Source organism: Lepus europaeus, chromosome 23, assembly GCF_033115175.1.
Source record: "Lepus europaeus isolate LE1 chromosome 23, mLepTim1.pri, whole genome shotgun sequence".
NCBI lineage: Eukaryota > Metazoa > Chordata > Mammalia > Lagomorpha > Leporidae > Lepus > Lepus europaeus.
In genome coordinates, this window is record NC_084849.1 from 19,006,842 (window position 1) to 19,577,097 (window position 570,256).

The 570,256-nt window shown below is 52.1% G+C and overlaps 3 protein-coding genes across 5 annotated transcripts in view; all 3 read left to right on the top strand.

Moving 5' to 3' along the window:
• The first annotated feature begins 8,470 nt into the window (after nucleotides 1-8,470).
• On the top strand, nucleotides 8,471-144,223 carry GRK3 (G protein-coupled receptor kinase 3). 3 transcript variants are annotated; one of them, XM_062181953.1, is made up of 21 exons: nucleotides 8,471-8,608; nucleotides 35,788-35,864; nucleotides 70,948-71,021; nucleotides 82,233-82,334; nucleotides 84,243-84,317; nucleotides 89,137-89,198; nucleotides 92,633-92,684; nucleotides 95,367-95,458; nucleotides 99,113-99,212; nucleotides 107,534-107,612; nucleotides 108,607-108,737; nucleotides 111,045-111,139; nucleotides 115,140-115,247; nucleotides 126,577-126,643; nucleotides 127,099-127,199; nucleotides 130,304-130,370; nucleotides 132,628-132,723; nucleotides 136,241-136,403; nucleotides 139,470-139,606; nucleotides 141,474-141,587; nucleotides 142,224-144,223. In XM_062181953.1, the coding sequence occupies exons 1-21, from the start codon at nucleotides 8,496-8,498 to the stop codon at nucleotides 142,383-142,385; spliced, it is 2,067 nt and encodes a 688-aa protein (XP_062037937.1). In that variant the 5' UTR covers nucleotides 8,471-8,495; the 3' UTR covers nucleotides 142,386-144,223. The 3 variants fall into 3 exon arrangements, with proteins under 3 accessions (XP_062037937.1, XP_062037938.1, XP_062037939.1); XM_062181954.1 differs by having other exon boundaries at nucleotides 99,113-99,200; XM_062181955.1 differs by lacking the exon at nucleotides 35,788-35,864 and having other exon boundaries at nucleotides 8,584-8,608.
• Nucleotides 144,224-166,991: 22,768 nt separating this feature from the next.
• MYO18B (myosin XVIIIB) lies at nucleotides 166,992-410,525 on the top strand. Its single transcript, XM_062182090.1, has 43 exons — nucleotides 166,992-167,042; nucleotides 168,431-168,589; nucleotides 172,100-173,293; nucleotides 173,694-173,760; nucleotides 174,428-174,540; nucleotides 175,968-176,144; nucleotides 179,218-179,422; nucleotides 179,719-179,861; nucleotides 180,157-180,257; nucleotides 182,944-183,007; nucleotides 192,792-192,936; nucleotides 213,931-214,104; nucleotides 216,899-216,989; nucleotides 218,863-219,055; nucleotides 223,457-223,537; nucleotides 225,573-225,720; nucleotides 233,824-233,983; nucleotides 236,802-236,985; nucleotides 238,077-238,299; nucleotides 242,579-242,688; nucleotides 254,885-254,950; nucleotides 260,123-260,251; nucleotides 261,274-261,417; nucleotides 263,243-263,332; nucleotides 277,182-277,301; nucleotides 277,979-278,087; nucleotides 281,869-281,993; nucleotides 287,372-287,526; nucleotides 291,687-291,810; nucleotides 292,634-292,834; nucleotides 298,076-298,186; nucleotides 300,075-300,179; nucleotides 311,254-311,406; nucleotides 332,062-332,175; nucleotides 333,496-333,612; nucleotides 336,193-336,276; nucleotides 337,517-337,654; nucleotides 339,858-340,043; nucleotides 377,820-377,950; nucleotides 388,096-388,140; nucleotides 389,582-389,719; nucleotides 406,791-408,039; nucleotides 410,355-410,525. Exons 1-42 carry the CDS (start codon nucleotides 166,992-166,994, stop codon nucleotides 408,025-408,027), a joined length of 7,605 nt encoding a protein of 2,534 aa, XP_062038074.1. The 3' UTR covers nucleotides 408,028-408,039; nucleotides 410,355-410,525.
• A 123,082-nt stretch (nucleotides 410,526-533,607) lies between these two features.
• The window catches only part of SEZ6L (seizure related 6 homolog like), a 188,740-nt gene continuing 152,091 nt past the window's right edge, over nucleotides 533,608-570,256 (top strand). The window contains exon 1 of the mRNA XM_062182317.1: nucleotides 533,608-533,701. Within this exon, the coding sequence (XP_062038301.1) occupies nucleotides 533,608-533,701 (94 nt within the window). The remainder of the gene's footprint in view (nucleotides 533,702-570,256) is intronic.

Below are 570,256 nucleotides of genomic sequence, written 5' to 3' on the forward strand. Positions count from 1 at the left end.
GATGGTTCCTGGGATTCTGGGAAAACCTGCCCTTAACACGCCACATGCACACACTAACTCTTGAACTATCCCAAGGCATGAACTTCTTGGAGGCAGAGCAAAGCCTACTATGTTGTAATCATGGCTTAAAATAGACATTTCTGGGACACTTGACCTAGCAACAAATTCAGACTAAAGTGTAAGTGGCTGACAATATCTTTGTATAAGAGCAGATTATGATTGAGAAGGAGGCCATGGCCAAGAAGGGAGGGACGTTTGTAGGTGAAGATTTGAAGATGGGAGAGAGAAAGGGAGAGATAAAAGGGCTTAGGAAAAGAAGGAGGAAGACCTCTGGCAGATCTGTACAACCCTTTAAAAGGCGCTAAGTGGCTGCTGTCCCAGAGAGATGCCACAGGTGGCATCTGAGCAGAGATCGGCACGGTGAGCGGTCAGGAAACAGTCCCCAAAGGACAAAAGGAGGCCACCACCCCAGGAGGGAACCGGCGTGGCCACTGTGGACTCGGGGGTGGGAAGAGCTCTGTGTGAGTCTCTTGTCTGCTGGAACACGTCCCCTGTCCCCACGTTTGAGCAGTGCTATGACCTAGACACGAGGACAAGCTCTGTGCTCAGATGGCCGGAGTTCAAGTCCTATGCGTGCAATCGCTGTGCGTGTTTTGCAAGCGACTTGAAATTGTTCTCAGAGTTAAAGCGATGCTGACTTCCTCCCTCAGGGACACATGGGGGAGATTTTATGAGACAGTCACACGGGCGTTTAACGTGCTAATTGGCATACAATAAGTACTTAAAGGTGATGCCCATTCTTATTTTCATTACATACAGTCAAACCGCTTATTTGGGAGAGCATTTCAGTGTGGCCAAAACCTCTTGGGATGGATTCTGGGTCTCGCCAGTTGGAAGATAATCTGGTTGGCAGCGAGGAGCTATTGAAGGTTATTGAGCTGGGGCAGGGGACTATCAGGTGGATTGGAGGGGGCAGGATTTGGAAGCAAGAAGAAGAGCTGGGAAGGCCATGGGGGTCTTCTCGGTGAGAAGTATGAGCTGTGTCTGGGGTGTTCCAGGGAGCTGGGGGGGGGGGCGTGTTTTTTTCTGTGCTCACTGCCACAGAGGCCTGTGAGTCACACTGGGCCACTCTCACTGGGGTCTTCTGGATTGCTACCCTAGAATTATCTAGAATTTGCTTTTATTCTCCTGCCCTGCCTCCAGCTGCTCTTGAATCCACAGCCAGAAGAATCTTTTTTTTTTTTTTTTTAAGATTTAGTTATTTGAAAGGCAGGTTTACACAGAGGGAGGGGCAGGGAGAGACACAGAGATCTCTCATTTTCTGGTTCATTCCAATGGCCAGAGCTGGGCCAGGCTGAAGCCAGGAGCCAGGAACTCCATCTTAGTCTCCCGTGTGGGTGGCAGGGGCCCAAGCACTTGGGTCATCTTCTGTCGCCTTCGCGGGTGTATAAGCAGAGAGCTGGGCTGGTGGAGTAGCTGGGACATGAACTGGCGCTCATAAGGGATGCTGGCACTGCAGGCTGGTGCCTCAACCCACTGCGCCACAGCACCAGCCGCAGCCAGAAGGATCTTAATGTCAGTTTGATTTTGTCACTCCCCTCTGGAACCTTCCGCTGGCTTCCCCCTGCCCTCAGAGGGTTCAGCTCCCATCGCAGCTCTGGGCACCACGTGACTGCATGCTCTCTGCCTTTCTCCTGGTGTTGACCCTGCAGACGTGGCTGGTTTGACCCCTCTGGGGTCTGGAATCCTGCGTGAGGCCTCTCAGGATAGCTGCAAGGACTGGAACTGAAGGTTCTGAGCTCTTGGGTGGGGAACATCCGGCCCGCGGGCTGTATAAAGCCCGCAAAAATCACTTGGTCTGGCCCTGCCACAGCATTTGCGGGCCAGAATCAAAAGTCAGTGGATCTCTAGCAGGCTCGTTTGGAGTTGATGATTTTGCACGGCCCCTGAATGATGTAAATATCCCCATGGCCCTTGGCAGTTAAAGTCTCCCCCAGCTCCTGATAGGGTGATTCCTGTTAGGGCTTCTCGCACATTCACGGGCATGGGGGTCTCCTGGGCCTCTCATTCTAGCACAGATTCCCTTTTAGGCGCGCTGGTGCGGGGCCTGAGGTGCCCAGGTGACTCACCTGGAGCCTGGTGAGGCATGCAGACTCTTAGGCCCCTGCCAGGAGCTCTGAGCCCAGGTCCCACGTAAACAATTCCACCACACAAGCATCTGGGCGTGCTGGTCAGGGTCACAGGAACATGGCACAACCTTGCTGGTGGCTCCTGGTGGTCCCCTTGGATCACGGTTATGGGTGGCCTGGCCCAGGCCTGACTCATGTGATGCTATACCTAGGGTCTCTGGCAGAATGGGGAGCAATTATTGCTGACCGGGAGGGAAGAAACAGCTGGCTGGGGTGGGAAGAGATGTGGGCCCTGACAGGTGGGGTGTGGAGTCACGCCATGCCCCTGCCACCTGACAGTGCCCCAGGATGACATGACTGGTGGGGTGGCAGGTGCGGGAGACCTCTAGGATCTGTAGGGTGGGCTGGCGCCCAAGGGGGCCTCTCCTGGGTTGGTGTTGATTTGATTTCTAAGCTAAACGGTGGCTGCCCTTTCAGCAAGAATACCAGAGAGGAGGCTTCTGGGTTAAGGGCCCCAGGTAACTTTGCAAGGCAGAGGAGCTCTGGGCTTGTGTGGCCTACGCATCCAAGGGTCGTCTTCACCTTCCTCAAGAGGCAGTTGAGATGAGAGGCCCAGGCCGGCGGGGTGTCTGGGGATCCCGGGCCCCGCTCCCCTGTCGTCCTTGCTGCCCCAATTCCCCACCTTCTCTGAGGTCTTGTTCTCTCCGTCTCGCAGCTCTTCCCTCCTCTCGGGCCCAGTGTTGAGCCCAGTTGAGCCCTGGTTCTCCATCTCCCCTGCAGTTTGCCATCAAAGCAGCAGCACACACAAGCCAGGAGGGTCCCTAGGAGGGCACGACACTGCTGTACAAAACAGCACACTCACACTGGCTCAGAATACACAGCAGACTTGGTGCTCTGGAATGTTCTCTTGACTTACCCCTCCTCTGGTGTTTTCTCGGGCCAGCTAACACATTGGAGTCCCCAGCCTCAAACTGTCATCTCGTGGCTCCCTCTTCCACTCCTGCCTCCCCCTCCCCCTCCAGGTCCTCTCCTAGGCCGGGGGGTGGAGGGTGGGGAGTTGGTGGTCTCCATTCTCAGGCCTACAGCTGTTACGCCTTACAGGTGGTTTGGCTCCTGGACCCATGCAGGGCTCCAGACCCCAAAGTCCTAAGTTGATGATACTAGAGAGGGTTGGAGGCGCCAGCTGATCGCAGGCTGTAGGAGGTGGACCTAGAGGGGTGCTGAGGTCACTGCGGTCATCCTCTGGGGAGGTCACTCTCCCCAGGGGTCATTGTATTAGCCTGAGTCAGGCTCATTTGTTCCCTTTCTGTCTCCTGGCTTGACAGGTGATCCTTCCTTTGCAGCAAACCCCCCCACCCCCACCGCCGCCATCTGCTGCCCTCACCAGGGCATCTTGGACTTGGACCTCCAAAAACAGTGACTTTTCATTATAGGGACGAAAAGCTAATTCCCAGAAGCTCCTGGAGCTAGATCAAGCTCATCAGGGTTCTTGGCTACTGGAGGGGCCTTCGGGACCAACCACAGCTTCGAGGACCAATGGGGACCTGGTGGTTAAGTCTCCTTCTCTTTAACAGGATGCACCCTGCTAATGGGCACTTTGTGGTTTTAAAGAGTACTTTTGTCTCCCTTTGAATTATGTTCCAGTGAAAGGCTGCGTCTTTGTCTATTATGTCATTCATTCATTCATTCACTCACCCATCCAGCACACACCTGTTGAGCACGTGAGGATGCTGGGGCAACACACACAGACGTGCTTGTTTCTAGACCCGGCTGACGGACTGCGCACTCCACCTGTGGGTCGCAGTGGTTTCAAGCGTGGTTAGCAGTCCAGGTGTTGTCCCCGTCGGCTGCCAACACGTTCCCAAAGCGGGTGAGCATCCTTCAGTTTGCTAAATGATTCACTGCAGGATTAAGTAAAGCCAGGGAATTTTAGACTCAGAAGGGGCCTCGGGGACTGGCTCATTCAATCCCTTCACTCGTTTAGTGGTGGAAAGGGAGATTTAAAAGGTTTAGGAGACTTGCTTAGAGATATTCATCAACGCCAGAGCCAGCGCTCACAGCCCACACTGCTTTTTCATTCTTGGCACTGGTCTCTTTCTTGCACGATGTAGACATACTCCAAGGGTGATGACAATGGTAACAAGACCAGTATGTACTGAATGCTTTCTCTATGCCAGACAGGGTTCTAAGAGCTTTATATACAAAGGTACTTCAAAAAGTTCATGGAAAAATGGAATGAAAAGGTCTATTTATTTCGGTGCAAAAAAAAAAAATTGAGATTCATACCTATAAGGGGTCTTCAAAACTCATGAGCCATGTCTACCTTGAAAAGGGGGCTGGCATCATGCTGTAATGGGTTAAGCTGCCACTTGGGATGCCAGCATCCCACATCAGAGCCCTAGTTCAAGTCCCAGCTGCTCGGCATCCAATCCAGCTCCCTGCTAATGTGCCTGGGAAAGCAGCAGAAGATGGCCCAAGTCCTTAGGCCCCTGCATCCACGTGTGGGACCCAGATGGAGTTCCTGGCTCCTGGCTGTTGGCAGCTTTTTGGGGAGTGAACCAACAGATGGAAAATCTTTGTCTCGTCCCCTTCCCCACGCCCCCAAGCCACTCTACCTTTAATAAAACAAATCTTTAAGGATATTTTTTGCACAAAAATAAAATTGTCAAGTCCATGTTTCTTAAATTTTCAAAATACTAAAAAGTTATATTTGACAGGTCGAGAAAGAGCAGGAGCCTCCTGAGCTGGTTCACTCCCCAAGTGTTGCAACCTTTGGGGCTAGACTGGGCGGCAGCCCGGATCTGGGAACAATCCAGGTCTCCCACTTGGGTGGCGGAGATCCAACGACTGGAGCCACCCCTGCTGCTTCCCAGGGTCTACACGAGCAGGAAGCTGGAGCCGGGAATCTCAGCTGCGTGGGACACGGATGTCCCAACCGGTATCTTCATCACTAGGCAGAAACACCCGAGCCCTTCTCGTTACAGCACACTTTCCATCGTTGTCCCAGCTGAACTGCTGATAGACAGCACACAAGAGCATGCTGGGCACAGAGAGATCACAGCTCCGAACTGGTGCTGCGGCCTCATCCAGGCCCAGGGCTCTGAGCCACAACGTTCCGTGGCTGCTTTATTGGCCAGGAGTCCCTTACAGAAACGTGTGTCCGCCATGTTTTAAGAGGCAAGTACTGGTGCAGTGAATATGAGTGCAATTAGAAGGCAAGCTCCGTATCGCACCTTGGGGCGGATCTCTCAGAGTATCGAGCTGCCTGCCGTTGCAGTCTGCAAAGCTCCACTGTTCAAGCTGACACAGAAAGTGGCTCCTGGCATGCGGGCGACCATCTGTAGACATAGGCTCTAAGTCACAGGTGAAGGGAACAGTGCTCCCCAGCATGCTGGAAACCCCCAGGGAGCCCTTATGGACTGGAGCATTTGGAAAGAAAACCACGGGAATGCCGATTACCTGTGATTGTCTTGAGCAGCAACTACATTTCAGGGAGTGCTTTATGCCAAATGCGGTCTCTCTTAGCAGGCACGGACTTAAATATTGTGATTTCAACAAATGAAGGCCAGGCATTTTTCTACTTTTCTGAAAAGTCTTCCAGTTGGAATCTGAGAGTTGACTTTTTTTTTTTTTCTTCCCATTTCTGATTAATTTCCCAGAACAACTCTTCCCCTACATTCCTCCTGACCCGGTATTTATCATCCAAGGGTTCCATGATGAAGAAGTATCAGAAAAGCCCAGAATCTAGATCGAGTGAGAGCAGCCAGCTCTCTGGCATCCCCTCCCCCTCCCAGCCCCCTCTGGAGCTGCTGTCAAAAACTGAACTTTAAGTCTACTGTCTCAGCCACATCTCCCCTAAGGGCAGCAAGGTGTGGAGAACAGGGCAGGGGTACCACGTGGGACCTAGCAGGAACTCTGCCATCATCAGGGAGCCTGGAGTCCCTGAAATCCTCCTAGGAGGCGGGGAGGGTGGGGACACCATTATTTGCAAGGGAGCCCTCCTGGCCAAGTACAAATGGGTTGCTATTTGCCTTCTCTGTTCGTTCTAATGATTGCAGGCTGGCGGTGGTGTTTAGCCACAGGATCCGGCAGGTCAGTTATGAGAGCTCCATCACTGTCATTAACACCTTTTGTTTGCAGTGAACACAAAAAGCTGTTCAGTATCCAGAGAGTCCAGGGTGAGTAAAAGAGCAGGGGGAGACAGCAAAGGCGAGAGGCAGGGAGCAGCCATTCACCCAGGATTGATACCCGGAAGAAGAAAATACCCCCCTGGGATAAGTGAGTTAGTAGGGGCCTTGGTGAGAGGAGTGGATTTTTTTTGGATTCTCTGCTCTTTGTGCTAGAAAGGTAATTGCTCGCGTTTCTGAGTGCCAGTGATGCCGGCCAGTTCTGGTCCTAGAAACGCTCCTGGGAGGTGTGGTTGTTGGTAAGGGTCTTCCTGCTGGAGTTTAATGACTGAGTAGCTGGTTTTGCTGCCATGGCTCCCATGTAGAGCAAGCGCCGTGACCTTGGTGGAGGATCATCCTGGGTGTTGGGCAGGGTGCATTGAGCGTTTTTTTTTTTTTTTTTTTTTTTTTTTTTTTTAATGTGCAGCTTCTCCTCTGGTAAATGGCCCCCATTCCCACTTACGAGGGCAGTAAATACAGAGAGGTAAAAGGTGCTTCTACTGTGGCCCGGCACAGGGGGTTTGAGCTCAGGGGCCTCGTTTCAAACTTAACTACACCACCTGGTAGGAAAAACAAACACGAAAAAGAGGAAAAAAAAAAAATCCCACAAAACATCTTAAATGCACTCTGAGGACCGAGAAAATGTAGGCGGCATATTTGACGAGCTGATCAGTTGACAGTTTGGATAATAGACACGCTGAAAGAAATCGCAGTCATCAAATCATAAGAATATGTTATGCTGTTTGGGGGAAGGGGAACTTAACTCTTCCTCTTGGGTGAGCCTTGATAAGAGATTGCGTGTTCCTGTTCTTAGGCCCCCCACCCCCTAAAAAAGTGGGTGGGCGACAGATACTTGGCTCGTGCCTGTCTTGGTTGCAGGAATATATTTTGTGTCTCCCCTTTTCGGCTTGCTTCTGCCAGAACACGTTCCTCCACCACGCATTCCTGGGCCTTACTTTTCTCTTGTCCTTTTCTGGACAATTCTAACACGTACTGTGTACTGTGTCTCGGAGCTTGACAAACGTCTGGTGCAGCCGGCGGGCTGCGGCGGCCAGCATGGCAGGCCGGGTTGGGGGCAGGCCAGGCAGGGCAGGGTCCTCTCTGCTCAGGCATTATGGCAACCCCCCAAAGCTCGGCGGGCTCTGTGAACCCTGTAAGCTGCAGACAGCATGCACTGGGATTCCTGCGAACTCTGGGCTCTGGTGCCCTGTGACGAGCTAAAGGGATTTTTTTAGGGGGGGAGTCGGGGTGGGTTGCATTAATTCCCCATGTGTCCCCGAATGTCACGCCTGCCGGACAGTCCCGTGGATTCTAAACGTGCAGGTGCGCACGCAACAAGCAGCAGCTGAAAACCCCGGGGGAGGGTTGGAGGGTGTCCTGGTGACCACGGACGCCCTGTGTGCCGATCAGGAAGCTGGAAATCCCCTCCTGCCTGGGGCGTTCACACTTCCCTAGACTCTCCCTCCTCGCGGGTCTGCTCCCTTGGTTGCCTCTTGAACTGACCACCTGTCACCTGGGCGCCGGGCAGCAGCCACCGCGGGCGGGCAGCGGTTCCCAGCCAGGAGCCCCTGCGACACAGGGGACTTTCCTTGTCTCAGCTGGGTGGGCCGGCGTCAGGTGCAAGGCTGCACAGGGCTCAAGGGGACCACCGCGATTCTGAGCCTCACCTGCAGGACAGGTGAGACACGCGCACCCCCCTGTGCCGCCCTGGTCGTCTCCCAGGATCCCAGGGACCCTGTCCAGTTTGAGCACCGCCTCGTCCCACGCACACGGACCCCCCCCAGCCCCTGGGGTGATGGGCGTGGGGCCCAGGGCTCTCCTGGGGTGGGGGTGGGGGGTGCGGAAGAGCGGCCGGGAGCGGGAAGTGGGGGGCCGCGGGGCGAGGAAGAGGAGGAGGGAGAGAGGAAGTCCCTCGTGGTCTCCCCGAGGGGAGGGCGGGCCAGTTCCCGCGGGGACGCGGGCGGTTCGAGTGCGCGCGGCGACCCCAGCGGCCTCGGCGGCCGCGCGCAAGCAGGGGGTGCGCTGGTGGCGCGCGCGCGCGCTGAGGGGGGCGCTGTTGGGCGGAGGCGCGCGCTGAGGGGGGCGCTGCGGCCCCGGGGCGCCCCCCCACCCCCACGTCGGGCCGCGACGGGCGAGCGGCGGCGGCGGGAGCGCGTCCCGTCCCGCTCCGGAGGAGCCGCCGCCGCCGCCGCTCGCCAACATGGCGGACCTGGAGGCCGTGCTGGCCGATGTGAGCTACCTGATGGCCATGGAGAAGAGCAAGGCCACGCCGGCTGCCCGCGCCAGCAAGAAGATCGTCCTGCCCGAGCCCAGGTACCGGCTGCCCCGGCCCGCGCCGCCGCCGGCGACCCCCTGAGCCCGGGAGGGTCCGGAGCTCAGCCCTGCCTGCCCCGGGAGTGGCGCTGCGGCGCCGGCCTCGCCGTGCCCGCCGCTGCAATGGGGGCAGCGGAGGACTGTTGGGGGCACTCGCGGAGACAGCCCCGAAGTGCGCAGCGCCCCGCTGGGGGAGGACTGTGCCGGACCTGCCCGGCCCCGGCGCCCCCTCCCGCCCCATCTCTAGGGTCCTTTCCGATTTGCTGTGTTGTCCAGCTCCATCCCTGTCCCTGTCCTAGGGGTCCCCTGCGCCCCTCCTCGCCTACCACCCCCGGCGGCGGCTCCACCCTGGTCCTTCCGGGGTTGCTACTGTCCCCTTTCCAACTCCATCCTGCGCCCCCCGCTTCGCTGTGGGCTGCCCGCTGCCCAGCTGGGGCGCGCAGGCTTCTCGCCTTTGGTCCCGGGTCCTGGAACTGCTGTGCGCAGCGCCTACTGCCCCCTGGGGCCCCCGCAGCCCGCTGGGCGTCCTCGGGCGGAGAGGGTGTTGACCCGCGCGCGGCGTCCTGGTGGGCGCCAGGTGTGTTAGCGGAGCGGCGCTGCTCGGCCCGCGCGTCTCCCAGTGCCACTTTGTTAGAAGGTGGAGGTGGGATTTGCTTAGAGACGCACACGGAGCCCTGATCCCAGGCAGGCTTCGGTGGGTCAGTGGCCAGGGAAGGGATCCGCTTCATTGGTGACCGGCTGTGGCTTTGCTGCTGATGAGCTAGTCAGAGGCCAATGCCCCTGGAAAGACAGGTTGTCAGCAGTGCCCAGTGTCTTTGCTAATGAACACTGCCATGAGTCGAAAGGGTAGGGTGGCCCCTTGCAGCCAGATAGCCCTTGGTGGAATTATTGATTTAAAGAAAGAGGCATCCTCTTTTTGGCAAGTTTGAAGCCAAATGCAAAATGCTGGGATCTAAACCAAAGCCGTTTTCATTTTGAAATCAATCCTGCAAGTGTTAGGCACTCGGGATGGCTAAAATAATAACTTGATCCAAGGAGGGGAGAATCTTCCTTTGGGTGCTAAGTGATGATCGCTCTATCTCGTGGGAGTTCATTGGGGAGCCCCGTGGAACCAGAATGTTCGTCCCTGTGAGTTACTTGCTGTGAGAAGCCAGATAGCGTGCTGGGTGTTTTTGGGTTTGCTTTCCCTCTTGTTGGTTTTGTGGGCTGTGCTGTGGCTCCGATAAGCAGCCCCCAGTGGTGACAATCCGGGAGAAGTGCAGATACTTCTGGGGGTCGCGAGTGGAGCACGCGTAGCCCAGAGTTGAACACATCTGAAGCTCATGACAAATCCGTGGTTTCACATTTAGGGCAAATCTACCTCAAGGTGCATTTCATGTAAAAATCTTATTTCCCTAAATGTGACATATCTTAAACTCATGGGCAGTTTTTTTGGGGAGGGGTAGTGGGAGGGAGATTTTATAATATTGCTGAAATTAGGAACTTCTGTTGGTTTCTCTCTTGGCATTTTGGACTTAATGTAACTTCTGCTTCTTAAGTGCTCCTCTTGAGAGCATGTTTCTGTGCTTAGGATAGTCACTTCCTTGTGTGAGTGCCTGTGGCTTTCAGTGGTTTTTCTCTGGTAAATGCTTTGGTTTTCTGGGCGCATTCTCATCTTCCAGGGTATTTCTGTTGACATTTCAGAATTGAGAAGCATGGAGAGGAGGTGATGTTAGGGACCAGCCCTTTAATGCTTGTTACTCTGTTGCTGTTTTATTAAACAGGTTCCTGAACTAGGCCACTGAAACCTCCTCCAGGGGTTTTCAGTTTGTGTTTATCTCAGTGTCTTTGGCTTTAGTTTTGTAAGGCAACCATTTGCATAGCAAGAGCCTGCCCCTTGTGCTATGTTAGGATTCTGTTATGTCCTCCCATAAAGCCGTCTTGTAAATTTTTGTCTGCCACTGGATGGCAGGCAGCGCACCTGACTGATTTGGGAGCAAGGTGGTTGGAGGAGTTCTGGTTCCCCTAGGAAAGTTGATTCCAGAGCCGGGGCTGGGGGGCAGCCGGGAAAGCTCCCGGCTGCAGCGCCAGCATTTCATATGGGCGCCCAGAAGACGCTCCTGGCTTTGGATCAGCTCAGCTCCAGCTGTTGTGGCCATGTGGGGGGAGTGAACCAGGGGATGGAAGACCTCTCTCTGTGTCTCTACATCTTTCTCTCTAACTCTTTCACATAAAGAAAAAGTTTTTTTAAAAAAGTTAATTCCGAGTTAAAATACTTCAGTGTAGTGACTCAGAGGCCAGCCCAACTCTACCCTGTTGGTGAAGGGCACAGGTGCAGTGTGTGGTGATGGGAATTTCTGTTTCAACCTCATTTTGGAGTGAGTCATGTGGTCAGTCACCTGTCTTTGATATTCTTGGAAAAGATGCTGAGATGTGCTGAGCTGGAAACCTGGACATGGACTTGCCATTGACCTGTCACTATTGGTATTTCATTTCCAGCTAATTGTGTCTGTGCCTCCTTCTTCCAGCGACTGTGCCTTTTCCCCAGGGTTAAGCAGAAAAGCAAGAGAACAAAACAATCTCCAGTAATGTAAATGGAACACTGGGCCCGCGGGCCCCTGCCTGTCACCGGAGAACCTCAGAAAATGGAGCATTCTGCCCAAGGGAGACCTTGCTTCTCCGAGACGGCGAGAGGCAAACATTTGGTTATGTTGACACGTTATTCAATTAACGACCCAGTGAGTGTAAATCCTGGAAAAGCTGACTATTTGTTCAAATTACATAGCTGCGCTAGTTTACTGAAACATTTGTTGAGCTAACGCATTGATAATGCGACCTTCAGGGGATAGTGGACTGTGGCCATGGCCTCCCTCCGCAGGCCCAGCTGCAACAGGAGTGTTGGGACATGCTTGCCAGTCGTGTTATGGTGTGGGAGAAAAGACACCCCTTTATTAAGGGGTGGGATCTAAAGCACTGGGGAAGGACCACGCAGGGCTGATCCCCTGGCAGGGTGAAGACCCCTTTCACCTTAGGCTCTGCTACTGTTAACCTTCAAATGGAATGAAACTTAATTGGCTTGAAATCACAGAGCGAAAGGGATGGACTAACCGGGACTTGATCGTTCTCCTGGAATCTCATTTCATCTGCTTGGTAGAGTGAAATCTCTCATCCACTGGTTCAGTCTCCAAATGTCTGCAGCAGCCAGGGCTGGGCCAGGCTGAAGTTGGGAGCACTGAACTCCATCCGGGTCCCGGTGTGGATGGCAGGGGCTAAAGTTACTTGAGCAGCCTCCCAGGTCCCTCAGCAGGATGCTGGCTTGGAAACGGAGCAGCCAGATGCTCTGATACGGGTGTGGGTGTCCTGAGTGTCAGCTAGATCTCCTGTGCACCTGTGCCCACCCTGGCATATGGGAAACTGGATCACCCATTGCAAAGCTCATCCTTTCAAAGTATTCCTACAGCATGATAGGAGGATCTGAAAAGAACGTTTTAAAGAGATTGTATAACTTACCAGGAAAGGGCCCTTCTGATACCACTTATTATACTAAATCAGTACATAGATGCAGAGCCAGTTCTGCGAGCAGGCGTGGGGATGCTGTGACGAGTGGTCACAGCCACTATCCAGGAGCCTTGCCATTAGAGAGTGGAGCCAAGAGAGAGGCTTGCTTTAAAGTCCCTTTGCGGAGGATTCTATTTAACCATGAATAGGTAGTCTTTGGATTACTTCTATTATTCCGTATTCACAGAACATATTATGGTTACTGAATGTTTTTTACTTATTAACATCATATTGTAGCTAGATAATCCCACATGCTGGTTCATTCTCCAAGGTGCGCACAATGGCCGGGACTGTGCCATAGCTGGAAGCTGGGGACTCGGGTCAGGTCTCCCACAGGTGTGGCAGGAGCCTAATGACTTGAGCCATCCCCGCCCTGTCTCCCAGGGTCTGCATTAGCAGGAAGTTGGAGTCAGGAGCTGGAGCGGGAACCCAGGCTCTCTGCTGTGGGACACGGGCCTGACCTGCGAGGCCAGTGTGTGCCCCTTGCTCAGTACTTGTGATTTTCCTTTGAAACACTATTCGGACGTCACATGGGTCGTATTACAGTAATTTGCATCTTTCTGTTCTTCTTTTAAGGAGGTGGAATTTACTCAATAGTTTCCCATTCCGGTCACTGAGCGCTTTGCAGAGCGTTCGAAGCATCCCTGTGTCTGGGTCGTAAGGTGTTCTGTGTTCGTGTCTCGTGTGCTCACGTCCTAGCTGTGAATTGCAAAGTCAATGTTGAAGAACAGCCTCCAGGAAGAAGGTATTCCTCATGACCGTTAGGAGGATTCCTGTATAAAACGGTCACTTTCTTTTCATTCAGGTCCCAATTACAGATGCGATTTGTTTTGGCCTCTCGGTGACTCCTCCACTCATGGTCAGAGCTGATTTGTGCCAGTGGCCTGTGGATGCACGGGCTGCCTGGAGCCGCCGCTGCTTAGAAGAGGATGTTCCAGTGCAGTCGGTGCTGGACCCAGAGTGTGCCCATGGCGAGGGTTGTGAGAGGCTTGGAATCGAGAGCTCCTAGATCTCTGAGGTACAGGCAGTCCCAGGATGATGCAATCTGTTCTTAGAGGCAGCCTCTTAAAGTGCTTCCCTAGTATACTGAACTTGGCCTTGCCAAATATCTGTTAGAAAGTATGGGACGCAGGTGTCCAGGCTCGGAGGAGGAAGAGCAGGGCTTTTTGAGTCAGTGGGGAGAAGCGGAGAAGCGAGGGGTGGGGCTGTGGAGCACAGGTCACCTGGGGTCCCCCTAGGTCTGGCAATGAATGTCGCATGGAGTGAGAACATAGTGTCATTTGCAGAGAGGTTAGGTGTGCCCGGCAGTTGGCAGAACTGGTTCATTTGTTCCCCTCACTGGTCCTAGCAGGTGAGGAGCCCTGGCCCCGTGTCACAGGAGAAGCAGAGGCCCTGGGAAGTCCAGGAACTCGGCCCGGTAAAGAGGCAGGGTCCAGGGCCACGAAGCCGCCAGCGCAGGTTCCTCGCTCCTTCTGGGCTGCCTCCCGAGAGCGGTAGCCGATGCTCTCGCCTGCTATTTTTCAAGGACTGAGCAAAACTGCAGCGGCTTTTTCTTTGGGGTAAAGTCACTCGGCTGCCCGACCCCAGCAGCTGCCAGGGCAGCAATGGAAAAGCTGACACTATCTTCGGGGACCCACAGAGAACAGCGACTCCTCTGGGACCCTCGCAGACGGTAATTATGGCGGCACGAAGAAGAGCGGGCGGCTCATTTCCCACGGGGAGCTCGCGGGCTGCGGGGCTGATGTGTTTAACGCGAGCAGCACGGTCTGGCTTGTGTTCCTGAGAAACTGCACCGGACACTGCCCCACCCCTGACTCCCAGACAGGATTCCCACTGTGTTTCGATTTAGAGAAAGGTGACAGTGACCCCCCAACTGCCTGCAACTACCATATCGGGGTAAACAGCACTTTTTTGGTTTTATTTGCCAAAAAAAAAAAAAAAAAAAGACTTTCTCATTGGAATAACCTTGTTAGACAGCGTTTGAAGGCTATCGTACTGCCTTCTGCACCCAGGATTCTGTTCCCCTCTCCCTAGGATTCTCTGGGTGTTGACAGTGGGGAAGTGGAAATGATGAACTTGGGGACTTTTCCTCTGTTACCTTAGGACCTCTCGTAAGGTCGGTCATTTATGTGCTAGTGGGGGGGTGGGTATCCCAGACTGCTGCTGCCTCTCCACATCTCACTACTTCATTCTCACCCTTACATTTTTTTTTTTTAAGATTTATTTATTTATTTGAAAGAGTTACACAGAGAGAGGGGAGGCAGAGAGAAGGGGGGAGTCCCCCATCCGCTGGTTCACTCCCCAATTGGCCGCAACGGCCGGAGCGGCACCAATCCAAAGCCACGAACCAGGAGCCTCCTCCGGATCTCCCACGCGGGTGCAGGGGCCCAAGGACCTGGTCCATCTTCTACTGCTTTCCCAGGCCATAGCAGAGAGCTGGATCGGAAGTGGAGCAGCCGGGACTCGAACTGGCGGCCATGTGGGATGCCGGCACCTCAGGCTGGGGTTGTTAACCTACTGCACCACAGCACCAGCCCCTCGCCCTTCCATTTTGATCACTGACTGGAAGCCAAAACCCTTGGGCCTTTTGTGATTGCCCCACGGATGTAAGATGCAGAAGAAGCCACACCTGGGCTCCTCAGGCATTGTGGATGCTGCTGCTAATTTTGGGCGTCTCCTTTTGGGTCATATGCACTGAGCTCGCGTGAAAGCGTATTTTAATATTTTGTATGTAGGGCGTCACAGAAAAAGCTCAAGAGAGAATAGAAGACAGAGGTGTTTGGTGGTCAGTGGTCAGTAAAGGGCAGCCTGGACCTGCACTCTTTTTGTCCCCATCTCCTTCTCCCAAGGAACCAGAAGCAGGAAGTGATTACATGAAGGTAGCCAACCCGGAACTCCATCCTCAATGACTTAATGTCCACCTGACATTGCTGACCCCTCATTTTCCTCTGCCTACTCCCCATCATGTTGTAATAAGAGAGAAAGAAAGTTCTAGATCAGGAGCCACGGCATAGAAACCCGGTTCCACCTGCAGCTTTGCCAGGGGTCCTCAGTAGATCACTCTTGTTCACTGTATTCAGTTTCCCCTACTTGTGCAATGTAATATCGATTCATTTCTGATCATGAAATGTCCCAGTTGAAGCAATCTCTGTCTCATGGGCATTTTTCTCTCCAGTACGTTCATGAAGAGTGGAACTCATTAAGAATCGCTCCTACACGGATTGCAAGCATAGATCACTCGAGACAAGGAGGGAAGAAATACTTAAAGATGTGGTGGTTCTTTAATTTATACCAGTGTTTGTTGTTGTTGGGATGATAAACAGTATCCGATGCAGGTGCACCTTTCAGAAGTACAAAACAGTGGCAGACAGAAGGCGGTGCTGCCAGGAGCTCCCCCTCCCTGTGTCCCAGGAGACAGGATGTGTGAGGTTAGATGTTGACCCCTAGTCCCATAAGAACTTGGCAGATCTCGCCTCAGTTTTCTTACTCCAATGTTATGGCGCTGTGCATCTAGAACCCTCTACACATAGTGCCTCCCATGGTTCCTTTACTTTCTCTTCCCAGATTGCACGTTAATGACATAGGATTGTGCTGGCTCCTGTTTAGATGGCTTGTACTATCTCCTGAGGAGATCTTGGAGGGTATCCAGGCTACCCATGCCCGTGGTGGGTGACCCCCCTCCCTAACACCCATGCAAGACGTCTCTGATGAGCAACCCTGGAAGCTGCAAGGTGTGAGACAGCTCTCTGGCCACGTGTTCTGTGCACCGATCTCTTCCTGTCCATTTGAGCTCTTGCACAGTAGGCTTGGTCCCTCTTACCTGCGGCAGGTGTCGGGTGTGTGGGAGCGGCTCGCTGGCCCATGGTGGCTGGTACAGGAAGCCGTCCCAGGTTTCTCGCCCCATTTTACACTGAAGTCTACACACCGCGCCAGCTCATCTTCCTGCATCCGTTTGAACGTTACCCAGCTGAGTGAGAAAATGAAAGTTTTGAAGGCCAAAAAGATAGCAGTAAAATGATCATCACTAATTTAGTCATGGCAAGATGAGTAAGTAATAAATCCTCTTTCACGTGTTTGGTTGGTTCAACTCCTTTATAGTTCCATTTGGAGGAGGGTTTTTTGGTTCCTTGAGTGATTGAAAATTCATGGAGGTGGGTGTTTGGTGCAGTGGTTAATACACCACTTGGGACGCCTGCATCCCATGTCGGAGTTCCTGGGTTCGAGTCCTAGCTCTGCTGTGGATTCCAGCTTCCTGCTAATGAGTACCCTGGAAGCCACTGGCAGTGGCTCAGGTGTTTGGATCCCTGCCACCCATGTGGGATACCTGGATTGCATTCCTAGCTCCTGGCTTTGGCATAATCTAGCATCAGCTGTTGCAGGTATCTGGGGAGTGAACCAGCCATAGGAGCTGTCTGTCTTGCAAATAAATAAATAAATGCAAATTAATAAAAAATTTATTACACCAGGGAATTAGTGTTTGCATCAGAGTTGGAAGCTAGCTGTGGGTTACAGATGTGTTACAATGTACTGAGTGCAAGGCACTGTATATTCTTGGGATAATTATGGCCTGAATTAGGGAAAAGGTGGTCTTTGATTATGTTGAAAATTATTCTACAATGTGAGGGGTTACATGTCCTGTATTTTTTTTTTTTTTGACAGTCAGAGTGGATAGTGAGAGAGAGAGAGAGACAGAGAGAAAGGTCTTCCTTTTTTGCCGCTGGTTCACCCTCCAATGGCCGCCGCAGCCTGCACGCTGTGGCCAGCGCACCGCGCTGATCCAAAGGCAGGAGCCAGGTGTTTCTCCTGGTCTCCCATGTGGGTGCAGGGCCCAAAGACTTGGGCCATCCTCCTCTGCACCCCTGGGCCATAGCAGAGAGCTGGCCTGGAAGAGGGGCAACTGGGACAGAATCCGGCACCCCGACCAGGACTAGAACCCGGTGTGCCGGTGCTGCAAGGCGGAGGATTAGCCTATTGAGCCGTGGCGCCGGCCGCGTGTCCTGTATTGAAAGCATAAAACCCCATATTCTAGGAAGACAGCAAGGTTCTTACATTTCAGTAATAAAACTTTGAATATTTTGCTCCTGATATTTGTACATTGTGTGGTAAAGTCAACCCATTGATCTTTATGATTGTATCTAGAAAACACCTCTGCTTATATGTTTAGGTTGTTTCCTCTAGATTGTATGTATCTGCTTTGAGGGTCTGAGTTGGAAATGATCTAAAAGTTACATGGAGTGGCATTTACACAGCTGTTGAATACTGCAGATTTCATTTTGCTTTGTGAATGTCTAAGATTGTGACAGTATTTTAGATAAATCTTTAAAAAATGAGGTATTCAGGATGGTGGTGGGGTGTGTATTCCCTTTACGGTTTTAAAAATTTATGCATTTGAAAGGAACACAGAGAGAGAGCTCTTCCATATTCTGGTTTATTCCCCAAATGCCTGCAACAGCTGGGGCCAGGGCATGCTGAAGCCAGGAGGGTGGCCAGGAGCAAGTACTTGACATTACCCATTGCCTCCCGGAGTGTGCGTTAACAGGAAGCTGGATAGAAGTGGAGATGGACTCAAACCTAGGCACTCGCATATGGGATGTGGGCATCCCAGGTGGTCCTTAACTGCTACACTATGCACCTGCTCCTGTTTATTTTTTTAAAAAATTGTTGATTTGGGAGACAGAGTGAGCTTCCATCCCCTAGTTCACTCTCCAAATGCCTCTAACAGTTGGGTCTGGATGGGGCCGGAGCTGGGAGCTGGGAGCTCCATCTAGGTCACATACATGGGTGGCAGGAGCCCAGGCACTCGAGCCAGGGTCTACATCAGCAGGAAGCTGGAGTCAGGAACTGGAGCCGGCCGTCGGAACCATGAATTCAGGTCTGGTGCGTAGGTGTCTTAACTGGCATCTCCGCTGCTGGGCCGAATGCCCACCCCTGGGCAGATGTTACAGCCGGATAGGTCAGGCTGCTGCCTGGGATGCCACAGTCCATGTTGGAGTGTTGGTTTGAGTCCCAGCTTCTCTGCTTCTGATCCAGTTTCCTGCTAATGCGTCTTAGGAGGCAGCAGGTGATGGTCCAAGAACTTGGGTCCTTGCCATCTGTGGGGGAGACCTGGATGGAGTCCTTGGCTCCTGGCTTCAGCCTAGCCGAGCCTTGGTTGATGTGGGCATTTGGGGAGTGAACCAGTAGCTGGACGATTTCTCTCTCTGTCTCTGTCTCTTATCCACTCTGCACTTTGGGTAGATCAAAATAAATACATAAACATTAAAAATAAAATGGAGCCAATCCTAACAGATAAGACCAATGGGCTTTATATACACATTTTTTTTTTAAGATTTATTTATTTATTTGAAAGGCAGTGTTACAAAGAGGCAGTGGCAGAGGCAGAGAGAGAGAGGTCTTCCATTTGCTGGTTCACTCCCCAAATGGCTGCAACAGCTGGAGCTGAGCTGATCTGAATCCAGGAGCTTCTTCCAGGTCTCCCACATGGGTGCAGGGGCCCAAACACTTGGTCCATCTTCTACTGCTTTCCCAGACCATAGCAGAGAGCTGGATCGGAAGTGGAGCAGCTGGGACTAGAACCAGCACCCGTATGGGATGGCAGCTTTACCTGGTACACCACAGTGGCGGCCCCTTTATACATATCTTTAATCCTACTCTTCTCAACTAAGTTTATTGTTTGTTTTCTTGTATTACGATACTAACTGGGAAAGGGGTTAAACAGTATACCTTGTCGTTACAACATTAAGCATAGACCTCCGCCTTGCGGCGCCGGCACACCGGGTTCTAGTCCCGGTCGGGGCACCGATCCTGTCCCGGTTGCCCCTCTTCCAGGCCAGCTCTCTGCTGTGGCCAGGGAGTGCAGTGGAGGATGGCCCAAGTGCTTGGGCTCTGCACCCCATGGGAGACCAGGAGAAGCACCTGGCTCCTGCCATCGGATCAGTGCGGTGCGCTGGCCACAGCGCGCAGGCCGCGGCGGCCGTTGGAGGGTGAATCAGCGGCAAAAAAGGAAGAACTTTCTCTCTGTCTCTCTCTCTCTCACTGTCCACTCTGCCTGTTAAAAACAAACAAACAAACAAACATTAAGCATAGGATAAAGTGTAAAGTTTCTGTGATATCTTAAAAAAAAAAAAAAAACTGTTTGAGAGGCAGAGAGAGAGAAAGATCATTGCTATCAGCTGATTCACTTTCCAATTGCGTGCAGTCACCAGGGCTGGACCAGGTGGAAGCCAGGAGCAGGGAACTCCACCTATGGCTCCCCACTGGGTGATAGGATCCCAACTACTGGAGCCGTCACCTGTTGCTGCCCAGGGTCTGCGTTAGCAGGAAGCTAGAATCTGGAGCCTTCAGTGGGAATCCAACCTAGGCATCCTGATGTGGCCCCTGGAGGACTTGACTGCTGGCCACGTGCCTGCCCCTGCGCTGGCTTCTGTGTTTTTATTTCCGGTGGCTGTGGAGGAAGTGTAATATGCAAAACGTCCCAACTAGATTTAATAGAGAAGGGAAAAGCTACTTCTGCACAGTAGCAGTTTTTAAAGTAATGGGCAAAGGGTAATTATGTTAAAGATTTTTGCTGTCTCTCTACCCTCCCCCCTAAATAAAACTATGTGAGTTTTTGTGGACAGGGACTTCTTAGGGTGTAACTTTTTTTTTTTTTTTAATTGCATGTGGAAAACTAGCTAGCATCTCTGAATTCCTGATTTTTAAATGAATGACTCTGCTCGCTGCTGAATCGAGGCTTCAGGATACTTAACAAGAAATTCAGGTTACTCTTGAAGAAGAGCATGTCTTGGTGGAAACTCCTTCCTGGGAAATGAGACTTTTTGGTGAAGTGTTGTGGGTTACGGTTACCTCGTGACTGGGACAGCGTCTACCGTGGCGGAATGGACAGGAAAAAGGAAGGCTTTGTTTGCAGTGCCTCAGTGGCTCTCACCTTCCAGGGCCCCTCTCCTTCTCTGAGAAAACCCGTGCTCCAGCCGTCAGTTGGGTCGACACGGAGATGGTGGTGATGAGAGAGGCCGTCTTGCTGGCCTTGGCAATTAGAGTTGCATGTGAACCTGTTAACTTGACCCCCGTGCCACTGATGACAGTCTACTGCGTATTTGTGCATTCGATTTGGATTTACAGTTTTTTTTTTTTTTAAAACTTCATTAATACATGTGTTGAGAGCTTTATAGTTTTATGTGTATCAACACTTTAGTTTTTGCAATTATACTTCATGGTATGTAGAAATCTAAAAAAGCGGGGGAGGGGGGGAGTACTCCAGGTATATCCTGTCTTCTGTGGGAAGCTCCGGTGCTCTCTTTTAACACTAGGGTCTTTGCTGTGGTCCAGGGTGCGGCTGGCAAGCCTTGCGAACTGGAAACTAGATGTTATCACTGCCCCTGAGTGTCTGCCTCGTATCACAAAGCTCACATGACCAGCTGTGTCTGCCTGGGTAACCCATTCCCTTCTCACAGCCCAGCCCTGCCTGCTTCAGGATGCTTATGGGAAACCCCGGGGGAAGTTAGAGGTTCCCACTCCCCAAAGTGCACTGCCTCCCGCGGCAGTGGGGTTGACCTGAATAGCCAAAGGAGCACTTGAATGTCAAGTTCGCTGTGTTCAGTGCATTGCTGACTCTCACAGGAGGCCAGAGCCCTTGTAACGAGAGTGTGCCCTCTTGCGAGTTGTCCGAGCAGGGTGACCCTCCGAAGGTTCGGGGCCAACACAGACCATGGGCAGGTGGTTGTGGGGTTTGGCTGTTCAGTGCCAGTGCTTGGGACTCGGTTATCTCTCTGTCGGGTGTCTTTATTCTGAGTGCAACGTGTCTGAAATTCCTGGCGGTGGGTGACTTCCGTGACAGCTTATCTTTCCATATTTGCACATTTCCCGTTCTCATTGGTAAGGCAGGCTTCTCCTGGTTTGCTAACAGCGTTGAACCAGTCCCAGGGCTGCCCAGCTTGGCGATGCTTGCCATCTCCCTGCCCTTGTGTTGATTTACTGTTCACAGAGGGCGGGCTTGCTGCTGCTGCTTTTTTAATTTTTTAACATTTTTCTTTCTTATTTAGAGATTCTTGGAAATGGCCCCATAATAACCATCATCCCTATTTTAGCCGGAGGAAATAGGAAATAGAAAAAGGTTCAGGGGGAAGTTCATTGCTCAAGGTCACGCTGATAAAATAAATGACATGGGTGAGTCCAGACCTGGGTCTTCAGATGCCGGATGTCGTGTGTTTTCATAAACTTGCAGGCTGTCTTTTGCCATGAGGAACTCAGTCTAAGAGGAGTAGGTTCTTGGATTTGGGAGGCGACGCCGCCAGCCTCAGTATCAGTAGCGCAGCTTGAATATGCGTTGCCCTTCTGGAAAGATTGTCAGCCACGGGCATCTCGGGCAGTCTCCAGCGGCGTGATTCCACGGGACGCTTTGACTTAATAATTAATGGAGAGCAATTCCCCAGAGGACAAGATGTCAGGGATTTCATCTGAAATAACAGGATCGTTATTAAGAGCGATGGCAGTGTTATAACCTAAAAAGCTGCCTGCCAGGCCCTCTTGATGTTTTCAAACATCTTTTTGTAATATCAGACGCATCTTTATTTTCAAAAGCAAAATTAAAACTCCGCTCTCTCTCTCTCTCTCTCTCTCTCTCTCTCTCTCTCTCTCTGCATCGGTAGTGGGAAGCCTTGCCTTGAACAGACTTGTCAATTCCTGTGGACCCGTAACTCGATACTTGTTAATGGTCCGTTCTAATTGCAATGGAAAAGTTAATGGGGTGGGTGGCATATTTAACCTCTGTGGAAGGGCTGAAGGGCTGTTGGGTTTGTGCCGAGATGGGGCTCTTTTGCCAGGGCCACTTCGGTGAATCCGTGTGTGTCTTTGCTGCTTCGCCTGGTTTTATGGGTTTCCCTTGTCAGCAACACATGGCTTCATCTCAACCTTGAGTTACCTGCTTAACTCCTTGTTCATAATCACAAGTGTGAGTGTTTATTTTAAAAATATTCCTGTATTTATTTGAAAGAGAGGGTGAGGGACAGAGAGAGATCCATCTTCCATCCACTGGGTTCATTCACCCAAAGGCTATAACCATCAGAGCCAGTCCAGGCTGAAGCGAGGAGCCCAGAATGCCATCCTGGTCTCCCACACGGGTGGCAAGGATCCAAGTCCTTTGGCCATCCTCCACTGCTTTCTCAGGTGCATTGGCAGGGAGCTGGATCGGAAGTGGAGCAGCCAGGACTCGAACCTTGCTCCAATTTGGAATGCCAGCGTCTCAAGTGGTAGCTTAATCAACCGTCCCACAAGGCTGGCCCAGCACCGAGAGTTTAACTATTGATGAAGAGATACATGAGATTGAGCTAAAAATTTAGTAAGGACCCTCTTAAGGTTAAATTGGAATTGGAAAGTCATTTGAAATTTATGTCTTCTTTTCAAAACACACATGCTTATCAGCTCCAGCCACTGAAAAGTCTGAGAAACATTTGCAGTTTGGTCACAGTGCACACACCCCACACAGCTGCACCTGCTGCAGGTGTGGGTAGGGCCGGAGTGAGGTGAGCCGGCCCCCCTGTTATTTTTTGAGTCAGCAAATGAGGAGCTCTCCGGTTGCTGCTGTGGGCACCGTGTCCGGCAAAGCCATCGTGCAGGGGAAGCGGTTTCCACTGGCCACAGCGGGGCGCAGTCAGAGCTCAGATTGATTCCGGTACTCATCCTGGTCAGGTGGACAGTGGTCCCTCAAGTGTCCACTCCCAATCCCCAAATCCTGCCAAGAGGGCATGTTCCCCAGTAAGAGGGATTAAGGCCGCTCATGTGCTGAGTTCAGGATGAAGAGATTTTCCTGGGTTATGTGGGTGGGTCCCCAAGGGACACAGGCGGGAGTCCTCTGCCCTTGGGAGCCTTGACAGTGGAGGGAAGAGGTTGTGGACCCAGGCACATGGGCAGCCTGTGGAGACAGCACCAGGCAGGCAGGCAGGCCCCGCTCAGATGCACGCAGCCCCGCCGGCACAGCGAGCTTAGCCCAGGGAGAGCTGTTCAGAGCGAGGTTTCAGTTTGAAGGAAATAGGCAGGTAGAGGAATGGAGTGAAACACACAGAGCCGGCCCCGGGTCCTCCCTCCAGGTCTTCCCTCCGGGTCCTCACTGAAGTCACCACGGTGGGTGGTGTCCTGTGGGTTAGAATGGACTGAAGAGCTGAACAAATGAACTGTAGCTCTTAATCAGATCCTGATTCAGACCCGCCAGCTACATAAAGGACCCTGGGCATCGGAGCTCAGAAATGACTGTTGTCCCAGGGGGAGGGGGGAGGCGCTGCTGGGTTCCTTATGGAAGGGAAATGCCCATAACTTTCAGAGACGGAAGCAGGAAGGGGAGATGACTGGTGCTGAGGTTGGCTTTACAAATGCAGAAAGGGGGCAATCTGGAATCAAAGTAGCCGTCTAGAATCTTGGTAACTGTTAACAAGGTGTCAAGTGGGGTTTGCTATTCTCTGCTCTTTGGCATGCTTGAAAAATTTTTAATAGTATTTGTTAATTTTTAAGATTTACTTATTTGACAGAGTGACACGGAGAGAAAATGACCACAACAGCCGGGGATGGGCCAGGCTGAAGTCAGGAGCCAGGAGCTCCATTTGGGTCTCCCGTGTAAGTGGCAAAAACTCCGTCACCTGCTGCCTCCCAGGGTGTGCGTGCGTTCGCAGGAAGCTGGATGGGCAGCAGCGCGGCCAGGACCTGAACCAGGCACTCTGATAGGTGACATGGGCATCCCAAGTGGTGGCCTAACCTGCTGTGGCCAAATGCCCATCTGTACAATAATGAAAAAAAAAAAGTTGGGGCCGATGTTTGGCTGAGTGGTTAAGTCATGTGCATGCCACCTTGGAGGGTCTGGGTTCAAGTCCCTGCTCCACTTCCAATCCTGCTGATGCACACCTGGGGTTGTCTCGGGTGCTTAGGTCCCTATCACTCACATGGGAGACCTGGGTTGAGTTTTGGGCTCCTGGCTTTGGCCTTGTCCATCCCCAGCTGTTGGAGGCATTTGGAAAGTTGAACCAGCAGATGGAAGACAGATCTCCCTCTCACTCACTCTCTGTTACGCTTTCAAATAAATAAATAATTCAATAGCAATGATAAAGTAGATGGCTAGGTGTGAAGGGCACAGGTGCCTTCTTGTGGGGCTGATGAGGTCCCAGGTTGTCCCCGTGCGGTGTGCGAGAGCACTCTGGGGACTCCTGTGACAGCATCTGAGACCAGTGCAAACACACTGCAGCACAGACAGCTGAGACCGAGGGAGAGGAGGTGCTTTATGGAGACTGCATTAGACGATCCGAAACGAGGCTCCCTGACACTAACTGCAAAGAGGCGGGGGACTTGTAGAGCTCCTTCGCAGGCAGAGGCCCGGGTACTCGAACCAGTGTGGACAGGTTCACCGCCTCTGGACCTGCAGCCTTCCCGTGGGAGGAACGAAAAACCTGCACGGAGGCTCTCAAAGGGCGAGAGCAGGGTAAGAAGTAAGAGCTTGGGAGACTGCACCCATTCACTCCCTGAGCCTCGTGCAGAAATGGTTATCTACCAAGTCACAGCACTGAGGTTCAGGCTTCTCAGGAGAGTAAGCCCGGTTACATAAGATGTGCTATCCATCTAATGAAACTCTGCGCTGTAAGTCTCTTATTAGCATTAACAGCTTTCTATTTTTACATTGAATATTAAAATATTAAAATGTCAAAGCATTTCAAACTCTTTAAAAGAAGTGTTTTCTAACATGCTGGTCTCAACCAGGCATCATGGTGGTACTTGCCAGTGAGACCAGTATGAAGAAAAACCTTTATTAAAAGAAGTAAAAAAAAATTCTGAATAAAAAGAGAGCTCTAGTTGGTGACTGGCTGGGATGCTCAGCCTTACAGAGATGTCCGCTCTCCTCACACCAGTGTGGATTCGAGTTTGAAATCCAATGAGAACTTTAAGGAGCCTGACAAGTGAATCCCTGTTCATCTGGAAGACAAAAAGGGCAAAAAGCAGCCTTAGGATTTTGAAAACTGAAGCAGTGGGAATCTGCTGGGCCAAGCGTGAAATCCTGGTGTAGCAGTTAAAACTGTGAATATTCATATCCCTTCTATTGATCTATCACCTATCTGTCTATATGTCTGTCCACCCATCTGTCTGTCCACCCATCTGTCTGTCCATCTATCATCTATTGATTTTTCTATCCATCTTTCAGCCTTCCCAAAGATTTATCAATCGGTCTATGAATTGATCTATCATCCATTTATGTATTGTTCTATGTATCTATCTGTCCATCTATCTGCCCGACTATGGTTTGCGTAGAGGTAGCATATTAAGAACAAAGGTGGTATATAACCAATAGCAAAGTTGTAGTCCCTCGGCATGTGTACAAAAATAAATTCCAGAGTGTCTAATGAGATAATCATAAAAATATTAAAAATGTAACAATCTGAGATAATGCATGTTTGTTCCTGTGGAGTACAGAGGGTGGCTTTCCTATGTAGTCCACGGGTGTGGAAGGAGACGAATGGATGTGATGGTGCAAATGGAACTCTATCATGTGACAAAAGGCATCACAAACCAAATTGAAAGATGAGTACAGGCTGAGCATCCTTTATCTGAAATGACTCGGACCAGAAGGTTTTCGGATTTCAGATAGTTTTGGATTTTGGAATGTGTGTAAATAACTAGATCTCTTGGGGCTGGGATTTAAATCCTAACGAGATCACTGATGTTTCGTATACATGCAGGCTGAAGGTGATTTTATGCAGTGGGTTCAGTGCACCTGCATTTTGGCTGTGGTGTCGCACATAATTTTCTTCTGTGGTGTTGGGTTGGTGCTCGGGAAGTTTTGGATTTTGGATGCTCAGTTTGTACTAGGAGAACAGTTATCGTGGGCGGTCTTCCGGGGAGCACATCTCAGTTTTATTCATCTGTCTGCCCAGCCAGTGTTCACTAAGACGCCAGAGTGGCTCGTGTCATCCAGGGGAGGAGGACGCGGGAGGCCTGGACTGTGTTCGGGTGTTGAGGAACGCCGGCGAGTTCTCTCCCGGGAGTCGGCCTCTCTGCCTGTCCATTTCTTCCGTTGGTCATTGCAAAGGAAGCTTTTGCTTTAAAAAGGCCAGGGAAGAGTTAATGTCAAGGGTGGTAGTTCAGGAATTCTCACAGAGTTAGAAGAATAAGCGAGTCCAAAAGTGGAGGCCGTTTCTGGCCTGGCATCTTTCTCTGCGTGCTTTTGTTTGTTTCCGTTCACTGCCGTCGTGTTTTGCTGCGTGGTCTTCTGGCCCAGGCTGATGTGGCTTGTTGGGCCCTCATGTGTTGTCCCTTTTCTTTCTCTTGCTTCCTGCTTGCCCCTTGCCAAATGCTGTAGTTCAGCCAAATCGCACTGGGCTCCGTAGCACCCTGCAGGTGCCCCGGGTGAGCGTCCGTGCCACACTGCACTGGCACTGCCTGTTTACTCTGTCCCCACCCCCTCTGCAGACAGGCTCCTTCCAGGCAGGCAGAGGGTGGGATTCAGGGCACTGCTAGTGCCTGGATCACAGCCAGGATGCATGGTGTGTGCCTCTGGAATGCATCCGTGATCTTGTCTTCTCGAGGAGTGTGTGTCTCCTCTTAGATGTGGTGAGTATCCAAAGCTTTTGTCTCTTCAGAGACAGCTGTGGCAAAGATGTGATTCTTAAAGCAGTTTGAGGTGAGAAATTCTGGAGTTCGTTTTAATGTGCAGACTCTGGGTCATGACAGGAAGCTTCTACCAGCTTCAGGAGTGTAGAATAGAGCTCGTTTTTGGTGGGGTATCACATTTTTTAGCACCCCTCTTACTGTCTCCCCATGAACACCATCAGTGGCAGGATACCTTCTCGGGTCAGCCTGTGGTGTTAATGTGTCGGTCTCGCTCATCTTTCTGTGTTCTTGTGGCCAGAGTGTTTTCAGACTGGTGGTGGATCCTTAGCACATCCTAACTGACAGGAATATGCGTAGGTGATGACATTGCATGCAATTTATTCAGAAAAACAGTTCTCTTGCATCCCCTCCTTTGTGGGCTTTTGTGAGGACACGCTGAGGCCTTCAGCCTGAGCTGGTGTCGAAGCGGGGCGTTTGGGACCACGATGATGGCTGGTGGCCCCCAGGAGCTCACAGGTGCACTGGGAGACATGGAGATGGTAGCAGGTAAAGTGCGTTGTGGGAAACGGGACGATGCTCTAGAGTTGGCGAAAGCTTCCTGGACGCTGGCGGGTGATGGGGGAGGTTTTCCTAATGCACATGGCATTACAGGGGGTGGTGTTTACAGAATGGTCGGGCTGTGAAAGAGCCTGATTCTTTGGTGGCAGCGAACACATCCAGTGTGGCTGCCATGCGAGGAAGGCAGCTGTAGGGTACAGTGTGTGTGCGTGGGGTGGGGTGTCCTGTGGAAGTGCTCCTGCAATATGCTAACGACTTTGGATGTTGGGTAAAGTGAGAGGCCTTGGCAATCCTTTAAAAAATTCTAGGGGCCTGGCGCTGTGGCGTAGAGGGTAAAGCTGCCGCCTGCAGTGCTGGCATCCCATATGGGCACCAGTTCAAGTCCCGGCTGCTCCACTTCCAATCCAGCTCCTGCTATGGCCTGGGAAAGCAGTAGAACATGGCCCAAGTCCTTGGGCCCCTGCACCCATGTGGGAGACCGGGAAGAAGCTCCTGGCGAGTGAACCAGCGGATGGAAGACCTCTCTCTCTCTTTCCCTCTCTCTCTCTGCCTTTCCTTCTCTCTCTGTGTAACTCTGACTTTCAAATACATGAATAAATTTTAAAAAATATTTTTAATATTTATTCTCATTTTTATTTGATAGGCGGAAGGAGGGAGAGAGATCTTTCATCTGTTGGTTTATTACACAAAAGCCTGCAGCAGCTGGGGTTTGGCCCAGCTGAACCCAAGAGCCTGGAACTCAATCCAGGTCTCCCGAGTGAGTGGCAGGGACCCAAGAACTTGGGCCATCTTCTGCCTTCCCAGGCACGTTAGCAGGGAGCTGGATCAGAAGCAGAGCAGCTGGGACTTGATCCTTCTGATATGGGACGCTGGCATTGCAAGTATTGGCTTAACCCATTGTGCCACAATGCACCAGCCCTATGGTGTATTGTGTTTTAAAAATCTTTTGCTTTTAAAAAAATTGTTTGAAAGGGTAATGGAGAGTTAGGAAAAAATCTTCCATCTGCTGGTGTCTTCCCAGATGTCCTCAAGTATCCGGGGCTGGCCCAGGCCAGAGCCAGGAGCCAGGAGCCAGGAGCCAGGAACTCTACCTTGGTCTCCCTAGTGGGTGGTGGGAACCCAGGTCCTTGGGCAGTCATCAGCGGCCCCCCTGGTGTGCCACCAGGGAGCCAGGTTGGTGCTTTTTTCTTTTCTTTTTCTTTTTTTTTTTTTTTGACAGGCAGAGTGGACAGTGAAAGAAAGAGAGACAGAGAGAAAGGTCTTGCTTTTGCCGTTGGTTTACCCTCCAATGGCCGACGCGGCCGGCGCACTGCGCCAATCCGAAGCCAGGAGCCAGGTGCTTCCTCCTGGTCTCCCATGGGCTGCAGGGCCCAAGCACTTGGGTCATCCTCCACTGCCTTCCCGGGCCACAGCAGAGAGCTGGACTGAAAGAGGGGCAACCGGGACAGAATCCGGCGCCCCGACCGGGACTAGAACCCAGTATGCCAGCACCGCAAGGCGGAGGATTAGCCTATTGAGCCGCGGCGCCGGCCCTAGCGAGCCAGGTTGGAAGCAGAGCAGCCGGGACTTGAATGACGCATGCTGTTGAGGGTTCTCCTTGGCTCATGTCTTCAGGGAGGCGTGCACATCATCTGACCATTTTCAGCTGGCTTGCTTGTTTTCTTGAGTTTTAGAAGTCTTTTTATATGTTGGCTACTGATCCTTAACCAGATAATGTTTTGCCAGTGTTCTCTCTGCACCTGTGACTTGGTTTTGCATTCTCTGAAGGAACAGAGAAGTTGTTAATTTTATGTATGAGCTTTTCCCTTACGGTTTATGCTTCTGCCGTCATGTCTGAAGTCTTTGCCTAGCCCAGTCACAAAGGAGTTTTTCATGTTTTATTTGAGAAATGTTGTAGTTTCAGCCTTTACATTTAGATCTGTGGCCCATCTCGAATTACTTTTGTGTATATGTTCTTAGAAGTGTCAAATAATAATAGGTGTCAGATATTAAAAATCCAGATTGGAATAGAGTAGTATATATAGTAAAGTTGAAAGTAGGACATAAACCCTCCATAATTGAAGAAAAAAATGAAGATATCAGAAGAGTGGATTTCTGAGAGGAAATTAAACTTTTTCAATAAAAAATTCTCCAAAGATTCTGATTAAGTATATACCCAAGAATCTAATTAACCTTTATAGGAGAGGTATAGGATGAGTTGTATCCAAGAGGTAAATAAGGAAAAATGGCAACTCAGAACGGAAAAGGAAGTGAAGTGCTTACTTTGGTAGCTGTAGGTTTCCAGAACGTTCTTCGAACACTCCTCTAAGAGTGCTCATGGGGGAAAGTGTCACACCAGGTGAAGACCTGATCCTAGTGTGTGAATTGTGAGAAAGTAAACATGACAGCTGGCGCCGCGGCTCACTAGGCTAATCTTCCGCCTGCGGCGCCGGCACCCCGGGTTCTAGTCCCGGTTGGGGTGCCGGATTCTGTCCCGGTTGCTCCTCTTCCAGGCCAGCTCTCTGCTATGGCCTGGGAGGGCAGTGGAGGATGGCCCAAGTGCTTGGGCCCTGCACCCACATGGGAGACCAGGAGAAGCACCTGGCTCCTGGCTTCGGATCAGCGCAGCGCCAGCTGTAGCAGCCATTTGGGGAGTGAACCAACAGAAGCAAGACTTTTCTCTCTGTCTCTCTCTCTCTCACTGTCTAACTCTGCCTGTCAAAAAAAAAAAAAAAGAAAGAAAGAAAGAAAGAAAGAAAGTAAACACGGCGTTTGATTCTCCGACGGAGAGGGAAAGACGGGGACTCCTCCAAGGGAACTGAGCAGGAGTCATCCAGAACAGAGTTCTGACTCAGAGGAGCCCAGCGTGCCTCCGTAAGAGTTTGACCGTTTCAAACTTGAGAGACGATCAAAAATCTAATATCTAAGTTTTCTTTTACATCACTTGCGCTGAAGCATCTGCTGTTTGAACACTTTAGCAGGGGGTAGCAATTTCCGAAAGCATCCCTCTCTGATGTATTCCCTCCGATACGACGGATGGGCAGGCGCGCGTGCTGGGTGATGTAGGCTAGTGAGATACAAGTGAGTGCAGGGCCGCAGCTGGTAGGCGTACGTCCTGTGATTGGGGATGGGGCCATCCCTGCCGCAGTATAGCTTTCCTTTTTTAGGGCGTGTTTTGTAGGTTTGTTTGAAAAGTAAACCCTCATCCTCGTGCATTCCTTTCCTGAAGCTCAGACTTCGCTTCAGCCTGCCGTGGTCCAATAGCGGGCTTTAGCATTGGTGCCTGGTTCCTGGTGCTCGCGTCGTTGCGTTGTGCGTGGTCACTGGCCCGTCCACTCACTCACTGTCAGGACTGTCATCGGCACTCTGGAGCCCTTGGCCAGCACGAGAACAGGGAGCTGCGAGTGCTTCCCCTGCTCTGAGCTGCTTGTCCACGCCACCCCCAGACTGGCTTCTCTTCCTCTCCCTTCTCAGCCCGCTCACTGGGAGTCGTGTGCTACTCATTCCTTTGCCCTTCAGAAATGTATGGTTTTACCACGGATATTCTCCCGTGGGTTGGAGTTTTGACTTTGTAGGTGGACTGTCGGGCTTTGTGTCTGAGAGCTGTGGAACAGCAAATGGTCTAACGTACGAATAATTGGAGTACCAAAAAGAGAAGAGAAAGGAAGGGCAGGTGTTGGTCTCTCTATATAGAGATATAGATATAGATATAGACACATATATATGTACATATGTATATATGTGTGTAGATATGTATAACATGAAGATAAAGTGGCTGAGAATTTTCCAGAATTGGTGAAAGATAGAAATGGCAGATTTAATAAAACTGGAGAATCCCAAGCAAGATAAATGACAAGGTAAAAAAAAAAAACCCACTCCTCTAGATGCATTGTAGTTAAACTGCTGGAAAACAAAGATGAGGAGAAAGTGTTAAAGCAGTCAGATCAAAAAAGAAATGCATACAGATGAACAGAGATGAAAATGATAGCACAGTTCTTACGTAAACCATGCACGCTGGAGACAGTGGAACATCGTTAAGTGCTGGGAGCAAACAAAACAAAGTTGCCCACCTGGGATCCTACCCCCAGTTTAAAAGAAAAAAAAACAACTTTCCAAAATGAAGGCAAAATACGGATGCTGTTAGAGAAATAAGGGCTGAGATGATTCCTTGCTAGCCAACCTGCCCTACTAGAAATGTTCCAGAAAACTCTAAGCTTAGGCAGGTATATGATAACAGATGACACTGGGACCCTCACAAATACATGAAGAGCCCCGACAATAATAAAAAGGTTGACTATAAAAGATATTTCTTTTAGTTCAGTTAACATAGTTGCATGTGTAGAGCAAAAACAATAAAGATATGTATGTATGTGTCTAACTCTTAAAATTCCGTAAGACCCCAGTCCTCCGCAAAACGGGAAAATGTTTGAATGTTTCACTGCAGAAGATACGTGAAGGACCAACAAGCACGCACACAACTGTGTAGGATGACCACTCATTAAGAGCACAGAAGTTAAAACAGCCCTAGCTGGCACTTCACACGCAGCAGAAGGGCTGAGACAAACACGCCAGCGACGCTAAGTGTTTTCAAGGATGTGGAGACACGCGAGCTCGCCGGATTTGCTGATGGCACTGTGAAATGCAGCCGCGTTGGAAGGCAGCTCAGCAGTTTCTTTTAAAGACTATTTTCAAGGCAGAGTGACAGGAAGAGAGGAAAAGGGGCGGGAGGGGGGGCGGGTGGTGAGAGAGAAAAAGGTTTTCATCTGCCTGTTCTCTCTCCAGATGCCTGCGACAGCAGCCAGGACTGGGCCAGGCGGAAGCTGGGAGCCAGGAGCTCCATCCTCATCTCCCACCTGGGCCATCCCAGGCACATTAGTGAGAGCTGGACTGGGGGCAGAGGAGCCGGGATTCAGTGGGTGCTCCAGGATGGGAAGTGGGTGTCCCAAACGGTGCCTTCACCTGTGGGGCCACAACTCCTGCTCCTTGGCAGGTTCTTAAAACATTTTTAGACCATATATTTATCATGTGATCTAGTTAATTTTCTTATATGTATGTGCCTAAGAGAAATGCATCCACACAGACCAGTGGGTGGCATTATTTATAATAACGCCATACAGAAAACAATCCCCAGGTTTATTGAATAATGGATGGATGAATAATCTGGTGTATGTCTACCCTGAATTCTACTCAGCAGGACAGGAGAATTAGATGCACCTTTGGAAGATTATGCGAAGGGAAAGAAGCCAGATACAAAAGACTGAAGTCTGATGATTCCGCATACACGAAATTTCTAGAAAAGGCGGAAATATGGAGACAGCAGGGACTGAATGCTGATGGGCACGGGGGACCCTGGCCTGATGAAGGTGTTTTACATCTGCACCGGTGGGGCAGGCGTGTGGCCCAGGCTGCTGCTTGGGGCTTCCACGTCCCGCGTAGGAGTGCCGGAGTTCAGGTCTCGGCTTGGCTGCCTGTTTCAGCTTCCTGTGCTGGGCCTTCTCGGGAGGCTGCGGGTGATGGCTCAGCTTCCTGGGTCCCTTTGACCATGTGGGAGACCGGATTGAGTTCCGGTCTCCTAGCTTTGGCCTGGCTCAGCGCCAGCTGATGGGGGACGTTTATGAAGTGCACCGGCAGAAGGGAAGTCTGTCTCTCTGTATCTCCACCTTTCAACTAAAAAACTGCATTGAGATGTTGGTTTTGTAAGATTACTAAAAATCCCACGCAGGGGTGCGAGCTGTGGGGTAGCAGGTTAGGCCACTGCTTAGGACCACATCCTGTATTGCAGTGCCAGTCTGAGTCCTGACTGCTCCACTTCCAGTCCAGTTTTCTGCCAATGCATCCTGGGAGACAGCAGGTGATGGTGCATTCTGGCATCATGTGGGGGACCTGGAAGGAGTTCCTGGCTCCTGCGTTCAGCTTGACACATTTCTGGCTACTGCAGGCATTTTGGGAGTGAATCAGAGTATGAAAGATTCTCTCTCTCTGCCTTTTAAATGCATGAAAATTAAAACATTAACAACAATAGCAACAACAACCAAATTTATACTTACAGTGCCGTGTGCAATGTGAATTATATCTCAAGGTATCTGTAAGGATAGAGGAAAAATAAATGGGGAAATACAAAAACAAATAGTGGAATTATCAGCTTAAACCTGTATGCACTATCACACTAAATGCAAATTGTTGAAATATCTCAATTAAAAGGCAGAGATCATTTGTAGGCTGCAAAAGTAAGATCCAGCTATTCTATTTTAAATAGAAAAGCATAAATACTTAAAAGCAAAAAAAACCCAAATCATATACAGTGGAACCAGGAGAAAGCAAATGATTTGATTAATATCTGAAGATTTTATATAATCTTAACAAAGATTATAAACAGGCATGAAGAAGACCCATTTCCTAATGATAAAGGGGTCATTTCATTACATAAATGTTCATATACTTAACAGCAGAGCTATAAAATGTGTAACACAAACAGCATTAATGGGGGAAGTAGACTCATAATTAGAGTTCGGGATTTCACCACCTTCGGTTTCAGTAATTTCTAGAAAACGTAGATAGAAACTCAGAAAGGATATGCAAACTTTAACAACCCTATCAGCCAGCTTGTCCCAGCTGACATTTCTAGTCCGTGCAACCTCAGCACACAGTCTGTTCAAATGTACATAAAATACTAAGCAAGACAGATCACGTTCCAGGCAACAAAGCAAATATCAACAGATCCTGAAAGAACTGAGTCACCCAAGAGTTAAAGTTCAGGAGCTGGAAGGTGACTGGAAATTTCCAAATATTTGGGAATGAAACAACACAGGACTAGATAACTGGTAGGGAAACTAGGAAATAATTTGAAGCAAAAGAAAATGAAAGCAGAATGTATTAGTATTTGTGCCGTGCATTTAAACCAATGCCTAGAGGGAGCTTTTATAATTTTAAATAATGATATTAGAACTATTTAAATTCTTTGATTTAACTTGTTTTTAAATGTGAAAGAATTTTTATAAATTTTTTAAAATGTTCAGGTATACGGGTTTCATGTATGTCATATATACAGATTTAGAAAAGCTCTGGGCTGGAAAGAACCCACATGTCTGTCAGCAGCAGATGGGTGGGTAAACAATGTGGAGTGTCAGACAATGGCGTACTGTTTGGCGATAAAAAGGAGCTAAATACTTACCTACACAGCAGTGAGGATGAAGCTCACTCGTGTCAGGTGGAAGGAGCCAGAGGCAGAAGGCAGCGTGTATAGCTTTCTTTAGATGACACACTGGAGCTGGAGTGTGTGAAACGTGAATTGAGTGTGTAAAACATGAATTGAGCATGTAAAACACACTACGCACGGCCAGTTGGTCAGCAGCTACCTGCGTGGTAGGAGGTGGGGAGGGCGCGCCATTTGGGGTGTGGAGGTGTTCTCCCTGTGATGAGCAGAGTAGCTCCTAGGGGTCTGCATTTGTCAAAGCCTCATCTGACAGGAAGCTTGAAATGCGTTTGGTGACAGAGGAGTGATACTTCAATTCCTTTTTTTTTTATTATTAAAGAATAAAGTAATGGCGGTAAATCGCTGCTCGCTCTCACTGTCAGGGATTGAGAGACTGCGTGTTCCGCCTCCTCACGGGGATGATCCCTGTTGGGCTCACTTGCTGAAGAACCCATCCTTCCCCCACGTTCCTGTCTTGCCACTTCTGTCACAGATCAAGGTTCCACATCTGTGTGGCTCAGTTGATAGGATCCCTGTCCAATTTCATTGATCAGTTTGTTTGTCCTATCTTAATTACTTGAGCTTCGTAATGAGCCCGGTATGTATCTATCTTCAGAAGTGTTTTGACAACTTTTGATCCTGTGTTGTTTCATATACATTTTATGAAGAGCTTATCTGTTTCTATGTTGTGTGGAAAACCTTGTAGCAATGTTGATGGGGGTGATGTTGGGTTTTATAGATACATTTAGGTAGGCTTTGCGTTTGTACAATATTAAATCTTTGTGTTCATTGCTTTAGTGTATCTTTCCGTTTGTTAAAGGCTTCTTTAATATCTCAGTATGATTTTGTAATTTTCCCTGTAGTTCTTGCACATATTTTGCAAGATTGACTTCAGGGTGTTTGATGTTTCTTATTTTCTTACAAGCAAAATCTTTCTTCTAATTATGTTTTCTCATGATTCATTGTTGGTATATAGAAATGTGAGTTTTTGGAATAATCTTATTTCTAGAGAATTTTTGCTTCTGTTTGAGGAAGAAGCTCATTCATTGATTGGCAGAGTTTGGGGGGAGTGTGTGTGTACATGTGTAGGGTTGTCTATGGGGTATGTGTGTGTGTGTGTGTTGGAGAGTGGTGATGTTGAGGGTAGAGTTTCAAAGTCCTTAGGTCCTTGTCTGTAGCTGAGTCTCTACCTGTAAGGTGTGTGTGTGTGGGGGGTGACTCCCAGGAGAGGAGGTAGCAAGTTTCCAGGTGGAGAGAGGGTCTCTCTTCATTTAGGGATGGCTACTCATGGTGCTGCCTATGTTGATAAAAATGTGTCACTCATTTCTTTCAGTATCCGGAGTGTGATGCAGAAGTACCTTCAGGAAAGAAATGAAATAACCTTTGACAAGATTTTCAATCAGAAAATCGGTAAGTCCCGCCCATTGCCCATTCACCTGGCGCCCTGTCATTTCAGTAGTGATGTCCGGTGATAACACAGCGAGTATCAGCACAGCCCCTGGGGCTTTATAGCAAATCTCAGGTACTTAATAGATACTTAATGCTTGCGCGTACTGCTGGTAGTGCATCTTGTGAATAGGCTATTAGGAAACTTACCAGTTTGGATCTGGGTTTTTTCTTTTTAAAGATTTACTTATTTGAAAGGCACAGTTAGAGAGAGGCAGAGAACTTCCATTGCTAGTTCATTCCTCCAGTGGTTGCAGCAGCTGAGACTGGGCCAGGCTGAAGCCAGGAGCCCCCAGATGGGTGGCAGGGACCCAACCACTTGAACCATCATCTGCTGTATCCTGGGGTCTGTATTAGCAGGAAGCTGAGATCAGGAGCCAGAACTTGAACGCAGGCACTGGCTGTAGGGCGCAGGTGTCTTAACCAGTGTGTTGCACTCTAGGCCTGATGCCCTTCCCGGGCTGCCCGTTTGCTATAAGACGAGCAGCTGTAGACACAGGGAGGGGAAGTGACTTGTTCTCATTCCCAGTTCCCCTTCTTTAATCTGATAATTCTGTAAAGACGATTGATAAGGAAACAGTGAGTGTGAAATGTGCCATTGAAGGTTGCTGGGTAAGAACTGGATGGAGTTTTAAAGAATTGTGGGCCCTCTTGATAGACGGTCACGTCAAGGGGAAACTGGTGGGACAGTCTTTGATGCATGTTGTGCTCTGAAATCAGCCAGGCCTGAGGGCAGTCTTCAGTGGACGAGGCCTCCATGATGAGCCGAGAAGCACAGGGGCTGGCAAGGTGGATGACGTAGGAGTGGGCCATTTGGTGCCACGGTTAAGACGTCACGTGGGACGCCCACATTCCCTGTCAGAGTACCGAGTTCGAGTCCTGGCTCTGCTCCTGATTCCAGTTCCCTGCTGTGGCTCACTCTGGGAAGGCAGCAGGTGACGGCTCGAGTACGTGGTTCCTTGCCACCCAAGTGGGAGACCTGGATTGAGTTCTGGACTCCTGGCTTCATCTGGTTCAGCCAGGTATTGCAGGCATTTGGGGAGTGAACCAGTGGATGGAAGATTCATTTATATTCATATTCTCACTCGCCCGCTCTCTCTTTCTCTTTCTCTTCCCTTTAGCCTTTAAAATAAATTTTAAACAAGGGCAGCTGAGGTGCTTTGGCGGGGCAGCTGAGGTGGCCTGTGTGTGCTTCTAGGAGAATGTGGGCGAGCAGCCAGTGGTCCCGCCCCATGCAGGGCCGTGTCGTGCCGAGCCACAGGATTTGGCTGGGGAGCAGATGAGCTAAGAGGGTTTGGCTTTTGTTCTTATCTACACCAGTGCTCTCCTTCGCTTCTGCTTTTGTGCTAAAAGCCAGAACATAAAGCTGTCATGGTAATGAGAGAGAGGAACTCTTGTGTCGTGGGAATTAGTTGCTAGTTAAGAAGTTTTAAATTTATTCTTTGACTTTATCATGATCTGCTTCCCATGGCGTAGAATCAACCCACTGAAAGATGTCGTTCTGGGGCTTTTGCTGTATTCACAGTTTTGCAGCTGTACGGTGTCATTTGAGAGCATTCTCGTCCCCCTGGAAAGAAACTCTGCCCCTCCCCTTTCTCCCTTCTCCTCGGTTCGTGGCGGCCAGGAACCTGCTTTCTGCCTCTGTGGGCCACCCTGCATACGTGGAACCAGACACGGTCCTTTGCATTCGGCATCTCTCAGCCGTGGTGTTTTCCCAGCCTCATGCCGTTTTGCAGCTGAGCGATAGTCCAGCGGCAGGCAGACCACATGGTGTGTTGGCCGAGCTGCCGCTGGGCTCATTTGGGTTGTTTGCACTCCCAGGCTGTGGTGGATGGTGCCACTAGGAAAGGAAAGACTTCCTGGGATCTAAGCAGGTGGCTTCCTACTGTTAAGACACAATGGTAGAGGTTAGAAGCCTGCCTGCCCTGCCCCTCCTTCCAGGGTTCTGAGACAGGAGGAAGACTGAAGACATCTCCTTTGTGCTTCTGCCCCCTGCTCCCTTCTGTAACCCTTTCCTGTCCACCATCGCCACCCCCATTCCTCCCCCGGACACACAGGGCCCCCAAACTTGTCTCCTCCACTGTTTGCCTTAAACCAACGTGACCCTGGCCCCAGGGCCTTTGCCCGAGCCCCTGCCGTTGCTCTGGCCAGGTCAGCTTGCTTCAGCTGTGCAGTCTCTGCCCGAGCGCCCGCTCGCTGCGTGCGAATGGGTCGCGAGCTGTGTCTCACGCTCTTAAGAGAATTGAAAGTTGCTTACACATAAGGAAAGCAGTTCCTTCTCGCCTTCCCTCTGGTTGGCAAACTGGGGGCAGAAACTTGGAAGGTCATGGTCAAAGGCAAGACTAAGCAATCGACTGGGGGAGACGGTGCGGGGTCAGTGGGCTGGACGCAGCTCTGCCTCTCCGTGGCGTCCAGGGCTTGTCCGGCTGGCACCTCTTTTTGCCCTGTAGCATTTTCACTTTCTGTGTAGCGGTAGGGGCCGGGGGTGGGGGAGGGTGGGCCATGGCAGAGGGGAGGGGAGGCGTGCCTTTAGTCAGACTCTGCAGGTCCTCTTCTGCCTTCCTGGTCCAGCACTGTCCTTCCCAGCTGACCTCCCTCTGCTCCACCTGCTCCTCGTGGGACTGGCCCTTCCCCCATCCTCTTCTCTCCCCTCCTCCTTCCTGGAACTCTGTTGTTTCTCTCCCACCCCCAGCCCCTGCCTGTCAACTCCTGTTCTCTCCTGGTTCCATGCAGCTGACCATAGCGGGGCTTGGGGGTTGTCGGCTGTGCAGGCCTCTCGTTTGCTGGCCTCTGAGGCTTTACTGAGATGGTGAGAGATGAGCAGCCCTGTGGGTTCCGCCTGAAGTGGTTGTTATTGCATTAGTTTTTGTTTCGTTCTTTTTTTTTTAAATCTGTGGAAGTGAGGCCAATCATAGTCCTTGCTCCTGGCTGTCATGTGGATTGGCAGGGGGTGGGCTTGGAGCCTTCTGCACAGGGATTGGCTCTCAGCAGATGCTCAGTGAATGGAAGCTCTTAAATGGAATTGATTTTCTGAAATAGTTCTCACCATACACAAAAGTAGGCGAACACAGTGAGCATACACATTTCTCACCGCCTAAATTCACTGTTTTCCAGCATTTTCTCTCCTATCTCCTCTGTGGTTGCTGAAATGCTTTAAAGCTAATCGGCAAATCACACTTAGCTCTGCCCCTATGTGCATCTCTTAAAAAACATGAGTGCTTCTATAACTCCTTCTAGAACGCCAGCGCCTTTATCCCAGCCAATGAGGTTTGTATTGATTCTCGGTATACGCTAATACCCAGTCTCTATTCAAGTATTTCAGATTCAGAACCAGTCTTCTACTCTGCGTTTGGAATCGGGGTGCGAATGTTGGTTCACTGTTAGAACTGGTTAATCCAGAACAGGCCACCCCCTTCATGCACTGGAGGAAATGGGGTACATCATGTCGTAGAGTGTCCCACATTCTGGACTTTTCCATCTGCGACTGCTTGGTGGTCTTTAAATTGCACTTCTGCTCATAGTTCTGATAAGGTGACCACTCTTAACAGCGTGATTAGCTTGAGCCTCGGCTCTTTTGGTGAGAGTGCTTCATAGTCCGTGGCCTATGCCGTGGGCCTCTCAGCAGGAGACGTGGCACAGTGTCCCTGCGTCACCTCTGTCAGGGGTGCCCAGGTGCGTCAGCCATCCGGTCCCTCACCCAGCTGTTAGCTCATCTTCATTTCTGTCATGAATGATCTTTGACTGAATCAGTTATTAGGGAGTTGTAAGCGTTCTCTAAGTGTGTTATTCCTTCTGCATTCTCTAATCTTGCTCACCAGTTAGGGCTGGTATTTAAATCGAGTTTAGGAGTGGGTATTTCGCCTGCTGGTTAAGATACTTGTGTCCCACATCAGAGTCTGACTCTGGCTCTTGATTCCAGGCTCCTACCCATGCAGACGCTGGGATGCAGCAGGAGATGGCTCAAGGAATTAGATTCCTGCCGCCCATGTGGGAGACCTGGATTAAGTTCCTGGGTTTGGGCTCCAGCTCTAGCCAAGCCTCACCTATTGCAGGCACTAGGGGAGTGAACAAGCAGAAGGGAACTGTTTCTTTTTTTTCTGACTCTCAAATTAAAAAATGCCTAATATGTATACACAGCATATATGATGTAGGAGAGATGATATGCATCTTTCGTGTAGCAAAGGCAAGTGGAGTCGGCAGAGTTCTAAGACGAACCGTACGACCTTCACATCCTGGTGCTAGTCCCGGCAGTAAGGTGGTTAGAGAGGCTTTTGTTGATGTGATGAAGGTTGTTGTCTGGGCTGAATCAACTCACACAAACCCTTTCAAGTCATGAGTTCACGGGCAGGTGCTTGGCTCAGGCTTGGGATGCCCGAGTCCCATCTCGGGTTCCCAGCTCTGCTTGTGATCTCAGCGTCCTGCTAATGCACACCCTGGGAGGTGGCGAGCGATGGCTCACGTACTTGGGTCCCCGCCGCCCACAAGAGAGACCCGGATTGAGTGCCCAGCCTGACCCAGCTATGGCTGTTGTGGGTGCTTGGAAAGTGAACCAGTGGATGGAAGATAGTCCTTTGTCTGTCTCTGTCTCTCTGCCCTTTAAGTAAAATGAAAATAAGCACATTAAAAAAATAAAATATGCACCACAGCGTTAATCAGAAAATACTGAAAAGAACAGAGCGGTGGGTCTCCTCCATCTGGTGGCAGTCCCACTCCCAAGTCAGCATCCTGCAGGTGCACCCTTGGGAGGGACTCGTGTTCCCAGCTCCACGGGGCACCTGCCCCACCGACTCCGTGCCATGTTGCTGGCATTGCAGGTGGACAGGGCTGCGCGAGACAGACTCCGAGTGTTCCCCAGGAGCTAAGGAATGTCTCTGGCTGACAGGCACCTTGGTTCTACAGCCACACATGACTGAATTCTGCCATCTTAGTCGGAATTTGGAGGCACTTAGCCTCCCTGCTCCCCCAGCCGGCCCTCCAGATAAGGGGGACTGGTGGCTTCCTTGAGTGAGGCCCAGGCAGAGAACTCGGCTCAGGTCACCTGAGCCTCGCACCTGCAGAGCTGTGAGCTAATGAGCAGGTGCTGTGCAGGTACTGTGCACACAGGGGTTTGTTGTGCAGCGGTACAAAAGTGGCAGAGCAAGGTAAAGCTTAATTCCTGTTCCTAATTGCCCGTGTTCTGGACGGAGAGGTTCTGCCAGCTCCTTCCCTCCTCCTCTGCCTGCTTATCTAGAAATGCTGTCTCCACAGAGATCGTTAGGTAGATTCCAGATTTGCTGTCCGGTAAAATGGCACATTGAAGCGTTGACCCGGTGTCCCCAGCGTGCACGGTTTTAAAGGGCAGCTGGTTTTTGAGGAGACAGTAGAACCAGGGAATCGGTTACAGTTCACGTTCTTTGGTTACTGTTTCCCTTCCGTAAGCTCTGTTGAAATTGTAATTTCCTCATATGCAAGGCGCGGGGGTGGGGAGGAGATGGCCTGTGGTTAATTCCGTCCGTCTGTGGACAATCTACTTAGCTCCTGTACACACCCGCTCCCATTAAAGGGGCATGTTTCAAATTATAAGGGGGCCCCCAAAATAGATGCCGAAGACGTGGATTCTGCAAATGGCCTTACCGTGTGTGAAGGTCATCACAACTAATGTCCTATTACGGCGCATTACAGCCATGGAAGGCGTTTCACTTTGTCACACGACCGGTTCGACTTTGTCTGAAATCACTTGGTGTCTGATAGATGATTTTTGGTAGAAAAAGTCTTTGCAACATTTAACTTTTGTACAACCAGCTTTATTGAGGGGTCTTCAAATGCCAGGATTCAGTGCTGTCGTCAACATTTTCAGATTTTCACCATCTCTTACCTATGGAAGCATAAAACACTTCAAGCCCTAATGTTATACATTAGAAGAAAGATTGGCAGCCTTGTTCATTGGAGTGGATGGAAAAGGTATCTTAAAATCCTGGAATGTTTTCTTTTTTGCTTTGCTTGCTTTCAGTGTTTTTGTATGCTTATGAAAAATTTGTAATAAGCACCTCTGATGTACCTATGTCTCTTTGATTTTTTCTTTTAGGGAATATTTAGAACTTTCTTTTCAAGAAAAGGACTTTGTGAGGTAGCAATTTCAGTTTTACCAGTGTGCTCTTTCCATAGTGACACATACCCGTTTGTTCTCAAAGCCCGTGGCAAGTGGATGAGGGTCCTTGGAAAAGTGCTTGGGCCCTGCACCCCATGGGAGACCAGGAGAAGCACCTGGCTCCTGCCATCGGATCAGCGCGGTGCGCCGGCCGCAGCGCGCCTACCGCGGCGGCCATTGGAGGGTGAACCAACGGCAAAAAGGAAGACCTTTCTCTCTGTCTCTCTCTCTCACTGTCCACTCTGCCTGTCCAAAAAAAACAACTAAAAAAAAAAAAAAGTTCATGGACGCTGCAATGAAAAGATAAGTTTACTGGGAGCCAAGTTCATTGTCTAGGAAGTTCATAGAAAATGCCCATTAGGAGAAAGGTAGGCCCGGATGCCCAATAAAACATGCGCACTGTTTCTAGGTAAATGCCCTTTGAGATCATAACGATGTCTGAGACCAACATAACAAGCAATCAAGAAATTGCAGCGAAACGGAAAAATGGAAAAGGAATAAAAGGTGCCGGGGAAGGAAGGAAGGACAGACGGCCCACGTGTGCTGGTCTTCACGTGAGCCTTTCCTAGCCGTAGGCAGAAAAAGCTCGTGGCTTCCTGGCCAGGTCCTGCCTCTCTGGGAGTTGTGCAGACTTGCTCGTGTGTCATTTTACCTGGCACGTAAACGCTCAGTGCTGTGTGTACTGCGTAGCAAGGCACGGTTTTCTTACACTAATGGCAGCAACTCCCATCAGCCGCGGGAGCAGAAGAGCTCGGGAAAAGTGAAACAGCAGCGATGTGAAAGCTGAGCGATTTGCCAGCCTGCCGTTCTGGGCCTGGGGGCTCACGCACCGGCGTCCCTCTGGGTCCAGTGAGCGGTGGATGTGAAAGGATTGTGTCACCCCAGTAGCTTTTCCGAATTCTTCTTTTTGGACGTGATAATTATGGCTGGAATGATGACTTAAGAAAAAAAAAAGACAGCCGTATGTTCTCATACACCTGGCTTAGCTTTTTCATCCTCCTCCTGTCCCTTGCCCCCTGAACCTCTCAGATGCCCCAGAGTCTGGGAGGCTGTGCTGCAGGGGCCGGTGGCAACGCCCAGCCTGGGCAGACCCTGGCACTAGGTAGGAACTGATACCCAGGCTCTGGTTGAATCCGATGCCAGCTAAGAAGACGGCCTTGCCAGCAGGTTTTTAAGTTAAGAGCTTTTCTCTCTTCGCTGGTGCCTTTGTTCTGTGGGCAGCATTTTTATTAGGAAACCCAAGTGGAGACGGAGGGATCTGCGACCCTCATTTCCCCAGGTCTCCCTTACCAGGGCTGCCTGTGGCTGCCTTGCCTTTTCAATTGAAAATCCAATTAGCTGTGCTTAGTCAAGTGTTTATCTCTGCCATTTGAAAGCTTACATGGATCTTTAACTCTTTCCCTTGCTGCACGTCTCCACCAAGGCGTGGATAAGCCAAGCGGAATTGAATGGGGCCACAGGGGTTTTCTTCTCTGATTTCTTTCTGGTTGCTCTCAGCTGGAGAAAGTTCCACCGAGAGGTCAGGATGGGAGCATTTCTCAGGGGAGGGGACCTCATGTGACAGAGGTAGAAACAAAAGGAAAAAAAAAAAAAAACAACCCAAAGATGGCAGCTGGTTCTCAGTTAAGATTTCCCCCCCACGCCAGAAGGCCGAGGCGAGGTTGAGTTGAGGACAGAAGGCGACGCGGTTGTTCCTGCTGCTGGCATTAAGGTCCCTGGGCTTGCGCCGTGGCTGCTTGCAGGAATAGCCTCACGCCGCCTTGTGTGCCTGCCCGTGCTCTTACAGCAGCGTGGAGCCAAGCACCTCGTTCCCACCCTGATAGCTCTCTGCTGGCTGATGGACAGAAGAGATTGTCTGGGTGTGGGTCAGGGGAGAAATCCCAAGGCAAGCCTGGGCAGGGAGAGTCAGCCAGTCCCTCACAGAGACTATTTATAACATTTGGAGCACAAGAGAGAAACTAGGACACCTTTTTAAAGAAGCAAACGTTTTTACCTTGGAAGATGCGTTTGCTCTCCCAAGAAAGATTTTTCTTGGAAATGTTCATTGCCTTGAGTGTGGCTGAAAGATTAACCCTAAGAGCAACCATTGTCGGGTCGGCGTCTGGACCGGTGATCAAGACGCTAAGTAAAGATCAGAGGGCCTGGGGTCCGTTGCCGATGGCAGCCCCTGACTCCAGCATCCTGCTATGGCAGACCCTGGGGGGCAGTGGTGACACCTTCCTCTGGTGCTGGGTTTCTGCCGACTGTGTGACAAACCTGGATGGAGTTCCCAGCTCCTGGCTTTGACCTGCCTAGTCAGAGCCAGTGTAGCATTTGGGGAGTGAACCAGCAGCTACCAGATCTGTCACTCTGTGTGCCTCTCAAATAAATATAAAAACTTAATTAGGATCATGTTAAATTTGGAATTAATTTAAATAGGTATCTTGATACCTATTTGAATATAAGTGGTCTGAATATTCTGAGTAAATGACAGAGATCATTAATTTGGTTAAAACTCCCTGTCTCAGCCATCTCCTGCCTATTACAGACCCACTTCAAATACGGACACACTTGAAAAATAACTCAGTTGGGGGTTGGCGTTGCGGCACAGCGAGTAAAGCCACCACTTGTGGCGCAGGCAGGCCACATGGGCGCCAGTTCGAGTCCCAGCCGCTCCAGTTCCGATCCAGCTCCCTGCTGATGTGCCTAGGAAAGCAGTGGGTGATAGCCACAAATATGGAGAAGGCTAGGATGTCTATGTCAGTGTTTTTTTTTTTATTTTTTTTTTTTATTTGACAGAGTTATAGACAGTGAGAGAGAGAGAAAGGTCTTCCTTCTGTTGGTTCACTCCTCAAATAGCTGCCACGGCTGGCACCACGCCAATCCAAAGCCAGGAACCAGGTGCTTCCTCCTGGTCTCCCATGTGGCTGCAGGGGCCCAAACACCTGGGCCATGCTCCACTGTCCTCCTGGGCCACTGTAGAGAGCTGGACTGGAAGAGGAGCAACTGGGACAGAACTGGCGCCCATATGGGGTGCCGACGCTGCAGGCGGAGGATTAGCCAAGTGAGCCACAGTGCCGGCCCCTGTGTCAGTGTTTTCTGAGCAGTATGTCACTCAGGAAAAGGACATCCCCATCCGTCCAAGAGTCAGTTCCTCACACAACACAGCAGCTGGAAGGGGTGTGCTACTGGGTGTTTCCCAGAGAGAAGTGACCGTGTGTGTTCGCGAGACGGCGCGGCGTGCAAATGTCCACAGCAGTCTGTTTCTCATAACTGCCCCGATGGGAAACCAGCTGTGTCCGGGAACAAGCGGACTGTGTGAGGTGCGCGCAGTGGGAATGTGTTCCGTACGGGCAGGTCCCAGGACCCTCGACGGATGTGAGCGGCTGGGATCCCACGCTGTGCTCTGTGTGTTCCTGCACACGCCTGTGGTGAGGTTTGCGTTTTGAATCGGGCACGGCGAGAGATGGACAGCCGTGACTGACAGTGCGGTAGGACCGGGATGACAGGGTGCTGGCAGAACCGTTAACGTGAATGTGTTCTGTGTCTCGCTAAGCAGCCGCTGTGCTGTAATGTTGGACTGTGGTTGACCACAAGTAACAGCAAACCACAGAAAGCAAAACTCTGGATAAAAGGACACGATTATGATTGAGGGGAATGAATAATTCCTATAAAGTACTCTCCCTTAGATTATTTATAAGAGAAACCAGCTTACTTACTGAAAGGCAAAACGTTGAGACAGAGCGGCCCAGCGGCCGTGATGGAGTGGGTGTCCTCTGACCCCAGCCGGCAGGCCGCTGGACAGGGATTTGGCCTTGGACTTGACTTGCTGCTGTCCATCTCCTGCATCCTCATTTGTGCCCTCCCTTGAGTAACCTCTGCCCCTCCGCACTGCCAGAGCTCTGCCTGTTTCATTTCTAGCTGTTCAGTCACTAAGTCTTACTAGTGATCATTTCTAATGCCACATGCCCTCGCCCCCATTAGAACAAATCCAAAGCCTCACTAATTATCTCTCCTCTTGGCAGGAACCCAAGCTGAGAGACCAGCATGAAAGCACACGCGTGCACTTACGCCCATGCACACGTACAGATGGGCGCTCACACACACACACACACACACACCTGGCTCCCTTTCCCCCCTCCCCCCTGGCTGTTCCTACAGCATCCAGGATCCCAAGCTCTGGCACCACGTTGGTGTGTCTGTGTCTGGTCCCCGCTGCAGTGTCACTTCCCGTGTCGCCACCACCCCTCGGCTTATGCCGTCATTTACTTTTGGGGTCTCCCCAACTAGCTGCCCAGCTCAAACTTTGCTTTCTCCGTTTTCCAACTCCTGTGCCGTAATCTGAAAACACAGCATCCTCCCTCCGGGCTCGTGTTCTGAGCCTGCCTGAAGCCCCTGCTGTGGGGTGGAGGCCCGCTTGTCACCAGCGTGCGAGTCCCAGAACCCACGCCCACTGTGCGTCTCATGCTCCTCTCGCCTTCGCCTGCCATCACACTCTGCCTCCCCACACATCCTACCCTCCTGGGTTCACCACTTCTTCTTCTTCTTCTTCTTCTTCTTCTTCTTCTTCTTCTTCTTCTTCTTCTTCTTTTATTTTTTAAAGATTTACTTATTTATTTGAAAGTCAGAGTTACAGGGGGAGACAGAGAAAGAGCTCTCCATGTGCAGGTTCACTCCCCAGATGGCTGGCGCTGGGTTCCCCACCTTTTATCCCATGCTTTGGTTAAAGACAAAGTTTGCTTACCCCCCTCCCCCACCACCCCCAGTTCTGACTGTAAATCGCCTCTCTCCTCACACCCCGCTGTGCTCACTGTCTCAGTGCTCACTGGACGCTGGCGGGGGATTCTGTGGTGTGCTCTCCCTAACTGGAAAGAGCGTAACTTTGTTGAGAAGATAACGTGTCTCCCGCTGTTGCTCCTGGTAGTTCTCATGTGAGCAGGGAGGCAGAGGAGTTGACACCGCCCCCCCCCCCCCGCCCTTTCAGTATGATGATTCCAGCTGCCATTGGTGTAGAACTCTGAACTGTAGCATTTGTTGAAAAGACTACATAGATCGAGAGTCCCTTATTCGAAATGCTTGGGACCAGAAGTGCTCTATATTTTCGTGCATTCTGGAATGTTTGAATGTAGTAATGAGGTACCTCGGGGGTGAGACCTAAAACTAAACAGGAAATTTATTTCTGTTTCATGTACACTTACACACATAGTCTGAAATTTATTTTTTCCCAAAGAAAAAATTTCATAAGTACAAATTTCGTAAGTACAACTTCAGGAATAAAGTTGTTCTTCCCACCACACCCATCTTCCCACCCACACTCCCCCCCCTCCTCCCCCCTCTCCCCTTCCCAGTCCCAGTCTCCATTAAGATTCATTTTCAATTAACTTTGTACACAGAAGACCAACTCTATACTAAGAAAAGATTTCAACAATTTGCACATACACACACAAAAAAAGCAGAACCAATTTTACAGTTAACGCTCATAATACAACTTATTAAGGACACAGGTCCTGTCTGGGGAGTTAGTGCACAGTGACTCCTGTTGTTAATTTAGTAATTAACACTCTTATGTATGACATCAGTGACCACCCGAGGCTCTTGACATGAGCTGCCTAGGCTATGGGAGCCTTTTGAATCCACAAACTCCGTCAGTATTTAGACCAGGCCATAAACAAAGTGGAAGTTCTCTCCTCCCTTCAGAGAAAAGCGCATCTTTTTTTGATGGTCACTTTTGAAATTCACTTTACACGATGTAAGAGTAATTTCATAACATAAACAAAGTTTTGTGGCGTGGAATTTTCCACTTGCAGTGTCATGTCAGCACTCAAGAGCTTTTGGATTTGGGAGCATGTTGCATTTCGGATTGGGATTGCCCTGCTTTTGTTTGTATGTGGTGTGGTCATTGTGAGGACGGCTGCGTAGGTAATAGTCCATGCAGTCTCCTCCCTGATCTTGCTGTAGAACCCATGGGTGTCTGTGCACTGTGCGCGGCAGGGGGAGGGGGAGACGATGGGATGAGTATCTCTGGAGATGCAGAGATCCTGTGGGTTGCTTTGAGTGCATCGGTCATGGGATAGCAGCTGTCAGTTGGCCTGTCCTTGTACAGAGACCAGAGCAAGTATTCATGGATAAAGCCTATGATACTTCCCGTGGAGACGTGCCCACTGCACGGTGGTGTAAGACATGGGTGTAACTCCCTGAGCAAACTCCTGCTAAAGGTGTCCACAGATTACTCTGTGACTTTGAAAAATACCCGTGGTGTTTAATTGACAGGTGGTTGTATTCAGCTGGTTGTAAGTTAAAATGAACTTGGGGGAATAAACCATCACAGAAACTCTGCCCTTGCACCACTAGGTCATCGTTTGCTCTCCATTAGACTTCTCACTGACGGTGAAAAGCAGGCCCGGCCGTGACTGTTTGAGGTAGCACAGCACCAGCTGTGGGCGTGGAGATCAGCCTCCAGTTGGGATTGGCCTTTGTGCCTCAGTGCACCTGCTGGTGTCACACTAGGAAGGCTTCAGTCTCGCAGGTCTCGGAGACTTTTCATAACGTCTTCATGTTCCAATAGGAATATTCAGGGATTGGGGTAAGCAGGTACTATTGCTGTACAGGTGTCAACACTAAGTACCTATTTTAGGTTGAGTTGGGGGGTGGGTGGGCCATCTGGGGACAGGTGTGGCGGGTGAGAGTCCTGTCACAGAGAACCTCGGGCACGAATTCATAGAACCAATTCAGGAGAAGGCGCCCCTCTTCCCGAATCCGCAGAGCTGGGTTCTCAAGCCGAGGTTTTACTCTCTACAGAACAGTTGCCCACTTACATTACGATCCGTTCGCCAGCAGGCTTGCTGGCATTTGGACACTTTCAGCAAACGCTGAGTGCAGTGTAACCGATGAACAACCAGTGTCGGGGTTGCCTGCTGGCTGAGGTCCACACTCCCAGCATGCAGAGCACCCACGCACCTTGCACCCCTCCCCCAGACTGCAGTCTCGCGCAGTCTCAGTGCAAGATTCCTGCCCGTGAGCACTCACTCATACCTTCTCCCTCCTGAGTCCCCCACAGCACATTGGCTTCTCCATGTCTGGTGGGCATTTCACTCCTTCCAGAAATGATCTGTGACTGTCCCACAGCCACACTGATTTTCTCTGCCATTTCGCAGATGTCAACTGAGCTGATTAAGTCCTAACCCTTGTGCTAGGGACTAGAAAGAGAAACAGGAGCCCACCACTTCCTGCTTGTAGCCCATGGCCTGTTGCGGGAGGCAGGTGGGTTAACAGCAGCCACTCATTACGCGAGGAAAGAGGGGCCTCTTTGGTTCACAGGATGCAAGATGTCCACTCCAAAGGCCAGTGTTGTGTTGGAGAAACGCTAGGTGGATTCCCATCAACGCCAGGAACCAGGAACGTGACAAGGAGCCAGAAATGCACATAGGCGTGCCCCAGTGGGGCCAGGGTCTACCCGACCAAGTAGCTGAGACGTGGAGAGCCAGCAGGATTCTCTGAGCAACAATGCTGACTCACACAGAAAAGCCCTAGAAACTTCTAAGCCAAAGACCCAGAACCCAGGATGAAAATGGGCAAAGGCTATTGAACAGGAAAAACCAAAGGAGCTTAAGATTTTCCGCCATATTCAAAAGTAAGACAAACACAAATTCAGTTACATCTTAATATTTTATTTCTCTTATCTGAGAGTGAGAAATAGCTCCTATCTGCTGGTTTCCTCCTCCAAATGCCTACAACAGTCTGTGTTGGACCAGGTAGAAGCCAGGAGCTGGGAAATACGTCTGGGTCTCCCATGTGCATGGCAGGGACCCAGATACTTAAACCTGCATCACCTGATGTATTCTAGGGCATGCATTAGCAGGAAGCTGGAATCTGGATTGGAGCCGAAACTCGAACTCGGGCCTTCAGGTACGGGATGGGGGTGTCCCTGGCAGCGTCTTAACCTCTGCCCCGGATGTGGGGGTCTTTCAGAGTTTACTGCTATAAGGACTGCTGGGTAAAGTGATTTCCCAGCTTGTATGGAAGGGCTGCGGATGGTGGGTGAGAAGAGAGGGCGTTGACAAAGGAGTACCTCGATGATGGGAGGCGGAGGGGGACACAGGTAAACAGGGCACGTGGAGCTAGGCCTACCTGAACCAGGCTGTGGCGGCCAGCAGGTGGAGAGCCCGCTGCTGGGCGCAGGGGCGGTGTGGGGCAGAGCCCTGGAGGCTGCAGCACGCGTGAAGGCAGCTGGGACTCACCCCGCGTCCTCTGCAGCACCAGTGAAAGGTCGGAACGCAGGGTGGGGGCGTGATCGGATCTTGACCCGTTACCTCCCATCGTCCTGTGGGAGAGGACGCCTGTGGACACTTAGGGTGACAATAAATATGCCACTTGTGTTAACTTTGAAGAAAACATGTCGCTGAAATATTTGCAGAACTGGACAATTGGGACTTAAAGCTGGACAGTTAAGTGTTATCTTTGTAGGTGTGCATCTCCCATCAGTATAACTGATTCGTGAACCCCTTCACCTTATACTTAGAGTATCACACCATAGATCCCTGAGGACACATCGCAAAGTTGGTGGAAAATGGATCGTGAGATAATTTTGTTACAAACTGTGCTTAAATCCAGGCATCAAAGGGGCTTCAGAAAGCTAATGAACAATGCGTATTATGAAAAAAACTGCATGTACTTAATTTTTTTTGCACCAAGTAAATTTACTTTTTTTTTTTTTAAAAGGATTTATTTATCTCAAAGGTTGAGGGGTGGGTGAAGAGAGAGAGATGTATCAATCTTCCACCTGCTGATTCACTCCCCAGATAGCCTCAATGGCTGGGCCTGGGTCAGTCCGAAGCCAGGAGCTTCTTCCTGGTCTCCCATGGGTGCAGGGGCCCAAGCACTTGCGTAATCTTCAGCTGCTTTCCCAGGCGCATTAACAGGGAGCTGGATTGGAAGTGGAGCAGTGATTTTCAAACTGGTGCTCACATGGGATGCTGGCGCTGCAGGTGGCGATTTAACTCACTCTGCCGCAACACTGGCCTCTAAACTTAGCTTTTTAAATCCATTTCCATGCACTTTTTGAAGTACCCTTGCACAAAAGTGTCTCTAAAAATCAACCGACTAAACTCCTACTGAAATGGAACACACATATCCAAAGTGCTCCAATCCTGAGTTCAAAGCCTCCTGAATTATCACACAGCGGACACGTGTGTCAGTCGGCTGGTCTTGCTCTCTTGTTTCCTTTCTTGTTAAAGTCATGGTTAGACTACACTCCACTCCTCGCCCTGTGTTGTCCGGGCCTTGTTTGAGCTGTACATTGACACCCTAACTTCCCTAAGACTGATTTTAGTAATAGCTGTGAGAGACAGCTTCTGGAAATAAAAGTCACATGGCCTATTTCAGTAGTGCTTCTAATTCATTTTAAATTACTTAAAATATATCTTTAATTGTGTGTTTTTGCCACCATCTGTGCACAGAACTGCGGTAAATGAAACAATTGAGCATGATCTAGAAAGAACATTGGCATGGCGGTGTGGCCAGGAGATTGTAACTTTCCTGTCACCACATAATAAAACCGTTTTGAAAGACCGAGAGTAACTCCACTCTGGGAAGGCTCTCAATAGGATTTTCTTGCCACTGTGTTCTCATATTTCCCTCCCGAGTTCCTTTGTTTGCCTCCCAGTGAAGGGCCAGTTGCTTGGAACATTCCATGAATTTTTCTCTGGCCACATTCATTGCCATTCGTGCTTCTGTCTGTTGGAGTCTTAGCATTCAGGGCTCCCAGTCTCGCCATTATCTGAATGAATGCTCCCATTAATCAGTCTAAGAATATTTGATTGACGCTTTGGAAGAACATGTATGTGCTGGGTTTAAGGAGGGGGCAGGGGTGGGTAACTTGAATTTCAGAAGAGAATGAGCGCTTACCATAGGCCCAAATTATCTTTCATTTATGATTTTTTTCTTCTGTAAAGCTTTAGGAAGGGAAACCTCATGAATCGTGCAGTTATTATGTCAGAAAATTAAACAGCAAAATCTCCAGTTTTTTTGAGTGAAAAAAGCATATTTAAGATTTACATGAAATGGAATAATATTAACTAAATACTCCCTTCTATTTGTATTTCTTTGCTCCTTGGAAGAAATGAAAGGGAATTATGTCTTGGGAATACATAATAATATTCAGCCAGGAGGGCTATGATGTCTTATAAGAGTTTTCAATTTTTTTTTTGCATTGTGAGTTTGTGTTCTATTTGTTATTGGAGATTATTTTCACTTGTATAGAACATGGGCTGTTCGGGACATGTCAGAGTGGCTGTTGATAACCTCTGCGTTAACGAGAACCTTTCTAGTTACTTGTGTTAGTGTGGTGCCGATGTGCGTGAATAGGTTTACCTTCCACATGAACTTGTGCTTTATGAGAAACTTCCCGCAGATACCAAGGACTCTGTAAGCGCTGGCTTCTCGAAACTTCAGCTCCCAGTTGGTGGCTCACTTTGAGCCAGTGTAGAGGAACGTGTGGTGAGCCTTTTTCCTGGCTCAGTTATATGCACCCCTTCTTTTCTTTCTGATTTCGTGCTATTGAAGTGTAATGTAAATAAACCTCACCAGAATTTTGGGTTTTGACATAAGCATCAAGTGTGCAACTACTAGCAAAATCAAGATACAGAGAGTCCATCACCTCTCAAAACTTCCTAGTACCAGTTCATAGTCAACAGTTGCCCTACACCCACCCCCTAGCAACCACTCATCTATTTCATCGTCCTGTGCTTCCTCCTGTGCCAGAGTGACACAGAGGGGACTTCACAAAGTTCGTGGAAAATGGAATTGAAAGATGTTTATTGGGCCTGGCACCGTGGCGTAGTGTGTAAGACCACGGCCTGCAGTGTGATGAGCATCCCATGTGGGCACCAGTTTGTGTCCTCTCTGTCCCACTTCCCATCCAGCTCTCTGCTATTTCTTGGGAAAAGTGGCAGCAGGTGGCTCAGGTGCTTGGGCTCGTGCCACCCACGTGAGAGACCTGCAGGAAGCTCCTGGCCTCCGCCTGGCCCAACCGTGGCCTTTGTGGGCCTCCATGGGGTGAGCCAGTGGATGGAGGATTTCTCTCTCTCTCTCTCTTTGTAACTCTGACTTTCAAATCAATCAATCTTAAGGATGTAAATTTTGGTGCAGAAATTTTTTCAAAGTCTGTGCCTAGTGTTCCAGAATGAACACATTCTAGGAATGTTATTCATTTACTGTTTATTTAAGAGGCAGAGAAGCACACAGAGAAAGAACTCGCGTCCTCTGGCTCATTTCGCAGATGCCCGTAATGGCTGGTGTTGGGCCAGGGCCAGGAGCCAGGAGCTCACATCTAGGTCTCCCACCTGGGCGGGAGGAGCTCAGTGTCTGGAGCCATCGCCGCTGCCTCCCAGGGTCTGCACTGGCAAGAGGTGGGACCAGGAGCTGGAGCTGGCCCCGAGAGCCGGCACGCTGGGATGTGATGTGGGTGTTGTATCAGGCTCCTTCACCACTAGGCCAAATGCCCACCTCTCAGCCACTTCTTGAAGACTTCCCTCCTGGAGGTGAAATTCGTCAGCCTGTAGCCTGTGGCGTCTGGTTTCGTGCTTGTCTCGAGGGTTGTGTGGGTAGAGGTGCGCCACGTGCAGCTGCATCCCAGATGGCCTGTCCCTCCCCGAAGGGCGTCTGGGCCCTCTCCAGTTGTGGATGTTGGATATGGAAGCCCTGGTGGCGTCTGGGCTCGGCTTTCTCTGCGATGACAAGGACGCAGGGTTGTTTTCTTCCCGTCTGGTGACCACTTAGCAGCGGTGTCCTTGGCCAGAATGGCAAACACGCGTCTGACTTTACAGAAAGTGCTTTCCCAAAGAGGCTGTGCCGGCTGTGTCTCGGCCAGTGCTCCCCAACGCCCCTTCTCTTTTTCTTTTCTGGTAAATACAGAGTGGTTTCTCATTGTGGTTTTAATCCATTTTCCTAATGGCCAACGAGTCTGAACATCTAGTCATGTGCTTATTTGACATTTTTATATCTTCTTTGGTGAAAGTGTTCAAAAAAAATTTAGAGCAGATTTTTGGTATTGTTATTATTGAGTTTTGAGCGTTCTTCATATATGTTGGCACTAGTCATTTATCAGGTTTATATTTCTCAAACGTTTATTCCGAATATGTGGCTTGTCTTTGCATTTTCATTAAGTCTGAGGTTCAGTTTGTCAATTTTTTTTTCCTTTTACAGACCATGCTGGGTCTTAATGATCTTTGCTTAATCTGAGGTGTCACAGATTTTCTTGTCTGCTTTTTTCTCTAAAAATTTTGTAATTTGGAGATTTACACTTAGGTCTGTGATCCATTTCAAGTTAACTTTAATTTGGTTAGTTAATGTTGCATGCTTTTGTATACAGGTGGTCAACTATGCCAGCATCATCTGTTGAAAAGACTTGCTTCTCTCTGGATTACCCTTGAACCTCGGTCAAACCCTTCTGATCGGGGGTGTGTGCGTCTACTTCCGAACTCCATTCTGTCCCGTTGGTCTGTGTGTCTGTCCTCTTCTTCATAGGAACACTGCCTGGTTACCCCAGCTTTCTATCTTGGTTCTTCTTCTTCTTTTATCATATACATTTTAGAATCAGTTTATTGGTTTTTTGTTATACAGAAAAATGCCAACTGGATTTTTGACTGGGAGCACGTTAAGTCTATAGAGTTGATTTGGGGAGAATTGACCTCATAACAACATCAAGTCTTCCAATCCAGGAACATGGTCGTTTTCTTTGCTTATTTGATTCCTTGATTTTGTACATCAGTAGTTTGAAATTTTCAGCATACAAATCATGCATATATCTGGTTAGATTTATTCCCTATGTTTTTTTTTTTTTGGTGTTACAAATTTTCCATCTTTCACATTTAAATTTATCATTTTTCATTGCTAGTATAGAGAAAAACTTTACCAGCATTGGGTGTGTACATGAAACATATGAATAGATCTGTTTAACCTATTGATTTCTCAAATAAATTGTAATATATTATCATATATAATATATATTATGCCATATTAGTTTATCATCTGTTAGCAAAAAAAGATTGAGTCTAATATTTTAAGACAATAATTAAAGTAGTTCATCTTCATGTGTTTTTTAATGCTTTTGGAGCAACTTTTGAAACTTTGTAAGAAAATGCATTAAAAATAAGTTGGTTACTAGGGTTTTTGTTACTCCATACAACATAGTTATGCAAACATTGCCCATCTGCTCTTTATATAATTTAATTTTTATTCTGGTACCATCATGTCACTGACTTCCTGTCTGGATGCTTGTCCCTAGGGTTTTTCTGTTTATTTGTTTAAAGATTTGTTGTGTTTATGTAAAGAGTAACAAGGAAGGGGGGTGGGGGGAGAAATGGTCTGTCTCCTGGTTTGTTCCCCCAGTGACTCAAATGGCCAGGGCTGGGCCAGATCAAAGTCAGGAGCCTGGAACACCACCTGGGGTCCCCGATGTGGGTGCAGGGGCCCAAGCACTCGGGCCATCTTCCACTGCTTTCCCAGGTGAATAGCAGGAAGCTGGGTAGGAAGTGGAGCAACCAAGACTCAAACTGGTGCTCTGGTATGGGATGGCAGCGTTGCAGGTGGTGGCTTAACCTGCTGCCCCACAGTGCTGGTCCCAGTGCCCAGCTGTTAAAGTCCTCCACCACACAGCTTGCTTCTGTCCATTTCATCTTCTTCTCCTTGACCTCATGATTATTAGTTTTTTAACCATCATTCCATAACTTAATACTTTTTTTTAATGATCCATTTTATTTATTTGAAAGGCAGAGTAACAGAGGCAGGGAGAGACAGTTCACTTCCCTAAGTGGCCCCAGTGACTGGGGTGGGCTCCACCAAAACCAGGAGCTCCCCCCAGGTCTCCCATGTGGGCGGCAGGTGCCCAACGCTCTTGGGCCGTCTTCCCGTGCTTCCCAGGCTCTCTGCTGCACCACAGTGCTGGCCCCTACAATGTGATTATTTTCACTCAGATTTTGTTTAGAGAAGTTGAAGTTTGTTGAAATTCTGGAGATGAATCCAAGTCCTTTTTTTATGAAAAAAAAAAAAAAGTTATGAATGTACTGGTTTTAGAAAAACCCAGCGCTGCTTTTGTTGGTTTGTTTGTGTGGAGAGTGAAGGTGCCGGTCTGACGCATGTGCTGCCTGTCCTGGCTGAGGCGCTTCTGGTACAAGGCCTCCTAAACATTGCGTGGAAAATGCCATTGAAAAGTAAGTTTATTTTGGTGTGAAACAAACGAAGGAAACCATGTGAGGCTTATTAATGATGTGCATTTTCCTTGATTCTTTTGAAGCCTCCTCTTGTGGTTGGCGGGGCTGTCTCGGGCCATGGGTTGTGATCTGGGATGACAATGGGCGGGCAAGTTGTTTTGCGGTGACAGAAGGGATTGAAGATGATTTCTGATAAGATGGGAGTTGGTATGCTGTCTTGGTGTAGTATTTTCTAGAAATTAGGGGAATGCTGTGAACATAAATGACCATCTATAAATCGGTAGGGAAAATATTTTAGGGGCTGGCACTGTGGCGTAGCGGGTAAAGCCGCCACCTGCAGTGCTAGCATCCCAGCTCTCTGCTATGGCCTGGGAAAGCAGTAAAAGATGACCCAAGTCCTTGGGCCCCTGCACCCGTGTGGGAGACCCTGAAGAAGCTCCAGGCTCCTGGCTTCGGATTGGCACAGCTCCAGGTGTTGTGGCCAATTGGGGAGTGAACAAATGGATGAAAGACCTCTTTCTCTCTCTCTCTACCTCTCCTTCTCTCTCTGTGTAACTCTGACTTTAAAATAAATAAATAAATAAATCTTTAAAAAATATTTTAGAAAACTCTTTGAACAGGTAACTTTAATTTACTACATGAAAGCATCCACCCCACCCAATGAAATTTCATTATTAGTGGCTCTTAAAAGCGCTTCTGTAGTTGAATTCTAAGAGCGTTTCCATTATATTGTTTGTTCAAGAATTTAAAGTGATGTGAGTTTTTTTTTTTTTTATCTGCAGTGTAAAACTGTTGTTTTTAAGTGGGTAGATAAATTAATTAATTGTCAAAGGAATAATTATTTGAAAAGCCAGGTTGACAGAAATCATTTCTGTTAGTCACATGAAGTTTTTTTTAAAATATATTTATTTATTTGAAAGTCAGAGTTACAGAGAGGCAGAGGCAGAGGCAGAGAGAGAGAGAGGAGAGGGAGGTCTTCCATTCGCTGGTTCACTCACCAAATGGCCAGAGCTGTGCTGATCCAAAGCCAGGAGCCAGGAGCTTCTTCCAGGTCTCCCACGCAGTGCAGGGGCCCAAGGACTTGGGCCATCTTCTACTGCTTTCCCAGGACATAGCAGAGAGCTGGATCAGAAGTGGAGCAGCTGGGACTCGAACCAGCACCCATACGGGATGTTGGCACTGCAGGCAGCGGCTTTACCTGCTATGTCACAGCGCTGGCCCCTACATGAAGTTTTTACTTAAAAGTCAAATTTTAGTTTTTTTCCACCAGCATCATAAAATAGCTTTTTCCAATACTTATGTAGAATTTTAGACTTAAATTACTGTTAATCTTTTTTTTTTTTTTTGGACAGGCAGAGTGGGCATTGAGAGAGACAGAGAAAAAGGTCTTCCTTTGCCGTTGGTTCACCCTCCAATGGCTACCGCGCTGGCGCGCTGCGGCCAGCGCACCGCGCTGATCCGAAGGCAGGAGCCAGGTGCTTCTCCTGGTCTCCCATGGGGTGCAGGGCCCAAGCACTTGGGCCATCCTCCACTGCCTTCCTGGGCCATAGCAGAGAGCTGGCCTGGAAGAGGGGCAACCCGGATAGAATCCGGCGCCCCGACCGGGACTAGAACCTGGTGTGCCGGCGCCACAGGTGGAGGATTAGCCTGTTGAGCCATGGCGCCGGCCCCTGTTAATCTTTTAACGTTGACTTTTTATTTTGAAATATGTTTAAATATTATATTTAGATGCAATTTCAAGCTTATAGAGGTATTGGGAACAACACCATGTCCATCTTCATAGCTTTACCATTTCTGTGTGTTTTGCCTCATTTGCTTTATCCTCTTTCATTGTCATTTTTTTCCTCAATAGCTGTGAGTGATTAGGGGACATCATACCTCTTGACCATCTATTCCATCGGTATTTTTTTAAGATTTATTTATTTTATTTGAAAGAGTCAGAGAGAGGGAGAGACAGAGAGGTCTTCCATCCATTGGTTCATTTCCCAAATAGTTGGAACAGCTGGGGGTGGGCCAGACCAAAGCCAGGAGCCAGGAGCTCCGTGTGGGTCGGCCACGTGGTTGGTAGGGGCACAAGCACTTGTGCCATCCTCTGCTGCTTTTCCCAGGCAGTTAGGGACCTGGATGGGAAATGAAGTAGCTGGGACTTGAACCTGCGCCCATATGGGATGCTGGAGTCCCAGCCACTGGCTTTGCCTCCTAAACCACAACACCAGCCCCCACAATCAGGAAATGTAGCAATGATGCCATGCTGTTGTCTCAGCCGCAGTCCACATTACTGCAGTCGTCGCTACAGTGTCCTGTTTTTGATATAATTTTTCCTGGTCCAGGATCTGCTGTTTTTTTATTTCTTCCTATTTTTGTCCTTTAACCTAGACAAAAGCCTCCGGCGCCTTTAGGTTTCTGGACTTCAGTATTTTTAAACAGTACAGGTCCGTTATATTATAAAATGCCCCTTTAGTTTGGTTCGATGTTTCACGATAGCTTGAGAATATGCATCTCTGTCGGGCAGACCACAGATGAGATGTTTTTCCCAACATGTCAGCATGTTTTGTCCCAGCATGTGTGGTTCAGTTTGTTCATTTGCTTCGGGTGGGTGTTTGCTAGGTCTCTCCACTGTGATGAGTAGCTCATTTGTGGGAGTTCCTTTTGAGCCAACATAAATACTCTGTTCTTCAAGCATCAGAACCCACTGGCTTTAACACCCATTGATTTCTAACTCCAGCATTGCTTCTCTAATTTTCGGTTGGCATCTGTAAGAAAGAGCTTTCCCTTCTCCCTATTGATTTGCCCATTTGTATCATGGATCCTTAATTTAGCTATTGAGTTATAATCTACAGCTGTCATGATTTATTTGGTGCTCAGATTGCTGCGGTTTTGGCTAGTGGGTGCCCCTTCCTCTGGGTTCCTGTGTCCTGGAGATACATTCCCTTCACCTGTTGAGCACTTTCTGTCTTGATAAAATGTTTAAAGATTCTGTTGTGATTGCCGGCGCCGTGGCTTAACAGGCTAATCCTCCGCCTTGCGGCGCCGGCACACCGGGTTCTAGTCCCGGCTGGGGCGCCGGATTCTATCCCGGTTGCTCCTCTTCCAGGCCAGCTCTCTGCTGTGGCCCAGGAAGGCAGTGGAGGATGGCCCAAGTCCTTGGGCCCTGCACCCGCATGGGAGACCAGGAGAAGCACTGGCTCCTGGCTTCGGATCAGCAAGATGCGCTGGCTGCAGTGGCCATTGGAGGGTGAACCAACGGCAAAAAGGAAGACCTTTCTCTCTGTCTCTCTCTCTCTCTCTCACTGTCCACTCTTCCTGTAAAAAAAAAAAAAAAGATTCTGTTGTGATTGTAACTGATTCGACCAGATACCCTTTCTCCAAGAAGCACTATTTTAATAGAAATGTTGCTTGGAAACCAAACTTTGGGCACTGGAGTTCTCGTTGCTGTTGGTGTGCCTTGCTTGTTAATGAACAGGGAGAGCAGTGGCGTCTGTCTATCCATCTGTCCATTTGTCCGTGTATATCTACCTACCTGCCTATCAGGGTGAGTTCAAATAGGTGCTTCCATTCTGATTCGTTGCTACAGTGTGCATTCTGGTGTTTTTTTCCCCCCATGTTTTAACTGTCTTCTCCATGAAGGCTCCCATTATTCTCAATGTATTTAATCATTTGTGTAATCCTAGGTATAGTTTAAGTAGTTTCAGACCTGCTAATTCCCAGTAGTGTGAATCGCAGGTGTACCAGCTAGAGTTGCTGCACCTTTCCCGTTCTCTGTAAAGGTAAGTGTACTCCCAGCACCAGGTGCAGTTTGATTTTGACAAGTGCATTGGCCCATATGACCTCCACCTGCAGGGAGAGTCAGAATTCCCAGCCCACCAAGGTCCCTCACGCCTTTTGCCTATTTCATGCCCCCAAAGCAAGCGCTTTTCTAATTTTTTTAAAATGTAGACCAGTTTCGCCAGTCCTAGAATTTCATGCATCTAGAGTTGTCTCTGAGCCCAAAAGCACCACCCTTACTTCTCAGCGACGGAAGAGCCCACATTCCTGCCAACTTTTGGAGTTGTCTGTCTTTAATTAGCCATCCTAGTGGTTGGGAAGTGTTATCTCCAGTGGTGTAATTTATAAATTTTCATTTGTGTGAAGGCCAAGGATACTGGGTCTTTTCCTTGTGCTTCTGGACCCTAAATTTCTTTGTGAAGTGTTCTGACTTGGGGAAGTATTCACATTTTTTTTTTTTTTTGCTCATTCTGTGATTGCGTTGCTTTTCTTTTCTTTCTTTTTTGTTTTTTTTTAAATACATTAATTTGAAAGGCAGAGTGGCAGAGGCAGAAACATAGAGTGAGAAAGAAATCTTTCACATGCTGGCTCACTCCCCAGATGCCCAGACCAGAATGCCCTTGGGATCTCCCACATAGGAGCTAAGTCCTCAAGGACTTGAATCATCTTCTGCCTCCCAGGAGCATTAGCAGGAAGCTGGATCAGAAGCCGAGTAGCCAGGAGTTGAACCCGGCGTTTTGGTATGGGATGTAGGTGTCCCAAGCAGTGGCTTAACCTGCTGTGCCACTGTGTGTGTGTGTGTGGGTGGGTGTGTTTGACTTTTAAAATTGATTTACAAGAGCTTTTTCATTTTTTTCTTTAAATATGTCTATAGAAGGCCTTTTTCTGCAGGTTTTGTGATATTTTATCCTAATTTGTTTTCCTAGCAGTGCCCTTTGATGGGCAGGATCTGATTTCTGATACAGTAATACGTCATCGCCTTCTGTACCCTGCCTAGAAATCTTGTGCATAAATGTTTTCTGTGAAGGTGTTCTGTGTGTATTCCAGAAATGTTATGTTAGCCTTTACATTTGGTTCTATGGTTCTTGCTTAAGTTAACCCTTTATAAGCTATGAAGTAACAGCTCCTTTCACTTCTCTGCCCTGCCCCACCCCCTCGTGGATATCGGCTTTTCAGCACCATTTGTTGGAAAGACTTAAAGTGACCACATAAATGTGGGTGTATTTCTGAACTCTGTTCCATTGATGTACTTTATGCCAATACCACACTGTACTGATGAGCGGGTCTTAAAACTAGATAGCATACGTCTCTGAATTTTGTTCTTTTTCAGAGTGACTTGGATATTCTAGGTTTTTGTTTTGTTTTCTTTTTGCATTTCCTTGCAAGTTTTTGAATCTGTTTTGATTTAGTTTCTCTAAAACAGCATCCACAGTTCATGATTGGAACTGTGATGAATCCACAGCTCAGGGTAGGAGGAATTTGGCATCTGAGCAATGCTGAGTCTTCCGATGCTTGAACCCAGTGTACATCTCCATTTATTTCCTTCTTTAATGGTCAAGATGGTTTGCAGCATAATGGCCTTGCATATTTCTTATTTATTCCTTAGTATTCGTTGTCCTTTGATGTTATTGCAAATGGCTTTGTTTTGAAAATTCCATTTGTCAATTGCATGCTGTGAATATAGAGGGGTGTCACTGATTCTTATATAATAACCTTGTATCTTGTGACCTTCCTGAAATCACTTATACTGTTGATATGGATTTTTTTTTTTACTTTTTAAACATATGTAGCTTATAGGTAAAAATTTTACATACGAGGTCTACATACATGTGTATGTTATGCAATGTTTATATCAGGATAAACATATCTATCTCCTGAAACATTTATCATCTTTTTAAAGTGAAAACATTGAAAATCTGCCTAGCCTTTCTTTTTAAAAATATATGCAGTCCATTACTGTTATCTGTGGTTACCCTCCCACACCATGGAACGCCAGAACTTCCTCCTCCTGTAACATAGATCCCATTAATCAACCTCTGCTCCGGCTTCCCTCTTCCCAGCTCCCTCCAGCCTCTGGTAACCACTCCTGTGTTCTCAGCTTGTCTAAGATCAACTTTGTAAGGCTCAGCATTTGAGGGAGATCATGTCGTGCTTATCTTTCTGGCCCTGGCTTATTTTAACTTCAAACATAATGACTCCATTTCCTACTGTGTTGTCACACATGGTGAGACTGTATCCTGCTTATGGTTGACTTGGTATTCCACTGTGTGTGTGTGTGTGACATAGTTGTGTTTTTTTTTTGACAGAGTTAGTGAGAGAGAGAGACAGAGAGAAAGCTCTTCCTTCTGTTGGTTCACCCCCCAAAATGGCCACCACGGCCGGAGTTATGCTGATCTGAAGCCAGGAGCCAGGTGCTTCTCCTGGTCTCCCATACAGGTGCAGGGGCCCAAGCACTTGGGCCATCCTCCACTGCCTTCCCTGGCCACAGCAGAGAGCTGGACTGGAAGAGGAGCAACCGGGACTAGAACCCGGTGCCCATATGGGATGCCTTCACCCCAGGCAGAGGATTAACCAAGTGAGCCACGGCGCCGGCCGTGACATAGTTTTTATCCACTCACCACTGATGGACTCTCCAGTTTCCATCGTGGTCATTGTGAACTGTGTTAAAATAACCAAGGGAGTGCTATTGTCTCTTGGACAGACTGATGGCGTCCCCTCTGGGTAGACACCCAGTGGTGGCGTTGCTGTGTGAGATCCATTTTTAATTTTCTGAAGAACCTCCATCCTGTTTTCCACAATCACTGTGCCTCATTGACACCCCAGGAACAGTATGCAAGAGTTCTTTTCCCCACATCCTTGGCAGCATAGCCCTTGGCATCTTTGTCTTTTTGGGAATAGCCATTCTCACTTGGGTGAGGTCATATCTCATTGTGATTTTGAATTGCATTTTTCTGATGATCAGTGATGTTGAAAAAGCATTTTTTCATGTACCTTATATCCATTTGTATGTCTTCCTTTGAAAAATGTTTATTTAACTCTATTGCCTATTTTAAAATTGTATTTTTTTTTGCTATTGACTTGAATTTCTTTAAATTCTGGTTATTATCACTTTGTATTGATTTTTCTCTTTGCTGTGCACAAACTTTAATTTCATGGAGTCCCATTTCTCTTCACTTTTGTTTCCTGTGCTTTTGGGAACGCACCCAAAAAATCCTTTACCGTTTAAATGTCATGAAGAATTTCTCCCATGTTTTCTTCTAGAGGCTTCATGGTTTCAGGTCTTACATTAGGAGATTAATTCATTTATAGTTGATTTTTGTGTACGGTGAGAGATAGGGAAATAGTTTCTTTACTAAACACGTGGATGTCCAATTTCCCCACCACTTAGTGAAGAGTGTTATTTTCTCTTAACACAGTTGTTGAAGATGTATCAGCTGTAAATGTGTGCATTTACTGCTAGGCTCTCTGTTCTGTGCCGTTGTTCTATGAGGCTGCATGCACAAACCACTTCATTGTTTAAAGCCGCCAGCTTGCTCTGTTCTTTTTGCCCAAGATTGCTTTAGCTATTTAGATTTTTTTTTGTGGTTCTATCAAATTGTGGCATTGCTTTAGTTCTTTTTTTCTTTTAAAGATTTATTTATTTATTTGAAAGAGTTACACAGAGAGAGGAGAGGCAGAGAGAGAGAGAGAGAGAGAGAGAGAGAGAGGTCTTCCATCTGCTGGTTCATTCCCCAACTGGCCACAACGGCAGGAGCTGGGCTGATCTGAAGCCAGGAGCTAGGAGCTTCTTCTGGGTCTCCTGCGTGGGTGCAGGGGCCCAAGGACTTGGGCCATCCTCTACTGCTTTCCCCGGTCACAGCAGAGAGCTAGATAGGAAGAGGAGCAGCTGGGACTAGAATAGGCGCCCACATGAGACACCAGCGCTTTAGGCCAGGGCATTAACCTGCTGTACCACAGTGCTGGCCCCAAGCATTGCTTTAGTTCTGTGAAGAATGTTATTGGTAGGGGTTGGTTGTGGTGCAGCAGGTAAAGCTGCCACCCGCAGTGGCGGCATCTCATGTGGGTGCCTCTTCAAGTCCTAGCTGCTCCACTTCTGATCCAGCTCCCTGCTAATGTGCCTGGAGAAAGCAACAGAAGATGGTCCAAGTCCTTGGGCCCCTGCATCCACATGGGAGACCTGGGAGAAGCTCCTGGCTTTGGATCAGGCCAGTTTAGGTCGATGCAGACATTTGGGGAGTGAACCAGAAGATGGAAGATACCTTTCTCTCTGCCTTTGCCTCTTTGTAACTGCCTTTCAAATAAATAAATTAAATAAATCCTTAAAATAAAAAATAAAAAAGAATGTCATTGGTATTTTGATGGAGATTGCATTGAATCTGTAGACCTGTTTGGGTACTGTTGATTCTTCCAATCCATGAATGTGGAATGTCTTTCCACTTCTTTGGGCCTTCTTCAGTTTCTTTCATAGATGTCTGATAGTTGTCACAGCAGAGAGCTTGCACCTCTCTGGTTAATTTATTCCCAGTCATTTTATTTGGTACCATTGGACGTGAGATTGCCTTGCTGAGTCCAGTGTCAGGTAAGTCATTGTTGGTGTATTGCAACGCTAATGAATTTTGTATGTTGATTTTTTTTTTTTTTTTACCTTGCAACTCTACTGAATTCTTGTATTAGTTGTAATAGGTTTCAAGTGAAGACTTTGAAATTTTCTGTATATAACACCATGCCATCTGCAAACAGGGACAGTGTAACTTCATCTTTTCCAATTTGGATGCCTTTTATTTCTCTTGTCTAATTGCCCTGCCTAGGACTTCCTGTGCCTTGTTGAATAAAAAAGATGAATGTGGACATCTTCGTCTTGGTCCAGATCTTAGGGAGAAAGCTTTCAGCTTGGCCACATTCAGTATGTCGTTAGATGTTAGCTTGTTATGCACAGACTTTATTGTGTTGAGGTATGTTCCTCCTATACCTAATTTGTTCAGAGTTTTTAATGCTGAAGGATGTTGAATTTTATCGGATGGTTCTTCTGCATCTGTTAGATTGGTCATACGGTTTTTGTGCTTCACTCTGTCCACGTGTTGAGTCCATGTGGTGATCTGTGTATATTGAACCATCCTTGCATCCCCAGGATAAGTTTCACTTGATCTCTTGATGATGAATCTTTTTAAATTTGCAGTTGGATTTTGGTTCACTGGTATTTTGTTTAGGATTTTTATATTTATGTTCATCACGGATGTTAGACTGTAGCTTTCTTGTGTGTGTGTGTGTGTGTGTGTGTCTTCGCTTGGTTTTGGTACAAGGATTGAATTGTTGGCTTCCTAGAATGAGTTTGGAAGAATTCTCTCCTCTTCTAATTTTCGGAATAATTTAAGAAGAACTGGTGTTAGTTCTCCCTTCAGTGTTTGGTAGAATTCATCAGTGAAGTCATGTGGTTCTGGGCTTCTCTTTTTTTTTTTTGACAGGCAGAGTGGACAGTGAGAGAGAGACAGAGAGAAAGGTCTTCCTTTTGCTGTTGGTTCACCCTCCAATGGCCGCCGCAGTAGGCGCGCTGCGGCCGGCGCACTGCGCTGATCCGATGGCAGGAGCCAGGTGCTTCTCCTGGTCTCCCATGGGGTGCAGGGCCCAAGGACTTGGGCCATCCTCCACTGTACTCCCTGGCCACAGCAGAGAGCTGGCCTGGAAGAGGGGCAACCGGGACAGGATCGGTGCCCCGACCAGGACTAGAACCTGGTGTGCTGGCGCCGCAGGTGGAGGATTAGCCTATTGAGCCGAGGCACCGGCCTGGGCTTCTCTTTTAAAGGAGACTTTATTACTGAGTCAGTCTTGCTGCTTGTCACCAATCTGTTCAGGTAGTCTTCCTTCAAGATGTCTTCAGTCTTGGTGATGGTGCATTGCATGGTGGTCAGTAAAGGCAGCGATATAATGTTAGCTTTGTAAAATTGGTTGACACTCATCTTGTGACCTACCACATAGTCCGTTCTGGAGAATGTTCCATGTGCTATTGAGAAGAATGTGGTTAAGGGGCCTTCAAAAAGTTCACCGAGAACAAAGTATAGATTTTCACAGACTGTTGAGCTGATGGAGAGAATGTTTTGCAGACGCCTCCTAGGTTCAGTTGACCTGAGGTCAACTCCACGGTTTCTTTGCTGGTTTTCTGTCTGGCTGGTCTTCCTGTTTTTGTTTTGTTTTCATTTTAAGGTTTATTTGTTTATTTGAAAGGCAGAGTTAGAGAAGGAGAGACGGAGATCTTCCATCCCTGTTTCACTTGGCTGTAAGTAGCCGAGGCCAGGCTAAAGCCAGGAACCTAATGCTTCTTCCAGGTTTCCGACTTAGGTGGCAGGGCCCAAGGGACGTGGGCCATTCTCTGACGCTTTCCCAGGTGCATTAGCAGGGAGCTGGATTGGAAGTGGAGCAGTGGGACTGCAACTGATACCCATATGGGATGCTGGTGCTGTGGGTGGGGGTTAACTCGCTATGCCATAGCACTGGCCCATGGTGAAAGCAAGGTGTTAAAATACCCCACTGTTACAGCATTGGAGTCTGTTTTCTCCCTTTATGTCTATTAACATTTGAGTGCTCTGATGCTGGGTGCATGTATATATTTATAACTGTTACTTCCTGAATTAACCCTTTACAGTGACCTTCCTTGTTTCTTGCTTCTGCTTTTGATTTTCAGTGTCCTTCATGCTTTGCAAGCATGGGTTACCGTTGCTTTCATCTGGGTTGCGTTTGCATGACTCATCTTATTCCATCTCTTCTCTTCCAGCCTGTGTGTTTCTTTGTAGGTGAAGTGAGTGTCTATCAGCAGCATGGAATTGGGTCTTTTTACTCCATCAAACCATTCTATGTCTTTTAGTCGGAGCATTTATTCCATCTACATTTAGGGTAACTACTGACAGGTAAGGTCTTACTACCTGGTGGTTACTTTGTACTTTGTAGGTCAGGTTCACTATAAGGTGAACTTACTACCTGGTGGTTACTTTGTACGTCAGGTTCACAGTTGTCTGTGAGTAGAAGCTGTTTTAGCTGCTTTTCCTTTTCTCGCCTCATGGCTCTGGCGAAGACTTCCACTGTAGTACTGAACAGAATGAGCACATTTCTAATTCCGGCCTTTCCTATTCTGATGTGAGTTATTTTTTGCTCATCTCGCTGGTTAGGGATGTCCTATTGGCCATTCCACCGGAAGTAAATCTTTCTCCCTTTATTCTCCATCTCAGCACCACACTCACCACCTTTATTTCATTTATCAGAAATGATATTTGTTTGCTTCTTTGGTGTCTGTCTGTTTTGCTGGTTGTAAACCTCTTGTGGGAGGAATCTGCCTGTCTTCACCATTTCACCCAGTATGTGCAATGTAGTGGCTCTTAGCAAACGCTCAGATGTTTCGTAGAATCAGGCAAAAACATAGAGTTTTAGCGGTTTTGCAATCTAGTATCCATCACACTTTTAACCAAATTGTTCAGGAGGTTAAATTTCAAAATTTTTCATAGAAACCACCCATGTCTAATATTTTCATCTCTCTCTCTCTCTATTTTTAAAGATTTATTTATTTATTTGAAAAGCAGAGCTACAGAGAGGCAGAGAGAGAGGTCTTCCATCTGCTGGTTCACTCCCCAGATGGCCGCAATGGCAGGAGCTGAGCTGATCTGAAACTAAGAGCTGGGAGCTTCTTCCAGGTCTCCCACGTGGGTGCAGGGACCCAAGCACTTGGGCCATCTACTTTTCCAGGCCATAGCAGAGAGCTGGATCAGAAGTGGAGCAGCTGGGTCTCGAACTGGCACCCATATGGGATGCTGGCACTGCAGGCGGTGGCTTTACCCGCTATGCCACAGCGCCAGCCCTCCATTTTCAAATCTCTTAACTCATTGATATTTTATCAGAAGCATTACAAGTCTGTCTTCTACTTTTTTTTTTTTGCAAAACAAGTGTTTTGCACTAAAAAGTTAATCCGTATGCAGCAGTTCAGATATTGAAATAAGGCAAACACATTCCACAGTTATCTGGTGAGCAGGTGTTGGCTCAGCCCCTTTGGTTCTTTAAAATCTGGAGAAATCACAACGATGAGATGAGCCCATCAGGCAAACCATTTCCTTATTTCTGCCCTTTAGTTTTTGGCTTTCTTCTGAATGATGCTTCATTTGCTTTTTATGTAACTGAAGACTGGTGGAGGTGAACTGCTTTTAGCATGGAACACAGTGATCTAGGATTTATCCAAAAGGTAAAACATCTTTCTTCAGCTGCTACAGAGTACATCTTCACTTTCGTCGTAGGCCCCGGGGAAGACCCTGTTTTGCTTTTCCCATTCCATGGTTAAAAAACAAACAAACAAAAAACAACCCCTTGGTCTATTCTACAGATTGAAACTTACATGAACAAAGGAGGTAAAAACATTCTAGGTTGGAAGTTCAGTTGTCTACGTCTGTCCTCCCTCCCCACTCCCTCTCCCCCTCACCCCCTCACCCCTCCCTCCCTCCCTTCCTCCCCACTTCCCAGCTGTTCCTGTTGCTACCAGGGTGGCAGAAGAGAATCCTTCTGTGTCCTGCCATTTGCAGCTTGATGGAGTAGACAGGAAAGAAGTGGACATTTGTATATGATAATTTTGTGTGTGTGTGTGTGTGTGAGAGAGAGAGAGAGGAGAGAGAGAGAGAGAGAGAGAGAGAGAGAGAGAGAGGAGCCCGAGTGCCCAGGACTGGGAGTGTATAGGGTATGTGTGTGTGTGTGTGTGTGTGTATGAGAGAGAGAGAGAGAGAGGAGCCTGGATGCCCGGGACTGGGAGCCAATAGGGCTCCTGGAAGGCTTTGAGGAGGTGCTTGAGCCGAGCGCTCAGAATCCAGCAGGTCCAGGAACCAGGAGAGCGAGCTTGGTGATGGAGAGGCCTGAATACTGGAGTCTGGCCTTGGTGAAGTGAGCTCAGGAACACTGCTGGGGGGCGCCAGGGAGGGGCTGTGGTGCAGAGAGAGGTTCAGCCCGGTTCCAGGAGCAGTCAGAGGCCGTAAAACCACACATGTGGCACTACGTCATTTTCTCGTCCAGATGCTTCACGAACATCGAAATACCGGAGTCCAATTCCTCACTTTAGTTTCTCTTCCAAAAATAGAAAAAGAAATACAAGAAGCAAAACCAGACTGATTGAAAAAAGGTGAAGCGGCGTGCAGTCCCAGCGGGGGTTTCAGCGGTTCTCTCCTGGTGGTGGTGGGACAGTGGACGTTGTTCAGAAAAGGGCACAGGAGGGGCTTGAACAAGCTTGCCGCCCGACTCGGCCTCGCGGCCTTCGTTGTTTTTAATGAAACCTTCCACCCTATAAGAACAAAACACAGATTTTTTTTTTTTTTTCAAGTCTCATGGAGACTTCACCTAGATTGACAGCATTTGGAGCCAGAATCGAGTTACAGTACACTTAAGAGCTTTGAATCAGCCAGTGCCACGGCTCACTAGGCTAATCCTCCACCTGTGGTGCCAGCACCCTGGGTTCTAGTCCCGGTTGGGGTGCCGGTTCTGTCCTGGTTGCTCCTCTTCCAGGCCAGCTCTCTGCTGTGGCCCGGGAGGGCAGTAGAGGATGGCCCAGGTGCTTGGGCCCTGCACCCGCATGGGAGACCAGAGGAAGCACCTGGCTCCTGGCTTCGGATTGGCGCAGCGCTGGCCATAGCGGCCACTTGGGGGGTGAACCAACGGAAAAAGGAAGACCTTTCTCTCTGTCTCTCTCTCTCTCTCTCTCTCACTGTCTAACTCTGCCTGTCAGAAAAAAAAAGAGCTTTGAACCATCATGAATGGGTTCAGATTTAAACAGATATGTCTCAGGAAACAAAGTAAATAAATCTGAAGCTAATGCTAGACATTTGGAAATTACACACTTCTGAATGATTCACGAATCAAAGCGGTGACATGATCCCCCTTACTTATCATCATCATAATAATACCCGTATGCAAACAGAGCCCGTTCCCTCCTGCTCCCTTCATGCCTTGATATCCCTGCAGTTTCTTGGTCAGGGCACCTGGGCTGCCCCTGCCCTGGCCCTGCCCTGGCCCCTCCTGGAGGCTGGCCTTGCCTACCTAACGGAGCAGGCTTTATCACCTGCTGGCTGGAACGATCACGCGTTTCCCATCTTCAAAGGTCGTGTGCTTGGAACTGTGGAGGGGGAATTCAAGGAGGAATTTATGGAGCAACAACAGACACAGTCCAGCCGCACGGTTCGTGTGCTAACGTTACTCGCTTCCTTCTCCCAGTCCCTGGGGAATCCTAGCCCCCCCCCCCCATGTCTTTAGAATCTTGGGGAGTCTTTTTTTCAGTTCCCTTCTGTGACTTCTGTTTGCACTAAGAGTCTCTGAATTGCCTTGACTTTGTGGGGTTTTATCATCTCCACGTGCACACCCCTAACCGCAGCCCAGAGGCAGCTCCTCTGGGCCTGCGCCTCCCCTGGGGGTCCGGCCAGGTGTGCTGGATTTCCAGACCGTGCTGGGAGACGTTTAGATCAGATAACTGATTGGAGTGCAGTGAATATTCTGACAGAGGCGTGTGAGCCAACAGGTGTCTGTTGACTTCTTTCCGTGTCCCAGGCCTAGAGGAAGGAGTGGGAAGTGGGCTGGCAGCAGGGAACCTGCCCTGGCTGCGTGGTGCGACGTGGCTGGGTGTGAAAGTTCTCCCGTCTTATGGACAGCACAGTCCTGTTTGTGTGGGCGTGGTGTTAGCTGCGCAGCGGCTGTGACCAGTGTGTGTGTGTGTGTGTGTGTGTCCTCGGGGACTGCTAACACCACTCATCATGCATTTTGAAGCAATGGGAGGGGGTTGTGAGCAGAGAGCTGGGACGTGGGCCTCTGTCACCTGGAGCAGTCTCTCCTAGGGCGTAATCCTGCGAAGCCCTTCTTTGCCCTTATTCTAAGATAAGGGAGGAGGAGGCCCAGGCGAAATCACCCCATAGGGTAGAAGCTCAGTACATCACCAGCCCTGAAACTTTCTATTCTCTCCCTTTAGGTTTCTTGCTATTTAAAGACTTTTGTTTGAATGAGATTAACGAAGCTGTACCTCAGGTGAAGTTTTATGAAGAGGTAAGAAGCAACTGTTTTATTGATGCTTTTATCTCAAGAGCAGAATGGAATCCTGTCTTTTGCAACATAATAGATGTAACTAGAAACCCTTATGCTTAGTAAAATAAGCCAGTCCACAAAAGACAAGTATCCTGTGTTTTCTCTGCTATGTGGGAATTAATACAGAATACCGAAAAGAAAAAAAAAAGGAATGAAACAGACATCTTCTGGTTTGATCACTGTTTTTAGTTCTTGTTTGCACTCCTGTGGAATTGTGGTCTTTCTACTTTTTGCATGTTGGATATTATGAGTGATGGTGCATTGAGCCTGTGATTACTGCGCAGATTGAAATTGTTTTTGCAAACATTAAAAAATGAAAGGAAGGCAGCAGGGGATTGAGGGAGGGAGAGAAGAAGAGAGGGAAACAGGGTTATCATCTTAGAATTGTGCTTATGAGATGCCTGAAATCAGTTTCTCTGTATAAATTAAAAAATGGCATATTTAACCTGTGCTTTGGAAAACACTGACTGGCAACCCTTGCACTAATACGGAGGGTCCTGGAGAGCAGCACACACAGGTGGCCCAGCAGGGAGGCCGACAGCACCTGTCCACAGGCAGGCCTGTCTGAAACTCACAGCTGTCAGGGCCTTGCAGCAAGATGGGCACAAGGAGGAGCGACTGGCCTGCACTTCCGAGCAGGGAGGAGCCTTCAGGTGTGCAGTGCGTAGAGCCAGCCACCTGGTCTGCTCCCGGCAGACACCTGCTGATTCCGAGGTGTGAGCTGGGGCCCAGTAGCCCAGGCCTGCTACCAGGTTTGGAAGAGAAACTCACAAATGTCCCCAGTCATTGGAGAAACAAACTGGAGACTTGGTAGGGCTCTGGGCCCTCAAACGCTTATCTGGTTTTCCCCAGAGGACATTTGGTAGAATCTGAGTTGGAAAGGGGGCTGCAGAAGTAGGCCAGACATTTCTGGAAGGCATAGAAACTCCCACCTAGGCTGCAGGAGATACAGGAGCGTACTGGGGACAGGAGTCCAAAAAACAGAGCAGGCAAGAGACACACACTGCACAGGGAGTGGCCCGTGGCTGCTGGAGCCTCTGAGAACCTGGGCTGGCTGTCGATTCCCGGTGCCGTGGGCAGAGGAGGGTTCAGGCTTGGCCGTCGGCAGAAAGTTGCTTCTGGGAGACAGAAATGCTGCGAGCGGTTTCCAGAGCTAAGGTAAGAACCGGTGGGAGTGGAGGAACCTGGAACATGGAACCATGCTGCTAGTCTCCCTGTCAAGGTGCAGGCCAAGGTGCCACGCCGTACTGGGGATGGGAAGTGCAGGGAGCAAAGTTGAACCGGAAGAGGGTCAGGTCTTAGGAGCAGGGTTCCAGCAGAGGCGGACCCCACCCAGCCCAGCCCAGCCCAGCCTACTCAATCTTCCCCTCCTCACCTGTCTTTGAAGAGAACAACATGTAAAGACTTCGTAGTCTTTTTTTTTTTAAATAAAGTTTTATTTATTTGAAAGTCAGAGTTATAGAGGGAGAGAAGGAGAGGCAGAGAGAGAGAGAGAGAAAGAGAGGTCTTCCACCTACTGGTTCACTCCTCAATTGGCCACGATGGTTGGAGCTGGGCCGATCCAAAGCCAAGAGCCAGGAGCTTCTTCTGGGTCTCCCACGTGGGTGCAGGTGCCCAAGGACTTGGGCCATCTTCTGCTTTCCCAGGTCACGGCAGAAAGCTGGATCAGAAGTGGAGCAGCCAGGACTTGAACTCATGCCCATATGAGATGCTGGCACTGCAGGCGGTAGCTTTACCTGCTGTGCTACAGCGCCGGCCCCATCTGTAGTGCTAAACATAAGTCAGCCTGCTAAGAGGCAAGGTCGTGGGACTCATCAGGCAATAGAAGCAGACCCACAGGTGAATCGGATGTTTGCAGTTAGCAGCAGTTAGTTAGTATTTAAAGATAACCACAAATAATTTGTTTAAGAAGATAGAGGAGGGGCTGGTATTGGGGCACAGCAGATTAAGCCACCGCCTGCAGTGCCAATGCTGGCATCCCGTCTGGAGTGCTGGTTTGAACCCTGGATGCTCTGCTTCTGACCCAGCTCCCTGCTGATGTGCTGGGGCAGACAGTGGAAGGTGGCTCAAGCACCTGGGCCCCTGCCTCCCGTGTGGGAGACCTGTGTGGAGCGCCAGGCTCCAGATGGTCTGGCTTGCCCTGGCTGTTGCAGCCATTTGAGGAATCAGTGGATGGAAGATGGATCTGACTCTGTCTTTCCTTGTCTCCTGTTTTGCCACTCTGCCTTTCAAGGAAATAGATATATCTTAAAAAGAAGGTAGAGGAAAAGATGGACACCATGGATGGAGGGATAGGTAATGCCAACATATTTTGACTTCTGAAGGGTCAAGTGGACGCTGCAGAATAGAAAGTGCTTTGAGTTGAGAATTTCATGGTCAGGTTCGTAGAGCGGTAGCAACATAATATTAACAAGAGGGCGGCTCAGTAGCTAAAGTCAAGCCAAGACACAGAGAGAGGAATAGAAAAAAGAAATAGACAAGAGCAATTGAAAACAGGTTTAAGAGGTCTAACACGCAGAACTGGGGTTCCAGAAAGAGAAAGGATGGGGCGGAAGCAGCACTTAAAGAGATAATACTAAGGGGTTTACAAAAGAGACGAAAAGCAGATTGCTTGCAGATTCAAAAGGCTCAGCAAACCTTCAGCAGAAAGACCACCAAGGAGCCGTAGCTTTGCACTGCAGTCTCAGGCTGTGGGAACTTGTGACAGAGAAAATCTTAAATTATATTTATTTGGGAGGCAGGGAGAGAGAGTACTCCCATTCACCGATTCAGCCTCCAAATGACCAGAGTCCTGAAACCGGGAGCTCTGTCCAGGTCTTCCATGTTGAGTGGCAGGAACCTAAGGACTTGAGCCATCCAATGCCGCCTCCCCGGGAGCTCATTCGCAGGAAGCTGGGGTCAGGAGCAGAGCCAGAATGTGAGCCCAGGCGCGTTGATGTGGGACATACGTGGGGCATCGTCACTGCTCCATGCTGACTGCTCGGCGAAATGCCCACTCCGCAGAGAGAAGAACCTGAAAAGCAGCTGGGTTGGGGGTGGGGAAGACACGTGGTCTTTAAATAAGGAGCAACAGTGTGACCAACCGTGATATCTTAAGAGGAATGATAGCAAAGACAGTGGTGAGGAAAAAAAAAAAAAGATATCAAACGAGCATTCTGTGTCCAGCGAAAATTCCCATTGAGCAGGAAGATGAAAACCAAAGATTTATTCAGACAAAAATGGAGGGAATTCGTCAGTAGGAGACCTGTATTTTGCAAGACACAGTAAAGGGAGCTAATGTAGGCAGAAGGGAAAGGACCCCAAGTGGAGATGCTGGAAGGAATGGAGGACGTTGTGCAGGGTGACTGTGCCTGTCAGTGTGAGTGAATGTCGACCGTACCAAGCAGTAGCGCGAGGCTTCTGGGGTTGAAGATGTGTGTGGAGGCTACGTGCACGAGAGTAGCCCAGGAGGCAGGCAGCATCCACGAAGCTGAACTGTTCGCAGTCCGGGATTCTCGCAGGGTAAAAGTGGTGATCTGCGTTGGATTGTCAGCGGTCAAGGGTGCATATTTTGATATCTGACACCTTTCAAGGAATACAACGTGCATAGCTAATAAGCTGAATAGAGAAAAGCAGAGTGCTGTTTAATAAAGACAAAAGAGGAATAAAAAGTGGGCACGAAATAGGTAGGTCAAGTTGAAAGTCGAGTAAGATGGAGCAACAAATCTATTTGTATACATTGAGTGTAAAAGACTGAGTTTTTCCAGACTGGGTAAGGAACCAGAAGCTATTATATTCTGCTTAGAAGAGCTGTACTTTAAGCGGAAGTTGGAAGAGTGTGACACAGGTAGTAGCCAAAGTCAAGCTGGTGCAGCCGTGCTAATGTCAGACACACTAATGCTGCTGTGGGACAGACTTCTGAAGGGCACGCGGTCAGTCTATCAGAAGGTGTCACAGTCTTCCACCTGCGTGTTGCAAGAAAGATAACTTCAAAGTATGTGCCTTTTAAAATATTTGAGCAGTAGATACACACACACACACACACACACACCTGCCTCCCCTGGTTGCTCCCCAGCTGCCTGTAACAGCTGAGTCTGGGAGTTGGGAATTCAGTCCAGTTGGGTGCCAGGGACTCAGCTACTTCAGCCGTTACCTGCGTCCTCCCAGGATACACCGGAAGCTACCACTGGGTGCAGAGCTGGGACTCAAACCCAGGTGCTTTGTCGTGGGATGCAGGCATCCCAGCTGGTGTCTTTAATTCTTAGGCCAAATTCCCATCACAACTTCAAATCAAAGGCAAAAATTTGACAGACAGGAGACAGCTTGACAGTCCTGCTGGGAGGTACTAACCTACGACCTTCACGAGCTTATGACACAGATAGGCTAAAAAACTAATGGTGTACGAGATCTTAATAAACTGATGAATATGCTTTATTATCCAACTGACGTACGTAGAATGGTGTGCCCCGCAAAGACAGAGATCACATTCTTCGAAGTCACACGGGGGACACTTTTTCTTTCAAGATCGATCCTATGCTGGTCTCTAGAGACAGCTTCTCAGACTCCTGTTTTCTGATCACAACAGAACGAAACTCAAATATACTCACAGGTAATAAGACATCCTAAACTGCCTGGAAAAGAGTACACCTCTACACAGTTTATAGGTGAAAGGAGAAATTGAAAGAGAAATTAGGAGCTAGTTTAAGATGATAAGAAATGATGTGTGTGTTGTTATTAGCAGTAACAGGGTGGGTTTTTACCAGGAGGCACTTTGAATGATCCATGGAAAGCACAGCGTCTTTAGGTACTGGGAACTGAGCACCTCTACAAACTGGATTGGTCTTCTTTTCAATCTGTTTATTGAGGCGGGGGGAAGCTGCTTTTTCTTCCATGCATTTAGAAATGATACTCGTGCATGTTCAAGTAGGATAGTCAAATCATGATGAGCTCTTACCATCATGTAGAAAAAAATGAAGTGAAATCCGGAAGGATTTTATTGGGCATGAAGTCACCTTAGGCTTTAAATCTGAATTCTAGGCAGGCATTTATCTGGATAAGTATCACAGCTTGATCTGTCAAGAAGCAAATCTCTCTCGTGTTTCTGAAAGCTTCAACTCTCCGGTTTCAGCGTAGCCAGGCACCTTGTCAAAAGCAAAGACACAGTACCCATAAATATGAGTCAATTAAAAAATCGTAAAGGAAAGATTAGAAGTCAAGTTAGCACACGGAATCTCGTTTAACTCCTTCAACCAAATTTTGTTAAACACCAGCCAAATGTTGTGCCAGCCAAAGTCCTTGGTCTCTTTGAGATTGTGTTCTGGTTGAGAGAAACAGACCATAAATAAATAAGAAATAGGAAACCTATCTGGAATTCAGAGCTGCTATTCAAAGCCTGAAAACCGAGTCCACACTCAGGGTGATGCACTGTGACTCGGCCACTTGAGGTCGATGGCTCAAAGGCTGGGCCTGGAGGTGGCATCCGAGGAGCGCCCTGAGTGGCAGGGAGGTGGGTCTTTGGGGATGAGAGGAGGCAAGGGGGAGGGCATTTACATTTTACTCTGAAGCCCGGGAAAAGCCAGGCAGGCGTGAAGTGTGTTGCTCACTAGGCATCGGTGAGGCCATGGTGGTCGCTGTGCTAGATCTTCTGTATCTCTGAGGGCTTGGTGTCTAGTTCTCTTGGGTGCCCAGAGAAGGGTCTTACGGTATTGCTGTTTATCCCATCCTTGTTTTGCAGCTCTGTCACTCAGTATGCACAGATCTGATTGTGTTGTCTTTCCTTGCAAAGTGTTCCCCTGTGTCTGGTGATATTCTGTGTTGGGACGCCGGCCTTGCTGGATAGGATGTGTACGTTCATACGCACGTTGGTCCTCTTTCGCTTTCTGTCTGCATGGTTAGATTCTTCCCCATCTGTCTGCCGTCAACCTGTGTTCTTATATGTCAATTGTATTTTTTTAGACAGTTATAACCATGCCTTCTGGGTTATTTTGACAATTGCTGCTCCTTACTGGAGTGATTATAGATATTTCTCCTTTTGTGGGGTGTGCTGAAATTCTTAAGTTATATCTTTCACCAAATCTGAAAATATTAGGGCCATTATTTGTATCGCAGTCTGTCTTTCCTTTCCTTCTGGGGCTCTGATTTTATGAATGTTCTATCTTTATGAGGAATATTTAACAAGCTTGTTGAAAATGCATTATAAAATCAATGCACAAATTTCAATTTTTTTGCACCAAAATACTTATATTTTCATACAATTTTTCATGAAATTTTTAAAGCCTTATTTATTTTAAAGACATTTGTTTGAAAGAGTGAGAGACAGATCTTCCTTCCATCCACTGGTCCATTCTCCAAATCGCCACACAGCTAGGTCTGGGCCAGGTTTACACCAAGAGCCGAGAACTCCGAATGGCTCTCGCACGTGGGTGGCAAGGACCCAGTCGCGTGGGCCATTTTCTGCTGCTTTCCCAGGCACATTAGCAGGGACTGGATCGGAAGTGGAGCAGCCAGAACGCAAGCTGGCACTCTGGTAGGCGATGCCAGGGTCGTAAGAAGAGGCTTAACCCGCTGCACCACAGCTGCATCACAATCTTGAACATTGTGATGGATACACTTCAAGTACTCTATACACTGTTGGGCTCCCCCAGGAGTCTTTGTTTGTGTTTGTTTATTTGCCTGTCTCAGCAGACGGTTAACTGGCTTGCTCAGCCCCCACCCTGTCTTCCCTGCAGTGGGAGGCATCTTTTTTTTTTTTTTTTTTAAGATTTATTTTGTTTGAAAAGACAGAGTTGGGGGAGGGGGAGAGGTAGAGGCAGAGAGAGAGGTCTTCACTGGTTCACTCCTAAATGGCCACAATGGCTGGAGCTGAACTGATATAAAGCCAGGAGCTGGGGTCGGCACTGTGGCGCACTGGGTTAATCCTCCCTCTGCAGTGCCAGCATCCCATATGGTCGCCGGTTCTAGTCCCGACTGCTCCTCTTCTGATCCAGCTCTCTGCTATGGCCTGGGAAGGCAGTGGAAGATGGCCCAAGTCCTTGGGCCCCTGCACCTGCATGGGAAACTGGGAGGAAGAACCTGGCTCCTGGCTGAGGATCGGTGCAGCTCCGGCCATTGTGGCCAATTGGGGAGTGAACCAATGGATGGAAGACCTTTTTCTCTGTCTCTCCCTCTCACTGTCTGTAACTCTGCCTCTCAAGTAAATAAATAAAATATTAAAAAAAAAATAAAAGCCAGGAGCTTCTTCTGGGTCTCCCAAGTTGCTGCAGGACCCAAGCACTTGGGCCATCCTCCGCTGCTTTCCCAGGAGCATTAGCAGGGCGCTGGATTGGAAGTGGAGCAGCTGGGACTCGAATCGGCACCCATGTGCGCTGCAGGCCGAGACTTTAACCCTCTGCGCCACAGCTGGGGTGGCTGGGCTGCCTAGGGTCTGCCGTGCCACCGTGTCATCGTGGGGCAGTGTGGAGATCGCAGCAGAGTTCACACGTGGAACTTGGGAGCTCCCCTTCTGCTGCTCTTTGTTTTCAGAACCATCCCTCCCCCCTGCATCTGTTCGTCCCTCCTCCCTTATCTGTGTACTTTTGGTCACTGACTTAGCGCCTTTACTTGGTCATGTGTTTACACCTTTACTTGGTCCAGTGTTTACAGGACCGTTCCGCTAGGAGCCTGGGCTTCTGTTTGGGATTTAAGGCAGGTGTGGTTTTCTGATGAGTTGGATATCGGGGTGATGGTGGAAAGAGTGGGCACACGGGTGGAATCAATGATGATGATTCATTTCTTTGCTTCAGGAACTGGGAAGAAGGTAGTTTTTAACTCATTTTTCTGATCAAGAAGACTGGGGGAGGAGCATGTTTGGCTGCGGTGCAGAGGGCGTGAAAACCGAGGTTTTATTTAGACATGTCACATTTGAGGTGCTTTCTAGAGACTCAACGAGAAATGTCAACCACGTGGTTAGATATTTAGAATCTGGAGTGCAGGGTAGAAGCGAGTCTCGGATCCACATTTAGTCATCAGAGTATCACTGGTATTTGAGATTGTGGAACTGAACCTACGGAGGATGTAGCTGGTGAGAAAGGGGCGCCCCACCCCCCCTCTGAGACCCTGAAGGACTCAGGGGGCAGGCAGAGGAGGAAGCCCCTCCGGGGAGCCCGGAGCAGGGGAGCCCCGAGCAGGGGAGCCCCCGTGGCCGACTCCTTGAAGGTGCGTGACAGAAGTCAGGGAGAAAATTTCAGAACAGGGCAGGAGAGGACCAGCTCTGCTGGGTGCTGATGAAGAATCGATGACGTGACCCTTGGCTGGACATCGCAGAGGCCCCCTGGGAGGGCCTCTCTTAGAACATCGCGGGAATGGCGGTGGGACAGACGGGGGCGGGGGGTGAGAACGCGGAGCTCACAACAGCTGCGGACCCAAAGTGCCTGCTCGGAGGGCTCGGGTGACTGAGGCTGCGTGTTCAGCTGTGGCCCGTGGGTCCTCCCAGGCCGAAGGGGACCAAGTGATAGTGGAGATGATGTGTCTGGCCTGCAAGACTCAGAGGTGGCGTTTGCCATGAATAAGCGGCAGCAGGCCCTCTGTTCAGACCTAAGGGACAGGTGGCTGAGCGGGCTTTACTCCATGGTGTTGTGGCCAGTGGAGAATGAATTCTGAATGACAGCTCCAGGGACTTTAGAGCCTGCCTTTCCTCTTAAGAGGAACATTTTCCCACTGTTCGAGTTGGAGATTCCAAGGCTCGAGGCTGTATGCAAAGACAGCTTTTACATTCAAAATGTCGTCCGGCCAAGAAACTACAATTGTTGTGTGTGTTTGGAATTTGAGTTCACGGAAACTTTGTAGAAGGAGCATTGGTTTGACCGGAGGTTGGGGTCCTCCGTGGACCCTCTGACATGTAGGCTTGCATTCTGTGGCACTGTGTTTAGGGGTGATGATTCGTGGAGGTGTTGCTCCTGTGTCAAGGCAGAGACGTGTGCCTTTGGCTCAGTGATGGTCAGTCTTATCCTAGCCTCCAGGTGTCAGCCTTTGGACCCTGCCTAAGACAAAACACAACCAAGGGAATTGACAGGCCCCAATCCTGTGTTTCCTGCTCTACTTTGGATTTTGGTGTCCAGCTTTGGTTTGCAGCTGCAGTGTTTGCCCCTGGCCCATTGCTGCATTCTGTGGACCCGTACTCCTGAGCTGGTTCAGGATGGGTTAGCCCAGGCCCTTCGGTTAGGCCAGAATCACTGGTTCGATTCTACAGTTGAGATGGTCTTTATCTCCCCGAATGGGTGTCAGCCTATCCCAGTCTGCTTGCCTTCATGTTTGCAAGAAGACCCCGTTCTCAGCCCTGGTCATAACAGAAGGATGGGTTCCAGCCATCACAGCGTAGCACAGGATAATGAAGATGGTCTGGGTTAACTGCTCAGTGTTTGAACCAGCTAGCTCTTAGGTTCCACATTCCTGGCTGTCTCCTACCTGTGCCCTTATGTGCATCAGAAATTCTTACAGGTCTTCGTGGGTTTCATTGCAAAACCATTAAACCCAGACCATAGAGTAAAAAGCTAGCTTGTATTTCTGTTGAGTTCATTCTCCTGTCGGTAGGAGGAGTGAGCTCCACCTTGATGATAGCATGAAAAGGAGCCTTCGGGTATTGAGGAAGTCACTGTGCAGGCTGAGCGTCCGTTAGAAATGTTTGGGACCAGCAGTGTGAGTCAAGTTTTGGAGGGGTGTGTGTGTGTGTGTGTGGATGTGTGTGAGTGTGTGGGTGTGGGTGTGGGTGTGGATGTGTGGGTATGTGTGTGGGTGGGTGGGTGGGTGTGTATGTGAGCGGTGGTGTGTGTGTGTGGGTATGTGTGTGTGTGTGTGTGTTTAGGTTTTGTTTGTTTTTTTTCGGATTTGGAATATTTGCTCAGACTTTCCTGGTTGAACACCCGTGATCCAGGAGCCCTGAAATCCGAAACGTTCCACAATCTGTAACTGTGTGGGCAGGGTGCTCCCACGTAGTAAGTAGCTGAGTGTTCACGCGTTTTCCCCAAAGAACACCGACTTCACCATCAGTCGTTACGCGGAGGATCTTTGCTGTCTTCCTCCTCTGAGCTCCGTGTTTCATTGATGTTTTCATCCTCTCCCTATCTTTGGATGAAAAGCACTGCTATAAATAAATGGGAACAGCTCTCTAATCCAGAACCCTCTGTTATCAGGCTAGAGCGCTTGGGACCATGTTACATACGACAGATGTTTCTAAGGCACATTTTATTATTTACCCTAGCTTAACACTGGTCTCCTAACTATAGCAAAATGCACTACTTGAAGGAACCTTTCTGTTTTTTTTTTTTTTTTAAAGATTTATTTATTTATTTATTTGAAAGTGTTACACAGAGAAGGAGAGGCAGAGAGAGAGAGAGAGAGAGGTCTTCCATTTGCTGATTCTTTCCCCATATGGCCACAACAGCCAGAGCTGTGCCAATCCGAAGCCAGGAGCCAGGAGCTTCTTCCGGGTCTCCCACGCAGGTGCAGGGGCCCAAGGACTTGGGTCATCTTCTACTGCTTTCCCAGGCCACAGCAGAGAGCTGGATCAGAAGTGGAGCAGCCAGGACTAGAACCGACGCCCATATGGGATGCCTGCACTACAGGCGGTGGCTTTACCCACTACGCCACAGCGCCAGCCCCAGCCTTTCTGTTAATATTTCTGTAGTGCAGGTGGGGTTCTAGCCTGAGACGCCCATGTCTTTATCTGTAGGTCAATGCTTTCAGAAATACTTGCTTTGGTTGGCTTTCAGAAATCTCTTTGCAGGAACCCCCATATTCTCTTTCTTTGGCTTTGGAACACAGTAGTTGGATGAGAATAGCCCCATAATATCCCACAGAACTGAATCACAGCCAAATTTGAATTATTTGTGCTTTGGTAAAGAAGAACTGGCAAGGGCGCATGTTCCATGGCTCGTGTATTGTAGGCTAATTGTCACCATGGCAGTATTTGTTTGCTAATACTGTGTTTCTACATTTAAGCCGTGAGGTTCATCCCAGGGGAGAGGCCACTTGTGTGTTCCTAGTGGCAGTTGAGTGACTGCAACTTCATTATTGCAGCATTACAAGCGGTCGTTTCCTGAGGACCGGAAGGGTCAGGAATTTGCTGTGTCTCGTGAGGCCGTGGTGTCTGCCTGGGCCAGACAGTGGGCTCCCGGGGTGGGGGGTGACAGCCTAACGTGCTAACTTTTAAACACCCAGATCAAAGAGTATGAAAAGCTCGACAACGAAGAGGACCGCCTGTGTCGAAGTCGCCAAATCTACGACGCCTACATCATGAAGGAGCTGCTATCCTGTTCGCACGTGAGTGTCCTCACATTCTGGGACGGAAGTCTGATGGTACCGGGCGGCTCTCAGTGCGCCCAGAAAGGGAGGGGCCGGGACGAGGGCCTAGAAGGAGGCTTGCAAATACAGAAATGCATTGCCAGGCCAGGCCCACCTCCTGGGGTTTGTTATTGGGTTCCTGGCTATACTGACCGAGCGTCTGTCGTGTCGCGTATGCTTAGTACAGTTCCCAAAGCTGACACTAGTTCCTGCAAAAAAAAAAAAAAATCAATCCAATGGAGTAGCTAACTTGGATCCGTTGAAAAAGACTAGTCACAATTCCAGTTTTTTTTTTTTTTTTAAGGAAATTAAACTTTATTATTTTAAATTCAGGTATACTTTAACAATTAGGTTAGTCAAATATTGATAAATATAAGCCTTACATAGTTCCTTTGGGTTAATAAGGAGGTTGTAATTATTATGTTAATTTTGTTCATTATCAGTTAAATAAAGGTTGAAATAATTTTTTTCCTGTAAAGCAGATGAACAGTCTAATTTAGTCATTAGGATAAATTAGGTTTCTAGGAAATTATTCCGCCAGAAGCAAGTGGAATAATCAGTCAGGAAAAATCTGTCATGTAACCTCCTGGAGACTGTCTTCCAAAGGAGTGGGCTCGCCACCCAGGCCTGCTCGGTCCAAGACTGTGGCCACTAGCCCCATGTGCTGTTTGTTTAAATTTAAATTAATTACAATCAAATGGGATTAAATATGTATCCCCTCATTTTCTCATGTGCCCTATTTCCTTTTTTTTTTTTTTTTTAATTTTCATACATTTGAGAAGCAGAGGAACAGAGAGAGAGACAGAGACAGAGAGAGCCCTTGTTCTCCTGGCAGGGGCACCAAACCAGGAAGTAGGGACCCAATGCGGGTCTCCCACGGGGCTGGCGAGAACCCATTTACTTGATCCCTTGGTGCTGTCTCCCATGGTACGCAGTAGCAGGAAGTGGGGATCAGGAACCAGAGCCGGGAACTGAAGCCAGGCACTCGGGTATGGTGCGTGGCACTGTCCGGCACAGAGCAGATGGGCAGTGTGTCCGTGTCTCCCGAGAGCCCAGCGGCACGCACTGGCTCCTGGTGGCGTGCTCTGGCGCTTCTGTCCTTTCCGTGTTATCTGAGAAGCCGACCGGCGTGGAGTAGCTGTGGCTGACGATGGCTTTTCCTGTAGCACACATTGGGTTTTTTTGGTTCTTGGACCCACCTTGCTCGTGGGAGATGGAATTTCTGAGCCGGAACGCATCGCTGATGCCCCGTGCTTGCCGCCTCGCCAGCAGCGGCTGAAGGCCAGCTGTTCCGCGGGGAGGCCCTATGAACTTGGTTTTCCCGTGGCTCAGCGATTTGAGGGGTTGGGGGTTGAAAGCTGTTCGTATTGTGCGTGATAAAAGAAGACACGACTTGAAGTTGTGGGGGAGGATGTGGTTGGTGGGCGTTCTCTGGGCCCCAGGGTCGCAGCCAGATCGGTCACACAGAGCCTCTTGCTGCTGCCCCTGGCCTGGATAGCTCTGTCCTCCCAACTCTTACGTGTACCTTCCTGAATTTATTTTCTCTCTGCAGCAGTTGGTGTATGTTCTCAGAACTCCATTACCAGCTAATGGAGGGGCATATGCATTTACTCAGCTGATAATAGGGTTCTGAAGACTTTATTGCCACCTTCTTGTGTGATTAGACATGCCAGCCTTGTCCCCCTGTGTGCCATCCTCCAGGCGCCCAGGGGAACAAGCCTTTGGATGACCTATAAATATTTAGCAGAATAGTTTTTTTTTTTTTTTTTTTTTAAGAAGACTTGATCATATAATTACCCCAGGCTACCACTTAGTACCTCTGGTGTAAAATTCTCTCTCGTTATGATTTTGCATAACATTTTGTTGTTACTGTCTGATTCTTGAAAGCCATTCTCGAAGCAAGCTGTGGAGCATGTGCAAAGTCATCTGTCCAAGAAGCAGGTGACGTCCACCCTGTTCCAGGTAAGGCGGAGTTGTCTAAGGAAACAGGAATAAATCTCATTTGCCCACCAGTTGGAATTGGTGATTTCCTTTTCATGTGCAAGTATGCCCAGGAAATTGGTTTGGAAGACCATGTGCTGGGGCAATGGATAGTATTGCTAGTCTCCTCCTTGGAATGGGCTTTGCTACATAGTTCCTTAGAGACTTTTCTGGAAAAGGCCACCAGCGCTTTATAGTGACTGTGGGTTCTAGAAAACAGCCAAGGCATCCGAGGAGAAAGCTTCCTGGTGCCTGTGATGGGGTGGCTCTGTGGTGCCAGGGTGTGGGCACCCCCCCCCCATGACCGCACTCCAGAGTGAACGTCAGGCCACCTTTGAATCACTGCTGAGCACCCGAATTCTGCCGTGGCTCCTCGTGTCTCGAACATGTGGCTTCCGTGTGGACTTACTCTCTGAGAAGTCCCGGGAAGTGAGGTCCGGCACGGAGAGGCTCATGGACTCATGATTCTCTGAGCTTAATGGTTCCTCCTACTCCCCAGAGCCTTTTCCTGCCCTTCTCCCCTTGCAAAGATTTGTTTATTTATTTGAAAGCGAGACAGAGGCGGAGATAGAAAGAGAGATCTTCCGTCCACTGGTTCACTCCCCAGATGGCTGCAGTAGGCAGGGCTGGTCTGGTCCGGTTCGGAGCCAGGAGCTCTTCGGGCCTGGTTTGCAGGGATGGTCAAAGTTCTCAGATGGTTCCGCGTGTGTTATGTTGCTGTGAATCATAAGACGAAAGAATCCCACTGAGAAGTGCAGTGATCCTCATAAATGAAAATAATGATCGTTTGCTTGGATTCTTTAATTGTTTAGAGTGAGATGGTTTGATTTTTGATTTGGTGCCTTACAATAGTATTTATTCAAAATGAGTTTTTGGTGATTGTTTGGAGAAGTGCCTACTGGGCTTCTAGAGCCCCCGGGATGGTAACAGATGGGATGTTACTTCCTGCCAACGCAGCCAGATATGCGTTTCATCAAACCTGGTGCCCGTCTGCGTGGGTGTGAGCCTAGGCTCTGACGTTGATTGACTTGACCTGGGTTTAACAGTTAAAATTTTCCATGTATTGGTTCCTCCCCAAATGTCTGTGGTGTCTGGGGCTGGGCTGAGGCCAAAGCCGAGAGCCAGGATCTCAATCCTGGTCTCCCGCATGGGTAGCAGGAACCCAGCCACTTGAGCCACCACCGGCTGCCGCCTCCCAGGGTCTGCACTGGCAGGAAGCCGGAGTCAGGAGCTGGAGTGGCAGCCGCACTCGGGCACTCCGGTGTGGAATGCAGGCATCCTAAGCCCTAGGCCAAACACCTGCCCCCGGAGCCAGGGGACCGCAGGTGGGTCCACGCTTCAGACAGGGCCTCCGGTTCCCGCAGCTTCCTAACCTCCGTTTTCTCACCCATGAGTGGGGGTGACCGTGGGCGCTCCCTCCGAGGGGGATCTAGAAGACTCAGTGAGAAAGCCACACACAGGTTGCTTCGCCCTGGGCCTGCCTGGCACAGGCTCCCCATGGGTTAGCTGGCATCTTACATCTTACGCTCGCAGAGGGCGGTGGGAATATCAGCTTTTTGTTGTCTCCGTGATAGCTGAGTGTCAGACTTTCAGTTTTCAACCGACCTTGCTGTGGCCCGTGGCCAGCCATGCAGTCACGTTTAACAGTGCCAGCCTGTGCCACCTCGTCATCCACGGTCTTACTGTTCCCTTTTAGCCTGTCCCGTGGCATACACAGTGTAGGAAAAACACCGTTCCAGGTGACACGCAAAGACATTCACATTCGCTTAAAACACTGGCCGATTTATTTTGTTCATTAAAAAATGATTGAAAATACTTTGGTGAAATTGGTAGAGGATGGATGTGGTGAGGGGAGCATTGTGAGTCAAGTAGACTGAAAGGTGCACGTTTGTATGTCCTGTTTATAGAGGTGCATTAACCAACAAAGTCAAAGTCCGTAGCAAAACAGAAATGCAAAATGAGTTTTAGACTTCAGTACCTGGGGGCAGGTGTTTGGCCTGGCAGTGGAAGATACCGGTTAGGATGCCCACATCCCACGTCGGAATGCCTCGGGTCCAGGCCTGGCTCTGCTTCCAATTCCAGCTTCCGTGTGGACCCTGGGAGGCAGCAGCGATGGCTCAAGTAATTGGTGTTCCCTGCCACCCCATGGGGACCTGGATGAGTTGGCAGTCCCGGGCTTCCCAGGGATTGCAGGAGCGAGCCTGCAGGTGGGGGTGCAGTCATTGTCTCTGACTTTGCCCCCCCCCAACTCTATCTCTATTTCTCTGTGTATGTCTGTGTATGTGTCTCTGCCTCCCAAAACAAAAAAAAAATTGAAAAGCAAAAATGAAGTGACTGCAGAGGTACATTTGGAAGTCGGGATCAGGGGGTCTTGGCTTGTGTCTGGACCCGGCCCTGTTTGTAGCTCTTAACATTCTTAACCTTATTGAATTCTCATGGTAGCCGGGCATATTACATACAGCTGCCCCCTTGACAGATGGAGGAACCGATGGTCCCAGGAGGGAAGTCTGCTCAGGATCCCACTGCTGAACTCCAGTTCTTCCTGGCTTTACTGGTGGCCGTGTGGCGTATTATTTATGATCTTAAGAATTCCAAGACCTTTCTCTCTGTCTCTCACTGTCCACTCTGTCAAAAAAAAAAAAAAAGAATTCCAAATGAGTATTGCCTTTTACTGTATTCGTGGAAAGTATGGGATGCTTGGTAAAATGTGAAAGGATTCACTAACATTTATTTATTTGCTGGTTTATTTTAAAGTCAGAGTTAGAGAGGAAGAAGCAGAGGAAGAGATCTTCCACCCACTGGTTCACTCCCCACGTAGCCGTGACAGCCAGGGCTGGGCCATGCAGAAGCCAGGAGCCAGGACCTTCTTCCAGGTCTCCCACGATGGTGCAGGGGCCCAAAGACTTGGGCCATCTTCCACTGCTTTCCCAGGTGCCTTAGCAGGGAGCTGGATCAGAAGTGGAACAGCCAGGACTTGAACCTGTGTGGGATGCTAGAGCTATAGGCTTTACCTGCTATAGGTTTTACCTGCTACGCAGCACAGCCGACTCTAAGACATTCGTTTTAATAAGTATCTGCGATAGGAGAATAGTGTCACCTTGTAGATCTTGGCGCACTCATTTCTATGTTGTCGTGGAAGTCTTGGGGGCCTGCTGAGACTTGTAGAGCGCTCGGCTAAGATGCTTGCCATCGTGCAACCCTGGGGTTTCAGAGAGAGAGAGAGAGAGAGAGAGAGAGAGAGAGAGAGAGCGAGCTCAGCTTCCCTCTCAGGCCCGTGTGGATTTAGCAGCCAGCCCAGCGTGCCCTTGGGGCCGGGGTGGTCCTGCAAGGTGACCCCGTGTCCCGCTCTCCCACCTGCCTGTCTTTTCGCTGCGGGAAGTGGTTGCCCCCAGCCTGGTGTGGCTACATTGGCCTGTGCAGTGGCCACTGCTATGAGGTTTGGACTGTTCTGTGGTCTCCTCGTTCTTTTGGTTGAACCCTCAGAGTGATCTGTGATGACACAGGGAGTATTAACTTCGCTTCGTTCAGTGCATGTAGGGTGTCAAGATGTTTTTCCAAAGTGATGCAATTGACTGGGCTGAACTGTGAGATAGAGGCATTTTAAATGAGTGTACTTCCAAAAAAAGTTCGTGGAAAAGGAACAAAAAGTTCATTTCGTGCAAGAACATTTTGATATCTGGGCCCAGTACACATTTTCCATGAACTTTTTGAAGACACCCCTCTATGTTTTTATAGTTGTTGATTTAAAGTTCATCATATGGAAAGGGAAGGTTTGTGCTCTGGAGCCAGTGATGTGCAAAGCCGTGTGAAATCGAGGTAGGGTGTAGTGTTTCCTACATTTGTTGCTTTAATCTCAGAAGGGCCATGGCCTTGCTTGGAGACCTTGGGAACCCCCTTGGCCCCAGGTTGAGTAGATGAATTAACTCTGCCCTGCGATTACCGCTAGCTCTGTGGTTCCAAGAGGTAGGAACTCAAACAGTAAAATAGCTAACAAAAAGGAAACACTCCGTGCAATTTATTAGCTTTGTGTTTTTAAAGAACTCAGTAATAAAGCAGATTATAAATGCTCTTGATAGTGGACAATACATGCTATAAACACCCATGGCTCAGGGTTACAGAAATGACATGAGGAGCCCACTGTTCAAAAAGCAGCAATGATCTCAGGATGGGGCTGGCGCTGTGGTGCAGAGGGTGAAGCCGCCGCCTATGACACCAGCTTCCCACCTGGGTACTGGTTCAAGTCCGGGCTGCTCCACCTCCCATCCAGCTCCCTGCCACTGCACCCGGAAGAGAAGGTGGCTCAAGTCCTTGCCACTCATAAGGGAGACCCAGATGGAGTTCGTGACTTCTGGCTTTGACCTGGCTCAGCCCTAGCTGTTGTGGCCATTTGCAGAGTGAACCAGCAGATGGAAGATCCATTTCTCTCTCTCTTTGTCTCCCTATTATTCTGCCTTTAAAATAAATAAAATAATTTTTAAAAAATTGAAAGATGGTGACTGTGGAGCCTTAAACCATGCCCCGGGAAGCGCAGTCCCTAAACTAGCCCTGGTCATTACAGAGTGGCTGTGACTGCCCGGAGCCACGCTAGGCAGAAATCTGTGTCTCAAATCTGGTGTATCCGGCAGCTGTCAGTGACCGTGAGGGTGACTCCTCTGGTGAACACGGGGCACGAGCCAGAGGGCGCGGCTGCCGGCGTGCGCGGCCGGGAACTGCCCGCCGGGTCTGAGTCTCCTGGTTTGCGTTTTCCGCTTTACCGCGCTCCTGTTTACACAGTGTGGGATTTCTTTTCCATCCTTTCCAGCCATACATAGAAGAAATCTGTGAAAGTCTTCGAGGCAACATTTTTCAAAAGTTTATGGAAAGGTATGAAACTTTGCTGTATCTCGATCCCTACGCGGAGTCTCGCATTGTGTAGCTCATTGGACCCCGTGAGCGCTGCGCTCAACACGTGTGACGTCAGAGACCTCACTGGCAGTGCTCAGCATCTCTTGACCGTTCAGGTCTTCAGTTTCACAATGACGTAACATTTCAGTAGGCCAGGGAACCTCAGTGTTAAAAATGACTTCTCGGAGACCTTTGCTAACACAAACATGCCTAATGTATCTGGTGGATTTGTTTGGGTTTTGAAATCCTTTCTCCCAAAGCGTGACAAGCCTGAACTCGGCTCTTTACGTAGCGATCGGCTTCAAGGGCAGAGGCCACGTTCCGTTTGTGGTCGTAGACGTCATCCTGCCCCTTGGAGGCACTGAGAGCACAGAGCACGTGGGTCACAGGGTGTTGGGACGTCTGCCAGCGATGCCTGGAAACCTCACAGCCTTTTCAGAGAGACAGCTGTCCGCCGGCCCCGCAGGTCCGTGCGCGTGCATCTGCGTGCCTGCACCTGTCTCCGAGGGCTTGGCTGATCTCTCCCCGTGATGGCTGTCTCGTTGCCCGAGCGACTGTCCTGCAGGCTCCTCCTCCAGCTTCCACAGACGTACAGCCACTTGTAAAAAGCTGTAGTGTGCTCGTGCTGGAGCTGAGTGGGTGACTTTACCCCGGAGCGCAGTTGGCACTCCGGGAGCTACTGTTCGCACAGATGGCTCTGGTCTGTGTGGAGCAGCAGAGTCGACGTGAGGGTGTGGCTGCAGCTTGGGGCGGGGGGCGGTGCCTCAGGCCCAGCCCAGGCAGCCTCCCTGTGACCATCCACTACTCAAACTTGATTTTCCGTGCTCCATGGCGGGGTGGGGGTGGGGCGCAGGGCTTTCCACGGTTGTCTCTTGTCCCCAGGGTGCCACCTCTCGCTCACCCCCACCTAACACACACAGCAGGTCTGCCTCCCACAGCTCACCACTTCCTTCCTCACAGGAAGTGTGCGACACTGCATTTCAGGCGATCAGGCGAGCATCCACCACGGGTTTTCTGAAACAGTTACAATTCTATGTCAATACATTGTTTTAAAAGTCCCTGTGTTAATTATTATACCTTTCTGGCTAGTGCAGACTCCAATTAGAAAAAAAAATACGCTGTCACCAGGTCACGAGTATGGAGTCTGAGTTGTGAAAAGCACAAGCCCACTCTGGTCATGGAGCCCTGGGCATCACCGGGAGTGGCCACTGTGCAGGGGGCGGGGCTTCTGCGGCCTCCTGAGACCCCAGCAGGGATACAGGCTGAGGTCAAGGTGGGCTGAGTCTCAGAGCAGGAGCTTTGGCTCCTCTAGCAGACACCTGGGAGCCTCCTTCAGGCCATGAACTTCACTGCTCCACCTGCCAGCTGATCCTCCCCCAGAGGTCCTCTAAGTCAGCTCGGCCTGAGGCCCTGTAATCGCCCAGGCATTTCCCGTGCCAGCTGTTGATAAGGGCAGTAAACGTTTACCCCTACCGGTGAGCTATCGGCGTGTCAGGTCACCAGCTCTCAGCTCCCAGCTCCAGAACCAGCGAGGAGAGAATGGGTGCACCTGTGAACATGTGCATCTGAAAGACCCCAGTCCTGGTTTCATGATTGCAGAAGATTCCAGATGGTACTGTGCCCTTTGCCTGCACCAGGCTGTAAGAAACTGAAATAACTCAGATAAAATTTCAATTGGCCGGCCTCATCAGCTTGCCAGTGGATCAGTGAAACATGTATTTTTTTTTTTTAATTTATTTATTTAAAAGAGTTGCAGAAAGAAGGGGAGAGGCAGATGGATCTTCCATCCACTGGTTCATTCCCCAAATGCCTGCAGTACCAGGCTGAGCCTGACGAAGCCAGGAGCCCAGAACTGCACCCAAGTCTCCCACATGTGTGGCAGGGCCCCAAGCACTTGGGCTGTCCTCCGATGCTTTCCCAGGTCATTAGCAGGCAAACTGGATCAGGAGTGGAGCAGCTGGGACTCGAACAGGTGCCCATATGGGATTCTGGCACTGCAGGCAGCGGCTTTACCCGCTACACCACAATACACGCCCCAGTAGAAGTCTTTACATAAGTCACTTTAGGCTCATTGAAAAGAGTTGCTATGTGATTACGGAGAAATCTGCAATTCACTTTGATTTTGATGAGTAGCCTCAAAAATACTCATAGAAGATCCTTATTTTTTGAAAGCCACAGTTAACGGTGCCCCCAGGGAATTGTCACTGTTAGATGTTTTTAGGTGTTCTCTCAGGACCCTGTTGATACCTGGAAGTTGTAGCTCAGAAGAACACACTCCCTCCCTCCCTCTTGTCTCCACTTTCTCCCTGCTAAGAGGCCTGGATCCCGTGTGTCTGTAAGGAATCGTGCCCAGGGCCAGATGAGATCCAACCATCACAAGAGCTTTCTCTGGTTTTTATTTAAGCTAAAACACACTTCTTTGAAACACTTTTTTACTTTACATATATGTTGCTCATTAATAAAAGAAAAAGTAATCAACATGAATTCTCATGGAATAGATACGAGGTAGATATTTTCCTCCCTTCTCGGGGGAAGAAGACACCTGCCAAGCAGTTGCGTGACGCCCAGAGCATCCTGGCAGCGCCAGTGCGCTGTACTGCCCTCTGGGGTTCCGCCCTAAGGGTTCTCTTCCACACGACATGTGTCTTTAGAGGCAGTGCCAAGCCTTGAGCAGATGACCTGGCACCTGTTGGTCTGTGTTCAGATCTGGGCTCCCCCCACCCCCAGTCTCCCGCTGTCTCGCTGTGTGGCTGCGGCAGCTGCACGTTGGGCTGCCTTGGTCTTCCCAGCTGTCCAATGGGGACCCTGATGGTTCCCAGAGAGTGGTGGGAGGGGCCCTCAATGAGCAGGATCTGGCACGTGGCAGGTGCTGCTTGAGTGTCTGCTGCCATGATGATTATCTGCAAACCCTAATTTTTTTTGTCTTTTAGAGCTGTGCTCTGCAATATGGCAACCACTGGGCAAAGTTACTAAACACTTGAAATGCGACTGAATTAAAATGTACAGTAAGAAATGCAAAACCCGCTTTCAAGGACCATAGAAAAATCGGCATGCCACACACCCTGTTAGTAATTTCATATTGATTACACACTGAAGCAATAGTTTGTGTATATTGGGTCATGTACGCTATATAATTAAAATTAAATTGTGGTGTGGCACGTGCTGTCTCCGTTTTGGACAGTGTTGGTCCAGGAAAACATGCAGCCATGTCTGTGTCAGTTAAGGACAAACATGAAATCTTTGATTTGTATCCTGTGGATACTGGTGGATGCCTCGTGCCAGAGCGTTTAAGAAAACTTGCTCCCTTGGAGAAGCAACACAACTCATGCAACCATCGTTTACCTGATGATACTGTTCTGTCGAGAGCTGGTATGATATCTAACGTTTCGGTAATTATCTGTGTTCTTTTTTAGTGACAAGTTCACTAGATTTTGTCAGTGGAAAAACGTAGAATTAAATATCCATGTGAGTATTTTTTTTTTTAATAAAAACTTTCTGTGGCTTCACCTCGTGAGAAAATACTTTGTTCCAGAGTTTGCTCCCTCAGGACTCGCTGCCCAGCCTGTCACTCTCACAGTTCCGTGTCCTAAAACCCGCCCTCCTGTGCTCCTCTGTAAACAACTTGTGTCTTCACTCTGTCTTCATGTCCATGGAAGAATGTGCTTATTTATGTAAGAAAGAATATTTTAAGGAGTAACTGACCCTTCCGCAAAAACAGTTAAAAAAAAAAAAAAAACCCTTCTGCTAGCTGTAACTCCTGCACAGCCTTGTCTGTTGCCACTTGTGGGTTCCTTTTCTTAATTATTGGCTCTGACCATGGCATTGGAAGTCATGATCAGAATGATGACACCATGTAGCAGACGAGGGCTTCTCCATCTATTTTACTATTTTTTTAAAGATTTATTTATTTGAAAGTCAAGAGTTACAGAGAGAGGTAGAGACAGAGAGAGGTCCTCCATCCGCTGTTCACTCCTCAGATGGCCACAACGGCTAGAGCTGCGCTGATCCGAAGCCAGGAGCCAGGAGCTTCTTCCAGGTCTCCCATGCGGGTGCAGGGGCCTGAGGACTTGGGCCATCTTCTACTGCTTTCCCAGGCCACAGCAGAGAGCTGGATCGGAAGATGAGCAGCCGGGACTAGAACCAGCGCCCATGTGGGATGCCGGTGCTTTAGGTCAGGACTTTAACCTGCTGCGCTACAGCGCCAGCCCCTTCCATTTTACTATTTTGAGAGGGATAAAAGCCATTTCCAAATGCAAGCCCCTTTCTCATGTGCGTTTCCATGGTGCCCTCTTCTCTCGGCATCCGTGTCCGCATTGCAAGGGCGTGGTCTGCCTTTCACTCTTATTGTATGGAATTTCTAAAAAACTGGATTTTCACTTTGACTGAAAGGTAGAGAGAGCGAGATCGATCTTGCATTGCTGGTTTACCTCCCAGATACCCTCGACAGCTAGGGCCGGGCCATGTGTACCCCAGAGCCTGGAGCTCAGTCTGGAAGCATCCCCACGGCCTCCTGGGGCCTGCATTTGCAGGAAGTTGGAGCCGGGACTGAACCCAGGAGCGCCAGCATGGGATTCGGGTGCCCCAAGGAGCATCTTACGCATGGCACCAGGCCCTCCTCTCCTTACTTTGAGGATATGCAGTTCTGGCTGCAGCCTCTCACCTTTTACACAGTCTGCCTTCATGTGGGCTTGCAGATGGCCAAAAAAATCAACTAGGTTCTTCATTTTTTTTTAAAAGAGTTTTACTTGAAAGATGCTGTTGGAAGAGAAGCTTTTTTTTTTTTTTTTTTTTTTTAAGCCACCACTCATCCATCTTATTTTCTGGCAGGATATAGAAGCAGGAGGGAGTAACACATTTTAAAAATATTTATTTATTTGAAAGGCAGAGTTAGAGAGGGAGACACAGAGATCTTCCATCCACTGGTTCACTCCACATGGCCGCAACAGCTGGAGCTGGGCTGGTCCCAAGTAAGAAGCCGGAGTTCCTACTGGGTCTCCCCTGCGGATGCAGGGGTTCTAGAACATTTACCAAGTGCATTAGGGAGCTGGATCCAAAGTGGAGCAGCCAGGACTGGATGGAACTGGCGCCCGTTTGGGAAGTCGGCACTGCAGGTAGTGTCTTTCTCTGCCCTGCCACAGCATTGGCCCTGGGAAGAATACATTTTAAAAAATCTGGGTCTTCCTTCTTCCTGTGCTCCTCCACAGACCCCGTGTGTGCCCCTATCCCCGAGCATCGAACGTGAAGGTGATGCAGATGTGGGGTTGTGAGGGTTTCCTGAGGGAGCCCTTCAAGAGTCCCACCCTTAATTTGTCAAGACAGCTTGGCGTTTGGTGCTGTCTGACAGTCCCTCGCCATGAACGGGGGATGCCCTGTCTGCCTGTGACCGTTAGCGCTCTTACAGCTACTTAAGAAATGGGCGTTCCTGAGATGTTGATGAGAGCGCTTATGAATGAAGCCCCTTTGTGCCCTTACTCTCACGCAGTCTTGTCTCATGCTCACATGTCCAGCACGAGTTCTCTCTCCTCACTGATGTTATCCATAAAAAAAAAAAAAAAATGCAGAGCCTGTGTCTGCCGGGCCCCCTGCCCCTAGGGCCTGCGACCAGGACCACACAGCCCTTCCTCTCCTGCCGTGGTGGCTCCTGGAGTTGCTGCTTGTCCCCAGCCCCTGGGCTTCAGAGTGGCTGAGGTTGCTTTGATTTCGGGCCAGGAATCTCTCATGCACAGTCCAAAGGTAGATGAGATGCGTGCCTGGGCTTACAGTCTAAGATCGGTCAGAGTGGGCGAACCCTTGGCTTTCTTGCTTCCTTCTCGGTCATCCTCCCACTCTCTTCCATTCATTTAGCTTGCAGCCAGGGCAGAAGGAAGTTGTAGAAGGTTTTGCCGCCTTGTGTATGAGGGATACTTGAGAAAGTTCATGGACAGTGCAAGTGCATGCGTAGATTTTCAGATGCACTTGGCGTGAACGTTTCGAAGGCCCTACCCAGCTCGTCTTCCGGCTGAAGGAACCGGTCAGCCCTGCGCAGGCTTAGATCCATGTGTCAGACCTGCTGTTGCAATTATTGTGTGTATCGTGTGCCCAAAGCAATCTTCAGAACGCCGCGATTTTCTGTGGCTTACGTTTGCCATTTGTGTTTTGCATCCACAGTTGACCATGAATGATTTCAGCGTCCACAGGATCATCGGGCGGGGAGGATTTGGTGAAGTGTATGGCTGCAGGAAAGCAGACACTGGAAAAATGTAAGCTCCCTAGGCCCAGAGGCGGTTCCTCGTGCTGTCGAGAGGATTTCTGTGCTTGCGTCCCGAGGGGGTGGTGGGCAGAAACCTCTGCACAGAAGCAGAGCAGTCTGTGGCCCTGCTCTGCCGGCTGTATTTTGCATTTCGCTAAGCAGCGTAAGTGAGTCCCATAAGCTGCACCGTTACCACGTGCCAGCGCCCACCCTGGTTCAGGGCCAGGAGCCAGGGGCTCAGAGATGGACAGGAAGTGATTCCTGACGACCACGGACATGTCACCGTTCCTGCCTCCCAGGCGGATCGTGCTGCAAACAAAATATTCTCCGGCTAAAGAGAGAAGAGAGAGTTCCTTCTGAGTGGTGACTCCCCTGGAAGGTCAGCAGCATTTCAAGCTGTGCCAGTCCCACGGCTCTGTTGCTACAGTGTTGGAGAAGAGGAAGCTGGCTGACAGTGGCCGGTGGTCAGAGAGCGCCATCACTCAACTCAGTGCCTTTTTATAAAAAAATTTGTTTGAAAGAGAGAGAGAGATCTTGCATTGGCTGATTCATTGCTCAAATGCCCACAGCAGCCAAGGCTGAGCCAGGCCAAACCTAGGAGCTCAGAACTCCATCTGGGTCGCTCATGTGGCTGGCAGGGACCCACTTATTTGAGCCATCACCTGCTGCCTCCCAGGGTGCACGTAAGCAGGAAGCAGGATCTGAAGTGAACTAACTGGGACCTACACCAGACTCTCTGGCATGGGATGTGGGTGTCCCTAGAGGCATCTCTTGCCCCTGTGCCCAAGGCCCACCCAGCCTCAGTCCCTGGCTTAGCATGTGAGCCAGGGAGCAAGGTCTTGGAGCAGGTGAATGATGCCATTCTTAAACCTAGGTGAGTTTTTCCTTTTTAGCCGTTAGGAGTAGCTTAAGTGAAGGTTTCAGAGAGCGACCGAGAATGGAGGGGTGTGATGTGGCAGGCCCCCACGCTTACAGGTCTGATGGAGTGACAGGCATGTCGGAGCAACGGGCAATCTGTGAAACTAGGTTTCTGAAATAATTGAGTCACTATACGAAGCAGTGTCTGAGGCCGCCGGATTCAGTGCCTGCTGCCCCGTGCCGCCCAGCCCTGCCTGTCCGCCCCCACCCGGCCTCTGTGCGACACTTTGCCTGGCCGGGTGCTGACAGCTCTGCTGAGTGCTCCTTTTTGTTCCCAGACACGTCCATTGGCAAATTTTTCTTTTTTATTATTATTATTTGAGGGCTGAAGTTTTTCGGTGCTCCTGCTGTGGGCCCCTGTGTGGGGTGACCCTGGGACCCGGGCCCCTGGGAGTTGGAAGTCTGGCCTCGTGCTGAGACGGTGAAGCTTAGTGATCCAGATGGAGGGTCCCCGTGTCACACCTGTGAGGTCGAGGATGGAGTCCACACTGTGTGTCTTGGGTGCCGTTCGTGACCTCTCTGTGCCTCCATGGCCTGGTCAGTGAAGTAGGGATGCTAGAAGAATGGTGTGAGAGTTGCATGAGATAATACACTGGGAAGCATCTGTAACACTGGACATCCTGCGGAATATGAACTTAAACTTGCTGGGCCAGGAGACTGGCTCTGCAGCGAGGACACTGCCTGGATGCGCGCGTCTGGTGGTGGAGCGCCTGGCTCGAGTCCTGCCTGTGCTCCCGGCTCCAGCTCCCTGCTGATGCAGACCCTGGGAGGCAGCAGGGGATGGCTCAGGTCCTGGGGTCCCTGCCACCCAAGGGAGACCTGGCTTGGGTTCTGGGTTTCTGGCTTTGGCTTGGTGCAGCCCCTGCTCTTGTGGGTATTTAGGAAGTGGACCAGAGGATAGAAGATCTGCCTCTCCCTCTGTCTGTCTCTCTGCCTTTCAAGTAAAGTGAAAATAAATAAAATTTAGAAAACCCAACAGCATAGAGTTCTCTACCATTTTGGTGTCTTTCTCATAAAAAGATCTTCACCATTCTGCACTTGCACAGTGGACTATCAGCGTCATCACCATCACCATCATTATTGGAGAAGGAGGGAGAGCGAGAGCCAGAGCGAGAGCCAGAGCGAGAGCGAGCAGGCACTCACGTCTGCTGGTTCATTCCCCAAACACCCACAACACCTGGGGCTGGGCAGGGGCTGAAGCCAGGACTGACGCACTCAATGCAGGTGTCCCTCATGGGTGGCAGGAACCCAATTAGTAGAGCTGTCCCGGCTGCCAGGGCCCCATGGTCCACGTTAGCAGGGAGCGGAAGGCAGGCACAGCCGTGTGGGACACGTGGTATCCTGGCCACTAGGCCAGACGCTCACTTTGCACGGTCAACTTTCTGACCTACCTCAGTTGCTACGCGTTACCCGCCACTTACTGCATTTCATTAAACTCTGTTAGTTTGGCTTCACCCGTCACAGTCAAGGTCAAGTGTTCTGTCCCAGAATGTTGTTGAGGGAAACCGTATCAGTTCATCTCTTTGTACCAATGTACGATTTCACTTGGTTCTCAGAAAACAGTCTTACAGATCGCGGTAGGTACTCCTGGGGGTCAGGCCTCAGCTCCTGCGGGTCCTGGCTTCTGTTCCCTCCAGGGTGGAGGCTGCCAGTCACACCAGCCCTGGCTCTTGGGGCCCAGTGGTGAGCTGCCGTCTGCACCCTTATCCGCTGTGCGGGTAGCTCTGTGACAGGGTCTTTTCATAAAAATAGAGCGTTGGAAGAACGCTGATCCCCTGTTCAGCAAGTTAGCGCCTTGCCCATTGATCTGCCGTGTGAGTTACAGGAAAGGTGGCTGAAGGTGTCGAGTTGGAACATTGATCTCTGCGTTTACAGACCTCGGGCGTGATAGATTGCGATCAGCAAGGAATAAGTGGGCTCCCTGTGCCCTCCTACGCGGAGGCAGTGTCCACATTGCACACGTGGACGGCCACCAGCCGGGACTTTATAGTCACACACCCAGATTGTCAGCCCCCGGAAACCCTTGTAAAACGTCGCACAAATTCCTCCTTGGCCTTCTGCTGTCTGCTGAGAAGGCCTCCTGTTTTCTCTCCTCTCTGATGAGGGAGCAGGCCAGACAACTCATCTGTCTTCTAACTGAGTGTGTTCCAAGTTTTCCAGAATCTCAGTTTGTCAGCTTAAGGTTGCGCTCTTCTAATTAGCTGTAACCAGCAAGAAACATGAGGAGTTTATTGGCTTTTTTATTATTTGAAATATCACAATAAATATAAGATTAAAAATAAATCAAGGAAATGGGATTTTTGAACATGCTCTTTGGAATGCATGCCTTCCCTTCCGTTTTAATTGTCCGTTACTGTCTTAGAGTTGTGCATTGTTGTAAAAATTGGACCACCAATGACTTCGCTGTTCCCACCTGCTAAACGTGATACGTGCTGTCTCCCCAAGCCCCACCGCAGAGGTGCACAAATGTCTCTTTCACTGACATCTACATCCATCTGCTTCATTTAACTCGGACTCGTGTCCATGTGGTGATGGAAATCATTTAAGTTTTTCCTGCCTTCCCCCGATAGTGCCTGCAAGATGAAGGCCTGCCCTGCAGGGCAGTAGGGCTGCCCCAGCGTGCTGTGGGTCATTTCAGCTCTGTCCGTGTCCGTCGAGGCCTGCCCCAGCGTGCCGTGTCTCATTTCAGCTCTGTGTGGACGCATTTGCGGTATGGATGCTTCACCCACAACGTCTGTGTTTCTAGGTACGCGATGAAGTGCTTGGATAAGAAGAGGATCAAGATGAAACAAGGAGAAACGCTGGCCCTGAACGAGAGGATCATGCTGTCTCTTGTCAGTACGGGAGTGAGTACTCCGGTCCCCGTGTGGCCTCGGGAAGTGTGCTTGTTTGCTAGGACAGTTTTTGTTTTCTGTTTCTCCCTGGCCGGTCCTAGGTGGCTAAAAGGCCGGTCGTGTGTCCTGTTGGAGTCAGACGTGTGTCAGCACCTGCCCCGTGCTCACACTCGGCTCACCCTCGGTGCTGGTTCGTCCCCGGTCTTTCTTTGCAGAAGGCAGTAGCAGAGACGGTAGAGAAGGACCTTAGCAGGTGGCACGATGGCCTAACCCAGAGAAGGAAGCAGAGAGGGGACGCAGCCCGGGCCCACGAACCCCACGGTGTCCTCTCGGCATGGCCCAGCTCGGGGGCATTGGCTTCCTCACTGTGCTTGCCGCCCTCCTGTGCTGTGGACTCGGCCATTTCCGTTTCTACCTGTCTGTCAGCTGTCTGTTCAGGTGGCAAGGGACCACCTTCCCCTTTTGAATACAATGGCATTCACCCAGGATGGAAGCCTGGCTTTTTGTGTGCGTGTCCAGACAGCTCTGTCACCGAGGACAGACACGCTTCCGGGCCCAGCACCTCGGGGCATGTGTGTGTGTCCCCTGGCGTGTGCGCCTTCGATTGCTGGGGTGTGGGGACCCAGAAGGAAAGGTGTGGGGTGAGTGTGGGCTGGCAGGACCCTTGGTGTGCCTTTGACATTCGACACCCAAGCCAGGAAGGTTTTTATGCAGTGAGACACGTGAGGGCCTCCTGAGTATCATAGCTAGATTTTTTTATAAGCTCATCTTCAGCATAAGAGTTTGACATAATCCCATTTTATTTCTTTATTATTAAAGATTTGTTTATTTACTTGAAAGAGTTACACAGAGAGAAGGAGAAGCATAGAGAGAGAGAGAGGTCTTCCATCTGCTGGTTCTCTCCCCAATTGGCTGCAACTGCTGGAGCTGAGCCAATATGAAGCCAGGAGCCAGGATCTTGTTCTGGGTCTCCCATGCTGGTGCAGGGGCCCAAGGACTTAGACCATCTTCCATTACTTTCCCAGGCCGTGGCAGAGAGCTGGATTGGAAGTGGAGCAGCCGGGTCTTGAACCGGCGCCCATATGGGATGCAGGCACTGCAGGTGGAGGCTTAAGCTGCTCTACCGCAGGGCTGGCCCCAAGAATCCTATTTGAATGGCTGATCAAAGAACCCCTTTGAACCGGTGAGCAAGGGAGGGCCTGAGACCCAGAGGAGCTCATTCCCTGCCTGCAGCTCCCAGGGAGCTCCTTGGCCGGTCCCTCTTATCACTTTATGGGTCACGTATTTTGTTTTAAATCAGATGTACCCATTGCATTGTGGTGTACAGTATTCCAATTGTCAGTTGTAAGTGCTTCTAGAAGGGCCCTTGGCTATTGGAGTGGAGAGATGGCAGCACTCAGCAGAACTGTAACAAGTGAACACTCCATAGCTTGGAATAATGACTAATGACGCACCTCTACCTTCTGAATCACGGATGCTAAGCGTTTCCGGTCAGAGTCCTCCTGGGTGTGCCAGCCTGTTTGTGGCCAGCTGGCTGGGAAGCCGAGCAGCCCGCACCCCAGGGTGGAATCTGCACGCTGACGGCGATCTCTGGGGTGGAATGCACACGCTGACGGCGATCTCTGCTTTTCCCTACACGCACCTGCCTCTCCCGTTCCAGGCCTCGGCCCACTCACTGCAGACCTGAAGGTGCCTGCTAAGATCTGGCTGTCAGTGAGTGACCGCCAAGCTCTGTAGGAACGTTCTTTCCTTAGAAAGCCTGTGGAACGTGCAGGTTTTGTGGTTGGAAGATGGAAGCCTTCCAGTAGCATTTTCTATCTTGATCTTATCCAGGTGAGGGGGAGAGCATTAAATACCTGTGTCTTTCCTGCCAGGTCCAACACGCAGGGGTTAGGTGGGGCTACTACTTTGTACTAATTTGAAAGAATCAGTTTATGTTTTTCATTCAAATACCAAAACTGTGTGGCTTTTTTTTTTTAACTGTGTAATTTAACCGAAAGAGCAAACGTATTTGGAAACGTTTCTGAAAATACAGACCACTTTGTAGAGGTTTTTCGTAGCCCTGAGTGTAAAACCCTGCTCAGGTGAAGCTCTGGCTCGGCAGCTGTCATCGGGACCTCCCACGGAGCTGACGTGACGCCCGATGGCAGTCACGCACCTGGTTTTGTTTTTACCCCAAGGGTTTTTCCCCAGTCACAGATTGAGTGTTGTATTCCGCGTCCCCCCGCCAACATCGGTTTCCTTCTGCACTCTTGGCTGGCGGAAAGGGCATTTGCTTACTGGAGAACCGGGGTCAGTCTGTGCCCACCTGGGAAGGGCCATCGGCAAGTTCACGAAGCCGCCCAGTTGAGGAAGGGTCACTCGTTCCATGGCTGTGCCTGGATGGTGCCAGGCCCTCTGCTTCGTGCCAAGGGTCCCTGGCACCCAACTTTGGTTCTTGCCTTTCGTAGAGCTGCACGGGCTGGGCAAACGTGATGTTTTCATAGAATCTCAGAAATACATAAATAATCGGGACGGTTGGCAGGTGCCGCGAAGAAAGCCGTCCAGGGCTCGGAAGGCGTTTAACGGGAGCCGTCGTCCGTGAGTGCGCCTCGGCAGTCAGGAGTCACCTGGGGAGAAGCCGGTGCACATCCAGGTCCCAGGCACAGAAGGTTCCAGAGGAAAGGGCAGCCTGCCAGGGGTCTGAAGCGAGGGGGGAGAGTATCTAAGAGACGCTGGAGAGAGAGACGCAGAGGCCAGACCAGACCATGAGGAGCCTGCTAGGCCAGTGTGGAGGGAAGACTTAGCAGCAGCTGGGAGCAAAGCGTTCTCAGTGGGAAGAGGACATGATCGGACGATCGCTCCGAGTGCGCCGTGGGAATCCCCGAGAGAAGGGGCCCCGTGGCCCCGTGGCATCACAGCCCTGCACATGGGGTTCCTGCAGAGTGCGCGCCGCTGTGCCCACGCCTGCGAGGGACAAGGAACCGAACCACCGCTGTCTTTGGAATCGGATCACACCGCTCAGGGCGGTGCTGCCGCTTCCTCACGCCGGCCAGCGTCGGGCTCTCTGTGCCCTGGATCCGTGACAACTGCAGAGACTGCTCTGCCGCCCGAGAGGGGAGGCGCTGCCGTCAGTGAGCTCCGTAGGGCAACCAGATCTCACGCCTTTAACCGCACTTGAAACACGGTCCATCGGACATTTGGCTAAGGCGGTGAAAACAGATTTTGTTCGGTAACTGTCGGCAGCTGAGCCCGTCCTGACTCATGCAGAGGTGCCTGGGAGTTTTAAAGGGAGACTGGGGGATGCAGGGGGAGCTGAGGGCCTGGAGCAGAGCCAGGGAGGTGGAAAATTACAAAGGAGCAGCCAGAGGGGCTCGGCCATGCGAGCCCCATCTGGTCTCCTCCCAGCCCTCCCAGGTCGGAGACAGGAGCTCTGTCCTCAGGTGCTTGGCTGAAATCAACAGTAAATTCTTTTGACAGCCTTGAGATTTCTCACACAGGCATTCATCTTAGGGATGAAGAATTGTTTTTTTGTTTTTTTCCAGTTTATTTATTTGAAAGGCAGAGTAAGGAGGAAAGACAGAGAGCGAGAGAGATCTTCCACCTGCTGGTTCACTTCTTAAATGGTCTCAATAGCTGAGGCTGGGCCAGGCCGAAGCCAGGAGCCAGGAACTCCATCCAGGTCTCCCGCGTGGGTACAGGGGCCCAAGCATTCAGGCCATCTTCCGCTGCTTTCCCAGGCTCCTTAGTAGGGAGCTGGGATGGAAGTGCAGCAGCCTGGACTTGAACCCGTGTTCCTAGGGGATGCCTGCGTGCCAAGCGCTGGCCCCAGGAATGAAGTTGAGTAATGAGGAACCTATATCAGTGTCTTTATGATGGGTCAAGGTCGAGGCCCCATTGACAAGAGGGCTTGGAGGATCTTGCTAGTTAGGCAGTCTCAATGGCTAGAGAAACCTTGCCTATAATTTGCATAAAAAAGGAGAACTTGGGGTCAGGAGACCTGGGGTTTCTCTGTGACCTCAGGCAGGTCATTTCCCTCTCCAGGGCCTAAGTTTGCTTATGTTTCAAAGACATCAGAACAGGAGGTGGTACTTTTTAAGAAGTACTCAAATACCCTCTGATTCAAAATCTAAAATGCGATGTTGTGGCTTACGCACATCCTGCTTTCAGGGACCTTCAGCCTGTGGCTGTTTCCTCTGGGCTGTCCTTAGGAGCACAGTCACTTTCAGAGAGTCTCCTGCGAGGGCCCGCTCGTCCCCCACGACGCTGTGGGTACAGGCGCCGGCCCAAGCTGGGAAAGCCCCTGGCTGCAAGGAGTTGTGGGCCCACCCACTTCTCTGCTCAGCGGATCAGTTGCTCCTGGGGCGAGGAAACCAGAGTGTGAGAAGGGGCGTGGCAGCTGACAGCCCTCGTGGAAATGAGGGCTTGGGGGGGGGGGGGGGGTTGTCCCTGGACCTGCAGGAAGGCACTAGCGCTTTGTTTGAGAATCACAGAGGGAGGGAGAGACAGAGAGGTCTTCCATCCACTGGTTCACTCCCCAAATAGACGCAACAGCCGGAACCGAGCCGATCCGAAGCCAGGAGCTTCCTCCGGGTCTCCCATGCCAGTGTGGGTGCTTAAGCAGCTCATCAGGCCATTAGCAGTAAGCTGGGTCGGAAGAGCAGCAGCCAGGACACGGACTGGTGCCCATAGGGGACGCTGGTGCCGCAGGCAGAAGCTTAGCTCCCTACACCACAGCAACGGGGCCCCTGACACTGGAGCTTTTCACAGAAGGAGGATTTTTTTTTTTTTAATGACAGGCAGAGTTAGACAGTGAGAGAGAGAGAGAGAAAGGTCTTCCTTCTGTTGGTTCACCCCCCAAATGGCTACTACAGCTGGCGCTCTGTGCTGATCCGAAGCCAAGAGCCAGGTGCTTCCTCCTGGTCTCCCATGCAGGTGCAGGGGCCCAAGCACCTGGGCCATAGGAGGATGTTTGTTAAACAGCCCTTGTCTTGAACTGTTAAGGAACAGGTTTTTTTTTTTTTTTTTTTCATACGATTTGTTGAACTCTTTACTTAGTATAGAATTAATCATATGTGTATAAGGTTAGTTAAAAACAGATCTTAGTAACAAATAAGAATGGGAATAGGAGGAGGGGGGAGAAGGGTGGGAGTGTGGGGGGGAGAGCAGGTATGGTGGGAAGAATCACTGTGTTCCTGAAGTTGTATTTACGGAATGCTGGGAGTTTGTATTCCTTAAATAAAAGGTTTCTGGGCAGTGGGGAGGGGGGCGGAATGAGGAGGAGGATGGTGCTGATACTCTGTCATTGGAGGGCACAGTCAGCCTCGAAGTCTGTAGCACTGCGTCTCAACACGACTCTAGAGGGGACCAGGCGGCCGCGAAACAAACTTTGCAATTCATTCTGGAGCGATTTTCTCTGGAAGTTTCGTGGAAACTGAGTTCAAGTCCATGACTCTTTACAAATGGGAGCGCGTAAACTCGAAATTGCCCCTGTGCCCTCACTACAGAGGTTTCAGCCGTGCAGAGCTTGGTTACGGAGTGCTGGTGTTCGAACGTTTTCTCTTGGAGTTCCGTACTCTGCCGTGTCTGGTTTGTCACGAACACGTGCTGGGTGTGAAGAAGCTGAGTCGCTCTGGTTGGGTACACCTGGTGGAGCACTGAGGCGCTTTCGTGGGGAAGCCATCGCGAGCCCCTTTGCGTCTCTAACTCCATGCCCGTGCCACGCTGCCCAGGTTTCTAACCCTGCAGTTTAGCTCTGCTGATTGCATGTGAACTCCACATGCGTGTCCTCTCGTGTGTCTGGCTTCCCGCCCGGTGCCGCGTGCAAGACGCGTCCGTGTTCTCGCGTGTGGCAGCCACTTGTTCTAGTGGCTGTAGAGCAGGGATCCGCCAGCTCCATGTGGCCTGAGGACCAAACCAAGCTCATGGCTTTATTTTGTACAGTCCCTGGGCAGAGAATGGCTTTTACGTTTTTAAACAATGATAAAGAAAATAAGTAAAGAAGAATTGCTGTGAGAGACGTATGGGGCCAGCAAGCCCTAAAATATTTACTGTTAGTTCTTTGCAGAAAAAGTCATCGACCTCTGTCCTGTATTATTCTGTCATGTAAATAGTCCACCCTGTATCTGTTCCACTGGCTTTTTAAAAACCATTTGTAGCATTCATTCATTCATTCATTCACTTATTTGAAAGGCAAGAGACAGAGGCGGAGAGATAGTCAGTGGGCCGGTTCACTCCCCGCAGATGCCTACTACAGTTCTGGGTGGACCAGGCTGAAGGCAGGATCTGAGAACTCATTCTGGCTGTCGTACATGGGAGGTGGGGGCCCCGCTAGAGCCATCACCTGCTGCTTCCCAGGGTCTGCACCAGCAGGAAGCAGAGCTGGGACTTGAACCCGGGGCCTCTGATACGGGATGCAGGTGTCCCTTAACTGCTGTGCCAGGGGCCTCCCCCGTGTTGTGCTGTCCATAGCCACTTGGGCTGTTGTCTAGCTTGGGCCGTTTTGAATGGTGCAGCTGTGACCATTCCCTGCAGGTCTCCTGGGGCACATAAGCACAGGTCACTGTTGGGTGTCTACCTGGGGGCGCAAACCTGGGTCACCGAGTTTGCAGGGGGTGCTTAGCCCCGGCACGTACAACACGTTGGCCATGCTCCTGGCAGCCCTGTGTAAACGTCCACTCGCTCCCGTGCTTGGTGCTGACAGTCTTTTCAGCTTTGGCCTTCCAGTGGATTTCAGTGTTAGCGTGTTGTGCTGTTAATTTGCATTTCCTTGGGGACACCCGAGATTGAACATTGGTCACAGCTCTGTTGGGCCCTTCGCATCCTCTTCTGGTGAAAAGCCTCTTTAAATTTCTCTGTGTGTGCTGATTTTCTATTGGGTTATTTGCCTTTTTCTCCACTGAGTCATAAGAGTTCTTAAATATGTTCTGGACACGAGTCCTTTGTGTGTGTGTGTGTGCGTGTGTGTGGATTGTCAGTATCTTCTGTAGTGTGCCTATCTGTTTGCATATTGGTGTCTTCTGATGAGCATTTTATTAGTCCAGTTTATCAGTATTTCCATCATCTCCGTTATTAGTGCCGTCTGTGGTTGTTTACAAATCTCTACCCTGAGATCATGAAGATATCCTCTCTCGTTTGCTTCTAGAATCTTTACTGTCATATCTTTCCTCACCAACCGTTGTGGGTCTGAGTATGAATGTAGTGTACGGTGTGAGGGAGGGGTCGAGTCTCATACTTTATTGAAACAGAAATCAGGCAAAAGTCCCTCCTTTGCCCCTGCCCTGTCGTGTTGCCTTTATTGCAAATTAAGTGACCAAGTATGTATGTGTCTGTTTCAGAATTCTCTGTTGTGTTTCATTGGCCTGTTAGTTCTCGGGCTAAAACCACTGAATTACTCTTGCTTCGTAGTGAGTCATGGTATCTCCAGCTTGTTTGTCTCCAGGACTGTTTGAACTTTCCTTGACAGTTTGCCTTTCCATGAATTTTAGAATCGGCTCAACAGTATTCATTTTAATTAAGATTACATGGGATCTATAGATTAATTAGAGGAAAATGGAAAATTTTACAATTGAGTTATGGAGTCCCTGACCATGGTTTCTTTTTCCCACTTTCAAGAGCTAATCTAATTCTCAGGGTTTCACAAACAGTAGTACAGATAGCATTCCTCCTCCGTGGTCTGGCTCTCCCAGCCGCACAGCAGAAGCCGACATGGCTATTCAGTGAGCCAGAATCAAACTTGACTGCTAAAAAGATTAGCCAGACAGGAAGCTCTTCTGCAGAGTGTAGTGTTTAGAAGAGGGTGTCATTAGAAAAGAGTCGATTGAACCCAGTGGAGAGTGGGCCTTCAGCAAGTTCATCTACTCCAATTCTTAATATTGCCTTTTAAAGAATTTTATTTATCTGAGAGGGGAAGGGGGAGACATCCTACCCACTAATTCACTCCCCAAATGCCCAAAACAGTTGGGGCTGGGCTAGGCAGAATCTATGAGCTCAGAACCCAATTCAGGTCTCCCACGTGGGTGGTAGGGACCCAAATCCTTGTGCCTCACCTGCTGCCTCCCAGGGTCTACATTCGCAGGAAGGTGGAATCGGGAGTGGAGCTGGATCTGAAACCCCATATAGGCTTTTGGTATCCCAAGCTGCTAGGGCAAACTCCTACTCCAGTATTGTGTCTGCGAGTGTTTTATCCTGTACCCAGGGCTGCTTTGCCTGGACTTGTGCAGTTAACCATGCAGGTGTCTGCTCAGTGCAAAGGATGGTTGCAGCGACAAAACGAGTCGCACAGAGCTTGCTGGTCGGTGGACTCTACAGGACAGCCACCGCTCATCTTACGAACTTTTGTCTTTCCGCTCTAGGACTGTCCTTTCATTGTGTGTATGACCTATGCCTTCCACACTCCAGATAAACTCTGCTTCATCCTGGACCTGATGAACGGTGAGCAACACCCAGGGAGTCTGAATCCATGAAGGCCTTGGCCTTGGTACTGCCTCTGGCATTGTTCCCTGGGCAGATGCAGCTGGAGTCTTCCCAATAATTAGGTTCCCCGAAGCTGAGGGAAACCTTTTACTGTTCAATTTTCAATAGGAATTCATTTAAAAATGTAGACTGTGACTTCTCTCTGGACCTCCAGGTCCTCCCAACACCCACCCCCCCTCCCCCATTCCCCCGGAAGTTGGATTTTGTAGGAAAGATTCTCATAAAATACTGAGAGTGAAACTTGATTTTCTGGAATGCAGCTGGCCTTGGTCTTTAATTAGCTTATTTCCTGGCCTTCCACTGTAGGAATGAAATACCCCCCGAGGATATAGGCCAAAGATAGAAATGCATTTAAAGACCAGCTCTGAAGGACCGACCCTGGGCTAGTAGCGATTCCAGCCCGGTCTCCTGCACCCTCTGAACCTGCAGCCCCCTGCTCTGGTTTTCCAGACTGGTCAGAGGTCCTGAAGATGCTAAAACTCGGTCTGCTGGAGAAGTCGCCTTCACACACCAGAGGGCAACGCGGTTATAAAATCGAACTTATTTTAGTAACAAGAGCCTAAAGAAAAAGACATACAGTTCTACCACCCAAATGCCTGTGTGTGTTTTTATTTTCTTACTGTGCCCTTGAAGTTTGGTCCTGTGATTTAAAACTAAATCTATGCAGAAACTATAAAAGGGGTGTCGCAGGCATGGTCGTGAGCCACAGAAAGCGGACACAGCGGCCATTTGTGTGAGTGTCGGAGCAGGCACAGCGGCCGTGGGGAGATGGGAGCCTGGGCCATGTTTACGTTTTCTCCAGGGCACCGAAAGCATCCAAGGACAGATATCAAAGGTGGCGGAAGGGCAGTGCAGAGCACTGTTCTCCTGCATGCGACCACCGAGGAGGAGGATGGATGGATGGTGGTCTCTGCTCACTGACTCACGCCCACTCCCCCACCTCTGATTGCAGGGGGCGACCTGCACTACCACCTCTCCCAGCACGGGGTATTCTCCGAGAAGGAGATGCGGTTCTACGCCACCGAGATCATCCTGGGGCTGGAGCACATGCACAACCGCTTTGTTGTCTACAGGGATCTGAAGGTGAGGACAGCTGGCGCAGCCACGCCGAGGGCCCCCTCCACAGCCCCTGTCACGTGCCCCAAGGCCATCGTCCCAGCCCCGTGAAGTCCTTATCTGTGTGACGTCAGACTGTGCAACGACAGACCCCACGTTGAAAACTGCAGTCAATTAAAGAACAACAGAAAAGCGGGAGAGGCTTTGTTCTGTTGCTGCCCGTTTTAGGAGAGAGTGTAATTCGGTTAATGTTCACTAAGCATCCGATTGGCCCTGGCCATGTGAGAGCTGGGCAGAGATGGGCGAGCTGGTGTGGGTGGCCTGGCATGCCCATGGCCCACACCCGAGTGCCCGGGTTCGATGCCCAGCTCCTGATTCTAGCTTCTGCGGGTGGGCCCTGAACGTAGCAGGGGATGGCTCAAGGGGTTGGTTCCCTGCCACCCACGTGGGAGCCCTGGGTTGTGTTTTCAGTTCCCGGTGATGACCTGGCCCAGTCTTTGGTGTTGCAGGCATCTGGGGAGTGAAGCAGTAAGTGGGGGTGCTAGTGCGTGCTCTCTCTCTTTCTGCCTGTCTCTGTCTTTCTACCTCTCAAATAAATATGTAAATAATTCAAAAGAAAAGGCGAACAAGCCAAGAATAGATATTTTACAGGACTTAAAAGCTGGTGAGCCAAGCCCATGCGATCTGAAGACCGGGCTGGAGATCAACCCGACATTGACAGTGCACAGCACACAGTTGTGCAGCTGTGTTGGGCAGTGAGAGAAGAATTGAGAGGCGTGACAGTCACTAATAGCACAAGGAGGTCCCAAGAGAATCTGTCTGCCTATTATCTCTAGATGCTTCTTGAATGAGCCCCCAGTGGCCAGTTGAAACGCACGGGTTATATTCCTTCCTCTAAAGATCTAAGATGACTTTAAAAAAAAGATTCATTCATTTATTTAAAAGGCCGAGTGACAGAGAGCGCGAACGAGCAAGCTTCCACCTGCTGGTCACTCTGCAAATGACCGTAACAGCTAGGGCTGGGCCAGGCCAAAACTAGGAGCCTGGAACTCCAACCTGGTCTCCCACATGGGTGGCAGGGACCCAAGTGCTTGAGCTATCATCCGCTGCCTTCCCAGGGGCATCAGCAGTGAGCTGGATTGGAAGTGGAGCCGCTGGGACCGGAAGCAGCACTCTGATACGGGATACTGGTGTCACAAGCAGTGGCTTAACCTGCTGCACCACAATGCTGGCCCCTAAGATGCTTTTTAACATTTCCTTTTAAGAATCTAAAACATTTTATTTTATTTCTGAACATTTTATTTTTTTCCAAAAATGTTTTGTGAATTTTAAAACTTTCTGAAAATTTAAAGAAGGTAAAGAAGGGGGAAAACCGTACCATTATTGAATTACAGAAAACCAGATGTGGGTTCGCTCACAGTATTACATTCCCCTACGTAAGTTTTGCAGAATGATAAAATACACGCTGCAGGCCCACAAAGTGCCTTTGTCATACGTTGCAATTTAAATCTGTAACCGGTAGCTAATGATCTTTATGCTGTGTTTTGGTTTGCTAAGCTATTTGCTTGGCAATGGCATTATTTAATTTGCATTCAAATGTAATTCTGGTCACTCACGATTATTCATGTTCCAATTTTATAAGAGCATACCATTTTTATTTCAAGCAAAATAATACCTGATCTCCAGCAGAAAAATATTACTAAGACGACTGTAATACGACGTGTATTATGGAGAAGAGCTTTGTTTTCCATGATCATGCAGATGAACCTAATCTTCATGGATACATTGTATCAGTATTGTGGTCAGAATCCTCTCTGGTCATTTGCTGGGTCCCTGTGTTGACTACGCACTGATGAACAGAATTGCCGCTTACCAGGATTAGTGTGGCACGGGGGTGTGTTTTGATGTCTTAGTGTACATTCAGTTCTGTCCAGATCCTTTCCGTTCTGTGCCTGGTGGGCTCCTTCTCAGAAGCTCTTGTGGTCCCTGTAAGCCTCAGAGCTGGTGGACTCGCTGCCCACCGTCGGGAGGCACCCTGTCCTGGCTGCATGTTCGTTCTGGGTGGGTACAGTGAGAAAGAGGTGCTGTTGACCTTGGCGGCTGTGACCGTGACCATGACCGCCCCTGGAGCTCATTTAAGTAGCGGGAGCTTCCGTGCCCATCTGGGCTCTTTCCTGCTGAAGTTAGCCTGAGCAATGTTCGTCTCCGTATCGTGCCTGCTGGGGTGTGAGCCTAGCAAGCCGGGCTTGATCCGTGATCCGGTAAGAGGACCTCCGTGTCTGTCCGCTGAGACGTTCCCAGAGCGCCTGAAAGTCACCTCCTCTCTCCTTGTAGCCCGCAAATATCCTCCTGGACGAGCACGGACACGTGAGGATCTCGGACCTCGGGCTCGCCTGCGATTTCTCCAGGAAGAAGCCACACGCGAGCGTGTAAGTAGCCGCGGCTCTGCTCACCGCCGCTTCCCGCGCGCCGCTGGCCAGCGGGGACCCTGAGTATGTGAGGACGCCAGGCCAGGGGAGACCCCGGGTGTCACAGGCTGTGGGAGGGGAGGCGACAGCCGTGTGCTTTCCAGCTCTAACTGCGGGGAGTGGCTGAGCCTGCTCAGGGGCCAGCAGGGTGACCCGAGTTCCTGCTGCCCAGTTGCCCTGCGTGTGTTGTTAACCCATGTAGCCCTTGGTCCCTTCGTCCATGAAGTCAGCCCAGGGAAACAGAGGCACCCGTGGGGCAGGGAAGGCACGGAACCACGTGGAGAGCCGAGTTTCAGCTACTCCTCCCCCGCTCCCGAGAGTGGCTTTACAGAAACAATACAAGGAATTGGGAAGATTTTTTTTTTTTTTAATCAGAGACAAATCACCCTCTCCCACTTGGAGCTCTTGACGCGAGTCCTCTCATGAGATGCACTGGGTACAACCAACCCGCCCAGTCCTCCAAGTTCTATGGAGGCGGCCACAGTGGCCACGGCTCTCAGGGACTTGGAAGTGCTTCTGGCAGTGGCTGTGCCTGGTCAGCCCGTGGTGGCCCAGCCCGAGGACTTCTCTGCGCCCAGGGTTGTTGACACGACAGCAGAAATACACAGGGTGCTGCTCCCAGCACGCCGAAGAAGCAGAGCAGAAGGCGAGAGGTGTGTGTCTGCCCCCTTGGCGTCAGGTCACCTGCGTGGGAAGTGTGGCCGCGTGTGCAGGGCGTGTTCTGGTTTGTGCTTTTCCATCTCAGGCTCAGCCCCAGGTGTCTGACAATGGTGTCGTCCCATCATCCTGAAGTTAGGTTCATCTCTGCGCCGGGTGCTCTGGAAGAGCCCCGGGCGCCCCGTGTCGTGCACCTGTGGGGAAATCAGCTGCAGGGCAGGCACCACCCTTTGTGTGGCTGCGGAGCAAGGTGGCCGGGAACTGCAACACCCCGGAGCGACCGCGTGAAGTCAGGACCGCCTCTTGAAGCTGTGATGGAGCGGCAGCTTTCTGTAGACACACTCCTCTCGCTCTGCGCAACCTGGGATGCACTGATAAAAGCATTAGCATCTTTCTAGCACTTCATAATTATCAGGCCAGAACCTGTGGTTGTATAAGCTTCTCCCAGGGAGTTCATCAGACGGTTTTTAAGAGAGTCATTTGAATTTTTAATACCGTGGCTATTTGGTATGCTAATTTCTTCAATTTAGGGAGAGTCATCGCTACATACGAATCCACGAGTTTATAAGAGTTAATCTTCCAAAGGAATTGACTTTCAGTCACAGGGTTATTTATTTCCTTAGAGGGCCTAGCCCATATTTTTTCTTTTTCTAACTGTAATTCACGTTGGCTTTGAAGCACAGGCTGTTCTTTTGCCAGCTCTGCTCTCCGAAGTGTAGCCTTTGAGTAGCACCTGCAGGGAGGCGCCCTGGGGTGGCTGGTTCCCGGGAGGCCTCCCTTAGGAAGATAAGTACACGCCAGGACACTGGTGTTGGGTGAAGGAGGTGCTTAGTGCTAAGAACAAAGACTGCAGGTCTGCATTTGAGTCCCTCTCCTGAGATATGGAAGCCCCAGTTTTTCTCTTCTTCCTTTTAAAGATTTATTTATTTGAAAGGCAGAATGACAGGGAGAGAGAGAGAGGTCTTCCATCCACTTTGGTCCGCTCCCCAAATGGCCGGAACAGCCAAAGCTGAGCCAGGCCAGAACCAGGAGCCTGGAACCCCATCTGGATCTCCCACGTGGGTGCCAGGGGCCCGAACGCTTGGACCATCTTCGCCTGCCTTCCCAGGTGCATTAGCAGGGAGCTGGGTCAGACGCAGAGCAGCCAGGACTCAACCTGGCACTCGGATGTGGGATACAGGCATTGAAGGCAGCGGCTCGACCTGCTGCACCGTGTCGTCAGCCTCTCAACTTTTCTCTAACAGTGATACTTATTTCCCGTGTGTGTTCACTGTCGGGGGTTAAATCAGCTCATGACCCCCAACACGTATTCATTGCACTTGCGCTGTGCTGGGTGCTGGTGTTGCTGCTGTCACAGAGCCGGTGCCTGGCCTCCTGAATACGCAGCCCGGGCACAGGGACCCAGCCCAGTAAGTGGCCGGTGCAGGCCGCCCGTCCCAGCAGCCGTGGCTGGGTCGTTTGCTGAGTAGCAGCAGTCCCAGGCTTGCCGCACCAGCTGCTCCGATCGCGTGGTCTTCACAGGGACCCCGTAAGCTAAAGCTGTCATTGTCCCCTTCTTACAGTACAGAAGTTGAGTTTCAGAGAAATTGGGGGACTGGAACGAGGCTGCATGGCCGGCCCGCCGTGGAGCTGGGGTGCTGTCACCCAGTTCTGCCTGACGGCAGAGCCCTTGCTTGCTGTCTATGCTGTGCGGGTCTGTGAGGCTCTGCTGGGGCCCGCCCAGCACTTCACCCTGAACTTGGCTTCCTCAGCTTTTCGAAGCAGTCCGTGTGCTCCTCGGAGTCTGCCCGCCTGCGACTCCAAGTCCGTTGACGGAATCAAACGAGATGCTCCCTGTGGAGTAGCCAGAAAAAAAAAAAAAAAGCATCCTCTGGGGAGGGAACAGATTGTCAGTGGCTAATCCGAGTCCTGGCTCATTTTCTCTAAGAACACAAAGCCGCGTTTCAAGCCGCAGAGTCCTGAGAGGCTCACGTGTCTCCCGCGGAACGTGTCGCGGTAGCACACGTGGCTGCCGTGGAGGCAGAGTTGGAAAACCACGGTGGCGGGGCCCAGCGCTGTTCTCTAGCTGTGTCCGGCGGCAGCCTGGAGGACCGATCTGCCTCAGCGTGTTTCTTTCTCCTTGTGGAAACTCATCCAACCCAGAGCTGTGACTCGGTGCTGAGAATGACGGGTTGGCAGGTCACCACGCAGGGCCTTGTGCAGGAAACATTGGAATTCAGCCTTCCCGGAAAAGGCTCAGGATGCTGCTCGTAGAGCCTTCCGGTGCCCTGGTGCCCTCACACCTTCCACCTGGAGATTCCCGACATGGAGCTTTCCCGAGTGCGAGGCCGTCCTGACCGTGGGATGGCGCTCTTTGGAAGCATCCCTCCTAGGAACACGGTACCAGACCCACTGGTGACTCAGGATCGCTACTAACCCCGGTCATTTTTCTGAGCAGAGTTAACAGAGCTGCAGGTGGGTTGAGCTGTGCACCTGCAGTCCCCACGGCTCCTGAGAGAGGGAGGTGTTACCTTATTATCCGTGTTGTTGATGAAGAAAATCAGCAAAGGGTGACGAGGCTGCAGGGCGCACAGGTAGACAACGGCCGGCGCAGGGACCCTCGCACTCGCATCTTTGCAATCCCCTTCAGAGCTCAGCTGGTTTTTGAGAAAGGAATGGCGCCCACCCGGCTCTCCTAGGGGCGCAGGGTGGGGATGGGAGGCTGGAGAGGCCCCGTGGGACCAGGGCTGCAGAGTGGCAGGTGGTGCGCTTGCGTCGGAAAGATGGGTCCTCCTGAGTGATTTTCTCAGCTTCCTGAAAAGCATCTTCGTGTCCTCTTAGTGCCGAGTCCCTGGTCCTCGAGCCGCTCTTAACACTCAGCGTGATTCATCTACCTGATGCACGTGGGCTTGAGCACCCCTGGGACCTGTCACCTGTGAGGTGTCACCAGCCAGGTGGTCCTCACTGTCTGCAGGGGAGGTGGCAGCGTGCAGGAGTGGGTCCCCTCCCCCTCCTCGCTTCTGCTGCTGCCCCTGCCCCACGCATCTTCACTCCCGAACAGGCAGGAGCACCTGTGGTATCCATGGCAGGAGAGGAGACGGCTTTCAGCTCTCAGGCCGTGGACCTCACCTCCTTCACCCTGAACTCCGGGGGTCACCCCCTCCTGTGTGCTCGCGGGTGAGGGTGGAGCAGCACGTCCCCTGCCTGCCCCTCTCCTCTCTCCACAGCTGCTGCTGTCCCTGAGTGGCGTCCACACCTCCTGCGCCGGCAGCGTGTCCTCAGGCGGGCCTGCTCCGTAACCATGCGTGACCTTTCTTCTCCCCAGGGGCACCCACGGGTACATGGCTCCCGAGGTGCTGCAGAAGGGGACGGCCTACGACAGCAGCGCCGACTGGTTCTCCCTGGGCTGCATGCTCTTCAAGCTGCTTCGAGGGTGAGTGGGGCGCGGCTCGTGGACTCGAGCCACTCGGGCAGTGTTTGGAATCTGGGACATGGTGCTTTCCCAGCCTCCCTCCCTCCCCCTTCCTCTTTCCTTTGTTTCTTCTTTCCTTTGTTTCCACTCTCTCTATATATTTATTTGAGAGGCAGAGAGAGTGAGCTCCCATCTGTGGGTTCACTCCCCGAATGCCTGCAACAACCCAGGGAGGCTTAGGGACCCAAAGCAACCGCTGGGATGACCACAGTGTGTGTCTCGCAAGGACTTGAGCCAGGCCCTGCCGCCTCACAGGGTGTGCGTGAGCAGGAAGCTGAAGTCCAGGGCACAGCGAGATCTCGAACCCCGGAACTTCATGTGGGAGGTGAGCGTCCCAAGAAGCGTAGGAGCAGCTCAAGCTGGTGCTTGGCTGGTGACTTCCTGTCCTGTGCGCCCGAGAGGCGCTTTCCCATAAGCTTACAGAGCAGAGCTTTTCCTTAGTCTGTCTGTCCCGTACCAGGTAGGGATCCCAATGCTTTGAGGTCTAGACAAAGGCTTGTGTGAAATATGTCCATTGCCAGCCACACTCTGGGAGCAGGGATTGTTTCACCGCGTGGGTCATGGGGCAGGTATTCTACAGCAATGAAGATACCGCCTGGGATCCCAGCCTCTCTGCTTCTGATCTGGGGTCCTGCTGGTGCTCACCCTGGGAGGCTCAAGTACTTGGGTCCCTGACTCCCACGGGGATTGCGCTCTCATAAGCTCCTGATTTCAGCTTGAGCCAGCTCAGCTCATGCAGGCATTTGAGAAGTGATCCGGCAGATGGAAGATCCCCTCCCTCCTCCCTCCCTCCCCCCCCCCCTCTCTCCCCGCCTCTCTGCCTCTCTCTCTCTGCTTCTCTCTTTCCCCGCCTCTCTGTCTCTCTGCCTGCCTTTTTCTCTGCCTCTCTCTCTCTCTCTCTCTCCCCACTTCTCTGCCTCTCTCTCTCCCCCCCTCTGCTTCTCTCCCTGCCTCTCTCTCTCTCTCTCTCTGTCTCTCTCTCTGTGGGAGTCACAGCAGATGCAGGGAGTCCAGTCTTACATGGCCCTAATTCTATCTGCCTTCCAAATAAAATGAAAATAAATTAAAAAAAAAAAAACCTCACAAGATAAAATGTGGATAATTGGAACAGGTAGGATTTTTTTTTCCCTAGAGATTAATTATTCATGATTTTCTTGTAAACTTAACAGCATTTTGAGAATTACAAAAGCTGAAGACCCTTAGCAAACCAATTTTAAAAGTTTGCATTTATTTGTAAAAAATGCTGGAGTTAATTTGTGTGTGTGTATGTGTGTTTAAGATTTATCTGTTTATTTGAGAGGTAGAATTACAGAGAGAGGGAGAGAAAAGGTCTTCCACCTGCTGGTTCACTCCCTAAATGGTCGCAATGGCTATAGCTTTACCAGGGCAAAGCCAGGAGCTTCTTCTGGGTCTCCCATGCGGGTACAGGGGCCCAAGGACCTGGGCCATCTTCCACTGCTTTCCCAGGCCATAAGCAGAGAGCTGGTTCAGAAGAGGAGCAGCTGGGACTCAAACTGGTGCCCATATGGGATGCTGGCACTGCAGGCGGGACTTAGCCTACTACACCACAGTGCCAGTCCCTGTTAATTTGTTTTTAATTTGTGTTTATTTTCATTTTATTTGGAAGGCAGAGAGACAGACAGACCTTCCATCTGCTGATTCACTCCCCAGAAGCCCACAGCAGCTGGGGCTGGGCTAGGCGGGGGCCAAGCTGAAGCCAGGAGCCTGGAACTCCATCCCCGCCTCCCCCATGGGTGCTGGGGAGGCAACTGCTTGAGCCATCTTCTGATGTCTCCCAGGATGTGCGTTAGCAGGGAGCTGGGACTCACACCAGAGCCTCCCATGTGGGCCGCGTGCATCTCCAGAGGCGACGTCACACCGTGGCACGTTCCTGCCCCTGCTTCATGTTTTCAGACTGATCCTATACTTGATCCCTGTCCTGTAAACTACCTGTGATGAAACAGAGTGGGAAAGATTGTGGGAGGAAGCCACTCCCCAGATACGCTTTCATCCTGACCACCACCGCTCACGTTAATGCTTCCATTAAGTTGAAGTTTTAGACAGTTTCCTGGAGAGCTTACGTTTTCAAAATAGCTTTTTTTAAAAATTCTTCACTTACAGTGATACCCAAAGCCGTTTATATTAAAATTTCCTGGCCCAAACGTCCCTGTCACAATTGCAGCAGGGAACACACAGCTCTGTGTGGGAGCCCAGCCTTTTGCCTTCCACCACCGCTGCCTCGTCTCGTTACATTCACACGTTCCGCAGAGAGGCTGATTTCCATGTTCTCCCCAGGCCAGGTCCCCAGCACCCTGGCTCTTTCCCCAGGACTCCGCTAATCCAGTTGTTCTCTGCTCACTGTATATGCTCGGGATCTGAAATTGCATTATTGCTTCGAAAGTCAGGGCCTGTTAGTCCGTAATGGGATTACCGTGTTTGTGGAGCCTGGATGGCCTTAGTCCGTGTCTTCAGAGCGGTCTGACCTCATCAGTAGGCTTACGTGAAACAAGCCAGACAAAGCTGCTTCCTGCATGGGAGTCTCCCCCACCCTCCCCCCCAGGGCTGTCCCTGTGTGCACAGGGTCTGTGAGGCCCCCATTGTCTTGGCCATGCACCTGTGCCGGAGAAGCAGGTAAAGGAGCAGAACCCAGGCCTGCAGCCTGAGGGGGTGACGGAGAACGCCATGGCCTGACAGCCAGTAGTGAAATGTTACAGGGAGATCTGCAAAGCCTTGCATTTAGGGTCTTGGTTGCTTCTTTGCTGGGTCCTTTTATCTATTTGCAAAAATATTCAGCATGCAGCCGTGGAGGGTCTGGCCTGACCCTGCTTCATGTTTTTTTTTTTTTTTTTTTTTTTTTCAAAAAAATAAAAGACCGGCGGGAGGGAGGTTCAATGCTTAACTGCACGGTGGAGCAGTGTGATGCACAGCGGATGCAGTGAGCCCGGTCATACGTGGCCCTGATTCAGACGCGGAGCACCGAGTGGGAAGCTGTTGAATTCCTCTGCGAAGTCCTGGACGGGGCAGGATCGGGCGAGCTGCTCTGCGAGGCTCCCATCTCGGGGAGTCGCAGCAGATGGCAGGATGTCCATGAGAGTGGCGGGGGGCAGCTGGGCTGGTGCGAGAGCCGGGCACGGGGGCTTCTGCAGAGGGAGTGCCCAAGTGGCGTGGCGCTCAGGTGCCTGAGAGTGGGCTGCAGCCTTGGGAGGGCATCTCCCTGAGCACATCCATGCCGCGTAGCTCCAGGTGATGGGCGTCTCAGGGCGTGGAGCCGCCCAGTGGGGGACGATTCTGTCTCGGGCATCGGCGCCCTCCCCATCTGGTGGCCGCGCATTGAGACTGAGCAGAGGGGCTCCTTCCAGTGTGTGACAGCACGAGAAGCAGCTTCCGCTCTGGGCTTCGTATCTGACGTCCTTGCTTCTGTGGCTTCTGCAGGACTCCTTCGTGGAAAGGATAGAGCACTAAAGCTAAAAAGCAGGAAATCGTGCTCGACTGAAGTGATTGGAATTGAACTTGATAAGCATTCAGGGAACACTTGGCCTTGCAGGAGCGTGTACCTGGTGCCGTGGTGGGAGGGGAGGAGGAGGGGGCGAGGGAGGGAGAGGGGTAGGGGCCTGTATAGTTCTTAAGGAACCTGCAGTCCAGGGGGGTACACAGATGTGTCCACACAGAGCTGGTGGTTGGCCGAGCTGCGTGTGCTGGGGGACGCACATGTGGGAGAGGCGATTCTAACTGGGAAGAGCAGGGCTGGCTTCCTGGAGGAGACGGCACAAGAAGCAGGCTTTGGAGGACGGGTAGGAGAATGGTATGGAGACATGGGGCAGGCTGCTGGTCCCCAGTGACCAGTGAGTGGTGGGCGGACTCTCTTGGGACTAGAGGGGGCGCTGGCAAAGAAGGATGGGGAAACCGGGTCCAGACTCAGGTGGACCTTGGACTGAGAGGCACCGGGCACTGAAGGCTTTCTGGCAGATGGGAGACGCGTCTGGGTGCTTTCTGAGGGACCGAGGCATGGGGTGGGAGTCGGAACCCTCGTGAGAGCCCGTGGGCGATGGAGCTTGGGCAGCGTGCTGCTGGCCTGGGAGAAGGGAGGTGACCAGCAGCCTCACGGGGTTGGGGTCTGCACGTGACAGCGAGTCTGCCTTGGTTTGCTCTCTTCCTTAGAGATGCTTGGGCAGGAGGTGAAGATGGGGCAAGTTTAGGGTGCAAGTAATCGGAGGACATTGAGATCTTTACCAAAATCCATAGTTGGAAGACACTGGAGTTCACATGAAACCAGTGCCTGTCGAGTGCTGTCCGCTGGGGTTGGCTGGCCGAGGGGCTGTGCGTGCGAGCCTGTGTTGCTGTCACTGGAAACGGGCTGTACATGGGGACCCCGCCATGATGCCCACGCGTGTCCTGTGTGTTTTTCCTTCTCTCTCTGGAGGGGACCCCCAGCGGCTGTTTCCTTGGGCACAAGAGGCCCCAGAAACTGGAACAAAAGGACCAGGAGGTGGGGTGGGCAGAAGTCAGCCTGTGTCCTCCTGTCCCCTGACCATCTTGTGGGGTGGCTGTCACCCAGGCCTCGTCCTCAGCTCCAGGGGGTGCTTGGCGATGTAGTTGTCATAACTTGGACTGCTGCTGACCTCTACTGGGCAGAGGCCCGACATCCCACAGTACACAGGACAGCCCCACCCACCCGCCCAACAGTCAGCTGCCCCCAGGGTCGACCACGCTGAGATGTAGAAACCCTGGAGTGTGACAGGTCCCCGGGGCTGAGCCGCTGGTCACCCATGGCCTATCTTCTCTTTATTTCCTGTGCTTTCAAAGTCCTCGCAGTGACCAAGGCTTCCTCCCACCCCACTTCCGCTAGAGTACTTTCCTGCACCCCTCGTTTGTCTCGGCACCCCAGGGTGCCACGAGACGGTTGGGAGAAGGCTGCTGGGGTAAAGGCTGGGGTTGTGCATCCCTGGCCTCACAGCGCCGAGCCGAGCCATTCAGGCGCCACGCCTGTGGGCGCTGGGCCCCGCTTCTGTGTCACAGGACGTGTCCCGGTGTTTCAGAGTGCGCGCGTGTGCAAGTCCGTGTGCCTGCTGCTCCTCCATCTGGGCTTAAGGTGTCCGCCGAGGAGGAGAAAGGATCCAGCAGTGGCCTGGGTCTCAAGTTTGTCGCCATTGCTTGGTTGTCCCTGGAGCTGTCACGCGTAGGGAGAGCGCATGGGGGGTGGCCTGGAGCTCCTGGAGCTCTGCCTGGGTCCTCGAGATTGCTCCCTGTGGGGATAAAAAGCAAGGTCTATAAATATTTTGGCAGCTACTGGCTCAGGTTCAAGACACACACCCCGTGTAACGTGCTATTTTCTTGGTACCCTGACGTTGATTTCTGGTGGGAGATTGGCATCTGTCATTACCAATGAGTTGTTTCTGCACTCACTGCTTCCCCGTGAACGTGACACATCCAGCATAAGGCGTGCGTGGGCGTTGCCCCGGCACCTGGTCTCTCTCAGCTCCCCCCCCCCCTCCGGGGGGAGGGGCACCTGCTGCTCTCTCTGGCCTCCCGGAAGCCACGCTTGACCACGGCACTCGCGGATTCTGTTCCCCCCCGCGGTGCCGACAGGCCGTCCCCGGCTCCTATTTAAAGCGGCTGCGTCAGGGAGCAGCTGTGAGCTCACGGGGCCTGCGAGCACCGCGTGCCCGCTCAGCGTGGAGATCATTACCGCCTCAGGTCTTCTCAGACATGTTCCAGAATAGAAACCGAATCTTCGGCTTTGTTCACAAGGCATAATCGGGCCCGCGTTGGAAACAGATGTGCGCTGAGAGTCTTGTAGCTTGAAAGACCCAGCCTGCTCGCCGGCAGAGGACAATGGAGACGGCAGAGCCGCCTCCTCGGACACGGAGCTGCTGTGCTCACAAGCGCCATTTGCGATGGCCTGGCCCAGGCGCTCGCTGGCGATGTTTGGCACTGCCGACTCGAATTCCAGGCCCCTGTCAGGCCTCCCTGTGGTCTCGTGAAAGGGTTTTTAAATTGAGCCCAGGCGTGTGTAAGAGCAGGCCTTCTGTGCGCGGCTGGGGTACCCATTCTGTGGATAACCAGTCCACTAAAGTGAGTAACCCCGTGGATAACCAGCCCACCTCAGTAACCAACCCCATGGATAACTAGTCCACTTCAGTGAGTAACCCCGTGGATAACTAGTCCACTTCAGTGAGTAACCCTGTGGATAACTAGTCCACTTCAGTGACCAACCCCATGGATAACTAGTCCACTTCAGTGAGTAACCCCGTGGATAACTAGTCCACTTCAGTGAGTAACCCCGTGGATAACTAGTCCACTTCAGTGAGTAACCCTGTGGATAACTAGTCCACTTCAGTGACCAACCCCATGGATAACTAGTCCACTTCAGTGACCAACCCCGTGGATAACTAGTCCACTTCAGTGAGTAACCCCGTGGATAACTAGTCCACTTCAGTGACCAACCCCATGGATAACTAGTCCACTTCAGTGACCAACCCCATGGATAACTAGTCCACTTCAGTGACCAACCCCGTGGATAACTAGTCCACTTCAGTGAGTAACCCTGTGGATAACTAGTCCACTTCAGTAACCAACCCTGTGGATAACTAGTCCACCTCAGTGACCAACCCCGTGGATAACTAGTCCACTTCAGTGACCAACCCCGTGGATAACTAGTCCACTTCAGTGACCAACCCTGTGGATAACTAGTCCACCTCAGTGACCAACCCTGTGGGTAACTAGTCCACCTCAGTGACCAACCCCGTGGATAACTAGTCCACTTCAGTGACCAACCCTGTGGATAACTAGTCCACTTCAGTGAGTAACCCTGTCGATAACTAGTCCACTTCAGTGAGTAACCCTGTGGATAACTAGTCCACCTCAGTGACCAACCCCATGGATAACTAGTCCACTTCAGTGACCAACCCTGTGGATAACTAGTCCACCTCAGTGACCAACCCCGTGGATAACTAGTCCACTTCAGTGACCAACCCTGTGGATAACTAGTCCACTTCAGTGAGTAACCCTGTCGATAACTAGTCCACTTCAGTGAGTAACCCTGTGGATAACTAGTCCACTTCAGTGAGTAACCCCGTGGATAACTAGTCCACTTCAGTGACCAACCCTGTGGATAACTAGTCCACCTCAGTGACCAACCCCGTGGATAACTAGTCCACTTCAGTGACCAACCCTGTGGATAACTAGTCCACTTCAGTGAGTAACCCTGTCGATAACTAGTCCACTTCAGTGAGTAACCCTGTGGATAACTAGTCCACCTCAGTGACCAACCCCATGGATAACTAGTCCACTTCAGTGACCAACCCTGTGGATAACTAGTCCACTTCAGTGACCAACCCTGTGGATAACTAGTCTACTTCAGTGAGTAACCCTGTGGATAACTAGTCCACTTCCGTGACCAACCCTGTGGATAACTAGTCCACTTCAGTGACCAACCCTGTGGATAACTAGTCCACTTCAGTGAGTAACCCTGTCGATAACTAGTCCACTTCAGTGAGTAACCCTGTGGGTAACTAGTCCACCTCAGTGACCCCCCATGGATAACTAGTCCACTTCAGTAACTAACCCCATGGATAACCAGTCCACTTCAGTAACTAACCCCATGGATAGCTAGTCCACTTCAGTAACTAACCACATGGATAACCAGTCCACTTCAGTAACTAACTCCATGGATAACTAGTCTACTTCAGTGACCAACCCCGTGGATAACCATCCCACCTCAGTAACTAATCCTGTGGATAACTAGCCCACCTCAGAACTACCACTGTGGATAACTAGTCCACTTCAGTAACTAACTCCATGGATAACTAATCCACTTCAGTAACTAACCCCATGGATAACCAGCCCACTCAAGTGACTGACCCCGTGGATAACTAGTCTACTTCATTAACCCCATGGATAACCAGCCCACTTCAGTAACTAACCCTGTGGATAACCATCCCATCTCAGTAACCAACCCTATGGATAACTAACCCACCTCAGTAGCTAACCCCATGGATAACCAGTCCACTTCAGTGACCAACCCCGTGGATAACCAGTCCACCTCAGTGATCAACCCGTGGATAACCAGCCCACCTTGGTAGCCAGCCCCGTGGATAACCAGCCCACCTCAGTGATCAGCCCCGTGGATAACCAGCCCACCTCGGTAGCCAGCCCCGTGGATAACCAGCCCACCTCAGTGATCAACTCGTGGATAACCAGCCCACCTCGGTAGCCAGCCCCGTGGATAACCAGCCCACCTCAGTGATCAACCCCGTGGATAACCAGCCCACCTCGGTAGCCAGCCCCGTGGATAACCAGCCCTCTCCTGATGGTGGTTTTAGTCCCTCTCTGGGGGTGGAGCCCTCCCCGCGCGTCACTCCTCGAGGACCCACCTCTTACTAGCAAGAGGGTGATGAACTCTCCACGCGTGCTGCGGAGTGGACCCTGCGACCGTGACGGGGTGAAGGAGTGGGGCCCATGGCTTTGCCCACGGGAGCCGTGTCAGCGGACTCACCAGCACACAGGAGCTCTTCCTAGTCTGACGTTGGGAACCCTCGTAGGGCGGGGAAGACGTGATGCCCACGTCCCACGTGGGAGTGCTGAGCCCTACCTCCTGATCCCAGCTTCCTGCTGGTGCAGACCCTGGGCGCCAGCAGTGCCGGCTCAGTGACTGTGTTCCTGCTGCACACAGGAGGCCTGGATGGAGCTCCCAGTGCTGCCTGTTGCTGGCCTTTGGGGATTGAACCAGAGGATGGGAGCTTTGTGTGTTTATGTTTCCCTCTTCTCTTTCAAAAACAAATTACTTTAAAAAATTGTGGGGACTGGCGTGATACAGCAGGTTACACTGCCACCTGCAACGCTGGCATCCCGTATGAGTAGTGGTTCACGCCTGGCTGCTCTGCTTTCGATCCAGCTCCCTGCTAAAACTCCTGGGAAGGCAGCAGAAGATGGCCCAAGCGCTTGTCCCCTGCACCCACGTGGGAGACTTGGATGGAGTTCCTGGCTCCTGGCTTTGGCCTGGCCCAGCCCCAGCCATTGAGGCCATTTGGGGAATGAACCAACAGATGGAAGACCTCGATCTCTCATCTCTGCCTCCCCACCTTAACTCTGCCTTTCAAATAAATAAAATCTTTAAAACACCACAGGGTGGAAACAGATGTCAAGCAGAGACACTAAGATTTTAATACAGTTTAACAAGTTTTTATTCCTTTTCCCTAGAACTGTAAACATAATATTTCTGTGGTTTTTATATAAAAGAATGCTACAAGTATGACACACTTATGATACATGCTTTAGAATCCTATCTTCCACTTTACAAGCTGTTATCATCCTCTTTGTATTTGAATCACAGTGATTATACCTTTCTCTCCTTGGAAACAAGACAGAAAAGGTTTCTCTAATCAAAATCTATTTTAAAGATCAGCACATACTCGTGAGTTGGTGTTAGTTCGCCTGGTTTTGCTTTTTTTTTTTTTTTTCCCTTCTTTGAAGAGTCGGGCATTGCTCTGTGTTTCATGGCTCAGTAAGGAGGAGAGCGCCCTCTCTTGTGCAGACAGTAAGTGCTGTGGAACGCAGCCGCGTCTCCCGGGGCCCCGTGTGTGAGTCCGTCGCTCCAGAGCACAGCGGCTCAGTCCCTCTAAGTAGCAGCACAGGGGGCGGCGGTGCTTGAGTTCTTTTTGAGAACCCCTTTGGTCTTCAACGTTCTGATCTAGTTAATGAACCTAACAGTCAGCGATGTTTTATACGACATCCAGTCATAACTTTATGAACATGTCTTCTTGCAAGAAAACTCAATCCTACATCTCCCTCCTTTAATTTTTGCATGCATAAGGCCATATTCTAATCCTGGATACTTAAGTCATCTTTGTTCGTTTCTCAGTTGTGACTTTATTAGGCCCCTCCTGTATACCGTCAGTGTCTTGGCCGCTCACATGGGCATTGCTTTAGTTTCTCGTTCACTTGCGCTTTGGCACACGGTGGTGTGAGCTCCATTTCCCAGGTGGAAGATTGACGTGGAGGGCTTGTATCAGGCTCAAGCCAGGAAACAGTGACGTTGCAGTTTGGACCCAGCTTTTCTGGGGCTGCCTGCGTGGGTCACGCATGCAGCGAGAGCTTGCAACCAGGAGGGTTAGATGGGGCGTGATGCGTTGATCTCCAGAGGACGTGTTACTGCTTCAAAGTGCTAGTCCTTAGGGTTAAGTCGTGTTCATCTTGACCCTGTTTTGGTTTCACGGCTGTTCCTTATGTTGCTTTAGAGACCTGAAGAAATTCTGTGAAGGCTGTCAGCTCAGAGGTGCCTGTGACGAGCCGTATGTGAATGATGTTTGTTTGCACGACTACCTGTTGGCTAACTAAACAAATAATAAACACGTGCTTCTTTCTCATGTTACCTTAATTGGAAAGATGTATTTTTTAAAGATTTATTTTATTTTATTTATTCAAAAGACAGAGATACAGAGAGAGAGAGAGAGAGAGAGAGAGAGAGAGAGAGAGGTCTTCCATTCTGCTGGTTCACTCCCCAAATGATCACAATGGCTAGAGCTGAGCTGATCCAAAGCCAGGAGCCAGGAGCTTCTTCTGGGTCTCCAACATGGGTGCAGGGGCCCAAGGATTTGGGTCATATTCTACTGCTTTCCCGGGCCATAGCAGAGAGCTGGATCAGAAGAGCAACTGGGATTTGAACCAGTGCCTATATAGGATGCTGGCACTGCAGGCTAGGGCTTTAACCCACTGTACTACAGCCTGTTTGTTTTTTATTGATTTATTTGAGAGGTAGAGTTACAGAGAGAGGGAGAGACAGCGAGAAAAGTCTTCCATCTGCTGGTTCACTCTTCAAGTGGCCACGATGGCCAGAGCTGAGCTGATCCAAAGCCAGGAACCAGGAGCTTCCTCCAGGTCTCCCATATGGGTGCAGGGGCCCAAGCACTTGGGCCATTTTCTTCTGCTTTCCCAGGTCATAACAGGGAGCTGGATCGGAAGAGGAGCAGCCCAGACTCAAACCAGCACCCATATGGGATGCCGGTGCTGCAGGCAGAGGCTTAGCCTACTAAGCCACAGTGTCAGCCTCGAAAGATGCATTTTAGTGCCGTGTTTTCACACAAGTGAGGATCAGGCAGTTCACGAAAGGTATAATTCTGGCTCTCCTTGGTCACTGATTTTTCTCTAGGAACAATAAACATTTGCACCTTGTGCCTTTGTGTGTTTTTGAGTGAACAATGGCCCGGCGTACAGCCCTTCCCAGACACAAACCGGTGCTACGTGCCGAGTTACCTGATGGCATATTTTAACAGAATCTTCTTTCCTTTTGCAGCCACAGCCCTTTCAGGCAGCACAAAACCAAAGACAAGCACGAGATCGACCGGATGACGCTCACCGTGGTAAGCGGCCAAGAAGTTGCCTTCCTGGTTGCATCACAGCTCTCCTGTTTCTCCCCATTACTAATAGAATGACCACAACGTAAAACACATAAAGCAACGCAAAACACTAGAATGTGTACTTTTGCTTTCGTGACCTAAACGAAGCCACAGTCCCCAGAGGAATTTCTAAAAGGAAAATGCCCAGGAAGAGATACCAGGGCCACAGACTCAGCTTTGCTAACGGACCAGCGTAAGTCAGAAGCAGAGCTGAGAGCAGAAGCATGCAGGCCAGGGGGCCTGGGTCCTGCCCGACCCCAGCCCGGCCCCTGCCAGCCTGTCAGCAGCTTCTGAGACCCCTTGCTGCTGCTTGAGAGCACACGTCCCTTGCAGGTGCACCTGCTGTTCTGAGCACCCCTCTTACCCAGGGTAAGCGGTGTGCGGATGGCCTCGAGCCCCCTCCCTCTGCCTCTCCGCAGAACGTGGAGCTCCCTGACACCTTCTCCCCGGAGCTGCAGTCTCTCTTGGAAGGCCTGCTCCAGCGAGACGTGGACAAGCGGCTGGGCTGTCACGGAGGCGGGTAGGCCGTCGTCCCCGCCCGTCTCTGTCTCTCCCGGGAAAGCCCAGCGGTGGTTTCTAACGGAGCAAAGGTCATTCCTGCTCCTTAAAGCTCTCCCACGGGGACCCAAGGGGAAACCTATCCACGCAGGAAGTACACGCGCACGTGTTCCTGTGTGTTGTGTTGTCAAGAAGTCGGTAGCAGTTTTATCTTTAAAAATCGACTTTGGTCGCGTCTGCCGTGGCAGTGTTTCCATAGCCTGACCAGGTTCTCCAGCGCCGTCTCGTGCTTTCTCTGGAACTGAGCACCTGCTAGCGTGTGCATGCTTTTGGCCGTAAATGCTGATTCCTAAGGAACCTGCACATTGTTCCTGGTCCCCAAACCCCCAGAATAGTGGTCTCTGGAAAGCTTATAGAAGGGCAGCTAATAACACCTTCGCCCTAATCTTCCCCACCCCCAGGCTTGCTTCGCATACAAATAACGTTTAACTGAGCGTTACGTACATGTGTGACACGTATGTGTAGGTGTGTGCGTGTTCTTAGCTGAGTGTCACTTGCATGTGTGGCATATGTGTATATGTGTGTCTGCATGTTTTAACTGTTATATGCACGTGTGGCATGGGTGTGTGTGTGTGTGTGTGCATATTTTTTGGAGCAGTAGAGATGCACACATGCATGTTATCCCTGTCTATGTATAGTATATAGATGGCTAAATAACATATCTTTCACTTTGAAAAATTGCCTACTGGTGCTACCACGGCTGAAGAGTCCACTCACTCAGTATCCTCTATAGCCGTATCTTTCTGCCACCACTCGAAAGAGCTAAATGACTGTTTGTGGCTCCTCTTGCTTACCTTGGTACCTTTCAGATGTGTCCTGGTCCGGTTGTGCCTTTTCCCAGGAACCACGCGCAGTTACCTCTTTTTTTTTTTTTTTTTTTTTGACAGGCAGAGTGGACAGTGAGAGAGAGAGAGACAGAGAGAAAGGTCTTCCTTTGCCGTTGGTTCACCCTCCAATGGCCGCTGCGGCCGGCGCACTGCGGCCGGTGTACTGTGCTGATCCAAAGCCAGGAGCCAGGTGCTCATCCTGGTCTCCCATGGAGTGCAGGGCCCAAGCACTTGGGCCATCCTCCACTGCACTCCCTGGCCACAGCAGAGAGCTGGCCTGGAAGAGGGGCAACCAGGACAGGATCGGTGCCCCGACCGGGACTAGAACCCGGTGTGCCGGCGCCACAAGGCGGAGGATTAGCCTAGTGAGCCGCGGCGCCGGCTGTAATTTCTTTTTAAGAAAAAAGTATTTATCTTATTTGAAAGGGTTACAGAGAGAGACATGGAGAGATTGCTCTTCCATCCTCTGGCTCACTCCCCAGATGGCCACAACGGCCAGGACTGGGCTAGGCTGGAGCCAGAAGCTTCATCCAGGTCTCCCACGTAGGTGGTAGGAGCCCAAGCACTTGGGCCATCTTCTGCTTTTCCCAGGCTATTATGCAGGGAGCTGGATCAGAGGTGGAGCAGCATACGGAGTGGTGGCAACGCAGGCGGCAGCTTTACCTGCTACGCTGTGTCACCGGCCACAGGTTTAATTTCTTCACAATAGACCCCTTCAGGGATTTTCCACACCCACCTGCAGGTGTCTTGAGGGAAGTGAGTATAGTCCATGTCGTGTGTACATGCTCAAGTCGGAGTGAGAGGCTCCCTCCGCTGGATCTCAGTCCTGTGCCCTCTTCCCAGGCCTCACGTGCGCCCATGAGCAGCCGGTGCTCAGGGCTGGAGCTGTGCCTCCTTGCCGTCAATCGCTGCTCCTCTGTCCACTGCCCAGCCTGAGGGCTGATGGCCTCTCCCACTCTTTGTTGTGGGCTTAGACCTCCGTGTTCCACTCCTGTCCTTTGAGTGGCTGTTGTCAAGGAGCAAAGCCGCTTACCTGTGGCTCCATCCCTGGCTTGAACCAGAAAGCCTCCTCTCCAGGGAAGCTTTTTTATTTATGTATTGCAAAGAGTTAGAGAAATCTTCCATCAGCTGGTTCACTCCCCAAACGGCCCCAGTGGTCAGAACTGGGCCAGTCTGGAGCCAGGAGCTTCCTCTGGGTCTCCCATGTGGGTGCAGGGGCCCAAGGACGTGGGCCACCTTCTGCTTTCCCAGGTGCATCAGCAAGGAGCAGCTGGGACTTGAACCGGTGCCCAAACGGGATGCCAGCAACATAGGTGGCGGCTTTACCCGCTGCACCCCAGTGCCGGCCCCGCCTCTCTAGGGTATCTTTAATTGCTTGGATACATGCAAGCAAAGTTCTTGTGTAGTTTACCACATTTAATATTTAGACACTGATGGACACGTCGGGCAATGAAGGTACACAGGGACTCTGACGTGGGCTCCATTCATTCACTCACTCACTCATTCCCATTCATTCATTCAGGGACTGTGTGCACTCACCATGCCCCAGGGTGTGATTTAGAAGATAACCATGACCTTTGAGAGCGCTTGTTTCTCTGGTTGATAAAGGGCTTTGGCATACACGCTAGTATTCGATTTCTTGTCTGCTCCCGAGTAACTATTCAGTGCTGATTCCTGTTATCTTCCTACCTTTGCTGTCCATCATAACCCGTAGACATTTGCTTAGTGTGTAAATCTCCAGTTTAATTCTTCCATAAGTCATGTTCTCATGGCTACAGGATTATCCTGTGCAAACACGCGCGCTTCAGAGAGTGCATGGAGAAGTCGCATTATCTTTTAATTCTATTTTTCCGTGAACTTTTTGAGGTCCCTCCATATGGATAGATACATAAATCAGCGTGTATACATACACATGTGTGTGCATAAGCACGTTGTTCTTTCCACTTTTAAGGTTCTGCGTGTGGTCGTCTACACACGTATGCATGTGGTGTGTGTGTGAGAGAGAGAAATCCTTGGACCATCTGAAACTAGAGGACACGTCCTAAATAAATGGCCCTGGGCACGGCGTGCGGTGTTTCTAGACGTCACCGCCTCCCCTGCGTTGGCTTCCAAGAAGCGGATTTTACTTTCTCGAAGAGCTGGCCGTGGTCCCGCCGTGTTCTCTGGCGAAGGGATTTCTTCCGTTCCTAAAGGCGGACTCGGCCCCGGCGCGGCCTGACTGTGCCTGTGTCTTCCCCAGGGCGCAGGAAGTGAAGGAGCACAGCTTCTTCAGAGGCGTCGACTGGCAGCACGTCTACTTGCAGAAGGTACTCCCTGCGCGCCCCACTCTGGGGACCGGAACCGCCCGCGCCGCTCCATGCACTCCTGGCTTCCGGGTCTGCCCCCCGCTGGGGTCCTGCCTGGGTCGCTGTGTCCTCAGAGCACCGCTCCCCGGCTGCTGCTCCCTTGGGGACACCTTATCCTCTAGGTTTCCCAGCACGGGGGCCCCTGTACCTGCCTGTTCCACCCCCTTCACGCATCCCCCTCTGACCCTGCAGCTGCCGGCCCTGTTGGGTGTCTGAACTGAACATGTGCGGATGTGTTTTTTTTTTTTAAAGATTTATTTATTTATTTGAAAGAGTTACACAGAGAGAGAAGGAGAGGCAGAGACAGAGAGAGAGGTCATCCATCCACTGGTTCACTCCCCAGTTGGCCGCAGCGACCAAAGCTGCACTGATCTGAAGCCAGGAGCCAGGAGCTTCTTCTGGGTCTCCCACGCAGGTGCAGGGGCCCAAGAACTTGGGCCATCTTCTACCTGCTTTCGCAGGCCATGGCAGGGAGCTGGATCAGAAGCAGAGCAGCTGGGTCTCCAACTGTGCCCATATAGGATGCCGGCACTGCAGGTAGTGGCTTTACCTGCTACGCCACAGCCCGGGCACCCAGGTGCAGGTTTTATCTTTTTTTGGTCGTCCTTCTCTGTGAGCAGTGCAGCACAGCGTAGCAGCTCTTCGTGTACATCTGCAGTGTGTTCAGTTGGAAGTGATCTGGAGGGGCACGTACGCAGCTTACGTGCAGCCCCTAGGCCGTTTGCCATGAGGGACTCGGGCATCCACGGCTTTTGATGTCCTCAGGGGGTCCTGGAACCAGTGTGTCCCCCCGCAGGTCCTGTGGGATGACTGTAAAAGCATAGAGGACATCTTCTCTACAGGTTAGCAATGATAACGGATCTGCTGTGTGCTGAATTCAAATGTCCGTGTAGTTCAGCCTCTTCAAAAGTTCGACCTTGTCTCCTTGAATTCTGACTACGGATCCATGGCTTACATGGTTGGATCTGAAACTGTACAGGAAACTTGGGTCCTAAACTTCGATGTCTTCTAGTCCTGTGCCACGTAATTTAAAAAGCTACCATGATTTGTCCATCAGCATCGTTTCCTTTCTTCCCTCTAAGGTGTATCGAGTTCTCACTGATAACGGACACATCCACAAGACGCTGGTTAGCAGTTTGGGACTCGGCGTGGTCTCGGGCCACAGGGGAGGGGTGGTTTTCTGTAGCGAAGAGAGGCTGGGCTGCCAGTCCTGCCAGGACGGCGTCAGAGGGCAGCTTCCTGCTCAGTCACCAGTGGCCGTGGGCTGCTCGCCGCCTAGGCCTGGCGGTGGGCTGCGGCTCCAGCACCTTGAAGGTGCTCCTGCTTTACCCGAGAGCACGCACTTGTTTCACATGGCGCTAGTGGTGGGCGATTGGCGCCGCCTGGGGTCACGTGGCCGCTCTGCTCCCAACTCCGGCTTCCTGCCGATGTGCGAGCACGTGGGTTCCTGCCATTCACTCGGGAGACCTGGACTGAGTTCCCAGCTCCTGGCTTGGGCCCATCACAGCCCCAGCTGTTATAGGCTTCTGGGGTGTGACCAGCAGATGGAAGATTTCTCACTCTGACTTTCAAATAAATAATAATTAATTTTTAAAGGTGAGCAGAGGGCATATGAAGTCTTGGACTTTGTTATATTTAAAACTGATTTAAGACGGGTGTTGTGGCACAGTGAGTTAAGTCTCCACTTAGAAGGCCTGCGTCCGAGTTCCTGATTCAAGACCCGGCTGCTCCTTGCTTCCAACCCAGCTCCCTGGTAATGCACTTGGCAGTCAGCGGATGATGGCTCATAGGCTTGGGCCCTGGCCACCCACATGGGAAACCCAGATGGAGTTCCTGGCTCCTGGCTCAGCCCTCCCTGGCTGTTGCAGGCATTTGGGGAGTGAAGCACTGGATGGGATCTCGATCTCTCTGTGTGTCTGTCTCTCCTTCTATCTCTCTCTGTCACTCAGCTTTGAAATAAATAAATAAATCTCTAAAATCCATTGAAGACTTTGGAACGTGATTCCCCACCCTTTGCCCCCACATTTGTCTGGAGGGTGGGCTTCCTCTGGGGCCGCTCAGGGCGAAGGCTCTTAGGTGGCTCACGTGCTGCGGTTTGTAGAACCCCGAGAGTCGCGTTTGTTGGGGTCCACGCCGTGCTCCCTCGGTAGACCATCAGGTTGGGGAGGGGCCGTCGGGGCCATCTGGTCACCGCGCCACTCTGCCTTGGCTCTTCCAGTACCCACCGCCCTTGATTCCTCCCCGCGGAGAAGTCAACGCTGCCGACGCCTTTGACATCGGCTCCTTTGACGAAGAGGACACCAAAGGCATCAAGGTACCCGGGGCGGTCCCTCCCCCTCGGCCCGGGCCAGGGGAGTGGGCTGGGTGTCAGTGAAGCGTAGGGACTGCTCTGCTCTCGGGCGGTTTGTGGACTGCAGCTTTCCCGTGACTGTTACCTGCGTAGTTGAAAAGCATGTAAGTGAGGGCCCTGAAATAGAACCCACAAAAGCTTTCTCTGCATTGAAGTTCACGTTCAAGTAGTATTGGTGTGGAAGAGTTAGGCTCGAAACACACCTGGCGTGTAAATGAAGCAGGGAACCGGGCGCGTGTGTGGGAGCCGAGCGCGTGTGTGAGAATCGAGTGTGTATATGGGAACCGGGCACACTTCGCCCGCTGCCCAGCAGCCCGTGTTAGATCACCCCTTGTTGGGAGGGAAAGAGCAGACAGAGTGAATCACTTGGCATTTGTCAATCAATGGTGAAATAATCCCCCCTTTTTTTTTTTACGTAATCCCCTGCACTTCCACACTCCCCTCTTCTTGTTAGTTTTCCGAGACAAGAGGATACTTAATTAACCACAAAGAATCATGGGAGAATGATCCTCTGTTGGATGTCACTCCATGGCAATGTCCCGCCCACCCCGACAGCCAATCCCCCTGTCTCCTTTCAGCCACCTGTCTTTGCACCCTTCTCAGGCAAGCCCCCCTCAGTGTCCCCACCTGGTGGTACCCCCACACAAGGCTGCAGCACATCCACGTCCCAATATCATCTTCCTGCCGATGTGCACTATGGGAGGCAGCAAGCGATGGCTCAAGTGCTTGGGTCCCAGAAGCCACCCTGAAAACCTGGCTCGAGTTCAGGGCTCCTGGCTTCAACCTGGTCCAGCCCTCACCACTGCAGGCATTTGGGGAAGGAAGCAGCAGATGGAGGATGCCTGTCTTCTTTTCCTTTCAAATAAGTAAAAAGTTAAAACCACGCGCACACACACGCACACATGCACACCTGTGAGGTGCAGTTAAGAGAGTGACAGTAAAATGCAAGGGAAGGCTTGGCAGGACCAGAGACACACAAGAGCCTGCCCCGAGCCTGCCCCAGGGATGGCGCGGCTGGAGGAGGCCGAGAGGACCACTGGTTGGCAGAGCCACTGCCAAGGCCAAGGGCTGAGGCTGGGAGCCTCGGGGAGCTGCAGAAGAAGTGGGAGTGGGGAGGAGAGGCTTAGGCAGGGAGGCCGTGGGGGTGTTCACAGGGCCCACTTCTCAGGAGGTGAAGGCGCAGCAGACAGGCCAAGGCCACGGGTGTGTGGGGAATGCTGACCACACCAGAGAGCCCCTCCTGTGGGCTGGAGACTAAAGCCCATGGCTGTGCACCCGACGAGGCATTGCTGCAGTCTGAGCAGTCCGTACCTGGCAGGTGTGTGATCCCTGCGACACACAGGGCTCCGGGGAACAGTCCGCTTAGACAGCTGTTTTGCAAGGGTGACTGCTGTCGCCATAGACTGTTGTCATCAGATGTGCTCCTGTCCATCAAAGGGAGCCAGAAATAAAGCTGCAGGTATGTAGGGACCTGTGCAAGTTTTTGAAGTTATAAAAGATTTCAAACTGGGAAATCTTGTGAATAAAAATCTAGGCTTCGGTACAGACCAAACTCAAGTCTGCCACTTGTCAGCTCAGCACCTTTAGGCCATTCTAGAATCTTGAGTTTCAGTCTTTTCACCTGTAGAATGGGTGGCTTCGTGGTCGCGCCTTCTCTGGGGATAAGTGAGACAACCTGTTTCAGCCTCCTGGCATGTAGCCCGTGCTTAGCACCCTGGCAGCGCCTATCATATGGGTTCATTAACTTTTTATTTGTTTGAGAAGCAGAGACAGGCAGACAGAGCGAGTTCCCATTTATTGATTCATCCCCCAATGGAGCTGGGAACTCCATTCAGGGAACCCAGACACTTGAGCCATTCCCTGCTGCTTCCCCCAGGGGGCGCAGTGGCAGGAAGCTGGAACTGGGAGTGGAGCTGGTTCTCGAACCCAAGCAAGCACTCGGTACGGGTGCCAGTTCTTCTGTTGTTTCCTGGATCTACTAAAGGGTCGTGGGCGCTTTCATTCCCTTTTAAACAACCAGTCGGCTCTAAGCGGCCAGGCTAAATGTCCCCCAGGAAACTGCACCCTTGGAAAGGGGTGTGGTTTTTGTTTTGAAGATTTTTTTTTTATTTGTTGATTTAAGAGGTAGAATTACAGATAATGAGAGAGAGAGAGAGAGAGAGAGAGAGAGAGAGAGGTGTCTTCTATCCACTGATTCATTCCCCCAGATGGCTACAATGGCTGGAGCTGCAATGATCTGAAGCTAGAAGCTTTTTCCAGGTCTCCCATGGGTGCAGGGGCCCAAGGACTTGGGCCATCTTAAGCTGATTTCCCAGGCCTGTTAGCAGAGAGCTGGATCAGAAGAGGAGCAGCCAGGACACCCGTATGGGATGCTGGCACTGCAGGTGGAAGCTTAGCCCACTACACCATAGCAGCGGCCCCAAGGGGTGTGTTTTGAGTCAGTGTCTTTACAGTGTGTCCCTGTGTGCCAGCTCAGGCCTCGGGGTCCACAGCACCTTACCACTTGCTCACGTGTGTGCACGCATGTACACGTGAGTACATGTGCATATCACGCTCAAAACGCGGGAGGACCTCAGCGTGGGGCTCGGGAAGAAACAGCAGCAGAGATTCTCAAACCAAAGTGGCCTCCAAGTCGACGTGTTACCGTACTAGGTCAGCGAGACCAGATGGGGACCTGCCCAGGTCAGGACGTGCGGCACACAGTCATTTGCCCAAGGGCTGTGGGCTTCCAAGCAAGTGGCCAGGGGCGCTGTCTCTCCCCTTGAGCTCTTAGGGGAGTGGCCGTATCAAGTCTCTGCGGAGGCCCGAGTCGCTGACAGCAGAGGACCAGCAGGTTTCTGTCGGGAGGCGGTGGCACAGGTGCCTTTGGCTGTTCCCGTGGCACGGTTCGCAAAGCACAGCCACAGCGACGTTTCCGTTACAGCCCCTCTTAGAGGCCCTGTTGCCCAAACCACCCATGGGTGTGGGGCGTGGTTCTTACACACGCGATTCCACTGCTAACCTGCGACTAGTTGGAAAGGTCTTGGAATGAATGGAAAAGTCAGCCAGGTTTTCCTGGCTTTCCCGTTCAGCTGAGGGCCGAGTCAGGCCACTTGGCTTCTCCTCTGTGACCGATTCGGAAACCTTAGGGGTCTCTATTCCTACTCTCATAAGCGTCCTCACCATGATCGGCATGGTCTTCATTTTGGGGGGGGGGGTCCGATTCTGTTAATACTTCAAGGAAAACCCTGTCTGTGTGAGTTTTCTTTGGCAAAGTGTCGCGAGGGCAGTCTGGAAGATCAGGCTGGGGCCAGCCCCCGTGGGCCTGGGAGTAAAGCCCCGGTCTGTCCTAACTGCGGGTTATCAGCAGTGGTCACCTGTCACTCGGGCATCGTGCGCAGTCCTCCGAGGACGCCCAGCCCCAGGGCTGTGCCGCCGCGGAGTCTGTTTCTTTGCGAGGAATGTTCGATCACCAACGTGTTTGCTTTCTTGCCATCGTAAGCTGCTGGACTGCGACCAAGAGCTGTACAAGAACTTCCCCTTGGTCATCTCCGAGCGCTGGCAGCAGGAAGTCGCCGAAACGGTGTACGAAGCAGTGAACGCGGACACGGATAAAATCGAGGCCAGGAAGAGAGCGAAAAATAAGCAGCTTGGCCACGAAGAAGGTAAAGTCGTCACGGGTCTCCGTCCGCTTCTGCCGCAGCGCGTTTGCCAACGCCCCTGTAGAGCTGAGGAAGGGTGTGGGTCCCAGAGAATCTTCTAGTGGAAGAAGGAGGTGATGCCGCGTGTGGTTGTAGTTGGATGGGGGTGAGCGAGCTCAGCGCGGTATTTCAGAGCACCCAGTCAACACATATGTCACAGGGCATGGCCACAGAACTGCTCCCTCAGTCTGTGCGCTGCTCTTGGAGTGCTGGGGGCGGTTTGGAAGTTTGTTCCTGTAAGATTGCTGATTGCCGTGCTGGGACTAGAGCCTGCTGTGTGTGTGAGCCGGGTGTGAGCCGTGCACGCACACAGGGCACTGGGCTTGGTTTCCTGCTGCTACTGTTACCATCGTGAGAATCTCACAAGGAACCTGCATTTTCATTTTGTGCTGGCTGAGCCAGTCGTAGCGAGCACCTGGGTGTGACATTGTCACTTGTCAAGACACACAAATCTATAAACACGTTTACATTACAGCATTAAAGAATGGCCAATTATATATTTAAAGATTTATTTATTTGAAAGGCAGAGTGATGAGAGAAAGAGAGAGAGAAAGAAAGAGAGAGAGAGAATCTTCCATCGTCTGGTTTATTTCCCAGATGACTGCAGTGGCTGGGGTTTGGCCAGGTTGAAGCCAGAAGCTGGGAGCTCCATCTGGATGTCTTATGTGGGAGGCAGGGCTCCCAGCACTTAGGCCGTCTTCTGTGGGCTTTCCAGGTTGTGAGCAGGGAGCTGGATCAGAAGTGGTACAGCTGACACTCGAACCAGGTGGCAGCTTAACCCATTGTGCCACAATGCTGCCTCCCAGAAAAACTGTATATTTTTGTATAAACCATCAAGTGCACTACTAGGCTTTCGAAAGTAGAAAACATAACATGGAGTGTTAAGTACGTCAGTTATTCTTGACCCACTCAATATTGTTTCCGTTGCTTTTCCTAAGATGGTGCGAATGTTGGATATTTAAGCTTAATGCAGTTGATGATGACGCTGGTAAGACAGCATTTCATGGTGCCCCGAAGAGAAGGCCCTTGTGAGGTCAAGCTTGTCTGACAGGAGTGACCAGAACACTTCCATTCTGCTGAGTGGTCACTTTGGCCAGATGCCGTGGGACTCACTGGTCTCACCTGACCGTTTTCCCGTAGTGTTTACCATCCACGTGCAAGGGTGCCCTCCAGCCTCCACGACTTGCTGCTTGCATGAAGGTTGGCAGAGTGCACCACAGGAGCACCCCGTACCCCTGCTCGCCCCGGTCCTGCAGGGACTCCGCCATTGAGCTCACGCTGCCTTGTGCTTGCTGGAGGTTTTATTATTTTTAAGTACTCTCTAAAAAACGTTTCGTTATGCGTTTGAAAGGAAGAGAGAAACAGAGAAAGAGCGAATCTCTGGTTCACTTCCGAAATGCCTACAGCAGCCAGGGCTGAGCCAGGCCGGAGCGGGGAGCCTAGAACGCCGTCTTCGTCTCCCGCTGGGTGGTGGGGTCTCCGGTACTAGGACCATCGTGTGCTGCCTTCCCAGTGCATTGGCAGGGTCAGAGGTGGAGCAGGTGGAACTTGAAGCCATCCTCTGATGTGGTGGCTCCACTGCTGCTCCAAACGCCTGCCCCCGGGGTGGATTTTACATGTGACGTTTTACACTAGGGGGAAGGTGGGGTGTCCCTGGGATCCCGATAAACTGGACCCAGGAAAACTTCGACATTCATGACCGTGTTGGACCGCGGCCTCTTGGTTAGAGCTTTGCTTGGACAGAATGTCCAACAAGTTAATGCATTTGTCTTTGTGTGTTAGTAATTTGTGCGTAACTAGATCTTGGTTGATAACCTCAGAGGTCTCCTTTACGGAAAAATACGGCTTAGACTACGATTTTTAAAAGATGTGAATTGTAAATATACTTCGATTTTTAAAAGATGTGAATTGTAAATATACTTCGGAAATGCAAGCTTTTTTATTATTATAACGGCACCCCCAGGAGGCCCCCTCTTCATCACTGCCCCTCCAGGGCCTCTCTGCCCTGTTCTTTTTCCCTCCCGCTTGTCCCCCGTGGCCTGACGTGGACTCTTTCGGGGTCACAACCTTCTGCGGGTGGGGATTTTTGTCGTCATCGTTTAGTGCCAAATTGGAAGGGCTTCGAACCTGCCTAACCCCTCAGCATTCACAGCACCACGGTGAAGGAGCTAGCAATGAATGGATGATCTGACAGTCACCAGCGCCTCTGAGGAAGCCTTGAACGTGAACCTTCTGTGGGGTGGGCACTCGGTGCAGGGGTGGAGTCGCTGCTTGGGACACCTGTCCTCACATCAGAGGGCCTGGTCTGAGTCCTGGCTCTGCTCCTGACCCCCGCTTCCTGCTCGTGCACGGCCCAGGAGGCGGCAGGTGCTGGCCCGCGTACCGGAGTCCCTGATGCTCCCAGATGGGGTTGTGAACCCCTGGCTTTGGCCCGTTCTAGCCCATCAGTGGCAGGCATTGTGGGATTGAATCAGCAGATGGAAGATCAACTCAGTCTCTCTCTCTCTGCCTTTCAAATACAATGGAAAACTTTGAAAAATCAACCTTTATTGTAAGACACGGTACTTGACGGTAAAATGTAATTCTGTAAGATGTAGAATACCCTCCAGTGGAGGCATGAAGCACTTTGGCCCCCGTGTGAGGTGAGGTCAAGGCAGAGGTCCCCGGGGGCTGGCTGGAGTGAAAAGAGCCCCCGATCTCAGATGCCCCTACACGTGCTTAACAAAATACCAGAGCCGGGACAAGCTCCTGCCCTCCGCGGGTGGTCAAGGCACAGCCTGGGGTTCCGAGCTGCTCAGGGGGCACCGTTCAGTATGTGAGTCCAGAGGGCAGGGGAACTGCCCACCCCCGCCTTGACGCTCGCAGCTCGCACAGGTGTCCAGCCTGACACGGGGCGTTCTGTCCCGTGTCCGTGTCCCCTTGCGAGGGAGGGGTTCGATGTTCCCCAGGAGGAGGCCTCTGGTTTTCCTGAGAGATGGCCGGACGCCGCATTCCCGGCCGGGCTCGCTCAGGGTCCCTTTCTGGCCGCAGACTACGCCCTGGGCAGAGACTGCATCATGCACGGGTACATGCTGAAGATGGGCAGCCCCTTCCTGACGCAGTGGCAGCGGCGCTACTTCTACCTCTTCCCCAACCGGCTCGAGTGGAGAGCGGAGGGCGAGTCTCGGGTGAGTCGCGGCTGCCTTGCCAGGGGTGCCTCGTCGCGCATGCGCGCTCTCTCCAGCCTGTTTACCCAAGTACCTCCCCACCCCCTCCCCTACACCTGTGTGTGCGTCTTCACCTGGACACCCGAGGTCGCCCTGCTCAAACCCTGACTCTTGAGCTTGCGGGTCAGGCCGTGTCCAGCAGGAACTCAGGAGAGCCTGCCTCTTGGGGGGTGGGAAGCCCACATGGTCAGGGGTTCGAGGCAGGCAGGAGATGCGGTCAGGTGGGCCACGGGCGAGAAACACTGGCCTCCCGAGTGGCACAGGTTTGTCAGATCCGCTGCTCTGTGTCTCTAGGGCTGCGAGCAATGGCAGTGGCTCTGAGCCTCAGTTTCCCCATCTGGGAAGTGGGACTCAGAAATCATAAAAGCTGCAGGGGTTTTTTGCATGTTCTGCAGGTGTTATTTTTTTTTAAAGTTACAACCTCAGTCTGCTTAGTCATCTTTGGGTGTCGTTTTTAGAAAGAGGAAACCAGGGAGCCCAGAGAGTGGGGGCCTGGCCCCCAGTGACCCCACTGCTCAGCTGTGGGGTGAGGTCTGCCTGTGCCCTCCCCTGGTCACACAGCTTCTGCACGTGTCCACTGTGACAGCTGTAGGTCGGAAACTTGGAAGATGTCGCTCCCGTTGAGAGCTAACGCTGTTGACTAAGATGAAGAGGAATTTCTGATCCACATGGCACCGTGAGGGCACCAAGCGGTCCTGCTGTGTGAGGAGCCGGGGCTTGTCACCCTGGGGTGCGGCGTGGCTCGGCGTCGTGAGCGGGACCGCGGTCCCCAGTGTCACAGCCGTCATTCGTGGCCGTTGGGGCCCCCACGTGCCTTAAAAGTCACCTTTAAAATGTAACACAGCCAGGGCTTGCATTCCCATTATCCTTTCTCAACAAGTGACGATTCCCTGCTGGTGCAGTGTAGACATCGCTCCCCAAGCCCCGTCTGTTTGCAGACGGTGAGTGACCCTGAGCGTTCTTCCCATTTATCCTGCTGTCTGCTGGCAAGTCACTGTCACAGACAGTGAGAGGAAATCTTTTCACCTTTGCATTGGGAAAAAACAAGTGCAAAACGAATTTCCCTTGCTTTACATCACTGCGGTAAGTGACCCCGGGTTTCAGAGTCCCCATGCCTAGCATTCTCGTTGAGAAGCTATGTAAGCTGCAGGAGTGGATGGATGGATAGATGGGAGGAAGGGAGGAAGGAAGGAAACATGGAGTTGTGATGGTAGTGTTTTTCATTTAGGATCCCAGGGGTATTTATCCAAAATGGAACCCAGCATGGAGAGGGACTCCTGACACCATAGCACTGGCCAGAGGCAGCCGCACTGTCGCCCCCTGTGGCTGTCTTGTAAGGATGTCACCTGCCTGTGTGTCTCCATGTTGACATCCAACCATGCGTTTCCTGGGTTGCTGTGTTAGACTGGGCTGTGCACCTGTCACTCACGACGGTCAGCAGGTGGTGCCTCGTTCCCTCATGACTTGGTGGATAGAATTAATGAGTGTGGGACAAGAAGCCTTCCTGCCACGCAGGGCTGTTCACAGACCAGCTCTGTCTCCCACCCAGGGCCGTTCGCAGATCAGCCCTGTGCCGAGGGGCAGCTCTGCTGGCCGGCCTCCCAGGGACGGCTCTGTCTCTGCGGTTTTCTGTGAGGTCCTATAGCTGGAGCTTCTGTCCACCTGCCTTTGTGGCCCTTTCTCCTCATTTCCAGAACTGTCCTCAAACAGAGTAAAACGACATTTTGTCTGAGCGTGTTCTAGGCCTTTGGTATTGTCGCTTTTTAACTCACGAAGCCATGAGGTGATTGCAACTAATGTTTGATTTTTTTTTTATTTTTACGGTTAGCAAAGTTTGCTGACAATGGAGCAGATCGTATCTGTGGAAGAAACGCAGATTAAAGACAAAAAGTGCATCTTGTTCAGAATAAAGGCAGGGAAGCAGTTCGTCTTGCAGTGTGAGGTGAGTTTGCATTTTTCCCCGTGAACTCTGCAGCGCGCTCGGATGAGGAAGTTTCAGGAAGAAGTACACGAAGCGACTTGACTGCGGCAGCTGGAAACCCTGTGCAGGCTGTAACAGGGCCCAGCCCGCCGTCTGCCGTGGGATTCCCCGGTCTCGTCTGCGAGCGCGTTGCAGGGTGAGCTTCGCACGCTTAAGCAAGCGTAAGATGGCAGGGTGGATTCTGTAGGGGCCAGGCAGGGCCCTCTTCGCTTTCTCAGAGTTAACTCCTGAACGCTTTCCTGCTGGTGTATGGCTGTGTGTGTGTGTGTGTGTTACAAGTGTACTGAGAGCCCAACAAGTGGTAGGGGCAGAAGCACGCGTTCAGCAACTCCGTTGCTATGTTACCCACCTGTAGATGTCCCACGGGCTCCAGTGGTCTTAGAAACCGAAGGTCATGGCAAGTGGAGGGTGGTGACTGCAGTGGGGATGGGGGGCAGAGGGGGCAGGGCTTGTGCCCGCCTCGCCCAGGGGGCTTTGGGAGCTGGTGGTCAGCCCCGCTGGGGGGCAGGCGAGTGGGGTGAGTGTCCCCTGGGTGCCCCCAGCGGCAGGTGGCCCGGGCGAACCCGGCACAGCTTCTGCCTTCATGTTCCCACCCAGAGCGATCCAGAGTTTGTGCAGTGGAAGAAGGAGTTGACGGAGACGTTCACGGAGGCCCAGCGGCTCCTGCGCCGGGCGCCCAAGTTCCTCAACAAACCCCGACCGGGCGTCGTGGAGCTCTCCAAGCCACCCCTGTGTCACAGGAACAGCAATGGCCTCTGACACTCCGGGGGCAGACGCGTCCTCCAGGAGTCAGCCCCGGGGGGCCTGGGCCCTTGAATCAGAGCCTGCGGGAGAAGGTGCCCACGCAGGGGTCTCTCCGTGGCTGGCGAAGACCCAAGGCGCCAGGGTGCTCCTAGTAGGAGTGGGGAGCACGCCCCAGCCAGGGCCAGCCCAGCCAGGGCCAGCCTGGCCCCCTGCTGGACAGCCTCTGTCCACGCTCCAAACTACTGAGGGAATCCAAGTTCTTTCTTGGCTACACACTGATTTTGGTATCTATGAACCTAGAACTTGAGGTGACTCCTACGTAACTGTCTATGTCTGGTACCAAACATACCTTGGACTTTCTGGGATGGAACTGAAACGTGTGCAGCATTGGGCGATGGGTTGCCCGAAGCGTTGCCGGATGCCATGGGGTAGCTGGCCACCGCGGGTTCTCCGTGTCCGAGCTCTGAGCTCCGGGCCGTGTTGCTGCTGTGCCCTCGAACCCATGTCCCATCTTCATCCTGGGACTCCAAGTTGAAGATGCCCCCTGGCCAGGGTGCCCTCGGGGCCTGGCACGCCTGCCCCGCCCCCGACATCTGCTCTGAGGGGCCCCCACTTCCCTGGGGGTGATGGGCTCACATTCTCAGAATGTATGGGAGTCGCGAATGATCCAAGACACTCCTCGGTCAATCACTGGAAAGGTTTTGCAGGGATTCCGCTGGAGAACGGTGGAGTTTGAGATTTCAGGGGCAAACAGCGATTTTCAAACCCCCACCCCCCCAACAAGTGCAGTGTGCTATGATAGCCGGCACCTTCCCGCGTCTGTCTCGGGTCCGGACGGGCGGCCGTGGGCTCCTCCTGTCCGACCCAGGAGGCATCAGTCAGGGATGTGTCAAAGAAGAAAAAGAATTGCTTCGTTTTACGTAGTGTCATTTAAGATGAATTTGATCTGGGGAAAAAAGACTGCGGGAGACTGGCCGTGTCCCCACGAGTCAGGGCTGTGCGTCAGCGCGTCCGCCCGCCTCTCCCCGCCACGGAGCACCCCTGGGCACTGCATGACTCTGCCGTAGAGTCCCAGCCGGGCCCTCCCCCGTGCCCCGCTGACGCCGCCAAATAAATGCTGGGTCATAGAAACCAGCCAAGTCCCCCTTTGTCCACAGGCTGAAAAATAATAATAATTTCAAAAGTCCATGCTTGTCCTGTTCTTGGTAGAGTTTTCTTGTATGTCTCTGTTAACGACTAACAGCATAAAGAAGTTGACTCCAGGATTATTTGCAGCCTGCCCTGGCTGTGGCGGGTGATTCCACGGTCTTTGTTTTCCTGACTGCGTGCTCCGCCCAGCGGGGAAGGAAGCACTTGTTCACAGAACCGTATTTGGAGCATTTGGAAGTTCATCCGCGGGAAGGATCTGTGGTTTCGTAGGAACCACTTTGGGGAAAAAATATTGGAGTTCTTTATCCTTCCCAGTTCCTGATTGGGGTTTCAGTAAACACGTCCTCCGTTGCGCCGTCTCCGGGGCACCAGGCGCGTGTACGGTTCACGTGTGTTCCCTGATTACAAAGGAAGAATAGTGTGCAGATTCTGTTCTTTAAAAAAAACAAAACAAACAAAAAACACAGCGCCACCACCAGGGACGGAGGACAGAGAAGCAGTTGCTCTCTTTAAGAGGCGCTGTCTTCCCAGCTGTGGCGCTCACAGCTGTGGCTGTTGAGGGTTCCATGTGCTCATCCCTGCTGGGCAGGCAGCACCCACGGCTCTGGCCTGGCCTCCCTGGGGGCAGGGGCCGGGACTCCAGCCGGAGCCGGGCAGCAGCTCCTCGCGAGCATCTCTGTTCGGAGCCATCAGTGAACTGCCACAGCCAAGCCTTCCGCGAATACGAGTTCTTTCTCTCTGCCTTTCAGATACAATGGAAAAAGGACATTTTTAAACATTTAAAAGGGGTGCACGTTTGGCACAGCAGTGTAGACGCCGCTTGGAGGACACATCTCAACATGGATCGCAAAGTACCTGGGTTTGAAGCCCGCCTCTGCTGCTGGTCCCAGCTTGCTGCTAGCGCGCACCCGTGGGAGGCAGGGGGGTAGCACAAGGAACTGGGTCCCTGCCACCCACAGGGGAGACTCAGACTGAATTCCCAACTCAGCCTGGCCCAGCCTCTGCTCGCTGGGGACATTTGGGCGGTGAGCCAGCAGAGTGAAGGTCTCTGCCTGTCAGATAAAATGGAAGATTTTTAAAAACTAAATTTTTTGACTGGCGCCGCGGCTCACTTGGCTAATCCTCTGCCTGCGGCGCAGGCACCCCAGGTTCTAGTCTCGGTTGGGGTGCCGGATTCTGTCCCGGTTGCTCCTCTTCCAGGCCAGCTCTCTGCTGTGGCCCAGGAAGGCAGTGGAGGATGGCCCAGGTCCTTGGGCCTTGCACCTGCATGGGAGACCAGGAGAAGCACCTGACTCCTGGCTTCATATTGGCGCAGCGCCGGCCATTGTGGCCATTTGGGGGGTGAACCAACGGAAGGAAGACCTTTCTCTCTGTTTCTCTCCCTAACTCTGCCTGTCAAAAAAAAAAAAAAAAAAAAACCCACTAATTTTTTTTTTTTTTTTTGCTCTACATTAGAACTTACGGTTATTTTCTCTTAAAGAAAACATGAATTGGAAAACTACCTTGAGGAATCTTTTTGCCTCAAACCTAGGAGGATGCTTTGAAAAGCTCAGGCATAAAAAGGGACTTAACGGAAATATTTATTTTGTTGAAAAAATGGTTTGAAATCCTTGCACAGCTTGTGCATAACATTCATTTTCCGTGAACTTTTTGAGCACCCTGCACAATCCTGAGTGGACTCTTATGCTTTCCCAGCCAGTTCTTGCCTGTCCACGGCCCTTGGTGAGCTTGGGATGAGCTGTGCCCCATGGTGCCGGCCGGTCATGTTGGGGTCTGGTTTGATGTTCTGGAGAGGCCAGAATCCTGTAGGACCTTGTTCCAGGGGTGTCCCTGTGCCCAGGCAAGAAGACCCCCTCCTGCCCTGCCTGCAGCCGGGGCCGCCCCGCTCAGGGGAGAAACCAGCTGGGACAGAGGTGGTGGTGCCCTGGGCAGTGTCAGGTTTCTAAAGTGGGTCCCGGTCCTGCATGGTTGACCTGCACGGTTGACCTGCCTTACGTGTGAGCCGTTAAGGAGGACAGCGTTCAACTCAACTTCACTCTGGATTTCCGTGCTTGGGAGAGTGTGCTGTTGTCAAGGGGAATTGGTTGATATTTTTATAAAGGTATATTATAATCTCGATTTCATAACTCAGTCAAGGAAACAAAGCCTAAAAACAATCGCTCCTTTAAGCTGCTACATAACTTATAGAGAATAAATTTTAAAAAACTTTGTGAGTCAAAGGTTATTCTTTTTAAGCCAAAACATTCTTTTGGTGCACGTTGTTGGAACTCATTGTTTTACCCTCTGTCTTGTGTCTGTGTGATTTGTCGGCAAAACGTCTAGAAAATGTCCTCTTGTTTCGGCACCAGTGAGCAGTACTGTGCCTCTGATGGGTCACAGCACTGATTCAGTTTCAAACTCTCTCCTAAAAGAAGGGGCCTGGGTAGGCATGGGGTGCGGCAGTTCAGCGGCCACCCGGCATGCCCGTGTCCTGTACAAAGGGTCTGAGGCCTGGGTCTGCCTCCAATCCTGTGTCCTGCTAACGTGCACTTGGGTAGGCAGCACGTGACTGCTCCAGCAGCTCGGTGGCTGTCACTCATGTCGGAGACCTGGGTTGACTTCCAGGCCCCTGGCTTCAAGCCTGGCCTGGCCCTAGCTGTTGTGGGCATTGGCAGAGCAAAGCAGCAGGTGGAAGATCGCTCTGTCTCTAGCTCTGTCTCTCTGCCTTTCAAGTCAATAAAAATAAAATCATTTAAAAAAAAAAAACTGGAAAGAAGTGGTCAAACACTGAGTGAGGCACACTGGGGGAAGAAAGCAGTCAGCACATGAGAGCCGAGATGATGGGTTGATGAGTGGGGTTTTGCTTGATTTGTGTCTTTGCCCTATGCCACGGGGACATAACAGCTGTGTCGTGGCCTCGTTGGCCGTTAGAAAATACTGCTTCCCAGTTGACAAGAGATTTAACTAGGGGAAGAAATCAACATGTGGCTCTTTTTCTTTCCTGGTTATTTTGAAAAGATCCAGAAGGTGTCGTTGGGCCAGTTTTCAACATGTGACTTTCTGGTGACATTGACTCCCCCCCCCCCAATAGTTTCAGAACTGTAACATGTCCAGAAGAAAATAAAATTCTCGAAGAGCGGCCTCTCTTGCATGATGGGATTCTGCTCAAAAGCTTTGGAATGCACTGGTGTTAAGACTTCTCTGGTGTGATTTAATCCTGGGAAATATTTCCGTGGTGGCTGATCTATGGTGGGGCGGGGCGGGGCGGGGCGAGGCGGGGGGGTGGACAGAGTGGGCACAGCAGAGAGTAGCCTGGGAATGGGGCAAAGGAAGAAGGGGTTAATTTGCTGGTGAAAATTGCATTCTCTTTATGCCACAGAGCACCAAGGAGCTGGTGGGCTAAAGAGCGTGGATTTTTCCCCCTGATATCAGAGGTAGTTTTCCTCATACATGGGCCGAGCATCCCTGATCTGAAAACCTAAACTGCTCTAAAATCGGAATCTCTTCCAAGCACCAACAAGTGGAAGATTCCACACCTGGTCTCAGTGAGAAGTCAGTGGAAAGCTCACAGTATTTGAAACGCCCTTCGGGCCATGTGTGGAAGAGGTACAGGAAGCGTAAATGAATTTACCCCGTTAGGCACATACACTTCTGGTCCCGAGCATGTTGGATAAGAATCCTCAATGACGATGTGCAGGACTTGGTCATTTTATTTATTTGCTCTGTGGGGCTGCGGGCTGACGAAGTAGCCGGGAGGTTAAGCTGGGCCTGTGTCTGCCCCCCACCTCTGTGCCCAGCAGCCCCGGGAGGTGGAGTAGCAGCATCGGGTCATGGAGGCACTGTAGTCAGCAGTGGGTGTGGTCACAACCCCATCGCAGTTCCAGGACAGCCCCCAGCATAACCAGCCTGCTTCCACGGTGGGCTTTGCTCATTTCAGGGTCCCCAAAATGTGTTTCCTAAAGACCTAACATGATCTTTCCCTCCCACGTAAGGTTCACTCGAGGGCCTGAATTCATCACTTCGCTTCATGTTACGAATTTTTGCGCCTTTGCCATGTTTTTTTTTTAAAAATGTTAATATGGAAGGAGTGAGAGCTGAAAGCCCGAATTATGTGTTATGGTCTCCTGAGGTCACCGTGGAAGTCAGATTTTCTGTGTCCTTAGAGACTGAGAGAGCTGCTCAGCAGAGTCGCAAGCCGTCTACACTGGCTGTCTACACTGGCCATGTTCTCCACCCAGCTGTGCTGGTGTTGATTTACACCTGCTGAGCTCCACATTTTAAAATTGTCTTTATTAAAACACACACAAAAAAATGAGTTAACAATGTATGTGTTTCATCAAAAACATAGAGAAGAAACTTTAACTTCAAGTGCAGTCACTCAGATTTTTTGAGTTAGCACTTCAATATCTAACTCTCAGAATCCTCTCAAACTGGTAATTCTGCTTCCAATTAAAAATTTTGTCCTAAATATCCAATGTCTTTGACGTAAGGGTAAAGAATGGAGAAATTTTCCAACTGTGCGTTTTACTTACTTGAAGTCGGATTTGTTCCTTAGTTGATTACATTTTCTGATGTGTAAATTATGGTTTGTAAGCTAAACACTGGGCATTTTTTAAGTTCTTTTGTTAAATTGCATTTTTCTATGTTTTAACTACAATAGATTTGGCTTTTTCTGGGTAACTTAAGGATTGCCGAACTACTTACCTATATAAAACAAGAGTTCTATTTTAGCACAAAAACATTTTATATAATGTATTGACTCCCTGCTTGCTTTCACCCACAACGTCCCCTCTCATTTCTGCTCCTTTTTCGTTGGTACAGTTGAAGGAAACGTGTCTTACTGTTTCTCATACAATACGATTGAAGTACCGCCTGCAGCCACGTGGGGCGCACCTCTGTGCTCATGCCGCGAGCAGCGCCTTTGTCTCTCCCCTGGGCGGGCGCCTGTGCGAATTTTCCTGTAATATCTGCCAGCAGCCCTGCCGTCAAACCCCCTCCCATCCCCCTCCTCAGAAGGCCTCCTGCCTGTTGGCCGGTACCAAACGCTTTATTCTGGACTGGCTGTAGCTTACAAAAGTCCCCGTGAGACGGTCGGCAGTGAGTTGGTCCGCTTGCTCTGAAAGCCAGCCGGGCACTGCTTAGGGGCCTTTGTGAGCTGGGTTGGGGGTGGGGGGTGTCTCCATCCATATCGTCACCCCGTCGGACCAAAGCGTGACTGGAGACCCTCGTTTCTTCCATCCTGACCATCCCAGGTTCCCACCATCCGCCTTGCCACTGCCTCGGGCTTTGATTGATAGCCCCAACTTAGGCACCTGCGCAGGGACAGGCGCCCTTCCCTCCTCTGGTAATGGCAAGCTGTGTTTCACAAAGGCCGCTTTGAGGAACAGCACCTGTAGAGGTGGAGTCGTGGCGTCCTCCCTCCCTTTCGTTTATTTCAAAGACATTGCCCTCCTGTCTGACACCGATGTTTGGGGGGAGGCCTTGCTCTGGGGAACCTTGAGGATGGACAGATCCAAGATCCACGCCTGGGGCAGACCACGCCTTCCTCACCTGGGGACATTTTTTTCTCAGCTGAAGTTACATCACCATCAGTATGGTAAGATAGTCACCGGATTCTTGGCAAAAATCTTCCAGAAATCTGTCTGCCTGGACTGGCCTTCGCTATCTGCAACACTGTAGCCAGAGCTAGACATCGTCAGTCTGGGTGCCTGGAAGTGGTCCTGTTTTCTCTCTCCATGTTTTTGTTCCCCTCAGTATCCGCTTCCTAGTGCATGTGTGAGATAGCTCCTGTGGGAGACGCGGCTCCGTGTCCTCGGTCACCCGCCCTGTGTGTGGCACGCCGCCGTCCCTGTCACCATCTTTTACGATTATTTTTGGAGCAGCTCCGCCAGTTTTCTCTGTTGGTAAATTGCTGATACAAACCTCGATAAAGAAATAAAAAAAGATCGACACAAAGATGCTGATGTCCCTGTGCTGTTTGTCTCCCCAGGTTACAAGCTGTATTCTCTTTGTCACCAGGAGGTGACTCATTTGACTCTGGGGGAAGCTCACACAGAAGCCGAGTTCTAGAAATGGGAGGAGGGGCCTGCCAGCCTGCACTGCTGCTGATTTGGAAGGTGGCTGAACCGCAGCCCACTGCACAGGTTTGGGGTTTTGGAAACTTTGTGCCTCGTGTCTGGCATGTTGCAACAGAGTGGAAAGCACAGGCGGTGTGGCTTCAAGCCATGCTCCCCCCCCCCACTCAAGGTCAATCTGATTACCCCACCCCCGCCCCCTGCTAGGCAGACCCCTTGCTGTCTTTCCCTGCTCCTCTGGGATGTTCTGAGAGACCCTCCATGGAGCACGTCACTTCACACAGGAGGAAACCGAGGAGGTGGTGGTCCCCAAGCCCCTGCTGCCCACAGGTAGACAGGAAGTACTCTGTCTCTTGCTAGTTCAGGGTAGAAGGAAGTCACTATCAGTCCACGTTGCCATGTCGATTTGAGAACCAGTTGGCAGAGAAGTCAACAGGAGGCCCCGCTACAGGGTAAGCGATCAGCTCCATGGGCGGGCGGGCGGGCGGAAGGTGGCTGCGGGAGGGAGCCCTGGCTGGGAGGTGCAGCTGACCGAGAGCTGCAGAGGTCAGGCCACTCCCTCACTTGGGAAGGCGGGGACAGAGTCCACGGGTCAGCTCCCAGCTGCTCCCTGGGCGCCCTCTGTGTTCCCCAGTGCTCCCGTGCAGAGGGTGAAGGGGGCGATCTTGCACGGTCACTCCGGCCAGAACAAGATGAATCCGTGTGATGTGGTGGGCAGGGAGGAAAGGCTGCCCTTCTGTGTCCCGTCCCTCTCCCGGGTGGCGCTGTGGATAACTGTGTTCATCTTGCCTTTCGGCCGTGGCGTCTTGGCCCCGAGACCCCTCCCGGTTTCCCGAGGTACACCGAATTGAAGGAGGGTACTTCCGCGAACAAAAGCCCGGCTTTCCCTGGGCTCTCCGACCCGTTGATACTCGGGGTGGGCAGGGGTCAGTAAACCTTTTCCTGTCCAAATCCAGCAGGCTGGCTATTTGCAGAGACAAAGCCCTGAGCCTTGACTTTGTGGTCACAGACTGGGCTGTAGCCCTGCGTGCATGAGTGAGGGCCAAGGGGCGAAGTTTGTTTAGTGACTTAAGGGGATGGGTCTGAGATACAGATGGGACGCGGATGGCTGAGGCTGGGAGACATGGCAAGAAAACACCAAACATTTGGCCTGCCAACAACTGAGCTGCACACTGTAACGTTTTAACCATCGTATCCGGGTAAAATGCCCATTTCTTCACCTGCTCTTGGAGGTGCTGTCTTGATTGGAGAACCTGCAGACCTTGTCTCTGCCCCCATGTAATAAGTGGAGTCAGTTTGGGAGTTAGACCAGCCGCCCCGGCTTCCTCCTAGGGTGGCCTGAGGGCAACGCCCAGGAAACTTCAGTACACAGTGGCGACCATGCTGACACACACCCATGGGAGTTTTCTTAAGAGTTAATAAGTGTTAACATACAACAGATTTAGATCATCATGCAACTCACACAGTATTCACTCAAGGCAGATTCACTTTAAAAAAATTATTTAAGAGGCAGAAAGAGAAAGAAAGAGAATCTTCCACCTGCTGGTTTACTCCCCAAATGGTGGCAATGGCTGGAGCTGGACCAGGCTGAAGCCAGGACCTAGGAACTCTATCCAGGGCTCCCATGTGAGCGGCAGGGGCCCGAACACTTGGGTCATCTTCTGCTGTTTGGCATAGATGGGATACCAATGTTGCAGGTGGCAGCCCAACCCCACCACACATTTTTTTTTTAAGACTCACTACCAATATTTCAAACTGTAGATTCACAACAGCGTATTTTATTTTTTAATTTGAGAGGCAGAGAGAACTCCCATCTACTGGTTTGTGCCCCACAAAGCCAGGAGCCAGGAACTCCAATCCAGATCTCCCATGTGGGTGGCAGAGACTCAAGTACCTGAGCCATCACCTGCTGCCCCCCGAGTGCATTAGTAGGAAGCCGGGTCCGGGACAGAGGTGGGACTGTATCCCGGGCACTCCCCTATGGGGACGCAGGCTGCCGTCGCTGCCTTTATGGAACCACTCCAAGCACTGCACGTGGAGGGGACCCCGACGTTCATCATCAGGCTTCAGAATTGAAGGTTCAAGCCCTTAGCCCAGCGCCCGCCTGGGGGCGAGAACCGGCCATGAACGCGAGTTGTGTGAGGCTGCAGCCAAGGAAGCATTTTCCTGTGTCTCTTGGTTCAGACTGCAGCCCTCTTTCTAAAAAGTCCGCTGGCCAGAACGTGAATCCAGTGGAGAATCCAGCGCTGAAAATTCTAGGGCAATCAGCAAAAGGAGAGAAACCGAACCCCTGCCAAGTTCGTGTAAAGAAAAAGTCTAGGCTGGCGCCACGGCTCAATAGGTCAATCCTCCGCCCGCGGCGCCTGCACCCCGAGTTCTAGTCCTGGTCAGGTTGCTGGATTCTGTCCCGGTTGCTCCTCTTCCAGTCCAGCTCTCTGCTGTGGCCCGGGAAGGCAGTGGAGGATGGCCCAAGTGCTTGGGCCCTGCACCCCATGGGAGACCAGGAGAAGCACCTGGCTCCTGGCTTCGGATCAGCGCAACGTGCAGGCCGTAGCAGCCACTTGGGGAGTGAACCAACGGAAGGAAGACCTTTCTCTCTGTCTCTCTCGCACTGTCTAACTCTGCCTGTCAAAAAAAAAAAAAAAAGTCTAAATCAGAAAGGAAAACCCTTTGATTCCCAGAAAGCAAGGCAAGAGGTGAGAAATATTTAGCTTCTGTTCACTGGTCAAGGCAGAGCAGGGGCTGGCTTTTGGTTAAGACGCCACTGGGGACGCCCACATCCCCTCTCAGGGGGCCTGGGCTTCCCTCCTGCCCCCACCTGCCCATCCAGCTTCCTGCTCACGTGCACCCCAGGAGGCAGCAGGAGCTGACTCAAGCAGCTGTGCCCCTGCCACCCATGTGGGAAACCCAGAAGGAGTTCCAGGCTCCTGGCTTTGGCTGGCCCAGCCCTGGCTGATGCGCACATTCGGAGGATCAGCCAGGCGATGGGAGATCTCTGTGTGTCTATCTCTGTTTCTGTCTTCGTCCATTTTTCAAAGAAGTAACTCATGGTGGGGGGGTGGCGTGGAGGGGGCGAGAGGACATGCTGAGACCCCCGGGGAGCTGGGCATGAGCACCACTTGGAAGTTCAGCAGCGGCTCTCCTCTGATGGCCTTTTGCACACCTACACTGCTGGTGCGGTCATTCAACCTCGAGGTCCAGCAGGTGGGGCCATTTGTGCACCCTGTGCACACCTGCTCCCTCCCGCTTAGAGGGTGGGCTTCAAGGCAGCATCCTCTGCAGAGAGCTCACCCACTCCACACGCCTTGGATCCCACTTCGTCCACCAGAGATTCCACGGGCACCCACTCAAAGCCAGGTGTGCACCAGCAGAGGGAAGATCTGTCTCTCGCCCCCTCTCTCTCTCTTTAGTGCTCTCCCTTTCAAATAAATAAATAAAACCAAGACCAGGACTTGAGACTTGGCCCCTTGCTAACTTGTTGTGTACCTGCCCCAGGTGCTGAAGCTATTGAAATCCCTGCTTTTCTCCTTCCAGGCCGTGGACGAAGCGATTTTTTGCAGCACCCAGCTTGGCGTTGCCATTAAGATTCCGCCTTCTGGGGTCTTCGCCGTCTGGGTTGGAATTCCAGCTCTGCACTGCCTTGGACAAGTTAGTTCATCTTATGCAGAACGGGGGCACCCCTAGCTCACAGCCTTGTTGGGACCATGAGCATGCTCAGCTGGTGCCTGGCCTGGGGCGCCCGTTGCCCGCACTCCAGGTCTTTTTGCACTCCCTGGTGGTTTTCCAGGAAGCTCCGGCATTCATTCGCGCAGCACTTCCCTTCCAGAGGCCAGGGGAGCAGGCATCCGGGTACTTTACAAGCGCCCAGCCACCTCTCTTCCTCCACCAATCCCTGCAAGCCCCTGGTTCTCTGTGCAGACAGAGGCAGGAGCGCTCGAGGTGTGCAGCCTGCCGGGGACAGAGATGACGGCGGGGAATCTGCTTGCGTCCAGAGCTGTCCCCTCCCCTGCTGCGTGCCACCAAATATGTCCATGCTCTCTGCTGCCTGGTCAACGGCCACCCCGGGCGGCCGTCTCCTGGCCAGACCTGGAGCTCACAGGCTAATTTTAGCCATGACTTGTCGACTCAGCTGTTGCTGTCACATTGGCCTGGAGGAGGGTGGGGGCAGGCGGGGCCCGGGGAGGAGCAGGCAGGGAAGGGGATGTGTGTGAGTGTGCAGGCCGGGTGCTCCTGACGATTCTCCTTGGCCCCTGCCTTTCGGGCGTGGTGGGGGCTCTTCACTTCTCCCCGGGGGAGACCTGTTGGGCAGCGGGGATCCCTGTGATCTGTGGCCACAAGGTACTGTTGGGCTGGGTGTTTTCGGGTGGGCGCTTCACAAGCTCACGGGCAGGTTGCGCTTTTCTGGAATGTGTTTTCGGGGGCTGCGGGCGCAGGCCTCCGGCCCTTTCTGTCTATTTTGGGCCTTTCTGGTGTTGGAAGCTTTCCTTTCGCCTGCTGCTGGGGCCGCTCGCTTGGGAAACAAGAGGGTCTCGTGGAAATGTTTTAGGACAAAACGCCGGGGCGAGCGCCTGCTCTTTAAAATCCGCCCTCATCTGGACCCAGTCGCTTGCTACTTATTTAAAAAATACACACGTTTGGAGCCACGAGAGCGATCTGCCACGGTGGTCTCTTAACCAACAGCGTTACTGTATTTAGCTGGGCTTCAGTTGACGGCCAGCGAGCCAAACCCTTCACGCTCTCAACTCTGCTGAAGATCATTTTCGGGGTTTTCTTGGTCAGCAAATGGAGAATGTGTGAGTTGTGGGAGTGAGGGCACAGCGGTTTGTGGCTGGGGGCTTCAGTTCCACGCTGAGCTTCTTGAACTCCGAGGGGAGGTGTGGGATCTGGCACGGCCGCTCCCAGGCACCTGTTTGAATGAAGAAGATCCGAAGGTGTCGGTGGCTGGGGCGGTGGGGGAAGGGACGGGGCTCCGTTCTAGTGTGGACTTCCCTCCTAGGAGTCCGGCAGCCTCTCTGCCACTTTCCCACAGCAGAGGCTGGGAGAGGAGAGCTCGGGGGGCTCCCAGGGAGATGGTGGCCCTGACCTGGTTGTGCAGGGACCTGGGCTTCCAGGTCTTGCATGGCCCCCGCATGCTGGGCTGCGGTTTTTCCCTCTGTGCTGTGCACAAAGATGCTGGCCCCATGGGGGCTGAGCGGCCCTTGGTTGGGGGAGGCTTTCTCCTGTCCAGTAGAGGCTATCTTGGCTACTCACCTGACCCACAATCTGCTGTGTTGGGGTGCGATGGGTGTGTGCTAGGGAAACATGTGAGGCCTTAGGTGTTGGGTGAGGAAGAGGAGGAGGAGAAAGAGGAGGAGAGAGGGAATCTTCAGGCCTCCTGGCTTCTGAGGTGCCGGATGTCGCCAGTTAATACTTATTTGGTGCCACCTGCACACGGACCTGGTCCCTACAAATAGCCTGGTTTGAACTCTGCTGACCGTGACCTTGGACAAGTCCCTTCCCCAATCAGAGCTCAGCTTCCTCTTTGCTACACCTTAGGGTGGAGGGGTGAAGCCATCTGTGAGATCTCTTCCCATGCTGGGCGTCCAGGCAGCTGTGGCTCCCGGCACGGGCCGTTGGCCACCGCCATCAGACTCAGTGAGCTGGGGTGGGGGTGGGGCGCTTCTGAAACAGATCTTCAGGCTCCTCCCAGGTCTGAAGCTTTACGGGTGGGTCTGCTGTAAGCCCCCTCCAGTCCCAAGATGGTAGGATGGCCTTGCCTCTGGTGGGGGTGGGGGTGGGAGTGGGGATCCTGACAAAACCACAGGAGCTGCTCTCAGCCCCCACCATCCTCTCGCACCCTTGGAAAATGTGCACGGGGCTTCCTTCAGCTCCGACCAGCGCACAGATTGGGGGGCCGGTGTCCAGCCAGAGGGAACAGTCGGCCTTTCTGTGAGCCTCAACTCTGAAGAGAACTATGAGCTTCCTGAAGGCGGCAGCCCCAGTAGCTGCCCGGATCCTGGCTCACTGAGTCCTCAGTAGCTGAGATCCATGGTCGGAAGGGCCCATCGCACACAGACTGTGAGTCGCCGTGCTGTGTGGCTTCTCTCCTCTTTAAGCCAAGTGGTTTGAAGATTATTATTTGAAAAACAGGGGAGGCAGGCTTGAGAGAAGTAGAAGTCCCCTCCAGACTGGGGCCACATCCACTTCCTCTGTTTTCAGAGCCTACAACCAAGGCACAGAGAGGGAAAGCAACCTCCTTAGGGACACGCAGCTCTGCAGTGGCAGTGTTGGGCTTAGATCAGTCCCCGCCTTCCAGACTGGCATTCGGGCAGCAGCCTGGGGCTCCCCTGTTAGAAATAAGCCCCACCCCCCTGTACACCCTTCCCCCAAAACGTCTTCCACCCTCCCCCCCCCATTAGCCTGAAAGGAAGGAATTAAATTCCAGCTTTCATTTGCATGGAGGTAAAGAAATGATTTTACTACACTTACAAGATCGTTGGACGTCAAAGCAGTCTCTCCCTTCCTCCCTCCCTCCCTCCCACTCACCCCTGGCACAGTCTGAAGGGTCCAGAGACAGCAGCAGTACCTGAATCACCTCTTCCCAGGGCGTGACTCACTAGGCTGCGTAATTTGCCTTTTTGGAGCCGTTGATGCTGGCTGCAAAGGGCAGTTCCTTCAAGGATGGGCGACACGGGTTTACCACGGTTGGGGCGGCAGGAATTTCGAGCTGAGGCCACTGAGGGACTTTCTCTCCGCCCACAGAAGGCTGAGACATTTCCAGCTGTTTCTTGGGTACCAGCTGGGCTTGGAATTTCAACTTCATGGAGGGGGCCTGGGTTAGCAGCCGTTGCAAGGCGAAACGGTGGCTCTGTGGGGTCCAGGGTCTCCTGCACGCTGGATGTTCCAGTGGGCTCGGGTCAGTGAATCGGGAGTCCCATTCTACAGGCCAGAAGTGCAATTGGGGGACCTAAAGGATCCAAGGTCCTGCAGAGTGCAACAAAGCTGGGACTCGCTGCTTTGCTGCTAGAGGCTGGGCTCTGCATCTGATCTCACGGACGCCGAGGAGTAAGATCACAAATTTGCGCTGCTTTTTATCAGGGACAGATTCGGTGGCACCGTGCCAGGTACCTGCAGGAGGAAATACTGGGCTTAAGCAACTTGCATTTTCTCTTGGTCTCCTGGGCACAGTCGGGGCTCATTTTCTCACTCCTATAGCACACCCCCTTATGGTTCAAAGCAAAGATATTTTTGAAAACATGTATGATTTGTCTGAGAGGCAAAGTAACACACACACACACACACACGTACACACACACCCCTTCCATCCGCTGGCTCACCCTCCACGTGGCAGCCAGAACTGGGCCAGACCGGAGCCAGGAGCCAGGAACTCCATCTGGGTCTCCCACGTGGGTGGCAGGGAGTCCAAGCCCTTGGGCCACCTTCTGCTGCTTCCTTGATTGCATTAACAGGGAGCTGGATCGAAAGCCGAGCAGCTGGGACTCAAACCGCCATCCCGATATGGGATACTGGTGTCTCAAGCAGAGGCTTAATCCACTTCACCTCAATGCTGGCCCCCAAAATCAAAGATTAGCTTGCCCTCATGTTCTCTAAATGCTTCCCCCACTTGTGATGATTCTTCCAGACCAGTGTCAACCTCAGCACTGCCGAGATTTGGGGCTGGTTCTTTGTTGGGTGCCTGGGGGCTGCTGAGTGCTTTGTAGGAGGTTTAACAGTGCCCCTGACCTTGAACCCTAGACACCAGTAGCAACTCCTCTCCGGTGGTGACAGCCAAAAATGTCTCCAGGCATTGCCACATGTCCCTGGGTAGGCACCATCACCAGTGCGTGAGAGCTACTGGTCAGTGCATTTTGTTCCATGAAACGTTCTTCAGTGATAGCAATATCCCGCTGTCTGTGCTATCCAGTATCATAACCACCAGCTACAGCTGGATGTTGAGTTCGTGAAATGCGGCTCCTGCTGGATTTTAATTTATTTAGCCCCGTGTGCTACTGGCTGCTGTATTAAGACAACACAGCTCTAGGCAACAACTGAGCAGGGAGTAGAAAATAAACCCTTTCCTGGTGTACTCATGCCCTCAGAGCGGTCAGGGGAGCCTCATAGCAAAGCTCAGACCAGCTCTTTGCTTCCGTGTGGCAGGGCAAGCACTAGACTGGAGATGACAAATACTTGACAAATACAGCCCTTAACCATTCCCGCGCCCATAGCAGACATGACTAATCGATGGCTGCATGCTTTCAGTCCAGGCACAGCTCAGGATCTTTCTCTAGGAAACACCCACTGTATGCTCTAGGAGTGGAAGTGGGTGATGGGAAGGTGAGTGAGAGGGACTCACTGGCTTGTTGGCCACTGATGCGCAGAGCATCTGGGGATTTCTAATCCACCTGGCGCTGCGGATCAGTAGGGGCGTGGTTGCAGCCAGGACACTCACAGACCGGAGGAGCACCCACAGCTCCAACTGCCCTGGGAAATGGGGAAGAAAGTCTAGCACCCCTGCTGGACAGATGAGGCATGGCCGCCCCGAGAGTGTCCACAACAGGCAGAATCTGGCCTAAGGTCTGGTCTGGACCTGTGGCAGCCTCAAGGAGAGTGAAACATCCACTTCTGCTGGCGAGCACAGGCCAGGAAACGCTCGGGGACAGCGACCCTTGTTCTGGAGAAGCAGGAAGTTAGGCTGCCTGGGCCACGGCCGGAGGCTCCCGGTGGGAGAACTGGGGGTGGACGCCACAGGCGTCCTGCGGGAAAGGGCTCAACTGATTGCTGCTCCAGAGGGCAAGCAGGGCAAGGAAGAGCATCAGCCCCTGGGCACCGGAGGACAAAGACTCAGCCTCTGCCACCGTGGGGAGCTGTAGGGCAGTGAGTCACTTCCCCTCCCTGGGCCAGGGGTGCCGGGATAGGGGCACCTGGGGTTTCGTGGCCTCTGAGGACTTTCATAGCTCTGGTTCCACAGGGGAAAGGCTATGGGGGGAGACTCCCAACACTTTACCAGGAGTGAGCTGCCCATCGATGGACGTGACCAAGAGGGAACTCAGTGTCCGTCCTGGAGATGGCTCCTGAGGGGGGCTGGGCCTTGGAGCTGTTTCCAGTGTTGGTGCCCAGGGCTGCCCACCCCCACAGTCTCTGCCCCCTCCTGGATTCGTCTCACTGCCTCACTTGCTTTCCTCATCCCCGCCCTCCCCGTCCTCATCTTTTGCCATGACATGAATGGTGCTGTGTGTAGCCTGCATCCTGGCTGGCCGCTGGCCAGGGGCTGCCCTTGCCCTGATTAGGGGAGGGGATCTACACCCTGGGCAAAGTCCCCTTTCTTTCCTGCTTGGCCCTTTGGTCACCAAACTCAAGACCTGGGTGAGCTACTGGGCTGGGTGGGAGCCATGAAAGTGACTTTGTTGCCTTTGGCCCTGTGGATGTCAAAGAAGTAGCACTTGTGTAGCATTCCCTCCTTCTGTGCCCAGAGCAGACATGAATAATCAAACCTAATCCTCTTTTCCAAGGCATTGTTATCCATATGTTCTAGAACCTACTTGCCTCCTGGAAAAGCACACACTACAAGGCATCTTGGAGAGACTTATACATGAAGGAACTCTTCCGGGAGATGTGTGTCGGGTTAAGGAACAAAGCACTCAGAGACAGCACTGCTGGGGATTCCTCGGGAGCCCGGGTCCTGGTGGGGCAAGGGGAGGTGCTGGGGAGGTTCCTGGAGGCGACCACTGGGACGGGGTCCTGGCTGTGGATACAAGGGTCCTTCCATACATTCACAGAACATGGAGTTCAAAGAGAAGTTTATTTGGCTGCAAACCCGTGTTTTTTTTTTTTTTTTGTTTTTGTTTTTTGTTTGTTTGTTTTTTTTTTTTTTTTGCCAGGCAGAGTTAGACAGTGAGAGAGAGAGAGAGAGAGACAGAGAGAAAGGTCTTCCTTTGCCGTTGGTTCACCCCCCCAAATGGCCGCTATGTCCGGCGAACTGCGGCTGGCGCATTCCACCAATCCGAAGCCAGGAGCCAGGTGCTTCTCCTGGTCTCCCATGGGGTGCAGGGCCCAAGCACTTGGGCCATCCTCCACTGCCCTCCCGGGCCACAGCAGAGAGCTGGCCTGGAAGAGGAGCAACCGGGACAGAATCCGGCACCCCAACCGGGACTAGAACCCGGGGTGCCGGCACCGCAGGCGGAGGATTAGCCAAGTGAGCTGCGGCGCCGGCCCACAAACCCGTTTTGAAATCCAAGTTCAGGTTCATAAGACGTATTTTCCAGGAACTTTTGGAAACTCCTGTGGCGAGCCCCAACCTCTGCCACAGCCCAGCCCTGATGTGCCGGGAGTCGGGAGGGGAGGGGGATCCGTCCCCAGGCTTCCAGCTCCGCCTACACACAGGTCCCTGCCAAAGGGGGAATTCAAAGAACAAGGACTGGTACAACAAAGCCCTCTTGGTCCAGGCCATCCTGATGGCCGCCCACGGAAAGAGCTTGGCTCCCCCCCCCCCCCCCGGATGCCAGAGCAACACCTCCTGTCTGTCATCCCCTGCCCCGGGGGAGGGCCACACCCCACCCACAGTTAGCAGCACCCACCTCGAGCCACGGCCAGGACGGGAGTGGGGAGAGTGGCAGCGTGGTCGGAGGTGCCCTGGGTAGAGGAAAGAGCTGGCCAACCCATGGCCAGGGAGCTGAGATGCTTGGAGGGACTCCTGCATGCTCACAGACAATGCACACCATGAGAGAAGTGTGCGTGCATTTCAGACTTGGCTTCGCACCTCCACAGCTCATCTCCTCATTCCGTTTTCCAAGTCAGATGCCCTCTGACCTGGTGCCAGCGGAATTCCCATCTCCACGTTGGCGAGCAGGGGAGGCCCTTCATGGAGCCTGCCCGAGTCAGTGTCCGCAGCATGGGCAAAGGCAGAAGAGGTGGAAGACGCATGTGAGACTTTACAAATTCTGTGGAAAATGGGGGTAACAGAGACATTTATTTCAGTGCAGATTCTTTTTGAAATCCATCCATGGGTTTTGCATAATATGCATTTTCCATGAATTTATGAAGACCTTTATATGCATGGTTTCAAAATGTTTCCCACCAAAATAAATTTGACTTTAGGTTATTTATTTATTGCTTAGAAAGACAGACAGAGAGAGAGAGAGAGAGAGAGAGAGAGGAGCAGGGAGAGGGAGACCTTCCATTTTTGGTTCACTCCCTAGATGCATTCAACAGCGAGGGTTAGGCCAGGCTGAAGCCAGCAGGCCAGAACTCAATCCAGGTCTCCCACATGGGTGTTAGAGACTCAACTACTTGAGCCCTCGCCTACCGCTTCCCAGGGTGCACAGTAGCAGGAGGCAGTTAGCCCAGCCGGGAGCTTGGACCCAGGCCCTCCAATAATGGGACACGGATGTCCCAGGAGACAGCACAACCATTGAGTCAAATGCCCACCCCGGGGACCAGCGCTGTGGCGAAGCGGGTTATGCTGCCATGTCTGAAGCTGCCATCCCACATGGGCGCTGGTTCGAGTCCCGGCTGCTCCACTTCCGATCCAGCTCCCTGCTAAGGCACCTAGGAAAAGCAGCAGAAGATGGCCCAAGTGCTTGGGGCCCTGCACCCACATGGGAAACCCGGATGAAGCTCCTGGCTCCTGGCTTCATCCTGGCCCAGCCCTGGCTGCTGCAGCCATTTGGGAAGTGAACCAGCAGATAGAAAACCTCTCTCTCTCTCTCTCTCTCTCTCTCTCTCTCTCCCTCAGTAACTCTGCCTTTCAAACAAATAAATAAATCTCTTCTTAAAAAAAGAGATGCTCACCCCAGAAACTTTACTTTTCTTTTAACTCACTTTGTCCACAAACTTTCTGAAGTTCCCTTGTGGCTGAGGGGTTGGAGAGACAGCTCCATCTTCATCTTCCCAGCCTCCCCTAGTGCTGTGTCCCCAGCCACCGAGCTGATGGTCAGAGAGGCCAGGTGCCAGACAGGTGGCTCCCCGAGCCTCTCTGCTCCACGGCAGAGCTCACAGTCACCACCCCCTTCTGCCCACCTCCAGGGACCTCCTGCGCCAGCTGGGAAACCAGCTCTGACACAAACACACTGTGGGAGGAGTTCCAGGTGAAGATCAAAACGACTGAGAAGCCAGCAGTGACCTAAGCTGTGGGGCCGGGGGGCCCTCTAGGAGCGGCTGCTGCGAGCTGGGGGGGTTTGGGAGCCAAGGAGGGGGCCACCGACCAACACTGTCAGGCATTGAAAGAGAGTGGGTGTGAGTGAGAGCCGAGAAGGGGCGAGGAAGGCGGCCAGGTGCAGGGCGCACAGGTGGATCACCTTGGGAGACCAGAGTGCTCTAGTCGCCGCGGCACCACCTCCCAAGGGTCCCCCACGTCCTGGCTGGGTGCAAGGCATCCTGGGACGGGGGCACTCACCGAACGCCCTTCCCAGCGTGCCTGGGGCAGTAAATGCTATGATCCGCTCACGCTCAGTGCTGCAGAATGGCTAGTGGCGCTCCCACCAAGGCCCTGGTCCCGCTGTGTCGCCCCCTTCCAGGGACAGATGGCGGGGATCTCCGAGTGGAACAGATGGAACGGGGATTTAGGCTCGGGGCCATCCCCACTCCCTCCCATGTGGCTGTGGATGAATTTGTTCAACTCCTTGAGCCACACACTATGATATTCCCAGTGCCGTGCCGAACGCTAACCAGACGCCAAGTACCCATCAGTGCCTCCCCCTGCACACCCAGCCCTACCTGTGAGTGTACCCAGTTGAGCCAACTTCCTAGGGCTGCAGCCCTGCCACTGGGGACATCGGGCACCTCTGAGCCTGGGCCTGGCACCCCCGGGTGCCACATCCCGGGATCTGCAGCTGTGATGGGGAGCTGGGTGTGCAGAGGAGATGCACCCCCTGGGACAGGTGTCACCTTGGCCTTCTTGCTTGGTGACCTTGGGCAAGTCCCTCTACCTCTCTGGCTCACTTTTTGCTGTCTGGGGGAAATGCTGACCACGGACGTGGGAACAGAACGTGGACAGTAATTTCACTACCAATGGATTCCAGCTCCAATAGGAGCTATAGATCCATTCGCCCTTGAGGTGCAAGAATCTGTCTCAGTGCATAACATGGAGTCGTTCTCCTTAACTGCCGGTGACTTGCCACGCGCTGGGTCCTGGGGCCTCCAGGCCGACCTTGACCACAGTCAAGTGAAAATGAAAACATGATTGGCAGCCGTTAGCAGTGACCGAGCACCTGCTGCATCTTGTGGGTGTCCGCCCATTTCACAGCAATGAAAACTGAGGCTCACGGAGTTTCTGGGGTCCCACAGGATGAGGACCGCGCAGAGGGCACCCAAAAGCCCTGCCCAGACTTGCTGCTCTGTCCCTTCTAAGCCACTCTCTCACTCGTTCAACAAATGCACCAAATTTATTGAGCACCAAACATGTGCCAGGCACTATTCTAGAAACTGGGCCATAGAAGTGATTGGAACGGTCGGGAATTCTGGCCTCACAGAGGCCATGATCTGGACCTGGGGTGGGAGAAGGGTAATGATCTATGCTGTGATTTAAATAGGCTCATTGGAAAAATGACTCCAAGCAACGTGTGAACCACGCAGTGGGAAAATGCTTTTGAGGCAGAGGGAGCCATGCAAAGGCCCTGTGGTGGGATTTGTTTGGACAGGTGCAACCAGGAGGCCTGTATACCTGACCCGGAGGATGGAAGGGGAGAGTCCCTAGGGCAGGTTGCTGTAGAGACCTGGGCATTTATTCCCGGAGACGGTGAAGGCACTGGTGGACTGCCTGCCATGGAGGAGTGAGGAGTAACGCCCCATGGGGACACTCAGATCTTGCTTGGGTAGATGGAAAACTGTTGCAAGCCATCTCTGGCTTTTGGCCATGGCCTGCCCTCTGCCAGTCTCGCTGAGTCCTCAGGGAGCCCTGAGAATGTGTGCCACACACTCGGAGCGCCGTAGGCCTCCTCACGGGCTCGAGACAGCAGCTGATGCAGCAGGTGTGCGGCTCCAGGCCTGGAAGGGAATGTGGCGTTAAGAACACTCGCTTAAATTAAGGCTCGACAAACCCTGTTGGTTAGATTGGCTCCTGGCCCCGGGTCAGTGGGGCTGGCCTGGAGCCTTTGAGGGGCACTGGAGCCCCAGAGGGAGCTCCCTCACGTTTGCCCTCGGGAAAGCTGGGGTCCTCTGGGGCAGGCTGGAAGCTCCCGGGGGCTGAGGACAGCCCAGACTCACAGCCAGGATTCCCCCTGGAGCCGCAGAGCTGAGGGTGGTTCCTGGGACGCAGCCATGACCATGGCCGGGCTGCAGCCTCACATCAGACCTATTCATAACTCCTCAGTGGCGTAGCCAGTGAGTCACACCAACGCCTGGCCAAGGGGAAGGGCGGGGAGGGGCATCTTTTATCCGGTCCTCGCCCCCAGCTCTTCTCCCTGGAGAGCTGACCCCAGGCCAGCAAGCTACAGCACCCATGCAGTGGGACGCTGTGTCTTTAAGACAAAGACTTGGCTGTTGGCACCTGGACGGGTTTCTGGGGTCTCCCCTTGGGCATGGGACCCCCATCAGAGCAGGAGCGTCCCTTCTTGGGTTTTGGGATCTTAGATTGTTCTCCTTGCGACTCATCAGTGGGGACTGTGCTACTGGGTGTGTAACAATCTGCTCTCTAAGACCAGCCCTGATTTGTGGTCAGCCCAGCCCTCTGGGCTCAGGGATCCATGAATATGCTTACTATTTTGCATTCAAAACATTCAAGAAAGTCAGATCCGTCCTGAACACGTCCCAACTTTTTGTGGTCATTATTTCCCCAGGCAATACAATACATGAGTGACTTTAGTAGCATTGCTTTAGGTATTGTAAGTAATTTAGAGTAATTTCCAGTATTTGGGAGAGTGTGACACCTTTTTAAAAAATTCTTACTTATTTTGAAAGAATTATAGAGAGAAGGGAGACAGATGGCTGTAACAGCCAGCACTGGGCCAGGAGCTTCATCTGGGTCTCCCACATGGGTACAGGGGGCCCCCTAAGAGGAGCTCCTTCCAATGTGACCGAAAATGCTTCATAAACAACCTTGTATGCTCCTGGTGGAGGCGAGGTGATGGAAAATGGTGCAACCGCTTTAGAAAAAACATTTGGCAGTTTGCTTAAAAATCAAACATAGGGTGTGGCTTCCGGGTAGTGGTTAAAATATTGGCTGGGATGCCTGAATCCCGTATCGGAGGGCCTGGGTTCAAGTCCTGGCTCCACTCTCCATTGTGCTTCCTGCTAATGCGCACCCTGGGAGGCAGCAGACAATGGACTTCCGCAACCTGCGTGGGAGACCTGGATTGAGTTCCTGGCTCCTGGCTTTGGCCTGGCCCAGCCCAGGCTATTGTGGACATTTGAGAAGTCAACCAGCATATGAGGTCTCTCTCTGTCTCCAATAAATAAATTAATTAATATAAAAAGATTTATTTATTTGAAAGGCAGTTGCACACACACACACAGATCTTCCATCTTCTGGTTCACTCCTCAAATGCCTGTGTTGGCTGGGACTGGGCCAAGCCAAAGCCAGGAGCCAGGAATTCCATCCAAGTCTTTAAAAATATTTATTTATTTGAAGGTCAGAGTTACATAGAGAGAGAAGGAGAGGCAGAGAGAGAAAGAGAGAGTCTTCCATCCGCTGGTTCACTCCACAATTGGCCACAATGGCTGGAGCTGCGCTGATCCAAAACCAGGAGCCAGGAGCTTCTTCCAGGTCTCCCATGCGGGTGCAGGGGCACAAGCACTTGGGCCATCTCTGCTTTCCCAGGCCACTGCAGAGAGCTGGATTGGAAGTGGAGCAGCCAGGACTCGAACCGGCGCTCATATGGGATGCTGGCACTGCAGGCAGTGGCTTCACCTGCTGTGCCACAGTGCCGGCCCCTCCAGGTTGTACAGTTGCACAGCTCTGTAAATGTATTCAACAAATTGAATTGCACACGCACAACAGGTGAGCCGTGGGCCACACAAATCCCATGCAGCTGTTCATAAATAGCATTTTCTAAACAGTCCTCTCCATGGGTGTGCAACAGGACACAGGCTGGGCGTGCTGGCGTGTATTTGACGCTGTCTGGGTATGGACATCCCTGTGTGTTTTTTCAATGGAGCTGCAACATGGTGATGGAACATACGGGTTCAGGGTTACTTCCTCTAACGTGCTTGCCAGAAGCAGACGGCCAAGGTCAGAGGTTACGAGCATCTGTGAGGGCCTTGATCTGAAGAGGAACTTGGTCCCCAGCGTGTCGGGGCCAATGGCCCTCGTTTGGCCCTGCAGTCACTGTGGAGCTGGCCGCTCCCTTACAAAAGAGAAACTCATCCTCTGCGGTGTCCGAAGTGAGACTCCTCACCAGGGGGAGACACGCAGGACGTCCTCCGGGCTGACGGCATTCGAGCTCTTTGTGCTTTCTTTTACAAAACAAAATAAAAGATTTATTGACTTTATTTAGTCATTTGGCGGAGTTGGGGGCAGGTATCTTCCATCCACTGGTTCATTCCCCAAAAGGTTGCAATGGCCAGGTCTGGGACAGGCTGAAGCCAGGAGCCAGGAGCTCTGTTCAGGTCTCCCACGTGGGTACACAGACCCAAGGACTTGGGCCATCTTCTACTGCTTTCCCAGGTGCATTAGCAAGGAGCTGGATCAGAAGTGGAGCAGCCGGGACTCAAACCGGTGCCCATATAGGAAGCCTGCACTGCAGGTGGTGACTTTACCTGCTATGCCACCGCTCGGGCCCTGTTAAGTTTCTTTTTTTAAAAAAGCAGATTCTCTGACCTCTGTTGCCATAGATTAGATTTGTGTCTTCTTGAACTTCTTATCAATAAAATCATTATTTAACAATGTTGGTGAGTGTAAGTTTTTAAAATCATTATTTAAGAAGTGCGCTGACCCGCCTGGGAGACCAGGAGGAGGCACCTGGTTCCTGGCTTCAGATCGGTGCAGCGCCGGCCGTGGCAGCCATTTGGGGGGTGAACCAACGGAAGGAAGACCTTTCTCTGTCTCTCTGTCTCTCACTCTCTGTAACTCTACCTGTCAAATAAAAAAAAAAAAAAAAAGAACTGTGCTGAATATAACTTATACGGGTCTGGTCTCATAAGAGCTGCTGAGCTACACTCTTAGGATTGTGTGGTTTTCTGATTGTGGTTATACCCCAACAGCGATAGGGCCAAGAGGAAAAGACCCCAGGGCACTGCCCGCCCCGCAGTCAGCAGCCCCCTTGCCAATGGCAGGGTCTGCACCTGGCCGTGCCTGCTCCCTAATCGGCTTGTGGTTTCTGGCGGGTGTGGGGGTGGGGTGGTGGCAGGGTCATGCCTGGGAACTGACCTGTGTCTCTCTTCTCTCCCGTGCTGTCTCTGTGTATCAGTCCCGTGTCCACGCACCTCCGGTGCCGTGAGCATCCGTGCAGCCGTGTTCCGTGCGGGCTGGCAGAGAGCGGCGTCTCGGCTCATCAGCTCCGGCCCCAGCATGGCCATCTCCTCGCGCCTCGCCCTGTGGGAGCAGAAGGAAAGTGCGGGAGTGGGCGCCACCCTGCCAGGAAGAGAACTCGCAGCTTGGGTGGCCTTTCCCTGGGCAGGGATGGGGGACATCTGGCCCTCCTCACGGCAATGTCCTGTCCTCCCTCCACCTTCCCCCAGCCAGCTCATTCGGCCATGGCTTTCCCAATCTAACAGGATGCAAGTGACCATGGCCTTGATGGTCTTTTCCCGGGCCCCAGCCAATGTCAGGAATGTGTGGGTAGACCAGCTCTCCCGTCATCCTCACAGTAGCTTGATAGGCACTGAGATTTTCGATGGAGAGGAGCTTTCGGGGGACAGGGGGTGGGTTTCCACGGTCCCTGCCTTCTGTCACCACCAAGAGCTGGAAACAGGTCGTTCTCCCAGTGTCTCCTTTCTCTCCCGGATGAGGCGGGTCTCCATCCCACATGGGGAGGGGAGAGGAGAGCGGTGCTGGCCGGTGGCCTCGGTGCCCCTGGGCAGGTGCCTGCATGGCCAGCCTCGTCCCATGCCCCGGCCTCGTCTCCTGGCCTTGCCTCTCTCCTCTGGATTCCCACGTTATCAGCGGGGCTGCAGCAAGGGAGCCTTCGGCAGCCGTGCACAGGGGAGCTTGATAAGGAGGTTATTTTAAACCGTGCCGCTCTTCCATATAAAGCCGCGGTGCTTTCTTTCTCTCTCCAGAGCAGTGACAGGGTGCAGGTTCAGGACACACTCCAGACAGCCACAGTCGGTCCTGCACCTCAGCCTCCAGGGTCCATGCAGCCAGCAAAGGGGTCTCAGGTGCAACTTCCAGCCAGCTCTGAGCTGGCTGTGTTCCTGGGGGTAAACACCAGTGTCCAGCCTGCTTGCTTTAGGGTACAACCCTAAAACCATAGCCTGGGTTGCTTGAGTGGGCTGGAGACACAGGGTTGAATCCTAGAGGCGCTGGCTGCAAGTCTTTCCTTCCTTCCTCCCCCTGTTCCTGGTACCCGGGAAGCGATCACGTGATTGAGCCGTCACACCGACCAGCAGCGTGTTGATGGTGCCCCGTGTCCATCCCCTTCCGGGAGCTGGAAAAGCTCCGTCCAGATCAGGGCCTTCTAGAAATGGGTCTCTCTGCACCGAGGGAGGGAACCAGTGGTCTTGGCGGCCCAACCTCACGTCACAAGGGCACTGGACCTGGGCTGGAGCCCCACTGGCTAGTGCGACCCCTTCTACGTCCCCATTCATCTTCATCCACTATCCTGGGGTGCCCCCCGGAGGCCCGCTGCGTCCCACCTGCTTTTTGGTGGTCGCAGAGACCAGAGGTCTTGCCAGGCCGCACACGCTGTCCTCCTCAGCCCCCACCCCAGCTCTTTCGCCGGGTCTCTGGAGGGCAGCCTCCCCGTCCTGGTCCACTCACTGAACTTTGTCCTTTGCTCTGTAAAACAGATCCGGGAAGAGGACAAGAGCCCTCCGCCGTCCTCGCCCCCTCCCCTCTTCTCTGTCATCCCTGGGGGCTTCATCAGGCAGCTGGTCCGGGAGACTGAGAAGGAGTCCAAGGAGGCCAGGCTTAGGAAGGAGGCCGCACTGGCCTCTCCGGAGCGCGAGGTGAGTGAGCCGCGTGCTTTTCTACGCCCACTGTCCGCCCTGGGAGATGGCTTTTTGGCTTCTTCCATCCCTGTTGCTTCTGTTGAGACCCTATGCATCCTGCAAAACCCAGCTCATCGGGCAAGTCTTTAGCAAGCCCTCCCACCACATTGCCCTCCTTCCCCTGGGGCTCATGGTCCCCTCCATGAGGATGGCCCAGTAGTCATGGGGTCACATGGCTTATTTGGGGATTCCTTGAGAGCCACAGCTATGTCTTCCGTGCAACTCCATATCTTGGCTTACAGCAAGGCTCAACAAGGGTCTGGTGCCTGGATAAGAGCTGTTGGTGCGTGGTTGGTGGGGGTCATTTTACTTCCACCCAGATATTGGCTAAGACGTGCGGTTGGTTTGCTTCGATTTAAACAGCGAAGGTATCCAGTTGGTACTCACTGCTGTAGACCCTGTAGTCCTTACTAGGTATTAAATAGCCATGATTCCAAGCCCCCAGGTGCCCACCAAGCCCCCTCTCCCGAATCCCTTGGAAATGTCACAATCTGGTAACTGAAGGGCGAATGCCTGGTTTGTGACTGATGCGCCTTCTGAGTGGGTGTTGTCCCCTGAAAACCTTTATTCTGAGTGGGCTGCTGGGCTAAAACCATAGTTGAGAGCGACGCAGCCCAGACTTGTCCCTGCTGGAGGCCAGGGCTCCTCCTCCCCTTCCTCCAGCTCCTTGGCTGGGGAACGTGGGCAGGACGAGGAGGCTGGCGTCCCAGGCAGCAGGCTTGCAGCACAGTGCATCCACAGTGTGTCCCCAAGTTAGATGGAGAGGCATCTCTGGATGGGCCTGTCTCCAGCGCCCCCTGGAGGCAAGATGGATGCTGCAGGGATTGGGCTGAGCTATCTGGGGATTTTAGCACCTGAGACTGGCTTGAGCCCAGGGGCTGCCCTGGCCCCTCCTCTCCAGCCCCTTCAGTTTGGGGACGCTTAAGCTGAAGAGCTGCAGCTGCTGAGAAACCACCGGCGAAGTCTTTTGTGTGGGAGGGTGGCAGGGAGGACAGGCTTGGTCCCCACCCCTGCCTGACCCAAGGCATAAGTCTGGGCCAAAATTGGCCACAGCAGGACACACTGAGGTCACAAAGAAACATCCCTGTGTGTTGTTCAGCACTAGGACAAGGCTCATTGGCCTGGGGAAGTCAGGTGACCTCCCCAAGGTCATGAGGTCGGGGTTGAGGCAGAGGAACCAGCACGAGAGGGTCCGGGAGCGAGGTGGCCGATGTCGTGGCCTCTGAGGACCTGGGTGCCACGAGGCTGTAGGCTGTGCTGGCCTCGCTGAGCACAGGGCACTGACCTGGGCAGAGGAGAGGGGTGAGCTGTGACTGCCCGGCCTGGATGGAGACTCAGCGCCAAGACGCAGGCTCAGACACAACAGGTGGCCCGGCCAGGGTGCCAGGACGAGCTGGCGCAGGGGAGCCCAGGGAGGCGGCAAGTCCCGCCGGTCCCTGCCAGCTCCAGTGTCTTGTCCCGATGGTGCGCCCTCCGCGTCCCGGCATGGTCTTGAGCTCCACATAACCCTTGCCTGCAGCCACTGGAATCCATCCCCGTGTTACAGGACTGGCAAGTGAGGCTCAGGGAGGTGACCTGGTGTCCCCAAAGCCAACAGAGAGGGCCAGGGAGAGGCTGGAATCCCTGTGGGGTGGAAAGAGACCCCTATTGAATGTCAAGAAGACCTGGGTTCCAGCTCCGGCCCTGCCACTTTGCGTGGTTCTGGCCCAAGCCCATCCTCTCTCCTGGCCTCGGTTTGCCCCTCTGTAAAATGGAGGGGCTGTGAGTTCCCTCTTGGCCCTCGTGATCTAGAGGGGCCGATTCCTCCATGCGCACCCAAGGGTGCAGAGAGGACTGGAGATCCTGAAGAGGAGAATTCATGGATGGAGAGGGAGCAGGGTGGCTGTCTTGCTTGGTCCCTCCCCAGGTTGCTCTCTTCTCCTGGGTGGTAGGTTAAAAATAAGGCACTGACTCACCTCTCCAAATGGTGTAGACAGGGCTGGGATTTTCCAGGTGCAGCCAATCCCTGTTCCGAGGCTACGTCCAGGCCTGGCCCCGGGAGGTCAGACTGAGCTGAGCCGCTGAGCCAGGGGCCCCGAGGGCCTGGGGTCCTCATCTCAGAGCCAGCACGGCAGAGTCTCTGGGCGTGAGACCAAGGCACTAGGGTTCTTTCTGCCCCCTAGGAGATGCCAGGGAGCCCCCGAGACAAGGATGGGGTCCACTATGCAGCTGCTAAGGGTGCTCGTGTCTCAGGGTCTCCACTCTGGCTCTGGGGCCACATGAGACTGTGCGTACGCGGAAGCCTGGTGGCAGGGGCGGGGCTGGTGAGATGGGGCTCAGAGTGGGGATCAGCAGAGTGGGATCACCAGCCCAGAATGGGGGTGGGGGCTTCTCACCGAGAATCTGAATGTCTGATGGTGGCACTGAGTGGCGTTCCTGTCGACTGTGGCGGCCACCAGAAGCTTTGGCTCAGGTTTAAGATCGCTGGCCGCAAACCGAAGGGACCCCAGTTCCGAGGCTGGGGCGATGGCCCCAGGAGACCCTGGGGAAAGGTGAAACTTGGCAGAGTGGACTCATCGTGGTCCCAGGGCTGCTGTGCATGTGGGAGGAGAGTGGGGGCCCCAGTTTCCAGGTAGGGGCGTCTGCAGTCTATGCTGGCACTGTCCTGGGCGAGATGGACCAGCCTAGGGCCGCTGGTGGCGCTGGTGGACGAGTGGGAGTGCCCACGGCTCTCCGTCCCCTGGGGTGGAGGCAGAGCTGAGCCAGAGAGGTCGTGAGGCCACGGCCAGGCTGGTGTGGGGAAGGAGGGCTGGAAAAGCACCAGGGAGAAGAACAGACAGTGTGTTCTGTATCCCCCCCGTGTCCAGGGCAGGTGGGACACGGAGGAGCCTGGGGCCAGAACCCAGGATCCTTGCTGCCCTGGGCACTGGGCTGTGGGACAGGGCAGCGGCAGGAGCAACGGCTCAGGCTCTTCTGAGCTCTGGGATACCGGAAGTCCTTTCCCAATGGATGATGGAAGCTGAGAGGGGACAGGCGCTGTGGCCCAGGGTCACCCAGCTGGAAGGCGCTGAGGACCAGCCAGGAGCAGGTCCTCTGATGACAGCCCCGGAGGTCTTTCCTGGTCCCTTCCTGGCCCCGCAGGGGGTATGCAGGCAGAAACAACGGCGACAACAGCACCACTGAAGACTTCCCAGGTGCTTGGATGGCCTCTGTAGGATCGCGAGCTCTCACACCCACCTGTTCTGATAAATAAAGCTGTCTTCACTTTGCAGTAAAGAGGCAGGCTCAGAGAGGGGAAGCGACTTATCCGAGGCCGCACAGCCAGGGGGCCACAGAGCCAGGCACAGAACTTGCTGTGGTTGGCCCCGAAGTCCGCCTTCCTTCTGGCCTTGAACTCCAGGTCAGGGCTCTCTGCCTGGCCTGGCACTTAGGGACCGATGAACAGATGGATGGGCAAGCAGCTGAGCCTGGTTCTCTCTTCTCTCCTAGACCCCAGAAGCCCCCATCGCCCAGCCCAGAAGCAAGTCCGGCAGTGACAGACAGCCTGGAGGCCCACAGCTCTCCCAGGACAGCCCAGCGAGGTCTCCCCAGAGTGCAGATGCTCCGGCCCAAGAATGCCAGGGGGCCGGCAGCCCCGACCCCGTCCTCATGACCAGCATCAATGGCGAGAAGCCCCAGGAGCCGGGCCCCAGCAGGACCCCCGCAAAAAAGCCCTTTAAGAGGGGCGTGAGGAGGGGCGACGTGCTGCTCATGGTGGCCAAGCTGGACCCAGAAGCCGCCAAGCCGCAGGACACCCCGCCCCCGGCCACAGACCCCGGAGGCGGGAGAAAGGCGGGGAGCCCAGGGACTCCTTGTGGCCCCCAGGCTGACACCAAGGACTTGGCCCCGAAGGCTGAGAAGACCTGGACTGGGGTTCTTGGGGGGCCGGGCCAAGGCACAAAAGGCGAGAGGGGTCAAGGACCTGTGGGGAAGGGGGCTGGGGGCCCCCAGACCAAAGGCCCCAAAGCAGGTGAGCCCCAGGGCAAAGAGGGCCAGGGGACCAAGCCCCAAGCCCAAGGTGACAGGGCGCGACCAGGAACCACAGAGAAGGAGGGAGGGGACGCCCCCAGCAAGACGGCTAAGGGGACCCTCTCCAAGGATGCTGGGGGCCAGGAGAAACTCGCAGGGCCTCCAGTCCAGGCGAGAAAGTGGGGGGCCCTGGGCAGAAGGAGCCAGTGGGATGGCGTGCAGAGTAGGAAGGACAAAGCAGGTGACCGCCCGGGGAAGGCAGAGAAGACGGGGGAAGCGCAGAGGGTGACGGGGAAAGGCGAGGAGGCTTCGCGTGTGGCCGGGCAGGTGGGCGGGCCCCTGAAGGAGCTAGGAAAGGGGGTGCGGCCCCCCAGCACGTCTGGGGAGGCAGGGATGGCAGAGAAGCGCTGTGAAGCTGCCAAGGACAGGGTCACCAGGGGGGAGTGGCCAGGGGCAGCCGGGAAGGAGGGCCGGCCCCAGAGCCCAGGGCAGGCGGCAGAGGAGCCCCGTGCTGGAGTGGAGGACGGGGCCAAGGCCCTGCAGGTGGAGCTGGAAGCAGCCGGGCGGCCTGGCCTGGAGACCGGTGTCCCAAGGCCCCCAACGCCGAAGGAGACGCAGGAGGGGCCAGCCCTGCGGGAGGCAGGCGGAGGCAGCTGGAGCGGAGACTCGGACCAGGTGATGTGGCTGCAGGCTGGAGTGGAGGATGGGAGGGGTGGGGAGCCCTGGGGGTGGGCAGGGAACCGGAGAGGGGGCAGCCAGAGTCGCGAGGTGCCCAGAGCAGCTCTCTTGGTGCACCTGTCCCAGGGTGGGATTCTCCACAGAGTGAGGAGAGGGTCCCCAGGTGAGTGGTCCCCTCCCAGGCACCACAGCACAAAGAGCAGGTTTGCTAGAAATGTGGATTCCTCGGCCCCGCCATGGAGGTTCCCATTTGGAAGGTCCCCCGGGCTGGGGCCTGGGAATCTGCATTCACACAAGCACAGGCCCTTCTGGGAGAGGCTCACGGGGCGGTCAGCGCACCTGGTGGGGGCAGGGCTGGTGTCCACGCTGTCCTCACTAATGTCATCGCTGCTCTCAGGCCCCCGGGGACAGGTGGTACGAGGCGGAGAAAGTCTGGCTGGTTCGGAAAGATGGATTCACACTGGGTAATTGGGGGGTGGGGTGGGCTCCCGGTGGGGGTCTCTGTGTGCCCCCTACTGCCGCTAGGCGCCTTCACCAAGCATTGGCTACTCATGACATGGGGTGGGGGCAGTGCAGAGGGCCGCTGGGACCAGTGTGGGGAGAGCTGATGGTCGTTCCGCCCTGCGCAGCTGGTCCACCAGGTGCTTGCCCGCTGCTGGACACACGTGCAAATAAAGCACGCATCACTTGGTTCCTGGAGTGAGCTCCATAGAACTTCATGTAGTGCAGCCGGGCAGACTTCCCCTCGGGAGCCCCGGCTGGTCGATCGGCCATGGCTGACCACTGAATCCCAATAACACTTCCGGGAATGTCGGTGGATTGGTGATGTCTGTCACGGGTACAGGAAGCAGAAACGACAGCTCCCACACCCCCGCCTGCTTCCCTGGTGTCCCAGGTCTGGGTTAAGATGGGTCCGTGTCCCCACCGCCCCTCTGGGTCCTGCTCCAGGGTTGGCACCGTCAGTCACTTTGGGGGTCACGAGTCAGAACCCCGCGTGTGAGCAGACACCAAGGGGAGAGGGCTAGCTGCTCCCTGGCCTGGCTGAGAACTTCTCTGCTTCCCTCCCCTTCTCTTCCCCTCCTCCTGCCCCCATTTCTCTCTCTGGCCTGTCCCCCTCCCCCCACCGCCCAGCCACGGTGCTAAAGCCAGACGAGGGAACAGCTGACCTGCCGGCCGGGAGAGTGAGGCTTTGCGTCGATGCCGACGGCAGCACCACGGAGGTGGACGAGGAGCAGGTGCATCGGGTGAGTCCCCTGCCTACATGCTCGGTGCCCCAGAGGGGGCTGTAGAAGAGACTTCACTGAGCTCACGGCTGTATGGGACGGATACCCTCAGAGGTCACGCACCCGTGCTGCGGCCCCTCCCTCGTGAGAACACAGCAAGAGGCGTGTTTGTCCTGTCTTGGCACCGCGGCTCCTGTGATGGGGTCAGGAAAGCGACCTCTGTTTTGGGCACAAACCTTGCTTTTTGCTTTGCTTTTTCAGCAAGCATTATAAATCCTGCCTGCTCCTCCCCCCCCCCCCCCACAGATGGCTCATTGAGAGAGAGAGTGTCTCCTTTTTTTTTGCTCACTTGTCTCACCTACCGTCCTCTCGGCTCCTCCCCTGTCCACCTTGGGGAAGCCCAGGGCCCTGTGCAAGGAAGTCTGACCCCTAGCACAGCTCAAGCTGGTCCTAAACTCCAGAAAATTCCATGGAGCTGGAAAGGCTAGGAAGCCTCTCAGCACAGGTGCCCCGAGGAGCAGCTGCGGGCATGCCTTGCCTCCCCAAGGGTCTGGATGCTTGCCCAGGGTCAAGGAGGGCGGCTGTGGGATCTGTCAGAGGGAGGGGACGCCAGCTCTGGCTCCATCCTGGGGGCCCCAGAGTGTCTCAGTGCTGCCCGGGAGATGCAGCGAAGGGGAAGACAGCGGCCAGCGCTCACCCTCTGCGCAGCACCCAGCTTCTGTGGGGTCTGCTGAGTCTGTCCCGGGAGCAGCTCCCCTCACGTGCAGGCAGAGAGGACCCGAGTGAGGACGGGGCGGCTCGCAGCTGCCCCCAGGGCATGGAGGGGCGACTCTGCTTTACTGTGGGTCCATCCGTCCCCTGCAGGGTCCTTGGGTGCCCGTGTGGCACCTGACTTTCAAGGAATTGGACCTCCGTGTGTGTGTGTGTGTGTGTGTGATGGGGTGTATGTGAAATGATGGGGTGTGTGTGTGTGATAGTTTACATGTGTGTGTATGTGTGTTTGATGGTGTGTGTGTGATGGGGTGTGTGTGTGTGATGGGGTGTGTGTATGATGATGGTGTGTGTGATGGGGTGTGTGTAGATGTGCGTGATTGGTTGTGAGTGTATGATGGTATCTGTGTGATGGTGAGTGTGTATGATGTTGGTGTTTGTGAGATGGGGTGTGTATATGATGGTGTGTGTGTGAGATGAGGTGTGTGTGTGATGGGGTGTGTGTATGATGGTGGTGTGTGTGTGATGGGGTTTGTGTGTATGTGATGGGGTGTATGTGTGTGTGATGTGGCGTGTGCTATATGATGGTGATGTGTGTGATGGTGTGTATGTGTATACGTGTGTGGTTGGTTGTGTGTGTATGATGGTGTGTGCACACGCGTGTGTGTGTGTGTGTGAGACAGTGGTGTGGGGCAGCAGCCACGCAGGCCCATGGAGACCCCATGTGTGGTTTGCAGGCCAACCCCCCTGAGCTGGACCAGGCGGAGGACCTGGCGTCTCTGGTGAGCGTGAGTGAGTCGAGTGTGCTGCACACGCTCCTGCAGCGCCACCGCGCGCGGCTGCCGCACACCTGCTCGGGGCCCGACCTGATCGTGCTGCAGCCCCAGGGGCCCTCGGCGCCCCCCACGGGCAAGGTGAGGTGGGACCACGGGGGCGGAGGGGGGAGCCCCTGCACCTGAGGGAGTGGGGACCGGCGGTGACCCCTGGGAACCTGTACATCCTCCCCCACTCCCTGTTAGAACGACCAGGGCATCACCTGTAACAACAGAGAAAACACTAACTTCTGCTCCAAGCACATTCATAGATGACCTCGACTAACTCCCCCATGCACCTCAAAAAGCAGGCAGGCTGTGATGACAGGTGGCTGTGACCACAGGGGGCGTGGTGACTGCTGGCCCATTTTACAGGTGAGAGGAGGCTAGGCCAGGGTCAGGGGACTCTGTTTTTGTGTTTTCTTCCTAGAAAGCACAGAAAGGACCCCTTTTTTCTAAAGGCAATCTCTGGGTGCCCCCTAGTGGAAAAGCTTGGAACTACATCCAGGTGTTGGGTGCTGGTGCCTGCATTCATTCCACAGATAACCAGGGATGGGAGGGTCCCCCATAGGCCAGGCTCAGGGGAAGGAAGCAGCAGGGAAGGCCACAGGCAGAGCAGCCTGCCCTCATGGGGCATCCGAGGAAGAGGGGAGGCGGGCAACAAGGGCTGCCGTGGATGAGTGGGCAGGAGAGGCGGGTCAGGGCCCGGGATGGGGTCATGACCTGGCGCAGGTGAAATCCTGACTGTGTGTTCTGAGCGCTTGTCGGGGGAGACCCAGGCCTCCGTGATGTCTGTGCCTCGGAGGAGCGGGAGGTGCCTCTGGCCTCTGTTCTCTCACCTGTCGATTGGGGACGCTCAGAGCCCCGGAGGACACAGCCATTGCTCACCCCCGAGTCACACTGAACCCCTGCAGGCGGAGGGTCCCCTGCTCCAAGATGACTCTGCTCACCCCTCCGGCTGTCTCTGAGTAGGGCCTGGACAGGCCACAGAAGCCCAGGGTGGCTGGGCCGTGGTCCCCGCGCCCCGTCTCTCCTGCTGGAGCACAGGTTTAGCTTCTCCTGCGGCCCATGGCCTCGGAGCCGGCCCTTCCGGCTCTTCAGAACCCCTGGAAGAGAGGTGCTGGCAGCAGGCCTTGGGGCTGTGGGCCAGGTCCACACCAGCCATCCTAGAGCAGGGCATAGGCTTTGGGCAAAACTCCAGGCTTCGGAACGCTCCCTAAAGGTGGAACTTGGGAGCTGCAGTCGCCCTGAGCGCCCTCCTGTGCCTGGGGTAACAGGGGCTGCCCTGGATTGCACCCCCATGCCCCCAGCCCCGTGCGGAGCCAACCGCCAATTCCCCAAATGGTCACCAGGTGGCAGCACAGACCTGCACCAAGGCTGGGACGGGGCTAGGGCAGGGCTGAGGGGGCGGGGGTGTGCCTGAAGGTGTGGGACTATTTGTGGGTGTGGCCACGTGGGGTACAGGTGGGCATGCAAGTTCTCGAAAGCACACGTGTGTGTATACGCGTGCAAGGGCACACGTGCAGAAGTACAAGAGCACGCGTACTCTTGTGCACGGGTTGGTGCTCCCAGGGGCTTGGATCTGCAGGGCGCTTCCTTCTCGCCTTTGGGCAGTGGGTCTCGGGGGGCTGGTGGGCAGGAACAGCCTGCACCCCAGAACGCCCGTGCCGGCACAGCGCCCCTAGGGGCTGTGCTGGGAGCTGTCCCACCTGGGCCTGCCCCGGTGATGGGCGGTGGGCTCCAGGGCGGGGGTGGGGTCACCCCTGGTGCCATGAGACCTCGAAGCCCCAGGAAAGCTGCCCAGCTCCAGGCAGGGGTTGGGGCCAGGGGCTGCCACGTAGGGGTTCGCGTCTCTGGTTCTCCGGAGACCCTGGGTCGGGGACAGATGGGGCCCCCACCACCCACGCCCACCCCTGCCCCTCCCCCTCCTCTCCTCCCCCAAGAGGCCGAGCTGAGCAGTGGCCCAAAGGCGATCCTCTGGCCCCCTCGTTCTTGACCCAGGGCAGCCCTGGGCACAGTGAACGCCCCCTCCCCGGACCGCCCCCCATGCGGCTGCCTCCCAAGGCCCCTCTGCCCTCCGGCCCTCGCTCTGTGGGAAGAGGCACCTGTCATTGGAGCTCCGCCCCTGCAGGCAGCCTGCCTCCAAGCCCCGCCTCTGGCAGCCACTGTGTAGTTTACCTTCCTTTCTTGATGAGACATAGATAGAGAGATCTTCCACCTGCTGGTTCACCCCGCAAATGTCCACAATGCCTGCCCCAGCTGATCCTTATCCCCGGGCCTGTGCCGTCTCTGCCGAGCGCTGCGGATGGAGCTGACCCGCGTGCGCCCCTAGCGGCCACCTGCGTCTCCCCAGGGCAAGGCGAGGATGGAGCTGTCCTGCGCGCCCCCTAGCGGCCACCTGCGTCTCCCCGGGGCGCAGTGGGGCTGCAGTCTGCAGTTTGGGCCCCCATAGCCACGCTGAGTTGTTCATGGGCTCACGGTTGTCCCTGACCTTGGGTCACAGCTGGAGGACCTTTATTGGGGGCGTTTCTAGTATTTGGTGACTTTGTGTGTATTTGAGATAACCAAGGACGTGGAGAGTTTATGTATTCCACCCCCCACCCCCACCCCCCCGCCCCAGCACACATTTTCACCTCTCCAGAGTGCCCTGGGGCTGCAGGGGTATGGAACGGGTGTGCCCCTCACTGATAAGAAATGGCCGAGCCCCTTTCCAGGCTGATGCCCAGCCTGCCCGCCAGGGCGCCAGGAGACTTCCAGGGGCCCCAGAGCTTTGCCACAGCGTGGACGCCACTGCTCTGAGGTTACAACCGACTTCAAGTGCATTCTAGAAGATGCTCAATGGTGTCTCCCCTCCTGCCCCTGCTGTTCCCTCTGCCCGTGGCAGACATCACTAATCAATCTTACCCAGTTGCCTCATTTCTGGTGGGGGTGACTGCCCCGTGGTCTGAGCAGTGGGTGACATGGATCTCATGGCTCAGGCAGCTCCAGTCCTGGCCTCTCACCTGCTGCAGAGGTGGAGCCCCAGGGAGCCAGGGACAGCACGGGACCCCCCAGGCTGGGCTCCCGCCAGCAGAATGCAGATCTGTCTCTGCTGACATCGGGGCACTGGCTGGGAGGACCCCGTCCCCGGGGAAGCGATGGGGTGCCAAGGCCCATGCCTGGCGTGTTCCTGCAGGTGCCTGTGCCCAGGGGCCGCTGGGATCGCTCGCCTGCCCATGTGGCCTCCCTGGCCCAGCGGGCATACTGGGCACTGCTGAGCCAACGGAGGGATCAGAGTGTCGTGGCCCTGGGCCGGAGCGGCGCTGGGAAGACCACCTGCTGTGAGCAGGTCCTGGAGCACCTGGTGGGGATGGCAGGCAGTGTGGACGGCAGGGTCTCAGGTAGGCGACCCTCATCGTGGTGCACGGGCCGGGGGGACAGGAAACAGGGAGTGGGAGGGGGCAGCTGGGCCGCCCCTCCGGTGCCTGCTCAGTGAGCATCCAGTGAGTTCTGGGAACGTGTAGACCCAAGCCTGCTGTTAGCCAGGGCTGCCCTCCGGGCTCCATCACACCCCTTGTGTGATGGGACCCTGGCAGCTGGGTCTGTCCTGGACCCCAGAGATCAGAGACGGGAGGCACGGGTGGCAGCAGCAGAGCTGTGGGTGACGCCCTGCCCTGTGCCCCGCACCCCTCCCCAGCGGAGAAGATCCGCGCCACCTTCACCATCCTCCGGGCATTCGGCTGTGCGTCCACCGGCCACGGCCGCAATGCCACCCGCTTCGCCATGGTGATGGCCTTGGACTTCAACGCCACCGGCCGCATCACGGCCGCTCAGCTGCAGGTGAGGCCCCGAGTCGGGACCCTGGGCCGGGACTTGCGCCTTCGCCCTCAGTCAGGGCGCCCAGGGTGCGGCCTAGCCCTGGGCAAGGCAGGCGGTGTGCGCAGCGTGGGGTCGCCGGGACACGTGGCCCGCAGGGACCCAGAATCCAAGTGGAAGGAAGACTCCCGGGGTGCAGATGGAGCGCCCTGGTCTCCGGCCCGGTTCCTCGTGCTGCCTGCCTGGGACCGGGGGCTGCGCTCGGGGCCGGGGTGGGGAAGCTACCAGGTGCCCGTGCTCACGTCCCCTCTGCCCACAGACGGCGCTGCTGGAGGCGAGCCGGGTGGCGCGGCGGCCCGCGGGGGAAGGGAGCTTCCACGTGTTCTCCCAGATGCTGGCTGGGCTGGACCTGGATCTCAGGTGAGCCCCGGGGGCGGGGACGGCGGGGGTTCTGGGCAAAACGGGGCACCTGCTCCCCAGGGGCTCAGCCATGGAGTGACATCTGCCTCCTGCCCTCCCCTGGGTCCGGAGGCCGGGCGTGGGCATGGGGTGGGGGGCGGGGCTCAGGAGTGTGACCTGGGAGCCTCGCCCACGCTGCGTCTCAGTGAAGGGCGCCTCACATGGTGGGGGGGATTCACACTGGGCTCTTGGTCACCACTGGGGAGGGAGAGGCTGTGGGAAGGGATGGAGCCACAGGGCCTACAGCCAGGTGGGGAGAGATTCCGCCCCCCAAGTCTTATGGAAGCCCTGGGTGCCCATGATGGTGTTACTGGTGAGGCCAGATGGTGGGAGGAGCAGCGAGCCCTATTGGAGGGCTTCCTGGAGGAGGTGGCTCGGGGAAGGGCGCCCCTGGGCAGGTGGCGGCCTTTCCCGGTGCCTCCGTTTCCTCCTTGTGAGCGCCAAAGGGCAGCCAACCCTGGGCTTTCCCCCTGCATGCGGTAATAATTTCGGGGTGTGCCTCTATCCCCCCAATGCGGGACCCCTGGCTGAGGCTGCAGCGGCCACTGGACCCTCGGAGTCGAGACTCCGGGCTCTGAGAGTGGGCAGACTCCGCTCCTCTTCCGTGGGTTCTTGAGAACTCGGTCCCATGGGGGAGGTCGCACGGTGCTGGGGCCCCAGCCGCTGAGCTGGGCTGCAGGGCTCAGTGCCCTGGCGTCTGCACTGGCTGGCTGCGTGCCCTCGGGCTGGTGACACGCCCTCGCCGTGCCTCCCCCTGCCCCTCTGTGGGCTGCGTGTGACCCCTCCTTCGGGAGGGCTGAAGGGGTAGCACACCCAGAATGGTGCCTGCACGGCGTGGGTGCACGGGTGTGCCCGCTGCCCGGATCTGCCCCACGCCCGTCTTGGGCCCCTGGCAGGGGTGTGCTGGGAAGGGCGCACTCTGCAGTCTGGGATTCTGGCTTTGTCCCATGTGGCCTCAATATCTCCATCTGCAGAATGGGCACCTGCTGGTGCCGGCCCTGTGGGTGTTTAAGCGAGACCCCGGGCCCCATAGAAGCGCTGTGTGGTGGGTGCATCATAGGGTGACCTCCTGGGGGGCTCAGGGTGGCCTCTGGTAGGTGGTGGGGGTCCCGCTTTCCAGTCTGGGGGTCTCCCCCAACACCAGGGGACCCGCACGTCTCCGGCTCTCGCCCTGGGTCCTCACGCTGGGGCTGTCTCTGTTGTGCCCCTGGGTGGGGCGGGGCCCTGCCTGCTGAGCGGGAGCAGTGGCGCCACCATGGGGTGGGTGTGGGGAGGACGGGGCTGGGCAGCCCTGGGTGGCCACGAGTCGGGCCTGGGGGAGTCGGGTGGAGGAGCCAGGGCCAGAGCTGCCTTGGTGAGCAGGAAGCCACCCCGCACGAGTTTCTGGTGCTCCCACAGAGGGGAGAGCGCACAGCGTGAGGGTCCTGGCCATTCCGGGGGCTCCCTGGTGGTCTTCCAGGCTCTCTCTTCCCCAGCTCTGCTGCTACCAGGGTGGTCCCTCACTGAAGCTTCCCAAGGGCAACAACCGATTTCTAAAATGTCCTTTCTCCCAGACACTCAGGTGGCAAACTCCTATCTACCCTTCAAAACCCCGCCCCAAATTTCTTTTATAGGAGTGATGCTGGGTTCTCCTGTGACCATTTTGGTCATGGCTGTTTCTGGTCTAGCACCTGCCACACTGTGATGTGCAGGTCTCTCCTCCCCGCCAGGCTGCCTGTGAGACCCTTGAATCAGGGGCCGTGCCTTACTCCCCTCTGCTTCCCCAGTACCTGGCATGGGCTCGGTAGCAGGCAGCTACTTCGTAATTTTCCAGCCAGTGGAGGAGAGGGTGAGGGAAAAGAGGGCCCTGGCTCTGTGCCAGGTCTGCAGGGCAGGCTGTCAATCAGATCTCATTTAAATGCGTGAGACAGGTAGCAGGGTGCCCATTCTACAGATGGGGCAAAGTGAGACTTGGAGAAAGGAAACAGGTCATCGGCTAGGTGGCCGGGCTGGGAATGGACTTGAAGCCCAACGGATCAGGGCTGGTGGCAGAGGCGAGGGGGGGTCTGAGCTTTTGAGCGAACTGGGGGAGGGGACGCTGAGGGACCTGGCATTGGAGGCTGCTGGGAGCCAAGGTGAGCCCCCTTGGAGAGGAGGATCGGCAGCGTGGGGTGGGCCAAGTGGTGCACCCAGGGCGGGGAGCAGGGGGCTCCACTCTCGGGGACCCTGCGGCTGGAACACGGCCGGGGTGGGGGTGCAGGCGGAGGCCAGGGTGTAAGTGACAGGGCAGCACAGGACCCCCTGCCGGCGGCGGGGCGGAAGGCTCAGCCCAATTCCCTACTCTGGCTGGGTGCTTGTTGGCTGTGAATTCTGGGCGCCTCTATGTTATCCCATCTGAGCCCGCTGGGTGGCGCTGTGGAAAGCGATCGCAGAACCTAGCATAGAGTAACGGTAGGCCCGGTGCCTGCCCTGAGAGTGCCCTCAGGCAAGGCCCACCTGCTGATCTGGGGTCTCCTGGCTCCTAGGAGGGTCAGGAAGGGCTGGAGATATGGGTGTTGTAGGGGGCGGAGGGGACACTGTGGGCGGCCCCACGGTGTACAGAGAATCCGTGCTGTGGGCTCCTCTCCCCACCCCCGTCTCTCACTTGTGGCCCCTTCTCTGCTCCCAGGACCGAGCTGCACCTGCACCAGTTGGCGGCCAGCAGCTCCTTCGGCCTGGGTGTATGGGCCAAGGTAAGGAGAAGGGGGCGGTCCTTTGGGGGCCGGGCTGGGAGGGGGAGGGGAGAGGCCCCCGTCCACTTGTCTCTTTTGACACCAGGGCCCTCGCGGGCAGGGGCTGGTCACGTCGGGGAGGCGGGGGCTGTCGGCCCAGGACTGCTTGAGACGATGTGCCTAAGCCCAGGGCTTGGTGGGTCCACCTGCAGGGTACCTGGGGGTACTGTTCATACCGCAGGGCCAGAGCGTGGGTGGGTGGGGCTGGCCACAGCTCCTGAGAGATGCATGTGAGCTCACGACAGGAAGCGCACTTGCGTTCAGTCTGGCAGTTGGCCTCCGAGCCGGTTTCTCCACCGGTCACCTCCGTCATCACCACCTGTGCCGGGACCGTGCTGCGTCCTGGGGCTGTGGTCCTCGCCCTGGACGTTAAGACGTGGCAGTGAGTGTGGTCGTGTGGTGTAGGCTCTGTCAGAGGTTGCCCGGGGCTGCTGTGGGCGCCAGAGGAAGCTACAAGGGCTACTTGGCGCCGGCTAGGGTGGGTGTTTAGCCAAGGGCACATTTGGCCTGGGTTTTGAAGGATGAGGAGGAGTTCAAGTGGGGGAGGGGTGGGTGGTTTCCGTTCCAAGACCTCTTTCAAGTGTACCTGTCTGGGGAACAGTCGAGGTGGGATCATTGGAGATCCTCACGTGAAAAAAAAAGATGGATTTCAACTCATGCCTCACATCATATACAAAATGAACAGCAGCAAAAATGGATCAGAGACCTAGGATGCAAAGCTTTAAAGCCACGGAATTTCTAAGAGCAAACCAGAGAAAAATCTCCATAACCTTGGGTAGGGCCAAGAGGCCGCGGCAGCACCGGCGCCGTTTGAAAGACGACGTCGGATGAGCGGAGCAGCCGTGGCCCGGGGGACAGGCATGCAAATCGCACGTCTGATCAGGAGTCTGTAGCCGAATGGACCCGTGACTCTCCGAACTCATGAATAAAACAAGCGGGCGAAGCAGATGGTGGCGGAAGATGGAGCGCGCGCGTCATCAAAGTAGGCAGTGGCCGGGAGGACCCAGGAAACGCGGGGACCCCACCGCGCCGGGCTGGGGCGTGCGCTGGAGGACTTCTCGGGAACAGTGCCACGTGGCGGACCCGGGCGCGGTGCCGTCTGCGGTTTCAGGCACCTGGTAGCCTGAATGAGGGTGGGGACGCCGTTCGGGTCAGGACCGCCAGATCGCACTGAGATGCGCAGTTTGTGCTTTGTGGATGGCTCTGGAGTCGGTACACATGCGCACACACATGTACACACTAGCACATACATGCACACATATGCTCACACACGTACACACTCGCACATACATGCACACATATGCTTACACACATGTACACACACATGCACGCGTACAAACACACACACACACACACACTGCTCTGCCCGGTCCACAGATCCCTGATGCAGCAGGTCCAGGGAGCAGCTGTAGAATTTGCCTTTCCCATGCGTGCCCAGGTGCTGGGACCCCACTGCTCTGTCCTGGCAGAGCGCGGGGTAGAGTCTGGGGCTGCTGGCTGGCCCCTCCCCGCAGTCCCCTTTCCCCAGGTGGCTCTGGCCAGGGTGGGGCAGGGGGTGGAACTCGCCAGGCCTTCCTCTCTGAGGCCTTTCCCCCACAGCCTGAGAGCACCCGGACGCCTTCACCATGGAGGCAGAGGAGGAGAAAGGGCCCCCGTGCTGGGCTTCCCCACTGCTCGCGTGCGCCTGGGTTGCCAGAGAGTGAGCGCTGGTCTCCCTGCTGCTTTCCAGCTTTCCCGGGCTGGCCGGGTCGTAGGTGTGCGGCGCTGCGTGGCTCCGTGGCTCCGTGGCTCCGGGACATGCTTGCTTTCCCGATGCTTCTGCGGAGTGTCTGTCCCGCACAGGCCCCGGCAGGGTGTCCCTCTCCCAGGAGAAAGCACAGAGCCCCGAAACCTGGTGGAGTTTGGCGGAGGTGGGGCAGTGGCCCAGGGCGGGGCTGTTCAGCTGCTGTCCCCTAGAGGGGATCTGGCCCTTGGGGGCGCCTCTGGGAGGGAGGGTTGTTAGGAATGTGTCCCAGGGTTGTCGGATGCAGCGGGTAAGAGTAATGGTACAGGCTGCCCGTTACATTTGAATTTCAGGTAGAGCCATTTTGTCCCAGGTATTTCACTGGCAAGCTGGAGATATGGAGGCATTTCAAGGAAGGCTGCCTGGAGGAGGTGACTGTGAGGTGATCCTGGGATGAGAGGGAAGTTTTTTAAAGACCTATTTATTCATTTATTTGAAAGGCAGAGTTACAGAGGCAGAAGCAGAGAGAGAGAGGGAGAGAGGTCTTCCATGTGCTGATTCACTCCCCAAATGGCTGCAACGGCCAGGGCTGGGCCAGGTTGAAGCCAGGAGCTTCTTGCAGGCCTCCCATGTGGGTGCTGGGGTGCTTCTGCTGCTTTCCCAGGCCATTAGCAGGGGGCTGGATCAGAGGTGGGGCAGCTGGAAGTCAAACTAGCACCCATAAGGATGCCAGCGATGCAGGCAGTGGCTTTAGCTGCTACATCACAGCCTCGCCTCTTGAAGTTGAACAGGTGCATGGAGGCCGGCATTCTTGCCATAACAAACATTGCCCCGGGACGAACCCGTGTCCTGCAGGAGCATCCCTTGCTTATCTGAGATTCAGCTTTGCCTGAGTTCCCTGTGCTTGGTCTGGTAGCTCTGCAGCCCAGTCTCCCCCTCACTGAACCCTGCTCCCCTCCTCCCAGCCCAGCCCCCCGGCTCCCATCCACTGTGCATCGGTCACCCCGCAGCCGTCGGCTCTGCCATCCACTGCAAAGCCACCGCCAACCGTGGAGTCCAGTGTCGGCAGGTGCAAAGGCGAGGGCCGGCACCTGCGCTGGGGGAGTTCATCTCTCCGGGCCTCAGCTCCTCACCTGTAACACGGGGATCCTCAGTGCTGCTCGCCCCCAGAATTACAGAGAGCACAGTGCCTGGCACTCAGCCAGCGTTAGCATCCATTATTGGTATTATGGTGTTGTCACTGATGGCAGTGTTGGACAGCGGTGCCAGGTGAGGCCTCAGCGGCCCACAGGGAGCACTCCACTGCCTCCCCCTCTACCCAGCCAGGCGCACTGCCTGTGTACGTGGTGCCTAGCCCACGAACTTGGCAGCCCATGGCATGGTTTTTCTCTTACTGGCTTTATTTCCTGCGCATACACACACACACACACACATATTAAAGATTTATTTATTTATTTGAAAGGCAGAGTTACAGAGAGGCAGAGGCAGAGACAGAGAGAGAGACAGACAGACAAAGAGGTCTTCCATCCGCTGGTTCACTCCACAATTGGCCGCAATGGCTGGAGCTGCGCCAATCTGAAGCCAGGAGCCAGGAGCTTCTTCCAGGTCTCCCATGTGGGTGCAGGGGCCCAAGGACTTGGGCCATCTTCTACTGCTTTCCCAGGCCACAGCAGAGAGCTGAATTGGAAGTGGAGCAGCTGGGACTCGAACCGGCGCCTATATTATCCCGCTATGCCACAGCACGGGCCCCTCCCACTTATATTTTTAATGAAAACATCCTATTTTAAAAATTAACACATGCTTCCTGTGAGAAGTCTGGAGCACGCACACAACTGAAGTTCAAGGGCGTCACCACGCGGAGAAGTTCGCCAGCAGCGATCCCAGTGCCTTCCTCTCCGTGTTTCCCTCTGACGGGTTCCCGGGCTCATGGCACGATGCGCACCACCACAAACCTCCACAGTCATGGGCCGTTGCGACTCCTCTCCTGGTGGAATCCTACCTTTCTATGTTATCTCTGTGTTTGAGAGGCAGAGTGACAGAGAGGGAGAGAGAGACGAAAAGGTTCACCCCCCAAACGCCTGCGCCAGCTGGGGCGTGGCCAGGCTGCAGCCCGGATCTGGGCCCTCGGTCCAGGTCTCCCAGGAGCTTGGCAAGGACCCAGCAGCACGACATGAGCCATCGCCTGTTGCCTCCCAGCGTGGGTGGGACTGGAACCCAGGCTTTCCGCTGTGGGACGTGGGCCTCTTAGCTGCTGTGCCAGACGCCTGCCCCCAGGCACGGTCCCCTGAAAAATTTCCCTGGTGTCGTCCAAGTACTCGGTTCCAGGGAGCAGGCACTAAGTCCCCCTGTGCACCTGTCCTGGGCGTCAGCCCCGATGTAGCCTCTCAGGCTAAGGCGGTGCCCCCTGTCACTGTGGCTTCCGCCGTCGCCTTGGGAACTGCGTCTCCCCAGCACCCTCCCGTGTGTTGCTTCTGTTCTGGCTCCTGAGGGTGGGGCCCAGCGTGTCTCGCTTGCTGCGCTGGTAGCCGGCATCGCAGCTGCGAGTGAGGGTGCGTGGCTCTGCAGCACCGGGCTGACCCCCGTCCCTCCCGGCTGCCTGGAGCTTTGCCACGTGGCCCTCAGGGATCTGTTTGCTGGGCTTTGCTCTCTCCCTGTTGTGCCGTTTCACTCGCGGTCCGGGGGTCTCGTGTTTTCCTTCGGCCCCAGTGCCCGGGGCCAGGGAGCTGGGGTGCGTGCTGAAGCCTCAGCAACCGCACAGGAAGGGGCTGGGGGTGCTGGGGGCTCTCCCCCCACAGGAAGGGCTGGGGGTTCTGGGGGCTCTCCCCCCACAGGAAGGGCTGGGGGTGCTGGGGGCTCTCCCCCCACAGGAAGGGCTGGGGGTGCTGGGGGCTCTCCCCCACAGGAAGGGCTGGGGTGCTGGGGGCTCTCCCCCCACAGGAAGGGCTGGGGGTGCTGGGGGCTCTCCCCCCACAGGAAGGGCTGGGGGTGCTGGGGGCTCTCCCCCCACAGGAAGGGCTGGGGGTGCTGGGGGCTCTCCCCCCACAGGAAGGGCTGGGGGTGCTGGGGGCTCTCCCCCCACAGGAAGGGCTGGGGGTGCTGGGGGCTCTCCCCCCACAGGAAGGGCTGGGGGTGCTGGGGGCTCTCCCTTTCCACTTCCTGAGACCCCTGGGATGAGCAGCGCCATGGGCCTGACCCTGTGGGCAGACAGGCTGGACCCCAGCACCGCAGTCCCATCTAGGACGCTTACGGGAAGTTCCTGGTCATCCACTCGTTTCCAGGATCCAGGCACTTAGCTGAGTCCATCATCCAGGTAGCTCAACAAACTCACAGAAAATGCAGTTTAAAAATAAGTTTATTTTGGTTTAAAAAAATATAGCTGAGGTCCATGCAAAGGATCTTCAAAAAGTTCATGGGAAATATGTTACAAAAAAAGCTATGCATGTATTTCTTTTTTTTTTTTTTTTTGCACCAACATAAATTTATTTTTTCATTCATTTTTTCCATGTCCTTTTTTTTTAATGTCCCTTTGCTGCTAGGAGGTCATGGCCATGCAGGCAGAGCATTCCCAAGCAGAGAGATTGCATGCCTGGGTGTGTAGGCTGAGGGCAGGCTGGGAAAGGGTAGAGCTGTATCATGGAAGGCTGCCTGGAGGAGGCAACCAGGTGCTGGAATTGGGCTGAGAGTGAATTAGGCAGGTGCAGGGAGGCCAGCCTCTTTCCAGGTGCAGTGAGCGGCTGATGCCAAGATAAAGTACAGTGTGCAGGGCAGGGTGAGGCTCCTGGCGGAGCTGGCACTTGAGTGGGAGGGCTGAGACCCTCGGTGGGGCTCCAGCCAGGCCCTCGGTGGCCGCCTCCATGCACTGAGTGCCGGTTCCGCCTCCCAGTCCCCTGCCTGTGCCCTCGTCGCCTGTCACAACTCAGCTTTTAAATAAAGTTTCTCTGGGAGCTGCCGGGCACCAGGACACGCTGGAGAGCATAGAGCTTTCATGTTGTTTTCTTCTCTATAATTTGTTTTTCTGATTTTTCTAAACAGTGCCCAGCAGCTGTAGTAGTAACAATAATAATAAGAGGCATCCTGGCCTCCTGGGGGTTTGCTTAGGGCTGTCACTGATTGGTTTTCTGTGGCCGAGTTGTCAAAGGCAGAGGGACGGGCTCTCGGTGGAAGGGGAGGCGGCACTCAGCACACCAGAGCCTCCGAGGCCGGGCATTAGGGGCGTGCTGTTTTCCTAGGCCAGGCTCAGAGAGGTGACACGGCTGCTAAAGGCAGAGAGGGAGGGGGCAGGCCTGAGTGGAGATCCTTAGTGAGCACCACCTGTGCTGGCTGCTGGGCTGACGCTCTCTGTGTGTGGACCCATTTGGTCCTCACCACTGCCCTAGGAGGAGACAGAATGTTATGTCCATTTTAATTCTTTTTTAAAAAAGAATTATTTATTAGAGAGAGCGAGAGATCTTCCACCCGCCGGCTCACTCCTCAAATGCCCACAACTGGGACTGGGCCAGGCTGAAAGCAGGAACCTGGAACTCAGCGTGGGTCCCCGACATGGGTGTCAGGGACCCAAGGACCCAGGGTGGGCGGGAGCAGGAAGCCCCGTGGGGGATGTGGGTGTCCCAGGGGGTGTCTCTACTACTGCACCCCACGCCCGCGTTAAAGGAGCAGAAAGCAAACCCATGTGTGAGGGCAGGAGCACTGTGCCAAGTCCCGGCGCGCAGCGGTCGGGCTGGCGAGCGTGCCCAGCTCTGTCTGTCTGGCTCCAGGTCCAAGCCTGGCTCCTTCTGCACTGCGGGAGTCTCCCGGGTGCTCTCAGCGCAGCCACTCCAAGGTGGAGAGAACATTTCAGATGTTATTATTTTTTTTTTTCACTAAATTACTTGGCAATCTTTGGCTGACCTTGAGGCTTTCAATGCATCAGACAAACCCTGGGCATCTTGTGATTCGACTTTTTTTTTCATCCACTGATTTTTTTTTTCTCAAGTTGGAGTAAAATAGTGAAGTGGATGAAGTCCACTAATTTTTTTCCCCAAAGATTTGTTGATTTATTTGGAAGGCAGAGTTAGAGAGAAGGAGAGTCAGAGAGAGATCTTCCCACCCACTGGTTCACTCCCCCAAATGGCTGCAATGGCCAGGGCTGAGCCAGGCTGAAGCCAGGAGCCAGGAGTTTCTTCTTGGTCTCCCACGTGGGTGCAGGGGCCCAAGCACTTGGGTCATCTTCTGCTGCTTTCCCAGGTGCATTAGCAGTGAGCTGGATCAGAAGTGGAGCAGAGACTGGGACTCCATCAGGTGCCCATATGGGAAGCCAGCATTGCATGTTGTGGTTATACCGGCTACGCCACAATGCCGGCCCCAAAGTCTACAAATTTTAAGCCCACAACTCAATGAAGTCTACATTTGTAAACCCACTGGCAGCCACAGCCCCAGATCCAGTTACAGACCATTCCTCCCTCCCCAAAGGCAGCCGGGAGACCAGGAGACCCCTCCTGAGAAGCCCTGGCCACAGATGTGTCCCAGCCCTGCACCCCCAGCCATCATCCTGTTGTCTGTGGCTGCGCGTCAGTTTTTCCTGTCTTTGAGGTCTACACCTGGAGCCATACAGTGGAAGATTACTGTGATTTGAGACCCCCCAAAGCTCACGTGCTAGATACTTGACTCTGGATTTGTTGGTCAAAGGGGTCTGGAGGTGGGGCTTTGGGGGAGAGAATGAGGGCTAGAGGAGATTGTGAGGGCAAAGCCCCCCACCTCCATTGCGTCAGTGACTGCATAGGAAGAGGAGGAGCCCCCTAACACGTGGGCACCATGCTCTTGCACTTTCTGGTCTCCATGGCCATAAGCCAGATAGACTTCTGTCCTCTGGAAGTGACCCTGTCTTGGGTGTTTTGTTACATCTGTGAACTAAGGCAGCGATCTTTTGTGTCTGATTTCTTCCGTTCGATGTTGGCTCTGTGGGATTCATGTACTTGGCAGGTTGGGTTAACGGCTTTGGCTTTTTCTTTGCCATGTAGTACTCCACGACCGTGCTCTGAGTATCCTGCCTTTCGCTTGTCCACAAGGAGTGGCTTGTTGCCAGGGCATCACGTGTTTGTAGAATCAGTTCTGCAGACATTTAAAACACACCGTCACTGTTTCCTGATCTTAATCATTTCGGATCAACCATTTTGACCCGTGTCCTCTGTTCCAAAATGGTGGAGAGAGAGAGAGCAAGAGAGCGAGAGTGAGCGAGTGCACTTCTGCAGAAGTTTTCTTGTTCTCTCCATGTGAGCAAAGAGGCAGAGGATGGATCCCGTCTGTGATGTGAAGCAAGTGCTCAGAGCCGATAGTAGGAGCCGTAATAAATGTGTTGCCACTGTCCTTTCTCTGCTACTTTGAAATCTCATAAATAACTACGAGCATGTGGGTAAGATGTCTTCCCTCGACTGCTCCAGGGGAGCAGCTGTGGTTGCTAGGTTGAGCTCCTGGTTGCTAGGGATTTGGCGGTCCTGTGGCGGCCGGAAATATGATACAGCAGTTGAACAGCTTTTGCTATTAATTGAAATGTTTCCACAGCAGATCTCTCAATGCCACCACATGCGTTGGCATTGTCCCCAGCGCTCAGTGGACCTCACCTGTTTCCCAGACAGAGGAGGTGACCAGAGGGCAGTAGACAAGGAGTGTGGGGTGGGAGGCGGGAGCACCTGCGCTGGTCTTGCACCTCATATGAATTTGCTGTGTGACCTTGGGCAAGTGCCATGTCACCATCTGCTCCCTGGGCACCAGGCTCTAGAAACTTCAAGCACCTGTCCGCTTCACTGCCTGAGATTCATCACTCAAGTTCTCCAAGCAGGACCCAAGAGGGAAGTCAGAGTTCTCCTTATCTGCTGGTGGATGATTGACAGAAGCATGCCCACCCCCGGCTCACGTCTTCTCTACCCAGCAGGCTTCTGGGCTGAGTCCCTGGCCAGATGGTGTGTGCCCAGGAGTTTCAGGCTCATTTTAATATTCGATCAAACATAATTGGGATCATAAATCTGAAAAAACAAAAGCAAGCAACTGAAACTCTTGTGACCTGTAGACATCGGAGTGTGTGACGTTCTCTTTTCTCTGGCTTAAAAACCTCCGGCAGTTTCCCAAGGCAGCACCAGGGATAGCAGAAAGTCTCCTGTCAGTTGTGGCAGCTGCAAGAGGAGATATCCTGAAAGGAACCTGGGCTTCCTGGCTCGCTGTGAGATCGGGATCGATTAATGATGTCTGCCATGGTCCAAGAAGGCAGAAGGGGACTCGTAGCAGTATCTGCCAATCAGAGCTGGAATTTTAAAGCCCACACCTGTTTTAATATTGTGTTTGTGACCTTCAAGATTGCCCTGTGCCAGCTCCTCATGATCTGATTTCTCCCACCTGCAACAATAATTGTGTCTGTGTCCACAGTCTGTCGGCCACCTGTCGTCACCCCAAATCTCTTTTGTTTGTGTGTTCCCAGTGCCCAGGAGGTCCTTTATGACATCTGATTGGTCGGCTTCATCTCTTTATTCTTCTAGCTTCTATTACAACTCTGTCTCATCTTGTATGGTAGCCCATTGGGTTTTCTTGGATGGGTTTTGTTAGCCCTTCCTTCCTCTGTATCCCACAGTTCTCCACTTGGATCCGTGGCCCAGCACGTAGCCTGCCACACGCTTAGTTGCTTTTATGTCTTTTTGCATTTGTACCTTGAGAGGAGCTCAAAGTCAAGGTCTGGGTTTGGCTCATCCTTGCATCCCCAGACCAGAGCTGAGCACAGAGCACGAAGCACGGAGCAGAGCCTCCATAAATCTGTCCCGAATGATCGCAGGAATGAATAAAAATCACGCTGCATCCCAAAGCCAGACAGAGGATGTTTATAACTTCCCCAGCAGTCCGAGCCCTCACGTCAACACTCCTTAGCTTAATTGTGGATAATTTACTGTGGTTGTCAACTGACCACACGTTCTCCCGAGGCCGACCGTGGCTGGGGGTTGTGAGCATGCATTGTCTGCCCTGTGACCCTCTCTCTTTCTTCCTCCCTCCCTTTGCCCCCAGCCCGAGGAGAAGCAGAAGGCGGCGGCTGCCTTTGCCCAGCTCCAGGGTGCCATGGAGACCCTGGGCATCTCGGCGAGTGAGCAGCAGGCCATTTGGCGGGTGTTGGCGGCCATCTATCACCTCGGCGCTGCGGGCGCCTGCAAAGGTACGTCCCTCACCTGGGTGGCCAGCCGTCTCCTTGGGCAGGTGCCTGCTCTCCATGAGACAGGGACAGGGCCCATCTGTCACCTCCTGTGTCTCTGGGGCCGGTCCTTGGGACACTGCTGGCCCAAGCGTGGTGAGAGGGAAAGAGGGCTGGTAACTTCTAGACTGGCACCGTCCAATGTGCCCAGCACATAGGTCTTCTGTCTGCGCTGTCCAGGACAGGAGCCACCAGCCCCACCTGGCTGTGGAGCGCCTGACATGGCACCTGACTGTAATCTGGTGACTGGGTGGAAGCCGGGGAGGTGCTGTGTTTCTGTGGCCGTACCCGGGAGCTGTTCCCCACCAGGAGTGCTGAACCGGGCCCCGCAGCCCGGCTCCCGCTCCTCCTTAACTGAGTGATCATCCCTGCTTCCATCTGGTCTCCCAGGGTTTCCTGGCGTCCCTCTCACTCTCACCTTTTCCCTGTACTATGCAGCCGTCCACTGTGCCCTATGCTTAGGTCTTGTGACGTCATTTCTCCCTGGCTCCTCTATCGTCTTTACTGTCATCACCTTCATCTAGGCACTGTTTTTTTTTTTCTGGATGTTGCCATAGTCCTTTTGCCTTCACCCTCCCTCCTTGTTCTCTCCATCTTCATCATCTGTTATATAGGCAACCCCCCACCTCCACCTCCTCTGGGCTTAGAATCCCCTCAAGGCTCTCCCCCGCCTGCTAAATCAAGTAAAATTCCTCCGTTTGGTATTCAGGGCTCCTCTCTTCCCTAAGCAATCTTTTCTGCTCGCTCTCTTGTTACTGCACATGGCTCTGGGAGAGAGTAGGGATCATGGCCGTGGCTCCTGGCCCACAGGGCTTCCGGTGACGTGGGTCGTGGTTGCGTCCTGGTCTAGCTCTTTCTGGGAGGGAGTGGAATCAGTTGAACTAGAACTTACCTGTAGGGTGAACACGTGTGTGGATTGATGTCTGTCCTGGGATTCTGGCTAATGCTCTGGGCTCTGCCCCTGTGCACAGCAGATGCCTTGACAAGACGCTGGCCGGTCCTTGCCACCATTCCCACGTCCAGGGGCTGTGGCCACACATCCTAACCCACTGCTTTCATGGTGGAAGTTTCCAGAAGCCATGCTGAGTCAGATGTCAGTACACTGGGGGATTCTACCGTTTAAGCTGAGGACTGATATGCTCAGCTGAAAAAAAAAAAACAAACAAACCAGGAGAAAAGCAAAAGAAAAGAAAATGCAAGAATGGCATTCGACTTTCGAACATCAGCCATGCTGGGTGCCGTGGCTGGTGGCATCTGTACCACTTTGCTCAAGAGGCCATCATGTCTCTCCCTCAGCATCCTGGTCCCCGAGACAGTGCTGTGCACAGTAGCGTGTAAGAGTGTGGCCCCGCCTCCAAGCCGGGTGCCTTCCTCTCTCCCTGTGGATCCCCAGGCACCCCCGAGAAACACCCCCATCTCTGCATCTGACCTCATCTGCACCCAGGGATGAGGAGACTGGGGCATGTGAGCCAAGTCCAGCTTGCTTGTGTGCACCCGGCACAAATAAGAATGATCTTTTCAGTTGGATGAAAGAGCTTGCATCTCAGAACAGATATCTCAGGACACACACAAATTGCACGGTATTCAAATTATAGAGTCCGTAATGAAAGCTTTGCTGGAACACATGCACTTCCATTCATTGACCTGTCTGTGGCTGGCTTCAATCTGCAGTGACAGAGTTGAGTGGTTGGGACAGAGATGTCTTTGTATGGCCTGCAAAGCTGGAATAATTACCAGGCGCCTCTCTGCAGAAAACAATTGCTGACCCCTGTTCTGTGCCCTCACCGTGGAGGGTAGAAGCACTCAGGGGTCTCCGTGCCTCTGAACCAACTGGTGGTGCTCTGAGAAAACCCCTCCATCCTCCCCAGAGCCCCACCCAGACCAGGGAGAGGGGCTCAGAAACCCAGGGTTACTGTTAGCTGCCTTCCATGACACAGCGGAACTCCCAGTTTCACCTGACAAACGTGCACAGTCATGACATGTCAATTTTCAAAGAAAGGAAGAAATGTAGCTGTGACCTCAGTTTGCTGGGTGACCTTGAGTGAGTCAGCTCTCTCTCTCTCTGGTCGCGCTGCCTCGAAAGTGAAAGTCCTGAGTTGGACCAGTGTCTTGGTCCGTTTCCTGTTCCTTTCTGAGACCGGGAAGGTGTAAGGAGGAGGGTTCATGTAGACCGTGGTCCTGGAAGCTTAGTGCTGGCGCTTGGCGTCACGTCGTGACGTGGCAGAGGGCGTGTCCCAGGGTGAGACGGACAGGGGATGTGGCGCACCAGAGAGCTCACTTTGATAACATGACCACTCCTGGGATAACCTGTTAATCCGTTAGTTTACGAGTAAATGAATTCATTCATGAGAGCTCTGACCTCGTGACCCAGTCACTTCCCAAAGTTCCCAGCCCCCGACTCTGCTGCAATGGGCACTGAGTTTCCAGCCCTTGAACTTTTGGGGGGCAGAGTCACACGGATCAGAATTTCCCAATGGAGGTATTGCCACCCCCACCCACCAAACCAAGGGTTTTACATGTGGAGTTCAGGGACGGATTAGTTTGCGCTGGTTGCCCTCATACATTGCTACGAACCTGAAGGCTTAAAACAAGTCATTTATTCTCTCAGAGTTCTGGGGACCAGAATCCAGAAATCGAGGTGCTGTCAGGGCCAGGCTCCCCTGGGAGGCTCTGGGGAAAATCCTGCCCTGCCCCACCCTGCATTCCTCACCTTGCACCCACATCGCCCCAGTCTCTGCTTCTGTCTTCTCCTGTCTCTTCTCTCTAAGACACTGGTCATTCAAATTAAGGTCTGTTCTGTAATCCAGGCAATCCCATTTGAGACTCTTCACTGAACTACGTCTGTAAAGACCCCTTTTCCAAATACAGTCATGCTCACAAGCACCAAGGGGTCGAGCTTGGGCGTATCTTTTTGGGGGGTCACTGTTGAACTCACTACAGGTGTTAATGATATTTCCTGATGGAGCGTGCCAGGCTGCGTGTGGACGTTTGTCTCTGTGCAAAGAGACAGAAACTATGACTTTCACCAAGTGGGAAAACTTGGCTTCTGAAAGTTTAGGAACTACCAGAATTAGTTCATTGTATGTGGGGTGGTGCGTTCTAGACATAACTTCCTGGAATTTTGATTTCTTTTTTCACTTCCTTATGATGTTTTAAGTCTAGCAAGGACCTCAGAGAAACGTCACACGTGACATAAGATGTAATAATTATAGCGACGGTAACAGCCACAGCAGTAGCAGCCAACATTTCATTTGGTGGTGACTGGGTGCCAGGCTCTGTTTGAGGCATGTGATGTGTATTCACTCATGAAATCCTCGCAATGAAGCCAAGAAGTGGGGGCTGTTGCTATCCCATTTTATAGAAGAGAAACTTGAGGCACAGGGAAGCTGGGTAACTTGCCCAGGGTTGCACAGCTAGGAAGTGGCAGAGCTGGGGTCTGACAGCTGCCAGTGTGGCTCCAAAATATGAGCCCTTCATGCTGCACAGTGAGAGACGTCATCTGAGTTTTCTATGATCACTTATTTGAAAAACAGAGACGGAGACAGAGACACAGAGACAGAGAGAGGTCTTCTGACGGCTCATTTACCCCCCAAATGCCTGCAAAAGCCAGGGCTGAGCCAGACTGAAGCCAGCAGTTGGGAAATCAACCCAGGTCCCCTGTGTGGGAGGCAGGGACCCAACTGCTTGAGCCAGCACCTGCTGCCTCCCAGGGTGTGCATTGGCAGGAAGCTGGATCTGAGGCAGAGCCAGGACCAGGCACTCTGATGTAGGATACCGGCATCCCAAGCAGCATCTTCGCTGCTGTGCCCAATGTCTCCCCCCATGACTGGTTCTTGGCCCATGGGGCACCTCGTCTGAGCCCAGAGCCCTTTCCCCACAACCCAAAGCTGAGGTTATCTCATGAGGCTGTGGACTCACCAGGCTGGAAGGTTCTTCCTAAACCCCCATCCGCTGAGAATCTTGATTTCCCTATGGGGGAGAGTGGACGGGGACTTGTCCTGCAGGTCCTATGGCTGTTGCTGGGGATCTACATAAGGACTGTGAAACTGCCAGGCAGACAGCCTCTGATTGGTCCAACTTGGATCACATGACCAATCCCTCGGCTGTGATAGGACGAAGCTCCTTGACTGGTGCTACATGCTGGGGGCGGGGAGAAGGCTGTTGCCAGGAGATGGCTCAGGGCGCCATACTGGGCAGCTCTCACATGCTTGGAAGGCGTCTCTGAGTGAGGATCTAGGAGAGCAGAGTTCTGATTTCCGTCATGGCTTCCTGAATGTGGAAACTGAGCCGATTTCCCTTTGTCATCAGCGTAAGAGTCACTCCACAGAGGCGGAGTGTGAGAGATGACGTCCAGCCTAGCTGGGGACTTTGGACAGCCTTGTTCGCTGATGGCAGCTGGAGACGTGTGGTTGTGGTTCAGACCAGGAAAGCCACGAGGGTTCAGCGTTGGGGCAGAGGCGTCTGGAGGAGGAATCAAACCCATTTTACAGAGGGGGAAACCGAGGCTCACAAGGTCGAAGTGCCTCCAGCTAAAGGCTGTGCACTTCTGAGTGAGGCTGAACTGAGTTCAACACCAAACATCTCTGGCCTTTAGTGTCTCCCTCTCCCCGCAGGCTGGCAGTGGGGCTGGAGTGAGGATTGATGGAGCAAGCTCAAGGAAGTGCGTTTAGGCTGGGTTCCCCTGAGAGCAGGATTTGGGAGCCTGCGACTTACTTGGGAGAGGACCCCAAGAGGCACCTGTTAGGGGGACGTGGAGCTGAGCCAGATAATTCGGGGTGCCCTGCAGGGCCGTTTTCCTCGGGGCACTAGGGGTCAGTCTCTGCAGGTGTCCGGGCGCATCTTCTAGGCAGCCTGGATTTCCCCAGTGCTGCTGCGTGGTTGAAGTTTCTCCTGGGCGGCGTTGGCTTCCTGCCCTTGCAGCCTGCCCTGGGTCAGCCCTGAGCAGGTCCCTGCGGGCAGACAATGCAGAGCGGAGACAGCAGCCACCTGTTCTGAGAGCCCAGGGGCGGGGTGGCGGCGAGGGGTCCGAGGCTGGGCCTCAGTGACACCGGAGCGTGCAGCCCCTCAGTAGGCAGCCGCTGTGATGGTCAGTGCTGCCGAGCTGGCCCGAGCAGCTTCCCAGGCACTCCCTGCAGTGGCTGCCGCTGGGACAGCGTCCACAGGGACAGCAGCCTTCCCGCCGATCCTCACGACACGGTCTTGCCTCCAGAGCGACCGAGGACAGCCCAGGGGAGTCCCCTGGTCACCTGACCTGTCCCCAGGCAGGCGAGGGGACCCACGATGACTCCCAGGGTTTCTCCTCCTGTGACGTGGGCTCAGGAGCCTGACCTGCCCGTGTGGACGCCTGCGATGATCAAAGAGAAAGTCGCATTTATAAATATTTTATTAACACATGATTATGGCAATAATTCCTCCCAGCCCTCACCCCCACTCCACCTTCTAAATTATTTTAAGAAAAGCTCCTGTCAGTCGGCCTGGGAGCCCTGGCTGATGATTTACCCACTATATAGTCTGCTTTGGAGGATTTCATAATAAGTTGCTCTAAAGTCAGCTATTAAGGATTTCACAGTCGTATATAAATGTCTTTGCTTTGTGTCATAACAGATCATTTTGAAATATATTAAGAATCATTTTCATTAATCAGGATTTTTTTCCCCATTAAAATGATACTCTCCTCCCTGATCTTACTTTGAGAACCCTGATTATTCTACAACCCGGTGCCATCCCAGTGGGGAGACCTGGGGCCTGGTCAGTAGGCTCGGGGGTTTTTGAACCCTTAGAATGGCAACCAGCGCCACTCACGCCACCCAGTGTTTGCCGGTCCCTAAGTGCTCGTACCTGTGTTGTGCCTTCTGAGCCGATCCCACCTGTGCGATACCCCTGTGAAGAAGACAGTGCCGCGGGCGGGCGCTAGGGTCAGCCTGTGAGTGCTGCCCACAGCTCAGAGGAGCCTCAGTTTCTTCCTCTATAAAATGGGGCCAGTGATGGTCCCCACTTTGTAGCCTTGTTGCCAGGGTCAAACGAGTGGGGGCTGAGCGAGCCTCACCCTGGGGGGGGGGGGCGCAGGGCGGAGGCTTTAGAAGTGTTCACTTTCAGCCATCTCCATTGTATCTGATTTTTTTAAAAAAAGATTTATGTTGATTTAAGGAAAGGCAGACTTCCAGAGAAAGAGGGAGATGTGAGAGCGAGAGTGAGAGCAAGAATGAGAGAGAGCGAGAGAGCCAGAGAGAAAGAGAGAGAGAGGTTGTTCATTCACTGGTTCATGTCCCCAAATGGCCACAATGGTTGGGGCTGGGCCATGCTGAAGCCAGGAGCTTCATCTGGGTCTCCCACATGGGTGCGGGGGCCCAAGCACTTGAGCGCCACCTGCTGCCCCCTAGGTGCAATAGCAGGAAGCTGGATGGGAAGCGGAGCGGCCGGGACTTGAACCGGCACCCATATGGGATGCTGGCATTGCAGGTGGCAGTTTAACCCACCGGGCCACAACATCAGCCCCTCAACCATCTCCGTTTTATAGATAAGGAAACAAAGAAATGAATCTTTAAAAAACAGTGCTACCTCCTAGGGCTCTGTGAGGCTCCCGTTATTATTGGCTTTGAATAAGGAAGCTCCGTCGGTCCTGTTATCCTGGTCCTGTGGGTGTGGAGGCCTGACCACTCCCCCGAGAGAGCTTTCCCCAGCAAAGTTTGGTGGGGGGAGGCCAATGCTTTCCTGTCCCGGAGTCCTGTGGCCTCGCACAGAGATGACGCACGCTCCCCCCCGAGAGCCACACTGTGATTTGTCACTCTGCCCACAGTCCCTCACTGCACAGAAGCGACACTACTCAGCCTCCGAGTGGCAGCAAGGAGGAGTGACACCTGTCTGACGGCTGTGTCGCTGTTCCTCATCATCAGCGGGCTGGTGGGGTGTGTGATGTTTTGTTTTCACTGAATTTGCCAGCCTGCGAGTTGTTGGCCCTTTGCTTCATCTCTGACGCCGTGAGGCCCATGTGCAAGCAGGGGCCTTGTCCTGGGGAGGTGACAGGGGCCCTTCTGGGAGGTGACAGGAGGCTTCGTCCTGGGGAGGTGACAGGGGCCCCGCCCTGGGGAAGTGACAGGATCCCATCCTGGGGAGGTGACAGGAGGCTTCGTCCTGGGGAGGTGATGGGGGCCTTGTCCTGGGGAGGTGACAGGAGGCTTCGTCCTGGGGAGGTGACAGGAGGCCCTCATCCTGAGGAAGTGACAGGATCCCATCCTGGGGAGGTGACAGGGGCCCCGCCCTGGGGAGGTGACAGGGGCCCTTCTGGGAGGTGACAGGAGGCTTCGTCCTGGGGAGGTGACAGGAGGCTTCGTCCTGGGGAGGTGACAGGGGCCTTGTCCTGGGGAGGTGACAGGGGCCTTGTCCTGCGGAGGCGACAGGGGCCTTGTCCTGGGGAGGTGACAGGGGCCTTGTCCTGCGGAGGTGACAGGGGCCTTGTCCTGGGGAGGTGACAGGAGCCTCGTCCTGGGGAGGTGACAGGAGGCTTCATCCTGGGGAGGTGACAGGGGCCCTTCTGGGAGGTGACAGGAGGCTTCGTCCTGGGGAGGTGACAGGAGCCTCGTCCTGGGGAGGTGACAGGAGGCTTCATCCTGGGGAGGTGACAGGGGCCCTTCTGGGAGGTGACAGGAGGCTTCGTCCTGGGGAGGTGACAGGAGCCTCGTCCTGGGGAGGTGACAGGGCCCTCATCCTGGGGAAGTGACAGGGCCCTCATCCTGGGGAGGTGACAGGAGGCCCTCATCCTGGGGAGGTGACAGGGGCCTTGTCCTGGGGAGGTGACGGGGCCCCACCCTGGGGAGGTGACAGGGGCCCTTCTGGGAGGTGACAGGAGGCTTCGTCCTGGGGAGGTGACAGGAGGCCCTCATCCTGGGGAAGTGACAGGGGCCTCATCCTGGGGAGGTGACAGGAGCCTCATCCTGGGGAGGTGACAGGGGCCTTGCCCTGGGGAGGTGACAGGGTCTTCGTCCTGGGGAGGTGACAGGAGGCCCTCATCCTGGGGAGGTGACAGGGGCCTCATCCTGGGGAGGTGACGGGGGCCTCATCCTGGGGAGGTGACGGGGGCCTTGCCCTGGGGAGGTGACGGGGGCCTTGCCCTGGGGAGGTGACGGGGCCCTCATCCTGGGGAGGTGACGGGGCCCTCATCCTGGGGAGGTGACAGGGGCCTTGTCCTGGGGAGGTGACAGGAGGCCGCCGTTGGGCCAGTGGCTCAGTGCCTGACATGATGAAGGTGTCTGTCCCCAAACGGGTTGCCCTGTAACACAGGGGGTCCAGAGCTGCCCACTACAAAGAGACACAACATCAGTGGCAGGGGCCAGCTCCCCGTTCTGCTGTGGTACCCCAATATCTTCAGTAAGGGCAGTCGCCCAGGCACAGGAGGTGGCGGCTGGACATTCTCCCAGCTGGGGCACACAAGGCCAAGAGAAACAGTCAAAAGAGCTTTTTTTTTTAAGTGTTATTATTTGAAAGGGAGAGGAAGAGAGAGAGAGAAAGAGAGGGAGAGAGAGAGGGAGGGATGGAGGGAGGGAGAGATCTTCCATCTGCTTCATTCCTCAAATGCCCACGATAGCCAGGGCTAGGCTAGGTCAAAGCCAGGAGCCTGGAACTCAGTGTGGGTCCCCCACATGGGTGACAGAGCCGTCACTGCTGCCTCCCAGGCATGTTGGCAGGGAGCTGGATCCGAAGCAGAGTAGCCAGGACTCGAGCCTCTGCTCCAGGGTGGGATGCGGGCTGCTGGCAGCCTCACCCTGCACCACAGCCTGCTGCGTTGTTCGCAGCGGCAGTCCTCAGCTGACGTTGGGCGCCGTCCCGCTTTGGACAGGTCTGTGGATTTGGGCAGGCGTATACAGTGCTGCAGCGTCACATGGGCCGGTTTCACTGCCCTCTGCTGGTTTATTTTCTTCTTAAGCTGTTGGTTGGAAATAACCATGGACTCACAGAGAGTTGCAGAAATCATAGAGTGTTCACTGGTTCCCTCCCCAAGTGTGCAGCAACGGCCGGAGCTGGGCTGATCCAAAGCCAGGAGCTTCTTCCAGGTCTCCCACGTGGGTGCAGGGGCTCAAGCACTTGGGCCGTCTTCTGCTGCCTTCCTAGGCCATAGCAGAGAGCTGGATCGGAAGTGGAGCAGCCGGGACTCAAACTGGCACCCATATGGGATGCCGGCACTCGAGGCGGCGGCTTTACCTGCGGCTCTAACACAGTGCCAGCCCCCGGTTATCTTTTTACAATTGAATCTGTGAAATATGTGGAATCTGTGCTCTTTAGATTAATAAAAGAAGGAGAGCACTGCACGCTGAGCTCTGTGCCCCTGGCAGGGAGCGGCTACTTCCGTGCCCCTGGGTTCACGCCAGCTCTGTTCCTATGCACTGTACTCCCCTGAGGCTTTGTCAAAGCTCCTTACTCTTTCTATGTCCGTTCATGGGGACAGCCCTAGCTCTCTCTGCTGAGTGCGTGCAATTGCCCGGAGTGGATGGCTCAGTTTCCCCGACAGTGCTTCTATTCAGCACGTGGGTCGTTTCCTGGTTTTCCGGTGGGAGGAATGTTACTGCGCTATGCTCATGGCCAGAGAGCTGTGCATTCTGCAAACACTGTGGGGGTGTGGCCTTCTGGAAGTCCAACAGTGCCTCCAGGGTGGGGTGTTTACAAAGCCATTGCGTCCTTTAACTCCCCCAAGCCTCTGGGGTCAGTCCTGGTGTTGTTTCTGTTTGTAGGTAGGAAAGTCAGGGCGGAGAGAGGGGAAGTCACTCGCTCAGGGTCACCCTGCTCTAAATGGCACAGCCATGGCCCCCCAACCCCGCCACGCTGAGGGGCAGCCCACTCGTTCCCCCACCTGCTCCCTGTCCTGTTCAGAGCCCAGAGTCCCCATGCACCGCTCCCACACCCAGTATTTTCCCCAAGAGTGCAGCTGAGCCTCTGCAAGGGTGTGGAGAGTTCTAGAATCAGGAGGTGCAGGACAGCTGTGAGCAGGGCCTGGGGACAGACACGCCCCACCTCCTGCAGCCTCGGCTTGCCCAGGGCCCCGCTGGGACCCACAGAGCTCCCCGCATGCCTGTGAAGGGGGCGTGGCTCACCTGAGTGTACAAGCCCACCTGGTGCGGGGGGGACACGAGTGCCGGACAGGGACTCACACTTGGGCAAGCTTCAGTGTAGGGAGGGGAGCGAGGCCCAGTGAGGGGAGAGCCTTGCTGAGGGTCGCACAGTGAGGTGGTGGGGTGGGCGCTGCTGGAGTCCTGACTCTAGGTTGGTGCCAGTTCATCTCACCTGCTTCTCTCCCAGTCCCCTCTTCCCTCTCCTCCCCCTTCTCTCTCTCTCTCTCTCTCTCTCTTTCTCTCTCTCCCTCTCTCTTTCTCTCTCTCCCTCTGTCCTTATTTCCCCTCTCTGTATCTACTGGCTACTCTCACCTTCCAAGACAACATTTTGATTAAATCGAGGGAGAGAAAAGAGAGAGAGAGAGAGAGAGAGAGAGATACAAGTGCCTTGATGCTGCTGGGGGCAAGAATCGTTCCAAGCAGGAGGCATCCAAGGTGGAGAGGGTCAGCCCCATCCGGGGGTCCTTTGAGCTGGATCTTGCAAACAGAGGACATAGCAGGGTGGTACAGGCAGAGGCCAGGTGCACTGTGTCAGCCCCGCAGCTTCTTGGTCTTTCTCTGTGCTCCATCAGTAAGGCACCGGCCTCAGGGCCCTGCCCGGTGCTGTGGACTGCAGCAGGACCCGAGTTAGGAGAGGACTAGCACACGGCCTGGCTTGTTGGAGTGCCATGGGTCTGTCCTTGCACTGGGTGCCTCCAAGGGTCCCGCTCCTCCCCTGGGCCTTCCTGCAGCCACAGGCTGCACAGCCCCTGCCCAGCCCAGCTGGTGGCCTGGCTCCCTGCCCGACAGCTGGTGCAGCACGGCCTATTCCGGGCCACAGGCAAGGATTTATTCTGCAGTTTCTGAGCGTATTGAATTCATTCATTAAGTTACAATGGCTGCTCTGGGATGCGAACAGTTATATTTAAAAAAAAGGCATGCCCTAAAGTGGCTGGTGCTCGAAGGCGGAGCTTGCCAGTAGTCCTGTGCCTTGGGAAGGCGGGGAGGGGCAGCTGGAATGCCTAGGGGATCCGGGTTTCTTTTGTTTTTAAAGATTTATTTTATTTATTTAAAAGGCAGAGTGACAGAGAGGGAGAGACAAAGCCAGACAGACAAGCCACACAATCTTCTGTTCACTGGTTCACTCCCCAAATGACCACAATGATTGAGCATGGGTCAGCCAAAGCTAGGAGCTAGGAGCTTCATCCGGGTCTCACATATGGGTGGCAGGGGCCTAAGCACTTGGGCTATCTTCTGCTGCTTTCCCAAGCCCATTAATAGGGATCTGGGTCAGAAGCGGAGCAGCCGGGACTTGAACTAATGAGAAATAAAGTCAGTTAGCTAAGAGCTTGTATTTGGGAAGGGGTGCTGGCATCGCAGGTGGCAACTTAACCCACTTTGCTACAATACTGGCCTGGGGGCTCCAGGTGTCCGAGTGACCAAGCCACCCCCGTGCCTGGTGGCCTCGCGAAAGCCTCTGCCCCTCACTGGGCCTCTGTTTCCCCTAAGTGATACCAGCAGCAAACATCGACTCAGGACTTGGCACCATGGGGTAAGAGTGTGGGCCATTTCAGCAATCCCCCTGCAGTGGGTGCCAGCACCTCTTTTTACAGGTGAGGAAGCAAGCTCAGGTGGTGAGGGAGGACTTGCCTGGTGGTGGTGTGGTATAGTAGTAGACCCACGCATGGTTTTCTCTCTGGGAGTCCCCTAGAGCTTTGTTCCCCAGATACGCCATTAGCCCTGTGGTTGGAGAGGAGACAGGGGCAGCCTCGAGGGGGCACCAAGGTGGACCAGTCAGGAACCTTTCAGTCAGGGTCAGAGCATAAGGGTTGCAGGAATAATGATGACAATAACGATCATTAACTCTGGGAATCGACTGGGATTTGTCTCTGCCAGGCATAATGTAAACACACTTCATCCTCCTAACCCTATGTGGTAGGTCATACCCATTTTGTGGGTGACTAAATAGAGGCTTAGAGAAGTAAAGTAAGCAACCTAAGATCCTGTATTTGGGAAGGGGCGGAGTCCAATTTCACACCAGGAGGTCAGGTCCTGACTTCAGCCTTGCTGGCCATGTGGCCCCAGGCAGGCCACTCGTGCACCTGCTGCTGGCCCCACCCCCACGCCTGTGGTCCTGCCTTCCTGGGTGATATCTTCCAGCCGAGTCTCCCTGGTGACCCTGCCCCTAAGCCCGCATTACCTGCTTGGGGTGCTCCCTTCAAATCTGCTCTCTGAGGCTGCTGCCTGTGATGCTAGCATCCCATAGCCAAGTGCCGGTGTGAGTCCTGGCTCCCTACTAACGTGCCTGGGAAGGCAGTGAAGGAAGGCCCCTGCCACCCATGTGGGAAATCTGGATGGAGTTTCTGGTTCCTGGCTTCAGCCTGGCCCAGCCCTGGCCATTGCGATCCTCTTGGGAGTGAACCCGTGGAAGGGAGATCTTTCTCTTTCTGTCTGCCCCTCTGTCACCCTGCCTTTCAAATTAATAAGTAAATAGATCTTTTTAAATTTTTTTTATTTTTGACAGGCAGAGAGAGTGGACAGTGAGAGAGAGAGAGAGAGAAAGGTCTTCCTTTGCTGTTGGTTCAGCCTCCAATGGCTGCCGCGGCCGGTGCGCTGCGGCTGGTGCACCGCACTGAGCCGAAGGCAGGAGCCAGGTGCTTATCCTGGTCTCCCATGGGGTGCAGGGCCCAAGCACTTGGGCCATCCTCCACTGCACTCCCGGGCCATAGCAGAGAGCTGGCCTGGAAGAGGGGCAACCGGGACAGAATCCGGCGCCCCGACCCGGACTAGAACCCGGTGTGCCGGTGCCGCAAGGCGGAGGATTAGCCTGTTGAGCCGCGGCGCCGGCAGTGAATAGATCTTTTAAAACTACCATGATGTACTGGGAGAAGGTAAGGACCCTGAAGCTCAGGAGGGTGACATCACCCCAAGACTGACACTGTCTTGGAATTTGACAGGTTCCGGTTCTTGCCACAGTTCCCCATTAGTCCCTAGGTACTCGGTCAGCCATTCTGCTCTGACTTCTGGATCCACGTACTCCCTTCCCCACTGCATGTCAGCACAGCCCAGGTTCTGAGAAGTCCCGCCCATTCCATCCACTCTTAGATCTTTCTTGGCCCAGAACATCTGCTCATAGCTTCCAGAACCTCAACAGCGGTCTCTGTGCCATCTTCCCGGCAGTGAGGGTGTGGGCAGTGACTCATGTTGGCATCTGTTATAATCAGCTTGCTGGTCAGGCCGTCCAAGGAGCACCAGCTGTGCAGGCGGGCAGAGCCGCTGGGACAAGATGGGTCACTTTCTCTAAAGCTTTGCAAACAGAACCATACAAGGTGTCTTGTGAATATGCAATGAAAGCACGATCTGATTTTGGTACAAGCATTGTTGTGATCCATGCACGGTTTTCCATGCACTTTTTGGAGAACCTTTGTACGTCTGGGTGTGTGGAGCTGCATAGCACCTGGGAGCAGCAGGATCAGGTAGGAGATGTAAGAATCAGGAGAGAACCTGATGTTCTGGGCTCCAGGAATAAGCAAAGCACCTTTCCTTCAGTTCCAATATTAGCAGGTGGTCCAGGGTCCCTGGGCAGGAAGCCACAGCTGCCTAAACTGGGTTTGTCTTTGTGATTGGTTTGTCAGCTTTCAGGATCGACATCTAAGGGCGCAGTCACTTGGAGCTGACATTTGTTGAGCAGATCCTGTGCTGCCAAGCCTTCTACATAGACAGGGCTTCTTGACAAAGTTCACAGAGAGGCTGGCTTCGTGGCATGGCGAGTTAAGCCACCACTGTGTGCACACTGGCATCTCATATCAGAATCTGGCTCAAGTCTCGCTCTGTTGCTCCACTTCGGTTTCCAGCTCTCTGCTAACGTGCCTGGGAAGGCAGCACGTGATGGCCCAAGTGCTTGGGTCCCCACCATCCATGTCAGAGACCCAGAAGGAGTTCCTGGCTCCTGCTTTGATCTGACGGAGACCTGGTGTGGTCATTTGGATGGAAGATTCTCTCTCTCTCTCTCTCTCTCTCTCTCTCTCTCTTCTTTCTCCTCTCTCTCCTCTCTCTCCTCTCTCTTCTCTCTCTCCCTCTCCCTCTTCCTCTGCCTTTGAAATAAATAAATACATCTTAAAAGGAGCTTATGGAAATTGAGCTAAAAGATAGGTTTATTTTGGTGCAGAACATTTTGGGGTGGGCGTGTATTTGGTCTGGTGGCAAGCATGGGCCAAATTGCTGTGGCATGTGATTCGCTTGTTCCCAGTGACATGGATGGACGTTCCACGGAGTGAGCACTTTGAGCTGGTCTGACTTACATCTATGTGGGCCCTCTGCCCTGCTCCACGCCTTCCTGCCACTCAGAGAATGACTGACACAGCCCTGCTCTTGGCAGTGGATTGGCTGGAGCCGGGCCTCACCCTAGCCACGCAGAGAATGGACAGGGAATGGACAGGGGGCTGTGTGCCCTGGTCTTCCCGTAGCCTCTGCAGCTGAGCAGAGATCAAAGCAAACTCCGAGTGTGGTCGGCTTGGTACCTGCAGCCTCTGAGGCTCTCTCAGCCTCAGCTCCAGCACAGGGGTGCAGGCACGGAGTCACAGGTTCCAAGATATGCATTTCTGTGGGAGGGGACCCCCGAATGCACCAGGAGGGCTGTGAGGAAGGGGATGGAGGGGAGGAGGGCAGGAAGTGTGGACCCACCTGCACGGGGTCCTGTTTGCATCAGCAACCTGGTGACCTCCGCACTTGGCTTTGGATTCATTCTGGACACAGACTCCTCACCTCTGGCTGGTGGGGAGAAAGGCACCTGGAGTGTGGCCCGCTGTGGAGTGGACCAGGGACCAAGGACAGGAAACACCCCACACCCCTGCACCCACCAAGGTGCTTCCTCTGGGGAGCTGGTTCTGCCCTCCTCCTCTGTTTCTCTCTCTGCCTCTCCCTCCCTGTGTCTTTCTCTCTCCTTTGCTTTCTCTTTTATTTGGTCTTTACTATGGTAATTGGTACTGGAGAAAGTTTGTGGACTCATGGAATTCAAAGATAAGTTTATTTTGATGTAAAAAAGTTTTTCAATTCCACGTATTTTTTCATAGTAGGCAGTTTCCATGAGCTTTTTTTTTTTTTAGAAAGCCGATTATTTATTTATTTATTTGAAATGGATGGGGGAGAGAGAAGAAGAGAAGAGAAGAGAAGAGAAGAGAAGAGAAGAGAAGAGAAGAGAAGAGAAGAGAAGAGGGATTTCCTTTGCTCATTCACTCCACAGCAGCTGGGTCTGGGTCAGGCTGCAGCCAGGAGCCAGGAGCTCCATCTCCCATGTGGGTGGTGCGGCTGAGCCATTGTCTGCTGCTTCCCAGGTGCAGCAGTGTGGAGCTGGAGGACGTGGAGCCACTGGGCCAGGAGCTGGCACTCTGATACAGGATGTGCATCGCCCAGGTGGCAGCCTCGCCTGCGGTGACACAGCCCCTGTGCCCTCGGTGCGCTCTTTGAAGACCTCATGTATGCGTGCAGTTCAATTTTTCTTTTTTGCACCAGAATAACCTCATCTTTTAATTCCATTTGTTCATGAACATTTTAGAATGTTATTTATTTATCTGAAAGGCAGTGACACACACACACACACATACATATACAAAGAGAGACACATGGAGAGAACGAGGGAGAGAGAGAGGCAGAGAGTCAGAGAGTGAGCTCTCTTTCCTCTGTTGGTTCATTCCCCAAATGACCTGAAGAGCCAGGGACAGGCCAGACTAAATCCAGGAGACAGGAGCACAATTAGAAGTCTCTCTTTTCGGTGGCAGGGACCTAATTACTTGAGCCACCACCTGTTGCCTCCCTGGGTGCTCATTACCAGGAAGCTGGAATTGGGAGTGAAGCCAGGACTGGAACTCTGGCGCTCGAATATGTGATGAGGGCAGCAACAGCAGCATCTTTTATTTTTTTAAAAAGATTCACTTATTTATTTGAAAGTCAAAGTTAAACACAGAGGGAAGGAGAGGCAGAGAAAGAGAGAGAGAGAGAGAGAGAGAGAGAGAGATAGAGAGAGAGAGAGGTCTTCCATCCACTGGTTCACTCCTCATTTGGCAGCAATGGCTGGAGCTGTGCAGATCTGAAGCCAGGAGCCAGGAGCAGGTGCAGGGGCCCAAGGACTCAGGCCATCTTCTACTGCTTTCCCAGGCCATAGCAGAGAGCTAGATTGGAAATGGAGCAGCCGGGACTTGAACTGGTGCCCATATGGGATGCTGACACTGCAGGCGGTGGCTTTACCCACTATACCACAGTGCTGGCCCCAACAGCAGCATCTTAGCCCTCCATCAACTACCTACCCCCTCTGCGAACTTCTTTCAAAAGCACCCTTGTGCAGACTTCTGCTCTTAAAGGGAAGGGGAGTAGAAGGACAGGCACCACAGGGAGCCTGCCAGTGTAGACAGGCTGGGCACTGCTGCTCCCTGTGCCATTCGGGACTAGAAACTCAGCCTCTCCAAGTCTTTTCCTGCCTGTGCATCCCCGTCTCGAGGGCTTTGTAAGAGAGCAGTGGGGTGCACTTAGAGTGATGAGCACCGTGCCGGGCCCGTGGGGCCTGCTCAGTGCTCGGGGGTTGCTCTTGTTGGTTCAGCGGGAGGAAGGGACCCACCACGCACAAGAACGTGCCCTCTCCCCTGGACATTGGAGTCCCCAGTCTTGGTGGCGTTCTGGGGACCACTGTAAGATGCCAGGCTTTGGAGTAGGTGGGTGGAAGGCCCTGTGCCGACGTGTGCCCACTGTCCAGGGGAGGAGGAGCAACCTGGGTCAGCTCGGGATCCCAGGTGGATGTGACACATGTCAGAAAGAGTGACAGCTCCTTTCGCACTGCAGGTGGCCTCATCGTGCAGCAGCTGACAGATCTGCGGGGGGGGGGGGGGGCGCCCATGCAGCTGCCAGGCTGAGCGATTGCTTCGGGGTGAGGGGTCTGCTCCTTGGGCTGGTGCCAGGGGAGGGGATTGACACTGGCTGACCCGCTTCTCAGGGCCTGGCTTTCTCTGGGGTACCTGTCACCCAGTCCTTGCAACTCAGTGAAGAGATGTGAAGGGGGATTTTGTGACCCCATTTCACAGATAAGGAAACTGAGTCTCAAAAAGGCCAGGCGACCTGAAAGACTGACAGCTGGGAGTGGCAGACGTGGAAGCCAGATCCGGCTCCTGTTGGGCTGGGCGGTCTCCTCCTTGTCTAGTGTCCTTTCTCACCCCGCTTCCTCTGGCCGCTGTGGAGTTCCTGGGCTCCTCTGGGAAGACTTCAGAGGGATTATGGGCTTGGATGTTGTGTGCGAGGAGCAAACTTCAGGGGCTGGTCAAGCTCTCTGAATGCCCACCTCATCTTCCCGGCAGGATGCACCTGCTGCACCTGCTACCTCTCTGCTACGCCGGGCAGGGTGTCCGGAGCCCCCCGGGCACACCCACTGATGCTCTTTGCAGAGGTAGCAACTGCTGGATCCTCTCGAGACTTTTCCCAGCTCCTGCACAGCCGTGCGGAGTGCAAGGCTCCTTTGGAAGGGGCAGCTGGGGAGGGTGTGGGGGCAGCAGAGGGACAGGAAATACCCACCCAGAAAGTTGCCTGCTAGGGAGCGCACTGCCAGTCTCCACTCCGGAAGGAGGAAAGTTGTATGCAGTGTTAATAGCCATTAGCACCTCTCTCTGCTAATCTCCCTCTTTAATAGGGAGATGGGAAAAAAAACTCGGGGCTCACAGGTAACAGTATCTAATTAGAATCTAATGACTTTTTTTGTGCTTGTATTGTCTTTATTTCAGCTTTCTGTTGTGACAGGTGATAATGGATTCTCATTCGAGATAGTGCAGTCACATTTTCTCTAACAACATATTTAGTTAAGTAAAGAAAGACAAGTGAGTCCATTTAAAAGAGACTCTACGTTCACAGGGATATGACCAGTTTCCCAGAAGAGGTATTGTAAGGGATTTTGGTGAAAAAATAGTCCTTTCACTTAGTAGTGGGCTGTTTCCTGATGATTCTCGGAGTCAGTTTTCTCATCTATAAAATGGGCGTGATCGTATGGCTTTCTTTGACTCTTGTGAACATTAATAATAACGATAAATAATCATGACTAACACGTATTAAACTTCCCCATTTGCTATGCTTGGAGCTTACAAGGCTCAGACTCCAAAAGCCGTGAGCTGAATAAAGACGGCATTTGAATAAAAAGAGGTGGACAAAGTACCATTGCCATCACCACTGTCGCCATGACAACCGTCATCTTCACCAGCCTAGCGCTTGTCTGGTCACTACCACACCACCACCATGGCTGTCGTCAGCACCGTTAGCATCATCATCATCACCACCACCACCGTTCCCCTCCTCCTCCTCACCACCATATCACCACCACCAACGTCATTACCATCAGTATCCTTATCTTAGCATCGTCATCACCATTATCACCACCACCATTACCATAATGACGCCAGCAGCGTCATCACCATCCGTATCCTCATCTTAGCATCGTCATCACCACCACCATCCATTGTCATCACCACCACCACCCTCCCCCTCCTCACCATCACCTGGACCACCACCCTCCTCATCCTCACCATCATTACCCTCAAGTGACCATCAGCGCCACCATCTTCTTCATCATTTTTGAGTAGAAGGACCTTTTTCACATCATCCATGTCACCTGAGCCTCAGTTTTATCATCTGTAAAATGGGAATGACCGGTACAGGGAAGATGCTGAAACGGTGCTCGTGGGACGATCACGCGGCCCGGCCTCCTTCTGCAGTGGCTGTTTGTGTTGCCCTCAGTAACTGGGGCCAGCTACCTGCTTGGGTAGCATTGAGACCCCAGATAAAATCCTTGTCCAGAGTTCAAATTTTGTCACAAGACAGGGTGCTTCCTCAAGATGTCTGCCTGAAGGGCTGGGCCCTTACAACTCTGGGGAGGAGCTGAAAAATCTCTATTGGCTACTGCGCTGCTTTATCTTTTTTTTTTAAATTCTTTCTTTATTTGAAAGGCAGAGTTACACACACAGAGAGAAGGAGAGGCAAAGAGAGAGGGAGAGAGAGAGAGAGAGAGAGAGGTCTTCCATCCGCTGGTTCACTCCCTACATGGCCACAATGGCCAGAGCTGTGCCAATCAGAAGCCAGGAGCCAGGAGCTTCTTCCAGGTCTCCCTCATAAGCACTTGGGCCATCTTCTACTGCTTTCCCAGGCCATAGCAGAGAGCTGGATCGGAAGTTGAGCAGTGGGGTCTCTAACCGGCATCCATACGGGATGCCAGCACTGCAGGCGGTGGCTTTACCCGCTAAGCCCGAGCGCAAGCCCCTGCTGTGATTCTTATTGCAAAGAAGGAAACACATTTATGGGAAGATAAAAGATGTTAGAAAATGTCCTAGGCATAGCACTGTGATTTCTTTTAATAAATCATTGGATTCTGTTGGATTACAAAATTAGCACAGAACCACGGTGGAAGACTTGCCGAGAAGAAAACCTCCTTGACCATCTGTGCTTGTTAATATTTGGCTAAATTTCCATTTCTATTATTTTAACAACACTTTTTAAAAAAATGTTTACTGATTTATTTGAGAGAGAGAGTTGCAGACAGAGAGAGAGAGAGGTCTTCCACCCACTGGTCACTCCCCAGATGGCTCCAATGTCTGGAGCTGGGCCAGACCAAAGCCAGGATCCAGGAGCTTCTTCCAGGTCTCCCATGTGGGTAGCAGGGGCCCAAGCACTTGGGCCATGCTCTGCTGCTGTACGCAGGCCATCAGAAGGGAGCTGGACCAGAAGTGGAGTAGCCGGGACATGAATTGGCGCCCATATGGGATGCGGGCTTGGCAGGGGTTGGCTTTACTTGCTACGGCACAATGCTCCCCAACAACACTTTAAAATGATTTGCACAGCTGACATCGTACTTTGATACAGTTTTCTTGTCTGTTTTTCACTGAATATCCAATTTTAAGCTTTTTCCGAGTTGTACAGCGTCTCTGTTGCTAATTTTAAATAGTCTTAGAATTGCTCCTGGAGTGACTCTCTGTTGAGTCTTATACATCCGTCATCTGGCCACTCCCTTCCTGTGTTAGATACCAGCCACACTAGCCTGGGCACCTAGCACGTGGTGCCCATTTCTGCCTCAGGGCCTTTGCACTGCCCCCCCCCACCTCTAAAGCACTTCTGTGGTTCTTTATGAGGTTAGCTCTTTCTTACCTTCCGCAGCCAGACTTGAATATCATGGCCTCACACAGACATGCCCCTCTCTCAACCACCATAGACACACACCAACTCCCTCGGTTTCTCTGTATCTCACCACCCTCTTTTAGTTTCTCCTGGAAGGGGGGCTTTCTACTTGTATCGTCTGGAATTACCTTCTTTACCTGTGTGTTGACCTTGTGGACAGCCTCACTCCTTCAATGGACCGTAAAAGCCCGAAGGATAGGCACCTGTCTGTCTTGTTGATTGTCCCTTTCCCAGGGTTGAGCCCCACGTCTCACAAGGACTGGATGGGACTCAGTAAATGGACCTGAGCAGATGGATGAGCGGGTGGGTGGTTGCCTGTGTGGGAGGCCTGGTGAGCAGTTGCACAGATGAGTGGCTGTGTGGCCGGCTGCAGAGAGGGATACCCAGGAGGATAAATCAATCGTGCTTTGCAAAGCGTCCTCCCAATTCCTTCCTCCCTGCTATTTTTAGTTACTTTGAAAAAGCGAACAATGAGCCTCTTAAAGGGGACGGGGGAGAGTAGGGTGAACGTAACCCTTGGAAAAGCTGACTCCGACCCACGGGCCATCCCCAAAGGTGAGGCCTGGGCAGCTCCTCAGGCTCCCCCGCTGAGAATGGGTGGCCTGGAGAGTTGGGAGGGGGCCGAGGTTTCTCACCCAGGGCCCCGGGACCTCACCGCCACACCTCACCTCTGTCCCTGGCACAGTGGGCCGGAAGCAGTTCATGCGGTTTGAGTGGGCCAATCATGCAGCTGAGGCCCTGGGCTGCGAGTACGAGGAGCTGAACACGGCCACCTTCAAGCACCACCTGCGGCAGATCATCGAGCAGGTGACGTCCAGGCCGAGCCGCCGGGGCCTCGAGGACGAGGAGACCAGCTCAGGTACCGTGATGCCCAAGCTCCCAGCAGGCCAGGGTCCTGCCTGGCCAGCCAGCCGGGAGACACCTGCGCTCTTGCTTATTTATGGGGAACCTACGGAGGCCCTAATGTGTACTGGCCGGGGCTAGGTGCAGGGGAAGCTGCCGTGGGTGAACTTGACATTCATGGTGCATGTGGTCAAATAATTAGCTCTGTCCAGTGGCCGTGGAGGCTGCTGGCATCTGGGAGGGGACCCTGTGTTGGGGAAGAGTGCACTGTGGGCAGTGCCAAGGGACCGACGTGTTCCCATTTGGTATCAGGTGAGTTAAGCCCCTGCTGTGTATGGGAAAGGCTTACCTCTCTGTTGGAGACGAGAGAAATAAGGCTGGAATGGCTGAAGTCGGGGGTGGGGATGGTTGGAGATGAGGTTGGAGCACAGGGTGGGGCTTGGCTCCCGTGAGTTGCATAAATTCGGGGCTTTTATCATTAGACCAGTGAGAAGCTGTGAAGTGAGTGGAAGGGGTGAGGGGGGAGGAAGTGACTTGGGTTGTCCTTTATGAAGCTCTGCCTGGGCGGAGGTTGGGGATGAGTGGGAGAAGGGAGGCCCACTGGGACCTGTGACTCTCACAGGAGAGGGGCAGATGGCTGAATTAGGGAAGTGACGATAGACATGGGACAAGGGAGACACTAACAGGTGACAGCATGGGCCATCCAGGGAGAGAGGGCCCGGGGATGGCTTCTGGGCTTTGGGGCTGAGCAGTGGGACAGAGGAGTGCTTCGAGCTGACCCGAGGAGGAGCAGGAGGGTCTTGTCCTGCACCTGCCGCAGTGGGGGTTGGGAATTCCAGGTCCACAGCCTCTGCGGAGCAAATGCCTGGACTGCAGGAACGGGAGTCGAGGCGTCTCCCGGAGCCCCAGGGATCGCGGAGCGCTCTCTGAGAATCTGTCTTTGCCACCGCAGAGTTTGGGGTTGATGAGCACTGTTCGGAGCTGAGGATTTGAAGCCCCTTTCTCTGAGCTCCCCTGGGTCCTGGCAGCTGCCTCCACCTTCCAGGGGCTATGGCTTGACAGCTGATGTCACTTGGATGCCATTGGCCTTTTATGTTTGCTTCCAGGTCTGTGCTGTGCACTGTAGTCTGTTCAAAAGTGACCTCTCCTGTCTGTCACACAGACACACACGCACAGACACGTGTACACACTACACAGATGCACACACATGCTGTACACGTGCACAGAGGACATGCTGCACAGTGCACACACATATGCACAGATACACAGAACACACATGACCCTGTGTGCACCCCACACATCACAGAATCATGCATGTGTGCACATAGCACGCATGTACAAGGTAGCACATACATGCACACCACACATACCACAATCACACATCTATACACATAGAACCCATGTGCAGAGAGGCATTCCACACATGCCCAAGCATGCACACGTCCTTACCACACAATCACATCCATGTGTAGATAACACCTGCGGGTACAGCTACACACCCTACGCTTATAGCTTATGCATGCTATAACACATGTCCACACACTGATCACACACCCTACATATGCACAATCCCACGAACATACATGCACACACACACACACACACTCCACTTTGTGAGTCTGAGTCAACCTCTTAGGCCAAGGTCTCCACGGTAGGCATTAAGCAGGCAGGGGACCAGCAGGCTTAGGAGAGATGCTGGGAGGCTGTGGGTTGCCTAGCAACAGCCCAGGCCGGTGGTGGAGCCAAAGGAGGGCTGGGAAATGCTCTGGGAGGCTGCCTAGAATGTGGGAGCCGAACTCTTTCTCCAGGCCCCCGTGAGTGCAGATTTGGAGATTGTGTTTCTAATGCTGTGTCTGGAATCCAAACTCCAGGGTGAGGATTTGTGATCTGAGCTCCTGCTGCGCCCCACTGTGCCCTGCTCGGTACTCTGCTGGGCAGGCCAGCTATTTTAAAGGGACTCCCTGCATGCGTGCGTGTGTGCACGTGCACATGTGTGTTTAAACAAACCCGAGACCGCGAGTGTCGCTGTGTTTTTTGTAAGCTTTTTCATTCCTGCTCACTTGAGAGCTGGGTGCTCTCCCCACCTCACTCAATATTTCCCTGCACCTGACTCCACGCATTCTTTTGTACAAACAGACTACAAATTATCTAACCCATTTGCTATTGTTGGACATTCAAGCTGTCTCCAAAAAGCGATTTTTGCCAATTTAATCAACAATTGGAAGAACCTGTGTACCCAGACCTCTTTGTTTCTTTGAATATTTCATTAGACTAAAAGCCCGGGAGTGAAATTATTAAGTCCCAGTGAACGAATATTTTATGACTTCTGCTGTGAAACTGGCCAGTTATAAAGGGAACAACCAACATGTACTGAGTGTCTACCGTGCATCAGGCCTGGAGGCTAAAAGACCAGGACCTTAAGACACTTCCTGTCCTCAGGGCACTCCAGCCTCGTGGTGGAGGCCGGGGTTCATGGAATCAGTATACAAGTACAGATCATGCTGTGATGGGTGCTACAGAATCAGGGTGGAGGGGAAGTGGGACTCATGGGTGCTGTTGGCAGTCAAGGATGGCTTCCCCGAGGAGGTGGCATTTGGGCTGAGCCCTGAGGGGTGAGCAGGAGCACTATCTGGAAGGCGGGGAGGGCCAGGTGATGTGGACTTTGTCCTCAGAAGGTGGGTGTATAAAGGCAGCCACAGAGGGCGATGGGGGGGGGGTGTTTCCAAGCCCAGCGGCCCCTGCAGCTCTGTAGCGATGAACGCGTGACGGTGAGTGAGGTGCTCACCATCTCCTCTCTCTCTGGACTCCAGGGCTCAAGATGACAGGTGTGGAGTGTGTGGAGGGCATGGCCTCGGGCCTGTACCAAGAGCTCTTTGCCGCCGTGGTGTCGCTCATCAACAGGTAACGGTGGCCTCTGTCCAGGCCCAAGTGTCCAGCTGTGGCAGGGGCAGGGGCCCAGGGGAGGTTGGGCAGGGGGCACCTGGGCAGGGCGAGAGGATTTCCAAGTTCAGCACCACCTTGGCCACCCACTGGCTGTGACTGGGGCAGATCCGTGCACCCATATGACTCCCTATTCTGCATGAGAGACAGCTCCCCCCACCACTCCCACCCAGGGTCGACTCAAGGGTTGGGGGAATAAGGAATGCACACAGCTCTTCCCCACAGTGCTCGTAAAACTACCCCCTAATAAACACTAACGACTTTCCAACAAGGACTGAGGGCCAGGGGCTGCACTAGGTGTTCAACTTCCCTCGCGCCCACTTGCTACTCAGGTCAGCCCATTGCACAGAGGTGGAGACCAAGGCCCAGAGTCGGGAGCCGGGATGTACACACCTCGAGCGTGTTGCTCTCACTGTTTGTTTTTCTAAATATTCCTGCTGGACACGGAGAGGGACCAGGCTGAATTTCCGACTGGTCCAGGATGTGTCTCTCCCAAGTGCATCCATGGGGCCGTGGGCACCAGGAACCCCTCTCTTCCATCATCCTGAGCGATGCTCTGAGCGTGTGCTTGGAGAAGCTCCGGCAGGGTCCCTACCTGGCACATGGACCTCCCGGAGGAGTGCAGAAAGCAAAACCAGGCCCAAGAAATCCCATGAAAGAGATGGGGCTGGCGCCCAGGGCCAAGCAGGTAGGATTCTCCCAGGCGCTGTGGACGCGGAACCACCTCCCTGCGTGGCTGCTGGAGGCGTTGCCACGGCAGACCCCAGGCTGGTTATCTGGAAAGCAAACAGACCGTATGTGCTTAGGGGAGTGAGGCTGGGGAGCGGGAGATGAGCCGGCATGGGAGGCTGCTTTGTGGTGTGGGGTCTCAGCGCCTGCACCTGTAAAATGGGTTTACTGGTGATAACGGGGCCCACCACCACCATGTATGGGCCTGGAACAGACAGCTGCTTTCCCAGGCACGAGCTGACTGAATCCGCCTGCAGGGCTGGGCATTGACCCCTTGGTGGAGATAGAACCAGGGGCAGGCCAAGGGCGGTGGTGGCTGTCAGGAAGAGCGCCCTCTGGAGGTGTCAACTGGTTATGCCACTGACAGAGCAAAGAGCATTTACTGAGTGCACCTGCTGGTGAGGGGTACCTGCCACATCCAGCCCTCCGGCCAGGGGCCAGGCTCCACCATGAACCCTTTCCCAGCTGCGTGGCTGGAGCTCAGAGAGGCTGGGCCCCTCTCCCAAGATACACAGCCCCTCCATTGCAGGTGAGGGTGCCAGCTCAGGTACAGCTGGCTCCAAAGTCTCTTGGCTGCTGCGTTTTGAGGTGAGGAATCCTCACTCTGTCCTCTCTGGCCGATGTCCCCAGAGGGCCCAAGGAAGCGATGACTTGCAGGAGCTTTGTAAACCGATGCACTAAACAAAATCGTCTTTCTCATCCAATCTGTCTCTGGGAAAAGCAAATGCAGCTCTGGTCTTCATTTGTAGCTGACTTGCTGGGTCTCTGGGCTCGATGGGGAAGTCCCACCTCCTGGAAGGAGGCTCCGTGTGTGTCTGCGTCCTGGGAGATGCTTTGCACACGTCTCCTTCTTCAGTCCTTGTGGGTCTGGGATCCCCTGGTTACCCCCATTGCCACATTGCAGCTCAGGGAAGCCCATGCTCAGAGAGTTCAACAACTCGCCCAAGGTCACACAGCCTGTGTACGTGGTGAGCTTGGCTCTGAAGCCAGAGCTGCAGGATCCTCAAACCCATGCACGCATGGCCTTGATTTCTCCATTGCTGCAGCCCGGGGAGGGGAGGAGGCTTGGCCCCATGGACTCTCAGATTCCACGTCCCTGCCCCAGGTCCTTCTCCTCCCACCACCTCTCCATGGGCTCCATCATGGTGGTGGACTCTCCAGGCTTCCAGAGCCCCCGGCACGAGGGCAAGGAGCGGGCGGCCACCTTCGAGGAGCTCTGCCACAACTACGTCCATGAGCGCCTGCAGCTGCTCTACTACCAGCGAACCTTCGTCTCCACGCTGGAGCGCCACCAAGAGGTAGGGCAGGCTCGGCTAAGCGCGGGGTCCCATCCTCCTCCGGGAGTCTTCAGTCCAGTCTGCTGGGGCCACGCCAGGACAAAGCCCTTCCTCCCCAGATCTCTTCTGTGGCCCTGTCTTGCTCCCTAGCTCTGTCCTCTGCCTCCTGCACCCTCTGCTGCAGAAATCCCAGGGACCATGGGCTTCCCCGGGCCTTGCTCCTCTTCCTCATCACCCGAGCTAAAGCTGTCCCAAAGAGTTACTCTACATCTTCCCAATGTATGAAGCCCTTCTTTGTTTAAGTGGAGATTTATTTATTTTTAATTGCGAGGCAGAGTGACAGAGGAGAGAGAGAGAGAGAGAGAGAGAGAGAGAGAGAGAGAGATATCTTCCATCTTCAGGTTCACTCCCTAAATGGCAACAAGGGCCAGGGCTGGGCCAGGCTGGAAGCAGGAGCCAGGAGCTTCATCCAGGTAACCCATGGGGGTGACAAGGATCCAAGTACCTGTTCCATCCTCCACTGCCTTTCCAAGCTCATTAGTAGGAAGCTTGATCAGAAATGGAGCAACCAGGGCTCGAGCTGTTTCTCCCATATAAGTTGCTGGTGTTGCAGGTGCTGCTGAACCCACTGTGCCACAATGCCGGCCCCCAGAGCCCTTCTTTAAGAGCTCTGTGGTTGGGTGACTTTAGTGGGTGACACGCCCCTTACAGCACAAGGTGGTCACTTCTAACAAAGTTGAAGATACTTGCACCTGGGGCTGGGCTGTGGCTAAGGAGTAATGCCGCCGCCTGCAGTGCTGGCATCCCTTATGGGTGTTGGTTCGAGTCCCAGTTGCTCCACTTCCAATCCAGCTCTCTGCTGATGGCCTGGGAAAGCAGCAAAAGATGGCCCAAGTGCTTGGGCCCCTGCACCCACGTGGGAGACCCAGAAGAAGTTATTGGGGCCATTTGGGAGAGTGAACCAGTGGATGGAAGATATCTCTCTCTCTCTGAAACTTTCAAAATAAATAAATCTTTTAAAGAAGAGGGGAGACTTCAAAAAGTTCACAGGAAGTTCATCTCTCACATCTGTACTCTGATATGAGATGACAGTCCTGCAAATGGTGTTTAACCCACTGTGTCACCATGCAGGTCCCAGCCATTAAGTTTCAATACTTGAATTTCAGGAGGGACACATTCTGATCATAGCAACAGAGAGAAGTCTGTAACCACAGGGGCACAGCTCAATGACTTTATCCAAGTGGACACACGTGCACATCCATCAGCAGGGTGGCTGTGAGGACATTGCCAGGGCCCCAATGCAGCGCCACCCCCGGCCAGTATCTCTCCCCTTCTTCCTTGAAGGTGATGGTGTTGACATGTGCAAATAAGCAGTAGAAGTAGCCAGATTGTTCATCAGTAGGGTGACAAGTATTGAAATACCAGTTATTTCTTTGCAGTGGACTGAAGGCATCCACACAGATAAATCTCCATCCAATGATGTTGATGCAGCCTGGGGTCTGATCCTAACTCTGTTACTCATTGGCTGTGTGGCCTCAGGAATGTCGCTCTCCTTCTCTGACCCTCAATTTTGCCACATGGAAGATGCAGACAGTAACACTTGTGTGTTGGTTACGATGTGCCACAATAGTGCTACACTATAGACCAGTTCCCAGATATGGTGACGTGATATTAAGAGCCTTTGGGGAGTCTGGGGAGCTCCTCAGGTCGTGGTGGGGACAGCTCCAGAGCCTGTGGTCAGATGTCCGGGAGGTGGGTGGCTGGGCTGTCCCAGGCCATTCTGGGCACGGGCATTTCTCCAGAGAAGACATCCAAATGGTCCCAAGCACATGGAAAGCTGTGTCGGGGGGGGGGGGGGGGGAGGGCAGCCGGCTTTAAGCTGATCTGGGCAGGCAGTGGCTGGGATTGCCCCGTCTCTGCTCCACAGATGTCTCAACCCTAGCAGACTGGTCACATGGCCCTGGGCAGGGTCGCAGGACAGCAGCCAGAAGCGTGTGGGGCACCCAGGGGCTGGGCCAGGGTCCCTTCTGCCGCATGACATTGGTCCCGCCAAGTAGGGTCCCGATTCATGGGGTCGATTTTGCTTCTGGATTGGGAAGCTGCAAAATCTCCCTGCAAAGAGCCCGGGTCCAGGGCAGGGTGTAGAAGAGGGGTTCGCCGTACAACTGCTGTCTCTCACCTCCCTAACGGGGCTGCCTGGAGCGCTGAATGGCGTGGCACAGGAGGTGCCTGGGCGGACCTCAGTCTTCCGTGTCTGGTAGTGGACATCACATCCGCTCCCCCCGTCTGTCACTTTCTCCTGCCAGTTATTAAATACGCGGAAAGTGCCCGCAGGGAGCAAGAAGCAGAGAACACAGTTTCCTTCTGCTACGGCCCTGGGGGGCAGCCGCTGTCCCTGCCCCCCGTGTGTCACTTTCCTGTGCGTCGTCTCCTCTGCCCATTCCCCGTCTCTCTGCCCATGCTTATTTTCCTCCCAGCGTGACATTTTCCCACCCCGCTTCCAGATCTTAGTAAACGAGCATTTCAGGGGCTTTGTCTGATTTTGTGTTCACTCTGCTCTGGATACCTGGCTGGTTCCCAAGTGTAAGGTGTGTGGACATTCTGATTATTATCTATGGTTTGATTATTATCTGTTGTTATCCATAGCTTCTACCTGTTCTCCCCTGCACTGAGCACTTCGCTCAGTACTTATTAAGTGCTCAGAAAATATTCTAAAAGTCTGTCCTGAGTTATTAGGATGTTGGGTCGTTTCAAGATGTTATCAGGGCCGGCGCCGCGGCTCACTAGGCTAATCCTCAGCCTGTGGCGCTGGCACCCCAGGTTCTAGTCCCGGTTGGGGCACCGGATTATGTCCTGGTTGCTCCTCTTCCAGCCCAGCTCTCTGCTGTGGCCTGGGAAGGCAGTGGAAAATGGCCCAAGTGCTTGGGCCCTGCACCCACATGGGAGGCCAGGAGGAAGCACCTGGCTCCTGGCTTCGGATCGGCACAGTGTGCCAGCCGTAGCGGCCACTTGCGGGGTGAACCAATGGAAAAAGGAAGACCTTTCTCTCTGTCTCTCTCACTGTCTAACTCTGCCTGCCAAAAAAAAAAAAAAAAAAGAAGATGCTATCAGAACATTGGCCTATAATCTTTCTTCCCACCCGAAGTCGCAGAGGGAGTAAAAGCAAAGCAATCCCATTGAGAACTGAGCAAACAAAGAGATATTTCCCTAAGGAAGACATCTAGATGGCCAACAAGGACAGGGAAAGATGCTCAGGCTCGCTGGTCCTCAGGGCAATGTGAATCAGACGACAGCAAGACATCACCTCGCACCTGTTAGAGGGGCTGCGGCCAAAACAGAAAACAGAACCCTACAAACCCCACACAGAACAGGAAACAGCAAGTGTTGGTGTGGTTCTGGAAAAATAGAAACTGTCCACTGTTGGCGGGGGTCGGGGGGAGGTGAGTGGAAGATGGTGCAGCCACTGGGGATCCCATTATAGCAATTCCTCCAAAAAATTAAAGATAGAATTACTGCACAATCCAGCGATTTCACTTTCTGAGTATTTACCCCAAAGAAAGCAAGCCGGGTCTTGAAGAGATACTCGTATCCCCGTGCCTGTAGCAGCATTGTTCATAGCAGCTGAAAGGTGACAGCAATCCAAGTGCGTATCAGCAGACGAACGGATCCACAGTCAGCGCTGTGTGCACGGTTTTCAGAAGGAAGGAAATTCTGACACCTGCTCCAACAGTCACGTTGAGGGCGTTGTGCTCAGCGAAATGAGCCAGCCACAAAAGGGCACGTAGCGTGTGATTCCACATAAATGAAGTACTTAGAGCAGCAGTCAAAGTCCTAGAGATGGAAAGTGAAATAGCAGTTAGCAGGGCTGCGGGGGGCGGGGTGCCTGGAAGCCGGGTGAGGGGCTTTGCGGGATGAAGAAGTTCTGGAGGAAGACAGGACGGTTGCTCGCAGGGTGAGTGCATCCAGATCACTGATCCACACACTTACAGTCGGTCAAGGGGATAAGGCTTGTGTTCTGTGTAGGTCCCCATAACTAAAATATGTATGTTTTTAAAAAGGGCTGAATGAGGCTGAGTGTTTGGCGTAGCAGTTAAGAAACCAGCTGAGACCCCAGCACTCTGTCCTGGAGTGCCTGGGTTTGAGTCCCAGCTCCATTCCTAATGCAGACCCTGTGTTCCTGCCACCCACGTGGGAGACCTGGATGGAGTTCCTGGCTCCCAGCTTTGGCTTGGCCCAGCCATGGCTGTGATGGACATTTGGGGAGTATACCAGCAGGTGGAACTGCTCTCTCTCACTCTCAAAATCAATCAGTCAGTCAATGTTTTGAAATAAAGGCACTGAATGGTGATGATGAAAGAGCTGGAGCGCTCTCCACACTCGGCTCACTGCAGGTGCTAACTATGAAATGCTGCACTTTTCCAGGAAGGCGTTCCTGTGCAGTTCAACCTCCCAGAGCGCTCCCCAGCGACCTCGGTGGCTGTTGTGGACCAGAGTCCCTCCCAGGTAACCCGGTGCTCAGGGAAACGAGGCTCTCAGATGCCACGTGGCCATATTAGTGCAAGGCCGCCTGATCGAAAGCGCTGTCTGCACCCAGAGTCACGTGGGGTTGTTAGAAGCACTGGTGCCTGAGACCCACCCCCCAGATTCTGTGCTGATGGGTCTGGGGCATGGCCCGAACTGCTGGAGACGGAGCTGCTGTCAGCTTGGGAAGCCCCATGGGCTTGGGGTCTGAGTGGGTCTTAGGAAGGAGTCATACCCGGGGGAGCCTGTGGTCGGAGCTGAAGGGGTCCATGCCCAGTGGCCTGCAGCCATTGTCACTGGGAAGACCCAAGGTTAAGATGAAGATGCTGGGCCTGGCAGAGACTGGGGGCCTCAGGGAATGGCCAGCACAGCTTATTGTTGGGTCCAGGCCCCCGGATGGCCACAAGAGCAGCTAAGCATTCATTTAGGAGAGCTCAGAGTCTTTATCTTATACCCCCACCCCGAGGACCTCCCCTGCTGACCCCAGCTGCACCTCTGCCCAGCCTAACCTGGGAACTGTGCTTGGTCCTCTCACTCGACTTCTTCCCTCTTTCGCATCTTGGAGCACCGTGGGTCCTGCCAGGCTTGGCTCCAGTCTTGGAGACCTTGAACGCATTCCTTCACCTCGCCAAGCCTAAGTCTTTTCATCCCCCAAATGGGGATGGTGGTCTCCCCTGGAGAGCTGAACACATAGGTGAAGAGTTGGTGCACACAGAGCACCTGCCATAGTGCTTGGCACGCAGGAAGTGCCCCACCAACAGCCTTTCTCCTGTCGCCCGGCACGCGGGCTGCTCTCCTCACTGCTCATCTCCAGTGCACCGGGGTGGCTTCCAAGCCTCCTTAGGACCCATGGCAGGCACCATCAGTCATTGCAAACCCTCCTTGTTTGCAAGTGGTGCTGACCGTTCGACAGGTGTGAGCTGCTGGTGGGTGTTTCCCTGACTCGTTCTCCCTGCTTTCTGAGCTCCCTCCCCTGAGCCTCTCCTTGCAAGGGCTGGGCAGTGTCGGTTCGGAAGGGTGGTGTGGGCCCCACGGCCATGGCTGTAGCTGCAAACGGCTGCCTCTTGTGGATGGGCGGGCTGCTGGTTTCATTCCCAATGGAGAAGGCCAAGGTGAAGGCCTGGGGTACCTAGGATCCAGTTCCAACTCACCCTGGCGTGTGCCTGCCTCTCCCTGGGCCTCCGAGGGGTGTGGACCTGTAGTCCCCAGTTAGGTTGACCAGTTGGCTTGCACAGGACTTTCCTGCATTAGCACCAAGCTCCCCCTGCTGGGGAGCCCTCCAGTCCAAGGCACGCCCAGGCGGGCGGTCACTGCACATCCCACTTCCTCCCTAAGCACTCGGTGCTGTTTTGGTTCTGCCAGTTTCCTCTGGGCCCTCGGAGAAACCCCGTAAACACCCCCCAAACCCCACTCTGATTCTCATGTAGAAAATTACAGGGTTGCCTTGGCAGCCTGTGACGCTCACGGCCAGGTTTGAAATTCCACGTCTGTACCATCAAACCACGCTCAGCTTCTCCTCCGAGATGTTCTTTGAGTACATGTTTCTCATTCCCCCCTCGAGATTTCAGTGTGAAAAACAATAACAGAGACTGCTCGGGAGAAGCGGCGTGGATGGAATGAGTCCTTTCATATTCGGCTGTGCGTGAACACGGGACCACCACCGCTGTGTCTCCCGAAGCGTGCAGCCAGCAGAGGGTCTCCCCCTCGTTACACCCTTACTGTGGTCCCCTGAGGAACGGGTCTCCAGCTTGCATTTTACCCATCAGAAAAGGAGGCTCAGAGAGGTGCAGTAAGCTGCCCAAGGCCACACAGCAGATGGGGATGCAGGCAGCGTTCAGATCCCAAGCCACCGAAACGTTTTATGGCTTCAGTGCTGAGAGTCTGGGGGTGAACCTGGTCCTGCTGCCGGTGACTCAGATCCGTCTCCTGCCCCGGCTCCCCATCAATGTGAAGAGGAGCTCAGGCCTGGCCCTGCTGGGGGTCAGGACCTTTCAATGTGTGCTGGGTCTCCCTCCAGGTCCCCCTGGCAGCCGGAGGAGGTGCCGAGGACACCGGGGGCCTTTTCTGGGTCTTGGATGAGGAGGTCCGGGTGGAGGGCTCCAGCGACAGCGTGGTGCTCGAGCGTCTGTGTGCGGCCTTTGAGAAGAAAGGAGTCGGGGCTGAAGGTAAGGAACGTGTCCAGCCCTGGTGTTGGAATCTGCCTCTGTCAGCTGCAGGGAAGCCCCTGGAAGGCCCTGCACGGAGGTCCCGGGTGCAGGAATGTGTGTGCTTGTACACGTGTGTGCTGTTGTTCATGGATGTGTTCATGTGTTCAAGTGTTCAGCAAATATGTTAGCAGCCGCTGGGTGCTGGGTGCTGTTCCCTATGGTGGGGCACCTGCCTGATGTGACTCATGTCCTCAAGAGGAAGGGACAGTGGCCAAGCTCATGGGCCAGCGCCCAGGGCTGCAGTGAGCTGAGTGATGCTCTCTCAGCATCAGATGCTTGCAGGTGCACCTAACAGAGAGCAAGGGAGTACAGCAGGGGAGGTTGGACCTTTCAGCCCATGGAGGGCCTTGCTGGCCACGCACACACTTTGCTCTTTACCCTAGAGCGATGAGAAGTCATTAAAGATTCTAAGCAGTGTGATATATGGTCAGAGTCATGGAAGGTTCTAGAAAGTTCACCCCTGGAGTAGTGCTGAGTCAATGCAGCAAGGTGGACCAACCAGAGTCAGGAGGTATTCTGCACATAAAATCCACAGTATTTGGGGATGGGTTGGGTTGGTGGGAGAGGAAGCAAGAGGGGAAATGGAGAGAGGAAGTTGTAGCAGTGATTTCATGGGATTTGGTCAGCCCCAAGTTCAAGTCCAACCACTCTACATCCCCTTATAAGATACTAAGCACAACTGACGTGGTCTTCATTGACGTGCTTGCTAAATGGGGAAGGGAGGCACCTCTGGGTCTTCCTTCTCTAGAATTTCCCCCATAAACCTTGGATCCCAACGGGGCCCCAAGTCCTGCTAGTCTACTGACTGACGAGGGGGAGGAAGATCTCTTCATCATGTAAGGGGTGGTTTGCACGTGGGCAGGGTGGCATACGGAGCTGCTGTAGGCCTAGGGCTTGGGAGGATTCTGTCGCGCATTTGGAGGGAGATCTTTTTATCCAGAGGGCCAGGGATGCTTGTCCGAGGCCGCTGGAGAGTTGACTCAACACAAGGTTTGTCTGCCTTTGAAACGCTTGGGACTCCCACACGAAGAAGGCAAATACACGGCGGGATCTGACCAGTCCCAGCCAGCTTTGAGGGGACCAGGATGTGGGTTCACGCATTCATTGGTTCATTCAGCAAATATTTATGGAGCTCCCTGGCATGTGACAGCCGCTGTCCTTGCCCAGGAGGGATGTCGGCTAGCAAAGCAAACACCTTCAGCCCTGCGGAACAGCCATGCCAGCACCGGACGTGGGTAATAAAGCAGGTGACTCTGCAAAGAGTCCGAGGACCGTGGCTCGGCGGAGGTCACCAGGGGAAGGAGGTGTGGTAGAGAGGGACTCAGGTTTGGGCCATTCCAGGGTCACGGGGGTCCGTGGCAAGGTGGCCAAGGGTGTGGCAGAGAACGTGGCACCCAGAAGCCACGGAAGACGGAGGAGGGCTAGACTGCATTCCGTGTTGAGCGAGGAGGGAACTGGGGAATGAGCGTTGTTGTGGCCACGTGGCCAGCGCCTGCGACCTCCACAAGCCCGATCTTGGTGGAGCCTTGGACGTCTTGGAAGTTAAGAGGAGAGCTGAACAGTGCCAGCAGAAGCTTCCATCCTGGGATGAGCAGCTGAGGCCTCTGCCCTGGGCACTCAAGGTGGATTCCTGGGGGTGGACTAGGTTTTTGCAAATCTATATTTAGCAACACTGATGGTGGCGATGGTGGCTGATGGCTCCAGCCATGCGCCTTGGGGTGAGCTCAGAGCATGGATACACACATGAATCCTGGAGACCCTGGCTCTGAAGGAGGTGGAGTCAGGGCTGATGTCATGCAAGGCAGGGAGGCATGGAGCCTGGTGTCTACCGGGCTTTGGGGAGGCCAGGAAAATGTGTTCGTTTCTGTGAGAAGTGAAAGGGGGGAAAAAAATCAAAGGTCAAATACAATGTTCATCTACAGTCAGGCGTCGCTTGCTGATGGGGAGAAGTTCTGAGAAATGTGTCATTAGGTGATTTATTCTTTTGAAAAAATATTTATTTGGAAGAGCTACAGACAGGGGAGAGAGAGAGAGAGAGAGAGAAAGAGATCTTCTATCTGCTGGTTCACTCCCCTGAGGGCTGCAATGGTTGGAGCTGGGCCAGGCTGAAGCCAGGAGCCAGGATCTTCTTCCAGGTCTTCCATGTGGATGGCAGGATCACAAGCACTTGGTCCAGCCTCCTGTACGTTCCCCAGGGACCTAGATCAGAAGTGGAGCAACTGGGACACAAACCAGCACCCATATGGGATGCTGGCATTGCAGGCAGCAGCTTTACCTGCTGTGCCACAGTGCTGGGCCGGGGTTTCTTTCATCATTGTACAAACATCATGGTGTATAGTTACTCAAACTAAGACTGCTATGATGTCACTGGGTGAATCTTATGGGACCACCACTGTATACGTGGCTTGTCATTGACCGAAACATCATTGTGTGATGTGTGACCGTATTTATCTTTATATGAATATGGTCATAACATTTAAAATGTAGAGGAAGCAATCCATGAAAACACAAGGGCCCGGGGTCCAGGAAAGCCACAAGGCAGTCCTGGATGGTCCTTACCCTGGAGGCCTGGCATTGAACTTGACCTTGGAAGTGGTGAATTCGCCTCTCCCCTGGCTCTGGGGCCTATTGTGCATCGCCATGCTGCACTCAAGAGTGGAGTTTGATGCTTGGGGAGCCCTTTGCCTGGGCCAGATTCTGTGGGCCTCACAGCCCCCTCCCGCTACAGTCAGGTAGGGAGGTCTTGCAGAGGCCAGCTGGCTGCTGATGGCCCCACAGGCACTGAGCACGGAGCTGCTGGTGACCCCAGGTGGCCTCTCTCCAAGGGCCAGGCAGCCCGCTGACCCCTCTGCAAGCTGCAGAAGTGGTCCCTGCCTGCCCGCTGGATGGGCTCAGCGAGAGCGTGTGGATGGGGTGGGGGTTGGGGGACGAAGCCCAGTCAGATCCAAAATAGGCCAGGAGGCAGAGCTGGGAAAGGCCCAGGCTTTGGCCCCCGGGGACCAGGGCCGGGCCCCTGCCCCACTGCTGAGTGGTAGTGCGTGTGCTCTGTGGGCAGTCTGCTCCCTGTCTGTGACATGATGACAGCGGTGCTTGCCACTCCAGGGGCTGGCAAGGAGATGAACGTGCTGGCGTACTTGGAGACCTGTCCTGGGCACCGCTGTCCCTGGGGAGCCCCCTCTTACCCCCCAACCTTGGCTCCCTGTTGAGTTCCCTAGGGCTCCTTCCAGGCTCTGCAATGGCTTAGCTGCTTCTTTGCTTCCCTTGCCCGTCCTCAGGACTTTCCCAGCGCCCCCAGGGCAGGGCTCCTCTCTGCCTTGTGTCCTTTTGCCTCCTCACAGCCCCGGATGTAGCAAGCACTCCAGGGCTTCTGCCAGGTTTCCCCCGGGACCCCGTCCTGTTCCAATCACGCCAATCGCCTTGCTGCTCCTCAGACTCAGAGAACACAGGCCCACAGGGTGGCTCTTGCACTGGCGGCCCCTTCTGCCTGGAGCACACGTGGGCCACATTCTGGCATAGCCTGATCCCTCACCTTCAGGTCTGGGGATCTCCCTGACGCCCTTGTGTGGGGCGGGCATTTGGCTTAGCAGTTACGAGGCTTCTTGGAAGGCCCACAGCCACATCAGAGTGCCGCAGGTTCAAATCCTGGTGCAGCTCCTCGTTCCAGCTTCCTGCTCGTGTGCACTCTGGAGAGCAGCAGGTGATGGCTCTGGTAGGTGGGCCTCTGCCACGCGTGTGGGGGACCCAGACTGAATTCCTGGTTCAGCCTGGCCCAGCCTCGGCTGATGTCGGCATCTGGGGAGTGGATGAGAGGTCTCTCTCTCCATCTATATATCTATATCTATCTATCTATAAATATATTTGTCCTTATATATATAAAGACACACATATATATACACACACACATATATATATATCTGCCTATCAAAAACCTAAAAGTGAATAACTAGAGATTTTTTTTGACTGGCAGAGTTAGACAGTGAGAGAGAGACAGAGAGAAAGGCCTTCCTCCCATTGGTTCACCCGAAATGGCCACTACGGCTGGCACACTGTGCTTATCCGAAGCCAGGAGCTAGGTGCTCCTCCTGGTCTCCCATGCGGGTGCAGGGCCCAAGGACTTGGGCCATCCTCCACTGCCTTCCCGGGCCACAGCAGAGAGCTGGACTAGAAGAGGAGCAACCAGGACAGAACCGGCGCCCCGACCAGGACTAGAACCTGGTGTGCCGGCGCCGCAGGCAGAGGATCAGCCTACTGAGCCGCGGCGCCGGCCAATAACTAGAGATTTTTAAGCTACTAACATAATAGCCCCTCCCCACCTGTACTCCTGGCTTCCTCCCCGTTTCCTTCCTCTCCATTGCAGTGGGCACCATCGGCTGTCACAGCCTTGCTCAGCCGTCAGCTTGCTTCTGGGGCAAGCCAGATGGGTGAGGCAGGGCTGGGCCGCTCCCCTCTGCAGAGAGCCAGCTCCTGGAACAGCCGTCTGCGAGGAGGTGCGTGATAAATACTCAGAGCAGACGGATATGGGAACGCTCTGTGAGCCAGGGTCCAGTGACACGGGGTTCCTACAGGAGCTATTCCCTGGCTGTGGGTGCTGAGACAGAGGAGGAAGTAGGGTCAGAGCCAGAAGGCACCGTGCAGGCCACCTGGGGTGGAGAGGGGCCCAGTGGATTGTGGCCCCCACTTTCCTGCTTACACGAGCCGACCCTGCCAACCCCCAGCTCCCTGGGCGGGGGAGGCTGCTCGCAGCTCCCAGGGCAGAACTCTCACACCCTCTGTCCTGAGCCGGCTGGAGCAGACACATCCACTCAGACATTTTTGCTAATACATACATACATACATACATAAGCAAGCTTTCCCCCAGGGCTTTCTGATTAGCTCTGAGTCCATGTAACATTCAATCATCCAGAACTCATGGGTTTTCTGCCTCATCAGGGCTGGATATGTATGACCTCTTACCCTTCCCTGTGGTGTGTTTGCGGAGTATCCCCACAGGGGGCTGGGGGCAGCCCTCCCGGAGCCCAGGTCCGGCAGGTGATCCGGCGAGAGGCACGCACAGCCACAGCGGCTGAGCAGGGCTCTGAAGCTGCCCAGAGAATCCAGTGTGCAGAAGCCACACTGGTTTGTGTGTGTGTGTGTGGGGGGGGGGGGGTGTCAGGCTCCGCAGGAGGTGATGAAGGCAGAGGCTGGGAAAGACTCCATCTTCTAGGAGCATCTTGAAGGCAAAAGACGGCCGGTGCGGTGCTCTGATGGACAGCATTGTGGGCCCTCGGGAGAGTGGGCAGTCCCGGGGTCTGGGGTTGTTTTCCTGAAGATGTAGCATCTCCACGAGCTGGGCCTGGATGGAGACAGGTCCTCCTGCAGCGCTGGGCGGCTTCAGCCAAGCTGCCTCAGCTCCCTGAACATCTATGCCGTGTTCCTGAAAGCCCGGTGGTGCGCATGCCACTGAGCATCGTGCACGTTAGCAGGTCCAGGCAGAGAATGCCGGAAACCTGGCTGGGACTTTGCAAATATTAACGTCCTTTGGTCTCCCTTCTTCCTCCTCCTGCTCTGGTGGGGTCCTCATTCAGAGCTGAGCTCTGCCAGCAGCTGGACCTAGTGATGAGTGAACACGACCCCTCCCTGTCCAGCAGAGGGCGGCGGCCATGCACAGACACAGTGCTGCCAGGGCCTGGTGTGCAGGTCATCACCTCTCTGCCCAAGGGGTGCTTCGCTCTCCCCTGGGACTGCACAGCTGCCAGGGGGCTCTTGATGCAGTGACGCGTCCCTGACCTGCCCCCTGCTGCTGACTTCACTGACACAGGACCCACAGGCCACCCAGGAAGTGAGCACAGGGGGCTCTGAGCAGCCAGAGACATGGCAGAGTCCTTGCTCCTGGCTCGCTGGAAGCCCCAAGTTCTCAGCCTCTGCTTGTTTTGCAGGGTTTCAAGAAATACATCCACTGCAGCTTAAGTTCATTTTTAAGTTTTTCTTTGTTTATTGAGCGAGAGAGCGAGCAAGCGAGAGAATGAACCTCCATCTGCTGATTTATTCCACAAATGCTTGCAACTGCGGGAGTTGGGCCAGGCCAGGGCTGGGCACGGGGGACTCTGCCCAGGGCTCCCACTGGATGGCAGGGACCCAATTCCTTGAGAGATCATTACTATGTCTCGGGGCTGCCCCAGCGGGAAACTGGAGTCAGGAGCGGCAGCTGGGTGTTGGACACAGGCTCTCCATCAGCCACGAGACTTGGCATCCTAAGTGATGTTTGTCTGCTGTGCCCAGTGCCTGCCCCCTCAGCACGGCTAAGTAGCAGCACATTGGGGTTTGGGAGGACTCGAGACCCTGATGCACGCAGGTGGGTGTGTTGACAAGAGCAGGCTGGGGAGAGAAAGTAAGAAAGACCATCCAGAGCAGGTGCAGGAATTCAAGCAGCATGTGTACTGCCACTTCTAGTAACAGCTGACCCGGGGCTGCGTTTCAGTGCAGGGAGCTCATCCCAAACGTGTGAGCATCCTGACTGTCTACAGTACCACAGTAAATACCATAAGTGGCCGGGAACTCATTCACTCACTCATTGATACGTCCCACAGACACTTCTGAACTTGGTCAGGTGCCGGGCATGATCCTGAGCACAGAGGAGATGTGTAGACATAAACACCTTCTGACTCCAGACCACCAGCCAAATGTCAAACACAGTAACTGGCCCATTTTCTCCTGTAAGTCTTACGCCTTCCGCACTGCATTATGTGTGTGAGGGTACGTCAAACAGTTCGTGGAAACATGGAGTCGAAAGAGAAGTTTATTTCTGTGCTAAAATATTCTGAAAGCCATGCATAGTTCTTTATAATATCCATTTTCCAGGAAGTTGGTGGAGACTCTTTGTATGCCTGGATTGGAACTTTTTTTTTTTTTTGCAACAGAATAAGCTTATCTTTTAATGGCACTGTCTGTGAGCTTTGGAAGCACCCTTGTGGGATGTAAGCCATGTTTTATAGAGGGGGGGAAACCGAGGCATAGAGGCTTCCATGGCTTGGCCCCTTTTCACGCGGTGATATGTGGTGGAGTTGTCCAGGTTTCCTCAAACGCCAGCACCAAACCCACTTACTTCTCCAGCCTTGTCTCCTGCAACCAGCCTCGCCCGAGATTGTGCTCGAAGTTACTTGGTGAATGGCATTCAAGACAACTTTATGTGGCACGTGAATGCATGCACTTGAGATATTTAATAATAGCATATTTATCGCCATTCATTTTAGAAAGTGAATACATCCAACCTGCAGTAGAGGTCTCCTTTGCAAATAAATGTCCTTAGGAAACCGTGAGACAACAGAATGAAATAAATTAAGTGAATTGCAACATGCGGGATATCTGGGTGTAAATGAGGGTACTTCAGAAAGTTTGTGGAAAATGGGCTTAAAGGAATTGATTTAGGTGCCAACAACTTTTGAAGTCCATGCGGTTTTTTCCATAATATGCACTGTTTCATGAACTGTTTAAAAACCCCTTGTATGCCTGAATTTTAAAGGAATTTGGTCCTGAGATAGACATTTGATCCAGTTAAGATGCTCATGTCTCACATCAGAGTTCCTGGGTTCGAATCCTGGCCTTGGCTTCTGACTCCTGCTCCCTGCTAATATGGACCCTGGGAGGCAGTGGGGTGACAGCTCAAGCAGTTGGGCCCCTGCCACCCCCGTGGGAGACCTGGATGGAGTTCCGGCTCCTGGCTTTGACCCCCCAGCTGTTGTGTGTTGTGTGTCTGCTTCTAAATTAAATAAGTAAATTAAACAAAAAGAGCACCAAAGTAAATATACCTATTTATTGCTCAAAATTCCCTTATATAGATCAAAATTCCTAGAGATTGTGTGTGCTAGGATGTTTGAAAAACGTGGGCACTAGGCTTGAGGAAGCCACGGGAGAACAGAATCGGCTCAGGGAGATCACTTGTACCAGGGGAAGTGGAGGTGCCCGGAGCTGCCGGCTATGTCTCCCAGGAAACACACTCACATGGAGAACTGTGTCCTTGGGGGTGCCGACCCCTTGCAGAATGTCCCCCCTGCCCCAGCACTCACACATGGCATCTGATTTCAGGGACCTCTGCCCTGCGCTCCTGTGAACAGCCCCTCCAGTGTGAGATCTTCCACCAGCTGGGACATGATCCTGTGCGGTACGACCTCACAGGCTGGCTCCACAGGGCCAAGCCCAACCTCGCAGCCCTGGACGCACCGCAGGTTCTGCAGCAGTCAAGAAGGTGAGTGAGGCGAGGGCTGGGGCCTGGGTAGGGGCATGGGAGGGGCTGCACTCTCCTCCACCTCCCACCTTTGCAAGGATTGCCCAGCCTCAACAACACCCAGAGTGAGGGCTGGTCTGAGAACCCCATGCGTGCATCATGGAGCAAAGAGCATCTCTGAATTGGCGCTGTACCAGGACTCCCTGGGGCCCGAGTGAAGCCAGCCGAGCAGAGGAGCTGGCCATTTGGGGAGGTGGCTATGACTTCGCATTCTAGCTTTTTGCCTGTCATTAAGCAGCTGGGAGATGATGTGACTGCAACAACTTTTATGGACATCCTCAAACTCGGTGGGGTCGTAAAAGCGAAATGATATGTTTTGCAGCATTAAAAAAAAAAGGCTCCCGGCGTCCCTTGACTGCTCGGCCCAGAAGTGCTGCCACAGAGCTGCCAGCAATGTCGCTTTCAATTCAGAGGCTTATCGGAAAATGCTTGTTGTGCCTGTACGCATGTGCGTGCGCGCGCGCGCGTGTGTGTGTGTGTGCGCGCGCGCGCCTCCCAAGTTCAATGCTAGAATCCTGCAGGAGCAGAGCTTGGAGACAAGAGAAGAAGCTCAGATCACACCAGGAGGGTGCTGGTGTCTGTGAGGAGGGGGCGTTTTTTGGCTACCAACTATGCACTTTGCATCAGCACCGATACTTCATAAGTCTCATTATTCCTTACGGCAATACCGTTTCCTTAGCCCCACTTTATAGAGGAGAAAACTGAGGCCCCCAAAGTGGAGAGACTTACTTCTGATCACAGGGCAGAAACATGGTAGAGTAGGGGATTCCATGGCACCTCAGTGACCCTCGGAGAGTTCTCGGGACAAGGCCAGAGTTGACTGGGAACTCAGCACCCAGGAGGGTCCGTGGGCATACAGACCCTGCTGTGAGATTGAGGCAGGGTGTGGGGTGAAGGTTGGTGAGGACTGAGGAGGGAGCCAGGTGCCTGGGGGAAACCCCGTGACTTCCCTTTGTCACCTGAGTGATGGGGGGGCGGGGGCTGTCACTTTGCCTCCTCCGGGCTGTGCTCCCTCTGCGATGCAGTAGGAGTTGGACAAGGCTATGAGACCCAGTGACGATGGCACAGTGTGGAGCCAGGCTTCACCTCTTTAAAGCCACCTGACGTGGTTCTCCATGTCACAATCTGAGAAATGGGAGCACGACACCCACGCGAGAGACGTGGTGATGCAAAGTAGCAGACAGCTTGCACAGGAGCCCGGGGCACAGGGGCCCTCTGCACGTGTCCATGGCCTTGTGAATGTCCTGCCTTCCTGCTCTGAAATCCTGCGCTCAGACTGAGCCAGACAAGCCTCTGTGAACCAGACGGCAGCCCCGGGGGATCCAGGCCTACTCTGGGGGAAAAGTCCGAGACCAGAGGCGAGCGAAGACCCGGACCTTCGGGAAACACATCCTTGGCTGCACACTGGTGATCTTTTGAGAGCAAACAGAGCTGCTTCTTAGAGCGCTGGTTCTGCAGCCCCCGGAGGCATCAGAACTGTGTGTTTAATACTCAGATTCCTGGACCCCACAAGGTCTGGCATTGCTGACAAGCTTTCCAGAAGGTTCTTCTGCACACTGCAGTTTCAGAAACACTGTCTGGATCAAAGCCTTGTGTTTTGTGGACAGGGAGCTAAGACCAGGAGGGACAAGGGCCCAAGGTTGCAGCATAAGTGGAAGCCAGAGATCTCAGCTCAGCCCTGCAGACAGAGCAGTCCACACACAGAGGGGGCATCAGGGCCTGAGCTCCTCTCCCTGAACCCGTGAGGGGCCCACACCCCCCAGGGACCCACCTCCTCCACTCCTGGTTCCTGCTTCCTAGGGATGCCCTCAGCACCCCGCCCAGACTCAACGTTTTAACACGAGTGTGGCCATGCCTTTTGTACCTCTGCACCTGCCATGCATTGAACTGGCTTTGTATGTTTTCGGCTCAGCCAGGCGAGACTCATTTCCTTAACAGTTGGGATAGCTGGTTAGACACAGAGGGAGATGCACCATGGGTCTACCGGGCTGGGGCCTGGATGAAGATGCCTGGATGCATCCACGGGAGGGGCTGGTGCTGGTGGGCCCCGGAAGGCCGACTGTCCGCTCTGAGTTCCACTCCTCCCAGCGCACAGCAGGTTCTGTCCAGTCAGCCTAGGCTTCGTTTGCTCAGACCGCAAGCCAGGCTGGCTCAGGCTGGCCAGTGTTGGCCTTCTGTCCTTGTCACCATTCTCAGAACCTGTGCCCTGCGGGGCTGCTCAGGGAAGGCGCAGTCCTCTCCCAAGCTGCCTGTTTCAATGACACGATCTTGCAGCCCCAGAAACCGCCATTTGGGCCTGTGAGTCATTCATTCATGCCTGAAAACATACAGTAAGCACCAACTGTATACAGGACTTGTTCTAGGGCTAACAAGATGGTTTTGTCCTCTAAGCAAATGCTGGCTTAGTAGGTTATGCATAGGTTTGAGGGTGCTTTGGAAAAGTTCATGGACAAACAGAATGAAAAGATGTTCATTCTTGTGCAAAGGTCACGGGTTTTTCCACGGACTTTTGGAAGATCCTTGCTGTGTAAGCGACAAGGCTTGTAGAAGGAGAGATGATTGGAAGGCAAGGGCGGGAGCTGGCATTTGTCATGAAGCCAAGGGTCAGCCAGCAGAAGGGACAGAGGCAGAAGGGGTAGCAGCTGGGGCATGGGAGTCCCAGGGAGGGTTCAGGTAGCAAGGTGGGCTCCTTCCCTTGGGCCCTTCCTGCTCCGGCCACGCCTTCCCCAAGGGTCCCTAACATTCTCCCAATCCTCATCTTTCCCCTCCTGCCCTCCAGGGAGGAGCTGCGGAGTCTGTTCCAGGCCCGGGCCAAGCTGCCCACCGTGTGCAGGGCCGTGGCGGGCCTGGAGGGCACCTCCCAGCAGGCCGTGCAGAGGAGCCGTGTGTTGCGCAGGACGTTCGCCAGCAGGCTGGCCGCGGTGAGGAGGAAAGCGCCATGCTCCCAGATCCAGCTGCAGACGGTGAGCGGGCGCCCCCTCTCGTGGGAATGCAGCCGTCAGCCTCCCTGGCCCCATCTCCCCCAGGCCCGGTCAGCTGCCGGCTTCATCTCCAACCTCCCCAGCAGGCCCCGAGGGCAGGCATCCATCACCCCACGCTCCAAAGAGCAGGACATGGAGACCCTGAGCAGCTAAGGAATGTGGCCGCAGTCACACCCCCCGGGAAGTGACAGACCCAAGGCCAAGGCCAAAGCCTCGGCGACTCGTTACTGAGTTGAGAGTCAAGCCCACTGTACAAAAATGACAGATGCCACACCAGCCCCGTCTGCCTGTCTCACACAAGACGCCCCTGCGGCAGAAGCCAGCACAGGCTGCGCATGTGTTACCTGCACAGGGAACTGGGGCCCACTAACTAACGAGGACACTTGATTAGGCCATGCTCCGGCTAAGCCCAGATGAGAATGGGCTGGAACGTGGGAAACACATATTCTGAAAAAAACCTTGGTCTATGCCTCAGTTTCCCCATGTGTTTCAATAGGGAGTCATTGTAAAGCCTTCTTTTTAAAATAAAGATTTATTTATTCCCTTTGAAGTCAGAGTGACAGAGAGAGAGGGAGAGAGAGAGAGAGAGACAGAGACAGAGACAGAGAGACAAAAAGAGAGAGAGACAAAGAGAGAGAGATTTCCCATCTGTTGGTTTAGTTCCCACGTGACTGCAACAGCCAATGCTGAGCCAGGCTAAAACCAGGAGCCAGGAGCTTCATCCAGGTCTCCCATGTGGGTGGCAGAGGCCCAAACCCTTGGGCCATCCTCTGCTGCTCTCCCCAGCTGTTAGCAGGGAGCTGGATTGGAAGTGGAGCAGCCAGGACTCTTCCAATGCTCATGTGGGATGCTGGCATTGCAGGCGGCGGCTTTACTCACTGTGCCACAACGCCAGTCCTATAAAGCACTCTTACATCTCAGGAGTATGTGAATAAGTGGGAGGTCCTTGGGACAGGACACAGGGGCCCCCAGAAGATGCCCTGGCCAGGCTAGATGTGGGTCGGGGAGAGTGCAGACACCCGTTTGCCTCCCTTTGAGTCTACTGGTCCTGACCTCCCTATCCTTGGCCCTAGGATGCCCTGATCAATGTGATCAGACGGTCTCACCTGCACTTTATCCACTGTCTTGCACCAACCCCACTGCTGGAGAGCAGGGCTGGGCAGGGGGCTCCGACGCCACCCCAGCCAGGAGGAGATGAGACCGGGGCAGGCGGGCCTCCAGCCCTGGACATCCCCGCCCTGAGGGTCCAGCTTGCAGGGTCCCACATCCTGGAGGCACTGCGACTGCACAGGGCAGGTAAGTGACAGGCGGGAACAGAACACCTCGTCCCCGCACCCCCACCGCGACGTGCCTGCCCCCAGTGGCCGCCCAGAGCCAGGAGCACCTCCCTCCTGCCAGCAACTTGGCAGGCTGCATCCTGTGAGGGCAAGGCATGATTCTCCCCATTTCACAGATGAAGCAGCTGAGGCCAGGAGACGTGCAGGGACTTGGTCAAGGCCTCTGGCGTAGACTGGGCTGCAGTCTCCCAGTCCAAAGTCCTTATGGTTTCCAGCTCCTGGCCAGTGAAGGCCGAGTCTTCCCCCTTTAATTTCAACAACTCGTCTGCCTTGGGTTAGGAAGGTGGGGGCGATCACAAGGAGCCATTGCGTATTGTGCAGGATGCCTGGTGAGGTCTCAAGAGAAGATGACGCTATGAGCCCAGGGCATCCATCGCCCGGGGATGCAGGAGGGACCCGGGCATCTACAGGGAGTGCGAAGTCCTGATGAGTGAGAAGCAGCCCCAGGAGGTGGGGGGCGAGGGAGCTGAGCAGAGGAGTCAGCAAGGTCCAAGGCAGAGAGGCAGCGAAGCCTGGGCGTCCCCGGGCAGGGTGTCCAGGATGAGCCAGTTGTACTCAAGCCATCAGCTGCTGCCTCCCAGGGTGCATGGTCGCTGCAAGTTGGAAGTGGAACCAGAGCCAGGCCTGGACCTCAGGCACTCTGATAGGAGACACGGGCGTTCCCAGCAGCCTATTAAGCACTGCCCCAAATAACCACCCCAGATCTGTATTTTAATAAGCACACTGATTCCTCCATAGCCAATCCTACACGTCGGATTTGATCTTAATCCTTCCTGTTCTTTTCAGTGTGTCCCCAAAGGTCACCCCATTGATTCTCCCCCGCCTGCCAGTTAGAACTGGCGGCTCCGGAACAGCCATTCTGGCCGCAGAGGACTGGGTGACTGGGACTGGCTGGGAGCCCTCTAGTGGCCACCGGTGCCCCAGCTTGTGGTCACCGCCCCGTCCGCCTCACCCCCACCAACCAATCAATACTGGAGCCCTAGCAACAGTGCGGGGGTGAGACCCTTACTCTCCTGGAGACAGCTCTGATCTTCTCTCCTGCACCACCATGGGCAGGTAGAGATGATGCCCAGGGGAAGAGTGAGAAGTCACAGCTGGTGGCTTCATCCCTGTGGCCAATCGATTCCACCCAGGTCTCTGCAGGTGCCCTGGGAGACTGGTGCACCCTTGGAGCCCCTGATGCACACGCTGTGGTCAGGGAACCCCTTTCCTCGGGCCTGGGGCCTCGCTGCTGAGCCTGGCCCCTCTCGTCTCAGCCTGGGTAGGTTTCCAGCTAGGCATAGGCTTGATGTCTCCTGGTAGAACTTGCCAGTTTCTGTCTCCTAGACCTGGTGTGTTTCCTTTTTTTTTTCTTTTTGTTTTCTATTCTAAGTCACTTCTGTCTCCATCACACCCACGTAAGATCTATTCGCATGCAGACATATAAATATTTATGATTTTGAATTCATGCATATATTATCTGTGCACATTCACACATACATCCGTGATAGGCACACATCCACGCGGTTTATTGAGTGGCTACTCTGTGCTAGGGACCGTGTTGTCACCTAAAGCCCTTGGCGCAGTGCCTAGCAGGCTGTTGTGCCCCAGTATCCTATGAATTCAACCGACCACAGGTCAAACAATTTTTGTCTTGTCATTACTCCCTAAGCACCAGAGTGTGACAATGGTTTGCATAGCACTTACATTGCATTAGGGATTATTGGTAATGTAACAATAATGAGATGCGCAGAGGAGGCTGTGCCTAGGTTATGGGCAAATACTATGCCACTTTATATGAGCAACTGAGTGTCTTGTGTGGGAGTGGCCTCGAGCCAGTCCACTGTGGACACCGAGAGATGACTGCGTAGCATTGCTCAGTAAGCTAGTCACACAACTACTGTGTACTGTATACTAAGGGATGCCTACATAGTAGTTGCTCATTAATAATTCCCTGTTGGACACAGCTGAGATCTGGAGTGAGATGGCCTGGGCTTGACCAGTGGTGTGACCCCAAAGCACACCTCCCTCTGCTCTCCCATAATAGACTGCATCTCTGGGAGTTGCTGCAGGGGTTGGGGAGTTAATAAAGAGAATAATGCAAGGCCGGAGCCGCGGCTCAACAGGCTAATCCTCTGCCTTGCGGTGCTGGCACACCGGGTTCTAGTCCCGGTTGGGGCACCGGATTCTGTCCCGGTTGCCCCTCTTCCAGGCCAGCTCTCTGCTGTGGCCCGGGAGTGCAGTGGAGGGTGGCCCAAGTCCTTGGGCCCTGCACCCCATGGGAGACCAGGAGAAGCACCTGGCTCCTGGCTTTGGATCAGCATGGTGCACCGGCCACAGCGGCCATTGGAGGGTGAACCAACGGCAAAAAGGAAGACCTTTCTCTCTGTCTCTCTCTCACTGTCCACTCTGCCTGTAAAAAAAAAAAAAAAAGAAAGAAAGAAAGAAAGAAAGAAAGAAAGAAAGAAAGAAAGAAAAGAGAATAATGTGGGGCCAGCGCCGTGACTCACTTGGTTAATCCTCCTCCTGCGGCACCTGCATCCTGTATAGGCGCTGGTTCTAGTCCTGGCTGCTCCTCTTCCAGTCCAGCTCTCTGCTGTGGCCCGGGAGGGCAGTGGAGGATGGCCCAGGTCCTTGAGCCTTGCACCCGCATGGGAGACCCTGAGGAAGCTCCTGGTTCCTGGCTTCGGATCAGTGCAGCGCCGGCTGTGGTGGCCATTTGGGGGGTGAACCAACGGAAGGAAGACCTTTCTCTCTGTCTCTCTCTCACTGTCTATAACTCTACCTGTCCAAAAGAGAGAGAGAGAGAGAGAGAGAGAGAGAATGATGCTTAAAAGAGTGGCTGGGTGGGGAAGAGCACAGAATACCTGTTGGCCGTCTCGCCGTGAACAGGCATCAGTTGTAATCCTCAGAGTGACCGTGTGAGAATAGATCTTATTATTCTCATCTGACAGGTAAAGAAAGCGAATCATAAAAAGGTGGTATCATTTGTCCCCAGTGATGTAGCTAATCATGCCAAAAATGGCATGAAAATCCAGATAAGTCTGACTTAAAAGTGCAGCCGTGAGCTCTCAGGGGTTCCCTGTCTGTGCTGGGTACATCCTGCAAAGCTGGCTGGAGATCCTCCTCCTCCCCCAGGAAGGCTTCCTGGATTAGCGACACACGCCCAGCATCTTCCTGCTGACGCATGCACCCAGCTTACGGTGAAGCCAAGTCTCAGAAGCAGGGTGAGAGGTCCCCAGACCTTTTCCCACCCAGCCCCCGAGGGGTCTTTCTAAAAGCCACCGCCATGCCTTTGTCACCAGGAAAAAGGTCCAAACCTTGAGGCCTGGGGTCTGAGTTCGAGTTCCTTTGGGCCTCATCACTGCTCATCTCTGTCCATCCTCCACTGCCCTGGTTATTGTCAGTGCCCGGGTTTGAATCCCAGCTGGGGCAGTTACTCTGCAACCTTGTATGACGTCCTAGTTAGCGTTCGGTGCCTCAATTTCCACATTTGTAAAATGGGCACAACAAGATAGCCCTCCAAGCACCCCTAGCCCATGGAAGATGTCACCCAGGTGTCACCCAGCCCTTGGTGAGTGTCGACTGTCGCTCCGACAGCAGAGCAAACCTTAGATTTCCCTGCTCTGGTCTTTCCTGTACGGCTTCCTCTGCCTCAACTTCCCTTCCAGACCAGAGTCTCCTGGGAAACTCTAATGGCTCCGTCCAGTGCCAGCTCCAATGTTGCTTTCTCTCCGGGACTTTGGAAGGCCCCTTGTCTGCCCAGTCTCCCACAGTGAGGATTCAGCCGTGTCCACCCTACGTGGTAGGACAGGGAAGCCCTCATTTGCTGCCCAATGTTGCCTCCCCATGTGCAGCCTGTGGGATAAGAACATAAGTGTTAGACAGGAAAGTTTGCGTGGTCCAACAGCTTCGGGAAACTCTAGGCCCAGTGGGGCACCCCCCCCCAGCAGGTGTTGTCTGAGCCTTGGCCTCGGGTGCTGACACACATCCAAGAGGCAGAGGAGTGTGTGTGCAGCTTTTCCAGACTTTCAGCGGTGCGCTGTGTCGGGTTTGTATTCTGGGCGATGCATTTGGGAAGCGCCGATCAAGTTCAGTTCCTTCAATTAGCAAACAGAAACTGCAGCCCCAAGACGTGAGTCCGCAGAGCAAGTTGTAGCCAGGCTGGGAGCAGGACCCGAACTCCTGCCCGGGGTTCCATCCAGAGCACCGGGGCTCGGTCTTCTCATCTGTACTCCGTGTCTCCCCGCTCTCCCCAGGCTACGCTGACCACATGGGGCTCACCCAGTTCCGCCGGCGCTTCCAGGTGCTGGACCCCCCGCTCCTGAAGAAGCTCGTGTTGGCCTCGGAGGGAGTCGACGAGAGGAAGGTATGTGGTGCTGAGTGCGGAGGGGTTGTGTCCCGGAAACTCCAACTGGGGTCTCATGAGCTCTTGTCCCACTGGGGATTGTCACAGTGTATGTGTGTGTGCGTGGGGGGGGGTCTCACTCGACGGAATCTGAGAGCAGGGCTTTGGGGGTCAGTGCTGAGGGTGGCATTGGGTCCCTTACCCAACAGTGCCACCTGGGACACCGCCTATCCCAGAATGGCCCTTCTGCACTCTGCATAGAACAAAATGATGAGAGTAGCACCACCCGGCTAACAGGGTCCCAAACAAAGACGAAAGGTTACCATTCCCAAAGCAACCTGAGCTGATGCATGAAAAGAAGTCTTGAGTTCCAAAAACTGGGGAGTATCTCTGTGAGGGTGTCCCTCTTTGGCAATGACAGTGAGCATCCCCCTCATCCAGGCCTCTGCACCGGCAGTCCCCTCTGCCTGGAGCACGTGCTGTCTGTCTCCAGTCTTTGCCTGCCTGGCGTCCTCTTGCTATTCACACCCCAGTTCAGCTCTTCTTCTCCAGCACACCACCTTGGCTCCGTTTATCTGCGATGATGTAGATGCCCTGAGTGTTTTCTGGTTCGTGACCAGTGCTCAGTAAGCTGGTGAAGGAGGGAGTGAATGGATGCGCGTTCCGAGCTTTGTAGATTAGGCCCTGTGTGTCTCCGTTCTCCACGCCTACTGTAAACGCATGGAAAACCATCCATTTCCTCCTGGTGCTGAACTTTCAATAAGTGTTTCTATCGGGGACGGCTGATCAATGGTGACAGAGTGCATCAAGACCCTGTGAAGGTCAGTTGCGCCCTCACAGCCCTGCAGGTCGAGTTTCTATGCCCCTTTTGCAAATAGGAGCGCTCACAGGTGAAGTGACTTCCCTGATGCCATGCTGCCGGACATTCGTGGGTTTGCTCCTTGAACTCAAGGTTCAAGGGAAGGGTCGTTGCCCATGGACCTCAATGTCGAGCAGAGCGGAGTTTGATTCCCGACTGGGGCTGTGCAAACCTAGGCAAGGAACTTCCGCGTCCTGCCTGCGTTCTCTCACTTGTAAAGTGGCAGCAGTGATACCGCCTACCTCCACGGGTGCTCTGAGGCTGACCTGTACTTGTACAGTCGATATGATTGGCACAGGGCACCTGTGATGTTGGGAGAGCCCCATAGACATTAGCAGCTATCATCAGCTTCTTCGGCATCGATATCAGCACCAGCGTCAGCAGCACCTTTCGAGTCCAGGGTCATGGCGACCAAACCACGTAGACCCTGCATTCACAACCTTGTTGAAGCATCACCTCCAGGTGGGCGTGCCTGTGCGTGCTTGAGACTGTCAGCACTGCCATTCTCACCCTCTGAGTCAGAAGGCCAGGAGAGTAAACAGAGTTATAATGCTTAGGTGGCTTCTTGGCCTTGGCTCTTCTCTGCAGTGGGCACCGGAGCACAGGCTACCTCCAGCAGGCGGCCTCCTCCATTGTTGTTAAATACACACGGTATAAACTTGACTAAGCACTGGCTTCTGCGTGGCCCTCCTAGCTCATGCTGGGAGGGGACAACAGTCTGAGCCGTTCAGGTGCAGGCCTAGGTGAAAACCCATTCCATTCTGAAGGCCTGGCTTGGAGCCACCCACCACTCTGTACTAATCTTCATTTAGGGTTCCTTATCCTTGATCCCCCAAAACTTGGTCTCCCTTCAGGGGGTCTGGAATGGAGTCATTGAGGCTCTGAAACTCCTGTGCAGTTGGAAATGGGGCAGGAGTGGAGAGTGGGGGATTTTCTGTGGGGGCAACGGGTGCAGCATATGGAAGCATTTCTATTCTGGATGACTCAGCAGTTCTCTGTAGTAACCAAACCGAAACCACCCCCGTACACACTGGAGGCCTCGGAAAATGGAAAATTACAAGTGGAATGGACTTGGTTGGGAGTTTCGGCCGCCGCTGCTTCTTTTTATTGGATCACAAATTTCATTTGCTGCAGCATAGAAATTCGGGAGCAACAAAAGGAAACACCATCCTGCCTCTTATGAAAAACCCGATAAATATTCATTTGTCGGGCAACGTGATCTGCCATGAATTATACATGAACACGTGCCTGCATGGGCAAACCATCCGCCTCTGTGTGCAAAGCAGTTAAGACCTCAGGATTTAATAAGACAAGTCTGACAGCGAGAAAAGGTCAATATTGTCGTTAAACACTAGGCGGCAGCTGAGGGAATTCATTGTCAGGGCCTCGGCAAAGTCCCCCGTGTGCCCAACATGTGGCTTATAAACAGGGGCTCTTCCTGCCAGGGCTATCTCTCAGCAAAGCGCTCTCGCTTTGTGGGAACCTACTGGATCGTTTTGTGTTCCAGAAACAAACAAAAAAGCATGTGCCTTTGGCCCCAACGTGCAGAGACTCTCATCCAGAAAGTTCACGCAGTGTGCAAAGCCTGCAGAGCCACAACCTGCGATTGTTCTCAAAAGAGGAAGCCTCCCTGCTCTGGGAATTAGCCCCGTCTTGCCAGCCAAGGGGGCTGAAGCCAGGACCACCCATGCAGGGAGTGGGGCAGCTGGGGTTCCAACTCAGGCTCTCAGATTCCTCACCCAGGCTCTGCTGTCATCCGCATTGTCGTTGTTGTTGAATACACACGGTGTACAGTTGACCACGCCTGCTGTGAGTATACAGCCCGGTGGCATGTAATGGTCTGTGCCCACTGAACGTGGACTCCCCAAGGCCTCTGCCCCCCAAGTTCTCAGCAGCCGCCGTTGACGTCTGCCTCTGTGACTTGGAGTACTCTGTGTGCTCGCTGGACGTGGAGACAGACAGTGTGTGACTCCCTTATTTCACGTAGCGTCAGGTGCTCCGGCACCACCCACGTGGCAGCGCGTTCAGGATTCTGCTCCTTCTGGGGCTCCATGGTGCTCCTCTGTCTGTTCTCTGCTCACCTCGCCATCCTTTCACCATCACTGGACACTTGGCTGGCTTCCACACTTCAGCTATTGGGAATTATACGGCTGGGAACCTGGGTTTCTTTCATTTCAAACCCTACTTTCAATTCTCTGGGGTATACCTCCAGCAACACAATTGCTAGATCACACAACAGTTCTATTTTTAATTATTTGAGGAACTGTCATACTGTTTTCCATAGTGGAAACCATTTTACGACTCTGATAATATTGCGCAAGGGTTGGAATTTCTCTAAATCCTTGTCAACACTCGCGATTTTCTGGTTCTATTTTAAGTAGCAGCCGTCCTACTTGGTGTCTTCTTGTGTATGTACGTATTTATTTTTTAACTGAACATTAATTATAACATTTACAGTCTGCCACATGATGGCTTAGTGCATGTATACGTTATGTGCTGGTCTGATCAGGGAACCAATATTTCTCTTTCTTTGCTATTAATTTATTATCGGAGGCTTGGAGCTCCCTTCTCGTTCTTCACAAAATGTAAACTAGGACATTGTAAAACTCCTCACTCTGCCGCGTAACGGGAACGTATTCCTTCTTTAACTCTGGTTTGGTCCCCATTCTCCAAGCTCCCTCTGGAACCCCTCCGCCTCCCCACCTCCGGTAACCACCGCTATAATCAGACTGACTATTCTATTACCAGTTTCTACATACAAAGGAAAACATGCCATACTTGTCTTTCTGTGTTTGCCTTATTTCACTTACGTAATGCCCTTTGGTTCCGTTCATTTTGCTGCAAACATCAGAATTCATTTCTTTGGTTGAATATTCCATTGTGTAGTCCAGTGTGTATATATACTACATTCTTCGTATCAGTCCATCTGATGATGGGCACCTTGGTTAATTCCCTATCTTGGCTATTGTTGAGTAGAGCTGAACTAAACATGAGCAGGTATCTCTTTGATGCAATGATTCTATGTCCTTTGATATCTACCCGGTAGTGGAACTGCTGTGGAAGTTCTCTTTCCATTTTTAAAGCAATCTCTGCTGTTTTCCAAAGTAGCTGTACTAATTTACATCCCCATCAACAGTGTGGAAGCATATCCCTTTCTCCTCCTCCTCGTCAGTGTTTGTCACTCTTTCTGATATTGGCTATTCTAACATGGGTGACCTCATTATGGGTTTAAGTTAGGATTTCTTTTTTTTTTTTTTTTTTTTTTTTTTTTGACAGGCAGAGTGGATAGTGAGAGAGAGAAACAGAGAGAAAGGTCTTCTTCCTTTTTGCCGTTGGTTCACCCTCCAATGGCCACTGTGGCCGGCGCATCTCGCTGATCCGAAGCCAGGAGCCAGGTGCTTCTCCTGGTCTCCCATGCGGGTGCAGGGCCCAAGGACCTGGGCCATCCTCCACTGCCTTCCCGGGCCATAGCAGAGAGCTGGCCTGGAAGAGGGGCAACCGGGATAGAATCCGGCGCCCCAACTGGGACTAGAACCCGGTGTGCCGGCGCCGCAAGGTGGAGGATTAGCCTGTTAAGCCATGGCGCCGGCCATAAGTTAGGATTTCACAGAGGATGTCTGAATGGAATCCTCTGAAGTCAGGCCGAGCGACTGGTGCAGTTCTGCACAAGATGTGCCATTCATAGATAGATGCCGATTTCATCCAAATGTAACCACACACCTGCTTTTCAGTGGGTCCCATGCTAGGTACCAGAGATGCATGGACGAACAGAACACAGTCTTGAGGAGAAAGACCCTGATCCATGCGATTTCCATACAGAGCTTTGGCTTTGGGACACTCCGGCAAATGCTACTAAACGTTCTGATGTTTCCAGTGGATGTGAGGGTGGGGTATTCAGGATTTTGCTTGAGTTATCAGACAATTTGGGTATAGCGTGCACAACAGTCTGCAGTCACAAGGATAAACATGGATGGCTTCGTGTAGCTGGAGCATGAGGAATGCCACGCTCATGAGCCACCATCCATCATCGTGATGGTTAGCTGAGCCAGGGAGCCTGCACTTTATCTGGCAATCAGGGATGGTTCACTGGGGTGGGGGGGTGGGGCTTCAGCAGGGTCGTGCTGTAGAGGACCTGGGCAATCTTCAGAAAAGATATTAAGGGTGGGAAGCCCAGTCTGCCCATTGCATGGTCCTTTCTAGGGAGCAGTGTCCTCCAGCCACATCCAGCTACTCAGGATGACCTTGACACACTTAGGTCTCTACCGTGGCCTTGGCTTCCCCCTCTCATCCTCTGGGAACCCAGTCCTCTCTCTAGCCTAACCCAGCTGGTTAAGATTATGATTTAACCTGCACTGAAGCCCACTGGAATCCCTGGCAGGTCGATGAAGGAGCCCTTTTAGCTCACTCTGGCCATGTCCTTCCATCGCTCTGTTGCTGGAGCAGTTGTCAGGTCTCTGATGGATGTGAGGAAACCCTGGGGCTTCCCTCTTTCCCTCAGAGTATCTACAGTGTTGATTCATTTTATTTTATTTTTAATTATTTATTTATTTGAAAGGCAGAGTCATAGAGAGGCAGAGGCAGAGAGAGAGAGAGAAAGAGAGAGTGAGGTCTTCCATCCGCTGGTTCACTCCTCAGATGGCTGCAATGGCTGAAGCTGGGTCAATCTGAAGCCAGGAGCCAGGAGCTTCTTCTGGGTCTCCCACATGGGTGCAGGGGCCAAGAACTTGGGCCATCTTCTACTGCTTTCTCAGGCCATAGCAGAGAGCTGGATTGGAAGTGGAACAGCCAGGACTTGAACCGGCGCCCACATGGGATGCCAGCACCGCAGGCGGCAGCTCCACCCACTACGCCACAGCGCTGGCCTTGATTCATGGTAGCTTTTCAACCACAGAAAGCATGCAGACAGCATAGCCATGTGTCTGGCACATAGTACGTGCTTACCAGATGAACGCCATTGGACCTTGGAGTGGGGTTCATGGCAGCAGGTGCTAGAATTCAGCAGCTGAATTGCTCAAAGAGTGAGCGTCCTATGCCACAGGCAGACTCGCCCCATTACAGTATACATTGTAGAGTGAGTTGGGACAGTGCTACCCACCATGGTTCTTCATGATTCCTGTGTATCTCACTGTCTGGTAGACACAGACCAATGTGACGTGGCAGCCTTTATGACTTTAGGGTATATTCTTCTTGAACATGGGAGAGAAAGCTCTTTGTAAAATTCTAGGATGCAGTTAATGTCTAACTCTTCTATCGATTATTAAGTCAGATATTAAAGCCTCCAACGATTCCCCACATATTTCCTTTTTTAAAAAAGTGTTCATTTTTTATTTGAAAGCCAGAGAGACAGAGATATACAGACATAGAGGAATCTTCCAGCCACTGGGTCACTCTCCAAATGCCCACACTAGCTGGGCTGGACCACACTGAAGCTAGGAGCTTGGACCTCACTTCAGGTCTCCCGAGTGAGTGGCGGAGACCCAACTAATTGAGACAGCAGCTGCTGCCCCCAGAGTGCATGTGCAGGAAGCTGGAATTGGAAGTGGAGCTGGGACTTAAACTTGGACACTCTGATATGCAGTATGGACACTCCAAGCAGTGTCTTAACTACTGCACCAAATGCCTACCCTGTCTCCAGCCGTTAATGCTAAATTATCTATGTTTGCATCTTACTAACTTTTGTTTTATGTGCTTTGGGATTCTGTGGTTAGGTGCATATATATTTACAATCACTCTATCTTTCTGATGGGTTAACCCTTTCCTCAATATAAAATGTCCCTTTTTGTTTCTAATAACGATTTTTCTTGAATGCTGGTTTATCTTATTTAATGTAGCTACTTTAGTTCTCTTACTGTTTATATGGTATCTCATCTAATTTCCCCCTTTCAGCCTAGCTTTCCTTATAAACTGTATCTCTTATAGGAAGCATATAGTTGAATCTTTTAGGTATAAGATGCCAGTCTCAGCCTTCCTGTGAGAGTCTGTGCATTGGCATGTAGGGTGGCTAACAACCCTCACTTGTTACTCGTTTTCTGTATGCCACATGTCTCCTCAACACTCTCCTCTTTCACTTCCTTCTTTTGCATAAATCAGGTATTTGAATGCTCCTTTACACTGGTTGTTCCAGGGAGTATAGTACGTATTATAACAGTCTATTTCAAATTAATACCAGCTTAATTCTGGAACATATAAAATCCTTGCTCCAATATAGCTCCATTTCCTCCTCCTACCTTAGTGATTTTGTATAATATATATATATATATATATGATATTATACATAAGATCTCTATATATTAAAAACCCAACAGTACAGCTTTATAATCTTTTATTTAATCTACATCTTTTAAATTACTTAAGGGAAGAGAAAAATGTATCTCCATAATCTTTTATATTTACCTGTGTATTTATGTTTTCTGCTCCTCTTTCATTCTTTGAGTATTTGGACTACCTCTGGTGTCGTTTGCTTCTTCCCAAAGGGCTTCCTTTCACTAAGTAAGGGAGAAAGGCCGAGAGCAGTGAGCTCTCCCAGCCTTTGTTTGCTTGAGAAACTCACTTTTTCACCCTCATTTTTTTTAAAAGATTTATTTGCTTATTTGAGGGTCAGAGTTACACACAGAGAGAAGGAGAGGCAGAGAGAGAGAGAGAGAGAGAGAGGGAGGGAGAGAGAGGTCTTCCATCCACTGGTTCATTCCCCAATTGGCCGCAACAGCTGGAGCTGCGCCCATCCGAAGCCAGGAGCTAGGAGCTTCCTCCAGGTCTCCCATGCAGGTGCAGGGGCCCAAGGACCCAGAGCATCTTCCACTGCTTTCCCAGGCCATAGCAGAGAGCTGGATAGGAAGTGGAGCAGCCGGGACTCGAACCGGTGCCCATATAGGATGCTGGCACTGCAGGCGATGGCTTTACCTGATGCCACAGCACTGCATACAGAATTTTTGATTGATATCCTTTTTCCTTGCAGTACTCGCAATGTCCAGTCCCCCTGCGTCTGGAGTGCCTTGCTTCTGATGAGCAGTGGCTGTTAAGTGATTAATTGTCTTGCTGTTTCCCTGTCACACAATGGATTGCTTTTCTCCTGCTGTTTCAAGGTCTCCCCCCACACCGTGTCTGCCTGGCCGCAGTTGGACGGTGATAACTCCCAGTGTGGCTGTTTGTGTCTGTCCTGCGTGGATTTCGTGGGCCTTCTGTCTCTGCCTCTCAAATTAAAAAAAAAAAAAGCAGCATTCCCAATTCACAGGAGCAAAGTCATGGGATCCACCTAGATGTCCATCAACTGATGATCGGATAACTAAAATGTGCTATACATACATGATGGAATCTTACCAAGCCATAAGAAGAATAAAATCCTGACGCTCGCAACAAAATGGATGGAACTGGAGATGACTATGCTAAGTGCAATAAGCCAGATCCAGAAAGACACATATCACACGTTTTATCTTATCTGTGGAAATTAAAATGTAAAGTGCAAAAAATAAAATTTCGGGCTGCTGGTGTGGTGCAGCTGCAGTGTCGGCATCCCCTATGGACACTGATTTGTGTCCCGGCTGTTCCACTTCTGATCTAGCTCCCTGCTAATGGCCTGGGAAAGCAGTTGGAAGCTGGTCCAAGTACTTGGGTCTCTGCACCCACGTAGGAGACCTAGACAGAGTTCCAGACTCCTGGCTTCACCCTGGTCCAGCCCTGGCTATTGCAGCCATTTGGGGAGTGAACCAGTGGATGGGAGACCTCTCTCTCTCCCTCTCTGTCTCTCCCTCTCTCTAACTATGACTTTCAAATAAATAAATCTTTAAAAAAATAAAGTTTCTACCACCCCCATAAAATTTCTGTTAATGTGTATAGTTTATAAAATTTTTCATATTATTGATTTCTAGTTTAATGGCACTGTGGTCAGAAATAATTTTTAATATGACTTCTATTTTTATATTTAAAAAGTGTCTTTCCTAGATCAGAGAAATAATCCTTGATTACCTGGACGGTTCTGATCCACGGAGGAGCTGCTTCCATGAGGAGGTAGACAAAGGTGAAATCGCTCATGGTCACTTGAATCCTTGCCAGGTTTTCTTTCCGCAGCTGGCTGTTAAACAATGATTACATTTTATTGAAATAAATGAATAATTGATATTTGGCTTCAACAAACAGCGATTTCCTGTGCTTCCATGTAGCCCTGATGTTAACGAGGATAACAATAAGAGCGGTTAAGGGCGAAGTCATTTGCAAAGTCTTTTTCCTATATACTCAGTCTTCCCAGCTGTGTAGGGTTCAGGCAGGGGTTGTAACCCCGGCTTTGCTGGTGAGAAGAGAGGCAGTGCCTCGCTCACCTCCTCACTCCTCCCTCTGACTCTTCTGTGCAAAATGAGGTGATCATATCCATGGCTGCCTCTCAAGACAGGTATCTAAAGGGTCCCAGGAAAACACGGAGGCGGAGGGGACCCCTTGGTTACCGTGGCGGCTGAGCGTGTGCTTCTGCAAGACACAGACGCCTTCTTCCAAGTTCTGCTGCGTCTCCACTGGGGCTTGACCGAACAGAGGTGGTTGGGGGGGTGGAATGGCTCCTCGTGTTTATTGAGCACTTCCTGTATACCGGGGACTATGTTAAGGTCTCCGCCAGCACTCTCTGCTGGAGTAGGTGTCCTTGTTTGCCCCCTTTTCCTGACAAGAGTCTGAGACTGAGGGTGCAGAACCTGCCTGCCGCCAGGCAGCTGATAACCCCAGCATCTAACTGACCTGTTGTCTCCCCAAACATCTGTATCTCCCCGGGGGACTTAGAATAATTTCACTGGCTGCGGATTTCATTTAGTAAAACCCATCTGTCTTATGTTAAGCCAATTTTTATTGTGTTTTCATTTTGCACAGAGAGCAAAGACATTATATTTTCGGTATATATTGGTTTTGTGTGTTCCTGCCGCCCACAGCTCCCTTGGAACATTTTTGGCCAGACTATAATAAGTGAAACCATCAGAATGCTGGAGCCGTGCCATTCCAGGAGGTCAGCAAAGAAATCTCCCTCCCTGGTTACAAGCTGGGACTAGACTTTTAATAAGCATTTTTTGTTTTCTGATATCTCAGGAAGTTTTCTGTGATGCGGTTGACCCAAAGAATGGAAACTTATCTACCACGTGACTCCAGGCTCATAAAACCCTTTGCCTCTGAAGTGTGGCAATTACTGTCCTGACAGTCGATTCTGCAAGTAGCCGCTCTGGCGCTCGGTGAATGGGAGGCGAGTGATGGAGGTGGAGGCCAGTGATGGAGGTGGAGGCTGGAGCAGGAGGGGAGTCGGCCTCCATGAAGGAGGCAGGCATGACCTGCGTTTGTTTCAGGCAGGGTTGTTGGGAAGCCTGTGTGTTTATTTCACAAGAGGAAGATGCCAGGCTGGTTTGGTCTATGCGCACCCGAAGTCCTGAGGGACTTTGTTTCCTCTGCACGGGGCTGCCCGCCCCACGCCCACCACCAGGGGACCGCTGTTGTCTGAGTGTCCTTCAGGTCGGTCAGCACGTTCATCCGCCGACAGCTTGAATGCAGAGTTGATGACTGAGACGCCTCGTGGATCCGGCGGCGCCCAATCTAGGTCAAGCGGGCGGGGTTTATGGCCGTGCCATTTATTTAGCAAACGTTTGTGGGAGTGGAGCTGTTGTCTGCAGGTGCACGGAGCGAAGCGCAGAGCGCTGACGAGGCTGTCACGGGCGGCTGAGTGACATAGCGAGGAATTTCTTCCTGCCCTCGAGCCCCGGGGAAAAGGAGCAGCTCGAGACCCAGACAGTCCCAGATGTCACGGTGTGGCCACACTGACCGTGCTCAGGCTCTGCCTCTGTCCTGTGTGTAGCCTTGGGGACAGGCCTATCTTTGGGGCTTTTCGTGTTTTTTGTTTTGTTTTGTTTTGTTTTGTTTTGTTTTGTTTTGTGTGTCTGGGTGCATGGACATAGCATTGGCCCATCTTAGCCATTGCAAAGTGTGTAGGTCGGTGGCACTGAGTGCCTTCAGAGGGTGCAGCCGTCACTGCTGTCCACCGCCACAAGTTATTTTTCCTCTGGCCAAACTGGAGCTGTGTGCCCATGAGACACAAACTCCCCATTCTCTCCTGGCTGCCACCATCCGACTTCCTGTGAATCTGGTGCTCGGGTACCCTGTGTGAGTGGAGCCAACCATATTCATCCGTTTTTGTGGCTGACTTACTTCATTGAATATAACATCCGCAAAGTTTATCTGTGTTGCAGCAGGTGTCCTAATTCCCTTCCCTTTAAAGACTGACACATTTTCTTTTTCTTTTCAATTTTTTTAAAAAAATATTTTTATTTGAAGTGGGGCTAGGTGGTGGTGGGAGCTATCTTCCATCCACTGTCTCACTCCCCAGATGGCTGCAATGGCTGGAGCTGGTCCAGGCCAAAGCCTGGAGCCCAGAGCTTCATCCAGGTCTCCCCCATGGGTGGCAGGGACCTAAGCACTTGGGCCATCATCTGCTGCCTTCCCAGGTGCATTAGCAGGGAGCTGGATTGGAAGTGGAGCACTTGGGACCAGAATCGACGCTCTGATGTGGGATGCTGGTGTCGCAGGTGACAGTTTAACTGGCTGCACCATGACGCCAGCCCTGTGGCCCAGGTTCCATGGTGTGGATAAACCACTTGTTGTTTATGCATCCATCCACTGGTGAGCACTTGGTTTGCTGGCATGGTTTGCCCATTGTGAATAATGCTATTAGGGACACAGGTGTCGTCTTTGAGACTCTGATTTCAATTTTGGCAGAGGGGAGAAACCCCCAAGTGGAACTGCTGGCTCCTACCCTCATACCACGTCAAATAGTCCAAGGAACCGCCATACTATTTCCTGTAGCAACTGAATTCGTCATCTTGTTTATGATCTTTGATTTTTTTCCCCCTCTGAGCAATAGGTATGGTGCCAACCAGGAAGGCAGCAAATGATGACCCGAGTACTTAGGTTCCTGCCACCCATGTGCGAGGACAGGATGGTATTCCTGGCTCTGACTTGGGCCTGGCCCAGCCTCAGCTATTGCAGCCATTTGGGGAGTAGACCAGCAGGTGGAAGATCTTTCTCTCTCTCTTTCCACTGCTCTGCCATTCAAATAAATACATAAATCTTTTTAAAAAATATTTCCCACCTAAGGTTGCTGTAAGGATGAAATAAATGAGGGCCCCTGTCGGGTGCATGGTATACAGCAGGTACTCAAAATATGCTCATTCACTGTACTTGCTGGCCAAGGCCGGGCTCTGTTGGACAAAGCTCGCAGACACACCCAGCATCTTCTGTCTCTCCCAGCGCTGCAGCCGTTCAAAGTGAGCCTGACCTTCCACTCTGGGATTCTACCTGCTCTCTGCCTGCTCCTCCAACTCCTCTCTTCTCTCTTCTCCCTAGGCCGTGGAGGAACTCCTACAGAGCCTGGATCTGGAGAAGAAGGCCGTGGCCCTGGGACACAGCCAAGTGAGTGGAGTTTCTTTCCTACTGACCTTCTGCCCAGCAGCTCAGAGACCCAGTGGGGCCCTGATTGCTGTCCTGGCTTGGTTGTCCATGAGCCCTGTGTGTCTGCTCCACCTACTTAGATGACAAAATGCCACAAGCTGGGAAGACCTAACATCAGGAGAAACCACGTGGTGGGCATCGCAGTCCCAGGTGCCTCCGTGGTCTGGCAGGGTTGATCTCAGCTCCAGGAAGCGCCGCTCTCCTGTCCGAGAGAGAACACGCCTCCCACTCAGAGCCTTTTGACTTCTCCATCGCAACCAATGATGGTGCACCTACAGCCCTGGCTGATTGGCAGCGGCAAGTAAAAAGAAAGACAGGGCCTGAGAACAAGGCGTGTGACTATTTGGGTGGAGAGAAATAGCTTTTGGGAAACTGATGTTGAAAAAGCGCTTCCAAAGCTACCTGAATGTATAGAGAAAGATTTCCTGCTTTCCCAATGTGAGGGCACTTTTAAAAAACTCAAGGAAAATGGAGTTAAACAGGTTTATTTTGGTGCAAGAAATTCTGAAATGCATGCATTCAAGTTCTCCCACGTGGGTGGCAGGATCTGACTGGAGCCATCGCCACTGCCTCCCAGGGTCTGCATCAGAAGGAACTTGGAGGGGCCGGTTCTGTGGCTCACTTGGTTAATCCTTCACCTGCAGCACCAGCATCCCATATGGGCACCGAGTTCTAGGCCTGGCTGCTCCTCTTCCAGTCCAGCTCTCTGCTGTGGCCCGGGAAGACAGTGGAGGATGGCCCAAGTGCTTGGGCCCCTGCACCCGCGTGGAAGACCAGGAGGAAGCACCTGGCTCCTGGCTTCAGATTGGCATAGCTCCAGCCGTAGCGGTCATTTGGGGGGTGAACCAACAGAAGGAAGACCTTTCTCTCTGTCTCTCTCTCACTGTCTAACTCTATCTGTAAAATAAATGAAAAAAAAAAAAAAAAAGAAGGAACTTGGAGTCGGGACCCAGAGCCGAGAATCAAACCCAGACATTGCGAAGTGGGATGCAGGGGTCGCCCTCCATGCTAAACTCCCTCTCCCTGCCACCTCCTTTACACGGAAGTCTTCGTGTCCCAAGTGAGGAGAGTTGGACTCCAGTGTCGGGGCTCCCATTCTTGTCACATACTCTGCAGTTCTCAGAGCCCGGTCCCGGGACCAGCACCCACCTCCCCCGAGAGCTTGCCAGAAGTACACCTTCCCAGACCCCACCTCCCGTGCAGGGAGTCAGAAATCTCTGGGGGCAGGGCCCAGCTGTCTGTGTGCTCAAAGCCCTCTGCCGAATTCCAGTGCACGCCCAAGGCTGCGAACCTCTGGCCTGGAAAATCACTCAGTTATTTCATGAATACAAAAATCAGCCCCGAGATCCTGACAGCAATTGCAGAGTCAGAAAGAAAACAGAATAAATCGTCACACGCAGGTGACCGTGGCAGGGGCCAGGGAGTCGATGAGCCCGAACAGCCCAGTAATAGGACATTGTTGTTACTGAATGATACTTGGGACTCACAAAGAAGCCATTCCAAGAAAACCAAGGTCAACATATGCTTTTGGAAGCCAGCGTAGACAAGAGACCAGGGCAGCTGTAACACGGGCGATAGACCGGAAGTCTCGGAAGCTCGTGGGCAAGGAGAAGCGACTGCCCTGGTCGGTGCCCAGGCTCGGCCCCTCCCTGACCGTGGGCTCCCTCACTGTGCAATTCCAGCTCTGCAAGCCTCCATTTCCTCCTCTGCCAAGTGGAGCCACTGCTTCCTAACCCCTGTGCCCCCAGCAGGTTGGCTGCAGGAATTGGTAACTGACAAGGGCTTCCCGCTCCTGACCTGGCTGGATGCTTCTGTTAGTGGTGCATGTGTATCAAATAGGATGACATTCTAATGTGTAAGGAACCAAGCACCTCTAATCGGCAAAATTACCGAGAGGAGAGGAGCTAATTTCTCAGCAGGCCCCCCAACACGGGAGCGATCGTCCCATCCGATCTTTGAAAACCCCTGGCCTGCGGCATTTTTAGAGGAAAATCTCGCCTGCATGGCAGGGCCCCTGTGGGTGCTCTCGAGGCGAGGACGTGAGGCCGCCACGCTCTGTTTGGGTCTGATAAGCAGCTGGACCTACGGAAAGTGAATAATTTAGATTGTTCTTGGTGATTTTTCAGCCCCTGGAGCTTTATCAAGGCTTGAGCCAGGGGCTGTGACATTTAGGAGAAGGTAGGATTCCACAGGCAGGCAGGTTTCGCTCAGCACTCTGCCCCTAAAAGGCAAACCAGAAACGAAACATCCTGATAAGGTACTGACTTTTTCGCATCCTGCAAATGGTGGCTTCCAATTATCTTTTTAATGAAAGCTTCATATTTAATCAATGGCGGTTTGGACAGTGCCTGCCACCTAGTGTAATATACAAACTGGCGCTGTCATCGCTTGCATCATTGATTTTTTTTTTTTTAACAGCAGCTTTTGGGATTCACTAGCTTATGAAATTAATACAGACATTATTGAGGCAACCTGATAGGTAATGAGTCAATTGTATCTTTCTTCCGATGAGACTAATTGTCTCAGTGGCCCCGGCTTTTTATAGGAAGTGCTCCGTAAAACAGTAGAAGGTTGCAAAACAGAGGTAGCACCGATCCGGAGTCCTTGTTCTCATCCCCCGCTCCCCCGTTACCCTGGGATTGGCCCAGCGGCCTCCACTACTAGAAATAGGCTTCGAGTAATGGAGAATCGATTGAGACCCTTTGTTCCACCTGGAATCAAATTGCAATTGCGCCTCAAGCTTCAGCTGTTTGTATTGTAATGAACAAGGAGGGCAAGCCTCATGCTGGCATTGGGAACAGGTGCAGGAGATAGAAACCTGGAGTTTTAGGCGCCAGTCTAGGCTTTGTTGGTCATTGGTGATGTGAACCAGAGTCAGTGACAGGACCTACCTGAGCCCAAAGATTCGTGGTAGTGGTGGTGGTGGTGTTGTGAGGGATAAACATGGATGTAGAAGGAAAGACTTGGAGAAAATGCATGAGTGTACACCAAAAAGTTCTAGGAAAAATGTAAATTAAAAGATAAGTTTGGGGAGCCTGTTCGGTGCGTTGAAAGCCTGCCCATTGGAATGCCTGGTTCCAGTCCTGGTTACTCGGATTCTGATCCAGCTCCCTGCTAACTCTGGGAGGCAGCGGAGGATGGTTCAGGTACTTGGGCCCCTGCCACCCACAGGGAGGACCCAGATGGGAGTTTGGGCTCCTGGCTTCAGCCTGCTCAGCCGTGGCTAATACTGACATTTGGAGAATGATCAGCGCATGGAGGATTCTCTCTCTCTCTCTCTCTCTCTCTCTCTCTCTGGCTCCTTGCTTTGGATTGGCATAGCTCCGTGAACCAGCGGATGGAAGACCCCCCCCCCCCCCGCCTTTCAAATAAAATGACAAAAAAAATTGAAAAAAGAAAGTTAGCACCTCTTGACTGAGAAAAATTAGCAAAACAGTTTATCTTGGTGCAGAGTTTTTGCAATTCACATAATACCAGGGGTCCTTAAAACACTCACGGAAAATGTGTATTCTGAAAACATGACACATGGGTTTTTAGAAAATTGCACCCAAATAAGCTTGTGTATGAATTCCATTGCTTTTCCATGGATGTTTTGAAGCATCCTCACGGAGGCCGTGCAGATGTTACTGAAGTTCAGTGGGACCTGGAGTCTTCTCTGGGGTCAGGTGAACGGAAATCCTGATGCCTTTTTTAGCCTCAGTTTCTCCATCCATAAAATGGGAAGATCCTCATAACCACCCTATGGTTCTTCCAGAAGCTCATGAAAATGGCATTATAAGAAGTTTGGCTCAAGAGAGTTTTGAAATTCATTTTTTTAAAAATAAAATACATTATCCATGACTATTTTGAGAATCCCTCACGTGTGTGGATTTCAAAGACTTTTTGCCCCCAAATGCATTGATTTTGAGGTCCTCTAGGCCTGCCAGGGGCCTTCCCTCCATGCCCAGGGCGAATGGTAGCAAGAGCTCCCTGAATGTTACTATGAATGGATAATGTTGCCAGTGACTATAGAGCTACAGAGGGCCTGCAGGGGGAGCTGACACCTCCGGGGGTTACAAACCACATCTGACAAAGAATCAAAGGCTGATCTTAGCCGACAGCAGGAGGGCCTCTGAAAAGCGACCCCGCCTCCATCATGGACTGGAATCCCTGACACCTTTGCTTCCTTCCTTGGGGTGCAGAGAAAATGGTTACCCCGAGCCATAACTGTGCCAGCACCTTGGCAGGATCAGCACTGCCCCTCCCCCCCAGAGCTAAAGATGCTCTTAGAAAATCCTCGAAGGCAAACCTCCAAGACTCTGCCTTCATCTTCTGCTGACAGTCGGTCCTAGGTCCCGGCTTCCCTGTTCCCTGCCGTTCCCTGCCTGCCGTCTGTTTGAAGGCAGCTCTGTGGGGGTGCCGAGGAGGCATTGATCACACCCTGCAGAAGCCATCCATTATGGATGAACCATCCAAGGCCTCGCCGTACCATGGGCTGTTGCAGCACCCCTGTGGGTGGTACCAGCCCAGCCCCATTCTCTCCAGACCGAGGAGGGCTGTCCCCACTTCCCCACCTCCCCTACTGTCTCTGCCGCTGGCCCTCCTTAGTAGGCTGGATCCAGGTCCTTCTCAGATTTCCAGTGGTGCTTATTTAAACACACACACACACACACACACTTTCTGAAGCTTGGTCCCCAAGCCCACTGATTCAACCTCTCGTGGGGCAAGGCCTGGGAATCTGCATTGACTATACTTCCCCGATTGATTCTGGTGCTCGGTGAAGTTCAGGCAGATCTGTCCCAGCAATAGTTCTCACACTGACGTGCACAAGTGTCCCCGAGGGGCTTGTGTTACCATGCAGATTCTGATCTGGCAGGTCGGAATGGGGTGCGAGACTTTGCATTTCTAACAAGCATCCAGGCGATGCCTATGCTGCAGGTGCATGGACCAGGCTGAAGTCCCAGAGACCAGAGGAAGGGAGAGAGGAGCCGTGAGGAGACACCACGCCTTGCTAACTTGGGTCCTCATTAAGGGGCAGCTGCCCACAGATCCTGCAGGTGGATGGACTGGAACTGGGGTCTGCGTTGCAAGCCCCTCCCATTGCAGGCAATCTGATTTGGCAGAGGAGTCACCCATGGCCTTTCCCGCTCGCAGGTTTTCCTCAAGGCAGGCGTGGTCTCCAGGCTGGAGAAGCAGCGGGAGAAGCTGGTGTCTCAGAGCATCGTCCTCTTCCAGGCGGCTTGCAAGGGCTTCCTGTCTCGCCAGGAATTCAAGAAGCTGAAGGTACTGCTCGGGGTTCGCCTGCAGGTTCTGGGCCAGCGGGTCTGGGGTGGGCACGCAGGCTCACGCATCTCCCGCGATGATGTCAGTACTACCGATCCAGGCACTTGATCTGGGTAGCGAGACCCTTTGCGAGGGGCACTGTGCAAGAGTCAAGATGTTTCCTAAGCCCACAGCCAGGCTGCAAGGGACCAAATCCCAACTCTGCCATGGAGAAGCTGGGTGACACTGGGCAAGTGACTTCTCTGTGCCTCAGTTTCTCCATCTGTAGAATGGGGATAATAACGACACCGCCCTTCCCAGGGCTAGGATGAGGACTGGGTTAACATGGGTCAGGGTGTTGTCTTAGCTCTGCATCACCTGTTTATGCATTGGCTGTCGCCATGGTAATGAAAAGACAGCACCTCCTAGCCTGCCTGTCAGCATGGTTCCCACCTGCACCTGACAGAGATGAGTTGGGTCAGCACTTCTCAACGTGCGGTCCCCAGCCCAGCCGCCTCAGCAGACCTGGGCATTTGTCAGAAATGCATGTGCCCAGGGCCTGTGCCCAGGTTTTCTGAATCAGAGCCTGCTGTTTCCATAGCCCTCCATAGGACTCTGAAATGCACCCGGGTTTGAGAAGCGTGGGGTTCCTGTTGAAATATGCTTGCAAAGTCTGGCTTTGCTAACAGTGGCGTCCTGGACATTGTTTCCTGTGGGCAGGTGCAAATGTTTCCAAGGAGAGTTTTTGCCTGGCAGAATCCCCACCTAAGATGTTTCCCCATCAGTCAGTATTTTCTATGCCTTGTCCCATTATTGTCACTTGGCCAAGCAAGACTGAAGCCCAGCAGAGAGCCTGGTGCAGAGAGTCCAACTCCACAAATGGAAGGGTTTTTTTGGGGTGGGAAAAAAAAAGGTCCTCCAGTTGTTCCCCCTGGGACTGAAGCGCACGGGCTCCACCCTGGGCCACATTCTGCCTCCTCTGCTCCCCCCACCCCCAGCCCGGAAAGGAAGGAGCCACTCACGCTTGCCTTTTGCTCCTGCAGATTCGCCGGCTGGCAGCAAGGAGCATCCAGAGGAACATGGCTGTGTTCCTGGCCGTCAAGGACTGGCCGTGGTGGCGGCTCCTCGGCTCCCTCCGGCCGCTGCTGAGTTCCAGCATCGGGAGTGAGCAGCTCAGAGCCAAGGAGGTCGGTCCGTGCAGCAGGCAGGGCCTGGGGCCCGGGATGGGGTAGGGGGGAAGCGGGGAGGGTCGGTTTCCTCCCCTCCCCCATCTTGGTGCCTTCACCAAGGCACCAGGGCCTGCACCCCCGGGGGGATCCTTGATGGTGGAACACTGGGCCCAGCAGCCCTGGACGCCCCCTGCTGGATGTCCCCTGAGTCCCGCCGCCCCCCCGGGTGAGGGGTGTAGACACGCTCTGACCACCCGGCGGGCCACAGGAGCACTTATTGCTCAGCCAGAGAGACCCGGCGGTGCCATCTTTGAGTCTTGAGCTTTCTTACGCTCCCTTCCTGCTACCATTCTCATTGGTTATGAGTTGTTGCTTCCTGTTGTTTCATTCTTACAAAAGTCGGCAAACACATGCGCGCACACACACACACACACTCTTCATTTCTTTCTTGCACAAAAAGCCAACTACCATCCAAGTGGAGCTCATCTCAGCTGAAGAATCCCAACCAGTGAAGTGCACGCAAATATTCCCAAGTGCCCAAAACTCCACATTCTCAAGCACTTTCTGCCCCCAGACGTTTCTGATGAGGGAGACTCAGTCTGTATCTACTCTCCTTCACCTTGCATCTCCCGAGAATCCCTCCAGGGTTCGATTTTTAGGGCGCTCCTCCTCGTTCCCTTCTTGTAGCTGCAAAGTAGTCCTTCAGAGGTCAATGCCGGGGCTCGGTCCACCAGCCTGCTGCAGCCGGGCACAGGCACTGCCCCTAACGGTGATGCCCCAGGCTGCGTGTTGAGCCAGAAAGTGAAAGCCTGGGTGGGTGGTTGGCGGGTGTGGACGTGCTGAGCATGCGCAGTGGGCTCTTTCTACGCACTACGTGGGGCCTCGGAGTGAGTAGAGACGCTAAGCAGCAGCGAGGGCAGAAGGCACTCGCGGGACCTTCAGTTTCGGACCTCACCACAAGCGGGCAAGTGGATCAGCCGCCCCGTTCCCCAGCCACCCTGCTTTTTATTTAATTCTATTTTAATTGGCAGATACTCACTGTGTTTCTTTATGGGGTACGGTATGGTATTTCAGAATATGAGGATTCTTCAACCAGTTCAGGGGAGAACGGAGATGAGCTTGCTTCGGTGCAAAAATGTTTGAAATCCATGCGTAGTGATGCTCGTTGCCCTTGCACTTTCAGGAGACCCTCCCCCCCCCCATATGTTTTCAGTGCGGGGTGATTAAGCCAAGCTGGTTAACAGATCCGTCACCTCACAGACTTAGGCTTCCTATGTGTGCAGTAAAAATGTTTAAAAGCCAACCCTTCCAGCAATGGTGAAATATACAACACGTTATCATTCAGTCACCACCCTGTGCCTTGTGCGCTAAGTCCCTAATACGTCTTCCTCCTAAATCAAGCTTTCTTTTTTCTTTTCTTTTTTAAATTATTTTTATTTATTTATTTGAGAGGTAGAGTTAGGTACAGTGAGAGAGAGAGAGAGAGGTCTTCCATCCACTGGTTCACTCCCCAGATGGCTACAATGGCCAGAGATGAGCCGATCCAAAGCCAGGAGCCTGGAGCTTCTTCCAGGTCTCCCACACAGGTGAAGGGGCCCAAGCACTTGGGCCATCTTCTACTGCTTCCCCAGGCACATTATTAGGGAGCTGGGGCAGGAATGGAGCAGCTGGGACTCAAACTGGCGCCCATATGGGATGCTGGCGCTGCAGGTGGAGGGTTAACCCACCGTGCCACACTCCTGGCCCCTAACTCAAGCTTTCTATCCTCCAATCACTCTCACCACAAGGGCATCACATACTTCTGGTCCAGAATGGCCTCTGTTTAGCTGTTTGCTTTTTGTAGGAGGAGCTCACGGCGCTGAGACACAAGCTAGAAAAGTCGGAGAAGTTGCGGAATGAACTGCGGCAGAATACAGATGTGCTTGAGAGCAAGGTATTCCCATCCCTCTGCGTGGGTCCGTGTGTGTGTAAGGTCCGTTGAGGGGACAATGACGGTGTTCCTGCCCCTGTGCTAACTGCTTTGCAAAGATCCTTAAAATAACCTGTGGGTCACATGCTGTCATCAGACCCAACTTACAGAGGGAGAAATCGAGTCCCCAGGAAAAGAAATATCTCCTCAAGGCCACACAACCAGCAACCCACGCCATGTGGCTTCAAAGGGAAATTTTCCTTTTTAAAGATGTTTTTATTTATTTGAAAGAGTTACAGAGAGAGCGAGAGAGTGAGAGAGAGCGCTCCCATCTGCTGGTTTACTTCTCCAGATGGTGGCAAGAGTGGACCAGGCCAAACCAGGAACCAGGAGCTTCATCCAGGTCCCCAACATGGGTGCAGGGACCCACACACTTGGGCCATCTTCTTCTGCTTTCCCAGGCACATTAGCAGGGAGCTGGGTCGGAAGTGGGGCAGCCAGGACTCGAACTGGTACCTGTATGGGATGTTGGTACTGCAGATAGTGGCTTTACCTGCTTCACCACAATGCTGGCCCTGGGGAAATTTTCTTAAAGAAGTCACAAAAGCACCAACCATAGGGGGGAAATGATAAATTTGACTATACTGTAATAATAAGCTGTTGATCTAAGCATAAAACAAAGACACTTATGTATTTGGAGTTGAAATTTGCAACATATACACTTGAGAGTCTTCAGAATATGGGAAGAACCTCCTCAAATCAGCTGGGAGAGACACTCCAACAGAAAATAACTGTGGGCCAAAAACATGGAGAGGCGCTTCCCAAGAAGGGGGTGTGATCTGAGAGTACAAGTGTTCAATGATTCAAGTGACCATGAACTCGTGAAAAGATGCCCAGCCCAGCTGGTGATTGAGAAATGCAAATCAACACCACTCCAGGTACCGTTTCACACCTGAGATCGGCAAAGCGTGATGCAGCCAAGTGTTGGCCAGGCTGTGTGGCAGCGGGGACTTACCCGCTGCTGGTGGGAGTGTGAATTGATGCCACCACCCTTGAACAATTCACCACTGTCAATGAGAGTTGGTGGTGCCCGCGCCCTGTGCCCGGCAGTTCTGTTTCAAGGTTAATGAGAGGGGGTCTTCCAACAGTTCGTGGAAGATGCATACTGGGAAAAAAATAATGCATGGGCATCAAAATTTGTTTTACAGCAAAATATAGTTATGTTTTAATTTCACTTCCCATGAACTTTAAAACAATTATTTACTTGAAAGTCAGGGTTACAGAGAGAAAAGGAGAAAGCGAGAGAAAGCGAGAGAGAGAGAGAGAGAGAGAGAGAGAGAGAGAATGAATATCTTCCATCACTGGTTCTCTTCCCAGATGATTGCAATGGCTAGGGCTGGACCAGGCTGAAGCTAGCAGCCAAGAGCTTCTTCCGGGTCTCCCACATGGGTAGCAGGGGCCCAAGGACTTGGGCCATCTTCTGCTGCTTTCCAGGCCATTAGCGGGGAGCTGGATTGGAAGTGGAGCAGCTGGAACATGAACCGATACCCATTTGGGATGGCAGTGTCGCAGACAGCGGCTTTACCTGTTACGCCAGGATGCCATTCCCTTCCATGAACCTCTAAGAGATTTATTTATTAGAGAAGGGGAGAGAGAGACAGAGAGACAGAGATGGGGAGGCAAAGTGGGAGAGAGTGATAGACAATTGTAGAGAACTCCCAAGTTCAGTGCAGTGCCCAAGTGCCCACCATGGCTGGGGCTGGGTCAAGACCAAAGGTTCAAGCTGGAACTCATTGCAAGTCTCCCCTGCAGCTGGTAGGAACCCGGTTCCTTGAACCATCACCTGCTCATCTCCAGGATCTGCACAGGCAGGAATGCTGGAGTCGGGGGCCTGAGCTGGGAAGAGAACCCAGGCGCACCGATGTGGCATGCAGGCAGCTGTGGGGCTGACTCCCAGCCCTCCGTGAGCTTCTGGACGTCCTTTGTACTATGGTGATCCACGTGCATAGGAGAAGACAAGTGCGCGGCAGCCCCATTTGTCATACAGAAGGCGTGCACACGCCCAAATGAGGCTATCAATAGGAGAACAGATGAACTCATTTTGTTACATTAAAAACCGAGCTCCTCAAAGTGAAACTGAATGGAGCAGCAAGTGAATGATGGCCCCCAGGCCAAATCCAATCCAGGGCTCGCTTCTGTAAACACCGTTTTCCTGGCGCACAGCCGCGCCCGTTTGTTTCCGGGCGGTCTGCCGCTGCTTTCGGCTCCAGTGGCAGGGCTCAGCTGTTGTGCCGGAATCCGCTGACCCTGCTGTGTGGCCTGCGAGGGCTGCCACGTTCACTTCCTGGACCTTCGCGGAAAAACCTCCTGACCCTTCAAGAGAGACACCTACAACAATGTGGATCATGGTCACAATGTGCTGTAAAGGAAAGTGGTCGCCAATGGATATCTGAAGCCACAGAGCTTGCTGAATCTCACACACACACGCACACACACACACACACACCCCAGGTCATCCTGAATCTCTCTCTCTCTCACACACACATACACCCTAGATCATCCTGAATCTCAAACACACACACACACACACACACACCCCAGGTCATCCTGAATCTCCAGTTCACACACACACACACACACACACCCCAGATCATCCTGAATCTCACACACACACACACACACACAAACCCAGATCATCCTAAATCTCTCTCTCACACACACACACACACTCACCCCAGATCATCCTGAATCTCATACTCTCTCTCTCTCTCTCACACACACACACACCCACCTGTGGTAGGGCTTACGTTATAAGTTCGGCTCAGTAAGAGATTAGTAATAACTAATAAGGAAGCCTACCAGGAATACCAGGAATAACAAGATACTGTTAGCGACAGTGCTGTGAATGGCACTTCTCTCCCCAGAATATCTTAGTGCACTGTGCTCACCCTCCTTGTGGTATGAGATGATCCGGTGCCTATGTGAGGAGAGGGAGGAAGGAAGTGAAGGCTCTGTGATACAGCACAAGGCTACTCTGTGAGAGTTACCTGGATAAATCATTGCGTTACTACAATAGGCAACCTGATAGCCATGGAGTCACCCACTGCTTACGGGCTGGATCTAGGGGACAAAGGGCCAAGTCAGTCCCAGGCAGGACGGAGCAGGCTCGTGTGAAATCCCAATGCTGCTCAGACCAGTGTTCAGTCGAGAACTTACAGATTGTCTGTTTGTAGTTTTCCATTGATATTCTCAGACCATGCACCGTTGCCTACAGATCCATACAGCTGAAGTCGTGGAAAGTGAAACCGTGGATCACCGAATCTAAAATATGACACCAGACATATTAAGTTTCTAAATTTACAGGCTGTTGCTCTGCATAGAGTTGGGGCATATGTCTCTATAGTTACGGGGTTAAAGTTATCTATGGATAATAACACCAAATTCAGGGTAGTGGTTACCTGTGGAGAGGGGCGAATGGTTGGGGCAGGTTCTGTTGGGATTGTGTGACTGTGCTGCTGGGGTATTGTTGCTGATTTTTTTTTTTCTTGAGTGTAGAGTTTATGGGTAGGTGGGTGAGGGAGGGATGAGGACATGAGCCAGACACTTCCTGCCCCCAGGGAAGGCTGCTGCCAATGACAGAGGAAATCGTCAGCTCCTAAGTGGTTTTATACCCTCTATCATGGTGCATGTCAGGGAGCTCTGGGTAGACCAAGGAGGAGCTGTTGGAGGGGACTCTGCTGCAGCCCCACTTCAACTTTTCAGGATTGGAGTAAGAGATAGATGGAGATAGGACACTGCCATCTATTGGTTCACCTCCCAAATGCCTGTAACAGCCAGAAGGCTGGAACTGATAGCTAGGGATACAATCCAAGGCTCCCACATGGATGGCAGAAGCCCAGTCACTGGGAGGTCACTGCCGCCTCCCAGGGTGCACATTGGCAGGAAACTGGAGTTAGGAGCAGAGCTGAGAACTGTACCCCATAACTCTGGCATGGGACATGGGTGTCCCAACCAGCATCTAACTCCTAGGCCAAACACCCACCCCCAAACTAGAACTTTCTAGAGCCAGGAAGATCTGGTGTTGTAATTACTGATGCCATTGGTTGTTTTTGTTGATGGATGAGTTAATGATGAAACCAACAGAACTTGGCCTTCTTGTCCTGTTGGCAGTCCTGGGTGGAGCTGGCTGGCTCCTGTGGGGACGCAGAGTGAAATTTGAGAAGGGATTATCTCTTTGCCACGTGATCCCCTTGAGATTGTGGTGGTCCTCTCCAGCAAGGGTTCTCTGTCTGCTTAACCCATGTCTGCTCCTGCAGCCACATTAAGGTGTCAGCTACGGAATCGGCCCTGGAAGAGAAAGCAGGGGCTGAATGGGTACCGAAGCAACACAAGTTGGAGGATCTGGGCTGAGGCTGCAGCCCTGTTGTGGAACAGACCGTAAGGAGGAGAGGGACTGACAGTTAGCAGCCCCACGTCTAGTTCTCGTCCCCAACGCTGCCTAACCTCCCTTGATGGAAGCAGCAATGGGTAGAATAGCAGAGTGAGAACCCAGAGATGTGGGAGTTGGCTGGGACTAGCCCTGTGGAGATTTCTGCCGGCTGAGCTGTCATTTGATGCAGTCTTTCATCTTGAGCTGTGAGGTCAGACCTGGAATCTGGGAGGCACTGGCAGTGCAGGAAGATTCGCAGGCATGTGATGAACGAATGTCCTTAGTATCTGGGGCGAATGACATTAGCTCGGGGACACTTGGGGAAGGAAGGGAGGTCGCTCAGGCTTCTGAGACTTGAGCTAAGCAAGCCCATGTCAACCCCTACGGAAGACACTGCCCAGGCTCTTTGCATCTTTGTTTGTATCACACGTGGTTACAAACAGAGGTCTGGGACCCTGAAAAAACTGACTTAAAAGCAGAGAAAGAGCAAAGGGAAATAAGAGCTGAAGAATAAGAGAGAAAATGCAAATCCACCACCCGCTGCCGGCAGGCATCACTGCCTTTGCAAGTGCTGTGCCCTCTGCCTGGGACACGCCCCTCCTGTCTAGTCACCTGGTTAACATCCCTGCACCCCCTCTTTCTGCAGGAGCCCCTCTTTGATGCTACAAAGATGTGTTGGAGCCTACAGGTGTGGCCACAAGCCCTGTGCTTGCCCTCGTGGCATTGACTGATGACTTAATAATTATTTTTCAAACATTTTATTTTAGATACAGAGATGTCCCATCCACTGGCTCATTCTCCAAATGCCTGCAGTTTTGCCGATTGTACAGTAGTACCATGTTGTCCTTTTGTTCTTAGGATTTATTTGAAACATAGAGTGAAAGATACGGAGAGCTAGAGAGGTCTTCCTTCTGCTAGTTCATTCCTCAGATGATCACAAGGGCTAGGGCTGGGCCAGGCCAAAGCTAGGAGCCAGGAGCTCCATCTGAATCTCCCAGGTAGATGCAGGGACCCAAACACTTGGGGTATCTTCAGTTACTTTCCCAGGCACGTTAGCAGGGAGCAGGATCAGAAGTGGAGCAGCTAGGACTGAAACCAGTGCTAATACTGGCTCCTAACATTGTCATTTTAATATGGGCTTGTCCACTTTTTTTTTTTGCTAATTGGTTATGCTGTTTGACAAAGTAGTCTTTCAGGTCCTTTTTAAATTATTTGTTTGAGAGAGAGAGAGAGAGAGAGAGAGAGAGAGAGAGAGATCAATCGACCCCATCTGCTGGTTCACTTCCCAGATGCCCACAATGGCAGGTGCTGGACTGGGACTGAAGAACTCAACCCAGGTCTCCCATGGGGAAGGCAGGAGCTCAATGGCTCAAGCCATCATCAGTGCCTCTCAGGGTCTGCATTGGCAGGAAGCTAGAGTCAGGAGCTAGAGATGAGCATGAAACCCAGGTCCTGTGATACGGAACGAGGGCATCCTAACAGGTGTTTTGATTGCTAGGCCACTCACTCCCCCCCAACCCCCTGCTGAAGTGGAAGTGGTCCGGATGCATGGGGGTCTTGCTGCTTTGGAGCCATGCTTTCTGTGCTGGAAAGTGTCCAAATCCTTTGCAGGATTTTTTAGCAAACAGATTGCTATTCTCGGGCCTCACGTTCTGAGTCTGCAGGCTTGGGGTGCCCCGGAGGCTCTGTGTTCCTAGCAGAGTCTGGCAAAATGCTGCAGCTACTGGTCTGGAGATCACACTTTGAGTCAGGAGGTCACAGAAGGGGTAGAAGGTATCTGTTCCCTGTGGCTCTACTTTCTTAGATGGGAGGTGCTGGCAACAGTTGGGGATTGGATCCCCCTCAGGGCAATGCATCCCAAAGACACCCCTGCTCCGTTCCCTGCTCTGTTCGTGGCCTCTGCACTGCCCCCCCCCCCGCCCCCTCCCCAGTCTCAGTAGGAGGAAGTCAGTTATGGAATCCTGTTGTGTCTCGTCAAGCTCGGTGTGACTAGGCTTATTAAAAAGACAACATTATTGCAAAATGATTTAAGTGCTTCATTTGGGAAAGAGTGGTGGAGGAGATGAGGAACCTCCGGGAAGGTGACTATAAATATTCTTCAAGCGTGCAAAATCTGCCTGGGTGCAAAGTAGGATTTTTTTTTTTATTTTTACAGGAAAGCAATGCTGTAGCTGCTTGCAGGAAATACCTATAAAGCAAGAGGAGCACACGGGAGCATAGGACAGGGTGGAGGGTGGCGTGTGGCGTCTCATTCCTGCTGTGGAATGTGTTCTGGGTGCTCCCCAAGATGGCATTCATGGCCCAGGGTTGAGGTCCATGCACTCGAGATTTCTGGCTTCATTTGCCAGAGAGGTTTCTCTATTTGGTAAAGAAATTGTGTGTGTGTGTGTGTGTGTGTAGGCGGGGTGGGGATCTACCAGGATCCAGCAGGAGATTTAGGTCAGAAAGTCCACTCGCAGAGCATCAGGGGAGTTTGGTCATGAGGGGTCTGAGTGTGGTTATGGTTTATCTTTAAGGTACAAGTGGACGTGATTGGCCAGGGTCAGGTTGTCCATTGGTGAGGGAGTCCAGACCCCATCCCAGGCTTTGGGACTCCTAATCCACACTCCCCTGTGAGTCTATTTGTAATCCATTCACTTCCTATCTGGTTTAGGATACAGTGTAGCTTAGGTGTTACTTTGTAGCACCTGTCTCCTTCCAATGGACAGCTAATGCAGAGGCCCTGCGAATAGCGTAGGCATGTTCACAAACGACCCCAGTGGGGCTAGCTGGGGCCCTCAGAGAAACGTATGTCAGCAATGTTTTTTCTGTGTGCCTCGGTTTCCCCATACAAAAGCCAGAACCACAGTCTGTTCCCTCTCTACTGTGCAACACCAGTGAAGATGCTGGGAACTCTAAAAGATAAGGAAGTAGTCCAGAGACCTGACCTTGTATGAGGACATTGCAAAAAGTTCCTGGAAAGTGCTTATTATTTAAAAAAAAAAGCGTGAATTTCAAAAAAGCAATTTGTACCAAAAGAAACTTTTAATTCCATGAACTTTTTTTGAGAGGTAATGAGACAGAGGGAGAGAGACAGAAAGAGAGCTCTCATCTACTGGTTAATTCCCCAGATGCCTGCAGAGGGCCAGGCTGGGCCAAGCTAAAGCTGGGAGCTGGCAATTCAATCCAGGTCTCCTGGCAGGGATCTAACTACTTGAGCCATCACCTGTCATCTCCCAAGGTGTACATTAGAAAGCTGGAATCAGGAATGGAGCTGGGACTCAAACCCAGGCACTCTGATGCAATTTTTAAAAAAGATTTATTTATTTATTTGAAAGGCAGAGTTACAGAGAGGCAGAGAGAGAGAGAGAGAGAGAGAGAGAGAGAGAGAGAGAGAGAGAGAGAGAGGTTTTCCATCCACTGGTTCACTCCCCAGATGGCCACAACGGCTGGGGCTGTGCCAATCTGAAGCCAGGAGCCAGGAGCTTCTTCTGGGTCTCCCACATGGGTGCAGGGTCCCAAGCACTTGGGCCATCTTCCAATGCTTTCCCAGGCCGTTAGCAGAGAGCTGGATCTGAAGTGGAGCAGCTGGGATTCAAACTGGTGCCCATATGGGATGCCGGCCCTGCAGGTGGCAGCTTTACCCACTATGCCACAGTGCCGGCCCCTCTGATGCAATCTTAACTGCTGGACCTAACACCTGCTTCTCCACCAACTTCTTTGGAGTCTCCTCCTGTATCTGATGTGGAGGAAGAGAGTGGAGCTGCTCTGATTCAGACAACTGACTTTGTACCCTTTGGGCTCCAGGGTGGGTGGCAAAATTCTTCAAGGCTCTGAGCCTCTTTCTTATGTCAGCAAAATGATGATGGGAACAGTAACTTCCTCTTCAGAAGGCTGTGTGAGGATGTGCAGGTCAAATAGTTGCCTGTGCTACCACAAGCCTTGTCACCATTGTTGCACACCCACTCCCTACCTCCACCCCCACAAGCATCCTCTCCCGATGGACTGAATTCCTCAAAGACAATGCATCTTAGACCTTTCTTACCCCTCAGTGTCTAGCACAAAGTGTGCAGTGCAAATGCGATGAGCGAATGGCCTCATGCTGAATCTAATTACAAAAGCAACATTTAGTGAGAGATACTTCTGCTGCTGCTGTGATTAAGTCCTTGACCTGCATTACCTCATTCTAGCTTTAAATCCGACTGTGGAAAAGGGGCTTTTAACCCCATGCTGTAGACGAGGAAAGTGAAGCCCGAAGAGGTGCAGTGATTTATCCAATATCGTATAGCAGGTGCATGACAGGGCTGGAATCTGAACCCAGGTCTGGCTGACTCCATACAGGCTGTGATGGAAGAGGGAGCGTCCACTCAGGCTGGGAGTGGGGTCCAAGGGGGCTTCTCAGCAGAGGTGTCTTGTAAGTAGCTGGGTGACAAGGTGGGTGAGGGGCACATTCCAGGTGGAATGCACAGAAGGGGAGGGGTCTGGCCTGGCAGGTGCAGCCCTGGTTATTAGAATGGCAGGTATTAGAATGGAGAGAGTGGCCACAGCTTTGAGCCAGGCCACAGGAATACATGAGAATCCTCTCAAAGGCTTGGACTCCACTCAGAGGGAAAGGCAGGACCAAGGATGTTCAAGATGAGGCTGGTGGGGGATGGGATTGCGAGGGATGGGGTTGGAAGTGTTATTTTCTTTTGGGGGACAAAGCACTTGGTGAGTGCTAGAGGCCATTGAAGTCCCCTTCTAAGGCTCCTGCTCTCGCTGTCTGCACGCTCCCTGGAGGAGTCCCGAGGCCAGGCAGTGATGTGTGCTCCTGGGACCCTTCTCCTACCATTCTTAAGAAAATGGTCCAATTTTTATAGACGGTCAGGGGCTGTGCAGCTCACCTCACTTCATTCCTGGATCTTCTCCTGCATGTATGAGTTTGTTCTACATGTGTTCTTTGAACCTCGGGAAGTTACGGATGAGGGCCTTGTGGCAACCGACTGGCTGGGGCCCTTGGTGAATGTTTCCACCCTGAGCCACAGTCTCCTCATCTGCACCCTGGGGACCGAATCAGTGCTCACCTCCCACCGCTGCACTGAGGCTTCCGTGGGTGAACCTGTGCCTAGTGCCAGGAAATTGCTCTCCATCTGTGGTCATGGTTACTATAGTTACCATCCATCATTGTTACTTAGTAGAAGGTGGTGTGTCCAGCTCGGACTCCTTCCTGGCAGAAAAATGTACAGGGTGGTGCCTGGGCTGGTGCATCCCTGGGGCAGCTTTGAGGTCTCCCACAAAGACAGAGATTTGTCCTCATGGTCGTGGCAGCTTGGGGCAGTCTCATGAGACTAAAGCCACGGCTTAATCTCCTTGACAAACAGCTCACAGGCCAGCTGGTGCAGCAGCTGGGCCAGCCCTTCATTTACTGATCTATTTTATTTTTCTTCTCATTGCTCAGGATGATGGGGATAGGAGTAGAAGGTCCATGGGCTCCACACAGGCTCCCTTTGGCCAACAGAGTAGAGAAGTCTGGATCTTGTCTGGCCTTAGATTCGTACCCTGCTGGCTGTTGCACTTCACCTCTCTGAGGTGCTTCCTGTTCTGTTCCAAAGGGACAATGGCTCCTGCCCTGCTGACCCTCCAGAGGCCCAGGGTCGGGGGACTGAGTCAGACAGGGGACTCAGGACACAGAGTGTTTGAGAGCCACAGGCTGGAGTCAGGCCACCTGGGCTGGACCAAGTCAGCTGCTTAGTAGCTACTACCCTCAGCAAATCATGTCAGTTCTTGATGCCTCAGATACCTGCTCTGTGGAAAGGAAGAACAAAAATTCTCCTTCTCAGGAGGTATCTGACGGGCTTCAAAGACGGCGACTTTCGCAGTGTCTTGTGCATTTCTGTCCTCGGTTCGATGTGTGTGAGTTCTCCCCTGAGGGTCACAGTGAGCCGATCCTTTTGGGGTAAATTGAAGAGGACCCTAGAGGAGTGAAAGATCCCTGTTGACGGTTGTCTATGGGTAGGATGCTTTTTGGGTTTGAGAATTTTCAATTTCTTTTCTTTTTTTTTTTAAATTTCTAATTGACCCAGTAAGGTATACATACTTCCGGGGTATGGTGTGACATCTCGATCCATGTAGACAAAGGAGTGATCAGGCCAGGGTAATTGGCATATATCCCAGCTCAGATGTTTACCACTTTGTTTGGTTGGGAGCCTCTAAGCTCCCCTCTGCTAGCTGTTTCGAGATATATGATGAACTGTTGTTGATTATAGTCGTGCTACTATGCTGTGGACCATGAGGTCAGCCCTCCTACTCCAGGGCACCCCTGTACACGGTCACCATCCTCTCTCTCCATCTCCTCCTCCCCCACATTCTTCCCAGGCTCTGCTGTGGGTTTGAGATTTATTGAATATAAAACACTGAAGACGGGGTCTGGCCAAGGCATGCAGGTACCCCTGTGGTTTACTTGTTTCCCCGGTTCTTCCATGGCTCCTGATAGGCAGGAATTGGCACACAGTAGGTGCTCACATAATGCTGCTGGATCTGTGAATGATCAGCCAGAGTGACAGCCCTGGGGACTCTCTCATATAATGTTCCTTCAATCCCTGTCGTCCCCTGCTCTCCGAAGCTGCAAATGATGCCAGTGCATGGGACATATGATTCCTCTTCGACTCCAGACAGAACGTGCTGGGCACTCATTCTTCAGAGCAGGCCCTGGGAGTCATTGTCCCTAAGTAGAAAGAGCGTTTCTGCTGATGTGGCCAAGAGGTGCCACATCATGTCCAAGGAGATTTTCAGAATAATTTCTAGTTAATTGATCCTTGAGTAATCTGCGAAGACCCTTCTGGGTTTGCAAATGAATCTTTCCCCCTTGTTAAATTGGTTTTCATTTTGCATCCCCTAACAGCTCTGGGCATGGTGCCCACTCCTCACCTCCAGGAAAAAGCCTCTGGGCTCCTCAAGGTGGGGACAGGGGCAGGTCAGGGGCTACTTGTCTGTGGAAAAGCTTTCTGTCATTCTCCCAATTTGAAAAGGCAAATTGTCCTTTGGGCTCCAGACTTCGGGTTCTGTAAAACTCAAAATTAATGCATTAAATTAATTTTCTTCTCCCCTTGCTCAGGCCAATTAGCACAAATTAAATTTCAGACTAATTGGCTGAGGCAGAGGCACCACAATCCTGGGGCTTGGGATGGATGCTGATTTCAGGGTTAGGGTGCCATCAGAGACTCCCTGGAGCATGCTGTCTGTGCTGTGTGGCCCTTGTGTGGTCCAGCTCAAGTGCCTTTGTGTAAGCGACCCTTAGCCGCCCAAAGCCAAGTGGGAGGCCACAGTCAGACAGAGAGCCTGGCGATTTCTGTTGTAGTCACTCTTGAACTTCATTGTGCATGAGGTTGAAATGTGAGTTCCTGGGCTCCTCTCAGAGATCTTGATCTGGGAGAGCTTAAGGTCCAGGTATTTTCACCGCAGTAACTATCCCAGCTCACTGCGAGGCAAGAGCATCCCCAGCAGACTTTAAAGACAACAGGGTGAAGAACAGCACAAGGCGGCTGTGTCCCAGAGGGGGCCGGGAGTACTCTGGGAGCACCCGTCCTTCCTAACTGGTGGCTGTTCCATGGATCCCATGGACCTGAGTTCAGGTCTTGGTTCTACCATCTCTTGTACTGACACAGAAGAATCCCCAAAGCCAGTGGGAGGCATGGCTATAGAACCGCCAACGTCGTGTCTGCTCATCCAACGTGCAGAAAGCCAGTCACTGACGCTGGTGAAAAGAGGAAGAGTTCATTGCAAAGCAAGGCGCTGGGCAGCTGTCACTTAATTTCTGGGCTCCCCAAGGAGTTAGGGGTGAAGGTTCTCACAGCTTGAAGTTGGGGCTGAGAGATACATGATCAGCTCATGTCCAGTTCCTGGTTGGTCTGCAGTGCCCATCGCTCTCCTCCGATTGGTCAGCGATGTTGCATTCTTTAGGGAATTTGGGGGGCTTCCCCCAAGTCTCCTCTTTGCTCTGTTTCTGCTGAAACCTGCAGTTGCCACTGTGGTCACCAAGTACAAGGCAGCTGGGCTGGAGGAGGGCAAGCGACAGAGTGTGGGAGGACAGAGCCGCCCCAGGGTTTGGAGCACCACTGGTTTTTTTGACTCTTTTTGGAGAGTATGTTTTTCTGATGATGAAAATGGTTAAAAATCAATGATGCAGAAATGCATCCAAGGAAATGGGAGTCCCTGGGTGCCCACACTTCCAGGGAAGAACCAGTCCGTCTTAGCGGTTTAGGAGGGCTCTATTCTATGCCCGCACACACAACAAGGATCAGGCCCATCGCGCTGTCCTGCCACTTGGCTTTTTCCCCCTTTGGGCAATAAATCTTGGGGATTTTTTGATTTCAGAACATACAGATCTGTAGCTGCTTTGCTTAAAGTTATTTTATTTAAAAGGTAGAAACACAGACACACACTAAACACACAGACACAGACACACACACACACAAACACAATCACCCATCATTGGTTCGATTCCCAAATACCTGAAACACCCAGGGCCAGGCCAGGCACTGTCAAGGAGCCAGGACTTCCATTTGGGTCTCTTGTGTACTTGAACTATCACCTGCCGCCTCCTAGTGTGCACACTATCAGGAAATGAGAGTGTTGAGTGGAGCTGGCACTTGAACCCAGGTGACCGTTAGGGATACAGGCATCCTAAGTGGCACCTTAACCACTGCACCAAATGTCTTCCCCTCATCTCTCTTAATTCTCACTGATAATACACAACCATGTGATTTCCAATGCAGAAACCTAATCTGTCATTCCTGGTCTTTTTTTTTTTTTTTGGCTTGTTTCACCTCCACTGGTTTGACAGCACTTTAAAAAGCAACTGACTTTTATTAATTCCTTCCAAATCATTCAACCCAGTTTTCATGGAAACTCCTTGTCTAGTCATATTTTGTAGGCTTATGTAATATCTTACTGAATATACAATTACAGTAAAAATACAACTGGCAAAAATAGGTTGGGAACAAACACACACACACACACTCACAGTTGGTATTGGATGTGTGTGGCTGCCACCTGGAAGGAGCAGATGGGCCAGGTGTGGCTGAGAACAGGCAGGTGCACCGGGCATCCATCAGGGGGAGAGTGTTGCTTGGTCTAGCAAGATAGAGCACTGGAAATTGTTTAAGAAGAACTTCCACCACAGTGGCTGTTTTGTAATTGACCACTGTGGGCCGGGGGGTGTGCTCAGCCTTCTCTCTCTTTGACTCCTCAAACAGTTCTGTAAGGCATGCCTCCCCGGTTAACACTGAGAACACTGACATTCAGACAGACATCCTGCCTGGTTGAACGTCACACAGCTAGTGAGCGAGTGTCGGACCAAGAACTGCACACCAGTGGGTTGCTTTCCCTTGACAGCCAGGGAGCTCCCGTGGAGTACACAGGGGGCGAGAGGGGTTGGTGGCCTTGCGAGTGACTTTTCTTTGGTCACTCCGTTCCCCCCACCCCCAGATTGCTGACTTGACCACGGAGCTTGCTGACGAGCGCTTCAAAGGCGACGTGGCCTGCCAGGTGCTGGAGAGCGAGCGGTCAGAGCGGCTGCAGGCCTCCCGGGAGCTCCAGGAGCTCAAGGTGAGTAGGCAGGGGTGGCCGGACAGGGTGGCCGGCTGGCAGTGGTCAGTGCTGCACTGCTGTGCCCACATCCGGGGTTAGTAAGGTGCACGGGTTGACTGAGTCCCATGCACAGGAGCCTGGGGGATGGGTGGGTCTTCCAGAGGCTTGGTTTTGGCTGTGCCATGGAGGCACCGTCCTTGGCTATGAAGTCGCTATGGTCTGGGATTGTGCAGAAGGTGGATACTTCCTGGCCTGGGAGGTGTTTTTGGATCACAACCGTGCAGGGGGCAGGCAGTCCCTGGCCGTGGAGGCACCATGGGTGCACCGAGGTCAGTGGCTCCATTGGTTTGCCCTCTGGCTGGGGACCTAATGGCAGATGATATTGTGGCAGCAGCATGTACAGGGGGGAGAGAGAGAGAGAGAGCGAGCATGAGAGAGTGCCCGCTGCAGGGCAGGAAGTCAGAGCAAGGGGGAGGGCCCAGGCTTACTCCTTTGACATCAGCTTTTCCCTAGGACTAACTTGGGAATTCCAGAAAGGCTCCCTTAATTCCTTCCCAAGGCGCAGCCTCGGTGACCTAAGAGGCCCCACCTCTGAATGTCACCGGACTGAAGACCAAGCTCTTGATACGGGGGCCCTTGGGGGACAAACTCAAAGCCCATCCCAACCGTAGCAGACCCGGAGCCCTGTCTTTCAGAGCAAGTATGAGCAAGTCCAGAAGAAGCTGGGAGAAGTGGAGAAGCAGTTGGAAGAAGCCCAGCAGAAAATCCAGTTGAGCGACTTGGAAATGAATCGGCCTGGAGGAGGTGAGCTGCCTGGAACTCGGGGGTTGGGCGCTGGGGGACGAGGTTGCTGTTTTATCTCCGTCATTCATTCAGGGATACCCCCTGAGCACTTACTGTGTGCGGGGTGTTGCGTTAGGGCCTGGGACTTTGGCAGAGCAAACAGGCGCAGCCCCTGTGTTCCGGGAGCTCCCAGTCTCATGGGACAGGCTGGAATGGAACAGGTGACCCAATGAGGGCTCAAATGAGAAGTTTATCATTGTGGCCGGAGCTGATTGTAATAATACCAGGGTGAAAAAAGCACGTCTGTGGGAAGGCACCTTCATACTTACACATTTTTAAATGTGAATGTGAGTGAGTCAGCTTGGAAGTTAAAAGTGAGACCAGTGAAATCGAATTTCTGGATTTGAACCCTGATCCCACCTTCGGATGAGTGGATTTGGGCCAAGCACTTGTTGTGTCTTGGTTTCTTCATCTTTCAGACGGAGGTGATAATAGATTCATAGAAGAAGGTACAGCCCTGCGGGTGGCACAGAGCACAAAACAGATACTAGCTGCTTTATTGTTTTACTACTATTAATGGTGAAATTGCTAACGTCCTCTTAACAACCAATAGGACACAAATGACTACCTTTCCAGTTTGAGAGCTGATAAAGTTGTGTCAGGCACTCAGCAGGCATTGAGTGATGAGAAGGTGCGAGAACTCTTACTCTCCGCCCGCAATGCACAGGCTCAGAAGTGCCCTTCTCCCGCAATTGCCCGAGGACACTTCTCTTACGGTTGGCTGGCATGGTGACATGGCTGTCAGCTTGCCACTGCGCCTCTCACTCTCCCCAGCCTAACAGAGCCAGGTGGAAAGGACGCCTAGTGTGTCAGCTTCCCTGCCATCACCCCTTCGGCATCCACAGAGAATGGATGCCCTTGAAATGTCGGGGGTACACCCAGAAGAAGGCAAACCAGGAGTGTGTGTGCGTATGTGTGAGTGTGTGTGTGTGTGTGTGTGGACAGTATCATTTCCCCAGCAGAGTCTCAGCCCCAGTTTCGTCCAGCTGAGATTCATGTCAAAAATTGTGCTCCCCAGTTTGTTTTCTATGGGAAGACTGGGGAGTGGCCAAAGGAAGGAGATATGTTTGGCTCCCAGGGACATTCATCACAATGCTAAATAGGCTCTCAGCTCTGGCTGCTCATTCCAGGAAGCCAACCCACAAATATTTTGTTTTTCATTATGAAAGTAATATGTACTCATTACAGAAAAATCTCTAAAATATGGGAAAGTTGAAAGAAGCAATAAAACACTTTAATCATATCCGCCACAATGGCACCACAGCCTCCTCTATGGATCGAGCTGGGGTATAAATTATAAAAAAATGTTTTTCCTTTATGCATGGCTAAATATTTAAAGAGAATCTCGTATGATATGCACCCAGTGCGGACTTGGACTCTGTGGGGGAGTACAGGAGAATTTTACTTGGGCTGTGCGCTCCAGAAACTTGGAATGCTAGCCTAGAGATCACGTGAACCCAGGAAGGCAGTGACCGGATGTAAGGGGCTGACTGACACCTGCTGATTGAGTGCCACCAGGGGTGGGGGGGGGGGCGCTGAGGAGGGCAGGACAGTTTCCTCACCTGGCCTGCTCGCGTTGCCCACTCGTGTCACTTGCTCCACAGCCTGGCCTGATGCAGAGCTCAGAACTGCCCCCTGCTGCTCCCTCTTGCTTTGCGGGCTGTGGTGCCTGCTGCTGTGAGACACTTTCCTAAGGGGACACGGGCTTCTGCTCCCCTAGTATTGTTTATTTTGATGGCAATTTGAACAAATGTTAACTCCTCAACTATTATGTCATTCTCTTAGATTAGTGATGTGGAAATTCCTATTGGGGTCATCTCTTCCAAGACCTTAACTGTATCCTCCATCCATTCATACAACCTCCTTTCATCGATTTATCCAGCTGTCAATCCACTCATCTGTCTATCCATCAGACATCCACCCATCCACCCACCATTCCTTCTGTTCACCCAACTGTCCACCCATTAATCCTCTACCCTGCCATCTACCCAACCATACACATCCATCCATCCACCTATCCAATGGGAATAGTTGAACACTTACTATATAGTAGGCATTGGAGTGTGTTCTGAAGGAACAATGATTAATGAGATAAATTTGTTGCCTTTATGAACTTGAGTCCTCTTTTGGATTTTCTTATAAGGTCTCTGATGATACTGGGGTGCAGCTGTATTTGTATTTTTTTTTCTACCACTAGATTATCTTGGAAGTAGATGGAAAGGTTTCTTACTCATTTCATTATCCTTTGTGTGTAGTTCAAACTCACATGCGCAATCAGTACTAGGAGGAATGGACACACAGATGCATGGACGAACAAGTAGATGGTCTCTCTCTATTTTTTGTAAAGATTTGTTTATTTGGCTGGTGCCACGGCTCACTAGGCTAATCCTCTGCCTGCGTCACCAGCACCCCAGGTTCTAGTCCCGGTTGGGGCGCTAGATTCTGTCCCGGCTGCTCCTCTTCCAGTCCAGCTCTCTGCTGTGGCCCGGGAGTGCAGTGGAGGATGGCCCAGGTGCTTGGGCCCTGCACCCGCATGGGAGACCAGGAGGAAGCACCTGGCTCCTGGTTTCAGATCGGTATAGCACGCTGGCCGCGGCGGCCACTTTGGGGGTGAACCAACAGAAAAAGGAAGACCTTTCTCTCTCTCTCTCTCTCTCACTGTCTAACTTTGCCTGTCCAAAAAAAAAAAAAAGATTTGTTTATTTATTTGAAAGGCAAGAGTTAGAGAGAGGCAGAGAGAGAGAGAGAGAGAGAGAGAGAGAGAGAAGTCTTCCACCCACTGGTTCACTCCCCAATGGCCAGGGTGGACCAGTACGAAGCCAGGAGCCAGGAGCTTCCTCCAGGTCTCCCACGTGGATGCAGGGGCCCAAGGACTTGGACCATCTTCCATTGCTTTCCCAGGCCATAGGAGAGCTGGATCGGAAGTGGAGCAGCTGGGACTCGAATCAGCGCCCATATGGGATGCCAGCACTGCAGGCGGTGGCTATACCTGCTATACCACAGCACTGGCCCTGATGGTCTCTATATTAACCTATCTACTTATGCAATGTTTTCTACAACTCCATTAACTAAAGAGGCATGATTCCATTATTTGTATTGCCAAAAAATAAAACGTAAGAAGCTAAAGGAGTCCACTTTATTCCACCAGATAATTTTAATCAAGTGAGCAAATGATTTTTTAAAACAAACCAGGATTATTTTTGCATGTATTAGATCCTTAAATTATTGCTAATTCATTTATTTGCTAATTCAACCAACAGTCAATTATTGTGTGAACCTTGCCACCCAACAAGGTTGACTAGAGGGATAATTCTTTTTTCCTGATTATTTTTCTGGTTTCATTAGGCAATGGTGAGCGTATATCAACAACTACAGAGAATCTTTTATGTGTAGGGAACACTTCTGGGTGTCACTGATGATGAAAATAGTTCCTTGGCCCTTAAGGATTATTATGGAATTGCCTTGGGAAAAGAAAGGCATGAGCACCCAAAGCTTGTACAGATAAATGGTATAAGGCCACCCCGTTCTAAGCCAGTATAGACAGTTGGGAGTAATCAGGACAGGCTGCCTGGAGGAAGTATTTTTTAAAAACTTGAACTGAAAGCAGTTTCTTAGTGTGAAACCCAGGGTTGAGGGCCAGGGACTCGCTGGGTACTGAGAAGTTGCATGCGGAGAGCCTCTCTCACTCTGGCGTCACGCTCACCTGTGCTCATACCCCGGCCTCCCTGGCTCTGTTCCACAGCAGACGAGTGGCAGATGCGCTTGGACTGCGCCCAGATGGAGAACGAGTTTCTCAGGAAGCGTCTCCAGCAGTGCGAGGAGAGGCTGGACTCCGAGCTGACAGCCAGGAAGGAGCTGGAGCAGAAGGTGAGAAGAGGGTGTGCACCTTCTGGGCCACAGAGAGCCGGGCGGTGGGCGGGTTCTGTCTCACTGTGAGTGAGCAGGGAGCCGGCCAATCCTGGGGCGGGAGCAGGAAGGCACCTGTTGCATCCACTCCTGTGGTGGATTACAAATCCTGCTTCCCGTGGGAAATGGAAAACGCCTTCCCGACCTGCGGGTCTGCTACCCAAGGAAAGGCTTCTCTGAAGAGCATCAACACCAGCTCTGGGGACCTGCATCCCACTCCATTCCGCACCGCACGGGCCTTGTGGGAATCACTTTCCATTTGGGGCTGAGATCATTGTAATATGCTCCTAAAATAATCGCTCCGTAGCCACTTCTGCTGCCTCTAATCTCTCACCTCGGCCAGGACAACGGCTCCCTGCGCTTGCCTCCACCGCCAGCCACACCGCAGCCAGGAGATCTTTCCGTGACTCCTCGCACGGTTCCCGATCCATCCTGATGACGCTGATCCTCGGGCTGGATTGTTCCCCTTGTGCGCTTTATGGATTTTGATTGTGAGCTCATCTCCAGCAGGTCCCGCTACCCCAGTGGCTGCAGAATTTCTTCATTGCAGGATGTTTCTTTCTTCCCCTCTTCTCTCATGGTGGATTTTTTCCTTGGTCTGTGTATGTTTAGCTATTTTATTATTATTATTATTATTATTATTATTGTGACTGGATCTCAAGCAGGAGATTTTAGCTTTCTTTCTATTTACTGGTTTGATGAGGAGGGAGGCTTCTGATGACAGAGTTGCAGGTGCAGCCCTGTAGAAGCAGCTCGATTGCACCTTCTATGGGTTCACCCGGAGATTTCTCTGTCACAGATCTTCACAGTGTGTGGAAAGAGTCCAGTAATGTCTTCACCCATGTGAGGCATAGACCTGGAGTTGTGATTCCCTAGGGCAGTGCTTTCTCCCTAAGCTAGAGCCAGGGGACCTCAGCTTTCTTCCCTCCTTCCAGGCCAGGGGGCAGGGTGCATGTTGTTCCTTCTGACGGACGTGCAGGCTCTTTGAATGGTGTGAGGATGGGAGAGCCTTTGTCTGTCTCTGCACCTGCCATGGGCTAGGGCCTTGTCTCCAACTCTTGTGCTGACCGCCGCCAGTGTGCTTCTTGCTTTGTGTCTCAGCATTCCTTCCTTCCTTCCTTCCTTCCTTCCTTCCTTCCTTCCTTCCTTCCTTCCTTCCTTCCTTCCTTCCTTCCTTCCTTTTTTAACAGGCAGAGTTAGACAGTGAGAGAGAGACAGAGAAAGGTCTTCCATTTTCCGTTGGTTCACCCCCCAAATGGCTGCTGCAGCTGGCGTGCTACGCCGATCCAAAACCAGGAGCCAGGTGCTTCCTCCTGGTCTCCCATGCGGGTGCAGGGCCCAAGCACTTGGGCCATCCTCCACTGCACTCCCAGGCCACAGCAGAGAGCTGGACTGGAAGAGGAGCAGCCAGGACAGAATCCGGCTCCCCAACTGGGACTAGAACCTGGGGTGCTGGCGCCGCAGGCGGAGGATTAGCCTAGTGAACCGCTGCGCCGGCCTGTGTCCCAGCGTTTCTGATAGCCTGGAGCTTCCCTTTCTTTCTTGTAGCCAAAGCTGTTACCCAAGCTGCATTGCAAATACAATGTAACTATGTAAAAAAGTACATTAGGCAGCATCAAAAATATACAATGTTATATGCATTTATTATGTATGAGGGCCTTTCCAACATTTTCTGGAAGAACAGAATTAAAAGCTAAATTTCAGGACTGCACTGTGGCACAGCAGGTTAAGCTGCTGCCTGAGGCACCAGCATCCCCTATGAGCGCTGGCTCAAGTCCCAGCTGCTCCGCTGCCCATCCCACTCCCTGCGGATGCGCCTGGGAAGACAGTGCGAGACGCTCCAAGTGCTTGGGCCCCTGGCACCCATGCGCGAGACCTGGGTGGCGTTCCAGGCTCCTGGCTTCAGCCTGGGACATCCCTGGCTGTTGCAACCATTTGGGGAATGAGGCAGTAGTTAGAAGACCTCTCTCTCTCTCTCTCTCTCTCTCTCTCTCTCTCTTTCTCTCTCTCCTTCTCTCGGTGTAGCTCTGACTTTCAAATAAACATTTTAGGCAAAAGCTTAGCTTATTTTGATGCAAAAATCATCTTGGCACTAATGCAGTGTTTGTCATCATAAGCATTTCCCACGAAGGTTCTGCAGCATGTTTGTGGAAAGTTCCCGTGATGTAAGTTTTTTTAGTGTGTGTATGAGTGTGTGTGTGTGTGTGTGTGTCAGGGTCTTCTTAGCCTTTCTAGATGAATGTGCTGGTAGCTTGACTCCTTTGCCTGTCTTCCATTGTCTCCGGCTATCCTGAATCTGCGTTCTGACAAGTCTGTCTTGATAAGCCTAACCAGTGGTGTGCTAATGGCTTTCGGAGAAGAAACGAGCCCCGATTTGTAGCATTTGCCAGTGTCTGTGGTGTTAACACCGCTCTCGGCCAGTTGCCGGCTGCCACCGTGGTGCCGCTGGCCGTCAAGCTTGGAAGAGCTGTGCGTGGCTGGCTCCCGTAAGTCAGCCGGGGCCGCTCAGCCTGGGCTGCCTTCCAGCCACACCGGCTGCTTTCGCACCTCTGGGCCTTTGCGTGCACTGTTGTTGCTTTGCAGGACACCCCCTTCCTCCTGCCGAGGTAGCCCCACCTGTTTTTAAAAAAATTTCCATTGTAATACTAACGTTAAGAGAACAGATTTAACGTAGTTCATGGGTGCCGTTCTAAGAGTGTAATGATCCTTTCCTTCATCCTCTGTTCTTAGGGTATCCACCCACAGGTCACTCCTTTTTATTATTTTTTTAAAGATTGATTTTTTTTTGAAAGTCAGAGTTATGGAGAGAAAGGGAGAGAGAAAGAGAGGGGGAGAGAGAGAGAAAGTGAGAGAGAGAGAGAGAGAGAGAGAGAGAGAGGTCTTCCATCTACTGGTTCACTCCACAAGTGGCTGCAATGGCCAGGCCTGTGCCAACCCTAAAGCATGAGCCAGGAGCTTCTTATGGGTTTCCCACATGGGTGGCAGAGGCCCAAGCACTTGGGCTATGTCTGCTATCATTCCCAGGTGTGTTAGCAGGGAGCTGGATGGAGAGTGGAGCAGCCAGAACACGAACCAGCACACACACAGGACACCAGCACTGCAGGCGATGGCTTTACCCGCCACACCACAATGCTGACCCCAGGTCACTCCCCTTAGAAAGTCTTGGCAGGCCTTTGCCGCGGCTCAACAGGCTAATCCTCCGCCTTGCGGCGCCGGCACACCGGGTTCTAGTCCAGGTCGGGGCACCGGATTCTGTCCCGGTTGCCCCTCTTCCAGGGCAGCTCTCTGCTGTGGCCAGGGAGTGCAGTGGAGGGTGGCCCAAGTCCTTGGGCCCTGCACCCCATGGGAGACCAGGAGAAGCACCTGGCTCCTGCCATCGGATCAGTGCGGTGCGCCGGCCGCAGCGCGTCTACCGCGGTGGCCATTGGAGGGTGAACCAATGGCAAAAGGAAGACCTTTCTCTCTGTCTCTCTCTCTCACTATCCACTCTGCCTGTCAAAAAAAAAAAAAAAGAAAAAGAAAGTCTTGGCAGATGTGGGCTGTGCCTGAATTGCTTCTCCCAGTACGAGCCTGAGCATGGTGTATTGTAATTGATCTTATTCTGCTGTAGGGTGGGGAGGGGAGGTGCTTGTTCTCCTGTCTCACTGATACATCCTCAACGTGCAAGATATGCAGAGGTGGGTGCAGGCGAGATCGCGGCAGGTTCTGCCAGCAGTGGAGGAGAGAGCTCGGTGGCCTCCATGGTGGCGGTGCTGGTTCAGTGGTTGCTTGCCAGATGGACATCCAGTTGTGAGTCTCCAGAGCTGTCCTGGGCTGTAGACGAACGCAGAAGCACAACCGCAAGGAAGCAGCCGGGTTCTTTCCCTAACAAATTATAAAGTCAGGTCAGCCTCCCCGAGGAAGGGGGATATTCATGCTACATTAAAAAGTAATAAAAGCTGCAACCTTTTCAGCGTGGTGGAATATAAGAAAACATCCCATTTGCCTTCAAATACTGAATCTAGAATTACAGGCTTCATTAACCCGGAGTTTTGCTTATTTAAAGCAATTCTTTAATGAGGCCATTTCTTCAAAGCCAGAATGCTGAGTTGCACTCTTCCCCACGTCTAAACTAGGGCACCCGGGAGGGTGTTTCCTGCGGGGGGTGCGGGAGGCTCTGCTCCCCTGGTTCTCGGAGGCTGCGCACTGTGCAGCCCAGCCAGGGCGCTATTTCCAGCTTTCACCCGAAAGGTGAGGCCCGTCTCGTGGGTTTCCTGCTCAGGTTTTCTAGGTGTGCCTTTCTATTGGCTCCGTGGCTCACCCTTCCTCACCTCCCTGGACTGATGCAGCTCAGTTATCTGGTGCCCAAGGGGATGTCGAATAGAGGCAGGGCAGATGGAGAGTCTGGTGCAGTGGGTAAAGCCTCCGCCTGTGGCACCAGCATCCCACACGGGCACTGGTTTGTGTTCTGGCTGCTCCTCCTCCAACCCAGCTCCCTGCTAATGCACCTGGGAAGGCAGTAGAGGATGGTCCAAGTGCTTGGGCCCCTGCACCCATGTGGGAGACCCAGAGGAAGCTCCTGGCTTTGCCTGGCCCAGCTATAGCCATTGTCGCTATTTGGGGAGTGAACCAGCAGATACAAGACCTTCTCTCTCTCTCTCTCTCTCTCTCTCTCTCTCTCTCTCTCTCTCTCTCCCTCCCTCCCTCTCTCTCTCTCTCTCTCTGTAACTCTGCCTCCTAAATAAACACATATTTAAAGAGTCTGTGGGTTGCTGGCAGAAGGTTTACTGGGAAAAAGTAAAAACAACCCTAGGAGACTGGTGAATTTACCCCCATTTTACCTCTGAGCAAGCTGCGGCTCAGAGCAGTAGCTTCCTGCGGGTGCCACAGGCCAGAGGGGGTCAAGACTGAGCGACTCCGGCTCCAGTGTCTCCTGCCCATGACTCTCACTTTGGCCGCAGCAGCTCCTTGAGCTTCGGTTGACCGCCTGCATCCATGGGTCCCGCGTCTAGGGGGTTCCGCCTGCCACGTGTTGGAAATACTTGGAAAAAAATCAGTCGTGCATGCGCAGACATCTTGGTGCTCGATGTTACTCCCTAACAACAGAGTTTACGTGGCACGTGCATTACATTAGGTGATGTAAGGCATCCAGAGAGGATCTAAAGGATGTGGGAGGGGGTGTGTGGGTCCCATGCAAATACTCTGACTTTTTATTCCAAGGGACTTGAGCGATCATGGATTTTTGGTGTCTGTAAGCATCCTACAAGGAGTCCCCTGTGGATCCCAAGTGATGACTGTTTGAACTACAAAGCCCATTCGGTAGCAGCACCGCGGGCTAATGCTTTCTGTTACCCCCGCAGCTTGGGGAGCTGCAGGGTGCCTACGAAGGGGCCAGGAAGGCAGCCCAGCAGCTGAAGAGGAAGTGCCACCACCTGACCTGTGACCTGGAGGACACCCGGGTCCTGCTGGAGAACCAGCAAAGCCGAAACCACGAGCTGGAGAAGAAGCAGAAGAAGTGAGTTGCGGCCCACACCATCCCCTGGGCTAGCAGGGTGGGCTGCCTTGGGGCTGGCACCTGCTGGGGACTCCATGCTCTCCTGCAACCCCCCCCCCACACACACCTGCCAGTCTTTCTTTTCCACAGGGCTTAGTCCTTTTGATCCACGTTGATTTTCTTCCTCTCTGCCTCACATCTTACCCCTGCATGGCTCTCCCAAGAATCCAGCAAGAAATGATTCTTTTATCTTACCCAGGCTTGGCTGTTATCCATTGACCATCTGACCTAGGGGAACTTCCCCGGGCTCTGGGCTTCAGCATCCACATTTGTTAAATGAAGGATTTGTCACGAGGGGGTCAAAGCAGCTTAGCATGATCGTTAGGAGCACAGATAGTGAACCATCCTGGGTTGGGGTGGGTGTCTGGCTTAATGGTTAAGACACCCACCTCCTGCAGGGGAGTGCCTAGGTTTGAATCCCACCTCCGGCTCCTGACTCCAGCTTCCTGTTAAGGCAGAGCCTGGGAGGCAGCCATGTGAGCAGTAAGAGCTCCTGCCATCTACATGAGAAACCTGGCTTGAGCTCCTGGCTCCCAGTTCTGACCCCAGCCCAGGCCGGCCATTGCAGACTCTGGCGGTCAGTCCCTCTGTCTCCCAAGTTCAAGTGCCAGCTGTGCCTCTTTCTAGTTGTGTGGCCTTGAGGAGCAGAGCATTCGACCCTTCTCATCCTCGTTGGTAGGCTGGGGCTGAGGACACGGCCCTTTGGCCAGTAGGGCCGAGTAGTTCAGATTCTCACTCCTACCCCATTGTTGACAATAAGGAGGAAGCCAAGAAATCCCCGCCCTTCTCATTTCAGCCCCAGACTCCCAGATCATGGGAGCAGTTCCAGCAGGGACTGGACCTTGCCCACAAGTGAGATCTCAACCTTGAACCTGCAGGCTCATTCGCATACCTGCTTTCCTGTTGGGATCTGCCCGTTAGGTGACGGGGGAGCCTGGATGGGTGGCCAGGCCCACACTCCTGGGCTTCCTTAGGCAAAATCTTGGCTCCTGTGAGGCTTTGACCCCTGGACAACTCGGCTGTGTCTGCAGTTCTTCTGCTGTCTTGTCTTGGCGTGGGCAGAGACCTACTGGGGTCCTGGATTGAGAAAACCCGGCCCCATCAGAGACTCCATAGGCGAGAAATAGGTGAACACAGCCTCTCTTAGAAGATCCAGAACAAAACAGGGAAAAATGTTCCTGTGTGAGTGAAGACATGAGTTTGCTGAGGGAGTCTCTTTCCCAAGAGGTAGCGAGTAGAGAATCGCATTTCCATGGGGATGGCATAGATTTCTTTTTTACTTTTAATATTTAGTTATTTATTTGAGAGGTAGAGTTACAGAAAGAGAGAGAGAAATAAAAGAGAGAGAAGCAGAGAGAAATGTCTTTCATCTGCTGGTTCACTCCTCAAATGGCTGCAATGGCCAGAGCTGGGCCGATCTGAAGCCAGGAGCCTGGAGCTTCTTCAGGGTCTCCCATGTGGGTGCAGGGGCACAAGCACTTGGGCCATCTTCTGCTGCTTTCCCAGGCACATTATCAGGGAGCTGGATTGGAAGTGGAGCAGCTGGGACTCGAACCACCCCCATAGGGGAAGCCTGCGCTGCAGGCGGGGCTTTACCTGCTGTACTACGGCGCCGGCCCCTCTCGTTGATATTTACAGCCTCTTTCTCCCTCCCCATGGATGGCCTGGCTGAACCTTCACCGGGAAGTGGGGGAAATGGCACAGTTTCACCTTGGCCACCTGCAGTGTGGCCTTGAAAAATGACACTGCCTCTCTGGGTCAGGGAGCAACTGATGTTCCAGAGGTGGTCTTGGACTCCACAGGTCACAATGACCAAGAATGGCTCTGGCAGGCCCCATGGGTAGCAGGAGAGCTCTGGACGCTCCTTCCTGCCCCAGGTTTCTCCCAGCCGTGGCCATCTTGGTGCTCACTGTGGGCTCCTCACTCCCCTTCCATGAGCCTTTCAACTCCCTTATTGGGGGGGGGGGGGGCGCTGGCCTCCGGGCCAGAAAAATTCCATCTCTGCTTTCCCACCCTCCCTTAGGCAGAGCCCCTCGTTCCTGGGACTCGTGATGCCCTTCATGGAAAGTCCCAGGTCTTCCTCCTTTCATGCCATACCTTGGGATGCCGTCTGCTCTGCCACCATCTCTTGGCAGAGGCACGTTTTGATGTGAAATGCAGGTAGCAGGTGCATTAGTATTTTATTAGGGAACCTATGGGGGCAGCAGAAATGTCAGTCTAGAGGTCCAGATCCAGGAGAAGGCGGGATCTAGCAGGCTCAGCCCTCCATGTAGAGCCAACTTGTGGACACAGCTGCCTCCTTGCTTTGTGTATACAAGAGGGCGTGGTGTCTCTGTCCCACCTCGTCCCCTGCCATGGCTTCTACATCAGAGTGTCTCAGAAAGATTCCTTGTGGGCGTGGCTTCTTGTTGCCATGGTTACCCTGCCCCTGAGTCACAAGAGTTGGAACTCTTAGAGGTAAGCCCCAGACGAGGCTCATGGACTCCAACACTTGTGGGAGGCTGGACCCCAGGCCTGCTCTTTGAGGGAGGGAGGGAGGGAGTGTGTGTGTGTGTCAATCTGTCTGGCCCCAGGTGGTTGGCCGCTCATTGTGTTCTAGAAGGTGGGGGTCTGTGTCCATTCGTTGGCATCCGATGACCTGTTAAATCAAGGACTGCTCTGGAATATCAGTCACACCTGGTCCCTGCTGTCTCACCTCACCTGTCCCGGGGCATGGACAGGTAGATGGGGGAGGGGCCATCTAAGACACTGGGGAAGCTGGGCACAAGTGTACGTCCACCACTTGGGGATTTGGGGCTGAACTACCCTCCCTCTCTGAACTTCCACTTCCTCCTCTGCAAACAGAGAGGGCATCATGTCATCATGTTTCTTTCTGTACTGGTCAAAGGCCTGGCATCTTGGGGCTGCTGGGTCATCGCCATCCTCACAGCAAAAAGCACGTCTTGAATGACGTCACCAACAGCCAATCAGAAAGCTTCTGGGCTACGGGGCCTACATTACATCATGTGTCATCGGCCTTGTTGGGAGTCTGAGACTTTGAGTGACCACCAGGTATAAAGGGGCATTGCGTCCGCTTTTAACAAAGGAGCCCTCTTGTCCCTAAGGCCCAATGCCCGTGCCCAGTTCTGCTGCTTGTATTTCTCTGGAGCACCGGGGTTTCCTGTTTGAGCTGAGGACCGCTGGCTCCACGTGTCACCTTGATGAGGTTTGGCCAAGGCCTCTGAACTGGTTTCTTCACCTGAGATGGGGAGAGGAGGCTGGATACCGTGAATGAATGACAGAAACTCCTGGAACTTGCCCTCACCTAGTGTCACTGTCGTGGAGGTAGCAGGAGGGCTGCCAGCTTGGCATTCCTTAATCCCCTGGCGGCTCCCAGAGGGATTGTTGAGTCTTTGCTTTCCTGCTAGGGAAAACAATGAGGACAAGAGAGAATGTAACCATGCCTGGTGCTCTACCAGCCATCAGCACGCTTCAACATGGCCTGTGAGCACATCAGCCAGACAACGTGTCAAGTAGGCAACGCAGCATCCCCTTGTTAGTGTGAGCACAGAAGGGTGACTACCCATGTATACATAGGTTTGTTCATCGGTCAGGATGTTAGATGCCAAACCCAAGCCGGGGAAGCTAACAGATCTTTACAAATAAACTCACTGAGCCTTTTTTCTATATATTTATGTATTTGTAATTTTTCTTTTATATCTGCATATAATTATATTATACTTTTCATCTTTGCCTGTATATATCAGATTTTTAATAAGCATCCAATATTTTGTGGAAACTCAAAACCTTGCTCTGAATTCTTACCCCACAACTACAACCTTATAGAAAAGCATCGAGTGATACTTCCACCATTCTGTCTCTCCTCTCCATCTCTATCACCTATCTTATCTATCTATCTGTGTCATCTATCATTTGTTTATCTATCTATCCATCCATGTACCCACCTACCCATCGTCATCCAACTCCCTTCCTTCCTTCCTCTCTTCCTCCCCTCCCCATCATCTATCTCTGTCTCTCTTTCCTTGGCTCTCAGGAACCTAACTGCTTCTATTGAGCCCCTCCCTAACCCCACCTCATTTTCCTCTGCCATGGGGCCACGGTATATGTTTTGCCCTAAACAGGTTTGACATGCAGCTGGCCCAGGCCCTGGGTGAGTCGGTGTTTGAGAAGAGCCTCCGGGAGAAGGTGACCCAGGAGAACACCAGTGTCCGGTGGGAGCTGGGCCAGCTCCAGCAGCAGCTGCAGGTAGGTGTTGAAGTGAGCGCTCTAGGCTCTTGGATGCTGGAATGAGTGCCATCATGTACCTGCTGCAAGTGGTGTCAGGAAGAGAACGCTGGGCAGGTGTTCTGGTCTGCCAGGTGGCTGGAGTCACAGGTCCCAGCGTGTCTTAAGAAAACAAACAGCAGCTGGCAGGTTGACCATGAGATCCCCTTGGCTCCATGTCATGATCTTGCTCCAGTCACCTGCACAGGTTCCGAGTAGCTGCCAGGGAGGTGTAACCGGCTCAGCAGAGAAGGACTGAGCTACAGTGCTGTCCAGGAACAGTGCCCTGCCCCCTGCAGGCTCCAGCACAGAGGGATTTTATTCAGATGTGATGTGGGCACCTCCCTTGGCTTCTCCTTATCTTTCCATGGCTCCCTATCACCCCAAGAAGAACCCTTAGGCCCCTTAGCCTGCCATCCAGCAGCCTCGGGATCTAGCACCCACTTCTTGGACCCCGGGGGTTGACTTTCTAACGTGGGAGAGTAATCACTGGATGCTTTGCTCATGTCCTGCAGCGTCTCCATTGCCACTTCGGCAAGAGCACTGGGAAGCTTTAGTGTTGTGCCCTCCCCCACCCCACGCACATTGCACGTGGCGCAAGCACCTGTGGGTGCTCGAGGGGCCACGTCCTTGCTCTCCCACAGTCCCATTCCCGTGCCTGTCCCATGAGGTGGTGGGAGGGGCTGGGAGGCCGAGGTGTGAAGGCTCACATTTGTTCCAAGTATGCCAATGCCACTCCCACAGCCTGCCGGGGAGGGGGGCGGGCTCCTGGGACTCCCAGCCTCCGCCCTCTCTGTCGCCGTAGAAAAAGGAGCAGGAAGCCTCCCAGCTGAAGCGGGAGGTGGAGATCCTGCAGGACCAGAAGCGGGAGCTGCTGGGGTCCTCCTCCCTGGGAGAAGAGTGTGTCGCTGCCTTGAAGGAGAGGCTCTGGAAGCTGGAATCCAGCGCCCTTGAGCAGCAGAAAATCCAGGGCCAGCAGGCAAGCACCATCAAGCAGCTGGAGCAGGTAGGAGGCTCAGCCCCACGCTGGCTCCAATGTGATGCCGTTAACCTAGGACACGGGTGCCTCCCTTAGTTGCGTCTCATCCTTCGGTGGCTCCCTAGTGCCCAAGAGAACCTCTCGACTCCTAACTCTGCCATTCAGGTTCTTCATGGCCCTAGCCCTCTCCTGGCCTTCTGCAAGGTTCAAGGTCACCTCCTCAGGGAAGCCTGCCGTGATCACCTTGCACATAACCCGAACTCCACTCCATGTTCACTCTCCAGGTCTTTGGCTGTTGTGTGTTTTCCTCTGTGGCACCTGCGTATTATATATAGTGCTGTTTAGAAATTGCCTGATGCCTTTTTCCTTCATTAGGATATACGCTTCAGGAAATTCGTTTTGTGTTTTTTTTTTTTTTTTTCCGGCAATCTTGCTTATCAGTGCATCACCAAAGCATAGAATAAGGTCAGGTATACAGCTGGTGCTCAAAAGTTGCCTGTCGACCACCTGATCACATACTGAGCACTCTGCATGTTGGACTCAACTGTATACTCCTCCCTCGTAGCCCCTTATGACTCCTCATAGGTGGAGCGATCTTCTTAGTATTAACCCCACTTTATAGATGGGAAGTTGAGGCTCAGAAGCTGATGAGGTTTGGAACCTGTATCATGTGACCTGCTGGTGCCTTGAATGCCTGCTATGTGCATGGCCCCAGGCACAGCCTTGAGGACAATTGGAAGCCTAAAGTAACCAAGGAAGGAAGGCAGCAGGGTCCAGTATTCCAGTGCCTGCATTCTTAATGAAATGGCCCATGAAAGCTTTATTGGTCTGCTTGTTGATTTCCACTTGTCTACTTCACCCCATAAAGAATTGGATGCCCTGGTAAGACACGTGCACGGTAACATAGTACAATTACAAGTCAAACAACCGAAGCCAGAAAAATACTTATTAACATACACCCAAAGGAGCAAGTGGGAAGGATGAATTAATATGCAGATATGCAAATCACAGGCTCTTACACACATCACAGTTTTAGCTTTAAAATTCCTGGTGTCCAGAGAGAAAAAGGAACGGTGTTACGTGCCTTTTCTTATTCCTAAGAAAAAAAAAAATCAAACCAGGTTTTCAAAAGGGGAATGAGGTCATTTCTGATGTTTAGCTTTAAAAAGCAATCTCTCCTGTGGAATTTCACGTGAGTGTTTTGTTTTGCTTTTTGTTCTTAAAGATGTATTTATTTATTTGAAAGGCAGAGTGACACAGAGAGAATGAGACACAAAGAGAGATCTTCCACCTGCTGGTTCACTTCCCAAATGCCTGAAACAGCCAGAGCTGGGCCAGGCTGAAGCCAGGAGCCTGGAACTCCATCCAGGTCTCATATGGGGTAACAGGAACCCAAATACTTGGTCCACCACCTGGTACCTCATAGGCTTATTAGTAGAGAGCCGGATCAGAAGCATGGAGGAGCCAGGACTCAGACCAGGCAGTCAGATATGGGATGCAGGGGCCCCATGTGGCAGCTTAGCCCTTGCTCCTCAGTGCCTACCTAGTGTGTTCTGTTTTGTTTAAGATGGGGAGCCCCCTGTGTGACTAGGGAGCATGAGTGTTTAAAGCAGGTGAGCTCTGAGCAGCCCTGTTGAAGCGAGGGTGGGGGTAGGTGAGCCAGGATGCCAACCTTGGCTTCTCCTTCCTCCCTTTCCACGAAGATGGAGCCCCCTGCATACAGGGGTGCTGTGTGTGTAGGGCAGGAGCTGGGGAGTCTTTTGCTCATGAGGGGGCTCCTTTCCTTGTTCACTCAGCCCATTTTCTCCCCCACCCCACTTTTAAAAAAAATATTTTATTTATTTAAGAGGCAGAGCTACAGACAGAGGGAGAGACAGAGAAAGGTCTTCCATCGGCTGCTTCACTCCCCAAAGGGCTGCAACAGCTAGAGCTGGGCCAATCCAAAGCTAGGAGTCAGGAGCTTCTTCTGGGTCTCCATACAGGTATAGGGGTCCAAAGACTTGGGCCATCTCCCACTGTTTTCCCAGGTGCATCAGCAGAGAGCTGGATCTGAGAGTAGAGCAGCCAGGACTCAAACCAGCACCCCACGGGATGCCACCACTGCAGGTGGAGGATTTACCCACCCCCCATGCCACAGTGTCAGCTCCTTCCATGAGCTATTTTTGAAGTCCCTTCTTGTAACCTTAGGAAAGCTTGAGTCTTTTCTTTTTTTTTAAGATTTTATTTATTTGACAGATAGAATTACAAACAGTGAGAGAGAGAGACAGAGAGAAAGGTCTTCCTTTTGCTGGTTCACCCCCCAAATCGCTGATATGGCCGGAACTACATTGATCCGAAGCCAGGAGCCAGGTGCTTCCTCCTGGTCTCCCATGCTCGTGCAGGGGCCCAAGCACTTGGGCCATCCTCCACTGCCCTCCCAGGCCACAGCAGAGAGCTGGCCTGGAAGAGGAGCAACCGGGACAGAATCTGGCGCCCTGACCGGGACTAGAACCCGGCGCCCATATGGGATGCTGGCGCTGCAGGTGGAGGATTAACCAAGTGAGCCATGGCGCCGGCCCCTCGAGTCTTTTCTAGACTTCAGCCTCCTCGCCAGTGTGATGGGGTTGAGATACGGGGGAGCTGTCCTTCCCCTGCCTTCCCCGCAGTTAGTCCTTGGGGAAGGCAGCGTTGTTGGTAGAGGTCACAGAGGGACAGGAGACCTGACACAAGGTCAAGGAGCAGCCCAATGTTCTTTAAAGGAACAGGGGCTGTCTGGGACCCTGAGTACAGTGAGCACTGGGGAAAACTGTGTTAACCCTGCAAGGAACCCCCGGCGATGACTCAGGGCTTGGGAAGTGTCCCACTGAGACCAGATGGCGGGGACAGGGAAGTCACTGCTGCTCCCTGAATTCCACGCTCAGCTGACACGGGGGAGAAGCTGACTCCACGTCCACACTCAGCTTCAGCCGTAGCCTTAGGCTGAACCGGACCCTTGCAGACATCTCATAGATATTTATTGATTCGAATACACAGCACATTCCCCAGGGAACTTTACGTGAACTCCGGTGAGCTTGACATAAAATGGTTTTGCAGATGTCATAGTGTCCAAGAGGCTGGGGGAAGAAAATGAGAATGAAATATCATATTTACTTGCTCGGGCTTTTGGTTTTGGATTATCTTCCCATAACCCTTGTTGTTTTAAAGGAGAGAAGGAAGGAAGTTGACATTTAAAGCGAGCCTGCTTTATGCCAGGAGCTGCAACGGGGGCTCTGATGTGCGCGAGCCTTTTTTGCTCTTCACAGTCCTACACAACAGGAAATATTTTCAGCATTTCAGAAGACCAAGCTTGTTTTTTTTTTTTTTTCTCCGCTCAGTTTTCACCTTGGGGACATCAGTTCTGAGCTTCCGGAAGCTTGGTGGGAGGCAATGGGGCAGTGCTGTGGTCCCCTCTCACTTGTAGTCTTACTCTGTGTGGTTTCATTTCCCTGTGGGCAACAGGAATCCAAAAGTAGTAAATGGAAAATTCCAGAAACAAACACTCTATCAGCTCTAAATCTTGTGCCGTTCTGAGTCATGGGATGAAGTCCCCAGCCATCCTGCTCTGTCCCACGTGGGGCTTGAATGCCCGTGTGTCCGTGCTGTGTGTGCTGCCCTCCTATTAACCACCTGGAGCCCTCCTGGTTCTCAGGTTGGCCGTCAGGGTATCAGGGTGCCTGTGTACAAGCAGCCCTTATCTTGGTTAATAACAGACCCCAAAGTATAAGAGCTGTAATGCAAAGAAGGCAACAGGGCATAAACGTGGACGGACAGATTAGTTCTAGGGCTACCTGGCGATACTGCAGTGCGTACAGGAAATCATATACCTTAGAATTCTATACACATATATAGGGGTTGGCACTGTCCATGGTTTCAGGTACCCACCGGGGTCTTGAAAAGGATTCCTATGGATAAAGGGGCACCGCGTTAGCATTAGCGCTCAGAACGTTGTGTTTTCTTTCTTTCTTTCCTTTTCTTCTTCTTCTTCTTTTTTTTTTGACAAGCAGAGTGGACAGTGCGAAAGAGACAGAGAGAAAGGTCTTCCTTTTGCTGGTTCACCCCCCAAATGGCTGCTATGGCCGGAGCTACATTGATCCGAAGCCAGGAGCCAGGTGTTTCCTCCTGGTCTCCCATGCGGGTGCAGGGCCCAAGCACTTGGGCCATCCTCCACTGCCCTCCCCGGGCCACAGCAGAGAGCTGGCCTGGAAGAGGGGCAACCGGGACAGAATCCGGCGCCCCGACCGGGACTAGAACTCAGTGTGCTGGCGCCGCAAGGCAGAGGATTAGCCTATTGAGCCACGGCGCTGGCCAGAACGTTGTGCTTTCTACCAAGTCTTTCATCTGCTGGGCTCCAAATCTTGCCCCATGGAGCAGCAGTGTGAGAGAATATGAGAGTGAAAGCTTTGTAGTTTAGGTCCCTGAGCTCTGATCTCTGGAGAGTCTGATGGGAAAGATCTGGAGTGGAGCCCCGGGGTTGAAATGCTTTCTAACGGAAGGAAGTCGTGTGCCCTGGAGTGTGGGAAGCAAGGGCTTGTGCCAATTATGCAGAGCAGGAAAGAGAAATCTTGCACTGGAGCCCATGACTGCTGCCTCCCGTTCTAGAACCTTCTATCCAAGCTCACCCCAGGTGAGCCGTGCGCAGCTCTCTCATGCCGCAGATGTGTGTGGGGGACTGTGGTTTACAAAAACAGCTCCTTTCTGGCACCGAAGGTCTTCACTGTGTCCGGCTGACGGTGAGGGAGGGGACAGTCTTGCAGGGACTGGGCTCTGTGGTTTGTGTGGGTCGTCTTATTTAATTTGCATAGTAGCATTCCAGGATGCTACTGCATTTCTACAGAGAAAGGAAATTAGAGGGAAAGTGAATTGAATGTCATTTCCCTCTTGATATCTTCATAAACTTTGTCCAACTATCCACTCACCTGTGCACACACCTGCAGAACCATTGCTGATAGCTGTTTCAGGAACGACATGCTTATTTCATCTTGAGTGTTGAGAAGGATTCTGAGGCTGCACCCAAACTCAGTTAGAGGATGTGATGGATCAGTGATATCTGTTACAGCCGTCATCAAGGATACAGGCAGTGTTTTGGCTATGTGTCTACCACTTCTGGCCTTCCAGGGTGCCCAGGGAGAAAACTGACTCGCACTCATTCATTCCCAAACTGACAAGTGCGGTAGGAAGGCTAAGGGTGTCAGGGAGGGCCCGCGGAGTCGGAGTGGGTCACCCTCATGTGCTGTCCTTGCCTCTCGCCAGCTCCGCCAGCAGTTTGAGCTGGAGATCGAGCGGATGAAGCAGATGTATCAGAAGGACCGTGAGGACAAGGAGGAGGAGCTGGAGGATGTCCGTCAGTCCTGCCAGAAGCGGGTACGTGCGCAGGGAGCACAGCTGTGCCCGGGGGCCTGCTGGGCCTGACCTGGGCGCCCTAGGTCTGCGGTCAGGCTCTTTTTGCAACTCTCTGGTGGCTTCGAAGGGTTCAGGAACAGAAGTACATGCCCTAAATATGTTTCTGAAACTGTCTAGAAATCCCTGGAACTGTCTCTGGAGGTCTCCCATCCACTGGTTCACTCCCCAAATGGCCACAATGGTCAGAGCTGGGCTGATCCAAAGCCAGGAGCCAGAAGCCTCTTCTGGGTCTCCCATGTGGGTGCAGGGGCTCAAGGGCTTGGGCCATCTTCTACTGCTTTTGCAGGCCATAGCAGAGACCTGGATGGGACATGGAGCAGCCAAGACTCAAACTGGTGCCCATATGGAATGCCAAGGCTGCAGGTGGTGGCTTTACTCACTATGCCACGGCACTGGCCCCACCACCCACCCCGGACAGATTTATAAAGGTGTTTTCTCCTTACAGCAGATGCTAGCATGGGCTTCACATTCTAGTGACTTCTCTGTCCAGTCTCTCTCTCACCATGGCAGGAAATCGATTGTGAGTGACTTAGGGGGAAACACCATGGCTCCCCCGGGGTGGCCGACATGGCTGGGGCCGGGAGACAGGACACTCATTCTTCTCAGCACCCGGTGATGGAAACATCTGCGCTTTGGCTCTTCCCCGGGACTCAGTTTGCCCAATTCATGAAGCTGTGTCAGCAGCAACAGCAGGTGGAGGTGGAGGTGGAAGGGGATAAAATTACACGAAGGGGTCTTCAAAAAGTGCCTGGAAATGGTGCTAAAAGGTCAAGTTATTTTGGTGTTCAAACTGTTGAGAGCCAGGCATAGTTTTTTTCCCGCAATATCCTCTGCCTTTGCGAAGACTCCTCTTATGCATGGAGAGAGAAGCTGGTGGAGACACACAGCACAGCCACAGCCGGGTGTCCCCTCCAGGAGGGGGTCTCTGATAGGGAGTGGGCATCTGAGGGCTTGCCGCCGAGACATCAGAGCCAGCTGTAACTTAACAAGTTGCTTACATGCAAATGTCTTAAGGCAGCTTTGGCTGTAGAGCACAGTGTCCGAGACTGAGTGGCTGAAGCAAAACGCCTGTGTGTCTCACCTTTCTGGAGGCTGGGGGTCTGAGGTTGAAGGTGCAGACAGGCAGATGCAGTGTCTGCTGTGGGCTCTCTTCCAGGCTGACTAGATGGCCACCTGCCTCCCCACGTGGTGGAGAGAGAGAGAGAGAGAGAGAGAGAGAGAGAGAGAGCGCTAAAATTCTTTGGTGTGTCTTCCTACAAGGGCACCAATGTGTCCTGGGAGCCCCACCTTTATGACTTCATAGGAACCTGCTTACCTCCCAAAGATCCCAGCCTGCAAAAAGCATCACGCTGGGAGTTAGGGTTTCGATATGTGCATTTGTAGGTAGGGGAGGGGGTGCAGATACACAGCCCTAACAGCAAAACCTCTCTGATGCAATCTGCAGCATCGTGCGTGTGTTAAGGAGGTGGAGGCAGCGTGATAGGTTGGCTACGGTGTGGTGCAGGGATTTAAAACATCCGAGTGCCAAGACTTGGGATGATTCAAGCCGTGGCCGGGGCTATAGGAGGGAGCGATCCATTCTGCTGGAGAACTTGATGGTCCATGGCAAGGGGCTCCCCATAACTGTCCAGGTCTCTCTGTTGGTGTCCAGCTCCCAAGCTTTTAGGCTCCCAGGTTCTCCATCAGAGACATCCCCCTCCCACTCGCCAAGTCAGCCTTCACGGAGCAGAGGCACACGCGTGTGAGCTCCACTTCCCCCTCTCCCCTCCCGGGGGCCCCTGCCTTGTGGGATGCATCCAGATGGAGTTCACTCACCGCATGTGTGCATTTGCCCTGTGTGTGCCCACAGCTGCGTCAGCTGGAAATGCAACTGGAGCAAGAGTACGAGGAGAAGCAGATGGCCCTCCACGAGAAGCAGGATCTGGAAGGCTTGATCGGAACCCTCTGTGAGCAGGTGAGATGGAGACACTGGCCAACATTCGGGAGGACAGCTCCCTGCCTTGGGAGCTGGAGTCCCCGGGAGAGCCCCTGGAAGGAAACCGCCCCCTGGCATTCAAGGGAAGCCAAGAGTGGGCCTTTGTGCTGGTCTCTCCCTGCGTCCTGAATGCCCTCCTCTCTACCACCTCTGCCCGTACTCATGGGCTCCTCAGAGCAGACCTGCAGGTGCCTGAAACCAGGGTTCTTGGAAGACCCTGTGAGAATGAACAGGTGCAACAGATGAGGTTTTCTTTCCTTCAACAGCTGTTGGGGTAAGAGCTGGGACAGTCATTTCATGAGCTGGACTCATGAAAACAAAATTGGGCTGTCAGGCTCACAGTCAAACAGAACGTGAAGCCCTGGCTGGGCCACTCAGGTCCCACATGGCTTTGAGTGAGCCAGGGATCTGCCTTGAGCTCCTGGAGAGCAGAGCCTTGCACGGTCATTGCTGTCAGCGTGCGCAGGAGCTGTCAGCCTCAGCACTGTGGATATTGTGAGCTGGGTCACTCTTGGTGGTGGGGACTGTCCCGTGCCTACCTGCTTAGTGACAGCCACACTGCCCCCTCGCTGTGGCGATTAGAATTGTCGCCAGATAATGGCGCAGTGCCTCTTGGGGACAAAGTCTCCTCTATGGAGATCTACTGCTGTAGAGAGAGCAGCCGGCAGAGCCCAGAGCTTCTGATTGCAGAATGGGGTGGAATTGCTCCTCCACCCTCCTACTAAACAGTCCTCCCCTGTCTGTGCTGCTGCTACTTATAGCCCCAACATGGGAGAGAAATGCCTGTGGCTTCCACAATTTCTTTTGTAGTCTCATGGGGTGGGGGATGTGTTTTAGTGCCTTTGCCTGGTGTGACTCAGTGTCTGGTTACAAGGAATAGTCTTGCTATGAAATCCTTCCCAGAAGTCATTGACTTTATTCATTGGTTCCCATTCAGGTGGTCACTGGGGGCAGCCATGGGGGACAAAACAGGTGTTCATTATGGATTTAAAAGCAAATAAATTGGGGTGGGTGTTTAGACTGGAGGTTAAGACACAGGTCAAGGTGCCTACATCCCACATCGAGTGCATGGGTTAGAGTCCTGGTCCCAGCTCCTGACTCCAGCTGTCTGCTAATGTGGACCCAGGGAGGCAGCAGGTGATGGCTCACGTAACAGGGTCCTTTCCACTCATGTGGGAGACCCAGATGGAGTTCTTTTCCAGGTGAGCAAGTGTGACCATTAGTTCATAGCCGCTAAGGCAGCTTTCTTTAGCATCAATGCAAGAGAGCACAGCCCAGTCTCAAGATTCCGGGGGTGGTTGTCGGGAACCACAGGGAGAAGGCTGGACTCCATTCAGCATGGCCTATTTGAGTGAACAAAGCAGGCGACCCAGTAAAGCAAGGCTTTTATAAATACCACGAAAAGTTTTGCACATGAAGGGAACTTTGCATGGATAAAATACCAACTTTGTAATAGTCACCAAGCTGGAAGCTTTTAACAAATGATCCCATCTGAGGGTTTTTGAATGTTTTTGTTTAAAATCTTTGCCAATCCTGTGGAAAAGCAGGACAAATAATGGACTGGATGCTTTTGCTCCCGGCACCCACGGTTCACACAAATGAACTTTTCACCATATTTGACTCAGACGTTTGTAAGGAAACACTTCACAAAGAGTTGGTGGCCCTTTGGTGGCCCTTCTTTGTCACACTCCCTTCTCTCCTTTCCTTGTTCTTCCTGCCCTTTGCAGGGAAAGCCATTAGCTTGAGGGTGGAGAGTGCTAATTCCAATGTGCACGCATCTGAACCTGAACCGTGTACGGAACACACGACTGCACTGTGCTCTCCGCCCCCTGCCACACTGTGATGTTGAAATTCAGCCACGGTAACAAGTGCAGCACCGGTTTATTCCTTGTAATTGCTTCACGGTGTGAATTTTAAATCTCATTGTTCTATTGGTGGATATTTAGTTGTTTCCACTCCGAGGTACAAAACTGCTCTGCGCGTTCTTGCATGGATTTCCCCGTGCACACAGGCAAGAATCTCTCCAGGGTGTGTACCTGAAAAGGGGAATTGCTGGCTCCTGGAAAGGTGCAATGTTGGAATTATTCCTACTGCCCCAGTCATCTCCTGAGTGATTATGGCAGCTTCTACTGTCACCAGCTGTGTCTGAGGTTTGGCCTTCCATATCCTCAAGGACGTGTGACAGGGACAGATTCCTCCATGCCCCCCTAACCCCCCACCAGGCATTGGGTGTCAGGTGGTACTGCTCATTGCTAAGGAAGGTGTGCATTTTTTCATGTTTTTATTTTTGAAAGTTTGAGAAGGAGGGAGGGGAGGAGGGAAGGAGGGAGTAAGGGAGGGAGGGATTGAGAGGGCAGGTGCCTTCTCATCTACTGATTCACTCCCCCAAAGCCCAGGAGCTGAGAACTCATTCCAGGTCTCCGACGTGGGTGGCAGGAACCCAAACACTCAAGCCATCACTGTTGCCTCCCAGGGAGCACATGAGCAGGAAACTGGAGTCTGAAGCCGAGGCGGGACTTAAACCCAAAGTCAAGCCCTCTGATACAGGATGCGGGCACCCCAAGCACTGTTGAACTACTGTGCCAATCACCCCACCTGCATTTTTCACACGTTTACTGTGGTTTTCTCTTACACGAGTTGTCTGTTGTAGTCCTCGTTTTCTCCTTTGTTTGTGTTGCTCATTCAGATCCTTATGCCAGCCTTAGTGCGTCGTTGGCACTGTGCCTTCCAGATATCTTCTGCACTGTGAATAATTATTTCTCTTTGTTCATTAATGCCCTTCACTTAATAAAAAGCACTTTAAAATAGTTGCATTAATCAGTTTTTATGATTTGTGCTTTTAGATCTTCAGATAATATTCTTAACTAGAGTGCATAAGGATATTTCATTGTATTTCCCAAAAGTTTTAGCATTTGATTTTTTAATATTTTTAGGTCTACATCTAAATTTTATTTGGGTGTGTAGTGTTATGAAGTAGGAATTCACTTTTTAAAAAAATATTTATTTTATTTATTTGAAAGTCAGAGTTTCACAGAGAAAGAGAGGCAGAGATAGAGAGAAAGAGAGGTCTTCCATCTGCTGGTTCACTCCCCAATTGGCCACAACAGCCAGAGCCCATATGGGATGCCGGCACTGTAGGCAGTGGCTCTACCTGCTACACCACAGTGCCAGCCCCAGAATTTATTTTTTCTGAAATGGATAACCTTTGTTTTTCTCCCAGAAATACTTTCTCTACAATTTTCCCATATGTGGGTGTATGTGCGGCTTCCATTCTGATTCACTGATTCGTCTATTCCTCCACCATACAACCTCTTTAAAATAATTTTACTAATATCAAAGGCAAAGAGATGGAGGTAGGGAGGACAGGATGGGGGACAGAGACAGACAGATGGAGAGAGAGTGAGCTCCAGAGAGATCTTGCATCTGCTGGTTTACTCCCTACGTGCCAGCAACAGTCAGGGCTGTGTCTGGCTGAAGCTGGGAGCCAGGAATTCAATCCAGCTCTGTCACGTGGGTGGCAGGAACCCAATTCCTTGAGCCATCGCCACAGCCTCCCAGGGTCTGCATTAGCAGGAAGCTGGGATTAAGAGCACAGACATCATTCTAGCCCAGGCACGCCACTGTGAGTGACATGGTCATCCCGGTGAGTGGTGTAACCACATGCCAAGCTCCCACACAGACGTGCAGTCTTAAAGGTTAGACTTTGATAACTTGTAAGACAGCTTACCTCGCTTATCTTGCAAAATGCCTTGTCGTGTTGATTGCCTGATCTTCTTATGAAGATTCCATAGCAAGGGACAAGCATTTGGTGCAGCCATTAAGACCCTGGTTGGGATGTCAGCATTCCTTTCTGGAGTGCCTGGGTGTGAGTCCTGGCTCCACTCCATTCCCAGTTCCAGCCTCCTGCTAATGTACTCCCCAGGACACAGCAAATGCTGGCTCAAATAGCAGCCGCCCATGTGGGAGACCTGAACTGAATTCCACCTTGGGGACTAAAATGCGGATGGGAGCTCTTGCTGTCTCTGTCACTATGCCTCTCTCTCTACCTCTCAATAAAATGAATAAATATTTTGATTCCTTTTTATTTTTTAAATAAGGCTTATTTATTTATTTGAAAGGCAGAGTTACAGAGAGAGGTAGGAAGAGAGAGAGAGAGAGAGAGAGAGAGAGAGGTCTTCCATCCACTGGTTCACTCCCCAGTTGGCCACAATGGCCGGAGCGGGGCTGATCCGAAGCCAGGAGCCAGGAGCTTCTTCCAGGTCTCCCACAAGGGAGCAGGGGTCCAAGCACTAGGCCATCTTCCACTGCTTTCCCAGAAAGTTGGGTCAGAAGTGGAGCAGCAGAGACTTGAACCAGCGCCCATATAGGATGCAAGCTGGGGCTTTAACCCACTGTGCCATAGGGCTGGCCCCGTAAATAAATCTTTTTTAAAGATTTGGTAGTAAACACTGATTTGATTTCCGTTGGAAATGCATTGATTTGTATGTTAGATAAGATCATTGATTTTTTTAAAAAAAAATATTGAAGCCTCATATTATTGCAAATGCCATCCATTTTCTTACGGTTTTCAGTAATATTTTATTGTCTTTATCCATACCAGTCTTGAATTTTTTATTTTTGGATTCGTTTCTCATGGATCCGTAGCTGCCATGGCTTTTGTGACCGGCAAACTTTTCCGTTTCCCTCAGTTCGGTTAGTCACCGGGGCCCAAGGGAAGGCTATTGATCATTCTTCCTGAGTCTTTTCTGCTTTTTGTGTTTCACCTGCTGATTCCTCTGGGTTTTCTACAATGACAATCTCATTAACATTTGAAAACAAAAATAGTTTTTCCTGGTGGACGTGACCTGGGGCAACAAAGGGAGCTCAGAAATTTCAAAGAAAAAATTATACATTCTGTCTCTGGCTTCTTTTCCGTACTTTGTTTTTGTGGCGTGGGCCTTCAGACAGGACCGAATGGCAGAGGAGGTGGCTGGTGTCCCCCGTCCCTTGTCCCTACTGCTGAAGTTCTGTCCTGTACATATTTGCAGTACGTGTTTTAGAAGTAACTTTTTTAAAGATTTATTTATTTATTTCAAAGTCAGAGTTTCACAGAGAGAGAAGGAGAGGCAGAGAGAGAAAGAGAGATTGAGAGAGAGAGAGAGAGAGAGAGATGTCTTCTATCCAGTAGTTCACTCCCCAGTTGGCTGCAACAGCCAGAGCTGTGCCCATCCAAAGCCAGGAACCAGGAGCTTCTTCAGGGTCTCCCACGCAGGTGCAGGGGCCCAAGGACTTGGGCCATCTTCTACTGCTTTCCCAGGTCACAGCAGAGAGCTGGTTCAGAAGTGGAGCAGCTGGGACTAGAATCAGCGCCCATATGCAGGTGGGGGCTTTACCCGCTACATCACAGCGCCGGCCCCTTGATAAGTAACTGTGGCCTGGTTGAATCAGTCTTCCTCTACTTGCAGTTTTCTAATGTCTTAAAAACAATATTTTTTGAACATTATCTTATGTTTTTCTGAAGTTGTTGATAATCCTGACTTGTCCTATCAATACATTACAGAAGTATGTTATATTTTAGATATTATGCTATATCCTTACGTATTTCCAGATAAAGCTTAGCTATATGCCTTTGAATATAAGTCTTGATTAGATCACCACTATTTTATTCAATATTTTTAAAAGCACACTCATTAAATTGGCTTATAATTTTATTTTCTTAATATTGTCTTTGTCCAGTGTTGTACTAACCTCATAAAATGAATTTGAAACTGTTTCTGAGGTAACTTTTATGAAATTTGGATCATGTAGTTCTTGAGAAAATTGGATTCAATTTGTCCATAAGCTCATTTAGTTCTAGTCTTGTTGGTCGTTGTAAGGTAGGCATTTGATTGCTGTCTCAAAATTCGATAATCATTATTGGACGCAAGTTCAGATATTCTCTTATTGACTGAATTGTGGTAATATATTCTTAAACATTTAATATTTCATGTAACTTTTCCAGTACATTGGTATAAGATTTGTATGCTTTCCAGAATTCTATATTAGATTGTCTCTTTCTCAATTGTGATATTTAATTCCGAGAGGCTTTTGTTATTTTCCAATTAGTGAATCATCTATTAATCCTCTCGAAGATCCACTTCTGTTCCATCATTTTCTTGGTTTGTGTCTATTAACAGCTGCTTGTACCTTTGCTTCTTTCTCTTCCTCCTTTTCCGCTGGTTTACTCTTTGTTTCTTTTTTTCTCTTTAGCTTTGATGCTGAAAATTAACTCACGTTCCCTCTTTCTTATCCCACGGACACATTGGTTTTACCATGCGTTAAAGATAAGCCGTTCCCTTGAGCTGCTGCTTCCGTGCCGTCCTCACCTGCTCGGTGCTTGGTCGTGTCTCCCGTGCTTTCCCTATCTACCTTGTCAGTTACTGATAAATTGGGTTTATCGCTTATTCATACTTAGGGTTACTTGGGATACTTCTTGGTGCTAACTTTTAATTTACTGGCATTTCAAGGGATAAGGTAGCTGACCATTATTTTTTTAAATTAGCGAGATCTTTCAGTTGTCCTAGTTCATGATCAAGTTTAATAAATTACTAAATAGAAAACAATACAGCTATTTATGAGGCTTAGGGTTCTACACGTGGCAAATGGGTCAAGATTGTCAGTTTTGTCATTTCAGTATGATATGCAGTTACAATAGCACAAATCATAAAAAAGTTTAACACATAAATGTTTATAAGAATCATCTTTTTGTCTCCTTGATGTATAGATAGGAGTCCGGTTACATTCCTTTACGAGTATGGTTTTTCCAACAATTCTATTACAGTTTCTCTTTATATGTTTCATGGTCATATCTTTACATGTAAGTTTTGTGCTGCTTTATTTCATTGGAAGGTTGTTCCTTTGATCATTGTAGGCGTCTGTCATTTCTCCACAAACAATTTTTGCCTTATTTTATTTTGCTTGATTTCTTTTGATTAGTTCATCTGCAGGATTTTCTCTTCCTTCACCTTCAGTCTCCAAATTGTGTGTGTGTGTGTGAGACAGAGAGAGAGAGAAAGAGTTCATGTGCTGTCTTTAAGCAGCTAGATAACATCAACCCAATATTTTAGTCTCTAACTTTTCATAAAAGAATTTAATTTATTTATAATCATTGTAATGACTGATAGATTTGCAATTATGTCTGTTCTCTGATTTTGTGTTTAGGATTTGTTGGCTTGTACTTTTCAACGTCTCCGTTTACTACTTTCCTAGTTTAGATACATTGATGATGTTTCCTGTGTTCCCTTTGGTTTTGCTGGTTTGGAAGCTACAAACTGTATTTCTCTTTTCATGGTTATCCACGAATTTTAAGATATTTTTAATTGTACCTTTTTTTTCTAACATACTTCAATTTTGGTAACAATGCTGTGGGATGCATTTTACTATTTAGTTCCTGTAAATTAAAACATTAAGGCTCAAAACAGTCAAGCAGATTGCCTAGGATCATGTAGCCCGGTCCATGCCCCAGATGGATTGGGGAATACATTCTGTATCATTGGATGCTCCATAATTTAAAATATATAACACCACGATGCATCCGAGTGCTAAAGGTCCAGTTAAGTAGAAGCATACCTTTGTGAACCATCTCTGTCCAGCTCTGCCATTGTGTGTGCGTGTGTGTGTGTGTGTGTGTGTGTGATTCTCAGCAGCACACGTTTCCTCTCCAGCCCTCCATATCCCCAAAGAGTGACGTGAGTACCCTAACAGCAGGTGCAAATCTTATTCTCATAGAACTTGGAGAGTTCTTTGAACAACAGACATACAGCAATTGCTCTCAACAGTTCCCCTTTATGATAAATGATGGAACAATTGAGATTTGAATACAGCTTCCCACAACAACACTAAGCATCATTTAGATTTATTGGTTAATTATTCACCATCCTTACCCAGGTCTGAATCTTTGTGCTGCAAATTGGGAGTTCACAGACATTTATTTCCCATTAACCTAATGTGGTTTTTATTTGCTGCCCTCCTCTCCTATAGCCATTCATTAGGAAGGGGAGCACGGCTTAGTCTGGAATCTTTCTGTGAGGTCTGTTTGAGTCCTCTCTCTGCAGAGGACAGCATTTTCAGGGGCTCCCAGCCAGTGATGGTTGTAGAATCCGAGCCATTCTTGCATGCATGGTCAACGCCCACATCAGAGAATGTCCCTGATGCCAACTCGTCCCACGGGGAAAAACTAAAGAGCTTCGGCATGCATGCAGCCCAGGAGCTGACGCAAAACCGAGAACTGTGCAAAGCACGCTGCGTGAGTGTGGTCAGAGTGAAAATCTGGCTTCTGGAAGAAGGAGCTCTGGGGTCAGGTTGCAGTTCCAATGGGTATTGTGGTGCAGTGGTTAGAGCCTAAGTGCTACTCATGAACTGCCTGGGTTCCAATCTGGGCAGAGCCACTTAGCAGCAGACGGAGCAGGGGCGGATCACTTGCTCATCTCTGTCAGTTTCATCAGCTGTGTCTTCAATGCCCCACGAGAGCACATACCTAAAAATCCCGGGTCACTTCACTCACTGTGGCTTTCACAGCGAGGGTCTTGCACCTTCATGTCAACCACCCAGAAGTGCATGTGCCACGCTGTTTCTCGCCTGTCTTTGCTCATCTAGTGCCTTGCCCTTGGGATGCCCTTCCTGCAGCGCTCCTAGCTGGATGCAGCTGAATCCTACTTCCCAATCCCACCCAAACCCAGTTTTTCCCAGTCTTCATCCCACCCTGAAGTTTTTCTAAAATGAAAGAAACCAACATCCCAGTGCCGTGATGCATTTTTGCTATAATCCCCTCTTTGCAGCCAGGAATGTGGTGCTCCTCTCCCAACTCGGTCGCTTTCTAGCTGGGTGATCTGGGGACAAATTCTTTCCCTTCTGTAAGGTGCAGTTTCATCATCTGGAAGATGGGATTCCTACTTGTGCACCTCCCCCCCCCACAGAGTCATTGTAAGTGTATGAAAAGTTACAAAGTGTTCCCATAGTATACTACTCCTAGAAAGCTGTCAATGAATGAAAGCTATTGCTACTTTCATAAAGGCAATAATAATAAATGTCTGTCTCGAAGAGATTGTCCCAGAAGTTAAACGTGTGACAAAGAACCTGGCATAAAGCCCAGCCCTCAGCTGTTCGGCAGGTGTAATAGATATATAGGTTTTAGACCGGCATTTCAGAATTACCAAGGCAATACATCTGAGAGGAAAGAAGCTGTATCCTAAGAACCAACTCATTTTCTCAAGGAATTCAAAGTCGGCAGTAGAGAAATAGTCATACGAAATCTAAAGGGGCATTCTAGGTCATCAGACAAAACTCATGATCCTTCCTATTTGTGAAGCCCTTGACAGCATACACAGAGCTTTGTGATGCGTTATCACGTCTGACCCTTGTCTTATCTCAACACAGAGGACAGGGATTTTTTTAACTCTTTTGTAGCAGAAGAAACTCAGGTTCAGAGAGGTGACGTGATTCAGCTGAGCTTTGCGCGGCCAACAAATGGTTGAGTCAGGATTTAAAGACTCAGCCACCTCACTCTCAATCCCTTGTCCTTTCTAGAATATTCTGGAACATTATGAACATTCCTGGAAATGGTTAGCATTTGCATGAAGGCACAGGCTCCCGTATGTGTGGAAACCATGTCTCCGAGTTGAGGCACCTGCACCCCACTTTCTATAAACATCGCCATCAGGTGGATGGTGCCATGTTCTTTTCTTTGGTCTTCTGAAGTGTCCAAGAAAGGGGCTGTTAGTGTCTGTTGGGGATGCTAATCCATGTTTTTTTTTTAATTATTTCTTTACTTGAAAGACAGAGTGACAGGGAGAGAGAAGGAAAGAGACAGAGCCAGAAAGATAGAGAAGGAGATCTTCCATCTGCCGGTTCATTCCCCAGATGCCTGCACCAGCTGTGGCTGTAGCTGGCAAGACAGCTACAGTCTGAGTCTGCAGATCTGAGTCTCCCACACGGGTGGCAGGGACCCAAATCCTTGGGCGAGCATCTGCTGCCTTGCAGCTGCAATAGCAGGAAGCTGAATCAGATGTTGGCCGAGTAGCTGAGACTTCAGCAAGCACTCTGATGTGGAATGCAGGCATCCCGAGCAGCAACTTAACCTCCTGTGCCATGATGCCCACCTCAACCCACTGTGCTTTTAACCTGTGCTCTGTTTCTGGAGGACCCTGTGGGCTGCTGGGATCTCAGGCAGGGCCCCAGGGTGATTCTGCATTTCTTCTGCTTTGCCTCTACCTGTGTCCCTGCGTCGCTGGCCACTGTCTACACTTCTAGTGCCCTGTCCAGGATGCATCATGTTCGGGTTTCACTTAGAAACTGCTCCCTGCAAATTCAGCATTGTGGGGGGAGGAACGTGCTCCCCTCTGGGCAAGGCCCCTCTGCAGAAAATGATCTCATCCACCTGTCAGTGGAGACAAGCACTCCAGAGACAGACACGCTTGACTCAGGTCTTCAAAGGGAAGTCGGTTCCTATTTGCTGGGATGTAATACACGCAGAGAGAAGCAAACTTTTAAATTCCCTTTTCTATGAACTTGGACATACAGAGAAGTACACCGTGTCCCATGTATACAATTCTGCGAATTTTCATAGACTCACCAAACAACACCTAGGCCACCAGTGTTAACTACTCCCGAGAAATTCCCTCGCACGCCCTGTCCCATGACTTCCCGACGCGGGGCTGAGCTGACTTCTAGCAGGTGAGGGACTCCTATGGCACAGAAGCTGTGTCGAGATGAGGCGGGGGTGTACCAGTGATGCTGAAGCTGGCCCGGAAGATGGGGCAGAGTGGTGTTGGCCCCGTGAAGGCGGTAGACACAGTCATCAGGGAGGCTCACGGCTGTGCCTGTTCCCTGTGTCTGGCTTTGTACCTGACATTTCCACAACAGCCCCATGTGGTTGGGGCCAGTTCCGTGTTGCAGAGTTTCGGGAAGAGAAGGTTCTCGCCCAGGGTCACACGGTGTGAGAGGCAGGATTCAAATCCAGGGAGCTGGCTTCGGTGGACTTGGGCCCTGGCCACTGCTTCTTGCCACCTGCGCTCATGGATGTCCCCTTGGCTTCCAGATCGGCCATCGAGACTTTGACGTGGAGAAGCGCCTTCGGCGGGACCTCAGGAGGACGCACGCACTGTTGTCAGATGTGCAGCTCCTCCTGGGGACCATGGAGGATGGCAAGACGTCGGTCAGCAAGGAGGAGCTGGAGAAAGTGCACAGCCAGGTGCGTGTCCGCGGGAGCCGAGGAAGAACGGCTCTCGGCCCTTGTGCGGGGCCATGGCCTGGCCTGCAGCCATTCACTGGCGAGGCTGGGAGGGCCGCACAGCAGGGGCAGGTGAGGAGGAGGGGTTTAGAAGGGGCCCAGGGGTCCTGTTGCCTTCTTCACAGCAGAGGCAGGATATGCCTGGCTTGAGGGCTTGGGCGGATCAAGTTCCTGGGCCAGAATGGCCGAGTGCAGTGTGCCTATGTGTGTATGCATGTGAGTATGTGTGTGCATGTGGATGTATGTGCACGCGTGTACACACATGTACACGTGTATATGTGCATGTGCGGATGAGTTGTGCACATATGCATACATGTATGTACGTGTGCGTATGTATGGATGAGTGTGCATATATGCGCATGTGTGTGCATGTGTGTATATATACACATGTATGTACACGTGTGTGCATTGTGGGGTGTGTGCATGCATGAGTGTGTGTATGGATGAGTGTGTGCACATGCATGTGCATATGTATATGTGTGTGTATGTGTGTGCACATGTGTGGGTGTACATGAGTGTGTGTATGTGTATATATGGATGAGTGTGTGCACACGTGGGAGCATGTGTGTACGTATATGTGTGTGTGCATGTGTGTATATGTGTATGCACATGTGCGGGTGTGTATGTGCATGTATGGTGTGTGTATGAGTGTGTATGTGTGTGTATACGGATGAGTATTGTGCACATGTGTTTGTGTGTGTGTGTGGTGAGATCATGATGGCTAGACATGAAACAGATAGTCATGTGCCGCATGACACCCCCAAGAAAGGACAAGGACAGCATACATGACTGTGGTCCCATGGGATGATCACAGAGGTGACTTCCTGGCACCTACTGATGCGTGTGTACCCCACTGCTGATGTGCAACACGTTCCTCACATTTCTGTGGCAGCGCTGAGGTAGCCACACCTGCTGCTCTCCCAGTCGTGTGAGTGTGACACACACAGTGAGGTACGGTCTCCAGTACTTGATGGGAAATGACTGAGCTACTGGCTTGCCGTCCCTCACACTGTGCCTTTTGAGTGAGTGCTTTCTTCTTACAACGAGGACGTGTGCTGTAAAACGGTACGCGCTCTAGGCTGGCAGCAGCCTCGCACATCGCGTGCTGACTGTGCCTCCTGACCGTGTCACTCTCTCATGCTAGGTTTAGTCATGTGTCGCTTTGTCTTTCTGGCCCTGTGTGCACTAGGCTGTACCCTGTAGCCTAGGTGTGTGCAAGTCCACTCTGCACAAGGATGAGGTCACCCAGCAGCTCACTGCACAGACCAGCCATTGTCATAACCAAGTGCGGGCGTGGGACTGGCTGTTTGAATTCCATTGATGCCGCTCCAGGTGTGAGCTGGACCCTCGGGTGCTGCTGTCCAGAGTCCTCTCTCTGTCCTGGGTCCTCTGTACACATCGTCACAGGAGGTGCTCAGGAGAGCTCGCTGGAGGGAGGAGTCGGCCCCTCCCCCATTTCACTGGGGAAGTGTCTGAGAGGAGGGGGCAGCTGGATGACTTACCCAAAGCCATACTGCTGGCAAGTGGCAGAGCCAGGGTCCGAGCCCACAATCCCTGGCTGTGAGGACAAGAACAGCAGTGGCAGGTGGGTGGGAGGTGCAGCCAGGGCAGGAACTTGGGACCTCGGGTGACACAAGGTGCGTGGGCCATCCTGCTGCAGGCGGCGTGAGCTGGGGTGGCTGATGCTGAGCTGTGACTGAACCCTGCAGGGGAGGGAGGTCCCAGGGCTGACTGCCAGGGCAGGCATAAGGGTGGCTGCCCCCAAGGGGGCCCTGCTGGCAGCATCGTGCCCGGCACTTAGTGCGCCTCTCGAAGGCACACGTGCGCCTTGGAGGAGCCACTTGCCACCAGGTCGCCTTCTCAGAGGGTTGTCATGCCTTCCTCCTCCTCCTCCTCCTCCTCTGGCCTTAGGCTGTGTGGCCTCTGCCGTGCCACAGGACTGGGGCCACTTCTTTGTTTTTCCTGAAAATCCCCAGAGCCCCAGGTGATTTGTTCTTCAGATTTCTAGACTGCTTCTCCCAGCTCCCCTCCCCCAGCCTCCTGGGGGCAACGGGCGGGTCTCGTTCATCTCTGATGATGGCCGCACAGTCCTTTGCGCTGAGTGAATATGAGGACACGAGTTCCTGGGCGGGCTGCTGTTGCAGGTTCCGCTGCTGCTCGGTGTGTTGGCGTCCCATATGCAACCCTGGCTACAGTCCAGGGTGCTCTGCTTCTGATGCAGCTCTCAGCTAATGCACCTGGGTAGGCAGCAGAAGATGGCCCAAGTGCTTGGGCCCCTGCCAACCACAGGGGAGACCCGATGGAGTTCCTGGCTCCTGGCTTCAGCCTGGCTCAGCCCAGCTCTTATGGCCATTTGGGACTGAACCAGCAGATGGAAGATTCTCTCTCTCTCTCTCTCTCTCTCTCTCTCTCTCTCTCTCTCTCTCTCTCACCCCCCATCACCATGCCTGTCAACTAAATAAATCTTTAAAGAATAGGCTCATGGGTGGCACAGGCACTTGATACAATGGGTCAGATGCTGTTTGGGATGAAGATCCTGTATCACAGTCCCCGAGTTCAAGTTCCAGTTCTGCTTCCAGTCCAGCTCCCTGCTGACGCACACGCTGGGGACAGCAGGTGATGGCTCCAGTCCTTGGGCCCCCACCTCCCACATGGGAAAACCATGTAGAGTTCTGGGTTCCTGGCATCAGCCTCTCCCAGCCCTGGCTGGTGCAGGCATTTGGGGAGTGAACCAGCAGATAGGGGAGGTCTCTTGCTATTTGTTGATCCGCCTTTCAAATAAGTAAAAATTAAAAAAAAAAAATTGTGGGAAAATGGGATTAAAAGGTATTTATCTGAGTACAATTTTTAAAAATTATAGTTTTTCATCAAATTCATTTTCCACAAACTCTGATGAGCCCCCATATGCATGAACCCAAGATGTTTTGCAGCACAATGAACTTACCTTTATTCCACTTTGCTGGAATCTTCCGGCCGTGCCCTGCACGTCTCTCCTGAATGCAGCCGGTTCAGTCCCCTCACTGTCCAGAAGAGGAAACTGAAGCTCGGTGAGACCCCAGGCCCCAGAGCTGGGCCTTGGAGCCGTGGCTGCAGGCCCCAAACCAGGCTGGCGGTGGGCAGGTCCCCAGGACGGCAGTGGGAGGCAGCAGAGAGCGGCCCCAGGTGTAATACAGACTCCAGAGCCAGTCCTGCTCCTGGTTGCCTGGGGTCAGGTTCCGTCTGCAGACTGAAGCCTTCCAGGCAGAGGAGCTCTGTGCGCTTAACCAGGAGACCCCCAACACACGCATATACCTGCATTCCGATTTGATTCAGATGCCACCCACCCAGGACCCAGCCCAGGGCTCCAGGCTGCCCTGAGCGCCACGCCTGGTCTGCGTCCTGTGGTCTGGGGCACTTTCTCAGTCTTGCTTTGCCTTTCAGGGCTGTGATAGTTGTGAGGGGTCTAGCCTGGCATACTGTACAGGGCTGGGAGCTTTTATTTATTTATTTATTATTTTTTTTTCTACCAACGGCCGTTTGGGTATTTGTAATGTCATCCCCGGGCCACGCAGCATCATCAATTGAAACATCAGCCTGCAGTAGAACTGTTGAATTTTGAGTCCTGTCTGCGGTTGCCTTGGCAGGGCCAGGCCAAATGATGTCGCCGTCCTTACACGGCCTCAATGGCACTCCCCACCCCTGCTGGTGTCAAACCGTGCTTAACCCATGATCTTCTGCTGGCTTTATCTGGGTTAGACCAAGGTCATGGTCTTGGGTTTAGAGAGAAATGCCGCAGACGTGAGGTGCTGCAAAGTCTGGAGACATTTAAAAGCCCTTCCATCTAGAAAGTTCTCTCTGAGCTGTCAACTTCCCCAAGCCCTTCTGTCCTGGGATGAGGACCAGCTTGTCTGGCTGAGACCTTTCCTGCTTTCGCCTGAAAGCCCCGTGTCGCAGGCCAGCCAGGGCGGTCGGCCATCCTGGTCTCTCCGTGGTCGCAGCCGAAAACCAGAGTCACTGGTGTTGTATGCACCTGCCCCACTTCATCATCCTGAGACCCCTGGAGGATGGAAGACAGGGCTGTGCCCATTTTATAGGTGGGAAATGTTTGCCCAGGTGTGGAAAGTGGTGTGCCCAAGGTAACCCAGTGACACGTGGCAGAACCGGATTCAAATCCAGAGCTTAGACGCAGAATCCAGGGATCCCTTTGTCTCCCGTTGCTGAGCCCTGAGGCTCGTCTCTGGTAGACAGAGGCGATTCTGAGCCCTCAGCCACTGGCCACGCCCCTCAGATCCATGCAGTGCTCTGCCCACCTTCTACCAGAATGTTCCTGACACCACGGCACCCAGGCCTCCTGAACCTCTGGCAGGTGAATGTTCTGGAACAACGGAGGTTTGGTTTCCTTTCGTTTTTTAGTATTCACAGGAAGTCTCCCTCTGCAGGGTTAAAATGTGGTTTCTGAGAAATAGTGGTGTCTAACGAAGGCTCCTCATGTGGAATCAAAGAGCCCCATTCTTCTAAAAGTCCTTCTTCCCCATCTCCACATCCGGCGCCCATGAAAGGGAATCCTCAGCCTTGGCTGGCTGGCGCTGTTGCCATGGAAATTGTTCGGAGTATGGGATCCTGGGACCAGAGGTCAGGGTACTCACAGTTGCTTTGGCTCCTAGCACATGTGTCCTGGGTGCCGGAGTCAGAGCTAATCAAATACAGCAGCCGTGACCCTGAGTCCCACACCTTAACGAGCAGGGTTCCAGCAGAGGGGCTCGCAGGGGTCTCACTTAGCATGGGAGGGGTCAGCTGAAGGACCCTGGGAAAAGGAGAAGCAGGCAGGGACCAGGCCATGCAGGTCCCAGGAGGCTGGGGTTCTGTTGCAAGGGAGATGGGCCCACTGGGCTATTTGAGCAGGGGTTCACTGAACCGCACTCACACTGCGGGGGGACTGCGCTGTGGGGTACAGGGTGGATTGTGCAAGGGATGAGTGTCTTTGGGAGGCTCACGCGCCCTTCTGTACCGGAGGAAATGGCCACCTGGGTGAACAGGTGCTGACAGAGGTGGCGAGAAGGGACAACCTGGGAAGCTGCCTTGGAGCTGGCGCCTGCAGATGACGTGTGGCCAGCAGCAATGATTGTGCTATTTCGGGCAATCCTCCCTGGAGCCCTGAGAGGTAGATATTCCTGTCTAGGGAATTTTATTTATTTTCGCTATATTTCACAGGCAGGGAAACACAGAGAAAGAGACCTTCCAGCTGCTGGTTTACTCCATGCATGCCCATAACAGCTAGGCCTGGGCCAGACCAGAGCCAGGAGCCAGGAGCCAGGAGCCAGGAGCCAGAAACTCCATCCAGGTCTCCCAAATGGCTGGCAGCCACCCAGCTGCCTCCCAGGGTGCATATTAGCTAGACTGGAAGTAGAAGCGGGAATGGAACCTGACACTGTGATATGGGATGTGGGTGTCCCACGAGGCGACCTACCCACGGTGCCAAATGCCCACCCCCCACCTATTTTACTATTGCTTTAATTTGAGTCAAGGGGCCTGGATGCAGATCTTGTTGATTTCATGACCTTTGTTTGATAAGTGTTGGGACCTCCCGGAGCCTTCTTGATGGGGTCACCGCCTGATGTCCCAGGGGTTGGTGGGGGCCGGTGCGAGAAAGCCCGTGGGGACATCTGAAACCTGAATGGCTCCGTGGCATTGACGTCTGGCTCGCTGCGTCCCAGGGCAACCTGGGGGAACCCTCTCGCTGGAAAGGTGGAGGGCCACGGAATGTGAACGGGAGTTGTGTTCGTTCGGCGAATGTCGGCCGGCCGGGTCTTCACCCTGGGACATACTGCGGCCACGTGACCAGGGTCTGCCTGGGAAGCCGTCTCAGTCCAGGTGAGAGGCAGACCCAGGAGGAAAACTGTAAGGCAGGGTGCTGGACTGTTTGTGGGGGGAATGTATGAGTTTAGCTAAAGAGGAGGCCTTTAATTTTGCTTTGGGAAGGCGGCTGGTAGTTCTGGTTCTCCCCTTCTCGAAGAAATAAGATGTAAAAAGAGAGAGGGGGCTGGCGTTGTGATATAGTGGGTAAGGCCACTGCCTGCGATGCCAGCATCCCATTTGGGTGCTGCTTCATGTCCCAGATGCTCTACTTCCTATCCGGCTCCCTCCTGATGGCCTGGGAAAAGCAGTGGAAGGTGGCCCAAGTGTCTGGGTCCCTGTCTACCCACGTGGGAGACCTACAAGAAGCTTGTGGTTCCTGGCTTAGACCTGGCCCAACCCTGGCTGTTGGGGCCATCTGGGGCAGTGAACCAGTAGATATAAGATCTCTCTGTAACTCTGACTTTCAAACTAAATATATAAATATTAAAAAAAAAAAAACAGATAAAAGCAGAGCTCCCATCTGCTGGTTCACTCCTCAAATGCCTGCGACATCTGGGCATGGCTAGGACAGGAGCTGGGAACTCAACCCAAGACTCCCTTGTGGGTGGCAGGAATCCAGTCACTCGAGCCATCGCCACTGTCTCCCAGGGTTTAAACTGGCAGGAAGCTGGAGTCAGGAGCAAAAGCCAGGAATTAAACCCAGGTGCTTCACTGTGGAGAGCGGGCATCCTGACTGCTGGACCAAACGCTCACTCCCTCAGCTGTCTCTTTAAAGATGGAGATGCATGGCTGGGTAGCTAACGCACACGTGGGCCTTCGAGGAGGAGCGCACAGAGGGTACTGGAGAGAGACGCTGTACTCAGTACCACAGCAGCGCTGGAGTGTGAACTGCTCAGGGCAGTGGGAGCAGAGAGCATAGTGCCAGTGACGGAGGCTGCAGCCTGCTCGTGAGTGGCCAAGTGAACCTGGCTCAGGAGTTGATGCTTCGCCGCACCGACAGCTCCTGATGGAGTGGGCATGGCCCTGGGGATTTGCAGAAAATGGTAGGCTTCCAGGCCCCAGCTGAAACACTGGAGACTCCCAACACACAGGCTATCAGCCAGAGCCAGCAGCTCTAAGATCCGCTTTGAGCATCCCTGTATGGGCAGCCACTGTCTCTGCCCGTCGCCCGCTGCCTAGGACCCTCCAAACATCGTTTGCAGCCAGTTTCCTTCCACGGGGGCCTTGGCTTTGCTTCACTTGATCACCTGTGGCTTAAGACTCTCCGGATAAAACACAGATAAGGCACAGTAGGGGCAGCACGCCTCTTGGGTTCAAACCCCATTGTGACTTAACTACAGGCAAGTCTCCTGCCTCCAAGGGACTCTCTTTTCTCATCTAATAAGCAGCAGGATGATCCCAGCTGACAGCTGCTTTCGAACACTTCAACCATGGGGCTGGAAGAATGTTTCAATTGAGAGCTCCGAGACAATGGTTTAAGCAGGTAGGGCTACCCACTGGCTCCCCCACCCCTGCACAGGTGTGTGCTGTTGGTAGACTCTGAGCTCAGGATTTTCTTTTTTTCTTTTTTTTTTTTTTTTGACAGGCAGAGTGGATAGTGAGAGAGAGAGACAGAGAGAAAGGTCTTCCTTTGCCATTGGTTCACTCTCCAATGGCCGCTGCAGTAGGCGCGCTGCGGCCAGTGCACCGCGCTGATCCGATGGCAAGAGCCAGTTGCTTCTCCTGGTCTCCCATGGGGTGCAGGGCCCAAGGACTTGGGCCATCCTCCACTGCACTCCCTGGCCACAGCAGAGAGCTGGCCTGGAAGAGGGGCAACCGGGACAGGATCGGTGCCCCGACCGGGACTAGAACCCGGTGTGCTGGCGCCGCAAGGCGGAGGATTAGCCTAGTGAGCCGCAGCGCCTGCCTGAGCTCAGGATTTTCTAAGATCTTCGGGAACAGATAGGCAAGGCAAGGTGTGGGGTTGATCTGATGGCACCTGTTCTCTCTGAGCCAATTACTAATTAATTCCCATGGAATGTTTCTACTGGAAACAAACTAACCCGGAGACAGAAGCAATTCCAATAACCACGATATATAATTGAGATAATCACTGTGCATAAATAACACCTGTGAGTAGCAGATGCTGGCTCCTGGCTCCAAGGAGACGAAGCGAGATGATGTCGGCTCCAGGACAGTGATCACCTCCCCCAACCCCCGCCCCCACCGTTTGATTCATGTCTTTGACCTTTGCCTATCCCCAGAAGAAAACACGATATTTGCTTTTTGTTACATAGAGGAAGATCTGCACCAAAGACTCTCGTGCTGCGGCTGTCTTCACCTCTTCCTGCCGAGAACCAAGCTGTCACCACAGCTCAGTCATTGTGCCCCCCAAGCAGCTCTTGGCTGCACCCCCTTTATTATGTGCCGCCTGTATCTCCCATTCGGATTTCCCTCCGGACTGCTGGCCTCAAGCCGTGTCTGAGCAGCCTTCCTGCCACCTGATCTTTGGAGACAGATTTTTAAATTTGAGCACTGCCTCGGCTCTCCATGCTCAGTACCATTCAGGAGTTTTCCACTGCCCTTAGCACACAGTGCAGGTTCCTGAACTTGACCACCCAGGATGCATTGTCAGGATCCTGCCCACCCGTCTCCCCTCCCCAGCATCTTAGCATGGCTTCATGTCCTTGACACCTGTTGCCACGTGGTCACCTTTGCCCAGCTGTGCGCCCCACTGGGCTATGCATCTGCCCTCAGCCTTCTTTATCCTTGGGACTTGAGTTTGGTCACCCTCCTCGGCCATCTCTGATCCCCGTGGATGGGGTGAGGGAGCCATGTCCCCTACCACACAATCTCTTGGGAATACTTTTAGCTTAGGACTCTTTTTTTTTATTGTAATCACCCCCTTGTTTCCCTCCTGTTCTTCCCAACTCTTTTTTTTAAGTTATTTATTTACTTGAAAGGCAGGCATAGTTTTGAGAGAGAGAGAGAGAGAGAGAAAGAGGGGTCTTCCATCTGCTGGTTCACTCCCCAGTGGCCGCAATGGCCAGAGCTGGGCAGATCCAAAGCAAGGAGCCAGGATCATCTTCCAGTTCTCCTATGCAGGTGCAGGAACCCAAGCACTTGAGCCATCTTCCGCTGCTTTCCCAGGCCATTAGCAGAGAGCTGCATCGGAAGAGGAGCAGCTGGGACTTGAACTGGTGCCCATATGGGATGCTGGTGCTACAAATGGATGCTTAGCCTTCTACACCACAGTGCCAGCCCTGTCTTCCCTACACTTTGTAGGCAGGGGCTGTAATGGGCATATTAAAAGACTCAGACAAAGACATAGGTGGTAAGAGAGGGAGTCTGGCTCCAGCACTTGGGTGGGTGGCCCTGCTACCCCACGCCCTCGCCATGCTCCCTGTGGGCCTGCTACTCTCTGCCACATCCCACCTGCAGGCCCCTCCACCTGGGGCTCTGCCTCGGCCTCAGCGGTCACCCAGGTGGGTCCTTAGGCCCGGTGCCCCTCACACCCCACGAGCTCCCAGCAAGGGCTTGCTGACAGCACCCCCATGAGTGCCCGTGAGACTGATGACCCAGGCTTCACTGCCGCTGCTTTTAATTGGGACATTTGTCACCAGGCATCGCCACGCTTGTGTGTGACATGGGCCATTAGGAATAAGCGCTGGGCAGATAGCCCCGCTGGGCATCACCGGTGTGAGGGGGTATCTTGGGGAGGTTTCTCCCCAGTCAGCTCGGAGCCTGGCTTGGTGCCGGATCTGAAGACATCATTTTTGCAAAAAGATCATGCTGGAGTGAGTTGATTCAATATTAACATAACCTCCTGTCGGAGGAGATAAAGAGCATATTGTAATTGGTTAAAAGCGTGGTCATCACGGACCTGTTTGCCCCACAAATATTGACACTTTCCTGGTGGTGATAAATGAGGTAGGAAGAAGCTGGCTCCATTAGCCACAGGGAATGGCGTGTTCCCCCTCAAAAGACCTGTTCCGGTTTAGCCATGGAGGGTGAGGCCCGAAGAGCAGCCCAGAGGCTCACGGGGGTAATGACAGCCATTGAGATTACACTGATACTGACAGTGAACATCAGTTGTTCACACTCTGCCAGGTGCAGGGTCCAGCACTTCAAAATCATGAGTTAATATTATTTCATTTAATTATTTATTTGGGGGGCCCAGACTTTTGGTGCAGAGGTTAAGTCGCCGCTTGGGACGCCTGCATCCAACATCAGAGTTCTGGCTCGAGTCCTGGCCCCCTCTCACTCACCATCCAGCTTCCCGCTACTGAGCACCCTGGGAGGCAGCAGATGATGGCTCCAGTACTTGGGGCATTGCCACTCACATGGGACACAGAGTCTAGACTCCTCCTGGCTTTGGCTTTGCCCAGCACTGGATGTTGTAGGCATTTGGGGGACTGAACCAGCAGATGGAAGCTATCTCTCTCAAGCAAAATGAAAATAAATAAAAATTATTGTAAAATTTTAAAATCTTTCTTTGTTCGAGAGGTAGAGAGACAGCGACAGACAGGGTTCTCATCTCCTGGTTCACCCCCCAAATGCCTGTAACAGTCGGGCTGGGCCAGGCCAAAGCTGGCAACTGGGGTCTCTCCCACATGGGTGGCGGTGACTCATGGTTGCATCAAACAGGCAGCCCGAGTGAGATGCCACAGCCAGGAACTGAACCAGGCACTCAGGGCTAAGTGGCATCCTACCTGGCGGGCCACATGCCCACTCCTCTGGCCTAACCTGACCCCATCCTCCATCCCAGCTGAATATAGCGAACGCTGAGAGAGCAGAGGCCTTCTCCACCTGGGACCTGTGCGCAAGGCCGTGCCCATAGCAGGTGCTCCGGGGACGAGCAGGGGCCAGGTGGGCAGTGCGCTGCTGTGGGAGGCAGCCAGCATGAGGCCCTGTGCTGTGGGAGTTAGGCGGAACTGGGATTAAAGAGAATGATCTTGTGAGGATTTGAAGCTTACAGAAAGTCTGTGAGAAAACTTCCAAGAGCCCTGGTGCTTGCTGCGCCAAACTCACCGACTTTGACCGTCTGCCATGTTCCCTCTGAAAATGACATTTTCGGCCTTTCTGAAAACACCTGGAAGTCATGGTGCCCCTCTATCCTCATCACAGAAGATTCAATATGAATCAGAAAATACTAGTTCCTAATCCAGGGGTTGACTATCTAGGGCCCACAGCCCAAATTTGGCCCATTCACCATTTTTCTTCATTTTTGTTTTATTGTAGCCTGTAAGTAAAGATGTTTTAAGCTATTTTACATATCTACTTATTTATTTTTAGAGGGAATCACACACACACACACACACACGCACACAAACACACACCAAGAAAGAGAACCCCCATCCACTGGTCCATTCCCCCAATGTCTGTGTCAGAGCCAGGCTGAAGCTAGAAGCTAGGAGCTAATTCCAGGTCCCCCATGTAGGTGGCAAGGGCTGTAATGAGCATATTAAAAGACTCATCCAAAGACATAGGTGGTAAGAGAGGGAGTCTCTCACCTCTGCCTCCCACCAGGAGTCGGGAGCCAGAGACAGGGATCAAATCCAGGCTGTTGGATGAGGGATGCGGCCCCCTTAACTGGAGTCTTAACAGCCAGCCACGCACCTGCCCCTTCTGCTAAAGGGACACATTTCAGGCCATTACAAAAAGAGCTACATGGATACCTGATTTCGCCTTTTGGCCTGCCAAACCTAAAATACTTACAGTCTGGCCCTTGAAAAAATTTCCGGCCCTTGATCTTAACTGCTGACTACTCAAATTCTGCCCGTTGTCCCACTTACATCCTTTAGAGCGATTTTTTTCTCAAAGTTCAGGATCCAGCCTGGATTGAAAAACTGCTCGCATTAAGTTTTCATGATGCAGTGTTTCCTCTGTCTCCCTTTGTCTTCCAGCACGCTGACATTTTGAAGAGTTTAAGGCCAATTACATTGTAGAGCCTACTTTGCTTTGGGTGAGCTGGAGTTTAAACCTCATCTTTTAAATTTCAGAGCCATTTGGATTTATGGAGGATGAGGTTCCAGGGACACGAGGCTTTCTATTTTAAAACCAGAAAAGTCCCAGGCAAACAGGCTTCTCCTAGCCCCAGCATCTAAGGCACTGGGGAATCCCAGGCAAGGTGAGAGCAACCCCACACCCTTCCTCCTTACCTGTCGGCAAGGTCAGTTCTCAAAATGCACCTGGTAGATTCAAGCCAGAGGGTGATGAGGCAGTCATTGGTTTCAGTGGTTGCCTCTGGACCAGTGTTGCAGTGGATTAAGCCATGGCCTACGACTCTGGCATCAAACATGGGCACTGGTTTGAGACCCAGCTGCTCTACTTCCAATCCAGCTCTCTGCTAATGCATCAGAGAAAGCCACAGAGGATACCCAGGTGCTTGGGCCCATGCCACCCACATGGGAGACCTGGAAGAAGATCCTGGCTTTGGCATGGCCCAGCCCTGGCCATTGGGGGAGTGGACCAGTGGATGGAAGATTTTCTCTCTCTCTCTCTCTCTCTGTAACTCTGCCTTCCAAATAAATAATAAATAAAATACAGTGGGCTCCCCATGCTTCTTGTTAGGTGAATTCTACCCAGCATATGTGATTATGTGTAGTGTCAGCCCTGGATCTTGCTTTTTTTTTTTTTTCTCTGCACTTCTGTGATAACCTCTGAGATGTATTGACTTTGCTCTCCATGGCAGTTGGCTCATTCCTCTTGCTGTTTTATGGGACTAAAGCATCTTATCCGCATTGCTGTAGACAGACGGGTTGCGTCTGGAGTTTGGTGATTACGAATAGAGCTCTGAACACAGTTGGAGTTAGTTAGTGGGGGGAAGGACGCAGGTGTGCCCACTTCTGGGCGGTGTGGTAGTTCCAGATCACAGCACACAGGTGTGCCTGGTGTTTGACCAGGCTGCCGAGTGCTTTCCCATGGTGTCTGTAGGCACTTCCGCTCCCACCTTGGAGTATAAGAGTCTCTCTGGCTGCCGATCCTGGTCAGCACGTGGTGATGCCGGGGAGTGGCCTTTGAGCCATTCTGTAGGAGTGGGCGTGTTTGCAGTTCTGTTCTTTGCTTCCTTGCTGTAACAGGGTGGAGCACCTCTTCCAAGAGTACTGACCATTTGGATATTAATTTTTTTAACCTGATCAAGGTGCGTGCTTATCTTCCTGTTGTGTTATCTGTGTTTTCCTTGGTGATTTGTGGGGTGTTCTGGACCCAGGCTCCTCACCAGCTACGTCCATGGCAAGTGCTCTCTCCCACCTCGCGACTCATTGTTGTATTTTCTTAGTGGTGGTATTCACACAGAGAATGTCTTGGTTTTGATGTCATATAATGATCAGTCTTAGGTATTGTAGAATCCATATTTTAAGTCAGTAGGTCCTGGCTAGCTGAATGTTCTGGTTACGTGGGAGCCGTGGGTGCAGCGTGGTAGGAAGCCACCACCTTATGTGAGTTGGTGCCAGGTTTTAGGAACCAGATGTCCTCTTATTAGAATGTTCAATTAGTCTCTGGTAGGTCATTTAAATGGGGGAGGGTTGAACTAACTATGTTAGTGGGTTTCAAGCTCTCTCTCTCTGTGTGTGTGTGTGTGTGTGCTTTTTGTTCTTAGCCAAACAGGCACTTGTTAAACTCTCATTAGAATGCCTTCTGTCCCAACAAGTCCCCGGCCAGGGACACTGCTGGCTCTTGGGGACCAAGGCTGTGGTCACCTCCCTGCCCACACAGCCTGCCCTCCTTTGGCCTGGGCTGAATGCATCAGAGACCTGTGCGTGGAGGAGCTGGGGAGGCAGCTAGGTGGCAGAGGCTCTCAGAGGGGCTACCAGGCAGACATGCAGACAGCCCCCTGATGGAGTCATGGCTGCTGCTAGTGATGATGACGTCTGTTACTCTGAGTACAATGTGAAAGATGAATATTTAGGACACACTTTCATGCTTCAGTGAACAGTCGTCCCCTTGCAGAACTTAAGGGAAATCATAGAAATTTTAGTATCTGTCCAGATAGAGCTCAAGGACCTACAAAACAGCTGCCATACAGTCTCGAGACATTTTTCCTTGGGGCCACTATAACCTGACTTCTGAACCGCATGGACCATGGGTGGGTCTGGCCTGATATCTGGGGCTTGTTTGCATTTAACACAATTTGTTTAAAACAGTCAGGGCTTGGGGCCGGCGCCATGGCTCACTTGGCTAATCCTCCGCCTGCAGTGCCGGCATCCCATATGGGCGCCGGGTTCTGATCCCGGCTGCATCCAGCTCTCTGCTGTGGCCCAGGAGGGCAGAGGAGGATGGCCCAAGTGCTTGGGCCCCTGCACCCACACGGGAGACCAGGAAGAAGTGCCTGGCTCCTGGCTTCAGATTGGCACAGCGCTGGCCGTGGCGGCCATTTGGGGAGTGAACCAATGGAGGGAAGACCTTTCTCTCTGTCTCTCTCTCTCACTGTCTACGCCACCTGTCAAATAAAAAATAAATAAATAAAAATAACAGGGCTGTCCATCGTGTGAGCTGTGAGTGACTCCCTTTAGCAACAACCTTGATGCTGGAGGTTTTCTCTTCCCAGGATTTTGATGGGATGTCAAGGCAGTGGATTGGGATTAGCCCACCAAAGAAACCATTTCTTTTTTAAAAATTCATTTATTTAGGGACCAGCACTGTGGTGCAGCAAGTTAAAGCCCTGGCCTGAAGCGCCGGCATCCCATATGGGTGCCAGTTCTAGTCCTGGCTCCTCTGCTTCAGATCCAGCTCTCTGCTGTGGCCTGGGAAAGTAGTAGAAGATGGCCCAAGTCCTTGGGCCCCTGCACCCATGTGGGAGACTTGGAAGAAGCTCCTGGCTTCATATCGGCACAGCTCCAGCTGTTGCGGCCACCTGGGGAGTGAACCAGCAGATGGAAGACCTCTCTCTCTGTCTCTACCTCTCTGTAACTCTATCTTTCAAATAAATAAAATAAATCTTTAAAAAATAAATTTATTTATTTGGAAAGCAGAGTTAAGGGAGGGGGGAGAGAGACAGATATCTTCCATTTGCTGGTTCACTCCTCAAATGGCTGCAATAGCCAGGGCTGGGCCAAACTGATGCCAGGAGCCTAGAATTTCATCCAGATCTCTCACACGGATGGCAGGGGCCCAAGCACTGGGGTCCTCTGCTACTTTCCTAGGGGCATTAGCAGGAGAGCTAGGTCGGAAGTAGAGCGGCCAGGGCTTGAATCAGCACCCGTATGGCATGCTGGATGCAGCTTAACCTGCTGCATCACATCACCAGTCCCAAAAAATACTTCTTAAACAGAACGCTTCCCCCGTAGCATTTGCATTGCACTATTTTTAACTCCCCCGAGTTGTTCAGCCAGACCCAGAAATCTAGGTTCTAGCGGCTCTGCTGAAATATCGGGACTTTTCCTCTCCCCGCCTCTTTCCATATGTCTAGCCACCTCATCTAGTCGCTTAATAAGTCCAAAGCAAACATTTTACCCAGATATTTAAAGCAGGCAGATGGCTTCGCATAGGAAAGTAGAGCCATTCATCCGTTTGTAGCTGACGTCCATGTGACGGGAATCTCAATTGCATTTACACTGAATGAAGAGGAAGCGGGTGCTGGGAAGAGACTGCCGGCATGAGCACAGCAGGCGAGATGCGCGTGTGGAGGAGCAGCACGGGTGTGGAGTCTCGGGTCTGACCTTGGACAAGGCGCCCGGCCTCGGGGAAGGCAGCATCCTCGTGTGTTGGAGTGTTTGCAGGGGGCTGGCTGATTTTCTCCCTGCAGGGCTAGGGCGCCTGGGGCTGTCTAGCGGCCCCCTTGGAGTCCTCTCCGATGAGCATTGAAGACTTCTCCTTCCTCCCCATCCCATCACCGAGTAATCAGGAATGGGGAAATGAGCTGCTTCTTAGCTCATTCCGTGTTGCTGGAACAAAATACCCCAGGCTGGATACTTTAGAAGGGAAAGAGGTTTTTTTAGCTCAAAGCTGTGGAGCTCCAAGCATGTGGCATTGCTGGTGACTTCTGATGGGGGCTTCATGATAGGCGGTGGGTGGTGGGTGGTGGCATCACCATGGAGGGAGCATGTGCAAGACAGAGAGAAAGAGAGAGATAGCAAGTGCATGGTGAGAGAGCAAGCAAGACTGGCAATCAGCATGTGCAGATGAGAGATTTGGGGGAAGTGCCAAGCTCACGGCTAAAACACAATGACCTAATTCCCACCTACCAGGCCCCCATCTCTGGAGGGTTCCACCCACTCTCAATATCACCACCCTGGAAACCAAACTTCCAGAAGCAGAGCCTTGATGGAACCAACCAAGTCCAAACCAAGGCACCTCCCCATGGGTAGGGATCCCTGCCCAGAACAGGGACATAACGAGAGAGTGATATTCTCTCATGGGTTTTGGATAAAACTTCCTTGGTCTACTTGTGAGTACACCAGTGTCCACAAACACTACCACCAGTGGTTTTTGGTGTTGACTGTGTGGCCAGCACTGTATATGCATTGCTGTGTCTAATCCACTCATCATGTACCTGGGTTCTGGGTGATGGCAACCCAGCTCAGATAGGTTTGAGCAGAGAAAGGGAAGTTATTGGCCAAAATACCTGAAAAGCCCTGAGGCTGAGATCACCTTCAGGTTCGGCTGGGTCCAGGTGCTGCAACCATGTCATCAGCGTGTCTTTGCCTCCAGTTGGCTCAGCTCCCTCCATGTCAGCTTCTATCTCCGGCAGCCTCTCCCCAGGCACGCCAAGCTTTCAGCTTCGGGAGGACCAAACTTCCCATACATAGTCCCAGCAAAGTCCTGGGGTCTGCCATCGTATTAGCCCAGAACCGTCCACTGTGGCCAGCAGGGGTGATGGTCCCAATGGCTGGTTGGGGCCACATGCCCTTGTGTGGGCTTGGGACAGGGATCAGAGTGGATTTATCTCACCAGGGAGACAGGCTGCAGCTATCAGGAGGAGGAGGGAGAGGGCAGCAGGCAGGTGCCAGCCAGATCTCCTCTACAGCACTGAACTAGATTGGAAGAGGAGCAGCCGGGACCTGAACTGGTGCCCATGTGGTATACCAGCAAAGTCCTGCCACAAAGCCTCCACAGATGGAGGCTTAGCCTACTGTGCCACAGCGCTAGCCTCCCCATTTTCTTTTCTTTTCTTTTTTTAAATTTTTTTGACAGGTAGAGTTATAGACAGAGAGAAAGGTCTTCCTTCCATTGGTTCACTCCCCTAATGGCTGCTATGGCTGGCGCTGTGCTGATCTGAAGCCAGGAGCCGGGTACTTCCTCCTGGTCTCCCATGCGGGTGCAGGGACCCAAGCACTTGGGCCATCCTCCACTGCACTCCTGGGCCACAGCAGAGAGCTGGACTGGAAGAGGAGCAACCGGGACTAGTACCCAGCACCCCAACCGGGACTAGAACCTGGGGTGCCGGTGCCACAGGCGGAGGATTAGCCAAGTGAGTCACGGTGCCAGCCCCCATTTTCCTTTTTCATTGAGACAGAGAGAGGGAGACAGTGAGTGATCTTCCATCTATGGGTTCAGCCCCCAGATGCCAACAACAGCCAGAGCTGGGCCGGGCTGTCCATCCCACCCACGTGGTCAGATTTTCCATTTGGGGGTAGTGGAGCTCAGCAGTTAGGAGCTTGGGCTCTGGAGTTGGGCCAGCGAGGCTACCCCAGAGCAGCCTCTCCCTCGGGGAGTCTCACTTGCCTTCTTTATCCACGGGTCCCCCTGGTGGTGCCTTCCTCTTGGAGGCATAGTAGGGGCCGTTATTCAAGCGAGCGCCAGGAGTGTGTGGGGCTGGTAGTGCCCAAGGCACCAAGGCCAAGGTGATGCCGCCGCTGACTCAGGATGACGTAAGGAGAAAGCCAGCAGCTGCTGCGCGCTCTGCCCTCCTCCCTGCGGAGGGATGAGCCACCCCTCTTCCCGTCTGCTCCAAGGGGAGAAGGCGAAGGAAGGGGCATTTCTGGAATCTGTGCCATAAGCCCTTGTAAAGTGGGGCTGTAAGTACAGCCTCCAGGATCCAGGGCTCCGGTGCTCTGAGCACCTAGGGGGAGCACGCACAGGAGCCACGCGGCTGGAGGAGGCGGCGGCAGATAGGACTTGCCGTCACCCTGCTCCGCTCTGCCCCGTGGAGTCACATACAAGGGCTCTTGCTCGCCAGCTGGCTCTGGGCGGAGCTCCTTGGCTGGGCAGCGGGAGCCCTGTGTGCTGCCTCCCTGCCCCCCACCCCGCCCCCCCCATTGCTTATGTGACCTCACCTCCCACCGTGGCCCATCTGCTCCTGCCTATCCAGAGCTTTTGTTCTCCCCGTACCCGGTGGTGGGCTCCTTCCCTGTCGCTCCCTGCCTCCTTCCTGGAGGACCACAGCAGCATCCTCACGGGCTGCCCTGGCCCTGGTACCGCCCCACCAGAGCCCATCCTCCCCACAGCAACGCCGCCCACCTCCGTGGAAACCCTTGTTGGTTCCCTGCAGGCAGAAACAAAACCTCGGCTTTGCAGTCTGCCTCACAGCGCGAGCGGCATCTTCCTCTTGCACGCCATCCCCCCACCCCCTCTCCGGATGGCTGCCTGCTGCACACCTGCACCTGCGATCTTCCTCTTCCTGCTTCAGGGCCTTTGCACTTGCCATTGTCTCCGCCCACGGTCCCCTTCCTCCCATGTCTGCACATGGCTGTGTGCTTTGCATCTGTTCTCTCTCTGCTTAAATGCTTCTTCACAGTGAGGTCTCTGCCTTCTGCTCACCCGAGGGACAGGCTTTGCATTGGCTACCTGGCTGGCTGTAGGGGAGCCCCTATCCCACCTGCCAGACACGCCAGGCCCTGGACTCTCCTGCTGGGAGACCAGACCGTGCCTGACATCTCATGCCTCGGTCAATGATGCCCTAACAAAGCCAGTTTCCTCCCCTCACTCTGTGTGTCTCAGGCCCTCCCTGTCGCTGCAGGAAACGAGCCGCCCAGTCCTCCTTCGCCACGCCCTGCTCTGAGCACACCTGCAGACGCACCTCGTTCTCAGGGGGCATTTGTGGGTTAGAGACCCGGGCACCAGGATGGAACCGGTGGTGCTAGGCTGTGCAAGCTGCAGGACTCAGGTTAGGGCCACCGACTCGGGCGACCACAGCTCCACCTCCCAGACCAGGCAGCATTGATGAGATGTGCTGCTGCTGCAGCTCCATTTCCTCATGTGTAAAACAGGAAAATGAACAGGTGCATGTCATAGACCGGGCATGACGTTTACAGAGGAAAATGCCTCTAAACCCTATAACCCTGGGGCTTGGTGGTAACTATTCTGATTAATGAGTTCTCTGCTCCTATTATTTTATTATTATTATTATTATTATTATTAAACAACGAATTTGCTTTAGAGACACCGAGGGAGCACTCTCGTCTTTGGCTCACTCCCCAGATGCCCACAACAGCCAGGGCTGAGCCGGAGCTAACACCAGGAGCCAGGAATTCAAACCAGGTGTCTCACATGGGTGGCAGGGACCCAATCACTTGAGCCATCCCCTGCTGCCTCCCCGGGTGTGCATTAGCCGGAAGCTGGAGTCAGGAGTCAGAACCAGGAATGAAGCATCCCAGTGCGGGACGGGGGCATCTTAACCCAAGGGAGAAACGTCTGTCCCGTTATCCTTACCGCACTCATACCAGGGCCGAGCTCTTGAACAGCTTGTGGAAAGACATTTCTCTGCTCGGTTTGCACGGAGATGACAGCACGCATGTGTGGGCTCTCCCCGCGGTGGACCCCCTCCCCAGCCAGTTGTCACGGATTAATTGTCATAGCTTAATTGTCTTCATCGGCCGGCAGGAGCCCTCACTTGGCGGCCTCAGGAAGCAGAGCTGTCAACCACACCATTCCTGTAGCTTGCGTCCCCCACACGGTCCTCGTCTGTGGCTGGGAGGGGCTGGATATCTCAGAGCGTGCTGGCTTAGACTACATTTGTCTTCCCTCTGCTCCTGGTAGCTGTGTGGCTTTGGGCAAGGTGCCAGCCCTCTCTGAGCCCCCAGGTGTTTTCCTTAGGTGATCTCTAAGAGAGTTTTCCATTGGTGAGTTTCTGGAATTCAGGAATCAAGGGAAAGTGGCCAGTTGACATGTGGACTTGGGGTTTGTGCGTGGCTATGTTGTGAGCACACAGGGGGCAGGTGACTGTAACTGTCTTCATGGTCTCATGTTGCTAGCATAGGAGGCTGCCGTGTGCAGGGCTGGAAACGAATGCTTGATTTAATCAGCAGCTCTTAGCTCAGAATCTGATATGGGAACCCAGGAAGATGCTCAGCTGCAGAATATTTTGTCTCCCACTTAAAAAAGGGTTCACACACCTGAACCCCCATTAAGACATTTCCGCCTGGCAGGTTCCTGCTGATCTTCTAAGCACCTCCTCCAGGAAGCCCCCTTGACCCTCATTCTGCCCTGGCACTGTCCAGGTGCTGCTCCTCCTTTTGGCCGTACATCTCATCAATGTTGTCATGAGCTGCTCTTATCTGCCCCAAGGCAGAGGTTTGATGGTTCCATGTATGCCTCATTCCAGGCACCCAGTGGGCGGCAGCTGGTATTTGGTGAAGGGGGGTGGGGACCCAGGCTTTGCAGTGGGAGTGGCCTTGCCTATGTCACAGGCCGGTGCTGGTCACATTTTGAATGGACGCAGAGCCTGGGTGCAAACACATGCAAGTGCATTTGCTTTTGTGTTGTGGGTTGATGAATACTTGGGAAGACAGGAGGGTCCCCTGTAAGTGATTCTGCTGCCCGGCAGGGGCTAGGCTGTGCCGGGCTCCAGGGGATGGAGCATCAGGGTGGCAGCCTCAGCAGGAGGCCTCCTCTCTCCTCTCCTCTTCTGCCCTGGTCCAGCTGGAGCAGAGTGAAGCCAAGTGTGAAGATGCCTTGAAGACACAGAAGGCGCTGACCGCAGACCTGGAGACCATGCACAGCGAGCTGGAGAACATGACCCGGAACAAGAGCCTGGTACTCTCCCTTCCTGTGGCTGTGTGCATGCGCCCCCTACAGGCCTCTGCGAGCTGCTGCAGGCCTACTCTGTGCGCAGCGTAGTAGGGATAAGGGGACTTGTTATAGATCTACTGGATGCCACCTTAAAGGTATGTGCGTCCATTTCAGGCCGGCTGGGTGCTCAGCTCTGTAAGAGGTATAAGAGCATTTACTGTGGACATACTGTGCACTCATCACTCTGAATGTGCTGGCGTCCTACTGTGCACAAGGGTGTAGATGAGGGCCAACTGTGTGCTCCCGTCTGCAAAGATGTTGTGAACCCAGTGTGTGTTCAGAATTGTGGGGGTGCATCTCTTATGAGCCTAGTGTGGCATCCTAAACAGCAACTCAACTATTTAGAAGGTTCCTGCAGTGTGCTCACTGCTATAAGTGGTTCTCAGGCATCTGTTGTTGTCCTACTGTGTGCTCACCACCATAAGAGGGGCTTGGCCCTTATGTGGGGCTTCTGCCTGTCCATTCCTGTAAATGGAGACCAAGGCATCTCTCATGGACCCACCAAGTCTCCCAACTATAAGAAGCCCCACCATCCATTTATGTGCGCTCATCTCTGACTGGGGAATGAACATATATCCCGGGCCTACTTTGCTGGCGACAACTGGATGTGAATTTTGAAGTTCGCTGTCTGGGTGTACAGCCTGGGTTTAAATTTATACTTAAATTTACACTTGATGTGTGAAATCCTAGATTACAGCTCATCTCCAGATCCTTATTGGCCCCTGTCCTACATTTTACTTGCACTAAATTAAGAACTTCCCCACCCCCCCTACACACACACACACATCCATGTGCATGGGGCTGAACGGACACCTATACGAAACCACCAGCCACATAGGCGAAATCAATGCCCTCACAGGTAAAATATGCAATCCGATTTGTCTGCTCATCCATCCAACTCACACTTATTGAGCACTTGCTGTCCATCAGGACTGGAATGTTTCTGTGAACAGGGAGAGTACTGGGATCTGAACTCAATTACTTAACAGTAGGCACCATGCACATTTAAACTGTGTACACAGATTCCCAAGCATCCCTGCACACGCATAAATCCACTCACACACATGCTGCGTTCACGGTAACATGCATACCCAACACACACACACACACCGTGGAGCTTGTGTACATCCATCATGCACTGGCCCCTGTGGCCGTGCTGACTTGTAGGTGGTTGGTCACTTGCCTCGCACATCCAAAGGCAAGCCCCTCCCTGTTCTTCAGCAAGCCCCCGCGGCCCACCCCACCCTCCCACCTCCCCCCAGCCACCAGCCTGCCTCCCCGCAGGTGGACGAGCAGCTGTGCCGGCTGCAGTTCGAGAGGGCGGACCTCCTGAAGCGCATTGACGAGGACCAGGATGACCTGAATGAGCTCATGCAGAAGCACAAGGACCTCATTGCTCAGGTGAGGGGGGGCAGGCGCTCTGGGTAGGCGCACGGGGTAGGCGCTCGGGGTAGGCGCTCGGGGCAGGCGCTCGGGGCAGGCGCACGGGGTAGGCACTCGGGGCAGGCGCTCGGGACTTGCAGCGGGGCGAAGGCAGAATATTGAGACAGGGCAGCTGGCCTGCTCCCTGCTCTCGGCATCCTGGAGGAATAGATGCCCCTGGGTGGACAGAAACTGTAAATCCCATGTGTTCCTGGGGGAGGGGAACAGCACCTTAGAGAGATAATGTGTGTATTTCTGGAGGACATCTCCACCAGGAAGATTCTCGACTTCTTCATGTACCTGTCTACACATCACCCATGTATCTGCCATCCATCTGCCTGTCGGTCCATACTACCCCACTATGCAATCCATCTACCCCACTATCCACCCATCCATCCACCCACCTCCCACCCATATATCCGTCTAACCATCCATCTACCGATCCACCCACATGTCTGTCCATCCATCCACCCACACTTTCCCCTCTCCCCCTCCCCTCCTTCTCCCTCTCCCCTTCTGTCCTGCTCTCCTTTTCTCCCCCCTCTCCCTCTCCTTCTCTCCCCCTCCCCTTCTCTCACTCTCCCCCTCTCCTCCTGTACCCCTCCCCCCTCCTTCTCTTCCCCCTTCCCTCTCTCCCTCTCCTTCTCTCCCACTCCCCTTCTCTCTCCCTCTCCCCTTCTCTCTCCCTCTCCCCTTCTCTCTCTCCCCCTCTCCCTCTTTCCCCTCCCTCCCTCCTCCTCTCTCCTTCTCCTTCTCCCTCCCCCTCTCTCCCTCCCTCCCACTCTCTCCCTCTCTATCTCTCCTCTCCCCTTCTCTCCCCCTCCTCCTCTCTCCTTCTCCCCTTCTCTGGCTCTCCCCCTCTCCCTCCTCCCCCTCTCTCCCTCCCCCTCTCTCACACTGAGCACCTGCTCTGTGTCAGGCACTGTGATGAATGATGAAGATGTTGCAGGGAGTGAAGGCGTGTCCCTCTCCTGCACTCACGCAGCTCACAGTTTGCTGGGTGGGGCAGATCTCACTACAAAGGCACCCAGAGCCAGAGGCTTTGAAACTCTGCCCAGAACCCTGGAAGGAAATGAACATGGTCCTGTGGATCTTGGACTAGCTGGAAGTCATAGACACGCTCCCTGAGGAGGCGACAGAACATGGATGTTTGAACGAGGAGCAGGAGTTGACTAAATGGGAGAAGAGGAGACAGAGTGCACCACATGCTAAGGGCCTGATGATGGTGCACGCATTTAACAGGCTACAAGCAGGCCAGTGAGGGGAGCATGGCCTGGGCTCTCAGTGAGGCCAGGCCAGGAGAGACAGGGCAGGGCCTAGAAGCTATGATGAGTTTGGTGGTTATTTTGTGGGTGACAGGAATCCTCAGCAAACTCTGTGGGGGCGGGGGCAGTTGGAGAGGAGCAGCGAGCCTGACACCCAAGGCTCTCAGCTCTGCAGTGGCAGGGCTTTCCTCGGCCTCGTCCAGTGCTGCACCCAGAGCTGGGAGGAGTGGCCGGCACAGGGCAGGTGCTCAGTTAATAGTGGAAAGTAAGTGGAAGCTGCAGATAATCCAGGGAAAAGACAAGAGTATCCTGTGCCGGGCGGGTGGAGCAGGGGAAAGGAGAAGTGGCAGGTGGACCCAGGAGTCAGGACGCACGATGGCAGCTTGGGGACGCAACAGCTTAGGGCTGGAACTGATGGATGGGAGGGGGTCCTCAGGGTTGTTTTACACACCGGGGACAGCAACTCCCTGCAGGAGCAGTGAGCGTCTTCCTCACAGTGTACCCCCAGTAGAGACGCAGGGAAACATGGCCTCCAGGCTGCCAGTGTATCCAGCAGGAATGTGGGCTGGGGGATTAACTGGGGAGTCACAGTGACGGAAAGGATCAAGGACATCATCATTACAGCCGCCACACAGAGCCTGTGCCGTCTTCCACCCCTGCGAGTCACACGTACTTTTGTCCAGACTGCAAGTTTATTTGATCAGTCACAGGAGTGGCATAGGTGCCTACCCATTACAAATAAAGGTTACACACACGCGCAACCCAGAAGTGAGGGGACGCTCCTGTGCCTTGTCATCCCCCCCTCTGGAGGCAGTCAAGCTCAATGGTTGTTTCTACCCCCTTTTTAAGGACCTCTTGCTCTCCACTGCCTCATCTGGTCTCAGAACAAACCACAGACAGAGGGGCCAAGCACAAGCTGTTGGCCCATTTTACAGATGGGAAGGCTGAGATGCAAGGCAGTCGTGTGGTTCCCAGGTCTAGAATCTGAGTCACCTGACTCTCACAAAAACTCCCTTGCTGCAGAATTTGGTCTCGGTGCTGTGGCCAGCACGTTTCTGGCTGGGCTCTCAAGGGAGTGTGATAATGGGAGGGACACTTGACCCAAGCCAGGGGCTCATGTACTGGAGTGACTGTGTCGACACCGAGGTGAAGCCTGTTGGGTGTGGGGAAGCAGCCATGGCCACAGAAGCTCTGAGGATAGTGACAGCTGCCGGTGGGCGCAGACGGGTTTTCAGGGGTGGGTCCCCAGCACGGCCGGTGGTCTCAGCATGGCATTATTCTTTTGTCCTGCTAGTCCGCTTCCGACATCGGGCAGATCCAAGAACTGCAGCAGCAGCTGGAGGAAGCTAAGAAGGAGAAGCACAAACTGCAGGAGCAAGTACGTGCTCGGCGCGGCTGGTGGGGGGGCAAGGGGGCTTCGCTCTGCACCCCTGCTCTAGGAGTCTGGGCAGCCGGCGTGGATCCCTTCCACTCCAGCTGTGTGTGAGATGAGTCAGGGATACTCCCAGTGTGCACCTCACTCACTCCTGACTGTGCCTGTTTTGCATCCAAGGATGCCCTCTGAGGAAGACCCGCTGGGGTCAGGGCAGGATTCTCCCCTCTGGGAGAAACGAGTCCCAGAGAAAGGGTATGGTCTTGCGAGACGGCCTTGTTACATTGTGAAATCTCTCTTCCGAGCCCTGGGCCCTGCAAACCTCTCTGGCTTCCCATCATTGCCTGCCGGGTTGCAGCTGCCCATGAAATTCTTAAAACTCCTCCAGAAGAGGCATTGCATGTGCCCCCAGCCCAACAAAAGTCATAGCAGTGGTAGACATTTGCGGGGCGTTCACTAGGTACCAGGAAGGCATCTCCTTCAGGGTTCCTAATGAAAACGTGGTAGCTATGGCTCAGGAACAGAAGTGACTTGCCCAGGCTCACCGGCTGGAAGGTAGTGGAGCCACGTTTTGCACCTGGCTCCCACACCCACTGTTGCCTGTGCCTTGATGCTGAAGCCTGATGCTCGCAGACCAGCTTGGCTCCTTTATCATAGCAAGGAAGGGAGTAACAGAAGTGCTGATCCGAGGTTCCGTTCTGGATTCTAAAGGCATAGGAAGCAGCAGTTCCCAGTGCCTGAGACTCCAGAGCAGGGTCTGCTGTGAGGGTCCACTGAGAGCCCCCAGACTGGAACCTGCTTGGTGGTGTGGCATGGTGTGGCAGGTAAAGGCACTGCCTGTGACACCAGCGTCCCATATGGACACCGCTTCCTGTCCTGGCTGCTCCACTTTGGATCCAGCTCCCTGGTAAGGTACCTGGGAAAGCAGCGGAGGATGGCCCAAGTCCTTGGGTCCCTGGATCCATGTGGGAGACTCAGATGACCTCCTGGCCCAGCATTGGCCATTGTGGCCATCTGGGGAGTGAACCAGCAGATGGAAGCACTCTCTTTCTCTCCTCCCACCCCGTATCTGACCTTCAAATAAATATATCTTTTAAAAATGAAAGATTGGAACCTGGGAGTTGTGGCTTGTGCAGGCCTTCGATGTGTAGCACCTGTGCCGAGGAAGAGGCATAGTGCCGGGCCCTGGCCGTGGGGCCTGCAGGTGCCTCTGCCTGGGACTCACTGCTGCTACATATGCCCTCAGCTGCAGGTGGCTCAGATGCGTGTTGAGTACCTGGAGCAGTCCACCGTGGATCGCGCCATCGTCAGCAGGCAGGAGGCGGTGATCTGTGACCTGGAGAACAAGACGGAGTTCCAGAAAGTGCAGATTAAGAGATTCGAGGTATGTAGTGACACGGAAACACCGCTTGGGGCAGGAGCAATGAGAACTTCCTTGCGAGCTCCATCCTTCCTCCCACCACCCATCCACCTACTCCTGCTTGGATATACGTTATTCATCCATCTTCCACCCAGCCTCCTCCCTCCAGGCCCCCTTCCCTCCCTCTTTCTTGTACCACACCACCCCTAAGCCATGTAGCCACAACCCACCCCCCTCCTTCCCCCATCACTGACGCATCCATCCTTTCCCGTTCCATTTGCCCTGCCTCCTTAGCCCTTCCTCCTCCTCTTCATCTGTTCTGACCTCACACCCATCTTCTCACCCTTGTACTCATCTCCATCTGCCTACTCATTACCCACTAGGCAGCCAAAGCTCCTTTCGAACTGGGGTTTATTGCACACCTAGTGTGTGCCAGGCCCTGTTTTAGGTGCCCAGAAGACAAATGTGTAACACAGATCCTGGAAGCATGGAGCTTTGTAAGAGATGTGGGTACAGGGACATAAATGCCAGTAATATGGAGAGGGCCTGTGAGCTCTGGGAAGGCAGAAGTCCTTTTGAGCGGGAGAACAGGGAGGCTTCCAGGAGGAGGAGGCTGGACCTGGCAGCACGGGTACGATCCTTAGATGGGCTGGGGTGATGTTATTACGTTCATATTGTCTCTGGGGTAGAAGTGCACAGTTCATCTCCCCAGCACTGTTGACCAACGAATGACCAGGGACGTTTACACAGGACAGCATCATTGTCAAACCCTCTTCTGTCCACCATGTGCGAGTCAGCTCTGGGGGTCAGGTGCAACTCCTTTAATGAGTGAGAACGTGACCCCTGGAGGTCAAGCAGCTTGCTCAGGATGAAGCCGGGTGGCGTCAGGGATGGTGGATTGACAGGTGACCTTGACTGCATCCTGGGCCCAGGCCTCACTGCAGCCTGACGCTGCGTCTACACCATGGGAGTCTACCTTCATCTTTCCCGCCCCCACCTCCAGGGGGCCTCTGGTCTCCAGGAAGGCTGCCGTAGACGAAGAATAGAGAGATTCTCTCCTTCACCTTGACCCTCAGTGGTTCTGGGAATGGCTCAAGGCATCCCCGAAGGCACGGCTGCCTCTGCAGGATCTCCGTGGGGCTCTGATCTACCGTGTTGCAAATGATCAGATCATGTTGAGCTACATCACATGTCATTTTTAACTCGCCTCTAGCCTAGTCGAGCGATAGCAGAGAAGGAAAAATTATGGTAGAAATATGTCAAATTGAAAGAGTCTATCTCCAAATTCACGTTCTGCCACCATGATGTGAATTTAGTAGACTCCTGGGTCTTTGCTGTAGATGCGGTGCCTCCAGGAAGCGGTTTGGGAAACTCTTCTAACTTAACGCTCTCCTGGCTGCTGTTTCAAATCCTCGTCGAACGCTTTTAATTTTATTTCTTTTTATTTGACAGAGTTATAGGCAGTGAGAGAGAGAGAGAGAGAGACAGAGAGAAAAGTCTTCCTTCCATTGGTTCACCCCCCAAATGGCCGTGGCTCACTTGGCTAATCCTCCGCCTGCGGTGCCAGCATCCCATATGGGCGCTGGGTTCTAGTCCTGGTTGCTCCTCTTCCAGGCCAGCTCTCTGCTGTGGCCCGGGAGTGCAGTGGAGGATGGCCCAAGTGCTTGGGAGACCAGGAGGAAGCGCCTGGCTTTGGATCGGTGCAGCGCCTGCGATGGCGGCCATTTATAGATTCACCACTCCAGAAAAGCAGACATGGAGGCCCTCTGCGATCAAAGTCCCCTGCTTTATAAAACAGGGAGCCAAAACGTTATGGGGTTTGGATGCCCAACAAAGTTCTCTCTCATCTCCACTTTCCGATCCTGCCGGCGCGTGGGGCTGCCATAAATATCCTCAATTCCCAACCCTTACCCAGCACATCCAACCCGCCGGGTAGGGAGCTAAGCCTTCTGCGTCCTGGGACTCAGGCACCTGCCCAGGTCACCGCCCGGTCAGAACGGGGGCAGAGGTGGGACCAGAACCTGGAGCTCTCCTCCGCGGGCCCACGGCCTCTCCAGTCTTCCTTTCCCACGTCTTCACACCGCGCTCGTCTTTTAGCGGAAGCGGGGACTCTGAGCCTCGCGCCCTTGGCACAGGCGAACGAGGTCTGCCTGGAGCCGCCCTGTTTCATGCCCCAGGCCCCTGCCCGCTGCCCCAGGCTGGGCCTGACCTCCCTGTCCCCTCCCAGGTCCTGGTGATCCGGCTTCGGGACAGCCTGATCAAGATGGGTGAGGAGCTGTCGCGGGCGGCCGCCTCAGAGGCACAGCAGCGGGAGAGCAGCCAGTACTACCAGCGGCGCCTGGAGGAGCTGAAGGCCGAAATGGAGGAGCTGGTGCAGCGGGAGGCGGAGGCCGGCCGGCGCTGCGTGGAGCTGGTGAGCCCTGTCTCTTCCGCACAGGCGCCGACACCAGGGTCTGGGCTGGGATAGGGCATTCCTTGCGTCAGTCAAAGACGCTAGGATCTGGGATTGGGTAGGACATTCCTCGCGTCAGTGAAGGCGGGGCTTCAGAATGCCAACCCCCCCACCCGCCATGCAGGAAGCGCTGGGAGAAACCGGAAGGGGTGGGGCTTTGGACGACGGATACTGCCATTGGCTGCAGACGATGGGGGTGGACTCAGAGTGGGCCAATGGCATGCACAGCTGGTGAATGGATGCCAACCACGTGCGTCTAGGATTCCAGACTTTGCTTGTGCCTGGCGTTCTGCTCCAACGGTAGGCCAGCCTAGTGCGGCCGAGAGATAGGGAGCCGCGTTTAAGTGTCGCTCTTGCCCTGCGTCCCTATCGGCCGTCCCGTCCCGGGATGCTTGTAAGAGCCTGGGGAAGTCAGAGGGAGTGTGCCCATGCTACCGGTGAGGAATTCTAGACTGCCGCGGCGGTCATCGGGCCGGCTGCGCTGTGAGCAACGCCGGGAAGGCCGGGGATGGAAACGCAGTGATGGCCCGCATCCTGTGTGAAAGCGCCGGGCGCCGGGTTCCTTGTTTGAGCGCTCCCGTCAGAGCGGTGAGGCCGGTGCCACCACCGCGTCATTTACAAAGAGAGGAGGTGGAGGCGCAGGCCGTCAGCCGTGGCCAGGGCCGCGCCCGGATGAGAGCTTGACCCCCGGGCGCCGTGGTCAGGGCCACGTCCGGATGAGAGCTTGACCCCGGGCGCCGTGGTCAGGGCCACGTCCGGATGAGAGCTTGACCCCCGGGCGCCGTGGTCAGGGCCGCGCCCAGATGAGAGCTTGACCCCTGGGCTGCCGTGGTCAAGGCTGCGCCTGGATGAGAGCTTGACCCCCGGGCGCCGTGGTCAGGGCCACGCCAAATGAGCTTGACCCCCGGGTGCCATGGTCAGGGCCATGCCAAATGAGCTTGACCCCCGGGTGCCGTGGTCAGGGCCACGCCAAATGAGCTTGACCCCCGGGTGCCGTGGTCAGGGCCACGCCAAATGAGCTTGACCCCTGGGCTGCCATGGTCAAGGCTGCGCCCAGATGAGAGCTTGACCCCCAGGCGCCATGGTCAGGGCCACGCCAAATGAGCTTGACCCCTGGGCTGCCATGGTCAAGGCTGCGCCCAGATGAGAGCTTGACCCCCAGGCGCCGTGGCCAGGGCCATGCCCGGATGAGAGCTTGACTCCCGGGCACCGTGGTCAGGGCCGTGTCCGGATGAGAACTTGACCCCCGGGTGCCGTGGTCAGGGCCACGCCAAATGAGCTTGACTCCCGGGCGCCGTGGTCAGGGCCATACCCGGATGAGAGCTTGACCCCCGGGCGCCGTGGTCAGGGCCACGTCCGGATGAGAGCTTGACCCCTGGGCGCCATGGTCAGGGCCATGCCAAATGAGCTTGACCCCCGGGTGCTGTGGCCAGGGCCGCGCCCGGATGAGAGCTTGACCCCCGGGCTGCCGTGGTCAAGGCCACGCCCAGATGAGAGCTTGACCCCCGGGCTGCCGTGGTCAAGGCCGCGCCTGGATGAGAGCTTGACCCCTGGGCTGCCGTGGCCAGGGCTGGGCCCGGATGAGAGCTTGAACCCCCGGGTGCCGTGGTCAGGGCCACGCCAAATGAGCTTGACCCCCGGGCGCCATGGTCAGGGCCACGCCAAATGAGCTTGACCCCCGGGCGCTGTGGTCAGGGCCGTGCCCGGATGAGAGCTTGACCCCCGGCGCCATGGTCAGGGCCGCGCCCGGATGAGAGCTTGACCCCCAGGCTGCCGTGGCCAGGGCCGCACCCAGATGAGAGCTTGAACCCCCGGGTGCCGTGGTCAGGGCCACGCCAAATGAGCTTGACCCCCGGGCACCATGGTCAGGGCCACGTCTGGATGAGAGCTTGACCCCCGGGCGCCATGGTCAGGGCCATGCCAAATGAGCTTGACCCCCGGGCGCTGTGGTCAGGGCCGTGCCCGGATGAGAGCTTGACCCCCAGGCGCCGTGGTCAGGGCCGTGCCTGGATGAGAGCTTGACCCCTGGCGCCATGGTCAGGGCCGTGCCCGGATGAGAGCTTGACCCCCAGGCGCCGTGGTCAGGGCCATGCCCGGATGAGAGCTTGACCCCTGGGCGCCGTGGTCAGGGCCATGCCCCGATGAGAGCTTGACCCCCGGGCTGCCTGGCTCAGCAGCCTCCTGATTTTGTACTTGACACTGTGCAGCTCAAGGCGCAGGGTACGTAGGAAGCTGTCTCTACTGTTCCGTGCGTTGCCTCCAGAACAGTCGCCTGCGGGAATCCCGGTATCCAGACACTCCCTGGTTTCCTCTCCACTGAGCGTCCCTAAGGCTCTGGGGTTTTGAATCTGTGACGCTGGGTGGGGGCTGGGGGGGCACCCCCTTTGTCCAGGACCCCAGACCTTTGCTGGGACCACTCCACCCTCTGCCGGCCACAGCTAGGTGCAGAGGTCTCTAAATGCAGTCACTGTGTTCTCCTTGTCCTGTCCGCTCGGGCGTTGTAACAGATCTCACCAGCTTGTGCTCCTGCAGCAAAAGGGGGGGTCTTTCAAAAAGTTAGCAGAAAATGGGTTTAAAATATGTTTATTTTGTTGCAAAAAAATTTTTGAAATTTTTGCATTTTTCCCCAAAATATACATTTCCGTTAACTTCTTGAAGACCCTTTGAATAGATTCCAAAATTTTTCATTAAATAAACTTAGCTTTATAAGAAGGCTTTTTTTTTTAATGCTTTTTGTTTGTTTTTTACTTATTCAAAAGGCAGAGAGACATAGGCAAACTGACCAACAAAGAGATCTCTCCTCTGCTGGTTCACTCCCCAAATGACTGCAACAACCGGGGCTGGGCCAGGCTGAAGCCAGGAGCCTGGAACTCCATCCAGGTCCCCCATGTGGGTAGCAGGAGCCCATGTGCTTGAGCCGTCAGATGCTGCCTCCCAGGGTCTGCAGTAGCAGGGAGCTGGAGTTGGAAGCAGAGCCGGAGTGTGAGCCCAGGCACTCACACCGTATGCAGGCATCCCGAGTTATGTCTCAACCACTGCACCTAATGCCTGCCCCATACACTTAGCTTTAAATTCTATTTTCCCAAGAACTGTTTGAAGCACCCTCATATTTCTTGGGGTATTGGCCCCGATACGCAGAGTCACGCCTATCCTGTCTGTGGGTGACAGGCCGGCTACCTGGCTCTTCTGTGTGGGGGCAGGTGAGGCAGCCCCAGACGGAAGTTCCCAGACAACGTACAGGTCCGTTGATTGGCGGTTCATCCACCCCCAGGGCCTTGAGAGAGACAGAGACAGAGACAGAGACAGAGAGCAGTGCTCTTCCCTCCAGTTGACAAGATGAACTCCTCATTAACCAGCCCTGCTTCTCAGCAGCCGAGTCCTCCTCCTGCCCGCTCTGGCTGGGAGGAGAGAGCAGCCCAGCCTCTGCTGTCTTCTTTAGCTGGCTGGACACGTGGGCATTCCAGCCAAGTGAGATAGTGGTCTCCTTCCTCCGTCCCTCGCTCTCTTGTGCCCCGTTTTTCCCTCTTTTCTTACTTTCCTCTCCCCTTTTTCATGCCCTGCCTCCTTCTTCATTTTCTGGACGTGGTCATCAAGGTTGAACTAATGCAGCTCCCAAGCACAAATTCGCCAAAATAAAGCGAAAAGTGGGGCTCTCTGTGGATAGCAGTGGCCAAGTGGGCCACGATCCACTGCCTACTCGGGTACATTAGCAGGAAGCCGGATCTGAAGCAGAGCAGCCGGGTCTCCAGTGGGCACTCTTGTATGGGAAACCGCAATGCCAGCCCTCCGATGGTGTCCTCGTTGACATCGAGTGTCACACTTGGCAGGTGGACCGTGTGGAGGGGCAGAGCTGGGGGCAGTGTCCCCCCGTGCCTGGTGGTAAAGCTCTCCCAATGACACCCTGCTGCCCTGGTAACCCTGCCTTGCTGAAAAATGGCTCCAAGGTAGGAGACCAAACAAAAAAAGATCCAGTATTCTGGGCCCTGGTGGGATGCGCGAGGGATGTTGATGGATCTCCTGTCTGCATTCCTTCCCGCCCGTCGCCAGCCTGTACCATTCGTCACTGCTGGTGTTGGTTTAAAAGGCTGCAAGTTGTTGCATGCGAATGATTTATACCTGCAGCCGGCTCACCGGCACATCCAGATCAGGATCAATTACCCCGCCGATGGAACTTCTCTTCCCAGGAAAAAAGAAAAATGAGGGTTTGCCGTTAATTTTAGTAAATGTGCTATTCCTGGTGACTCCAGGAGCCATTATGGAGGAAAGAATATTCTGGCTCTAAATCACTCAAGTCCCTCTGTCATTGGCGCAGTGAGGCAGCTCATCCGTGGATTTATATCTTGTTGTTTTTCAATAGTCATGGAGACCAGGCAACACCACCCTGGCCCAGGACGGGGTATTCGGGGTGGGGGTGGAGGGCGGGCATTTAGGGAAGGCAGAAAGTGCTGATGGCGATGCAAAGGCCTGCCCTCTGTCTGCTTCCAGCCAGGTGCACCTGTCTCAGAGGCTGCACTGTTTTGCTTCACCCTCCGTCACCTTGGCCTGGCTCTGGCTTCAGCTTTCTGTGGAGCCAGGTGTCTTTTCCACAAGCCTCCCAGATCCTGGAAAGCTTGGCAGGTGCCTCTGCTCACTCTTAGTGCCTCTGCCCAGTGACCCACACTACAAATCACAGTGCCTTCTCTCCTTGCTCACTCAACTTGATGGTAAGACTTGTTGACTTCACTCTATGTAGATAATTTTTATATTTTAAAAAAGACTTATTTATTTGAAAGAGCGAGAGTGAAAGCGAGATAGTTTCTATCTGCTGGTTCACTCCCCACATGGCTACAACAGCCAGGGCTGGGTGAGGCTGAAGCCAAGAGCCAGGAACTCCATCCAGGTCTCCTATGTAGGTGACAGAGGTCCCAGTACTTGGGTCATCTTCCAGTGCCTTCTCAGGAGCATTAGCAGGAAGCTGGATTGGAGGTGGAGTATCTGGGTCTTGAATTGGCACCATGACACAGGATGCCAGTTTAAATGGCAACTTGACCAGCTGTACCCATTGGGTGGTTTTAAATCCACTTCCTTTCTTTGCCATGGCGCTTTCTTCGTGGTCCCCCATCTCCCTACCCCATCCTCATCAGTGCGCGAATCACCCTGGTATTTTAGTGGCCGGTGTTCTTGTCTTCCTAAACCCTGAGAGAGGGACTGGGTTTTAGTGGGCTGTAGGTCTTCAACTCCAAGTTCAAGAAGGTCAAGGCCAGACATAGGAGCGATGCTCAGTAATTGTTTGATGAAATGTGTCCTCCACATTTAAAAACGTTACCTCTTAGCAGAATAGCTCAAAAAGTATAGTTTAAAAATGGGAACTTTCAGGCCAGTGAATTTCTGTTTGCATCTTACCGTGGGCTGGTCCTGTGCCTGATGTTACACGAGATGACACGAAAGGACCATGGATTGTGTCCCTGTAATTGCTCGCGATCTAGAGGAGAAAACCCAAATGTCCCCAGATAACTCTGATGCATGGCAGGATGTGTGGGCAAAGGAGGAAATCTGGGGGAGATTGTATGGAGGATGCATTATCTGAGTTTAAGACATTGCTCAATTTGTTTTGACCGTGATTTAATTAAATAGATTGATCCGAACTCCTGTGGTTGTGGGACATGCCCTGTCACCATAGCACAACCACACAGTCCGTTTTTGTTATAACTCCATGTGAAATGCATTTGCTAACCTTTTAAATCTTCAGCTGTAACTTACAACAAACTTTGATCATCATGCTTGAGAAAGGATTTTCTTCCTGTACTCCAGAAAGGAAGTGGTGTTCTGAAATCATTGTCTTGTGGAAGAGTAGCCAAGGAGCGGACAGCCAGCATGGAAGAGCGTGGTAGAGAGGCATCTTAACTGAGGAAGGGCACACGGGCAGCTCTGAGGCACAGGTGTACAGTCAGGTTCACCGTCGTCTCCCACCGCGGCCTGGCTGTGTCTCCCAGAGTTCGTGCTCCTCTACTTCAGCTTCCATGAGATCAACTTTCAACAGTCTTTTTCTGTATTTGAAAGAAGGGGAGTGGGAGAGAGAGAGAGATCCCTCATCTGCTGGTTTATTCTCTTTTGTTGTTTGTTTGTTTTTACAGTTTTATTTATTTATTTGAATGGCAGAGTTAGAGAGAGGTAGAGACACAGAGAGAGAGGTCTTGCATCTGCTGGTTCACTTCCCAGATGGCTGCAATGACCGGAGCTGCTCTGATCCAAAGCCAGGAGCCAAGAGCTTCTTCTGGGTCCCCCACATGGGTGCAGGGGCCCAAGTGCTTGGGCCATCTTCTGCTGCTTTCCCAGGCCATAGCAGAGAGCTGGATCAGAAGAGGAGCAGCTGGGACTCTATTCGGCACCCATATGGGATGCCAGCACGGCAGGTGATGGCTTTACCTGCTATGCCACAGCGCCGGCCCAGTGCTGGTTCATTTTCTATATGCAACAGCCCAGGCTAGGCCAGGCTGAAGCCTGAAACTGGGAACCCAATCCATGCAGCCTGCATGAAGGCACGGACCCAGGTATCCGAGCCCTCACCTGCTGTCTTCCAGGGTGCGTGTTATCAGGAAACTGGATGACAAGCAGAGCTGGGACTTGAACCCAGACGTGCTGAAGTGGGATGTGGGTGTTGCAAACAGCATCTTTGCCATGGTGTCAAATGCCTATCCCAAAATCAACATTTTACAGTCCATATGTGAGTGAGATCATGTGGTACTATCTACTGTCTATACATTCAACCACCTTCATAACATTAATCATAAAAATAATATAGTTGTGATCCGGTAGTCTAGGGTTTCTCAAGCTCGGCGTTACTGTCATTGCTTGTTGTTAGGGATCCATCCTGTGCAAGCACCCTGGCCTCTACCTCCTAGACCTCCTAGCACAAATAGCTCTCCTGGCCAGTCATCTCCAGACACTACTTAATATCTCCCAGGGGACAAAATCACCTGTGAAGAGCCTCTCATTTAATCCTTGCAGTCCTGAAGGTACCGCCACCAACTTCCCATTTTATAGACGATTAAAGCAAGGCTGGGGAGGTGACGTGCTGTATCCCGGGTCACAGGACAGCTGGGGGTGGGGGTGGGGGTGGGGGAATAGTTGCAGGAATGGAAGAGGAGGAAACCCAGCCCCTGCGGCAGTAGCAGTTCCAGCAAAACCCAGCGTTCACCTTCCCGAGACCCAGCGGCGGCTTCACAGCAGAATCTAATTCTGAGTGGAATTGAAAGCCTCGCTGTGGACTGTGTACTTTTAATAATGCTTAAATAAAACATGGGCACACGGGTGTGATCTCCTCACCGAGCCTGGCTTGTCAGCTGCCCGGGCAAGGTCATAAATAGTTAATAGACAACCACTTACGGCTCTACTTCTGTTAAATCCAGCATCAATTATATATGGCCCATGAATTAGTTATTTGGTGTTACTTTGGGGTGTGTTTGCCACCTTCAGGGGGAGAAGTGATGGAAAGAACGTGAGGCCCAAAGCAGACGCGGGAAAAGCTGTGGGGGCCACGTCCGTTCTGCACACTCGCCAGTGTCCCTGGCAGGAAATCGCCTCCCACTGCTGTGTGAGAGGTGTGCCCACCGGGAAGAAAGCTCAGGACATCCCTGCGCTGGCAGGTGTTTCACAGCTGGCTCCCAGGGGCAGGTGCACTCCTGCTTTGTAATGTTTGCCAGCCTCCATGGTGTCAGTGCTCCCACCAGGGCCACGCTGACACTAACAACAAGGTGTGGCTGAGTGCAGAGTGGGGAAGCCACGCCCAGCAGCACTGGGTTCAATGTAGATACAATAGACACAAACATCTCCAAAAGCAGATGTAACAGTGCAAGGTTAATAAGACAGTGATGCATTTTCAGAATGTGTTACCTTGGTCTTTAATATCACTTATTTGTCCATTTATATAATCTAATTGTTTATAAAAATTATTTAATTGAGAGGTAGGGGAAGAGACATAGATGAAGAGACAGAATGAATATCTCCCACCTGCTGACTCACTCCCCAGATGCCTGGGTCTGGGCCAGGCCGAAGTCGGGATCCAGGAACTCCATCAGGTCTCCCACGTGAGTGGTGGGGGACCCAACTCTTGAGCCATCGCCTGCTGTCTCCCAGGGTGTGCATTGGCAGGAAGCTGGAATTGCAAGCAGAGCCAGAACTGGAACCCAGGCACCCCAATATGGGATGTGGATGTCCCAAGCGGCGCCTTCTCCACTACACCAAATGCCTGCCCGTGTATCATCTCAGTTTTACTGGCTCACAAAATCGCTGAAAGGTTAACAGCCAGGTCTTCGTGGGCAGTCTGAGCACTTCGAGCTCACTGCCGGCGTGGAGTCCCCAGGCCCTGGCCAGAAGGCTGCTGGTGGAGAGGAAGGAGAGAAAGTTTGGGATCAGAAGGCCCTTTAACCAAGTCTCATCACTCTCCAGCTGCTCGTTCATTTTAAGGCAGGATGACGTCCCCACCCGCACTGTCTGCTGTGGAGCAGTCTGGGACCTCGTGCGTAGAGTGGGTACAGTCAGCATCCACCGGGATCCTGAGAGGCAGCAGCTGAGTCCCTGCCACTTGTGGGAGACCTGGATGGAGTTGGCTCCCAGCTTTGGCCAGGCCCAGCCCAGCCCTCTCAGGCAGGTGGGGAGTGACCCAGTGGATGGGACAGCTCTCTCTGTCTCCCTCTTTTGACGTCTGCCTCTTAAAAGGCCAAAGCACATCATCATTTGTGCCATGCTTCTGGCTCTGCCTGCCAATAACTGTCCCCAGAGGCAAGCTGGTTCCGCCATCTTTCCTTGGGCCCCTTTCTCCTGAGTCTCCCCAGGAAGCCCAAGTCCAGATTCTGTTTTCTAATTCACTTTTTTTTTTCCTTTGCCACTCAACAATCCATGTTTTCAAACTCCAGGGTCAGAACCCAGCCCCCCCCACCACCACCTCTTGCTCTTGGCAGCCACCCCCTCCAAATGTAGTCTTAAAAGGTTCATTTGCAAAAGCGCCTCCTGCTCATGACCATGAACTTGAGCACATAAAGATGAATGATTTTGGCTGGGAACCCAAAGCGTTTAAAAAGGCATTTGGTGCAGAGGGCATCTGGGGCCAGGAGCCAGGTGTAGATCACACCTTTTATGGTTCTCCTGACAGGGAAGGAGCCCTCCTAATTACTGCCAGGTTATCTCGGCGTGGTCCAAAACAGCCCAGCGCACACACAGACCACGTGTTCACGGATTGCCTCACTCGCCACCACTCACGGCCTCTGTACGCTCAGAGAGCCGGCAGGAGGAGGATGTGGGTATTTCCATCCTCTCCTCCTTGCGGGCACCTCTGCAACAGAACCCTGGTCCTCAGGAGACATAAGATCCAGGGCCACCAGCCCCAGGCACGTTCTTCCCACATGGGCTCATCTCAATTGGAGAGGTGTTATCGCCTAATGAAATACATCTCTCCGTGTCTGCCTCCACGATGAGATATCTCGATAATAAAATCTATTACCAAAAGCCTACCTAGGAATAATTGGGTCCATTACTCCCCAGCTTGTGGCTCCGTGTCTGCATCGGAGACGGGCTCTCCGGTAATTAATCAGAATTTAAAGTCGCTAACACCAATTACAAATAATGCACCGAGTCTTGAGACGCTAAGCAGAAGAGCAGATACTGATCTTGTCCCCTGGGACTCCATCAATTGAACTTTTGTCACTTCCCACTCGCTGGAAATTAGAGTAACTTAACTCCATCATGTTAATTACTTAGAAGAGAAGGGGGGGGGGTGATATTGATTGAATACCACAGGTGTACATTAAATTATTCAAATAAATCCAATTCAAGTTGTTTAGATGAGATCATGCCTCACTTAATTGCATGTCAGGGGGGGCCTAAGAAGGTTAATCTTCACAATGGAAGACACGGCCATTGTTACAACCCAGCATCTTTAAATTTATTTAGTTGACTAGTTGAAAGGCAGAGAGACAGAGAGCAATCCCCTGGTCACTGCTTCACCTCCCAGATGCCCACCATCAGCCCCAGCTGAAGGCAGGAGCCGGCACTGGAGTCAGGTCCCGCACATGGGTGGCAGGCTCCCAACTACTGGAATCTTCGCGTGTTGCCTCCCAGGGTGCATGAGTGGGAATCTGGAATTGGGAGCAGAGCCTGGACTTGAACCCAGGCACTCTGATATGGGATGCAGGCATTCCATGTGTTGTCTTTTATAATTTCTTACTTTATTTTCATTTTATTTGAAAGGCAGAGAGAGAGAGAGAGAGAGAGAGATCTTCCATCTTCTGGTTCACTCCCCCAAATGCCTGTAACAGCCAAGGATGGGTCAGACCAAAGCCAGGAGCCCAGGATGCTACTGGCATATTTATTGCATGTGGATGGCAGGGGCCCAAGTGCTTGGATCACCATTTGCTGCCTTCCAGGGCGTAGATCAGCAGGACACTGGATTGCAGGGGGAGGAACCACAACTCAGACCCAGGCCTAAGTGGTGTCTTACCTCTTATGCCAAATGCCAGCCCCAGCAGTTCAGCATCTTAGAAGATAATGGTCCCACAGAAATCCAGGAGGCCCCAAAGTCACCCCTTTCATTTTTTAAAATTCACTTCTAAACTATAGTGTGTGTTGGAAGGGTAATGCTTCTCTTTGTGGTGCTCGGCTTTTGGCTCTGCTTAGACAATGATGAGGGAGAAGAGGATCTCAGGATTTGAGGGCAGCCCAAGGAGGAGGGAAAGAAAAGGGTTTTACTGGGAGAACTGACGGCTTTGGAATTGCACCTGTCGGTAGCAGGAAAAGAGGAGCAAACTTGTGTGAGTTCTGCTTCCTCTGGTTGTAAGTCATAGAAGTAAAATGCCAGCTGGCTTCCTCAAAGGGGAATGTGTGTGCTTATATCATGAATAGGCCTCGCAACCTCTGGTTTCCGACCCCATGGAATTCTGGGACTCGAATGATGTCCCAGGCTGAATCCAGTGTTGCTCGCGCCGACCTCACCAGCTCTCCAGAGCCCATCGTGCACCTGTCGTCAGTGACAGGCGTGTTCAGTAGTGTCACAGGGGTGGCCTGACGATAGCCCCTGGGGTTTATTTACACCATGGAAAGTAGCAAATGCTGCTCCCTGGGGCCTTCATCTCTCCCAGAGCCAGTTTTATTTATTTATTTATTTTTAGAGAATATTGGTGGGTAAGGGGAGGGGCTGCTACACAGTACTACCGATCCAGTAACTTATGTTTTTTAACAACTATTTACTTATTTGAAAAGCATAGTTACAGAAGGAGAGAGAGAGAGAAAGAGAGAGAGAGAGGGAGAGAGACAGGTCTTCCATCCACTGATTCACTCCCCAAATGGCTACAATAGCCAGGGCTGGGCCACGCCGAAGCCAGGAACCTGGAACTCTACCAGGTGTCCCACATGGGTGGCAGGGGCCCAAACACTTGGGTCATTTTCTGCTGTTTTCTCAGGCTCATCAGCAGTGAGCCCGATCAGAAATGGAGCAGCCAGGATTCAAACTGGTGCTCGCGTTGGTGGCTAGCCTTGCAGGCGGTGGCTTAACCCACCGCACCACAACACCAGCCAACAGTCTTCAACATTCGCCATCCCACCTGACTGCTGAGCCCGCCTCTCCCCACCTCCTCCGAGTTGGTTGCCTTCTCAGGTGGCCTTCCTGGTGGCAGCAGAACAAGGCTGATTCATGGCCAACCCACCAACCTCGGAGGATAGAGGCCCCTTCCCCCACCCACCGTCCAAACACAAGTCTAGGAATGGAATCTTACTGCTTCCCACTGGCCTGGCTTGCGTTCCATGCCCAGCCCTAACCCAAGCACTAGTGTCTGACGGGGGGAAGTCCTGAGATAGCTGCGCAACTCTGAACCCAGGAGTAGAGTCGACTCCATCCTAGCTACAGTCACTGAGATGAGGAGCAGGCTCGTTCCCCCCAAGGAAAACTGGAATATTGGTGCCGGAAGTGGGGGAATGGACTCTAGGAAGGAAACGCCCTGTGCTTTGGCCGTGTCTCTGTGTGTTGGCTCCTGCTGCGACTTCTCTGGTCTCGCCCAGGCCTCATCTGGATGCTCTGTCCCCTCTGCTTGTTTGCTTGCCACCTATTTGGCTTTTCCCTCCCCTGTTTTCTATCGTTCCTGTTACTCCTGTGACTGGGTGGGCGGGACATCCCAGGGTAGAATAAACACAAGAAAAGAAAATGAGGCCCGAGGGAGGCAGCCTGAATCCCTTCCTGCTCTTCAAGAGAGCAACTTGTGTAACGGGCAGGAGCTGCTGTGAAGCCAGCAGGTCTGGAATCGTGCGCCAGGCCTGTGCCCGCAGCTGTGCGAACCTGGGCATGTTTCTCTGCGTGGACTCGCTTTCTGGGAAAAGTGGATCCGATGATGTGCAAGGCTCTTTCTGCCGAGACACTGGGCCGATGCAGAATGAGTAGGTCATGGAGCTGCTGCAAGGATTGGGCTCGTCTCTAAGAAGTGATGTTCAGGGTGGCCACGTCCTCTGGATCAAGCACGCCCCTCCTCCGGGACCTGTGCACGGAGTCAGCAAGCCTCAGATCTGAGCCTAGCAAGGCTTCTTCACCCCAGCTGCTGCCTTCTCCAGGCTCAGACTTGTGGAAATCCCACCCCGGCTTGTGCACCTGTGGGGTGGGGGGAGTCGCTACCTCGTTGGGCAACAGCATCCCTACAGATGCCTCCCTCTCTCCAGCCCGTTTCAGATCAGGTGTATCCCTACCCCACACCTGGACTCCATATGCATCACCTTGCTTCTGGTGAGGATGGGGTAGAGACACAGCCCCGTGCTGCTCTTACCTGGGACTACGAGGAGTCATCCAGAGCTGCCAAATTTTGTTTTCTTTTAAAGGATTTCTTTATTTATTTGAAAGGCAGAGTGAAAGAGAGAGAGGGAGACAGAGTGGGAGAGGGAGAGGGGGGGGAGAGAGAGAGAGAGAGAGAGCGAGATCTTCATCCACTCCTCCATTTCCCAAATGCCCACAGCAGGAGCCAGGTCAAAGCCAGAAGCCAGGAACTCCCTCTGGGTCTCCCATGTGGGTGACAGGGACTCAAGCACTTGACTCATCAGCTGCTGCCCACCCGACTCCGGCACATTATCAGGAAGCTGGATCGGAGGTGGAGCAGCTGGGACTGCAGCCAGGCGCTCTGTTAGAAGGCGGTGGCGTCCCAAGTGGTAGCTTAACCTGCTGCCCCACAGCACCTGCAGGCAAACCCTCTTTTAAATCCATAGCTGATACAAATCTGTACTAAACAGAGGCAGAACCTCTTTATTCTCCTGCCCCAGCCTCTAAGGTAGCGCTGCAAAGTGTGGCTTTAGAACCCCTGGTGAGATCTCGCCAGGCTCCTTTTTTTGTAATGAAGTTTCGTTGAAACACAGTTGCAGTCACTCCTTTGTTGTCCAGGCCTGCAGCGGCAGAGATGGATGTTAGTGACAGAGAGACCGTCTGACACATAACATCTAAAACATTCACTATCTGGCCCTTTGCCAAAACAAATACTCACCTTCACTCTGGAACATCGCTTAGCACAGAGAATGCACAAAAATGCACATTGAGAGAAGAAAGAACTGGAAAGGGCCCAGGACTAGGAGTCAGGAGAGCTGGGTGCGGCTCTGAGTCCCATCACGTCCCTACGGTGTGAGCAGGCGCTCTGTGGCCACGGCACTCGTCTTTCTGTCTCTGTGATCTTGTGAAATGGGGATTACAGGTTTCTTCAAAGCATCCTTTGAAGGATACACTGAGATAATTTGTTTAAATGCTCGTCACAGTTCCCGGCACAAAGCAAATCCGCCATCATCATTCTCATCATCACCCTCACTGCCACCACCGTCTCATCATCACCACCATTCCCATTCTTTCCAGCATCGCCCTCACTGTTGGCATCATTGCCATCGTCACTACCAACCCCATTACCATCAGCATTCCCACTATTCTCACTGTTGTCGTCACCATCCTCCTCCTCCCCCACCATCGGCATCCTCGCCACCACCACCCCATGCTCTCCATTCCCCCCATTTTCACTATTATCACCATCCTCCTCCTCACCACCATCTTTATCATCGCTTTCACCAACATCAGCATCACCACCAGCACCACCACCTCCTCATCGTCCCCATTTGCACCATTATCACTGTTATCACCACCATCATCATCACCATCATCATCGTAGTTACCATCACCTTCATCACCAGCGCCATCATCATCATCACTGTCATCATCACGTCTCTGACTGCCACCACCATCATCATCTTATCATCACAAGCGACCAGAACCAGAGAGCACTGCAGAGCCCCTTACGGAGTAAACGAGCTGTGCTCTCCCAAGCACGGGTATAAACCCAGGCCAGTGGCCGGATAGTTCCCAGGTTGAGAATTCTGGGACTGACGTCGCCAAATGCTGTGCCTCTCAACCTGTGTGACCGTGGGCTCGTAGGTCTCCTTGGACTCAGTGTCCTGAGTGTCAGCCTCGTTGGGATCCTGCCCTTTCCCCAGCCTTCCTTTGGCCGCATTCCAGGTAAATGACTCGGAGCCCATTCTGCCAGCACGTCACCTCTGCCGCCTGCTTGGATAATTAGAATCAACACATTCATTTCCCTAACAGCATTCTCATCTTCCCCCTCGCGAAATTTTCAAATGAAAAAAGAAAGGCAAAAACAAGCTACATCTGTCCTTGTTCAGGCAATTTGCAGCTGTCCGCAGCTGACATCCACCCAGCTGGGCGGCAGTGCTAGACTTCCTGCTTGCTTTGGGTGGGAGATGAGTGGCCAATGCCTATTAAAGTCTGGCAGTGGTTTGGAGACAAAGCATCCTGCTGGGGGGAGGCTTATAAACAAACACTCAGGGGGAATCCTTCAGGCTCCTGCCTTTGTGAGCTAATTGCCTGGTGGAAGAGGAGAAAAAAAAAAAAAGAAGGAGAAGATGATGTTACCTCTCAGCAAACAAAAGGAAAGGAAATAAGATGGTTTTCACTTCTTCCAGAGAGAGCCTGCTGAGGATGGCCCGGGGATGCTCTGTTTCAGGGACTACCAGCAAGTGTTTTCGGGGAAGAGCCAGGTAGTAAATAGTTTAGATGTCTCGTGAGCCAGGCTGTCTCTGTCACCAGTACTCAACTCTGCCGTTGGAGCACAAAAGCAGCCATGGACACGAATGAATGAGGGCATCTGTGGTTCCAGTGAAGCTGTGCTGCCAGCGTCAGACAGTGGACTGCGCCCAACATGCACTCTGTCGTTGGAGGTGGGCAGTAGAGCTCGGTTCCAGTCTCAGCTCTAGCTCTTAGGCCTGGTGTCCCCTTTCTCAGCTTCCTCATCTGTAAAATGGGTCAGAACTTAGTCAGGGGATTGAAGGAGTGAGTTACACATGTTAGGTGGTCGATAAGTTATAACTTCCCCTGGTGCCCATCCCCTCAATCCCACTTATGAAAAGAACACGAGGGAGTAAAACCAAATAAAGATGGCTGTATGCTCTCCTGTTATGGTTATGGTTATGGTTATGGTTATGGTTATGGTTATGGTTACAGTTTGGAATGCACATCTTGCGGTAGCTCATTTGAAAGTTAAGCAGCTCTGAGTTCCCAAGGTCCTTCTGTTGTCTGCATCTCCCAGTGCCCTCCCAGAACAAGGTTCTCTGGTTCAGCCTTGTCCATTTTCTTTCTTTTTTTAAGTTTATTTATTTATTGAAAGTCAGAGTTACACAGAGAAAGAAGGAGAGGCAGAGAGAGAGAGGTCTTCCTTCCATTGGTTCACTCCCCAATTGGCTGCAATGGCCAGAGCTGCATAGGTCCAAAGCCAGGAGCCAGGAGCTTCTTCCAGGTCTCCCACATGGGTGCAGGGGCACAAGGACTTGGGCCATCTTCTACTACTTTCCCAGGCCACAGCAGAGAGCTGGATCGGAAGTGGAGCAGCCAGGACTCGAACCCGTGTCCATATGGGATGCTGGCACTGCAGGTGGTGGCTTTACCCCCTATGCCACAGCGCTGGCCCCAGCCTAGTCCATTTGCATCTCAAAGGCATGGCTTCATTTGGAAAACCCCAACTACATAAATGAAGAATCTATTTATGCCCTGCCATTGTTTGAGCATGTAGTTGACATTGTGGCCAAATGTTGGCACAACACTGAAAATTCTGTGTCTACAAGTCCAAGGCACTGCATGTCGAATCTGATAATCAGACTTGTGTTTTCACGAGTCGGATTCTCAGGAAGGGTTGTAGGGGATAATTCAGACGTATGATGGTACTGATAGTTAAGATGCACTTGATCAGAGTTGGGGAGAGATTGCTCTCCATGGAAACACAGGAAGAGACTCCTGACTTGCGATGCTACGGTTGGTTTGTTTCTATTATGTATGTTTTCTAGAGGTTCATTTTAGCTGAGTTACGCACAGCTTGTGTTTGCTTATTATTGTTATTGCTGTTTCCATAGTTTATGCCAGGGCTAAGGAGGCCCCGTGCCATTTAACACTCCCACATTCCCGGTGCCTTACAACCTTTGGTTCTCAAGGTATGTTCTCAGAGCAGCAGCCTTGGGCTGTAGAAGTGCAGAACCCCAGGCCCTGTCCCAGACTGTTGAGCCACAACTGGCGATTGAACAAGAGGCTTCAGTGACTCAGATGCACGAGAGGAGCCCTGCTTTAGGTAATTCATCCTGCACTGTCTTCCCATCATGAAAAGGCTAAGGCTGGGAGGAGTCACAGACAAGACTTCCTCCTACCCAGGTCTCAAACACGCAGTCCTCTATGCAGCTTAGCCCATGGCTCCTGCTTTGGGTTTTTCTCCTTCTGTTTCTTCTTCCTCCACTACACTGTCTACTTCCTATTGCTAAAAGTCACTTTCTTCTTGAGTTTCGCTGTATGGGATCCACAGGTGAACCACGCACCTGAGTGGGATTTACTGCCTGTCCAGTGATTCCATGAAACACTTGCATATGCAAAATTGAAAGCTTGCTCTTAAAAAAAGAGATGGCCGGCGCTGCGGCTCACTTGGCTAATCCTCCACCTGCGATGCCGGCACCCCAGGTTCTGGTCCCAGTTAGGGCGCCAGATTCTGTCCCGGTTGCTCCTCCTCCAGTCCAGCTCTCTGCTGTGGCCTGGGAAGGCAGTGGAGGATGGCCCATGTGCTTGGGTCCTGCACCCGCATGGGAGACCAGGAGAAGCACCTGGCTCCTGGCTTCATGTGGGTGCAGCACGCCAGCTATAGCGGCCATTTGTGGGGTGAACAAATGGAAGGAAGACCTTTCTGTCTCTCTCTCTCACTGTTTAACTCTACCTGTCCAAAAAAAAAAAAAAAAAAAGAAGAAGAAGAAGAAGAAGAAGAAGGGAGAGGTGGTGGCTATCAGCACCTCTCAGTAAGGTTTCCTGGGCACTGCTTCCCTTCAGATATTGAGTTTCTAGAACTTAGAACATTACATTCCCCCCAAACATTAGATTGTTAGATCCATAGGACCACTGGACAAAGAAGTCCTGGACCCAATGTCTTTTAGCTTGGAGTTCCTCCTATTTTCACCCATGGAGTGGTGTTTTGTGCAGATAGAACAGGTGAAAACTAGTTATTCCCCAGATATTTAGTTTATTTTCCATCTGACTACAGCATATATGGGTATTCTAGGAGGTGTTGTGTAGTGATACAGCGACCAGGCCCATAAGACTACTTAATTGTGAGTTAATTAAAAGGAAATATGATTTACAGTTCAGTCCCTCAGTTTCACTGGCCACGTGTGAAGTGCTTAAGAGCCACAGGCAGCCAGTGGCTACCACACCGGACAGGAAGCGTAATCCTTTTGAGTATATTCCCAACTTCTTCCTCCTCTGTTCTCAGCTCATCTTTCAGCCCCTTCCAGACTTCTCCCAAGGGTGGCCCCATCATCTTCTGTCCCTTTTGTACCCCCACGTGGCTTTTCTCATCACCACGGCACTGTCATAAGGAGAGAGACTGGGCTCAGCAAGAACCAGGAGTAACCCTTGCTCAGCCGAGCCTCCTTTGGTCCCTCGCTCCTTTGGGCCAAATTCCAGCTGTGCCTGAGGCCACCGCAGTCTTGGGACAGAAGGATGCAGATGTCATCTCCCCCTGTCTGTATTCCGTCCGTTTGCCCACAAGGTAACCTTGCCTTCATTTGAAAAGTTCATTTCCTCGCTAAATCCTTTCATGTCTTCTCATTAGCCTTTAAACCTTTCGTGCCGCTAAGACAGCAGCGTTTGCCAGTTATCCACGTGGCTACCCAACGATCAGACCCACAGACTCTTAGCACCTGGAGCAATAGCATCCTTAGAATCTTCAACCCAGAACATCTCAGGGATTAGAGACCCTTAAGTCATTCGACACCCAGAATATTAATCTGAGTGAGTCAGTTGAGTCACATGTGTTTGATATCTGTAAGGTCAAACACGATGGGATGTGGTTGACTTCGTGTGTCTCAACCCAGTAGAAGTGTGGAGCATTGGAAACCTAGACATCCTTAGAATGCACAGCTTTAGAACTGCAGGATTTCATAACAGAAACTAGCAATCCTTTCCTGCCAAGGGCCAGAGACTAAGTGTTTGCAGCTTTATGGACCACAGCGTCTCTGCATCCACCCCGGGACTCTTCCCTGAGCACCTGATCACACAGACCGGAACAGTTGTGTTCTGACGAACCTTCACTGACAAACACAGGTGGCAGGCCAGAGGTGTCCAAGGGCCACAGTTGTCCACCCTTGCTTTGGAACAAAACACTGAAAGGGTTCCACCGTGCCCTTGGATTTGCACAGGGAGCTTGGAACCCTATCTCCAGCGGCTCCAATGGGCGCCATTCAAACGTGGAGTTTTTCTTGGTACCAACCATTGTCTCTCCCGGACAGCATCCGGCATCCGGAGTGGGATTGAAGTGAGGAAGGCTGTGGCTAACGTGTTCCCTGGTGCTGGGAGAGAGTGAAAGAGCCTTGTTGCAGAGATAAAAAAAAAAAAAAATCTTGAAATCAGCTCCTGGCTCCCGGAGTTCTGGTCAACCCTGTGAACCAAGCGCCTCCATCAGAAGCAGGAGATGTTCCTGACTGCCTGTGGGGGCGGAATTGATGGACCTGCGAGAGCCAGGAGACCCCAGCTGTGAGGGGAACGTGATGAGGCCGCATCCTAGAGGCAGGCAGAGTCGGGCCGGCCGTAAGCTTGAGACGTGGAGGCAGGAGAGAGCGTGCACACCACGTGGCCGTGCTCTCTCCTGCTGAGTCAGTAGACAGATAAATGGAGCCGGAGTGGCCAAGCCGCTGATCTAATTTTAGACTCCATCAAAAGGAAGATCACGGAAGTGTCTGGAGGTAGCTTCAGCACCTTTATGTCCCACCGGGGTGCACTCAGGGTTCCTAATGTCATTGTGTGTCGGAGTGGGGAGGGGAGGGAGCCATCCAGCAACTCGCGTTCATGGCACTGGAAGGGTGTGTGACAGCCGCTGCAACGCGCGGGCAATGTGCGGGCAACGCGCTGCTGAGTCAGGTCCACACATCCAGTCTTATAAGAAAGGTCATGTTTTTTTTAAATCTCTCTTTCACACATTTAAAACGAAAGAGAGGCTTCCAAGAGGTAAAATCACTTGCTCAAGCCAGGTAGGAAAAACTGGCACCAGGAGACATGGCCAGTCTTTTCAACTCCAGACTCCATGCTGTCACCCACAGTGCTGGCGTCTCGGACATGACGTGTGCACACGTCACCTGGGCAGGGTGGTAAGAGTTGATTCTGACTCGGCAGGTTGCGGCAGGGCTGGGGAGTCTGTGTTCTAAGCAGCGGCCAGGTGACACGGGGGCAGCTGGTCTCGTCTGGAGTGCGTGGCTCAACGCCACACGTGTGCTTTTCTCTTTGAAGTCACTGAAGGGGGAGCTTTATGATTCCCACACAACAGGAAGCATTTTGTCCAGCACTCAGATTCAGATCTGACTCCTGCACGCATGGCTCTTCCCAAATAAACTCTATCGTCTACCTTTATACTTCTGGGTTGGCTCTCTACTTGGGGTGTGTGTGCGTGCGCATTTGTGCATGCAGTGTTGTCCCCCAGGGAGCATTTGAAAGGATTTGCAAACCTTTAAAAAAATTTCAACTGTTTTGAAAGGCAGAGAGAGAGAGAGAGAGAGAGAGAGAGATAGATCTTCTATCCACTGGTTTATTCCCAAAACCCAGCAACAGCCAGGGTTGGGCCAGGCTGAAACCAAAAACCCAAAGCTCAATCCAGCTCTCCCATGTGGGTGCCAGCAGGAACCCAAGCTCCTGAGCCATCACCTGCTGCCTCCCAGGGTGCACGCTGGTAAGAAGCTGGTTCAGAAGTGGATCCGGACTCGAAGCAGGCACTCTGATGCATCATACAGGCATGCCAAGTGGTGACTTCAGCGCTGCCCCAGATGTCCGGGCCTGGAGACATTTATTGTGGGCACACCTCGGGGCAGAGCAGGGAGGAAAGGCTGCTGGCATCCAGCGAGAAGCAGGGACGCTGCTGGTCATTCTAAGATACACAGCTCAGGCCCTTCCAACCCTGCACGACAAAGCCTTGCCCAGGCCCCATGTTCATGGTGCTCAGTTTTGGAGTCCCTGTTTCCCGAGCCCAGTGTCCTCTGACCCACCCACACCTCCCCCTGTACCTACACCATCCAGTGCCCTTGGATGAGAGGGCATTTGCACCAGCCCCACCCAGAAGTGGCCGCGGATGACTGAAACCCGTAACTGCGGGAAAGGTCCCTTTTTCTAGTGAGAGGTCAAAGCTTCCAGCACTCTGAGCTGAGGCCATGGTGTCGTAGCCTCCACAGATGGAAGCCAGTCAAGTGCTGAAGTCACCCTGTGACTCCGGGTCATGGTCACGCCTCTCTGCACGCCGTTCATTGGCATCTTTTGCTGTTTGAGTCACATGTGCCGTTTTCCCTGACAGCAGCTCCTGCCTACACACACACACGCACACACACACACACACACACACACCGGTTCTCAGTGAGGAAGCATTGACTCTGATCCAAGCCTGGGGTACATTGATCGCCACTGCCAATAGCTTGGATCCATGTCTTCCCTGATCAATTCTTGGGGGGAAATGTATCTAATCATACAGGGTGGCTGTTGAGGGTTGATCGACCTGGGAGGAATTGTTTGTTCCCGTGTAGCAGCATCATTCAGGATGCTTCTTTGGTTTATTGGGGATGCTGGCTGGGGGTTTGGCTATCACTTGGCACATGTGAAGAGAGGAAATGCAGTGAGAAATGATTATCCACTGAATGATGAGGGCGCGTTCTGAGAAAGACATCATTAGGTGATTTTGTCTTTGTGGGGACATCATGTGGCGCGCCTCCCACAAAGGACACAGACCATGCAGCATGGCTTGTCAATGCCATCAGGAGATGCAGAGCGGAGTGGGAGCTGTGGTGCAGCAGGTTAAGCCCTGGCTCGGATGCTGCATTCCATACGGGAGTGGCTGGGTGCCGGTCCCATCCCAGCCTCTGATCCAGTTTCCTGCTGTTGCAGACCCTGGTGGCAGCAGGTGATGGCTCACATAGTTGGGTCCCTGCCACCCGTGTAGGAGAGCTGGACTGAGTTCTGGGCTTCTGGCTTCAGCCTAGCCCAACCTTGGCTGTTGCAGGCATTTAGGGAGTGAAGTACTGGATAAAAAATTCTCTCTCTCTCTCTCTCTCTCTCTCTCTCTCTCTCTCTCTCTCTGTCTCTGCCTTTCAGCAATGTATTGTTATTCAATAAATAAGATTAACTTAGGGAGCATGAAAAAAGAGTGAATAACAGATGTTATCTGTCACCTTCATCGTAAGTAGGAGTACATGCTGATGATAAAAGTATAGCACAGCAAATGCATTGGCCAATAGCATAGCTGTTTGTTGGCATTCTCAAGTGTTACCTAATCACATGAGCAGTATTTTTCGTGAGTGACATCAGCGTGGTCACAGCCATGTGAGTCCTGTGTTGCACTATGATGTCACGGCAGCTGTGAGGTCACTCAGAGATGGGAACTTCTCAGCTCCATTAAATCTAACGAAGCCACTGTGGTACACGTGGCCCATGGCTGATCAAAGCATCGTGGCTGTCAGGATCTCCCAGGCATTCAGCTCACCACAGTTTGCAAAGCACCTGAATGTGACTTGAACCACACAAGCCACACAATGGCCTGAAACTGGCCATCAGAAAGGAATTGAATCCTCCTGAGGGTGCAGACTGTGGGCTGGGCTTGTTTTGGTGGGGGGCGTTGGGGCAGATGTGGGCATACCTCCCGGCTGTGATTCAGGTAGGGTTCTCGTTCTTACCCGTTTTGTCTTTGCCCGGCTGTGCCCCTCGGACATAGGCATGGGATGTGTGCATCTTAATCAAGTGCAGATGCTGATGCCACTAAAGGTTTTTAAACAAGAGAGTGACGAGATCAGATTAAGGAGACTCCGCAGGGCGGGAGCTGTTAAGATGCCATTTGAGATGTCTGAATCCCATATCAGTGCCTTGTTGGAGTCTCCGAGTCTCAGCTCCTCTTCCAATTCCAGTTTCCAGTTCCTGCTAATGTGCACCCCTAGGAGGCAGTGGGTGATGGCTCAAGTACTTGGGTCCCTGCCACCCATAGAGGAGACCTGGATAAAGTTTCAGGCTCCTGGCTCCAGCCTGGCCCTGCACTGGCTCTTTTGGGTGTTTGGAGAATGAACTAGCAAGTGGGAGATTTCTGTCTGTCTCTGTCTCTCTGTCCTTCAAATAAATACAAATTTTAAAAAAAATGAGACTCCTTCTTGCATGCTGTTTGGAATGCTGGTTGGACTGCAGAGGGGACACCAGTTTGACTGTGAAAACCCTCTGGGGATGAGGGTGAAAACCAAATGCGTGGCAAGAGAATGGGTGAGCAGAAGAAAGATGACAGACATGGGGCCAGCGCTGTGGCACAGCAGATTAAGCTGCCACCTGCGACACTGGCATCCCATACGGGCACTGGTTCAAGTCCTGGCTGCTCCACTTCTGATCAAGCTCCCTGCTAATGGCCTGAGAAAAGCAGTGGAAGATGGCCCAAGGGCGTGGGCCCCTGCCACCCATGTGGGAGACCCAGAGGAAGCTCCTGGCTCCTGGCTTCAGCAGGCCCAGCCCCAGCCATCGCAGCCATGTGGGGAATGAACCAACAGATGGAAGACCTCTCTGTCTCTGCCTCTCTTTCTCTCTGTAATTCTGCCTTTGAAATAAGTAAATCTTAAAGAAGGGAGGGAAGGAGAGAGGGAGAGAGGGAGAGAGGGAGGAAGGAAGGAAGAGGATAGACGCTAACCCCCTGAATCAATGAGACAGCTCATGTGAGGCACAGAGAAGCCACTGGGGATGAGTCATGAATTGCCCTCACTCTAAACTGCTCTGAATGCAAAACCCAATGGCCACCTGAACCATTTCAAAGCCCACCCTCCCTGTTTCTGTCACCTCACGGACTAGCAGGCTGGGAAGAAACAGGAGCCGTGTTTCCATTGAAATTGAAATAAGAGCCGTGTCAACGGGGGCTTGATAATCATGGCCCGGAAGAGTGGCTCTGTGATGTGGGAGGCGCCGTGGCGTGTCGGTGTGCGCGGCTCAGATCATTCTTGCACCGGAGACTTAATTATGTTGATGTAATTATTCCCCTGTCAGGGAAATCCGCGGCACAGATATGTCATATTTGCATTTGAGCAGAAATGCGGTTTCTTTTTGTCTTTTATCCGGAAGCAACTGTGGGGCGGGGAGGGTGGCCCCGGCGGTCAGAGGCGGTGGGGGCGGGAGGTTCTGAGTTGGCTCCCCAGCTCGGGGTGTCTGGTTGCAGCTCGGCTGTGTGCAGCCCCTGCTGCTCACCGCTTTGGGAAGGTTGGGGTCCCAGGACAGCTCTTCCTCCTGGGAAGTCCCAGGTCAGAGAGGGGGTGTCAGGGCTGGAGAAGCGGTGACCTCTGAGTGGTTGGAGCTGTAAAGGAACTTTGGAGAGGTGTCTTTTTGAAATTTTTTTTTATTTGAAAACCTGAATCAAAGGCCCAATGTGCTGAAGCCTCGTCCCATGCACCACTTCCGTCCCAGTGGCCTGAGCCATCGTCAGCCACATCCCACTTCCGAGTGTGAGGGCCCCTAGGGGGCTGAGTCCTCTGCTCCTCCCCATCCATCGTCTCAGGGCCCCAAGAACCAAGTACAAAGCCTCCTCCTCACTGAAGCCCCAGGCACTGGCATTGCTTGAGTGGCTGGGACCCCAGTTCAGGCAGGAAGGACCCTGGGTAAGGTGAGGAAACAGAGAGGGAAGTGCACTTTCTATGAGAGAGGACTTGGGTCGGGAAGATGTGGGTTCAAGTCCCACCTCTGCCTCTCCTTGACAAAGCCAACTTGGCCTGGGGGCTTCCTTCTCCGAATCTCAGTTTGGGCCCCTGGTCCATGGTGTGCACGCCCTAGATGCCGGTGGTGTGTGTGGAGGTACACAGCAACGCTCATCTTAAACTGTGCAGACAAGGTCTTTATCCTTGACATTTTGTTTTTAAAAATTTTTTAATGTATACATTGTATTGGTTTGAAAGGGAAAGAGAGAGAGGGAGGGAGCAAAACAGAGCTCCCCTTGTCCCTTGGTGCACTCCCTGATCGCCTACAACAGCTGGGGCAGGGCCAGGCTGAAGCCCAGAGCTGGGAACTCAATCCAAGGCTCCCACGTGGGCAGCAGGGATTCAGGTACCTGAGCCTCCACCACCTGCTGCCTCCCAGGGTGCACGTTAGCAAGGAAGCAGGAAACGTGGGTGGAAGGAGCTGGGATCCCAGCCCAGGCACTCCAGTATCAGATGCAGGCATCCCAAGCCGGGTCTTAACCTCTCGGCCAAATGCCCGCCCCTATCTCTGAAATTGTAAACACCCCAAGTTGCCTCCAATGTGAACTTTCCAGAAAGCGATCAAGGCCTTCAGGCAACAGCTGGGCACATTTGAAGGCAACAGGTTTGAGAAACGAGAAAGGAAAGATTTGCGAATAGTCGGTGCCTGGAGCCGCAAGCTCTTTGTGCCTGGTGATAATGAGGCAGGGAAGTTGGGTCGTGCAGGCTTCTGAAGTTCCCTGGCTGTCTGCCAAGTCCATCGTGCCTTCCGTAGAAAACGTTGTGCCTGAGTGCATGTCAGGAGATCCGTCTGTTTCCTCGTGCCGGAACGCTGTCATGGTCACCAACTGATCGGCCTCCGGTAACAGACCGGAGGGTGGTTTTTAATGTGTTTTCTTTTTGCTCCGTTTTTTTTTTTTTAATTTTCTACATTCTACACAGAGAATACTCTATAGAATTGGGAAAGCAAGACAATGAGATTTAAAAGAGAAAAAAGGGTGCAGGGCGCTATTATTGGTTTGCTTAGGCTATCGTTCTTTTTTAATTTTTTTTTTTTAATTTGACAGGTAGAGTTATAGACTGTGTGAGAGAGACACAGAGAGAAAGGTCTTCCTTCCATTGGTTCACCCCCCAAATGGTTGCTACGGCTGGTGCACTGCACCAATCTGAAGCCAGGAGCCAGGTGCTTCCTCCTGGTTTCCCATGGGGGTGCAGGGCCCAAGCACTTGGGCCATCCTCCACTGCCTTCCCAGGCCACAGCTGGACTGGAAGAGGAGCAACCGGGACAGAATCCGGTGCTCATATGGGATGCCGGTGCCGCAGGCGGAGGATTAGCCAAGTGAGCCACGGTGCTGGCCCCCCATGGGCTATCCTTCTAACAAAGGACCACAGACTGTGACTGTGTGGCTAAAATAAAATAATGGAAATCGATTCCCTCGCGGTTCTGGAGGCTGCGCGTCCAAAACCAGTGCGGAATTCCGCAGGGCAGGGCTCTCTTAGCCCCGGGGGAGAGACTACCCCATGCCTGTCCCACAGTTTATGCTCCTTGGTTTGTAGGACATCCTGGTAACCCTCAGCCTCTGCTCTGTGTGTCTTCATGTGGTCTCCCCTCTAAGTGCCTCTCTGTGTCCCTGGTTCCCCTGCTAAGGACACCTGTCATACTGTGTTAGGTCCCACCATGCTGACTTTCTTCTAACTTGACTATTGTTGTAAAGACCCTATCTCCATGCTGGAGCTGTGGCTCACTAGGCTAATCCTCTGCCTGCGGCGCCGGCACACCGGGTTCTAGTCCCGGTCGGGGAGCCGGATTCTATCCTGGTTGCCCCTCTTCCAGGCCAGCTCTCTGCTGTGGCCTGGGAAGGCAGTGGAGGATGGCCCAAGTCCTTGGGCCCTGCACCAGCATGGGAGACCAGGAGGAAGCACCTGGCTCCTGGCTTCGGATCAGTGCAGCGTGCTGGCCGTAGCTTCCATCCGTTGGGTGAACCAACGGAAGGAAGACCTTTCTCTCTCTCTCTCTCTCTCTCTCTCTAACTCTGCCTGTCAAAAAAATTAAATATCTCCAGGGGTGAAGGTTTGGTACAGGGGCTAAGATGCTGGTTAAGATTCTCACATCCCGTGTCAGAGTGCCTGGGTTCTGCTCCCAGCTCCAGCCCCTGATTCCAGCTTCTTGCCAGTGCAGATCCTAAGAGGCTGCAGGGGATGTCAAGCCTTTGGGTTTCTGCCATCCACGTGGGAGAGCTGAACTGAGCTGCCAGCTGCCAGCATCAGCCCCAGGCAGTGCAGCCATTTGGGCAGTGCGCCAGCAGATTGGAGCTCTCTGCCTGTCTCTGTGTCTCTTTTTGCCTCTTGCAAACAGCCAGTGAGGATCTGAGGCCCCCAGGCAGTAGCCACGCTGGTGAATTTTCTTGGGTAGGGACTGACTGGTGCCAGTCAAGCCTTCAGACAACTGCTGGCCCGGCAGATGTCCTGGCTACGGTGTCATGAGCGACCCTGTGTTTGCTTGCCGTGGTCTCTGCTACCGGGAACCACAGCCCTCCAAACAGCACACATGTTATTCTTCCAGAGTTCAGAGTTCCAAAAGCAGCGGTCTTAGAGATTAAAAACCAGGATGTCAGCAGAGTGGCCTCCTTGTGGGGGCCCCAAGGAGATAACCCTTTGGTCGCTCTACCTGAGTAGCCAACACAGGTCACTCAGGAAGGGAAGAAGCTGTTCCGGTGCATGGCTTGGGAGGTTCACAGTCTAGGTTTGGGCAGGTGCCACTGGGGGCGCTGGAGGATGGCAATCGTCGATTGTGGGTAGGAAGAACGCTCTCACGGCAACCCAGGAAACAGAGAGAGAGAGAGAGACAGGGCCCAGCGCAGCTTTGATAACCAACCCTCGTGCGAGAACTGCTCTCCAAAGGTGTGCCGCCAGTGGCCCAAGGACCTGAGCACCTCCTAAACACCAGAGTTGCATCAAGTCTCCACCCTCCCAGTGGTCATTAGCTTCCGACCTTGGGGTAGAGTTCAGAAGCCAAATCCCTCTCAAACCGGAGCACGGCCCCGGCCCCCGGAGCTTCCAGAACCAGCTGCGTTTCTCCACTGTGGCTGTGTCCCGGCAGGCTCTGCCCTGTCACATGGTGCTGCTCTCTGCCCTCTGGGAGCTCTCTCGGAAGAACTCTCATGGTTAAACCGAGGGCCCACCCGGGAAATGCAGGTTCATCTCAGTATCTCAAGATCCCTAACTTAATCGTATTGCAAGACGCCTTTGGCCGGGTGAGCTGACACACTGACCTCCCCCAGAGTGAGGGCCCGGGCATCCTGGGGCGTGCTTTCTGCAGCCTAGCCAACACCTTGAGCTAGCATCACAACATAAGCCACCGCTGAAGACTCAGTCTATAAAGACCACGAGAGGCCATGCGTGCTGCGTGGTATCTGAGAACACTGGGGGTTGAGGCAATTTGTAATGAAACAGTAAGTAGCTACTAAGGAGAAGGGATTTGTAATCCAGCCCTTGGTTCTATAAGCCCTTGAAAACTCATAATTCTGGATGTCCTAAAACTTTTCCTCAAAACATACACAAAGAAAAATGTGCAAATTGTGTAAGCGGATAGATTGATGAATTCTTTTTTTAAAGATTATTTGAAAGGCACAGTGATGGAGAGAGAGAGAGGGAAAAAGAGGGGGAAGGAAAAGAGACACAGAGAGAGAGATGTCTTCAATCCCCTCATTTACTCTCCAAATGGTCGCAATGGCCACAGCTAGTCCAGGCCTGGAGCTCCATCCAGGTCTCCCACATGGGTGGGAGGGGCCCAAGGACTTGGGCCATCTTCTGCTACTTTCCCAGGTGCATTAGCAGGTGGCTGGGTCGGAAGTGGCACAGCCGAGACTCAAAGCAGCACTCCAGTGGGATGCCAGTGTTGCAGGCAGCAGCCTAGTCCACCGTGCCACAGTGCAGGCCCCAGTTTGATGAATTCTTACAGACCAAAAACACCACCATGTCTTTGACTCCCGGGTTGATCCTGGGTGTATTTGTGCTCCACCCCTGTGACGTGCCTGTTCCTCTCGGATCCATTCTTACCCCTCCTCTGTTCTGTGAAAATGAAGGAGACAGTGGTGTTTCCTGGTTTTCTTGCCTTCCAGTAGGTTTATCCAATGAAAGACAAAGGGAGGAGAGAGGCCACAAGATTTCCCCCTCTCAGGTATTGTTTCAGGCATCCCTGGAAACAGATGTGTTTAATGCTACTTCCCAATAAGTACTCCCCTCCTCCATGAAGCCAGCTCTGCCCAGGGAGCCCTGTTGCAGCCTCACGTCCCACCAGACGGCCCCTCTAGCTGACTTTGCCTTCCAGCCGTCCATCGGCAGAGCCTCTGTGGGGTTTCAGACCTCTGCAGGCAGCTCGACTTTCCCATCACCTGGGTAACCGATCCCCTGCATTGCATTCTTTGCTTGAACGGCCCAGAGGAGCTTCTATTTCCCCAGCCGGCACAGGCTCCTTCCAGGCATTGTATAAAATCCTCTGGCTTCAGCAAAAAAAAAAAAAAAAGGAACAGATTCTTTGACTTCCATTTCCGCACAACAAGGCTGTCGTCACTCCACATTACCTGCACCCTTCCTATAATGTAAGTCATTACTCAGGAAGAGAGAGATGGGAGCATTGCTGTTGAGCACGTGCGTGCCAGGTGTGTGCTATTTTTACATGACAACCTTTGTTTCCGGTGACAACCTTCTGTCAGGGACGAACACTGCCGCTCTCACAGATGAGGCGCTGAGAGGAACGATTAGAAACTCGTCAGAAATCACGCAGCCGCTTCCAGGGCTCGTGTGCTCTGACGCCAGCACCACTCCTGCTCCTTGCCGCGTTGTGTCAGCGGTTTGCATCCCGCCCCTTCCCCAGCCAAGTTCAAGGTCTCTCTTTAGGCGTAATTAGCTTCAGCTTTACTCAGTTCCCAGCAACATTCATCAGTTTTTTTTAAAAGACTGATATATTTGAAAGAGTGATGGAGGGACAGAGAGAGCGAGAGACAGAGATACACACACACAGATAGAGAGAGAGAGAGACACTTCCATCCACTGGTTCACTCCCCCAAATGGCCACAGTGATCAGGGCTGAGCCAAGCTGAAGCCAGGAGCTTCATCCAGGTTTCTCATGTGGGTGACAGGGGCACAAACACTTGGGGCATCTTCTGCTTTTCCCAGGCCATTAGCAGGGAGCTGGGTCAGAAGCGGAGCAGCTGGGACTCGAACCAGCGCCCACGTGGGATGCTGGCATCACAGGTGGAGGCTTAACCCACCACACCACAATGCCAGCCCCTTTTCGTCAGTTTTCAAGGAGACGTAAACAATAATAGGGAAGTCTCTCAACTTGCAATGGCCAATGAATCCACTGCATGTTGGAGACAGCGTGCCACAAAAATGCATCGACTCAGCCTAAGCTCCTGGACGTCACAGCTCAGCTGCGCCGCTCGCCGTGGAGCATCTGTTATTCCCCTCTTGTGATCGCAGGGCTGATGGGGAGCCAGACTCAATGCCACTGCCCAGTTTCACGGGAGAGGACCTAGCCCAGGCTCAAAATTCAACGCTCAGTGTCTACTGAGTATGTATCACTTTCACATCATCACAAAGTCCAAAAGTCAGAAGTTGAACCGTCGTAAGTCTTGGGGTGTCTGGAAGTGTCTTCTTGGAGGATTCAGAAGGCATCTCTGGGAAGATTGCCACCATGTAAGGTGTGGCAGAGTTGGGGCTTCACTGGTTGATGTTGGCAGCCCCTGGGTAGAGTGCTTGGCTTGGCAGTTCAGAGAATGGACTCTGGCCCCTGACTGCCTGGGTCTGTGCAGTGATCGATTAGACAAGCCTGCCCCATGCGAAGAAAAGGGCAGGAGTTCTCAGGCACTTGCTGATCCTCAGCTTCCATGTGCCTGGCGCCCTCCAGCTGCGTGACTCTGGGTTGGGTCAGGATGTGAAGATGATTCGTCTGCACCAAAACTCGGGTTAGCCTTACTGCTCAGAGGAAGTGTTGAGAGATAGTAGGGCTGTTAGATCGGGTCTTCAAGAAGAGTTCCTGGGGCTGGTGTTGTGACGCAGTAGGTTAATCCTCCACCTGTGGCACTGGCATCCTATATGGACACTGGTTCGAGTCCCAGCTGCTCCTCTTCTGATCCAGCTCTCTGCTATGGCCTGGGAAAGCAGTTGAAGATGGCCCAAGTGCTTGGGCCCCTCCACCTGCGTGGCAGACCTGGAAGAAGCTCCTGGCTCCTGGCTTCGGATCAGCTCAGTTCTGGCCATTGCAGCCATCTGGGGAGTGAGCCAGCAGATGGAAGACCTCTCTTTCTCTTTGGCTCTACCTCTCTCTGTAACTCTGTCTTTCAAATAATAAAATAATCTTTTTTAAAAACCCACAGAAATAAGTACACACTTTAGATTTTCTTTTTTAAAAAAGAAATTACTTACATGAAATTACTTACATGAAAGTCAGAGAGAAAGGAAGAGGCAAGAGATTGTCCATCCACTGGTTCACTTCCCAGATGGCTTCAATGGCCAGGGCTGAGCCAGGCTGAAGCCAGGAGCCAGGGGCTTCATCCAGGCCTCCCATGTGAATGGCAGAGGCCCAAGCACTTGGGCCATCTTCTGCTGCTTTTCCCAGACTGTTAGCAGAGAGCTGGATCTGAAGTGGAACCTAGCACCCATACGAGATGCCAGTGTAACAGGTGGTGGCTTTACCCACTACCTCTGCAATGGCGGCCCTTTCGGAAATGAGACGGCCATCGCCTGCTGGTGGCTCGTGCCACCAAGTTGCCTTTACCAGGATACACGTCAGGGGGCTTGTGTTTTCTCCTGCAGCCTCGTTTTTCTCAAGCAGGTGGCCTTTGGGTCATTTGAATGAAGCAATGCCAATTCCCCAGAACCTTTCTTTTGGACGACTCCCTCAGCTCCAGAGATGTAGGCAACTTTGGAGGAAGCAGGAACTATCAGAGTTACAGGGGGAAAGGTCTCTGGGCTGGAGCCAGAGATCTGGGCTTAGCTCTAGCTCTTATTTTTTTTTTTTTAAGATTTATTTATTTTATTTGAAAGGCAGAGCAAGCAAGGGAGAAGGGGAAAGAGAGATAGAGGGAGACAGATCATCCATCCACTGATTCACTCCTCAAATGCTTGCTATAACCTGGGCTGGACCAGGCTGAAGGCAGGAGCCTGGAACTCCATTTAGGTCTCCCGCGTGGGTGTCAGGGACCCAACCACTTGGGCCATCTTCTGTTGCTTTCCAGGCACTTTAGCAGGGAACTGGATTGGAAGCAGAGCAGCCAGGACTGGAACCGAGGCTCTGATACAGGATGCCGGTGTTGCAGGCTCAACCTGCTGTACCACAAAATTGGCCCCCAGCTCTAAATCATTTCATGGTTGTGTGCCCCTAGGCAAGTGATTTTTTTTAAAGCTTTAATTTAATGAATATAAATTTCCAAAGTACAGCTTATGGATTACAATGGCTTCCCCCCCACACAACTTCCCTCCCACCCGCAACCCTCCCCCCTCCCGCCCCCTCTCCCCCTCCACTCACATCAAGATTCACTTTCAACTCTCCTTGTACACAGAAAATCAGTCTAGTATATATAAAGTAAAGATGTCAACATTTTGCCCTCACATAGCAACACAAAGTGAAAAATACTGTTGGAGTACTAGTTACAGCATTAAATGATGTAACTTCTCTGAGCCCCGGTCTCCTCATCCGTGCCGTGGGGATAACGAGGCTGCTAAGGCTGCCTCTGGCACTGATTGTTGCCATGTACCAGAGATAACGTCATTCATATTTTTTAGCTTTCTGGTTGTAAAACTAATTCCCATTTTTTTTTTGCAGAAAATCTGGAGAATTGTAAAAAAAAAAAAAAAAAAGGACAATAAAATTGCCTGCTGGCTCATCATCACATAGGAATAATAACCATGGCTGCCACTCTGTTGAAATATTCCCCAAGTTCCTTTTTATGTGTTGCTATAGCGCTTGATTCAGAGGGTTCTTAGAAAGATGAAGTGGGGTAGGCTATTTTAAGCACTTAAGAGAATGCCAGTGCATGTGAGAAATGTAAACAAATATAGTCATCGGTTAATTAGCCCGATACAGATTTATTAGGTGTGTTCAATATCGATTAAGCACGTGAACACATTTGGGTTATTTCCTTACAGGTTTGGGAGTGTTTGAGGTGGTCTGATCTGTACTGGCACACGTGGTATTAACCGTGGAAGCCTATGTGGCTCCAGAGGCAACCTGCAGAGCCCGGGGAACCAACATATAAGGGTCCCGGGGGTCTGCAGGCAGGAGAGGCTCCTGCGAAGAGTGAGATGCTCCGGGCAGGGAGCACAAACCACAAGCAGTTTGAAATATCAGCCTCTAATTGCGCATCCCGAGAGATCACTGTCATTTCAGTCATTCATTACTGCATGAACTGCTTCCCCCATGGGCAACACTCTGCAGTAATGACCCACGTGTGTGTGGGGTGGGGCGTCCTGAGACTTTGCCAGGAGATCCTGATTCTCCATCAGTGTGCATTTCATCTACACACTGAATACTGTTGTCCTCTGTATACACAGTGCCACGGTGGGAGCTTTGTCAGTGGAGCTAAATCACACGTAAGAGACTGGCTCACCCCTCCCTCCTTCCTCCCTTTCCTTTCCTCTCTTCCTTCCTCTCCCTCTCTCTCTTCCTCTCCCTCTCCCTGCCCCTGTCCCTTCACCTCTCCCTCTCCCTCTTTCTTGGACAGAGACAGAGAGACTATGTATACCCCCGGGTGGGTTACTCTTCATATGCTCACATCAGCTGAAGAAGGACTGCCTCAAGTTGGAGCTGGGAACTGGGAACTCAGCCCAAGTCTCCCCTGTGGGTGGCAGGGACGCAAGTACTTGGGGCACCACTGCTGCCTCCTGGGGTCCACATTAGCAGGCAGCTGAAATAGGAGCAGAGCAGGGACTTGCACCCAGGCAGGCCAAGGGGGGATGGGAGGCGGTGGCAAGCAGCATGGTAACCGGGATGCTAAGTGCCCAGTGATGTGTACTTTCTGTGCACAGTGAATGTGTGCTACCCTTGGCCTTCGTTCATTCACAACTAACAGTCATACAAGAACGTTGTCCATTCCATCCCACAATGCCTCTTGGTGCCTGCCATGTTCCAGACACAGCAATCCAGATAGATTCTTTTCCTTCCAACAGGGGAAGGGCCAAGGAAGTGAGGACCATCCACATGCCCTGTGCCCTAGGTCAGCCCTGGCACAACAGATGCCCACTGAATGAATGTACGAGTGAATGAACAGTGTACACGTGTGTTACATGTACTAGCACATGTGTATGTTGTGTGCTGATTACTCTGGGCTCATGGTCTGTTTCTTAGTGAGTTTTAGACCTGTCTGTCTGCACATCTAGATACCTCTAACTGAATAGGTTTAGATCCCACTTGTCTCCCACTACCCCTGTCTTCTGTGTGCTCCCCGTTTTTAGAGAGAGTTAACTATGGAGAGGTCCAAGCTCTTACCTGGCCCCCAAACATAACCACTTGCAAGGAGCAGCCCTGAGCCCATCTCCAGCACCCCCGGTCAGATGCCATCCTGGCTTCCAGTCCACTCACTTCCTGTTGTCCGGAGGGAGGGCAAGGCCTGGTGCCCAGGCCCAAGAGGAGGAGCCTCCCTTGTGCCGCTCCCCCCATGTGTCTCCATGGGTCCATGACTGGGTTCCAGGTTGTTCTGCCCCCAGGGTGCTGCATTGTTTGGCCCAAGGTCCTGGCCTGGGCGATCGCAGACTCTGGTTTTCAAGCTGAAGCAGGAACGACTTGCCAATTGCTGATGACACAGATGCTGAATCTCCCAGACCCCTCTCCTGAGGGTGTTCCTGCTAGGTTTCCAGGATGGACACAGAGAGTAAGGGGGCCGGGCGGAGGGCGAGGGGTTGTCTCCGAGCCCCATCCATGGTTTGTGTGTTGTCAGCTCTTGTCTTCCTGTCCAGCTCATGCATCCTGTCTGCTGCCCTGTGTTTCTGTCCACCTCTTCCCTCTGCGGGGCCGCGAGAAAGCTCTGGAAGCAGCGTCCTGCCCACCACTCCCCTTATTCTCTGGGTGGCCTTGGCAAGTCTCCCGAGGGACCTGGGGACGATGTTGCCCTTTCCGCTCTGCATTCTCTTCTGAGACATGAATGCTGACAGCGCTGGTCGAGGCTCCCTGCTCTGCCAAACACATCTGCCACTCGCCCCAGTCCTACCCCTGCCCCACTTTGACCCATGAGGCAGCTGAAGGTCACACAGCAAGGGAGCAGCAGAATTGGAATTCAAACCCAGGCAGCCTGACTCCACAGCCTACTTTAACCTCCATGAGATTATGAACCTGGTGTTTTCCTCTGTGCACCTGCTTTGTCCCAGCCCAGACCCCCAGCCCCCGAGTCAGAGTGCCTGCCTCTGTCCCTCTCCTCCCTCCACCAGGAGGCTCCCTGAGGAATGAGGCTGCAGACCCTCACTGCCTCCTGCATGGCCAAGGTTCGCCCAGGCAGAGCTGGCCAGGGACAGCTGAGCTCTGTTCTTGTATCCCTGTGTGTGTGGCCTGAAGGGTTCTTACCCAAGACCCAAGGCCTGATGTTCACCCCAGCCTCGTGGTCTCCCAGCTACGTAACCTCAGACAGGTGACTTCACACCTCTAGCCCTCACCTTCCTCGTCTCTAAAGGGGACACTCACTCCACCAATGTTTATGGAAGCCAGTGGCCACCACGGCCCAGACATGTGGACATCTGATCGGATCTAATGCAGAAATGCAGACTCCTCTGCTCCTGTTTTTTACAAAATCCCAGGTGCCAGTCTCCTGGGAGAGGGTGGCGGATTCCCCACTAGGCAGGCGAGCTTTGGCCAGTGCCGCTGGCCAGGGGCCATCATTCTGCTAGGTGCATCTACGAGCTTACGCCATGGCGGCCTGGGGCGAGCACTCCGTCCACGGCCCCTGGTGTCCTTGATTTCTTCTGACAGCCCACTGGCCTCCAGCCCAGGGCTCCTGCCTCAGGAAGTCTCTCACCTGTCAGCACCCAGCCAGGGCTTTCACAGCTGGCAGCTTCAATCAGCTACAGTGCCCTGCCAGCCCCTTCCCACACCGCCTCTGCCTCCTGGGACACGGCCCCTGCTCGCCTCCCCCGCAGCTCGCGCCTTGAGCAGACTCAGTCTTTGCTCGCTGCCTCTCTGCACATCACTGGAAAGGTGTAGACTTAAAGTAACATGAACGGACAAGCCGGTCTGTGCAGGAGAGCTGAGCGTGTCCCTCTCGTGGGGTGCAGCCATGGTCTGCGGTGACCTCCCTGAGGGTGTCCACAGTTAAAAAAAAATCATCTCAGGTTGAGAGATGAGCAATTCAGGGTCATTCAGCCAACGAATTCCATGGGAGCTGGGAATTGCATTCGGAGGCAACCTTAAGCCCTCACGTCCGCCCCCTATCTGCTGGTATACGTGTGTTCCTTTGAACTGTGGCACATCACTCAGCCCTAAAAAAGGAATGAGATCCTGTGTTTTGTGACAACGTGGATGCAGCTGGAAGCCGGTACGCGTACCGAGATGAGCCAGTCCCCAAAAGCCAAAGAGCATGTGTGTTCTGTGTCGTGTGGTGGTTGACACAGAATACTAAACAATGCATGGGTGTGAAATGGACATGATGCGTTTTGACTGTTGTTCTTAGCCCTTCCTTGTACTCCTGTTCCATTGCGGTCTTCCTGCTTTTTACGTATTGAGCACTGTGGCTAGTGCTGCATTATACAGTGGACTGAAACAAAAATGTTTTTGCAAAAATTAAAGAAAAGAGGCCGGCGCCGCGGCTCACTAGGCTAATCCTCCGCCTTGCGGCGCCGGCACACCGGGTTCTAGTCCCGGTCGGGGCACCGATCCTGTCCCGGTTGCCCCTCTTCCAGGCCAGCTCTCTGCTGTGGCTAGGGAGTGCAGTGGAGGATGGCCCAAGTCCTTGGGCCCTGCACCCCATGGGAGACCAGGATAAGCACCTGGCTCCTGCCATCGGAACAGCGCGGTGCGCTGGCCGCAGCGCGCTACCGCAGCGGCCATTGGAGGGTGAACCAACAGCAAAAGGAAGACCTTTCTCTCTGTCTCTCTCTCTCACTATCCACTCTGCCTGTCAAAAAAAAAAAAAAAACCAAAAAAATTAAAGAAAAGAAAAGGAAGGAGGGGGATCGAGGGAGGAAGGGGATTGTGGTTGTTTTAGAATTGTACCCATGCAATACATGAAATCTGTTCTCTTTGTATTAATCACATGCATTTTGAAAAAAAAGGAAAAAGCCATAGCATTCCAGTCATACCCTTTGCGTAACAGAAAAATCCCACCCACAAGCCCGCTGTACCCCGTTCATAAATATCCTGTGCTCTCCAAATGCTTTTCCAGCTGTGGCTGCGCTCATCTCTTGCACAGGGTTGGGCACAAGATCCCCTTGCTCTCCTCTGCTGGCGTCACCCTGTTGCTCAGAAGAGCCCCACACTGCAGTCATCTGTATTTCCGATGCCAATAATCCTTCCTGTAGCATCAGAGGGACACGCCGAGGTTTCCTGAGCCACTCCCCGTTCCTGGGGGATGCTGCGAATCCTGCCTTCTCTATGCCATCGGCAGCCCTGTCCCACGCATCCATGGGTGCAGGGCTGTGCTCTGCCATTTGACTTATGGGATTCTCGGTCTAGCCCAGGGTTTCTGACCCAGCAGTATTGACAGTTTTGTGGTGGAGCTGGTACGCTGCCTTGTAGGGTTGTCCCCCCAAGTGGAGAGGATCAAAAGTGTCCCCAGACATTGCCAAATGTCTTTGGGGGGTCGAGTCACTTGCTGTTGACAATTGCTACAGTTAAGGGGGGTGGGGAGTGAAACTGGTTGCCAACAGAAGTCAGAGATTTTTCCCAAGAGTCAGCAATGAGAATGAGCACAGAGAGGGAGTCAGGCGCCCTGAGCTCCTGTGCCAGCACGTTGCTTATTCCTCACCGGTGAGACGTGGCAATAATTGGAATGCAGCTGCCAGGCTTGTTAGGTCATGAACTTGTGCTGGCCCCAGAAAGCATTCCACAAACTCCCGTTGTCCCCGTCTGCTCCGCGGGAAGCCCTGCTGGCTCTCCCATCTTTGTCTTTGCTGCCACCGAGGACAGAAAAGGTGGAGGCGTCTGGGTGACTGAGTTGAAAGAACGCTGTCTTCATTCTGCTCTGCTTCCACCCTGCTGCCCCAGATCCGTCCCCAACCTCTGTGGCCCTTCTGCTTGTGGACTGAGAGCCCGCGTTGTACCCGGCAGTGTGCTGCATAGCTCTGGGGTCTGCCACAGTGGGCGCAGCACCCCCTGAATGGATGAGCCGGCGCCGCATCCCCTAATTGTGACCCAGAGGCTCCCAAGCACCCAGTGCATCCTCCACAAGGTGGAGCACCTGAGGGTCCAGTGGGTCTCATGGAGGACCCAGCTTGCAGATAGGTGCATGGAGAGCGAGCTCGTGGGTTGGTGGAGTTCCTCCCTCAGCCAATGCCTGCATGTGTCTCTGTATCCAGGAGAAGTACGTGGAGGAGCTGGCGGCAGTGAGGCAGACCCTGCAGACAGACCTGGAGACGTCCATCCGGAGGATCGCTGACCTCCAGGCAGCCTTGGAAGAGGTGGCTTCCAGTGACAGTGACACGGAGAGGTAACCTACAGGTGGCCAGGCGGGGCCAGGCACAGCCAGGGGGAGCCCCGCAGTCTTTAGTGCATCTGGGGACCACGTGGGCTGGGGACCCGAGGGCACCGAGGAGTTGGAGGGTCCCTGGTTTGCTCGGGACAGAAGGCGCTACCCCACTGGTGTTGAAACGTCCCCCTTGCCTGGCTCACCACACCTCAGTTGAGGCCACATGGCTGGGCAAGTTGCATGCCCGACACAGGTCTCATTGCCTCATCCATAAGCAGACAAAATCATATTAGGAGGAGGCACGTGACATTGTCACGATTCAACCATTTTTTGACCTACAGATTGGAAGTTTCAAATATTCAGCCTACTGCCTCCCTCGGAGGGCTGTTAAATGGTTCATAGGTGAACATCACTTAGAACCCAGCTAGGGAAGATACATGGAAATGAGTGTGAGCTTATACCAAACAACGCAGCACTGTTTTACAAAGCCAACAGCTGATTCCGGGATGCAAGGTCAGTGAGACCAGGCAAGCAAGTTCAGTGTCAGGGCTTCTTGCCTTTCTTAGAAGATGGATCAGCTGCTTTCTGTCATCTCCTCTCCAGCCCCAGGCTGCCACAGGCCACAGGAAGGCTGCTCAGCTGCAAGGAGCTTGAGGTGTCGCAGCTGGGCACCTAGGTGCAGGCTGCCCCTTGCAGATGGCCCGGGCAGTCTGTCCCCAGGAACTACCTTGGTAGCCTTGACTGGTGGCTTCTCTGGGAACCACAACTGGACATGTTGCCACAGCTCCTGTGCCCCCTGTCCTAGTCTCTAAAGCAAAGTCTGGGCAGTGGAAAAGACATTCTCCGTGAGTACCCTGCAGTGTGGGTCCTGCAGGTGCAGTGCCCTCCCAGTGCCCACAGGCTGCCCCTACATATGCCTGGGCAGGCTGTCCTGGGGACCAGCCCTTCTCGGTCTTCTTCTCTGGGATGTTGGTCCCTGGTGGAGCCAGGACGTCAGTGGTGAGCAGGCCTCTGTGTTTCCACAGGAAAATCCTCACTCCGAGGAGCTCAGGGTCACACAGAGTCAGAACCCAGGTCTGCGGAGTTTCTGGACCAGACTTTCATCACTCACACCCTCTCTGAAGTTAACCTGATTTTTTTTTAATCAACACACAATCATTACAGATACTTATGGTGGGCACAGTGATACTTCAATGCCTGTATATAATTTGCATTGATCAAATAGAATTCCATTTCCTTATTATTTCTTCGTTTGGAGGCTCTGAGTGTCTCCCTTCTAGTTCCTCACAAACTACATAATACATAGTCATGAACTGTAGTCACCCCCCTGTGCTGTGGAACACCAGAACCTATTCCTCGTACCTTTTAAAAAACTATTTTTGTTTGAAAGCAAGATAGAGACAGAGGGTGAGACAGAGATCTTCCATCTGCTTGTTCACTCCTCAAATGCCTGCAACAGCCAAGGCTAGGGCAGGTCAAAGCCAGGACCAAGGAATTCAACATGGGCCCCCCATGTGGGAGGCGGGCTCCCAAGTGCTTGAGCCATCATCTGTTGCCTCCCAGGGTGCACATTAACACGAAGCTTGAATTGGGAGTGGCAGCTGGAACCAGAACCCAGGCACTCTGATACGGGCTGTGAGCATCCCAAGTGGCATTGTAACCTCTGTGCCAAATGCCCGACCCCTTATTCCTCTTATCCAATGGCATTTTAGTATCCATTATCCAACTTCCTCCTATTTCCTCTCCTCTCCCCTTTGCAGCCTCTAGTAGTCACCACTTTCTTCTACCTTGGCCAATGAGCAGATTTCTTGAACCATTTGCACTTGCATAGCAAAAGATGGTTTTTCTAATAAACAATAAAAGGTTAGAAAAGCAAACTTGGGAAGAAGCAGAGAGGGTCAATAGTTGGAGGTGTCAGCAGCAGGCTGAGCAAAAGTTGTGATAAGAAACCAGGAAGAGGCTTCTCATAGAGCGGTGGGAGGGGAGAGATGGGAGATGGTGGGAGGAGGGTGATGTCTGTGTGGTGAGACAGCTCTCCAGTCTGCTCGGGGCTGGGGTGGTGGGGATCCTTTCCAGTCTCAATAGGACCTTGCCCTCACCATCATCTTTCTAACAAATAGTTATTTTCACTGTATTTGAGAGGCAGCAGGGGGCTGGGGAGGTAGAGAAAACTTCTATCAACCGTGTCACTACTTGAGATGCTTGCAACAGCCAGTGCTGGGCCAAGCGGAAGCAAGGAGCCTGAGACTCAGTCTAGGTCCTTAGGGGGGTGGCAGGGACCCAAATACTTGAGTCACCACCTCCTGCCTCCCAGGGTCTGCATTAGCGCAAAGCTGGGACCAGAAGCAGAGCCACAGTTCCCATGAGACACTCAGGAATGAGGTGTGGGCACCTCTGCTGGCAGCTTAGTGGGTGCACCAAACGCCCCTGACCCCCACCTTCATCTCAACGGAAGATCCCTTGTTCACTCTGCGTTCCAGGTAGTAAAATTCCTCCTCTGTTTTGGCCCACTCATTCTGAGTTGCAGGAGGAATCTGATCTAGTCCCCAGCCCTCCATCCACCTTCTCATGAGCCTACTTGCTGGCCCCCAGCTTGATTTCAGTTAGGAGTTCCACGGTTTACTTCTGCCCGAGCCTGAGCAGGTGATTCCAGCTCCCTGAGCCTAAAGTCATTGCATCGCCAAGAGGACTTAGACATCAGGAACCATGGCTTATAAATTACAGGTGCTCAGCAGCCAGCTAGTGCACGCATTCATTGACTTGACCTGGCCCCTGGCCCCTCCCAGACACTGTGCTTGGCGCTCGCGTCATTCCACTCGCCCCTTGTTATCGTTTTGCTCCATTACAGGTGAAGAGAGAATGAGTAACTTGCCCAAAGTTAGGCATAAGTCGGCGTTCAGCGCTGCCCCTGGAGCCCGGGTGTGGAACTGCTGGGAAGAGAGAGGGAGGAGTCAGCAGTGGCCCTGCCCTCGTGGAAGCTGCATTCTAAATTTACGAAGCAGTTGTGTCTGTGCACACACACACATATATGTTTGCATCCGTGTGCAGGAATAAAGTGAACACACTGACGAAACACAGAACCCAAGCAGAGTTAGGGACGCTGAGAACACGGTGCAGGCTCGACAGACACAGCCTCTTCCAGAGGAAGGCACTGGGCAGGGCACTTGAGTGAGAGGACGCAGCCAGCCCTGGGGAGGTGTGGGGAAGCAGGAGTAAGGGCAGAGAGCAGATGTTCTAGAAAGTGAGAGAGGGTCAGGGTCCCCGAGGAACGTCAGGGAGGGAGAAGCTGCTCTCTCTCCATCCCACCCTCCCACCTTTCTATTCTCTGGAAATGACCCATGAAACCCCACAGAGACACCTCTTAAAGACATCCCTTACAGTGCCCCAGGACCCCAGGCAGGAGGGGGCTCCAGTTCAATGTGGAGACAGCAGAGCATTCAGCCAACTGTGGGGTCTTCTCAGCATGGGTCCGAAGTCCATGACCCAGGGTGGTTCTTCAGCATTTCCTGATTCTCAGCAGTGCAAGGCCTTGCAACTCGGAGTTGAGCCTGAGACCAGCACAGATTTCCATAATATCTCAAGACTGGGTAAACAGCGAACAGATGGCCCATAAAGAAGCTTCATCCCATTTCAAAGAATTCCTATTGTACAAACCATGTTCTCTGATTCTGGTGCAATTAACTTGGTTATCAACAATGTTTTTACAAATGCAGACGTATTGCTACGTTTTGAGTCTGCTGTCCAGAGCAGAGTCCCCAGCTGCAGTCCCGACAGCCACCCTGGTTTCTGCCTCATGCTGCTGGCTCCACACTGCACTCTGCTTTTTGTTGTCCCATCACTTGGGGTGAGCGGTTTGCATTGGCACCCAAGGGATTGGTCGGAGGCACTTCTCCAAGCTGAGCTTTCAATCAGGATTCAAACCCACCCTGAGCGGGGAGGGCAGGTGCTAAGGGTCTCTGAGAACCTTGCTCACATTATAAAAAGCCACATTTCCCCATGTCGCGAATTAAATCCTGAGCGTAACAGGCCTCCCAGGCTCCCACGTGGCTGTGTGCTCAGAAAGGCAAGCGACCTGTGGGGCAGCACTGATACGTGTGCCATCCAGCAGCAGGGCCCTGCATTGGAACTGAGACCCTGGCATCAACCTTCTTAGATTAATGGAGAAATGCCGTAAGCTGGTGCCTGGGGCCTGAAACACACTCCCGACTCGTGGGGGTGGGGGGGCAGGCATCGGCCGACAGGAGGTCTCATCTGTTCCCAGCACAGGGTCCTCAGCTGCTCTGTCTGTCGCCTTGCCTGGGGGTTCGGGCGGGCTGGAGAGAGGTCAGTGGGTGACGTCTGACTGTTGAGTCAGCTGAGAGTACATCGGCTCCCCAGCTGGCCCAGTCTGACTCGAGTTCTCTGGAAGAGTCCTGTGTCACTGAGCTGGGCGTAATTTGGACATTGTCCAACATTCAGCCTTTTATAACCTTGCTACAACTAGGCTGCAGTAGGACGAGTTATCTTGCTCTGACTGCAGATTGTGGCTGTCCCTGAGGCCATAGGTATGAAGTCCCCTGATGCACCCTAGGAGCGACTTTGGAATGGCCCACAGCCCTCTTCCTACAGCTCTCGTATCTTCCAGTTTGGCCCCAGGAGTAATGAGTGTGTTCCAGGCCTGGAAGAATAACTGAAGCATCTCACCAGCCATCTAAGGAAGTTGACACTGCCGCCCAGGTTACAGGGACCCAGTGCAGGGTGGCACATGTTTGAATAACGCTGCACAAGTCAGCTGGGTGTCTGAGCATGTTTCTAAGCCAGGCTCCCAGGTAATGGGGGCTCCAAATGAAGTGATCTACTTTGGCATTACAAGAAATCATACTGATAGCAACGTGAGGGTCCAACACAAAGTTTATGGGAAATGGCATCAAAAGATAAGTTTGTTTTGGTGCAAAAAAATTGAAATTGATGTAACTTTTTTTTTCATAAAATGCACTTTGCATGAACTTTTGGGAGACCCCTTGTAGGTGCTCTTTCTTATGGACTTGCTTTGTGCCAGGTGCTATATAGACTGCCTGTTTGTGTACATTGTCCTCACAATTTCCTGGAGCCCCTATGATGATCATTCCCAAATTATAAATGAGAGCTTAGAGAAGTCAAGAGACCCTCCCCACCCACACAGTGAGTGATGGAGTCTTGGTCTGGTTTGCAGGCTGACCCCCATCATCCACACTTCTAGGGGTCAAGATCTGCACTCGTGTCAAACATACCCCTACTGCCTCCTCTCCCTTGTCAAGCTCTCTGCTCTCTGCCCAGTAACTGGCCTCTTCTGAGGCTGACTTGTATGTCTGTCACGGTGACAAGGGGCCAAGGAATCGGGTGCTACTTCCCAGGCAATATTTGCATTTAGACTGGAGTTGTCTGGCAGAGACTCACCCTCAAGAAATGCATCTGAAGACGTTTAACCAATTATCATGCCCATCACCCAGGCCCCTGTTTACAAATTACTGGCACAAGTTCTTTTTCAGAAGACCAAGGTGAGAGAAGGGACCGCCGTTGCATATCAAGCAGTGAGGGTTTCTGTCCCAGCTGTACCACCCAGTGAATCAGCACCATGGACAGCGACTGGCCCTTCCTGGGCCTCTGATTGGCTGCTCAACAGACTAGAACCAGTGGGGCCTTCCGTGTTAGGACAGGAGGTACCACAGGGCACAAGCAGACAGCGACCTGCCTCGTGGAGTTCACGGCCCAGAGACTCAGTCTTCCTATGGTGAAAGAGTGGATTTCACCACCTGTAAGCAGAATTTCTGTGGTTTTTTTTTTTTTTTTTTTTTTTTTAGATTTATTTGAAAGGCAGAGTTCAGAGAGAGAGAGAGAGAGAGAGAGGAGAGGTATCTTTCTTCTGCTGGTTCATTTCCCAAATGACTGCAATGGCTGGAACAGGGTCAATCCGAAACCAGGAGCCAGGAGCTTCTTCCAGGTCTTCCATGTGGGTGGCAGGGGCCCAGTGCATTAGCAGGGAGCTGGATTGGAAGCAGAGCAGCTGGGACTCGAACAGGTGCCCATGTGGGATGCTGGTACCTCACGTGGCAGCTTTACCTGCTACGTCATAGTGCTGGCCCCAGAATCTCTGTCTTTTTATCCCTGTACTCACTCATAGAAAATTCTGGCTTAAGATTGAGTGCAGCCATCCCTTGACTGGACTGAGAGAGGAATGTTTGGATCTGAGTCCCAAGTCCCTCTTCCTGACCCTTGGGTAGTACCCGTGGGGTCTCTCAGAACCCCAGGGCCCCCCACACCATGGTGTCCAAACTCCAGTACTTACCAGGAACAAACATGTATGATGAGTCCAAACGCACCATAGTGATTACTTCCACCCACTCTGTTTAATGCTTCTCAGGGGTAGGCGAAGCCAAAACTTCCCCTGCTTCTGCTGAGAAGTCCCTTCCCCCTGCCTGTCCCCGTGCACTTGCTCTAGACGCCTGACAGGGAAGGTGGTAGGGGCCTTCAGCGTTTTCTGATACAATAAACTTGGGGTGTGGGGCCGCCATGCTGTGTGGTGGGTCAAGCCACTGCTTGCTACTCTCGTCCTGGCCGCTTTGCTTCCGATCCATCTCTCTCCCTGCTAATCTGCCTGAGCAGACAGTAGGTGATGGCCTGAGTACTTGGGCCCCTCCTGCACATGTGGGTGACCTGGATGGAGTCTGGGCTCCCTACTTCAGCCTGACCCACCCCCAGGCATTGTGTCCATTTGGGGAGTAAAGCAGTAGATGGAGGATCTCTCTCTCTCTCTCTCTCTCTCTCTCTCTCTCTCTCTGCCTTTCAAATTAATTAATCTTTAATAAAAAGATTGGTTGTACTTCTCAGACATTCTCAACCCATTCTCTTTATTTTAAGTGTACTGTATTTTGTCAAGACCCCCCACCCCGCCCTGAATGGCAGGGAGTGGGTGGTCCAAGCTGGGCATCACCCTTGGTCTGGATACTGTTTAATCATTGGAACAAAATGGCCAACCACCTAGCAGGTGCTGACTTCTTACTGTGCCAAATTCAAGTTCACAGGCAGAAGCCACCAGTGCATGGGTGCTATGGAATGTGGGATTAATAAGCACCCTTACCTACATCTTTTTTTTTAAGACTTATTTATTTATTTGAAAGTCAGAGTTCCAGAGAGAGAGAGAGAGATGTCTTCCATCTGCTGGTTCACTCCCCAGATGGCCACAATACTGGAGGTAGGCTCATCCAAAGCCAGGGGCCAGGAGCTTCTTCCAGGTCTCCCACACAGGTGCAGGGGCACAAGCACTTGGGCCATCTTCTACTGCTTTCCCAGGCCATAGCAGAGAGCTGGATCAGAAGAGGAGCAGCTGGGACTTGAACCAGTGCCCAAATGGGATGCTGGCACTGTAGGCAGCAGCTTTGCCCACTACGCCACAGCACTGGCCCCGCTTACATCTTTATATTTGTCCCCAGGGCTGGTTCTTTCTCAGCATGATTGTCTTAGGAGGGGCTGATCACAATTGCAGATAAGCTTGTGTCCTCACAGGACCGACTCTTCAGGCTGTTTACTGTTTTTGATGGCGCCAAGCCTGCTGCCGGCATGTGTGTCACATAGATCATGGGCCAAGCAAACTCAGTTCCTCCAGTGCAGGTTGTAAACCAGCACAGAGATTAGCTGGTGTCAAAGGTTCTGGGAGGAACTGGAAGCCAAACCTCAAATGAAGACAGCTTAAATACAGGGACTGTTTGCAAAGGTGTGGGTGAGGTATAGGGAAGTCCCGTGAGTGGTGCAGCACCTGTGAGCAAAAACTGTCCCCAGGTCAGAAGAGGAAAGGGGAGGGGACAGAGAGGTGAGGGAGAGACACGGAGATGGGGCGATAAGGGAAGGGGGGAGGGAGAGGGGGTAGAGAGGAAAAGAGGAGGAGGAAGAGAGAAAAGAAAAGGGAGAGGGAGGTGAATGGGCTATATGGGGGGGAGGCTGCCGGGGATCAGAACCAGCACAAGGAGATGCACAGAGAGAAATCAATGAATACTCTGCCTGCGCCCACGTTCCCCCTCTCCTGCAGCGGTCAGCTGAGTTCTGCACTGGATGAACCCAAGGGGGAAGCCGCGAGGGCAGGCAGCCCATTGGTGTGGACCACACAGATGAGCAGAGTGGAGAGCGAGTGGGGAAGCTCCAAGAGGAGATGCCCAGCTCGGTTGGCCGTCACAGAGTGAATGGGTCCCCATGAGGGAGGCAAGAGCCCTTTCAGAAGGGAGCAGAACTGAATGTCGAGTCCGCCCACAGGGGTTCATACTCACGGCGTCGGTAGGGTACACCAGGGACAAGAATGGACGCCACGGAGCAGGTTAAGCCACTGCCAGGGATACCCAAATCCTATAGCAGAGCGCCTGGTCAGGTTCAAGTCCCAGGCCCGCTTCTGATGCAGCTTCCCACTAATGTGCGTGTGCTCTGGGAGGCAGCCAATGATGGTTCAAGTACTTGTGTCTCTGCCACATGGGAGACCTGGGTTTAGTTCCATCCTCCCGGCTCTTAGCTGGCCTAACTCTGGCTGTTGCAGACAATGGGACACTGGACCAGCCAATGGGAGGAAGGTTATCTATCTCTCTCTCAAATAAAATAAAAATAAGCTTTGATTCGTTGTCGGGTGATAAGGACTTTCCTGAGTCTAGGTTTGAGTAAACACTGGTGCTTCATCAGACAGAGTATGTGAGGAACGATTCCCAGTGTTCCTGTAAAACTTCTGCTATTTAAGGAAAAATATTCCCAGATCCTTGGGATTAGGATTTAGGACATGGACATCTTTGGGGCCATTAATTCTGCCTCCCACAGGGTCATTCACCCGAGGTGCTTTGGTTCTGTTGCAGGGTCTCTTTCTTTAAAGAGTTTTGAGTCCTCTGGTCTCTGTTACCTCTGCTCTGTGATTGTAGCGTAGACTCCTCACAAACAACAAGCTTCACTTATAAACACGACGGTAGGCTCGATGTAACGCATGGCTGTAACTCGCTGACCCCTCATCTTTTGGAACCACCAAGCATTTCATGAGAACTTTTGGTCTGGCCCGAGCCCTAGCCTGAGCCCTGGGGGATGTAGGCTGGGTAAGACACTTTCTTGGCTCAAGAGGAGTGCCGCAGACACCTGCAAAGAGAAGTCCCCTGCGAACAACAGGTCCCTAAGGGTTGGGGACCGTGAGTAGCAGGTGCATCCCTAGGAAGAGGAAACCAGGTCTTCCGGGGCAGGCACTGCCCAAGTGCCAGCAGAGGAGAAAGCGACCAGGTCCCAGCTTTAGAATGGCGTCAGCAGCCTGAGGCTTGTGGTTTCACTGTCTGCACGCACACGCTGGGCCGTTGTACCCTGGCCGTGAACATGAGCTTAACACCTCCTACAGGCCTGGGATTCCAAGCTGCAGGACCTTGGACAGGGTGTGTCCAATTCCTCATCTCTAAATTGAGACACGAGGTACACGTCAATGAAGCTGTATGTGTGCTGTTATCTGTTGAGTCAAAGGATGCTCCCAAAAGATTAGCTGCTGTTGTCATTGGTGTCTGAGTTTCCCACAATGCCCTGAAAGCCACCCTGCCCCATGCCTGAGTTGCTGGCCTGAGAAAGGACATAAAGCAGAAGCCTTGTTTGTGGACGATAATGATGCTGTTAATAAGAGCAGTACGGGCTGTACTAAAACAAGAGTAGTGGTAATAGTTGCCGCCATTTAATTAGCGCTGTGTGCCTGCCAGGAGCCACATGGAGCGATTTACAAGGGTTAACTCACTGAGTCTGCGCCACAGCTCCAGAGTCAGGGCCTCATTGCCAGCCATAGTGAAAGAAAGAAAGAAAGAGAGAAAGAGAGAGAGAGAAAGAAAGAGAGAGAGAGAGAAGGAAGAAGGAGAGAGGAAGGGAAGGGAAGGGGAGGGGAGGGGAAGGGGAGGGGAAGGGAAGGGAAGGGAAGGGAAGGGAAGGGAAGGGAAGGGAAGGGAAGGGAAGGGAAGGGAAGGGAAGGGAAGGGAAGGGAAGGGAAGGGAGAGAAAAAAGAAAGAAAGATGCAGCTCAGAGAAAGCGAGCGACTTTGCCTCCATCACGCAGCAGCAAAGGCGGGAGGTGGGACACAAACCTGAGCCTCTGCTGTCTGCAGCCACATTCCCCAGGCCCTAGAGGCCCGCATGTAACAGACTCTTTCCTATGATTCCTTTTAGCGTCCAGACGGCAGTGGATTGTGGCGCTGGTAGCCAAAGAGAGCTGTAAGTTAACCGGGAGTGGACAGGAGCAGCTTCCAGGGGCGAGCCCCAGGCTCTGTGTGTCCTGTTCACACCCACTCGAGGAAGCCTCAGCAGTGGCCGCAGCAGCATGGAGCGCAGAGGGCCCAGAATGGAGCCCCTGTACACAGAGGCGCCCGTGCCTGTGGGCCGCCTTCACCGGCTCACATCGCCCACGGTGGACGTTTTACAGACCTTTGTGTCCTGCACGTTCCGTCCCTCACTGCCTGCTCCACGTGCGGGCCCTACTTTCCACGCGGTCTGTGTCCTGATCTTTTAGGACCTGCACGCTTACGATTTCCTTCTCCAGCCTCTACACGGCAAAGCCCTAACCCTGAAAGGAGGTGCCAGCTGCCACTCTCAGAGGCCTTCCTGCAGGTCTCCCAGAAGTGCATCAGGGCTCTGTCCCTATGGCCCTTAAGGCCTACCCACTGCCCTCCTGTTGCATCAGTAATTGTTCACACACACACAGACACATACACACACATGTTTACCTACTTTCTTTTATGGAGGAGGTATAGATAGACAGACAGATGGCTGGATAGAGATTCTGCTAGACTGGAGCCTTGAGAACAGCGTCAGGGTTAAGTTCATGTGTACAGCTGCCCCACCCATGCTAGCTGGCGTAGAGGACCCTATCAACCAACCAACCATATATATAAATATTCTATATATTCTGATAGAGAGAGTGAAGATCTTCATACCAGACATATTCCTTGAACATACCATTTACTACAAAAGTCAGTGCCAGGCTTTATACCCCCACACGGGGGAGGCTTTGATTTTTTTTTTTTTTGACAGGCAGAGTTATATAATGAGAGAGAGAGAGACAGAAAGAAAGGTCTTCCTTCCATTGGTTCACCCCCCCAAATGGCTGCCATGCTGTGCTGATCCATAGCCAGGAGCCAGGTGTCTCTTCCTGGTCTCCCATGCGGGTGCAGGGCCCAAACACTTGGGCCATCCTCCACTGCTCTCCCAGGCCACAGCAGAGAGCTGGACTGGAAGAGGAGCAATGCCCTCTGACGCCCCAACCGGGACTAGAACCCGGGATACTGATGCCACAGGCGGAGGATTAGCGTAGTGAGCTGCAGTGCCAGCCCGGGAGGCCTTGATTGTGTGTGTGCTCAAGGAGGAGTGTGGCAGTTAGTGACATGAGTATTGAAGTAAAAAGGGATGGGATTTACAGCCCCAACCGCATTACTGCCTGGAGCACTTTGGCCAAGGCTGAGGTCGGCCTCTCCAAATCCCAGTGCTTCCGTCCATATAGGGGGACAGCAGTGGCTCCCACCTCCCAGGCGTGGGAATGAGGGAACACGTGCACAACACTTAGTGCAGTGGCTGCTTCAGGATAGGAGCTAAGTGTCTAGTTATTGCTGCTACTGCGGTTGTCATTGTAAAGACGATGTGGCCTGCTTTCTGATTTTAGGGACAACGTCTCCGTCATCAGTTCCCAGCCCGAGGGCAGCCTGCAGTCCTGGTCGAGCTGCACCCTCTCCCTGGCTGCAGACACCATGAGGAGCCCCTCGCGACTGTCCACCATCAGCAGCCGCATCCCCAGTCCCAGGTAAGAGTCCCTCTATGCCCCCTCCACACGGGCGATGGTGCCAAGGACATCAGACTGTGCAGGCTGATGGTGGGGCCGCCTGTTTCCTCTGGCCTCGGCAATGCCAAGCCCGGTGCTTAGAGTCCGAGTGTGACCCTTCCACCCTCTAGCTCTGGACATCAGGCAAGTCACTCTGAGTCTCCGCCTCTTTGTCTGAAATCAGAAACTGCAATTCTATTTCCCGATCCAAATGCTTATGATGCAGCTCTGATGGACTCTTCCTCAAAGCATGGTTTTCCGTGTGATTCAGGATAGCACAGAACGGGCATTTTAGAAACTAACATTGTAGCTGTCTCTCTGTAAGTCCAACCAGACTAGTTTTCCATTTATGGGTAGTTAACAGTCAAAACTTCTCTATATAAATATAGTCACTTGAGTTCTCTTTAATAGGGAGTAATTATAAAGGAAGTTGGGATGCATTATTCCCCCTTGGGGGTTTTAGCTTCACTGAAGGTCAGGATTTCCAGTTCCCCTACCACAGAGGGAGATGAGTTTGGCCACGACGTGGGACGGGGTCTGCAGGATTTCTGACAGACAGGTCACCCTCACAAATGAGCCTGGGATTTGGCGCCTCCGCTGCTGGACTTGACATCCATCTTCCCGCTCGCTCTTCAGCTCCGTTTCTCCGAGCTCTACCCGGTTTACGTTTTCAGGGGCGGCCCTCTTGCAATTAGGAGGTAATGGCCATAAATCAGAAAGGAGGGCTCACACGGACGCATAATTAAGATGGAACGCACCTCGCTTCTGTGATAACAGAAGGACCAACGCGATAAGATAGAAGGGAAAAATCACAGACTACCGGAGCCAGCCCGACAGCCCCTTGCTGACTTGGGACACATCAGCTCTGAAGCAGGAGCAGGGGGCGGGGTTCATGGGAACCTTTTGGGCATATTTGGCACACGGTAAATGCCTGGCACAAGTCTGCAGATAGGTTTGATGTGGAAAATATCAAAAGAAGGGCTGTACGCCTGGCGGTACATCTGGGGAGTTAATTAAAGCAAGATTAGCTGATGACTGCTCTTAATGAGAAGCAAAGGTCTGTGTGGAGAAACAAGCACATCTCTGTGAAAGCGGTGAGGCCTCTTCTCTCTCGATAACTAAATACTTCTGTTCTCTTCCGTCCACCAGTGTAAGGAGCAGAAGCAGAACTACAGACAGCCAGAGCACAATGCAAGTGCTAATTAACATCAAATCCAAGATTTTGTTTAAAAAAATTTTTTTTAAATTGATTTGAGAGCATTGTCCCTTAGCTCACTCCCTAAATGCCCACAACAGCCATGGCTGGGTTGGGGTCAGACCTCCAAGAGCCAAGAACTCAATCGAGGTCTCCAACATGGAGTAGCAAGGACCCAGCTCCTTGAGCTGCCACCTGCTGTCTGCTGGGGTCTGCACTCACAGGGAGCTGGAGTCAGGAGCTGGAGTTGGGTGTCAAACCCAGTTACTTCGATGTGGGATGCAGGCATCCTATCTGGTGCCTTGACTACTAAGCTGAATGCCTGCCCCTCTCCACGCTGCAAAATTAAGAGTGTGTGAGAGGAGCCTTCACCTGCGAATTTGTACCCTAAGTTGTTGGCGCCTGTTTGACTGGGGGTTGGTAAGGTGCCACCTTCTGACGTCAGGGCCTGGAGATTCCAGCCCTTCATTTGCATCTCTGCCACTGTGAAGCCCGGGGCAGGTTGTTTAACAGCTCTTCTCGGCGTTTCCTCAATCTGAGTTGTTGTCAAGGGAACATAGTGACACTCAGAACCTGACTCCTAGAAGGAGGTCAGAAACATCAGCGACTTTATAAGCACTGGAGTCTGTCTGATGCCAGAAGAATCAGAGACGGATGTCATTGTCTGGCCATACTTTTCAGAAGAGGAATCCGAGGCCCAGAGAGAGGAGGGCAACTGATGCATGGGTAGGTGGGCTCAGCCCAGCCCCTGCTGCAGCACCTCAGGCAGGGCGGGTCCTCTGCCCTCCTCCCCTTTTCCTGTGCTCTTGACTCCCACATCCCCAGGCATGCCCAGCCACAGCTGAGAGTGGGGGTGCCTGCACCATGAATATTGAAAGGGCAGTAAGTAAGACAGCTACGCATTGTTTAAGTAGGGGCCCCTGGCCTGTCTTATCTATGTCAATATCCCCAGGGCCGGCTCACAGTTGGTGCTCGTGTTTGTTGAGTGAACAACTGACCTTAGCAGCAAGACTGCCACAGAAACTCTAACTGTATTTGATCACAGCACAGCATTGATTCAGAGACTGTCAGTACTCCACTCGATGTCACACAGCAGGTGCATGGAAGAACCGGGGCTTGAACCTGGGTTAGGATCTCTCCAGAGCCATGTGTCAGTTACTCATCCGGCAAAGTTTGCTGGCAAAAATCTGGGTGATTGTTAATGCCGAAGCTGCCCAAAGGGTTGTTATTCAGCATTCAGCTAAAAGCTTTAGGGAGTGCCTACCAAGTGTCAGAACCCATAGCATTAAGCGCTGAAAATCCCCAAACCCTTCCACGGAATATGTTTACAATCCAGTCCTTCTGGATGTCCTGAGTAGGAAATGACCACAGATGAGGGGTCCAACTTGCTCCAAGGTCGATGGCGACTGAGCTCTGCATGGTCAGACCAACAGCGGGGACTGGCAGAGTCCAGGAACCTGGACTTAAAGCTTTTTCTTTTCATTGCAAAAGTAATCCAGACTACTTCACCTCTTCAAGAACTTAAAACACAGCAGAAGGCTAAAGCCCCCTGGGCCTTGGCCACCACGACAATCTTAGCTCCTTTCCCAGTGGGATTCACCCTCTTCAGTCTGGCGTGCACCCTTTCACACCTTTCTCTGTATTTGCAAATATATATGTGTTCGTGTACTTGTAGCATATATGCAGCATATTTGTGAGCTCTTAAAAATCATGAATGGGATGATACTATATTGTGTAGGCTATTCATAAATTCCTTACAATGTGTGTCCTTCTCTTAACGAGGGTACTTCAAAGCACTCATGGAAAAATGGAATCAAACATATGCGTTTATTTTGCTGCAAATATTTTTTTGAAACGCATGCATGGATTTTTTTTATAATACATTTTCCATGTGTTATGAAAAAAATTGTACCAACATCAATTCCAACTTCTAATTCCATCCTTGCATGAACTTTCTGAAATGCCCTCATGTGTCTTAGGGATCTTTCCTTAGGGATAAACACAAGTCTATCTCTTTCTTTTAGGCGTTTAAATAGCAAACTTGTTGTGGTTTACTTATCTCAGTTTTGGGTGCCTTCTAGATATTTGCTGTGAACCTGTCAAGCTTCAGAAAAACACATGCACACACATACACACATCCTTGTGCCCACGGGCAAAATGATTCTCTAGTCAAGAAGGCATTTGCCTTTTAAATTTGCCCCCACATCCTTTCTGCCAGGAGACTCTATCACAGTGGAGAGCGGGACGCCGGTACACCTGTTCCTGTCCTACTGGCACATGGCAGGGCCCGATAAATGAGCCTCTCGGACGTTTTCCATTTTGACGGAGAAAGAAGGTCACTCTAAAAACAGAGCCGGGGAAGAAAGCAGTCCCCTGCCAAGAAAATAAAAGCGGTCCCCGTATTATTTATAAGGCAATGTCAGCTCCAAAGAAATACACCTAGAGCCTGGTGATTTACAGCCCGGAATCACGCGGCTGCCGCTGATAGATGCACACACTTCTTGAGACGGAGCCACTAAATTACCCGCGTGGCCCCTGGGGACGGAGTTTACGGACCTGGCGGTGGCAGCTGCACTTTGTTCAGGAGTCTCCCTTAACATCTGGCCACAGGTGGTGCCAGGGCTGCCCGGGGGCTGGCACGCTCCCCCTGGCCCCTGCTGCTTGCCCGGCCTCCCCTCCCTGCCGCCCAGGACCACGGCCCTGTACAGTGGTGTTAAAGCCGTAGGCCGTCCCCACTTCCTTCTCGTCCTCACAGCACAGCTGACCCTGAGCCCAGGCCCAGCCGTGGTCACGGGCACAGTGCACGGGGCCCACGTGCCGACGAGCACTGCTGGAGCCAGCTGGGCAGCCTAGCCTGCCCCTCATCGCTGCGGCTATGGCTCTGAGCAGTTATCCAAAGCCACTCCCACTTCTCCAGCGCCCCTCCCTCACACTCGGGAGACAGCCTCAACTCCTGCTGCCTTCAAAGCTTTGACTTCTGCTGTGAAGTCTTCCATCCGTTCATCTCTGTCTGTCCCCGCCCCCTTCTCTCTGGTCTGCACAGGCAGGCGCAGCTCTGCTAATTCCTACCCCTGCCTTCCTTCCCACAACACCCCCATCTGTCCAGGGGCCCCCTCTCCTGTATGCTCAACACCCCTCATCCAGGTTGTTTCCAAAGCTCTGAGGCCCTCCCGATCCTCACTGGATCCTCACCCATCACCCCACAGACGTATCGAGTTGTTCCTTCCCCTGCCCCTCGGATCCAAGCTTCTCAACACTGAGGCCGAGTCGTACCACCTTCCTTTTCTCCACGCTCATGCCTTTGTCTGCGGCAGCCTGCAGCCCGTTCCCACTGCTGCCCGGCACCCCTTCTCAGGATTCCCAGGAAACAGATCGGAGCTTCATCTCTCCCCAGGCGTCTCTCCCGCACTGGCAACTGTGCAGTATTTCTTGAAACTCTTTGCTTGCTTGGCCTTGGACTTGTCCTCGCATCCTCACCGGTCATTTCTTCCCTAGCCCACCCCTCAATTGTGGGGGTGCCCAGGAGGCTGCCACCCTCACCTCCACAGGGGTACAGGGGGTTCTCCTCTTGTGATATTTGCACCCCCAACTGGAGACCCCAGCTCTGAGGCCCTGTTAAGTTCTGAATGTATAAATCTTACCTCGTTGTCAACAATGGTCACTGAGCGGCAGTCTCCCTCATGTTTCAGCTCAGCGTATCGAAGAGCAGGCTCGTCCCTCCCCACCCACCTGGTTCTGTCACTCATGGAGCCACCTCAGGCTGTCACCACCTCCCCCCATCCCTGTGTTCAGCTGAACCCTAGGTCTTGTCTGTTCTGCCCACGAAAACACATCCTCTTGGCTCCACTCTATCTCACTTCAAGCACCTTGTTTGTTAAAATAATTATTTAATTAATTACTTTATGAGATAGAGAGAGAAAGCCCGTACTCTGGTTCACTACCCAAAAACCCACAATGGCCAAGGGTGGGTCAGGCCAAAGCAGGGAGCCAGGCAGTCAGCACTGGGTCTCTCACGTGGGTGGCAGGGACCCGGTCACTTGAGCTATCACCTGCTGCCTCCCGGGCTGGACATTAGCAGGAAGCTGGAATGGGAGGCAGAACTAGGAGGTGGACCCAGGAACTCCGATACAGAGTGCAGGCGTGCACCGCAGTGCCTGAAGTGTGACCCCCAAATGCCTGGCCCCTGCCACCACCTTTAAGTTGAGCCGCAATTACTACTCTCCTGGCCGCTGCAGGCTGTGGCCTTCAGCCGCCTCCTCCTCCAGCCCGCCCTCCGTGAGCTGGCCGGCAGAGCTCCTGGCTCCAGTGTTTTCCCATAGCCTACAGCAGGGGTCAGCAAACTATTGCCTGCAGACCAATTCTGGCCCTCACCTGCTGTTGTCAATAAAGCTTTATTGGATCCTAAAACAGCCTGAGGTCCATCTCTTTATCATGTTTTATTTATTTATTTATTTGACAGGTAGAGTTATTGACAGTGAGAGAGAGAGACAGAGAGAAAGGTCTTCCTTCCATTGGTTCACCCCCCCAAATGATCGCTACAGCTGGAACTGCGCCGATCCGAAGCCAGGAGCCAGGTGCTTCCTCGTGGTCTCCCATGCGGGTGCAGGGCCCAAGCACCTGGACCATCCTTTACTGCCTTCCCGGGCCACAGCAGAGAGCTGGACTGGAAGAGGAGCAGCCAGGACTAGAACCTTCAGCCCATAAGGGATGCCGGCGCCGCAGGTGGAGGATTAGCCAAGTGAGCCACGGCGCTGGCCCCATATCATGTTTTTCTAACACATTGTCCATGACTACCTTTGCACTATGACGATAGCAGTACTGAGTAGACACAGTAATGTCAGACACCAGACACTCCAGCAAGCCAGAAGCATTCGCCCTCCGGCCTCTCACAGAAAAATCTTCGCTGACATCAGCCCTCCCAGATGCAAGCCCACTCCAGCCAGTTTGTAGAAAATGACTTAAAAGAGAAGTTTATTGAGTACAAAAAGATTTTGAAATCCACACATAGCTTTTTTTTTTTAATAATATGTATTTTTCATGACCTTTTCAAAAACCTCTCATAGGCATGGTTTTCAAAATGTTTTTTGGCTCACTTGGTTAATCCTCCACCTGTGGCACCAGCATCCCATGTAGGCACTGGGTTCTAGCCCCAGTTGCTCCTCTTCCAGGCCAGCTCTCTGCTGTGGCCCGGGAGGGCAGTAAAGGATGGTCCAGGTGCTTGGGCGCCTGCACCCGCATGGGAGGCCAGGAGGAGACACCTGGCTCCTGGCTTCGGATCAGCATAGCTCTGGCTGTGGCAGCCATTTGGGGGGTGAGCCAACTGAAGGAAGACCTTTCTCTCTGTCTCTCTCTCTCACTATCCAACTCTATCTGTCAAATAAATAAAAAATAACACAATGGTTTTTGGACCCAAGTAAACTCCTCTCTTACTTCCTCGTAGAACTGGAACACCTCTGAGCCTGGCTTCTGGCATTCTTCCTGCCTCCCTCTCTGGGTTCATTCGCTCCCTTTCTTCTTTATAGTCTGTGCCCCAAATGGTTTGTGAGTCCGCCTCGTGTCCGATGCCACCTGCCACCTGTGTCCGGGATCTTTCCTCTGGCTTCATGCTGTTCCCCGTGCTTCCCCTCCTGTTCACTCCTTCTCATCTTTCAGACCTCAGTTCCTGTATCGCCTGCCTCAGGAGCCTCTCCGGGCCCCCTCCCTTTCCGGGGAGGGGGCCTGGCACTCTTCTGCTTTGGTCCCAAGAACCCAAATGCTCCTCGTCCATAGCATGGTCCATGTTAAGCAGAGACAGTCACATCAGGTGTCTTCATCAGGCTGTGGGCTCTGTAAGGGCACAAACTTGGTCTCTCAGTTCAGTCCCCAGCAGACATCCAGTCAGTGGATCCAGGACCAGCGGAGAGACATCAGATGAGTTCTCACCAGGATGATGGGAAGGGCGATGTTGACATCAAGAACCAGGGACTTGCAAGGCAGATGAACTCTTCCTTAACGAGAGCAAGCTCCGAGCAATGCAGAAGCAGGACTGACAATGAGGGTACTTAAGAAAGTCCATAGAAATGGAGCTAAAAGAAACGCATAAGCATTTTGAAGTCTATACACACACACACACACACACATATATATATGAAAGTTCTTCCAAAAGTTCATGGACAATACCTATTATGAAAACAGCTGAGCACAGAGTTCGGCGTATTCTTTGTATACAGTAAACCTCTCTTTGAATTCCGTTTTCCCTGACCTTCTTGAAGCCCCCTTGTATGATGGGGAGGACTGGAGGCCTGGGAATGGGCACCTCCATATACGGCCTGAGGCCAGAGACAGGTGGCAGGTGCAGCGGGGAAACCCAGGGCTGACAAGGGGTCTCCAGGATACACCGAAGGGGTACTAAGGCCAAGACAGAGGACCACAGTTCAGTAGTGAGTCACGTGTTTACTGTGGGTCCAGTCCCAGTGGACGAAGGACCTCCTGACTCAGTGTGCTCACCTCTGGTTCTGGGAGATAGGATCATTCCCACCAATCATGGGAACACTGGGCACTAGAGGGGAATCCCCCTAAGCCCTGGCTGGGTGGGGGCTTCCCGGAAGCAGGAGAAGGTTGCTGTGTAGATAAAGCAGTCAGAACAGCAAACAGTCTCCCCCCGGGGGAAGGTTGAACTAGGGGAGCAGACGAGAAGATGAAGACGGAATGGAGGTGTTTAGGGAGGGCTTGGCGTCCCCTGTCGGTAGCCTTGGGAAATCCAAATGAAATTGTGCGCCCCCGTCAGAGAGTTTGTTATCCCTACATTTCAGCGGCCAACCTATCACCACTTAATTAGTGATGCCGTGATTGTAATTTATTGCCAAACCCGGCTCTCTACTGTGGCTCTTGGACTTGTACCACATTGCAAAGTGAGCCGTGGAGATTATTGTATGAATTATTCTCACTCACATAATCATCGTGATTTTAATTACTGTGTAATCTTCGCTAATTACTGTTGTATGTATCATTTGCTTTGGTGCCGATTTAACACAACTGCTTTTCGTTTGGCTAAAAAGATGGCATTACAACTTTTTCCTTTTTCCGGGAGAAAAAAATAGGCTTTCTGTAAACACTTATAGCCCTGTATTCTTGGCTTTCAGTCCTAAGTTAAATAGAAAACGATTTAGATAGCACCACCACCCCCGTTTGTTTTTATCTGGTATAAGCCTGGCTCAAATTAGTAGAAAAAGGTCTAAATGATAGGGTATTTTCTTTACAAAAAGAAAAATAAAGTTGTATTACTTTCAAGGAAATGTAATTACTCTACCACAAGCATGAAGTCAAGACTAGGTCGCATGAGCCTGAGGACTGCTTAAATGATTAGATAAGACTTGTTTGTAATTAGTTCATTAATTATGGATATGGGACTGGATGGTGCTTAGCATTAAAAACAGCCTATTCCCAAAGCAGGTTAAGCATCCGCCACCAATCTTCCTTCGGTAGCTCAGTGTTTCCTGGTTTCTGCATTCTTGGAACCGAGTGCACGAGGTGTTTAATCCATCCCGGAGACGCCTGATGAATGGGCCTCTCACAAGCACAGTTCCACATCGTCCCGGGACATCAGGGCTCTCTTCTGGTTTGTAAGTAGGAGGGAGAGCAGTGGAGAAGACCTTGAAGCAGAGAGTATGAGGGTGTTCGGATGCAAGCCCTGAGCGAGCAAAACCGGGTGAGGTCTGGCTGTGGACCCGGGACTCATCTTTAGCGTGCACATCAACCTCGAGTGGACACATTTCCACGGAAGAAGGGCCGCTTCCTGTCCATAACTCCATCCAGCTCTGTGGACCTATCGTGACATTTCAGGCTCTCCTAGGTTAGCTGCTGGCTTGGAGAAAACCATTCGCCTTCAGCACTGATGGTTCATAACACTCTCTCAGCAGCCGCGATTCTTCGAGCTAAAGCTTTGTTACTTAACAAACTGCAGGCAAGTGCACCTTGACAAACTTTTAAAACACTGACCATGCCTTTGGAATTACCACCTAAATCAAGGCCAGACCATCGCTAGCAGTCCTGAGACTTTTCTTGTATCCATTCACGTCGCAGCTTTCTCTCCCGCCAAGGGTGACCACCGTTCCGATTTCTAACACCCCAGATTCGATCTCTTTTTGCACTCTCTACAAATCTGTTTTCTTTGGTCTGGCTTCCTCCTTTCAATATTAAGTTTGTGAGGTTCTTTCCCGTAGTTTCATTGTAGCACCGATCCACTCCTTCTCCTTGTTCTGCAGTTCGCAACAGTGGTTCTCAAGTGGTGATGAGTGTGTACCTCCGCCCGTCTCCCTCACCCCACCCTCTCCCAGGGCACATTTCAAGATGTCTGGAGACATTCTGGGGATATGTTACCGAATTGGTAGAGGCCAGGGATGCTGCCTTACCTCCTGCAGTGCACAAAGCAGGCCACACAGAATCAGCTGGCTCAAATTGTCCATGACGTCACCCTTGGGAAGCCCTAGTCAATAACACTCCATTGCGTGACTATGAAAGAATGACTGATTTGTCTTATTTTTAGTAGACATTTGGATTGTTCCCAGTTCAGCACTATTATGAATAGTGCTTCTTTGAGCAGTCACACTGACATCTTTCGTTAGACGAATACACAGATTTCTGCTGGGTGTATACCCAGGAGTAGAACGGCTTTAGTAAACACTAGCAAAATGGTTATTCCAGTGTATACTCCCACTTGCAATAAATAAATGTTCCAGTTACCCGACATTCTTGCTACCACCTGGGTTTGCAATTTTTAAATGTTTTAGCTCTTGCAGTGAATAGAAGTATTTGATTTTTGTTTGAGCGTGCACCTCCCGGATAAATCTCCATGTGCTCGTGTCTTCATTTGGCAAAGCCTCTGATAAAGTCTTATGCTCATTATTTTTTCCCTTTGGCTGTTCCTTGGGTATGGGTTAGTAGGAGTTCTTTATGTACTGTAGATAAAAGTGCTTTGTAGGGTATGTTGGGTGTACTCTATCTTTTTTACTCTCATATTGCTTTATTTTGATAAACAGATCTCGATTTCACTGTTTCCTAGTTTATATATTTTCTTCTTCTCTCTGTTTGGTGCTTTTCATATCCCGTCAAAGATTTCTTTGCCTATTTTCATGAAAGAATTCCATTGTGTTTGTTGGAGACATGGAATCAATCTACATTTTGTATCTAAATAACACATCGGGCATTGATATTTATTTATGGTGTGAGGCAGGGGTTAAGAATCATTGTTTTCCATATCAGTGCCCAGTCGGCCCAGCGCGTATACTTTAGAGAAATAATATTTTCCCACATCCTACCACGGTGGTATTTTTGTCACAAATCAAGTGATCGTATCTACACGTGTCTTTCTCCAGTCTCTGTTCTACTGATTCATTCTTGTATGTCTTTCTCTGGTTCAAATTAGGTGGGGTTCCAGTTCTCTCTCTCTCTGACACTCCAGACCACTCTGGAACTTGAGAACGTCCTATAGAAGTGAAGCCAGGTTCCTGGTTGGAGTTTAGAGATAGAATTCACTCTGGGTTGCATTCTGGGAGCTGATATTGAATCTACTGGTTTAAAGCCCAGAGAAGGGTTATTAGGGTTTGAATAAATTGGCCCAGAAGAGGCAAATGGGACCTTTTGTTTAGTCTGCCTGCACTTCTACTCCTTTGTTTGTTCTTTTTAAATTCTACGAAATTTCCTTAAGGCTCACGATTTTTTGAATTATTTATTGATTTATCTTCATTTTATTTGAAAGGCAGAGAAAGAGAGAGACAGAGACAGACAAACACGTAGACAAATAGAAATCTTCTGTCCACTGGTTCACTCCCCAAATGCCCTCAACAGCCTGGGCTTGGCCATCATGAAGCCAAGAGCCTGAAAATCCATCTGGGTCTCCCGTGTGGCAGGGACCTGAGTCCTTGCACCATCACCTGCTGCCTCCCAGGGCATACAGGAAGGTGGGTGAAAAGCAGAGGTGCCAGGACTTGAACCGGGCTCTCTGACACAGGATGCAGGTGTCACAAGTGGCACTGTAAGCTGCTGCACCCAAGTCCACCCCCTGAAGTGCACTTCCTGGTGCTGGGACTCGCAGAAGGAAGATTCAGATATGGCCTGGTTCAGAAACTGCTTATCTCATTGGGAGATGCAAATAAGTAAACACTGATTATAGTACCAAGTGATGGGGAAACCCAGGGGGGCTGTGGGAGCCAGGAAGAGGCCCCTGGCCCAGCCTGGGAGGCAGGCAAGGGATTTCTGCTGGAGGCCACCTCTGGGCTGGACTTCGAAGGGCAGGTGAAAAATGTTTGCCTGCTTTTGTTTACTGTAGAGCAGTGGCGTCCTGGGAGGCAGCAGTGATAGCTCCTCACGTCCGTGGGTCCCTGCACCTGCCAGGGAGACCTGGCTTGACTTCCCAGCTCCCAGCGGCACCTGGCGGATGTGCGTCTGCCCATCAGACTGGTCCTGCTGTGTCTCTCTCCCTCTTTCCCTGTCCTTCAAATAAACAAAGAAAAATTTAAAAACGTAGAGCGATGGTTCCTCAGACTCCTGCATAAAGTGCCACATTTTTTCTTCTTTTTTACCCCCTCCCCCTTCACCCCCTCCCCTCCTCGCTCCCCCTCCCCCCATCAAGGTGTCTGGGCCTGTGAACTCTGTCCGCGGCCTTTACCTGGATTTGGCAGTTGCTAGCATTTTTCCACACTGACTTCATTTTTTATCCCCCCCGCCCCCCAACACTGGTATATATCTCAGCACATTTTCTCTTTTCCTTGCCAACCAATGGGAAAAAGAAGTTGCAAACACCACCCCTCTTCCTCTTAAATAATTTCACCCTTTCTCCTATGAAGAGGGACATCTCCTCACTGTGGCACCACTGGGACACCTAAGGACCTTAACAAGTCCCTAACACGGTGTCCGATCCCGACATTCATACTACCCTAAACGTGTTCTAAAAATGTCTCTTGTCACCAGATTTCATAAAAATAAGCATCCTATTGATGGTCATCATTGCATTTGGTTGTTAGAGCTCTTGAGTCTCTCTCTCAGTCTCTCTTTCTCTGTGTCATATTCTCTCTCTTTAAAGAACTTTATTTTATAGCCGTATTAGATTTACAAGTTGGGTAGTAAATACACATAACCCTTCCCACATTCGTCTTTAGTTCCTTTTAAATTAGAGGGATCCTCTTATTCTCTTCTGTCCCCCATTGAAATGGATTTTAGGGGGATGGTGGATGGAGTTGGGTAATCTGCTGTTCTTAATTGACACACGGTAGTCCATGGTTATGGGATACAGTGCACTAGCGTGATCCACGTGTACCACCTGCGCCAGGCATAACAGTCAAAGCAAGGCTGTTAGCATTTGCAGCTCCTGTAGTAGTTGTCATTTCTGGGGGCTGGGAGCCTCCAGTGTCCTCCAGTTGTTTGGAAATGGATCGTAAATTGCTGCAGGCTGGAGCAGCCCTGTTATGCTTTGAAACCCTGGAGCTGACTCCTGTCTCACTGCATTTTGCTTGCCACGTCTAACCTTTCTCCATCCCCCTACCCGCCGGCCTCTCCTAGTCTCTGGTGACCACTGTAAAGCACTGGTCCTGGTCCCTGGCAGCCAGCGAGCATGTGTGGCGAGGCCAGGGCCAACACTGCTGGCCACGGACAGCATGTGGGCAGGTGAGCCCTGGGGACAGCTCGCAGGGTTGGTTTCTACAAATGTCAAGGACTCAGCGAGTCCTAGTTAAGCAGCAGCGAGAAGAGCGAGCCAGACTTGGGAGTTCTCTTGTCTCATAAAAAGTTATTACAGTGAATATGGCATACTTACAGCTCTGTTCCCTGACTCATATCTCTGTGCCTTCAAGGCAGGAGTGACCAGGCTTAGGGATGGCACTCGCGTCCCCCCACCCCGGCTGCCTGTGTAGCCTGCTTTCTTGGATGCCCCCCCCCCGGTGGGGGGGGGGGGGACAGGCATCCTCCTTGTGCTCAATCTTCCTTCCTGGCTGGGCGATGTTTCCCAGCCTCAGTCTCCTTGCCTGGGAAGTCCCGATCCCGGCCCTTGCTTGTCGAGGGTACTGCACATTGAAAATAAGCCAACAACTTATTAGCGTCTCTTTCTCTCCCCATCACCACCGCCCGATCCTAGCCCTCTGCCAAAGCTGGACTCAGAGCAACCTCCTCCAGCAAGGCTGTGTGCCCGGCTCCAGTTCCTCCCGTCCCTACCTCATCCACCTTCCGCTGCACAAACTCCATGGTTCACTGTTGACCTAGCATTGCCTGCATTGCTGACCCTGCCCGTCTTCTCCCCGGCTCCCCAGGAGTCTGCACCCCATGGCTTGTGTTCCTGTTTCAAGCTCCCCAGCTGGGGCTTCCAAAGCACCAGACCATTCTAGAAAAGTGGGTCTTTGCCCCACCCCAATCCCAAGACACCAGGTCCCTGCTCCCCCACCCCTCCCCCTGCCTCCTGCACCCCCTCACCCCCTGCAGCCAGGCTGGCGCCTGAGCGACTCTACTGGGACACGATTGGTTTCCCACCTATGACAGCCATTGTGCCAGGCGGGGCATGCAGAAGGCGGGCAGGTCTCCCCAGGCACTGACAGCTCTGGGGGCATTTAGGGGGTGCGGGGAGCCCAAGACCTCTGTACCTATGACCCAGCATTCTCGGCTTGGGGCCTCCAGGCAGCCTCCCAGCCCCATCCTACTGGCAGCTTCTCTCTGCATCCCCTGCCCCCAGGCTGTCCCTACTTCTGCCAAAGACGAGCGCAGATGGTCCTCTGTTGCACCTGTGACCACCCCTCCCCTGCCCCGCCTTTGGCCCTCAGTCTCCTCCTTCCTTCCCCTCCTCCATCACCACCTCCAGCCCCTTCCTCCTCCTCCCCACCTCCCTCTCCTGTTCACACCACCACTTCTCTCTTAGGGGCTCTGCCTCCCTTCCTTTCACCCTCCACCCGTCCTCTCCTTTCCACACCTCCGTGTTCTTCCTTCACTGTCTCCTCCCCCTCGATGGAGTCCAGCATCACCTACTGCACACCTCCTGCAGGCCAGGTTCAGTGCTGACTCGGAGGATGCAGGAGGCAGAGTCAGCGGCTCCTGCCAGCTGCGCCTCGTGATCTGCGTTCCCCACCTCCCTGCCTTCGCCCTTTTTGTTCCTGTGTCCTGGGCTCATCCACCTGCCACCGCCCGCCTCCTCTCCCTGCGGCTTCCCCTTCCTCCCCCCTCCCCGTGGCCTGGCCTGGCCTCTGCAGCCACCAGTGGCGGGGGGAGCTGGGATGAGCAGGATGGCAGGAAGCCTGGGAGACTGGGCCACAGGTGCCCCTGATGCCTCCATCATCCCCGCCTGGCAGGCGATGGGGGAGACTGAGTACCCGAGACACATCCGTCACAGCTGCCTCCTTCCACGACCAAGACTGCGGAAATGGCTTTTGTCAGCTCTGCCGCAGCACCCCTGCCCCCAGGCAGCGCCAAGCTGTTTATTAAAAGAAAAAAAAAAAAAGAAAGAAAGAAAGAAAAACATGCAGGTGTGTGAATGCCATCTCGCCGTGGATCAGGGGAGCGGTCCCAAAGCCGTGATGGAGACAGACACACCTCCAGGTCATCACCGGGGAGCCCTCCAGCTCCTCTCCCCACCCGTGTCCAGCTGTGATGGGGACAGAAGGTGACAGGCAGGAAATGGCACGGGAGGCAGCTGCTTCAGGAAGTCGCGGTGGCTTCTGTTGTAGCCAAGGTCATGGTCACTCTTCCGTGCATCCCTCTTCGAACTTCACCTGAGGTTTCCATGGGGTCCAGGAGTGGGGTTAAGCCCTGGGAGAGCCAGAGATGAGTCCCGGCGATAATGATCACCATTAATTGTTAATGATCAGTGATGGATAGCCATTAATAATTGATTATTAATTATTCATCTCAGCCGTTAACTGCGGTCTGGGTAATTGTGGCATCAGGGACTTTACTCACTCACCTAACTACCCCACTGTGAGGTAGAGTGCTCCCACCAGAGAGGGGTCAGGCCGAGGGGGCACCAAGTGCCCCCTCCTCATGAAGCCCTTTAGCAGGGCCCAGCATGGCCGTGGCCACCTCCTTGAGGGCCTGGGCGGGGGAGCTCCTGCCATGCCCCAAGGACGGTTCTGTGCGGTGGTTACAGCTGCAGGCTCAGGGGCCTGGAGTAGGCGGGCAGTGTCCAGGTGCGCGCTGTAGTCCACTCGCACTGCTCTGATGAGGACAGCAGTGTGGAGCTGGGAAGTGCAGAATCCAGGTGCTCACAGACTTGGTATCTGGCTCCAGACGGCGTCTCCTCATCCTGTACTCGTAGCAGACAGGAGGAGGGAGGAGGCGAGGGCTCAGCCCAGCTGTGAAGACATCCGCAGTCCACAGCAGAGTGCCCGGGGTTCGATTCCCATCTCCCGCTCCTGCTCCTGCCTCCAGCCAGTGCAGACCTGGGTGGGGAGGCAGTGATGACTGCTCAAGGAATTGGGTTTCTGAGACCTCGACTGAGTTCCCAGCTTCCAGCTCTGACCTGGTCCAGCCCTGACTGTTGTGGGCATTTTGGGGGAGTGGACCAGCAGACAGAAGATTTTTCTCTCAAAACCAATCAATCAACAAAAAGTCTTAGAAACCAGAAAGAAGAGGCTGTCAGGAAGCTCTCATCCATAGGGCACTAATCCCTGCTTCCCAGGGGGTCCTTCGCAGGTGCGGAAGCCTACTGGGTTGGTGCCGTTGGTTCTTCACCTCCAAAAAGCTCCGTGGAGGTGCACAGGACGGGGGGACAGCAGTGCAGTGGCGACCCCCACCTGGGTGAGCAGGAAGCCCCCTCAAAGCCTGGCCCCAGAATCCCCACCGCCCTTCCTGTCCGGGAGGCAGAAGCCCAGGAGCCAGGCATGTCCCCCGCCAAATCGCCCAGGAATGAGGACTCTGCGGGCGGCCAGGCAGGCGGGCGGGAAGAGGCTGGTGGCTCTTGGAGGGAGGGCAAATGGATTTTATTTGGTGCAGGAGAGGCCTAGGGAGTCCAGTGTCTCCCTGCCAAAGGACGCCCTTTCTTGCTGTTGGTAGTTCCGCCTCCGCAGGTTTGCGGCTCAGCGCCTGTGAGCTCCGGGTGACAGGAAAGCCCAGAATGGAAACTGCCTCTCCATCCCCACAGTGGATGTGGTGCGGGTCCTCCCCATTCGCATTTCCACCCCAGCCCCGACTCTCTGAAGCAACCAGGGTGGTCCTAGACGCATTTGGTTGGGGCTCCAAACCGTGTTAGGAAATGGAATGAAAACATACATTTATTTGGGTGCAAAACATTTTTTTTTTAAATCAACATGCAGTGTTTTTCCTCATGTAGATTTTTTGCACCCTTTTGGAAAGCCGCTGGTACACACAGGGCATTCCTTTTGCACCCAAATATACTTGCACCTCTTAATTCCATGTGTCCAGGGACTTCTCAAGCGCCCTTGTATTTGGGTCATTGATTCTCTGAAGCCCTGGGAGGCTGGGGCCATCCTGGGGGCTTGGCCCTAGATAAATGAACGCCCACCACCACCCCTGCCCTCCCCCTTCAGTCCTGGAGAAGCAAACGCCTGTCTTTGCAGTGGCTCCCGGACGGCGGGTCATGTCGAGTCAGATATGATGGCTCATAAATCTCAGTCAGCCATTCCTGGCTGCAGTTTTAATCTACTCAGATGTACTTAGCGGGGTTTAATTATAGGCAGAAATTGCATTTCAGAAAGCAACAAGAAGCCATTTACATGGCTTGAATCCGCACATTAAATCACACGGTTCATTTGAGAGTGCAGCACGGACCGACCGCCTTTCCAAAGAGAAATAGTATTAGCGCCCGTGCCTAGCCCCTCTCACGCCACTTCCACAGCTCCTGTGTGACTTGCACAGTTCCTACTACCTGCGCTTCTCTTCCTGGCACAGGATGAGCGAGGAGGCTGGAGACGCAGAGAGGCCCCGGCCGGCGTCGGCGCTGAGCAGAGCCTGGGATGACCGCGGCAAGACCCCCGGGGAGACCTCCCTGTCTCCCGGCTCCGTGCACCGGCACAAGTCCTGCCACTTTGGGGATGGCGAAGGGGTGGGCGCCCAGAGAAAGGCCACGGAGCGCTCAGGGGCTCTGTCTGCTTCCCTGGCCTCTCGAAGCCCAGACACATCCCCACTGCCCAGGGCAAAGCTGCCCAGCCCCTCGGCTGCCCTCTCCGAGTTCGTGGAAGGGCTTCGGAGGAAGAGAGCCCAGAAAGGCCCAGGGAGCAGGCTGGGCCTGGAGGACTGGCCCACGCTGCCCATTTATCAGACCACGGGCGCCTCCACGCTCAGGAGAGGCAGGGCCGGCAGCGACGAGGGCGACCTGTCGCTGAGGGCCGGGGGGATCTCACCCCTGGAAACCGAGGGGGCCGCGGGGACCTCGGCCGGGCTACTGCGCTCCACCAGCCTCAGATGCATCCCCTCGGAGGGTGCCCAGGGCATGGCCACGCTCCCAGAGCAGCGGAAGACACGGTTCAGCTCCTGCGAGGCACTGCTGGAGTCGGGACCGAGCTCCTGGAGGAGGCTCAGTTCACCCACGGCGCCCGGGGGCATGCTCTTGTCGCCCCCGCTGCGGCCTCGGAGGCGGTGCCTGGAGGCCTCCGTGGATGACGCAGGCTGTCCGGACCTGGGCAAGGAGCCCCTGGTCTTCCAGAACCGCCAGTTTGCCCACCTGATGGAGGAGCCGCTGGACAGCGACCCGGGCAGCTGGAAGACCCCCAGCCTGCACTACGAACGCAAGACCAAAGTGGACTTTGACGAGTTCCTGCCGGCCATCCGTAAGCCCGGGGCCTCCACATCCTTGGTCAGAGCCTCCAGAGATGGTGCAGGTGGCTCACAGGGCCCCAGCGTCCACTTTGAGACAGAGGACGCCGACCGCGGCTTTCTCTCGGGGATCAAGACCATCCTGAAGAAGAGCCCGGAGCCCAGGGAGGACCCCGCCCACCTCTCGGACTCGTCCTCCTCGTCCAGCTCCATCGTGTCCTACAAGAGCGCAGACAGCATCAAGAGCCGCCCGGGACTCCCGCGCCTCCAGGGTGATGGCGGTGAGCGCACGTCCCCCGAGAGCAGGGAGCCGGTCCCGGGGCGGAGGGAGGATGACGTGGAAAGCATTATGAAGAAATACCTGCAGAAGTAGGGCCGGGGCCAGGTAAGGAGCTGTAGCCACGACCCGTTCTGGGATCGGGGGCGCGGGGTGGGCGGAGAGCAGCAGGGGCCCCCCGGGCTGGGAGCCTGGAGGGAAGTGGGAGCTGCCACTGCCTTCCATGTCCCCACCGATTGCTCTGGAAACCAGAGCTTTTAGGGATCTTCACTGAAACGGTGGTGGTGAGAGAGCCTCCTGGCCAGGTGCACTGGTTCCTGCTCGCTTTGAAAGGCAGCCGGTCCAGAAAGCGAGAGGGCCCTGCAGGGCGGGCAGTGCTGGCAGAGGGGCCAGCCGGGCTCCTTTTCCTCACCCTGTTCCCCCTGGGGCTGGAGAACGGCGGGGCCAGCGTGAGATGGCGGCAATGCTGTCATGGATGCACGGAGCCCCCAGGATTGAAGGGCCAGGGCCACTCCTGCACCACACATGTGAGGGGGCTTCAGAAATTTCCTGCAGAGGGCGAATCCTGAAAGACACGGCTTTGACACGCAAAGAAAGATTTTTGTTTTAAGACCCAAATTGGGCCGGTGCCATGGCTCAGTAGGCTATTCCTCCGCCTGCGGTGCCGGCACCCCAGGTTCTAGTCCCGGTTGGGGCGCCAGATTCTGTCCCAGTTGCTCCTCTTCCAGGCCATCTCTCTGCTGTGGTCTGGGAAGGCAGTGGAGGATGGCCCAAGTGCTTGGGCCCTGCACCCCATGGGAGACCAGGAGGAAGCACCTGGCTCCTGGCTTCAGATCGGTGCAGCGCTGGCCGCCTCAGCCATTTGGAGGGTGAACCAACGGAAGGAAGACCTTTCTCTCTGTCTCTCTCTCTCTCTCACTGTCTAACTCTGCCTGTCAAAAAAAAAAAAAATACCCAAATTGGTACTCTTTCAATTCTCTGTGCCACAAACTGTTTGAATGTAACCCTCGCATGGAGAGGGACTGGGGGCCAGGATCGAATGCAAAACCTCCTAGCAAGGACGTGGGCAAAGCAACACCTCTCCCTCCGCTCCCCTACTCCCTGCCTGATGCCCCAGCCCCAATCCCCCTGACACACGTCTCAGGTCAGAGGTGGGAAGAAGAATTTGTTGCCATAATGGTTACATTGAGTAATCAAGTGCACCACACAAAGTTCCTAGCAAGTGGAATGAGGAGGTAAGTTGGTCCTGGTGCAGAAAGAGTTTGAAATCCATGCAGAGATCCCCCTCTCTCTTCCCCCTGTAAAACATCTTTCTTGAACGGTTGGAAGACCTTTGATCTACCAGGCTGGTCTAGTCCTCATGGTAAGAGTTCCTTGGCGTTATTTATTTCCATTTGACAGGTTGACAAACTGAGGGTCAAAGAGGCTAAGTCGTCAAGGCAGAACCAGGATCCGAAACCCCCTTGAATCCCGACTTTATCCGTCACCCACCTCTGTAGGCGCACATCCCAGGGGCCTTCCTGAGTGAGGGCAGAGCTGTCCGCAGCCCACGGGCCCTCCGAAGCCTCCCGGGTTGTGAATCTTGGAACACAGGGCAGCTCAAGGCTCAGGCGGCCGCACCTTGACCCGAACGAGCTGCCCGTCCCTTTGGAGAAGCCCTGAGCCCATCACAAAGCCCCTGCCCCTTCCGCGGACGCGGGCTCGCACGGCAGCCGAGCAAATTAATTTGCCTTAACACAGTCCTCTCCTTGCTCTCAATTACCGAGTGGAGATCTGATACTCATTTACATTATTATGCTCCCGGGCACACGGAGAGCACTTTGAAAGGCCACGGAAAGGGCAGGCGCCCGTCGGGGGCACAGTCCTTAGCAGAAGTCTCACGGAACATCTTGTCTCTGCCACTTTTTTTTTTTTTTTGTATAAACTCGAGCTCCCGCCCTTCCCCCGTGGATGCTCAAAGTCTTCCTCTTCCTCTGCTATCCACGCCTGAGCTTTGAACAACACAGGGCAGCACCGACTCCCTAAACAAACCCCTTCCACGCTCAGATCTGCCTTCTCCCCGCCAGGAGCTCCGAGGCAGGTCCCGTAGTATCCTCTGCTGCGAATCAAGGTGTCAGCCGCCCACAGAGTCACACCGTGGGTGGACCGAGGACGTGGCCCAACACCAAAGGAGCTCGGTGCCCACTGGTTGCAAAAACATGGCAGGTTGCCCTGCCCCTGGGCCCTGGGCCTTTTAGGAAGCGTGTTCCAGCGTTTCCTCTTTTCGGTTTCCTTTCTGCCGCCTGCCCTTGGCCACGCCCCTGCCCTTGGCCACGCCCCCTGCCCTTGGCCACGCCTCCTGGTGGGGGGTCTGCAGGAATGCACCCCGGGCTCCCCACCCGTGTTCGTTCTCCAGCCCAGTGCTGACCTGCGTTTGCTTCCAGCTTCCTCAGGTGCAGCTGCCCTTGAAGACTTGTGACTCCGCAACTGTCTGGGGACAGAGAGCGCGGCCAGGCCTCCTCCCCCCACTCCACCGCCACCACCCAAGGGCCGCCAGTCCAGAGCCAATCAGCACGGCCAACCCTGAAGACGAGATGGGGCCCAGGGTGGCAGAGTCAGCAGCGGGCGCAGAGCTCCCACAGTGCTCAGTCTGTACAAAATAAAGTGTGAGCTCCTTGGCGTCCGTGTCTCCTCTCTGCTCTCTGTGCCACGAAGGACTCGGTGGGGGGAGGGGGTGGAGGAGGTGCAGCTAGGGGTGCAAGGGTTCCAGAGAATGGAGCCAGCCCACCTGTGGGTAGTTTGAGGTGCACCCCGCCGATTCCAACCCTTACACATTAGCATGCAATGGCCTTGTTTTTCCCCTGCAGCCAGCCAGTTTCAGCTCAAGTGTGAGCCTCCTCCAGGAAGTCTCCCTAGATACATCAGGGTAAAATGAGTGCTCATTCTGCACGCTCCCTTAATCTCCATACGTAGCTCCATCGTGTTCCCCTGGTCTGTTTGTCAACACTGTGTGCACAGAGTGGGCCAGTGAACAAACACAGGAGCTCACACACCTGAGTGCATACAACCCAGACACACGTGCACCCCAACAGCGTGTGCTCACACCAGCATGCAAGAATCTGGGCTTCGTCCCCGTCTTACAAAGGCAGAGCTGGAGCCGCCATCGTAGATTGCTCTGACGAAGTGCCCAAGGCCAAGCAGATGGTAAAGACCGCAGGCTTGTTCAGCTCACGGCTCCGGGGACTGGGAGACCTCAGCTCCTGGTGAGAGCCTACATGCTGCTTCGTGGCCCAGCAGAAGGCATCGCACCGTCACACGGCACACACAGGCCTCGGAAGGCTCCCCCTTATGGCCAAGCCGCCGCGGCAATGGCCCGAGAATCTACCAATACACAGATGAATTCATCTGGTCCTGGAGGCAGAGCCCCCTGGGCGGGACCCAGTCACCGCTCAGGGCCGGTGTTTGGCCTGGAGGCTGGGATGCCGGCAACCCGTATGGAAGTGCCTGGGTTTGAGGGTCTGCTCTGCTCCCAGTCCCAGCCTCCTGCTAGTGCACACCTTGGGAGGCAGCAGGTAACGGTTCAAGTAGTTGCGTCCCTGCCACCCGCATGGGAGGCTTGGATGGCTCCTGGCTTCCAGCTTTGGCCTGGCCCAGCCCTGGGTGTTGTGGACATTGTGTGTGTGTGTGTGTGTGTTGGGAGGTGTTAGGCAATGGGAACTCTTGTTTCTTACTGTCTCTCAAATAAATATAAAATTATGTAACAAAAATTAAGACTCCAGATCTCAAGACCATGACAACCAAATTTCTGTGTTTCAGAGGACAGAAATCATATCCAAACCATAGCGGTACGTGTGCCCATGCTTAGATTCTAGATTCTCACTGACATCGTCCCCACCGCCTCTGTGTGTCTGTCCGAGGACCCCTCTGATGTTGGTGGTCCCAGCTCCCGCTGATGGGAGTGAATTCCTGTGTGACTCCCTGGTGTGTGTGTTTGCTGGGTCTCCCAGTACACAGTGCGCCAGTCTGTGTGCCTTACACTGCAGGGATGTCCTGCCTTATGGTTCAGGGGAATCCAAGTTCAAAGTGAAGGCATGGGCAGGGATGGTTCATCCTGAGCCCTGGAGAAGAGCGGGGAGCTTTCTCCTGGGGTTGGCCATGGCCATCTTCTCCCTGTGTCTCTCTCTATCATCTTCCTTCTCTCTCTCTCTCTCTCTCTCTGTGTGTGTGTGTGTGTGTGTGTGGCTCGAGGTGGAGTGGAGAGGAGGATGGGGCCAGGAGGGAAATCACTGGAGACCCCTCTGGGAGACCTCGGCCCTCCCCACCTCTCTGGTGGAGGAAGTGAGTGGAACGGTGGGATCTGTCTTCAGGGGTGCGGTGCAGGTGCGTTCTCGCGATGGGGATTCCACAGGCAAATGCTCTCGGGAGAATGCACCCTCTCCAGCCTGCCAGTCACAGGAGAGGGGGAGGGCCGGCTCAGTGGTCAGAGCCGCTGCCCACAGACACAACAGCGAGACCTCCATGGAGGGTTAGGAGGGGAGCACTCCCCAAAAGCTCACCAACGCTTGGGCATGGGGTTGGCTCGGGACAAGTGTTGGGCTTGGGTACCAAGTGCTCCCAGAGCGTTTTTTTTTTTTTTCATGTGAAATCTACGGAGTCTTGGAGCCTTGAACACATCACTTCCCTTCCCTGGCCTCACCTCTGCATCTTGGCAAAGGGAACCAATAGCGATGCCATAACCGTGCACCACAGGGCGGGGTGGCTGGGACATCAGGCTTTTATTTCCTCCCGTTCTGGGGGCTGCAAGTCTGGAGTCCAGTGTTGGGGGGGTGGGGTCTCCCGGGCCCCTCTCCTGGGTTTACAAGTGGCTGCCTTCTCGCTAGGGCGTCACGTGGTCTCCCTTCTGTGTGCGCGCACCTCTGGTCTCTCACAGGACACGAGTCACCTTGGTTGAGAGCCACCCTGGCGGGCTCATTATAAGTTAATCCCCTCTCTCAAGGTCCAACCACAGTCACAGTCCAGGGCACTGGAGGTGAGGATGCCAGCATTTTGAGTTTTTAGGGGGTTCCCTATTCAGCCCCTAACACGTGCTATGCAAGAGCAGGCAATGATTTCATTTATTAATAAGGCTGAGTATCACTCGAGAGGTGATCCTATCAGCACATCCCGAGCTCCTGGCGTCGCCCCCAGATCGGTACAACTATGAGGACCAGGAAGAGGCTCCCCGAGCCCTCACCCCCCGGAGTGGCTTGGCCGTCTGTAGGGTCTATAGGCTGTGCACTTCCGCGGCTTCCCTCCCATGGGCCAGCTCATCTCAGCGCTGAGCTCTGCTTCCCCAACCAAGGGGCTAGCAGAAGCCAGCAGAGCCCTCTTATTAACTTCCGGCAGTGTGGGGAGACAGACACTAAGCAAGAAAATAAATCTACTGTCAGAGAGCGCGCAGTGCTAGGAAGAAAAATAAAGATGAAATTATCGTGCGAGCTCCCGGTTAAAAATTTATAGGACGTTTATTTTATGAAATACAGTTTTGTAAAGGAAGAAACCTGTCAGTTCTGCAGTGATGCACACGCGACGCAGCCTAAAAGGTTAACTCTGAGCCGCGACAGCAAAGCATCGCACTGTTTGGCAGGAGACAGGGATCCTGAAGACGCTCCCTAAAAGGCAACTTAACACCCTGGAAGATGACCATGGGCCCCTGCCTTGCAAATCCCCACCCCTGTCCCCACCCAGCCTGGACTAGAAGGTACTTAAGGTCCCTGATCCTCTCCCTTGTGTGCAGATTCCAGAAACTCCACGTGAGTCCTGGAGTCCCAGCACCCAGGGGCAGAGAGCATCATTCATGTCTGGCTTCTGTCATGTCTGCTACCAAGGGCATCAGAAAGGCTTAGCCCCTGGGCTCTGCCACACACACCCCAGTTCTGCTGTTTGCTCCCTGCGTGGCCTCCCCGGGTTCACTTCTTTCTGGGCTCTCCTTGACTCATCTGTGAAATGGGTCGATTGCTGGTACCAGGCGCTCAGCATCCTGGTGAAGAATCCAGTGCCATGAAGCATTGAGCACACTGCTCTGCACATCGTGCACAGAAAACCGTGATGCCCTTGTTCTTTGGGCTCAGAAACCCTACCCCCTGGTGTCGCTCTAGCTTCCCGAAAACAGTGGCCAAAGCGACTCAGCAGATGAGGAGGTTGCAGGTCAGAGGTCCAGGGATAAGTGGCCCCCCCAACCCTGTTTCCTCTTCCATACCTTGAGGCCATTTTTAATGTTTATTTATTTATTTAAAGGGCAGAGTGACGGGCTGGACAGAAACAGAAAGAGATCTTCCATCCACTGGTTTATTCCCCAGATGCCTGCAACAGCTACAGGTCAAAGCCAGGAGCCTGGAACTCCATCCGGGTCTCCCCTGTAGGGTGGCAGGGACCTAAGTACTTAAGCCATCATCTGCTGTCTCCCGGGCGCCGTAGCAGGAAGCTGGGCCAGGCGTGTGGAGCAGCCAGGACCCAAATCAGGCACTGCAGTATGGATGTGGGTGTCCCAAGTGGTAGCTTAGCCCAGTAGGCCTCCACAGTCACCGGTGCTGAGCAGGGCTCCCAGGTCTGATAAAGGGAAAACAGAAAGCCCCTCCCCCCGCCTATCAGGACCAGAAGAGAGCCTCAAGGTCATTCACAGGCTAGGAGAGGCGGGCGGACGGTGGCAGAGCTGAGGGGGGACTCAGCGTTCATTCTTTCTACCAATATTTATCAGGGGTGAGCATTCGGTCCCACAGCTAAGACACCCACGTCCGAGTGGCTGGGGACAGTCTCAGCTCCACTTCTGGTTCAGGCTCCCTGCTTGTGGGCATCCTGGGAGCCAGCAGCTGATGGCCCGAGTCCTTGGATCCATGCCACCCATGCAGGCCTGCACTGAACTCCTGGCTGTGGGCTTTGACCTGGTCCGGTGCTGGCTGTTGCGGGCATCTGGGGAGTGAACCAGAGGATGAAATCTCTCTCTCCCCTCCCTGATTTCTCCAACTTTAAAATAAAGTGAAAATAAACCAAAAATTGCACAGAATGAGCCAGGCCAAGGCTGTGCCTATGGGGAGCTTATGGTTTATGGAAAGAGATCGGAGTTGTACCTGGAGACACATACATGGGCCGTGAACCTGCCCCCCGATGCCCCACCAGTGGTCCCCCCTGCTGCAGGTCATCCCCGGCCTGCACACCCCAGATCTGCCCAGAGTCGCTCACCAGCCCCACCCCAAGGCCTCTGGATCTCCGCCCTGTTTAGGGCTTGGAGAATGGAGCGCTCGCATTCTTTCCCAAGCCCAGGACGCTGGCTGCGGCCACAGAAGGCGCCGTGTTTGAAGATTGGCCGGCCCAGCTCCCATGGTGGGGTTTAGAAGGTGACGGGCAGCCAAGGCTGGGTTTCCCCGCTCTCCACCTGTTTGCTTATTTACTTGTCCACGTGGGCAGCTATTGTCAGAGCATGCTGACAGGTGCTCCGCAGGCGCTCTGGTGACAGGGTGACACAGTGACCTTCATTAAGACCCAGCGCGGCTCCCATTCCTTGGGATTCAAACATCACTTCTGCGAGTCAGGAGTCGGGGGCGTTCCTCACCCTGTCACTCACCCTGTGCTGTCTACACATGCAAGGAGTGGTCCATCGTGCCCAGGGGGCAGGGTGTGGAGCGGCTCTAGGGCGTTCTGGAAGACACAATGGCCTCACTCCCTGGTGAAGCGCTGGGACTGTGGCCACTCCCACCAATCCAGTAACAAGTGGGAGAGAGAAGCTCGCAAGGGGTCAGGCCTAGGGTTAAGGCTGCTGGCTCCTAGCAGGCACGGACTCCAGGATGGAAACACGGACAGACAGAGCTGGCATCTGAACCCATGGTTCTGGATCCAAACCCAGGACTCCTGGAAGCCATTCTGCAGGCCGTTCTTGGCCACATGAGCGATGCTTTCCTCTAAGGTCAGCTGACAGAACGAGACCACGGACTGCAGCTCTGCACCTGCAGTGTCTCCCTCCGGCCGAGCGAAGCCAAGGCCTCCCTGCTCTGTCCACGAGGTGATGGGGCCCCGCCTGCAGGAAGGGGCCTGGGATTACACCTGGCTTTGACATTGGCCACATGCCCTAGAGAAGTTTCTGGAACCCCCCCAAGTCTCAATTTTGTCTTCATTAGTAAGGAGTGGGGGAGAAGACCTTGATTGCTTTTAGAGCCTGTCTGGCCAGACAAGGTAGCAGAATGAGTATTAATAGATCCATTTTACAGATGAGAAAATCAAGGCTTGGCCGGCGCCACGGCTCACTAGGCTAATCCTCTGCCTTGCGGCGCCTGTACACCGGGTTCTAGTCCCGGTCGGGGCACCGATCCTGTCCCGGTTGCCCCTCTTCCAGGCCAGCTCTCTGCTGTGGCCAGGGAGTGCAGTGGAGGATGACCCAAGTGCTTGGGCCCTGCACCCCATGGGAGACCAGGAGAAGCACCTGGCTCCTGCCATCGGAACAGCGCGGTGCGCCGGCCGCAGCGCGCCTACCGCAGCGGCCATTGGAGGGTGAACCAACGGCAAAAGGAAGACCTTTCTCTCTGTCTCTCTCTCACTGTCCACTCTGCCTGTCAAAAAAAAAAAAAGAAAGAAAAAAAAAAAAGAAAATCAAGGCTCAGCAAGACCAAGTGCACCATGACAAGGCCAGAAAGAAGACTCAGAGCTCCTGACTCCTGGCTCAGTGGTCTTCCTGAGACGGTCACTCTCTGGGCTCCTTCCACCTTGTGGAAGCCTCCTGGTGTGGCCGCTGCAGGCAAAAGCTGAAAGGGTTCCCAACCCTAGCCCAGCTGGGCCGGCCCAGACTCAGCCTCCAGTGCTCCCTCCAGTCTCACGCCACCTCCTTCAACGGTCGGGCAGGGCAGGGAGATGGCTCTCTAGGTGCCCACTTGTTTTCCTATCTTGGAGGGAACCCAATTTCATGCCTACTGAGTCGAATGACTTGTACCTAAGCCATTGCGAGGGCTTAACTGTGTCCTTTCCCAAAACAGAGATGTGCCGGATATTTTTCCTGCTGCTGGTGGTTCACTCGGTGCCTCGTTTGGAGTGTGGTGGGCAGCCCAGCTCATGCCGTGGGCTGCTGCCCACTAGCTCTGTGTGGAGAGGCCCCTGGACGAGCCTCAGAGAGCCTGGGGGGCGGGGAAGCAGGGAGCCCTGGGTAGCTGAGGAGCAGGCACCGCTGGTGGGCCCTGCTAGCATTCATGTGTTCCATTGGCCTCCCAGTTAGGTAGGAGCAGGATCAGAGAGTTAGCACCTGTTGTCCAGTGTCACAGAGGAGAGTGCGGAGCTGAGCAGAACCAAGTGTTTCTCCTCCTCCACTTCTTGCTGCCTCCCAACACTGGAAAGAAAAATGATCTGCCAATAAGTCAGTCTTTGGGTTGACGGAGGATGACCGGGTGGGCCAGGGAATCCTGACAGGACCTCCATGATCTTGTTCCGGGGGTTTAAGGCCCCCATCACCCTTCCTCTGCAGCCCCCAGCCTTCCCAGTTCTTTTCAGTGTGGCATTAGGCTTACCGCGGGCTGGCCGTATGGCTAAGCCAGCGACGCAGGCTCTCCGTGCTTTAGGCTTCCGTCTGAAAAGTCAGGATAATGATGGAGATAGGGGATCCATCTCATCAACCCTCTCATCCAGCGATTTGACCCTCATCTGCTTCCTGCAGTGCAGCTGTTGCCATGACAACAAGCTCTAGCCCATCAGAGAGTCCCACTCCGGAAACCAAAGCCCAGGGTCTCTGGCTCCTCCCACCACTCCTTGCAAAGGTTCACTTAGAAAAAAAAAACAACTTTTGCAAGGCAGCAGTGTTGTGGCACAGCAGGTGAAGACGCTGCCTGTGTTGCTGGCGTCTCTTATCAGTGGAGGGCCGGCTTGAGTCCTGGTTGCTCCCCTTTCCACCCAGCTTCCTGCTGGTGTGCTTGGGACAGCAGTAGAAGATGGTCCTGGTCTGAGTGCTTGGGTCCCTGCACCCACATGGGAGAACTGGATGGAATTCTGGGGTCCTGGCTTTGACCTGGCCCAGACCAGGCTGTTGTACCCATTTGGGGGTGGGGGGTGGGGCTGAACCAACACCCAACACCTCTCGCACTTCTCGTGTCTTTGTTTGGGGAGTACTCATGAAGTCAACAATTAACGGTTAGCAAGCATCGCCTCAGCCACTGGTGGAGGTGCTTCCCCTCCACAGCTCCACACCAGGCTGTGAACAGCTTGGCTGGAGACAGACCGCATAGCTGAGTACCTGCTGGGGTCAGCTGAGCAACGCAGGAGTGACCTTTGATCTTTCCTGCCTCGTTTTCCTTCTCCCTCAGCCTCACTGCCATGAGATTGCACCTTCTAATAGCATCCAAACACCCAGACCTTGCCTCAGGGGACCTGCATTAAGGCTAAGAGAAAAGTGAAAGGTGATGTGGGGATTCATGAGAAACACTTGGAACCCCGCCTGGCACTCATAGATAGAAACTGCTCTTATTACCTTTTAAAAAAATGTACTTACTTATTCAGAAGGTGGAGGGATAGATGGGGTGTGGAGAGGGAGGGAGGGAGGGAGAGAGAGAGAGAGAATCTTCCATCTACTGGTTCACTTTCCCAATGGTCATAACAGCTATGGCTGGGCCAGGCTAAAGCCAGGAAGCAGGCACTCCATTGGGATCTCCCACATGAGGCGCAGGAACCCAGTGACTTGAGTCATTGTCCACTGCCTTCACAGGTGCGTTAGCAGGGAGTGGTCAGGACTGGAATCAGTGCCCCCTAGGGGACGCCAGCATTGCAAGCAGCAGTTCAACCGGCTGCACCACAATGCTCCAGCCCTGCTGTCTGTTACTATCACAGGTAATTGTGTAGATGTTGCCACATCCAGGCAGCTCTTGAGTGACAAGGTCTCCACCTGCTCTGCCTGCCCTTGTCCTGGACCCCGCCCCAACCCCATCTTGGTCTTTCTCCAATCTGGGCTTTCTCAAATGTTTTTATCTTTTCCTAGAACACTCAGCCATCCGTTCATTCATTTACTCACCCCCACAGCAAATACGTCTCGAGCTTTCCAATAGTACGTGTAATGACCCAGACATGGTCTCCAGCCTTGGGAGCTCACACTCCAGTCTCACCTGCCTTTCTCTTCAGGTCTCTGGCTTTCCTGTCTCCCAGCTGGGGGCTGAGGGGGCTCTCTCCCAGGCTCCTACACACGTGTGCCTCCCTGTGCCACTATGTTGGGCACACGGCTTGCAGCTTCGGGTTTACACAAAGCTCTTCTCACCCAACTATGAGATCCAGGACCCAACTCATTCCTGAAACACCTGCTAGGTTCCAGGTGGTCTCTAGCACCGGAGGCAAAGCCGTGTATCAAACAGACGGGCACACACATCTTTGTGGAGTTTACTCGTTGGGCACTGGGGCAAGGGGTTAAACAGAATAAGTGAACTATGCAAAGTAATTGGAGAATGAGAAGTGGGGGGGAGTAGGAAGAGGGGCTCTAGGAGCACTGGGAGTGGTACAGAGAACATTGCAGTGGGCAGGAGAAAGTCTCCTTGGGAAGAGAACTCAAGTTTTGAAAGGAGTGAGGGCACTAGCCATGGCTATAATTGGGAAAGAGTGTGTTAGGCGGAGAGAAGAGTCGATGCAAAGGCTGAGGCAGGAGCGTGAACGGAGTGTGTGAACACCTGCAAGGAGGCCGAGATGGCTGGAACGAGATGGTGAGCAGTGTCAGAGAGGGGGAGGGGGCCAGGTGATGTAGGGTCTTTGCAAAGATGTTGGCTTAAGCTCAGAGTAAGATGAGAGTCATTCAGGGGGACGTCATCCCTAGGACTGATGGGGCTCCCAGAACATAGGACTTCCAGTTCTAAGACACGGGAAGTCCTAGGAGACCCGGGGAGAAGTGTTTCCCTAGAGCCATCGCAGAGTTTGGAGCAGACCTACCCTGGGATTTATGGAGATCACTCAGGTTGCAGAGCAGAGCATGGGCTCTCAGGGAAAACGAAGAGAATGCAGGATACCAGTTTGGAAGCCATGGGCCCAGGTTAGGGATGAAGGCAGCTCAGACCAGAGTGGCAGCAAATGGTGAGCATGGGACAAAGTGCAGAGGGCAGTGCCAATGGAGGAGGCTCGGCAGAGGGATGAGTGCCTGCCCCTCCATCACCAACCTGGCAGGTGGCAAGCCCAGCCGCCCTGGGTGGGATGAGACCCAGGTGTGTATCGTACCTTCCCTGGGGTTTCTCTAGCCTCACCACTTCCTCCGTGGGCGAGAGCAAGCAGTAATGACTATCTGCCCTTTCTGAGTGTCCCCAGGCTGGCTCAGCCGTCACAGCCGCGCCCCAAAGATGTGGAGAAGAAAGGCACAGACCCTCTTCTGACACACGAGGAGACGGAAGGCAGTAAGCCATCCTCCCAGGACACCCAGCAGGCAGGCATCCAAGGCAGGACTGCCCTCAGAGTCCCTCACACATGTCACGAAGACCCTTCAATGCCCCACGTGTGACTTAGCTACAACCCTCTGCATGCCACTTATCCATGCAACACACACAATGGCCCCTGTTGGGGGCACCTACGGGGTGAGGGAGATAGTACGTGTGCAAGCACTCAGCCCATGCCCTGTAAGACGCATGGCAGGCCCTCGATTGTGTCAACGTCCCCGTCTTTCCCTGGACCTGTCGTCAACCCACCGTACAAATCTTCCTGGAGTGAGTTAAAGGATGTTCTTAAGGACCATTTGCAGGGGCCCAGCGGAGCCGTTCTGTTCAGCCGAGTGGGGAATATTTACATCTTCGCTTCCAAAGGCAAATGATTTCCTAGATTTGCTGAGTTAGTTCCCAGCCAGCCTCGGGCTGTCTTGTAAATACCTGGATCTGCGTGCTCACAGGGTCTCCATTTGTCCAGCAAACCAGCACAGTGATGCCGGAGGGCTATAAACAGCAGGACTGAGCCTCCTCAGTCTCCTTTGCTAAAGCCAGGCCAGGCTTGACCCAGCTGCCTTCTCCCTCTTTTATCACCCACTCACTCATTCATTCATTCATTCATTTTTTTTTTTAATTTGGAAGGGAGGGAGGGAGACAGAGAGAGAGAAAGAGATTTTATCCATGGGTTCTCTCCTAAAATACCCACAGTGGGTAGGAATTCAATTGCTTGAGCTCTCACTACCGCCTCCCAGGCTCTGTGTTAGCAGGGAGCTGGAGTCAAGAGCTGGAGCTAGTAAACCCAGGCTCTGTGAGATGGGACAAGGCACCTTGACCGGTATCTCAGCCACCGGCCTGACACCCACCCCAGGACAGAGCACTCTTAATCCCCCCAGGAAGTTCCTTCATCTTCCTTCTTGGTTCAAGTCTTTCCCCTCCCTTGACCCCCCTATATTTGTACCGCCCTAGGTCATTGAGCCTACCCCAGAATTTCATACAAATGATAGCATGAAAAATATACTTTTTTTGGGGGGTATAGACTTCTTTCACTCAGAAAAACATTTTTTGAGATCCACCCATGTTATCAGATGAATCAGTAGTCTGTTGGTTTTTTTTTTTTTTTACTGTTGAGTAATATTTCATTGTCCAAGTATCCTAGAGTATTTTTATTTATTCTCCTGTATGTGCATATTTAGACTGCTTCCAGTTGGAGGTGGTTGCAAAGAGAACTGCCGTGAACATATGCATCCAAAGCTTTTTATGGATAATTGTTTTCATTGCTCCTGGATAAATACCTAGGAGTTAGACTGCTGGGGCTTAGGATAAATGGACGTTTAGTTTCTTGAGAAATTGCCAACCTGTTTGCCAGCGGACCATTTGCCGTTCCCGCCAGCAGTGTGGGGGAACCCCATCCCTCCGTATCCTTGCCCACATTTGGTGGCGTCGCTCTCCTAAGTGTAGCTGTTCTGCTGGGTGTGTAGCTGTCATGCTTTGTGCTTTTAATTGGCACTTCGCTAATGACAAGCCACGTGGAGCACCTTTTCAAGTGTTTATTTGCCGTTGGCATGGATTCTTGCCTGCAGAGTCTGCTCCAGTCTTGTTGGAGCTGCCTGAGTCTGGATTATCCAGCTGCAACACTTGTTTAACCTATCTAGATGCAGCTCCCGTGTCGGATAGGTGTTTGGCAATATTCTCTCTCGGTCTACGACTTGCCAATTTATTTTCTTAAAGATGCACTTTGGTGAGCAGGTGTTTTTTATTGTCAATGAAGGCTGGTTTATTCTGGTTTTGCTTAATGATTCGTGCTTTCTGAACCCTTAGGGCGAAATCTTTGCCTACTTAAAGGTCATCAAGATCTGCCTTTTTCTCCTAGCAACTCCTGCTTCAGAGTCTATGTTGAGGTCTCTGACCACTTATCACATGCTAGAGATGCATCAGATGCTTAACAGAGTATCTTACTTCTTCTTCTTCTTCTTTTTTTTTTTTTTTGACAGATAGAGTTAGATAGTGAGAGAGAGAGAGAGACAGAGAGAAAGGTCCTCCCTCCGTTGGCTCACTCCCCATCGGAGCCATGCTGATCCGAAGCCAGGAGCCAGGTGTCTCCTCCTGGCCTCCCATGCGGGTGCAGGGGCCCAAACACCTGGGCCATCCTCCACTGCCCTCCCGGGCCACAGCAGAGAGCTGGACTGGAAGAGGAGCAACTGGGACTAGAACCCGGCGCCCACATGGGATGCTGGCGCCGTAGGCGGAGGATTAACAAAGTAAGCCACGGTGCTGGCCCCAGTATCTTACTTCTTGCTTCTCAATAAGCCTGTGGAGTGGGCGCAAACATTATCTGCACATTCACACCCAGAGAGGACTCCCACCCAGAGAGCTGAGTGCATGTCTCTCAGGAGTTTAATTCTTGGGTCCAAGCTCACAGCAGAGCCAGGCAGAAGCACCTCTGAGTCCGCCTTTGACCATCACGGCGAGGGCTCTTGGTTTCAGCAGTGAGAGCAACGTGACCATGCACATGAACTTCACAGGGGAGCAAGGCTTGGGAGGTTGAGTGAGATGCGAATCTTGAAGGGCAGGGAGAAAAGACCTCTAGGGAGACAAAATGCATAGGCAAAGGCACAGGGGCTGGCGTGCCTGCCATCAGGATGGTTGGCCCAAAGGCCCTGGGGCAGGCAGAGTGTAATATCAGACCCAATAATCCATCTCTTCCTTTAGCTGTGATTTGTCATGTGACTGTGGGGTTTTCTTCCCATGAGACATTAGTGTAGCCAACCAAGTAAGGCAGAAGATGCAAGTGCCCGTGGCAAACCTAGATCTCAAGACGGCTTGCATGCTGTTTGCTCTCTTGGCTGCTGCCCTCTCTGTGCGGGCTGGCTCAGGACGGCCACATCCGGCACAGCAGACTCACCCCAGCCCTCACAGCCATGGCCACCAGCCAACAACGAGCCAGTCAGCCCCCAATGTGTCAGTTGGGTTTTCTGGAAAAGAGACGCCCCGCGGGAGTCAGGGATGCCCGGTATTTATGAAGGGGCAACACCTATGAAAGATCCAAAGGAGGACGAAGCATCGTGGGGTAGGCAACATCTTCAGACAACAAGGCGGACCTGGGGGAGGGAGGAAGAGGATTGGGAGGGGCTGTCTCAGACGCTGATTTTTTTTTTTTTTTTTGACAGGCAGAGTGGACAGTGAGAGAGAGAGACAGAGAGAAAGGTCTTCCTTTTGCCGTTGGTTCACCCTCCAATGGCCGCCGAGGTAGCGCGCTGCGGCCGGCGCACTGCGCTGTTCCGATGGCAGGAGCCAGGTGCTTCTCCTGGTCTCCCATGGAGTGCAGGGCCCAAACACTTGGGCCATCCTCCACTGCACTCCCTGGCCACAGCAGAGAGCTGGCCTGGAAGAGGGGCAACCGGGACAGGATCGGTGCCCCAACCGGGACTAGAACCCGGTGTGCCGGCGCCGCAAGGCAGAGGATTAGCCTGTTGAGCCACGGCGCCGGCCTCAGACGCTGATTTATGTCAGGCTGAGCCTCAACCAATCGCAAAGGTTGAGACAAGGTTTCCGGGGATAGGGGAATCCTTGGATATTCTCTTGGGCAGCCGTGGTGGGCTCTGGTACCCTGTTCCGTTCAACCACTAGCTGCGGGCTGTACTTAGAGGGTGCAGCAGAGGGAGAGCCTCCCGAGGGCACCCACAGCCGGGAGCTGCCAGCCACCTACAGTAGTCTTTGTAAGGTGAGACACAAGCAGTGCACCTGCAAGGCGGATAGAGCCCGGAGAAGTGAAAGTGCCCAGCCAGGCTCTCAAGAGTGGGGCGGGGCCACCCAGCCACCCAGCCCGGGCACAAGAGCCACCAACACAGTCAAGCACTGCTGGGCTTCTGTGAATTGGCACCGAGGCCGTCGGTCACCGAGGCTGTGGGTTGGCTCTGCTCTGGGGTGGCAGGTATTTCCTTTCTCTTGGGGGGGGGGGGGGGGCAGGCCCTGCTACAGCTAAAAGAAACGAAGCAGTGGTTATTGCTCGCAGGTGGGCCTGACTCTGCCTGGCAGTTGGTTGTGTCTGTGTTTCCGACTTCATTAGGTATCAATTTGTAACAATTAGCAAAATCGTGGCAACCCAGCGGCTGGCCAGGGTTGGAGGTGGGCGGAGATGTTGGCAGCCATTAAAATACAGCCACTATCAGGACCTTCAGGACCGGTTGGGATGCTTGCTTATTGTTCACACTCCTGCACTTACACACTTGCCCTGCGGGGGGCAGGGGTGGGCAGTGCCGGCCTGTGCTCAATGAACTTGGGGGAATGCCACGCACAACGGCCTCCGAGGACAGAAGGTGCTTTCAACTTCTAACATGCTCCAGCTCCCAGAACTGTCCCCAAGTGTGGCACTGTGACCAGCATGCAAGGCCCAGACCAGCCCTCCAAGGCTCCCTGAGCCCTTCCGTTCAGCCCCTTTCTCCTACTGCCTCCTCCATGCAGCCCCCCAGGGAGACTTCGGGCTCTACCAGGAAAACATCCCCAGTGGACCCAACAGCCCTCCCCAGGGACGTCCCAGCTGCCTGGATGCGGGGAGCACCGGCCACCACATCCTCGCGTCTCCTCCCCTGCCTCAACCGTCTGCTCTGGACCTAGCTGTCAAGACACCCCTGGGGATGCCGGCATCCCGTATCCAAGCGCCTGTGTCTCTGTCCCGGCTCCGCTCTGATTCCAGCTTCCACTCTGCGAGGAAGCAGCTGGGTCCCTGGCACCCACGTGGAGCCCGGGACTGAATCTCAGCCTTGGCTGTTGCAGTGGTTTGGAGAGTGAACCAGCAGATGGGAGATTTTCGCTCCGTGTCTTTTTCTGTCCCTCTGCCTTTCAAATGCAAGAAACAATGAAGGCCAGGTGCCACGGCTCACTAGGCTAATCCTCCATCTGCGGCGCCGGCACCCCGGGTTCTAGTCCCGGTCGGGGCGCCGGATTCTGTCCCGGTTGCTTCTCTTCCAGTCCAGCTCTCTGCTGTGGCCCGGGAGTGCAGTGGAGGATGGCCCAAGCCCTTGGGCCCTGCACCCCATGGGAGACCAGGAGAAGCACCTGGCTCCTGGCTTCGGATCGGCGCAGCGCCCTGTCTGTAGCGGCTATTTGGGCTGTGAACCAATGGAAGGAAGACCTTTCTCTCTGTCTCTCTCTCACTGTCTAACCACCTGTCAAAAAAAAAAAAAAAAAATGAAGGCAGTGAGTCAGATTAAGTTGTTCCCCTGCTCAAAATCCTGCTAGTAATTCCCCAGCTCCTTGTAAGTTAAAACAAATTCTTCACCTTGGTTTTCATGCCAAAACTGCTGGGAAACAAAGCGCCCCCGCGGCGTGGTGGCTGAGTCCAAGGGCAGGCATCAGAAGCAAGTGACGTGAGGGGTGCTGCGATCCTAAGGCCAGGCGCTGGGAACCGCACGGCAGCGCTTCGGCTTCAGCAGCCCGTTCTCACCGTGTGGGCGCGGAGGGGGCCATGACAGGGCATGGCTAGGGAGAGGCACGGCTCACCGGGGCAGAGGACACGTCTCCAGCTTTAGTGCCTGGGACTGTCACCATGATGGAGCCTGATGCTTCCTTATACGGAAGCCAGTAGCCACACAAGGCTACGGAGGGCTGGAGAGGCGGCGAGGCCACACTGGGAGGGCTGGAGAGGCGGCGAGGCCACACTGGGAGGGCTGGAGAGGCGGCAAGGCCACACTGAGATGTATCAAGCGCACGAATACGGTCAGATACCGAGACATGGAGAGTGTGGAAATAACGCGACAATGCACATTCATAATTTTATATATAACAAAACTTGTGTTGTGAAGAAGTGGTTATATCGGGTCAACTAAAATACTATACTGCAATTGATTTCACCTGCTTATTTCTACTCTTTTTATTTTCTTAATTTTTTGTTTATTTAGTTGAGAGACAGAGGTAGACCAAGAGTTCCCACCCACTAGCTCACTCCTTCAGTGCCCACAAGAGCTAGGGCTGGGACAGGTCAAAACCAGGAGCCAGGAGCTCAGTCCAAGTCTCCCACATGGGTGGCAGGGACCCAATGACTTGAGCCGTCACCTGCTGTCTCCAGGGGTGCATGTAGCAAGAAGCTCAAATCAGGAGTAGGGGGTGAGACTCAAGTCCATGCGCTCCAGTATGGCAGGCGGGTGTCCTGACCAGTGTTTTAGCCACTAGGCCAAAGGCCGCCTCTCCGTTCTGGTGAATACCTAGAAATTTCAAGCATATTCTGGCTTCCGTTCCGTTTCTCCTGCATGGAGATGCCGTGGCTCCCACCGACCCCCTCCCCCTGGCACTAGCAGCACACGCCTTGCGCTCACCCGCCCCTGGGTGCTGGCTGCCTGGCAGCTTCTTTCCGGCCTCGGGTCTTCCTCCCCACTGCTGTTCCATGTGCCCGGAATGCTCTTCCCACCGAAATCCACCTGGCTGGTTCCTCCACGTCCCTCAGATCTCCAGTGTGGCGGGGGTGGGGATCTCTCTTCCTGGAGTCTGCTGTAGACTCCCCTGGCTGCTTCATACCTCGGTCCCCTGTTTGTTTTCTTTGCAACCTGCAAAGTTGTACCTTGGCGATTGCTCTATTCTTGTGTGCTTCACTCAGTCCCCAGTAGAATGCACATGGACTGGAAATCTTTCCTGGCCTGAAGCAGGGGCTCGAGTATGATTGTTAGCCGAATGCTTTAGAAAAATGTGGGGAACACACAAAGAGCCCCCAGCACTAGACCAATGAGCTAAGTGTAGGGGGAGCCCCAGATCATAAGATCAAGCCTTAGATTTGCAGGTAGTGCTAGCACTATTATTTTTTATTTTTTAAAAGATTTATTTGAAAGGCATAGTTACAGAGAGAGAGAAGGAGAGAGAGAGAGAGAGAGAGAGAGAGAGAGAGAGAGAGAAAGTGCTTCCATTTCCTGGTTCACTCCCCAAATGGCCACAAAGGCCAGGGCTGGGCCAGACTAAAGCCAGGAGCCAGGAGCGTCATCCTGGTCTCCCACATGGGTGCAGGAGCCCCAGCACTTGGGCTACATCTGCTTTCATTCCCAGGTGCGTTAGCAGGGAGCTGGATGGAGAGTGGAGCAGCCGGGAGTGGAACCAGCATCCACATGAAGTATCAGGGTTGCAGGCGTCAGCTGAACCTGGTATACCACATTGCTGGGCCCTGCTAGCACTATTATTATCACTATCATTATCATTATCATTATCATTATCACTATCACTATCATTATCATTATCATTATCATTATCACTATCATTATCACTATCATTATCATTATCACTATCACTATCATTATCATTATCACTATCATTATCACTATCACTATCATTATCATTATCACTATCATTATCATTATCACTATCACTATCATTATCATTATCACTATCACTATCATTATCACTATCATTATCATTATCATTATCACTATCACTATCATTATCACTATCACTATCATTATCATTATCACTGTCATTATCATTATCATTATCACTATCATTATCATTATCACTGTCATTATCACTATCATTATTAGTGGTGAGGAGACAGAGACCTGCAGACTCTCTCACACTGGGTTCCATCATTCTATGGCTCCCTATTACCCTGGAGGCAAAAACAAACAAACCAAGAAAAGACCCAATTCTTTGACATGCCCTACAGGGCTGTAAATACATTACTGCCTATTATCTCCTCCAATTATTAAAAAGATTTTCTAAACAGGGGGACAGGTGTTCAGCAAAGCAGTTAAAATGCCTCTTGGGATGCCTGCATCCCACATCTGAACGCCTGGGTTTGGGTCTCAGCTCTGCTCCCAATTCCAGCTTCCTGCTGAGGCCCCGCCCTGCAGGGCTGCAGGCAATGGTTCCTATGCTTGAATCCCTGCCACCCACGTGGGACACGAGGATTGCATTGTGGGCTCAAGGATTCAGCCTGGCCAGCCCTGGCTGTTGCATGCATTTTGGGTGGGGGGGGAGAGAACCAGCCAGTGGAAGGTCTCTCTCTCTCATCTATCTTTGTTTCTCTCTCTCTTTATCATTTTATCTTGCAAATAGATACACAAATTTTAAAAAGGAAGAAGCCTGGAAGGAAATGCATAGACACGTGGGAGGAGACCAGCTGACCTCCTGGGGAGGGAGTGCCGGCTCTGGGGCTGTGCACCTGCTGTAGGTCTCCAAGGTGATGACCTGTCCCCAGCACAGGAAGAGGTGCAGGTTCATGCAGTATGCAACGGCAATAACTAATACAACTCAGCCGTCTAGAGACCAAGGAGTCTTTTCAGAGCAGCAGAAAGCAGAGAGCAAAGTGAATGGAAGGACAGTAATTTAATTGAAACGCAATTGCTTCGAGTACAGACAGTAAACAGAAGCCTCTGGTTGTGGGAAGATGGAGTGGGAGCGGATGTGCTTTCAATAACAGGCTGCTCCGGAGTCACAGGTCTCGCTTGCCATTTATTTAAGCATCCAGGAGTGCAGTCAATTTATTCAAAATGAGATAATGGGTGTGAGTGCACTTTGTAAACTTTAAAGTGCGTGGTAAAAAAAGAGGCAACAGATATTTTGCAAACATAATGCACTCCCGGTAACACAGGAGTCCTCAAGTGTCCCTAAGTGCAGAATTGTGACCGAGTCGTTCACCGCTGAATTCTCAGCTCGGCACTGGGAGACACAAATGTGGATTTGTTGGACACATGAGTGAACGAATGAAGAAGGGAATGATCACAGGGCTGGGGTTCTAGAAGCCTGAGTTTGTGTTCTGACCACTCCTCTGAATGGCCTTGCAAGAAGCAGCCCACGTGTTCGAGCTCATTTCGTCCTTTATAATCATACAATACTGTTCTCCTGCAGCTACCCTGGGAATTCTGGGGGAAAGATGCGTTGAGGACAGGACACAGCGATGGGGATGCAGCAAGTGCAAAATAGTGGCAGGACTGCCTCTTTTCAGGGCAAAGTCAAAATCCAGCTAACTATGTTGCAGTTCCCAAGTTGAAAGTACTTATCTGTCCTGGCAAAGCGATTCTGAGTCAATGCTCAAGCGGATTTCAGTTCTTCCAAGAAACGGCCCTGGAAAAATAACCTTGTTTATCTCTGGTGGGAAATTAAGTTTTAGGACAAATAAATATGGATGCACACAACCCATCAGGCTGTGGCGATAGGCCCATAGAAACTGATGGTGCGTCTTTAAATGCCCGATTCCTCTTATGGAGTCACCGTTTCTTTTTTTTTTTTTGAAGATTTATCTTATTTCTTTTGAAAGGCAGAGTTAGAGAGAGAGAGAGAGAGAGAGAGAGAGAGAGAGATCTTCTATCTGCTGGTTCAATCCCTAAATGGCCTCAACAGCTGGGGCTGGTCCAGGCCAAAGCCAGGAGCCAGGAGCTTCTTTCAGGTCTCCCACATGGGTGCAGGGACCCAAGGACTTGGGCTATCTTCCACTGCCATCCCAGGCCATAGCAAAGAGCGGAATCGGAAGTGGAGCAGCCTGAACTCGAACTGGTGCCCATATGGGATGCTAACGTTGCAGCTTAACCCACTATGCCACAGTTTCAATAGGAGTTGTCAGTGTGTGGAAAAGGAACCATTCTTTGTCCAGGTGTGGCTCACAGATGTGCCTTTGGCAACATAATCATGCAACTCAAGTGTGTAGCAGAGGCCCCTTGGGTTGTAGTAGTCAGCTGTCCGTTACTACAACACAGTAGCCGAGGGAGGTTACTTTATAAAGCTCAGAGGTTTTGTCCGCCTCCTGTTTTGGAGGTACAAGGTCTAAGGGCCTCAGATGGCAATGGCTTTCCTGCCAGCGGAAGGCAGAGGCCACACAGGGCATCGTATGGCAAGCGGCAGGGAGCACATTCCTCTGCCTACGTATGTGCAGTCACTCTCTTGCTCCTCACAAAGCCCTGGGGAGCCGGGGAGGGATTTGGCTCAGTGGTTAAGATGCCACTTGGGATGCATGCACCCCATATAAGAGTCCCCGGGTCCCAGTCTCAGTCCCACTTCCAATCTGGCTTCCTGCTGGTATACACCCTGGGAGGCAGCAGGTGATGGACCCCTGCCACCCAGGCTGGAGACCTAGATTGATGGAGAGGCGGGACAGGGGAAGAGGAGGCTCTGGCTTCACCTTGGGAGGCTCTGGCTTCACCAAGCCCTGGCTTTTACAGCGAAGGATGGAAGGATGATAAAAATAAAGCCACTAGGACTCAATCACAGAGATCCACGCTAATGATCTAACCGCCTTCCAAAGGCCACACCTCTAAACTCTACAGTCAGATTGTTTCTACCCGCTTCCCGCCGTAAGAATAAACATGTGGGTTAAGGCTCCTCCATGAGTCAGGAGCCAAATCTTACTCAAATCACAGCAGGAATCTTGGTATGAGGGTTGTGGGTCAGAAGCTTTCCTAGAGCTCAGAGATGCCTCTGAGCCAGGCTGGGGGTGTTTTCTAGGGTCCCCTTGCTCTGCTGGTATAGGGAGGGATGATGAGGGAGAGAATTGCTGCTCTCGGTGAATGACGAGAGATGGTGATGCGTGAGTGCCAAGTGCCTGACGGATAGGGGAATGTGCAGGTCGGGCTGTGTCTGCTTGCAGAGCACGGTGGGAATCCGAAGAGCAACACAGCTCTGCCACTTCCCAGGTCTCAGCAACTTCTTAATCCCACTGTGCTTGCTTTGATTTCCGCGTCTGAACAATGAGAATCTCAACAGTCATGCTTACATGAATTACATGGTAGCACAGTATCAGTTGCATGGAAAATAGCAAACAAAGACTAGGTATTGGTGCTGTTGTTCACATGCAGGGATGAGGGGGCCCCCAAGAAGGCCCAGCAGGTCCAATTAGGATCCCCTTGTAGGGGCTGAGGTTGGATTTGATCGGGGGGAAAAGTTGCTGGAAAGAGTCACAAGCTATATTGAAGAGGAAGTATTGAAGTCAACCTGGATGGCTCTCAAGGTCAAGGGCAGATGGCGTTCAGGAGACACAGTGGTTCAGGGGACTGATCATGTGCAGGGACCGAGTGCACCAGACTTGCATGATCAACAAGGCTTGGAAACACAGACCAACCAAGAAGAAGTAGCATTTGCTGAGCACTTAGTATCTTCCAGGTGCATGCTGGGTACTTTGTGCACACAATCTCACTTGATCTTCACAGCCAGGCAGAATATAGATAATTGCTCCCATTTCACAGGGAGAAAACCGAGGTCTTAGAGATGAAATGTTTCGCCAAAGTCACACGGTTCCTACAGGAAGAGATGAGACATGGATCAGGATCTCTCTCCAAGGGAGTTCAATCTTCTCTCTAAAAATACAAAATTTACCTCCTATGAAAAAGAAAAGCACCAAAATCAGGCAGTGAAAAGTGGTCCCTCCCCACCTGCCCCAGGTCCTGTTCCTGAGGAGTAACCATTTCCATTGATGTCTTGTCCATCATTCCCGATACATTAAGCATAACTGTAAAACACGCAGGATGTAAATGTATAGGACAATTTTAAACACACAAGTGCCAGCATACTAAATCGATGTTTCTGCACATTACTTTTTTGCCCTGAAAAACGGACCCTGGAGACTTTCCTGTAGCAGCAGGTGCTACTGCATAGGTGCACCATCGCTTGTGAACCAGCCCCGATCTGGGGACACTCAGATTGCTTCCAGTCGTTGCATCTATAGTGTGGCAAGGAATCTCCTTGCACCAGGGTCGTTGGAGACCTGTCTGAGGTCATGGGGAGGATCCATGCTTAATGGTAAGTGCCCAGTGAAGCGGGTGCATTGTTGTTGCTTTAGTCGATCTTGCTGAATTGTTACTTAGTGAGGTTTTCTGCTATCCCAGAGCTCCTCATCTCCATGATGGGCTGTGTTGTAGGATGACTTTTTAAGGGTTAAAAGTGTAGGGTTGGGGGATAGGAACCTGTCCCATTGGATTGCATGGTTGTTTTGAGATGATGTCAATCATTTCACACATTGTCTTCTTGTAGAATAAGCAAGGTCATCTCAAGTTCACTATCCGGTTGCTAAAGACAGAAGTGACCATTTGCCAATTCACTGTTTATGTTTGTGTCAAAGATGTTTTTTTGAGAGGCAAAGAGACAGAGACAGAGAGAGAAAGAGCACCCCCATCCTCGGTTCACTGCCCACATTGACCAGGGCAGGGCCAAGGCTAAAATCAGACACTGAGTACCAAGTCCAAGTCTCACGCTTGCATAGCAGAGACCCAAGTACTTGAGCCATCACCACAGCCTCCCAGACCCTGCATTGGCAGGAAGCTGGAGCCACACATGAACCAGACATGTGGGATGGGGGCATCTTAGCTGGTGCACGAACCTCCCTCCATTGCTGAAGTAACAGGAACAATGGGACTAATGAGTAACACTGCCATCTCAATCCCTCCCCTCCCCCACCAAGGAAACACCTGCATTGTTCACTGGGCGTTTCCACCACCACTCTCCACCCCCACCCCTGAACTCAGTGGAGGAAGAGCCAAAAAAAAAAAAAAAAAAAAAAGAGGGAGCAGAAATATGCATTCCATAGATGAACAGGAAGAGGAACAAAAGGTGGAGAAGAGTCGACAACATGGTGCTGAGTTTTCAACTAAGCGTTAAATGTTTTACATAGTAAAAAAATTCATAAAGACAGTAAGATTGTTACTTCTTTTTTTTTAAAGGTTTCTTTTATTTATTTGGTAGAGAGAAGGAAATAGAGAGAGAGCGAGAGAGCCGGCTATCTTCCATTCACCGGTTAACTCCATAAATGGTTAACTCCAAAGACTGGGGCTGGGCCAAGCTGAAACCAGGAGCCAGGAGCTGCACCTTCCTCTCCCCTGGAGGTGCCAGGGACCCAGGTACTTGGGCCATCTCCTACTGCTGTCCCCTGCACTGTAGCCAGAACCTGGATTGGAAGCTGAGCAGCCAGGACTCGAATGGAACTGTGATTTGGGATGCTGGTGTCTCTGCCCACAGTGCGGGCCCCCATCACTCTCATTTTACAAAGGAAGACAAAGGCCAAATATAACTCAGCATTTCCCCCTTGGCTTCATGGCTGGTGCCTGCACTGAAATTTATTCCCACATGTGTACTGAGGTCAAAAGTCCATGTTTGAATTGTAAAAGCCCATGCTAGCATCTTATTAGTATAAGCTATGTTAATGCAAGGGTGCTCTTAATTTGCATAATATACCTGTGAGCTTTTGGGGAGTGAACCAAAGGTTCAAAGCTCCATAAAAATTTTCCCTGAGAGCTGGAGTGCATTTGGGGAAAATAAAAATAGCACACTCAGAGGCATGTAGATGTAGAAGTCTACCGATGCTCACAAAAGGTGGATCAAGGCGCAAAGCGATGAGACTACAGCATTGGACAGGGACTGGCTATGAAGGCCTCTGAATGGCAGGCTATGGGATTTCGTTTCATGATGAAGATGTGAGAGGGCTCTGAAGGGCTTTGGGTAGATTTCCCTTCCAAAACTATCACTCTGATGGATCAGAGAGTTGGGTACTAGGGGTACAGTTGAAGGAGCCTGGAAGATTGTCCTGGGTGAACTCAGAGAGAGAGAGAGAGAGAGAGAGAGAGAGGAAGCGATCAGAAAGATCTAGAAACCCCTTGGAGGTGGATGTTGAGCAAAAGGAGAGACTCCTGGATGCTGTTGAGCATCCTAGCCCGGTGCCTACTGTCTTCCCCAGTGGGTGCAGTGTAAGCATTCCCCTAAAGATTCATGAGCTGGAAGCTTGGTCCCCAGCATGGCTATTGAGAGGTAATGGGGTGTCATTAATTCTGCTGGTGGGGCTGCCCTCTGAAGGGATTGATGCAGGGGGCTGGCATTGTGGCACAGCTGGTAAAGCCACCAGCTACAATGCTGGTCCTGTATGGCCACCCGTTAGCATCCCAGCTGCTCCACTTCTAATCCTGCTCCCTGCTATTGGCCTAGGAAAAGCAGCAGAAGATGGCCCATGTGCTGGCAGCCCTGGGAGTGAACCAGTGGATGGAAGATCTCTCTGTCTCTCCCTCTCTCTCTCTGTAGCTCTGACTTTTCAAATAAATCTTTAAAAAAAAAAAAAAAGGAACTAATGCAGTTCTCAGGATGCCCCAGTCCCTCCCCCCGGCTTCCTGTCTAACCAGGCAATCTCTCCTCCTTGTATGTGCTCCTGCCATTGCAGCATCGTCCACCACAATGTCCCCACCAGACTGAACCTGTGCCAGCACCATGCCCTTGAGCTTCCAGAACTGTGAGCTAACGAGGCAGATGCTAACGAGGCATCTTTTCTTCATAAAATACCCAGCCTCAGGTGTTTCATGATAGTGATGAAAAATGGGCTAACAGAGTCGGCTCCAGCCAAGAGCAGGGCCTCCCGGGACCTCATATGAATTCCACCGGGCCAGGAGACAGTTCTGTTGTTTCACTGAGTTTCCGGAGCTCCCCAGAAGAATCTGTACCATGGATGACCTGACTCCACCTGGATGTTCACTATCACATTTTTTTACCCCTTTCTCATCCCCTAATCCTAGCCTAAAAGCAAGGAGCCCACCAGCTCCTTGCCAGGACTCTACAAAGTAAGCTCTGGGCCCGCCTCATCCCCATGTGCTCGGTCCTGTGTGCTCGCCCAGGTTCCCGGCCAGGAAACTCTGCCAGGGCAGCAGAGCCCCGTGCCAGAGCTGTGCGATCCCCTGTGACTGTGATTAATTCGGGTAAGCAGATGTTGGAGAAGCAACAAAGAGCTAGCCTGCTCCATGAATGAGAATGAGCTGTGGGGAGCAACGTCCCTCAAGCTTCCAATTTGGAGGCAACTTCCAGGGGGACTGGCGCAGGGTGGGGAGACAGAGTCATCGGATTTCAAGGCAGCAAGAAGGCTGGACGTCCCTGGAGGTGGGACTCTGCACGCCACACACCCGGCTGCTTCGGAACTGGCAGGTAAACAGGGCTGAGAGCCCTGGACGGGAGTGGAGCCTTGTCCTGGTCCTCACGGAGCCCAGAGAGAGAGAGGAGAGAGAGAGGGAGCAGCCCTCAGCCGAGACAGTTTAATGCAGTGGCGCCGAGTATTGGCATGGCTGTCAGCCACCCTGGGGGACCGAGGCTGCCTCTGCCCCCGACCCAGGAACAGGAGCTCACAGCCTGCGCCTTGGAGTCCGAGTCTTCTCATCCCAGAAGTGTAGGCTGATGACGTCACTCACCCCTTCCGGGAGCTTGAGGCCCCCAGGAGGAATGACGCATAGACGTCCTCTTCCAAGACTTCCTGGAAAATGATGAAAAATCTATGCCTGGTTTTCCGTCTCCTGTGCGCCAGGGTAAATTCATATTTCCGTTCTGTTTTTCCACAAAGTTTTTGAAATTACCCCATAGAAAGTGTATGCATTTTAAAGATGATTATTTTTTTGAAAGGTTGGGTGACAGAGAGAGGGGGAGAGACAGGAAGAAAGAGCGATGTCTTCCACCTGCTGATTCACTCCCCACGTGGCTGCAATAGCCAGGGCTGAGCCAAACGCAAGTCAGCACTTATAACTCAGTCTGGGTCTCCCACATGGGGGGCAGGAGCCTAAGTGCTTGGGCCATCATGTCCTGCCTCTCAGGCACGTTAGCAAGGAGCTGAATTAGAAAAGCATAGCCCGGTCTCGAACCTGCACCCTGATCTCAGATGCCAGTGTGGCAGGCAGCAGCCTCACCCACCGCACCATCATGCCTGTCCCCAAAGTGCGTTGACACAGCACAAGATTTTGAGCACCAGACGCAGGCCCGACGCCCTGCTTGGCACCCACGCTGAGTAAGGCACACTGGCTGGTCCTTTTCTTGTCAACCGTGCAGTCCTGTCGATCCTAAGCTCTTATCCCTCACTCGGGCATTGCTAGTGGCCACCTCGTGAGTGCCAGACTCCATGTCTCCATGACAGGTGAGTCATGGCCAAAAGCCGAGGGATCAGCCTTCTATGTGCCCAGTGTCTTTTCTCCTCCGGGAACGGGGCCCGGATGATGCTCCGTGTAGTGACCCCAGGCCCGGGCTTACCAAGGAGCCCCCCATAGTGGAGCAGCCTTCCCTTGCTACTTGGGAAAACTTTGCCTTCTGCCATTGGTTTAAAGATCACCAGATTACGCACTGTTGACCCATGCTGGGGACAGCCAGAGCTGTGTTCTGGTTCAAGCTGGGATCTTTGTAACATGGAGCAGGAAAGGGGGGTGGGGACTTGTCTGTAATCCTGGGAGAGGGGTTGCTAAGGAGACGGTTGTCACACTAAATCGGCAAACACAGTGAGGCCGAGGGCCCTCCCGGAAAGAGGGAGCTTCGTCTTCTGGGAAAGGAGAGGCTGCTCCCTTCGGGCTGGAGGGGAAATACCGTGGTAGGGATTGGTGTAGGCAATGGGGCCCAAGCCCCTCTGCCACTCCTACGTGTGTCTGGAGGGGCGGAGCCGGGCAGTGGCAAGACGGGCATTAGCTTTTCTCACATCAAGGAATCTAGGCATCGCCCTCTGGGAACCTTGGCCTTCCGCCTCAGAGAAGGTGATTCCAAAAGGGAAGAAGAGGGATAGGGTGAATGGTTGGCCTAGGTAAATGCTTAGTGAAGACGCTGGCTGGACGACCAGTGTCCAGTATCAGAGGGCCTGGGTTCAAGTCCCGGCTCTGCTCCTGACCCCAGCATCCTGCTAACGCACTTCTTGGGAGGCAGCAGGTGAGGACTCAAGTGATTGAGGGTCCCACTGTGGGAGACCTGGCTTGAGTTCTGGGCCCTCGGCTTCAGCCCTGGCCTGGCCCTGGCCACGGTGGGCGTTTGAGATGGCAGTGAGCCTTGAGGTGGTACTCTCGCTCCTGCTCTCTCTGTCATGATACAAAAACCAAACACAGGAGAAATGAAGCTAAACAAATTCTTGGAGGGCCAACGTAGGAGAGAGTAAACAATGGAGTTAATAAACAGGTAAGCGATGAGGCAGGCTCTTCAAACATCAAACAAGCCCGAAGACACTAGAAGCACCCCACACTGCTGGAAGAGCTAATCCAGGCTGCGGTCAACTCCTGTTTGCTTAGAATAAAACGCAGTAAAAGCACTACTCCGTCCTCTGATTGACAGCAGGCTTAGATAAATCAAAAGTGCCTATGTATATGTTTTTTATAATAAAAATATGTGTCACAGGATTAGACAAAGAAAAACCCAGCTGACCAGATGAGTAGGTTGTATTCCAGGATGGTGAGGTTTCGGGGTCTGTATTCAGGATGTGGATTTATATAAGATGCACCTAAATCCTTGGAACCCCCAGCAGGGGTCCACTGAGCCTCTGTTGTCTGCATGGAGACTGGGTTGATATAAAGCTAAAACGGGAACTCACCCAAGAACGCAGTTCCTCCACCTGCCATGGGTCGTGGGCTCACCAGTCCACGGAGTACAGGTGCTGTATGGAAACGCAGAGACACCCTTACCCAAGAGTTTCCCGTTGCCGAAGAAAGAGCTGGGGGCCAGAAAGGTTTGATTACCTGCTTAGGGTCCAAAAGACCCCCTGCCACTCACAATTCCAGCCTGTTGGCTTGCTGGCTGGTATCACGGGTCTTCCTTGAAGTTAGTGGCATTGTGTGGCCTCACCTCAATTTCGCCGCGAGACGGCTGGCTCGCCTTGATCCATTAATCCCGCCGTCATTCTTTGCCCTCTCCTAGGTCTTAGCATCTGCGCTGCTGACGACGTGAGCGCCTCCTCCGTTCTCCCTTCCCTGTGACTCCTGTCGGGGCTGCTCCCTGCAGAGCGGAGATGGGTGGGGGCGGCAGAAGGAGGGCGACAGCTCTCGGGGCAGACTCTGTGATTTGGCAGCCGTCTGGTGACTCACAAAGGACCGGGAACAAATGGCCTTTTCAGACAGCGTAAAGAGAAAACCCACCAGGCCGGAGAGCTCGCCGCAGCAGTAGACGTGCTCGCCTCTTGCTAACAACATTTTAAGTCGGTAATTGGCCCAACAGGGGACACGGACCGAACACGGAGTCACAGAACAGTACAGAAAAAAAGCAGAGTGGCTTCCCCGCCCACCACGGGAGCTGCGTGTGTCCCAAGCCCCTCTGGGGGCGCCTTCCTGGCATTTACAGGGTGCAGACGTTGGGAATGAGAGAGCGCCTTCGAGGACGACCCTCCCCGGGGTCCTCGGCCTCCTCCACATGGAAGGCCCTTTGACAGCGTCCCCTGCTTCCTCCGGGTCTTATGTTCCCAAGGATGTGGCCAGAAGAATAAAGTAGCCTCCCCATCTCTGCAAAGGATGCTTTCGCACACGCTACCCGCGGTCTAGCTAACGAATGATCGTCCTGTTAATGGGATGCCTCCAAAAGACAAGTAGTCTGTCTCAGCTCGAACAATAATAAAATCAATCACACTGTGATTTATGGGATGCCTCTGGGAGCCAGGGGATTTGCACAGCAAACCCCCTTAGCCGCGCTAGGCTGGCACACCTTCTCAGCTTAGGAAGCCCAGGCACTGAGCCACTCTCTAGTTGGCCTGGACTCAGGTTTGTCTGACCCCCACGTCCCCCTTCACCACTATGTGCTACGACCTTTTCATTCAGCTTGGTCCTTTGGGGAAAGCCTCATCAAATTCTGCACAAGCTTCTGTGAGGTTGGAGATTTCCAGGACAAGTGTTTTTATTTTGGTTTCAGTTTTTCCATTAGTGGTTAAAAATTGGGGGTGGGGGTGGCGCTGTGGCATAGTGGGTAAAGCCGCTGTCTGCAACCCCAGCACCCCATATGGACACCGATTTGATTCCCGACTGCTCCACTTGCTATCCTGCTCCCTGCTATAGCCCGGGAAAGCAGTGGAAGTTGGCCCAAGTCCTTGGGCCCCTGCACCCATGTGGGAGATCCCGATGGAGTTCTTGGCTCCTGCCTTTGGTCTGGCCCAGCCCTGGCCTTTGTAGCCATTTGGGGAGTGAACCACCAGATGGAAAATCTTTCTCTCTCTCTCTCTCTCTCTGTATGTTTCCCTCTCTATATATAATTCTGACTTAAAAAAATATGGAGGCCCATAAAGTATTACAAACTTGCTTGATATCAACCAAGCAATGCTGATTTTAAAACCTAATTTCTCTAAGGACTTGTGTTCTTTATATCCTACTCAGCTTCAGCAAGCAATCATCACTCTCCTAACCTTTATCCCTGGCAGACATTACTAATCAATCATGGACCCCTTTCCTGCTGAGCCTGATGTGGCTCCCAGCAGACATTCTCAATCAACTGGAATTGGCAAATGAGCTAAAACTTAATTACTGTGAACACCATATACCACAATGTTCAAGGACACCAAGATGACACAAAACAAATACAAAGTGGGTATCTGTCTTCAAAAGTTTTATTGATTTTAGACAATTACTGCACTCAAAGGTAACTTCTTTTATTATTATTATATTTATTTGACAGATAGAGTTAGACAGTGGAGAGAGACAGAGAGAAAGGTCTTCCTTCCATTAGTTCATCCCCCAAATGGGCACTACGGTCCGCGCGTTGCGACCGGCGCGCTGCGCCAATCCGAAGCCAGGAGCCAGGTGCTTCCTCCTGGTCTCCCAGGTGGGTAAAGGGCCCAAGGACCTGGGCCATCCTCCACTGCCTTCCCAGGCCACAGCAGAGAGCTGGACTGGAAGAGAAGCAACCGGGACAGAATCCAGCGGCCATATGGGATGCCAGTGTCACAGGTGGAGGATTAACCAAATGAGCCATGGCGCCGGCCCCCAAAGGTAACTTCCTTCACAGTGTAGGTTCAGCATCTTTAATTCAAAACATCTAGATTGTTTTGGAATTTTTAATTTGCTGAGCACTGTAATCTGAAACTTCGTAAGTGCCAACATGACACTCAAAAAGTCATGGTTTTAGGGACATTTTAGATTTCAGACTGGGGATACCCAATCCGTAAAGTCTGTGCAGATATTCCATGATGCCAAAAACTCTGCAGTCTGAAGGAATTCCGGGTCCAGGCATTTTGGAACAGGGAACCTCAATCTGTACTGGAGGAGGCAAATTTATTTTTGTATTTTTTTTAATGCTTGCTTCTTTGTGACAACACCTTTACTGCCTGGGTGTAATTTTTTTAACTTGAAAGGCAGAGAGTCAGTGAGAAAGGCAGAGATAGTTCAACCCCCAAGTTGCCAGCAACAGCTGAGACTGGGCCAAGCCGAAACCAGGAGGCTGGATCTCCACCCAGGTCTCCCACATGGATGGCAGGGACCCAATTACATGAGCCACCACCTGCTGCCTCCCGGAGCGGGATTGTGCAGGAAGCTGAGATCGGGATTGGAGCTGGGATTCAAACCCAAGCACTCCAACAAGGGATAGGCATGTCCCAACCAGCGTCTTCCCCTACACCAAATGCCCTTGCTGGCAAGACCAACTTCCAGTGCTGGTAATTTTGGAGACAGATGATGTTACGAGCTGATGTCCATACCCAGCTCACAAGATCAAGACAAACCAAGACGGGATAGAAATGGGGGCGCCCGAGAGGGGACTGCACGGGAGTGGGGGAAGGTGGTTATTAGAGGGCCAGTCCACAGGAGAAGAAAATGGCCCCAGGGAGTGTGAAACCAAAGAGGAGGTAAACACAGCCTGACAAGGAGGGGAGCCAAGACTCACAGCTGAGCCAGAGGTGGTAAAACACTGGGCTCCAGAGCACAGGGACTTGGAGACGGATGGGGCAGGTGAAAAACAGCCATGGCCACGTTTCTATCCTGCTCTCATAGACAAGATAACTCTTCCTTCTCCCCCATCTCCTTTATATGAGTTGTCGTGTTCAGACAGAGGGCTACAGAACTGGAGGGTTGGGCGTTGTGGTTCAGTGGGCTAAGCTGCCTTTTGGGACCACGGCTACTCCACACGTCCCACATCCAGCTCCCTGCTAAGGTGCCTGGGAGGCAGCAGATGATGGCCCAAGGACAGGGATTCCTAGCACCCACATGGGAGATGCAGATGGAGCTCCTGGCTCCTGGTTTCTCTCTCACCCAGCCCCGTCTGTTGTGGGCATTTGGGAAGTGAACAAGTGGATGGACGATCTCTCTCTCTCTCTCTCTCTCTCTCTCTCAGTTCCTTTCAAATAAAATGAATGCCTTTTTAAAAAAAAAAAAAGAAAGAAAGAAAGAAAGGCTGGGAGTAAATGATGGGATAACATCAGCTCCCCCCACCCCTTGGGCAGTGGTGCCCCCTCTGAGTCCACTTGGGCAAAGGCATTTCTGGACTCCCGGAGTGGGGATGCCACGTTGCCAGCAGATCCTGCTGAGATCCTGAGATCTGTGTTGTCTTGGTTGTCGCTTGGCCTCCATGAAAGCTATGGCTGCTGGGATGATGGCCATGGGGAGCAGTCACCAGAGAACCAAGGAAAGACAGCCATGATGTGGAGGGAGAGTGGAGAGGACGGCGAGAGTGATCCAGTTATAACAGCGCAGCCCCAGGCCGGGAAGATAGACAAGCTGCAGACGCCAAGGTGGGGGTCTCTCTTTCCATCTGGAATTCCAAGAAGTGAGAGCTTTCCCGCAGTGCTTGTCTTCAAGGGAGAAATTCTGCTTCTTGGTTATATCAAGGTTTATAACCGATCCTTTCCTTAGGCAAGGGGAGCTCAGGTGGGTGCTGGCTGCCCTCTGAGCTAGGGGAAGCAGCACTACCCCCCTGGGCTAAGCAACTGTCTGCACACCCTGGATCAATTCTAAGTTGAATGGCATCGCCACTGGCTTCTGAACTCCATCCACAACCCCCGAGAGTGTGTCCGAGAGAATTAGTCTCACAATTCCACAGACAGAATTAGCCACCCTCGGCTGGCGTCTCATTATGTACAATTCAAAATCAACCCCCCGTGGTTCAAGCTTCCGCCTGGTGGCTTGGAAAAAGAAATTACATATTGCCCAGGAGCAGGTGGGAAAAGGGGCGAGGGTCAAGGCTGTGCTTGTGTTGGTGCATCTCAAAGACACACGGAGCAGCAACGTAGTAGATGTGGTGACAACCCAGGACAGGCATCACAAGTCAGAGTCCTGGGAGAAGCAGCCTGAAACATAAACATATTTTAAAAGTTCCCTGCATCAGCCTGGTGACCTGTGCAGCCCAGGGTTCTGAAGGAAAACATTCACCTCCTGAGAGTCAGGTGCAAGGTCCAACTGTCCCTCATGCATCCCCAGGCTCTGTGGGCTCTAACTGGCCTACTGTTCTTTGCTTTTTGGATTTTTAAGGTTCATTAGAACACAACACTTTGCTTGCACGTGGTCTGAGACTGTGCTACATTGAGATGGCAACTGTGTTAAGGCTGCTTTTCTTTGTGTGTACAGCACGAGTTTGGTGGGGGTGGAGGGCGGGCGGGAGTGTCATCTCACCGGATGGGGCATCTACAACATGTTACTGGACATGATACATTGTTGCTGTTTTTTGTCTGACCAGCTTTTGTCCTTTCCTCCCCACCACCCCGCTGCTTCGGATCACCAGAGACCTCTCCCCAGTCAGAGACTTTGCCAGCCAAACATGGAAAAACAATACCAAAACAAGGCTGGGGATCGGACTCAGCTTTGTCCACAGTGATTGGCTAAAGACAAGAATGCATCTCAATTGGACCAGCCGGAGTCTTCACTTGCAATTCTCTGACAAGGGTTTGCTTTTTCTTCCTTTGGGGATGATGAGTTGCTAGGGCATTAGTGGTTCAGAGAACCCAATGGTATCAGGTAGAAAGAACCTGTTAGAGGAAACAGCCAAGGCAAGCGAGGGAGCAGAACTGAGAGAGACAGAGAGAGAACCGAGTCAAGTCTCAATCTGGCCCCATTCCTTTGGTTTAACAATTACAGGAGCTGTTATAAACCCCACCTCTTCCTTTGAAAGTCACTTCTGCATAAACTAATTTGAGTTCTCGTCTCTCACAGGGGATATGCACCTAATAGATGGAAATCTGTGCCGTTTCACCTTGGCTCACAATCCCCCTGCTGGCCCCGAATCCTTCACGTGTAACCCCAAGCTCAGGCTCTGTGGCTGGAGTTTCTTCCACCCATTCGAGGTCCCCCAAAGAGAGACGGCAGGAAAGAAGCGAGGGGTTGAATGTGCGTCAGGACAGAGAGAGCCAGGCAAGGCCACCGTGTAGCTTCTGTCCACAATGCATCTTTCCAAAGCAGGTCACCGTCTCAGCCTCCTGGAGCTTGGTCTTACACGCACCCGCTCGTAGGCACATGTCACCCAGCCCTGTGCCCGCGCTCCTTGGACTCTGCCGTGGTTCTGTGTTTGCCTCTCTGCCATTGACACCGCACCAACACCAAGACCGCGGACTCCAGCCCTGGAGTGATTTACTCGGCACAACCAGGAAACAACATGTGTTGACTTGAGTGATATTCAGATTAATCAACGAGAGACTCCAAGGCCTTCCAGCCGAGCGGCAGTTTTAATTTGGAGATTACTCATGTGGAATGGCAGTGGTGCCAAGAATACAGGTGTAAACAAGTGGCAGAAATGAGAGGAGCCCGATGCGTGAAGGGAACAAGGAAAACAGCACCTGACGTGCTCAGCCCGCCTCAACACTCGGCCGGAGCTCCCGCGGTGCTCTGGCTGCCGCTGGGACCACCACCCTGGGAGCAGGTAAAGAGGATTAGTCTCGTTTTTCAAAGGTAACCACAGGAAGTGACCCAAGGTGCCCAAGGAGTTCAAGGTCACAAGGCCGGAGGTGGGCATCAGAGGCCAGGCTCACAGCCTCAGCAGGCGGTGTCCAGCTCTCGCCAACACAGGACTCTTACTTCTCACGTCTTTAGCTACCCCAAGGTTCTTACCTCGAGACCGAAAACCCGATCCCCAAGAGAACACACCGCCTTGCTGGAATGCCCGTGTTTTCCGTCCACCACTATTCCGATCGTCGCCTGTGGGAACTGTGGCTGTAGATTCCAGCCCAAACCACGAAAGGTCAAAGATGAGATGGTGATAAAGGCTCTTCATTTTCTCAATCATCTGTTTCTTGACTTGGGAACTTAAGGTCTAGCACAGCGTCTTAGCAATCAAAGAGGAGGGGAGGCAGTAAACTACTCCGAAGATGACCTTTGAAAATACACTGGACATAAGTAAATGTCATTGCACTCAGGAAACACAGCCAACTCCCTAAGACGAGCTGTCCGCCCACAAGAGGACAGCAGCCATTGGTTAAATAATTATCATTTCCGTATTGTTTTCTCTCCCAACTACCCATAAGCTATGGGAGAAATTACACCTCTCTTGTTCCTCTACATCCTGGTAGTAGCAGAGTACTGAGTAGTAGATGCTTAGATGAGAAAACAATGCAGGGATTGAAGGAATGAACACACCATTGAGGTGAGGTCGTCAAGTCAACACAAACAACATTTCCTGCTCTGTTGATCCTGCGTGCACGTTAGCCTCTGACTTGGATGGCCTGGAATAAGCATTTTGCCAGCAAAGCAATTATTAATCATCTACTATGTACCAAGGATGTTAGATTGACAGCTACTTCACGTCTTCTTGGACCAAGTCAGGATGTGAACACGCCGACACTGACACATAAAAACAAGCATCCACACACAAATACAGAGACGCACGCACACAAAATGTGTAGTTTCAAACACTAGGCTTCGTCCACGTCTTCAGTGTATTTGTATAGCAAATTGATGCCCTGTACTCCTTGAATGTATACCATTTTTATTTGCCAGTTTGATCTCTGAAAAGGTTTTAAATACATGTTTAATTTTTACAAATATTTATCTATTTATTTTCATATACTTGAATGGTTGAAAGATGATAGATAGGTAGATAGGTAGGTATGTAGGTAGGTAAATAGATAGATAGATAGATATCTTTCCAACTCCTAGTTCACTCTCCAAATGCCTACTACAGCCAGGACTGGGCCAGGCTGGAACCAGGAGCTCCACCCTGGTCTCCCACGTGAGAGTGTGGGGACCCAGGCACTTGCGACATCAGCTGCTGCCCTCGGGATGTCCATTAGCTGGAAGCTGGGTCAGCAGCAGAGGTAGCGCCTTAATCCCAGGCTCTCTGGTAAGGGCTGTGGGTGTCCCAACCTGCAGCTGAAGCCCCTGTGCCACAACACCTGGCCCCCAAATGCATTGCTTTTAAAGCCTTGGTTTGGCTCTCCACTCAGCAAGATCTGCCTGGCTCCATACTCGGTGTGCTTCTTCCCTTCCACACCAGTGACAGCTTGCTCTCCACCTGTCTCAGCACGGGGACGGGCTGCAGTTGAGCCACGGTGGCACCCAAGCCTTGGGACCGTGGGTGGGTGGGTCTGTGCCTGTTTGGGCCCAGCGCCCCTGGTCCGCTTGTACCCCTGCTGTGTTCCCTGCGCCATCAGTACTCGCCTGCACCCCAGCCGTTCTCAGCAACGTTGGCCTTGCCCCCGATCTCTGAGATGCTCCCTGGAGCATCAGCCCTGCCCCAGCCTGTCCACTTCCTCCTGGGCCCTGGACCCTGACCGGAGGCTGCATCTTGCAATGCACTCTGTAATGCTCACTTCTTGAGTCTCCTCGGGGCCTTGCGTGTAGACCCCTTTGGAGTCCCACAGATCACGCGAGCTGACCCCAGGAATGGCAGGCGTCTCTTGACCGGCTGGACCTCACTTCGAGCACCAGCATACGGACTGCCTCTTCCAGGAGCTGGAACTCACTCTGATGCACTCCTTCCTGTCTAAACAAATGGACAAAGTCTCTGGGGGCTGCACAGCTGGTGCGTGTCTGTTTGCTTTGAATAAGCGTACGTGAGGCATCTTTAATTCTAAACTCTCCAAATAAGGTTTCTCGACCGCACCATTGGGCTTGGATAATTCTTCAGGGAGAGGGCAGTCCTGTGTGTTGTAGAAAATTCAGCAGAATTCAGCCTGGATACGGCCACACCTGCAGCTCATGCACCTGCATTAACAGCAGCCAGTGTATCTTCTGCTTGTTCATTAAAACTATTCTGAGCCGGGTTTTCGCACTTTGTAGCTGACGAAGTCCTTACAAATATAAAGGCCACTTTCGTAAGTTTAGGAAGAATAAAATTAAAAGGTAAGTTTATTTTTGTTAGGCAACTGGTGCAGTTTTATCTATGGTGTGATCTACACCTGATTTACATCCTATGCTCTGGTTCCTGCCACCATTGCTGGAAGCCAGGTGGCCACATGGCCCAACCTCTGTTATCAAGCTCCACCCCCATCCTAATGGGATTCGCTGCTCCTGCTTCCCTACCCGCCCTCTGGCAAAGTTTTTAAAGGACCTGTTCCTGAACACATGGCTCTCTTGGCTCTTCTCGTCTGCTCTCCTCTCCTCCTCTCTTCTCTTTCCTCTCTGTCTCTCTCTTACAGTCTCCTTCTCTCTCTTTTGCCTTCTTCGCCCCTTCCCTCCAGCCTCTGGCTTTTCCCCAATAAACCCTTTCCCTTACTCCAGTGTTTGGTGTGTTTTGTGATGGCCTAACAGAAATACGTAACAATTTTGGCGTAACAAAAGGTTTGAAATCAATGTGTAGTTTGTTCACCATTTTCATTTTCCAACAACTTTTTTGAATTCCTGTCATTAATCTTAGATGCAAGCTAAAATACAGTGTGTGATCAATAGAAAGTAAAAAAAAAAAAAAAAAGGCTAAATATTGAGGCGACAACTATTTAGCAGCTACTATGTGCCAGGCACAATGAGAGACATCCCTGTCCCTGTCACCCTGAGGTTCCAGTCCCAGCCCCATCACATCAGTCTTGGCTAGATTATGATGCCTGTCTGAGCCTGGTTCCCCCGTCTGTCAAAGATGGGACTGGGACAATCAGGCATCACCAGTCATGTGGCTGCGGGCTGCACCCAAGCCTTCTCTCCGTGTTTCCTTTGGCCTGCGTGGGATTTCAGTTTGCAACATGTCACATGAAAATGCAGAAGCTTCTCTAGAAAAATTGGGAGATCCACAGCCCTGGGCCCTCGTGACCAAGAGGCAACAGCAAACCAGGTTGAGGAGGGAACCACCTGCCCTGAGCGGCCCCAGTCCCCACCCCTCCTTGTTGTCTCACGCTGGGCTGTTTCACCCTGGCTGCTGACCCACTGGGCACACACGTAGCTGGATTTGTGCTTTCCGAACCCTTCCCTTTCGGTGCTAACGTTTTCCGAGGTGGCTGAACACACCCTCCCATCACAGGAGACCACGAGGCAAGAGGGTCCAGGGAAAGAGGTTGAATCCGGCACACACCCCGGGAAGCAGGCTGCTGTTCTAACCTGGGGCTTAAGGCCCAGCAAGAGGGCACCAGACAGGGGGCAGAGACTAACAAGACCGACACTGTCTTTCTCTGCTTTTCCGCCAGACAAAGGAAATCCCGCTCCAGGCACGGCCTCCTCAGCCGGCTTTGATGTCCCTGGGAAGAGCGGCTCCACTTCAGACGAGAGAGGCGAGCAGGGGCAGGGAGCCAGAACAAAGCCCTGTTTCCTCGGTTGCTAATTATGCTCCTTCTGTGTAAATAATTATCTAGAAGGAAGGAGGGGAAAAAAAAGACCCTCCCTGGCTAAAGAGCTGGAAAGATAAAAGGAGAGTAGGGGGTTGGTGCGCCCCCCCGAGTGGTCCTAGAGGGGAACGCAAGGTGCAGCAAAGCTCTGCTCACTCCCTGTGTTTTAAACATGAAGCCTGGGACTTGCAAAGCCCCCAGGCATCGGCGCCGTAATTAAACCACAGTTCCGGCTGCTGGCGTGGGGGTGATCGAGCCGTCTCCTGCCCTGGCCCTCACTGGCCTCTGCTGGAGTGGAGGCTGCGAGCCTCAGACATCCAAGCTCCAGAGGCAGCCAGGACCTGAGTTTGCCCCCGGCTCCAGGGATGAGCTCCTCATTCCAAAGTGGACCAAGGACACGTTGATTCCTCCCCGCTGGGGCCTGGGCAGAGGCAGAGAGAGAGAGAGAGAGAGAGAGAGAGAGAGATATCTTCATTCGCTGGTTCATTCCCCAAATGGCCACAATGGTCGGAGCTGCACTGATCCAATGCCAGGAGCTTCTTCCAGGTCTCCCATGTGGGTGCAGGGGCCCAAGTGTTTGGGCCATCTTCTACTGCTTTCCCAGGCACATTAGCAGAGAGCTGGGTCAGAAATGGTGTAGCCGGGACTCAAACCAGAGCCCACATGAGATGCTGGCACTGAGGACGGCTGCTTTACCTGCTACGCCACAGCGCCGGCCCCCATGCCCCCAACTCTTGGTAGCCACCAACCTGCTGTGCCCCACCCAAACCCCCTGTATGCCCACCCACCTACCAGCTGCCAACACCCCCACCCGTGTGCCCTTGAGCCCTGGGTGCCCTCACCCCTGGCTCATCAGCAGTGCTGGGGAACTTGTCTTTCCATGGTAATATTTTGTTGATTAGGTTTTCAAGGTAGCATTTTCATTTACATTATAATCAAAGGCTTAATGGCTCCACTACATAAAGAGCTCAAGTAATAAGGCTGTGGTGGAGAGACCAGAGGCCGGCAGGAAAGCAGGCAAAGGTATGAAGAATCACCAGACAAAAAGCTCTTCAACTTCAGTCCACAGAAATTTTCAAATAGTCACAAAGTCACTCAAGCTATCGTAGTCTGTAATTCCTATCAATTTGCTTGACAAAGATATAAAACAAAGTTTGGCAAACACTATGTTTGCAGCAAAACTGATATAACACGCAGGCATTTCTTTCTTATTTCTTTATAGGGATTTATTTATTTATGAAAGACAGAGTTACAGAGAGAAAGAGAGAGAGAGAGAGAGAGAGAGAAAGAAGTATTCATATACTGGTTCACTCCCCAAATGCCTGTAACGGCCGGAACTGAGTGGTTATGAAGCCAGGAGCTGCGGCTTCTTCTGGGTCTTCCATGTGAGTGCAGGGGCCCAAGCACTTGGGCCATCTTCCACTGCTTTCCCAGGCCACAGCAGAGAGCTGGATTGGAAGTGGAGCAGCCGGACTCGAACCGTTGCCCATATGTGAGCTGGCACTGCAGGCGGTGGCTTTACCTGCTTCGCCACAGTGCCAGCCACTCCTTATTTTAAAATTTAGCCCCACATGTGAGGGAGAAAATGCTGTGTTTGTCTTTCTGTGTCTGCCTTATTTCACTCAACAGGATGTCCTCGAGTTCCAACCACTTTGCTGCCAATGATAGAATTTCATTGTCCCCCAGGAGCAACCTTCAACCCTGCAACTGATGAGAGCTGGGCGGGGGGGGGGGGAGGGATCAACTCCCCAACTCTCTCGTCCTCCGAGGTTCCTGGCAGGGGAGGCCCCCTCCCCCATCGGTGCTCCCCTTTCTCTGTCTCCCCTCTTCCGGCCTGCACCAAGGCTTCCTTGGATCCCCCCCGAGTCAACTGCTGGAACCCACGTCTCTGCCTTAGGGTCTGCTTCTGGGGAAATCCAGCGAAGACCACCACCCAAACTCACAGGCCAGATGCTGGTCCTGGAGGTATCACTCTGACACCAGGACCAGAGGCGGACTGGGGTCCAGCAGGAGCCACGCCCCCTCTACCTCTTGCTCACAGCTCTCACACCATCTGGGATTCTGCTCTTTGATTGTCCTCATACCCATCTCCTCTGGCTGACTACAGACCCCAGGAAGAGAGAGACTGCTCCCTGGGGAGGGCCCGGTACATCAGAAACGCATGATAAATATTTTCTTTCCAGAAAATAGGGGCCAATAACAGTGCCTGTTGCCCGGGAAGGATATGAGGACTAAACAGCGTCATCTATACGAGAGTTAGCACATGAGATGAACAGGGTCTAGAACATGAGGAATACTCTAGAAGCTGCTACTGCAGCCTTGATGTTCCTCCTTGTCTCACCCCAGGCTGATGTCAGCCAAAAAAGATAATTGCTCCTTAAATTGTGGGAACCTGGAATGATGCTCCGTGGGTCACTAATGAAGACTGAGCCTCAGAGAGGGGGAGTGATTTGCTTGGAGCTACACAGCATCCTGGGGAAACAGCCAAGATTCCAAACCCTCCCAACTCCTCATCCTAGCTGCCTCCAAGGGGGCAGTGGGGTTGAAGGCAGAGGAGGCTGGCCTCAGGGAGGCCTCTCAGGTACACGTGACACCTTCTAGGGGAGACTTAAGGGCCAAACCATACTGGGCTGATGCGGTCAGAGCCACAGAACGGGATGGAGGTGGGCAAACAGATGCCCAGTGTCAAAAGGAGTTTGCTGGGCCCAGCCTTGGGGTGCAGTGGCTGGAGCTGTCCCACCCTGCAGCAGCATCCCATGTCTTAGCACCAGTTCCGGTCCTAGCTGCTCTGTTTTCAGTCTAGTTCCTGCCAGGACACCTCAAAGGCAGAGGAAGATGGTCCGAGCACGTGGGCCCCTGCCACCCACGTGGGAGACCTGGATGGGGCTGCTGGCTCCTGGCCTCGGCCTGGCGCCTGTCTTGGCTGTCGCAGGCATTTGGGAGGCGAGTTTGTGATGGAAAATCTCTCTCTCTCTCTTTTTCTCTCTCTCTCTCTCTCTTTCTCTCTCTTTCTTCCCCCACTCCCCGCTCTGTCTGTGTGTGTGTGTGTTCCCCTCTCCATGTCACTCTGCCTTTCAAAGAGCTCTTTAGAAAAAGGAGTCCTGATTATTCTGCCGCCGTTTGCACAGGGCCATTTGAGTTTCTCCCTCTGGTCATGGGCACGACAGGTGGGGGGTGGGGGTGGGGGGTCTCAGTTTCCAGGCCTGGAGAAAGAAGCCAGAGGAGTCCTGGAATCACCGCTCCCCTCCTCCCGGCGAGACAGTGGGCTCATTCATCAGCAGAGAATTCAGAGGCCTCCGCAGAAGAGCTGGGAAGAAAGAATGAATGAGAAACAGGACACCCTCCATCACCCCGCCAGCCACGAGAGAGCCTCTGCAGCCAGGCCATGTGTATCTAGGGGGCAGAGGAAGGAGACTTTGCATCTGGGACGCTCCCAGGGGTCACATCCGAGTCGGTGTGACACATGAACCAGCTTATCTGGGAGCCAGGGAGCCAGGGCCTGTTCCGGTGCCTCCAATCGGCACAGAGAACCGGAGCCGCTGGCGTGCACGACGCCGGGGGATTTCCTCCCTGCTCATTGAGATCAAAAGGCAGAGGAGGCTTGCTGTTCAGCCCACTCTCGCACTGCTGCCAATTCGGGACGCCTTCGGCATTGTGCTGCGGACAAGGGCCGCTCCGATTGCAAGTTCAGGCTCTTCCGGCTGTCGCTCTGATGAGCAGCACCCCCCCCCCATTTCCCCAGCCACGGCCCCCACCCGGCAAAGGCAGTGGGAGTTGCCAGGACGGATTTCAAGGGAATCGTGGGCTGAGCAACAAAGGTTACTGATAGACGCACAAGATTAGCTCAGGGCCCGGATGTAGCTGGAGGTGAGAAGAAGCCAGCCCGTGTCCTGTGTGTGTGGCAGGTCTGCTGGGGACAGGGAGGCCAACCTCAACCCTAACCCTCCTCCGACCTACAATAATAATAATAATAATAATAATTTTAGCATAAGTCTGTCCCATGCACTATTTGGGACTTATTTACATCAAAACCTATTTGCTGCTGAGCTGAAATTGAAATGTGCCCAGGCATCTTCTGTTTTGTTTGCTAAACCTGGGCAGCCTGGCTGGCAGAAGGGTGTGTTGGGGAAAACTGGACTGAAGCCTTGTAACCTGCCATCGGGGACGCTTTGGTGATGCTGGCTCAGTGCTTCAAACGTAAGGACACAGGAGCCGGCATCGTGGCACGGCAGGTGACGACGACGCCTGTCACACGGGCATCCCATACGGGCAATGGTTCGTGTCCCGGCTGCTCCAGCTCCCTGGAAATGCACCTGGGAAAGCAGTGGAAGATGGTCCAAGTCTCTCCCGTGGGAGACCCGGATGACACTCCTGGCTCTGGGTTCCAGCCTGGTCCAGAGCTGGCTGTTGTGGCCATTTGGGGAGTGAACCAGCGAATGGAAGATACCTCTCTCTCTCTCTCTCTCTCTCTCTCTGTCTCTCTCCCCATCTCCTTCTCTCTCTCTCCTTCCACCACTACTTTTTCTTCTCCTCCTCCTCTATCCCCTGCCCCTGTGTGTGTGTCTGTAACTCTGCCTTTCAAATAAATAAATCTTTAAAGAAAAATAAGGCAATAGCATGTGAAACGCAGACCCCCACCTCCCCTGGAGATGTGGTCCCAGCAGCCCCTCTGCTCCCAGCTCTACCAGCTGCTCTATGGCCAACTGCACCTGACCTGCTCCCTTACTGCTGCTCGCCTGGCTCCTGAATCACGTGCCTCGTGCACACGAGCAGAGACCCTGGTTTCCTGGTGGTGGGGGCCAACCTACAGATCAACACATAGCCTTGCTGAGCAGAGGTCCGGCTTCATCACGATGCAACCCCCTTCTCCCCGCAAGCTGAGTGTGACCATTCTCTGCAAAAGGAAATGACCTTGCCAGTGACCTTCACCCGACCCGGTTCATGAGCCCTCCACCCTTGCTGCCAAGGAGCTCTTTCTAAACACAGGGTGAGCTCTCCTAACATGAAAACACCAGGGGCGGCCAGCGCCGCGGCTCACTAGGCTAATCCTCCGCCTGCGGCGCCGGCACCCCGGGTTCTAGTCCTGGTTCTGTCCCGGTTGCTCCTCTTCCAGTCCAGCTCTCTGCTATGGCCCCAGGAGTACAGTGGAGGATGGCCCAAGTGCTTGGGCCCTGCACCCGCATGGGAGACCAGGAGAAGCACCTGGCTCCTGGCTTTGGATAGGCGCAGTGCCCGGATGCAGCACACCGGCCGTAGCGGCCACTTGTGGGGGTGAACCAATGGAAAAGGAAGATCTTTCTCTCTCTCTCTCTCTCTCACTGTCTAACTCTGCCTGTCAAAAAAAAATCATTAAAAACACTAGGGGCCAGTTCTGTGGCGTAGGTGGTAAAGTCTCCACCTACAACACTGGCATCCCATATGGGCACTGGTTCAAGTCCCGGCTGCTCCACTTCCATTCCAGCTCTCTACTATGGCCTGGGAAAGCAGTTGAAGGTGGCCCAAGTCTTTGGGGCCCTGCACCTGCATGGGAGACCAGGAAGAAGCTCCTGGCTCCTGGCTTTGGATCAGCACAGCTCCTGCCGTTGTGGCCAGTCGGGGAGTGAACCAGGAGATGGAAGACCTCTCTCTATCTCTCCTTCTCCTTCCCTCTGTGTAAATCTGCCTTTCAAATAAATCAATAAATCTTTAAAAAAAAAAAAAGGAAAAGGAAAAGGAAACAGGAAATCCAAAATGCCCAAACTCCAAGCCTGTTGTGAGTGTGAGCAGGACGCCACATGCACAGAATTCCATACCTGACCTCATGGGACAAAGTCACAGTCAAAACAGGTGCACTAGAAATATTGCACCAAAGGACTTTCAGCCTAATGTTTATAAGGGGTCCGTGAGACATGCGTTACTGCTAGGCTTAGGCTGTGGCCCTATCCCCGACATATCTAAGTAGGCAGATACAAATATTCCAGAATTGGCACAAAAAGCCAGAAATAAACATTTCTGAACATGGGCATTTCCTTAAAAAAAAAAAAAGGATAGATTTATTTATTTGAAAGAGCAGTAGACAGAGAGAAAGGTCTTCCTTCTTCCGTTGGTTCACCCCGCAGTGGCCGCCACAGCCAGCGCTCTGCAGCTGGTGCACCACGTCGATCTGAAGCCAGGAGCCAGGTGCTTCTCCTGGTCTCCCATGTGGATGCAGGGCCCAAGGACCTGGGCCATCCTCCCACTGCCTTCCCGGGCCACAGCAGAGAGCTGGACTGGAAGAGGAGCAACCGGGACAGAATCCGGCGCCCCAACCGGGACTAGAACCCTGGGTGCCGGTGCCGCAGGTGGAAGATTAGCCTATTGAGCTGCAGCGCAGGCCAAAAAGGATCTTCTATCTACTGCTTCATTCCCCCCAAATGCCTGCAGCAATCAGGGCTGGGCCAGGCTGAAACCAGGAGCCAGGAACCCCAGCTGGGTCTCCCACATGGGTGGCAGGAGCCCAAGGACTTAAGCCATCTTCTGCTGTCTTCCCAGGCGCATTAGCAGGGAGCTGAATGAGAAGTGGAGCAGTCAGGACTCGAACCGGCACTCTGATACAGGATGCTGGGGTCACAAATGATGGTTTAACCCACTGTACCACAGCAGATTGATTTATTTTATTTTAAAGTCAGTTATAGAAAGGGAGAGAGAGAGAGAGAGAGAGAGAGAGAGGTGGCAATGGCCAGGGCTGGGCCAGACTGAAGCCAGGAGCCAGGAGCTTCTTCCTGGTCTCCCATGTGGGTGCAGAGGCCCAGGCACTTGGACCATCCCCACTGCTTTCCCAGACCACAACAGGGAGCTGGATTGGAAGTGGAGCAGCCAGGACTTGAACCAGTGCCCATATGGGATGCTAGCATTGCGGGCAGTGGCTTCACCCGCTACACCACAGCGCCGGCCCCAGTGCCAGACATTTCTAACAAGGATGCTCAGCCTGTGTGTGTGTGCTGTCGGGTTTGCTTGCAAGGTAAAATCCAAGCTCCTTCAGGCTTCCCTATGTCTTCCTGCCTGCAAACCTCTCTACCTCAACCACTTCCCGCTCAGTGTTCAGACCCTGACCTTCTCCCTCCCTCAACCCCACCCTGTGCTCTCACACCCCTGGGCCTTTGAGCCCAGGGCTCCCTTGCACGGAACACACTCCCCACCCAGCTCCACAGCTCCAGCTCCAGGGCCGCTCGCCCCACTCGCACTGTGTCAGCTGTCACTCTTCCTCCTCAGCCAGGATGTGACCCCGCAACAAGTGCCAACGAGGGTCAAAGGCTCACAAACGGGTCCTAGCTCATTTGAACCAGAACGGGGAAGAAATTCGCAGGTTTATGGAAGGACTGGCACCAGGCCACCATCAGGAATCATGAAAGCAGGAGTTAATTTCCTCTTGGGAAAAAAATTGCTCAGTCTTGGAGGACCGTCTCTCCACGATGCTGCCATGGGTGAGAGTCCCACCTGCTTCCCGTGCTTGGAGGTTGCTGGCCAAAATTAATTTTTTAAAATTTGTTTGATAGGAAAAGAAGGAAAGGGAGATGGACAGAGAGAGAGATAGAGGGAGAGAAAGACAGAACGCGCAAGAGAAGTGAGCCCTGATCCACTGGTTACTCCCCCAGAACAGTTTAACAGCTACAGTCACAGGGCAAAGGAGTAGCAGGGATTTATACATGGGGGTGGCTTTTCCACACCCAGGATTGTCAGTCTAAAGTCTTCTTTTTTTAAAGATTTATTTATTTGAAAGTCAGAGTTACATAGAGAGAGGGGGAGAGGCAGAAAGAGAGAGAGAGAGAGAGAGAGGTTTTCCATGTGCGGGTTCATTCCCCAGATGGCCGCAATGGCCAGAGCTGTGCCGATCCAAAGCCAGGAGCCAGGAGCTTCTTCCTGGTCTCCCACGCAGGTGCAGGGATCCAAGCATTTGGGCCATCTTCTATCCGTCTAAATTCTTAAAATCTCAGACCTAGACGGGGTACAATAAGGAGGAGTAGGGACTGTGGAAAATGGCAGACCTTACACCTGCCTTGGAGAGGGAGCCTTGCAGCCCCAAATGGTTACCACCAGGTGGACATACAGGTTTCTTTAAGAAGCCAGAATCGTGGAGTCAGGTCTTCTGCTTCTACTGTTGGCATGGACTTGAATTTTCTTCTTAAAGACCTTAATGAGTCCAGTGCAAGTCTCTGGGTCTGATCGGCTCTGGAGGGTATTTGTTTGCGTCTCTGAGCAGCCAGGACTCACTGGTGTGGCACAATAGAGAGAAGCACAATTTGGTTACATGATTTTGTTTTCATCAGAAAAGATATAAGTATGTTGCAAAGTATGAAGATCAGGGCTTATCTTTAGATCACGCCTAGATGACACAATAGGACATTTCTTGCTTTCATACAGTGTTTCACCAGCACCTGCCGTGTGGGGTGTTATTCCTGACATCCAGGAAACCTTCACTGGAGACTGGAGACCCTCGGAGCAAGTGGGCGGTCACCGATCGTCTCATCCAGATTGTCCCAATGTGGACGCGATAGAGCCTGGCCTGATGGGATGGTCAGAGACGTTTTATCAGTTCAAGCCCCAATTCTGCCACTGCTTAGCTGTGCAGCCTTGGGCAAATGGCTTAATCTTTCTGAACCTCAATTGCTTCACCCCTAAGATCAGGATGATAAGTCCACCTGCTTCAAAAAATAACGTCAGGGTTAAAGGAGACCCTGCTTTGCATGTAGCAGGTGCTCAGCAAATGGTGGTTATGGTTGGCTCTTCCTCATGTTTCACTTTAGACACTCATCCCCTGCGAACAATACACACACGTGTGCATACACAGCATGAGTGTGCACTCACACAGGCCACGCTGGGTTCCCAGTGGCCGCCTTTGACCTGTCTTGGACAGTTGTTGTTATCTCCTTTTGTGTAAGGGCAGGAAAAAAGGGAACAGGCAACTGAGGGTCACCGTCAGGAAGGAGAGTAATTGCCCAAAGTCACACGTTTTGTCCACAGCCAAGTCACAACCCAGTCACGGTTCTCGAGCGATTTTTCAAGATTGGGTGATTGATTGATGTGAAAGGAAGAGAGACAGAGAGGGAGGGAGAGACACAGAGAGAGGTCATCTGTCCCCTTTTCACTCTCCAAAAGCCCACAGCAGCTGGGACTGAACCAGGTCAGAGCCAGGAGCCAGGACTTCCACCTGTGTTTCCCACGTTGGGGAAAGGGACCCAAATTCTTGAACCTGCCAGGCGTTACCAGAAGGCTGGATGGAGAGCTTGGAGGAGCCGGGATTTGAACCAGGGACTCTGTTCTGGCCTGTCAGCATCCCAGGAGGTAGCTTGACCTGCTGCCCTGCTGCACCTGCCCCCAGCTTCTCAAGCTCTGCCTCACATAGCTTCCTTGTCCTCAGGATGCACAAAGGGACTGTGGCCCCCACTTTGGCTGCAGCTTCAAGGTTTGCATGTTCTCTGTCAGTTTTGAAGAGAGAAAGGAAAATTCTCACTGGTTGTCTTTTTTCCCCCACTCCATTCCTCGGGCAAGAATTGCACTTGCTGAAAGCAAACGGACTCCAAGTGCTTTCCAGTACAGCAGTAAGGGTCTCCTTCTAGAATCACAGCCAGGCACGATTTCTTTTTAAACGGAGATGAATCAGCTCAGGGATATGCAGAGCCAAGGTGAAATAACTCCCTGGGGGGTGGGGTGGGGCCCGGGAGAGTCCTCTGGCTTGGATTTGCCCAAATGACAGGTGGAGCCCTTGGCTCTGATTTCAGCTTTGAATTGTGTCTTTCAAGTCTCCTGGATCCTGGCTGTGTCCCAGACACTCAAACCCACAGGCTCCTTTTCATTCTGTCTGCAAGGAGTGGTGCATTAGGGGCCACTCCTCCCTGGGGACAGCTGCAGGGGGTTCTGAAAGAAGGACCCCCTTTTAGCATCGAGTTTGTTTGTGGTAGAAGCAGCAGGGTGTGTAGGAATTAATTCTGGCCACCTCTTTACCTATGAGGGAACCGAGGCCAGGCTATGGAAGGCAGTCGGGGTATGGGTTGCATTGCAGGTAAACTGGGGCTCCAACTGAGATGTGCCCACCTTTCCACAGCACATGTTTCTGGACTTTCACTTGCAGATAAAACAGATTGCCATAGATTTTCAACAGTCACACAAAAAAAATGGCTGAACACCCACTTGGGCATGGGATCCCCCTCGTGATACCTCTTCATGGCTCACAACACAGGAACTGGACCACAGGAAGTAAGTGTGTTGGCTGAGGTTTGTTGATTCCCGACTATGCTGCAGGAACTCTCTCTTTTTTTTAAGATTTATTTGTTTGTTTGTTTGTTTGAAAGGCAGAGTTACATAGAGACAGAGGTAGGGGGAAGAGAGAGAGAGAGAGAGAGAGAGAGAGAGAGAGAGAGAGAGAGGTCTTCCATCCTCTGGTTCACTCCCCAATTGGCCACAATGGCTGGAGCTGGGCTGATCCGAAGCTAGGAATCGGGAGCTTCCTTGGGGTCTCCTTCGTGGGTGCAGAAGCCCAAGGACTTGGGCCATCTTCTACTGCTTCCCCAGGCCATAGCAGAGAGCTGGATCGGAAGTGGAGCAGCCGAGACTCGAACCGGCGCCCATATAGGATGCCAACACGGCAGGTGGCAGATTTGCCTGCTATACCACAGTGCCGGCCCCCAGGAACTCTCTTAATGTTTTGCATTTATGGCCTCCTTGAGCGCTCCCAGTGAGATGCCATCATCTTTCTCCAGGCGGGGAAACTGAGGATGGCTGAGGTTAACAGCCTTGCCCAAGGTCACACTGCTGAGAGGGAGCAGAGCCAAGATATGACCTGTGTTTCTGACCCAGAGCTCATGCTCAGTGCTGGTCAACCATCCTGCCTCACCTGCAAGTGCTTAGTGAGGACTACTCTGCCAAAGGCATTGGACTGCCTACTAGTAAGTCATGAATGAACAAGAGACAGACTGTCTCCAGGGAGCTCACCTTCATCTGGGAAAGACAGACATGTGAACAGGTTTTACTGGGGCTGTAACTGTGCCACAGCAGGTTAAGGAGCCTCCTGCAATGCCAGCATCCCACAAGGGCATTGGTTCTAGTCCCGGCTACTCTGCTTCAGATCCAGCTCCATGCTAATGGACTGGGCAAGTAGCCAATGTGGTCTAAGTGCTTGGGCCCCTGCCACACACATGAGAGACCAAGATGGAGTTCCTGGCTCCTGGATTCAATCTGGCCCAGCCCTAATCATTGTGGCCACGTGGGGAGTGATCCAATAGATGCAAGAGCTCTCTCTCTCTCTCTCTCTCTCTCTCTCTCTCTCTCTGTGTGTGTGTGTTTCAAACAAATAGGTATTTTAAAAACCTGATTTTGTTAAGTCATCTCTGGTCACAGTTGAATAAGAACACTACCCTTGCCAACCTGTTCTGTTATTTTCACCCTCTCCTTCTCAGCTTCCTCTCAGCCTCCACTTCCTCCCTCCCAAATATTGCCTCTTTCCTGACTACAGCTTACATTACACACAGCAGCTTCTGCCTGGCTGCTATTTCTTGTGGAAATGAGGTTTGACCTTAATTAACTGTTGGGGAACGGAGCCCATGCATCCCACTGCGTTCAGAGCAAAGAATTAGCCCTGAAGATACACCAGACGAGTGTAAGGTAGGGGGATGTCTTACTGAATTATAAAGTGAGCGAGAAAGCTGCAAAACTCCCCCTCGAAGATGCTGTGTAATCTATTATAAGGCTGATGGTGGCCATGCGAGGGTGAACACTGGGAGACCTTGCTTTGTGACTCTAGTGCTTGATTCTGTAAGGACGGACTCCCCCCACCCCACCAGCTGCTGTCCAAGGTACTGACCATGCTATTGCAGAATACAAGTGGATGACAATTTCCGAGGACTTTGTCTTCTAGGCAGGGGGCACGGAGCAATGTCCTGACCTGAGACAGATTAAGAGGGTTCGTGACAGAAAGCCTACAAAATGTGGGCTGAGATCATAAGTCTGTGATTGATTCTAGCGATGCTGGCCTTTCCATCAACCTCTTAGATCTCTAATCTATGGAGCAAAACGGTTGTTTCACTTGCTCCACAGAAACGGACAGAAAGATTCAACATCATTGCATGTATGTAGAAGATTGGTTTTCCCTGAAAATGTGATGATGATGGTGGTGATGATGATGATAACAATGATGATGATGATGTCTACTGCATGAAACTTTCAATGATACTGAGGCCTGTGTACCTGGCCTGGTTCTAACTGCTTGGCATGTATCAATTCACTTAATTGTTATAAAGTTCATTCTATATATAAACCACTCCTCCACCCCTAAGAAAGAGGTTAAATTATTCTTTTTCTGACTCATAGTTAATGGAGTAGGTGCCAAGCATGCAGTGGGTGGTTAGGTTGTGAAGGAAAGAAAAGGTTATGGACACAGATTTTGGATCCCTGTGGATCCTCAGAACTGCCCAGAATGGAGTCACAAGCTTCCACTGTCTCCATGGCTATTCCCCAAGGCCTGTCTGTAATGGGCCCAAAGGGGCTGTTCCAGAACAGTAGTACTGTCATGGGCCTTCAGACACCCACTACGGCCTTCAAATGCCCACTGATGACCTTCAAACACCCAACAATGACCATCAAACACCCAGAAACGACCTTCATACACCCACTGATGACCTTCCGTCGCCCACTGATGACCTTCAAACACCCAACAATGACCATCAAACACCCAGCAACGACCTTCATACACCCACTGATGACCTTCTGTCACCCACTGATGACCTTCAAACATCCAACAATGACCATCAAACACCCAGCAATGACCTTCAGACAACCACTAATGACCTTCAATCACCCACTGATGACCTTCAAACATCCAACAATGACTTTCAAATGCCAACTGACGACCTTCAAATGCCCACTGACAACCTTCAAACACCTAGTGACGACCTTCAAATACCCAGTGACGACCTTCAAACACCCAACGATGACCTTCAAACACCCACTGATGACCTTCAAACACCCAGTGAGGACCACCACCGTAGGACCAAGACTTTCCTCCCCAGGGCTTCCTTTTCTTCCTCAGTTGACCCTTGGGCCACCCCAAACTTTCCTGCTCCAAGGTTGTGACCCATGCTGCTGCCCCGTCAGGAACACCCTTGTTGTCTAACAGGGGAAGCCCTGTTCAGCCCTCAAGGCCACCCTGGAAATCATCCTCCTCCAGGAAGACTTCCCCGATGTCACACTCTCCCGTGTGCATCTGGATCCCTTTGTAGCTCTCTCTCTTGTCAGACCTAAACTGCAACTTAGCTACTGAGAGGGACATGGGGCTGCCTCTGCAGCTCTCTGTCCACAAAGCCTCGTCATTGCCATTGTGTGTGAAAGGATAAAGGTGGCTTCACCTGGAAGGCAGATACAGGTGTCCTTAGAGCTATTTCCCGTAGAAAAAAGACTAAAAATAGCACCACAGATTCAAAGTCAGAAGATTTTGCTCAGCAGTTAAGTCCTCAGGCCAGAACAACAGAAAGAGCCAGACCTTGGAAGTCAGATGGCTTCAGGGTTGTCACTTGTGTCTGCCTTTGCAGCATGGAAAAAGCTCTCCCCTTCTCCGGGCCTCAGGTGCCTCACAGGTAAAACCAACAGGATCATCTTTCACTTGGTAGTGTCTCTGCAGAGGTAGAGATTCAATGAGAAACTGCCACCAACCCAAGTTTCCACCAAGAGAAGAATGGTCACAATGGAATACTATGCAGCTACTAAAAATCAACAAACTCCAGCTCTCTGCTGATGGCCTGGGAAAGCAGTGTAAGATTGCCATGGTCTTTGGGTCCCTGTACCCATGTGGGAGACCTGGAAGAAGCTCCTGGCTCCTGGCTTCGGATTGGCTCAGCTCCAGCCATTGCGGCCATTTGGGGAGCGAACCAGAGATGGTAGCCTCTCTCTCTGTGTCTCTTCCTCTCTCTGTCTGTAACTCTATCTCTTAAAAAAAACAAATAAGATCTTAAAGCAAATGAATAAACTAGAGCCACCAATGTGGGTAAACCTCAGAAACTCAGTGTTGCTCTAGGGAGCAATCCCATGCAAATACATATAGCAGGGTGAGCTCTATCTATGAAGCTCTACAACAAGGAGCAGAGAATTCTGTTGGGATAGATGGGGAGAACCATAGACATGTGGACTCTGGCCCCTACAGGCAGCTTCACGAATGGGCACCATCTCCTCCCAGCTGAGCAATGCTCATCAGTCACATAACTGCCGTGACTCAGTTTCTCCATCTGTTCAGCAGTGGTCGCCACCTCGAAGGGTTATTCTGAGGTTTAAATCCATTTCTGTTTGTAAAATGCTTTGAAGACTGCTGGCTCAGAGTGAACACTATGTAAACATTAACTCCCATTATTATTTTTGTCTAGTTGCTGTTATTACAATCGTCATTATTATCATTATCTGGCAAAACTATACAGGAGAGCAAGGAAATGATTAAAACCAAAATTCACAGCAGTGGTTCCATTGAAGAGCTTCTAAATTATTTAGTTCTGTACTATGAGCCAAGCGGCAGGCACGCAGCTGTCCGTGCTATGGGGATTCGGTCCCTGTATGCATAGGTTTTCATTGTTTTGTGTATAGCATACGTTTCGCAATGCAATTTTTAAAAGAATAAATGGAGTTAATTATTGAAAAGGACTGACCTCCTTCTCCCGCTCCTGGCTGAAATCTAACCTTTCTTGCTGGCCTCTGGATGATGTATTTGGCTTCACAAAAGAAGCCTCAGCCTTCTGGAGGGGCTGATCTGTTCAGCAGCCTTCCCCATCTATCATCCCCCCAAGCAACGTGTTTTACACCCATCTGCAGATGAAGATAAAAGCATGGTGTGCTGCCCTCTTTAAGATTGCTGGCAGGATAAGCATGGAGAGGAAGGCTTTCATATTTTACCCTAGGTTTTCCAGCCGTTGCCTCCCTCAGAATTGAAAAAGCTTGGCTTGTTTCTCAAGTGCTAGCTGGGAATGCCCAGGAAAGAACAGAAGCTTCTAAACCCCAGAAATGCAACATCTCCAGGTTAGATGTTATCACCAAAGACATCACATGTCACTGGAGCAGACGACTGTTCCAGGGGTTTGCTCGGCTTGCCTGGTGGCTGCTACTCCAGCGTGAGATGGAGCTCAACAGTGTTACAACAGATAATAATGGTAGGGCAGCCACTCGGCTCAGCAGTTAGGATGCTCATACCCCCTCCCAGACTGCCTGGGTTCAAGTCCTGGCTTCACTTCCAATGCCAGCTTCTTGTTAAATGCACACTTTGGGAAGCAGCACATGATGGCTCAAGAACTTGGGTCCCACCACCCCCATAGCAGACCCAGATTGAGTTCTGGGCTCCTGGCTTCAGCCTGGCCCCACCCTGGCTGTTTCAAGCATGTGGAGAGTGAACCAGCAGCAATCTATTTCTCTCTCTCTCTCTCTCTCTCTCTCTCTCTCTCTCTCTTTCTCTCTCCATCTCTATCTCTCCATTTCAAATAAAAAGAAAATAGATAAAAATAAACCACAATCATAGTAAGCATTTGCTATGCACCAGATCCTAAGCCAGGCTTTTTTGATGCACATTTCCTATAATCCTCAATCAGTCTTACAAAGTGCTCATATTTTGCAGCTGTACATAGGGTGGGAAAGGTAAGACCCTTCCCCAGGGTCACACAGCATATACAATTCAGAGCCAGCATGCAACTAAAACACCAACTCCTTTATACTCAGCAGCCGTTCTTGCATCATTCTAGAGGAGGAGGGCTGTTTCCATCCCTGTGTGATGGATGCACCCACCAAGTCCCCGAGAGGACTTGGTCAGGCAGAGTGAAACGGCTGGGAAGTCCTATGCGAGAGCTCACACACACACACACACACACACACACACCCGGCCCTGCCTTCCTCTCCATTAACAAGAAAGACGAATTCCTGTGGATGGGTCCCCAGGGTCACACCACACTCAAAGTAGTGACTGAGGACAGAACCCTGCCTTGCATGTAGAATGCAGGCAGAATTGCCCTTAAAGTCCTGGACCAGAGGAAGAATGACATCAGAGCAGAGTGGGGAGACAAGACATTAGACAGTGTGAAATTGAGTCTAAAAGGGCAGTGAGCAGGCAGATTCAGAAGTGAAAAAAGACACAGGCATTTCTGGGAACAATTTAATTGGCAGGGATGTGGCTGAGAGGTAGGGTGGAAGAAGCAAGCACAGGTCGTGAGGAGCTATTTATAAGAAGGTCTAGAACAGACAGGACACCTTAGCATCCAAATGCTGGATAGTCTAAAGTTGTAGTGGGTCCTGGTTGTCCTTCAGCCCCCGATTCTCCATCCATCCATCCACACATCCATCCACCCACCCATCCATCCATCCACCCACCCACCCATCCATCCACACATCCATCCACCCACCCATCCACCCATCCATCCACCCACCCATCCACCCACCCACCCATCCACCTATCCACCTACCTATCAGTCCACGCCCCCCCATCCTTCAATCAACCTATCTACCATCCATCCACTCAGAGTGTGAGCTCCTTATGAGAAGAAACTTTGTCCATTTTGGTCACCACAATTTCCCCAGCAACCAGAAGATTCTCTGGTACAGTGTAAGTGTTCAATAACTACTCATCAGGTGACTGAATAAGCCTCTCCACTAAGAAAACATTTGCCAAGTGCCCATAATGGGGATGGATAATGATAAGTAAAACCAATTGAGATTTTATGTATATACACATATTGTACCTTTGAAACGCAGTTGGTAAAATAATATGATTAGTGTGGTTTTTCTATTAAAAGAAGTCCTAGAGTGGAAGATCCCCATGGAGCTCATTTATTTAGGGGGCAATTCTGGAAAGCTCCACTGGGGTGGGAAATTGAGACAAGGAAGGGAAGACAGCTAATGGAGGACAAGTCGAGGTGTGGGCTTGGCTGCAGGCAACCGGGCTTTAATTCTGCTGAGAACTCTTGAGAGACGTGGAAAAGCACACTTCCTATATTTCCCACAAAGGAGCCGAGGAGTGGGGTATTTACCACTAATGCCTGCCTCTTGTGGCAGGGGGGTGTTTGTGTGGATGAGTGGGTGGGTGTAACATTTTATATAATCCTGCCCTGACCAGGAGCGAGTCATGTGGACAATGGGTGTGAGCATTCCAGGAGGTGGTGAGTATAAGCAAAGGCCCTGTGGCAGATTCATGGGAGGTTATGTCCAGGGTCTCCTCCAGGGATCTGGTGCTAAGTGAGCCAGATGGGGAGCGGTAGTTATGTGGGGTCTTCACACCATGGTAAGAATTTCAACATTGACTCCAAGGGAGAAAGGGGATCAATGGGAGAATCTGGAGCAGAGAAATGGCATGATGTGATCTTTTTTCAGAAGGATTCTCTTGATTACTGTGTTGGGAGCAGCTTGGGGAGGCAGGGAGGACCACAGGGGGCTGATGTAATAATCCAGGTTATACATGGTGATGGCTTGGACCACCGTAATAACAGCGGTGGTCTTGAGAAGTCATTGGATATTGAATTATGTAGGAGGTCAGGATTTCCTGACAGATTACAGATGGAGAACAATAAAAATGAATCAGCAAAATGGGCTCCACAAAGCTGGAATGATGGAGTTGACATTTCTGAGGTGTGGGAGGTGCAGGCGTGGGACAGGGGGGCCCTTTGGTGGGATGCCTGTTAGCCATCCAAGTGGGAGCACTGAGCAGGGCAGGATGGGGGGGGAGCTCAGGTGAGAGACTGAGGCTCAAGACAACCATTTGCTATGCGTGTTTTCAGAGCAGAGCTTGTAATGAAAATGAGGATACTGGATAGGCCTGTGTGAGTGAGTGATGAGGTACAGATAGAGAAGACCCCCCAAGCCCTAGGTGTGCCATGTAGAGAGGTTAAGAAGTCAGACGATGAGGAGGGACCAGGAGAGGAGACAGGGAGGGAGCAGTCAGGGATGGAGGAGAGAAGCCAGCCAGTTTTGTACCTGAACTCAGATGAAGAAAGCATTTCTAGATGCAGGGAGCAATCCATTGTAACAGACACCATCACTGGTCATCGGTTGCAATAACCTGAATACCAAGGATGAGTTACTGAATATGGCAAAATGGAGACCACTGGCGATCTGGCCAGCAGTAGTCTCTGTGTAACCTGATCGGTGTGGACTCAAGGGAGAGTGGGAGAGGAAGAATTAAAGAAAGCTGGACATCATTTTGAGTCACCCTTTTTCTCTGAAAGGTACAGAAGGTGGCAGGAGTAGGGTGTGGGGCGCGGAAGTTCTTTGGTATTGATATTTGTTTGGCCTCACTTACAGAAGGGAGCTTCTGAGACACGTTTGCTTGCTGGGGGAAATGACCCAGTAGCAAGAGAAGCGCTGGGGATTCAGGAAAGAAAGGTATCGAGGCGGGAGCCCCGCGCTTAATGAGGTGCAACTGGAGGAGCCGGGTGGAAGGGTCGATGGCTTCGATGGGCATCCATGGAGCAGGGAGGGAGCTGGTGCCTGGCTCCCTGGGGAAGGCTGGCAGGTGTGGGGGTGGAAGCAGCAGTGCACAAGGAAAACCCCTTCCTGTTCTCTGGGGGGAGATGTACCAAGGTCAATCACCCAGGCTGAATCAGAAGAGCTGGAAGGCAGAGCGGAGACTGATGAAAGTTGTCTAACAGCTGGGATCACGGACAGAGACTAGAACCATGGACACAGGGAGTGTGAATTTAAAGTGATATGGGCCGACGTGGCTGGGTTTTAGTCCTCCATTCAGGTGGATCTGCGAATCCACTGATGTGGATGCCGGTACTTGGACTTAACCTTGGTTGAGGGACTTAAGAGCGAATGCAGTGATTGCAACAGTAAATTTTTTTTTTTTGACAGGCAGAGTGGACAGTGAGAGAGAGACAGAGAGAAAGGTCTTCCTTTTGCCGTTGGTTCACCCTCCAATGGCCGCCGCGGTAGGCGCGCTGCGGCCGGCGCACCGCGCTGATCCGATGGCAGGAGCCAGGTGCTTCTCCTGGTCTCCCATGGGGTGCAGGGCCCAAGGACCTGGGCCATCCTCCACTGCACTCCCTGGCCACAGCAGAGAGCTGGCCTGGAAGACGGGCAACCGGGACAGGATCGGTGCCCCGACCGGGACTAGAACCCAGTGTGCCGGCGCCGCAAGGCGGAGGATTAGCCTAGTGAGCCGTGGCGCCAGCCGCAACAGTAAATATTTAAAGATTCTTTCATTTATTTATTTGAACAGTAGAGTAACAGAGAGAGAGAAAGGGAGAGAGAGAGAAAGAGATCTTCTGGCATCTGCCTGCCTCCCTCCAAATCTCCCTCCCTCCCTCTCTCTCTCTCTCTCTCTAATACACACACACACACACACAAACACACAGTCACACATCTACACACCTTAAAAGGACATAATGGGGAAACGCTTGTAAGTTCTAGAAATAAAATAGACCCATCAGCCATGCGACAGCTCCATGACTGTGAAGTGAGCTGCATATATTTTCATCCTGAAGGAATGGTGGAATTTGTTCTGCATCGGCATACCACATTTTCTCCTATCAAACCAGAGAGCAAAAACAAAGAGCTGATTGTCAGGGGAGGAGGAAGGGGAAGTGACAACCACAAAACCAGACCTGTGTGACCGTTCATTCTTCTAACCCCATGCTTCCCCAACAAAGTGCCAGGTGTTCGGAGGGTCATCGATGGCTCTTTCTCCTGGCACCCCAAAGCTCTGGAGTTTCTCCCCCTGCTCTGGATTAAATGCAGGACAGGCAGACTCTTACCAGCATCTAAGTCAGGTGCAAGGAAATTGATGGGCACAGGTGGAGGGAAGGAAGCTAAGTTCAGCTGGGTGATGGGGAGGGTGCCAGCAGTGGTCCCCGATACAATGGGCGTGTTCGAGCTTGTTGGGAAGGGCTCCTAATTATGTGACTCAGCTCTTAACTAAAGGAATATTTTTAAGCACAGTTGCTTTTTCTGTACTACCTGTTCTTTCTTCTCGGGCAGGAAGCCAGAGGACAAAGGAAAGATGTCCCAGTGACCCAACCAACTCAGGGCTCTGCATGCTTAGCAAGGCATAGCCGCTCCTGGGTTCCTGCCCTGGCAACTTCCCAGGGCAGAGAACTGAGAGGGTCTGGGTGTGGGAGTTGTGGGGAGGGGTTGCAGACAAAGAGGGGTTGTTCCTGAGTCCCACTCCAATCCATTGTGAAAGGTTTTCCCCAGCCCTACACAAGGAAATCTCCATGGAAAAGACTGCGGAGATTGATTAGCAATGTCTGTCACAAGCACAGCAGTGGAGAGCAGTGGTCCATAAGCCACATGTGAGCCATTTGTGATCTGTAAAGATGAGCTGTAGGCAATGATTAGCAATGTCTGGCCTGAGTATGGAAGCAGAAAGCAGAGGTATGTATGCCGTTTATCAGCCATTATCAGTGGTCAAGGGGGTGTTTTTGTGGGAAGAAAAACGTCAGTACAGCTAGGGTGTGGCTCTAAGGCTACAGGGTAGAGGATCAGGTCTGTAGGCCTGGAAAATAATTGTGATCCTCACCCCAGCACTGTATCACCCATCCGACTGGGGGCAAATTACCACATCTTTTGGAGCTTTGAGAAACTTATTCATTTATTTGAGGGGTGTGTGTATGTATGTGTGTGGAGAGAGAGAGCAAGAGTGAGAGTGAGTGAGCGAGAGAGAGAGAGAGAATGCTCACTTGCTGATTCACTTCCCCAAATATCTACCACAGATGGTGCTGGACCAGGCTGAAGTGGGGAGCTGGGAGCTCAGTCCAGATCTCCCACATGGAAGGCAGGAACCCAATCGCTTGAGCGAGTCTGTATTAGCAGGAGGCTGGAGGCAGAAGCACCAAACCCAGGCACTGTGAAATGGGACGCAGGCATCCTAAGTGGTCTCTGACCTGCTAGGCTCAACTCCCACCTTCCTTGGAGATATTTTTTTCTTCTTCTCTGTACAGTGGGGGGAGCTGCCTCACTGGCGGTTGTGGGAGTCAATTGACTGTGAAAGCCCTTGATGCAATGTGGATGTCTATAGAAGTTCAAGGCACTGCTAATATGATTGCAATTATTTCTGTTATTAATTTTTGGCATAATGCCAGCCATGGCGACAGGTCTCTTGCTTCCTGCTTTCATGCATGTTAACTTGCTTGCTTCACCCAAAGCTCCAGGAGTTAAGTGCCCATCATCGCCTTCCTTTCGTAGAGGGAGACACAGTGTCCCACAGGGAGGAGGCAGCACCCATGGGACCACAGACTGTGGGGACGGATCTGGGCTACAAAGGAGGCTGGAGAGATGGCAAAGCCGTTGCTTCGACTCTCCACCCTGCTGCCCTCTCAGTACCACCAGCCAAGGCACCAAGCTCCAGCTCCTTTGAGGACACGGTCCTGGGACAAGTCTCGCCCCCACCTGGGACTCAGACTGGGGAGGAGACAATTGGAATAGAACCGTGGAATAGTACAGTGGAAGATGCCCCAGGTCCTTGGGTCCCTGCACTCACATGGGAGACCCAGAAGAAGCTCCTGGCTCCTGGCTTCAGGTCAGCCCAACTCTGGATGTTGTAGCCCTTTGGGGACTGAACCAGTGGATGGATGGAAGACATTTCTCTCTCTCTCTCTCTCTCTCTCTCTCTCTCTTTCTCTCTCTCTCTCTCTCTGCCTCTGCCTCTCAGATAAATAAATAACTCTTTAAAAAAGGTCATGGACAATGGAATTAAAAGATAAGTTTATGGGTATATGGCCTAGTGGTTAAAACGCCTGCATCCCATGGCAAGTCTCAGCTCCACTCCCTATTCCAGCTTCCTGCTAGCTGCACCCCTCGGAAGGCAGGAGGTGGCTCCGGAAGCTGGGTCCCTGTCTTCTGCAGGGGAGACCTGCATTTCCTTCTTGGCTCTCAGCTCCCAGCTTCAGCCTGGCCCATCCCCAGCCACTGTGGACATTTGGGGAATGAACCAACCATAGAAGCTCTCTTCCTCTGTCTCCTTGTTCCCAAAGAAATACAATTTTAAAACCTTTAAAAGATAACTTTACTTTGGCACATAAGAAAAAAAAATGCCTTGGAAATCCATGCACAGCTTTTTCCTAACACACATTTCCCATGAACTTGGTAAAGACCTCTCTTCCGAGGCATGGATTTCAATTATTTTTTCACTACAATGAATTTACCTTTTAAATTCTATTTCCACGAACTTTTTGAAGAATCCTTATATTTCTGACCTTCCATAGCCAATCTACAAAGTCAGCACGATTAGCCCCATCCTTCCAGAAAAGGTAACTGAGTTCCCAAGAGCTCATTCCCTGGCTCCAGGTCACCTTGCACCCAAAGCGGGATTCCAGGTCAGATGTCTCCAGTTCGGAAGCCATGGCTGAAGCCACAGGCTGCCGCAGCCTCTGTGTTTCCGGAGGCAGCATGCCATGGGTAGTACCTCCTTGTTATCCTGAGAACAGAAGTTCCCAGGGCGACATGGTTCCCACGGTGGCAGTGAGGTCTGCGGAGCCTGGTCTGGATCCCTCGGCAGCACACCCCTGCAGCCAGCATGGGCGGGAACCTATGTGAAGGAGCAACCTCCTTATTCTTTGAGAACAACCCAGACAGAGGGAGCAGGAGTCGCAATGCGGGAGCTGAGGGCGGGGTGTTGCCCGCTGAGACTGCGCGCCTGCCCAGAAAACTTGTCCAGTCTTTTGGGAACCCCGCCGGCAAGCGTAATTTGAAAGTCTTCCTCTTGAACACGCTGCCGCCTGTCAAAGAATGGGATTCTCATGCATATTTCATCCTGTTGCTTTTTAATTAAAAGCTATTATATATTTATTTCTCAGCTGCTCTGGAGGGGTGGGAAGGTAAACATTCATTCAATAAACATTTGTTTTGCTCCCTGGAGGTGCCTGAGCTGTGACAGGCACTGGGACCCACCAAGCAGAGTCAAAACCGCAATCCTAGCCTCAGGGGGCTCCCGGTCCAGGAGAAGGAAGTGAATAGATACATAAGTAAGTGAGCTTTCTCCTAATACCCATTTTCCATGAGCTTTTGAAAGATAGCCATCATGGGTATAGATTTCAAGGATCTTTGCAGAAAAATGAATGCATCTTTTCATTCCCACCAGCATTTGGAAATGCTCTTGTATTTGCAAGCTAAGTTACAAAGTAGCCTTATGGACCGGCGCCATGGCTTAACAGGCTAATCCTCCGCCTTGCGGCGCCAGCACATCGGGTTCTAGTCCCGGTTAGGGCTCCGGATTCTATCCCGGTTGCCCCTCTTCCAGGCCAGCTCTCTGCTATGGCCCGGGAAGGCAGTGGAGGATGGCCCAAGTGCTTGGGCCCTGCACCCACATGGGAGACCAGGAGAAGCACCTGGCTCCTGGCTTCAGATCAGCATGAAACACCAGCCACAGCGGCCATTGGAGGGTGAACCAACGGCAAAAAGGAAAACCTTTTTCTCTATCTCTCTCTCTCACTATCCACTCTGCCTGTCAAAAACAAAAACAAACAAACAAACAAACAAAAAAAAAAGTAGCCTTATGATCCCATTTTTCAGAACAGGACCTGAGAAGTCCGATCGCTGGCTCAAGGAGGACACCCAGCTCTGTGAGGGCAGCAGATTCACTGGGGGATTTCCAACCAGCACCCTCAGAGTCAAGTGCAATCCATCAGCATACACGGAGGCCCTCGTAGCCGTTTGATTTGTGGCCGAGAGTCATCTGGAAGGGTCACCTAGAAATCTGGAGTTGGAGTTCCCCATGGAAGACCAGATGTGGCAACACCAGGGCCGAATGCCCACAGGACAGCCATCAGCTGGCATCGAGCAGCGGCCACGCCCTCCCAGAAGAGCTCCAATCTTCACTTTGCCACCGTCCCCACCACTCCCTGTTGTCCTGAGTCTGGGCTGCTGGGCTAGTTTGTGCTGGCTCCCTGCCCTCTGGGGGCTCTGACCCCTGTACAGGCGACGGGATCAGTGAGGCCACGTGGCCTCGGCCCTGCCTGTGACCCTGTGTGCCCATCCCGCACATCGCCACATCCTCGGAGCCCAGCACAGCGCCGGGAACGGGCCAGACTCGCTGCCCCACACCCAGTGTGCGTTAGATCCTCTTGCGTTACTTTGTATGGACAGCTGGTTCGCTCGGTGATACACAGAATCCAACCTATCTAATAGATACTCTGACAGGCAGGTGACAGACAGATGAGAGAATCTAATAGAAGCTTAATATATACCTACAGGTAGATACATAGTAGACGGGAGATAGATGATAGATACATAAGACTATTTACCAGGGAGAGAGGGAATAGACTCAGTGGATAGATATATAATAGTTCGATGATGAGAGAGAGGGAGAGAGAGATGATGGATAGATCCTAATACATATATAATATGCACTCAGGTAGACGGAAAGGCAGCTGGAGTAGGAGAATATATGTCTAACAGATAGAGTCTAACATGAGCTCGGACAGGCAGACACACGGGGACAGAGAGAACTAATAAAGAGTGCTCCTCCCTTCCTGGCCATTTCCCCCATAAAACCTGAGGATGCGGCTCTTCCTGAACCACTCAGGAGCTGGGGAGAAGCTGCCTTTCCACACCCGGGCTCCGCAGGCCTGGCTTTGTCCGGCTTCCTCCCAGGTGCACATCTCGCAGGCACCTGTCAGCGACACAAGCGGCTTGTGCTGTCTCCAGCGCGGGGACACATGCCTCACCGAGTGGCTTTTGATGTGCTTGCCTCTCTCCGCAGCCTCCCAGTGGCCCCCCATGGAAGCGATGGAAGCTTGGGGTCCTTGTGTGCCCTGGGCAGGTCGGGGCTCGCCGGGGAGCAGGAGCACCTCATGGGCCTGGGACGCACGCCCGTGGGGATTGGGGAGCACTCTGCCGCCCATGGCACGCCCAACCAAGGCATGACAACTCCAGGGTCCGGTGTGACAGGGGAAGCCAGCATAGCAGAGTGGCATGAGATATCTCCCCATTCTCCGGATGGAGAAACTGAGGCTGGCACGGGTGGGGAGCCTTCCCCAGCATTCTGAAATTGCTTTTCCCTGAGCCAAAGGCAGCCTTCTTCAACTTTCTGTGTTTTGGTTTAGCTGCGGAGTGTGTGTGTTGGGGGAGGGGGTACATTCAATGGCTTCACTGTCCTTCATTGTTTATTTGTAGCCACCATTTCTGCAGCCCTGACTTGCAACAGAAAACATGGTGCCTCTCACGTCAGATTGCATCGGAGTGCAAATCCAGGCGTTGCTAACTTCCCTGCTGTGTGACCTTGGACAGGTGAGGCAACCTCTCTGATTCAACTGCCTCGCATGTAAACGGAGGATAGTTATAGTAAGGATGAAGTGGGTCAGTTTGTGCAAAGTGTTTAGAACACTCTAAATGTCCTTGATCATTGGTAAAGATGTATTTATTTGAAAGGGAGAGTGACAGAGACGGAATGAGAGACACAGAGAAGGGGGGGGGGGGTCGGCCAAGTGTGTCAGCTTGGAACCAGCCTTAGAGAATGATGGGAAAATGTGGCCCTGGCTGAGGCATGGGGGGCGGGGGAGGGTCTGGAACTCCTGGGTCACCCAGGAAGGTTCCCAGGTGCATCTGCTGCTTCTGTGTCCTCTTCAAACAGGACCCCAGCACGCCGGAGGCTGGCCCCCATTTGCGTTCCCCAGTGAGGAGCTGCTGGGTCCAGGACAGCACCTGAACCCGTCTCCTGACTCCCTCTCCAGTGCTCCTCCCACGGAGGGAGGGAGGCAGGTGTGCAGCAGCCCCTGATTTCTTGGATTCCTGTCTGCTTACCACACCCCTGCCCCTGCCGCTGGGAGACCTCTCTGTGCTACAGTCATGAATTCATTCAACAAGCACAGATTGCACGTTTCCATGGGGAAGACAGAGCATGCTAACACAAAAGAGGGAAGCACCAGGGGCAGGAGCAGCGTGGAGCAGGTCCTCAGCCCAGCCTTGGGAGCTTGGGAAGGCTTCCCGGAGGTGGTGCTGTGCAGGAGGGACCATAAAGGAGGAAGAGGAGTCAGCCCAGTGAAACAGAAGGGAAGGGATGGGAGAATCCACCTGTCAGGGTGCAGAGATGAGGGCTCAGGGCACTTCCAGGGAGCCGAGAGGCGCAGTGGGCAGGGGACAGGGTGGGATGGTGCGGGGTGGGGCAGTGAGTGGAGCAGGACCCTCATTCAGAGCATTGATATGAGAGCCGGGGGTCAAGGGGCAATTTCTGCTGTGCCTCTAGCTCCCCTCAAATGCGTCTCTGCTCTTGGAGAAGCCAGAAGACCCCAGGCTGAGGCCAAGGGCCTGGGGTCATCAGGGGAGAAAGGGAACTAAGCCTTTGGACCCTGTCATGGACCAGACTGCCTTGGTCCCTGCTCACGAGATCCCTCCAAGAAGAGCCCACTGTTATTCCCATTCTAGAGGCGGGAATACTGACGCTCAGAGAAGAGCAACGTCCCTATCACCAGCAGGGCAGGGACACAGCCCCGACTGGCCTCCACCAGTCACAGGCCACTAAGCTTTCACCGGAAAGTCTCGTTTGTCAGCCCCGTGACCCATTCGACCTCAATGCTACCGTGTGGCCCCAGACCGCCACAGGGCTTGCGCAAATGCTCTGGCAATGACTGAGGTCCAGGGGAATTCTCTTCACAGGCTGTGGTTTGCCATCCTGCACTAATGCTGTCTCCCTGAAGTTCGTGCCTAGACGTGTCCTTCATTATTGAGCACTTACTGTATACCAACTGCAGTGCTGGGTGCTTGAGCTGCATTTCCGGGTTTCATCCTCACATCAGTTCTTGCGTCATCCAGACATGCTTACGTCATTGTCCTCCTCCCTTTTCTATTGTTTAAGAGGCAGAGAGACCAAGAGAGAGACAGACAGAGAGAGCAGAGAAAGACCTCCCACCCGCCGGTTCACCCTGCAAATCCCACTGTGGCTGGGACAAGGACCAAAGCGGGGGTCCGCAGATTCAATCCAGGCCCCCGTGGGGGTGAGAAGAACCCGGTTACTGGAGCCGTCACCATTGCACCCCAGGGTCTGCATCAGCGGGAACCCAGGGTCAGGAGCTGGAGCCAGGACTCAACCCAGGTACTCCAGTACAGAACATGGGCATCTTTTTAAAACATATTTATTTACTTGAGAGGCAGAGTTACAGGCAGAGAGAGGGAGAGACAGAGAGAGGTCTTCCATCCACTGGTTCACTCCCCAGATGGCCCCAACAGCCAGAGCTGTGCTGATCCAAAGCCAGGAGCCAGGAGCTTCTTCCGGGTCCCCCACATGGGTGCAGGGGCCCAAGGGCTTGAGTCATCTTCTACTACTTTCCCAGGCCACAGCAGAGAGCGGGCTCTGAAGTGGAGCAGCTGGGACTCAAACCGGCACCCGTATTGGATGCCGGCTCTGCAGGCGGCATCTTTACCCGCTATGCCACAGTGCGGGACATGGGCATCTTAATCAGCATCGTAACTTCTAGACCAAATACCCACCCCTCACCCCATTTTGAGACGAGCAAATAGAGAGCCTCCCAAGGTTTTGTGTCGCAAGCCAGCACTCGCGCCAGAGCACTCTGCCTGCAAATTGTTCAGCCTCCTGGCCCAGACATGAGCACGCCAGGCCCGAGGGAAACTTCTGGAGCCTGCATTTTCCTTTCACATTTTCCTCCACAAGAGAACAAAATAAGAAGCAGCCGTGTGCTTGCAAAGGTCGCGAAATTCAAATCAAGTGCGCGATGCTTCCTTCCCTGCTGCAGAAAGCGAAAGAAAATCAAGCAAGAGAGGGTTGACTCTGCATTCAGAATCGGGCAGCTCCCGTGCAGGCTGGGAGAAGGAGCCCTGGGGAGGGGGCGGGCCAGGAAACTGAGGCCACTCCCCAGGTTGGGGGCAGGGGTCCAGGAAGCCCACCATGCCTGGAGACAAACAGGAAGTGACGGGCAGCACCATTTCCTGTGACTACAGGGATGCCCTTCCGCCTTGGGGCATGAACGTAGGTGGCAGAGATGAGCACGCCCGGGGCACTGGCCAAGGGGTGCCGGGACCCTCCACTGTCCCCCAACATATGTCATGGTGCCTGGGTGTCTACTGTTATGCAGACGTATTACTCTCACCATTACCTTTCCAAGAGTGACTCAAAGGCTTAGTCAGTCATTAACACCATAGTAAGAATTAGACCTCAGAGCTTAAAAAAGTAGAGAAACCCCTGTGACTCAGCCACAGTATTGATAAACATTGTGGCCATGAGCAAACGGTCTGTCTTCTGCGGAGGGTGGATGTCAAACTAGATTAAAGGGACAGTGACCTTTGAGTGACTGGAGCACAGAGATGGATTTTGTCTTTGTTCAACTTAAAATTTTTTTGAAATGTGGGATGATTTTAGATTGGCTTTGCCCCAGACCCCAGCGTTCCCTGTTGTCTCTGGGTTCTGCTATGATTGGACAAAGCTGATAGAGGCGCTCTCACAGGCTGGGATTCTCGTGAGAGGAGGGTTTTTTTTTGGGGGGGGGGTGGCAGGGGAGGCAGTGTGAGAGAAACAGAGAGAGAGATTCCATTCTCTGGTTCACATCCCCAAATGCCTGCACAAGCCAGGGCTGGGATGGGGCTGAAGGCAGGAGCAGGGAACTCCACGCAGGTGGCAGGGGTCCAACCACTTGAGCCAGCACAGCTGCCTCCTGGGGCTGCACTCCCAGGAAGCCGGAGTCCGGAGCCGGAGTCTGGTGTCCGACCTGGTCTGCTGATTTGGTGCCTAACTGCCTGATGAGCTGCTGGGCCAAATGCCTGCCCCGGTCTGAAGAGGTGGCGGGGAGGGGAGGGGAGGGGAGGGGAGGGGAGGGGCATGGCAGCAAACCACAAGCCGGCACTCTGCCTGCAAAGGTGCAAACCTTGGTGTCCTTACTCTGCTATGCGTGCTGGAAGCAACCTTGGAGTCTGATCTGCCTGTGGGGGCTCACGGTGAGTGAACGTCTCCATGTGCAGGGGAACAAACTCTAGGAAGCCCCTTCCAACAAGCTGGTGATGGTCACGCTCCCTCTCTACCCCCTTTTCTAGGGGGAGGCAGATTGGTTTCCATGAGAGGGTACTTCAAAAAGTTCATGGAAAAATAAAATGAAAAGCTAAGTTTGTCCTTGTGCAAATAAGTTTTTTTTTTTTTAATCCATGCAGACCTTTGCTGGGATATACATTTCCCTGAGCTTTTAGAAAACTCATCATATACATAAATTGAAAAAAAAATTAAACCAAAATCAACTTATCTTTTAACTGTATTTTCCACCAACGTTTTAAAGAAATTTTTTTTTTTTTCATTTGAAAGGCAGAGAGCGAGCGAGAGAGAGAGATCTTCCTTCCACTGGTTCACTCCCCAAATGGCTGCAATGGCTGGGGCTGGCCCAAGCTGAAGCCGGAAGCCAGGCACTCTATCCGGTCTTCCACAGTGAGTGGCAGGGCTCCAAGCACTTGGGCCACCTTCCACGGCTTTCTCAGCCACATCAGAAGGGAGCTGGATTGGAAGCAGAGCTGCCAGGACTCGGTGCTCATACAAGATGAGGGCGTCACAGGCAGCACCTTAACGCACCGTGCCAAAACCGGCTCTTGTTTGTGTTGGATAACTTTCCAAAGCCAGCTCAGAACCAGGAGAGCACGTGAGTCTCACACCAGCCCCGGGAGGCAGGAAGGGCAAGCACACCCTCCCATTTTACAGGTGGGAACACGGAGGCCCAGAGTGGTGGAGTGAGTGTGCCCCAGGCCACACAGCAAGTCCCATCAGGCAGGCCTGACCCCTCATCCACACCTGTCCACATCCTCTCCCACAGGGAGCATTTCCCAGGCAGGAGGTCAGGTGTCCCAACCAAGAGATGGGGCTTATGGGTCTCCATGACGACAGCCAGCACTGGGCTCTCTTTCCAGGGACACAGGGCAGAGAGGAGGGCTTGGCGACCCCCTGACACCAGTGTTGGGATTGAATTTGGATATACCCTGAATCCATCTCTGTCACCTGTCACTCAATGTCTCTTTCCCTTTCTCTCTCTCTCTCTCACACACACACACACACACGCACACACACACCCTTCCCTATCTGACCATTTTTCTCTTCTTCCCCCAAGTAACATCAAAGAGATACAGGCAGCCCTTTCTTGCCAAGCCCCGGATGTAGAAGGCATCACTTCTGTCCCCACCTTGTTCATCTCTAAGCTGGGTCTCCCATCTCACTGTTCCCTCCACCTGATACCATAATTGGGCCATTTTTCTGATTCCTTAATTCCACAGTTCAGTTTCAAAGATGACTATTCCCTTGGACTTCCCGCACCTCATTTCCCACACCTCTCCCTGCCCCCTCATCATTCATTCCATGTTTGATTTTAATAATATCATCCCTTCATTCAGTACAAGTCAAAATACTCCCCCCAAAAAAAACATGCTTATAATTGATATTCCTCATGGGAAAAAAAAAACCTAGTAATTTGAAATATCGCAGGATTGCTTTAAAGCCATTTGCAGTAGGCTGGCTGCTGCAGCCAAATCAATCAATCAATCAATCACTAAAACACCATCATCTGCAGACCCCTGTCTCTCCGCATAGGGGTGGAGCAGAGGCGAAGCGGCTCCACAGGTCCTGCGTTTCAGAGTTTTGTCGTGTGGTTCCCTATTGGATGGTAGCTGCTTGCCCCAAGGTGGAAGGGGGGGAAATGAAACCTGCGGGAACCAGCAAGACTCAGCCAGCAGCCGGCTCGCTCAGCTTCTGCTCTCAGCTCCCCCAACCCCAGGGAGAGCCACCCTAGGGATTCCCTCCTCGCTCAGACCACAGACAGAACCAGGTTCAACTCCCAACTCTATCATTTAAAATGAGTGCTGCCCTGGATACTAATTTTAACTTTCTGGGCCTTGGGTTCCTCTTTTTTTGATACACCCGGGGATGCCAAGAAGGTTTATTAAAATCACAATGACAGAGATGGGTTTTGGTCTAGCAGGTGCGATGCCCGGCTCCAGCTCCCGACTCCAGCTTCCTGCTAACACAGACCCTGGGAGGCAGCGGCGATGGCTCGAGGGATTGGCTTCCTGCTACCCACCTGGGAGATTTGGATTGAGTCCCTGGCTCTGCCCTTGCAAATATTTGGGAGTGAATCAATAAATGGGAACCTGCCCCATCTCTTATCTATCTATCTAATCCATCCGTCCATCCATCCACTTCTATCATCTCTCTTATTTCTATGTATCTCTATGTCTCTATATGCTTTCAAACCACTTTTTTAAAAAACTTGAGATTTACCTCTTTGAAAGTGAGAATGAGAGAGAGGCAGGGGGACAATCTAGGAGCCAGGAACTCCATCCGGGTCTCCCCCGTGGGTAGCAGGGGCCCAAGCACTGGGGCCATTGCCTGCTGCTTTCGCAGGTGCAGTAGCTGGAAGCTGGACTGGAATCAGTCCAGGGGATGTGAGAGGCTGCCATATAAGTGGCAGCCCCAATGCTAATCCCCCCTAAAACAAGGTTTTTTAAAAAAATTAAGGAGTGGGCACTTAACACAGTAGTTAAGTCATCCCTTGGGATCCCTGAATCGCATGTCAGGGTGACCGGTTCAAGTCCCAGCCCCTCCACTTCTGGTCCCAGCTTCCTGTTACTGTAGACCCTAAGAGGCAGCAGGTGGTGGTTCAAGTACGTGGGCCCTGCCTACTGTGTGGGAGACCTGGATTGAGTTTCTGGCTCCTGGGTTCAGCCTGGCCCAGTCCTGGCTGTTGTGGGCATTTGGGGACTGGGCCTGCATATGGAAGATCTTTCTATCTGCCTCCTTGTCTCTTTCTCTGTATATTTCTGCCTTTCAAATATAGTGATAATAAGTAAATAAGAGATGTAAACTTTGAATAGTGATGGTGGCACTTGGTTCTGATTAGTGATACTGACTGAGTGCAGCCAGCGGGAGCTAAGCACCATCAGACAGGAGTCTCTGTCTCACTACAGTCCAACAAAGGTCAACGTGACAGTTACACCCATTGCTCAGATGCAAACACTGAGGACCAGAGAGGCTCAGAGACTTGCTCAGGGTCACAGAGCTCCTGTGTGCATGCAGGAACTGACTCTGATCCCTGGGCTCTCAGTCACATGTGAAGTCATCCAGATGCCATGCCCTCCCCTGGTACAACAGAGCTAGGAAACCTTTACTCCAGGGCTGGCGCTGTAGTTTAATATGCAAAGCCTCCCCCTGCAGTACTGGCATCCCGTGTGGGTGCCGGTTCAGGTCCTGGCTGCTCCACTTCTGATCCAGCCCCATGCTAATGCCCTGGGAAAGCAGTAGAAGATGGTTCAAATGCCTGGGCTCCTGCTACCTCCACAGGAGACCCAGAGGAAGCTCCTGGCTCCTGGCTTTTGCCTGGCTTAGTCCTGGCTGTTGCAGCCATTTGGGGAGTGAACCAGCGAAAGGAAGACCTTTCTCTCTGTGTCTCTCCTTCTCTCTGTCTGTAACTCTGCCTTTCAAATCAATAAATACATCTTAAAAAAGAAAACTTTTGCTCCTATTCTTCTCCCCAAAAGGACACCATTAGGACAATGGACGAACCTCCGTCTACAATGTACTAACTGCGTGCACCCTCTCTCCAGAGGGCTGTAGACTACAGGCTGCTTTAATTAGCAGAATGAGGCTCTTTGAGGCCAAACTAAAGAGACAATAAAGCAACTCCCAGAGTGGACAAGAGCGGGGCCTGGAGCCAAGCACTTGGTCCTGACACTGGGGAGATGGATGGGGTGGAGAGCGACGCAGGGACTGCAGGGTTCAGCCTGCGGCTTCTAGAGGGCAGGCAATCTGCAGAGGGCATGGGGTCACCGGCGGAGCGGGTGCCAGGCCTCCCACCTCCCTGCAGGGCGGCCAGCTGAGGTCAAGGAAGCCGGGGCTGGACAAGAACCACCGGCCACACTCTGGGGTTCGGCCCCAGAACCTCTCTGCAGCCTTCACCCCAGGACTGGTCCCAGCAACCCACAAGGAACCCTGAGAACTTGCGGGCCTGGTGGGGGCTGCTGCCCAGCTCACATCTTGCTGCTTGGTTTGCAGGCATCTCCACTCTGACAGCCCAGAGAGCTTTGGTTTATACATAGCTCTGTGAAGACGCTTGGCCACGTGAGGAGTTGAAACGGAAACATTATTGGAAAACGTGTTTTTGTTCATTTACAAAGAACAATAATAAACCCATTACATGTTAATATCAGTAATATATTACAGTGACAAATAGCTAGACTTCTGCACAACCAAAGATTAGTGCTTTATACTTTCACAGCTCTCGTTTCTGCCTCACTTCATAGAAGACCTACGTTCTCCCAGCTGCTTTTCCATGGAGCCTGTCAGGATGTGATGCTTGGGCTCAAATCTATGAAGCAAACACAGCCTCACACAGACCGACGGTGAGAGAAGGGAGGACATTTGGGTGTCTTTGAAAGGTTTGTAGGGACACCCGGTTGTCCCCAGACCAGGCTCTGTGAGCCACTACATTCAGAGCCACAATTCTCTACTGTCCGATCTGTTCGTTCAGCAAAGGATACTGCAGCGTGTACTCCAAGGATGTCGATAACGGAAACAGGAGATCAACACGCTGGTTCGCCACGCCCCACTTGGAGACACAGGCATATCAACAAGGCTGTGGACCTTGCAAACTGGGTGACACGTCTCTGAGCCCCAGTCTCCCTCTCCATAGTGGTTAGAAATGTGCTTCCATCTCTTAATCAGAACCACAGAGGCAGCGTCCTGGAACAATTGCTGTGGGGGAATGCTGCTTTCTGGCCTACATAATTTAAAGATGATGCTGGTGATGCTGGGGGTGGGGATGGTGCTGATGGTGGTGGTGGTAGTGATGGTGATGGCGATGGTGACGAGGTGATGATGGTGACGATGGTGGTGATGATGGCAATGACATGAGGATGATGGTGGTGATGAGGTGATGATGATAATGGAATGATGGTGATGATGATACGGTGGTGATTATGATGGTGATGGTGATGATGGTGGTGGTGGTAGTGATGGTGATGGCGATGGTGACGAGGTGATGATGGTGACGATGGTGGTGATGATGGCAATGACATGAGGATGATGGTGGTGATGAGGTGATGAAGATAATGGAATGATGGTGATGATGATACGGTGGTGATTATGATGGTGATGGTGATGATGGTGGTGGGAGTGGTCATATGCCAGATCCTGTCCTCCAATCACCTTAAACCTTTACAATAGCTCCCTCAGATAATTCTACTGCTCTGTTCACTTAGCAACAGGGACACAGATGAGGCTGCTGCCCAGGAGCACAGAGAGCAGCAGAGCTGGAGTTAGACCCAGGCATTTGGGCCCCAGGGACCATACTTTGGCCAGGACAGTGTGTGTAGAGTCCCCATTACAGATAAGTGTCAGTGAATCTGTGGAGGTTCGCTCGGCAGCTGAAAATTCCGAGTGCCTGCGGAACAGACAAGGCTGGGTTTATTCAGTGTTGTGTTGGTTAAATATTTGATCTGGGAGAACTAAATGGCATATTCTCTCTAGAGATCTGAGGCTGACAGCCCCCAAGAAATAAAGCTGATGAAAATAGCCCTAATCTTAATCATATTCAAATGTGTACAGTTTACAACTCTCTTCCACATGTTAGTTTATTTAATCCACTGTTTAAACAGCGCTCTCCCCGGTCCTCTCAAGTCTCCCCTCCATGTTTTGTGCTTGGAGCTTCAGCCTTGAACAAGGATTCCTCAGGGCTGGTCTAGCCTTGGCTACAGCCTCACAGAGCCAGTCTGATGCCGCCGTGGGCTGGACTCTCTGGGTTACCAGAAAGCAGGGGAGAGAGGTTGTCCAGGCTCACGTGGCCGCTGAGCCCGGAGAGGCTTGGAGCTGAGGATGTTACTACAGAATCCGTCCACCAGGATGCGCTCCCAGGGCCTGCAAACCAGGAGGGACCCGGGTGTTTGCAAGGATTCCCTGGCAGGGCTGAGAGTTGGGGTGCATCAGATTCACTGCCGTACTTGGACTTGGGATGCCCCAAATGCCCGTTTGTGTCCTCCAACTCCCTGCTTCTGATCCAGCTTCCTGGCAAGGTGCAGGAGAGGCAGCAGATGATGGCTTGGGTGCTTGGGTTCCTGCCACCTACATGGGAGACCCAGATGGAGCTCTTGGCTTCTGGCTTTGACTGAGCCCAGGCCTGATTGCCAAGGGCATTTGGGGAATGAACCAGAGGATGAAAGATATTGTCTCTCTCTCTCTCCCCGCCCCCTCTTCCTCTTGCTCCTCATCACTCTGCCTTTCAAATAAATAAATAAATATTTTAAAAAATAAGCTTAAAAGAATTGCCTAGCCAGGACAGAGATTCTGGAGGTTCTACCTGGAAGGAGAGCCCCTAGTTAGCGGGGTTGCAGGGATGCAGGGAGCCCCTCCCAGAATATGGCTTTGATCTCGCAGAGCAAGTGTTGGGATGGGGACGACCCAAGGTCTTTCCAGACAGTCCGAGGCCCACCTGGGAGCCTGCAGAGGGGTCAGCGGGAGACCCACTTACACAACACCTAGGGCAGTCAGCACTTGCTCAGCGCGGCCTGGTTTGAGCCACAAGAATAGTACAGGGCTGCTCGTCTTCCGCTTGAGGCAATGTGCCTAGTCTTTTGGGATTGAGAACTGGGGTCATCTCCCTAGCTACAAAAAGGACGGTTTGCAAGGCAATCCTGGGGCATTGGAATGACTGATGTGAAATGTGTGTGCAAGTGTGCAAATGTGTGTGTATGTGTGTGTCCATGGCCTGCATGAGCACCTGAATCACATCAAGCAAACCTCCACCATGCACACAAGCACACACAGACACATACATACGCAAACACGCACACACATGCAAATACACACAAACGTGCATGTGCGTACACACATGCAAACATGCAAGCACACACGTGTGCACATGCAAACAGGCACACACCGAAATGTGCTCCCATGCAGCCTCCCACCGCCCCTCACATTGGCAGTCGCTGTGCTTGATGCTTCCCCAGCCTTTTCCAGTCTCAGCTCAGTTCCTTCTGCCCCGTCTTCCTCACAGCTGCCTCTCCCCCCCACTTCTGATGTGGGTCTTGCCCATTGTCCCAGGAAAAGCCCACATCCTGGGATAAGCGTTTGGCACAGCAACTAGGATGTGGCTTGTGGCACTCATGTTCCATGCCAGAGGCCCTGGGTCTGAGTCCCAGCTCCAGCTTCCTGCTGATGTGCACCCCGGGAGGCAGCAGTGATGGCTCCAGGGACTGGGTCCCTGCCCCCCAATCTGGGAGGCCTGGATTGGGTTCTGGGCTCCTGGCTTTGCCCTGGTCCAACCCTGGCTGTTGTGAGCATTTGGAAAGTGAACCAATAGAGATCTCTGCCTGCTTGCCTGTCTCTCTCTCTCTGCCTTTCAAATTAAAGAAAGAAATGCTAAGACTTTCTACAAAAGAGAGAAAACCTCGCATCATGGCTGACATGTCCCTTCCAGCCCACTTCTAAGCACATCGCCTCGATCCCTTCCAGGCCAGTCCTGGGGCGTTCAGAGGCCCCCGCCTTTCTAGGCTGTGGGGAGACGCTGCTGCCTCCAGCAGATGGAGAGAAGCCGCCGGCTGGGAGCACGCTCTCTCCATGGTGCTGAGATCAGAACCTGCACCGTGTGCCACCCCCGGGGGCTGAAGGCTGTGGCCCTGGGGTGCCCTCCCCCTACCTGGGCCTCTGGACCTTGAACATGTGGCACCCCCTGCCCAACCCCCTCATCCCTACTGCTTCTCCAGCTACAGCATTCATCCTGTTCGTAACCTCTTCCAGGAAGCCTCCCCTGATCTCTGACCTCAGACTGAGTTACGTGTCCCCTAAGATTCCCCCAGCTGCCTCGGTGTCCTCTCTTCGAGCACTCAATGTGCTGAATTATGAACGCCCAACTGTGACTTGGTGAGCCAGGCTGGTTCAGCACCATATTTCCAGGACCTAGCCTGTAGTAGGTTTCTCAATCATTTTTTTTTTCCAGTAAGTGATAAGGGGCAGGTTTTGTGGTACAGTGGGATAAGCTGCTTGCTTGTGATACTGCCATCCTTTGTTGGAGTGTCTGGAGTCAAGTCCCAGCTCTGCTCCTAATTCTAGCTTCCTCTACTAACGTGCACCCTGGGAGGCAGCAGGTGATGGCTGAAGGACGGGGCCCCTAGCACACATGTGGGAGACTCAAATGAAGTTCCAGGCTCCTGGCTTCTGCCTGACCCAGCTCTTGTGGCAATCTGGGGAGTGAACCAGCAGACAGGAGCTTGCTCTCTGTCTGTCTCTCTCTGGCCCTCTGCCTCTCAAATGAATAAATAAAAATTAAAGAGTATACCAGGTTTTGTGATGCTCCCTCTCTTTCCCCAACCATCTCCCCTTCTCTTCCCTCCCTTTCTCTCTCCTCCCCTTCCTCTCCATCTTTTCTCTCCTGCTCTCCTGCCTTCTCTCTTTTCACCATTCACTTCCGGAACCCATGTGAGGAGGAAGCCCAAGACAGCCCCTGCCAGGAGACCGCATGGAGTGAACTTTGGCTGAGGAGACGGGAGCTGCAAGCACTCCTCAGCCTCAACTGCTTGACGCAAGGATAAACAGGGGTCGGAGGGCTCCAGCCCAGCGGAGATCCCAGGCGTGGAGGAGCATGCAGAACATCCCCACCATGCACTGCCTGAATCCCTGGCCTGTGGCATCTGTGAGTTCTGGGTGATTTGTTATATAATCAAACTGAAACAAAACCAGACCCCAAAACATAGGAAGACCCAAAAACTGGGTCATGGAGGCCACCAATTTCCTATTCTTATATAAGCCAACGCTTCAGAGTCAGAGCTCATCAACCAAAGGGCCACATCAGAAGTGACTACCTGGGCAGGCGAGGGTGATGGATCATCCCCTCTTACAGGCGGGGAGAATGCTCAGGAAATGAACCTGCAGACGGTACCAGCGTGGTGGTACAGTGAGTTCAGCCAATGCCTGCAACACTAGCATCCAATATGGGCTCTGGTTTGAGACCCGGCTGCTCCACTTCCCATCCTGATTCCTGCTAATGCTCCTGGGAAAGCAGCAGAAGACGGCCCAAGTGCTTGGGCCCCTGCACCCATGTGGGAGACCTGGATGAAGCTCCTGGCTCTTGGCTTTGCCCTGGCCATTGATGGCATCTAGGAAATGAACCAGTAGGTGGAAACTGTTTCACTCTCTGTCTCTCCCTGTGTGTGTGTGACTCTGCCTTTCAAATAAAGAAATGAATCTTTAATAAATAAATAAAAAGGTGGCTGGAGGACATGATCCCCTGGGAGGAGAGCAGAGCTTCCATGCGCTGCCTCGGGGGCTCTCTGTCTCCGCATGACCGGGCCCCATCCCACAGAAAAAACACAGACAGCTTGGGAGCACCAGCGACTCCACCAGAGCACGAGAATGGCGGATTTGCTAAGGTAATTAAAAACATAATCCATGCTGTTGAATTCCTTCTCCATTTTCTTGTCACGTGTGTCCCCTCGAGAGCTGAGCTGTGTGCCTCCCCCAATCACACTGACACGTCGGCTCTTCCCCCAGCTCCCTCCTCGGCTGCCATCCGTGAGAGATGCCGTGGGTTGGAGACAGTTTGTGTTCATGTCAGGATCCTCCTCTCTGATAATTATATACACATACCCCACTCGCTGGAAATCAGCTGCTAGAAGAAGAGGCTGAGATGACAGCTCTGACACCCCAGCCCTCTTGTCAGCCGCAGACAGAGGTGCACACTAAGGGCACGGGTGGCAGTCTCGTCACCGTGGGAGTTCACCCTGAGCTGGCTTCCAGAGGCATTGGGTGACAGTCACTGGGGTAGAAATCGGCCCTCGACAGCCCAAACCAACGAGGAAGGCTCAGCCTACCCAGTCCCCTACGCTGCCTCTTTGCCAACCTGCGCCCCTTCCATCTGCAAGGGTAAGAGCTGGGACATGCGCTCAGTAGAGGTACAGTGGCCCCGCGAACATTGGAAGCACTCGGGGAGTGTCTATCACCGGGGCGCGGAAGGGAAAGGACCACACAAGCGCGTGCTGGACTACAGGGCACTGCTAGGTACCGACACCGCCTAATCTGCACAACAGTCCTGAGACGGTGTTTCACCACCATTCTCAGGAGCACACGGAAGCGAAGGCAACCCAGGCACTCAGCTGCACTGAGCCTTCAAGTCTGCTGCTATGAGTTGACCTCTTTTGTCACTTTATGCTCTCCGTAATGCCTGCCCGTGAAACTGCTCCTCTGCCAGGCTCTGAAACAAGCCTTCTTCTTGGCTTTGTCCATCCCTCGGTCGTTGGTGCCTCACCTCCCCTTCTACTCGGGTTCTTGTCTGCTGGTTTATCGTCATCTGCTAGTGCTCTCCAGCAATTTCCTATGCTCAGCCCTCTCTCCACTACCCAAAGCTCTTCCTAGAGGATCCTGCCCAAGCCAGTGGCTTCAACCTTCTATTTCAAGTCCATAGATCCAGGTGGGGCCTCTCACCTGGGCTGTAAGTCCATATAGCAAACCGTCTTCTGGACGTCTCTGCCTGAGTGACACACAGCTGTCCCCCAGCATACACATCCCCCACCTCCAATTATATTCTCTCTGCAATCCTGAACTTGAGAACAGGGGCCACCATATAACCTGCTACCCAAAGCAGAAACCCAGGGCTTACTCTCGCCTCCTCCTTCTGACTCCTTCTCCCAGGCAGGTGTAGGCAATGAACCCTTAGGTTCTCTATCTGCCACTTCAGTCCACAAGCACCTGCTCCATTAGACTTTTCCATAAGTGCTTCTCTGTGGCTTCCTATTTGTCTCCACCGAAGTAGTTCCAAAGTACACCCATAAATTCTCTCCCAATCCTCCCAGCAAAGGGTAGGGCATGTTTCCTCTCCTGTGCCTGGGCCAGACTCACTGCCACCAAGTAGCGTGTACTGAAGTGGCAACGCTTTACGTCTAAGCTTAGATAACAGCAGGTACTGCCTTGCTCCTCCACCTTTCCTTCTTCTCTCCATCCCTTCCCCTCCCCTCTTCTTTCTTTTTTAAGGTTTGTGTATTTATTTGAAAGGCAGAGTTAACAGAGAAGCAGAGGGAGAGAGAGAGAGAGAGAGAGAGGAGAGAGAAGTCTTCCATCCACAGGTTCACTCCCCAAAGGGTCGCAATGGCCAGAGCTGCACTGATCCGAAGCCATGAGCCAGGAGCCAAGAGCTTTTTCTAGGTCTCCCATGTGGGTGCAGGGGTCCAAGGACTTGGACCATCCTCTACTGCTTTCCCAGGCCACAGCAGAGAGCTGGATGGGAAGTGGAACAGTTGGGACTTGAACCGGCGCCCATATGGGATAACGACACTGCAGGAGGTGGCTTTACCTGCTACGCCATAGCACTGGCCCCTTCATCAGAGTTCAGTGGAAGAACTCTTACTTGTCTCACATGCCAACTGCTTAGGCCCCCTTGAATCTGACTTAATGATAAATTGAATATGAATTTACTATTAAGTATGCTATCGATTCACTCACCCACCAAATAGTCAGGGGACCCTACAATATCTAAGTGACCTTTCCTGGTTGTATAGGGATCCTCTGTGTCTTCTAGCACAACTCCTAACACACATGTCACAATCTTTGGTTTACTTTCCCTTCTTCTCCTACATGCCCCATGAAGGCAAGAACTACCTCGGATTTATCTGACCCAGTTCTGGCTATAGGATGTGTTACCCAGAGTTTTCCAGATCAACAGAACCAACAGAAGTGACAGCTGTCTGTATCTGTAGAGGTTACATCTAACTATACCTGTGTCTATATCTATGAGAGACACTTGCAGGAATCAGTTCTTGCCTAATGGGGGCCAGCAAGGCAGAAAGGTGCGGAGCAGGCTGCTTGCTTGGGACACAGACAAGAGCTGATGCTGCAACCGGAAACCAGTGGCAGCCTGGGGGCAGAATCCCCTCTTCCTTTGAGGCATCCAAGTCCTCCGTTTCCGTAAGACCTTCGATTGACTGGCTGAGGCCCAGCGAGGCACTCATATATCCAGTCCTCTGGGCCACGACTCAGGGGGTTAAGATCAGGTAAGGTGAAATGAGAGGTGGCATTGGCTTGCCCGAGGCCACTGGGAGTTAGTCCCAGGTGTGACAGTCCTGACAATGGATTGCTGTGACTTACAGGTGACTAGGGAGTGGGGAAACAGGGAAATAGAAATCCCCTGATTAAAGAGGCAGGGATCATGGCTGGTGGCTCTGAGAGCCCCACCCTAGCCAGCCCAAGCAGGAAACCAGCTGAGACCCCAACATGGAGGGGGAGGTTCGGTCTGAGCGGAGAGGCGCAGCTGTCAGCTTTGCTACACTGTCCAGGGGGAGGGCTAGGCAGATCCTGTCTTAACGAGGCGGGCCAATCAGATAAGTAGGACCCACAAGCAGGGACTGGTGTTGGGTGGAGGGGTGATTGCTGCAAGTATTAGTCACCTACCTTGTGTCACAAACTGTGTAAAACTCCATGCACTGAGCCTTCAGGTACTGTGCTAATCCCGTGGTAAAAAAGACTAAAGATATCGCCATTGTACAGATAATGAAACTGAGGTGCAAATAAAAGCATGGTCCCAAAGTCACGCATGTGACAAGTGAAACGGAGCTCGGATCTAACTGGAGGACCTGCACACTGCCTCCCCACCTCAGAGTCGCTAGTTCCCCAACTACTCAATGCCGTGAGTATTATCACTCCCTCTTATTTTTACTTAGCAGGAAAGTGAAGCACAGAGTGGCCCAGCAAATGGCAAAAGATCACACAGCAATGGCAAAACAGGGATTTGAACGTAGTTATATCCTCACCACTCTTTTATCTTCTCTTTACGTTAATGCAGCTTCAGTCTATAGGCAGGAAGCCCAGTGTGGGAAGTGTGGGACCCACAAACAAAGTAACAGTAATTGCATCCCTCAAGGAACATTTTTGGAGACATTGTAGCTGTCCAGACTGGAATGGAGAAAAAGGAGAAGCTATTGGCAGCTGGTGGGTGGGAAGAAATCAGAGAGGTTGCTAAACTTCCATGAACGCACACAGAGTCCAATGCAACAGTGAATTATCCTGCAGCTAAGCCGAGTTGAGAAACCCTGAAGACCACCTGTAGGAGTGGACTGGGGTTCAGAATCAGCACGTTCCAAATGTGGTGAGTAGGGAGTCACAGATCGAGGGTCAGGCTACAGTCTGGCCTGTGGGCCAAAGGTCACAGTATGAACTGTGTGACCTTGGGCATGCGACCTCACCTCTCTGAGCCTCAGCTTCCCGATCTGTTAAACGGAGAAGACTCTATCAATGGCTGTGAGGCTTAAACAATGCCCGTAGTGGTGCTCCACCTTGACCCTGCATTTGCATCCATGTAGGGCGTGGTCAACAGAGTCTCTGGTTCAGTGCAGCTGGTAGCAGTGCATTTCCAACAGCTTCCCAGGTGATGGTGTTGCTGGTCGAGGGGTCACTTTCTGAGAATCGCTAGTTCACTGCAGAGGAAGAGCTCAGCCCAGAGCCCGATGCAGGCTAAGTGCTCAATAAATTACGGGTATTGTCGACTCCAGCATCGCCGTCGTCATCATCATCATCATTATCATCGCCATTGCATCAGCCTTTGGAGTTTCCTGGCAAGGGATTCTGGATGCTGCTGCCAGCCGAGATGACGGGAACCAAGAAGGACATGGAGAGAGGGCGTGGCTTCGCTCTATGTCCTCTGTTCCGTGGGACAGGAGAGTGTGTGAAAAGTCAGCTCAGAGGGAGACTCCATGAGTCACCAGCCCAGCCGAGGGAGCAAGGACCGTGAGAAGCCCAGCGTCGCTCCAGCGACGGGACAGTAGAGTCAGGACCTGCACATGGCCTTGGGGTTTCTGCAAGGACTTTGACATCTGGTGGAGCTGAATTTGAATGTTTTAAAGATTTATTTTATTTATTTGAAGGTCAGAGTTCCAGAGAAAGAGAGAGGAGAGAGAGAGAGAGAGAGAGATGTTCCAAGCTTCGGTTCACTCCCCAATTGGCTACAATGCCCAGGGCTGATCCAAGTGGGAGTTGGGAGACTGGACCTCCATGTAGGCCTCCCATATGGGTGGCAGGGCCCCAAACACCTGGGCCATTTCCCACTGCTTTCCCAGGTACATCAGCAGGGATCTGGGTCGGAAGTGGAGCAGCCGGGACTTGAACTGGTGCTCCAACATGGGATGCTGGTGTCGCAGGTAGCAGCTTACCCGACTGTGACTCAAGCCAGGCCCTGAATCTGAATTCTGGCTCTGCCTCTTCCTGGCTGTGCAACCTTGGGCAAGCCACGAGCCTTCTCTGTGACTAAGCAACCTCTGTAACATGAGAGTAATAATGATAAAATGTATAACAATAGCGATACAGTGGAGGAGCTGCCTCCCCAGGTGGCTGTGGCCAATTCAGTGGGACCCTTTCAGGAAGTGCTTAGCACAGTATCCTGAAAACTTGAGATGTTTGAGTTCTGGCCTCAGAACCTGAAACTCAGATGAGAGGCCCGAGCTCGGTGTCTGTAGAACTGAGTTAAAATCTTCGGCTCTCCCCTGAGGAGCTTTCCTGCCTGTACACCCTCCTCCAGGCCCCTGCCTCTTCACATCAAGACTTGAATTGTGGCCTCCCAGGGCCAATAGCACACCTCACCTCTCTGCCGACAATGGTAAATATAATTAAAAAGTGATTATCATCTCGGACTGCAATCCTAAGCCTTGGCAGACCTAATTATACAGTAAGGCGAGTCTCCGGGCATCACACCACTTTTTGATGGAACGTACTGATGCTGTCGGGTGCGTGCTGTGTGTAGGGGCGAGAGAGCCTTCCATACAGTGGGGAGATGCAGACCCCGGGGCCGGCCAGGTCCAAGTTTTGACGATACCTCTTGTCATGAATGTGCTCAGCTGGGGAACGCTCCTAAGGCAGCCTCCGTGGGTCGAGTGCTGCCCTCAAGGGTTTCACTCTACGAGGAGGGCAACCTTGTCAGCAAGGATTGAGGGAGAAATTTGCAAACTGAGTGTGGTTCACTAAGGAAGGCACACAGATGGCCAATATGCACCTGCAACATCCCGGACATCATGGACTGGGCGGGCAATGCAGACGAGAACCGCAGGGAGACACTGCTGCACACCTACCAATCATCAGGGCTGCGGGGAAAGCCAGCGGCAACGCCAAATGCTAGTGAAGGAGCATGGCGGCCGGATGACTCGTGCATTGTAGGTGGGAGTGCAGAAGGGAAGACAGCCAAGCTGGGAAACACTCGGGCAGTTCCTTATTTGTTTTATTTTTTAGATTTATTAATTTATTTGAAAGTCAGAGTTACACAGAGAGGGGAGAGAGAGAGAGAGAGAGAGAGGTCTTCCATCTGATGGTTCACTCCCCAGTTGGCTGCAACGGCCAAAACTGTGCTGATCTGAAGCCACAAGCCAGGAACTTCTTCCAGGACTCCCACGTGGGTGCAGGGGCCCTAGGATTTGGGCCATCTTCTACTGCTTTCCCAGGCCATAGCAGAGAGCTGGATGGAAAGTGGAACAGTTGGGACTTGAACCGGCGCCCATATGGGATGCTGGCGCTTCAGGCCAGGGTGTTAACCTGCTGCACCACAGCGCTGCCCCCTGGGCAGTTCCTTATAAAACACAGAACGCAAACACCGTGAGACCCAGCACTTGCAATCAGGCATCACTAGGGTTGGGATGTGGCTTGTCCCCCGGATTCCCAGCCTGGAGGCTTGGTCTCCCATGTGGCAGTCTCAGGAGATAAGGAGCCTTCAATAGGCAGGGAGTTGTGTGAGGTGGCGCCAGCTCTGGCTGTTCTCTCAGAGTGAGTTCTTGCAAGAGCGGAGTGCTGCAAGGCAAGGCCACCCATGCCCCTGGCCTCTTCTGCAGGCGGCCACTTCCCTTTGTGCTTCCCCAGCTTGGCAAGGTGCAGCCAAGGGTCCCTCACCCCTTGAGGTGCTGAACACATGGGGCCACCTGGCGTTGGATTTTCAGCTCCAAAGCCACAAGTTAAATAGACTACTTTTTAAAAAACATCTATGTATTTAGTTTTTCATCTACAAGAAAAGCAGATATATATATACATATATATACACATATATATATATGTATATATATATAGAGAGAGAGAGAGAGAGAGAGAGAATGAGAGAGAGAGAGAGAGAGAGAAAGCGCTTCCATCTGCTGGTTCACTCCCCAGATGCCCATAATAGCTACAGCTGAGCCAGGCTGAAGCCAGGAGCCAGGAGCTCCATGTGAGTCTCTCACACAGGTGGCAGGAGCCCAAGCACTTTGCCCATCATGTGCTACCTCCTAGGATGCTTTAGCGAGGAGATATTTAGCTGGGAAACGGAGCAGTGGGGCCTCAGATCGGCACTCTGGATGTGGGTGCAGGTGTCCCAAGAGTGGCTTAACCTGTTGCACCACAATGTCCCTCCTTAACCTGCTTTTTTAAAATAAAGTACCCAGTTCCCACAAAATGGAAAAAGGAAATGATGGCAGGAGGGAGAAAAAGAGAGAGGAGGGAGGGCAGGGTCAGGCAACAGCACAGGAATCACTAATGCAGTGCCCGGGAAGAACCTGGCATGGTGCCCAACGCAGAGTACGTGGGGCAGCCGAGGGGGGCTCCTGGGGTTTGGATCAGGCATCCTGGAAGATGCCAAAGCCATTTGCCCTTCCCCGGGAAGGAAAGTGCCTGCAGCAGGAGGAGAAAGACAAGTACAAGTTCATATCCAACATGTCGAGTTCCTCCACCTCCTTGCCTACCCTAAGTCCTACAACAGCCAGTCTGAGCGTGCAATGGAGCCACCGTACCAAACACACACAGGATCAGGGATGGTCAGCAAATCAGAGGGAAAGTGGTTAAAACTGAGAACAAGGGATGAGTGTCATTGCGCCATGGATTAAGTAGCTGCTTGAGATGTCTGTGCCCCATATGGGAGTGCTTCTTTGAGTCCCCGCTGCTCCGCTTCCAATCCAGCTCCCTGAAAAGGCTGCTGGGAAGTCAGCCGGCAATGGCTCAAATACTTGGGTTCCTGACACCCACATGGGAGGCCTGGATGGAATGCCAACCTCCAGGCTTCAACCTGGTCTTGTGACACCTGTTGCAGCCATTTGGGGAATGAACCAATAGATGGAAGATCTCTCTCTCCCTGTCTCTCTCTCTCTCTCTCTCTCTCTCTCTCTCTCTGTCAGCACATTTCAAATAAACAAATACCCAAATCTTTATTTAAAATGGAAAAATGGAATAAATCCCTTTTAAAAAATATTTGTCTTTTTTTTTTTTTAACTTAAAGGTGAGCCCATTGATACACTGATCTTAGGGCAAAAAGTGAGGCATTTACACCAAGGATATTTTTGCTAGAAGTTCGTAAGATTCCTCCTGCAAAGTCATCCTGGTGTGATGTGCTTTGACATGGAACCTCACCAAACCCCTCCCACTCCTAACTGACAGCAGGAGTTCCCCTCTCCCCAGGAGCCCTCCTCCTTGGACTCTCAATACAGCTTCTGGGTTCCCACACATTTCCCTCTCTTTTCACACTAAATTTGACCTCAGCGGTTCACTTCATTAAATTGTGTCATTATAATAACAAGTTCAACCGGCATAGACAGGCTTGGGGACAAACTCAAGTGTCTCGAAGTAAGTGGGTGACTCGGCTGAGCGTGTTGGGCGTGCAGGGGAATGGAGGGATGACTCCTGGGCGTTCGTGGACAGTGGGCATCCGTGATCACACTTCAAGGTTGTAGTGGAATGAGAAGGCCATGCCAAGGTGGCCACTGGCAAGCGAGCGTCAGTTAGTCAGGAATGGCTTTGAAACCCACCTGGCTTTGGAAACTGCCTGGCAACAGGCTGTGATTGGATGGATTTGAAACTGCCTGGCAACAGGCTGTGATTGGATGGATTTGAAACTGCCTGGCGACAGGCTGTGATTGGTTGGGGTATAGACCGCCCCTTGACCAGATTGGCTGGTCTTGGCTATATAAGCTGTTGTACCAACTGTAATAAACGAGTCTGCCGGCTGCTCGCCACAAGCCTGCTTTCACCCGACTCCCGGGGTCTGTGTGGTGACTCCGCGCCTCTTGCCCCCACCACGCTGCTCCTCTCAGAAATGAACCCACTGCAACATTGTAGAGAATTCAACGGATACATCTGGCGCGCCAACGTGACTGAGAAAGAGACAGTGTGTCGGACTCGGGGAGGTCCCCCCTGGATCACGGTGAGGAAGAGAGGGTAAGCATGGGAGGAAGTTGGCTAGGATCCAGTTGAGAACCTGCTTAGATGTTGGTTAAATAGCCAAGGACTAACTGATGAAAGTTAGGGTCTAGTCTCAATCACTGTCTGGTCTCAACGTCCTTGTCTGCAAAACGGACCTCAAACTTGGAAGCGGCAAAGTTACTGTGGACACAAAACGAGGACAAAATGAACACACTGGTCACTGGGCTCCTGCCCTAACCCAGGGCTTGAGCAGATCTCCCTAGAGAACCCCCTGAGAATCTTTGAATCCCAAAAGATAAAACAGCAGCCAAATTTATAGTATCCCCAAAACTCAAATAACAAGGGACAATCAAGTTCCGTCTTCCTGGGAAAACCCTAGGCAGCCCATTGAGCAGAAACCACTCCGACGTTGAGGGCAGGTGGACTGGATTTGAATCTGGACCCAACATCATGTTGGCTGGGTCTCCTTGAGCACATGTCATCACTTCCTAGAGCCTCAGTTTTTGCATCTGTAAAACGGGCATTCAAACTGAGGTACATGAAGTGCCACATTCATGCATAGTTCAGAGTAGGTGCATTGTGAGTAGAAGCTATGATTGTTAGTGATTGTTATTACTATTATTATTATTGTTGCTACTGAAAGTTGAGAGAGACAGGCGGCCTGCCAGACAGCCGCTGGTCACGCAACAAATGAACGTTGCTTTTACATCCTAGAGAGGAAAATGCAATTTGCCATTCCCTCTCCCTCTTGAGTTGATTGCAGTTGCTTTTTGATTAATATTTATGAGGCTGGCTTTGTGCCTTTGCATGGAAAGGGCCCTGTTTCTTGAGCGGAGGTCTATAAATCTATATGGTAATTACCCTCCCCTCTGTCCCAGTGCTCCCAGAAGCAAAGATAAGTGAACGAGGCCCCTGTGAGTTTAATGGCAGCAGACACTGACCGTGGAGAAGCCAGGGATGTAAAACCTGGGAAATAGGCTGAGGAAACCAGAGTGTCCCAGGCTCCTGGGGCGTCGACATTCGAGGGTTCTCAGGGGTTCCCTGGGCCTGCCCCTGTGCACACCACCCTGCTTCTCAACTAGGAGCCATCACTGCCCAGCTGCAGGAAGACTCCGAGATCTTGGCCTGGCCAATTAGCATAGCCCAGCCCCCTTCTTCAACAGTGATTGGTTTCTAATAGGCACATGACTCAAGCTGTACCAATCAGATTGAGCCTTGGGATTCTTTATCACAAGAGAGGTGCTGCTACACTGGGAGAATGTGAAAATCTGCAGAGAGCCTGCCCAAGAAGCAAAGCAGGACAGAAGCCCTGCCAGACAGAAGAAATCAATTCTGGATGACACTGAGTACTGCATGCGGCTGCTGTGCCTGAAGTTCACCTCTGAATTTTATAGTTACATGAAGCAATAAATTACTGGTTATTGCTCACTGCTTTAATTAAATCGGGATTATGTCACTTGGAGCCTAGTAAAGTTTTCCCTGTCATTGGACAAAGACACCGAAGTCCAAAGAGGGACAGTGACTTACCCAAGGTCACAGCAAGCTCTTGACGGAATCCAGTATGGGCTCCTTTTGAGTTCCAAATTTAAAAAGTTGTCCATTAGACGCAGCTTTAAGAAGAATGCTGATAGTCAGCATTGGCATGGTATGAGAGCGTGTTTCCCTCACACACTAACTCAAGTTGTGCAAATCAGTAAACCATTCTACCAGTAGGTGTACTTATAAATAATGATGGTACTTAACATGCAAATAGATCATGTTGTACCACAGGAACCCTAGATGCATGGTCCTGCCTCAAAAATAGGTGTATTTTCTCAACCAAGAATGCCCCTCAAAGAACTTGTCCTGTGGAAATAATCTAAAAAGCCTACAAAGATTTAAGCACAAAGATGTTCAACACTGTGCTGTTTATAATAATAAAAATTGTGGAAGGGGGAGATAATCATAATAAGGAAAATGGTTAATAAACCAGAGAAACCCCCAAGGCAGAACACAGTGACATGATTGAGAATCACGTTGTGGAAGACTATTTCATGACACTAGAAAAGGCAGATTGCAACCTGATGATAGCAAATGACTCAGATTAAGGGGGGAAGCACCAATATTTGTGAGTATGTGTGTGTGTGTGCAAATACAGCCTAGAACATAGCAAGAAAAGAAGCCAAAGAGCTACCAGTGTTTATCTCTGGGTGATATTTATTTGCTTCTTTTCTGTGCTTTCCAAATATACTACAATGAACATGTGTTACTTATGTAATCAGGGAAAAAATGAAATATATTTTTTTAAATGGCACAGGTTGCTTTAGAAACAACTGGGCCAGCTAGTGATGGGAAAGTGGCACAGCCTCTGTCTGTGGACTCTACAGAGGCTCCAAAATACTTGCTTTGGCAAAAAGCAGGATGGACTCCATACTCTGCCTCGTGGGCTCAGAGCCGGCCAGTGCACTCAACGGGTAACATGCAATGTCTTCATTCTTGCAATGATCTCTATGTGGAGCCGTCGTTAGCCCATTTTACAGGTGAGCTAGCTGAGGCCGAGAGAGTGAGCGTCAGGTCACAGATTGGCCCTGGCTGGCATCCTGATCCTACCATCGGATGCAAGATTTAGCTCAAGTCCTGAGTGGATGACACCTGTGGCCAGCTTCCAGGAGGAAGGAGCGCCCAAGCTACAGCCCAAGTTACATCTGGGGTGGGGGTGGGGTTGAAGCAGTGACTGCTCTTCTGTGGTCTGGGGGAGGCCCGGAGGGCCCCCATTTTCCAAGGGGGTTTCACTGAGGCTGTGTGGGGTGGAGTCATTCGCCCAAGACCACCCAGCTGGGAAATTGATGCCCGTGATGCCTGCACTGCCCTGACTATGTCTGGACCAGCCTGGCTGAGGCTGCGGTGGGGGATGGGAGAGGCGGTCCCTGGTGGATCTGAGCTTAGAAGCACTGCCGTGCTAATTGCCAGAATCAATTCGTGCTGATCGCTCACCACCCCAAGCCTGCTGAGACCTATTTCTGTGGCCTGAAGCCTCCGACTGACCACAGGCCATAGATGTCGTTTCTAAAGGGCCCTTTATCGTCGTCGACTTCAGCCGTGTTCCGGGCCAGCCTCTGTTCCTCAAACAAGCAGCGTTGAAAGGGCCTTTGAAAAGGAAAGCAGTGGAGAAAACTCACCAATCCCGTCCCATCTTTCTGCAGTGTTCCCAGCCCTCCTTCGGTGAGGCAGCCATCAGAGCAGCCCTCACATTGCAGATCTGTGCGTGGAAATGGGTTTATCCTGAGTGATCCAAGCTCCCTGGCCCAACGCTATCCTCCTATGGCACTCATGTAACCATTGTTCCTCCAACACTTACAGAGCGCTTGCTGTATACATGGAATAGTACTAGACGCCAAGGCAACACAGATGAACAAGACACAGGATACTCCCCGTAGACAGCTCGTAGCCTAGAATGGGAAGTAGAGAGGCAGACAGAGGGAGTCCCCTCCTCCATCTGTCCACTCAGGGAATACTTGCTGAATGGCGACTTAGTGCACAAACTGCTAGCACTGAAGATGTCTCGGGTCAGGCTCCTGGGGAAGCAGGATGGGAGAGAGCCAAGGAGCAGTAAAGCAAGCCTTGGAGAGAGACACCCGGAGAGGGCTGGGGCAAGGATCCCACAGTGGGCATAGGGAGATGAGTGGTGATGCGAGGGGACATCAAAAAGTTCCTGGGGTCAGCCCTGTGGCATGGCGAGTAAAGCCACCACCTGCAGTGCTGGCATTCCTTGTGGGTGCTGGTTTGAGTCCTGGCTGCTTCAGTTCTGATCCAGCTCTCTGCTGTGGCCTGGGAAAGCAGTAGAAGATGGCCCAAGTCCTTGGATCCTTGCTCTCATGTGGGAGACCCAGAGGAAACTCCTGGTTCCTGGCTTCAGATTGGCACAGCTCCAGCCATTGCAGCCATCTGGGGAGTGAACCAGCAGATGGAAGACCTCTTTCTCTGTCTCTATCTCTCTCTGTAACTCTGTCTTTCAAATAAATAAAATAAATCTTAAAAAAAAAACTATGTATGGATTTCAACATTTTTGCAGCAAAATAAACTTATCTTTTAGTTACATCTTCCCATAAACTTTGTTAAAAGATGTATTTATTTATTTTAAAGTCATGGTTCCAGAGAGAGAGAAAGAGAGAGAGAGGTCTTCCATTTATTGGTTTACTCTCCCAGATAGCCACAACAGTGGGAGCTGGGCCAATCCAAAGCCAGGAGCCAGGGGCTTCTTCCTGGTCTCCTGCATGGGTGGCAGGGTCCCAAGTGCTTGGAGCATCTTCTGCTGCTTCTCCCAGGCCATCATCAGGGAGCTAGGTCAGCAGTGCCCATGTGGGATGCCGGCATCACAGGTGGAGGCTTTACTTGCCATGTCACAACGCGGGCCCCACTATGAACTCTTTGAAGAAGCTTTATATAGATCAGAGCCAGACTTGGTGGTCACCAGGGTCACTCCTGTTTATCATTCTCCCAGCTTTGGCCCAGATGACCAGGCTCTGCACCCCACATCAGCCAGCCATTGTATGTGGGGCACCCAGGAAAAGCATAGGAGAGAGAGAGAGAGAACAACAAACATGAACACTCCATTCCAGAGTTTTCCCTCTGCCCAGGAAAAGGTATCCTGAGAGATAGGTCACAATAGGCAACATTACGGAGAAAATGCATTCGTTCACTGATCTATTCGATTTGGTTCAATGGCTACTGTGTGCCAAGGACTGCAACTGCTAAAGACGGAAGCTGGGAGAAGAGAGCCACACTCTCTTAACAGGCGGTCCTGTGATGCCTGCTTTTGGTACGGTTGTGACAAGAGTTACAAAGGAGAAGCCAATGGTGGGCTTCATTGGTGACAGGTGCACCTCTAACACTGTGTGATGGATGAGGGCATTTTCTATGAGAGGGGTGAACCCTAGGGGGATGTGTTCAGGAGCGGTTTCTCAGAGGACGTGATATTTGAGCTGAGTTTTGAAGGCTAAGTAGGAGTTCGTGAGTAGGTGGAAGCAGATAGGGGACTTCCAAAGGGAAGGAAACTTCTTATGCAGAGCTATAAAAGCACAGAACTGTGCCCTCAGCTGGGTGATAAAATTGACCCTGGGGGTTCCCTTACTCCCAAGAGCTGGCAGGTGTTAAACAAAAGCTGAGGACCAGCAACTAAGGCAATCGGTTCTTACTCTGAGGCGTGTATGCCCAAGGACTTGGCCTGGTACATGGGCACCTTGGGGGCAACGCCCTTCCCATAGCTGCTGCTGCTCCAGCCAGAGAAACAGTGAGGTGGCCTCCCTCGGCCATTGCTGCATGGCATGACAGTGGCTGCATGAGCCTTTTTGATGCAAACCCTTTCGTAGCTGCTCTTGGACGCTCCTAGGAGAAGCTGAGTCACCCTCAGCCTGAGCTGCTGTCTCAGCCATGCACGGTTAATACCTTTCACAAGGATCCGTAGGAAGTCAGTGTCAACGTCACTCTCTTTTGCTAGCAAATTGCCTGTGCAGCCTGCTTCCTGGCGATCAATGGAGTCTGGATTCTTCGGCTGGCAGCAGGTTCCACAAGTGTCTCTTTGAGATAGTCTCTTGGCAAAGATAGTATTAATAATGGTTCATGTTTATCAAAGGCAGTCAAAGGGCCGGGCACACTGTTCAGTGGTCACTCACAGCATTCCAGATAACCCAGTGTAGGAATTCTGTTACTCTCTCCACGGCAGGTGTGGAAGGGAGATGGCATCATTTGCACCCCACAGCTGGTAAAAAACAGGTTTGACACCTGACACCAAGGCCAAGGCCAAGTTCATCAGCACCATGCACCATGCCTCCTGCATGGACTGTGTCTCCTCCCACATGCACCTTGGGCTGGGTAGCAGCATTTGAAGACCTGCCTTCTTTCTGGGCCAGTATCAAGTTAATTGTAAAGGTGTTTTTCTGATTAAAAATCACCTTCTCCATGATCAAATACAGTTACACCTTAACTTGAAGTGGAATCAACAAGGCATGACTGCACCTAACCTTCTGACCCTCATCACTTAACACCACAATCTGCTGTAGCACACTGCTTGTTTTCCCCTTGTGATAACTAGTTGACCGTGAGATGAGGCTCCTGCCACGTCCAGTATAGGGAGAGTGGATTATACCACGTTCTACTAGCCTGGGAAAAGGTCAAAATTTGAGGGGTTGGTGTTTGCACTAGGTGTCAAAACATTGCTTGGTGTCTGCATCCCGCATTGGATTGCCTGGGATCAAGTCCCAGCTCTGCTCCAGAATCCAGCTTCCTGCTAATGGGAAGTACCTACCCTAGGAGGTAGCGGTGACCACTCAAGTACCTGGGCTTCTGTCACCTACTTGGGAGGCCTTGATGGAGCGCCTGGCTTCTTTGCCTCAGCCTGGCCTAGCCGTGGCTGTTTGTACGCATTTGGGGCAGTGAACCAATGAATGGGATTCCTATCTATCTTTCTATCGATCTATGTATCTACCTATCTATGCTCCTCATCTAAAACTCGTGAAAGTGTTCAGTTTTTTAAAATTCAAAATTTGAAATATCTTTGCTACAAAGTGCATATTACTTTCACACCATTATGAAGATCCAAAAATAGGGAACAGAATCATCAAATATTGTTGCACTGGGGCCAGCACTGGGGCTTAGAAGGTTAAGCCATGGCCTGCAGTGCCTTCATCACGTATGGGCATTGGTTCGAGTCCCGGCTGCTCCACTTCCAATCCAGCTCCCTGCTAATGAACGTGGAAAGCAACAGAAGATGGCCCAAGTCCCTTGGTCCCTGCACCCAGAAGAAGCTGTTGGCTCCTGGCTACAGCATGGCTCAGTACTAGCTGTTGCAGCCATCTGGGGAGTGAACCAGTGGATAGAAGCTCGCTCTCTCTCTCTCTCTCTCTCCCTCTCTCTCTCTGTCTCTCTCCTTCTCTCTCTCCCTAACTGTGTTTCAAATAAATAAATAAATCTTTAAAACATATGTTTTTGTTGGCCAGCACCATGGCTCATTAGGCTAATCCTCCGCCTGCGGTACTGGCACCCCGGGGTTCTAGTCCCGGTAGGGGTACCTGTTCTGTCCTAGTTGCTCCTCTTCCAGTCCAGCTCTCTGCTGTGGCCTGGGAAGGCAGTGGAGGATGGCCCAAGTGCTTGGGCCCTGTGCCTGCATAGGAGACCAGGATAAGCACCTGGCTCCTGGCTTCCAATCGGCGCAGTGTGCCGGCCGTGGCGCCCATTTGGGGGGTGAACCAATGGAAGGAAGAACTTTCTCTCTGTCTCTCTCTCTCTCTCTCACTGTCTAACTCTGCCTGTCAAAAAAACCACAAAAACATATGTTGTTGCATATATTAAAGCAGAATGTATAAAGTTTCCATGTCCACAAGGGTGGTTAATGTTCTGATACATTTCCTCCCAGTTTTATTCCGAACACTACATTGGCTGGTGTGGATCTGTCTTTCCGTAGCCATGACTAATCACGCACACACCACTGTACGAAAGCCTTGCTCAGCTTGTCATCCACCCTTTGTCATCCTTAACGATTCCACAATATTCCACGGCGTGGAACCGTGCAGAATTTCTTAGCCCTTGTTCTCGACAGGTTGTTTTCAGTTTTTCACTTCTTACAAGAAATACAGCAGCCGATGTGCTTCTATCCATAAAGCTTTTATTTCATATTTAGGGTTATTGCATGGAGGAGGAAGCTCAGAAGTGCACCAAGAGCAGCAACAATCATAAACAATTTAAAGACTCTCCGTATCTCACTGCCCTGTTGTCTTCTGCAGGCATTTGCGTCGACACACGTGGCCTCTGGCCATGAATAAGACCAATAGCGTCTTTTTCCCTTTATTTTATTGTTTTATGCCAGTAATGCATGTTTGTCATGGAAGAGCAGTGCACGTTTTTAATAAACCCAAACAGAAGTTTCTCCCCCAGGGTCTTGCGACCCAGCTTGCTTTGAGATGTTGACAATATCTTGGCTCTGTTCTTACACGGTCTCCCGTCCATCTCCCGGGAGGGTTATGAGACCAGCCTGGAAACGTTAAGGTGATCATTAGCTGTCATGAGCTCAGCTTCACGGAGGGAGAATGGGACATTTAGGGCACCCACAAAAGCAGGGCCAGGCTCTACAATTTCCAACCACAGCCTATTGTCAGCTGCTTCTGCTAGAAGGGCTCTCGCCAGCTTGCAGAATGAACTGCTGCACCTACGGTGCACGTAAGGAGATGTTTCAGCCTGCTGGGTGGCAGCGTCCTTGGTGCCTGAAATCCACATAGCACACCTCCAGCAATGGGGGAGTAGGGAGCAAGAAAGGCTCATTCCTGAACTCTTTGCCCCAACTCCTGTCTCCTCTGCTTCCAGTTCAGACCTCACAACTTGTTTCTAGTTCATAGACAATGCCCCGGCACAGGTGCCCCATGGGGGATATGGCTGCCGAGTCCTCACTCCTGAGAGCTGCTTACTCATAGCTGCTCAACTCTCTCCCCACCCCACTGCTGGCCCTGCGTGGTGCCAGCCACCATCACTTCTTACCTGGACCAGAGCCAGAACCTCCGAATTGGCCTCCCCTCCTGCTGTCTTCACCCATTAAGCTCCATTCTGCAGGAGAGTGACCTGTTGATGAAGCTGGACTTGGCTCTTAAAAATATAAGTGTGGGGGCCAGCACTGTGGCACAATGGGTTAAAGTCCTGGCCTGAAGCACTGGCATCCCATATGGGCGCTGGTTTGAGATCCAGCAGTTCCTCTTCCAATCCAGCTCTCTGCTATGGCCTGGGAAAGCAGTGGAAGATGGCCCACCTGCACCTGCATGGGAGACCTGGAAGAAGCTCCTGGCTGCTGACTTCAGATCGGTGCAGCTCCGGCCATTGCTGCCAATTGGGGAGTGAACCACTGGATGGAAGATCTCTCTCTTTGCCTCTCCTTCTCTGTCTGTGTAATTCTGACTTTCAAATAAATAATCTTTAAATATATATATATATATATATATATATATATATATATATATATATGAATGTGGTGGGGATGAATCTGGTTGTAACTTTCCAGATGTTTCCCACTGAACTCTGGATACAGACAACCCCCTCTCCACCTCCCTGCCACTAGGACAGCCCTGCCCATCCCACAGACATCCTGCCTCCCACCTTGAGCCTTCCTCATGCTGCACCCTCTGCCTGGCACATGATTCCTTCCTTGTCTTTTTAATTCCTCCCTCTCTTCTTCCTCCTCCTCCTCCAAGTCACAGCTGAAGCGTCACTTCCTCCGAGAAGCCTTCCTTGATCATTCACGATCATGGGCTTTGGACCCCCTGTTGTACTTGATCAAAGCTTCCCCTGCTTTCCCCACACTTGTTAAAGCTTAAAACCAGGCATTTGGGGGTAGCTTTTTAAAGTGTTGGTGGAATACAACAGAAATGTACCATCTTGGCCATTCATGACTGCGCAGGGCAGTAGTGCTCAGTGCATCCCCCTTGCCGTGTAATCGTCACCACCACCCCTCCATCACGTTTCTTGTTGGCGGTTGGCTTACCAACTGCAGCTCGCTCAGGATGCCCACATCCCGTACAGAGACCCTTCTCCACTTTCCATCCCAGCTTCCTGCTAAGGAACATCTTGCCAAATTAAATCTCTGTAACCATTAAACAATAACTTTCATTCCTCACTCCCTTTAGGCTGGGCAATCACTATTCTCCCTTCGTCTCTGCATCTGACCCTTGTAGGTATCTCACATAAGCAGAAGCATACGGTGTCTGTGGTTTTGTGGCTGGTTGATTTCACTTCTTTACATTCCCGCCAGTGGCGCACAAGGGTTCTAATTTCTCCAGATTATTTCTAATTCTATTTCTTTTTTGTTTTTTTGATGGTAGCTGTCTTACTAAGGGTGGTGTGACCTCTCATTCTGATTTTGATTTGACTTCCATAAAGATGAGTGATGGTGGGTATTTCTTAAAGGACGTGTTGACCATTTGTGTATCTTCTTTGGAGATACAAATATAGAAACCCTTTGCCTATTTTTAAATCGGTTTGTTTGAGGCCTGGCATTGTGGCATAGCAGGTAAAGCTGCCGCCTGCAATGCCAGCATCCCATATGGGTGCAGATTCCTATCCTAGCTGCTCTACTTCCAATCCAGCTCCCTGCTAACAGCCTGGGAAATCAGTAGAGGATGGCCCAAGTGCTTGGGCCCCTGACACCCATGTGAGAGACTTGGAAGAAGTTTCTGGATTCAACCTGGCTCATACCCAGATGTTGCAGCCACCTGGGGAGTGAACCAGGATGGAAGACCCCTCTCTCTCTCTCTCTCTCTCTCTCTCTCTCTTGCTCTCTCTCTCTCTGACTTTCAGATAAATAAATAAATCTCAATTGGGTTGCTTGGGTTTTTTATTTGTTGAGTTGTAAGAATTCTTAATATATACCAGATGTTAACCCTTTATCAGACATAAAGTTTTCAATTATCTTCTCCCATTCTATAGGTTGCTGAGTAATTTTTTATGGTATTTCTTTACTCCTTGATTTTAAGATTCATAAGAGTAGGCAACCTACCTGTTCTATTCATCTGTGTATTGCCAGCACCCAGCACGGTGCCTGGTGTATGCTTGATAAATATTGAATGAATGCATGAGTGAATGAATGAGTGAGTGATTGCTTGGAGACCCTTCTGGCAGAGCTGCCTCTTAGCCCAAAGCTCTTTCTGACAAATCTAGTGGCTGTGACCCAAGTGGGCTCCTCTAAGCAAATGGCTTGGATGTTGCCCCAAGAGTTAAGATTTTACTTTCACTCCTCACTGCAGCTTTTCCCCTGATGGCCAAAAGCCTATTTTATGGGAAGCGGCAGTCTTTACTCTGCCGAGGTTCTCTCTCTCTCTCTCTCTCTCTCTCTCTCTCTCTCTGCAAATGAATACCATTTCAGTTCACTGCAAAGCCAGAGACTCTGGCAACCATGCCTAGAACAAAAGCTCGAGAGAGAATAAGAGAGGGGGAAAATCAGCTTGCTCAGGCAAAAGGAAGCCATGGACTCCCTGAGAAGTCGCCTGGAGCCAGAGCTTCTGCAGGAGCGCCGGGGCCAGGAAGCTGCTGGCTGAGAAGCCAGTGTGAGGGTTGCTGTGTGCGTCCTTGGCATGGAAGCTGGCCGGGGAGTTTTCATCACAGTGACAAGCATTATTATTAGATTTGCAGCCCCGCAGCCAGACGTCAATTCCAGCACGCCGAGAGGAGAGGGACGAGGCGCCTACGCATCGTGACAGTGCTCTCCAAGCAGAAATGTCCACGCTTTCGGCTGAGGCAGAGCAAAGTACAGACCCCAGGCCAAGAGAGGACAGAGAGGGAGAGGTACAGTGGGGTCCTGTGCTGGGTGAGCCGCAGCTCCAGTAGCTGCTCTCATACTGGAGCAGAAATTGCCCCGAGGGAAGGCAGTTGAGGATGGCAGCCTCAGTGGGTGCCCCCTGGAGGCTGGCTGTGCCTTTGCCTGCAAAGTTCTTCTCTCCCATGGACCTCCTAAGTCCCTAAAGTCCCTGACATACAGGTGACTTTGCAAGATAGCCCAAGGGCAGCAACCACATCTGTCTTATTCACTGATGCACCCTCTGTACCTGGGACTGCCCTGACCTGGTGTAGATTCCCAATATGTAGAGGGTGAATGAATGCATGCACGCATGAATGAATGAGTCACTCCGTTTGACACATAGTAGGTGCTCAACGAGCAACTCTGAATGAGTGGACACAACTCTGCATGACTTGTGATGATACCCTAGATGTCTACCAGGAAACCAAGGAGAGAGTCGTGGATGTATCTGTATGGTTAGCCTTAGTCTCTGTGTCATAGAAACACAGGGAAGGAGTTAGAAATTTAGTGAATGAGTACATGAATGGGCGAGTGAGTGAATCTCTCTTTCTTAGTCACTACTGCATCTCCAGTACCTCCTCCAGGGCCCGGCATAGAAGAGGTGCTCAACGCACATTTGTCCATGATTAATTCAATGAAGGCTACAGCAAAGTATGCAAGCTACAAGCTAGAAGTGCATCTTGCCCTGTAAATCTGTTTGTCCCTTTTGTAACCTCCTAACTTGAGCATTACAACCCCATACAATATTTACTTATAAATACTGAAGTAAGGAGGGCTTTAAAATTTTAACAGTTGTCTGGTCTACCCTTGGCCTGGGTATCTCTGATGCAAGCACCTGCGCCAGTGGGTTGACCAGTAGCTCTGGAGTTCTTCCCGTCTCTCCTGTCTCACATTCACAACACACCCCCGGGCATACAAATTCAACAATCCAGGCTAACGCCAGCCTTGCTTTCAGGCGCACTGGGCTTCTTGAGCTAGCGAAAAGAATGACATTTATTGCCAGAAAAACAAGAAGCTGCAGGGACTGTCTCCCTCCCTTTTTTCTCCCTGTACTGATTGCAGTTAGCTCACCTGGGAAACCTGGAGGAAGTCACTCTCCTCTACACACACGCACACACATCCATTCTCCCAGGTCATGCACACTCATGCACACACATTCCTCGACCCACATGACACACTCACACTTGTCCACAGGCTCTCACGCACCACAAACACACACTCACACTCTCCCAGGCTGACACTCAGCCACGTCGTTTGCTCACTCCTGCACCCTGAGTACTCACACACGCATGCACTCACAGATTCACACTCACCCTCTCATACAGTCACACTCATTCTCTCACACACACCCACTCACACGTACACACAAACACCCTCATCCCCACCATTACCGGCCTGAGCGAGCACCCGATACGGGCACAGGATGTCTTGGCATCATTCATCACTGGATACCCTAACTCAGAGAGCAGGTGGAAGAAATGCCGTGGGGGAACAGATGCATCCGTGACAGAGAGAATGAATGAAATATTGGTGCTGGGGCTCTACAAATAAGTCTGTGGGGCTGGGATGGAGATGTGATGAAAGATGGATGCATGGACCTGCAGGGCAGCAGGGTCAGGGTCACAGACATAGGTGCACCCTGGAAAGAAGGGAGCCGAGATGCACAGCTTGTATTCCTGTGATTGTTTTTTGTATGGGGGGTAAAAATAGTTTGGGTTTGTGGATTTTATGCCTTATGCAACTGTGTCCATGGTGCTATAATATATTGATATTAAGAACCGTATTTATATTCAAGTCCTTCTGCTCCCTTCTTTGCCTGCTTTGCTGGCAGCAGGGAGGCATGCTATCAGATCACCCTCAGGGAAGGCAGGCCAACAACAACAACCAAAAAAACATCAAGAATCCAAGCACAGCTTTGAGTTCTTAGGCAGATGTTTCTGAGTCTGCAGCAGAAATCATGGCACTGAAAAACACAGATTTCCAGCACCAACATCAAACATTTGAGCACCCAAGAAGGGTCCCTCGTTTTTAAAATTTCATTTGAAAGTCAGTGAGACAGAGTCCAGAGAGAGAGAGAGAAGAGAAGAGGAGAGGAGAGAGAGAGAGAGAGAGAGAGAGAGAAAAGGAGAGGAGAGGAGGGGAGGGGAGGGGAGGGGAGGGGAGGGGAGAGAGGGAGAAAGGGAGAGATAGAGAGAGAGAGCTCTTCCATCTGCTGGTTCACTCCCCAAATGCCTGCACCAGCCAGGGCTGAGCCACGTTGAAGCTGGAAGCTGGCGACTCTCTCCAGGTCTCTCACATGCATGGCAGTGAGCACATACTGGAGCCATCACCAGCTGCCTTTCAGGGTACACTTTAGCAGGAAGCTGCAGCTGGAGACAGAGGCAGGACTCAAACCGAGGCATACCATGGTGTAGGATCCAAGTATCCCTAAACAAGCGACATCTTAACCAATGCACAAACACCCCATCACCCCCACCCAATTTTTAATACTCTTGCCATATATATGTATATATATTAACTTCTACTACCAAGAGGAAGTGTGATATTTGTCTTTCTGGGCCTGGCTTTTCTTCACTTAGCATAATGGTCTCTAGTTCCAATCATTTGGTTGCAAAGATCGGATTTCATTTATTTTTATGGTTGAGTAATATTCCATCACACATGTGTAACACATTTTATCGAGTTATCCATGGATGGACATTTAGATCAATTCCACGCCTTTACTTTCGTGGATTGAGCTGCTATAAACATGGAGTGCAGGTAACCCTTTCATATTCTGTTTTCATTTCCTTTGGATATATATTCCCAGAAGTGGGAGGCCTAGGTCACATGATAGATCTATTTTTAGTTTTCTGAGGACTCTCTGTGCTGTTTCTCCCACAATGGTGGTAGCAATTTGCATTTCCATAAACAGAGCATTAGAGTGACTTTCCCTCCACAACCTCAGCAGCACTGGCTATTTTTTTTATTTGGGGATAATGACCATTCTAATTGGAGTGAGGTGAAATTGCTTTCCCTTTTATAAAGCCAACAGTTGGCTTCAAATACCAAGAACCTGGCACATGATGGAGGAGAATGTTTGGAGACATGTTTTCCATTGCTCCATGCCACTGGGCTGAAAGAGAGAATCTGAGGGGTCCGCAGAGCAGAAGGGCCCTGGGGCTCTGAGCTTCAGGCTGAGGAAGAGCCAGGGGCGACTGGAACCCCTGTGGGGCTAAGTGTAGCTGAGGATCCTAGCTTCCTAGATCAGGTGCATGGCTGAGGCTGACATCCAACAGGACTGGACAGTAGAAGTATTCCATGGCCAAAGGATCCACCCCCACCTGAGGAAGCCACTCAGAGCTCCCCAGGGCACAGTAACGACCCCCCCATGATGAGGCCACCTGGTGGTCATGTGAGGCGTGGCTGCTGTGGGCCTGGTGGCTGCAGCTGGGGTGAGCTCTGAGCATCAGTGCAGGACAGCTGTCTCCTGAGATCTAGCAGGAAGGCAGAAGAGCCAGGTCACATGGACAGAAGTCTCCCCTTTCAGCTCAGGTGCAAGCGAGGGCCAGGGAAAGGGACGAGGGAGGAGAATCCCTGGATGGCCAAGCAATAACAGCCACACGCCCCATATCACGACTTTCTAGGTGATGGCACACTGCGTGGACAAGGTGGTCCCATGAAGGACTTTCACCCAGCAATGTCACAGCCATCTCTACTTGTGCAGGGTGAGTGAGTTCAAGGCTAACAGATGTGCTATGCATTTGAAAATCCCCAGCCCAGGGACCACTCAGATTCCCAGAAAGAACTCCAGTTCTACCCCCAAGGGAAAACTCAAAGAACGTTCTCTCAATGACAAAGTCACTCAACACTGCCTTTCTCAGGACGCGTCTCCATCTCTAAGCAGTACAAGGTGGTTCTCAAATAGAAACCGAAGGGTGTAGAACATTTATTTTTATTCTAGAATTAGAGCTATAGAGAGATGGGAGAGACAGAAAGAGATATCTTCCATCCACTGGGTTTGGGCCAGGCTGAAGCCAGCATCCAGGACCTCCATCCAGGTATCCTATGTGGGTAGCAGGGGTCCACATATTTGGGTCATCATCTACTTGTTTCGCAGGTGCATTAGCAAGGAGCTGGAAAGGAGGTGGAGCAGAAGGGACTTGAACTGGTGCCCATATGAGATGCCGGTGTTGCAGGCAGCAGCTTAACCTGCTGCACCACAATGCTGGCCCTGAGACTGAACCCAGAAGTTCTCCAGTTGCCTTGATGTTGCAAGATTAATATCCCTACTCTCAGGCTCATGAGCTAGCTGAGTTTATTACAAAGAAGGAGAAAGTGTGCAGAAGTCTGTGGTCAGTTGCACCTATATATATATATATCATCTGTGGCTACAGTTGCAATTCAGTCAAGCTGCCTGAGAGATATTCTTGGAGTCTGTTCAATTGGTGGGCCTTGTAGGGCAGACAGATTTAGCGAAGGAAAATACAGGATGCCTGTATTTTATCTGGCGACCTCAGCTCTCGGTGCTCTGCATTGAAAGCTTCATTGGAGGCAAACAGCTACTGAGACAGGGTTGAGTTCTTTTTAAGAGATCTTAGAGATCCCTGGTCGGGGATGAGCACACGCATAGCACATATGTTGCCCTTGAATTTGCCCGCCCTCACCCCTCAGGGACACGACATTGCTAATCGATCATGAAGCCTTGCGCCGGTTTCCGATCCAGCACTCTGGACAGCAACTCTTGATTGATCAGAGTTGGCGTGCAAGTTGGAATTCATTGTCCTCCTTGATTGAATCTGAATTCAGGCTTAACAAGGAAACGACAGCCAGTGAGTGGCAGGGCCAACCACAGGCCTAAGGACCCCTAGTCCCCAGTCAAGCAGTTTCCACTGGAGCCACGGAATTCTCTGGTGCTGTACTCACAGCTTCCTTGCAATGTGTGCAGCAGGGAAGGGTGCCAAAGACTCACACCAGCAAGCTGCACCTGGGCCAGCCACAGGGTGCACACGTGCGTTGACATTCAGGGGGGCACCAGGGAATGGATTCTGCAGCCGCAGTCCTGAGTTCAGAGCCTGTCCCCTGCAATTTCTGGCTGTGTGATCCTGGGCCAGCTACACCTCTGAGCCTCTGTGCCTGCATCTGTGAAAGGGGTATTAGTAGTTATTGAACTTGTTGAGCTATGACAAGGATTAGGTGAGATAACGGATGAAAAGCTCAGCCCCTTTACACATCTTAGATGCTTAAAAAAAAATAAAAAAGGATCCTTGGCATCATGGCTGTTCGAGTCTCTCTCACTGTGCTTGTCATTCTCAGTGTGGGGAAGGGGCATTGTCTTCTGAGCTTTGTAAAGGAGTCATTTGTACCTAAGGGCGAGCAAAAAAGAAAGCAGCATCAAAGGAGGAGACCTAGGACCAAACCTCTCCTGTCATTTTCCCCTCTGGGATGTTTTACAAAGGACCTTGCCTTGCCAAGGTTTCTCATTTTCCACAAGGGTTCTAAGGACAGGTGTCCCTGGGGGTCCCGTGATGGTAGGGGACAGGGTGGCCATGGGAGTGCCTGCTTCCAGGGGGCCCCACGAGGATGGCGTTCACCCAGCATCAGCTCCTGTGCAGACGACACCGGAGGCTGGCATCCAGCCTGTGGTGGGTAAGGCTCCCCCGGCAAAAGGAAATGAAGCTTGACCCAGGCTTGTGTTCACGCTCCAGTGTGGCTGGTGAGGCCTCCCTTTGCTGGGGTGAGCGCTGGCACGCTGGCTGGGCTTGGCTGGGTGCACGGGGCTGGAGGGAAGCCGGCTGAGACAGGCAGGGAGCGGAGGCTCTCAGACACAGCTCATGGCAGCCAGCCGCGGCCGGGATCCAGGAGGAGCAGAGCAGAGGATCGAAACGTGGCTTCCCGGTCTCGCATCTCTGGTTTTCCCACCCCTTGGAGGATGAGTAGTCCACAAAGTGAAAAATGACCCCAACAGCCTTCAGCCTTCAACAGCTGACGACACGGAGGCACAGAGAGGGCACGCAACCTGCAAGGGACTGCATGGGTAAGAAAAGTAGAAGCCAGGACTCAAATCCAGGTCAGCTGGGCCCCCAAATCAAGCTGTTAACCAGCCCAACCTGCCTTCTATGAGAAACCTAGAGGGAAAAAAAAGAGGAGACACAAACACCAAATAGGCGCCCACCACGGGGTGAGCCATGCACTGGTGCCTTTTCGTGGGAATGCACCTGCTACAGCCCTAGCAGTCTTAATTCTGTGTCACTGATGAGTAACGCAGATGCCACAAGTGGTCACAGTGTGCACTTTTGTGGCTGTGGGTCAGAATCTCCTCACCTGTTTCTTCTCCACCCCAAGACGACGCCAACAGCCAATGACTCCCGCTTTGTTCCTGAGCCCCAGTCTATAAAAACGGGGATAATCAGAGTGCCCACGTCCCCAAGGTGTTGCAAAGACCAAATGAGTGTGTGAATATAAAGCACCCAGAGGAAGTCCTGTGAGAGCTTCTTCCCGCCATTGCTGCTGCCGTTACCGTTATCATCCAAGACCAAATTGCAAAAAATCACACCGAAATAGTGGAGCCTGGAGAATTCGAAAGCAGGTTTAGTCCTTTTCCCTCCATCCCTCTGTTTTTGCGACCAGAACAATGGCTCCCAGATATTTGGACATCACTCACTCACTGGCCAAAAACATAAAATTATACATGTATAGAGAGATTGAGGAAACAGAGTCCATTTTCTCTTTTGCCATAATAAGGCGTTTTATGAAATCAACTGCCATCTCTCAGCATAAAGCAAGGTCATTTTAACACCTAAAAGGCAGAGGGAAAATTGAATCACAGGACAAAGGAGAGCCCTTTAAATTAAATAAATGTGGCCTTCTGGGGACTCTGTCACTGTTTTTTCTTCTCATTTCCCCCCCCTCCAAAGTCTGTGGAAACCTCATCCGAGGCCAGCCCAGGGGTTCAGGCCAGCATTTTGAAAGCAGAGTATGTTCCGCACTCCCCCACACACAGCTTTTCAAGGCGTGCATAGAGGTTCGGGGTGTCAGTACACATTTCTAAAATAATGTGTTTCCAGAAAAGTGTCAGCTGATAAATAGCTGGAGGGAAAAGAATACATATTTTTCTTCCCTAGGTAACAGCACAAATTCAGCAAACCCAAAAGCGGATCTCTCATAACGATAATGTAGTAACAGACTCCAATGAGCCGGTCTCACAATTTATAGCAGGTGCATTACAGAGAAGCCAAGGAACTCCTTGATGAATACCAACCTGGGACTAAGCCCACGGGGCTGAGACGCACCTGGGCAAGCACTGCTTCCCTTCTGCATGCGTCCTGGCCTTTCTCTGCAGCTAAGGCCAGGCAGCAAACCTGTAGGCCTTGCCTCCGGAGGGACTGAGGAGGATGAAAGGGATTCTGGGATTGGAGCATGCACCTCTGGTGCATGGAAAAGCCCAGAGCCGGCTCGCAGTGCGAGAGGCCGGAAGCCACAAGCAGCCCCACAACGCTCCGTTTTGCACAACAGACTGGCGTGGGCGTGAATTCGGTTTCTGTTGCCTCTCACCTCCGTGCCTCAACTCCACATCTGTAGAACAGGTATGGAGATACTCACTTGAACTGTTTGAAACCCTGTGTTATGCAGGTCAAAAAAGGGATAACAGTCAAAGGGACTACTGACAGTAGTCAGTGTTGGTGAGTGTGTAAAGAAACTCTCATGCACGGCAGTATCGAGAGCTGTGGATTCCAATGGAAAACGTCAAATGTTTGAGCAGAAAAACAAAGTTACTCCGTTTTTTAAAATCTAGAGGCTCCCTTCAAACATCAAGAAACTGGGAGCGTTCACCTCAGCGTGTAGAGTGGATAAAGGCTCAGTATCCATGGTTTTCCATGATAGAGCAATTCCTGAAAGGCAGTAGTCAGCCAACAAATGTTGAGTATTTTCCCCTTCACCACCACCACCACCACCAACACCACCATCATCCTCATCCCATACCTAGGGCTTTTGCTAATCTGAATCTTTTCCACTGTCTCACCCCTGTGGATACAAGGAATAGCCGATATCTTTAGATTTCACAGCAAAGAACACTACTCAGGGGATGAAAAGCATCACCCCTGTGATACATGGAATGGATTCATTAAGAGGCAGTAGCAACTGTAAGTATGTATCTACCCACTGCAAAGTTTCAAAGTATATGAAACAAAAACTCACAGACCCAAAGGGAACATAGACAAAACTATGATTATAGCTGGAAGTTTCAACACCCCACCTCTAGAATTATTGGACAGTAGACATAAAATCATTGAAAGCATAGAGACCTAAAAAAACACCATCACCTCACCAGACCTGACATGTGTGGGACACTCGCCCTAACAACAGCAGAACACATATTCCTCTGGTGCATAGTGAGTGGTTTACCAATATACATGAAGTTATGGACCACAAAACAAGCTTCAATAATGATTCAAATTCTACAAAGATATTCTTTAACCACAACGGGAATTCAATGAAACCAATGACAGATATCTGGAAAAATCCCAAATATTGAGGGGAAAAAAAAGCACATCAAATAACCAATGTAGGCATAGGTCAATTATAACACATTTGAACTGAATATTTAAAAAAGCATAATGTATCAAAATGTGCTGCATGTAGTTAAGCAGTACAGAGAGAGTAATTTATAGCATCAAAGGCTCTTATTGGAAAAGGAGAAAGACCTCAAAACAATGACTTTGGTTTTTGAAAAACAGAGGTCAAATTAAACTCAAAGTAAGCAGGAGAAAAAGGAAGTGACAAGGATCAGAGCAGAAATTAATAAAATAGAAACAAAATCATAGAATCAATGAGACAAAAGCTAGCCCTTTTTGAAAAATAAAGTAATAAACCTCCAGCCACAATGATGAGGGAAGAAGATACAGACCACTAAGATCAGGAATGAAAATGCACCATTGCTACAGATGCCATAGGTGTTAAAAGGCTGATTAGAAAATTTTGTGAAGAATATTAGGTCAATAATTTTTAAATAAAGGACCTAGGAAATGTGGACAAATGCCTTAGCACCAACTATGAAACTTCACCCAAGAAGAAATAGATTGAACAGTCTTGCATCTATCAGAAACTGGAACTTGTGGTTAGCAAACTTTCCTGCAAAGAATATTCTAGATACAGATAACTTCTCTGGGAGATTCTACAACAATTTTAAGGAAAAATGCTATTAAACATAAGGATTTTTCAGAAAACAAGAGAAAAAGAGTACTCTCAATCCATTCTAGGTTACCTGCATTATACTAACTCCAAATTCTAATCGATAATCATCGTGAACATTACAATACAAATTCTAAACTCAATTTCAGCAAATCAAATCCAGCAACATATAAAAAAATGTAATTCATCATGCCTAAGTGGGGTGTATGCAAGATGGGTTTTTTTTTTAACTTTTATTTAATGAATATAAATTTCCAAAGTACAGCTTATGGATTACAATAGCTTCACCCCCGCCCCCATAACTTCCCTCCTCTCTCCCCTTTCATTCACATCAAGATTTATTTTCAATTATGCAAGATGGGTTTAACATTTGAAAATTAATAACTGGAATTCAGCATTTCAAGAGGCTGTAGAGGAAAGCTGAAGCTATGGCTGAGCTTCTGGTGAAGACGCCCACACCCTCCAGCGCTTGACTGCAGCTTCCAGCTGACACAGACCCAGGCAGACAGTGCTGGCTCCAGTGACTGGGCTCCCGCCACGCACATGGAAGACTGGGTGGGGTTCTGAGTTCTGGGCTTCAGCCTGGCACGGGCCTGACTGTTGCAGGCACTAGGAGGAGTGAACCAACAGCCGGAAGAGCCGCCTCTCTCTCTCTCTCTCTCTCTTCTCACTCTGCCTTTCAAAAGAAAGAAGGGGGAAAAAAGGAAGGAAGGGAGGGAGTGAAGAAGAATAGATTTTTAAATCCCTAAAGCTAACAGCATCTTTAATGGTGACAAACTGAACACTTCCCCTCAGATGAGGAATGAGGGGAGGTTGTCCAGTCATCACGCCTGCTCAATATCATGCAGGGAAATGAAGTCAAAAAGAAAAAGCTTATAATGCAGGTTGGAAAAGAAGAAGTAAAACTAACATGTTTTGCAGAAGGTATAATTATTTCTGTATAAAAGTGTAAGGAATCTACAGAGGGGTTACCAGAAGTAATAAGTGATCAAGATCAATACACACAAAAATGTATTGTATTTCTATAACCTAGTAACAGCTCTTTGGAATTTGAAGTCAAACAATGCTACCGCTATAGCATGAAAAACATGAAATGCTTAGAGGTAGACTTGGCATAAGACATTCAAGACCTGTACTCTGCGAATGATCAAATACTGCTGAGAGAAATTAGAGAAGGTATAAATAAATGAAGAGATAAACTGCACTTATGGATCAGAACACTTGATATTTTTAAGAAGCCAATGCTCCTAAACATTGATCTAAACAGATTCAATGCTCTTCCAATCAAAGCTTCCACAGGCCTTCTTGCCAAAATGTACAAGCAGATTATACGACATACAAAAAGATGAAGAAACTGCAAGAGCAAAAAAAAATAATAATAATTTTGAACAAGGAGAAAAAGTTGAAGGACCTACACTGCTTCATTTGAAGATGTATTACAACTCTACAGTAATCAAGACAGTATCCATGTGGTATTGGCCTAAAGATAGACGTATAGATCAATGAAATAGAAAGGAGCTGAGAAATAGATTCACACACACACAGCTAATTGGTTTGCAACAGAGTTGCCAGGAAATTCAGGGAGGAAAAGTACAATCCTTTCAATAAACGGTGCTGAAACAATTGGATAGGCAGGTGCAAAACGGAAACAAGGAACAAACCTTGATTCATACTTCAAACCACGTGCAAAAATTAGCCAAAATAGATGGTGGCCCTAAATTTGAAAACTAAAAATCATAAAATAGCCCCACAAAAACATAAAGGAACGTCTGTGGTCTTGGGTTTTGCCCCAGTTTTAAAATACGCCATAAGCACAAACTACAAAAGAAAATATCAATTAGCTGGAGAAGTTCAAAATTTCAATATTTTATTCTTTAAAGCACACTTACGAAAATGACAGAGCAAGTGACAAGAAGGAAGAAAATATTTACAGAACACATATCAACAAAGGCTTTGTCTCTAAAATATGTAAAGCGCTCTCACAACTCGATAAGTTTGAAACACACAAAAAATACAAGTGAGCAACGAATTTATCGTGAACGTCAAAAAGTTCATGGGAATATATATTATTAAAATAACTACATATTGATTTCAAGGTTTTTGTACCAAAATAAAATTTTGTTTTTCTATGAAGTTTTTTTTTTTTTTAATTTGATGGAGAGAGAGAGAGAGAGAGGAGAGCACTCCCATCTGCTTGTTCAGTCCCCAAATCTTAAGTGTCTGGGGCATTCCAGGAACCCAACACAAGTCTGATGAGCGGACTATTGAGTGAGTGGAGTACAAGGGGCCTCAGGAACTTTGTGGAAAATGTGTACCGTAGGAAGCCTATGCATGAAGTCAAAGCAGTTTTGCACCAGAATAAACTTATCTTTAGATTCTATTTTCCTTGAGCTTTTGGAAGTCCCCTCAATTACAGAGTATGGATTGGGATCTCATGTGCAACTCAGACAGCAGAGGCTGACAAAGACTTGCGCAAAGGCAGGTCGCTAAGTGAAAGTCAAATACTGATACATAGTAGGTATTTTAAATGCTGCCACATTAAGTGTGTTGGACGCCTCCACACCATTCCATGTCCTTCTTGAACCCTGACATTCCAGTGTGCTGGCCCCCAGCTGTTAGCATCTGCATCGCTTTCCCTGAAGGTGTTATCTACCGACTCCCAGCATGGAAGCCCAGAAGTCTTGGGAAATTAGCGCATGTGTTCCATTAGCCCTGGAGCCAAGGATTGATTGAATCTGATGTATAAATACTCCAGGTCCCTCACCTTTCGGGTGATAACTCTGAGGCAGGGGTAGCGCTCTGACACAGCTGCCCAACGGGATGCAGCCCCAGAAGTGCACAGTGGCCATTTGCTTGAGAATGAGCCCTTGTTTGGACTTCCTTTCCCTCTCTTTCCCTTCTCCACTCCACTATTGCTTTTGCCCAGAGTCATCTCCCAGAGCAGCAACTTCCAGTCCAATCCCTGCCTCAGGACCAGCTGTTGAGGGATCCCACTGGCAGATGGCTGTTGAACGGATGGACCGTTGAGTGTTAACAAACAGAGCTAGAGGACTAGAGCGCTGTGTGCTTGAAACATCAGAAGCCCATGGAGGAGGCTGCAGAAGGAATGGCATTCGACAAACGGAGAACATTCAAGGTGGGCCCTACAAATGCAGTGCTTGAATTTTGGTACAAGAATGCCTTTTGGAAAGTGAATGAATGGATGATTGCTGAATGGAATCCGTGGCTAGAATTCTGTGTGTTGGTCCATAGCATTTGATCAACATTTCTTACATGGATAAGAGGGGAGAAGAAAGGAGAGAGAGGAGAAAAGCAAAGGAAAGAAAGGGAAGGAGGGGCCGGCGCCGTGGCTCAACAGGCTAATCCTTCACCTTGTGGCGCCGGCACACCGGGTTCTAGTCCCGTTCAGGGCACCGATCCTGTCCCGGTTGCCCCTCTTCCAGGCCAGCTCTCTGCTGTGGCCAGGGAGTGCAGTGGAGGATGGCCCAAGTGCTTGGGCTCTGCACCCCATGGGAGACCAGGAGAAGCACCTGGCTCCTGCCATCGGAACAGCACGGTGCGCTGGCCGCAGCGCGCTACCGCGGCGGCCATTGGAGGGTGAACCAACGGCAAAAGGAAGACCTTTCTCTCTGTCTCTCTCTCACTGTCCACTCTGCCTGTCAAAAAAAAAAGGGGGGGGGGAAGGAGGAAGAGAGGGAGAGAGCGAGGGAGGGAGGAGAGAAAGAAAAGAGGGAAAAAGGAGGGAGGGATTTGGATAGGAGGATAATGGACAGACACATGAGTAGATGGATGGGTGGATGGGTCAATGGGTGGGTAAGTGGATGGATGGATTGCAAGAAGGTAGAATAAGGAAAGAAAGGAAGGAAGGGAATGGGGGAAGAGGCCTGTAAGATCCCATTAGTTACATCCCTGTGCATGCCTCGACTTTCCCCAGAAACATCACTTCCCTTTTAATGACACTCGACCTCAGCTCCTTTCAGCACCAGGCTCTCACCAACGCAGTCTCCTCAGCCAGGAAGGATGTTCGTTAGTGCCTCCTTACACTTCACATCTCAGCTACAAGGTCGCTACGGCAGGGACGCTCTGCCAGGCGTCTCCATGGTGCCAGGTTTGTAAATAACCACGACAACTCCCACATCACCTGGGATTTCCCACTCATGTAATCAGTTGCTCAATGGCAGACTCCTTCCAAGGGAATGGAAACTATGTTCCAGCACCTGGAACATAGTAAGTGCTCAATAAATATTTGATGAAGGCCCAAGTGACACAGCCTTGGCAGCGGGTCTTGCTTTAACCTTAGCTCCAAAGCTTCCCTAGGAAGAGACGGGCTTCCCGGGCCCTTTACCCCCATACACATTGTTCCCACCCCCTAGTGCCCCAAACCAGCCAAATTGCAAAATGCACCCAAAAATCTGGAAAAGTCTTCCACAAGTCATCTTAGAATAGTAACAGCTTCTGTCCCAGCCAATGCTGTCACAGGCAGCTTAATTATGGTAATTAGGACCCACATTAAAATATGATTATAACATAAAATTGGAATTAGCCGTATAACACATCCAAATTTTTCGGTACGCTTATTTTCTTCCCCCTGTTAATCAGAGGGCTACAGTAAATTCAGATGGATCTGGTATAATTAAAACAGCCTGTAAGTGCCAGTGAAAACTCTAATTAGCATCTGTCTTTTGTTAAGGACAGCAAGGTGGGGAGGTGTATTTTTTACAGAGAACATAATCGGAGCCTTTGTGTTCCTTTTCTGGATGCCAGGAGGAGCAGGAACTGCTGTTCTCCTTTCTTTTCAAGAATAGTTTTGAAACAAGAAGATGCACGTCATGAAGACATCTTACAAAGGCCTGAAGAAGAAGTGGCTGGTTTGTAGAAAAACAAGCAGTCAAAGCCAGTGATTGGAGGCATGTAGCAAAATGGCCACTGGATGGTTCTCTGCTGACTAGTGGAGCAGCTTCGAGATCAGGCAACTTGGAGATCAAGACTTCACTCTGCTATGTACTGACCATGTTATCTTCAAAGGGTTTTGTTTCCCCTGTCTGAGCCTCAGTTTCCTTGTCTTTGAAATGGAAGAATAATCGAACCTATCTCTCTGGGCACTTGGGAGGATTATTGAGGTTACAGATTTCTCAATGTGTCATTGAGGACAAGCGTCCTATATCCAAAAATGCGTGAGAGCAGAAGTCTTTCGGAGTTGGAATATTCTTTATTTTGCAGTACTTGCATAGACGTGGAGATGTCTTGGGACTAGGACCGAAGTCTAAACACAAAACGAAATTCATTCCTGTTTCATAGACACCTTATCTCCAAAGCCTGAAGATAATTTTCTTCCGTATTTTTCGTGTGCCTGCATATTGAATGCAACCCAGTGCAAGAGGTCGGATGTAGAATTTTCCACTTAAGGCATCATTCCCAGGCTCAGAACGTTCTGGAATTGGGGTTTTCCAGATGAGGAGTTGCTATCACCTTCATCACCACCACCTCCATTGGCCTGACCACCACTATCATCATCATCACCACCTCCATTGGCCTGACCACCACTATCATCATCACCACCTCCATTGGCCTGACCACCACTATCATCATCACCACCTCCATTGGCCTGACCACCACTATCATCATCACCACCACCTCCATTGGCCTGACCACCACTATCATCATCACCACCACCTCCATTGGCCTGACCACCACTATCATCATCACCACCACCTCCATTGGCCTGACCACCACTATCATCCTCATCACCACCTCCATTGGCCTGACCACCACTATCATCCTCATCACCACCTCCATTGGCCTGACCACCACTATCATCCTCATCACCACCTCCATTGGCCTGACCACCACTATCATCATCACCACCACCTCCATTGGCCTGACCACCACTATCATCCTCATCACCACCTCCATTGGCCTGACCACCACTATCATCATCACCACCTCCATTGGCCTGACTACCACTATCATCCTCATCACCACCATCATCGTTTTCACCTGTAGACAAAAGACCCTGGGGGGCTTCACAGTACAATGAGAACAACACAACATTGGATTCAAGGAGCCTCCCAACCTGCACCACTCATAAGGGATGTGACCTCCATCACCGAATTTCTTGAAATCTGCTTTCCCATTGGAAAAACCAGCACAACTTTCAACAAGAGATGTGGATTGTGCCTGGCACAGAGCTCATCATTTTGCCAGGGTTGGCTTCTCGGCTCCAATACCTCAGCTTTGGTGGTGAAATGTTGCCAGTGAGCATAGGATATACAATGAGGAGTTCCCAGCTTTCTAATCACCACACCTCACTCAGAGCCACGCCCATGGCTTTCCTGGGCTGTCTCCTGTGAGACTGATGTTCTTCTGTCATGGTTCCTGCACGTGTACAAGAGACAACAGAGCTCATCAAGTATTCCATATGTTGCTGTGCATTTCCCAGTATTCCTTGTAGTCAGACGGAGGCCACATGATTACTTCAAACCAATAGGCTATGAGCAGAAATGCGGGGCCTCGGGCCGGCACCGCGGCTCACTAGGCTAATCCTCCGCCTTGCGGCGCCGGCACACCGGGTTCTAGTCCCAGTCGGGGTGCCGGATTCTGTCCCGGTTGCCCATCTTCTAGTCCAGCTCTCTGCTGTGGCCTGGGAGGGCAGTGGAGGATGGCCCAAGTGCTTGGGCCCTGCACCCCATGGGAGACCAGGAGAAGCACCTGGCTCCTGGCTTCGGATCAGCAAGATGCGCCGGCCGCAGTGGCCAATGGAGGGTGAACCAACGGCAAAAGGAAGACCTTTCTCTCTGTCTCTCTCTCTCACTGTCCACTCTGCCTGTCAAAAAAAAAAGAAAAGAAAAAGAAATGCGGGGCCTCCACTGAGAGGGAGTTAAAGAGTAGTCACACGGGGTAGGCACTGTGATGCAACAAATCCAGCCATCACCTGGGACACCCACACCCCATAGCTGAGGGCCAGTTTACACCCCAGCTGTTCCGTGCTGCTGCTCCGGCTTCCCGCTGATGCACCTAGGAGGCAGCAGAAGACAGCCCAAGCATGTGGGCTCCTGCCGCCCTGATGGGAGCCCCAGATGGAGCTCCCGGCTCCTGGCTTCAGCCTGGCCCAGCCTTGGATGTTGCAAGCACTGGGGAATGAATCAGTGGATGGAAGATCTCTCTTTGTCTCTCTTTCTCTTTCTGTCACTTTGCCTTTCAAATAAATGAATCTTTTTATAAAATGAGTAGCCACAAAACCACCTGCAGAGACAACAAAACCCTGAGATGGAAGTGACCGAGGCAACAAACCACTGGAGGGATGACAGCTGTCCCTGAGAGCAGCTGAAACCCCACTGGACTCCTGTGAGTAAAAAATGCACCTCCGTGCCTGAAGCCCCTGAAGGTTTGAAGTTTCTTTGCTACAGCAGTATAACCTAAGCTACCCCGATTAAAGCAGCGCTCGATCTCTGCTCTGAAGTCCTCGTGCTCTGAACACTCCTAGGGCTTGGTGGCTGTTTGCCATTCCAGACAGCTGGATCTTCCTCCAGACTAGAGTTGGGTTTGGACTGGGAGGCACCTGGAATTCTGAATCCAGAGCTGTGCTGCAATGCTTATGCCTATACGGCTGGTCCCTCGGAGGTCAGATGTCTCAGGTGACTGGGAGAAAGGGATACGGGAATCCCCCAAAACATCAGGGGCCTTGATGAGCTCATTCACAACTCTTTAGCCCTCTGCACGTATCTGTGTCATGAGTGCCACAGGCATCTACTGCCCGCTGCTGACCACAGGCCACACCCACCTCCATTGCTGAGTCTTCTGGCTTGAGAGTCACTCCTTGGATGCAAGCTTGCTGAACTTGTCAATCAAAAGGCTCTAATGTCCTCTGCGCAGGAGGTAGAGATGCATACCAAAATAGCCCTTTCAAAGGCCTGGGGGCGGCCCCCTGCTTCCTAGAGCTTTGCACCTCCTTGCTGCTGTCTCTGGTCTGTTCTTCCAACTCTTCTTCAGTCTGTGAGCTAACCTATCCTTCTAACAAGGCCCTTCCACCTTCGCCTGGGTGAATCCAGTCGGCACCTGCTCCTTTCCACCAAACAGCCCTAAGTCATACACAGTAACGAATTCCATTCCATGCCAGTAACATCCCTATCACAGGCTGGGTGCCTCGCTGGGCCCTGTGGCTTCATTATTCCAAGTGTGGAATGTGCTTGCATAAACATGCATGAAGTGATCATAACTCAGAAGATAAGGAAAAGGGGGTTCCGTGTAGTCACTCACAAAACACTGAGCTGCGACCATGGGCAGAGGTACTTCCAAGAGCTGAGATAAAACAGTGAGCGAAACAGATCAAAGTCCCTGCCCCTCTACGACTGATATCCTCCTTGGAAGAGGCAGTCCTGAACAGCACAGGTAACGGAGCATATACCACATGCAGATGCTGAGAAATGCTACAGGGGAGGTAAAGCAGGAGGGAGAGGAGGATGGGTACTCATGGGGTCTGAGGTGGGAGAAGAGGGGTTGCACATTAAAAGCCATAGGTCAGGGATCATCTTGCTGAGAGCTGTGCAACATTTGGATAATAGAGTCCTCTGTTCTTTCATTCCTGTGTCCAAATTCTACTTATTTATTTATTTGATAGAAAGAGAAAGATCCCATCCACTCTTCACTCCTCAAATGCCCCCAACAGTCCAGGCTTGGCCATGTCAAATCCTGGAGCCAGAAACTCAATCCAGGTCTTCTATGTGGGTGGCAGGGACTCGATTTCTTAGGCCATCACCTGCTGCCTCTCAGGGTTTGCATTAGCAGGAAGCTGGCATCAGGACCAGAAGCAGGATGGAACCCAGGTTCCGACACGGGCTGTGGCTGTCTGCACTGGCATATTAACTGCCAGGCCCAAGGCCCCTCAGCTCCTTGGCCCCTCAGCTCCTTGGCCCCTCGGCCCCTCAACTCTGTTCTGCAGGGTTGGTTTATAGGGCTGACATTTAACAAGCACACAATTAACATCAGCTGGAAAGCAAGAGCCAAGGAGTCGCCACGCAGATGGCAAGTCAGCGCTGGAGCCGGGTGGCAGCAGCCATCCTGAGCCATCACCCTGGGGCTGCGGCATTCCCGAGGCCCCAGGGGAAGCTCCTCCCCCTGCAGGCCCTGGAAACTGCTGATGCTGCGACTCAGAGCCCTACCTCCACAGTGCTGGGTGCTCCAGTTAGGGCTGTCTCATCCTGCTACTTCTGCCACCCACCTTCTGCTCAGGAAGGGGAGGGGTGGGGGGAGAGAGAGAGCAAGAGGGAGGGAGGGAGAGAGGGAGGGAGCATGCTTCTAGCAACTCCAGTTCCTCCCTGCTGCCCCCACCCTGCCTATATTTGAGAAAGGTCAGGAGCATGGGTTTGAGACAGAGGTGGGTCTGGGTTCAAATCCTGGCCCTGCCATTGCCTGAACAGCATTCTCTGAGTCTTAATAACACTGACCACATAGGTTAAAGTGAGGGTCATGATGTGACCCAGGGAAAGATCCTGGCCAGGTGCTCAGTCAACATTAGCTGCTGCCACTGTCACTCTAACAAGGCAGAAAGATCTGGGTCCAGTCTCCATTCTGGGTCCCTGGGTTCCATGGCGGTGAACTCAGCCCCAGAGACACCACGGGTCCAGCACATTCACTCAGAGCCTCGGCCATGGCTCTGAACTTGAGCTCAGTGGCTCTCCGCCTGGCTGAACGATGGAATCTCTTGGGGAGCTTTAAAAAAATACAGACGCTTCCACCCACTCCAGAGTCCAATTGATTAATGTGGGTGCTGCCTGCACATCAGGATTGCTAAACACGGCTGAGGTTGGGAAGCCTTTACCAGGCCTTTCATTTACACCTCCCCCCACCCCGCCCCAACACACATTTATTCCCAATGAATGAGGTAGACCCAGATGCTTCGTCCTTCGGTTTAAAAAGCCTTTGTCCAGTATCTAAAGTTGACCCTCTCAGTATCTACAGATTCTGTATCCCTGGACTCAGCCAACCACAGATCAAACATATCTGAAAAAAAAAAAAAAAAGTTGCAAATGTATTGAACACTTAGAGACTTTTTTCCCCTTGTCATTACCTCCTAAATGATACAGTGTAACAACTATTTACATAGCATTTACATTGTATGAGGTAGCCTAAGTAATCTAGAGATGATTTAAAATCCGTGGGAGGATTGCATCAGTTCTAAGCAAGTGCAATGGCATTTTACACAAGGGACCCACGGATTTTGGCGTCCATGCGTGGGAGAGGGGGGTCCCAGGGTCTTGGGATCAGTGGCCTGCAATCCTGGAGGACAACTGGACAGTGGCCCTGGGACATGGCCAGATGCTGAGCAAGACTCTGCCCCTGCCCTCAATTCACGTGAGCCCCTCCCCCCGGGGGACTCAAGGGGACCCTGGGCTGGGGGAGGAGGGCAGCCCACCCAGAAGTGGGTGACGAAGGACAGGGCTGCAGTGTCCCACCTAGGCCACAACTTGAAAAAACTTGCAACAATTGGCCCAGCAGAGACCCTCGACCTTCGTATGGTGGGCACTGGGGAGCCACGGGAAGCCACAGGGAAGGGGCAGCTTTCACAGCGCCAGGGGCTCCAGGCATCCAGGAAAGGAAAAGACAATTCTTCCCCAAGCGGTTTTCTCCCACTCCCTGCCATCATGGAGAAACCTGAGAACCTCACTGCCACAGAAACGGGCAGAGAAACAAACAGTGCACGCACTGTAGGAAATTGTACATAAAGGCTGTTTATTTTTCATACCATTATTTTAATAGATGGGGATGGCAGTGACGGACCGCAGAAGCGCAGGCTTTAATGGGATGCTCACGTTGCCTTCTCTTGAAATGACTTGTAACGCTCACAGCCATTCAGACATCAGCACTTAGATCTTGTCTGGCTGGGAACCCCCGCTGGGTTAGAATCCCACTACCAGGGCGGCTCACCTGCTGGCGCCTCGGAAAGGCTGTGTGGCCAAGTGGTTACAGACACAAGCAGGAGGTCAGACGGTCCTAGGTTCAGGTCCCAGTTTTATCCCACGTCCTGATTGGCAAATATGGGTGAATTTCATCACCCTCCCTCCTCCTCCAACCCCTCCCCGAGCCTCCATGGATGCATCTGCAAAGTAAAGATCCATTCATTCACTCAAAATTTAACAAGACTTCACTGCAAACCTATGTGCCGTGTGCTAAAAAAAAAAAAAAAAAAAAGGCTCTTTCATTCGTAGGCGTAATTATCTAGTGGGAGAACAGAGATTATACACCTGCAAACACCAATAAATAAGAAAGATAATCTTCCATAGTAACATGCACTAAGAAAGATTTAAAAGCCAGGGAGTCCTCTCGAGGAGGTGCCATGCTAGCTGATCGCAGAAGAACCAGAGAGGGCCAGCTGTTTCGATAGCAGAAGGGAAAGGCCTTCAGGCCAGAGGCACAGCTAACAAAAGGCCCAGGCAGATCTGAGATCGGGATATTTGCAGCCAGAGGCACAAGATAAGGCCAGACAGGGAGAAGGAGCCAAAACAGGAGGGTCTCCTAGGTAGGGTAGGAACCTGTGTTGTCATTACTAGCCTCCCAGTGTGGTGATGAGAACCAAACAGCTCACTCTACACAGCTGCTTATGATGTTAGCTTCTTCCCTCATGGGGAGAGCTGTGGTAGAACCCATCACGTCTCAGCAGTGGAAGCTGACACCATTGAATCACTGAATCCCAGAACTGGAAGATCATTTTTCCTATGGGTGAACTAAACATCAGAGAGGGCAAGGAGCTTGCAGAAGCCACACAGGAGTTAGTATGGAAGGCTCTGGGTTTTCTGACTTCCGTGCCCTGTCCTGTGGGCTCCTGAGCTCCAGCCCATGCTGTGCTGCCCTGGCCTCACCCCTGCTGAGGGAGGGCTGTGGTCTCTCCTGGGGACCAGCGTAGTGTAATGGAAAAGGCCAGCACCGGTGCTCTCTCCTCAGTGTGGGCTTCTCCGTCTGGGAGCACAGAGTCCCCTTCTCCCTCCCCGCACTGCCCTCCTGGGCACAGAGGCTGAGCTTTGGCTGGGGAGCCCTGAGAAAGGACAGGATATTGATCAGCAGGCATCTGCCCCAGCCTGGCCTTTTCAGTATTCTGCACTGAAGCAAATGGTGAGAGGTGAGAGGAAGGTGAAGGGCTAAGAAATGTTTCTGGAATTGAACAGAACACGGCTGCCTTGGCCGATTCCGGGTGAAGCGAGTCCCATGAAAAATGGATTCGATTGGCCAGGTCCCTGATGGGTTTGGGAGTTTTATTCTGCCCACTTAGCCCCAGCTGGACTTCCCTGTGGGTCTACACCTGCAGAAACACACATGGTGAGCTCTGCGACACAAGGGCTTGCTATAGCATCTGTGCTTGGTTCCGTCACTTACAATGTATCTGCTTCATTAGCATCGCTGTCATTTATTAAGCACCTGTTACAGGTCGAGAACTCCTTTCAGCAATGAATGTGCATTCTTCTCCCGAACTCCCACCCCCACCCCCAGAAATAATCCTATGGGATAACTACTAATATCTCTCACATTGCATAGATGTCAAGGTTACTCATCCAGAAGGAAGTTCAGACTCAAACTCAGCGGTGCCAGACTCCAGGGAAACTTGCTGAGTCCAAAGGACACAGGTGCACGTGGAGGTCCCCCAGCATCCAAGCCTTAGAATAGCCCATAGGCAAGCACTCCTATGCTGACGACGTGGGCTGTTTTCCTTTGCGGTCTGAAAAAATGTATACATCCCAGTTTTTAATGCCAACAGAATATATAAATATGCTCAGTATCTTTCACTGATTTTTTTTTCTCACCTTTGAGGCCCAAGGACACAACCCTTACTCAGGAAAATCTCCCAGCCGGGCTCGCAGGAACCTGGCTGTGACACCCCATCTGGCCCAACATATTTGCCCCTCACTCAGAAGCTCCTTTACATCCCTGGTTTTCCTTCCCTGTATGGCCAGACAAGCCCCTGGAGAATGCAAATCCATCTTGCAGGCTCACTTTGTATTCCGCAAACTTTCCATCTGAAAATAAAAGCATTGTCTCGCTATCGAATCTCTATTGTGCGTGGATATTTCTCCAGAGCCAAGGCAGGTGGAACAGACAGACCAAGCATTTCCAAGGAAACCAAAGGGGACATAATTGCTTCCTTCCAGGTAATGTGGGTACACTGGATGGGGCTGGCTGTGGTCACCGGTGATCACTCCCTTGTTAGCTGCTGGCCGGAGTGATGCAAGGAACAAGTTATGAAGCAAGTTATGAAGCCCAGGTTAAAAGCAGAAAATGGAGACACTGGCTGGATGTGCTGTGTTCCCCTGGAAGACCCACGGAGTGTTTGTCTCCAGGGCTGCACTATACTGGAGGGGTTTTTAAAATCTTTTTTTTCCTCCCCTTATCTTGAAGATGTCTTTTATGTTTCATTTTTACTCCAAGACAAGACATTTTTTACCTTTCATTTTTCTCCTAGTGATTAAAATCTTTCCAACAACCAGATGCTCCTGAGAGGGATATGAGATGATGGGTTAGGATGGGGCCAGGTTGTATGAATGAGAGCCAGGGTTTGATGGGGAGAGGAGGCACCGTCTGGTAACTCAGAATCAAACCCCTGATTAATTAGGATCTGTGTAGACAAAGAAATGGCATCACAGGGCAGGAGCTTGGCACCAAAGCTAACGTGCCACCTGGGGTGCCCAAATCCCATAGCCGAGTGCCTGTGTGTGAGTTCCACCTCTGCTTCTATCCCAAATTGCTGTCAGTGTGCCCCCTGGAGGGCAGAAGGTGGTGGCTCAAATGCATGGGCTCCTGCCAGCCTTGTGGAAGATCCAGATGGAGTCCTAGGCTCCTGGCTTTAAGTGAACCTTCAGGAAATGGAAGATCTCTTGCTCACTCTGTATGTGCATCTCTCTGCCTTTCAAAAACTAAAGGTAAACAAGTAAATACATATGACAATGGAAACGGATCACAGACACATGATAGCGGCTACCCTTCATTGCAGCCCCCCTGTTCCCACCCCATGATCCTGCATGCCTTGCATGTCTGCTACACAAAATGGGCTCTGCTCCAGCCTGCACCCTGCTGTCTCCCTCTCATCATGAACTTCTCTGCTTAAATGTCTCCCATTCTGGGAGGCCACCCCCAATCAGTCAACAAGAACTTGCCTTCTTTGCTCTGAAATATCTTGCTTCATCTTCCTCATAGAATTTAGAGTTCTCCAGAATTCTTAGTTATTAAACATTCTACTGCTTAGCGCTCGACTGTACAAGGTAAGCCCTAGAGAGCAGATTTTTTTTTTCTGTTGTATTCACTTCTCTATCTCCAGAATCCAGAACAGTGTCTGGCACATAGTCGCTACCCAAAACATATTTGTTGAAAAAAGAATGGTTTGATGGATGGTTGGATATGTGGATGGGTGGATGGATGGGTGGGTGAGTGGATGGATGAACAGATAGATAGATGGATGAACAAATGGATAAGAGGTTTCTATTATGCACACAATCCCAAGTGTTTTGTGACATTCATCTCACTTAAATGATAGCTTCTTACTGAAACAGTTTTGAGAGGGTTAAGTCAGTGATTCAAGATCATACAGCTGTTAGTATGAGAAACTGTTCAAATTGCAATCTGTCAGATTTCCAAAGCCACGCTTTTTATTTTTTTTTAAGAAGATTTATTTACTTATTTGAAAGGCAGAGTTACAGAGAGAAAGGTAGAGATCAAAAGAGATCTTTCATCCACTGGTTCACTCTCCAAATAGCCACAAAAGCCAGAGCTGAGCCAGGCCAAAGCCAAGAGCCTAGAACTCCATCCAGGACTCCCACATGGGTACAGGGGCCCAAATATTCAAACCATCTTCCACTGCTTTCCCAGGCACATCAGCAGGAAGTCGGATTGAAAGAGGAGCAGCCGAGACTCAAACCAGCACCCATATGAGATGCCAGTGTCACAGGTGGAGGCTTAACCTGCTCCACCACAATGCCACCGGCCCCAAAGGCCAGGCTTTCAACCGCTTTTCCCTTCTGCCTCCGTTGACAGAGAACATTAATCTTGAAAGGGATTTGGGTCCTTATGTTGACAGATTTCATCAGATTGTCAGCCCTGGAGTGCAAGAGATGGAGTGTGTCCATAGCACTACTCAACAAACAGCAGGTGCTTACGTGATGTTTGTGAGTAGATGGATAGATAGATGGAGGAGCCAATGGGTGGATGGATGGACGCATGCATGGATGGTAGGCTGGAAAGAAGGTGGAAGGAAGGAGAGGACAGAAAGGGAAAGGGGACGTGTATGGGTAGGTAAACAGGGAAACAGAATGTGGGGAGCCTGGGGCCTCACTGAGGGTCACATAAGAAATCGACAGAGGAGACATCAGAACTTAGGACCCTTGTGGCAGCGCTAATCCTCCCACCACAGCAAACACTGAGAACGGAATTGTCTTCCTGACAGTCTAGGGAGTTACAAGCACAGCGATAATTGCTCTGACCGTGTGCCAAAGCCTGGGCTAAATGCCTTCGTCCATCCATTCATGGTATCCTCTCCGTAACCCTCGGAAACAAGGGCTGTTGAATTCCCTCGTCCACAAGGACGTTATCCACTTTTGTCAGTCACGGCACTTGAAAACTGTTATTTTTATCCCTGCTCCTCTGAAGAGGAGAATAAAGCTCCAAGAGGTTAAGTGACGTGTCCTTGTCATCCTACAAGGAAAAGGTGAGGCAGGCCGGGTTTGACCCTTTGTCTCCACGGGACTAATTTTAACTAATCCAGCATCAGGGCCAGTGCATGGCACAGCAACATAGGTGGACAGAATAGTGGGCGTGCATCATCTCCTCCACAGGAAAGCTGGAAACTTACCCCAGGGCAGCACTGGGAAACGGGAAGTCCACCTGGATGCAAGAACCTAGCCCATAAGTATGTGCCTGGTGGTGATGGAGAGAGCACAAGCCTAGGCAAAAAGTAGACCAAGTATATGTTGTTGAGCAAATCACTTTGCCCTCCCCTGGAACCTGTTTCCCCATCTGTAAAATGGGTACCTCAGTTGTGACAGGGAAAGATTTGCATCTGCAGCCTGCTCTGGTCCCTCGCAGAATTCTGTTCCCATTGCGATATTTTGAGAACAGCAAAAAATAAAAAATAAAAGTCCTGGTATTTCTCCTAGAAAATCCCCTTGCATTCCCAACATCATAATTTCAGATTCTCCAGTGTGACCCATTGTCTCTGTACTTTCCTTCACCCATCTATCTGTCTGCAAACAGTAAATAAATCCTTGCCCATGAATTCCATGGACTGACGGCTTATGATGTCACTTCTTCTACCACAGACACTTGCATGCAAGCAATGACCTCCCAGCACTCTGCCCAAAAGAAGTCTTTGTGCCCTGCTGCTCATCAGGAACTCTGGAAGCCAGGGGATTTCCACCCGGCCAACCACAGAGGCGACTGCAGGATTCCCAGGGAAGCGGCATGGTGGAGGAAATGGCTCCGACTCTGGACCCTGAGCTGGCCTCGACTCTGCTGCCTCCCACCACTTCCTGGTTGAGCGGCCCCCACTGGACAGGGAAGCTCTGTAGGGCTCAGGAACTTACCTGTCAGATGGAGGTTGCCACACCCGACAGCCGTGATCGCTATGAAATCGAGGAAGTGGGCACTCTTGGAGATGCCCGCAAATGGTCGCGCGCTTGAGTCCATCTCTGTGTCTCTGTCACTCACTTTCTCTCTTCCCCCTTAGCCTTCATCCTCTTTGCTTCTCTCTGTGTCATTCAGCAAGCATGGCTGAGCACTCACGGCGCCCCAAGCAAGGCCAGTCCTGACAGAGCCGGCAGGCTAACACAAAGCAATGGAGAAGCCAGCCCTTGCCCACTCCCTGCCTCAGTCTCCCCGCTTAGAACAACAAAGTGGCTTTCTCCAGCCTAGGATAGGATTTGATTGATGCTTCTCTGTCTCCCAGAGTCCGACACAAATCAGAACTATAGTGAGTGGTCTGTGCAAGGACACTGTGTGGTTGGACGGATGGACGGATGGATGGGTGGGTGGATGGATGGGTAGACGAATAGATGAACAGATGGATGGATGGATGGGTGGGTGGATGGATGGATGGGTGGGTGGATGGATGGATGGGTGGGTGGATGGATGGATGGGTGGGTGGATGGATGGACAAATAGATGGGTGGACAAATAGATGGATGGACAAATAGATGGGTGGACAAATAGATGGATGGATGGATGGGAAGCAGCATGTGGAGGGTCTTCCACACCCTGGGTCAGACTCCCTCCCTGCTCCTGTCCTCCCCTCTCCCTCAGCGCTCCCCTCCCCCAGTGGTTCTTCCTAGGGACTCCTTGCCCCGCCCCATTGCTGCCTGCAGCCTTCTCTCCAACTGTGCCCTCTGCAGTGTGGAGAGAGTGTGGCAAGGTGGGCCCAGAGAAGCAGAAGGTGTCTAAGTTGGGGTAAGAGGCCGGGGGAGCCCGCTGGATCTGGGCAAGGTGGTCAGACTCCGGAACGTGTCCAAGCTCATCCCCTCCTCACCCCTTGGCCAAGGCCTGTCCCCAGGTAGCTGCTTGTCTGCCCCATCACCTCTATTTGTGGACAAAGAGCAACTGGCTTGATAATCAAAGCTAGGCAGGACAGCAGAGGGTGGGCCTTGGAGTCCAGCTCAGAGGGGCCAAGGGGGCTGGGCAGGCTGCAGGATGAGGCAGGGGGAGCTCCAGTTAGAACAGGGATGTATCCGAGGCTTCACTTCCAGAGGGGCCCAGAACCGCAGGTCACTAGAAACACAATTTCTTCTAGCGAGATTCACAGCTCTCGCCGGATCCACTGAACTGGAGACTTTCTAGGTTACAGGGCCTCGTTGTACAAACCCCTGGGCACTGGCGGAGGGCGGGGGCAGCTCGGGTCCCCCACCCCCGGCCCTGCGAGAACTGCAGCTGGGATGAGTCTGGAAGGCGGGGCAAAGCCGCGGGCTGCGCTGGGCTCAGTCGGTTCTGAGCACTCCATCTCACCTCCTGCGAAATGGTCAGGGCGCTCCCTGGCCTCACGGCGCCGGGCAGGGCTGCTGTGCGCACCAGCGGGCAGGGGAACCGCTCGGCCCCGCAGGGACGCTACGGGGATTGGCGTTAAACTTTGCAGGCAGACGGGCCGGCGGCCAGAGGCGGAGGCTGGCACCCCTGGCGCCTCGGCGGCCCCTGTCCCTCGCTGCCCGCCCCCTCCCTCCCTGCACTCGCTCGGCACAGACTCGGCCCCAGCCCCCTCCCTCCTCCCGCTCGCTCCACGCTCGCTCGCTCGCTCGCTCGCCGGCTCCTCCTCACTCGCCCGCCCGCGCCCGGCGCAGCTCGGCCAGAGGGATCGCGGGGCTGAGCGCGCGTCCGCCCGGGGTGCTCCAGTAGCTGCCCTGGCCCGCGGCCCGCTCCGTCGCTCCTGCCTTGCCTCGCTCGCCCGCTGGGTCTCTCCCTCGGCCCCCGGCTCCTGCGCCGTCCGCCCGCCCCGCAGCCCGCGGCCCCGCGCGTCCCCAGCAGCCACGATGCCCGCGGCCCGGCCGCCCGCCGCGGGACTCCGCGGGATCTCGCTGTTCCTGGCTTTGCTCCTGGGAAGCCCGGCCGCAGCTCTGGCGCGAGGTAAGCGCCCCGGAGGAGCGGGGCCGGGAGGGGGCAAAGTTGCCGCGAGTGCGGGGCGGCCTGGGGTCGCGGCGGACCCGCACGATCCACGCCTCACCAGCCGTGATGGGACGCGCCGAGACGGCTGCCCGAATTCAGGGCTGGGAACCGCATCCCCTCGGCCCGAGCTGACGGGAGTGTGGAGGCGGGTATGTGTCTGAACGGCTGGGGCGCTTCCCTGCTTGGGCTGCGGGTGCGGGCTCTCTTTCTGTCTTCCCCGGCCGCGGGGCTGTCTCTCCTTCGCTTCCCCAAACCCCAGATTCCCGGAGCTTTCTGCAACCGCACCCAGGGCTGGGTGCCAGATAACGCACTCCCTCTTACGCGGAGAGAGAGGGCAGGAACGGAGTGGGGGGTGGGGGACAGCGGCGCAGGACAAGACTCCCGTAGGGCGCCTGGGGGGCGTCGTGGACCCGCTCCCTCGCTCTCCGGGACCCCCTCGCTTTCGTGGGTTCAGGCTGCCCCAAGAGGCCAGGCTCCTGGATGGAACCCACCCAAGCGTTAGGAACTGGACTTGGGTGTGGCTTTTGCTGGAAGCCGAGGGGAGGGGACTTTGGGACCCCAGGACTTGGAAGAGGCACAAGGGAGGTCAGGTGGGAGTCAGGCACAGGAGTGGAGACCCCTCCCTACACGCACAGCCTAGCATCTCTGATCACTGCTGGGAAGGGGGAGGGTGCTGGTTTCACCCACCACGTGCTTCCTGGGTGAGAAGGGGGGGGGGGTCCAAGTTTAGAGGAGAGAGGCAGCCACTGGTTTCAGGACCTGGAGCTGCAGTTTTCCCACAGGGCCGAGGTCCCCCAGGAAAAGTTGTCACAGGAGGAGGGAAGGCGCTGGAAAGGAAAGGGCAACGCCTAACTCACCCCAAGCTAACCTCAGGAGCAGAGCCACGAGGGTTTGGCCAGGCCAGCAGGAAACTCTGAGAGTCCCAGGGAACCTCGTGAGAACACAGGACCTCACCTTCTCGCACGGAACGGCAGGTGGCTGCAGGGTCTGGCCACGGGGGGCGCGTGCCCTGGTCACGGTCATGTACACCTCTTCCTCCCCCAGCACGGGGCCGGTCTTCTCTGGGGAGTTCAGGACCCCCAGCGCCCGCACCTGCTTTCAGCACCGGAGGCTGCGGACAGCTCTCAGCTCCGTGGGGCCCAAGCTGTGTCCCCTTTCCCTTCAACTCTCACGCACAGCCCGGGGGTGCCCTCCTCAGCATAAATCAGGCATTTGATCTCCCACCGCTTCTCTTTCAGCTTGGAGCTCAGAGTGCAGAGTAAAGGAAATAATTGAGCACCTTTTGTTTAGCAAAGCCTATCATTAGAGAAACACCTCCCCCCCCCCCCCCCCTTTATGAGACTGTGATGTTCACAATTTGCACCAAGGCTGGACAGTTTCTCCAGGAAAGATAGGGAAGGTTTCCACCACAGCACGCCCTTTCTTAATTGGCTGTCTCTCTGCAACAATGGCTGGGTGGCCTTGAACTGAGTCCAGGTCCCCTTCCCCCACCCCACCCCCTTTGAATCTGTGTTGTGACTAACACACACAAAACAAAACAAAACAAAAAAAACAACCCAAAGCTACCCAGCGGCTTGCTGGCTTCGCTAAAGTGATCCTCCCCCCCCCCGAAGGAGTGCATTCTTCAATACACCACCCTTCAGGAAAAATGTCTTAATAGCCTGCATAGACAAGGATTGCATGCTGGCTTCCTTCGGGGTATGTGTGCGGAGAGGGTGCATATGTCTCTGTGTGTGTGTTTGATTTTGAAGACATTTCATCTTATTTTTTCCAAGTGCTTGACACTATGGCTTGCCAGCATATATTTTTAATTAACTTCTGGTCACCACCAAATTAAAGTCAACTGACGCAGTCCTGGGGAAGGCTCATTAATACGCATGTGGTTCTGACTCCAAGACTCTGAGTCATAATGAGGGAACGGGGGCAGCCGCCGAGCATTGCCAATTCTGATGGTGCCCTTGGAAACAATTGACCTTCCACAATAAATACTCTTTTTCCCTTGGAGCTTGGTACCCACGAATGTCAGCTGGAGAACCAGGCACCTCATTCCGTGCCGCAAGCTAGTCCTGTTTGTGGTGGAGTGAGGGGATGTGTGAATACTTGAAAGGGACTTGTTGCTACATTTATATGCAGGTCACGTGATTCTCTGGGCCATTTTGCTGTAAGGCATGAATAAGTATAAAGTGTAACTTGTTTTTGAAGAGGCTCCTCATTGTCTAAGATATGCACATGGGGAATAATTGTAGCTACGTGCTAGGATTGCAGAGTTTGCCCATAATTTCTTTTCTTTTTCTCTTGAATTAATAAAGCAAATTCAATATTACTCGACAAGACTTGAATTTGCTGCTTTCCTTAGTCTCTAATGGGTGTTGTGATTTGATTCACTTAAAGACCACTTTTGTTACGGGTTGCTGTTTTTTGGCATGGAGTTTTGGTCACCCCTGCCAGGGGCCACTTTCTCTCCGAGCTTGGGGGATTGTTCTGTGTTCATATGGCTCAGGTGGGCTTTAGGGAAAACCTTTCCTTCCTCTTCCAAAGCAAAAGGATGTTTGACTTCTTTTCTGGTTTCTGCTCACAAGTCCATTCCTGCAAACTCTTCAAAAGGACTCAGCTGACTGCCCCTCCTATTTTTGGACCACAATGCCTGCGACATGACCATGGTACAGAGTTCCACTAGGGGTGCTCACAGCTAAAATGAAGGGCAGAAGGCCAGAAGAGAGGTAGAATCCGTTGCGTAGAACCAGCAGGAGCGTGCAGTGGCAAAGGTCAGCAGAACGGAGCTGTCACTCAACCTAAAGGTGGCCTCACTGCCGTCGCCGCCATCCTCCATTCTGCTCACCACCCTTGAGTCTATTTCTCAGAGAGAAATCGTTGGTGATTCTTGACACATGCGACGAAAGAGAATACAAGGTGTAAAGACGGCAGAAGAAAGGCATCGCTAGAATATAGAGTCCAACTGCCCTTCTGTGGTTTCCTTCCTGAAGCCAAGTTGTTAAACGCTGGAGCTGTGGCAGGGCTATTCAGGGAAGTTTGGCTGAGCTGGGCATTGGCACTTTACAAGGGTCGAGAAAAGACATATTGTGGGTTTGCAATTAGAGCAATCTCAGAGCTGAGTTCTGTTGTTTGTATATATACAACCTTTAATGGGGCCATCTTCTCTGAGCCTCTATTGTACTGTCTGTGAAATGGGGGCAGGAGAAAGGAGGCTGGTGGTGCCCCTTGCAATGATGTTTTCAAAGATTATGTAATGCATGTCAAGGTGCTGGTGCGTAGGTGCTCAAGTAACGCTGACGCCCTCTTCCTCTACTTTTCAAAGTGCAGACTACATCTATTAGCAGGCTCCAAGAGAGTAAATCCTTGAAGGTGGAGTGAAGCTCCCTTTGGCATAAATATTGGGATAAATTAGGACAAAGAAGGAATGGAGATGGGGAGTAGGTAGCCTTGGTTACCTATGATGGGTCTTCAAAAAGATCATGGAAAGCATGTCTTATAAAAAAGCTAAGCAGGGTGGGCTTTTGGCGCAGTGCTTCTGATACCGTTCAGATGCCTTCACCCCACAGAAGAGAGCCTGGTCCCAGTCGCAGCTTCTCCACTTCTGATCCAGCTTCCTGATAATGTGCACCATGGGAGGCAGTGGCGATGGCCACCCACGTGTGAGACATGGAATGAGTTCCAGGCTCCTCCTGGCTTTGTCCTGGCCAGGCACTTGGGGAATGGGTGGATCAATAAGTGGGAGACATTTCTCTCTCTCTCTCTCTCTCTCTCTCTCTCTCTCTCTCTCTCTCTCTCTATCTCTCTCTCTATCTCTATCTCTATCTCTATCTCTCTCTTCCCCCCTTCCAAATAAACTAAAAACCAAACAAGTAATTTAAAAAAAAAAAAAACAGGGAACATGATGCATGGACTGCAAAAGTTTTGTACCAAAACATCTTTTAATTCAATTTTCTACCAACTCTTTGAAGTGCCCTCCTATACGCTGCCTGGGGCAGGAATGAAATTGTACTTTTCTGGTGCTGATGCCCTTCCTGGAGCCAAGTCCAAGGTGCCACAAGATTCTGTGTCTGGTGAGGGTCCTTTGCCTGGGGTGCAAGGGGCCCCTTTGTAGCTGACACCACACCCGTGGCTGAGAGGCACAGTAACTGTGATCTCCCGGCTGTTGCTAGTCCCAGCGTGGAGACTCTGCTCTTGTGACATCACCTAAACCTTGTTGCTTCTCCAGGGCTCCACTCCACGTTGCATCATGCTGGAGATGGGAGAGTGACACAGACCTTTGGTCCATAGTGCTCTGTGTGCGGTGGACCCTAGGCTGGGTGTTGCACACAGAGCAATGGGCTGAGGTTTCCACCCCACCACTGGCAGCTTAGTGAGAGAGATTTGCAGGTGAGCTTCCAGTATCCCTGCTGTGCGACGAGTGCTCAGACAGGGGGATATCTGAACGTGCACAGGTGCACAGGTGCACAGGTGGGTGTGTTTAATTCCAACCTGGGCTACCCAGTGAAGGCTTCCCGGAGGAGGTGGCATTTGAGACAGCCCTGCAAGGATACAACAGTCACTAGTAGCCAGAGGAGAGATTTCTACAGTGGGGTAGTGAACACCTTGAAGCAGGATTCACTCTGACAACCCATCACATCCTCGTGGAATCAGAGAGAGGGAAGCGGAGTGAGCGGGAGAGCAGGGAAGCAGGTATCCAGGCCCACTCTCAGCACTGCTGTCCTGCTGGCTGTCCTCTCCCCCACCCCCATCCCTCAAGGGCTCGGAAGCTGAGAGCTGGAACAAAGGGCCGTGAGCCGCGGTGCTCACTCCTGTCCACTAGAGGTGATGATGACACTGAAACAATTTTCCGTGAAGACAGCGAGACCCAGGTGCGGAGCACACACAGCGCCCCGCACAGCCCTGGCCCTGGGTAAATGCGGCTTTCCTGGAGCTGCAGATTTGCATAATCCTCTGGTTACTATAGTTCCGAAGAAGCAGCCCTTAGGTGGGCCTTGGGTGGGGAGGGGGAGGACCCCTGGGAGGAGAAGGGGACAGGATGCTGAGCTGGGAGATCGGAGGACCTGCACAATATAATTTCCTAAGACGCAAGGAGAACTGGGTCTGAGCAGTGGAAATAGCATGCACTGTGTGTTGATTTTGGAATAAGTGGTTTGCTATGGATTTCTGCCGAGCACCCTCGCCATGGCCACTCGAGAGAGATGCAATTATCGGTCGCATTGTTGGAATTAGAGAAATGGAGGCTCAGAGAGGGGAAGAAATGCAGCTGGCATCACAAACACCAAGAAGGGATCGCAGTCCAGTGCCACACGCAGGCCTCACCGGGATCTGGTAACACCAAGTGTAGCCATTGGATCAGAGTTTTTGCTAAATGAATACATTACAGCCACTTTTGCCACAGGCTGTCAAAAGTAGGTAGCGATGAAAGATGATGGATGTGTTCATTCATTCCACTATATTCATCATCCATGTAGGAGGGTGCGTCAAAAGTTTGGGGGAAATGAAACTAAAAAGGCAAGTTTATTTGGGGGTCAAAAATTTGTCGTTGAAACTCATGCCTACAGAGGTCTTCAAACAGTTCATAGAAAATGTATACTGTGCAAAAAGCTATACATGGATTTAAAAATCTTTTTTTTTCATCAAAATAAACTTCTTTTTTAATTCCATTTTTCTATGAACTTTGTGAAGTCCTCCTGTACCGGGAGATCCTCCTGTGCAGGGAGATGGGTGCCATGGAGAAGGCCACAGGCCCCACACACCCCCTGGAGGACTAACCATGACACTGCTGCTTTGCACGTGTGGCCAGCCTGCTCTGAGCTCTCCCTGTACTCCCTCACGTGGGTCTGTCAGGCACTGTCAACCGCTGGGTGTCACAATGAGGAAAGCTATTGGCGCTTTCTCAGGGTCTCACGGGCAATGAGTGGTGGAGTCAGAATCCAACCCAGGTTGGGTGACTCCAGTATCCAGGTTCGTCCTAGATGCTGGGATACAAGGTGTGGGAATCACATAGCCATGGAGAACTGGTGCAAGCCCGGAAACCAGACGGTGAGCGTGCACTCTGGACGGGAGAGGTTTTCTCACCCAAGGGCAAGTGCCAGTTGTCCCAGGAGAAAAAAGCTCATGTCAACCTCCTCCATTCTTGCCAGCTTGGTTTCTGGATGATGCATTGTTCTGGTCACAATCACACTGCCTGATCATCCTGGGAGATTGTGTAGCTGGTGGTCTAGAGCAGACTGCATAAAATTGCTAGCCATTAATCCTCCGCCTTGCGGCGCCGGCACACCGGGTTCTAGTCCTCGTCGGGGTGCCGGATTCTGTCCCGGTTGCCCCTCTTCCAGGCCAGCTCTCTGCTATGGCCCGGGAAGGCAGTGGAGGATGGCCCAAGTGCTTGGGCCCTGCATCCCATGGGAGACCAGGAGAAGCACCTGGCTCCTGCCTTCAGATCAGCACAGTGTGCCGGCCGTGGCAGCCATTGGAGGGTGAACCAACGGAAAAAAGGAAGACCTTTCTGTCTCTCTCTCTGTCTCTCTCTCTCACTATCCACTCTGCCTGTCAAAAAAAAAATTGCTAGCCATGATCTTGGGCCATGTGCTTTAGTTCTCTGAGCCTATTTTGGCCTGCTGTATAAAATGGGAAGGTTCTATCTATCTAGCAAGGCTAGGCATCATTTGCTGTTAGTATATATTATATTGTATGCTAATATTGTATGCATTATGTCTTCCTGTTAAGACTAGCCAGCATCTGTGGATGTGCCTAGTTCATCACAAACACTCAATTAAAAAAAAAAAATGCTACCACTATTCACCTGAACTCTTATTTATCCTTCAAAACCCCATCCCTAATTCTCTTTGTTGTAAAATCTCCTCTTGCTTTTCTCCTCTCTGTGCCAGTTATGTGTGATCCCCAGGGCCCCCTCACATGCCTTCCCTCTATTGTGGTTAGCTCATGCACTGATAATACACAAATTACCCGTTTACATGCCTTCCTTCTCCTGGACAGTGACCTCATAGGGAGCCCTAACCGGTTCTTATTCATCCATATTTCCCTTAGCTCACATCTATCCCAGTGAGCGTGCCAACCCAGGTGTAAAGCTATGCTGAATTACCTCCCATCTTAATCTTCCTTGTGTGTAGGGGCACTCATCACCCTGAGATCTGAATCCAATTCCCAGCTCTTCTTCCTTCAACTGTGTGGTCTTAGGCAACCTCAGTAAGCTTTGATTCCTGATCTGGAAAGGGAGTTCCACCTTGTAGCATGGCTGGGAGGAAAATCAATGAGCTAATAGATGTGAAATCAGTGAAGACCTCAACAGAAAAGGAGAGGGAGAAAGAAAAATTCGAAGAGGAAGAAGGAGTAAACATACTTCGTAAAGAGAACACACACCTTGTGCTAACACAGGACCACAAGACGGCCTTTCCACCACACTCCTCCAAGCCACCTTTCTTTCCAAAGGAAATAGTAGGTGCAATTTTTCACCCTGTGTCTGAGTTCACTGCAAAACAGAACCTTTGCAAACACAACACTGGTCATTATAGACTCTGCCTTCTCTTAGGTCGCTGACAGCGGCAAAAATAGCTAAAAATTGGGCAAAGCATAGCAAAATGCGTAAAGCCCAGACTTTAGAATAGAACAGCCTGACTTTATTAAATCTTTTGCTTCTTGTTAGATGCTTGTCCTTGGACAAGCCACTTTGTCACACAGGGCCTTGCACAGGGACCCTGGATCCACCTCCCCACCCCACCGGGGGTAATGCGATGTTGGGGAGGGGCTACAACAGTTACCCTGGTGCTTGCTGGTGTCTCTGATCTTAGGTCACAGTGGTTCTTTAGGACAGCCCCACATCAATTCTCACCCAAATGCTTTCGTCTGATGGAGAAGAGACCCAGAGACAGGAAAGAACTTTCTCAAAGTCCCACAGCGAGTCAGTGGCTGAGTCAGCACCGGAACCCCTCACGCCCTCCTGCCTGCTGAGTCGTGCTTGGAAATGACTTTCCCCTTCTTTTAGAAAAATTGAGATCCCTGCTCTCTGAAGTGAATGAAGAGATCTCAAAACATTGGCAAAAACACAGACTTAAAAGATAAGTTTAGGGGCCGGCATTGTGGCATATTGGGTTAAGCCTCTGTATGCGGCACCAGCATCCCATATGGGCACCAGTTCCAGTTCCAGCTGCTCCAGTTCTGATCCAGCTCCCTGCTAACGCACTTGGGAAAGCAGCAAAAGATGGTCCAAGTGCTTGGGCCCCTCCCCGCACCCGAGTGGGAGACCCAGGGGAAGCTCCTGGCTCCTGGCTTCAGCCTGGCCCAGCCCCAGCTGTTGTGGCCATTTGGGGAGTGAACGAGCAGATGGAAGACCTCTCTCTTTTTCTCGCTCTCTCTGTCTCTCACTCTGTCTCTCCCTGTAACTCTGCCTTTCAAATGAATAAAAAATGAATATTTTTAAAAAAAGATAAGTTTATCTTGACCCCAAAACTCTTGAAAGCCTTGCTTAGGTTTTTCATGATAACACATTTTCATGAAGTTTTAAAGACCCCTTGTGTGTTCCAGGATTGAAGGAAATAGAGCAATGGCTGTCTTAAGAGCACCTGCCTCCGGTAAACCAATGGCATCTGTTACCTATAACAGGTACTGACGTGGCGTGGCCATGGCAGAGCGACTGCGTAACGGAAGCTTTGGTAAAAACTGAAAGAAAGCCATAGCGCCTCCTGCCCCCTGCCGACTTGGCGTCTGAATCTTGAAGGCACCAGCAGCCCAGTACAGACCTGGGAATGCTGCCATCCAAGCAGATGGCTTGAGTCAAGCAGGCAGGAGTAAACCAAGGAGGATCAGGGAGGCCCAGGGACCAGGCCAGGTAACCTCTGCTGTGCTTCCTTGCTCTCACTGCGGGTTGTGGATGGCAGCCGACTGGGGAACCTAGTGAGGGATCTGGAGTGTGGACGGCCAGGGAAGGTTTGAGTGAGGCATGGATGTTTTAGTCCGGGCCAGCCTCAGGCAAATATCTGGACGTGCAGGTGCATCCAGTCCAACACATGGGGACCTGGAACTTGAGGTGCATTCTAGAGAAAGAGCTTCCGGGGGACAGTTTCCTTGTCTGGTCTCACCCCCATTCCCCCTTCCCCATTTGGGGTAAGCATGGGCCAAAGCTGAGCATCAAAGATCAGTGCATACAAGAGGCCATGATGGAGCATTGACCTAGGATGGAGAGCTCGGCTGGGCAGAGCAGCACAGACAGCTCTGTCCATTCAGCACAGGTTCACGCCATCAGGGGTGGAAAATGGAGTTAGCGCTACAACGGCTGCGTCTGTACTGAACACACGTAAACGTTTTGCTTGTCATTGTTCACTAAATGATGTAGTGTAACAACTATTTACCTAGCATTTCCAGTGCATGAAAGTTTGTGGAAAATGGAACAAAAGATGACTTTATTTTGTGTTAACTTGTGAAATCCATACACAGTTTCATAGTGCACCTTTCTCATGAAGCTTTTGAAGACGCCTTGCATGCATAGATTTCAGTTTTTTGCAGCAAACTTAACTTTTAATTCTATTGTCCAGGAACATTTTGAAGCACCCCTGTGCTAGGTCTGACAATTATTCTAGAGGTGATTGAAAATACATGAGAGGATGTGCAAAAATTATATGCAAATATTATGCCATTTTAGATAAACAGATTGAGTATGCATGGATTTTGGTATCTTCAGGGGGTGGGGCAGATCCTGGAGACAACCCCAACTTCCCCAAAGATACTGTGGGTTGGCTGTGCAGTATAACAGACAGCTCAGTCTTTAGAACCCAAGAGATATTGGTCCAGCTCTCATTGCGTGATCTTGGACAAGTCACTCAACTCTGAGGTCATGAGGATAAGGGGTAGTGGTGATGATGATGGCGATGAGCTTCCATTACTCTGGGCACAGTCTCAGATTCTCAGATCAGCGCTGGCTTCCAGGAGAGGAAATGTGATATCCCATATGGAGGCTTTGGCTGCACAGTGCAATGGTCTGAATACCAGTTTCCCTTCCTCAAAATGCATGCATTGAACTCCTAACCTCTGTGGTGATGTCTTTAAGAGGTGGAGCTTTGGGGAGATGATTAGGTAGCTCTCCCAAGAATGGGAATGAGTGCCCTTATCACAGACACCCAAGAGAGACTTCACCCCTTGCATGGTGTGAGGATGTAGCAGGTGTGGTCTATGAGAAACGGGCCTTTGCCAGACAGAGAGTCCTGCCAGCACCTTGGCCTTGTACTTGCCAGTCTCCAGAACTGTGAGAAATACGCGTCTGTTGTCTATAAGCTACCTAGCTTACGGTGTTATGTTACAGAAGCCCAAACAAACTGAGACAAGCAGAACAAAGGCTCACTTGGTACAGCTGGACCGTGACAAGCTTTGTTGTAGTGATCCTGCAAATACTGAGCCTGAGAAATCCCAGGGACTGGATCCGCTCTTCATTCCGCATCTGCTCTTCCCGTGCGTCTCTTGGTTCCAGCTCCCTCTCTGTTGCCTGATCCCTTCTGTGCATTCTCAGCAGAGCACCCCCATCAGCTCCACTGAGCCTCAGGTCGTTTGGGTCCCTCCAGCTCACGCTGCATACTTGCACTCTCCAGTGTGGTAGCCACTAGCCACATCTGGCTACTAAAACTGAAATTCATTTAAACTAAAAGTTGAGTTCCTCAGTTATACTAGCTACACTGCAAGTGCCCAGTGCTCATGGGTGGCTGGTGGTTACCATATTGGACAGCATGGAGGGAGCACAAATACCCATCTTCTCAGAAAGATCTAGATTATGGTGGTCCAGACATACCTCTTAGGGCACGGCTTCTTCATAGTTCCCTGTTCAGGTCCTGAAAGGAAGGTGGCTTGGCTTTGCACTGAGCAATGGGTTGGTTGTTCATGCTTAATGCAGCCATCTCTAGCTGTGTGGTAAGCAGGTGGTGTAAAACAAGCCCGCCCAGGCCCACACCATAGGTAGAGCATTGGCCGTGAATGACATCTCATGCCCTTGCACAGCTGACCTCGGTAGTCGCTTCTGCAACCCTTCTCTTTGCAAGCCTGTAACTCCAGCACACTTTTGCCTGTGCACACATATCCATTAGGCTGTGGCCTCACTCACAAGCATATCCAGGAGAACTGGGAAGGACCACAGTGCATTGTAACGATGTCACCTCCTCCCCTGCTGGACAACGAGCTCCTTGGGGACGGGGTTGACTTTGTTCGTACCATTCCCCTATTCTTGGCTGTTTAATTGAATGAAACCATGAGTGAATGAATGAATGAATGAATGGCATGTGTTCTTCAACTGTGATCCAGTGTTTGGACTTAGGAAATAAGCGCATCTGCAGGAAATGTACAGTCTTCACGACATGTGTGTAACCCTGACTTAGGAAGAAATAGTTTCCAGTGGGAATTGGGGGTATCAGAGAGCAAGAAGAGAGGGGTTCCCATAACCTGGTGTACTGTACTTGGCATTTGAAGGTGATCCACTGTCTTTGAAAACCAGGCTGAAATGGAGAGTAGAGAGAAGCTTCCAGATAGGGCTCCTGGAGCCTCCTCCTTCCTGTAACACGTCCATCTGGAAAGCTGGTGATCCATCTAGGAGCCATAATGGGGGTCAGTGGAACCCAGGTGCACTTGTCCAACACATGGCTCTGTGCATGCTTTCAGTGAGGATGTCCCCAAAGCTTTCATATCACAGAATCAGGGAGAGGAAGGATTGAGAAGAGTGAACCCAGAGAGAACTTTCTGGGAGTGGTGGACTCAGCACTGTGTTAAGACTGCGAAAGGCCTGACTGTGCCCCAGGCTCTGCCCTTGGGGGTGCTGGGTGATGCTAGAGGGTTGCAGAGAAACACTGGACAGGAACAATGCGATGCACGTGGCCACCTCTCAGCACCTCTCTGGGAGGAGCTAGCCATTCTGCAATGCACTCGAAGAGGATTCTTTGAAATGAAGCAGTATGCAACCTGTGCGGCTCTACATGGCATCCCTGGATATGGAAATGCACCACTAAACTATGAAATCAGCTTTCGAAGTGGGAGGAGCAGGGCTCCTCAGAGAGCTCATTCCCTAAAGACTTCCAATCAGGACTTCACTTTCTATGCCCCCTTTTAAAGCAGGTTTACCAAATTGTAAAGCTAATTTGGGGCCAACCACCTTGGAAATTAATGCAAAATATGTGGAATCAAGGCTCATTTTCCAGGGCTTTGGGAAGGGAAATTTGCCTAATTTATGGCATAAATAAAAAATGATGTGCTGAGGCTAATTTGCATACTTCCCCTTCAATTGGAGTGAAACGCAAAGTTCCATTTTGTTTTCTGTGGTTGTTATTATTTTTAAAGAAAGCCTCAGACCTCTCTTGTTAAGCCAAATGTATAATTTTAAATAAGTCAGTTTTCCTCTTTGGGCCTTAATTTCCTCCATTACAAAATGAGAACCATAAATGGACCCACATCATAGATTGTAGTGAAGTCATGAGTTGACCCAGTGGGGCTCAGAGAATTCTGGCAGGTACAAGAGGAGAGCTCAGGAATTGCAGGAAAGTATGTAATACATAATAACATATATCATATCATCACCATCATCATCATCATCATTGGTGGAATCTCGTGTCTAGTCCCACGCCTAGTGTTCCAGACAATTCCAGAAAACGCAGTACCACTGTGTACTCACATGGAATTATTTTGAGTCCAGGTCCGTCCTAGAACCTGGCGAGTGTCCAGTCATGAGATGCAGGGCTGCATTCCAATAAAAGGGTTAAAATCAGCACTTGATTGTTGCCCCTATCAATGCACATCTTTGAAAGCCCTTCTCCCCTGCTAGGCTCTGAGGCCCTCCAAGGTAAGGACTATGTCTCATTTCTCTCTCAATGCTCCTCTCTCAACTCTATGTTTCCCAGAAAGTAGGAGCTCAACAAAGGTAGAGCTCTTGAGCGAGTGGATGGTGAAGTGTCCTGTTTCTTAGCTAGCATGCAGAAAGCTTCTGATTACCATGCTTACTAATGCATCGCTGTCTTCCTCACAGACTAGGGACCCTGCCTGCCTGTGTCACCAGTGTCCAGCTCAGAGCATGGCACACTGGAGGACATCAGGTTCCTACTGAGCATCTGGAAACCACCGAGAGCTTAGAACTTACGGTCACAGAGGCCTGAGTCCAAATCCCAGCTTTGTCATCTTTGGCAAGTCATTTGTGCTTGATAGAAATTATATATACAGGGAAAATAATGACCTTTTTCACTGAGTTGATGTGAGACAGAAAGAAAGAACTTTCCATCAAGAGCTTCGCACAGTGCCTGACACACAAACAGATACTCCTATGAATAAATAAATGAATGACCTTTCCCAAGAGGCTCGGCCGAGGAAGAGGACCTTGGTGCATTTCAAGTGGGAGGAGCGGGACTCACAGCTTTATGTCCCCCACAGATAAAACGTTCTGTGGAAATTCAAAGAGGGATATTGGCTTTACAGCAGCCAAGTGTATGCTCTGCTTCCCGATTTAACGTGTTTTATTATCTCGTTCAATAATATTGAGGTTTCAAGGAGAAAGCAGCAGAAGACAGGAGTCCGGGTGAATGAATCCATCACGCGCCCACTGGTGTTTTATGATCAAGGTTCATCTCAGGTCAGACACAGCACTGGAGGAGGAGCCATGGGGCATGGCATGTCTGGTCTAAGCCTTCTCACCTGTAAATGGCTGGTGTCAAAGGCAGTCTCGGCCGGGGCCATAGCCCACTAGACTAATCCTCCACCTGCGGCGTGGGTACCCCAGGTTCTAGTCCCAGCTGGGGCACCGGATTCTGCCCCGGTTGCTCCTCTTCCAGTTCAGCTCTCTGCTGTGGCCCAGGAAGGCCGGTCCTTGGGCTCTGCACCCACATGGGAGACCAGGAGGAAGCACCTGGCTCCTAGCTTTGGATCCGTGCAGCGCGCCGGCTGTAGCAGCCACTTGGGGGGTGAACCAACGGAAAAGGAAGACCTTTCTCTCTGTCTCTCTCTTTCTCACTGTCTAACTCTACCTGTCAAAAAAAAAAAAAAAAAAAGGCAGTCTCTTAGCAAGGGCCTTCCAGGCCCCAACACCTGTCTCTCCACTGTGCCCCTTCCCCATTTCTACACAAAGAAGACCTCCTGGAAGACTGAGAGTCTCATAACACAAAGGAATCCCTGCTGAGGTTTAGTTTACAGAATCTCCCTTAAACACTAGCAGAATCTTCCAAAGTGACTGTTAGAGCCATTTCCTCACCCACAAGGAAGCTGAGGCTCTGCTAGTTACCCAGAGGTACACTGGATTCATTGACTCACTCAAGACTCCTTCCTCTTTGAGATACGCTACTCTGTACCAGGCACTGGGCAATTGTGAGGGATACAGAGATGAACAAAGTATATCTCTGCACTCAAGGAACATAACCTCTAACCATTCTTCAAACTCAGGTATGGCTCAGAGGTGCGAGTTCTTTTCTTCACTCCTCTCTTCCTCCCCATGTTCTGATGCCTTCCAAGTAGGGAGAAGCTCTATCCAAGGAACCAGAGTCGGAAACCATGAATTCCCAGGACCACTGCCTATAGTCCTGATTGGTGTCTAAAAAAAAAAAAAAGCAAGCTGGTTTGGTATTGTACAGCTTCACATCTCCAGAAAAAAGTCTAACTGATGTTTTTAAGGGGTCCTCCAATGACTGTCCCGGATTTCACAAAGAAGAACTCCAACAGGGCTTGTAGAGACTGGCTATATTATTGGCTTCAATTATTGCAACAATTTGTTAACATTTCATTCTGTTGCAAATATGGAAAAATATGTCCTGAGCAGAGTTGCTGGGAATTATATAGATGCTGCTGAGCATATATGTAAATATATGTAAATAATATGTACACTCTTCGCATAAAACAAACTTGGAGAATTACTTAATGAGGTCTGGCCAAAACCAAATAAATTCTTTCAGGACCCAGGGTAGTTTTATTCTTGGTGGTAATAAAAAGTAGTCATTTCTTATGCACAGTGTGCAGCAGAGGATACTCGTTATTGGATTAGATTGTCACCAAAAAATGTTGGGAGGCTAGTGTTATGGAAAATTGGGACTGCTCTTCAGATGGGGAAACTGAGGGTCAGAGAGAGTCAGAGAAGTCCTACTCCAAGTCAGGCTCTCTTCCCCAGTTCCTTCTCTCCCCAGTCTCCACTGCCTGGCAGGTGTCGGCTTGCACCTGCTTCTAGGACCTCTTCCCAGAGGCCTCCCACCGTCCTTCTCCCACTGCCTTGCTTCCTCAGCACCGGGCCGGCAGCCTTGCTACAGTCAGGGGCCACTCTGCCTTTGTTCATGCGTCTGTCTTTCTCTCCAGGTTGTGGGCAATCCAGGGGCTCATTCACTGATTCTATTCCAAGAAGCAAATATTGAATGACTATCTACTCTTTAGGTTCTCCTCTAAGCATCAAAGCAAAAGCTGCAAGGGCCAGGAACGTATGCCTCCTGTGATCTTTCATCCCTTCGCTGATACAACATGTTCATTCATTTTGTCAATAAATTAGTCATTGCTATTCTGTGTGCTGGGCTGTATCCCCTAAAGCACACTGATCACCAATATTTGCATAATGGGGTGGAAATGACAGCTTACTCCTGCAATGAGAGAGGAAAGACCGGGTTTGTTCATCTCTGAGAGTCAACAAGACAAAGATTGGCCGGGGAGCTTCACACATTGTCATGGGTGCTGTGGATATGAAGGGGTTAACAAGAGACCTGGGGACTCCAAGAGCAGCTGGAACCTCGAGGGGCACCAGCTGAATGGGGACTCCTTTGGGGCACCAGCACGGCCGCATAGTGCTCTTATTTCTTGGCTTGGATGAACAGAAAGACTGCCTAACCATGATGGGTGGAGGAGATCTGAGCTCTGGCGCTGACACACCTGCTGAAATGCGCTGAGAACATGTCCCATGTGACCCTGGGCCCACTGTTGTCCCCCCTCCGGTCCCCTGTTCCTCTGTCCCTAAGCTGAGTGTTGGGAGCTGAATCAGCAATTTGTGGGTCAAAATCGTAGGGGAAGATGATGACGCTGCAGAAGCTCGGGCTACACCTCAGCTTTCTGCCTAGGCCCCACAGTTGAGCCTCCCAGGTATTTCTGAGGTGTTCACAGACTTTGCGTGGATTATTTGACTCCTAAGTTCCATGGCTTTTAAGAGGCTCTGCTCTTGTTCCCTGTTGCTGTGCCAGGCACGTGCTGAATGCCTTACCCAGATTAGCTCATTTAAGCCACGTGTAAAGATGCTTCCAAAAGTTTACAGTGGGACAGGTGGCAAGCATTTGTCTTAGCAATTAAGATACCACTTGAGACACCCACATCGCACAACGGAGAACTTGGGTTCAAGTGCAGACTCCAGCTCCGACTTCCAACTAACACAGACCCTGGAAGGCAATGGCTGATTGCCCACGTGGTTGGTCCCCTGTCACCCACAAGGGAGACGCAAGTTGAGTTCCTGGCTCCTGGCTTCTACCCAGCCCAGCCCTAGCCATTGTGGGCATTTGAGGAGTGAACCAGTGGTGGGAATGGTCTCTCTCTCTCTCTCAGCCTCTGAGATAAACATTAAAATTTAATTTCATAAAAAATTTTAATAAAATATAGTTTTATTTTTACTGCAAAAACATTTTAGAATCTACACATAGTTTTTCACAATATTCATTTTCCATTCATTGAAGATCCTTCATATAAGATGTCAATATTTTATAAAGACTTATTTATTTATTTGAAAGAAGGAGAGATTGAGACAGAGGGAGAGATCTTTCATATGCTGGTCACTCCCCAAATGGCCGCAATAGCAGAAGCTGGGCCAGGCCGAAACCAGGAGCTGAGAATCTTCTGGGTCTCCCACATGGAGGTCAAGGGCTCAACTACTTGGACCATGTTCCACTGCTTTTCCCAGGCACACAAGCAGGGAACTGGATTGGAAATGGAGCAACCAGGGCAATGCTGGCCCCAAGATTTCAAGTTTTTTTTTGCACTAAAAGTCTTATCTTTTAATTCCATTCTCTATGAACTTTTTGAAGTGCCCTCACAACTACCGCCCAGGAATGGGGACTGATGTCCTCACCTTGCACCTGTGGCCACTGAGGCTTAATGAGGTTAAGTGATTTTTTTTCTCAAGGTCACACATTTTCTCAAGGTCACACAGCTGGTAAACCCCAGAGCTGGGATGCATAATCCCACCTGTGTGACTTGAAAGACATTTGCTTTCTCTATGGAATGAATGGGGCAGGAATCCTAGTCTCAGGTCCTAGCACGTTCCCTCCCCAGGGGTAGTCCTGGCCTCCTGGCTCCTCTCTTCCATGAAAATCTAGTTAACTCTTTTAATGAGCCAAATCCATGTGCCCCATGAAGTGCGTGATCGATCACACCTCAGCTTCCCATGCACCAAGCACAGGGGCAGCCTCTCTGACATGAATTATTGCTACCATCCTTGCTCACTTCTGTGCCTGCATTTGCAGAGGAGGGACCAAGCCAGGGACTTGTTGGCACTTAGGATTTAATTCTTGCCTTGGCTAGGGATGAGTCACCAGGCTTGGGAGCAGTTGAAGAGCTCACAAGAAACCAGTGTGGTCAGAGCCTACAGAACAGAGAGGGAAGTGGGGGAAATGACGTGAAAAGATGGTGTTAATGAAAACAAATGTTCAATGGTACTCGCCAAAGAAGGGCAAGGTCGAATTTATCCAGGGCCATCTGGAGAAGTAGATGGATGGCACTGACGGGAGAGAGATTGAGCTTGACTGTGAATACAGCATGGGCAAGCAGGAATGGATAGTTCAGGAACAGAGCAAGTGTCAGTGGATGGGAATGACCAAGAAGAGACATCAGGGGTCAGGGGGATTCTGCCTGACCTCACAGAACCCTTGCTGAAGCCCAGCCCAGTGGTCAGGCATCACCTGGGGTTGGGGGTGGGGCTTGGGGGAAGGTGAGAAATCAGCCCAGACATGGAGGTTGGTCAGAGATTCGGGGTGCAGTGTTCTCCCTAGATGGACTTGGCAGGGTTCGCTGTCAGCACTGGATCTGAGAAGGAAGTGCACACAGAGGGGACCAGAAGAAGATGCAGGAGTTCAGCCACAGCTTGGCCAAGCCAAGAACCTTTGCCACTGGGAAGTGCCTGATCGTGTAGGGCAGAGGGCCTACCAGAGGTGTTGGGAGCTTGTTTCGAAGCAGAGGAGGAGCTTGTTTGGGGTTTGCAACCAAGTGCTGCCTGAAAAGGAAAAATGAGAGGCACGAAAGAGGGCACGAGGAGTCACACAGGAGGCCCTGTGCAAAGGACCAAAGGAGCTCTTTTCTCCCCCCATCCCCGCCCCCACCCCAAGGCAGGCTCCCTTAGCTTGCCTCCCAGCTAACCCAGGCACCACTGGAGTTCTACTCCCCCGAGCCCCCAACTCTTAGGTCAGTTTCTCTCCAACTGCAAGGCAAGGCTGATGCTGTGAGCTTGACCAGAACTCCATGGGCTTCTAGCTACATACCCTTCAGCTATGTTTAAAACTCCAGCCTAGGGCAGACATATGGCACAGCAGTTAAGATGCTGTTTGGGATGCTTACATCCAGATTGGAGTGTTTGGGTTTAAGTCCTGGCTCCACTCTCTATTCCAGCTTCCTACAAATGCACTCTCTAGGAGGCAGCAGGTGATGACTTAAGTAGTTGGGTCCCTGCCTCCCATATGGGAGACCCAGATTGAGTATCTAGCTCCTGGCTTTGGCCTGGCCCTGCCCTGGCAATTGCAGGTATTTGGAGCAAGTGAACAAATGAGATATTCTCTCTATCAAATAAATTCATTTTTAAAGATTTATTTATTTATTTGAAAAAATTACACAGAGAGAGAAGGAGGCAGAGAGAGAGAGAGAGAGAGAGAGAGAGGTCTTCCATCTGCTGGTTCACTCCCCAACTGGCTGCAATGGCCATAGATGGGCTGATCCAAAGTCAGGCACCAGGAGCTTCTTCCAGGTCTCCTATGCAGGTGCAGGGGCCCAAGGACTTGGGCCATCTTCCACTGCCTTCCCAGGCCATAGCAGAGAGCTGGATCGAAAGTGGAGCAGCACCCATATGGGATGCCGGCACTGCAGGCAGCAGCTTTATCCACTATACCACAGCACCAGCCCCTAAATTCATTTAAAAAAAGAAAGAAAGAAAGAGCTCCATTTATCCTAGCACTTGCCCCTCAGTCCCAGCTAAGAAAGGTTTTCCTTGTCACTCCCCATAGTATCAACAACACAGAAACAGCAGCAGGGAGGAAAGGAAAAGAATACAAATTTGGGCAAATGATGAATAAATTCAGCCCTTCCTCCTCCTCAACCCTGATCAGACTACCCAAAAAGGATTTTATATATATTATCATGGGCTCTTGGTTTCATGTAGGCCCAGCATCACTGGGTAAATTAAATGACATTTATAATATAGCTGAACTATAAAAATGTGCTTGGGGCAGAAATTAGACATACCAAGCCTTTTCCTGCAAAAGACATTTTTACAAATGCATGAGCCCCTGAACCAATTTGGAGGCCCTGTCACTTTGATTTAAAGCTGGGGAAATGGGGCTGATCCCTAAAGAGATGGAATAATTATCTGGGTGAGAGAAGAGTTTAGAACTCTGGTCCTGAGCACTGACCTGCCTTGAACTCACAAGCATCCCATAGATAGAGAGTAGGGTCAACCCATGGATGAGAGCTGGAACCCTTTTCTACCTGCGAATGCACAAATCCCATGATTTCCACATGCCTCCTCATCCAAGCTGAGTTGTGAGTCACATTGGAACATCCAGAGGTTACCTTTAGTGGCCTAAAGTAACAGCAATGTATTTGTTCTATCATGAGATACTGTGGCTTGGCAGGGCTTAGCCTGCAGATTCTTCTGGTCCAAGTAGTGTTGACTGAGCCCCCATCATCTGGAGGCTCGACTGGGCTGGAGGGTCCATGGGACTCACCCACAGGTCTGCAGCTAAAACTGCTTGTCATCCCAATATGTAAGTTTTCCCCTAGGGCCCCTCCTTATGGCTTGGACTGCTCCGGGCGTGGATACTGCATTCCGAGACAAAGGTGAAAGCTGATGATCTCTTAAAGACCAGCTCCAGAAATCACACCCATATTCTGTTGGTGAAAACCAGACACGGGGGCAGGCATTTAGCTCAGCAGTTCTGATATCTTGTAAAGACACCATGTCCTTAGGCTGCCGCCTTCAGTGCCAGCATCTCATGTGAGTGCTGGTTCAAGTCTCAGCTGCTCCACTTCCAATCCAGCTCCCTGCTATGACCTGGGAAAGCAGAAGAAGAAGGCCCAAGTCCTTGGGTTCCTGACCCATGTGGGAGACCCAGAGGAAGTGCCTGGCTTCTGGCTTTGGATCAACCCATCTCTGGCTGTTGCGGCCAGTTAAGGAGTGAACCACCAGATGGAAAACCTCTCTCTCTCTCTCTCTCTCTCTCTCTCTCTCTCTCTCTCTGCTTCTGCATCTCTGTAACTCTGCCTTTCAAATAAATGAAGAAATCCTAAAAAGAAAGAAAGAAAGAAAGAAAGAAAGAAAGAAAGAAAGAAAGAAAGAAAGAAAGAAAGAAAGACACCCATGTCGCGTTTGGAGTAGCTAGGCTTCAATACACAGTTCTGGCTCCTGACTCCAATTTCCTGCCAATGTAGACCACAGGAGGCAGTGGGTAAATAACTCAAGTAATTGAGTTCCTGCCATTCATATGAGAGAACTGGATTGAGTTCCCAACTCCCAGCTCCTGTCTGACCCATCCCTGGTCGTTGTAGGCATTTGAGAGGTGAACCAGCAGGTGGGAGGGCACTTGCTCTCTCTGTCTCTCTTTCTCGCACTCTCTCCGTCTCTCAAATAAATAAAATATTAAAGCAGATATAAATGTAGCTTGGACTCAAGGGAACGAAAAATGGACTCCACCTCATAATGAGGATAGAAACGTGGTCTTCTTCTTCCATGCTCCTCTCTCTTGTAATTGTGTTTGACAGGTGCTGTGCTGGGTACTCACCACTCTGTGCTCAATGGTCGGTTTATGTCTCTGTCTCCTGGCACAAAAAAAAACCATTGTTTAATTCATTTCTGGAACAAAGACAGTGCAGTTGGTTCAGGTTCAATGAGAAGCCACAGCCCGGAGTGTTCATTCCATGTGTGGTCACTCTTCACCCGAGAGATGACGGGGAAATACCACAGGAACCTCAGGGCCAATATTGCAGTGCTCTGATAGCAGCAGTAATAACAGCCGTGGTCATAATGATGATTAATCGTAGTAGTAAGTATTAACAACAATATAATTTCTACTGCTCCAGCACTAATAAATGTAATACTGCCTTCCACTTAAGCACCATTTGGCCATTTAAAAAGTACTTTTACATCCATTACCTTGCTGCTGTATCTAGCAACCTTGTGAAGTGTCCCAGGGGGACTTCTGTGATGATCCCTGGTTTCTAAAAGAAGAAGTTGAGGCTGAGACTGGATGGAGCTTGTCCACGCCCAATCACCATGGAGATGCTTCAGCAAAAACCTGCTAGGTACACCTCACCCCAGTGACTCAGTGCCCATCTTGCAGCAATGCTGTCCCAAGCTACTGTCACCAGTTCTCACATGAGGACACTGAGTTTCAGAGAGGTTTAGTTACTTCCTGGCCAATTCCATGGCTGGGTTTCAGCTTGATGGGAGCAAGTACGTTTCTCAGCAGCCAGGATAAAATCCGTTCCATGGTGTTTTCGGAGGACATATTGTACATCGAGTACAAAAGTGTAGCATAGTTCAGGGTTAAGCACATCGATTTGAAATCAGGCTACCTGAGTTCAAATCCCTTCTCTGCCACTTATCACTGTGTAATCTCAGGCAAGGTATTTCTTCTCTCCATGCCTCTGTTTTCTTGAATATTTGACAGGAAGTTCTAATAGTACCCTTCACAACAGACTGATATATGTACTATATAGTGAGACTTGGTTCAGGTGCTCGTGAACGGGAGCTGGAGAGATGCTGGACCCCGACTGGCTAGCCTTGAGCTTCCCGAACATATGGACTGAGCAATGGGGATGGGAGCTTTGCAAAGGAGGAGCAGAATGATGTCACCAACAGCCAAGCCACAGAGAACTCCAGTATGTTGGGGAACCAATAGCTTCTCTCCTTTTCTGCCCTTTCTCCATTAGTACGGGAAGCGCTCTGCAGGGGACCGAGTGTGCTGAGGACAAGATGGCGCAGGTGTGAATGTGCAGATGCTTTTCTCCCCGGCAGGATCTGCAAGGGGTTCGGGTCCAAACCCCAGGTTGCTACTCATCACCCAGCCTTCTGCAGGAGATGGCATGGGAAATGTGTTGGGAAGATCCTGGGGCTTGGCGAGACAGAGGCCTGTCTGTTTAGCGGCGAGCTGTCATCCGTTGTGAAACATTATGCTATAAATATGTAGAACGCTGGGACATGGGCCTGTGCCAGGTCTCTCTGAGAGGCCAGCTCTGAGACAACAACCTCTTATTCAATGAGAACAAAGAAAGTGACATCACCTGCATCCCTTGTTTCTCTGAGCCTGGGTCTCTTCCTCCGTAAGATACTCACGTTGCGTTTGGTGGTCCTGTACGACACTTCCTGTCCCCATGCTCAAGGAATCGTAGCTCGATGTAACCGTCTTTAGTGACAACTTTAAAAGGAGGACCAGGGCACACTTGCCAACACCTGAATGGTACTGAGGAAGCCACTGCATCTGTCCGTCATCTCCCTGTCCACCCATCCATCAGCCCTCCCGTCAGTCCCCGCCCCCATTCATTCATCTATCCATACATCCATTCACGCATCTTCCTTACCGCTCTCTGGCCATCTTGCCATCAGCCCGTCCGTTTATCTTTCTGTGCATCTACTCCCTGTTCATCCATTCTTGCATATATGTGTACATTCATCCAACCATATTTCCCTCCAATAACCTGCTAATGAATCCATCTGATCATCTGCCCGTCCATCACTCTGTCTATCCACCAACCCATCCATTCATCAACCCACGCTAGGAAATGCCATTTTAAGACCTTGGTTGACACAAAGCAGTCTTATTTTAAATCCCCCCATTCACATTATGCCATAAAAATTAAAAAGTGTATTATACTACTTAAAATGAAGTTTTATCTCCATATATGAGGGAGAACATGCAGTATTTTCCTCTCTATCTGGTTTCTTTCACTTAACATGATGTCCTCAAGTTCCACCCATTTATTGTTAATAAAAAAATTTTTTTAAATAAATAGTAAGGCTATAGTTTTCAAGTTATTTTGTAACCATTAACTTTCTCAATTTATCTTTCTCTGTAATGCCTTGAAAATCAGCAAGCACACTCAGGAATTCTTGTGAAATGAGACTCTATCCTATCCACATTTTCAAATATAAGGAAACCTCTATGAATATTAAATTTAACAAATATTGAAGTTGACAAATGGTATGTTATGGAGGTATTTCATTTAAGCCTTTATTAATTTTGCTTTTCCAGTTTCAGTTTTCTTTTACTACTTTGGAGCTAATATATTGTTTTTAGCTCTCAGTCATCTTCACAGGCTCTTTAAAAGCTTGCAGGCCCTTGGGCTTCATGGGCAACATAGGCCTGTTTCCCTCTACCATCCTCTCTGCATTTACTGGATCCTGATTGAAGGGAGGGACGGAGGTTGTGAAAAGAGTTTTCTGGTCAACCCAAGGTAGTGAAATGCAGGCAAGAAGGAAACACACGTGAAGCATCCACGTCACACCAGAGATTTCTCCACATTCACTCCTCACCCCAATTGAACAATAATTCTGGACAGATGAGAGAGGAAGATAAAGGCAGTTTCAAGCGCTCGCTCACCATAAACTGTAATGAGTACCTGCTTTAGTAGGGAGCGTTTTGATTACTTTTGAAATGTGAAATCACAGATTTATCTCTTGTGATCACCTTGGGAGCATTTTTCCCATAGGAAAAAAAAAAAGAGATTTCCAGGAATGTTGAAACATTTGGGATAATGAAAGCAAATTGCTTTTACAACAGCAGGGAATTTGGAGCAGTTTGTGTGTCTTTGAACTTGGGGCAGGGGTGGGGGGGATGCACATGGGGAGAGAATTCCCCAGGGAGAAAAATCCCCAATTTGTCACCAGAAGAAAATCCGCATGAGAAAAACATTGGCTCAATGCCTTGGGAGCACAAATGTGGAGGTCCTCGGCCATTCAGAGAAGGGAAGTGAGATACCAAGGCCACAGAGCAAGGTGGGGTCAAGGCCAGGAGCTGACCCTGGCCTCATGTCTTTCTGCCATCACGTGGTGCCTCCTTGTCCTGAAAGAGTGGGCAAATGTGTGAATGAAAAAACCACTCTGTTGCACACTTTGCTTTCTCCCCCTTTATTTGACAGATTTGAACATTCGGGAGATGTGTAGAGAAAGCGAATTACCCCATCTCCACCCCATGGCACCGAGGAAGCCTACGTGAAGTGCCTTTTCTTCTTTTTGTCGTACTTTTGAAAAGCAATTTTCCCTTTATGTTTTTAGATGCTTCTTGAGCCTCTGAGGTTCTGACTTTCTGTGGCACTCAATTCGGCTCAGTTCCCTGTAGCTGTTTGGGTCAAATCCTTCCAGGAAAAATTATCATGCTGGATTCGTTGTGTGCTGTATATGTACGCCCAGTGAGAGGCAGAGACAGAGAGAAAGGTCTTCCTTTGCCGTTGGTTCACCCTCCAGTGGCCACCCCGGCCCGCGCGCTGCAGCCGGCGCACCGCACTGATCCGAAGCCAGGAGCCAGGTGCTTCTCCTGGTCTCCCATGGGGTGCAGGGCCCAAGCACTTGGGCCATCCTGCACTGCACTCCCGGGCCACAGCAGAGAGCTGGCCTGGAAGAGGAGCAACCGGGACAGAATCCGGCACCCCGATCGGGACTAGAACCTGGTGTGCCGGCACCGCAAGGTGGAGGATTAGCCTGTTGAGCCATGGCGCCGGCCTCTGCTGATTCTTAAGGTGAAGAGGTTGACAAGGACAGAATCCCTGCCCCCTGAGATGCTGAGAGGCTGGTAGCAGATTAGATGTAGAAGCGGACAACTTTGACAAAAAGCATTATATTGTATCCTGTGATGAGGATAAGGCATGACACTCCAGAGGGGCACCTGGGCTAGACTGGGGACCAAGGAGGGCTTCCTGGAGGAGGGGATTCCTACGCCAGATACAAGAGAGTGGGTCAAACTTAGCTAAGCAGAGATGAGACAGAGCAAGGGCCACTGCAGGTTCAGGCAGAAACAGGTCAAAGCTGGAGGCAAGAGCTTTGAGGCTGAAAGCAAGCACGGATGCAACTGGACCAGACTCCCATAATTCCTGTGTCACAGGCAGGGAGAACAAGGTGTTTTCAGGCCTGTGGTGTTCCCACACAGGCAGGCTTATTCCTCCTTGCCTTTGTAGATGCTAACAGAATTATTTAGGATGAGCTTCCTGCAGGTTCGCATTGTAACTCTTTCAGCCTCCAGCTAAGGAGATGTGGGCTAAATGAAGGCCTGGAGTCCCAGCCCCACCCCCAAATCAGAAAGCCTAATCCTACACAGGTTGGGGAGACCACACATCACCCATTTGTGTTCTGCACTGTTTCATCCTGACCCAGCTGATGACATTTAAGAATCTATGTGGGAATCAACCGCTGGGAGTGGTATTCAATAGGTTCTTCAAAAGGAATTGGGGGTCAAGAGGGGAGGGTGCTCCTGGGGTGTAGAGAATAGAACACCGTGGTTAAGAGCTTGCACTCCAACTTTGACCTACCTGAATAGGAACCCCATCTCCAGCACGCACCAGCTGTGCAGCCTGGAGCAAGTGCCTGGATCTCTCTCCTTTGCCTATAAAATGGAAAAAGAGCAGTTTCCACTTGCAGGGGCTTTGTGAGGGTGCAAGTGCATAGAAAGATCTTGCTTGAGAGCTCAGCACATCCTAAGTGCCCGGCAAGTGGTGCAATTTGCATTATCTCATTTTAATCCAATCCAAGTTCTCCCAGCTCCCAGAAGAATTCGGGACCAGCTGCTTGCACTGACTTATTCCTTTTAATAATAGTCCATGCTGGACATAAAGAGATAGGGAGAGATGCTACATGCTATAGAGCCTCCCCAGTGCCCCACACAGCCTCACAGACATGGCCTGGGAGGACTCAGTGTGGCGAGTTATTTTGGTTCACCCTTTGTCTGCTCCGCTCTGGTTGTTCAGATAACTGGACGTGGCCCGGCTTTTCAAGCCCTGTCAAACCGAGCTCGGCTGAAATGTCCCCTCAGACTCCCTAGCTATCTTTGATATGCCTGCTGCCAGTGAGCGAAGCAGTCCCCACGCGATGAAGCAGGCAGGGGCCAAGAGAGTGATGTAAAAACTCCGCAGAAAATCAGGAGCTCCGTGCTGTTGCCAAGGTCCAGCTTGGGGAGTCAACATTAGCTTGGTCCTGATTTCAGCTGACCCCGGCTTAGCTGGGTGCCCCCAGTTTTCCCGGCTCCTCGCCTGGAATCTCACTACAGCCATTTCTAAAATGGGGGCAGTAATGGCCCAGCTCACCGTGTGACCATGAAGATTAGGTGGGATCATGATCCGTAAAGGGACTGGCACTGTGCTTGGGATACTGTGAATAGTCAGCAATTGGTAGCTATTTTTGAATATGAGGTAAATGGCAGCTACTTTAAATGTGATAAGTATGTATTTATTTACTTAGGAAAAAGAAATATCTCCAAATTATCTCTGTGTGTCCCATCCTGAGATAGATGCTAATGCTACAAAGACAAGCTAGAACAAGTCTCTAATCCCCTGAAGCTCAGTTTATCAGAGCAGACAATAAGCAATTTAAAACATTGTATCCATGTGCGTACAGTGTGTGTGTGTGTGTCTGTGTGTGTTCTTCCATTCAGTGTTCCTGTTGTGAAAACCCATAGCTGAGTGCCTCTCATCGCTACAGTGTTTTCCGTGGGGGCGGGGGTGGGGGTACCACCTGGTCCAGCCAGTCACTCAAGCGGTAACCAAGGGAACATCATTGATAATGTCTTCTCCCTTTTCCCCTCGTTATAATCAACCACAAGTAAATTGAAAACCATGCAAAGTCCGGCGCTGGGGCTCACTAGGCTAATCCTCCGCCTTGCGGCGCCGGCACACCGGGTTCTAGTCCCGGTCGGGGCACCGATCCTGTCCCAGTTGCCCCTCTTCCAGGCCAGCTCTCTGCTGTGGCTAGGGAGTGCAGTGGAGGATGGCCCAAGTCCTTGGGTCCTGCACCCCATGGGAGACCAGGAGAAGCACCTGGCTCCTGCCATCGGAACAGCGCAGTGCGCCGGCCGCAGCGCGCTACCGCGGCGGCCATTGGAGGGTGAACCAACGGCAAAAGGAAGACCTTTCTCTCTGTCTCTCTCTCTCTCACTGTCCACTCTGCCTGTCAAAAAAAAAAAAAAAAAAAAAAAGAAAACCATGCAAAGGCTTTTTTTTAAAATAATGTGTCATCTAAGAACTTTTTGAGGTACCCTTGTGTATATCTATAGAGATCGAGGTATAAAATCACACGTAGACATAAGCACCATGAAGACCTCAACCAGGTGGAACCAGGTGGTCAGGAAGGGCTCCCAGGAGGAGACAACCTTTAAACAAAGATAGGAGGAAGGGACAGGGGTTTATCAGGCAACAGAAGCCACATGTGCAAAGGCCCTGAGAGGGAATGAACTTGTCCTGCTGTGGTGAGAACCGAGGCCAGGGAGACAGGCGCATCATGACCGGGGGCAAGCATGGCCCTAGATGAGCTGGAAGTAGCAGTCAGACTCCTCGGCACCCAGGACCATGCTGTAAATATCTGGAGGCGACCTCAGTGCAGTGGGAAGGAAGCCCCTGAGAGGTATTCAGCAGAGGGATGCGAGGTGGGGGTTGAGTTCAGGGCCAAGATTGGGCCAGGTTGCAGTCAGGAGGCGGGAACAGCAGGACCTCCCATATGGGTGCCAGAGATCCAACTACTTGAGGCATTGCCTCTGCTTTCTGGGGTACCTGTTAGCAGAAGCTGGAATTGGAAGTGGAGCTGGGACGTGAACCTAGGCATTCTGATACAGGACACGGGCGTCCCAAGTGCATCGTCACCGCTAGGCAAACACCTACCCCTGGGTTCCATTTGTGAAAACTCAATTGCGGGGCATGAACTCCAAGGTGAGACCAGGCAGGAAGCTGTCACGGGCATCGCGGTGAGGCGAAATGGAGACTTGGACTTGAGTGGAGGCAGGGGGAAGAGGCAGGCGTAGGGTCTGTTTTACAGTCAAAGTCATTAGATCCGTGCACGGATATAATACGAGGAATGGGGAGAGCGGGGAATCGGGGCTGTCCTCCCTGGGGTGCTGCTTCAGTGATGGCCGGATCGGATGGTTGCATCTGCTGGGATGGAGAACTTCAGAGATTAAATGAGCTCGGCTCTAAGGTTCCTGAAACACTGACGGTGGGTGGAAAATATCTATCAACGGCAATGGAGTGTGGACAGTGTGTGGGTGCCTCATGTATGTTGATATATCTCAGGGAAGTGCATAGAGACAGCTACATGCTTTCTCTTTTACTCGCTCGCTCACTCGCTCTCTCTCTCTCTCTCTATCTCTCTCTCTCTCTCTCTCTCACACACACACACACAGGCTCTGTGATATTTTATTTCTTGCAAAGCACCATCCTAATTACCTCATTTCTTTACTTATTATTTATTTCTTTTCGTTGTTTCTGTCACATGAGAACATAAGACTCCTAACGATAGGACACTGAACCTCTTTTTATTTTTAAAGATTTAGTTATTTATTTGAAAGTCAGTGTTACACAGAGAGAGAAGGAGAGGCAGAGAGAGAGAGAGAGAGAGAGAGAGAGAGAGAGAGAGAGAGAGAAGTCTTGTATCAGCTGGTTCACTCCCCAACTGGCCGCAACAGCTGGAGCTGCGCTGATTCAAAGCCAGGAGCCAGGAGCTTCTTCCTGGTCTCTCATGCAGGTTCAGGGGCCCAAGGACTTGTGTCATCTTCCACTTTCCCAGGCCACACAGAGAGCTGGATCAGAAGTGAAACAGCCAGGACTCGATCTAGGCACCCATATGGGATGCTGGCACTGCAGGCAGCAGCTTTACCTGCTACACCACAATGCTGGCCCCAACACTGAGCCTCATATTCCCTATCAATTTCTCACTGGCTAATTCTGAGCCTGGCATACAGTAGGGTTCTACCTAGATTCCTGTTGAAAACATAAGTATTTTTTTTACACATGGATCTGTGTACATTTTTGGTTTTTTTTCTATTTTTTTTTCTAGTTTTAGTGTTTTATCATCATCTCAGACTCAACTTCTTGAGTTCTTGCCTTGTAGGGTACATGTTAGCAGGAAGTTGAAGTCAGGAGCAGAGCTGGGACTTGGCCAGGCCACACTCCTGTCCCAGCCACGTCTACCTTTCACTTGCACTGCATACCCTGTGCTGGGTTTCACGGCACTAACGTGGCTGAATGGCTCCTCAACAGGTTCCTTCCGTGGGCTGGGGCTAGCCTGCAGCTGTCCTGCGGAGGCCAGCCGGGCCCCATCACATCTGCTGTCGACCTCCCAGGACCTCCCAGGAGGGGGAGAGCTGCAATTCTGGTGGGAAGAGAGCCAGGCGGGGTCCTGGTGTGGGGACAAATGAAAGGCGTGAGCTTTCTGTTATGGAAATGGAGTGGTTGGTGGCCTTCCAGAAAAGCCCTACAATGCCGATTGACTGCAAGAAGAGTTAATAACTATTGGAGGCCCAGCCAACTGGGCTTAGTTGCTAAGCAACTGCCTCCCTGGAGTTACATAATACGTAAGAGAAACACTTTTTTCTCTCCTAAATGGAAGGCCTGCTTCCCAGGTGACAGGGGCAGCTCACCTTGATGTTTCTGGTCTCCAGTGGACTTGTGGGACTTAGACGTGAGAGTGGCCCAAGCTGCCCCGACCAAAGAGGATGTCCCCATCCAATGGGGGGGGTGAGTTTTGGGAAAGGCTACCTGTGCAAATGTTGTTTACTAATGGAGAATTCCTGGGGAACCCTGGGATGGGCCAGTCTCCCTCTCTGGGTTCCCCAGGGGGCTTTGGTGACGTAAGATCCCTCTGAAAAGTTGACAAAGCTTATAGCTGGATTTGGGCGAAAAGGAGAAGCCACTGATCCACCCACGTTTCACTAACTCATGCAATTACCCATTTCCTTGCTCTTAGAGATTACAAACGTGTGTTGAACAAAATGAACAAATGACTCAGTCAACAATCATGGAGTAAAATTAGAGAAGCGGGGAGGTTATGGGTGAATCACAAGTTTTCAAACCAAACATAATTTAGGTCAAATCTTGAAGCCCATTGGGCAAATTACTTAAGCACTCTGAACCCGTTTTCTCATCACTAAAATGGAGATCAAGGTATTGATAATGATTAAGATGATGAGAAAACCAAGCTCATGTGTTTCTCGAGGCTAGGGTTAAGAGCTGGTAGGTGACGTATATGCAAGTGCTTCACAAAGTCCACAAAGCTGTAAAAGTAACTGTTCATTAACACTAACATGAGGGGAAGAATAAAACTCAGACTCAAAGATTCTTCTAAAAGCTCAAGGTGTGGACACTAATGGCAAAGGCACACATAAATAGACAATTGAGGGAGACATAGAAATAGTAAAGAAACATAGGTAAGGCCAACTTGTCATGAAGATGTTACTGTGAATTTTCATGATAGATATGTCTGATTTGCATAATATGCAAATCAGGAATTGATGTATAGGAAGACTTCCGATTGGAATCCTTTAATCTTGCCAATCTCAGCTACTCAAGGAACTGGGAACATTTTAAAATTCACAGATGCCCAGACCTAAGCCAGGGAGAAAAGATTTCTGCTGGAAGCTTCTAGAAAGTTTTTTAAGCTCCCATATAAGTCCACCCAATAGCTATAGAGTGATTAACTACATGCCAGGTACCAGGCTAGGACTGGTCAGCCATTATCTCAGTTAATCTTCACAGGGGTCCTGTGTGATGAATACAATTACCTCCACTTTGTAATGCAAGAAAACAGAAGCACAGAGAAGCCAATTACTTGTCCGGAGCCACACAGCTGGTTGTACAACTAAAACTCAGTTCTAACCCTCAAATTCTGCTATTACCTTTCTCAAGATATCACTTCTTCAGGCATGCTGAAAATGTGATTGAAGGCACAATAATTCCACTTACACAGCTCCAAAATCTTAACACAAGGTAAAGGAAAGCTCATCTTTACAGGTTGTGTTACTTAGCATAGTGGAGCAACTGCTTTGACAGATAAAGACATGATTATGGCATAACCAAGGTAGAAGTCTATTGTTTTCTGTTGCCAGTGTGGGCAGTACGGAGCTAACAAGGCAGCTCTGGGGCCACCAGGGGCCCAGGCTTCTTCGTTCTCATTGTGCCGCAGCCTCACCATGCAACTCCCATCATCAAATATGGCCATTCCAGCTTCCACCACCACATCCATCTTCCAGCCAATGGGAGAGGTTAGACAGGAAGTGGTGGGCCCTTCTCTCTGAGGGCACTCGCTAGGAGGCACACTCGTCACTTGCTCTCGCTTCCCATTGGTCAGAATGTGACCACATGGCCACGCCCAACCACAGACGATGCTGGGATTTGCTGTATATTCCACACGGCCATGCCTACAGCTAAAAGGTGATGCTTAACAAAGGAAGGAGGGGGAAAGCCTATGGGAGGGGGTTACAGTCATCATCCCCAGCTTCACCCCTCAAGAACTTGGGGAAAATGGGGTGATCAGAGAGCCTCTGGGATTTCACGGCCCTGGTTATTGACTCTGAGCAAGCCCCTAAAATAAGGCTCTTCTGCCCATTAGAAAAATGAGAAAGTTGAAGCCTAGAGAATGGAAAAGCCTGGCCCAACTCGTAAATTAGCACTAACAAAAATCAGCCAACTGCCAATCACAAACCATCCTGTGTCCATAAACCAATGAATGGGTTGGAACTGGTGGCTCAACAATGAAGGTGCAAAACCACCCCCAGCTCTCAAGGAACCCAAGTCCCGTTGCTAAGGCAGGGAGAGTGCATAGCTCCCAACTTCCACCTAATGCTCACCTTCTGGGATCATCCCTATCCTTTCTCCAGAGTAGAGAACCTGGGAGGGAGGGCACGTCTGGGAACGGGTAGAGCTAAGGTCTGTTCATCCGAGAGTAATCCACAGCTTGATGACATTGGGAGCTACTTCATACAAAATGATGACTTCAGGGAGAAGCCAAAGCAATCTCTTTAATTACATTGGTTTTGATTCGTCTTCCTGATGCTTCTGGGAAGAGGCTAATTTAATTGATTCTCTCTGATGTGGAGTCCCATTACCTTTGGATGTTTCCAAAACACAGTTATGTGGCAAAACTTGAGCAAAGAGAGGTACATCCAGGCCCAGAGGCGAAGATTCGTTTCGAATCAGTAGTGCAGCCTTTCAGCTGAGCAGTGAATTCCTTTCTGCTAGTTTGTACCCTGAGCAAATATGTAGAGCCCTTTTTCCATGTGCTGAGCTTATGATTACTGTAGATTCAGCGCCACCGGCCTTTCAACTTAACTACACACATGAGGAATAGGAAAGGGAGCAGGCATCCAGAGGCCACCTCCCATGGCCTGGGCAGTGAGTGAGACACTTCTCATAGATTTTACCAACCTTTCATTTGAGTTCACCAAGTCCGCATGGACTGTCTCTTTAAGATCTCACAGCATCCTTGTAGGCTTGGTCCTGCTATTCTTATTCCCATTTTACAGATGAGGACCAGAGACCAGGTCATGCAGATTGGACTTGGAGGAATGGAACTGGAATGTAGCTGCTTTCCAAACCTTCTTCCAGACTCTGCTAACCCAAGCCCCACCCAGGATCCCAGCACAAGTCAAAGTCTCCCCTGGTGCCCTCACCACTCAGGACTGGAACCTTCCCTCTTGAAGCCCTGGGGTTCCGTGCACCCCTTCACATACCTCATTTCGTTTTCACATCTCAGCATGCTTGTCTTTTATTCTTGCTGACCTATGCAAGGTCTTACAGAAATGATGTGCTTTAACCAGCTCTGAGCTCAACCCATTGGCAAAGCTTGGCATACAACAGATACTCCATAAGTCACTGTAGTCAATGTCTCTGGGGATGCTAGCAGAGTGTGGTGTTTAAAAGCATATGTATTGGTGATGACTGAATTTGCTTAAAGTCCATGCTGCTTCTGTGGCCACTACATTCACTTCTCTAAGCCTGGATTTTCTAGTCTTTCTTTAAATTAATTGATTGGTTGATTGATTGATTGATTTGCAAGGCAGTTCAAGAGAGAGCAAGAGAGCAGTATCTTCCATCTGTAGGTTCATTACTCAAATGGTCACAATGGCCAGAGCTGGGCCAGGCTGAAGCCAGAATGCAGGAGCCCCATCCAGATCTCCCATATGGGTGGCAGGGGCCACAGTACTTGGGCCATCTTTGGTCTTCTTATCAGGCACATTAGCAGGAAACTGGATTGGCAGCAGAGCAGCTGGGCTCCAGTCAGTGCTCTGATGTGGGATCACAGGTGGAGACTTGCACCACTGAACCACAGTGGCAGCCTCAATGTTCTCATCTTTAAAATGAGAATTGCAATATCTGCCTTTAGAGGTAATTGGCATTGGTCAAATCAATCAATACCTCCCAGACGTGTTCACAGCCTCAGTCCAGTAAACGGCCACCATTATCATCAGCGTTGTTTTTTGAGAAGACAGCTATAGCTGAGGAGTTGGCTTTCTACCTTCCTTCATACCTCTGTCTGTATCCACCTGTATCTCTTTAAAGAGTGGTTGAATTTCTGCTCCGTGTAACAGTGAAAGCTACTGCTACATGGTCCTCATAGGAAAGTAGAAAGGTCACTTCCTCAGCCTCCTTAACCACAACATGGTATGGCTGAAAAGACACAAGGGCTCTCCCGGGTCTCCATAAATTCACAATGGCCATCTTCTACTCGACAGTGAAGGAGGCACGGGCCGTCTAAGGGACGTTCCTAACCTTTGAGATTGATGGATGAGAAGGTCGCCCAGCCTCCCTCCCCAAACCTCTCTCTTGAGGCCACTGTCAGACACAGACTCTTTAGCTGGGACAGGCAGGTGGTGGGGGTGAACTCTAACATTCTTCCCCTCATAAACAATTCATCAGTTTTATGTCTTCCTATTTTCTGAGGGGGTAGGTGGCCGAGGAGAGGGGGAGCTTAATGAGGAGGTGGGTGGAAGGGCAGACCTGCTATTCAGTCACGAGCCACATGAAAATAGAGCGAACCTGTAAGAGAATGATCAGCCCCTGGGTGATTTAGAATATTCTCTACCAGCTCTGTTATCAAGCGCACAAGCAACAAATCATTAATCATCATTAACTAAAGTTTAATAGAAATCATAAAAATAACTAACACAAGGCAGCAATAACTTTCCTTAATTGTAACACTGACACAGCCCTACTGGATTTTCAAGTTTGTGACTTTTTATGCATCCCTTCTGTTTTGTTTTGTTTTGTTTTGTTTTTTCCAATCCCAATGGCTGAGGATGGATTTGTCACTACAGCCCCCCTCCCCCCCCCGGTGGAGCGATCTCTGGAGTTGCCCCAAGAGAAGCAGCTCCACTGTGATTCTCTGAGCCTGGAACTCGAGGCCTCTGCCTTTGTGACTTATTTGGAATAGTCAAGGTGTCTGGAGCGTCTCTCTAGAATCTAGGACACGGCAGGGTCCACAAGCATAGACATTTGTTGCAGGGATAAATGGAGCTGGAGCTACAACTGGCTGGTGTTTGTCTCTACTCCTCGTGCTTTTGCTGGGATGACTTTGAGCCCTCCAGACTGGGGTAGGTCAGACCTTGGCACTTCCTCGTCCCACAGATGTCCCTCTGTGGACATTGCCAATGATGCAGCTCCAGCTTGTCAACCTGTATCTCTACCAACCTCCACCGAGCCTCCCAGCTCCTCGGGATGAGGAAAATTCCTTGCTCATCTCTGTGGGATGGTCGACGTATAGAAAGTGTTAGTACAGGCTTCATGAGTGGGTGAGTTCAATCACTCCTTCTTGACCCTTGTCAAATTCTTTCCCTCCCTGGGACTACTTTTCCTGCAAGAAACAAGAATGCAACAACCACAGGAACGCTGACTAAGCATATGCTATATACTAGGCTCCATTTTCTCACTTAAATCTCACAAAATCGCCCAGGATATGGACAATTCTTTGACCTCAAACTATGGTAAGGAATCTGAGGTTCAGAGAATGGGGAGGACCTGACCAGGGTCCCACCCTTGGCCAGGATTGGAACCCAGATAGGTTTCATTCAACATTGTAAGACCTCAGCCAACACATAAACCTGTAAGTGAGGGACAGATAGGGTTGCTTTTGAAGAATTCTGAACAATACAGACCCCTAAGAGGTGAAGAGAAGTAGTAGAGGAAGAGAGAAAGACAGAGAGAGAGAGAGAGAGAGAGAGAAAGAGAGAGAGAGACTAAGACGATGTTTCAACTTCTCTTTTCAATCATGTTCCAATCTTATGAGGCAAGAAGACTGTTAATACCATTGCTTTGGGAAAATGAAAAGGTTTCTGTTAAACAATTCTCCAATTGTTTTAAATCTTCAGACACCTTAATTCTAGAATATACTAGAATTGACTTCTTTAACCTTGGGGAAGTACATTTCTATTCCTATATTTCACCTCTATCTTCACCTGTACCATGGTTGGATATTTTTCAGTATGTACAACGTGCCAGGCATTGGTCTTACAGAATGTAATATGGACATGCCCTTTCTTGGGGCTTCTGATAGACGTGGAGATTCTAACATGACACAGATGATCACGCACATCATCATTAGTTAACTGTCATTGGCATGGGTGCTTGGAAAAACTATTATGGCAGGCTCTAAAATAATAGGTACACTATAAGTACAGTCCTTTGTGCTGGTCGCTGTTCTGGGTACTTTACCCACCCTGATTCAGTAGACAGTCATGCTGAGTTACAAAGCAGGGGCCATTGATAGCAACTCCATTTTACAGACAAGGGAACTGAAATTCCTCCCCAAAGTCACACAAACCAAATCCAAGCAAGGGGGCTCCTGAGCCTGTGTTCTTGACCACCAAGGCCTATTGCTTTGAGAGCATCTAAATCTGATAAGTCTGATAGAGTCTCAGATGTCTTTTTGGTTGATAACAGAAGGATGTGAATCTGCTTCTTAGGTACAGAGCAGGCAAAAGAGGGGACAGTACAAGGAGCGTTCCAGGCTGGGTGAAGCTCATCAAGTTTGCCAGGCAGGAGCAGAGATGTTCTGATGAGTTGGACCCATATTCTGGACCCTCTGATAGCTTTTTCTAGAAACTTCCATAGCTATCCCCACTACCTCTCCCCCAGATCTGTCCCTCTTTCTGACAGTTGCCAAGGAACAACCCACTGGACTTGACAAAAATGACTAGACCCACGCCATGCAACTAAGGGACATCTGAGCCACCAAACTGCTTCTCCTGTGCCCGGTTCCCTCATCATTATTCTTTCCCATGGATATGATTAGCAAAGAAATCTCAATGTCAGATCTAAAGAGATGGAGCTCCACTTTTTGGGGGGATCTTACTGCCCCCCTTGTTCAAGAGTAGGCGGGAC

Bases quoted from the DNA above. Each gene is read 5' to 3' on its own strand.
- GRK3 (XM_062181953.1), top strand. From the start codon at position 8,496: ATGGCGGACCTGGAGGCCGTGCTGGCCGATGTGAGCTACCTGATGGCC. The intron at 92,685-95,366 runs GTGAGTATTTTT...TTGCATCCACAG, and splicing joins ACGTAGAATTAAATATCCAT to TTGACCATGAATGATTTCAG. The intron at 136,404-139,469 runs GTAAAGTCGTCA...TTCTGGCCGCAG, and splicing joins GCAGCTTGGCCACGAAGAAG to ACTACGCCCTGGGCAGAGAC.
- MYO18B (XM_062182090.1), top strand. From the start codon at position 166,992: ATGGCCATCTCCTCGCGCCTCGCCCTGTGGGAGCAGAAGGAAAGTGCG. The intron at 174,541-175,967 runs GTGAGTCCCCTG...TGTGGTTTGCAG, and splicing joins ACGAGGAGCAGGTGCATCGG to GCCAACCCCCCTGAGCTGGA. The intron at 277,302-277,978 runs GTGAGTAGGCAG...CCTGTCTTTCAG, and splicing joins GGGAGCTCCAGGAGCTCAAG to AGCAAGTATGAGCAAGTCCA.